This window comes from Lepidochelys kempii, chromosome 4 (genome assembly GCF_965140285.1).
Source record: "Lepidochelys kempii isolate rLepKem1 chromosome 4, rLepKem1.hap1, whole genome shotgun sequence".
Classification (NCBI taxonomy): domain Eukaryota; kingdom Metazoa; phylum Chordata; order Testudines; family Cheloniidae; genus Lepidochelys; species Lepidochelys kempii.
Window position 1 is genome coordinate 94,946,826 of NC_136383.1, and position 576,205 is coordinate 95,523,030.

At 41.5% G+C, this 576,205-nt stretch overlaps 4 protein-coding genes and 1 pseudogene across 12 annotated transcripts; 2 read left to right on the top strand and 3 right to left on the bottom strand.

The window, feature by feature from the left end:
- The first annotated feature begins 61,639 nt into the window (after window positions 1-61,639).
- Window positions 61,640-303,529, top strand: ATP8A1 (ATPase phospholipid transporting 8A1). 6 transcript variants are annotated; one of them, XM_073342153.2, is made up of 38 exons: window positions 61,640-61,710; window positions 62,302-62,471; window positions 77,910-78,024; window positions 95,524-95,623; window positions 98,303-98,401; window positions 110,666-110,711; window positions 117,993-118,033; window positions 119,417-119,490; window positions 128,682-128,751; window positions 131,454-131,581; window positions 140,023-140,134; window positions 141,081-141,246; window positions 144,710-144,837; window positions 147,119-147,196; window positions 148,776-148,864; window positions 154,663-154,707; window positions 160,247-160,319; window positions 163,783-163,888; window positions 166,520-166,602; window positions 166,786-166,835; window positions 177,793-177,862; window positions 178,967-179,051; window positions 190,761-190,900; window positions 207,009-207,147; window positions 208,701-208,765; window positions 220,809-220,981; window positions 227,779-227,962; window positions 228,064-228,174; window positions 237,991-238,065; window positions 238,193-238,315; window positions 241,361-241,439; window positions 255,748-255,809; window positions 265,400-265,456; window positions 266,030-266,137; window positions 284,072-284,160; window positions 284,564-284,656; window positions 295,940-296,031; window positions 298,170-303,529. In XM_073342153.2, the coding sequence occupies exons 1-38, from the start codon at window positions 61,640-61,642 to the stop codon at window positions 298,265-298,267; spliced, it is 3,687 nt and encodes a 1,228-aa protein (XP_073198254.1). In that variant the 3' UTR covers window positions 298,268-303,529. The 6 variants fall into 6 exon arrangements, with proteins under 6 accessions (XP_073198254.1, XP_073198249.1, XP_073198248.1 ...); XM_073342148.2 differs by lacking the exon at window positions 61,640-61,710 and having other exon boundaries at window positions 62,324-62,471; XM_073342147.2 differs by lacking the exons at window positions 61,640-61,710; window positions 119,417-119,490 and adding an exon at window positions 126,544-126,617 and having other exon boundaries at window positions 62,324-62,471.
- Window positions 303,530-306,891: 3,362 nt separating this feature from the next.
- On the bottom strand, window positions 306,892-310,252 carry SHISA3 (shisa family member 3). Its single transcript, XM_073340110.1, has 2 exons — window positions 309,895-310,252; window positions 306,892-308,203 (listed from the first exon to the last, which is right to left on the bottom strand). Exons 1-2 carry the CDS (start codon window positions 310,250-310,252, stop codon window positions 307,755-307,757), a joined length of 807 nt encoding a protein of 268 aa, XP_073196211.1. The 3' UTR covers window positions 306,892-307,754.
- Window positions 310,253-449,914: 139,662 nt separating this feature from the next.
- On the top strand, window positions 449,915-482,358 carry BEND4 (BEN domain containing 4). The gene is made up of 5 exons (XM_073342155.2): window positions 449,915-450,475; window positions 458,323-458,889; window positions 472,801-472,892; window positions 477,046-477,286; window positions 481,007-482,358. Exons 1-5 carry the CDS (start codon window positions 450,061-450,063, stop codon window positions 481,222-481,224), a joined length of 1,533 nt encoding a protein of 510 aa, XP_073198256.1. The 5' UTR covers window positions 449,915-450,060; the 3' UTR covers window positions 481,225-482,358.
- A 24,397-nt stretch (window positions 482,359-506,755) lies between these two features.
- Window positions 506,756-564,406, bottom strand: SLC30A9 (solute carrier family 30 member 9). 4 transcript variants are annotated; one of them, XR_012158682.2, is made up of 19 exons: window positions 564,078-564,397; window positions 561,307-561,465; window positions 555,862-555,924; window positions 552,720-552,819; window positions 546,331-546,423; window positions 545,817-545,899; window positions 543,819-543,877; window positions 542,806-542,873; window positions 532,604-532,706; window positions 532,092-532,147; window positions 530,429-530,564; window positions 529,896-529,935; window positions 528,975-529,046; window positions 528,407-528,514; window positions 525,381-525,546; window positions 517,946-518,075; window positions 513,996-514,109; window positions 513,425-513,519; window positions 506,756-511,703 (listed from the first exon to the last, which is right to left on the bottom strand). XR_012158682.2 is itself a non-coding variant. In XM_073342157.2 (18 exons), the coding sequence occupies exons 1-18, from the start codon at window positions 564,172-564,174 to the stop codon at window positions 511,659-511,661; spliced, it is 1,692 nt and encodes a 563-aa protein (XP_073198258.1). In that variant the 5' UTR covers window positions 564,175-564,394; the 3' UTR covers window positions 506,756-511,658. The 4 variants fall into 4 exon arrangements, 3 of the variants coding, with proteins under 3 accessions (XP_073198258.1, XP_073198260.1, XP_073198259.1); XM_073342157.2 differs by lacking the exon at window positions 513,425-513,519 and having other exon boundaries at window positions 564,078-564,394; XM_073342158.2 differs by lacking the exons at window positions 506,756-511,703; window positions 513,425-513,519; window positions 513,996-514,109 and adding exons at window positions 520,597-520,692; window positions 523,703-523,761 and having other exon boundaries at window positions 517,987-518,075; window positions 564,078-564,406.
- Window positions 548,262-549,889, bottom strand: LOC140910011 (phosphatidylinositol-3,5-bisphosphate 3-phosphatase MTMR6 pseudogene; annotated as a pseudogene).
- Window positions 564,407-576,205: the final 11,799 nt, after the last annotated feature.

Here is a 576,205-nt window from a genome sequence, read left to right on the forward strand (position 1 = left end):
TAATATTGCCGCACATTCAGTCATACCAAGTTTATTTGAAAGAATGGCCTACTTTATGTAAAAAGAAAAGGAGGACTTGTGGCACCTTAGAGACTAACCAATTTATTTGAGCATAAGCTTTCGTGAGCTACAGCTCACTTCATCGGATGCATTCGATGAAGTGAGCTGTAGCTCACGAAAGCTTATGCTCAAATCAATTGGTTAGTCTCTAAGGTGCCACAAGTCCTCCTTTTCTTTTTGCGAATACAGACTAACACGGCTGCTACTATGAAACCTACTTTATGTACTAGTGTTAGATGTTTACAACCACGTATTCTACATCATTTACAAAGTAGTACTTTGTCCAGAAAAATAAATTAAAAGCAACTGCAGGAAAAAATAAAAAAATAAAAATATGTCTGAATATATTCTCTAGCTACAGACCTATCCACCTTTGCTCTGGCTTTCTCCCACGTGTTTGTAGAGGATATTATTCTCCTGCCTCCCTCGTTTTCTGTAACACTCCCCCGTAACACATTCTCCACTACTGTTCTTTGTTCAGCTGAAATAACAATAACTGCAGTATTATACTGTACTAATACTTAACAATCAGCTATGGTACATCACAGTAACACTTTTAAATAAATAAATAATCAATAAAAGTCGTTAATTATGTCTGCTTTGTTTTTTATAGTATTAAGAAACATTGTTAATAGAAATCAACAAATTATATTTCAGTATGGAATGAATAAATGTAACCAAACTTTAAAAAAAGATTTAAGATTTTTCCTTACCCTAACCTTGCAGTGCATGGGAGCAGTGGTTCTGGATACAGCCTTGTGCTTTACTTCTCCAGAAAAGTCCATAACATAGCCATATTTCGTTGGCTGTCCTCTGGTCTTCTCTCCTTGCTTCCTGAATCATTGGCTCCTCTGCACCCTCTGCGTTCTCCAGGTGACCAACTCTGAAGGCAGTGCCGCCACCACCAGCAGCACTGAAGTAAGGTCTGGTATTGCCACTCTTACTCCTGCACTGCTGCTGGCGGCGGTACTGCCTTCAGACCTGGGGGTCTGGCCAGCAGCCGCTGCTTTCCTGTTGCCCATCTCCGAAGGCAGCGCTGCCACCTGCATGCCTTCAGAGCTGGGCAGCCAGAGAGGAGGAGCTGCTGGCCAGGCACCCAGCTCTGAAGACAGCGCCACCCCAAGCAGCAGCACAGAAATAAGGGTAACAGGACGTATGGGATACCAGTCCCACGGCAGGGCTCTACCCCCTACCATTTTTTTCATCCGCCTCATTTTCCACATGCATACCCTGGCTTTGCACCCTGTGTAGCTGCCTCACTTGCCCCACCCTGGGTTTCGTCCCTAATGGGTACAACTGTGTTGTGAATTTTAAGAAAAAACACATTTCCTAGCAAAAAAAAATAGAGATTTTTTTACTTTCATAACTGACGTGGCAAGCCCAGAGGTGCCGGGGCTACAAACTACCAAGTCTAGCGGTGCTGGGGCTCAGCCCCGGCAATACCCAGCACAAATTAATCTCTGATTCCAACATATTCACACACAGGGCAAGATTCTTTCTTGAAATAACTCCACTAGCTTCAGCTTATCAACAAAATCTCCGATTTAGCTCACATTTTTCCCCTGAGAGATTCCCTTACAATGTTTAAAAATATACACATTACAAGACGTCTGAATAATTTCCATGTGGCAGAGTTAAAGAGATTCTGCCCTATTTCATTATAACCAGGTCAGTTCCATGTAATCTGTTTGTGGAGAGAAATCTCCCATACAGAGGTGGGTGACCAAGACTCCAGTCGCCGAAGCACCCACTAGATGCTCTTTATGCAGAAGAGGCTTTGCAGCAGTGGGAGGGGGAGCATGGCTGAGGAAAGACCAAAGGATCAGCCATACTCCCCAGCACCACTCTTTTGTGTTTCCTCTTCTCCTGTCAGGGCTCTGTCACAATAGAGGGGAAGGGGTGACATAGTAAAGGGACCTGGATCCCCCCCACTCCACTGGCTCCCAACCCAGTTCCCTAAAGGGGTTTTGTAGTGTCCAGACCACCCAATGGTCCAGCCCAAGTTACACTTCCCGCTTCATCTCTTCTTACTGGGCTGGAGCTCCTCCCTTTGGGGCACAGACACAATCTTAGTAGTAGCAATTTACTCTGCCCATGGGATTAACATCCTGCTCTTCAGGACCTCTCGTGGTTTCCCATCTCCAAAAATGGGGAGAGAAATCCAGATCACTGCTTCTGGAGTGGATTTATCAATGTTTTAGTCACTCTGCCCCCAATTCCACATGTTACCCTCATTTCCTGTTGCAACCTGTAGTCCCTTCCTCAGGAGCATGCCCCACAGCCCACTATTGCTTCATGCCTTGCTCTGATTAGTGTGGGGTTTGATATCTGAAGGAGAGTTAATGCACCATAAAGTACATTAAATTTCTCTGGGGTCCCCTCTGCAGCTGCTACTGATCATATGAAAAATGGACCCACCCAACCGCAGCCTGGCTCCTACTCCTGGGAAGATGAGACGAGATGTTTGAGGAGGGCAGTTTGTCTCTTGTGCACAGATCTCCAGGATTCATAGGGCAAAGAGGGCTTTCCCCTATACATTTTACAGTGTATCAAACACCTAACCCTTTCAGATATTTGCAGGAGACTCTGTGAAAGAAACTTATTGTATTCTCTTGCTTCTCTGACCCTTCCTGGGAGAAGGTGAGCTGGTCCTTGGAGTTTTGCTCTAGTATGGTTCCATTAATGTAATATTAGTCTGAATGACTAAGCATAGAATTATGGAGAGCTGCTATTATAGGTCTGCTTTTGGTGCCATGCAAGTTGGCCAAAGCTAAACCAATCCACTTTTATTTCACACATTATTTTACGACAGGACAGACATGTTCTGTAAAGTCTGAGGCAAACATATCTGACATATTAGGAAAATGAGGTGATCGCACCTTTTAAAGATTTTCCTAATCATTTTGGATGGTTATAATTCCAAAACAGTCTCCACATTTGTTTTGCCTACAGTCTCCACATTTTTTTTTCACTTGGTCATCAAGAGGGCTGGTTCTTCTGACTAGTTCTAGGAGATTTCTTTGTGGAATTATTTATGGAAATCACTGGCAAAATTCCTTATTTCAAAATTATTTATTTCATTAGAACCAAGACTGGGCAGTAACAAGCAATTTCCATCTTCTTTCCACATCACAGAGCTTCTAAAGCCAGCAGGGCTGCAATGTAAATGGTCACAAGGGTAGAAATAGCAAATAAGAAATTTTATACAGGTGGGTAAAGAGTCTGGTAGGAGAACAGGAGAAAGAACCACATGGGAGCAGTAGAGACTGATCTGTGGGTGAGCAGAAGGGATCGAGTCACATGGGGAGTAGTGAGGACAATCCAGTAGGAAAGGGCAGCCAGCTACCACTCCAGAGATTATTCCTCAATTCCATTAAATTCAGCTGATATGTCCCCAAACTTCTATGATGGAGCGAGCAAGAAGCAGGCAAACCCTACAGTGGGACGAAATGGTCCAGCCTGGAGACTGTGAAAAGAAGCCACATGTGAAGACTGAGGTTGATCTGGGGAGGAACATGGCCCATCTCTTTGCAGCATGTAGGCTTTTCAGGGACAGGGGTTGAAGGAATGGGAAGGCAGTATACACATGGGTGGAGACATTAATCACACAGGAAGCTCCAGTAATAGAAGGTTGGGAAGTCTGACTTAAGAATAAAAGACCCTCATTAGAACTTTATATTTGTCTGAAAAACAAACATATTAGACTGGAAATTCAAAGTTAATATCACAATTTTAAAAACTCAAACGTATGGAAACATACAAGATAATCTAAACATCAACCTGCCCTTATATCACTAACCACAAAGCAACCAAAAAATAAGAGACAATCCTACCCTTAAACAATGCACATTGCAACACAGGCTCTAAAACTTGAGGATTGAACTGGTCCTCAATACCTGACTCTTGATGATGTATTGTACACTGCTGTGGCATTTAATGCAAATTGCCCATCTTTACAACAGTGAAGTGAACTACTTCTGCCTTCCTTAAATCTATATGTAGTCATCAGAAAAAGACAGGTTTTTACATCTCTTCACTATAAGTGCCCACATCCAGGACAATCTTTCAGGACAATTTCCCAGAGAGATTTGTTTTCACATGTGTATGTGTTGCCATACTATGAGACTTTGATACACAATCTACATCTGCAAACTTCTTAAGGGGTGGACCAAAATTAGGTGCAGACATGCCAGGGATGCAAAATGAAGGGAAAATTGCACTTAGATATCACATGCTTATGTACAAAACCAACAGTAATTGCTACAGAGTTCCTGACTATGCATGCAAAATGCAAAAATAGATTCAATTTATTGGATTTTAAATGTCTGCAGCCAAAGGCTTTCCCTACCCCCAACCCCAACCCCAACCCCTGCCCTGGCAATTTTAATTCCAGATGAATGAAATTCTTTTGCTTGAGATTATTGTTAGTGATGCCACTATGTGCTGAATAACTGAAAATATTTCAAGTGTGAGCAAACAAGGTGATGCGTGACACAGAGGGTGGGTGATGTTGATTTACCACGGAAAGTTACTTGGAGTATACAAGTTTACTGAATCACTGGAGAGCAGTTTCACTCCTGTTACCAGAAAAAAATGGCAGAATCAATTCTGACAATTCATTAATCAGAGAACATACTGTGAGCACAACCATTCCTTGGGTTGGCAGTTCAGAGCAGTGTCAAATCAATGTGACAAGTCTACTATGGGTCAATGGATCAGCTTTTGCCTTTCTTGCATGACCCTCCCCATACTCTCCTGGTTGATCTGAGCAGTACTGATAAGTTTAGGAGAGAACTGTATAGAGTTCTCTCTACGTGCCCCTCTCCTGCTAGATGGTGTCAATTTTGCTTCTGAAAACATTAGCCAGATCCTGAGTACAGATTGATTTCAGATGGTGGCCTCAGTCTAGCAATCAGATCTGCAGGAATGAAACTGATTCCAAGACTGGGGTTTATGAGGGAAGATGAAAAGAGTGATCAAGGAAAAAAAGAAAGCTGAAGGTAGAGACAAACTAGTAGGACTTGGAGTATCCTTTCATGGGGTTTACAAACCCTCACTAAAGCCAAGTCCGGGGAAAGGCTAGAGAAGTACTTGGCCAGGAAAGCTCCACCCCTCAGGCACTGCTGAGCATGCTCCTGGGGAAATGAGAAGTATAAAAAGAGCTCCAGCAGCCCAAGTAGGAGAGGAGAGAAGCTATTTCTAGGATGAGCATTGCCCTGAGACAGGAGGAGAAGAGGCTCTTGGTGAGGGGATCTGGCTGTGAGTCTTCCCCTCCCTCCTTTGAGACATCACTCCAGGCATAGAGAGACTTGTGTGGGGGCACCAGAGGGTTGTCTGCATCAAACCTGATACTGGTAGTTTGGAGCAAAGGATTATAATGAAACAGCGGTCATGCTCCAAACTGAGATATTGGGTGGGATAGGAAGTGGCCCAGGAGCAGGTGAACAGGTGGTGGGCCAAGTGTAGGCCAGCCTGGGCTGCCATTCTTTCAGGCCCCTGGGCTGGGACCTGGTGGAGCGGGAAGGCCTGGGTCCGCCCCCTCACCTCACCCGGATTCCTCTATTCCTAGCCCTGACATGGGCAAGACCAGAGATTTAGCAGCAATGAAGCTGACCCAGCTGAACCCAATTCAGGGGTCCTGGACACATTGGATGAAAAGAGATGCCACTAGGCCTGCTGACAGAACCAACAGCCCTCCCACATATAGATTCATAGATACCAAGGTCAGAAAGGACCATTATGATCATCTAGTCCGACCTCCTGCACAAAGCAGGCCACAGAACCTCACCCACCCACTCCTGCGAAAAACCTCTCACCTATGTCTGAGCTATTGAAGTCCTCAAATCATGGTTTAAAGACTTCAAGGAGCAGAGAATCCTGCAGCAAGTGACCCGTGCCCCATGCTACAGAGGAAGGCAAAAAACCTCCAGGGCCTCTTCCAATCTGCCCTGGAGGAAAATTCCTTCCCGACCCCAAATATGGCGATCGGCTGAACCCTGAGCATATGGGCAAGATTCACCAGCCAGATTCCCAGGAAAGAAATATTGCTGTGTAAGGTGATTGAGACAGGATCCTCTTTTTGTAATTTCACATTCCTCAGCTGGTGCAAATCTGCAAACTCCCCCGAAGGCAATGGAGCTACACCAGTTTATATCCTCTGAGGATCTAGCATACTTTTTTTGGTGGAATGGGATATCTAATATGTGTGGGATGTCTTTTATTTTGCAAAGACATAGATACCTAAATAATGCATGCCTATGGCACACACCTTGCTTTTAAAAAATATTGATAGAGTAGGTGCCGGTACACCAAAAAGACTAGCAGACTGTGGCATTTAATTTAGCCTGCAAAGGCCCTCTAAAATAATTACTGGGAGTGAAATGTTGATTCTGTTGCTATTTCCTGAAACCAATCACTTTTTTAAACATACGATTGTAAAACCTTTAAATAATGTAATGCAAGTCTGTTCATTAATTGCTCAACTGAGCAAGTACACTGTTTCTTTCTGGTTTTGTTTGGCTATTTTAATAAGTATAGCATAATATAAATGTTATATTCCAGTGAGCACTGTGAAGGGAGGTTTACTACACCACTTCTTCAAAGGAAAAAATTATACAATTCCACAGCTGTCTGACTGGCTTAGTTACTGAGATAAGTGATAATTGTCTAATGTTGGCATAGAAATATCTTTTAGGAAACATACAAGCTATTACCAATTCAAAAGCTTAGAGACTGACACTAAGTGAAGGTAGGCAGTGGTACAGAAAGGGTTGATTCCTTATGGTGGAACTAACTTCAGAATATAAATCCTGTGGGTGTCTTATTGTGTATCCCATAAAAAATTGTAAATGTCTTTGTACTGTTACCATTTTTATTGTCTTTTTATTTATTACTACTTTTGTAGTTGGACAATACATCCATTCTCCTGGCAAATGAAGGATTGTGCCATAACACAGCTCGAAGAATTCAGGGATATTATTTTCTTACTTGGACAATATGTGTCTGAACAATAACTAAATAAGCAATCACAAAGAAGCAATTTGTAAATGCTGCCTTGAACCCACACTTCCTGTTGTGCTCAACGCATCCTTTCAGAGCTCATCCCTTCTTTTCTGGTCTTCATTAAATAAATTATCATTAATCTTATGGCCTCTATGAAGTAAAGGATCCCCTCCCTAGACCTCTTTCCAACTCCAGTTTTCACCCTGTAGGACACCTTATAGTACTACCATTGTTAGCTACTTCATTTCAACTGGATTTCCCATCTCACTTAAAGCTGCTGCTATCACCCCTCTTCTGCAAAAACTTCTTTGATAATTCCCATTTCGCCTCAAACATCCATTTCTAGAGCAAATAGTCTTCTCTCAAAACATCTCTGCCGTTGAATCTTCCTGTTTGCTTTCAGCCTGACTTTCCATTCTTCAACCTTCTAACAGCAATGTACCCACCCCCTTTCCCCAGCTGCCTGATGACCTACTTCTTGCCTGTGAGCATGGATCCATCTCACACCTCATTCTATTTGATCTCAGAGTGGCGTCTGCTATGATCACTCACCCTTCTGGATTGCCTGCAAAAGAGTGTCGGGGAGGGATCTGCAAGTGCAAAGCCGTGATGGAAAAGGAGACTTGAGCTGTGAAAGAGCCGCAGGGGAGATGATTATTAGTTTAAAAAATGGAAATTCTACAAGAATGTGTTTTGTGTCTTGAAGTGGAAAACAGAGCAAGTTGCTCTCTCACGTTTTTAAGCTGTTCATCTTGATATCATTACCTACGAGGAGATTGCCTTACAGTGTGAGACTAATACAGCCATTTTCCAGATGACTTCCTCTCCTGTTACAACATTGTTTTGGCTGTGTCAGAAGCACTAGATCATCTCTGTTTTACCACATTTGCAGATGCTATCTCTTCTCTGCTCTCTCAATGATTCTTTTCCCCTCATTTTTAATTATGCTTTTTTATGAAGATGATGTCATTTTAATAGACTTCCATACACTTGATCAAAGACTATGGTAACTGATATTCCCAGCTATACTGCTGAAAGTCAGCACCTCAGACTGATGGGAGGAGAGGGTTAATAGGACTACATAAATTGGGGGAGGAGGGGAAACAGGCGAGAAAAGAGGTGCTGAGAGAGAAAGACAGGACCTGAGCTTGTACAGATTGGGAGGGGAGGGAGAGAGGACAAGTGGGGGGGGCAGAAACTGGAGGGAGGAAGAGACAATGTGGGAGGAGGTAGAAATGAAGGGGAGAGGGAAAGAGATAAGAAGTTTTCTCTTCTCTCTCCCTCATCTTAAATTTAAAAACAGATTGTGGGAGTCGGGTTGAGTCAGAAAAAGCTAATTTTCATCTGGGGAAAAATGTCACTCAAAGACCTGCATAGCTCTTGGCAACTATGGATGTGAACACAACATTACAGGGTATAAAGAGATAGGTATGACAACAGGATCAGCACTGAGATCACTGATGCTAGCCTTGTGTTTACATAGTTTAACCTAAAAAGGTGAGTTTCCAAAGTTCCTAAAATTTTTTTTTGAGAAAATACTGGGGGCAGTAAATGAAAATCAAGCCAACCCACTCATGCTGATTTGGAGAAGCAGCACTTATGATTCATTGCATGAAGTGTTAAGAAATAAGCCAGGGTTCAAAATTATATTGCATAACAGGAAGTAGTATACAATATTCAGGCCAGAAAGTAAACTTGGGAAGAGAAGTATGATGATGAATAACACATTAACATCTCTGCAACATTGGTGGCATCTTAAAGAAAGAAGGCACAAAGATGTGGAGTTTTAAAGAGATAGGTGAAGCACTAGATGGCAGACATTCCTGTCTTTGGAATATTTTGAAGGTGTTTTACTAGTGAGACTGTACCTAGGCCTTCCACATGTGTGGAGGCAGGGTGTGAGGAGTTTCCTCCACACAGTGTGAGACCCATGTAACAATCAGGCATAACCAAAATCCCAGCATACTCCCACCGGGATGCGTGATGTCACTAAAGGGGCCTGGAGAAACAGTGTCAGCTATGGCCCCATCCCACACTGGCCAATACAGCATGTCCAGCATGTAGGTATGATGAAAGGGGACGTATGCCAGGGAACTGTGGCTGGTATTCTCCCAGTGCTTCCCCCTCAACCCTCTAGGGCAGTGTGTGTCTGTAACTCCCACAGTAGAGAATTGTGCCTTAGAGGTACAAGGGTCCTATGTAAGAGGAAGGGTATTGCTGACCAAAATGTCTGAGGTCATGATGAATATGAAATCAGAAGAAAGCTTATCCATGTGTTACCTGTAGTATAGGGATGGAAAAATAAGATGTATGTGTATGTGTTCATCTGTGAAAGGAATATGATATTTTAAACATTTAAGTTTAAAGTTAGAGGTCTAATGGCCTAGTTCCATTTCACCTTGTAAAACCACCTGGTTTATATTCACTGTTCAGGAAACACCACACAGCCTACCTATGTATGAATGATGCATTAAAATATCTATAGTATATTAGTCCACAGCTGTATCTACTTTAGCTTCTGGTCTGTTTCTGTGGTTATATAATTCCCAAAAATATGACCTCAAGAAGGGTGATAATGTTACAATGGTTATAAAACCGCATATGTAGCTCTGAATTAATGTCTTCCTTCCAGAAATGACATCAGAAACCATAGCCGCAGCAACCTGTAGATGGATGGATAGATAGATAAAAACCACTTGCTTATCAGAACACCCAGCCTGCAGCTACCCAGATGTTCAACTGGAAATCCGCAACATCTCCACAGGAATCTCTTCCCTTTTCATGAAGAAACACTAAATGCCTGCATACTTTCTTGGCAACAGCCATATTGAAATAACCATTAAGATATAGCACAGAGGAAACTTAAATCCCCTTCTGCAAAAATGAGTCTTGTTGGTTAGGATCGATGCTGAGATACTTACCTAATGACTCTTTTGTTTGGAGGAAGATCAAAAAGTACATTTATAGCAAAGAATGAAATTGTAATATTTTGACAATGAAATAGTTTTTGTTTAAAGTCTGGCATTTCAGTAGTACCATAGAGTTTTATATTGTTAAATTTAACCACAGACTACTATTGGGAACTATAAAGGTCTTAATTGATTGGACCTTTTCTTCATGAAACAGGGATTCACAGAAGTTAAACAAAACACACACCTCTTTTTTATTTATATTTCTCCTATTTCTCTCCCCTGAAGATTTCTTAATATCCCCCCTTAGTACAGAATAAAGCCAGCCCACTGCTACCACTAGCGCTGCCCAGAGGAATTGCTGCAGTAAGCTGCATTACATCATATCTAGTGCTGCAAACTCTGAACCATCAGGTACTTGCCACAGTCCCAGGTACGATACTAGCCTAGATAGATCACTTGTCTGATCACTATGGCAATTCCTATGTTCCAAAGTGAAACCATTTTTGGTTTGGTGTGGCAAACTTGAATGTGGCCAGTTTGAGCAAGTTTGTATTTCCATTTCAACCTTAAAGCCAGCCCAAGTTGAGAGGCCTGTTGATGGATTTCAGGTAAACACAGCAGTAGAGTAAAAGCACATGTGCAATTTTATAGGTAACACACTTATTATAATGATATTAGGAGAGTTTTACATAAGTTTGCACACCATCTCCATTTGTTTGTGCAGGGCCGAGAACATTTTGGGTGCTACATCAATATAAAAATAATACATGGTGTCTTATGCCCCTCAGTGAGTGGCATGAGAGAAAATATAGGGTGCTGAAGTATTTCTGACGGCCTGTCTCATTAGTGTGGAGAGCATTAACCAGGCAGGGTTTCTAATGAGCAGCATGTTAAATCACAACACCGGAAATGATGCCCCCCATTAGTATTCTGTTGAACAAAGTAATGTTTTCCTTTATATCATTCCTTCTGGAGCATCCTACAAAAGGGGTCCCTCCAACAACCACGTCATAAAAGGAGAAAAAATTGGATGAAGCATGATTAAGCCCTTAAGGGACTAGTCAAAAGACTAGGCTAGGCTATTTTGTCTGTTGCATTTTCTGAATAGGAACATGAAAGGAATTACCAGTGAAGTCTAGAGACCTTTTTGTTACCCACAAAAGATGTTTAGATGGTTTTCTTGTCCCTTTAATATTTTTGAGAATTTAAAAACTTTTATTGTCTCAGATCTGAACAAAAAGTCAGAACTCAAATGGTTGCGAATTGAAAGCAGAATTGTTCTTCCATTTTGGCCACTGACTTACTGTAGGCATTGGACCAAAAAAAAAAAATCTGTGCCTCAGTTTACCCAACTGCAAAATGGTATTCTAAATAATACCTCCCAGAAGTGGACGGTAATTGAGAAAGGTTTGTTAAGCAGACCTCACAGATGTGTTCTCCAAATCACCTTCACAAAAAGTTCTCCAAGAAGGTAAATATGTGGATTTTGTCCCATCCCTTTATTAACAGGTGTCAAAAGTATCTGAATCTTTACAGAATTTGACAGGGGTGTATAATTAGAAAAGGGGTTAATACTTTTCCTCTAGCAAGAGGAAGAACCACAGTTGCATAATCCAAGTGCAAGTATTTGTAAAGCAATGGAGTTGGATCAGCTTTAGAAAATTAATTTCCCCAGCACACCACACACTGAGAAATGCATTGAGTGGAGTTTGGGGGCGAGTCTAGCAGCAAAGATTTGAAGGATGGGTGGAGCTAAGTGGGAAGTAAGAGCATATTTTCCTCTTGGTTTCTGAAACTTGAATGAACTGAGCGTAATTTCAGTCAAACTGTTCAAAGAACAGAAATTCCATTTCACAGCAGAGTATTCACGTTTTGAAATTTGTTTTTGTTCCAATTAGGAATGAAACTAGAAAATCTCTGCAAAAGACAATCTAGGAAAAAAATAATTTTGGACTGATCAAAACATTTCGTTTTGACAAAATCAAGATATTTCCTTGTTGCTTTTGCCTTCTTTTAGTTTATATGTTCTAATACAAAGTTAAAAAATACCAAATGAAAAGTCATTTCAAAAGGGAAAAATCAAATCTTTTCAACCTTTTTATATTTTCACCTTTTTTTAAGAAATGAAATTTCAGCTAAACTGATATGATTTTACAAAGTGTTTCAATTTTGATGGAACTGCATTCTCCAACGGAAAACTGATGAAGTGAGCTGTAGCTCACGAAAGCTTAGGCTCAAATAAATTGGTTAGTCTCTAAGGTGCCACTAGTACTCCTTTTCTTTTTCGTTCCACTGAAGTTTTACTGAACTGCTCTATATTTCAGATTTTTGGTTTATACTTTATCTGAGCAAAGCCATAATAAAGGGCTGAGGACATTCCTTACAAGTGTTCTTCTATTTTACTATAACACATACAAATGACTCTCATATATGCAGAATTCTTTGCTGCTCTGACCACAGGATCTGCTTCCCAAAGTATCCCAAGTTAAAATCATATAATGAAACATTACCATAGATTAGGCTTACTATTTTGCATCAGCTTTAGATAGAGGTTATATAAAACTCTTCATTATGACAAGACGATAAGCCTTACATGAATTTCATAATGAAGTTCAAATACATTAATATGTACTACTGTGTGAAAGAGCATTTAGTTTCCATAGCAGCTGAAAAATTTGGATAGTTGTCAGGGTCTTTTCTTTCCTTTTTTTTTTTCAATTGTTATGGTTGAAAAGAATCTAAAGGAGGAAGAACATTTTTATATCATTAGGAGGGCAGCATATACCTCAGAGGTTAAGGTGGCTCTAGACTGGAATGAGCCCCAAGGAACTCTTCATTATTATCTACAAATCACTAGTGCATCCTGATAGCACTTTTAATAGGTCAGGGTTTTTTTAATATTCTATTTACATCTGATTCATCTGTGGGAGGGTAATTATATGGAAAGAACAGACAGCCCAGGTGTTCAACTTCCTCAGGCCACTGGGACAGAAACAGACAGCTGTAAACTTGTATTTCCAGCTAAATCTATTCTGGATATTGAAGTGGGCATTGTGCTATTTTATTATACAAATCAACTTCACAAGCCCTTCTGGATTCCAGGTCAAAGAAAAAGACTACACAAGATTCTTTTAGCTAAATCTACTTCTCTGTGAGTCAAGAAAATTTTTAAACAATGACATTCCAGGCACAGTTATGCCTCTTGTTCAACATCTTCATTAATGATCTGTATGATCAGATGCATTGCACCCTCAACAAGTTCATGGATGACACTAAGCTGGTAGGGGAGGGAGAGAGGTAGATACATTGGAGGGTAGGGATAGGGTCCAGAGTGACCTAGACAAATTGGAGGATTGGGCCAAAAGAAATCCGATGAGGTTCAACAAGGACAAATGCAGAGTCCTGCACTTAGGATGGAAGAATCCCATGCACTGCTACAGGCTGGGGAGCGACTTCTGCAGCAGTTCTGCAGAAAAGGACCTCGTGATTACAGTGGACGAGAAGCTGGATATGAGTCAACAGTGTGCTCTTGTTGCCAAGAAGACTAACGGCATATTGGACTGCATTAGTAGGAGCATTGCCAGCCAATCGAGGGAAGTGATTATTCCCCTCTATTCGACACTGGTGAGGCCACATCTGTAGTACTGCATCCAGTTTTGGGGCCCCCACTACAGAATGGTGTGGACAAATTGGAGAGAGTCCAGCAGAGGGCAATGAAAAAGATTAGCAGGCTGGGGCACATGACTTATGAGGAGAAGCTGAGGGAACTGGGCTTATTTAGTCTGCAGAAGAGAAGAGTGAAGGGGGATTTGATAGCAGCCTTCAACTACCTTGACACGATAACAAGCCTTGTGGACGGGGGAAGCGGTAGACATGGTATACCTTGACTTTAGTAAAACTTTTGATACTGTCTCACATGACCTTCTCATAAACAAACTAGGGAAATGCAACCTAGATGGCGCTACTATAAGGTGAGTGAAAAACTGGTTAGAAAACCGTTCCTAGAGAGTTCAGAGACCTCACAGTGTTTCACAGTCATGCTGGAAGGACATAACAAGTGGGTCCAGCGGGGATCAGTTCTGCATCCAGTTCAGTTCAATATCATCAGTGATTTAGATAATGGCATAGAGAGTACACTTACAAAGTTTGCGGATGATACCAAGCTGGGAGGGGTCGCAAATGCTTTGGAGAATAGGATTAAAATTCAAAATAATCTGGATAAACTGGAGAAATGGTCTGAAGTAAATAGGATGAAATTCAATAAGGACAAATGCAAAGTATTCCATTTAGGAAGCAACAATCAGTTGCAAACATACAAAATGGGAAATAAGAGCCTACGAAGGAGTATTGTGGAAAGGGATCATAGAATCATAGAATCATAGAATATCAGGGTTGGAAGGGACCCCAGAAGGTCATCTAGTCCAACCCCCTGCTCAAAGCAGGACCAATTCCCAGTTAAATCATCCCAGCCAGGGCTTTGTCAAGCCTGACCTTAAAAACCTCTAAGGAAGGAGATTCTACCACCTCCCTAGGTAACGCATTCCAGTGTTTCACCACCCTCTTAGTGAAAAAGTTTTTCCTAATATCCAATCTAAACCTCCCCCACTGCAACTTGAGACCATTACTCCTCGTTCTGTCATCTGCTACCATTGAGAACAGTCTAGAGCCATCCTCTTTGGAACCCCCTTTCAGGTAGTTGAAAGCAGCTATCAAATCCCCCCTCATTCTTCTCTTCTGCAGGCTAAACAATCCCAGCTCCCTCAGCCTCTCCTCATAACTCATGTGTTCCAGTCCCCTAATCATTTTTGTTGCCCTTCGCTGGACTCTCTCCAATTTATCCACATCCTTCTTGAAGTGTGGGGCCCAAAACTGGACACAGTACTCCAGATGAGGCCTCACCAATGTCGAATAGAGGGGAACGATCACGTCCCTCGATCTGCTCGCTATGCCCCTACTTATACATCCCAAAATGCCATTGGCCTTCTTGGCAACAAGGGCACACTGCTGACTCATATCCAGCTTCTCGTCCGCTGTCACCCCTAGGTCCTTTTCTGCAGAACTGCTGCCTAGCCATTCGGTCCCTAGTCTGTAGCTGTGCATTGGGTTCTTTCGTCCTAAGTGCAGGACCCTGCACTTATCCTTATTGAACCTCATCAGATTTCTTTTGGCCCAATCCTCCAATTTGTCTAGGTCTTTCTGTATCCTATCCCTCCCCTCCAGCGTATCTACCACTCCTCCCAGTTTAGTATCATCCGCAAATTTGCTGAGAGTGCAATCCACACCATCCTCCAGATCATTTATGAAGATATTGAACAAAATTGGCCCCAGGACCGACCCTTGGGGTACTCCACTTGATACCGGCTGCCAACTAGATATGGAGCCATTGATCACTACCCGTTGAGCCCGACAATCTAGCCAGCTTTCTACCCACCTTGTAGTGCATTCATCCAGCCCATACCTCCTTAACTTGCTGACAAGAATACTGTGGGAGACCGTGTCAAAAACTTTGCTAAAGTCAAGAAACAATACATCCACTGCTTTCCCTTCATCCACAGAACCAGTAATCTCATCATAAAAGGCGATTAGATTAGTCAGGCATGACCTTCCCTTGGTGAATCCATGCTGGCTGTTCCTGATCACTTTCCTCTCATGCAAGTGCTTCAGGATTGATTCTTTGAGGACCTGCTCCATGATTTTTCCAGGGACTGAAGTGAGGCTGACTGGCCTGTAGTTCCCAGGATCCTCCTTCTTCCCTTTTTTAAAGATTGGCACTACATTAGCCTTTTTCCAGTCATCCGGGACTTCCCCAGTTCGCCACGAGTTTTCAAAGATAATGGCCAATGGCTCTGCAATCACAGCCGCCAATTCCTTCAGCACTCTCGGATGCAACTCGTCCGGCCCCATGGACTTGTGCACGTCCAGCTTTTCTAAATAGTCCCTAACCACCTCTATCTCCACAGAGGGCTGGCCATCTCTTCCCCATCTGTGGATTACACATTCAATATTATTCAGCAGTGTAACGCTGTTGGAAAAAAAGCAAACATCATTCTGGGATGTATTAGCAGGAGTGTTGTAAGCAAGATACGAGAAGTAATTCTTCTGCTCTACTCTGCACTGATTAGGCCTCAACTGGAGTATTGTGTCCAGTTTTGGGTGCCACATTTCAGGAAGAGTGTGGACAAATTGGAGAGAGTCCAGAGGAGAGCAACAAAAATGATTAAAGGTCTAGAAAACATGACTTATGAGGAAAGATTGATAAAATTGGGTTTGTTTAGTCTAGAAAAGAGAAGACCGAGGGGGGACATGATAATAGTTTTCAAGTACGTAAAAGATTATTACAAGGAGAAGGGAGAAAAATTGTTTTTCTTAATCTCTGAGGATAGGAGAAGAAGCAATGGGCTTAAATTGCAGCAAGGGAGGTTTAGGTTGGACATTAGGAAAAACTTCTTGTCAGGGTGACTAAGCACTGGAATAAATTGCATAGGGAGGTTGTGGAATCTCCATTATTGGAGATTTTTAAGAGCAGGTTAGACAAACATCTGTCAGGAATGGTCTAGATAATATTTAGTCCAGCCATGAATGCAGGGACCTGGACTGGATGACCTCTCAAGGTCCCTTCCAGTCCTATGATTCTACCTGAAGGGGGATTCCAAAGAGGATGGAGCTAGGCTGTTCTCAGTGGTGGCAGGTGACAGAACAAGAAGCAGTGGTCTCAAGTTGCAGTTGGGAAGGTCCAGGTTGGATATTAGGAAAAACTATTTCACTAGGAGAGTGGTGAAACACTGGAATGGGTTACCTAGGGAGGTGGTGGAATCTCCATCCTTAGATGTTTTTAAGGCCCCGCTTGACAAAGCCCTGGCTAGGATGATTTAGTTGGGGTTGGTCCTGCTTTGAGCAGGGGGTTGGACTAGATGACCTCCTGAGGTCTCTTCCAACCCTAATCTTCTATGATTCTTGTATGGCTGTAACAGTCTGGGGAGATAGGAGGAGAAACGTTACCCCAGCTGACTTGGCTGGAAGCAGCATCTATTAGGTCATGTTGATACTGCAATTGGTGGTGTACATGCAGCATGTATAGCTATACCTGAGCTATCTTTAATTTAAGTAGCTTGGGTACCAATAGCATTGAAGTTGCAGCAACATGAGCTAGCCTCCTGAGTGCAAGCCCACCAGGGAACGTGGGTATGTACTCTTGTGGCTAGCCCATGTTTCTGCAACTTCACTGCTATTGGTACCTGAGTTAGCTAGATTAAAGCTAGCCTAGATATTCTACCCAGCTCCAACTGCAGATTACACATTTCTCGAAGCAAGGAATTTACCTCCTGTGCTCTGCTCTGGGATGTACCCTTACTCCTTCTGTAAAACAGTATAGGCAGCAGTTCCTGTGATGGGGTATACAAAGGACACACTGGGCCCAAAGGAGTTAAAAGGCAACATGCACTCCAAGCACACTCTAACTGGAGGAATGGGTTAAAAGGAGCTCAGAAGGACAGGCGTGGGGTAGTGGACGGGCGACAGAAGAATCCTTTTCTGGGAAGCCAGACAGAAGGTAGAGCCTGAGAGGCAATCACTGAGCAAGTAAGGCCCCCAAGCAGTGCCTTCTTCAACCACCATTCAGTTTGAGAAACATCAGGTTTTGCAGGGCACTGCTCCTTTGGACTTTTTTGTGACATTATTGACATTATAGAGGCCATGCCCCAGACTGAAGGAGCACATAGGTAGGAAGTAGCCTAGGATGGCAGAGAAGAAACGTGCCAAGACCCTGGGCTGGGATCTGGTGGAGAGGGAGGGCGAGGGTCCTCCCTACCATGCCCTATGTAAGGGAAAAGACCCAGATGCAGGGGCACAGTGTCAGGAACCAGGCACCACTGCCCCAAGAGACCGACAGAGTGTAGAGGACAGGTTTGCTAACCACTAGGCCACCTGGCCCTCTGAGCACCCTATCACAGTCCCCTACAGAAAGTGAGGCCCCATTCTCTTTCAGCAATTCCCATACTTCACCTCCTATGGTAGCCTTCCTACTGCACTTAAATATATAGTTATGCCACCTGCCCTCCTTCAGGGTTTCTATTGGAAAGGGCAATTTTATTTCCACCAGTGTCTCCACAAGCAGACGCTGCTGAAGAGATGCACTCAATCAATGCATTGCCTAACCCCACTCCAGTCAATATTGTCTACTTGTAGGGCTGCACTGGTGAGCTGCATGCCCTTGGCAGTTCATGGAAGGGAGAGGGAGCTGCCTTATGCTACAGTAAATCTCTTTCCAAGTGTAAGTTGGTGCAGATCCTGGGTATATTTAGCCTTCTTGCATTCTCCTGCTGATTGCTTTTCCTTCAACAACCCCACCCTCTCATGCAACTTATACACTGTACTGGCTTATGCTGATTTAGTAACATAAATTATCCTCCTATCCTATCACCATGAGGGGTGGGGCAGGGGGAGAAACAGACGGTGTTAAATTAATAGGTATGCATTGCCAGAAGGTAATTGTGTTACACATTTACTGGAGGATGTTAAAAACAAAGAAAATCACCCCATTTCTCACTGACAAGTATTTAATAATGTTAATGAATTTGCTATACACTGAGCATATACCTCCTAGGATAATGGCAGAATTTGACAACATCAGAAGAGCTGTAGGCATTAAATGGAGAAAGGCTTAACTAATTTGTCAAAACATTCTGTACCTCTGAGCATATGTTACTTAAGTAATTAAGCGCAGGTAGGATGGGTATATTGTTGTAGGTGCAGCTGGTAATGCCATTATAGTTAAGTTCTCCTGACAGTTCCATTAGAACTTCCATTAGATGAGGAAGTTAGGGGAGGGACAGGGAGTCAATGAATTTGGGGAGCACAGTCAGACAAGGATCCGGGAGTGGGGGTATTGAGACTGGCTGGGAAAGGAGACTGGGATCTGGGAGGGGGATGGCTGGGACTGGACTGAGGAGCTAGAGGGAGGGGGAGTGACAGGACTGATACTGGGACAGGCTGTAGGATACAGGACAAAAGGGGTCCACTTTGGGGGAAACAGGGGCAAAAGGGCCTATGGCCAGTAGAAAAGTCCTCTCCAGAACAGAGAATGAAACTCAGGATCCCTGAGTCTCACCATTCTCCTATGTCAGCAAATAGCTGTTAACCCTACTGCAAAAATATCTCAGCCCCATTTAGTGGCAGGTCCTAATAGTGGCTGGCAACCTACTCTACTAGCTCAAGGGTCCGGGGTCTGTGAGGTGGATATAAAGGTTTCAACCCTGCTGATGAACCAGATGGCTGTCGGTATGATTGTACATGATGAAAATTTTGGGGGGGGGGAGGGATTTAGTTTGCTTTTTTAAAAAAAAACCTAGGAAATTACATATAAGGTTACAAAGGCAAGCACTCAAAAGTTAGGAAATGCCAGAATTATGTTGGCCACACATCTCCCCCACCTCCACCACTGTTCACATGAGCCTGTCCTGTTTATTTCACTGCTCTTAGCATTCAGCTGCCAAGTTCTGGCTATATGCTAAAAGTGGAGAGAAATCCTGATTAGTGGCATGGAACAAGCAGCTAGGCTGAGCAGAAGTGGCATAAGAAATACACTTAATTGTGCAAGCCCCCCAGAAACCAAAGGAATGGGTTGGAGATTGAAAGAGCCAGAGCTGGGGTTAAAATCAAGCATGTGATTATATTAGTATTAAGCACATTTGTATGATAATTCCAGTTTAGGTCTAAATTTTAATTCCAAGTTCTACCTCACTAGATAATAGATTTCGTTGAAAGGCTTTTATTTTTTATTTGCCACATTAATCCTTCTAGTCAAAACATCTCCAGTGCCTGCTACCTCTTTCCATATTTGTGATGATAAACAATAATTCACCATATCCTACACAGAAAACATTATTTACAAATCAAGTTATGCAGGAGGCTTCTAGATTTCAAATATCTGCAAACACTGAAATCAATGTAGCAAAGCCACTTTGCTGGATGAATGGGAAGCTACTGAAATCAGTGTTGCTGAAAAAAGCCACAAATAAAATAAAGGTTTTCTGTTGAAAGGTTGAAAGTTCACGTTTTCATGAGGCTACAGAAGGAGAAAATATGCATCTTTAAAATATGTTAGAGAATCAATTGTTTCAGCCCCAGCTGCAGGAAACCCCCAAAGCCAGCTACCTTAAAATGCTATGTCTTTTATCAAATCAAGAAGCATGGGCAGAGTCTGACTAATTGCTTTCTGAGGAACTGAATGCACTGTGTTCCTCCCTGGCTCTCACGACACTATGTTTTATAGTCATATCAGATGAAAACAGAATCATTGATTTTAGTGGGATTCATTTTAATTACAATAAAATTCCCACAATTCTTGCAAAGTGAGGTCCACTGCTCACTCCTTGCACTAGTGGAGGCTTGGTGTATCTCCAAGGTGATGCATTTATAGTGGGAGAGAAATGTGCCATCTGGCCAATCTGCAGTGTAGTGCTGTGATAGCAGCTTCAGAGGAAAAGAGCCAAAACAGTCACAGCTACAAGGGAGGAGGATTTGTGAGAAGGGTGGGGAGAAAAAAGCAACCTCTGAATGCAGAAGGTCTAGTTAGCTCCTAACCAAATATCTGGGTGTTCCCCTCCATTAAACAAATAAAATAAATGAACTGACTCAAGATCAAAAGCAGTCACACTGGATTAGTTATTATGATATTATTCCTTCATAGCACACCCTGCAAAAGCAGATTTCATGATAATCTGGATGAATCTTTTTAACAAATCCAAAAGAGGTGGGTGTCATTTAGGAAATGATGATAATCAGTCCATGTACACCCTCTATTTGTCAGTGATTCTTGTTCAGACCTGATGCTAACTCTGTTTCACTGCACTGTATGCAGTCAAATATGCATAATGGAAATGGATAGTCACTGGACCATTGCAATTAGTGGAATTACAGCAAGAGGGTGAATTTTATCGGCTGTGTTTACCAAAGAGTTAATAAAAACATGAACAAAGTGTATACAAATTACTAAGCATATTATCAATTATCTGCAGTGCAGTGGAAGTCTTGACATAAAAACATAAGTGCACTGGAGGGAAAGAGAGAGAAAATCAGTTGATGTTCAAACTGAAAAATGCAAGTAAACCCAACAAATAAACCACAGATCTGCCTTGGGCATATTTCTCTCTAATGATGAGGAAAAAGATCGTTTCCACAAGCTACAGGAGGAAATGGTCATAAGATTCTGCTAGACAATCTGCAACAAAAAAGCCTGCAGTAGAATGATAACCAGAGAAAAGCACTTCATTCGTTTTAAATTATACATTACTTTTTCCATCAGAAACCAGAGAGCCATGAGAAAGGTGCCTCACCAGATCCTGATAAAGGCAGTTAGGATAAAATGATAAAAATGGAAAATGAAATCAGTTCACTGTGTAGGACAGTTTAAAAAAAAAAAGCTCTGTTTACTATTTTACAGGCAAATCTTAGCTATCCCATCCCGGTCATGAAAAGCCCATACCAATTCTCTTGGATGGGAGGGGTGGGCAGAATACTGAGAGCCCACAGGTGAGGTTCTTATGCCCTGCACACCAGAATGCAGCTCTACATTGGCTCCCAACATTCCGTTGTGGGGTGCAGCTGAGGTGGACCCCAGAGTAGGAGTGGAGGCAGTGCTAGGGGGTCTGCAACTATGTAGAGCCATCAGCTATTCCTCCCACCCCAATAGGAAGAGCACAAAATTCAGAGTCCATTGCAGTTGGACTCTGCAAATACTCCACAGCCTTAGGGGAAGATTTCCTTACCACCAGATTCCAGTGGATCCCTCAGCATACAGCTCACTCACTTGACTTGTGTGAAGAAAGGAGAATTTAGCTCTAAATGCCAAAGCCGAGAGTGAACTAAAAGGTCTCCAAAACTAGAGCGGAAATTAATTAGCGTAGTAAACAGAAACAATACTAGTAATATTCTATATTGCTCTTTTCTTCCTATAGCCCACCTCAGCATTTTACAAACGTTGGGACTACAGGAATCATTTCATTCACCCTTGAAATGCAACCATCTCTGGGACATTCCACAGCAGCTGTTTACTGCCAGACTCAACACCACTCAAAAGATTAGGAGAAGAAGTGAATAAGAGTATTATGGGCCATATTTTCAAAAGTTGCTGCTTAAAAAGAATGCACACATCTTATCTTTGAATTAGTGATTTAGGTGACAAATTTGATTCTGGATCCAAATCAAACTGCAGTAGGAATTAAAGTAGGCAGAACATAATTACCCAAATTACAGTGTGACCGGGACCATGAGACTAACCACCTTCATCCTATAAAAAAAATGTGATTAAATCTCTGTTGATTGCTACAAATAGGACCTTGATTATACACCACAGCCAAAAGACAGAACCTTGATTAGTGCAGTACTCCGCTACAGAGAGGTTTTCACACTGCGGTTTCAGGAGCACTTGCTGGTGATCCACAGAGAGCTGGCTGGTCACATGGTATTGAATCTTCATTCTTTTTTCCAGATGAGAAAAAAAGAAGAGATGAAAGAGATGATGAAATGAATCAATGAGCAAAAGTAGGTAATGTCTTCTTTTGTGAAAAGAGTCATAAGAATATAACCTGTGGAACTTGTTACAGGGGACATTGTGAGATCCAAAAGGTTCAAAAATAATTAGATTAGTTAATGGTTAGTTAAGGTCCATCAATGGGTATTAGCCAAGAGGCTCAGGGATGCAACCCCATGCTCTGGGTGTCCCTAAACCTCTGCCAGAAGATGTGACTGGATGACAAGAGATGGATCACCCAAAATTGCCCTGTTCTGTTCATTCCCTCTGAAGCATCGGGCACTGGCCACGGTCAGAGATGAGATATTGGGCTAGATGTATCATTGGTCTGACCCAATATGGCCATTCTTTTGTTCGTGTAGTTCTAGAACAACACCCAGAGGAAAGCTAAGTTCTCCATGACTTTTTGAGTGGAAACCAGCTGCTGATCAGGTGTGGAGTTCCTTAAAAGATAAAGAAAGATTTATTAATAGGTCTCAATCTTTACTGACTCTCAATATTTTGTTTTTAAAAATTCATAAATTCCAACTGGCAGATGGTAATAGCTGAACGTGAATAGGTAAAGCTGTCTGCTAATGGTGCACTCTGAGCTATTTTACAGTAGTGAGTAAAGATCCTTCGGTGTCTGACCCAAAATAGGGCAAGTAGTAACTACCCTGAGGAACCTCTGCTGTGAATTAATGTAATTAGAAATTGCAAAAGTGCTTCCTGAATTGATTAGGAGAAAAACCAATCCATAGTAATGGAGTCATTTCTCTAACCTAGTGCAAACTTATGGAAATGTTGATATTTTTCCCAATACCTTAAATCTTAGATTTCCAGAACATTTGACAAATATTAACCTCTGCTGCCTCTTTGTATAGTAATTGGAAGTGACTACATTTTGCAGGGAAAAGCTGTAATGATTATCTCAAATGGATTTTGTGGCACAGGTTCATAAATCCAGTCCAATTGTTCTTAAGAAAAAAAAGACACCAAGAATTAAATAAAATAGCCAACATATAAAGCCAGTTTGCAAGTGACCTGGTGCATGTGGAGGGGTACAAGCAGTGATGAGCTGCCAAAATCTTAACAACCGGTTTACTCCTCACCCCACGAGGGGGTCGTGGCCAACCCCCGCCCCCCCACACCCCTGCCCCATCCAACCCCCTCCCCTGTCCCCCGACTGCCCCAGAACTGGGCAGGAGGGTCTCGTGGGCCACCATAGTGGGTGCTCACCCCTCCCCTAAGAGCCAGAGAGATCTGCTGGGGGGCGAGGTGGGGAGTCCGGACGGTGCTTACCTGGGGCAGCTCCCAGGAAGCATCCGGCAGGTCCCCCTGGCTCCTGGGGGGAGGGGGGGGTGTAGCTAGAGCACTCACCGGCAGCTCCCTGCCCCACACCCGACCCCAGCTCACCTCCCCTCCGCTCCGCCTCTGCCTCCTCCCCTGAACGTGCTGCCCCACTCTGCTTCTCCACCCCCTGCCCCGGCTTCCCTCAAATCAGCTGTTCGCGCGGGAAGCCGGGGAGGGCTGAGAAGCAAGTGGCAGCTTCGTGCTCAGGCCCAGGGAGGCGGAGGTGAGCTGGGGCGGGGAGTGGTTCCCCTGCTCCCCCCTCCCCTGGGGTTACCTGCTTCGGTGAGGGCAGCCCTCCTCACACACACATCCCCCCGGCCCCAGCTCACCTCCACTCTGCCTCCGCCTCCACCTCCCTGGGCCTGAGCACGAAGCCGCCGCTTGCTTCTCAACCCCTCCCTCCCCCCGCTTCCCAGGCAAACAGCTGATTTGCGAGAAGCTGGGGGGGCAAAGAAACAGAGTGGGGTGGCGCATTCAGGGGAGGAGGCAGAGGCGGAGCGGAGGTGAGCTGTGGCCGGGCGTGGAGCAGGGAGCTGTCAGTGGGTGCTCTGCACCCATCAAATTTGCACAGCCCCGGAGCACCCACGGAGTCGGCACCTAAGGCGCCACTTTTGGCTGGTTGTTAAATTAATTTAGAAGCCCTTTGAGAACCAGTTGTTCCTTGTGGGACAACCGGTTCTCAAAGGGCTTCTAAATTTAACAACTGGTTCTAGCGAACCGGTGCAAACCGGCTCCAGCTCACCACGGGTACAAGGAGCTGCACATCTCTTTGCTGCATACACCACATAAAGGCCACAGCAAATTCCAGTTTCTGCTTCTTCTATGAACCCCTGAAGGCACATATTGCCTCATAGGGAACAGAGAAGAGATGGGGCCATAGCATTGCTGCAAACCCACAAAGAAGGCAGAGTGCCCCAGGAAGAATAGGCTTCACCAAACTAAAGGTGCCTGTGCATCCCATCCCACACAGCACAGCATGGAAAGTCAGTGCTTAATTTGTGCTGCGGCTTGCCAGGGCTAAGCCCCGGCACCTCTAGGTTGGCAGTTCATAACCCTGGCACCTCTGGGCTTGCAGAGTCAGTTTTGAAAGTAAAACATTACTTGAGCCCCGGCACCTAATTGCTTGAGTCCGGCACCTCTCTCATTACAAATTTAGCACTGGTGAAAGCCCTTGGGTTGGTGTGACTCCATATCACCCATTACTCGGGTATGTATGCCTCTGCCCATAACTTTTTTTCTGGTTGCTCAGCATACAGAATAGCTACATCTAAATGCAATGAATACATACCGTCCCATATGTGAGCTCCTCCTGCATACATGACATGAAATGGTGCAGATTTGAACTTTAGGGCGAAGTCTACATGAGCATAAAAACAACAAGGAGTGCAGTGGCACCTTAAAGACTAACAGATTTATTTGGGCATAAGCTTTCATGGGTAAAAAAAACCACTTCTTCTTTCTTAACTCACTGACACCCTTCCCCCCCCCCACACACACAGGCACATCTGTTGTACCACGACTAGGTCAGCTCCACCGGTGAAAGCAATGATGGGAATGCTAGTCTAGATGGAAGCTAGCATTTTTGCCACCTTTTTCTCTAACCCCACATTGAGACTATGTAGAACTCACATTGAGACTATGTAGAAAACCTGGCAGCTTCTTTACACTAGCAGTCCCAATTACTAGTACTGGTGCAACTCCACCAGTGATATTTTAAGAAAATTTTAAGACAAAAGTTAGTGTAGACCAGAGGTTCTCAAACTGTGGTCCACGGACCACCAGTGGTCCATGAGCTCCATTCAGGTGGTCCGTGGATAGTTCACTCTAAGGTGCGTGCCTGGGCAGCCGCACATGAGAAAATGAAGGGCCACCCACCTAATTAGTGGAGCACACAGGTGGCGCTCTGCTAATTAGGTGCCTGGACCCTGGAGAAGATGCACATGTAAGGTGAGGTGGTGATCTTGGGGGGAATAGGGGATAGGTGGGAGGGGGCAGTGCGGTGAGAAGAGGGGGTGTGGGAATTTGGGACATGCAGGGCTGCAGCAACCAAAGAAAGAGGTGACCTTCCCCAACTCCAGGGCAGCGGCTGCTAGGGATAGACAGCTCTCCTTCCAAGCCTCAGCTCTGTGGCTGCTATGGCGGGGGAGAGACCCCCCCTCCTTCCCAGCACCAGTTCGGGGGCTGCCGTGACGGGGGAGAGAGGGCACATCCATCGCATTAGAAAGCTTAAGACTACTGATATTAAAATATGAATTGTGCACTTTTTTTTGTAGAACCAAAAACATTAATTATTATTAAGGTTTTTGTATATAGCCCTTTTGTCCAAAGCGCTTTACAATAGTTAGCTAATGGTACAAACAACATTTGGAAAGATCATCAAGTGGTCCACCGAGACCCTCAGCAATTTTCAAGTGGTCCACGGAAAAAAAAGTTTGAGAACCACCGGTATAGACAATGTCATGGATTTCCCTTTGCATTATTGTCACAGGGAGCTCACTGTGGAGGCCAGATTGTCCTGCTCAGAAGTAGAAACTGGGATTGTAGGAATTTAGCCATCAAAACTGGCAGATACTCCTGTTCTCCCACATTCTGTAGGTGCTTGGGATAGCTGTGGGGAAGTTCTGTACATCTTTCCTTTTTTAGTCCCTTTCAGTCCTCACTTCCCTCAGAAAGCCATGTTTGTGGCTATTAGGTTACTCAGTACCAATGAAGAAAACAGCATATTAATACTAACAAGATTAAGATTACAGTAACCTAGTAAAGTTTGGCAAGGTGGGGGGAGGAGGAATAGTGCCCTCAGTCTAACCCTCCCCTTGTATGGAGTCTGATCGCTATGCAGCACCTGCAGTGTGTCTTTCAGGGGTGGTGGAGATGGTGAACAGTGTCACAAAGATGGTATTTTTCTCCTTCCCACCACACTGTCCAGAATCACAGTATCTGTCCCCTGATCCTATGGTGGCAGAGGTAAGAAACAATATGGCCCAGAATTACTACAATGAATGCAATGTTATTCGACACAAACAATAGACAGAGGGAGCAAATGTTAGGTTGCTGGTGTGCTGAGGTCACAGCCTGACATGCTGCCAAGCAGAGTCTCTCTGTGTTCTTCTACTCCCCCATCTGTCTGTATCCGTCTGTTGTCTCGTACCTTATACTGAGATTGGAATATCTTTAGAGCAGGGATTGTCTTTGTGTTCTGTGTTTGTACAGCACCTAGCACAGTGGGGTCCTGGCCCATGACTTGAGATCCTAGGTGCTCCAGTAACACAAATAATTAATAATCATTTGAAAAGGTTGGAAAGTGATTTTTTAAACAGATTTAACAATAATTTACTTTCTAAAAGGAATATTTCTGAGAGAAAAATTGCTTATCAGAATGTGGTTACAAGGAAAATGGCTGGGTGGTTAAAATAAACAAATACGTTTAGAACATTAAAAATCAGGATAAAAACGTCTAGCAACAGTGCTTTTATTGATGAACGTTGAAACAAAAGATACACAGCAGACTCCACTGAACGAGCATATAAAAGCAAGAGAAGAAACAGGAAGTACTGTAAATTAAGGTCTCACTTTCCCAAAGGAAAGAGTAAGTCTTGACTTAAGCTTAAAGCTGAATTCACTGTGGAAGATCTCATTGCTTTTTACACGAAGTGTGGTGAAAATATAGGCCCAATCCTGCAAGATGCTGAGTGTCCTCAATTTCCACTGACTTTAATGGTAAGTGAAGGCTCTTGGCACATCAGAGGCTCTGTATTTACAAGGACTTTTTACAAATACAATAAAACAGCAAGATAAAAAGACTCTTCTTATGGAATGTAATAGCACAAACCAGAAATTCCTGATATTTGTCGAATGACCACTGTTACACACACATGCCAGCCAGTCAAAGACCCACTCAGATAGGTTTGCCCTCTTCCAGCTACACAAAAACAATTACATTCTGTCCTTTTCACTTTCACCAAACCACTTTCAAAACTGCATCTCCAGCTTCCATTTCAAGCCAAGGGACTGCAATATGAAACACAAGGAGACATCTGGGATGAAATCCTGGCCCCACTGAAGTCAATGGGAGTTTTCCTACTGATTTCACTGTGGCAAGGATTTCAACCCTTCTCTTTACACCTGTCTTTAATTTAACTGGCATAATGTCAGTGTGCTAGAAATAACAATAAAAAACTATAATAATATTGCATAAACCATGCCACTCAAGGTTGCACCAGCCATTCCAAATCCTATATTAAACCTGGGATTGGGACAACAGTAACAGAAAGAGACCATTGTGATCATCTAGTCTGACCTCCTGTGTAGCACAAGGCAGAGGATTTCCCCAAAATAATTCCTAGAACACATATTTTAGAAAAAACATCATATCTTGATTTAAAAATTGTCAGTGATGGAGAATCCACCACAATGCTTGGTAAATTGTTCCAATGGCTAAAAATTTACACCTTATTTCCAGTCTGAATATGTCTAGCTTTCCAGCCTTTAGATCGTATTGTACCTTTCTCTGCTATATTGAAGAGTTTATTATTATATATTTGTTCTTCATGCAGATACTTATAGATTGTAATTAAGTCACCCCTTAACCTTCTCTTTGTTAAGTTAAGTAGATTGAGCTCTTTGAGTCTCTCACTATAAGGCAGGTTTTCTAATCTTCTTATCATTCTCATGGCTCTTCTCTGAACCTTCTCCAATGTATCAACATCCTTCTTGAATTTTGTGCACCAGAACTGGATACTGTATTCCTGTAGCAGTCACACCAGTGTCAAATACAGACATTGGTGGATGTGCAGGTGATATATGCCATCATGTGCCACCAATGCCCCTCTGCCATGTACATTGGTCAAACTGGACAGTCTCTACGTAAAAGAATAAATGGACACAAATCAGATGTCAAGAATTATAACGTTCATAAACCAGTCGGAGAACACTTCAATCTCTCTGGTCACGCGATTACAGATATGAAAGTTGCGATATTACAACAAGAAAACTTCAAATCCAGACTCCAGCGAGAAACTGTTGAATTGAAATTCATTTGCAAATTGGATACAATTAACTTAGGTTTGAATAGAGACTGGGAGTGGCTAAGTCATTATGCAAGGTAACCTATTTCCCCTTGTTTTTTCCTACTCTCTCCCCCCCCCCCCCCCAGATGTTCTTGTTAAACCCTGGATTTGTGCTGGAAATGGCCCACCTTGATTATCATACACATTGTAAGGAGAGTGGTCACTTTAGATAAGCTATTACCAACAGGAGAGTGGGTTTGTGTGTGTGTGTGTGGGGGGGTGAGAAAACCTGGATTTGTGCTGGAAATGGCCCAACTTGATTATCATACACATTGTAAGGAGAGTGATCACTTTAGATAAGCTATTACTAACAGGAGAGTGGGGTGGGGGGAGGTATTTTTTCATGCTTTGTGTGTATAAAAAGATCTTATACACTTTCCACAGTATGCATCCGATGAAGTGAGCTGTAGCTCACGAAAGCTTATGCTCAAATAAATTGGTTAGTCTCTAAGGTGCCACAAGTACTACAATTTGTATTAATAATATAATGCACAACAGTTTTGTGTGAGAATTTAAATTATACGTCATTTTAATTCAGAATTCGACACAGCGGACCAATCTGCCAAAGATTTGAAAGCATGTTAGTAGAAGAGAGACTTTTTTTAAGAAAGGGGAGTGTCAGACTGATCCAGGATAGTAATAATTTGAATTCTTACCATCTGTATTTACTGGGATCTTATATCTCTCACTTCAGTCAGCATTCAAACTGCAACTTCTCACAAGATAAAAGATAATGACAAGGGGGGAAAAGTAAAAGTAATCAGGAAATGGTCATAACAGGAATTGCTGGATATGTGTTTAGATCCATTAACTTTGATGCCATCAGGTTGCCACCCTTTTCTGGGCATTGCTTTGGTGGTGCGGGGAGCGGGAGGTGGGGAGGGGGTGTGGTCACTTGGCAACTTGCTTAAACTATCTTGTCTCAACAGAGTAAAGGGGCCTTATGGCGTTTCTGGAAGGGGAATGAACTTCATCATTATGCTAGGACCCAGGAATCTACCATCACATTGTTGAGCCTTCATTGCTCTACTCTGAGAAGATCAAGGCCAGGCAAGGACAGGGAACCAGATGTTCAGCTGGCTCCTAAACAACACTTAGAATGTGAATTTAAGTTTCTTACTGTTAATCCTTCCCTGGTACATCAATTTTCCTTACTCACCTTGTATCTTCCACCTCTCCCCTATTTTTCTCTTTCTGCCATCTGTCTAATAAAAATCACCCTTGCCTCCAAACCTCTCCATCTGCTAAGGTCCAATTATGAGATGCAATATGAGACAAAGACCCAAAATGAGGGGTACAAAAATTATTTATGTAGGAAATTTAAAATGCTGTAGGATTCATTACTGTAGTGTAAATAACTCTTTCTATAACCTTAACTTCCCCTTTCTTTATTTCTGATATTTCCACAAGGGAACATCACATTTGTTCTATGAGATGAGGGATATTTGAGTGAGATGCTTGTAATGCTGCCAGGATTTAAAAAAAAAGCGGGGGCGGGGGAGACAGCTAAAAGCAGTGCCTTCACATTCTGGAAAAGTCTGCAAGATAGTGGCAAATTAGACCATACGCTGTAGTTTTGCTAGCAGCTAAGATGTAAGTAATAGAGAGTCAGACGCTATATTTCCTTATTTTTCCTCTTCCCTCAAAAGTTTATTTTGACTTCACTTTAAAGGAAATAGGACCACATTTCAACAACAGCTCCATCTCTTTTTCCCAGTCAGAACTTCTAAAACAATCCAAAAAAGATTGTTGAGCACAAGGTTATCCAGAATGGCATAATATTTGGGAAAAAGAAATTTCACTTAACATTTACCTTTCAAATCCTTTAACTATTTTCTCTTTCTTTTATGTGCATTTAAGTATAGATTCAAATGTTGTTGTTTTTAATGGTGTTTATTACAATGGGAGAAAGCCAGCAATAATGTTATGCAAATCTCAGACTACACAAATATTTAATGATGAAACAAGTGTTTTGTAAATGCCTTAGCCCCTCAAATGCCCAAGATTCCCATCCAAGACACCCTGAACAATGAACAGTTCTCCTATATACATAATTCAAGTTGGAGGGTGGGGAGAGATTAAATGGTATAGAGTCAACAATCCAAGAACAAAGAAATAAATCTTTTGAAACCATGTGCCTCAATATTGCAGGAAATTCAAACATGAAAAGAAGATTCTTCTTTTTTAGGGGATAATGATTAAAATAGGTAAGAACAAATTCTCATAAAAATAAAAAAACGGTTGTGACTAATGAAAATAGAATTTCCGGTTGTGGTAGAGTTGATGGTCTGCGATGAAGACGGAGATATCTACTGGTACAAGATATATTAGCAGAAACTAACCTTCATGAATGTGTATGCCCCTAATGTGCAAATGATGGCATTTCTGGATGATTTATTACTTCTGTGAACTGAAGTCATTCAGGGACCATTCTAAATGGCAAGAGATTTTAATTGTACTCCCAAGTCAATGACAGATAGAAAAATGACCAAAATATTAAGGATACAGTGAAACAAAAGTAAAATAAGGTGCAGAAAAATGGATAAACTGACCAATTTAAAAAAAGTTTAAAATTAACTAACACCAGAGGTGCATTAAACATAGTTAAAAGAAAAATGTGGAAAAGCAGCTGAAGCGTCTAAAGAAAAGTTCCTTTGACAAGCACAATAAATCCAACAAAATTTTAGCATTCAAACTGAAAAAGAAGCCAAAAACCTGACAATTTACTATATCTGTAGGAGAATATTCAGTGTTAGTAGCCTGCTATTATATGCTTATCCACATACAATCAATTTAATTGGTCATATTCATATTTTGTTGTGTGGTGCTGCCAGGAAAATAATTTTTATACAGATTTTTCTACCTCTTTCTCCAAGACACAGTCCTCTTGTCATATCAAACAATCCTGCTATTTACTTGCAAGAGGACAATGGCTGATTAGGTATGCATAGAGAATGAGAAATGCTGCTAGAAAAGATTTTTGGCTTCCACTCAGAAAGCTGTCTTTGCTGAAACTCTGTATTGGTGGGTTGTCAATGGGCTAAATCCTGACCCAGCATTCAGTTGACAAGCAACCCAGCTGGAAGTCTGTGGCCTGCCTGAGATTCACATATATGGAGCATTACTGCAATTCAACAGTGGGGGAAGCCCCAGCAGTAACAGATGCCAAGTTTCTCCATGGCACCCAGCTGCCCACTCCAGGGGCAGCATGCAAGACTCCACTCCTGTGCAAAGTTACATCAGGAAGAGGTGGTACCTCGCCTGATCATCTAGCATGAAAAGCGAGAGCTCCACAACTAAGTAACAGGGAATCTGCACATTCCTTATTTTCATATTAGAGGGGTCAGAATCTGGACCAGTGAAAATAGAGACTTGAAATCTGTCCATATACAGTCAAATCCTTCTCACCTCACTCACTTGAGCAGTCCTATTCTCATGAATGAGATGGCTTGCATAAATAAAACAAGCAGGGTTTGAATCAGAATACATGAGAAGCATTTGTGGTAGAATAATTGGAAATACAATGTAAATGAAAAAAAAGTCATGAGAAGTATCAGTAACAGAACACAGACATAGATCACACACAAAATGTACAGAGTGCTTCGAAAGAGTTCCAGACTGACCCCAATTCTCTAAGAATATGAATATTTTGAAAGCCATGAAATAGAATTTGAATTGTGTCCAACTCACACTGAAGACATGAGGGATTCCATAACCACACGTAAAATAGTCAAGCTTAGCAATGTTAAATGGTGATGGTAGGACAAATTTTGGTCAGCGTATGCTTACTATCTACAGAATACAGAGCAAACACAAATCCTAGAAATGGGAGAGGATCAGTAAAACTTGCACCTATTGTCTGGCCCTCTGTTTGCTTTCATTTATATAAAATCATAATTAATCAAAATGTAACAGCTTATTGCCAACAACTGAGTCCTCAAAGAACTATTCTCAAATTTCTGACAACCACTATTCCCCTAAAAAAAACTCCACAAAGCAGTTACTCAAACTACATTCTGCCTAGTTAAGACCCAGGCCCCAGCAAACAGTACACTGACCTGGGAGTCACGAGACCCAAGTTCTAGTTCTAGATCTGCCACTGGCCTTCTGAGTGATCTAAGGCAAGTCACTTCACTTCTCTGTACCTCAGTTTCTCCCCTAGTAAAATAGGCATAATGATGCTAACCTCCTTTGTAAAGTATTTTGAGATCTACTGATGAAAAGTGCTATACGAGAGCTAGGTATTATTATTATCATCACCTGTCAAATTTATGAGGCTACCTAAAGGATTATAACTATAAGATTAAGCATGATATAGCACTCATCTCTATTTCAAAGCAAGTGTTGTATGTTATTTATTTTACAGAATACTCACAAATGCTTAAACCAACCAACCAACTTTTTTCAGACAATCAGATTTGGTGTCAGGCAAATCCTCACATCTGCCAGCTTGTATTCTGCATTATTTGTCAACACAGGACCCAGATCAAGTGCAAAAAGAGAAACTATCTTGAAACACTAGTTTGCTTTGTGTTCCAGGGCCTGGAGAGAGTTCAGATAAGTTACATTTATTTGGGTAGATGGAGGTCATTCTGAATATATAGCAGTGACAGAATGCCTGCAATAAATTGTACAAAAGACAAACACACACTTTTTAATTACTTCTCTTCAGAAAATTTGTAGAGTAGTAAGATGGATGGAGGTAGTTCTTGTAAACTCACAGTGATAAGAGGCAAAACAGGGCCCAACAGAAGTTTATTTTGGAGAGGCAGACCTGAAGGCTACCAAACACTGAATTAAACTAAAAGATACTACAGCATGAGCTCCTATAGCATACTACATTTCTCTCACAAGTCAGAAGTAATTGAATAATTCATAAGTGTTGCAGAGTGACTGAGGTTCCTAGACTAATTCTTGTAAATGTGATTAGTAAGATATCCTATGGGAATCATATACGGTTCTTCTTTATATTATGAATTTATGCCCTACTTTAGTTTCATTGACGTTCCCTTACAATGTATTCTGCTAGGAAATAACTTCCAAGTAGGATTTTTATCTCACAGCTTATATTATTTTTTAAAGTTGCACTATATCACTATCATTTCTTTCCCTTGGTTTATCACTTGGATTAGTAATAGCAGGAGTTCTCGAACTGGGGGTCGTGACCCCTCAGGGGATCACAAGGTTATTACCTGGGGGGTTGCGAGCTGTCAGATTCCATCCCAAGCCCCGCTTCATTTATAATAGTGTTAAATAGCATTTATAATAGTGTTAAATATTTTAAAAAGTGTTTTTAATTTATAAGGGGGGTTGCACTCAGAGGCTTGCTGTGTGAAAAGGGTCACCACTACAAAAGTCTGAGAACCACTGAGTAATAGCAACAGTGCTTTTCACGCACAGATCTAAAATCACTTTATAAAGGTGGGGAAGCACCCTCGTTTACAGATTAACACATTCTAGAGCTGAGGTTTGGGTCAGAAGTGGAGCTTGTTGAAGGGAGGGTCTGACCACTGGCATTTTCAGATGTTGGTCTTGGCTATATGTAAAAAGACAGGGACTTCATTCTTTACAAATTAGGAAAGGTATTAATTTCATTACCACCACCTTGGTATTCCATAATATTTAAGAAAAAAAAACAAATAATTTTTCATTAACACACTACATCCCTGGAAATCATTACAACATGAAACCAAAGGAATTATATTGTTCTTGGTTAATGCCAATTGCACCAATTAGTGTACAGCATCATCTTGGTTTTACCTTGTTTCCCCTGTGTGGTACTGGGGATTGTGCTTTTAAGGGCTGAGCTTCCCAGACAGAGTCTGAGCTGGGGCACTGTGAAGTTCTTGTTTTTGGTATGCACATTGAGCTGGAACTGAACACGGAATAAAACAGAGCTCTTGTAAGCCCTGGGGGATCACTGAACACCACATGGTACCATGCATAAAAAGGAACTAAGAAAATGAGTGAAGAATGGAGCAGTTAAAAGCCCCACCAGAGCTGAAACTCTCTGGAAATGTGGGGAACAAATCAGAGAATGTTTAAACCATGCTTCACTCTGTATCTGCAAGGAATGGGTGCCAGCAAATAGGAAGACAGTCAGCAGGATAGCCTTATATCTGACAATAGCTGGTTCTAAAGCACTTGATGTGTTTAACAGTTTTCAGTTGCTCAGGTAGAGAAAGCTAACTATGGAACTGTATTACAGACATTTGAAATGTCTGTAGTTCATGTAAAAATGCGACATATGAAAGGTATGTTGTTAAGCACTGCACAAAAAATGAAACCATTGAGTTTGCCCCTCTTGCAATTTTGGGTGGGCTGAGTCCCTAATAAGAGACCAGATGGTATCTACCAATACAGGGATCAAACCCTTGCCACCATCACTTGCCTGGGTTCCTCGTATATCTAGTATGTAGTACCATTGTTTAACCTTCTTCCCCATCTTAAGGTGGTGGAGGAAAGAAAGCAACTGCAATCACAGGAAAGTTTGCCAATTCAGTCCTAACCAGCAACTCCTCCCATATCCAACCCTCCAAGTTCTCTGCCCACCCCCATTCTGCAATATAAAGATTGGCCCACTCTACATGACATGATCATAAAGATAACCCCCCCACGCAACACACACACCCTACCTGAATAATTAACTCATACACCCAAACACATATTCAAATTGCCCCAGGGATCGCTCAGCTCCACAGCATCTGTTGTATATGAGGTGGTAGGAAAGAGTGTGGTGTTTTTTAAAAGTGTTTATCCCTCCTACTGTAAATTAGGTCCTGGCTGATGAGAGGCCAGCCACAATTTCTGTGGATCCTCTGTGTCAGCAAGGCAGTTTATCAAATTATCAGACAGTCAAAAACCCTTCTCTACACATCAGCTTTCTCATGCCACCTTAGATTTTACTTTCTATGCAATCCTCCCTATCTTTGAGTACTAGCTCTTTAAGAAAGTCACTTCCACATCTCAAATCACGCTCCCTATTTCCAATATACGAAATCCATTCTGTAGAATTCCAATTCCAGAAGCCTCACTGAGGCAAGTTCAGTTCTCCGTCACAGGCTTGTTATAGCATATAGTATCTTAGCCAACCTATTATCCTATTACTTTTTCTTGTTCCAGCACTTGATTCTTCTCATTTGAGAGTCACTTTTTAATTTATATTGCCCTGTCTATTTGTAAAACTTTGTCCTACCCTCCTACATATCTTCGACAAGGGATGTCAAACTCATTCATGGACAGGATCAAATTACATTTTTCATTATGGCCTGGAGCATAGATGTAGATCTACAGATTCCCCTCAATCCACAGCAGAACTCCCAATTAAATCAATGAAAGGTCTGCACACAGAGTAAGAGAAGAAAATGGTTTTTGTGTACTGACTACATTTCTAAGTTATTATTAGTTTGATAATTTATTGTCACATTCAGCATCACTCAGATGTATACCACTACTTCTGTCTTTTGTTTCTCTTCCTCCCTTCTCATCTTCCATTGTCTGTTTTACTCCGTCACCTCTATCTTTGTATCTCTCCTTTCCTTCCCTGCAGCAACACCCAGTTATCTCTCCTCCCTCCCCATTATCTTCACCCATCTTCACACATTATCTTCCTCATCCTATTTGCTATGGTAATAAAGGAATTAAATATTTAAAGGTCAAATTTATAGTGCCATCACTTTATCGTTAGCCTTTAAACTTAACACCTTACTAAGATGAATGGAGTGAGGTTAGTGAGGTTAGAGGAATCATTGTTGCAGTCTGTGTGCAAACTCAGGCAGACAACACCATAGCTTACACTGTTTGTATTTGAAAGCTTTCACATTCTGTACACTCTGAATAAGTTAAGCGAGTCATAAATGCATGGTCTGGATGTTGATGCTTCTTCTTTAGACTATTAGTGTTCGCAAAGTGCTTTTTTAGATTAAAACCATTATGAAAGCACCATCATGGATATTTTTATGATTGACAATAAACCTCACTAACTTTTTCCTTCCCCCATTACTTCATCCTCAGGTTCTCTCCTCATAATAGCTAGTCTAGAGAAATATTTATTTACATCTGGAGGAACTTGGCTCCACCACCCCTTACTCACCATTCAGAATCACTTGGCAGGCACACTGGAGGAGGGGGAAGAGTATGCTACATCCCCAATAGTGGTGAAAAACCTACTCCCTACCTCAGAACAAGCAAGAGGGAAAGTGTGTCATTCTAGCCCATGCAGAATACTATAGGTACCCTGAAGTGAGTTGTAGCTCACGGAAGCTTATGCTCAAATAAATTTGTTAGTCTCTAAGGTGCCACAAGTACTCCTTTTCTTTTTGCAAGTATTCCCCTGTGTCAACTTATTATTCATTATGTTCTTAGTTAATTATATCTGCTTTGATCTTGATAACCTCAGATTTTGTAAATGAAGAATATTTGTATAGTCAATTTATGCTAGCTAAAGCTATGTTTGAAAAGGAGATGTATCTGTCTTTTTTCATGTTCACATTTCATTTGAGAAAGGAAATTAAGAAGACTGTGCTGACTGCTGAGTCACTGTTTTGATTTAAAAGCCCTATGCAGTTAACAGTGTTTGATCACTTGGGGTTGGGTAATGATTCAACGTCACCAATGCTTAGTGTAGTCTTTTGGACTATCATAATTTCCTGTGGAATAAATGAAAAAACTAGAAGTACAGTGGTTGCACTATGATATGAAAAGTTTAATAACACCTTTAAAAAAATTCTTTTTAGATACTTGCTTAAATCTGGGCTTTAATTGATTTCTTTCCTCCTCCCCTCCCTTTACAAATGAAAAATGCAATTTACAAAAAAAAAAAAAAAATTGAGAACTATAAAAATGTTACTAAAGAAGCTGTTATCACTCCATGTTATTGGTAGGCAGACCTATTTGTGCAAAATATTGTAATAAACAAAAGGAATTATCTGCAGCTAGATTCATGTAGCTAACATAATGAAATACCAGTTAGAATAGACTTGTTAGCACTCTGGGTCACTGTGAAGGTATAAGGAATACTATTCCTCTGGGGGTCAGAGGCCTGCCCCTGCTTGGGTGGCTGATGAACCCCACCTGCTGCACCTGGGAAAAGAGCTGGAACTTATTAGCTGATCCTCATAAAAAAAAAGGCAGTAGGAAAGGGAAAGGAGACTGCAATACTATCAGAAAGCTGGGGATGGTTAGTGGTTATATGCCTAATGCACTGCTACTAGAGTAACTGCAGTGTGGAATTGTTCCAGAAACCAAATGGACAAAAAGGAGACTCTGTGAGATCCTTTAATGTTGAAGCTCTAAGGTAAGAGCCAGGAAATTTTGAGTGGCTGAAGTTACTGATGTGAGGGGCAGACTGGGACTAGTCAGCCTGCATAGACTTCAAGGGAAGAGTCTGTGAAGTTTTGATTTCTCTTGTTAGGAAGGCTTGAAATAAAAACACTAACCCTGCTGGAAGCTGCTTCCCTGGATTCTGTGAGAGAGCCTTGGGCAGGATTACTCCAGGCAGTGAGCTGGCTCAGCAAGAGCAGAACCTGGTCCAGTCAGAGGAGGATGCTGTAAGCTAGGCCCCTATATTCTTCTTTTTTTAAAGGGGGAAACAGGTGAATTAAAAACCTGGGGGAAATGGCAGTGGAATGTTCCCTATCTTTCAAAAATGGATTCATCCTCTTTTTTTTTTTTCCCTCTGATCACTAGCTAATGGAAATGCCACTCTTTTTAAAGATTCTTCTTTGTTAAATGCAAATCATCATCTCCCATTCAATCCACTCTGAATGGAATGCTATTTATGTTCCATTTAGTTCCAGATCACTGTGCCCTCTGGATCCTAAATATTCTGTAAATGAGCCTAGTATTACCCAAATACAAATAGGTTACTGTGTTAGCTGAACTCCATTGGTGGTGGTGATTTCATAATTAATATACTGTATTGCAGAATCAACATGTTACAGTTCTGATTAAGTCCTTTATATTTACTGATATTGTGATACAAAAGAAAAGGATACTGAATAAAATACTTATTCTTCCCCTCTTTGGACCTGATCTTGCAGTAGGTACTTGCTTGAGAAATGCCAATAAAGGGCTCTGCCCTGAAGCCATCAAACATTTTGAAAAGGAAAAAGACAGTAAAACCATTAAATGGCTACTTTTGGCTGAGAGAGAGTGGAAAGACCCTTTTTGTACCAAAGGAATGTATTTGGGTCCAAATGTGAATCAACTCAAGCTGATGTAACACATGGTATGAAATCTGGCCCCTTGAATCCCCTGGTTCTGTGGATGAAGGGAAAGCAGTGGATGTATTGTTTCTTGACTTTAGCAAAGCTTTTGACACGGTCTCCCACAGTATTCTTGTCAGCAAGTTAAGGAAGTATGGGCTGGATGAATGCACTACAAGGTGGGTAGAAAGCGGTCTAGATTGTTGGGCTCAACGGGTAGTGATCAATGGCTCCATGTCTAGTTGGCAGCCGGTATCAAGTGGAGTGCCCCAAGGGTCGGTCCTGGGGCCGGTTTTGTTCAATATCTTCATAAATGATCTGGAGGATGGTGTGGATTGCACTCTCAGCAAATTTGTGGATGATACTAAACTGGGAGGAGTGGTAGGTATGCTGGAGGGCAGGAATAGGATACAGAAGGACCTAGACAAATTGGAGGATTGGGCCAAAAGAAATCTGATGAGGTTCAATAAGGATAAGTGCAGGGTCCTGCACTTAGGACGGAAGAACCCAATGCACAGCTACAGACTAGGGACCGAATGGCTAGGCAGCAGTTCTGCGGAAAAGGACCTAGGGGTGACAGTGGACGAGAAGCTGGATATGAGTCAGCAGTGTGCCCTTGTTGCCAAGAAGGCCAATGACATTTTGGGATGTATAAGTAGGGGCATAGCGAGCAGATCGAGGGACGTGATCGTTCCCCTCTATTCGACATTGGTGAGGCCTCATCTGGAGTACTGTGTCCAGTTTTGGGCCCCACACTTCAAGAAGGATGTGGATAAATTGGAGGGAGTCCAGCGAAGGGCAACAAAAATGATTAGGGGACTGGAACAAATGAGTTATGAGGAGAGGCTGAGGGAGCTGGGATTGTTAGCTGCTTTCAACTACCTGAAAGGGGGTTCCAAAGAGGATGGCTCTAGACTGTTCTCAATGGTAGCAGATGACAGAACGAGGAGTAATGGTCTCAAGTTGCAGTGGGGGAGGTTTAGATTGGATATTAGGAAAAACTTTTTCACTAAGAGGGTGGTGAAACACTGGAATGCGTTACCTAGGGAGGTGGTAGAATCTCCTTCCTTAGAGGTTTTTAAGGTCAGGCTTGACAAAGCCCTGGCTGGGATGATTTAACTGGGAATTGGTCCTGCTTCGAGCAGGGGGTTGGACTAGATGACCTTCTGGGGTCCCTTCCAACCCTGATATTCTATGATTCTAAGTCAGTGGGACTTTTGTCATTGACTTCAATGAAGCCAGATTTCACCCATGGTGAATATTTTATTGCATTGCAAGATCTGATTAATTTGCAAATATTAGATGCAGTAGAAGATAATGCAGCCTGGCCATTCCCATTTTATGATGCCCTTCCCTCTTAAAAAAGAAAGAAATATGAGATTTCAGTCTCATGGAGTCTGAATGGATGTTCAATAACTCCAGAGATCTAATGGTGAAATGTAAACATGTAGATAAAACTTATTTTCAATTATTTGTTTTTCTATGGGTTATTCACTTCATCTGTGCAAGTAATATTTATAGGTTTCTGGTTTTTCCTCCAGATATCTCTCCAATCCCATACCAGTACAGATGTATTTATGTTTCAGTGGTGTTCTCTGGGTATTCAATTAGGATATAAAACTGAATATGTGGTACTTGATCCCATCATAAGACTTCAAATGACTCTGATATCACTGCAGCAGCTTGCAATGTCATTCGGCTCAGAGAGGGATTTCACATTAGTCGATTTGGGCACCAAAATCCTTGTGATTTGCACAACTAGGAAACCCATGACAGACAACATGGAGAAATTTGCTAGAGACAATAGCAGCAGAGCAGAGTTGCAGTGGATGACGACTGTTAGCACCGCGCACATTTCCCAAGGAAGAACGCATGTACCCGGGAGCCCATGACAGACAACATGGAGATATTCACTATTGAGACAATAGCAGCAGAGCAGAGTTGCAGCGGAAACGGTGGATGATGACAGTTAGCAGTCCTACTGCAACGTCTACTGAAAGCAGTATGACATCTGGGGGGGAAAAAGGAGCGAAACGATTGTCTGTCGTTCCTTTCACGGAGGGAGGGGCAACTGACATGTACCCAAAACCACTCGTGACAATGTTTTTGCCCCATCAGACATTGGGAGCTTAACTCAGAATTCCAATAGGTGGCGGAGACTGCAGGAACTGTGGGATAGCTACCCACAGTGCACTGCTCCGTAAGTCAATGCTAGCCATGGTAGTGAGGAGGCACTCTAATGACTTAATGCACTTAGTGTGGACATATGCAACCCTGGATATATAAATAGAACCAGAAACCACCTGAGAAAGCCATATCATTCTCCTGGTAGCCATGATTTCCTGAAGCAATCCAGAAGAATTATCCTATACGTGGACATTGAAATTGCTAAGCATCATCCGCCTCAAGAGGACCTCCAATGCTACAAACCTGCAAAACTCAGCTAGGGCTTCCATAGTGCATTGAAGCAATCTGTACAGCAACATTAAATCCATTTTTACCTCATTCTACAACTTGTATGCTACCCTGACACTCATCTGGATTTACAGCAGATAACCTGGTGCACCTGAGAATAGATTTTTAAAAGCATGGCCCCTCCTTCTCTCCTGTCAGTTAATGATGAAATGAGTATCCAGTGAGAATTAGTTGGGACAATGTTGGTACTGCAGCCTGATCCAGACACATCTTGGTTATGCATTTACAGTAATTGCTTATAGGGAGACAAATATGTACTCTACTCTCTGACCAAATTAAACTAAGTTGTGTCTCCATTGGCTTCGGTGGAGTTAGAGCAGGGATGAATCTGGCCCATTAAGGCTTAATTAAACTAATAACTATATAGATTTCAGACTGTTATTAACCAATCTCTTCCACTATTTGGTTCCCTAACATAAAGAGACAGAATGGCAAAAAATTGTTTTATGTGCTTAATGTCACTAGTGAAGAGAAACAAGTTCTCTCAATTTTCTTATCTTGCCAATATCCAGACTGATAGAGCCATTTTGGCATGTCATGCTCCCTGGAAATAAAATGTGAATTCCTACCTGCTTGACACACAGGGGAAGAGCTGGGCATGAGGCATATTAATTTCATTCTAACAATCACATCAAAATCCTATTCATGTGCTTTTGGGATGCTTTTCACAGCCTGTTTCATTCTGGTTATTATCTAGAACACTGAGGCTGTTTTATGTCAGTCAAATATTCTGTCAGCATTTAGCTGAGGGTATTGTACACTATGTAGTTTATTCTATGAAGTTTGGATACTTCACTAGGGCCCAGTGCTGTAAAGTGATGAGTGCAGGATCAGGCATCTAGCAACTACAATTAGGCTTGATTCTTATCTTGGATCAACACACGGGTAGTACATACATAAAAGTTGTCTTATGTATTCATGATGCATAAAATCATTATACCACCAAGATACAGCAGTCCTTCAAAAGTGTTACTCTGTGGGTCAGATATGTTAGTCTGTTGCTTTGAGATCAAAAAGATTGAGCATGGTCCAACTGAGTATTAGCCCTTCACAGCAGTTATTTACATACTTCCACCTGAAAATGATATACCAAAAGCTCACTTCATTAATATAATATGGTGGTCTTTCTATCTAAATAATCATATTCATCACTTTGATATTTCAGTGCTATGCTAAAAAAGCAAACAGTTGTGCAGTATGATACAAATACTTTACCACAGTATACATGCCAACTATAGAATATATGATGGTAAAGGAAAATAGATTGTACTATTCTATGTGGACTTCTAAAGTGTGACTACCATATTGCTTAAACTTGTTGGAATAAACAGAGCAAATAGGACTCCTCGGATGCTTAAAGAAGAGGGAGTTGTCTATCCAGGCATTATTTTTATATGATCTCAGCTATACAAACAAAGTTTAGCACCCAGGGATAATACATGGATTTTTTTGATACCATCCTTATATAGTTTCCATCTGTGATACAGGAGGTATAAAATACATATATTCATTTAATGAGTAATGATGTAGATCAATACAAGCTGAAAATGTAAGTTTAGGACATTGTTTAAACAGTTTCATACATGCCCATGACAGATCACAACAGAATGGACATTGATTGTGTAAAACGTAAGCACAGTGTTTTGTAGCAGGCTGGTCACTCGAGTCATGCTTTGGTTTTTTCGTGAGTAAACTCCACACCAGTAGATTTAGAACAGTCTCTGGATGAAGTTCTGGCCCTATTGAAGTCGACGGCAAAACTCCCATTGACTTCAATGGGTACAGGGATTAACACTATGCTTGTCTTCGCTGAGAGGCAAGATGTTGCCATGGCAAATGGGGTAATAAAATTAAACTGATATTTTAGAGTTCTGTGGGAAAAGTAGTAATCATGTAACGAAAGACTGTATCTTAATGCTTATATATGAAGGCCGAATTAAGATTGCTTGGGCAACCGTAATTTTGGCATTTCCTAACTTTTGAATGTTAAACTTTACATCCTTGAGTTTCTTTTGGAGTAGATATTTCTTTGTAATTTCCTGGAATTTTTAAAAAACTGAAATAACCAAAAATCCATTATATGGAACCATATTGACTCCCACATGGTTCATTAGTAGAGTCAGAAACTCTGCCACTTGAACTAACAGACTAAGTGGTGATGGTAGTAGTAGGTTGTCCTTCTCTGTGTGAGCCAACCACTAGTGGGAAATGAGATCTATATTTTACCACTGGATTTCACTGCTTCTGTTGTCAGTTCTATTCAGTGTTCTGAGGAGAGTAGTCTCTAGTTGTTACAGGCCCTTTTGTTGCTGTCTTCCCTAAGCCTGACCTTTTCTGCTCCTGCCTATATCTCCTCACCATCCAGGCCTGGCTCCTCACCCCTCTGTATTCCAGTCAAGTAGTTTCCTTCTCCCCCTTCCTGCCTAGGTCCCATTACTGGAGATGGAAAGCACAGAAGATTTTTCCCTGCTCTCAGTTCTAGTGCCCGGTGCCACAATGACCCTTGGCTATTGAGAAGAACAGCTGCAGAAAAACTCCCTGCTCAGTTCCTGCAGCTCTAGACCAGAGCGTGCTTAGATACAGATAGCGAATTCGGTGAGAATTCTGCCAAACTCTAGCAAGTCTGACTTTGCACACGGTCAGATTTTTTTTTCCCCCCAGATGTTCATATCTTACCAAATTTGGGCTAATTTTCATGTGGATAGCAAAAGGTACATCACTGATACTAGGGTGAACTCCCTGCCAAATTTCAAGTCTCTGTTCCGAAGCACTAGAGCTTCTCAACAAAATGGTAGTATAAGTTATTTTTTTTAAATGGGCACAACTAGGTATTTATTGTTACATCTCAGAATGAGGGTAAATAGGGCTCTATAGCGATTAAAAAGATTGATTGTGATTAATCATGCAATGTTAAACAATAAGAGAATACCATTTATTTGAAAATGTGGAAAACATCCAAAAATATTTAAATATATTGACTTCAGTTACAACACAGAATACAAAGTGAAGAGTGCTCACTTTATATTTATTTTTATTATAAATATTTGCACTGCAAAAAAACCAAAAGAGATAGTAGTATTTTTCAATTCACTTAATACAAGTACTTAGTGCAATCTCTTTAAACTGCATTCAAAAATAAAACCATGTCAAACTTTAGAACCTACAAGTCCACTCAGTCCTACTTCTTGTTCAGGCAATCACTCAGACAAACAAGCTTGTTTACATTTGCAGGAGATAATGCTGCCCAATTCTTGTTTACAATGTCATCTGAAAGTGAGAACAGGTGTTCACATGGCACTGCTGTAGCCGGCATTGCAAGATATTTATGTGCTAGATGATCTAAAGATTCATATGTCCCTTTGTGCTTCAACCACCATTCCAGAGGACATGTGCCCATGCTGATAATGGGTTCTGCTCGATAACAATCCAAAGCAGTGCAGACCGACACATGTTCATTTTCATCATCGGAGTAAGATGTCACCAGCAGAAGGTCGATTTTTTTTTTTCTCTTTTGGTGATTCTGTAGTTTCTGCATCGGAGTGTTGCTCTTTTAAGACTTCTGAAAGCATGCTCCACACCTCGTCCCTCTCAGATTTTGGACGGCACTTCAGATTCCTAAACCTTGGGTTGAGTGCTGTAGCTATCTGTAGAAATCTCACATTGGTACCTTCTTTGCATTTTGTCAAATCTGCAGTGAAAGTGTTCTTAAAACAAACATGCTGGGTCATCATCCGAGACTGCTAAAACATGAAATATATGGCAGAATGCAGGTAAAACACGGAGCAGGAGACCTACATCTCTTCCCCGAAGGAGTTCAGTCACAAATTTAATTAACACATTTTTTTAACGAGTGTCATCAGCATGGAAGCATGAAGGGTCATACAAATGTTCAGCATATCTAGAACATGGATGCCTTGCAATGCTGGCTACAAAAGTGCCACGGGAACATCTGTTCTCACTTTTAGGTAACATTGTAAATAAGAAGCAGGTAGCATTATCTCCCATAAATGTAAACAAACTTGTTTGTGTGACTGGCTGAACAAGTAGTAGGACTTTGTGGACTTGTAGGCTCTAAAGTTTGACATTGTTTTGAGTGCAGTTATGTAACAAAAGAAACTACATTTATAATTTGCACTTTCACAATAAAGAGATTGGACTACAGTAATTCTATGAGGTGAATTGCAAAATACTATTTTTTTTTATTTTTACAGTGCAAATATTTGTAATGTTAAGTGAGTACTGTACACTATATTCACTTCAATTACAACAGAATATAATTTGAAAACGTGGAAAAACATACAAAAATATTTAAATTTCAATTGGTATTCTATTTTTTAACAGTGCAATTAAAAATTGTGATGAATCACAATTTATTTTTTGAGTTAATCATGTGAGTTACTGCAATTAATCAACAGCTCTAGATGTAACTGAGCACTTTTTGCTGAAATTAATTAAAAAAAAAAAACACCTGAGCCAGACATGGAAAATTTCAGCCCAAGTCGGGCAACGTTATAAGCAACTGAAAACAGGGTCTTTTATGGAAAGTGTCAGGCAACCTTAACTAGAAGTGGTGCTACTTGTGCTGTCTGTAATATGTGATCGTGTTTCTTGTTTATACAGTATGTATGATAGCGAAATCATTTTAGAAGAAGAAATGTTTTATATGAGAAACAACAATGCAGTTACTATACTGGTTTATGCTATGGGCTGTAAGGGAAAGGGGTAAGAAGCCCATTCCAAATTGAAACAGCTAGAATAAGGCAAATGGACGGCAAAAAAGAAATTTGTAAACAGAGATCAACACAATCCTCTCAGTATGGATATGGGGGAAACTCCAACCTGTTTTGTTGGAAACAGGTCAAGAAACTTTGCCTAGAGCCAAAGCAAAATGGACAAATCTGCCACATCAGAAAGCATTTTATGGTGTAAGTTGTGCTGTCATAGTAGCATGCAGAGAGAAATCTCGTTCTTTCAACCAAAGAGCTGAATCCTGCAATGCAATTTCCTCTGTGAACAATCTGTTTGATGTGTTCGTTTCTGGATGGTTTTCAAATTGCTGAACTGCTGCATTCTCTTTACTAATATTTGGGTGTTCCTGCCTCCCCCGGTCCCAAGTGTATACTTGGATCTCCAAAACCTCTTCTTAGAATTCTTCCTTTTGAATCTGACTGCATATAAAACTGAAAGCTGTTTAGTCTGATCCACCCCAACCGAAAATCAGAATCTTAACAATTCCACTGAAGAGTACCCAACTAAAGAGTCAGCCTAAACTCTGGAGGCCTGATTCATCACTGTTAATCCACTTTTACAACTCCATTGATTTCAATAGTGTTAAAACAGCATGAAACTGGAACAGGAACAGTGAATAAAGCCGTAGGTCATGTTCCCACTCACATCGGTCCCCAAAACAAGTCTTTGCTTGTATTTCTTAAAGCAAAATTTAACTCGTACTGTTCAGCGTAATCAGCCATGTATTATGTTATGAAGACTCGTGAAGCAATGATCCCCTGACACTTCCTTGTTTTGTGGTTGTCCTAAGAAAAAATAAATTCCTGCTTCCCATCCCTCCTCTGCTTTTGTTTTAATCAGAGCTGCATAAATGGATCACTGACTACACATAAGGAAGCTGGCTGGTCACACTCTTCCTCCTCTGTTTCCCTTATGTGCCAAGAATGTTCCCTTCTGTGCTATTTTCCTTAAGTGACAAAATTGCTTACTGCAGTACTGAGAGAGCCAGTCATACTGGCACAGTTTCTTTCTGCTGAGTAATGATTGCTATAGCTTGTATTGTAGCATTGTGAATCTTGCCCACATGCTCAGGGTTCAGCTGATCACCCATATTTGGGGTCAGGAAGGAATTTTCCTCCCAGGGCAGATTGGAAGAGGCCCTGGGGGTTTTTCGCCTTCCTCTGTAGCATGGTGCATAGGTCACTTGTTGGAGGATTCTCTGCACCTTGAAGTCTTTACACCATGATTTGAGAACTTCAATAGCTCAGACATAGGTGAGAGGCTTACCGCAGGAGTGGGTGGGTGAGATTCTGTGGCCTGCATTGTGCAGGAGGTCAGACTAGATGATCCTAATGGTCCCTTCTGATCTTAATATCTATGAAACTAAGTGTTCAATAGTCCTTTAACCCAATATGACTAAAAATCTGATCTCACTCCAGAACACTATATTCATGTTTTCGGGAGGATTTTCTCCCACCCCCCAGCCATGACATTCTTCCTCTTGATAACTTTTAGAACTGTGTGTGATTTGTCAGGAAATCATGTATATGGTTGAAAGTCTCTTTAATGAGAGAACAGATCCTCACTTTAAGGGCCCCCTTAGCTATTGACTACTTTCCTTTTTCTTTATCCCATTTCAGCTTGTGGTTAAAGCAGGGTACTAAGAGTCAGAATTCTGCAACTGTATTCCCAGATGGGACAAACCTGTTTAATTTTGGGTAAGTTACATAACCTTTCTGTATCTCTGGAGCCATGCTGGCAGCCAGGATTGCAGGGACACCCTGGCCATCTCCCAGTTTTTCCTGGATGTACTATGGTAACTGTGAACTATCTGAGGTGACCCCCACCTTATCCAAAGGTATTCCTACAGGGGTTGGATTCACTGGCTTTGTCAGCTTTACAATGGGGGGTGGTGCAAAACAGCCATAACAGACCTGCGAATCAGGCCCAATACAATACAAAGTTGCAGAAATGACCAATGAACTCAATAAGTTCAAGGAAAAACAAATTGAAAAGAGTTTAGAGATGAATGAGTATTAGGCTAGAATTACTGTCAAGGGTATAGAGTGTTCCAAACTTGGAGTTACACAATAGCGTGTGTGGTGTGTGTGTGTGTGGGCGGGGGCTGGTGGTATCCTGTAAGACGCTGAGCACTTCTTGTGAGGTACTGAACTCCCTCAGCATCCACTTTTAAGGAGCCTAAGGTCATCAGTACCAAAACAGGAAGAATTCAACACCCCGCAAGATTGGGCAGTAAAGTGTCTTAGCTTTATTAATATTAATTTCTATTACTGACATCAATGCTCCATTGTGCTAGGTGCTGTACAAATAAATAGTAAGAGCCAGTCACTGCCCCGAACAGCTTATAGTCTAAATGAGAGCTCCCCAAATTTTGGGGCATGCCCCTCTAACAGGACCTGGAGGAACATTCAGGGTGCACAATGGGGTCTGAGCCCGCCCCCATAGGATGGGGGTGGGATGGAGCTCCACCCACCCAGCTCTGCCCCTAGCCATGGCCCTGACTTTCAGCCCCTGACTGGAGCTCTGCACCCAGCCCTAGCCTCAGTACTAGTCCTGGTCCCAGCCTCATCCCTAGCCTTGGCCCCTGGCCATGGTTCCATTTCTGGCTGTGGCTCCTGGCCCCAGAACTGCTCCCAGCTGCAGCCCCAGCCTTAGCCCCTGTCATAAACCTACAGCTAAGGGTAGCATAAAATCCCTCCCTTACCTGTAAAGGGTTAAGAAGCTCAGATAACCTGGTTGGCACCCGACCAAAAGAACCAATAAGAGGAGAAGATGCTTTCAAATCTGTGGGGGAAGGTTTTTCTTTGTGCTCTCTTGGAGCCAGAGGAACCAGGGGCAAGAAAACCCATCTCTTAAAACCCTGCCTGAAATAAGGTCTAGAATTACAAAAATTGTAAGTAAAGCAAGGAAAGGCATTAGATTATCTTTGTTTTTAGCTTGTGAATTTTCCCTGTGGTAAGAGGGAGGTTTATCCCTGTTTTTTGTAACTTTAAAGTTTTGGCTAGAGGGGAATCCTCTGTCTTTTGAATCTGATTACCCTGTAAAGTTACCTTCCATCCCTGATTCCATCCTGAGAGGTGCTGCTTTTACTTTTTTTTCTTTATAATAAAGTTCTGTTTTTAAGAATCTGGGGTTTTTAGTGTCCTAAAAACCCAAGGGTCTGGTCTGTGTTCACCTGGTTTACCTATTTGGTTGCTAGATTATTCTCAAGCCTTCCCAGGAAAGGGGGTGAAAGGGCTTGGGGGGATATTTTAGGGAAACAGGAACTCCAAGTGGTCCTTTTCCTGAATCTTTGTCTAACTCACTTGGTGGTGGCAGCAGTACCCATTGAAGGACAAGGAAGGATTTGTGCCTTGGGGAAGTTTTTAACCTAACCTGGTAGAAATAAGCTTACCGGGTCTTTCATGTGGGTCCCCACATCTGTACCCTAGAGTTCGGAGTGGGGAGGGAACCCTGACAGCCCCCTTACCCCTGTTTGTGTCATCCTCCCCATGCCTGAGAGCCGCAGCCCTGCTCGTGGCCTGGCTTGGGGCAGGGGGAGCACAGACAGGAGTAAAATGGGGCACAACCCTGAAAAGTTTGGGAACCACTGGTCTGCAGTTCCATGGTAGGGTCTATTCCTGAATCTGTCTTCTGACTCCCAATACTGTGCCTTATTCATTGAACTACACTATTTCATTTATTTAGTCAAGATTTAGAGCCATTGACTGGCTTCAGAAGATTCCAAACAATATTGTAGAAGTGATAACTGACAAATACACAAAATGCACATCTCTTGGTAAGTTATTAAAGCAATTTTAAAACTAATTCAATATTTAAAAGATCAATGTATCCATCCCAGAACTAGAATAACATATTGACCCAATTTCATGTATATTAAAATTCCAGTAATAGCATCTGGCATAAGTAAGGGGAGATGCTATTTGGTGCTGGAAAAGGTCCTCCGATATCTCCTAATAATCCATGTAGGTAGCATCCATCTCTTCTTCCTGTAATGTCACCACTTCCATTTGACTTCTTTCAGGATTTCCTGTAGCTACAGAGCTATCTATAAAGCTCTAGAACAATATGATTTTATGCATAACTTACAAAGGACAGTGGGCACATATATCACACACAAAGAACAATGAGACAGATTATGTGAGGTGCTAAGCACTTTGAACTAATACTGTTGACTTCAGGTGGGCTCTTTAATAGCACCTCTAGGTCCTAAACTCTTTCTCTAACATGATGGTAGGCTTACACACCTGGAATTCCAGAGACTGCTACAACTGAGTAGAAATTAACGTTAGCACTTTATAAATATTGTAAACCAGCCTAGCAGATTTCTTATCTGATATATTTAGTGGTATGTTCCTTATGAGTCAAAAAAGATTCTCTTGAAGTGACATCATAAAATACCTTTTACTGGAAATATTTAATCTTTTATTTATACATAGTATAAACTTACTCTGGCCAGTACAGATCAAATATATCTGTTTGGTCCTTTAAAGGATGCTTTCCAGCTTGTTCAGCTCACCTGCCCAGTCTTGTAATACTCTTAAACTGGTGTAATTGGATAGGGAATCTTCATCAGAATTCCATCTTTTTTAAATTATTTTTTAGTTATTCATGGTGTTTAGTTAATGCTATTGTGAAGTACTGGCACACACGTGTATATTAGATGGAATATTTCAGAGATAATCAAATATATTCATAGATTCCAAGGTCAGAAGGGATCATTGTGATCTAGTCTATTGCCTGTGTTATACAGGAGGTCAGGTCTCCTACAAAATAATTCCTAGAGAATATCTTTTGGAAAAACATCCAATCTTGACTTAGACTGTCAGTGATGGAGAATCCACCATGACCCTTGGTAAATTGTTCCAATGGTTAATCGTATTCATTGTCAATGTAAACTGTGTTTCCAGTCTGAATCTGTCTAGCTTCAACTTCCAGCCATTGGATCATGTTTTCAGTCTAGCAGAGAAAGTTATGAGTCCATTATTAAATATCTGTTCTCTACTTAGACTGTAATCAAGTCTCCCAGCAACTTTCTCTTTGAGTATATCACTATAAGGCATGTTTTTTAATCCTTTAATCATTCTCTGAAATCTAGAAAATTTGTCTTACAGGTGAGATTTAAGCAAGCCAATCTAATTAGTTTATCAAGGAGAAGGTTGAAAGGTCACTTGTCTAAAATGTATAAGTATCTACATGGGGAGAAGATTTCTGATAGTAGAAGGCTTTTTTTAATCTAGCAGATAAAGGTGTAACAATCTAATTGTTTACAGCTGAAGCTGGACAATTTCAGACAAGAAAAAAAGAACATTTTAAAGTGTGAAGATAACTAATCATTGGAATGCTTTTCCAAAGGACGCGGTGAATTCTTTAAATCGAGATTGGATGACTTTCTAAAATATGCTGTAGCTCAGCTAGACGTCATAGGCTTGAGGTAGGAATTACTTGATGAAAATCTGTGGCCTGCATTATGTAGGAGGACAGACTAGATGATCACAATGGTACATTCTGGTCTTAAAATCCATAGATGTTTCCTGTCACATAGCAATTCTTCCACTGGCTTCTGATGATTTCACTGGGAGTAGGATCAGGGCCTAAAGTGGTTCGACTGCAGGAAAGAAAGCTTAAAATAATAAATGTAATTTAAAAACCAATTATAAGAATCTTTTGAAGATTAAACCCAAGATGGGGAAAGATTTCCAAGCCAGAAATTTTCTTAAATTTTTAAAAAGTGTTTTCTGGCACTATTTTAAGCACTTAAGTTTTCGGAGTGCTTTTTGGATTGTATCTCATGCAAAATGTTTTTCCTGTTAGATATTTTCAGACTATATTAAAATACCTAGCACAAAAAATGTGCCTGGTTCTGTAGGCTCACAAGGGATGTAGAGGTCATGGGGCTTGCTTCCCAGGGCCCAGAGCACAAGTCTGTGCAAGGTTAGCTGCACCTCTTGTGCTAGCATTTGGAAAGGGGGTCAGAAGGGTATGGAGAGAGAGAAGGGTCATAGCCCCTCCTCCCTCTGCATCAGCCAGCAGACATGTTTGGGCACAGAGTGAAATGCACACCATTAGTTTTGTGCTCTCCAGGAGGCATTTTGCTCAGTCTCCTTCATTGCTCCAAATGGGGGGGGGGGGGGCAAATTATAAGCCTGCATGGTTATTTTCCTGTGTTGTTTTGTTTTCAAATGTAACTTTTATAAATATTCTTCAGAAACTGTTTAAATACTTTAGTCCTGAGACTAAGCACTTACATAGTAAGCTTAAAGGCATTAGTCAAAATGTTACAACAGTTTGAATTTCATTGCACAGTCTGCAGCTACTGCGATATCACATAAAGGTGAATAATGTAAACTGAGTTTAACAATAGAATGTAGCACTTTTTTTTTTTTTTGGCAAGATTTCCAGCAATCTTTGGAAAAGTACCAGCGCTTACATTATTTTCACTTCAACTGCTGCCTCAGTCTGCCAAAAGTTTTCTCATAGCTACTGTACAGCAGAGAGATGTTTGAAAGAGAAATCACACCATTTTATCTGTACATGAGTTGTATTAAAAAAAAATCCAACTTAATTTATCTGCCTCTTCAGGTTTTCACAACCTTTTTAATATTTTGCATTTTTTGTTTTCCCATTTTATTTAAAACACTGTCAAAGTACTTTATCTGCTGGAAATCTAGTATTTGCAATAGTGACTATTAGATTTTAAGGAAGACTTTAAATTAAAGGGCTATTGAAGATACTGTAGAAGAACTGAAATACAGGCTATGCTGAAATACAGGGATATAGAGATTAACAGGGTCATGCACCTTTACAGTGTTTGAAAGACCAGACGAAGCTGCTCTAATTTGTGCCTGTCTATAATCCCAAAGTTTTTCTTTCAGAAGCTAAGAATTAGCAGGCCATAAAAATGCCCCATCCATGTCCTGTTTCTACCAGAAATGTCTGCTATGCTATGTGCCAGAAGTTATTGGGTAGGAGCCATTATGACAGTTATATGCCACCCAAAGATTACTATGACTCCTTTGTGAATGGTGATAGCAGGCCCTAGAATCTGGTGGTAGATCTGAGATCATTGTTTTCTCATGTCTTCCATAGAGACATTATGACAGAACACCACAAGGCATCACACTACCACTCTAATATTCTGCTAGAATCCTCTCAGTGATCACAGCCTGACTATAGTACCATTAAAATGGAAACCCTACTCCTAGAAAGACCACAGTCTTGATTAATCATTGCAGTACTCTAGTTTCTATAACTCCATTGAAATCAATGAAGTCACGCTGGTTTTAAACTGGAGTAACACTACAGTGAGCCAGGAGTGTCACTTGCACCATTAGAGATTAATTAAATTTTGAAACTGTTCATGCCCTAGATGCAGAAAAGAATGTTGTGGGGCTGTTTGTTCCTAAGTGGAGATTATGAGAGAGCCCTTTCATAAACCTGGAAGAACCCATCCTATGACAGTTATTTACAGGGCTGTGCAATTTATATTTATTCCTATTTTTTTCTTATTTGGTACCATGTGCAATCAAATGAACACAAGACCAACAGATTAATACTGTTTATGTTGCTGAGCTCTGTAAACAGGATAATTACATTAATTCTTTAAGAAGAAGCCTATGTCTGACAACATATAGCAATGAAACCTGATATAAAAATGCACTTCTCAAAAAGTGTATGAATATTGAAGAGTAACAATATAATGATGAAAATAAAAACTGAGTTTCAGAAACAAAGGTTCAGTCTTCTCTAGTTCCAAGAACAGAATTCCATATCTTCGGAGCATCACTAATGTAAATGCCATCTGCCCATTGTTAATTTAATCAAAAGGAGAACAATTATGAGCTCCCACCTGTAACGTACTTGGTTTTGTACATGTAGAAGGTCTGGATACACATTTTGGCAGCTGTGACACATTGTATCTAGTAAGGCAGTGGCAGGTAATAATTACCTAAATCTTCACAGCCTCCATAAAGTCTTTTCTCTTCTCCTTGTTGTAGGTGCAAGCTCTTCTGCCTGTCCTTACAAAGACCCATCATAAATTTGAGAAGTTTAATAGCTGTTCTCTGGATTATCTCAAAACTTGTTAGTACAAATTTTGAAACTTGCCTTCAGAGTTTTTTTTATTTTTACCCAAATGGAATTTTGATTACAGTAAGTCTTTCTTGAGAGAAAGTTCTGTTCTGGGACTACCAAATAGAGCTAGGAACATACTGTGACTTAACCCTCCCTCCCCCCCAAATTAAAACATATGCCTTAAAAGTCCAAAACCTTAAACATCCAGAATTTAGCAGAAGACTATTTGTGGAGCAAATGTTCTAAAACATATCCTATGTAATCCACCTCCTCCCTTCTGTCATCTTCTTCCCCAACTCTTTCCATTTTGTCCTGTCTTGCATCCCTTTTTTTCTTAAACTCTTTCATGACTTCCACTCCCACACCTCCCCCAAAAATGAATGATAGTGAGGCATGCCACATAATTAAGTGAAAAGAACAAAAGTTTAACTCTACTTTTTCCTAATAGATATTGTTTCTACAATAATTCTTTTTTGTATATGTGAACTCAAAATAGTAGTGTCATGAAAACCTCTATGCACTACTTTATCAGCTGGAAATCCAGTACTTATAATAGTGACTAAATTTAAAATATTATTTAGAGTAATTAAATAAAGGGCTATTGAACATATTGAAATACACTCTGGTATACAGTGAGGAAAGAAACCCATCCTCTGTACAGTGCTTCTAAGACAAGAACTCATGCTGAAAAGTATGGAGCTGCTCTAGATTGTACCTGGCTGCCTATATCCCCATAGGTTTAGTTCTTGTGGCTAATAACTGGTACGGCTAGGGCATCCTTATCATAGAATATTAGGGTTGGAAGAGACCTCAGGAGGTAATCTAGTCCAATCCCCTTCTCAAAGCAGGACCAAGACCAACTAAATCATCCCAGCCAAGGCTTTGTCAAGCTGGGCCTTATAAACCTCTAAGGATGGAGATTCCACCCTCCTAGTGAAATAGTGTTTCCTAATATCCAACCTAGACCTCCCCCACTGCAACTTGAGACCATTGCTTCTTGTTCTGTCATCTGCCACCACTGAGAACAGCCTAGCTCCATCCTCTTTGGAACCCCACTTCAGGTAGTTGAAGGCTGCTATCAAATCCCCCCTGTCATCTTTTTTCCAGGAATACTATGCTATGGGCTAGTAGTTGAGATAGGGGCCATTACAGCTGTCATTTATGACAGCCAGAGATTTAAAATAAGTGGTTTAAGTTAATATTTCAATTGGGGATTCATTGCAGGAGTTCTGTGAGACCCTGCACTCAGAGCAGTGAACCTTGAGAGACTATGGAACCTGGGAAGATAGGGAGGTTGTAGATCCTGAGGAGAATACAGGTACACAGTGGGTGCAGGAAGGGGCTGTAGGAAAGGCCTGCAGACAGGCTGATGTAGGCAGAAGCAAAGAGCCCTGAATAAATATACCTTGCCTGCTTTCTACAGGGTCCCTGGGCTAGAACCCAGAGAAGTGGCCTGGGCTACCCTACTGGTCATCGTAAAAGGCGGTGTGAAAAACCCTAGAGACCAGAGGTGGGAGGACTAAAGATGAGACTTAGTCCCACAGCCTCAGGTCAAGTCTTTGGCCCATCATCTGTTTGAGGTTTGTGTACCCTAGAAGAAATTAAACTAAAATTGACCTAGCTAGACAGCTGAGTCAGAAGAGGAGGTAGGCTATCTCAGGGCCAGAGTGGCTGTTGGCAGGGGTTCCTAGAGGAGGGGAGAGCCTGTTACGTTATGTCATGCCCAGCCACAAAATGCTGCGCTAGCAGTGAATTAACTCCTGTGTAGTTATAGGCATTTAAGCATAAAACTGATCCTTACGTTCCTTAGCTTGCAACATTGGAATGAGATAAAAGAAAGGTCAATGTTTTTTAAAAATTATGTTGGGGGGAGGGAGGGTAAATCAAGCCTTACAATGACTTTAATATTTCAGACTTTAACTGTTTTAATAGAATAAAACATATCTGCATTGCCAAAAACATGAGAAAACAATATATAATCATAATACATGAAAATATATGGATCTTGAGACTCAGCGAATGCACTTTTGGGAAAATCTTTCTTTGAAAATCTATCTGAATTGTCCGATAGACCTGGGGCTATACACGCTTGACAAAAAAAATTGATACGTAGTTATGCCTATACATTTTTCCAGATAAGGTGAAAAGCTTATTAAAAGATATCAAAATTGAAGAGAGGTGTGTTGTTGGTTTTTTTTTTTTTTTTTTGGTTCACTTAAAAAAATAATGTTGACAGCTCATTTGAAGGAATTGAGAGACTTTGAAAGAGAAAAGTCAGAAAATTAACTTAACTTGTTGGGGATTTAGGGACCAACTCTGTCCTACCTTGCTAAAATGAGTAGACAAAGTGAAGTCTGTGGGACTATGCAGGGTAAAATAGGTATTGCAATTAGTGTAATTGCAATAGGATATAATCTTGCTCACACTGAAGTCAATGGGAGTTTGCCGTTGATTTAAATCAAAAAAGTATTGGATGCAAGTGCAACAGGCAATGGCCTCAATGCACCAGCAGCCTTACTGTTGTCAGGTTTTTTAGGCATCATGAAAAAGTTTTGAAGAGGGATTTGAAAGTAGGTAGTGAGAGAGCTTTGCAGATGTTTACAGGGAACATCTCACAAACATGTGGGGCAGCTTGGGTAAAAGTACAAAGGTGCTTTTTTGAAAACTTAAGTGGGCGATGGAGGCTAGCATTGTGGGCTGATTTGGAGGTGAGAGCAGCACTCTCAATTAGCAAATGAGAGATGATGGGGATTGACTGTGAAGGGCTTTGAAAGTGAATACTTATTTTTGATTCAATAGAGAAGGGGGATCCAGCAGGGGCAAAGAGAAGGGTGACATGGTCGAAGCAATGGGCTGAGAAAATTATCTTTGCAGTAGCATTCTGAACAGATATGAGTGTGGCAAGATTGCACTTCTCAATGCCAGAGAGAAGGATGATGCAGTAATCAAGACACAAGCTGATGAAAGCTTGAATGAGTTCTTAGCTCTGTGGATGGATAAGAGGCTTTGAGATGTTATGAAGAACATCTCATTAACTGGGTCATTCTGCTTGGCCTCTTTGCATATTGGCACAATATTAGCACTCTTCCAACCTTCTTGAATTTCTGTGATATTCTGAGAATTAATACCAGCAGGCCCCCTCCATTCTCATTTCTTTTATATAGTGTGGGTTTTTTTTATTTCTGCCTTCACTTTGCTCCTGCACCAGAATGGACTTTTAGTCAAAGCTGTTCTTTCTTGATTATGGATTTGTGGCTTTATAGCCATCTGATAAATTCTTAAAGAACTCCCAGTTTTTATCAGTTTTCCTAAATTATTCCTCCTAATCAATTTTTTGCTCACAATTTTCCTCATCTTTGGGGAAAACAGCCCTTCTTGAAGGGTAGATGAGTGTGTGTGTTACTTATTGGGACTATACTTGGTTTGCATTGGTCCCTAGACACCCACCAATTTCTAGTCCTATGAGTAATTTATCTTTATTCATCATAATGATGTCCAAAATAGTTACCTAGTGTTGGGTATAATGTGTCTCTTGTTTGGAAAACTATCATTTAGTTTCTTAAAAACTCTGACTTTCCTACTGGCTGCATGACACCTTCAGCATATATCTCCCAAGTTGAAGTCCATCAAAGGAGTGACTGGGAAACTCAGTATCTAGAGTTCAGCAGATTCAATCTAACCTCTTACATGGTCTACTGATTATTTAAGTGGAGGCCTTTCACGGCCATTTGGTTGACCGGCTCCCCATTCATATCCCTTGTGTGGTCTCTAATAGAGTGCACTCTGCAGCATTTTGACCCCAGAATGAAGCAAAAAGAGCTTTCAGAAGTTGCAGCATCCTTTCCTGGATCTGCTGCAACAGAAAAGGAGTGGAGATATCAAAGGATGAAGGCTGCCTGATTATCTGAAGATATTTACAGGGGCACAGGCCAGACCTCACATGCCAATTCCCAAATTATACAAAAGGAACAAGAAAGGCAACAGGCTCTCCCTGAAAATCTTGGAATAGAGTGTGGATAGATAAGTACTGGGTTTCCTCTCACGCCATGCTGCAAGTGGACAGGGGCGGTTACAAAACTATTTGTCTGGATGTCAACTGTGTATGCAACACTAATAAATCGTTTTGTCTGTTACATAACCAATCGATGAAACTTGCTTGGCTAACACAGTTACAAAATTTGCTTGAGTATGTGTGTTAAGATTAAATAAAACTCATGAAAACTAAAACAAGAATCTCACAGCTCTAATGACTGGGAAAAAAACAAATAATGGAATCTTGTGCTTTTTAACATTCATGAGTCAATAACCTCCTGAATGCATTATATAATGTACATAGAATTAGATTTGCTGTGGTGATTTCACTGTAGAAGGGACAATAGTAGTAAGAGAGCAAAAGATACAGGATTAATTGTTCAGACTTGGATGGCCAGCTGGAAACCTTAAGTTAATCAAACTAAAGAAACATGATTTAAAGATGGGTTTTAAAACACAAGGTGACAGGTCTTCAGCTGTTCTAAAATGCTATAACTCCGCTTACTAGCGCTCAACTTGGTAGCTGAGGATCTATATCCTTGAGCACAGAAGACCTTAACTAACTCACTCAACGTATCTATCAAATTGGTCCATATATTACATATATCCCAGTTTGCCTGTATTTTATTACAAATTCATTCTCTAGGTGGCACCTCTGCCAGTAAGTCTCTGGAATGGGGATGCAGTAGCACAGGCACGCCACCTTCCCTGCCCAGGGACAGGCTCTGTTTATGCAGTCTGGAAGATGTGCTGATTCATTTCCTCTCCTGGATGGTCACTATTGGAAGGGTTCTAGGGAGCTTCAATTAAAAATAAATAAAACTTCTGTTCCTTGAGGGGGATCCTGTTGAATCTGGCCTTCGGTGGTTGTTCAGTGTTTGTTAAAGCTGTGCATGAGATGTATGTGATTGTATTTTCTTAACACTAAGATTTTTTTTCTTAGTGCCTGTCATAAATATAAAGGGAAGGGTAAACCCCTTTGAAATCCCTCCTGGCCAGGGGAAAAATCCTCTCACCTGTAAAGGGTTAAGAAGCTAAAGGTAACTTCGCTGGCACCTGACCAAAATGACCAATGAGGAGACAAGATACTTTCAAAAGCTGGGAGGAGGAAGAGAAACATAGGGTCTCAGTCTGTCTATATGCTGTTTCTGCAGGGATAGACCAGGAATGGAGTCTTAGAACTTTTAGTAAGTAATCTAGCTAGGTACGTGTTAGATTATGATTTCTTTAAATGGCTGAGAAAAGAATTGTGCTGAATAGAATAACTATTTCTGTCTGTGTATCTTTTTTGTAACTTAAGGTTTTGCCTAGAGGGATTCTCTATGTTTTGAATCTAATTACCCTGTAAGGTATCTACCATCCTGATTTTACAGAGGTGATTTCTTTACTTCTATTTCTATTAAGTCGTCTTGTAAGAAAACGGAGTGCTTTTTCATTGTTCTCAGATCCAAGAGTTTGGGTCTGTGGTCACCTAGGCAAATTGGTGAGGCTTTTTATCCAACATTTCCCAGGAAAGGGGGGGTGCAAGTGTTGGGAGGATTGTTCACTGTTCTTAAGATCCAAGGGTCTGGGTCTGTAGTCACCTAGGCAAATTGGTGAGGCTTTTTACCAAACCTTGTCCAGGAAGTGGGGTGCAAGGTTTTGGGAAGTATTTTGGGGGGGAAAGACGTTTCCAAACAGCTCTTCCCCAGTAACCAGTATTTGTTTGGTGGTAGCGGCCAATCCAAAGACAAAGGGTGGAATATTTTGTACCTTGGGGAAGTTTTGACCTAAGCTAGTAAAGATAAGCTTAGGAGGTTTTTTTCATGCAGGTCCCCACATCTGTACCCTAGTGTTCAGAGTGGGGAAGGAACCTTGACGGTGCCAGATATCCTTCCCTTACTTCTAGTTAAGAGGATGAATAAATGGTTACCTAGCAGTCTTTCCGGTATGTTTGCTGCACAGTGATAGTGTAAAGAAGCACATTTTCTTTTGGAGTGTGGCCAAAACTGCTGCTGGCAGCCTAAAGCCTGAATGAAATTCAATTACTCCTAATCCAAATTTCCTCTTGTGTAGAACAAAACTCTCCCCTCGTGCCCCCAGCCATAGGTTAATTCTGAAACAATACATGTTAAAGCTAATTGACTTTTGTGGACTGAGAGGCTCCAACCCCATTCAATTCACTTTATTCTGTATCTGAAGTTTTTTTTTTGTCCAACTACTTAACTGATTATGTGGATAAAATTAAATTTTACCCTAGTTTACCAAAAAAAGGACTTTGTTTCTTAATAGATATAACAACTTATCTACTAGCTCCATGAATGTTCCCATAAACTAGATCAGAAGTATTGTTTCCTCTAGTCAATGTGCATAATTATAAAATAGATTACAAGACATAATTCTGATCTTTAGTGTGCTTTTGAGAGTAAATCCTCTCACGTTTTCTAGGCCAGTTGCTGCTTTATACTTCCTTCTTCTCTCTTACTGAAATGGCTATAAACATCAACATGCCAACACTACCTTTTCTAAGATATTATGTCCCGCCTTTGCCTATCAGCTGGCTCCGTTTGCTTTACATCTCTGCAACACGCCATCTGTCTGCCTCTGCCTGTTGCAGTTGTTCAAAGCTAGCACCAAACTAACAGAGTGAAACTGCTCTGCTGAGGAAACTACTACTTGAACCTCCTGTCAGCCCCCACACGTGGGGCTTAATGTCACATCTGGCCAAGCTTGAGAAGCTGTAACTATGGAAGGGGGAGAGCTGTAGCTCAGGAAAACTTATGCTCAAATAATTGGTGAGTCTCTAAGGTGCCACAAGTCCTCCTTTTCTTTTTGCGAATACAGACTAACAGGGCTGCTACTCTGAAACTTTGAAATGTGTGGCTGATACACAGGCAAGCACAAATGTTTCTTCCTAGCCCTGTGACAGCTTAACATGCTTCTTCAGCCTGAGCTTCTGCAAGGCGTGACCGTGTCTTTCTCTACATTTTGACCGGCACTGGGTTACAAATAATTAATAAAGAAAAGTGAGGGAGTTCCTCTTTTCAGACGAGCAAGACCCCCACCTGCTCTTTTTGCCCTCTAAAAGCCCAGGTGAAAGGGCATGTCACACGCAGCAGCTGACCAGGCATGCTGCTCTACCCTGGGAAAATTACCCATAGCACGTTTCCGTCCCAGTGTTATGTCAGAAGGGCTGGTTAAACCCTCCAAGCCGCGGTTGTTGGGATGGTGCTAAACCGTTTGTATGCGTCCACGCTTGCAATTACCCTCCTGGTTTGCCTGCGCAATTCCCCGGGGTGGGTCGGACCTTGGCCCGGCATATGGAGGGGCTGCGGCGGGCCCACCGGTGGATCAATCGCGGGTGGGGCCTATGGCGATTTAGGGCAGCGCTGCTCCTAGTGGAGCCCCGTGACCCCGAGCTCCTTCCCTGGGGGGCCCAGCAGCGCCCTGCCTCGGCGTACGGGCTCCTGGACTGCGGCCCGAGAGCGGGACTGTGACCGCAGCCCCCAGAAGCGCAGCGTTCCCCGCTCCCTTCCGGTGTTGGGCAGCGGCCCAGGGCTCGGCACAGTCCATTTCTCCCAACGCAGGGGGGGACGGAACGGGGCCACCAGTGATCCTTGCCTCTGGAAGGCAAGCTCATGTACCTGCATTATTGAGGATCGGATCCTGCTCAGCCAGAGAGACTTGGATGCTGAAGTGGACCCCTTGTTGGCGGCGGGGTGGGGGTGGGGGGTTGGAAGTTGGTACGTTCCGGGGCGGGGGAGATAGAGTAGCGCTAGCGCCGCTACTGTCAGTTGCGAGCAGCAGCAGTCTGGCTAACTGCAGGTTCTTGGGGCTCGCGACCGCAGCGTGAGACAGGGTCCAACGGTCTCCCCTTCCCCCGCCAGGCCCTGGCCGCGCGGGCCCCCGGACAGCGCTGCACCTGCACGGCTTCGGGGGCGGCAGCAGCAGCGGCAGGTGCCGAGCCCGGCGCAGGCAGCGGTTTTCGTCCTCTCCGAGCCAGCGACGATGCCCGCGGTGCAGAAAACCGTGTCCGAGATCCGCTCCAGGGCGGAGGGTGAGTGCCACCGCAGCCCCTCCCTGGGCGCTGCGCCGGGGACGCCTCTCTTTAGCTGCCTCCTTGTCCCCCCTCTGTCGGGAGCTGAGCGGCGGCCGCTGGAGCGGTGCTGCACCGAGGGGCGGCGGAGGGATGAGGCGGAGAACCGCTCCCCCCGGCTGGAGCCCGACTGCGGTTTGTGCCCTGCGCTAGCTGTTGAATGGGCTCCGCTCTGCCCACGCTCGTACAGTGACGCCTGTCACCGCGGTGTCTGAATGCCCCCTCCACCTGCAGACCTGCCGCCCGGGCTCGTTTTTTGTCTGTCATCTGCCTCGCTCTTCTCCCTGCCCCTCTGCTGCCCACTCGCCTCAGCTTTGCGTGTGCGCCTCCTTTTTTCACTGCTCTCTCCTCCTGCGTCTGTCTCTCTTACCCCCGCACCTCATGTCTCCCGGCTTCCCCCTCTAGCTAGCGCACACCTGGCAGGAGGAGAGCCCTGGGCCAGCTGTCCAAGCCTGCCTCTCCCTCCCCCCAAATCCAGTCCCACCTGAATACCATTTCTTCACTAAAATGGGAGTTTTTGTGATACGTGTTCTGGGTAGTTGGCAAAAAAAAATAAAAGTATTTTCATTGTTCTTTAGAGCTAGTATTTGTGTAAGTAAACAACAGCAGTCATTTCATGTTGCCATCATTGTTTTTGTAGTAGGTTTGGTGCCTGGCTGAATTATGTAACTTCAGTGCAATATTTTCCTTCTTTAAATTATGAACTTGTTTACTTTCCTTGTTCACCTCACTGGCTTTTGCACAGAGTATGTTGTCTATCCATGTCAATGCCGAGCAACAGGAGATGAATGGGAATGCTGTTACCCTGTTGAAGAGTTATGGCTGATTACCTTGACTTTTTCATTCTTTAAAGGATGGTATGTGCATTCTGTTAGTTCATACATGGGACAAAGGATGCAGTCATTCTTAGTGCAAAAAATTATGAGAGGAATTTATGGCACAACTTGCCTGAACGTTCAGGACTGTGTAGATATTGGGCATCTTGCTCAGTTTGGATTCATTAGCCACTAGGTTTAAAAATATAATGAACCGCTTTATAAAAGCAATATATCACAAGAAAGATGTGCATTTTTATTATGATAAATGTAAAAACTGTGTTAATGCAATATTTTAGGCTTGACACACAAATCAAAATTATGATTACTACAGTAGCTGTAATTTTGGACACAAATTATTATTTAGTATTATATATAGCATGAAAGTTCATGTATTCTGGCCAGTGAGACTGAATCATGGTTGCTGTGAAAGTTATAACTTTGAGCGGTAGTAACATTTCATTATTGTAGATTTGCATTTAATTTCTTTGGATATGTTGTAGGATTTCACATTTGAATCAGACTTTTGCACACTATGGGTTGGATTATCCCTAACCCTTACTTGGCCATGCAGAGGAGTAAGAAAGATTAAGGCCCTGCCCTTATTTCCCTGCATGTCTGAGTAAGGTCTGCTCAGATTGCTTGGGTAGTGGGTTGAGTTGGGGAAGGGTTGGATGAAACAGGGTCTACTGTCCTAATATCTCTCTCCCTGCCCTAGCAAGTAGATAGATAGAAGACTTGGCTATACCTCCTGCTTCCTAGGTTCTTTACCTGGCCAGGCACATAAAGAGAGTACGGTATAAGATGAGCACTGAAAAGGTGTGAAGTAATTTACTCCAATCCAGAGCAAAGGGGAAACAGATGAAGAATTGTGATATACTGAAGCACAATTCCTTTCTGGTTTACTCCTGTGGTGGCGCAGGGTATGAGATAGGTTTAGTGGTGCAATTTAGCCCTCTTTAATTTTCTAATACTATACTATTTCTATATTTTATCAAATATGTTAATTTTCATTGACAGCTAAGTACAAATAGAAAAAATACAGAAAAATGTAAGTTCTCTAATATCTCTGCACACTATACTTCTTGTCTTGTTTTGTTTTTTAAACAAAACCAAAAAACTTTCCTTCTTGAACCATTATGTGGCTACTTTGCCAACAGTAGAAAGAGAAATTGACCAGATTTAGTATCTTTTCGTTCTCTTGGCTCAGTGACATAGTGAAACTAGTTGTGGAGTCATTTGTACTGGCTTTTGAATATTGTTCAAGCTAAATTATTTTCAAATATGGCTTGCTTGGCCAGTGTGGATAGGGTTGAATCAAATTAGAACCACATACCAAGCTTATGTTTCCAAATAGTTTTTACAAGCAAGTCTTTTACATCGTGATAGAATCCATCTACATTTGTAAAGGAAGCTTTCCAGCAATTCTAGAGTGAGATCCTCACCCTCATTCTGGTTCCAGTATGCTAGTGTAAAGGGGCTTAAGCCCCAGCCCCAGCTCCCGAAGGATTCCCCAAGGTGAGGCACTGTGGAAGACAGGTGTAAGACTACCTTCTGAGAGTCCTTATGTAAAAAGGCAAAATTGGAGGGATGAATGGTGCTTGGGTAATTCTTGCATTTTAAGTTTCTAAAATGAGTATTTAAAACTGATCCTAATATTAACATCTTGCATACTGTATAACTATGTTATGTGAAAATCTCCTCAGTTAAGCAATGTCTAATGTTTTCAGCTATATTCTATGGAAACTGAATCGCCATTTGGGTTGAGTAGAAACATGGTAAGTCTGCCAGTTCTTCATTCAGTCCTTGGAAGAAAAGTGTTCTTGAGTGTGTGGTTTTCCTTTGTTTTCTTTTTGTTATTCCCTGCTCCCTCCTTAAAGGCAAGTGTTGGACGTAGTAATAATATTTGAAATTATTAATACTGATAATTTTTAAACCACCAAACACTAATTTAACTATAAATTTATTTATTAAATCCAAAGGCCAGAGGGTATCTTATGCAGTTGCTCTAAACATGTATAACAGCTTTACAATAAGCAATCAGAAAAGGAGTACTTGTGGCACCTTAGAGACTAACCAATTTATTTGAGCATAAGCTTTCATGAGCTACAGCTCACTTCATCAGATGCATTCCACTGAATGCATCAAGTACTCCTTTTCTTTTTGCAAATACAGACTAACACGGCTGCAACTCTGAAACCTGTCAATAAGCAGTCACCACATCCAGTACAGTAACTAACAATATGTATAAGCATGTGATCAGTATACTTACAAATAGGCTTAACTCAGAGGTGCTTAGACCCATATTGGTCTACTCCAATGTGGTCAGGCAAGTATTAGCAATAAACCACTGTAAGAGTTTACTGTTTATACCCTTTAACAAACAAGTGATGTCATTGCCAATTACTGAGTTCAGCTAAAAACCAATTTGAGACAATTCAAACTTATTTCCAGTCTTAATCCAGATAACATTCACAGACTCCTTTTTTCCCCAGAGTCTTGCTTTTCTTATCATCTTCTCCACCTCCTTGCTTATCAGTAGAACGGGGGGAAGGTTTGGGCTTGTTTCTTTTAAGACAGCTTTTCTTTGTGGTGTTACTGCACCTTTTTTACTTTTACTTTTGGAACTATATATCCTTCCCATACTACAAGTAACACTACTTACTATTTCACAGCCTTCATTTACTTGCTGACTGGGGCCTTTTCCCTGGGGCCATGAACTATAAGATGAAAATGTTATTTTCTTAACTAAAATTAGGCTAACTTTAATTTTTTAAGTTTATACTAATCCTACAGCAAGAATAAAAGCATGCACCTTTTTTTAAGGATGAAGCATCTCCACTTTTACCCTGGAATCTTTTTCAGTGTTGTTTGGATTCCAAAGCAGTGCACTTAGAATTGGGCCAAACCTATTTGGGAACTCATAAAGCTAGATAGTGGGGTAGAGTTACTTCTTCTGTCTCCTCCTAGTTTTCCTTTTTCCTTTTTTCCATCCTCTTACATTTTGTCTACCTTAATTCTTAATCTCAGAACAGTTTAAACTAAATCCTGAATCCACTCAGTCATTTCTTAAAAAGAAAAGGAGTACTTGTGGCACCTTAGAGACTAACCAATTGATTTGAGCATAAGCTTTCGTGAGCTACAGCTCACTTCATCGGATGCATCCGATGAAGTGAGCTGTAGCTCACGAAAGCTTATGCTCAAATCAATTGGTTAGTCTCTAAGGTGCCACAAGTACTCCTTTTCTTTTTGCGAATACAGACTAACACGGCTGTTACTCTGAAACCTGTCATTTCTTAAAGTGACCCTGAAATGGAATGAGATGTTACATTTCAATCTATCAACAATTTCCAGATTTGCTGTTCTTGTTTACAAATAAAAAATGTTTTGTTTTTCTTATTTAACTTCCACCTCTTCAAACTGACCTGAAAGTCACACAGCGTTCTTTCTGTTTGATGCTTCAGAAAGAGACTGCACATTGGTTAACAGTTTTGTTGATGTGGTATCCAACTCACTCTCCCTTAACCTGATGTCTCTGTAGTAATAACTGGAATAATAAGTAGTAAAAATGTGTGCATCAGAAAAGGAAGTAATTATTATTCTGGATATACAGGGGAAATAATTTTAAATATAAAGGTGCCTTTTTTGCATGTTCAATTTTCAGAGTAGAACTACACTTTGGAATTTGCCACCATATTTTTTTCAGTGCATATGACTGCACTTCTTCGTGGCAAATGCTTTTTCTTTCAGCTGAGGAATGTAAGGATGGGCATGGAGGGAAACCTTTGTTTAAAAATGCATCATTCATCTCTCGTTAAATTTGCTATGGCTATATATTTAGCTGATCTAGAGAATAAGAATGATGCTTCTTGCAGAAATTTCTCTCCCCCCCCCCCCTCAGACTAGTAGGCACTACTGTTGCAGCATCACAACTCCCACTGTGAGTGTGAAAATTATAATGTTCTTCCTTCTCACAGACAACAGGAGGTTAGCATCACTAGTAAACTGAGCTTCAGAATATTTCGTTACTTAGGGCATGTCTACACGTACAGTGCTGCAGTTGTACAGATGCAGCTGCACTGCTGAAACGTGTTTGGTGAAGATGCTCTGTGCCGATGGGAGAGAGCTCTCTCATTGGCATAATAAAACCACCTCCATGAATAGCAGAAGCAGGCAAAGCTCTCCCACTGACACAGTGCTGTGTACACAAGCACTTATGTCGGTGTAACTTATGTTGCTCAGAGAGATGGTTTATTCACACTCCTGAGTGACACAAATTACGCTGACATAGGCTATAATGTAGACTTAACATTAGCTAAATGCAAAAAAGAAGAGAGACAGCTTTCCATTCATCCATAGTCTCCAACAGTGCTGAATTTCTTTTCTGATAGCCTATTGATGGTCAGATGAAATAGGAAGTAGATTGCCTTAACTTAGATAGACATCTGTTTAACTATTCTAACTCAAACTTTAATAAGGAGTTTTGCAATATTTCTTTTTGCAGGGGAGGATATGAGGTGATGGGTCACCTATTTCTGTTTTGTTGGGTTGTTTTTTATTTTAATCTGTACTGTTCATTAACCAATTCTCCGTGGAACAATTGACTCTTCACTTTCAATCATATATTTGTTTATTGTTTCCTCGCAGATTAGTTTCACTTTTTAAATTGTTTCACTTTTACATTTGTTTCACTTCCGTAACTTAATTCTTACAGACATTTTTGTAATGGTTTGTCTGTGTTATTTTTAGAGGGGATGAAGCAGGGGGGGAAAGGCAAGGTCAAAGAAAGTTTAATCTAGCTTCCAGGGAGCCTTTTTCACTTGGAGACTAGTGAGAAGTAGAGGGCAAACCATTTTCTTTACCTTTGTAGTCTATTAAACATGTAAGTAAGACTTGCTTGATTTCAAAACATTAGGCACTTTTAGTAAAGGATTATTTTATTATGAGAATTTTCTCCCATTCCTAAAACCACATTTTCTTTGTGTATGTGACTTCAGTACTGGGCAAACTAATTGAAACTGTAGTAAAGAACAAAACTGTCAGACACAGATGAACATAATTTGTTGGGGAAGAGTCAACATGGTTTTTGTAAAGGGAAATCATACCTCACCAATCCACTAGAATTCTTTGAGGGGGTCAACAAGCATGTGGACAAACGGGATCCAGTGGATATAGTGTACTTAGATTTTCAGAAAGCCTTTGACAAGGTCCCTCACCAAAGGCTCTTAAGCAAAGTAAGCTGCCATGGGATAAGAGGAAAGGTCCTCTCATGGAGTGGTAACTGGTTAAAAGATAGGAAACAAAGAGTAGAAATAAATGGTCAGTTTTCAGAATGGAAAGAGGTAAGTAATGGTGTCCCACAATAAATCCTATTCAATATATTCATAAATGATCTTGAAAAAGGGGTAAACAGTGAGGTGGCAAAATTTGCAGATGATACAAAACTGCTCAAGATAGTTAAGTCCCAGACAGACTGTGAAGTGCTACAAAAGGATCTCTCAAAACTGCGTGACTGGACAACAAAAAATGGCAGATGAAATTCTATGTTGATAAATGCAAAGTATTGCACATTGGAAAACATAATCCCAACTACACATGTAAAATGATGGGGTCTAAATTAGCTGTTACCACTCAAGAAACGGATCTTGGAGTCGTGGATAGTTCTCTGAAAACATCCACTCAGTGTGCAGTGGCAGTTAAAAAAGTGAACAGAAAAGGATAGATAATGAGACAGAAAATATCATTGACTCTCTATAAATCCATGGCACGCTCACATCTTGAATACTGTGTGTGGATGTGATCGCCCCATCTCAAAAGAGAGAGGTTGAAATTGGAAAAGGTTCAGAAAAGGCCAACAAAAATCATTAGGGGTATGGAACAGCTGCCATATGAGGAAAGATTAATAAGACTGGGGCTTTTCAGCTTGGAAAAGAGATGACTAAGGGGCGATATGACAGAGGTCTATGACTGGTGTGGAGAAAGTAAATAAGGAAGTGTTATTTACTTCTCATAATACAAGAACTGGGTGTCACCAAATGAAATGAATAGGTAGCAGGTTTAAAACAAACAAAAGGCAGTATTTTTTCCACACAACACACAGTCAACCTGTGGAACTCCTTGCCAAAGGATGTTGTGAAGGCCAAGACTATAACAGGGTTCAAAAAAGAACTAGATAAATTCATGGAGGATAGGTCCATCAATGGCTACTAGCCAGGATGGACAGGGATGGTGTCCCTAGCCTCTGTTTGCCAGAAGCTTGGAATGGGCGACAGGGGATGGATCACTTGATGATTACTTGTTCTGCCCATTGCCTCTGGGGCACCTGGCATTGGCCATTGTTGGAAGACAGGATACTGGGCTAGATGGACCTTTTTTCTGACCCAGTATGGCCGTTCTTATGTTGGTAAAATTTGAGACTGACAGGCTTTTGATTATTTTACAATGAATTATAAGTTTATTTAGAAATTGATTAGTAGACTGGCTTCCTATGACATTAAGTAGATTTTTATGATCCTATCATGAAAAAGGCATTCAGAAAGTGGTTTATGTTTTAGAAAAATAGTTGAGAATGACATATGAATGTCCTAGCTCATCTCAGTTTAAGATCTGTCCATAATACACAATTGTTGCAATGTGAGACAAGTTTTATATTTTTAAATCTGCAGAATAAAAAAGAAACCTCAGAAAGGTGGTAGATAAGTTTCATAAAAATCCTAGTGTGTACACAATGTGAAGATCTCCCATTCAGTTATCTCGTTGCTTTCAGCCTTTTTCTTTCTGAGCTCCCCCCCCCCCCCCGGCCAAATGCTTTAAAAATTCCATGGCTCACCTGTGCCTATAAAAGCCAGGGCCAGTGTTACGGGATAGGAAGCAGGGCAATTGCTTGGGGCCCTGCCACAGGAGGCCCCACAAAGCTAAGTTGCTCAGGCTTTGGTTTCAACCCTAGGTGGCGGGGCTTGGGGCCCCAGGCTTCAGTTCTGCACGGCGGGGCTTCGGCTTCCTGCCCTGCGCCCCAGTGAGTCTAATGCCAGCCTTGCTTGGAGGACCCCTAAAACCTACTTGCAGCTCCGCAGGAGGCATGGGCCCCTCCTTGAGAACTGCTGCTGTAGCTGCATCCAGGCCTATAGCTGACCATCTACATGACAGAGAACATAGAATCATAGAAGTTTAGGGTTGGAAGAGACCTCAGAAGGTCATCTAATCCAGCCCCCTCCCCCCCCCACTCAAAGCAGGACCAACCCCAACTAAATCATCCCAGCCAGGGCTTTGCCAAGCCGGGCCTTAAAAACCTCTAAGGATGGAGAGTCCACCACCTCCCTGGGTAACCCATCCCAGTGCTTCACCACCCTCCTAGTGAAATAGCTTTTCCAACCTAGACCTCCCCCACTGCAACTTGAGACTATTGCTCCTTGTTCTGTCATCTGCCACCACTGAGAACAGCCTTGCTCCATCCTCTTTGGAACCCCCTTCAGGTAGGTGAAAGCTGCTATAAAATTCCCCCTCACTCTTCTTTTCTTCCTCTCTTCATAAGTCATGTGCCCTAGCCCCCTAATAATTTTCATTGCCCTCCACTGGACTATCTCCAGTTTGTCCACATCCTTTCTGTAGTGGGGGGCCCAAAACTGGACGCAATACTCCAGATGTGGCCTCACCAGTGCCGAATAGAGGGGAATAATTACTTCTCTTGATCTGCTGGCAATGCTCCTACTAATGCAGCCCAATATGTCGCTAGCCTTCCTGGGAACAAGAGCACACTGTTGACTCATATCCAGCTTCTCGTCCACTGTAATCACCGGATCCTTTTCTGCAGAACTGCTGCTTAGCCAGTCAGTCCACAGCCTGTAGCAGCGTATGGGATTTTTCCATTCTAAGTGCAGGACTCTGCACTTATCCTTGTTTACCTCATCAGATTTCTTTTGGCCCAATCCTCCAGTTTGTCTTGGTCACTCTGGACCCTATCCCTACCCTCCAGTGTATCTACCTCTCCCCACAGCTTAGTGTCATCCACGAACTTGCTGAGGGTGCAATCCATCCCATCATCCAGATCATTAATGAAGATGTTGAACAAAATCAACCCCTGGGCACTCTGCTTTATACCGGCTGTCAACTAGACATTGAGCTGTTGATCACTACCCGTTGAGCCTGACGATCTAGCCAGCTTTCTAGCCACTGTACAGTCCATTCATCCAATACATACTTCTTTAACTTACTGGCAAGAATACTGTGGAAGACTGTATCAAGAACTTTGCTAAAGTCAACGTATATCATGTCCACTGCTTTCCCCATATCCACGAAGCCAGTCATCTCTTCATAGGGTAATCAGGTTGGTCAGGCATGACTTGCCGTTGGTGAATCCATGTTGACTGTTCCTGATTACCTTCCTCTCCTCCAAGTGCTTCAAAAAGGATTCCTTGAGGTCCTCCATTATTTTTCCGGGGACTGAGGTGAGGCTGACCGGTCTGTAGTTTCCCAGATTCTCTTTCTTCCCTTTTTTAAAGATGGGCACTATATTTGCCTTTTTCCAGTCATCAGGGACTTCTCCTGATCACCACGAGTTTTCAAAGATAATGGCCAGTGGCTCTGCAATCACATCAGCCAACTCCCTCAGCACCCTTGGATGCATTAGATCCGGCCCCATGGACTTGTGCATATCCAGCTTTTCTAAATAGTTCTTAACCTGTTCTTTCACGACTGAGGGCTGCTCACTTCCTCCCCATACTGTGCTGCCCAGTGTAACAGTCTGGGAGCTGACCTTGTCTGTGAAAACCGAGGCAAAAAAAGCATTGAGTACTTCAGCTTTTTCCACATCATCTGTCACTAGGTTGCCTCCCCCTTCAGTAAGGGTCCCACACTTTCCCCAAACCTTCTTCTTGTTGCTATCATACCTGTAGAAACCTTTCACATCCCTTGCTAGCTGCAACTCCAATTGTGCTTTGGCCTTCCTGATTACAGCCCTGCATGCTTAAACAATATTTTTATACCCCTCCCTAGTCATCTACCCAAGTTTCCACTTCTTGTAAGCTTCTGTTTTGTGTTTAAGCTCACCAAAGATTTCTCTGTTAAGCCAAACTGGTTGCCTACCATATTTGCTATTCTTTCTGCACATCGGGATGGTTTGTTCCTGTGCCCTCACTAAGGCTTCTTTAAAATACAGCCAGCTCTCCTGGACTCCTTTTCCCCACATATTAGCCTCCCAGAGGATCCTGTCCATCACTTCCCTGAGGGAGTCAAAGTCTGCTTTTCTGAAGTCGAGGGTCCGTATTGTGCTGCTCTCCTTTCTTTCTTTTGTCGGGATCCTGAACTCCACCATTTCATGGTCATCTTAATTTAAACAAGTTTGTAATAGTTGGATTTGTTGCAGGATGGTACTCAACTTTTTTTGTATGAAGAAAATTTGTAAAACTGTCTGAGTTACAGGTAATTTAAAATTACCTTAGTTATGCAGTAGCAACTCTGTAGTGAAGGTTTCATTATAAACCATATTTATTTAATATAACCATATTTTCATTATAAACCATATTTTTTCCTCTTCTTATAACTTTTTGCTTTGAAATTATTTTTAACTAAAAGAAATTTCAGAGTACATTATAGGCTTTTTTTAAACTTATTGAAAGCAATTTAGTCCAACTTAAATTATGGCTGCCTAAATGTAAACTGAAGTGTTAATCAGTGTCAGACTTTATTTGGGAGAAGTCCCTCTAGCTAAAAGAAAATCACATTGATTATGATATTTCAAACTTTGCATGTGGATAAACACCATTTAAAAACTAGGGCATAGGTAGATAGTCACCTTTAAGATATTTATTTAAAAAATGTGTTTGCTTGCTATGACATTGTGTGTTTTATGAAGTCTGCATGGTAGCATGATCTCATTGTAAAGCTTAGGCAGACCTCAAAGAGAACAAATGGTGGAGAGATAGAGAAAACCCTGTTTAACTGCTAAAATTTTCATGGCAGTGCAAGACATTTGGAGCTGTCTGAGGAGAGGAGCTGGTGGCATTGCAGAACTCAAACTCTGCAGGACATTGTGAAATAGGCTCTAAACTTGGTGAGCTCCTAATGTCTACATTTTAAGGAAAGGTGTGGGAATGAGCTGTAGCTAGTGGAAAGTAGGCTAGTGGGTATTTTGAAGATCTCCTAAACTTCTGTTTGGGGCCCTTTTTCATTAAAAAATAAAAAGGGAAAATTAACCAATAAAATGTATTTCCTTTAAGTTTAACTATGATATATGGAAATTAACATAAGGGGAGGTAGATAAATATTCAAATATCATTCCAATTTCTTAGTCTCTTAAATGAACATAGATGTGGAAAATATCATATTGCACATTTCAGAATCAGCCTTTGTACTGTCCCTCTGACTTGTTCTTGACCGAAGGCTCATATCATGTCTGGAATTTACGACATTTTTGAAATCATTCTAAATTAAAATAATACATTCTGCAGATACATCAGCTCTTTCCTGTATTGCTCGTTAGAGTATTGTACTGGCTCGGTATGATAACAGGTTCCTCTGAAATAAGCAGCTGATATTTGTACAATAGAGTTGAAAAAAGTGGATATATAGTCTGTATCTGACTTGCACTGGGATGGTCAATAGGGACAGTATAAATGGTATTGTACAGTCAGAGAGAATAAAGTACTTTGGACTTTCTACCACACAAGTAAATGAGTGAATGGTCCTGTTTCTGGAGTGCATATGGGGTAAAATTCCGTAAGGCATAAGCATTGTGTTGGCCCTCTACAAAGAGGTAAATTTCATCCATGAAGATTAAGATAAACTGGCCACCAGGAAATTTAGACTAGAAATTAGACAAAGGTTTCTAACCATCAGAGGAGTGAAGTTTTGGAATAGCCTTCCAAGGGAAGCAGTGGAGGCAAAAGATCTATCTGGCTTTAAGATTAAACTCGATAAGTTTATGGAGGAGATGGCATGATGGGATAACGTGGTTTTGGTAACTAAATATTCATGGTAAATAGGCCCAATGGCCTGTGATGGGATATTAGATGGGGTGGGATCTTAGTTACCCAGGAAAGAATTTTCTGTAGTATCTGGCTGATGAATCTTGCCCATATGCTCAGGGTTTATCTGATTGCCATATTTGGGGTCGGGAAGGAATTTTCCTCCAGGGCAGATTGGAAGAGGCCCTGGAGGTTTTTCGCCTTCCTCTGTAGCATGGGGCACGGGTCACTTGCTGGAGGATTCTCTGCTCCTTGAAGTCTTTAAACTACTATTTGAGGACTTCAATAGCACAGATATAGGTGTGAGGTTTTTTGCAGGAGTGGTGGGTGAAATTCTGTGGCCTGCGTTGTGCAGGAGGTCGGACTAGATGATCATAATGGTCCCCTCTGATCTAAATATCTATGAAAGATATGAAGTGTGGTATCTTGACCATAGCAGGAAGTTGACATGCGCAAGGGTTAAGCTGCTGGACTGCATTTGGTGGTTAAATTTATGACACAAGATGCTGGTGTCTGTGGCGCATAATGGGCAGGTGGATTGGAGAATGATCTGTATTGATAGGTGACTGTCAAGTATCAAGGCATGGGCAGTTATACCTTGTGGTCAGAGCAGTGGCGGTCAGGCCTAGTGGTTTGAGCTGGAGTCAGGGACCAGGAGCCAAGCCAAGGGTTGGGGTCAGAGCCAGAGTCGGGAGCAAGCAGGGAAGCAGGGCTGGAGCAGGATAGGAATGAGGCTTAGAACAAGGCTGGAACAAGGCAGGTACAGGAGTGATCACAGCTGTGGGCATACGCATTGAGCAGCCATCAACCTGCCATTGTTGCTGAGCTTAAATGCAGACCTGTTTGCCTGACAGTGATGGTTTATGGTATATGTAGTTCATGCTAGAAATATATTACACACAAAGAACTAGAACATTTTTTATAAGTGTTTAGGTGTATCTGTGGGTTCCAACCCGCTGATGACCGATGTGGATGCCATACAATGGAACTTGTTTTTTCAGTTTACTTTTTAAAACCTAGGTAATTACACACACAGAAACTACATTAAAAGAGCATTATTAATAGATACTTATAGATTCAGTCACTTGTCTTACCTTTTCTTTTTTTAAACTACATAGATCCAGAAGGGACTATTTTAATCATCTAGTCTGACCTCCTCCAGAAACACAGGCCAAAGAACTTCAGCTGGTAATAATTTTACTTCCACTGACATAACTACCCCAGGATCTCTTGAACTGTAAGTCAAAGGCATACCCTAAGGCCACCAGGCTACCCGAGGCTTCTTGAGTTTGTAAGGCAAATCTTCCATAACTCATTTTATTCTAGTAGGTCTTTTCTGAACCTTTTCCAAATTAGCAATGTTCTTTTAAAAATGTGGACATGAAAACTGGACACAGTATTACAGTAATGGACTAACTAACCCAGTTTATCATGCAACCTGGATCATTCTGTAGAACTTGCCTATCCTTACAATTATTTTCCACTCCACCAACCACTGTGTCTTCTGCCATTTTACAAGCTCTTCTTGAGGGATAATTAACAATGGAAATTCCACAATGCCTTTTGATGTCATTTTTCAGAATAGAATCTAATTTAAATTTAATAATTTGTTGTTATTACTATTATCCTGTCTCCACTGTGTGCTGTGGAAACTTCAGCTGCAGGTTTCCTCAGAGCTACTGAGCAGAACTTCAAGCATTTACTGCCAAAACACTGAACTGTATGGTGATAATGTATACCATTCACTGACAAGAAGGTGGAGCTCATTGGTATGGATTAATGTATTTGAAATTAAAAACATTAACAGGTGGTAATATACATCTAGTATATTTTAGGTAATATTTGTGTAAAGCCATTTTATAATTCTAGTAAAACATAATGAAGCATACATTATGCTGGATTATCATTGTTTCTTGATGCTTTATCCCCTTATTCATGCCTAATAATGCTCCCTCTGTGTCTTATTGCTTAATTATCACCACTCAATTGCTGAATTAATCTGCAATTAGTATGCAGTGGTTTAGGGGATATAGGTATATGTGTGTGTGTATGTATGTATAGATAGATAAAGATACAGATATCATTGCAAGAGTGACAGATAACTATCTTTACATCAGCTGTACTGCCAAAATTCTTTCACGTCTTTTTTTCTTTAACCAGAAATCTCTTACTTGTACCCTGGAATCAGAAAGCATGGTTTGTGGCAAATTGCTTTGATCTAATCGTCTCTTTTGGGTGCTAAGAGAGATGTAGATTAAGAGCTCAACTGCTAATAAATTTTAATTACACAGATATGTAAACACTAAATTATAAATGAGTTTGTCTAGAGCAAGATCACTATGCTATTAAGTTTTTGTTCTTTTGATGAAGCAAATTGGTCAGGGTGCAGTGAAAAAGAAAAACCGGCTTGTAGCAGCTTAAAAAGCTCATGTGGAAAGCTGTTGTAGAGTAGAAAGAATGTGATCAGTATAACTAGAGGTATGTAGTGATGTGCGTTCTGAGGTTTTATTATTAATTTACTAGTAAAGAAGGCAATTCCATCATTTTTATTGTTTATGGCTGTAGGTTAGTTAGGGCTTGTCTACACTTACCGGAGGATCGACACTGCGGTGATGGATGCATTGGCGTTCAATTTAGTGGGTTTAATGAAGACCTGCTAAATCGACCGCCAATCACTCACCTGTTGACTCCTGTACTCCACATGATCAAGAAAAGTAAGGGGAGTTGATGTCTCTTAGTGTGGACTCCGCGGTAAGTAGATCTAAGCTAAGTCGATTTGAGTTACGTTATTTACGTCATTCAAATTGTGTAGTTTAGATAAACTTTTCCCTTTAGTGTAGACAAGGCCTTAGGCTAGTCTTCCTCGTTTGTTCAGTTGAGGCACTTGATATCCGACTAGATTTTTTTTTTCTGTTAGGATATTTTCACCATCAACCCTAGAAAGATATATTTAGCAAAGATTAACCAAAATATTTCTTCGCTGGTGTACTATTATTAATAATAATGATATTATATTATGTTCTGTAACTTTGTAAAGCTCCAAACATTTCAGAAAGCCACATGGTTGTTGCACCAAATAATTTACAGTCTGCAAATTAGGCAAAGATAGCCTATGAACATAGGCAGAGGATGGAGAATTAGTATATATTAAAAGGATGTAGTTATAATATTCCCTTTTACACTTTAGAGTTCAATTTTACATTCAGTGACAATGTAATGGTTAATGTAACAAGGAAGAAGAGCTTTGAAATTGATATGTGGAATGATTTAGTATTTGTGCACAATATACAAGTTTAACCTTAATTCTGAATGTTCTCTGTTTACAGTGCTTGATTTGGGGATAATTACAACATCTCTGTAATATATTTTGCCCTGAATACTGATAGGTACTTTCAGACTTAACTCAAATTTAACATAGATTTTTGTCTGGGATTTTTTTATAAGGTATGAATTTTTAATGAGTGAATGCTAAACAAGAAACCCAAAGAGAGCCAAGGGGTATACCTTTTTTGTCTTTAAAACATTATTTTACATTAATAAGTAAAAGTGTATTTTCATTTAGTCATCTAATAAGCAGATACTCAACTGACAAAATATAATTAAAATTATTTTATATTTTAAAGGCTACGGGAAGACGGATGATGTTTCAGAGAAAACTTCACTCGCTGATCAAGAGGAAGGGAGAACTGTATTCATCAATCAGCCTCAGTTGACCAAATTCTGCAATAATCATGTCAGGTATTATGTTTTTATAATGTTTAGTGTTAATAAATATTAAAAATATGTATGTAGTGCCATAACTTTGCATGTTACTTTACAAAGACTAAGTAAAGACAGTGTTCCTGGCCCAGTTAACAAGTTTAAACAGAAAATGGACATAACATATACAGAAAAAAGTAGAGAAGACACAGACTCACAATCAGGCTTCTTTGTTTTAGTGAATTTTGGGTTATGCCTGCAAAGGTGTGATTGCAAACCTGTTGATGTACTTGAGCTAGCTTTGATATAGCTCGCTCAAGTAACAATAGCACTAAAGACGAGGCACCATGACCTTGGGTCCGTACTTCAGCGGCGAGCCTGTGCTACAATGACTTCACTGCTATTGTTACTTGAGCAAGCTAGATTAAAGCTAGCTCAGGTATGTCTACGCGTGCTGCAGTCACACCGCTGATTGCAGTTTAGACTGCCTTAGTTTCTGACGTTTTTAAATACCTAATGATATGAAAAGTGGATTTTCAGGAGACATCTGAAAGAGTGAATATTCTTGAAGGGGGATTTATTTCAGCCTGTATGGAATATCATGAAAAAGTCATGAAGGATAGAATGGGAGGATACAAAGAGAGTAACGAGGTAAAAACTGGGTACAGCACATTATTTGGAAACTACTTAGAGAAGTACTTTGGCTATAGAATCAAAAGTCTTTTCTCAAACTTTCACTTTGAATTTACAATGCAGTGAAAATGTTTGAAAGAGCAGAGAAGCATTCTGCATACTATTGTTATTTGCGGTGTACCTAAAAAGAATGCTGTGGCTACACGGTAGTCCAAAACTTTTGGTTTGTTCTCAGACTACAGACTAGAAATCTGCATTGTAACAAAATAACTATTGGATATTTGCACACAAGTGACCACACTGATCTCTAGCTTCAGTACTGTCACAGGGAATAGCATTTTAAACTGGAGTAGAATTTACTCACACCAAAATACGTAACAAGTGGCATGTTTTGTTGTCCCCATGCCTTGTTGTCCCATTGTATAGATGTGTGGGGTAATGAAAGTAATGCTAGGTATGCGTCGGGCAAACTACGGCATGTGGGCACATCCGGCCCGCGGGACCGTCCTGCCTGGTCCTTGAGCTCCTGGCCGGGGAGGCTAGTCCCTGGCCCCTCCCCTGCTGTCCCCGCTCCCCCGTAGCTATGCCGCTGCGCGGACAGTGTGGCTTGTGCCCACTCACCTCCCAGGCTTTCCAGTAAGCCAGTCCTGCCGCTCTGAGCGGCATGGTAAGGAGGCGGGGAGCGGGGGGGGTTGGATAAAGGACAGGAGGTCCCGGGGGTCAGTCAGAGGACAGGGAGCAGTTGGATGGGGCAGTCAGGGGACGGGGAGCAGGGTGGAGGTTTGGGGAGGACGGTCAGGGGATGGGGAACGGGGGAGTTGAATAGGCATGGGAGTCCTGGGGGGCCTGTCAGGAAGCGGGGGTGTGGATGGGGTTGGGGCAGTCAGGGGACAGGGAGCAAAGGGGGTTGGATAAAGGGGGGGTGCTGGGGGGGGCGCGGTTAGGGGCGGGGGGTCCCAGGAGGGGGCAGTCAGGGGACAAGGAGCAGGGGGGGTTGGATGGGGAAGGGGTTTTGAGGGGGGCAGTCAGGGTGCGGGAAGTGGGAGGGGGCTTATAAGGGACGGGGGCCAGGCTGTATGGGGAGGCACAGCCTTCCCTACCTGGCTCTCCAGACACTTTTGCAACCCCAATATGGTCCTTGGGCCAAAAAGTTTGCCCACCCCTGTTTTACAGTAGCAGGGTGTCCTGGCCCTTTAAGGTAAGCTTTCGGCCCAGTCTGATGCTGTTCTTTGTTCAGCCCATAACAAGGGAATTTGGGAAAAACAGTTCTCAGGACTGAGAGGAATTAGAGGCTGTTTCAGCAAGGAATGTTTGGCAGAAGGAATATAGACAGGCCCATGCACTGGGAGACTGAGATCTGGAGGAAGCAGGAGCTGTTTGTTTATCTTTCCACAGAAGTGGTTGTTGACGAAGTCAGATGACTAAGAGGAAGGAATTCCATGGAGGGGTGAAAATTGGATTATTGTAGGATCTTGGTTTCTTTTTTTTTTTAATGTTTGTTAGGAGCCCTAAGAGCAGGGGAAATACTGGGAAAAGGTGAAGGAATGGTGCTTGTGTAATCTTTGGGTGGGCTAGAGTTCACTTCATTGCCCTTCCCGAGTGCCTTACAAAACCCCAGCTCCCATATAAAAGTAGTTGGAGATCCAGAGTTCAGTCTCTTAAGGATTTTCAGCAAGGATTGCACGGTGTCAACCTCCCCCCATTCATGTCCTAAAAGAAACTAACAAAATTAATTAAATAACTTTATAAAATCTTATAATAAAGAAACAAATAATCTAATTTTACAGCATAACATGGCTATTTTATAATCCACAGACATTATCTTCACAGTTATACATAAACATAAATAAAGAAAACAAATTAAAATCTGAACAGTTCAGTCCCCACAGAAACACAGTGAAAAGAAACTGAGAGTTCCCAAAAGCTTAGGTTTAGTTCACCTAAGTCTCAGTTAGTCTTTGATCACCAAATCTATACAGTTTGCTGAGTCCGAAACAATATCTTCCCTCCACTTGCTTGTAGGAATCTTTAGTTGGAATTCATGCAGACACTTCCTCTGCTGAAATCACTGCTAGCCAGTTAGCTAACTGATTAACCAATTACTCAATTAAGTCACAAGTGTATAGATTTAAATAAAACCCTGCTGCAAAATGCTTCAGTTAGGGACAACAGCCTGCTTTCTGCTCCTAGGCTCAGCTTCTCCCAACTCAGACAGGACACACATGTCCTTTATAAAAGCAGCTGCCCTGACTGTTTGCCCTCATGGAGTCTGACCCCAGGAACAGGGAAACTATTGGACCGTATCCAAAAGTACCACACCCAATTCCAGAAGCTTCTGGATGTGGACTGCGTGACGCTCAGTGTGTGAGAGTTTTTGGCTAGCTGTATTCCAGGACTGCTCTCCACCATTATCATCAGTGTGCTGCAACTGGTCAGAAGAGCCACCTGCTTCCTGGAAACTCTGCAGCAACTGGCTTCTTTATGCATCTTTGGTTTTTGTGCTTGTGAATAAAAGCTGCTTTGAAAATGTCAAAAAAAACACACCAAAAAACAAAAGACCCAGACACAACTCAAGCCTACCTCCCCCATGGGTCTCGTAAAGAGATATCTCCCTATTAGGCACATGGGTTACACTTGGACAAACAATCAGGCTTCATGCCTGTCAGGAGCTTCCATTATAGGGTGAGCGAAAACTCCTCTTCACATACATGCAGTTACAAAGAGGGAGTTGGATATGGACCTCAAATGGAAAGGCTGTGACTCAGGCAAAATTGGGAGGAGTTTGTTTGCTTACATTGGATGTTATTGTTTGGTAATGTGTTTGGTTGGTTGACATTGTGTTGGTTTTTTGTTTGGTTTTTTTTGGGGGGTGGGGGGGTGGGATATTCATTACTCTGAAAGAGGTGAATTTTGGTATGATCAGAAAGCTAAACCAACATAGCAGGAGAATAAAACTGAAAGTGGTGGCTGTGTTACCAAGGTCACCAGGAAAGCCCCTATTATAATCACACATCATGTGATACAGAGGATCAAGATTTCCATCCCTCAGTTGGAATATCAGCTACTTTACTCTTGTCGCCAACCAGTTTGCTGTTTGCCTTCCTTGCAGGTGGTCAGGCTGCTGACTCTGCACCTCTAATTTATCGTACACCTTATTTTCATTTTTGTACAGTGTTTTAACTTCTAATTTACTTTTTTCATATGGTAAAAAAATTTTCATGGACAGGAAATAGAGAGAGAGAGCTGCAGATGCACTACTTGTGCTTCCAAAGCAGGCTGTTCATGCTCTTTATGAAAGCATACTGTGACCTACTCAACTCTCACAATGCAGGGGCTTCCAGCACAGCATAATGGGACAGCTCAGCACTTCCAGTACTTGATATAGTAGCAGAACTTCTGGTTCTTCTTCAAGTAGTGTCCCAAAGGATGCTCCACTTTAGGTGCACGTGTGCCCCATGCGCCTTTGATCGGAGATTTGCATTAGCAGTGTCCATTCAGCCTGTGCATGTGCTGCTGACTACTTTGTGCTTTGCATCAAAGCTATATTGGGCTGCATAGGCAAACTGTCCTCAGTTCCTTCTTGACTGCCTTGGCCTGAAACAGAGCTTAGCATGTGTGCATTATCTATCTAGATAAGACTAAATCCATTTTGTAAATCTTTTAGACTGTTAATTTCATTTGCGGACAGATCTAAACAGTCTGCTATTTTTACTCAAAGACTATCAAAATGTATGTCAGAGTGTATTCTAGCTTGTTACAGTGCTGCCAGCATTCCACCCCCTGTTGGTCTGTCAGCTCACTTGACAAGGTCTCAATCTGCATCTATGCCTGTAGTTAAAAACGTCCCAGTATCTGATATCTGCAGAGCTGCTACATGGTCTTCTGTACAGATCTTTTCCAGACACTATGCTTTAGTCTGTGCCACTAGATCTGATGCGGCAGTTGGCATTGTAGTTCTTTTCTATGTGCTGGTATTGATTCCGAAGCTCCCTCCTCCCTATCGAGATAATGCTCAGGAGTCACCTGAAATGGAGCACCCATAGGACACTAGTCGAAGAAGAAAGAGAGGTTACTCACCCTGTGCTGTAACTGTGATTCTTCGAGATGTGTCCCTCCATGGGTGCTCCACTACCTGCCATCCTTTCCTCTGCTTCAGAGTTTCCTTCTGAGACTCAGTGGTGGAGAAAAAACTGAGGGTGGTTCGCACTCGCAGCCTGATATAACCTTGGGGCAGGGCATGAGATTGTCAGCGGGGTATGCATGGTCAAACAGACACTGCTAATGAACATCTCCAATGAAAGGGGTGTGGCATGCACATGCACCTGAAGTGGAGCACCCACAGGAGTGCACATCTCGAAGAACCACAGTTATTGCACAGGGTGAGTAACCTCTTTCTCTCATGTTCTCTGATGGGTACAGAATTCCTGACGAGCCCATTTTTGTGCTTAACGTGATAACTCCTGCATGGTGATGGCTAAGCCCGACATCCTCAGAAATGGAGCCTTGCAGAAGCAGTTTTTTGTTGAAAGTAGCTCTGCAAGATTCACAGATAGTGTATTTGGAACTTAGGTCTTCACTGAACAAGATTTGACACTTCCACATCGTTCCTTCTTTTATTACAGAAGTTCCAATGTTTTCCAGCAGTCATTAGCCTCTTTTCATCTTCCTTAATGGCTTGAGGAAGATGAGCTAGATTTTTATGAACCAGAAGCAGAATCCTTTGTGACATCTACTGGGGTTTATTTTGAAGACTGGACCTAACACACTAAGTATGTGGCCAGTACCATGAAAATTCAGTCTCTTGAAGAACTGTGGATTCATGCCGGGCTTTCCTTCCTGTCTGCTCTCGTGAAATAGATCCAATTTTGTGCCTTGAACTTCTGTGTGTGAGTACTTGTAGTTCCCAAACATATATGGAATGTGCTATGAATGTAGGCAGCAATACAGCTATCCTTTATGATGGATTGTGTGCTAGTTTTTGATATTGTTTAATTTTGTTCTTTGCGTCTTTGAGGTGATGTCTTGTTCTATTTTGAGGTTACGAGGCATAGAGTTCAACATTACCGGATGAATTAAGCTGTCCTTTGTTCTCTGTCTCAGTTTAACAGACATATACCTAAAATAATTCTGAGCAACTGTAAATCTTCTTTAACATTGACTGTTAGCAGTTCAACTGTCAGCATTTATCAGTTTTTCTTTACATAAAGCCTTTTGATGATGATTGATGTCCTCAGGGTCTTCACTATTGCTACAGATTCTGTCTGGCCAGCTTGATTAGTTCAGAGCCTGCAATTCAGATTTTATATTTTAGCATTGACCCATATATTCTGTAGGTCTCAGCTGCTGAATCCTCCATCAGACTTTCCACAGAATCCTCCATCAAGTAGTCCTCCATTACTGCAGAACTGTGCTCTAGAGTTGTCATAAATATAAAGGGAAGGGTAAACACTTTTAAATCCCTCCTGGCTGGAGGAAAAACCCTTTCACTTGTAAAGGTGTCATAAATATGAAGGGAACGGTAAACCCCTTTAAAATCCCTCCTGGCCGGAGGAAAAACCCTTTCACTTGTAAAGGTGTCATAAATATGAAGGGAACGGTAAACCCCTTTAAAATCCCTCCTGGCCAGAGGAAAAATCCTCCCACCTGTAAAGGGTTAAGAAGCTAAAGGTAACCTCGCTGGCACCTGACCAAAATGACCAATGAGGAGACAAGATACTTTCAAAAGCTGGGAGGAGGGAGAGAAACAAAGGGTCTGTGTCTGTCTCTATGCTGTTTTTGCCGGGGATAGACCAGGAATGGAGTCTTAGAACTTTTAGTAAGTAATCTAGCTAGGTAAGTGTTAGATTATGATTTCTTTAAATGGCTGAGAAAAGAATTGTGCTGAATAGAATGACTAGTCCTGTCTGTGTGTCTTTTTTGTAACTTAAGGTTTTGCCTAGAGAGATTCTCTATGTTTTGAATCTAATTAGCCTGTAAGTATCTACCATCCTGATTTTACAGGGGTGATTTCTTTACTTCTATTTACTTCTATTTCTATTAAAAGTCTTCTTGTAAGAAAACTGAATGCTTTTTCATTGTTCTCAGATCCAAGGGTTTGGGTCTGTGGTCACCTATGCAAATTGGTGAGGATTTTTACCAAACCTTTCCCAGGAAGTGGGGTGCAAGGGTTTGGGAGGATTTTTGGGGGAAAGACGTGTCCAAACTACGTTTCCCAGTAAACCCAGTTAGAGTTTGGTGGTGGCAGTGGATATTCCAAGGACAAAGGATAAAATTAATTTGTACCTTGGGGAAGTTTTAACCTAAGCTGGTAAAAGTAAGCTTAGGAGGTTTTCATGCAGGTCCCCACATCTGTACCCTAGAGTTCAGAGTGGGGGAGGAACCTTCACAAAAGGGTTAAGAAGCTAAGACAGCCTCACTGGCACCTGACCAAAATGACCAATGAGGAGACAAGATACTTTTAAAGCTGGAGGGGGACAGGGAACAATGGGTTCTCTCTGTCTGTGTGTTGCTTTTGCTGGGACCAGAGCAGGAATGCAGGTTAGAACTCCTGTAAAAAGTCGGTAAGCAATCTAGTTAGATATGTGTTAGATTCTGTTTTGTTTAAATGGCTGATAAAATAAGTTGTGCTGAATGGAATGTATATTCCTGGTTTTGTGTCTTTTTGTAACTTAAGGTTTTGCCTAGAGGGATTCTCTATGTTTTGAATCTGATTACCCTGTAAGGTATTTACCATTCTGATTTTACAGAGGTGATTCTTTTACTTTTTCTGTCATTAAAATTCTTCTAAGAACCTGATTGCTTTTTTATTCTTAAGATCCAAGGGTTTGGATCTGTGTTCACCTACACAAATTGGTGAGGATTTTTATCAAGCCTTCCCCAGGAAAGGGGGTGTAGGGCTTGGGGGGGATATTTGGGGGGTGGGGGAGATGTTTCCAAGTGGGCTCTTTCCCGGTTATATTTGTTAGACGCTTGGTGGTGGCAGCAATAAAGTCCAGGGACAAAAGGTAAAATAGTTTGTATCTTGGGGAAGTTTTAACCTAAGCTGGTAAAAATAAGCTTGGGGGGCGCGGAGGTTCATGCAGATCCTCTCATCTGTACCCTGGAGTTCAGAGTGGGGAAGGAACCTTGACGTGGTGGCAGAGTGGTGGGATTAACTTGAAATCATTTTGAGATTTTTTTGAACCAGAAGCACAGATTTTAAAAAAGGACATTTTTTTTTCCCTTTGGGCTGCTGGAAAGCAGGTTTTAAGCTGAAAGCAGTTAGAGGGGTTTTTTTTTGTCTCTGCTTGGGGGCCAGAGCAGAGACAAAAGGGAATTGTCTTTTGTGAGCTGGAGTTTTCTCTACCTAAAGGCAGGGAAATTCACAAGTCTTCACAGACCTGAAGTTGCTTTTTAGCTAAGAGCAACTAGAGGGGTTTTCTGTCTATTTGCCTGGAGACAAAGGTGTTAGTTTTTTTAGGATTTTTCTGTAGGCTGACAATCCCAGAGAACATAGGTATGTGGTTACAGCACAACCTATATTTTTTGACAAGCCAAGTTTTCGTTTTTGTTTTGTTGTTTTCTTTCTAACTCTCGGGTGTAAAGTTCTTTAAAAACAGAGAGGCTAACATGACAGAAACCAAGGCACAACACAAATTGGAGTTAACCAGACTAGAGGCAGCGAAAGAGGCAGAAAAGGCCCTAGAGGCTGCCCACAGGAGAGCTATGAAGGCAAAGGACAAAGAAATGGCGGCAGTGAAAGAGGCAGAAAAAGCCCTAGAGGCTGCCCACAGGAGAGCTACGGAGGCAAGGGAAAAAGAAATGGAGGCAAGGGGAAAAGAACTGGAGGAGAAGGAAAAAGAGAGGAAGCATGCACTGGAGATGGAGAAGGTAAGGGCTGAACGGAATCTACTGGATAACCCTAACAATCCTTCCCCAACAATCCACAAATGGGAGCAACTATGTCCACAATATAATGAATCCAGTGATATTGCTGAATATTTTCTCACCTTTGAGAGACTGTGCACTCTCCGTAAAATCCTGAAGCTCACAAGATGACCACTTGGTAGCAAAATTAACTGGAAGAGCTCTGACATATTCAATAAGATGCCTATTGATTAGGCTTCTGACTATAATAAGTTCAAGGATTTAGTTTTAAAGCAATTAAAATTACATGTGAAGCGTACAGAGTAAAATTTTGAACCCTTAAGAGAGGGTCTGGACTAAGTAATGTGGCTTATCTAAACCAGATGAAGGATCTGTTAGATAAATGGGTCCAAGGAAGGGGTGTCACTAGCTTTGATGGAATGTGTGATTTGATAGCTCAGGAGCAATGCCTGAATATGTCCAAGGAGGAAATAAAACAGTGTTTATGGGATAAGAAAATGGACTCAGCAGAAAGTTTTGCTTCTTATGCTGATCGATATGAGCAGTCCCGGACCGCCAGAGAGGCGGGGCAAGCCAGAACAAAACAGGTGGAGGGAGGAGAGAGCAACAACCCTGGTCGTAGTTGGAGCAGATACCAGAAGGGATACCCTCAGACCACACCCTACTACCGGGGCAGCCCAAGGCTCCAACTACACACTAAGGAATACTCCAGACACCTTATCGTCCTGCCACACTGTTCTCCAGCAACCCACCTTGTCCCAGTGACCCGTGAGCTGGATGATGTTTTAAATGTAATGCGCCAGGGCATGTGAAGGCCAACTACACCAAGAACCCCAACAGATTACAGTTCATTGCACCGGAATCACACCAGAGGTCCTCAGGCCCAGTTACCTCCCATATACAGGGGGAAACTGTGAGTGTGGGCAGGAAGAAGGTCACCGCATGGAGGGACACCGGAGCACAAGTGTCGGCTATCCATGGTTCCTTAGTGGACCCCAATTTAATCGACCCAGAGATCCAAGTGACAGTTCAACCCTTCTAGTCCAACTCTTTCAATTTGCTGACAGCCAAGTTGCCTGTCCAGTACAAGGGCTGGTCAGGAACCTGGACTTTTGCAATATATGATGATTATCCCATCCCCATGCTGTTGGGGGAAGACTTGGCCAATCATGTGAAGCTAGCCAAGAGGGTAGGAATGGTCAGCCATAGCCAGGCTAAGCAAGCCGTGATGCCTAGCTCTGTTCCGGAAACTTCTACCAGGACCCGGTCAAAGGTGATGGAACCAGACCCCATGCCAATGTCTTCAACAGCAGTAGTGGATCCAGTCCCAGAGACCCAGACAGAGCCAGTCCCAGAACCGGAACTGGCGGAACAACCAACACCAGACCCATTGCCAGCACTGAATCCAGTACTTGCAACCCCAACAGCAGAGGGCCCCACTGAACCTGAACCGGCAGCAGCCAATAACCCTACACAAGAGGCTCAGCCAGAGCCTGAACCCCAACATAGTGCACCAGCGGAGAGCAGTTCACAGTCAATGGAAACAGCCCCATCTCCTACATCGCTTCCAGCGGGACCAAGTCTAGGTCCACAATCCAATGAGGAACTGATGTCTCCAGCATCAAGGGAACAGTTCCAGACCAAACAGGAAGCAGATGAACACCTCCAGAGAGCTTGGACGGCGGCACGGAGCAATCCACTGCCTCTCAGCTCTCCTAATCGAACCAGGTTTGTTGGAGAAAGAGGACTTTTATACAAGGAAACTCTTTCTGGTGGACACCAGGAAGACTGGCATCCTCAGAGACAGTTGGTAGTTCCAACTAAGTACCGGGCCAAGCTCTTGAGCTTAGCCCACGATCATCCTAGTGGCCGTGCTGCGGTGAACAGGACCAAAGACCATTTGGGGAGGTCATTCCACTGGGAGGGAATGGGCAAGGATGTTTCTACTTATGTCTGGTCTTGTGAAGTATGCCAAAAAGTGGGAGAACCCCAAGACCAGGTCAAAGCCCCTCTCCAGCCACTCCCCATCATTGAAGTTCCATTTCAGCGAGTAGCTGTGGATATTCTGGGTCCTTTTCCGAAAAAGACACCCAGAGGAAAGAAGTACATACTGGCTTTCATGGATTTTGCCACCCGATGGCCGGAAGCAGTAGCTCTAAGCAACACCAGGGCTAAAAGTGTGTGCCAGGCACTAGCAGACATTTTTGCCAGGTTAGGATGGCCCTCCAACACCCTCACAGATGCTGGAACTAATTTCCTGGCAGGAACTATAGAAAGCCTTTGGGAAGCTCATGGGGTAAATCACTTGGTTGCTACCCCTTACCATCATCAAACAAATGGCCTGGTGGAGAAATTTAATGGGACTTTGGGGGCCATGACACATAAATTTATAAATGAGTACTCCGATGATTGGGACCTAGTGTTGCAGCAGTTGTTCTTTGCCTACAGAGCTGTACCACATCCCAGTTTAGGGTTTTCCCCATTTGAACTTGTATATGGCTGTGAGGTTAAGGGGCCATTACAGTTGGTGAAGCAGCAATGGGAGGGGTTTACACCTTCCCCAGGAACTAACATTCTGGACTTTGTAACTAACCTACAAAACACCCTCCGAACCTCTTCAGCCCTTGCTAAAGAAAACCTAAAGGATGCTCAAAAAGAGCAAAAAGCCTGGTATGATAAACTTGCCAGAGAGCCTTCCTTCAAAGTAGGGGACCAGGTTATGGTCTTAAAGGCACTCCAGGCCCATAAAATGGGAGCATCGTGGGAAGGGCCATTCATGGTCCAGGAGCACCTGGGAGCTGTTAGTTATCTCATAGCATTCCCCACCTCCAACCGAAAGCCTAAGGTGTATCATATTAATTCTCTAAAGCCCTTTTATTCCAGAGAATTAAAGGTTTGTCAGTTTATAGCCCAGGGAGGAGATGATGCTGAGTGGCCTGAAGGTGTCTACTACGAAGGGAAAAGTGCTGGTGGCGTGGAAGAGGTGAACCTCTCCATGACCCTTGGGTGTATGCAGTGACAGCAGATCAAGGAGCTGTGCACTAGCTACGCGCCAATATTCTCAGCCACCCCAGGACTGACTGAACAGGAATACCACTCCATTGACACAGGTAATGCTCACCCAATTAAAGTGCAACCTTACCGGGTGTCTCCTCAAGCTAAAACTGCTATAGAACGGGAGATCCAGGATACGCTACAGATGGGTGTAATCCGCCCCTCTGGCAGTGCATGGGCATCTCCAGTGGTTCTAGTTCCCAAACCAGATGGGGAGATACCTTTCTGCGTGGACTACCGTAAGTTAAATGCTGTAACTTGCCCAGACAACTATCCAATGCCACACACAGATGAACTATTAGAGAAACTGGGACGGGCCCAGTTCATCTCTACCTTGGAGTTAACCAAGGGGTATTGGCAGGTACTGCTAGATGAATCCGCCAAGGAAGGGTCAGCCTTCACCACACATGGCGGGCTGTATGAATGTAATGTACTGCCTTTCGGGCTGCGGAATGCACGCGCCACCTTCCAAAGACTTGTAGATGGTCTCCTAGTGGAGTCAGGAGAATATGCAGTCGCCTACCTTGACGATGTGGCCATATTTTTGGATTCCTGGGCAGAACACCTGGAACATCTACAAAAAGTCTTCAAGCGCATAAGGGAGGCAGGACTAACTGTTTAGGCCTATTTGACACTTCTTGGCCTTAACAGAGTGACTTACCTTGGACACCAGGTGGGTCAAGGAACCATCAACCCCCTACAGGCCAAAGTGGATGCTATCCAAAAGTGGCCTGTCCCAAAGTCAATGAAACAGGTCCAATCCTTCTTAGGCTTGGCCAGATATTACAGGCGATTTGTACCGCAATACAGCCAAATTGCCGCCCCACTGACAGACCTAACCAAAAAGAAACAGCCAAATGCCGTTCAGTGGACCGAAGAGTGCCAGAAGGCCTTTAACCAGCTTAAAGTGACACTCATGTCTGACCCTGTGCTAAGGGCCCCAGACTTTGACAAACCGTTCCTAGTAACCACAGATGTGTCCGAGTGTGGTGTGGGAGCAGTTTTAGTGCAGGAAGGACCGGATCAAGAATTCCACCCTGTAGTGTTTCTCTGTCTGAGAGGGAAAGCAACTGGTCAGTCAGTGAAAAAGAATGTTACACCATTGTCCACGCTCTGGGAAAGCTACGCGCATACGTTTGGGGACGGCGTTTCCACCTGCAAACCGAGCATGCTGCGCTACAGTGGCTTCATACCGCCATGGGAAATAACAAAAAACTTATTCGGTGCAGTTTAGCTCTCCAAGATTTTGATTTCGACATCCAACACATCTGAGGAGCGTCTAACAAGATGGCTGATGCACTCTCCTGTGAAAGTTTCCCAGAATCAACTGGTTAAAATCGTCCTTGAGATGTGGAAAATATTGTTAGTCTTTATATACTTGGTAGTATATTTAGAGGTGCATGTGTCTTATTAACTCTGTTTTCTCCTAGAGCTCCAGGAAGAAATCATAGCCAGTGTTCCACCCTATCTGTGATTTGGGGGGCATGTCATAAATATAAAGGGAAGGAATCTATGAGGGATAGATTAAAAAAACAGTCAAAGCTTATACTCTTGTCAAGGTTCCTTGCCAGCGTTTCACCCTATCAAATCACAGATAGGGTGTTTAACCTTCCCTTTATATTTATGACACGCCCCCCCCCCAATCACAGACAGGGTGAAACGCTGGCAAGGAACCTTGACCAGAGTATAAGCTTGGACTGTTTTTTTTTTTTAATCTCTCCCTCATGATTGTGAAGATAACAACCTGGAAAGCGTTAACCAAATGTAAATCTGTGCACTGCTGTCTTCCTGAGCCCTGGCCTACTCTACAGAATTACTTCAATATAACCAGGTTGCTCAGGGGTGTGAATAATCTGCATCGCTGAGTGACGTTGTTATACCAAACTAAGCTCCAGGGTAGGCAGTGCTAAATTGGTGGGAGAGCTTGCTTCTGTCATTTAGAGTGCCTTAACTAAAGCGCTACAGCATTCGAGAAACGATTGGTGTAGCTGCGCCAATGCAGCATTTTAGGTGTAAACCTGCCCTGAGTTTGCAGATATGTTTGATAACGTGTGGTGTATGAACAGGTCCATTTATCTCAATTGGGTGTTAACTCTGAAACCCCTGCAAATGGCTTATTAAATGTCAGCAAAGTGTTTGAGTATCAGGTGTAAGGGCCTGCAGCTGTGCCTCCTCAGTACAACTGACACCCTAATGAGCTAGCGAGGCGGACCACCAAGACTGATTGGCTGAGAAAGTTAGCAGGCCAGTTGTTTAAACTCAACAGCAGCAATAGCTTCCTGGCTGCTCAGCATATATGCTCGTGGACTTTTTGCCTCCCTGTGCTCATCTCTCTCAAGCCTTGCTTCTGCTCTGCTTGCTCCTCCACAGCTTCAGCCCAGATTCTGCCCTGCACCCAGCCTTATTCCCATCCTGTCCCACACTTGTTCCTGCCTCAGAACCAGCCTGTTCCTGCCTTCCCTGATTTCTGGTTCTGACCCTCAGCCCTGATTCCGTATTCCGGCTCTAGTATTCGGACTTTGACTCCAGTTCTGACCTTCAGCCCTGCTCTGGCTCTGGCATTTGAACTCTGACCACTAGGCTTGATCGCCTGTGACCTGGTCTCCTGACAGTTTGAGCAGTCCAAAGAACTAAGCAGAGGGGAACTATGCTGACAAGGGGTCCAGACCAGTGGTTAGTATGGATCCCTCCCCGGCCAGTCTTTCCCTGCTGGATATAGGGTTGCCTGGCATGCTGAGGTAGAATGCAACACTGAACAGGCAGTCAGAATTTCCCCCGACTTGCCCCCTTTACACCTCCCCCCCCCCGCTTCATGTGAGCTGAAGATTCCCCTGCCTGGTAATCACGGCACATTTCAGGGGTTTTAACCATTGGGCCTGATTCCCATTCTAACCACTAGGCATGACCACCTACAACCCGGTCTCCTGACACACACTGCTTGTCATTTTTCCAGAAACATGTGAGTGATGTGCTTATCTGACAAAAGTCTCCCATACCTCTACAGGTGCCAAGTTTCAACTGACCCTGCCCCATTTGCCAAAACCTAGTTTCCTTCCTCAGCTATCTCCAGGGACAACATGTGTGTTATAGTGATTCTTTGTTTCACATTCTTTGGATGTGTTATAGTGATTCTTTATTTCTTCCACTACTGCTAAACTGGGCTCTGGTGTGAGTCTTTTTGCTTCCAGAGGCAAATAAACTGTTTTGTTCTTCAAGTTATTCTGAGCTGAAGTTTTTTATATACTTACTTCATTAAAAGTCTCTAGCCGAGGTTCCACAAGGAGTGTAGCAGATCATTCCTATTGTTAGTATGTGCACAATGTATTATTTGTATAAACTTTCCCAGTAGTAGACTACAGTACAGTGTAGGAAATCTGTCTAGAGCAGGGATTGTCGCAACAAAATTTTGGAGGCCTCAGAGTGAGGTCACCAATTCCTGCTGGTGGCATCTCTGACAAACCCATCACTCTGTCCCTGCCTCCTGCAGTCCTTCAGTGAGAGCCAGTGGAGAGCCGGCTGCCTGTGGAGTCATGGATAGGAGCAGGAGGGCTGCGCAGGGCAATGCCCCAGAGACTAAACGTCACAGCTGCCTCCAGTGCTGTGTACACCGTCTCTGTGTCTCCAAAGCCACAGACCACGAGGTGACTGCGCGGTGCAGGGCGCCGATCCCTGTTGGCAGTGCCAGTGCAAACATCAAGGCGGCGTATCTCGCTGCCCATGGTAACAGCTATTCAAGAGCAATAGCTGGGTGCTGCAGGGAGGGGCCGCAGCTCTGCGCCCTCTGCCCATGCTTTGGAGGCTGTCGTAGCCCCCCAAAAAATCCACTCGTGGCTGCATGCAGCCACAGTGGCCTAGGAGCGGTGGAAGCTCCCTAAGAGTGTGGGGGGGCCAGAGGTGCCCGAAGTGTGGCCCTGCCCTCACACCCCTTCCCCCCAAGGTTCTGCCCTTGCGCCGCCCTTTCTCTCCACCTCTTCCCCGCCCCCCATGAGCCCGCTTCCCTCTCGCGCCTCTTTGCCCCTTCCCCTGTCGTTCATCCTTCTGGCCGATAAAAGGTGGGAGCGACATAGCTCTCCCACTTTTAATAGTGATGGGGTCCCCCCTGTTCCGCTGCCCCTGTGGTGGCCACAGTGAGAAACGTTCATCTAGACATATTCTTAATTAGCTAGACTCACTGAGGCTGGCTTTCTGTGTCAGGCTGGAATCTTTGGGAAACATGGTATTGTTTTCCAGATCTACCATGCCATCTGTTACTATACTAATGTATCTAATAGGCACAGTGATTCATCATATTACCCTTCTCCAAATTTACAATCAAAAGGGAATGAATGGATAGAGTGTAACTGTCCTTAAGCATAGTCTTATGAGTTAGAGGAAGGTTATGATTTTTTCCCCCCAACATGGGCAATTTTTCTGACTAAAAAAGTCATTGAAAAAAATGGACTGAAAATAAAATAAAAAAAACCACAAAGGTTTTATGAAAGTAAATCTGCTTTTCCTCACAATACAGTAAAGAAACAAATGTTCTGCACTCCTAGAAATGAGCATAAAATCTTTCCATCTTATAACTTAACTCTTGACCATATTTAAGTTTTATTTTTCAATAATTGTTTAAAATTGGTCCATTCAGTTGCTCATTTTTTACAACTTCCCTTCAACTTTAGGCATGTTGAGTCAGATAAATTCATACACTGACATCTGGTAGTCGCTGTGTTTATAACCCATTTGCAGTATTGATCAGCTGCTTTCATGGTCATTATAATTAAAGTAAGAAAGAACCACTCCATAAATTCAACAGTGCAAAGATTGAAAGATAAAATGAGCAAGACATGATATCTGCCAAATAATGGTTGGATTTCTGGTGCTTACTCCATTTGTAATGTTCTGCATGGGACATAGAGCTTTGATATAGAGCAGTTAGTCTATCATAAAAATCCCTTAAGTATTTATCTTGAACTTTAAAAACAAACAAACAAATATTCTTCCATAACTTAGAATTAGGACATATTTGTGTTTTGTTTACTTGCATTCCTAAAATAGTTTGTTGTTAAGTCGGTGCAATCCTGCAGATAAAACCAGGGTAGTCTACATACAAACTGATGTGAACATTTCTCTTAGCTTTGTTATTAGGAGCAGTTAGGCACTGCTAAAATTGAAATAGTATTCAAATGATTGATTGAGGCAACTTTTAAGTTAGACACACACCGTATTTTTCCTTGTGATAGTCTTAAGGTACATATTTCCAGTTCAGAATGATATATCTGCTAGCAAAATAGCAGATAGTACAATTGTTGAGCTAGTATGAAAGTATGTAGATAATTTTGAAATGGTACTATCTGCTAGCTCACTAGTAAAGCTATCTAACGTTTATGAGAGACAAAGTGGGTGAGGTAATATCTTTTATTGGACCAACTTCTGTTGGTGAGCAAGACAAGCTTTCGAGCTATACAGAGCTCTTCCTCAGGATCATTTCAAAACTGGTCCTGAGTAAGAGCTCTGTGTAGCTCGAAAGCTTGTCTCGCTCACCAACAGAAGTTGGTCCAATCTGCTACTTTGCTAGTAGATAGATAATTTCGAAATGGTACTATGTACCCAAGGAAGAGCTCTAATTTGAAAGCTTGTCTGTCTTACCAACAAAAGTTGGTCCAATAAAAGATATTATCTCAACCACCTTGTCTTTCTAATATCCTGGGATGAGCTACAACAACACTGCATATAACAATGATGTTTATGAGTCAACTCAAGTGCTGTGGTTTGGGAGATGGAGATCATTTAGGTTTGGAACTCCAAATGATTCTTAATATAGGCACTGTCTGATTCATTTAACACCCCCTTTCAACTTTTATTTGAAGCAAATTTATTGTTCTTCAGAACACCTGGATTGTAATGTACTGTCATGACATGCACTTCAAGAAATAATAAGGAAAGAGTGTGTGTAACTTGCTGGTACTATAATAATTGTACATGGTTTTTATCTTTCTTTTTTAGCACTGCAAAATACAACATAATCACATTCCTGCCAAGGTTTCTTTATTCCCAGTTCAGAAGAGCTGCTAATGCATTTTTTCTTTTTATTGCATTACTTCAGGTAAGCTCAACTAAAAAAAAATCTGAATTTCAAAACATTCAAGTGCTAATACATTCCATAGATTATTATTATAGCTATTTGAATGTTTTACAAAAATTCCATGTGTCCATTGAGTTAAATCATGTGATATGGCTTTAATGAATTAAGAATAAAATGTCAGTGAAATACTGGATATTTTTATATCTCATTTTGCAACTGTCTTATGTATAGAAAATATTTCCTTACATGGAATTTTTATTTCTCATCATGCAGGGCCTCCTCCAGTGGCCTGAACTTAAATCCTGGGCTAACAGACCTTTTCTCATTGTAGAAGTCCTCCATTATGAAAAAATAAATATTTCTGACAAAGAAACTAATATTTTGGGTTTACCAAACTGAATTTGATCAGGACTAAGGTTCATCTTTTACAAAAAGTGCCAGAAGATCGTTGATCACAAATTGACAGGGCCTCAGTTTGAAGTCTTTTCTAGAAGACTGCACTTCCATCTCAAATACTGGCCAATTAGCAGAGTACTGATTGAGAGGAAAAGATACAACCTTACTGAATCACCAGGACAGCTTCTTGTAGAAAGGATCTTCAGGAAGTGATCAGCTCTGATCCATCATAGCTTAAGATCTGACACCATTGCAGTCAAAGATATTGATGCGTATCAAAACCAAGTAATTAATTTAAAATAGACATTTATTTTTTAAAATTTGAGATTCTCATGTGACATTTCCACATAGGTGACTCTGACATTAACTAGTATCAGTACCAATTACTGTGCCAAGTGCAGCAGAGTGATATTTAACTCTTCCATTACTTAACTGTTGAACTCTGATTGGCTTAGAAAGGAGATTATTTATATGTTTCATCCACCTGAAGTCCATGTTATTCAGAAGTGTTTTTTTTTTAAAAGGACACAATACTTTTGAACTGTGTTGATTTAAAATATTTCACATTTGTTTTAAGTTTATAATGTAAAGGCAGACCATATAGTTGGTGTGATACATTATGTGTGCCATACCTAATGACTGAAGTTTGAACTGTGGACAGAAATAGTGACAGTTACATTTATATTTAACATTTCTAAATTCACCTAAATCAGTGTTGTTGTATATTAATTAGTCAATATATACAATTAACAAAAGAGGAAAGGTCCCCTCATCTTAGTGATATTGGCTGCATTTTGTACCATAACACTAGTCACATGGCACGTCTATTCACTCTCACACCTTTTGAGTAATGGTCTCAAGTTGCAGTGGGGGAGGTTTAGGTTGGATATTGGGAAAAACTTTTTCACTAGGAGGGTGATGAAGCACTGGAATGAGTTACCTAGAGAGGTGGTGGAATCTCCTTCCTTAGAGGTTTTTAAGGTCAGGTTTGACAAAGCCTTGGCTGGAATGATTTAGTTGGGGATTGGCCCTGCTTTGAGCAGGGGGTTGGACTAGATGACCTCCTGAAGTCCCTTCCAACCCTGCTATTCTATGATTCTATGAGTGATTGTCAAATATTCAGATGAATGTGGATGACTAGAGTTATCAGTGTTTGCCATAGAACTAAGCAGCTCCTCTCTCTGCGGTTACTGTAGCACACACAATAGTTCTTTGTGAACATTAGATCATCCAGCTATACTCGTGTGCACATTCAGTATAGCATAGGCTATTTGCGTCTCAATTTTGTGAGGGTTTTTTTTTGGTTTTTGTAATCTTGCATCCAGAGGTATTACTGAGGATGTAGGACTTGCCTTTTTCTGCTATAAATGAACATTTTAAATATGAAACTTTTTAGCAGGAGAAATCTCTATTGAAAATCTGAAATTCTGTTAATTAGGAAACGCTAATAAAAGAAACAAGTACAAAATATCTACTGCAATTTAAGACTATAAAAGAAGAATGTAAAGAACTAGGAACACACAAGTAAAAAATCTGATTTTGATTTTTTTAATACATGATTTTTATCCCCCTCTGAATACAGTGCTTTGTAAAATGCAGTCCTCCTTTGCCCAACTTACATCTAACTCCAAAGAAAATATTGAATAGATTCCACTGGTCATGGGACAGTTGAACTTTTGATCCCCATTCTTGAAAACACTGAAGCATATGCATAACTTCACTTATGAGAATAATTCCTGTGGATACTTTTTAAAAATTTAACCACTCATGTGCTTTACTCTGCCATGTCTTTTGGGTCTGTATGATAGTCATTACCTGGAAAACTGTCAGCACTACATTACAAAAGTATTAAACGATCCCTTATATTAAACAAAAGCGCTTTACTGAGACACTGGAAAGCTCAGTGTTCTTCCCCAGACTTGGTGTTGAAATCAGATTTAGCATCAGCCCTTGTGGGTGGGAAGATGGAGGGGAATGCTTCAAAATATCTCACCATAAATTCCTATATAGTTATGCCTACATTTTATAATTCAATTGCCCAAATAGAAACATTTTTCATATTAATTACATGTTGCATCCGATTTTATGAGAACAGGTATAAGTGTAATGAATTAGGGAGATTGAAAATAATAAGCAATTATAGGCTCGGTAGTAAGAAGGACTAAAACGTGCAGATGAAGAAAATGGAATTGTACATGAACCTGAATAAAGTGGCATTCTTTTGCATTACTAAGTTCTGTTTATTATAATCAAACTTCACTTTGACCTACAAATGTAAAAAACATTTTTCTTTTTTTTTAATAGCAAATTCCAGATGTGTCACCAACAGGTCGTTATACAACATTGGTTCCTTTGTTATTTATTTTAGCTGTAGCAGCAGTCAAAGAAATTATAGAAGATCTTGTAAGTATTTAATACAATTATTTCCTAAATAAATAACCTGTAATATTTATGCATCTCTAAAATTAAAAATAATTGAATATATCTACATTCTCGAGTTACACAGCATTTAGTGCTTGGTATGAGGAGATTCTCCTAAGCCCTAAAAATATGTAAAATCTCTTGCTTTAAACAACAGTTGAAAACCTTGAACAATGGTGGAGATAGTTTATGAAAATATATATGATACTGGGAGGTGATATCCATGTGGTAAATTGTACAGGAGTGTGATAAATGTATTGCTATTGCATACCAGTTCATTTTATCACATGCCTATAACCCCATTACCTGCCTCTAATCCATCTCCTCAGGACTTATTCTAAACTTTCTAAACAGCTTCAAATAGCATATTTGTATCATCTTCCTAGAGAAATATTTACTTCTACCTCTAGATATAGAATCCTTTCTCCTGAAAATTACTTCTGAAGTCTGACTGCTTTCAAGTCCAATATCTCATGTCCTTTCAGGGCTAAAAATGAGAACTTTATTCGATCATAAAGAAGAAATCCCCAGATTTTCTAGTGTGTTCCAAACCCATTTCTATCAATATAATTTATCCACACTAGGGGAGTTGTACCAGTGTAGTGAGGTCTTTGCAAAATCAATGTGCGGACAAGCCCCAAATTTCCTTCAGTAGTAAAAGAAGTTGGTAGTGGCTCCTTCTACCCCTGAGGGAAGTCTGCTGGTGGTAGCTGAAAGCTCCTCTTTTCTCCCCTTTTGGGGTGAGATCAGTGTCAGTGGGATTGGGTGTGACATGGTAAGAAACTACAGTGTAAGAGGAGCTGCAGAGTGAGCCTGGTGAGAACTGTATGTTGAGTTCCAGTCTGTCTCAATTCTTAGCATAGGGCCATCCTAGGTCAGTACTTTAAGCTTGGAATTCTTGTGGTGGGGAGGGGGAGGGAAGATCCTTCCCCATGATCCCTTTTTATTGTTTGTCTGCTACAGTACAAGGATGCAGAATTTTACATCTTTCTTTGAGGTAGCTTTTGCATATTCCTACAAATAGAATGTGTGCTCAGAGCTAAGATTCTAAGGAGCTAAGCAATCCCAAGCAGCCTCACTTCTCTTTCCTTTCCACAGCTAGCTATAGGTATATGGGTCTTCACTTTATACACAAAGAGTTCTGTCTTTGTCTTTGATGAAAAATGTTCTGTTAACTGGTTAGAGGAGTTATAGTTCATACATGTTAGATGCATTTTTAGATAATAGTTAATACATATTTAGTTACATTTTAGATAGAAAACTTTGCATAGCTTTTGTGCCGTTGTGCAGTTTTGATTCCAGACAATCTCCACGCAGCTTTAGGGCAATCATCCCCCCTCCCCAAAAAGACTGATTTTAGTTGGTGTATTTTATGCCACTGTATTTTTCCATAGCCAGATACACAATCTTGTAACCCTCTGATCCATCGTCAGGGTAAGGTACTGTTCTGTCTAACATGGTGAAATCAAAAAGCCAAAGTCTTTGGTGGCCTCATGCTCCATCTGTGCTAGAGGCCATCTTGGTTCCAGGAAAGTTCTGGTTAAGTGGGTTCACATCAGTTTGCAGTAGATTGGTTTTGCTCTTCTGTTGCCTCAATCATAAGATTAAGAGGAAGTAGGAGTGGTGTTGTGGACTGGAGGTCTCAGTTCTAGCTTCCTTGAGTCTGAGGGTGCTTCCAGATCTTCCAGCAATGCTCATTCCTTAGGATTCCATCAGGTTCTCACCACATTGTGGATGCTGGGATTTCTTAGTGCCCAAATGTCTCCATGTTTCACATTGTGCCCATTCTTCACTAAAAGGATCCAGTAAAAGCCATCCTTCAGATCTGGAGTATGTACCTGAGTCCTTTTATTTGGAGTCTTGGTTTCAGAGGCTGTCCTTGGTGCCATCTGAAAATGGCTTGGAGGCTCACCTGGTCAGTTCTTTTGCCTTAGGGGTTTTATGTTCCTCATCTGGCTTCTTTTCAGGACCTTTCAGGCTCCCTGAAGTACAACTATGCAGATTCATTTTTGTTCTTTGTATAACTTGTAGATTATGCCACCATATTGACAGGGACCTCCTCAGTTTCTTATTGTGATGAAGAAAATAATGAAAGTGTGGACTATTCCGCCCATCATTCCTCTTTTGCGACCCTTACAAAGAGACTTTTTGGGGATGGAGACTGGCTAATTGACTGGGAATTTCTGGAAGAGGAGGAAGGCATCAGACCTCTGTCTCATTCTGCTCCGCTCCAGGGACTTCGTCCTTTGCCAGGGGATCCCAAAGGTCACTGCATCATCGTGAAGTCCAGGTCTCAACACACCAGCGGGAACACCTGATCATAACTGCCACACCATCAGAGATTTCAGTCAGGGACACACAGTATCTTGCTTTGTTACTCTTTCCATTGTGTGTTCCTTTCTGCCCCACCGTTTTTCTTTGTGTTCTCTCTCTTTCCCTCTCTCTCTTCTATCTGATCCTAAGGTTAGCTGTACCACACAGGACCAGCACCAAAAGTTGAGACAGCCCATCCAGCTCTACCCAGCTCTGTCCAGCCTAAGAGGGACCAATAAAGGAGAAGGACTAGACCAACCAGATTACGTTGCATGATCCAGAGCACTGCTGCTGTGGTTGACCTGCCCACCCAGAGCATCTGTCTGTGACTGACCTGCCTGCTGGATCTCAAGAACATCAGCAAAAGCTGTATTTTCTCCACCTTTACTATACTGTCTCTTCTTCCACTCATGCCTGTCTGTTTGTCAAAAGTAAGAGAAGTAACCATCTTTCACATCTTGGAAATGAGCCACAAAACTAATCCCTCCCTGCTAAGAATTGTTTTCCAACTCAAATAAAGGACTCCCATTTAAAGAGATGATATGTTTTGGTTAATTTTGTCTTATTTAATTGGGTTAAGTTTGTTATTTAATTTTAGTTTTAAACTGCTTCATAACTTTTTGTAGTTATGTTCCTTTCTTTTCCATATTTTAGTTAACAAATTCCAAAATTTTGGGAAGAATTTCTTAGTGTGTTTGCCATGAAACTAACAAACCAAGGTCTCTGTATACCAAACCCTGAACCTTGTTTAAAGATGGACAATTTCAGAGTTGTGCTAACACCTTTGACTCTTTGGGCCCATGTGTTCCATCTAAATTAATGCAATAGGGCCCCGTAATGAACCCATGGTAACCTCTTTCCTATTTCATCTCTCCATGAAGGCAGCATTCTTGGTAACTATCACCTCGGCTGGAAAAATCAGTGCGTCCTTACGCCATATTCTGTAAGGACAAAGTCACACTTAGGCATCCTCCTAAATTCTTGCTTGCCTAAGGTGGTTTTGGATTTTAATTTTAACCAATTCATACACCTGCTAGTTTTCTTCCTGAGACATCACTCACTGCAGCCAAATGAAACGACACACCTTGGATGTGGTGAGAGCTTTATATTTTTATCTGGACGGAGTAGCGCCATTTAGAACATCCCACAGATGGTTCATACCTTTTGCAGAAGGAGTTAGGAGCCAGTTTTCACCCAGAGATTATCCAAGTGGCTTTCAGACTGGATCAGGACCTAGTGTGCACACAGTCTCAGAGCTTCCCTTGCAAATGTTCCAATACCTGAGATATGGAGAGTGGCTTCAGTCAACACATTCACCTCTCACTACTCTCAGGTTCCAGCATCCAGATCAGATGCCAAGTTTGGCAGGGCTAACAAACTCACAATTCAAGTAAGGACTTCTCTCACTCCGCCTGTTGAGAAAACTGCTAGTTAGTTCTCAGAAGAGGAGTTGGTGTGGACATCACTCAAAGAAAGAATGATTACCTACGCTATAGTAACTGAGGTGGTTCTTCGAGTGCTTGTTCATGTTGATTCCAATCAGGTGTGTGCGTGTGCATGGTAGCCGGAAGATTTTTCCCATAGCAGCATCCCTCGGGTTGGTCTGGGCGCCCCCCTGGAGTCGTGCCTTCATGGCCCTCAATATACAGCCTGACCCGCCACCCCCTCAGTTCCTTCTTACCACCAGTGACGATAAGCTGGAACCTCCCATAGCCCTTACTTTAGCAAGCGTGTTCAACTCGAGTTGTTTGTACATAGTTAGTTTATCTTAGTAGTTAGTAGTTAGAGTTGTTGGGGGTCTCTACCCCCCTTCTGACTCCCTGGAGCCATGGTATGCCATGGTCCCTGGGGTTTAAAAACCGTGGTCTACGCGAAGTGCATGCCAAAGAGCGATCCACACTCCTCGTGTTTATAGTGCCTATGGGAGGGTCACCAAAAGGATCGCTGTAAGATCTGCTGCGAGTTCCGCCCTAGGACTCTTGAAGAAAGGGAGCAGCGGCTTAAGGTGATCCTCATGGAGGCAGCTGTACGCCCCCATTCGGACCCAGGCTCAGGGGACCCGGCTCATAGTGCTTCCTCGTCAACGTGGAGTGCCCCGGCACCATCATTGAATTTGGTGCTGAGAAAGGACGCTCGGCACTGGCACAGCACATCCCTAGGCCCAGTGGAGAGCAGGCACCGGTCTCACTCGCTGGTGCCTCAGAAGAAAAAGAAGCCGGACAGTCGGTCACCTCTGGCTAAATCTAAGGAAGTGAGACCCCAAGCGGGCCACAGATCGAGATCCGCCCCATTAGGGCTGTGTCGACTCCTGCCCGGGCAAGGCAGTTGAGTCTGGGCCCCCCATGTTCACTGGTCCCTACGGGCCAGCAGCTGCCACTTCCTTCAATGCTGGAAGCTTTCGATGTTCCTCGGGATCTGCTGCACCTTACGGCACCGTTCTTGCCCCCTAGGAGGGAGGAACCGCTGGTGATCCCATCCCACCCCCAGGTGCAGTCAAGAGGGAAGTTGGCAATGCTGTCCAGGCATTTCCCCCCCTCCATGTCCTTTGGCACCGGCCCACTCAGACAGAGAGCCTAATCGCTCTCCAAGATCTTGATGCTTGATACACTGATGCTCGGCTCCTCCATGGTCTTCAGTCTCAGAGTCTGACTCTTACCGCTCTCGGAGGAGTAGGAGCTGACGATTGAGTTCAAGGCAAGAGCTCCTGGTGCGGCCACCGCAGTGGCAGAATCCACCACAGTGGCCATTCTGGACCTCCTGGGCCTTTCACCAGAGCCAGGGAGGGATCCAAGGGCATCACTCCTCAGCATCTTCGGTGGCCTCAGCCACATTCGTCTCGCTGTCAGCCATGCAGCTCGCCTCGGCGCCTACTCACACGCCAATGCCATCGGCTGAGCGCCAGCGCCAGCTTTGACATCAGCGACTCTTTCGATCTCGGCACTGAGGACGACCTTGGTACTGACAGCAGCACAGACAATGGCCTCTCCACCTTCGTCGGCTCAGGCAGCTGGTTCAGTACTGGCTCCACCGGCAGCACCACTGATCTCTCCAGTGCCTGTACCAACGCCGAGTTTGGCATTGACAGCCCCGGTGATGATGGGAGCTCCATTGGCACCGATGTTCCCCCGAGAGTTGCAGACCCCTTGGGAGCTGATGGCAGGGAGCAGCTACTGCTTATAGGGGCTTGCTCCTCATTTTCTCTGGACAAGGCATTGGCAGATACAGCCATAACCCCAGCGCTTGAGGGCAGCAGGGTGCTACAAAAGTTACTGCAAAGGGCTGCTCAGGGTCTGGGCATTAAGTCTGAGGAAGTGGTCGAGGAGGCTGATCCCATGGTGGGTATCCTTGCCCCCTCAGGACCTTCTCTTATTGCCCTACCACTTATTAAGACTATTGTGGATACCACCAAGACACTGTGGCAGACCCCAGGTTCCTTGCCACCCGCTGCCAAGCACAATGAGAGGCATTATTTCATGCCCTCCAATGGGTATGAACATTTGTACTCCCACCAACCTCCTGACTCTCTTGTTGTGGACGCAGCTAATCAGCATGAGCGGCAGGGTTTCCAGGGGCTCTCCCCAAAAACAGGAAGGCTAAGCGACTTACCTTGTCAGGAGAAAGGTCTACTTTACAGGGGATCTTCCGCTCCATATTTTGAACCATCAAGCCATTGTCAGCAGGTACTCTTATAACACTGTGCGGCAGTGACCAAATTTGTGGAGCTCCTCCCTTCAGACTCCTGAGCCAAGTTCTTGGCCTTGGTGGAGGAGGGAAAGCTAATCTCCCAGGCTTCCCTCCAGGCCGTGTTGGACGGTGCTGATGCCGCAACTAGGGTCACGGCTAGTGGGGTGGCCATGAGAAGGGGTTCCTGATTCCAAGTCTCGGGGCTCCCTTATGAGGTCCAACAGACCATTCAGGACCTCCCATTTGAGGGTGTGATTCTTTTTTTCTCTGAAAAGGCAGACAAGAGGCTGCATAGCCTGAAAGACTTACAAGCCACCCTCAGGTCTTTGGGCCTGCACACTTCTGCCACACAGCGGAAACACTTTGGGCCACAGCCTCCTCAGAGGTTCTATCAGCAGAACCCCCAGGACGGTTCTCAGAGGAGGAACAGGAGTGGCAGGAAAAGACAATACCCGTCCTCAGGCCAGGGCTGTGGCCAACCCAAACCACTTTCTGGCCCCAGACCATCCTTTTGACGGTGCGGTCAAGGATGGCGCTCAAGAACAAAAGCTGGATCTACCCTTCCTTACCTTTTCCTCCTGACTGTCCCCTTTCTTCCATGCATGGTCCTATATCACTTCGGACCGCTGGGTGCTCTGCACTGTAGAGAGGGGATACTCCATCCAATTCTGTGCCCTCCTGCCCTTCCACCCTCCTTCCCCGTCCCTCTTCAGGGACCCTTCTCAAGAACAGCTCCTTATCCAGGAGGTGCAGTCGCTCCTATCTCTAGGGCCAGTGGAGGAGGTATTTCAGGAGCACGGGGGCGAGGGCTTTTATTCCCTAATATCAAAAGCCAAAGGCCACCTCAGGCCTGTCTTGGACCAGTGAGGACTCAACAAGTTCATGAAGAAACTCAGGTTCCACATGGTCTCTTTGGCCTTCATCATCCCCTCACTGGATCCAGCAGACTGGTATGCCACCCTCAACCTGAAGGACGCATATTTTCATATTGCAGTCACTCAGCCCCCTGAGGTTTGTGGTCAACAGTACCCACTACCAATTTAATGACCTTCCATTCGGCCTGTCAGCAGCACCTTGAGTTTTCACCCAGTGCATGGCCATCATCGCTGTGTTCTTGTGCAGGCACCAGGTACAGGTGTTTCTGTACCTTGAAGACTGGCTGATCAGAGGCTGCTCCAGGACCCAAGTGTAAGCTCAGATCAGATTCATTAGAGCCACCTTCGACAACCTGGGTCTCCTTCTAAATGAAGCAAAATCGACTCTGTCCCCTGTCCAGAGGATAGCGTTTATAGGGGCAGTACTGAACTCAGCCCAAACTAGGGCATACCTGCTGGAAGCAAGGTTTCAGGCCCTGAACGACAGGCCTCAGACAGTTTCCCACCATCACAGCCAGAAATTTCTTGAAGCTTCTCAGACACATGGCTGCCTGTACCTGTGTGGTGCAACATCCCAGACTCAGGCTTCGACCTCCTTAGTTATGGCTCATGTCAGTGTATCGCCCAGCCCAGGACAGCTTGGACAGGATTGTGACCGTCCCTTGCCTGGTCTTCAACTCCCTCCTGTGATGGCTAAACCCTCAGGAGGTATGCTCAGGGGTCCCCTTCGCCATTCCTCAGCCGTCTCTGTCGCTAGTGACGGACGCATCAGACTTAGACTAGGGAGGACATCTGGGAGACCGCAGGACTCAAGGTCTCTGGACTCAGGCGGACCTGGGTCTCCACATCGATGTCAGAGAGCTCAGAGTGGTGCGCCTAGCATGCCAGGCATACGTGTATCAGTCATGATGGACAATACAACAGCAGTGTTCTATATCAACAAACAGGGGTGTACGTTCCTCTCCCCTGTGCCAGGAAGCCCTCATGTTGTGGGAATTCTCTGTAGAACATTCAATACACTTGCAAGCATTGTTCCTCCCCTGGGTACAGAACAAGCTGGTGGACCACCTCAGCAGGTCATTTCACAGCCATAAGTGGTCCCTTTGCCCGGACATCACAACTTCAATCTCCCAAAGGTGGGGCTTTCCACAGATAGACCTATTTGCCACGTGACACAACAGGAAGTGCCAGCAGTTCTGCTACCTCCAAAAATCACAGCCCAGGCTCCAGCGTGGACCCATTCCTCCTCCATTCTCTCCTATACACCTTTCTGCCCCTACTGCTAATTCACAAGGTACTCCTCAATATCCGGAGAGAATGAGCTCAGGTCATATTAATACACCAGCCTGGCCCCATCAGCAATGATACACATCTCTCCTAGACATGTCCGTGTGAGCCCCGATCATCTTGCTCACACTTCTTCCCAGATCTTCTGAGACAAAAATCATGGTCTTCTTTAACATCCTAACCTCGAGACGCTTCACCTCACGGTGTGGAAGCTCCATGGTTGAACCCAATGGAGCTGTTCAGACCAGGTTAGACAGGCCCTCCTTGACAGCAGAAAACCCTCTATGAGAGCCACATACCTTGCCAAGTGGAAGAGATTTTCAATCTGGTTGGCGCAGCGCTGTTTGTCCCCAATGCTAGCCTCAGTGCTGCTTATTCTGGACTACCTCCTCCATCTAAACCAGCAGGTGCTTTTGTTGTCATCAATAAGAGTACACTTAACTGCCATTTCGGCCTTCTATCTGGGCGGAGAGGGCTGCTCTGTGTTTGCTAACCCTATGGTCAGCCGGTTCTTAAAAGGGCTCAACAGGCTATACCCAAACGTCCGTCAGCCTGTCCGTGCCTGGGACCTCAACCTGGTCCTTTCTAGGCTCATGGGACCCTCCTTTGAACCATTAGCGACATACTCCCTGCTCAACCTCTCTTACAAGGTGGTGTTCCTTAGCCAGGAGGGTGTCTGAGCTCAGGGCTCTAAAATCAGAGTCTCCCTACACAGTGTTCTATAAGGACAAGGTTCAGCTCAGGCCTCATCCTGCTTTCCTCCCGAAGGTTGTGTCGCAGTTTCACATCAACCAGGACATCTTTCTCCCGGTATTCTACCGTAAGCCTCATTCCAGCAGCAGGGAGCAGAGGCTCCACTATCTGGATGTCCGCAGGGCACAAGCCTTTTACATCGAGAGAACTAAATGTTCAGAAAATCGGTCCAGTTATTTGTGTCAGTACCAGATGGAATGAGAGGTCAGCCTATATCATCACAATGCATCTCGTCATGGATAGTATCCTATATTCGTGCGTGCTACAACCTGGCAGGTATTCCTGCACCTCCAATCACTGCACCCTCCACCAGGGCGCAGGCTTCATCAACAGCATTCTTGGCTCAGGTTCTCACTCAGGAAATCTGCAGGGCGGCGACGTGGTCCTCCATCCATATTTTTGTCACGCACTGTGCGATTACCCAGCCCGCCAGAGACGATGTGGCCTTTGGCTGAGCAGTGCTGCAATCAGTGGAAGACTCTGACCCCACCACCTAAACTTGGGCTTGTGATTCACCTGATTGGAATCGATATGAACAAGCATTTGAAGCAGAAAAACGGTTACTGACCTTCTCGTAACTGTTGTTCTTCGAGATGCGTTGTTCATGTCCATTCCAATACCCACCTTCCTTCCTTTCCCTCTGTTGGAGTAGCCGGCAAGAAGGAACTGAGGTCGTGGCAGGTTGGCAGGGCTCTATATTTCACGCCAGGAAGGCGCGACTTCAGGGACGGACTGACGCTATGGATGCTGCTAGGGGAAAAATCTTCTGGCTACCGTGCACGTGTGCATGCACACACCTGATCGGAATGGACATGAACGCCACATCTCGAAGAACAACAGTTAAGAGAGTGTGAGTAACCATTTTTTCTTCGAGATGTGGTGTTTTACACAGATTCCTCAACCTGCCCTGCATCCCTGTTAATGGGATTCTCACTTTTCAGGATTCTTATTAGTGAAGGATCTGAGTAGTGGTTGCAGCCTCCTGCCCCTTATAACCCTTGGCTATGGTTGCCAAGAGAACATCAGGGGCTAGTCAGAGTTACAACAGATACTGCTAGTCAGAAAGGATCTGACACACATGGGGTGTATATGCACCAAGAGTGGAATATGTGTTGACAGCACATCTTGAAGAACCAGTTACTGTAGGGTAAGTAACCTTTCTTTTTGGACTAATTACTGTACCTTGTCAGTGATCAAAGTGCATTGTGCATCATCTCAGCCATCCTCCATTAGGAGATTCCTTCAGTGGTTGGTTAATGTCTGTCAGAGAACCTGTCGCAAAATGGGATCTCAATTTATTTCTATCGTGACCAGGACATGGGCAGTCTGACCTAGTGGTCAAAGCAGGAGTCAGGAGGCAGGCCAGGTCAGATAGCAGGAGGTCAGAGTCCAAGACAGGTCAGAGGGCAAACTGAGAATTGAGCATGAGGAAGCAGGCAAGATCGGGTTACCAGGACATTAGAGGGAGGAGACATACTTGAAAGTAGAACCATGGATGGATAACTAGAGTCAGGCTGAGTCAGGACACCAGAAAGTGAAATGAGGGGAACAGGAAGCACGAGGCACACAGTCCAGAGCAGGGAGGATCCCACTTGCATGGACAATTTCCTGTTCCTGTGCTGGGTTTATATGGGAGCTATGGACCAGTCAAGATCCCCAGCATCCTGCCAGTCAGGTTCTAGAACTGGATTCCTCTATCGGGTTTCAGCTTCTGCCCTAGCAACAGTGAGCAGCTTTTTTTAGCTCCTTTTGTGGATCCAACTAGAAGACTTGCAGTCCCTGACAAGTGCTTACAAAGATTATGGCTGGACCTTTTGAACCTCTGGGAGAGCACTGTATTCAACCTGTTAGAGATGGCATTTTTAATCACAGTACATCTACAAGAAGAGTGAATGAATTGCAGATTTTGATAGATGTGTCTGCCTTCACTGTATTTCACAGAGATAAAAGTTGTCCTGTGTCCTGATCCAAAATTTTTGCCTAAAATAATGTGAGTTCTGCCTAAACTAATCTATTTGGCTACGCCTACACCGTCCTGCAGTTTGGACGATGAGGGTGTGAATAGCAGTGCACACCAAAGTGCTGCGCTATAATTCCCTCATGTGGATGCTGCAGGTGCAAACTAAAAGGTTCATAGTTCTCATTAATATAGTCCTGTTTGAAAAAGACTACATTAATGTGAACTAGGAACCAATTTGGTCACGGCCACAGCATCCATATGGGGGAGTTCAGCGTAGCACTTGGTGCGCACTCCTAGTTATGCTCCCGTAGTCTGAACTGTGCAGCAGTATAGACAAGCGCTTAGTCTCTTTTCCAGACCTTATTCCTTCTAGGGGAGAATTAGACTCCGTACTCTGTTAGAATTTTTATTTTGATCAGATGTCACCTAAACTTTTGGATCCAAAATAGGTATGTTAATGTTTTAGGTTGGGTATCAGTACAGGTGGGTCTATGGCTTGCCTTAGTAATGTTAACATTATAGAAATCTGCAGGGAAGCTACCTGGGGTTTAATCACATGTTTACACAACTTCCACTCCCTTGACTTGACATTTAGATCTGGTGCTCGCTTTGGAGGGCAGTTCTGCAGTCCTTGTTCAGTTAGAATTCATCAGCCCACCTTTGAGGTGGTTATATTGCTAAATAGTGTCCCAGAAGTGGTAAATATACAGAAGCTACCTCAAAGAAGAAATAGTTATCAAGAATAAATTCACTAACTATCCCTTTCATTCCTAGTTACAGAGAGCTGGCTCCACCTGTGCTACTAGAGCCATTGTAGCATATGGAAAGATTACTTTATCAATATCTTTTGCATTGGGAGAATGTTGCCTCCGTTTATTCACACTACTGCCTACCTTCCCTCCTCCTTTGGAGTTCTGTTGTCTTAAGAACTTTGAAGTTTAGCAGAAGGCACTCACATTGTGTAACCTCTTAAATCTCATCTCAGAAAATTCTGTGCCATGAAGTTTTATATGGTCCCAACGGAAACTACTTTTCTAGAAGACTCCTGAAGATTATGGGCACCATCCCACAAATGCAAGCTGTCTGCATCTTGGAATTAGGGTAGCTAGTGAAATATCCAGAATGGAGTGGTTCTTCAAAAGAACAGTTTAGTCTAGCACACTCCTTGACTTTGTCTAACAAGAATACTTCATTAAAATAAGTTTTTTTTTTAAATTGCTTAACAATAACTTGAAATAATCCTGCCTGGTTTTTTTGTTCGAGTGGGATACAGGAAGTGTGTGTGCACACGATATCTTTTCTGAAGTGTACATTTTACCTTGTTAACAAAATTACCATTTTAACTCAATTAACAGTTGTGCATTTTTATTACAGAAAAGACATAAAGCTGATAATGCAGTGAACAAGAAACAAACCCAAGGTAGGAACCATATAAAAAAAATCTCTTCTTTGCTGCACAATTAAAAAATTCAATCTGAATGTTGTGTGTATAATTATGGTTCTTTGGTTTCAGATTTGTCAGTATTATGTTTGAAATCACAAAGCATACAAGCTTACACTTTTAGATGTTTAGAATATAAAGACCTGATTTGTATGTATGTGTGTGCATGCATGCACTTTGCAAAACACATATCCATTTCTGTCTTGTGTGTGTGCCACAATTGCCCATGCAAATAGCTATTTATACCTCCAGATGTTTTTGTGTACTCACAATTTACTGAATTGTATGTAAAAATAGGCATGCAATTATGGAGGTAATTTTAAACTATGGGACCTAAATGTTTAGAATTTACAAATTTGAAATAGTTTGAACACCACACTATTATACCACAAATTAAAATATAAATTTGGAGTAGAGGGCATTATCCATAAAGTTGAACAAATGTTCAAAATAAAACACTTTAAACACAAGTAGTTTACAAAAATACTATTACAAAAAAAAGTTTGATAGATAACCTTACACATAGTTCCCCAGTTTTCCAGACAGTGTGACAATTCTGTATTTTCTTATTGTGATGAAGTCTTGCAGCCTTGAGAAAATGTAAGCATAAGATGTGTGAATGAGTAAGGAACAACTTTTCTAATTCCTGGAACAATGATGGTCAAGAAGTCTTTTATAGGTCCTGACTGTTGACCCAATGAAAAGGAGTTGAATAAATTCCGATGGAGTTGTCATCTCCTGTTATTCCCTGTTATTGCTTGCCTGGAAGAAACACGTGGACTTGTGGATCTGACAAAAAAAAAATGTTCTCTGGGAAGGAGGGCCCCAAGGATGGATGTAGTCACACTCATCTCGCTTTTACAGGATGCTGTGCGGGATGCAAAACTTGTGATCTCTCGTTTTCTTAGAAGCTTGCCAAAGAGATTTTATGGGATGTTACCATCTTGAATTTGAAACTTAGAAGACCAAGAAATTGAGGAAAAAGTGTGTTTGTCCCAAGGTCACTGTGACAACACTTTACCAAGGAAACTGGAGACACAGACACCATGGACTAGCCAGTTGACCAGAACATGATGCCCACTGACATGACAGTACCTGAGCCAGAAGACATCCCCTGATTCCCCAAACTGCAGTTCCTGACTGACTCTGAAGCTCCACAGACCAAGCAAGCAGAAGAGCAGGTCCTTTTTCTTTTCTTATGACTAGATGCACAGTTCCTCAGTGTGGGACATTGCCTTTCTGTAGCTGTAAAGGTCAGAATCAAAGCTGAATTGATGGCTGACAAAGGACTAGCCCCCATTTTCCAGAAGCCCCCCCCCAGTTTTGTTCTGTCTCCTGTAGCTACTGCCAGGGTCATCCAATCCAGCACTTACTCCAAGAGAGAGGGTTTAAAAAAAAAACAAAACACATGCCAAATAAACATGCACAGCTGGTTCGTCTGCTGCCTGGAATTACCACAGAGCCGCTGTGGTCCTTTTCCCTGACTGCTCATGTAACAGGCTAGGACTACGGTGGAGAAAGATCCAAATGGAAGACCTCAGCTGTGTTCCTCCTTCTCTCTGTTCCTGTCAGAGGACACAGAAGGAGAGATTTGTGCCTTGTGGACATCAGTCAGCTCATCCACTGGCTTTGGCCACCTTACCCTGAAACCAGGAGGCAGTTCCTCAGGCATTCCTCACCAGCAAGGAATCTGACAGCCTTGCTGCAAATGTCTCAAAGGATGGCAGAAAAACAAAGAGAGCCCTTTGTTGTTGCATCAAAGGGCAGTGGGTCAGCACAGGGAAAACATAAGCAGGACTGGCTGAATACACCACAGACAGAGCAAGGAGCAGCTGGTAAGACCGTTCTGGATGCATATCCTCCTGCAGTGCAGATCTCATCATCATCCCCAACCCCTTCCTTGGTTGGGTAGTTCATTCCTCTTCCCTTAGTGCTAGAGGGAGTTAAGAATTTTGCATGAGGGGAAAAGAAGAGAATCTTCCCCTCAGGAAGAAAGTCTCTCTTGGAGCTCTTGAATTTGGTGTAAAAAGAGCCTTTACCTCAGAGGCTACAATCCTGTGAGTTCCAGGCAGCAGATGCAGTATCTCCTACAGGCATTCTATCCGCTCTCAAAAGGACACAGATAAAGAGATGCCTGTTAGTAGAAGAGGTTCATAGGACTCCTCATCTGATTCAGGTTTCCAATCCCCACCTTCTCAAAAGGAGTCAAATTTAAAAAATGGAAAGGGGATTCAATAAATTTCCAGAAATTACTATCCTTGTTCTTCTGGAGATAGTAGTTCCTCTGACTCATTACTGGATGGCACCAAAGGCTCTGTTCACAAGGTTTTCCTACATGGAAAGAAAAAGCATAATAAAAGGAATAGAGTTATTTGTGTCTGGTTTTTCTTCATCCTTCTCCTCATTTAATTCATTTTCATCCTCATCTTCATGGGCATCACCAAAGAAAAAGAAGGCTGTTCAGTCTGAGTCCAAGAGAGGAAAAAAGAAGTCAAGAAGAAAGTCAGGATCTTCTTTACAGGAGGGAGGTGAACTCTTTGCCTCAGGGGATGAATCACAAGATTAAATGAAGCAGGAGGATCTTTTTTCAGCTGATGATTAGATACTTAGGTATTCAGTCAGATGAGCTCATTAGAAAAGATTCTAAGGAGGGAGAAGAGAGAATTGATCCAGAAATTACAAAAAAAAAATTCCAGCAGGTTCAAGATCTGAAGCACACATTCTTCTTGATGTCTTTTTGGACAAGGTTTTACTAGAATTTCATCCAGGAAAGGATATACCTGTATTTCCTTCTGCTTGAGAAAAGCCACCAGAACAACAAGGATTTATTATTTATTTAAGGTATGTTATTCTTCATTTCCCAGGCCTGCAGCCTATTTGACCTTTCATATGCAGATGGTTGCTAAATCTTGTTGCTTATTATTCTTCAGTATCACCAAAATCCACCTTTCCTTGCTATCTCCATTGCAACAACCTTGTCTCATGCCTTGGCCATCTTACATGACAGTCTTCTTTTGGCCTTCTTGCCTTCTCTGCTTTCTGTCTTCAGGCAAACCAAAATGCTATATCAAAAGTCATGTTCTCTCCTCTCAGTTCTGACCAGATCACCCACCTCTTTGAATACCTAAAAAGTATTTGTCTCCTGTTGCATCAAATTCAGGCTTTTCATCCTCACCTATTAGGCCAAATATGCCACACCAACATATTTGCGTTTATTTCCTCCTTTCCATTTCCAGTGCCCAATTCTTTCATTTTACCCTCTTTCCCAGCCTCAGCTTGGAATCTTCTAGCATGCTGTTCCCTATATCTGGAACAATCTTCCTTTCCCTCTCTTCCTTGCATTCTCTCTCCTTCAAATCCCTACTTAAATTCCAGTTCTTCAAAGTAATACCTATTCTCTTCTCATTAGTAATACCCACACTCTATCTATTGTCCAATAATTTATATATATATTTTTTTAAAATGCTGCATTATTCAGGGCAGGGAACATGTCTTCATCTGTGTTTATAAACTGCCATGTATGTGGATATGGTGCTTCTTATAAATGATTTGTAATAAAAATAAAAGGATATCATGTTAGCATTTTCATCAGAGAGCATTCTTGAGATTGTTTCCTATAGTAATGTTATAAGATTTCAGTTCAGATTGTGTTGTTTCTTCCAGAATCTAATATTTTTGGGAGCATCACTTATCATAATCGAATTAAAATGTGTCTTAATTTTCCTTAAATTTTTATTTCATTCTGCTTCATACACATTTTATGCTGTAATTAATTAATGCAAGAAGTATGGGGAATAAACAGGAAGAACTAGAAATACTAGTGAATAATCACAGATACAAGATAATTGGCATCATAGAAACTTGATGGGATAATTCATATGATGGGAATATTTGTGTAGAAGGGTACAGCTTGTTCAGGATGGACAGGCAGGGAAAACAGGGAGGAGGTGTTGCCTTGCTATCAAAGATGTATATATTTGCCCTGAGACAGAAAGGGAGGCAGGTCTGTTGAAAGTCTCTGGGTAAGGATAAAAGAGGTAAAAAACAAGGATGATGTCATGGCAGGGGGCCTATTAAACAGGAAGAAGAGGTGGATGAGACTTTTTTTAAAAAACTAACAAAATTATCCAAAACACAGGAGTTGGTAGTGATGGGGGACTTCAGCTACCCAGATGACTGTTGGGAAAATAATACAGCAGGGCATAGATTATCTAACAAGTTCTTGGAATGCATTAGAGACAACTTTTTATTACAGAAGGTCGAGAAAGTGACGGACTGGCTATTCTGGATTTGATTATGATAAACAGAGAGGAACTGAACTACATGAGAATCTGAAGGTTGAAAGTAGTGTGGGTGAAAATGATCATGAAAAGACAGAGTTCATGATTCTAAGGAGCAGGAAGAAGGAAAACAGCAGAGTAAATATAATGGACTACAAAAAGGCAGACTTTATCAAACTCAGAATTGGAAGGGAAGCAAGTCTAAGGGAAAAAAAGAGTTCAGGAGAGTTAGCAGTTTTTCAAAGAGACATTATTAAGGGCACAAGAGCAAACTATAACAATGCATAGGAACCGATAAAAGTATGGTAAGAGGCCACACTGGCTTAACCAGATTTTCAGTGACCTGAAACTTGAAAAGGAGTCCTACAAAAAATGGAAACTAGGTCAAATTGCGAAGAATGAGTAACAAGGGTAACAAGAAAGCATTTTACAAATACATGGGAAGCAAAAGGAAGACCAGGGACAGGGTAGGCCCATTACTAAATGAGGAGGGAAAGATAATAACAAAAAATGGAGCAATAGCCTGTGATGGGGTGGAATAGGCCCAAAGGCCCCCTGCTGGAGGCCTCAAGGTTCTGCCACACCCATGCCAGGGAAGGAGAAGTGGAGAGGTCCTCCAAGCAGGCTAGAGTGGCTTCAGGGGAGGCAAACAATCAGGGCCCAGGAGGGCCCTATAAAAGGAGCTGCAGAACAAAGCACCAGTTAGTTGCTGCTTGGAGCAAGAGAAGAAAGTACTGCAGGCCTGGCTGCCTGGGAGAGCAGCAGGGCCATGGATGGTTTGCTAGCAGGGACTGGCGGGGGAGCATGGAGGGAGCTCCTGGCTGGTTGGTAGGACTGAATAGGGACTGAGCCTGGAGAGGGCTGCAGGAAGATAGTGTCTCCAGGGAGGAAGCCCTGGGGCTACAGCCCCATACCAGGGCTGGACTACTTAAAGACCAAAGCCCAAGGAGGACTAAGGAGAGACAGGCCCCAGTGGACCATATACCCGGAAGCGGTTTGTGCTGGTTCACATGCAGATAGTGTGACTCGGCTGGAGCGCTGTGTCACTGACAAACCTGCCTGAGACCCACTGAAAGGGGTCACCAGAACTAAAGAACGCAGACACGCCCAACCTGAAAGGGCACTCATGAGAGGTGGGTGCCAAATCCGTTACATAGCCAAAGTATTAAATGCCTTTTTTGTGTCAGTTTTCACCAAAAAGTTAGCAGTGATTGTATGACTAAGATAGAGAACTACAGAGTAAATGGGTAGGATCTAAGGCTAAAATAAGAAAAGAACAAGTTATGAATTACTTAGAGAAGTTAAATGTCTTCAAGTTGGCAGGGACTGATGAAATACATCCTAGAATACTTAAGAAACTGATTGAAGAGATCTGAGCCATTAGCGATTATCTTTGAGAACTACTGTCTGGAAAAGCATACTTAGAGAGTAGTTATCAGTGGCTCGTGATGGAGCTGAAAGGGCATATTGATTGGGGTCCTGCAGGGATCAGTCCTAGGTCTGGTTCTATTCAGTATCTTCACAAATGATTTGGACATTGGCACAGAGAGTATACTTACAATTTTTATAGATGATACCAAGCTGGGAGGGGTTGGAAACACTTTAAAGGTCAGGATTAAAATTAAAAATGATCTTGACTAACTGGATTAAATAGGATGAAATTCAACAAGGACAAATGCAAAATTCTACACTCAGGAAGGAATAATCCATTGTATAAATACAAAATAGGAGTACTGCAAAAGAGGATCTGGAGATTATAGTGAATCACAACCTAAGTATGGGTCAACAATGTAATACTGTTGTAAACCAAGTGAATATAATTCTGGGATATGTTAACAGGAGTGTTGTAAGCGCTAATCAGCACTGATAAGGCCTCAACTGCAGTACTGTGTCCAGTTCTGGGCCACCACACTTTGGGAAAAATGTGGACAGATTGGAGAGAGTCCAGAGCAGCTAAAATGATTAAAGGACTTGAAAACCTATGAGGAAAGACTGAAAAAATTGGTTTTGTTTAGTCTGGAGAAGAGAAGACTGAGAGGGGACGTGATAGCAGTCTAGAGTACATAAAGGACTGTTCTAAAGAAGAGTGATAAATTTTTCTCCTTAGCCACTGAGAAAAGGACAAGAAATAATGGGCATAAATTGCAGAAAGGGAGACTTAGTTTAGACATGAGGAAAAACTTCCTAACTGTAAGGGTAGTTAAGCAGTGGAACAAATCACCTAGGGAGCTTGTGCGTCTCCATCATTGGAGTTCTTTTAAGAACAAGTTGAACACCGATCAGGGACTGTCTAGATCGGGGTTCTCAACCTTTTTCTTTCTGAGGCCCCCCCAAACATGCTATAAAAATTCTATGGCCCACTTGTGCTACAGTAACTGGTTTTCTGGCATATGAAAGCAAGGGCTGGCATGAGGGGGTAACAAGCCGGGCAATTGCCTGGGGCCCCACGCCACAGGGGCCCTTATGAAGCTACATTGCTCAGGCTTTAGTTTCAGCCCCAGGTGGCAGGACTGAGGGCCCTGGGCTTCAGCCCCATACAGTGGGCTTCAACTTTCTACCCTTGGCCCCAGCAAGTCTAATGCTGGCCCTGTGGCCCCCCCTGAAACCTGTTTGGGGGCCTCCAGGGGGCCCTGGACCCCTGGTTCAGAACCACTGGTCTAGATAATACTTAGTCCTCTCTCAGCACAAGAGATTGGACTAGTTGGCCTATTGAGGTCCCTTTCAGTCCTACATTTCTATGATTTTCTAACCCTATAAAGTCTTGTTATATGAAAGGTGCTGTACAAATTAAAATTTAATTTTTATAAATGAAATGCTTGACCTGAAATAGCAGAGAATGTGTTGTTCAGTAAAATGCCATGTGAGTATACTGCTCTATTTTATACACATGATTTTTAGTAACAGGGAACACAAGAGGTGTGTCACCTATAACCAGAAGTTTTACTGTTGTACAGTCTAATTGTGTGTCTTTGCTTTTCAGTATTGAGAAATGGTGCTTGGGAGATTGTCCATTGGGAAAAGGTGTGTATTTGTTTTTTTGTTTTTGCTCTTAAGGGGTGTAAATTTTATGTTTATACTATCGTTTGATACAGTTTATATATTTGATATCAGAGTAAATGACAGTCATATGAATTAATTTACAAGTATGATGGAAAGCATTAAAATGTTCAGTTTTTAGTAGTGCTTTCTAGAATGTTAAATTTAGCTTGTTTAATAAAATATACTTTTAGGCCCAAAACCAAATTCCTCTCTCAGGCAAAACTATCATTAATAGTTCAGTGAAAGGTCTGCCTGAATAATATTTCAAGGAAAGTTTTGCCTGAATGTCTTCAGCTCTTGGGATATTAGCATGACATCTCTGTATAAGTACCTTTAGCACTATTAAAATTAATAGACAAGAAAATAGCTCAGTTTTTATATACTGAGCAAAAATTAGTAAAAATGTTTTTAAAGTTACTTAATATATTTGCAAAGCTTACCCTGTGTTTAAAATACTAAAACTTCAGGCGTTGTTGTGAGGTAATAGAGCAGTGGTAAATTAGGGAAACAGAAGTACTGTTCAAAAAGTACTACTTCACACAATGCACAGTCAAACTGTGGAATGCTTTGCCAGAGGACATTGTGAAGGCCAAGACTATAAACAAAGTTCAAAAAAGAACTAGATAAATTAATGGAGGATAGGTCCATCAATGGCTATTAGCCAGGATAGGCAGTGATGGTGTCCCTCACCTCTGTTTTCCAGAAGCTGGGACTAGGGAACAGGGGATGGATCACTTGATTACCTATTCTGTTCATTCCCTCTGAGGCACCTGGCATTGGCCACTGTCAGAAGACAGAATACTGGGCTAGATGGACCTTTGGTCTGATCCAGTATGGCTGGTCTTATGTTCTTATTTGCAAATGTTTGTCAAAAAACAGCTTTCATAGATTTGTGTAACCTGAGATTTCAGTAAATTTGATCCAATCAGATCTTTTTTTTTTCCCCCTGTGAAATCATCTAATTACAAACAGGAAAGGTTTAATTTCATGAGGTTCACATCTGTTTGCATGGGTTACATACAAGTTAGCTGGAACCAGGAGCAGGCATCTGCTGTGATGCAACAGAACTCTGAGTTTAGGGAAACTAATTTCCTTTTGTGTAACTAGGCTAAATATACATCTGATTATACAACAATAATAAGAGTTCCCAATATCAAGGGAGATTAAAGTGGAATATATTCAATGCCAGGAATACAATGTGACTAGGCCTCATTTCAGTGGGATTTGGGGACCTAATACCCCTACACTCTTTTGAAAATTGTTGCCTAAATTTTGAACTGTCTTTTGGCAAATTGAGGATTTACCTATGAATAAAAGTTAGAGATTCTGTGTTTGACTGTTAACCAATTCCCAGTTTTCTTACAGGTAGATGTTGGAGATATAGTTATAATAAAAGGCAAAGAGTATATACCTGCTGACACTGTACTTCTCTCATCAAGGTAGAGATGCCCACTGATGCTTACAATGTAGAGGCTGGTTTCTCTACCCTGCATTAATTTTGTGATTGCTCCAAGGAAATAAGACAAACAGAAATATTCTTTACCTCTACCATAATTTTACATTTAGTATTGAAAAATAATCTGTATTTGGGTATTTAAAATCGTAAACACTTTTTCATGCTTAGCATATATAATAAATAAAAGGAATTGTACCAGTCAGTTTTGTTAGAGGGGTCTGCTAATCCCCTAGGGGCATTATATTACCAGGACCTTTAATGCATTTAGACTTAAATCTGTTGTTTGATATAGTGAATGGATCTGTTTGGCTAGTTGGCAAAATTCAGTAATAGACAAATTAACTTTTCACTATATTAATAACAAATTCAGTCATTTTTAAAGATACACTGATGTTTTGCCCCATACAAGAAAAGTCTGTTTTTATGAATAGTTGCTAATCTTGATGGTTATGTTCAGATTTACATGTGTTAGTTTAAACTGAGTAACCACCAAATTATCAATTATGGAATTTTACCTATGATTTGATGTTTTTATGAACAGAGAATTTTTCATTCTTTAATATGTAGATGTTAAATAGAATATCTGTATATTCCATCCAAATTTTCAAATTATATAAAGCTTCGATCTTTAAACATGAAACAAAAACTCAGTTTATATTAATCATAACATCAACACTGCATAAAATCATAAATAGTATAAACTAATCATTTTTATTTTTTAATGAATATTCTTAGAGGTTGTTTATCATCATTTCCTTGGAGAGTTTTATTTATGAAATCCAGATTTTACTATGTAAAAGATGTACTTTTTTCAGAATCTGTTTGATCAGGTCATGCGCTATTTGCGGTACCTATTCTAACAAATACTTTGAAATAAGAATTATTTAAATGCTGCAGAATAACTTATGTATTTTGATTTGCAGTTGTATGCATCTATTTTCTAATTTTGTTTATTTTTTTGTATTACTATAGGGCCTAGGAGCCCTAGTAATGGACCAGGATCCTAGGTGCTGTACAAACACACAACAAAAAGTCTGTTCCTGCCCAAAGAAACTTAGTCTGTAAACCAAGAGACATCAAATGGATGCAGAAAGCTGGGGGGGAGAAGGGGTGTAAGTATAAGTAAACAGGCAGTATTGGCCCACATGATGGGCAATGATCTCAGCACACCAGCAGCCTAACAGCTATCAAGTTTTTGGTAGGAATCACAGCAAAGGAGAGTTTTGAGGAGGGATTTGTAGGGGGATAATAAGATAGCTTTGCAGTACTGTATGCCTTGGAAATGTGGCAGATGATGTGGCAGGAAGCTGAATGCATTTCACTGGCTTTGTTTGAGAATAATCTTGGGAATTCATTGGAGAGATTGTGTAACCAATCTGGAATTGTGTTGCGCTGTCTGGGTCAGCAGACAATGGACTCAGTAATCAGACAGGGATGGCTATGGTGGATGGCCCATGTCAGCAGACTTCTCTGAGGCAGAAGCATAAGGTTTGTCTTAGACTGGATTCCACCGGAAAGGAAGAGAAGACATGGACAGCAAAGACCAACCTATTTCAAGATGATCCAGAAGGATGTTGCCATCATGGAGACAACTTATAATGGAGTCAAACATTTTGCTCTGGACAGACAGTGGGGAAAAATGGGTTGCCTTGTGTGCCACAAGGCACTAGAAACCCTAAATCTAAGTTGACAACTTGATCGCGAATGAGGGATGATAGGCCGGGTGGGGACTGACTGTAAAGGACCTTGCAAGTGGCTTCAATGGAAGCATTTATAACTTCAGAGTGTTTGTGCGTGTTTGGGGTTAAACTTTATGCATGTGCTTAATTCATTGAAGTTAATAAACCATTCATGTGCATAAAGTGTTTGCAAGATAAGGATCTTTGGTAGTCTATAAAAGGTGATTGGGTTGGAAGGAGGTGAGTTATTATAAATTGGGGATTTCTGTTAGTGTAGATCATCAGTTAAAACCAACATTTCCTAATGATAATCTAAAATCAGAGAGAGAGAGAGTGTATATTCCTTAATTACAATCTATGGATTGTTTAATACAAGAAATGACCTGTCACAAAACTAGGGAGAGGAGACAGATTTTCCCCAAAGAGCCACATAATAATGATTTACCTTTAAAATAACCTATTTTATTTTTCTGTATATGATATGAACTTCTCATTTTAATGGTCAAAACAGCTATGAAAAAAACTAATTTATTGCAATTAATATTCTATTAAAATTAAATCACAAGAAAATAGCTCCTGGTTTTTATATGTTGAACTGAGATCAGAATACTGATATTTTTTTAAAGTCATTGGTCAAAAAGTAACATTTTATTCAATAGATACTGTGAAAGGAATTTTCATTTGAAGGATTTTTTTAAAGCTATGAATCCTTAATTAGCAAGGCAATCTGTAGTATTTCAGAGGTCCCGATAGGTCATGGAATTAATGTCATCCAGATGTCCAGTATTACAGAGTAGATATCTTTGAAGTGCTGATGTAATAACATAAAATAATTTGGGTTGTAAGCACACTCTCTAATGAATCATTTATTCTGTTTGCTTTATGGCAAGATTATTATAAAATCATGACTGGTGTGGAGAAAGTAAATAAGGAAGTGTGACAGGTGTCGGTCCTCCGAGCCCCTAGGGGCGATGGAGAGCTATGGTGTCCGTGGCAGGCCTCAGCCACACCTTCCGGGCGTTGGGGAATTAGCGGGGAAGGTGTGCCGGCCGGAGTCAGTAGTGCGCCCCTCAGGCAGGGGAGCGCCGGCAAGAGTCAGTAGCACGCCCCTCAGGCAGGGGAGCGCCGGCAAGAGTCAGTAGCACGCCCCTCAGGCAGGGGAACGCCGGCAAGAGTCAGTAGCATGCCCCTCAGGCAGGGGAACGCCAGGGTAGAGGAACGCAGGCCCACCCAACTCCACTGCGTTCCAGCCCAGGGCCCTGACAGTGGCAGGAGGCGAAAGTCCCGCCGCTGGGTCAGCGGGGCCGTCTGCGCCCGCTGACCAAACACACCCACCCCACGGTGTAGTTAGGCCCCTGGGCTACTTCCTACCCGGTCTCTCAGGCGGGCAGCTCCGGTCCCTCCATCTCCTCCGGGTATTCCGCTGCAGGCAGCTCCGGTCCCTCCATCTCGTCCGGGTATTCCGCTGCGGTCCACTCCCGCTTCCCCTCGGTATCGGACTCACGCTGGCCCGGGCTGCAGTCAGACCCCTCCAGGTCCTCTGGGTATTCAGCGACTGGCAGCCCTGGTTGCCACAGGCCTTCCTCCTGGTCAGGCTCCTCCTTGCCCAGGGCTTCGCCTGGGTCAGCAGCAGGATCACAAGGGAGCAGCCTGTGTCTGTCTCCCTCTCTGGTGCTCTCTTCACTGGGCAGAGGGCCCCGCCCTTTGTACTTCCTGTCCCACCCTTCCCCTTCCGGGGATTGGCAGAAGTTTGGCCTGGCCCCGCCCACTCAGGCTGCAAGGGTGGCTCTTTACCCTCTGGTTCGGAGGGGAGCCACCCTGGCTCCCTACAGGAAGTGTTACTCTTTCTCATAAAACATGAACTAGGGGTCACCAAATGAAATTAATAGGTAGCAGGTTTAAACCAAACAAAAGAGAGTATTTTTTCACACAACGCAGTCAACCTGTGGAACTCCTTGCCAGAGAATGTTGTGAAGGTTAAGACTATAACAGGTTCAATAAAGAACTAGATAAATTCATGGAGGATAGGTCCATCAATGGCTGTTAGCCAGGATGGGCAGTGATGGTGTCCTTAGCCACTGTTTTCCAGAAGCTGGGAATGGGCAATGGGATAGATCACTTAATAATTACCTGTTCTTCTATTTCTCTCTGGGGCACCTGGCATTGGCCATTGTTGGAAGACAGGATAGTAGGCTAGGTGGACCTTTGGTCTGAACAAGTATGGCCGTTCTTATGTTGTTAGTACTTATTTCCAAAGCCTATTACCATTTCTGTCCTCCTGGGATAGAAATTTGTAACTCAGAGGTGTTCCTTCTCCTTCAATATCTTGTTAGGCAGCACAGCATCTGAGAAAGTGAAATCTTTTAGTTCTTTCTGAAGGTTTGGTGAAGGCCCCTTTCATACACAAACAATGTGTCCTCTCTGCATTATCATAGGAGTGTAGAAGTTGAGGAGTGCTCTGCTCTCTTGTTTTGTTGAGGAGTAGTGACCGACATTAAGAGAGAGACACAAAAAGATGCCTTGATAGTTCCAGTCATTATAGGATCTATATGCTAAGTATGAAAAGAAGGAGGGGAGATGGCAGAGTCATGTGAGGCTTGGTATACACTACCCCTTACGTCTGTATAAATTATGTCATCCAGATGAATATGCCCACCCCCCTTTGAGCAACGTAAGTCACACTGATCTAAGTGCCGGTTTGGGCAATTCTATGTTGGCGGGAGACTTTCTCCTGCCAACATAGCTACCACCTCTTGTGTAGGTGGATTTGTTATGCCAATGGGACAGTTCTCTCCCATCGGCAGAGAGCGTCTTCACCAGATACACTACAGTAACGCCCTGAATTTTCCTCATGCATGGCATCAGAAGTAGGTCTTTTGAAGCAGCAGTGACCTGATAAGCTGTGTGGGGCTCCAGTCTTTATCCTTCCCTTCCACCCACAATCAGGGGGTTTAATTCTCTCCTGTATCCTAACTCCACTTGGTGAAGAACAATGTGGGGGCTATCAGAGAACTGCTTTACAGCTCTTTGATTTTATGGGCTGGTATGGACTGGGAATGGTATATGTGTTTGGAAAAGAGCTCCTTCTGTGCTTCCTTCTTAAAATTCATTCATTTGGGGATGCTTTTCGATATCAAGAAAGTATTCTCTTTTCAGAATGAGTGACAGAGATCTGGAATCAGATCCAGAACTTCAAGTTTGTGTGCCAGATCACTCTCAAGTAGATTGTGCATTCTATGTTAACATGGTTCTATAGGCCAGGCTCTATTTTAGGTTGCTAAAATGTGATTGGTTCTTGAGCAAGGAACAGCAGTTTCTGGAGAATTTTACTCAGAGTTCTTGGTTACTTTGGGAAGTTTTATCCCTGTTACGGTGGAAGGACCCGTATCTTTTTGAGACTGAGCTGACAAACTCAGAATGGACTTACATCACAAAGGCTCCAGCAAACGGAAAATGGACAAAAGAAGCATCTCCTTTATATATTTACATCCTTGTGATGAGGACTGTCTGAGTGCTGTTGAGATTTCAGAATTCAGTTATTTGATGGTGGGGCTTGGCATCCTGACTATTGTGTTGTTGATCAACAGGCAAGGTGGATTTTTAGATGGGCATCTGTGGTCCAAACATGTCTGCTTCTAAGTTATTGGGAAACACCTGCGCAAATAACAGAGCCTGAGAAAGACGGGGGGGGGGGGTCCAGGAACAACTTTATGGGTACATTCTTAACAATTTGGAACCACGTTTCTTTGCCATGCTTTCAGTCCCCTGTACCAGATCCACAGACTACAAGGGAATATTTGTATTTGTATGGCTTGGTTGTTCATGTTAATGCTTCCATGGTGTTTTATCAGATCGCGGGGAAAGTTTGTTTTCCCCCTGTTCTGAGGCTAGAGGTGTGGAAGCTATGAGGACACTCATTTCTAAAGTTTGTGAGTCTCTCCAAGACAAGCCTATCCCAACATTTTGACAGTCCAGGTCTCTGGTCTTAGGGCCATTTAGGAGAGGTTCAGTACAGTTTTTTTTGTTTTAAACACCTTGAGGGGGGGACATCATTTTGAAATGTGGTGCTTGGAGGACCGATAAAATAATTAATTTAGTCCCGATAGTTCAGGTTAGTAAGAGTTTTTCATCAATTGTTATAAAGTTATTTGTTCTGTCAGCAGATACTCATTTTTGAATCATTACTATAGCCATGAAAGCACTCAGCTGAAGTTATAGAGAGATGAGGATTTAATCAAATAAAGTGTGTAAAATAAGACTAAAAGAATCTTGTGTTCTTATTGACTCTTCTGCTTGTGAGTCTCAGTGAAGTAGAATGGCCACTAAGAAACAGAAAATGTGCATCCCCAGATGAAGAAACAAAATTAATAAGTTAATTATTCATATTTTTGTGGCTTTCCTATCTTTGGATAAACTTAGTCTGTTTATACAGGTCGTATTAAGTTGGAGAGTTGAGGAATTTCTTTAGTCTCAAGAGTGACTTTCTTTTCCCCAAGGCTGCAAAGGGCTGACAGACCTGAAGTTTCCCTCCATCCTGCATTTCTGTACCATGACAGAGTGCCTGCAAACAGAATAGTTTATTTGTGTATGTATGTGTATTGAATTTCTTCAGAAGAGGAAAAATGTGTGCCGCATGCTTGTCAGCCAGATAGTGCCTTCAACTGCATCTGTTTTTACAGAAAAACAACAATGATCTCACTAGTGTATTAATCTGAGCCTTCTATCCAGTCTGTATATTAAGATAAATAAAATATTGTCAAATGGTCATTATTTTCCAAGCAATATAATATTATTATGGTAGCTTCTAGAGGCAAGGGCTTTGCGGTGCTGGGCATTGTACAAACATACGGTGTAGAGACAGTACTAAGTATATTTGAATATTATAATACTTGGGTATCAATAATACTTAGAATCAAAGTTTATAAATTATGATTGGATGCAAATTAAATTGGATTTTTATCTACATGTAAAGATACTTGTCGTCCTACCTTTTCAGAAAAAGTTGAATACTACTTCTAATGCTACTGTATCTCTGCTTTGGGACCTTTATATAAGCTGTGATTTGAGAACATAGGATGCTCGCATTTTATTTTAACTTTATTATCAAAGTTTTCTGAAACTTAGAATCTGTGTTTAAAGTAAAGCAAGCTGGTTGAGCAGAAATTTATATATTGTCTTCTGCTCTCTGACCTGATTTAAATGGATTTTGAAAAAATTGTCATCAAATGTGTCTATTAACATGTATTGTTTTTTTGTATAATAATTTCAGACTTCGTCTCTTTTTGTCTCTTTGTCCATTTGATTTTTTCCCGTTACTCATTTTTCTGTTCTAATCATTTTTAAACTGGGATATGTAGGTGGCAGTAGGGGAAATAGTGAAAGTGACCAATGGGGAGCATCTCCCAGCTGATCTCATCAGTCTGTCATCAAGGTTAGAATAAAACTGGTTGCACAGTGTATGTGGGTCCTCATGTACCAAATTTGAAAAATGTAGTTCAATTTTTGTCTGAATAGCTATGTTGATATCAACTGTCTTAAAAACAAACACATTACAGAGGTGAATCTTATTGAAATAGAAAAGATTTAGTTTATCAAAATATTTATATAGGTTATTAAAACATATAAATGTACAATAGTATTCCCAAATACTGAAAAATTGTTTCACTCCTCCCGAGTATATTTTTGTATTATATTCACAGAAACTACGAAGCAAATTTTCATAAAACAAACCGTCACTGTGAAACCATAGTATAACTTTGCATGTTGTACTTTAGGCAAGTGGAGAGGAATACATTTGAACCATAGGCAACTCATTGTTTTCGATAAATTATATAATATGACAAAGTATTAACATTTGATACATTTTTATTAGGACCCTCTGCACAAAGTTGGATGTTGCACATTCTGTACTGCATGTGATGGAAAAATAACTCCATTCTTGTGTGTAGTGAAAATTGCATGTTTCTTTGATATACTTCAGCTTTATACGAGTGTTTGTATTGTGGCTGCACCTTCTTTTGTTTTTCACTAACAAATTAAACAGCCTGCTGTGATCTAACTGTAATCTGTTTACTTTGCATTCTACTAAAATGGTTGCAATTTAGCATGTCTCTTATTTGTAATGTCTTTGTTGCCTTAGCTTTTTCAAAGTGCTTCATAAATGAGTTTATTTGTGACTGTTAAACTAATGAAAAATTAGACAAAGGCATTTATTGAATCAGCTATACTAAAACAGTCTAAATGGAAGTCTGTCATTTACATTCTTAGAAAAGTTGCCCAAGAAAAAAATCAGTGAGATAATTGTGATAATTAAATGCCATATTTTAATAGCATACAGTGAAAATATGAAGAAGTAATCCATACATTTTAAAAAATTCAAAATATTTGCCACAAGATAAAGTTAATGGCACATTGGCTACTATTCAGCATTGATTACAAACATGCTTTAAACTTTCTCTATTTATTTATTTAATAATATTGAATTTCCAATTTAATTTTTTAAAAAGGAGAGTAAAAGCATTTTCTGTTTAAAACCTAGAAGATTTCAAATCACCATAGAGATTAAATTCCTATTTATTTACTCGAAGTATTTCTAGTGACTTCCTGGGCCCTTACAAAAACAAAGCTAAATTTCTACCACAGATCTAAATTATTGATTCTGTGCTCCTGTCCAGGAACTGACAGCTGAGTAAAACATTTCAGAAATCTTGAACCCATCATTCCTGACTCTGCTGCTTATTCACCATGTGACCTTAGGCAAGTCACTTGATGTTTCTGTGCTTCAATTTCCCCATCTGTAAAATGGGACTAATAATGTTTACTCAATTTGTATCTGAAAATGTCTTACTAAGAATGAAAAGTGCTATACAAATGTTTATTATTATTTATTAGTTAATATTTAAGACTAAGTCTGTTGACATAGGAAATATGGTATAATGATAATACATGGCGGGGTGGTAGCATGAGTCTGAATAAATGCATGACTCCAGTTGCAGTATCTTGCATAAACTCAAACTTGTAGTCTCATTCCTTGAGAACAAGGTTTACATAAAAAGAGGGAAGACCTCTTTGGGAGCTAAATGGCAGTATATCAGTTGTGCATGTCTGTTATAAAGAAATATACTAATAGACCTTTTGCAAATGAACTTGAAATATCTGGAATATTCTGATCAGCTGTTAAATGTAAATTAGTGAGCACATGTGAACCTTGAATAGGAAGCTTTCTAAGTGTCTGGAAAACTCCAATTATATATACACGTTTTTCTTCATAGTTTTGATATATTTATGGCAGACATTTTCTGAAAATGTGAATGACTTAATAATTTTGCACAACTATTTGTCCGTAGGAGCTTTTTTATCTGAAGGCTTTTATTAAAGGAAATATAATATATAAATATGTTAAGAGATTACAGAAAGCTTTTACATGTCAATAAATTATTATATTTGTTACTGTGATATATTAAAAGATAATTGCTTTATTTTTTTCTAAAATAAGTGAACCACAAGCCATGTGCTACATTGAAACATCAAATTTAGATGGTGAAACAAACCTAAAAATTAGACAGGTAAGAATGTGTATGTTTTCAATATATTATTTACAGATACTTTAAATATCTGATTGTCTTATTTCTGTGTACAGTTATTTCAGTATAAGGATGTACTGCTGTTTGTTAAGAAATATATGAAATAATGTTTTAGGAGGTTTAATTGTGACAGATTTTACAGAGTGGTAATGTTAAAGAGGGATTTGAATGTAAAGAAGTTCAGTGGCTGTTAGTGAGTAAAAATGTTCAAAAGCCCAAAAGTGACTTAGGAGCTTAAGGGGCAGATATTAAAGATTTTTAGGCCCTAAATTCTATTTTCAAAAATAACATGGGCATTCAGAAGCCTAAGTCTCATTGAGTATCTAAATTGCTTTTTATATGGGACTTAGGCTTCTAAGTCATTTAGGCAATTCTGAAAATTTCACCTCCAGGCTTAAAGGATAATGTGGAAAAAAGCATAAAGATAAAAGGTTAGAAGTAGGCTACAAAGGCACTTGTGATACAAAATGTATGGGTAACGAGAGGAAGGGAACAGAGTTGAGCCTTGAAGGTGACTATGATAAGCGTGAACAGATAGTGAGAAAATTGCAGTAGTGATGTAGGGGATGATCAACACAAAGACAAGAATTTTGACTAGAGGGTCAGAAAGGTAGTGTCAGATTACTGAGATTTTTTAGCGAAAGAGGAAGGGAATTGTTGGCAGTATGGAAATGTGGTGAGATGGAGGAATTTAGGTAATATGACACAAAGATTGTAAATTTGTGTGATTAGGAGAATGAAGTTAACAACAATAGCGAAGAAAGGAAGTAATGGAGAGAATTTGATACGAAAAGATTTGAGGTTCACTTTTAGTTACTTTGAGTTTGAGATTGAAAAAAGAGAGTGCAAGAGTGGAGAGATAGTTGAGTCACCTATACACAAATGATAGTTGAAGCTGTGTGTAAGCAGCTGAGGTAATCTAGAGATCAAATTATGAGATTTTGAAATTTATAGAAATAGAATCATAAGGTTAGAAGGGACTGCAAGGGTTATTTAGTGTCTAACCCCCTGCCTAGGTGCAGGATTTGTTGTGTCTAAACCAATGGTGGGCAATCTGCACTGCCGCATGCAGCCTGTCAGGATAATCCGCTGGCGGGTTGCAAGATAGCTTATTTATATTGACCGTCCACAGGCACAGCTGCCTGCACCTCCCAGTGGCCGCGGTTTGCCATTCCTGGCCAATGGGAGCTGCGAGAAGTGGCGCGGGCCATAGGGACGTCCTGGCTGCTGCTTCCCGCAGCTCCGATTGGCCGGGAACAGCGAACCTCGGCCACTGGGAGCTGCAGGCGGCCGTGCCTGCGTAAGGTCAATATAAACAAACTATCTCGCGGCCCGTAGCGGATTACACTGACAGGGTGCAGATTGTCCACCACTGGTCTAAACCATCCAAGACAGGTGGGTATCCAGCCTCCTTTTGAAAACCTCCAGTGAAGGAGCTTCCACAACCTCCCTAGGCAGTCTGTTCCATTGTTTTATTGTTCTTACAATATGGAAGTTTTTCCTGAGATTTAATCTAAATCTGCTGTGCAGTAGTTTGAACCCGTTGCCTCTTGTCCTTCCCTCTGTGGCAAGAGAGAACAACTTTTCTCCATCTTTATGGCAGCCTTTCAAGTATTTGAACACTGCTGTCCTATCCCCTTAATCTCCGCTTTTTCATACTGAACATACTCAGTTCCCCAGTCTTTGTTCATATGACTTGCATTCCATCCCTTTGATCATCTATGTCACCTCTGGATCCCTTTTGGTTAATCTACATTGTTTCTATACATTGGTGACCAAAATTAGACACAGTAATCCAGCCAAGGCCTAACCAGTGCTGAATAGAGCGGTAATGTCACCTCCTGTGACTTGCATGCTATGCCTCTGTTAATGCAACCTAAAATAGCATTTGCTTTTTTTGCAACAACATTGCATTGCTGACCCATGCTGAGGTTGTGATCCACCACAACTCCCAGATCCTTCTCAGCAGTGCTGCTGCCATGCCAGTTATCCCCCATTCTGTATTTATACATTTGGGTTTTCTTCCCTAAGTATAGCACCTTACCTTTGTCTTCATGGAATTTCATTAGCTTCATAGTCTGTTGTGTATATATGTAGAAAAGCTTCCTAAATATAAAGGTATCAATCAAATTTTCAGTGTATACTGTACATATATTACTTCATTCTAGAAACTAATGCCATGGTGATGAATTTTAAACAATTTATATTATGTATTCCAAGCTGTAGAGCCAGACTGTGACTTCTTAAGCCTTGTCTTGCTTTTTTTGGAGAGGGAAAGCATGGTGAAGGAGGGCTGCACATGAGTGACAGCCTGACTACCCCAGAATTTCTCTTAAGAGTCAGAAAGAGAACATGATGCAGATCTATCAGCCTTTTGAAGGATGCGGAAAGCATTCTCCTCCATACTGGGGCACCTCCGCTGCCTGATGTGGATGGATGTTTGTTTGGGGTTATGACTCTATCTTTCATCCAGATCTCTTTCAAGAGGATAGTGCTACCATAATTACTGGCCAAGAGCTGTGCCTGTGCTCTGATACCATTCTGCTGAGCTCCCTTCCCCTGTTGTGCAATGTGTGCAATGCTAGACAATCTATTGTATAATATATAGGTTAACTTATTATTTTATATTTTGTTTGTTGTAAATTACTTTTATAATATAGTGTTACAACAAACTTTGTTTACAGGGTTTGCCATTGACATCGGATATAAAAGACATTGACAGTTTGATGATACTTTTGGGGAGAATTGAATGTGAAAGCCCAAATCGACATCTGTATGATTTTGTTGGAAATATCAGACTAGATGGGCATGGGTATGTAAACATCTGAGTAAAACATTTCAATATATTTTAAAACCTATTGTTAAATCTCTTGAATTGTGGTACAAATAGCTGAGTCCTTCCTCTGCTAACATAAAGAAAAGGAGTACTTGTGGCACCTTAGAGACTAACCAATTTATTTGAGCATAAGCTCATGAAAGCTTATGCTCTAATACATTTGTTAGTCTCTAAGGTGCCACAAGTACTCCTTTTCTTTTTGAAAATACAGACTAACACAGCTGTTACTCTGAAATCAGCTAACATAGTTTCCTTTTCAACTGAGATTCTAATGTAAAAGGTTATATTTGTTATACCAGGAACTTTAGGTCACATAGTAAGCAACTTTCAGATGCTAATAATATAAATATAAAGCAATGCTAATTATAAATTCATTCAAAAGATGATTTTTGAAATCTATCTTAATCACGCATCCTGCTAATCTCTTCCATTCCCTCATGCTTTAGCTGGGGAGTCTTTATTCTACAAGTTGGATGTAAAAAGGTCTCTTGGCTTGTGTCTGGAATGGACCAAATCCTTTAGTATGTACATATACATTTTTGTTTAATTTGACAAGAATACATTAAGTCAAATTGTGTTCAAGAGAACTGTCTGAATGTCTGCCTGATTTTCCATTGTTACTCATCAGGTATTTATCTAAAGATAGACAGCCTAAGTGTGGTTTCAATACCCAGATTTGCAGCGTAGCTTCATGGGAGTTCTCAAGATACCTGATGCTTACAGAACGTTGAATAGAGTCTGTTGTGGTGTAAAAACAAGTTTGGCTTATTAATGTGACAAAATGAACCTCTATGTTCAGAGTAGCCCAGTTCTGTATCCCCCAAGTCTTATTTTATAGGCTCTCTCTATTTCTGTAGTTGAAAGTTGGAGAGGTATTTTATTGCTCTGTATACAATATTTTTCCTGTTTACATTTAGTGATAATATGTGTTTTGTTTAAGAACTTTGGTTTGGTGGTTGGTTTTTATTTTTGTTTTGTTTTTTTGATCCTGTAATCAATTTTTAGCAATTTTTTGTTTATATATCATTTTTATTTACTAATTTCTTACAGATGCATTCCTGGAGTTTTCAGTTGCAAGAGTGTGGATCTGTTATAATTCTACTATACTTGTCATTAAAGAAGAGCAAAACACTTACCTATAATTCTTCTCTGAAGGTAATAATTATAATGGATCCACACGTCCATCCTCTTTCCTGTTAGGAAAAAAGTGTATTTTTGTTCTAAATTTCATTGAATTTTTTTAATTTGGTTTAAAAAGAATGTTGAAAGTGCTACTGGCTGTTATGCCTCAACAGCATGTAGGAGCATGCCATCTGCTGGTAAAGCGATATAATATTTCCGAAATTTAATTTTGGAGTTTTTGGAACAAGCTTTTTGTGCAAAAGGATAGTCCCAAAAGTGTGGCTCTAGTGTAATATGTACCTTCAGAGAACAAGAATTAAAGGTAAACAGTTTTTTTTTTCTGGATCCTGTCCTCTTCCCCACTGTAAGAAATTTGCATTGTACTTCTTCCTGCAAATACTAGAAGTAGGTCAGACTTGTCCACCAGCTTTAAGGCTTTGGTCAGGCCCCTTTTGCTTTTGTGCCAGATTCTGTGCCTCTGATAGGGTAACCAGAGTGACAGTTTGGTGTTCCCACATTATCAATTACAATCCTACCTTTTTAAAGCTGATTTGGGGGCATCAGTTATCAAAATGTTTCTCCCCATTTTCTCCTCTCCTTTAAAAAACAGAAATTTAAGGGACTCTAGTCCCTGAATAAAATCTCCGACTGGGCTCCTTCTTTCTGTTTGTTCTCCCACTGTGGTAAAGCAAGCCAAAGAGGGCAAAGGCAACAGCTAAGAGGTGCTCCAACTGACAAGGAAATCCTCTCAGTAGCCTCTGAAGTTGAGCTCCACCACAATCACTCCACTCTTTGGACCCTTAATATGCCTCAGGATGGGTCTCAAAGTCTGATGGCTTGTTGAGACCTCTGAATCCTCTTTTAACCAGCAATATTCCAATGAAGACACTTCCACAAGTCAGCCCTCTTCAGTTGTTGGGATTTGGCAAAATACTGCATCAATCAAAAATTTGTCAGGGGTAAGTCAAAACTGTCCTCAGGCCAGTCTATAAAGGGAGATGCACCCCAGATTCTAAAAAGAGGGTGTTTGAATCACTTAGAAGGTACATGGCATATTTTCTCCCTTCCTTTCTTCCCAATCATAAGATCTGGACTCTCTGGGGATGCTTCCTTACATTTTCCCTCTAAACTTATGTATCAGATGATATGATGTGCCATTACCTCATGGGGTAAAACCCAAAAGAGAACAACAGAAAAGAGGCCAGTGACCTGACTTGGGACCCAGCAAAAAAGGCAAAAGAAGGTAAAAAGCACTGCAGATCTTTTTCAACTTCCATGAGCTTTGGCTCTTCTCTCAAAGAAGTGGGGGAGCTCTTGGCTTTGGGTCAAGAATACTCCAAGCTAGCTTTAGGAGGAAACCCACTAGCATCTCCTGCAAAGTTCTTCACCCAGACATATTTGAAACCATGATGAGTAAGAGGGTGGCCACCATTAAAATCTGGCCAGAGAAATAGGATGAGGAGATTAAAATTACAAGCAAATACCTATTATCCAAAACTAAAACAACTTTACCATCCCTCTTCATCTCTCCTTTGATGAGCATTAGTTAGGAATACGAAATGCTTGATAAGGAAGAAGTGTTGGTCACTAAGCCCCGAAATTCTACAGGATCTTAGAACCCAAAGGTTCATCCTTCATCCTCCCAAGTATCAATGCAGTAGTTTCAACCCTGGCAAAGAGGCAGGTTGATGGGAATGGATTTCATCTTAAATAATCCTCTAGACAGGAAGGTAGAAGCTCCAGTTAGAAGTGACTTCAAAGCTTCTTCAGCAGCCTTCCAGCCCACTGGAAACAATGTGCTTTGCTAGAGCCACTGTGTCCTGTTGAAGAGACCTAAAAAATCTTAACCCCCAGAAACAGGACAAATGATATACAGTACTTAAGAAAATATCCTTAGCTACTACAATTACAATGAATGAATTCATGGACCCCATGAGGCTGCCAGTGAAATGTCTGGCTACTAACTTAGTGATCAGACCCCAACTCTGGCTTAAGACCTCAACAATTGTTAACTATTCAAAGCAACTCCTTTGTGGCTCAAAATGTTTGTGTTCAAGGTGACACTTGGCGAAATAGTATTTAACACATACAAATCAAAGAGTTTGCTCTTAAGTCCAGTTCAAGAACAATAACAAGACATCTTACAAAGGCAGAAGTTCCCTTCATTCATATGCAGAATAAAAGTATGAGAGAGAGAGAGAGAGAGAGAGAGAGAGAGAGAAGGGACTCCTGTTATTCTATAGTTAAAACCAGGGTCTGAAACAATTGAGGAAAACTCAGCTCAGGGAATGACTCCAAATCTGTCTTCCAGTTCAAACAGTATGATTGCAAAGAATCTGCCTCTGTCCAGAAATAGATCTAAGAGGCAGGATATCCCACTTCTCAATGTATTTCATTCAGGTAAGTACAAAAGAAAATGTAGCACAGATGTCCTCTGGAGTTCTAGGCTCCTCCACATCCTTTTTTTTATACTCTCTTCAATGTTGAGAGATTATGAGAAACATAAAATCATCCTGATGGAGATCTTGCACCTCCTACATCTAAAAGCAATAGAATCTGTTTATAGAAGATGATTAGGATTCTGTTCCATATTATTCATAGTAACAAAAAGATGAGGAAGAGTCCATATAGTCATAAACCTCTTAAGGCTGAACTGATTAATGAAGAAGACAGGATTCAGGTTAGAGACTTTAACTTCCGTCACAGCATTCAGTCTCTTCAGCAGCTCTGCTAACATTGGTAGATCTGGCAGAAACTTCTCTTCATATTCCAGTCAAGCCCTTAATTTTTGTGAAGGTATTGTTAGTGGAAATAGGTTGGCTTTGTTGCAAGGATAGGTTCCTGGGTTATTGGTTCTGTTGTGTGGTGTGTGGTTGCTGGTGAGTATTTGCTTCAGGTTGGGGGGCTGTCTGTAAGGAAGGACTGGCCTGTCTCCCAAGATCTGTGAGAGTGATTGGTCGTCCTTCAGGATAGCTCTCATCCCCTAATGCCCCTGCTCTACTTGCGCTACATTGATGACATCTTCATCATCTGGACCCATGGAAAAGAAGCTCTTGAGGAATTCCACCAGGATTTCAACTATTTCCATCCCATCATCAACCTCAGCCTGGACCAGTCCACACAAGAGATCCACTTGCTGGACACTACGGTGCTAATAAGTGATGGTCACATAAAGACCACCCTATACCAGAGACCTAGTGACTGCTATGCCTACCTACATGCCTCCAGCTTTCATCCAGACCACACCACATGATCCATTGTCTACAGCCAAGCTCTATGATACAACCGCATTTGTTCCAACCCTTCAGACAGAGACAAACGCCTACAAGATCTCTATCAAGCATTCTTACAACTACAGTACCCACCTGCTGAAGTGAAGAAACAGATTGACAGAGCCAGAAGAGTACCCAGAAGTCACCTACTACAGGACAGGCCTAACAAAGAAAATAACAGAACGCCACTAGCCATCACCTTCAGCCCCCAACTAAAACCTCTCCAACGCATCATCAAGGATCTAAAACCTATCCTGAAGGACGAGCCATCACTCTCTCAGATCTTGGGAGACAGGCCAGTCCTTGCTTACAGACAGCCACCCAACCTGAAGCAAATACTTACCAGCAACCGCACAACAGAACCACTAACCCAGGAATCTATCCTTGCAACAAAGCCCATTGCCAACTGTGCCCACATATCTATTCAGGGGACACCATCACATCACATCAGCCACACTATCAGAGGCTCATTCACATGCACATCTACCAATGTGATATATGCCATCATGTGCCAGCAATGCCCCTCTGCCATGTACATTGGTCAAACTGGACAGTCTCTACGTAAAAGAATAAATGGACACAAATCAGATGTCAAGAATTATAATATTCATAAACCAGTCAGAGAACACTTCAATCTGTTTGTTCACTCGATTACAGACCTAAATGTGGCAATTCTTCAACAAAAAACTTCAAAAACAGACTCCAATGAGAGACTGTTGAATTGGAATTAATTTGCAAACTGGATACAGTTAACTTAGGCTTGAATAAAGACTGGGAGTGGATGGGTCATTACACAAAGTAAAACTATTTCCCCATGTTTATCCCCCCCACTGTTCCTCAGACTTTCTTGTCAACTGCTGGAAATGGCCCACCTTGATTATCACTACAAAAGGTTCCCGCCCCCCCACCCCCGCTCTCCTTCTGGTAATAGCTCACCTTACCTGATCACTCTCGTTACAGTGTGTATGGTAACACCCATTGTTTCATGTTCTCTGTGTATATAAATCTCCCGACTGTATTTTCCACTGAATGCATCTGAAGAAGTGAGCTGTAGCTCACGAAAGCTTATGCTCAAATAAATCTGTAAGTCTCTAAGGTGCCACAAGTACTCCTTTTCTTTTTGCAGATACAGACTAACACGGCTGCTACTCTGAAACCTGTCAGATATTTCTGATGATGCAAAGTGAAATGATGCAAGGGAAACTGAAGATACAATCCAGAATGATTTGATTCCTCATTTGGTGGCAGTAGGAATCTCGTGGTGGAAAAAAAATCCTCCTTTTGTAGTCCGGACCCCAAAATCATGAACATAGATACCGTCCTCTAAGGATGCAGGAAACATTTGGACTGCCACAATGTAAAGGGAATGGAATCAAAGAGGCTGCATAGCATGACCTTTCTAGAAATGAGAGCAGTAAGGTTGGATCTTCAGGACTTCCTAGATCACCTGAGAATGGAGCATGTCCTGGTTGAATTAGATGTGATGACTATGGCATATATAAATCAACATGGGTTCTCCTCTAAAGAAATAGATATTCTCTTAGCCTCATTCAGGTCTTTCACACTATGGTTGTATGCAACTGTTTGGACACAATTCTTCTATTGCTGTCAGAATAGAAAGATCACCTAGGAAAATGGGCATTACAGGATTTTTTTTAAAGGATGGGCTAGATTTACCACCATCATAGCTCATATTTCTGCAGTGAACAGTATTATACACACAGGCTTATCCAAGTCTCTGGTAGAGCAGTTATAGCACTGAGGTTGCCTAGGGCAGGCTGCTCATCCAAATCAATAGTTAGGTATATATTTCTTCTCTTGGATCTGCCTGCAGTGCTACGAGATCTCATGCCCCATCCATTTGAACGTACGATATATAATTTCATGTAGTTCCTTTGCATAAAGACATACTTCCTGCTGGTAATGATGCTGGGAAGAAAAGTCTCCAAAATTTCTGCTCTTGAAAAGTATGAGTCTAACTGTATCTTCCATGAGGATAGGGTCCGCAAGATCTCAACATTTGAAAGACAAAGCATGGCACATGCTAGGTATGAGAAGAGCAGTTAAATTTTATGTCAGTTCAAGAAAAAAATGTCCTCATTCCCTTTCTTTCAACCAAGTGTCTGGGCTTGAAAGTATCCAAATGCTCCAAAGCTATGTGGAAGAAGAACTATATCACTGATTTTTTTAATCAAGGGGAAAAAAGGTTCCAGAAGGGATCAGAAAACATGCTCCACAACAATCTCCTAGGCAGAAAATTTGTTAGTGACTACAAAGCTGCCCCTTGCTCATTTATAAACACTATTTTAAGAAGCACTACAGCTTGACCATCATTTCCTAGAAGAAATATTCTTTAGCATGAAGATGCTCCAAGTGGAGGTTCCAAAATAATTTACTGTTATTACCCTTAATTTTAGGGAAAGGAGTACATGCTTCTCTCTGTCTTACTTCTCTTTCCTTCCTTACTAATTTTTCCTTACTTGCTGTCTCTCTGTATCTCAAACATTTCAGACTGGGGAAGAGGAGAGGTCAGGATCCACAATGGAAAATTTGTTACTTGCTGATTCCCTTACTGAGATTGACCTCCTTCTCAGTCTTCCCCAACCCATATAAATTATTGGAGTATCTGTACAATAGTTTTCACAGGGTCAATGTATCATATATAAACCAGAGTACTAAGGCATTGTCATTAACAAGTTTATTTATACTCTACTACTAATTTACTGATTCCATACGGCTGTGGAGGTACTCATCTGAAGTTAGGGGGCCACCTCATTGCCAAGTCTGAATTGCATCTAGCATTTGCAAAAAGGAATGGTGAAGAGATTGGGGAAGATATTAGTCCCATAAAAAAAATAATCAGGTAACAAATTTTCTGTTTTACTAGGAGCCTGAGCTATGGCATATGTCATATCAGACATCTAAATCAGCAGTTCTCAACCTGGGGCCTTCTGGAGAGTAGTGAGTAGGTTTCAGGGGGCCGCCAAGCAGGGCTGGCATTAGACTCACTGGGGCCCAAGGCAGAAAGCCAACCAGAAGAGCTAAAGCCCAGGGCACCGAGCCCCACCACCTGGGGCTGAAGCTGAAGCCTTAGCAACTTAGCTTTGCAGGGTCCCCTGTGGTGTTGGGCGCTGGCAGTTGCCCTGCTTGCTACCCCCTGACACCGACCCTGGCTTTTATATGCAGAAAAACAGTTGTTGTAGCACAGAGGGGCCATGGAGTTTTTGTAGCATGTTGGAGTGCCTCAGAAAGAAAAAGGTTGAGAACCCCAAACTAAATCCAAATGGTCTCAAATATAAATTAGCAAAAATCTGTATATTTCTAATGTACAAAGTGCTGCTTTATGAAGAATGCTATTGAGCTGAAGTACATACTTTAACTGATACAGATAATGTCAGCTTGTTTTGCCATCCCTAAGTAAAGAACATACAAAAATTTTTAAAAATCAGGTTACTTTACATTTTTAACAGGATCATGTGTATAAGTGTTTGTTTGTTTGTTTGTTTGATATGCTGTTGGTGGAATGGCCTAAAATGGGATAGTTCAAAGAAAATTATTGGACTCATTTAAGAATTAATTTGTAAAATGAAATTCTTAAGAGAGGATGAATTTCAGTTTACAAATACACGACTCTTTCTCTGAAGATATTCCTCATGATATTATACAAAATAAAGAAAAAATTATAATAAGTGTTACTTTCAAAATGCCCATTTAATAGTCCTGTATTTAGTGACAGAGCCAATATTTTAAGAAATGATGAGTGATTTTGTGAATCCCTAAGTTTTGCAGTGCTCAACCTCAGATGCTTAACAGAGGTCTGATTTTATTCAGTTAGTGTTGCGCACCTGCCCTTTGAAAATTAGGCTGCTTTAATGTGTTTCAAGGGAGGCACTGAAAATGACTAGTTTCTTTTGAAAATTTAGCTCCATACATTGTGATGACTACTGGCTGCCGGTTACTTTTATTCCTCGTAAAGTGGTGAGTTATTTTATACTGATAAAATATAAAATTGCTTCCTTCCAGTACCGTTCCACTGGGACCTGACCAAATTCTTCTACGAGGAGCTCAACTAAGAAATACCCAGTGGGTTCATGGAATAGTTGTCTATACTGGACATGATACAAAACTCATGCAGGTTTGTCATTTAAATGTGGATATTTCATAAATGCTCTGTTTTGTTAGGTTTTGATACCATTATTGTTACACAAAAGCCATCTTTACTCTTTGTCTTTAAAAATGTTTTAAGTTAAAGAGACCCGAAGATCTGTCTATTTTACTGTTGGCTTCAAGGTAATAGTTAAAATATAGTCTATTTGTAGCAAAGCTGCTTTTTTTGTGAGTTAGATTGAGTAAAATCAAGATATATTTCTTTTGTTGGTTACATAGAATGTTACCGAGCATTTATCCTTGGAAAATTGTTTTTTTTCAGTTGCAGGCATGTCCTTATTCTTTTTAAATGTATATTTAAAATGGCATTTTTTATCAATCTGGATCACTGTAGTTTGCCTGATAACCTTTGTATGATTTTATGACTGCTTTCTAAACTGTCTTATTGCATGCCTTCCTCACAGCATAGAAGGAAGAATACTTTTATGAAGACAGTGTGATATTAATTCATTTGTAAGTTATGGGGAGGGAGTAGGGGGAAATGTCAAACCCCCCAAATATCATGAGGGTTTTTTTCTGGTATTATTTTGACTATCACAACTGATCTGTAGTTGTCAAAATAAATGAATGCATTCGGTTTAGTGATGCATTATCATTTATTCATTTTCCAATTTGCAAAGTTCAGTCATTTGAAATGGATTTCTCCACCCTTAGTGTTTGTAAGCAAGTTTCTTCTGTACTGAGCTGATTTTTTTGTAACGTTACATTTTACTAATAGCTGCTATTACAATTGTTCTCTAAGATCAGATACAATGCTAAGGATACATATTATGCAATTTATGCCAATATTATGCAGTATATCTCTTCAGAGAAATGTGTAGAAAAAGACACAACAAGATAGTTTGAAAATATTGGAGAACTACACATGTACCTCATTTTCTACTTATTTTTTGCAATTTTCTTGTGTTTCACAGAATTCAACAAGCCCGCCTCTTAAACTATCCAATGTGGAACGAATTACAAATATTCAGATCTTGATTTTGTTCTGCATTCTTATTGCCATGTCTTTAATCTGTTCTATTGGCTCAGCTATATGGAATCGAAGGCATGGCCAAAGGGACTGGTATCTCAATCTAAACTGTAAGCACTAAAATAATTGTATTAAATATTTTGTTGTCCAGATGATACTTGCATAAGTTCCATAATTGAAAAATAGGACAGTAAAACATTCATCTTGATTTTATAACATTATCCATCTTTATTTACTGTGTATATTGACTATAGATATATCAAAGCTGGTGTAAAGTGTTTCCTGGCTATTTGAGCCTCTTGCTAAGTTAATGAATGGTGAATTCACCCCAGGAAGGGAGGCTGGTATTTTTGCCTCTACCATCTTTCAAGGGTCTGTTAAGGAGCAACTTGAAATCTTCTCTGCCCCCTCTCCCCCATGCTGACCTCTTTCTGACTCTTAACATATACTTTTCTTCCCCCAGTAAGTAAAGTTGTGGCTTTATGCTACATCATACCCTTCCATATGAGGGGCTGATTGTATCTCAGCTTTCAGTTTGTCTCAGTCACATAAGGATGGTCTTTTAACAGGCTGCTGTTGAAGGAGAGAAGAAAGAAATAGGTCTATAGGAAGCCCTATGACACATTTTAGTGGACAGCTGGCCTAGCAACATGCATGACGTACTGACAGCCTTTGAGCCTTCAATTCCATGAGCAATGAGTCAGCATAGCTGATGTAAACAAGGGAACTAGATCTAAAGGAAGCCTTTGTGATGCAGCAGATGCTCAATCATATGTGCTCCAGACTCTCCTTTAGTAGGCATCTAGCATGACTGACCCCAGCAAGGAAACCAGGGCAGCAAGACTTCAATTCATCGTAGCGAGTTGACACCCTCTTCTTCCTCCTCTTCCTTTGAAGCACCTGACTTTGAATCCAAAGTCCTTGGATCTGAAGTCAAAGTATAGCACTTAAGATTTGTCTTTGCCAATAAAGAAATTACTGGATCGTAAATTGAAGCCAAGCTTTTAAGTTTTGACATAAGTCACCAAGAAGCCATTCATTCATGTTTAGGATGAGTTTGGGTTTTACAGTTACCTTGATTTCCTTCTCCATTGTATTGAAGAAGAAGAGAACAAACTGCTCAGAATGTTTTTAAGCTGAGATGTACATAAGCAGTTCTCCAAATCCAGGAACTCGTGCCTCTATATTACAGAAAGTGATCTGGGTTCAGGCAGCCCTTGTTCTGATCAATAAAAATGTTGGTTTTAAGCAAGTTATGTTTTAAGCAAGCAAGCATTGAGCCAATGTTCAAAGGCCTGTGACCAATATAGTCTCATGCATTCCCCAGTATGGATGTTTGTGACAGAGCTGGTTAAAACAGCCCTTCCATTGGCTCCAAAGACAAGTTACGAGATGAGTATATCTAGAGGATCCATGAATCATGATTTTGGAACTCAAATCTGTGAATCTTATTCACTCATAAAACATCCTGGAAAGATGAATAGGATCTTCTTCCTTTTTGGTTGCTGTTACTTTCTGGCTCTGAGTTTCCTGATTCAGGACTACTACTTTGGCTGTCTGGAGCTATAGTATGCTTGAATGGTCAGCTTTGTATAGGCTGGAACATGCAGCTCCAAAGTGCCACATGACCCTGATTATGTAAAAAGTGATTTTCGCAAAGAATGCATATTAGAACTGAAATTAGAATCCAGATTCCATCTCTAAAACACCCCAGAATATCTAGCTTATTAATGGAATATTCTCTTGAGAGCTTTCCAGGAATTGAGAAGGAGGAAGAACAGAGAAACAAGAACAGATTATGGTATCTATGCCATCACCTCATACTTCTTTGTGTTCTTCTGCTTGCTGCTTCTTCCTCTACTTCTGTGGATTCTGTGAATTTTCAGGACATGGCAACTGTACTGCAACAGAACTGGTTAAGAAGAGTTGCTCTTTGTTTCTGAAGAGGTTTGAGCTGTTTTACATACATCTTGCCTCTGGCACAGTACTTGTATCAGCTGCTTCTGAGAAAGATGGAGATCTTAAAGTGTTATAAGGCTACACTGCACTATGAATTATGGGAGTGATTCCCCTGCTCATGTACACATACTCAAGGTAGCTCAATAAGAGTGCAAGTTTAAATAGTAGCATAGCCGCAGTAGCGTGGGCAGTGGCAGCAGGGGCATGACTGAGCTGTGCCGAGTATGTACCAACCATTTTCAGGTTGGTTTGTGCTCTGCGCAGCGCAGCCATGTCTCTGTTGCCGCTGCCTGTGCTACTGCAGCTTCACTGCATCATCATCCTGTTAAAGACAGATTCATATTTTTTTTGGATTCAAAGAGACTGACCACTGCTGTGGAGCTCTGACATAGTGGTCAGCATGATTATAAATGGGTGAGTAAAAAGTGGTGTCCGGTATCGTAAAAACTCTTTTGGAAAATTTATTTCAAAAGTTCATTTTTAGTATTTGTCTAAATATAGCTAATCATTGGAACTGTTTAAAAGGGAAAAGTAGTGTAAAACTGTTAGTTAAGGCTGGTCTTCACTGCGGGGGGATCGATGTAGCGGGTCTAATGAAGATCCACTAAATTGACAGCAGAGTGCTCTCTGGTGGATCCTAGTACTCCAGCTCTCTGAGAAGAGTAAGGAAAGTAGACTGGAGAGCATCTCCTGTCAACGCAGCGCGCTGACGACACCGGGCTAAGTTGACCTAAGCTATGTCAACTCCAGTTACATTATTCACGTAGCTGGAGTAGCATAACTTAGGTCAACTGACCCCGTAGTGAAGACAAGCCCTTAGTTACATTTCACACTCTTGTTCTAGACTTTGTGTGCATTTATGGAAATAAGCAAATTATATTGTGGAAGAGGTTGGGCATGTTGATTTTTAATAATGTAAATAGATAATGAACTGCTGGTGGATGCAAGTCAAAGTTTGGACTTTGTATCCAGAAGTGTGTTTATGGAAGCCTATCCCAAACCTGTTTGATTTAGGAATCAACTCTGAAATGTCATGTAAACATGCTTCTTTGTGAGATTTTTGGTAAAATCATGCTTCTGTGCCTTCTGTAAAAACCATGAAGATATCTTATTTTATAGTATCTTGCTACTTTACCTTTAACTACTGGAGGAGTGAGAATGTGTAGAGGAGGAATTAGGATGTGTTCTTTCCTCTCCCACAATTCTCACTTTTTAAAAAAAATTCTCAAATTTAGAAAGTTCATATTTAGAGTAAAGGTTCAGTTGGTTCTTACTTTATTCAAACTGGTTTGATCTTCCCTACAAAGCACATGCAAAAATGTAAGGTTATATCTAAAGAGCAAAAAATCAGGTAATCTGCTTTTTAAAAGTTGGAGAAAAATTATGTAAATTAAAACTGCATTTGATCACAACTAAACCCATATCTTCCAAGTAATTTACAGCCTTACAATATGGGTTAGGAAGGGGTATTACCATAGTAACATCTCAAAATACCTAAAGAACTTCTATCTGTATATTACAAAAGCCAACAAATGTGGCTGTGAAAATGTTATCTGTTGGTTGCCTAACCAAAACAGTGTTTAATTTTACAGGTGCTTTCTTTTATTTTAACAGATGGTGGAGCTAACAATTTTGGACTGAATTTCTTGACCTTTATCATTCTCTTCAATAATCTCATTCCAATCAGCTTGTTGGTTACATTAGAAGTCGTTAAATTTATCCAGGCATATTTCATAAATTGGGTAAATATGACATTTATTGTGGCTTACACTGATTTCTAAAACCAAATACTATCACTTGTTTGTGAATCATGATAGGCAGTTCATTTCTATAATAAAAATCTTTTTCTCTTAATTTTTCTTGTTGCATGTAAGTCCACATTTTAAAGCATGCAGTACTAATCACAGTATCATGGAAACCTGAAATACTTGATCATTTAGTACTTCCTTCCAAACTCAGGATTTTTTCCTGCATCACATTGTCCAGTGTTTTGTTCTTTCCAATTTTTAAATGTTCCAGGCAATAGGGCTTTGATTAGACCCCCCTTGAAAAACAATTCCATGGTCTAATAGATCTTTTTCATGAAGTTTTTCTAATATTCAGCCTAAATTTTCTCTCTCAATTTCAGTCACTTTCTTCTGATTATACATTCTGGTACCACCATAAATAAATTCTCTTCCTTCTGGTGCTTACCTCAAAATATGCATAGACCATTATGCCCCCTTTTAATAATCTCTCAGACAAGTTATAGGCTTTTGCTCTTTTGCTCTTATTTGTTTAAGTTCAGCCCTTGATTTTGTTTCTCTTCACTGACCTCCCTTTGGTTTGAGTCTTTTTGAAAATAAGGTGCCAGGAACTGAAAGAAAAATTCTAGCTGTGGGCACGCAAATTGCATGATCCTTTTCTTTAGTCAAATATGTAAAAATAAATATGTGTGAGAGAGAGATGTGATGTGTAAAATAAGTAAGTGTGTGTGTGTGTGTATGTATTTAATGTGTGTGCGCGGTTGAATATTTGAGATTTGTATGTAGATCAAAAAACAACAAACTTTTCTGTAATTTATCAACTACTATATTTCTGTTGGTTCATTTTATGTTAGTGCCAAAATGTTACAAGCATTGTGCAACAAAAAAGGAGGACAAAATGCAGTGGCTGCCTTGAATATCTTAAACTCTGAAAGACAAAAACTGACAGAGATTGGGGAAAGGGAATTAAAACATTTAAGCAAAATGGTTAAGGTGATGACCAGCACACACACAAGAAATCCAAACAGGTTACAATTTGGAAATTCCTAGTTAGGGCAGACTTAAGGTTGAGTCCACTGTGGTGACACCATGAGAGGGGGAAAAAAAGAGAGAGAGAGAATATGTGTCTTTAAAAATCAGTTGAGTCCAATATAAGACTACAAACATTAAAATGCCTTAAACATAACCATAAGGCTTTTGCACATAATCAGTACAGGACAATTAAGATGATTTAGGAGTCTTAACAGGGCATTTCCATATTTTAATGTGTTTTCAATATTTTTAAGTTTAAACTTAACTCTGATATTTTTTAGTTAATAATGTTTTGGGTTTTGTTTTTGTTTTAATAATTATAACATCCCTGTCATATATTTCACTCTAAGTTACTGATATGTACTCTCAATCTAAACTCCATTTCAATATTTTTTTTTCAGGGAATATTTTAGCTTTAGTACAATGTGTAAATGCCTTGCTGTGTTTATACATTCTAGATCTAAGAAATATAGTGGAAAAGTCGATACTCTAAAATGGTTTTCTTTTTTTATTTTCAATGGTACCTGTTTTAGATATATTGATACAGTTACTGTCACATATACTGATCACTAAAATCATCTGAATAAAAACTGTCTCTAAAGTGTAGCATAAGTCATTAAATTAGTTTAAAAGCTGAAAACATATTTCTATTTCAGGAGACTCTTTGTGCTGACCTGATTGTCTCTGCAGGTTTTTCAGTTGAAATAGATGACATAAAAATAGTCGGGTTCAATACATTGGTCAGAGACTATATTTATAAGCTTGGAAGGATTAGATATTTATTATTAAATGTCAGTAAACTTCAATTTCACTGTATACATACTAGGTGACAAAAATATTTCCATCTATTATAATAATAATAATTAATTTATAGATAAGCAAAGTAAGAAAAATGCTGCATGAGAACTTATTAGGGTTTTATTTAGGGATTTGTATGTTTTGACATATGATGTTGACAATTTGCGAGTTAATGTTTATAAAGCTTTAACCTTTTGCGTCTTAACATCTTCTGTCATTAAATAAATATTGTCTATCTTCCCCATTGTTTAACACTCCCCAGAATTTTCCCCAATTGAGAATTTAAATCGATAAAAGTAGGGAAAATGCTTAAAAATAAACATTGATATCCATTAAAAAATTGAATTCTGTCACACCTATACATAAGTAACAACTGTAAAGAAGCTAAGTAATTTATCTTTTTAAAAGTATGGAAAACTAGCTTTTAACCACTTATATCTTTATTTAGGATATAGACATGCACTATGAACCTACAGACACTTCTTCCATGGCTCGTACATCCAATCTCAACGAAGAACTTGGCCAGGTAGACCAAATTGCTTCCTGTAACTTAATAGTGTGTGAAATGATTCACTCTACAACTTGTGAGCAATTGTTTTTACTTGAATTGAGAGTGGTCTTATTCTTTCATAAATGTTATCAGTCTTGATTTTTAATAGGTATGTTCTGAATAGTAATTATTTAAGCGTATATTAAATTATTAGGCATACAGTTTTTCGTATACATTTATATGTTCTTATTTAGACAAAGGAATTTTAGCTCCTGTTTTAAATATGCACATGTGTGTATCAAACACACACACGCACACGCGCATGCACACACACACAACTACATTACAAGAACATTATTAAGTTTGCTAATTCAAGTGCTCAAAAGTTAAAAAATGCCACGGTTTGTGCCAGTGCACCTTTAATTTAGTCCCCTGATACAATATGCATTATGCAGATGCATCCTACTGATACACCCTCATGGGAACCTTTGGATCCACCACACAGCCCTCTACTACTGAGCTAACAGAGCTACTGATAGGTTTAATAGATTGTAATCCATCCTCTGTGTGAACCAGAGATGTATGGCCCATTTTTCCAGTCAGTTTCACAGATATTGCTGACAGCAGAGTGGTGATGAGGCAGGAATCGTGGGTTCCATTCTAGGCTCTGGAGGGAAGTATTTCTAGAGGGCACAGACTTTTCTGACCATTTCCCCATCCCATGTGTCCCCTCTGTCACCCCAGCCCCCTTTTCTCTACACCACTGCTTCTCAGCCTCCCCACCCCACCTCCTCATCCAATCTCATTTACTGGCTCTCAGTCTTTCCCTTCCTCTATTTCTCTCCCTGCCTCCCAGTCTTCCCCACCCCTGGCTTCCAGCCCTAGTCTCTCCCCCTCAGCTTCATGTCCCAGTCTCTCTATCCAGCTAATGCAAGTCTCTCACCCCTGCAACTCCCGGTCCAAGTTTTCCTTTTCCACCTCCCCCAGCCTCTCATCCAAGTTTCTGCCCCTTCCCTAGCTCCTTATTCCAGTCCATTCCCACCTGTCTCTCTCTCCCCCAACAGATCTGTCTCTTGTCCCCTCTTCATTTGAATCAGGCAGCCTCCTCCTCCACATTGCAGGGACCCAGCAGGTGGTCACTGAGACACAGGAGAGATTGGTCTGGCTTTTCTCACATATTTTTAATTCATGCTTTGGGATTAGAACGACTCTTTCCTCATAAGCATATTAGTACAATAAGTTTAAAATTTATTTGGAAGCACTGGTCCCTGTCAGACACAGGATATTATACTAGCTGCGCCATTGATCTCACGTAGTAGTGGAATTTCTGCAATCTATGGAGCATAGAACTGTGAAGTATACCTCCATGTGTTGAATCAAGCCCAATCTGTACATCCATCTTAATGTCTTATCTTTTGCAGATATGAAATTTTAGGTATCAAGAATGTATTCATAAGAGTTTATGTTCTAAGCTAAATATTTTTATAATCAATAAACTGAGTGAAGTAGTTCATTGCAGAAGTGGCTAAAAGTGTTTAGTATGTTAACAGCTATGAATGACTAAATATAGAAATATGTATTGAGTGTAATGTAATGAGTTTTAAAATTCATTTAGGTCAAATACATATTTTCTGACAAAACTGGTACCCTGACTTGCAATGTCATGCAATTTAAGAAGTGCACCATTGCAGGAGTTGCTTATGGGTAAGTGTTTGGGTTTTTTTTATATCAACTTAAAGTTGCTTATTTTTCTTTAATTTCTTCCTGGCACTTGATGTAGTTAAGAAGACCTTTTTCTTGTGGCTATGAAAAGAGTTGTTGGTTATGAGGCTGACATTCTTTATCCATTCACTACATAAAAGAGAGTACCTTTTCTCACAAACCGAAGTTAAGATAAAATTTTAAAAGACTGAAGGTTAATTGTTACAGTTACATATTTCAGCACATTAGCTGTTTCTATATGTTAGTCTTATTAATACCTTCATTGGTGAGTTTTTACTTACAGCTACAGAAAATGACAATGTTTTGGCACACATTTTATATTTCACACAGACATGTGCTCCTGTGCGTGCACACTTGTGTAAATGAACAGTTCAGTATGATTACACTGAATGAACAAGAATTTGAACAGCTTTTTGGTGTTAGGTTTTGATTTTACATGAGTCCAAAGATATGTGTGTGTTTGTTTTAACATAGGTTTGTTATGTGGGTTAAACAAATTCAATGTTTCATTATTTTAAAATTTATTTTTACAGCTTATTGTAATTAATACCTTCAACAGTAAATGTTTGCCTACTGAAATGATCTTTTCCTTTTATGCTTGAACAATGTGCCTTTTTTGGTAGAATTGCTTTTGCACCCTGATCTGGTGGGAATGACATAGGTGCTGGAACTAGGGGTACTGGATTGCAGCAGCACCCCCGGTTTCAAGTGGTTTCCATCTTACACAGGGTTTACAGTTTTGTTCAATGGCTTTTAGCACCCCCACCATAAAAATTGTTCCAGCACCTATGGGGAATGACCTCTTGTTGGTTGGTTGCTTGGTTTTGGTTTTTGGTGGTAACTGGGGGATGGGAACTCAGACTTTGCAAAGAGACAGAATAACAAAATAGCAGCTCAGTTTTTGGATGACCAACTTAGTCAGCTAATGTCAAGTACCTAGGTATTCAGGAAGAGTAGAGAAAAATGTTTCAAGTGAATATTGCCTTGATGTATACAGTGTTTGTTATTCGACTTCATATTTTCTGGGCCTGATCTTGTACCCGCACTCCAGCAGTAGTGTAGAGGGACCAAAAAGTTGCCTTGACAGAGCATCGAAAGATTTCCCTGGCATATGGAGTGGAAGGGGAACAGGCCTGAAGCATGCTGCACTCAGGCACACCTACTGACTTAACAGCCCTAGGAGACCATTACAAGTATAAGTAACCCTGACACCAAATCAACTCCCAGCAGCCACAAGAGTTGGGGAAGACACAAAAGATCTGGGCCTCCAACTTCTTAAGCTTAAAAAGAATAAAACAGTGGAGGGGCCCTATGACTTTAAGGAATTTAAGAGCATCAGTACCTTGTTGAAATCTGTGTTCAGCCTGAGCCATACTGTGACTTAGTCTGTTCTAGCTGAAGCAGTAACACATAAATGAGTCTGTGTCTGTATTTTCATAAGTGGGGTAGAAAGAGAAACATTTAAGCTTAAACCATAACTTTTTTTCTTGAGTCTAATAAAATCTAATGTCTTCTCCTTGACTTCTCCATTCTCCAACTGATTTTTTATTTTTGTCTGTAAAGAGTAGTTATGGTGGGAGCTGAGGCAAATTGCAGGACTTCTTCAGTCACAAAACCGCTTCTACTTATGAAGTCTGTTTCAGGCAAAGTAACAAAAGTCTTATGATCGTTATGAATTAGGCTGAATGAATGAAATTTGAGATAAGAAATAAAGGGAAATGGATGGCTCAGGAAATTGGTAATCAGATAAAATATCCTTTAAAGTCTGTTTGTCTCTCAGTGACTTTCACATCAAATCTGCTCAGCTTCCAAGTTAAAAGGATGTGTTTTCTATCCACCAGATATTCAGAGTGGATCAGGAATCCACAAGTTATAACTAGGCTCTCTACCTTTGATCTTTTATACCAGTCCAGACTCTTGGGTTATAGTTTTTTTTTCAACCAGCAGGTGGAGATAGTACACTAAAACATGTGATGTAACACTCATTTATGTAGGCTTCTAGTAATCTCTGAGGCTTCAATTAGAGTCAGCATTTAAAACCAGAAGAGACCACCAGATTAACTGGACTGACCTCCTGTATATCACGGGCCACCAACAGCACACAGAACGTACACACTGAACTCAGCAACTGAAATTAGACCAAAGTATTACCTACAAGAGACTGGATTATTATGGGCCACAGGCAGAGAATAGAGGGGACCAAGGTGCACCAGTGCCTGAGATGGCAGGGAAATGATAATGTGAAATACACCCAAACAATCCTGGGAAATGACCCACACCCACATGCTGCAGAGGAAGATTTAAAAAAAAAAGAAAGAAAACAACCCAAATCCCTGCCAGTCTCACCTGGGGGAAAATTCCTTCCTGACCCCACGTATGGTGATCCCAGCCAGCTAATCTTCTGAGAGAGAATTCTCCGTACCACTTCACAGCCCAGTTGTTTTCTGTCACCAGCAGGTGGAGAACACAAGCAGCCTGCTGCTAGAGGAGGGAAGAGAAAAGTAGACCTTGGAGGCCATAAGGCAGCCCTGTGGAACACTGTGGTGTGCAGCTGCATAGGCAGCACATATGAGGCACTCCCAGTCTGCTAATCATGAATACCACATGCATAAGACTTTCTGTTGGCAGGCATCCAGTCTGGCTGACCCTAGTCCAAGACCAGGAGAGGGTAAAGCTCCAACTGTACCTCACATTGTCAGTCCTCTCTACCTAATCTGCAGGGGCAGCTAAGACTCAGAAGAGGTGAGCAGAGAAAGGTTTCCGGTTAGGAAGTCCTGACAGAATAGGAAGCCCTATAAAGATGTTCTGCATCTATGAACTCATCCAGATAGATGAGTGCCCCTGGAACTCTGGCAGCACCTATTCCCAGGATAAGGAAGGGGAATTGAGTACAAGTGTAGACTTGGACCTGTCTCTTCCTCTGACAGATTTATCATCTACTCTGAGTAGGGATAATGCTCCCAGTAAAGGACTGAGGGAGGGGAGGAAAAGGCCCCATCAAGCCGTTGCAAGCATCCTCAGTACAGTCTTCAACTGAAGCCCATTCAGGCTCCAGATTGCTTTTCTGAGATACATAAAAATATTATTTTTATCAAAAAAAATCTGTTTTGAATTTAAATTGATTTTAATGTAAATCAATATTTTAATTTGAATGCTGCTAATACTTTACATTTGCCTGTGTTGTAGTCTTAAATTGATACGTTGATGTTTTGTACTTTAATTAATTTCAAATTTTACGTACAGACTTTTTCTACTAAGAAGTTTCACTCTGAAAGTGCTCAACTTTGTTGAAAAGGACAAGGGCAGGAGCTCATTAGCATCCTTGGTGTAAGAACAAAACAAACTCAGACACAAAATTAATAAGCAAATAACCTATGCTACATCTGCAGCTGCTTCCACCTTCCATTATATTAAACTTCCACAAGTCAAGAAAGTTCAAATGCTTTTACCAGGCTATACTCCTCCATGAGAGTTTGCAGTTCAAAGTCAATGGGACTTCTGCTCTTAAGTCACTTCGATTCTTTAGAAAGTCTCACCCTGGAATGCCTAAATATGGTTTTAGGAACCTAACTTTAGGCTTCTTGTTTTTGAAAATTTTGTCCTGTGTGAATAAAAAAAGGGTTCACAATAACTTCATTAATATGATTAAAATAAATAACTTCCATTGTTAACACTGAAGTAATTTTATATTGAAGTAATAAAGATTTTGTATGACTAAGAAGTTTTTAGTAAAAATATAATCTTAACTTCTGATTCTGTATACATTTATGTATTTGCTTAGCGTTAAGCACATGAGAGAGCCCCATTTACTTCAGTGGGACTTTTTATGTGAGTAAAAAGTAAGTGCCTGATTAAGTGTTTACAGGATCATAATTTTAGATTTTCAATTTTTATTTTATTTATGTATTTTGGCCTATAAAAATTTTTGTAAATTCAAATATGATACCCAAGAATAGTGAAAAAACAACCAACTAAATAGCATTTACAATTTAGTTTATTATAAATTTTAATCTAAAGTTACAATAGCATAAAAACATTCATAATAGCTATTCATAGCTCAGCCTGGTTTAAATCAATCTTTTTTAAAAAAATAATAATCATCGTCAGTGATTTCAATTACCTTGATACAGATTGATCCCTGTTGCTTCCCAATGTTCATGCATCCCCCTTTCATGAGACCTGAACATCTTTAACAGAGCTTCTCCTTTGGGAAGATTCATTCTCCGTCAGGGAGCAGAAAGCCAAATAATACAGGTTTCACAGTAACAGCCGTGTTAGTCTGCATTTGCAAAAAGAAAAGGAGTACTTGTGGCACCTTAGAGACTAACCAATTTATTTGAGCATGAGCTTTCGTGAGCTACAGCTCACTTCATCAGATGCATGCCGTGGAAACTGCAGCAGACTTTATATACACAGAGAATATGAAAAAATACCTCCTCCCACCCCACTGTCCTGCTGGTAATAGCTTATCTAAAGTGATTATCAGGTGGGCCATTTCCAGCACAAATCCAGGTTTTCTCACCCTCCACCCCCCCACACAAATTCACTCTCCTGCTGGTGATAGCCCATCCACAGTGACAACTCTTTACACAATGTGCATGATAATAAAGTTGGGCCATTTCCTGCACAAATCCAGGTTCTCTCACCCCCTCACCCCCCTCCCAAAAACCACACACACAAACTCACTCTCCTGCTGGTAATAGCTCATCCAAAGTGACCATTCTCCCTACAATGTGCATAATTAAGGTGGGCCATTTCCAGCACAAATCCAGGTTTTCTCTTAATTTCTCAGAGAAATTAAATTGCTCCATCTCTGCAGCTCCTTTAAAGTAATTACTAATGATGTGGTAAATAGATTTTCACCTGTGTTATAAATGGGTGAATTCCTTCATGCTGTGTAGCCAGTTGTGATGTTCAGCATTTTCAGAACACTCTGCAGTGCAAATATGTCTTTAATTACAAATATTTTCAAAATGTGTGCTTTTATGTACATTCAGAACTGATTAGTATAAACCAGTTTGGAAGCTTAGGAGCAGATCCTCTGGTATAAATGATCACAGCTCCATTGGCTTCAGTGAAGCTAAAACAATTTACACCAGCTGAAAATTTGCCCCTTGGTTTCTGTTTTGACTTAGTTACATTTTGTATTTATATAAGTGTCTTGGCATCTGTTGAACTAATACTGTACATTTAACACATCTTGTCCTGTAGGAGACCTCCGTGGTTCTCTGATTTTAGATTTTCTGGGTTTTTTTAACCACAGTAATGGGCTGATCTGGGACGACGGGGCTGGGAATAGGCGATGGGATGGATCACTTGATGATTATCTGTTCTGTTCATTCCCTCTGGGGCACCTGCCGCTGGCCACTGTCTGAAGACAGGATCCTGGGCTAGTTGGACCTTTGGTCTGACCCTGTATGGCCATTCTTATGTTCTTATCTGAAGCCCGTTAAAATCAATGGGAGTCTTCCATTGACTTAAATGGGCTTTGGATCAGGCAGTTTGTTGGGTGCCAGTGCATGAGGATAAATCAAGCATGAATTAATTTAGCCTGATTGCGTATTACAGAGCCCCAACATTCATTTAATATTTTATTGCAAAATTTTCTGTTTCCTGATATTTTGGCACTAACAACAATTCTTTTGAGGTATTCTAAAAAGTTTTCCCTTTTAGTAACTCATTTCCTTCATTAATTTTTCTTTTATATGTGATCTGATTTTGTAGCCTTTCTGTGATTATATTTTCCTTCTATTTCTATCCTTCCTTTACTTTTTGTGCAGCCATTGTCCTGAGCCTGAGGATTATAGTTATTCTTCAGATGATTGGTAAGCATTAAAGATAATTTAGTATCTGTTTTGTTTAAAATTCATGATTTAATATTGGTTTCAGAGTAGCAGCCGTGTTAATCTGTATTCGCAAAAAGAAAAGGAGTATTTGTGGCACCTTAGAAATAAATTGGTTAGTCTCTAAGGTGCCACAAGTACTCCTTTTCTGATTTAGTATTGTATATGCTGTGATATTTTAAAAACGCAAACCTTAAAAATAATTTGAACTGGTATTCAAGCTCATACATGCAGACTTAATTTTAGATACATTTTTCCTGAGTCAATATTTACGATTACTAAATTATTCCTAATCCTGAAAGCAAAAGGGCGCCTAAAACCCATTCTGGACCTGTGGCACCTCAACAAATATCTCAAGAAGTTGAAGTTTCCCATGGTCCCCTGGCCTCCATAGTTTCCTCTCTGGATCCCCGAGACTTGTACGCTGCCCTTTACTTGATGGAGGCATACTTTCATATCTCCATCTTCCACGGTTTCTCTGTTTGATGGTGGGCCGGTGTCATTTCCAATTTATGGCGCTGCCCTTGGGACTTTCGTCAGCCCCGAGAGTGTTCACAAAATACATGGCGCTGGTCGACGCTTACCTGAGGCATCGAGAGTTCCAGGTCTATCGGTATCTTGACAATTGGAGCATATTAGCAGATTGTCCCAGCAGGACTATCTCTTCTCGCCGTGAGTGGTTGCTCCATCTGGAGGTGGTCAGTGTGATCTTCCAAAGGTGGGGAAATCCACAGGTGGACTTGTTTGTGTCCTGTAGAACAAGAAATGCCACATGTTCTGCTCATTTTTGGGGATAGACGGGATCCCTGTCTGATGCCTTTTTGCTCCCATAGTCGGGGGCTCTGATTTATGACTTCCCACCAGTGCCCTTAATCCACAGAGTCCCTGTGAAGATCAAACAACAAAAAGCCAAGGTAATCCTGATAGCCCCGGCTTGGCCTCGCCAGTGCTCGTTCAGCATGTTGCTGGACCTTTCGGTGGCCACTCCGCTGCAGCTGGCTCTCTGGCTGGCTCTGCTGTCCCAGAACCACAGCAGTCTTCTGCAACCAAACTTGGTGGTGTTGCACCTGACTGCCTGGCTGCTACATGGTTGAATGTGGATGAACAGGAGTGCTTGGCTCGTCTCCAGCAGTTTTTGTTGGGTAGCAGAAAGAGCGATCTGCCTGGCCAAATAGAAAAGGTTCACATGCTGGGCGTCAGATTAGGGCATCCGACCAGAACAGGCTTCATTGCAGGCAATTTTGGACTATCCTCTGCATTTCAAGCTCCAGGGCCTGTCCTGTCATCGATTAAGATCCACTTGGTCGCTATTTCGGCCTTCCACCCTCTGTCCCAGGGCAGGTTGGTCTTCACTCACAATATGACTGTCTGGTTTTTGAAAGGGCTGTAGTGACTCTACTCCCACATCCAGGACCCCATCATTCTCTTGGATGTGAATCTCATGCTGTCACGACTCAGGGGTACGCCTCTTGAGCCTCTGGCTTCCTGCTCCCTTCTCCTCCTCTCCTGGAAGGTTTCTTACTTGATCACAATAGCATCTGCCTGCAGGGCCTTGGAAATTAGGGTGCCTACCTCAGAGCCGCCCTATATGGTGTTCTAGAGAGACAAGGTCCAGCTGCGGCCGCACCCGGCTTTCCTGCCCAAGGTAGTTTCACTGTTTCATATGAGCCAAGACATATATTTACCTGTCTTCTTTCCAAAACCTCATAAGTTGGAAGAGGAGTGCAAATTGCACTCTCTAAACGTCAGGAGAGTGCTAGCCTTTTACATCAAAAGGACTGAGGCATTCTGTAAGTTGACGCCGTTGTTTGTTGCAGTGATGGATGAAAGGTTGTCCAGCATCTGCCCAGAGAATTTCATCATGGATCACCACCTGCATCCATTGCTGCTATGATCTGGCGAAAGTGCCTCCACTGGCAATTGTAATTACTTGCTTGACTAGGGCGCAAGCCTTGGTGGTGGCCTTCCTGGCCCAAGTGCCGATTCAAGTTATCTGTACGGCCGCTACCTGGTCATCTGTCCACATGTTTACGTCTCATCACGCAGTTACCTAGCAGGCCCGTGACGATGCTGGCTTCAGTCTAGCAATGTTGCAAGCTGCATGACCATGAACTCTGAGCCCGCCTCCATGGATACTGCTTGTGAGTCACCTATAATGGAATTGACATGAGCAAGCACTTGAAGAAGAAGAAATGGTTACTTATCTTTTGTAACTGTTCTTCAAGATGTGTTGCTCATGTCCATTCCTTTACCCGCCCTCCTGCCCCTCTGTCAGAGTTGCAACTTTGGTGTTCAGGTGATCTGAGTCAGATGAAGTAAGGCTGCCTCCACTCCTCACACCCAGTGCATACATGAAAAAGAATGACAGTTGCAAGGAACAGAGAGGGACTTCAGTATTGCCAACCCCAAGCATTCAAAAATCATGATTCATATTTGTATTTACCAGAGGAATCAATGATGATTTTAAATTATTTTATTTATGCAAGGGTTTTCTAAAACAAGATAATTTAATCTATAACTGTCCAAAAAATCCTTGGCTCCCTAGACTCCAAGTTACCTAGTTGAAGGGAAATCCCTGGAAGAAAGGGAAAATATCTTTTGGGCGCAGTGGCTTCTAATGAGACCTTAAGGAGAGCTCCTGTTTTAATATAGTTAAATTGTAATCCATAAAATTCTACAGAAATATTATACTGCTTCATTATGTTGGGAAGGGAAACTCTTGAGTCAAAATAGTTGTTGAGTGCTCACTGTTGCATTGACCACCAGCACTTTAACCCTTACTGCCACAACACTGGCTGAAAGTTGGGGTGAGGGAAAGAGAGGGAAGGGCAAGTAAATTATGCCAGGCACAGGTGTGAATAATAAGGGATTGAGAGTGTGCAGGCCAAACATATTACCAGCACTGAGTGCCAGTTTCATGTTTGGGTCAGGGAGTATTTGTGGGAGTTCAGTGCTATCGTCAAGCAGATCATCAGTCACAAAACTCTGCAATTTAAATCCTTTTTTTCAAGGAAAGATATAAAGTATAGTATGTTGCCTCATTTACAAGGATAAATATGTAGTGCAATTGTGGTATAGTTTGGAAATGTTATATGCATGGTGAACTAAATTATAATACTTGCAACATGCGATGCTATGAAAACATGGAGTATTCAAAGTTGCTTGTGTTAACTTTTATAAATGCTATATGTATATCAATGTACTTACTAGTAATTGTGTTTTGGGCTAAAAAGTAAGATAAAGGATGTTTCCTTCAGAAACTAAAGGCAATGGGGTTAAATAATGCAATTCCCCAATACTGAAACAATACTGTTGTAACGAGTCTTTTGAAGTTTCAGCCTCCTGATTTGATCTGATTCAAAAGGCCTTGAAACTGTATAAAATATCAGTCCTGACCTGTGGAGAGGGTTACTCACACTGTATCCTAGCACTCACCAGCTAGCATGGGGCTGTGACTGAAAGATAGGCCTTGCTTAGGACCTGAAGTGCTTTAAACCTGTCAGAGTCTCTGTCAGTGGTGGGCAACCTGCGGCCCGCGGGCTGCACGTGACCCATCAGGGTAATACATTGGCGGGCCATGAGACAGTTTTGTTTACATGAACCGTCTGCAGGCATGGCCGCCCACAGCTCCCAGTGGCCGCGGTTCGCCGTTCCTGGCCAATGGGAGCTGCGGGAAGCAGCGCAGTCTGCAGGGACGTGCTGCCTGCCGCTTCCCGCAACTCCTATTGGCTGGGAACGATGAACCGTGGCCACTGGGAGCCGCAGGCAGACGTGCCTGCGGATGGTGAATGTAAACAAATTGTCTCACGGCCCGCCAGTAGATTACCCTGATGGGCTACAGGTTGCCCATCACTGCTCTGTGTGGAAGATGGGTGACCACCTAGTAAGCTTGGCATAAATGATTTCTCTGAATTGCTTTTGTTTTGAATAAACAGCTTTATGAAAGCTGGCTGGTCATTGAATAACCCTGTCATAGCCCCTAAGAGAACAGAAATGCAGGTGCAGAATTGATGTCAGATCTGCTGAGGTGGTCATAGTGAATTGCAAAAGACTGCAGCCCAAGACCCCAGTCTGGAGGGAGCAAATTGCAGGATTCTGCCCCAAGAAAGAGGCAAAAGACCTAAGTTGGGTGTCCTTGAGAAGGCTGTTGTCAGGTGGCATACGTATGTCTGTTTTCTCTCCATGTGCTGTACCAGCCCACAGATAGCTGGTTCAGTCAGCAAACCTTGGTATACTATCCAGAAGGACCACAGACTTGGTTCAGTGGCAAAGGCTCTTGGCCAGGTTTATTGCCGACAAAGCACAGTATTAGTACCCCATGGACTCTACAGAGACACTAATACATATATGCCCCTGAAAATGGACCAGCTCAGTCAGCATCAGGACTTTCTGCTGCCTCCTAGTCCAGACAAAGATGGTTCTTCTGTGACCTCTCTTTTATACACTGATGCAAACAAGTTATGTATTACCCTTCTGACATGGTTAGTTACCACCCTGCACCTTGTACCCGTTGGTTCGAACAAAACATCTCCATCCATTATCCTGTCATCCTGATCGTATCTTCATGAGGGGTCAGAGTGGCCATGTGCCATCTTCGGGGAGTGTGTTTATATCATAACATATATAATGGTGTTTTTGTACTACCCTCCTGGAACGTGTTTACATGAATACCCAGTCCCTAGTAGTACTTAGGGGTGCCTGTGTTTTAGCAACACCAGCCATGTTTTTGCAAAGTTCATGTTCTGGCCAGTGAACTTGCAAGTAGGTGTTTGCTTTGTCTGACTTTTGCTCATAGCCTGACTTTTGTTCAGGTCTCAGGCCTTATACCAGGCCCCAGACTTCAGCCTCTTTCTCTACTACAGAGGCTATGAAGGTTAGAGAGGACACATTCAAGAACTCTGGCATATTATAAGTGTATTGTAATGTTGGTATCATTTGGAAATTTGTGTATGATGAACTAAACTCTAATACAAATGCTGTATTTTTTAGCATCTTTTTCGTAGCGTATGCTGGACACTCACAAATGTTCCATTATTAAAAGTAAATATAGTATAATTTCACGTATAAAAATAAACAATGGGGCCTCATTGTGCCATCTACTCAGTGTGGGCAAACCCCTGCACCTATGCAGAGTCCCTGTGACTTCAGTGGGACTCCACCTGGGCATAAGGGGCTCCTGTGGAGAACAGATTGCAGGATTGGGACCTATAATTTTATTTGGGATTAATTTTTACTGTGTCCCTTTTACAACATCCAGTAAAGCCAGTGGCCAAAGTGGCCTCTGTGTTGTAATTTTATATATCAAGAGAGTTGTTTAGATTTCAGAGTTATCCAATACAGACTGGGTTCAGTTCAGTTACTCTGTGTATGTGTACATTTGTCAGTTAACATAGTGTCATGGTTAGAAATAAAGAAAAAAAATTAAGTTTGGCTTTAGTGTGTGGTCATTGGTGATTTTCAAATGAATGATTAAGAAAATACTAATGATGCTCTTCTTACTTCTCTACTTAATTTTTCTTAGTCAGGACTCGCAGACTGGAGAAGAGAAACCATTTAGTGATCCATCACTGCTGGAGAATCTCCAAAGCAATCATGTACGTGATATAGAAAATAAATGTTATTTTACAAGATGAAAAGAATGATTTCAATAAAACAGAAAGAGTATCCTTTAAAGGAAATGAAATTTTGTACTTATATGAAACCCACCTATATTCTATGTAAATAATAGCCCAGCTTTCCATTCATGTAAAGTTTTTTGTACTCATTAGCCATGGAAATTTGTTAATTGTAATTATACCCACATGTTCTTTGAGATGTCTTGTACACATATTTATTCCATTGTCGGTGAGTGTATGCTCAGTGTATTAAGTTGGAAACTTCTGGTGAGGAGTACGCATTGGAGTGGTGCATGCACCTTTAGTGACCTCCTGCCTCCAAACAAAGATATCATTCTGTCCCATTCTCAGTTCCTTCTCACTGCCCATAACTAAAGTTGGAGGTCCTAACGGTGCCCCGTGCTCACTGTTTTTTCTAGTACTTATCAGCAGCCTTTCTTGTGTAAATAGTTAGATGTTAGCATAGTCATTATTCCTTAGGGCTTTCCTACAGAGAGACTTAGTGCGCAGCAAACTGGTATGTGAATCTACAGTGCACGAACTTGACACACACTAACTGGTCATGTAGACTCTGCTACCACAAACTAAAAGGTCTATAGTGTGCAACCTCAAAGCACACTGTGGAACTTGTAGTGTGCAGTCCAGGGTGAATATGGCTAGTTAGTTTATGGCAAGCTAGTGCGATGTAGAGTCTCACTGTGGCTTACCCTGTACTAAGAGTGTGTCTACACAAGTGTTGGAAGATGTAAATTCCAGTTTGAGGAAATATACGTGGACTAACTGATGGAACTAGCACTCTTAACAATACAGGTATTGCCACTGCCATGGCAGGGGCTAGCCACCCTAAGTTTGTACCAGAGCAGCTAGCCCATGCTGTTGCTTTTGCTGTCGTGGCTACATATCTGTTTTTAGCGTGCTAGCTTGATCAGGGATAGCATGGATATGTCCTCAAACTGGAATTTACACCTTCCAGTTCTAGTGTAGACATACCCTAAGACTCCATGTAGATAAGCCCTTAATTAGGTATTCTTAGTTTTTATAGCATTTCTTTTGTTCTCCTCTTAGGATAATGTTTGTTTTTGTTTGGCTCCTGGGGTGGTATTCTTTTGGGTCTTGAGGGTAGCAGTCTTAAACCTATAACTCTTAAATGTTTCTACCAACTTTTTATCCTAGTTACGTTTATTTTATGATCTATGTGGTTTAGGTGATGGTAGAATGCCCAGAGTCCTTGGATGGGTACCATTTATGTATTTATATACATCTAAATTAACTAATGAAATAAAAATGAGACAAAGGTCCTTCTTACTTTATGATGCTTGGAGGAGAGATGATATATAAATTTTCTTCAGTAGGACAACTCACAGACTTTTAAAGTTAACCAAATGCTCAAGTTCTTTGCTGGATCAGGTCTTATAACAGAAATTAGTAAACGTGTGCCTCTTTCCTGGAGGAATTCAGGGCTCTGAATCGAAGGACAGGACAGAGCCATCCCATTTTGAAAGTGAAACTAAAGAGGTTTCTGAGATTGGTGACTTACCATATAGTTATACCATTCCTCCTTCAATACTATTTCTTGAATTGTCATTTTCTCAGAGTTTTATCATTCTGTACAGTATTCGGGAATTGTTGTTTTTACAGGTGAAGTGCCTCACTTTTAGTAGAGTTCTGTGTTTCTCATTTGCAGTAGTACAAGAATCTTTCCTAAGTGACTCTCAGTATTGACAACTCCACGTCTTAGGAATTCTTTTGGGAAATTACTGTTTTTGGCAAGAGTTTGGGGATCTTAAAATTGGTGATTTCCTGCTGTCAGTTTGAAGTGTTTTGAGATCTACAGATGAACTAAAGTGCTGAGTTTAAAAAAAAAAATGAATTATTTTTGTTTAGACTGTCACACTAAAAGCAATCTGACTGACCTTGCTTCAGTCTGCCCTTTGTGTGGGATTGGGCACAAGTTTTAACAGAAAATGCAGCAGCTATTTCTTTAAACTGTTCAGGAGAGGTGTTGAATTGACTGGACTGGAACCTGAAATCATATGTCCACAGAAAAAGTACAGCATGGGCAGTGATAGTGCCATAGTAAAATAAAAAATACTGTGTCCAGACAATATTAAAAGAGAATTCACTTCACAATAGATGTTAACCATGCACACATTACTGAATAAAACATTTCAGTATGTCATTCAACTTTTGTCCATATCTAATGTGCCTACTTACATGATTTATTTACATTTCCAGTTGAGCTGTTAATTGATATTAATGTTTTACTTCCTGACACTAAATGGCCGAATTTCAAGTCCATCTTCTAAGTATAGAGGCATTCGAGCTTCTCAACAAAAACATTTGCACGAATTTTGTTAATGTGGGAAAACCAACTTATTTTTTCCTGATCTTGTTCTGAGAAATGTCTGAACCATTTTTGCTGAAAATTTCCAAAGTAAATCAGTCTGAATTAGACATGGCATGGGTAGTTTCAGTCCAAATGGTTGAAGTTTGGCAAAATTATAAACAACTGACCACAGTGTTATATTATGGAAAGTATTAGTGCCACAGGGTTCATACACTGCTACGGCATCTCCTCCTGGCTGCTCTGGGAATTAGCTCTTTTCAGGTCTGACATCACCTTCTGTTGCTCATTGCGCATCCTGCTGCCGCTCTCTCTTTGTGACTTGGCCCTTTGGATAGGTCACTGTGTGTTTTTACCCCTTCTGGGGTATCATAGTCTTTCCATACAAACTGTCTCAGGTTGTCTTGTCTTCCCATTCACCACCCAGATGGTGCCACTTCCCAAGTGGCTGGTAGGGGAACCCAGGCCTGTCCTCTACTCTGGGTTCCAGCTCAAGGACCCTCTATTCAGTAGCCAAGGTTTGCACCGTCTTAAGCCTTGTTGCTATTTCCCTGAGCCTTTTCCTGCACCCTTTTCCTTTAGGTTTACTTACGTCCCTCTGTGATGTCCAGAGTGGCTACTGGCTCCCTTACTGCAGCCCTTTTCCCTTTCTGCTGTCAACTTCCTGTCTTTATACTAGCCCTGTCTGTTCCTACTCAGCTGGGCTCCATCTTCATTCAAGGGTTACTGAGGTTACCTAGTTTCCTTCCTCCTATCCTGTTAATGGGTCCCTTCTCAGCCTCATTGATCTCTTCTAGGCTAGTCTGAGGTGAACACCCCATTACACTTGGGAAGCCTTAATTGTAGGCATCAATACTTGCACCGACTATACAAAAGTAAAGTATAGCAGCAGTTTGAATGTACTTGAAACAAATTAGGTGAATGTTGAAAATGGTTTATGTATAATGTCATCAACCAAAAGAATGTAGAAATTTTAAAAATGTTTATTCTTTGTAACCAGAAAAGGAGATTTTCCCCTGAATTAATATTTGCCAATATGTACTAACATTTTAACAGTGCACAGATTAATTGTTACTTTTTACCCTGTTTTTGGACTAGCCAACTGCACCTATAATTTGTGAGTTTCTAACAATGATGGCAGTGTGTCATACAGCTGTTCCAGAAAGAGAAGGTGATAAGATTATATATCAAGCAGCATCTCCAGGTAAGAGCTAAATAACTATATGTGAACTGTAAAATATTCAGTCCACTCAGCAAGAATGTTAATTCAGAACTTGATGAATTACCCCTAGGTCTACCCCTTGCCCAGAAACTTAAATAAATGTGCAAACGTAGTGATATTTAAGATCAGTTTCATACATTTTTACTTCTATAAAAGGCACTGTTCGGGATTTTTTTCCAATCCATGTCTTAGGGAGGATTTGTAGATGTCACATAGAGTGTACAATAATAAAGGGTGGTTTGTTATCTACATTGCAACACCCAAACTGCTGTGCTGCGAAAAGTTGAATGAGTTAAGAAATACAAATAAAATTCAGAAGAATGTGTTCAGTAAGCCAAAAGACAAGCTAACACCCCTGTTTATGGCTCTCTCTGATGCTTCATAGCAATGGCATTGACTTAACAAAGTATCACACACAAAAAATAACACTATGTAGTAATCATCAGGAAGGAAAATGAAACCTCTTAAGCAGGACAACAATTCTGATGATAAGCCAAACATCAACACAGAACAAGAAAAGACAATATTTAAAACACCAGTAAACCACACTTCAGACATTTTTTTTCAAATAGATTCTTGCAAAAATCAGCATGAGCATTTTGTGATGTGTATATAGTCTTATTACTCACAGTTGCCTGTTAGTATCTAATATACTATGCTATTATGGCACTTTAAATAAGAGCCAGTCTTGAAGCAGAAGACTGACATTTCTATCACAGTGCAATGACTCATTAGCTTGAGCTGCAGAAAAGCGACTCATTGAGTTAACAGTGTAATGCTGTTGCAAAAAAAAAAAAGTGAACATCTTTCTGGGATGCATTAGCAGGAGTGTTGTAAACAAGACACAAGAAGTAATTTTTCCGCTCTACTGATCCACACTGATTAGGCCTCAACTGGAGTATAGTCCAGTTCTGGGTTCCACATTTCAGGAAGGATGTGGACAAATTGGAGAGAGTCCAGAGAAGAGTGACAAAAATGATTAAAGGTCTGGAAAACATGGCCTGTGAGGGAAGATGGAAAAAATTGGGTTTGTTTAGTCTGAAAAAGAGAAGACTGAGTGGGGACATAACAGTTTTCAAGTATGTAAAAGGTTGTTACAAGGAGGAGGAAAAGAAATTGTTTTTCTTAACCTCTGAGGATAGGAGAAGCAATGGGCTTAAATTGCAGCAAGGGAGATTTAGGTTGGACATTTGGAAAAACTTCCAAACTGTCAGGGTAGTTAAGCACCAGAATAAATTGCCTAGGGAGGTTGTGGAATCTCCATCATCAGAGCTTTTTAAGAGCAGGCTAAACAAACACCTGTCAGGAATGATCTAGATGATAATTAGTCCTGCCATGAGTGCAGGGTACTGGACTAGATGACCTCTTGAGATCCCTTCCAGTTCTGTGATTCAGTGATATGTACACTGAAGTTAAAAGTTAATGGATTAAATTAACAATGAGTAATGGGGTGGCAGTGTAGGCACTGCAATCCCGATGCAGTGTAGACATACCCTTAGACACCCGGGTAAAATTTAGCTGTGGCTTTGGTTATTATTTCTCATTGGAGGTTGCTCTTTCAACCTAAAGGAAAATAATTCTCCTATGAAATTTTTTCCTGTGCTGCCTCTGATGTGGTGGCTCCTTTGGAGCAGTGCAGCAGTTAATGGAGCAGCTTCTAAGATGTACCTAGCGAAAAATAGTTTCATGTTTTTCAGTGGGCCTTCTAAGAGGCAAGAAGACTCCAGCACAGGTAGACTGGTAGTGTCAACTTCTCGTCTGAAACTAAAACACTAAAAGGGGACAACTTACCAGAGAATGCAAGAATAATAGGGAAGTTTAGAAATGTTGAATATGAGCTACTTCAGTTTTACAAATTTAAATGAATAATCATATTTTCACTCCATATACAGTAGTAAGGAATGGGGTCACAGAATTGCAGCATTGTCCCAATGTTATATTTTAAGTTTCAGCAAAGCAAATTTTGGGGAAAACAAGAAATTTAGTGAGTAGGGTTCAGTGGAGGAAAGTTTTCAAATTCTATAAGAAATTTTGAAAAGCACTATAATTAAGAAGGCACAGAGTACAGATCCTTTGAAAAGAAGACAATTAATAGGAATTGGCCAGTGTGATGCCAGTAGAGGCTACTCAGATACATGAGAAATAAAGTACCTTTACTCAACATGGGAAACCAGGGAGGCACCTAAACAAGAATTTTTAGAGTCAGTTATGGTTTGAGGAGGAAAAAATAAGGGTGTCAGAAAAGCAAAAAGAATTAATGCTAGTCAGAGATAATAAGGGATTATACAAATATATAAAATGAAAAAGAAAAGGAGGAAAGAATAGTAGGACTGCTGTTAAATGAGGGTAACATTTACAATGACTCGGAAATAGCTGAGAAACTGAACTTTTTTCAAGAACAATAAAGAAAATTTGAGCAGTGAGGAAGGAAGACCTTCTAAATGATTTATTTATTGATGAGGTAAAAGAATAACTGGAAAATTTGAACAGGTACAAATCTGCCTGTCTTTGTTGTTTATCCTACAATACTTAAAAGGTATTTAAAACTTGAAAATTCTTTTTCTTGTTAGTTTCTCAATCTATTAAAAAAAAATTGAAATTGGTTTGTTGCAGATGAAGGAGCATTGGTCAGAGCAGCCAAACATCTTCATTTTGTATTCACTGGAAGGACACCTGACTCAGTAATTATAGACTCTGTAAGTACATTAAAATTATGCTATTATTTATTATTAATATTTTGGCATGAATATGAAATAGTTTACATATTTAATACAATTTAGTCCAGTAGGTTTATGCCAAAAAGTAGTTGCTAGTCTTTTATTTAAAAAAAAAAAAAAAAAAAAGCTTAAATCTCAAGAACAAAAATGTCTTTTTTCCAGCTTGGCCATGAGGAAAGATATGAATTGCTAAATGTGCTGGAATTTACAAGGTAATGCAAAATAAGCATTTGATATATTTTGTTTTCTATTTGTTAGTGTCATTTTTGTGCATATATACTCTGCTGATTTTTTCTTTGATGGATAAAATAGTGGGTTTAGTATAGAGATAGCATATGTTCAGACTTGAAAAAGACTAAGGGTTTTGTACTTTATTTGGAAACTTTATAATATGTACTGTGCTTTAGCTCTATAGTATATATTCTCACATTATAACTGATGGTATACCATTGTTCCATTGGTAGTGTGTATATAAAATAAATGGAATTTTCCATTCAGTATGTGATCTCTCAGTGTTCTGCTGGAGTTGTGTATGTGCGCATAAGGAAGTAAGGTGCAATTTTGTTTGTAAAGTGTATCTGTATATGGAATGTGATATGTGAAAGTACATGTGGAAGGACTCAGGATATGAAATTGAGGACCTGCTTTTACAAAGGCTTAAGCACGTGCTTAACTTAAAGTGTGTGAATTGTCTGATTGCTTACCCTGACACAGTGAGGGTGAGGAGGAGTTTTATAAGTGGAGGAAGCATTATACTGACCTCAGGCAGACCTGGAGGAAAAAGAGAAAGGAGAGAGAGAGGCACATGTACATAGAGGACTTGCACTGGAGCTGTGATTGATTTGGTTAAGGTGAAGGACCAGAGAGGGTAGAACTCAAGTGCGAGTTTGGAGGCCAGGAATGGTGAAAAGGCCAAAGGAGGTGTTTCAGGGAAAGTTGCCTCTAAGAAGAGGAGGAGGATTGAAGGAAAGGGAATTGGAGAAAAATGAGGCCTAATGAAGTGAAGACCAGAGAAGAATGGGCAAAGGGAAGAGGAAACTGGTGAAAGAACAAAGTGAGAAAATATTGAACAACAATCACGTAAGGGAGACTAGCCCAACTGGAAAAGAAACTTATATTGAAGAAGATGGTTTGAGTAGAGAAATACGTATATTTTAAAAGGAGAAAATGCATAGAAAACTAGTGGGAGGTGAAACAGGGACACCTAAAAAGATGAAAAGTTACAAAATATAGCTGATGGAAGCATAGATGAGGAAAGGAACAAAATGACAGAGCAAGTTACTTCATCCTGTATTGATTCTATATATAACCTTCATTTTTGTTGTAAGAAGTTAATAGGTATGTGGGAAAAAGTGCCTTGCAACTCGCTTGACAGTTACAGCGATGTGCAGTATTTATATAGAATGGGAGTACAGGTTTCCCTTCCCTTTTTCCTGTTAATCTTTACCTGTTTTATAGGTTTTATAAACATTTTTAAAGCTTGAGAGTTGCCAGGAATGGTTATTAGATATCACTTGTGCTTTTTAGATAAATGAAAACTACTTACCTGTGAATCTTGTTCTCTAAAGAAATAAGTTACAGTAGCTTACCACTCACACACTCACCCACTTAAATCAGAACTTTCACAGTTTACTTTCCAGTTCTTTAATATTTGCTTAGACTTACTGGAGGCACTAGGGGTCACTATTATTCCACAGGAGAAGTGCAAAATGTTCCCTGTTGGATCCAACAACTTCAGAATTTTGAGCTCTGAGCCTGCCCAACATTTCTGTGAGAGGAGCATGCACCCTCAGAGAAGTAATCTATTACAATTTATACTTTCTGAGAACAAGAATTACAGATACTGTAAATGGCTTTGTTTTCTTGAAAAGTAGGCAGCTGATCCTATGTAGATGTAACTTTTGCAACCCTTTGCTGCCTTCCAGCATAAGCTGAATAAAGGGTTTTTTTACCTCAGTCCAGGTACAACACACTGCTACACCAAACATCCACAACAGTACTTTGAAAGGATAGTTGGTAACGAGGTATGTAGAAAAGGGCAAGTGCAGGAAAGTAGGGTTAAAGCTACAGTGCATAGTCTTGTGGAGTGTGAAAATTGTGCTAATCATAAGGTATGTGCCTATGAGTAGAAAAGAAGTGATTATGTACTATTAGGAAGCATAAGTTTTTATTGTATTGTATTTAGCACAGTGGGTGTGATTTTCAACCCTACCAGCATATGACTATGAATGGCTGTGGACCTCAGGCAGTTCAGATTAGCTTCCTCTGATGGGGATCGTTGGTAATCCACAATACCATGGTGTGACTCAGTCACCCCTGAAGCAACAGATTTTTCTGGAGCATCTGAAGTCTTGCTAGCTTAGTCCTTTGGCTCTTGTGGTAGATACATGCTTTTAGTGTAAAAGATTCTAGGATTCTTCTGTCTTTCTTTATATGCAATGCTATTCTGATTTTTATAACATTGTCAGAGGCCACAAAACCAGGTGACAGTGACGGGGCATCAGCTGCTCCTCTGTGACATGTTTCAGTTGTTCCAAGGTTTCTTCAGTCACAGGTGCACAGCAAGGCATGTTATCAAAATGAGTGAGTTACTGCTAATGCTGACAGTATGAAGTAATGGACATATATTCAATGCTTTAACCATTGGCCCATGTGTCCATGCAGTTGGGTGTGGCAAGAGCCCTCAGCTTTCGAAAGCCCTCTCCCTCCACATGGTGAAGCACACACTGCCAGCAGTAAACTAATAGAACAGTGTGTGAGAAAACAGTTTCAAAGAGTGTTATGAAAAAATAGTGTTTCAGTCTGAATTCCCGGCTTAGTTCCCTTACTAGAGGCTTACTCCTGTGCTCGTTGAAGTCAGTAGCAAAGCTCCAATTGACTTGATTGGTGCAGGATCAAGACCAAACAACAAGATGTGTGGGAAGGTCCCCCTTCTGTCAGAGATTGGGCAAATTATATGCTTTCAGACTCCATGAGTAGTTGTACTCCCGTCAGAAAACTATGAAAAAAGTATGATTAATTGGACTAATAAAAAGATACACAGTGGTAAAACAGAAAATGAAACAAAAAGGGAAAAGAGAAATAAATGGAAAAATAAAAATAATTTTGCAAAACAAAAACAGTCTACATTTGTTTCCATATTTTTTCTAAAAATTTTGAAAAACAAAAATTTAAATTTTTCATGAAAAGTTTCAATTTTGAGAGGCCATTTTTTAATGAAAAAAATTGTTGGGAAAATTTAAGCCATTTCTCCTTAACAGTGACAAAAGCTAGACATTAACCAGATTCACCAGAATGCCTGCCACTGTGAGTTGTTCAGCAGAACCAGACTTTTGCTGAAATTATGGCAGAGGAGAAAAGTGATTTTTTTTTTCAGTTTATTTCCTTATGCTGCAATTGATCTATTTTGGAATAGGTTTTTGCTGCTGTTGCTCCCCCATTAGTTATATGTCATTCACTATGAGGAATGTATATGGAGAAAAGATAACTACACTATTCCAGTAAACTGGTGACAGTATAGTTCAGTGACTGGAACCCCCTTAAGTTAATGAAATTCCTATGGTAGACTAATAATAAAACAGTGTGGGGAGTAGAACCTGACGTCAGTTAGGAGGACCTTATCTGATCATCACTAAAGTAGTTTATATCATACTTGCACACATCCAGATACAAAGTTTGCTCGGATGTATTGAGTTGAGGCTAAAAAGAGCTGGGGATAGTTCCACAGTTTTCCTGCAGACTGAGAGTCTTAGTGATGATACAAATTATAGCTGAAAGGCATGTTGAGTTCAGCCATTACGGTAGGTACTCCAGGGACAGGCCTAAAATGAACTTGGTTAGCTTAGAGGGGAATGGGGTAGTAGGGTGATGTATATACCAGTTCCTACCTCATTTTTATCCTAAAACATGCATCTAAATGAGAATACTCAAAATGAGGGTATATTCAGTGTGGGGCTTCTCTTATAAGTTGAGTGAACTGAAAAGTGGGTGCTCTCTCCCTCCCTTTCTCATCCTGGACTAAAGCCAGCCAATATCTTCCAGCTAGGGCTTAGCAGCACAAGCAAGGTTGGATGTCTCATTAACGAACTGTGGTTTTTTGGGTTTTTTTTCTAATTTTCAAAACTGGATGCCTAAGGTAATGTTCCTAAATCCATATTTAAGCTCCTCAACACTGTAGTTTTATAGCCTCACAGCCCAAGCCCCATGAACCTGAGTCAGCTAACGTGGACCAGCCATGGGTGTTGTATTGCAGTGTAGACATACCCAAAGGGTCTTTACAAGAATGCTCATAGCCCCTATGTTTACCTTAAAGGGGAAGGACTAAGTTTGGGATATTTGAAAGCTCTTAACATTGACCTAACTGGTTCTATTGAAGTCAATAATAAAACTCCCATTGACTTCAGTGGCAGAGTTATGCCAGTGCAGAGTATATTAGAGTGCTGATTGTCCATTCCTTCTTGGACAATATTTTAATAAGACCTTGGACCTAGGATTCATCCTAGTAGATATAAAAAAACTATAGAGATCTTTCAGTCACATATGTATGTTCTCCTATAGAAAAGAACAAAATGTTCTTTTCCCAACAAAAGTTGATTCCAATGATAGATGACAATAACAGAGCCAGAGGTCACCTCAAAGGTTGGCACTGCCTTTCAGTGATGTTTATTCTTCATCTTCATCACCAGGACACACTGTCTCCATCAAGCTGAGCCTTTTCCCCTCAGTTCACAAAGGTTGGAAAAAGGTGTCTCTCTACAGACTAGAGAGCTCCAATACATCCACCTCAAACATGGCAATGGTCTGGTCAGTTGCATCTGAACCAGCCTTTACAAATGTAATGCACCACCTTGTTCCTACTGGGCATACTGGAGACCTCCTTCCAGGGGACCCAGGAGTTGATCTCCTTATCTTTCAAGGAAGTGCCGAAGGTCTCAATCCCCTTTTGCATATATTGCCAGATGCCTGGCTGCAAACAGGGAAGAACAGGAGCAACTAGAAGGAGGGACAGGCACTGGAGTCTCAGGAGCAACATCTTTCATCTCTGAGACCTGTTATCATCCTCTCCTGGTGAAGTGGTGTTTTTCAGGTCTGGTACTGGCACCTGATGACAGGAGCTGCTCTCTATCTAAGTTCATCAGTGCCTGCTAGCGTAGCACTCCTTATCTATAAGGGCTTCTTATCAGTGGTTCTCAAAGTGGGTCCCAGCCCTATTTTAATGAGGTCACCTGGGCTGGCATTAGACTTGCTGGGAGCCAAAGCTGAAGCCTGAGCCCCACCGCCCAGTGCCGAAGCCCAAGGGCTTCAGCCCTGGGTGGCAGAGTTCAGATAACAGGCCTCCTGGCTGAAGCTGAAGCCCTTGGTCTTCAGCTTTGCTCCTGCCCGGCGTGGTGGGGCTTTGGCTTTGGCTCCCTCAACTGGGACATTGGGGCTTGGGACAGCACAGGGTTTGGTCCTCCTTCGTAGGGTCATGTAGTAATTTTTGTTGTCGGAAGGGGATCATGGTGCAATGAAGTTGGAGAGCCCCTGTCTTAGATCAAGCTAAAACCCTGTGGCAGACATCAACTAAACTGCCTCTTCTGGCTAAAGGAGCAGAACAAAAATGTTGGATACCCCAAAATGTGTTTGAGCGGTGTTACATACATTCTGCAGTTTATGAAAAGTTCAGACAGATTAAGAGCACCCCAAAGGCAAAGATTCCAAAAATTTAGACCTATTTGGAAGAAAGACCTATTCATCAGCATCACTGCAACTTTATTCATGGCCATCACTATGACCACACACAGATCAAGGATTTGCCCCTTGAGGGCACAGACTTACTCATTGTGTATATGGATGACACACTGCGCTCCCTCAGAGATTCCAGAGTACTTCATTCCTTGGTCATCTGCATTTCAGCCCCAAACTATGTGCCCTTTAGATATCAGAGGCAATCCAGGCAGAAGATACCTACATTTCCCCTTCACAGATTTTTTGATACCTGCGCAGGAAGAAGCCAACATTTTCTTGAAGGAGACTATCTTCCTTGACCATTGGTTATTCTACACCTGCTTCCAGGCAGCAGGTTTGATGCAAGGGTTGAGAGCCATGCTTGAGCTACTTAGGACCCAGCCCTGCCTTTTGGGTGCTATCTTGCTTTCTTCCATCAGTCATGACCTATGATAACAGACATTTAAGCACTAGAAGTAGTCTCCCTCCCATGGCTATTCCATCTAATTTCATTCCTTATTTTAGGAACCCCCACCTCCCACATACATTCACCCTCCTTCCCAATCCCTCTTCAGGTAACCTCACAAAAAATAGCTAAAGGAAGAAGTGGCTCCTGTACTTAATCTAGGAGCCACGGAAGAGAAACCTCTGGAGTACAAGGGAAGAGGCTTCTACTCCTGGTATTTCCGTATCCCAAAGAAAAAAGGGGATATTTGTCCTGTCCTAGACCTGAGACGCCTGAACAAATATACACACTATCACAGATTCCTCTGCCATCCCTTCCCTTCAGGCTCAAGACTGGTTCATGGCTCTCAGGCTACAAGATGCATATGTCCATATTTCCAGCCAGCCCACGGGAAGTACCTGTGATTCACAAGAGGCCTAATGACTACTAATACAGAGTGCTACTATGTGGTCTATCCACAGCACCGAGAGGCTTTACAAAATATCTAGCTGTTGTATCAGCACATCTGAGGAGATTAGGCATTAAGGATTATCCATATCTAGACTATTGTCTGATCAAAGGCTGATATCATCAGGAAGTCACCACAGCCCTGAACTATGTCTTTCACCTATTCAGACAGCTGAGATTCATGGAGAATTATGGAAAAAAAAGTCTCATCTCTTCACAAATTATAGAATTAATAGGAGCCCACATCATCTTCTGAGAGGTATGTTTTTGTTAATTTGTAGTCAGAGTTGTTTTTCTTCAAGCTGTAGTCACCAATATCAAATCATATGCTACAAATACAATCAGAAGCTGCCTCATACTTATGGACAACATGTCAGCTTGTGTGTGTGTGATGCCACTAGCCAAACTTCAACCACATCCATTACAAGGCTGGCTAAGATCAGTGTATCATCATACAAGACATCAAATTAATATGTGAATTGTGATCTCAGCTCACAACCTGTCTGCACTGAGCTGGTCATTACACTCCAGGAACGTTTGGATGGAGGTGCACTTCTCCACACCTCCACCTGAAAAGATGTTGATCACAGATGCAACAGGAACAGGTTGGGATAAACACCGGAACACCTGCAGATACAATGGACTTGGTCTCAAAAGGACTTGATTCTTCAAATAAATATCCTAAAAATATGAGCAGTCAGATTAGCTTACATAGTGTTCCACCCTGCTCTACAGAATTCTACAGTGCAAATTATTAAGACAACTCATCTGCAATGTACTCTATAAACAAGCAAGGAGGCACCTGTGCATCACCCCTGTGTCAGGAATTAATCACATTATGAACATGGTGTCAACAACATGGGATAACCCCAATTTCTCTTCATCCTCCAGGAGTCAGCAACAGTCTGCCAGACTGCCTAAGTAGACAATCCATCACCAATCACAAATTGTCATCATCAAACCAATATTTCATCAGTAACTAAATCTCATTATAGTTTTTTGTCCCAAAAGACAACATGAAATGTACAATGTTTTGTTCCTGAGTGTCTGGGCCAGGAAGTATGCAGTTAGGTCTAGTGGTTAGCGACCTGGTTCCAGGAGGAGTGTTGGGGCTGGGACATAGGGGGCCAGCTCTGATAGTTTGTGACCTGTTTCAGGCGGATCATGTTCAGGTTACCAGGAACCAGGCAGGAGTCAGATGAACTAATTTGGATGGGATCAGATACTATTTGGGTCACCAAGAGTCAGGCCAAGGTCAGGATACCAGGAATCAGGCAGGTCAGAGTCTGTAGGGCTGAGCAAGGGATCTGAGCAGCAGCCAATTAGAGCCCAGTTGTGCAGACAACTTTTTGTGCCTCTCTTTGGGTTAAATAGGAAGCTCTGGCAAATCAGAGGTCCAAATGTTGCTCCAGTCAGAGCCCAGGGGAGGCCTCCCTGGTGTAACGTCAGGTTTCATGATCTCAGCACTCAGGGCTTGTCTTCACTACGCAGCTAAATCGATGCCACTGCCATTGATGCAGCTGCGTTAATTTGGGTCTGGTGAAGATGCACTAAGTCGATGGGAGAGCACTGTCCTGTCGACTTCAGTACTCCCCATCACTGCTCTCCAATCCACATGCATTGTATAGACACCGCTTTTAAGTCGATGTTAGTTACGTTGACCAAGTTATACAACTTAACTAGCGTCACTTAGATCAATTACAGCTTTAGTGTAGGCAAGGCCTATTTAGTTAGTTAGTAATGAGCCACTGGGTAAGAGCAGGGAGGCAACAGTCAACTGGGAACCATGTGGACCCAAGTTCAAGACCTGTGGGGTCATGACATGGGTGGCATGAGTCTGGGATCATTACAAGATGCTTTCCTTACTGTGGGATCAGGATTTCATGTACATATTTCCACCAATTCCAAATCCTGATAGCTTCATATTGGCCGAGAAAATTCAGGCTAACAGATCTCCTCAAAATGTCTGTCCAGCCTCCCATACCACTTTGGTTCTCCAAACATACTATCACAGAACAAAAGGCCAAAACTTAATTCAGACCCAAAGTCACTACATCTGGCAGCCTGGATGTTGGTTGGTTTAGTACTACTGACAGAGATTGCTCTCTACAAGTGCCTTTTGCTAAGTAAAAAGTTTCCGAATGGAAAACTTACTCCTCTAAATGGAAAATATTTTCAGATTTGTGCAGCCCAACACAACCTTGACCTGTTGAAGACCCTCATACCAAAAATATTTAACTATATTCTGAATCTGTAACACTGTTGACTCTCTTTCAGTTCCATGAAAAACTACATTGCAGTGATCTCAGTATGCCACCCGTAGTACTGTTATACTCAGTTTTTATACCCCACAGTACCCAGATTTCTAAAGGGGTTATGGCATACTTTAGGGAATCCCTTCTGATATGGGATCTTAATGTTGTCCTTAGAAATGTAATGGTTCCCCCTTTCATTCCTCTTTCTGAATGCTCTTTAAACTCCTTACTTTTAAGATGGCCTTTTTAGTCACAGTTACATCAGCCAGGAAGGTTAATGAACTCCAAACTTTCATGGCGAACCCATTTTATGCAACATTCCACAAAGATAAGATGGTGGTAAGACCTCACTCCAAATTTATTCCCACTGCTCTGTCAGACTTTAATTTGAACCAATCTATTAATTTACCTGTTTTCTTTCCAAAACCCCATTTCTTCCTGATAGATAAGAAACTCCACACTTTGGACATTCAAGAGTTTTGTTAAACTATCTTAACAGGACAAGGCCTGTGGTTCTTAGAGATACTGTTGTCTGTGTAGATCCCTCCATCTTTGTTTTTTTCTGAGACCACCTTATCTAGGATTCTGAATTAGTGAGGGAACTAAGAGATGGTTGTGGCTGCTCTGCTCTTTGTGCTACTGGGTCAGGGAACACGAGGACATGCATATTGCAGGCATGGGCCAATGGAAAGTGCTCTTGTGTGCTCAGGGTGTGTGTGCACCTAAAGTGGGATCCCACAGACAACAACATCTTGAAGAGCCACGGATGCTACAAGGATAAGTACTTATCTTTTCTTCAAGATAGTCAATGCACATTTCCACCTTTGGATGCATCCCTTGATGCCTCTGGGGTTCAAGAACCTTCTATAAAGTAGTGCCCTTCGGTGATGTGTAAGTGTTCTCTCCTGGCCCAAAATATTTAAAAGGTCTGGGCATCTCAACCACCTCACTTCCTTCTTTTCTACAACTAGCTGTGGGTGTGGGAACCTTCTGTGCATCGCTGGAATGAATTTTGGGGTTTGAGCCAAAATTCCCTTAAGTTACAGTGTAATATACAAGCTAGGTAGTTGCAAAAAGAAAAGGAGTACTTGTGGCACCTTAGAGACTAACCAATTTATTAGAGCATAAGCTTTCGTGAGCTACAGCTCACTTCATCAGATGCATATCGTGGAAACTGCAGCAGACTTTATATATACACAGAGAATATGAAACAATACCTCCTCCCACCCCACTGTCCTGCTGGTAATAGCTTATCTTTATAGATAAAGATTAAAGATTATTAAAGATAAAAAGCTTGTTGTTTTTTGTTTCATATTCTCTGTGTATATATAAAGTCTGCTGCAGTTTCCACGATATGCATCTGATGAAGTGAGCTGTAGCTCACGAAAGCTTATGCTCTAATAAATTGGTTAGTCTCTAAGGTGCCACAAGTACTCCTTTTCTTTTTGCGAATACAGACTAACACGGCTGTTACTCTGAAAGCTAGGTAGTTGCACATTTAGACCCATATCCTCAGGTGCTGCCAAGGTGTATCCAGTGCAGGACCCAAAGGAGGGGAAGGACGACACAAAGGTGACTTAAGGCAACTTTTGTGCCTCCTCCCTCCCACCCTAGTTTTGAAGGCAACTGAATGCTGATTCAGCCTTCAGCATAAGTTAGAACATACTCCAGGGTTATTTTAATTTATGACTGCTTGTAAAGGTTCCCTAGGGGTCATTGTGCTGTCTGGAGATGAACAGAACACAATTCACTCTAGGCAAGCTCCATTCTTTCCCCAGCACATCTCCAACTTATCCCCTGTCCCATTCAGCAGTACTTGAGTGTAATGGGGTCTTGAGGTCTTGCACCTATGACACACCTCGTGCCCATGGAAGAAGGAGCTGAGGTGGTCCAGAGTACATGACTTTTTTTTATAATCTTGCTCCAAATATTTCGTGCTCTGTGAGGGCACTCATTAGGTGTCATTGGGTACTGCTTCACTGAAGGTTCCTATACCTCAGTGTGCCCTGGAATGCTTCCTGCAAGTGGGGATGTGCAGAGAGAACACATTCAAAAGACTACAGTTACTGTGGTAAGTAACCATTTTTTCTTCATTTCTGCCCCCAGTTTCATGGAGGAGGAGGAAAAGCTAGTGGTAGGACTAGTAGATACAATTACCTCCGATTTATATACTGTACAATTAGTATGATGTGTATCTATAAATATATAAATGCACATTTTCAAGTATTCTATTTTTTATTGATGGATGAAAAAGGTTGGTGATGTTGATGGATTGCAATGTTATCTCTCTTCCAGCACTAGGAAAAGAATGTCTGTGATTGTTCGCACACCATCAGGGAAATTAAGACTGTACTGTAAAGGAGCGGTAAGATTTATTTTAGTTAAATTACCATACAGTAATGTGAATCTGTTAATTTGTAAATGAGTATGCTATAGACATACAGAAAAATAAATAATTGAAATAATTACAGTATGCAGTTATTGCACGATCAGCCGAAGTCAGATCATCTAAAATTTAAAAAAACTCTGGGTTTCAGTCATGACTTTTTTCAATTTAATTAGCTATATTATATATTAAAATTATGTACCAGGATTAAGAGCTAAATTGTGAGTTGTACTACATGACTGTCTGGGAAAATAGGAACCCTCCCCACTGTACATCTCTACTTGGGATACCCAGACCACTGCTCACCTATTTATTCCTTCTCTGGAGCAGATGGGAAGGGAATTGCCAGGGAATGGGTGGAGCCTTAGCTCTACCCCCTGTTCACTAGCCCAAGGAGGAGAGAGGAAATAATAATTTACTGATAATATTAGGTCAACAGTAAATTATTGTTCCTTTGGAGTAAGGTATGTCTGAGTCACAACGCATCCTAGAATGGTGCTGTTTGTACACCATGTGCCTAAAGTGATTCATCAAAGGAATTACTGATCTGAAATCAGTTTTAAAACCAGTTCTTCAATGTTTATAAAAATTGAATATAGGATTGATGATATTCAACATTCCTTATCCTTCCAAATGAAAATTAATGAAATAATGTTATTGTGTAACTCTATGCACAGCTTTTTTGTTGGCCAAGTAGAAGTGAGAATGAAAGCTACTAAGCATCAGTTTCACTCTGTACTTAAATTTGGGGTAGAGGGAGAGCAAAGGAACATGAAGGGTGGAGTAAGGGGAGAAAAGTATGTATGAAAGGTGAGGAGAAATAAAAATACAGAAAACCCCAAAATAATTCCAGATTAGGAGAAGGTGTGGAGATCTACAGACCCTGAGGGCTCAGAAAGTCCTCCTCTTTTCTCCCCTCCAGAACAGAAATATACTTCTATTTGTGTTGCTTGGCCCTGAAATACTTTGATATAGTGTTACATATTTTTTCTGCCTATTTTCCAGAATTTCTGTTATTGTTGCCACATCAGTGAAACCTGCTTGCTTTGGTTTATTGTACCTTTTGTTCTGTTTGCATTGTAGGATACAGTAATTTATGACCGTCTGGCCGAGAGTTCAAAATACAAGGAAATTACTTTAAAACATTTAGAGCAGTTTGCTACAGAAGGTGAGTAATAGTGCTTGATATAAAACAATATGAAATAAAACCTCTCAATTCTCATAGGTACTATAAATTTCAGCTTTTATTATATGGTTATAATTTATTATATGTATGTTTATTAAACTCCTGTAGCCTCTGAAAAAGATGGTCCCTTTCCTGAAGAGACTATGTTCACAAATCTAGACAGATAAAACAGGTAGAATCAGCCGAAGTAGAGGCTTTTAAAATTCAGTTGTGCAGTTGAAATGTATTATGGAGTCACAGCAGTGATTCCATTAAATTAGAATGCAGACTCTTTTGCAACCTTTAATTTTGATCTCTCCCAACCTCTAACTTTTGGGAAGGAGAGGAAGGAGGTTGGAGGGAGTGGGATGTGGATGGTTCAGGAATCAATGTTGACACTATGATGACCTTGCACAGAGAGGCCATCCATCCACCCCATGCAGTTAAGTTTGCTTTAAGGCTGCTTTATATTACAGGAGTGAATCCATTACTGATAACACCAGGGATTCCTCCCATACCCACCTCAATTGTCATGTCTCTGTATCCCCAGTAGTCTAGCAGAATCATCTCTCTAACAACTATTCAGTGGCCATTGAAGGGATATATTTGGGTTCACAAATAAGAATCTATAAGTGGCTTGAAAAGGCTGTCTATAAAGACAATAAGTACCTATCCTCATCAAACAATGGATACTTTAAACAAAATTAAAAGTCACTAGAAAACACCACACTTTCGATGCAGGCAGGAAAGAAACCTCTGCAATAGAAAATACTGATATCGTATACACCCTTGCTTTTAGATAGCACTTTGCTTTTAGATAGCACTTTTCATCAGTAGATCTTAAAAGCACTTTACAAAGGAGGTAAGTATCATTACCTCAATTTTACAGAAGGGGAAACTGAGGCATATAAGTAAAATGACTTTCTGAAGGTCACCCAGCAGGCCCCTAGAAGAGCCAGGAATAGAACCTAGATCTCCTGAGTCCCAATCCAGTGGGCCACAGTGCTTCCCAGATGCTGCTCTGAAGTCTTTCTGTGCCTGATAGAGGAAAGCAAGTTGGTCATGGGTTATAACATACAATAAAGGACCATAGTATTCTAATTCATCCGTGCAACAGGAAAAGATGGATGTATAAGGAGCAAAATTAAGGTTATTACAGGAAACTCAACTGCAGATGTTCCTTCATTTTGATATAACTTTCATAAAATTTGTTTCTAACTTCTTTAAGAAAATTTTAAGAGATTTATTTTACTAATTGTTCATGCAGCAAATAAAAACCTAATTAAATTATCAATATTTATAATTATCCATGGGGTTATAATGATTCTGCCCCCCTGGGTGCTGTAACACTGAAGGTGAAGCATAAACAATCTATTGTTAGCTCCTTTTGCAGAACAGATTGCAGGATTTTCTGGTTGTATGGTAGGAAATATAAATTAACCTCTGTTGTTCCTGAGGAAGTCCAGAGCCCTTTTTCCCTGCTTTGGTCCCAGATGAGAGAAATGGCTCCAGGCTGCTCTTCCCCCATTCCACAACTGCACCGTTAGGCCACGGGGGTAGGGATGGACTTGGTTAGTACAATTGCTGGCCTGTTGGGGAGTACTGTCACTCCAGCCAGGTTTCTGCTGGTATTAACCACTCAAGCTGGGCTCTCCACATAGGATGCTCTTCTCCATCCTCTCTCTGGGCAGTTCCTCCCAGTGAGGGGGGAAAATAGTTCTGTATATCTTGGGTACTTATATGACCCCCATTACCACAGTAGGTGGCAATATCTTTATCCTTACAATATCCCTGAGAGGCAAAGAAGTACTCTTATCCCCATTTTACAGATAGAGAAGTGAGACACAGAAAGACTAAGTACTTTCCCAAGGTTACACAGGAAGTCTGCAGCAGAAAAAGGACTTGAACCCCAGTCTTGCAAGTCCTCTCTCTCTTTCTCTCGCTCTTCCTTTCCAGTCCACTTTCTCACTTTTACCCTTTCTTTCCCTCCTTTTCTCTGTGTGGAGTGCATGAGTGCAAGTTTTTAAAATCTGTGAGCACACTTAATCCTATTGAGCTGATAGGTTTTAAGATTGCCCTGAAAAACTCACGCATTCCACATAGAAAAAAACAACTGGGATAACAGTGGTCCTTGCTCCGTGAAAGTTTCCCAGTCTTCCTCTCCATGACTCCTGAGCCTTATAACACCTTGTAACATGCACATGTTGTCAAAATCACCCTGGTCAACATCCACTCTTTCAAAGACAAATTTCTTACTGTCTAGGAACTTATGAGTTTTACTTATCTGCGTACCCCATTTATAGAGTAATTATCATAGTACATCTAAGCTCTGTGCAATAAAACTACAGCACAAACCCTTATAAATAAAATTAAAGAACCAACAGAAACAAATATGTGTGAAAAGGCCTTGATATTTTGTTTTGATTGTGTGTTCCCTGATGTCCAAGGGAATCCATTAGACGTTCCCTTGGAGGCAAGGACATTCTTAAATCCTAAATTGAGGCACTTACCTTTAGTAAGTAGAGAGTTATGACCTGACCAAATCTTTTGAGACCTCTTACACCAAGAAACCCTATTTCTATTCCATTACTTTAGAGAGTTCTACTCCTCTTTCCCCTGTTTGTATCATCAAGCAATTGACCCCTTTGGTTGGTGTGGTGATACGATCACTGTATGATGGCCTAAGTGAAAACAAAAGCTAGCCTCAGGTCTGTTCCCTGTGTGTGTTCTTCACATTATGATTTGCATCAGGAGTGTTTGGGTAGCTTTAAATAGTTTTATATAATGCCCAAAGTATTATATTCAGAGTATCATACTAAGAAGGAACCCTAAAATACAAATAGGCTATGGAAATAAACAAAAACTTGTCAGATAGCTGGTAGTGCAGCAGCCTAATGCTCCTGATGAGTAAATCTTTGATTGCTTGGATCTCGGTGTCTGGGTTGCTTGGAAACTTCAAAAAAAAATGTACTGGACAGGACAGCTGAAATGTAACACGGTGTGAAGCTTAGCCTTCCACATCTAGGATACTGGTTTGAATCAAGGCTATCTAGGTAGTGGCTGAAAAGTGTTTGTTATTTGATAATCCATATGAAATGAATCTAAGGTCTCAATCCAGATCTTAGTGGATAATTGTCCTCCTCCAGATCACCAGCACAATTGGCAATCTCAGCAGAGAGGTTGGGGATTGAGCTGACATGAAAACTAAATTTTGTGCCTCCTCTAGACATAGTGTACTTCCATGTCCTTGTAGGGAAGTGTGTACTACTGCTCTTGCACCCCTCATGTCTTTTTCTCAAGAACAGTCAATCAGTGACCTCACAAGCACTGAATTCATTGTTTTTTTAAAAAAAGCATTCTTCATTCTGTAATACATTAAAGAAGAATTCAGTATTTATTATTGCACCAAATTTAAATACTGCCAATGACATTACACCATTTCTTTCATGTTTCCATTCATGTGGCAATACAGTATGTCCTTGGCATTTGCTACACGTATTTGCTACATTGTTCAGAATGAAGTGGTTAGCATTGCTGGCATTTACATTTAAGCATTTAATACATTTCATTGTTAATACCCATGTAGATGAATGGAAGAACTGTATAATTCTCTTTGGTCTTGTTCCAATCTGTCAAGAAGCAGACTCAATAAGATTCTCAATTTTTTTTAAGATTCTTTGCGGTCAGTATGCAAGTAAGTTTATTTTTAAAAAATAAAGTTTAGATTCTGGAGACCAGCAAATTCCTTGGAAAATACTGGCTCTGTAGATATTCCACATGCACTCATTGCTGTTTTTCCACTTCATCATCTGATTGGTGGATTGTGAAAAGATATTGAGAAAGATTTTAATATCCAAGTTGTACAATCCTTGCCACCTTTTTCTCTCCTATTCATTTTTCTGGACCCATCTCATAGGACTCTTCTTATGAGAAAAATTCAGTCCATTTCTTAGTGTAATACTTCTGCCAGGTTGTACTGATAGTAACAAAGCCCAGGTTCAATATCTAGGGTTTCCACTTAACATTACAAAACAGATCTGGTTTGAGCCCCCACCCAATAATCTGGAAAAACTAAACACCATCCCTGGGCACCTCTGAGAGGCAATACTTTCCCACTCACACACACAGTCTGTGTATAAAAAAAGAAAACTTTTATTAAAAGGAAGAGGGAACTCAGCATTAATTTGAGAAAACACCACCACAACAATTCAAAAGTGTGCAAACCACAAGTAAACACCCACCCCACAGTACGATGAGCCGTGTCCTTTGCCTCAGTTTCCCACCTGCGATGTGGAAGTCTGACAGACTAATGTTCCCTTAACACATCATTCCCCTTCCCCTCTTCTGCATGCCATTCATAGATGGTTGTCCAAAGTTAGCTAAGTCCCATAATTCAGGGGTGTGTTCACATGGGTTCACTTCCCACCCCAAAAAGGGGGGAAGAGGAGTCAACCAATGCTGCTGCTCAGTGCTGCTGCAGCTGTTATCGCTGCTTGCTGCCACCTTTGCCTATACTCACGGCTGCTGCTTGCCGCTCCTGGAATGTCATGTTTTAAGGTTCCAGCACTTAGCCCCGTTCTTAGTGATTTCAGCTTTTAGTGATTTCAGTGGGTAGCAGAGAACCTCACTGCTACTGCAACCTCTGCATTGTCTTTCACACATCAGGTCTAAGGCTCAGCCTCTAGACCTGCTCATCAGTGATTTCAACAATAGCAATGACTGAGCAGAAACAAGGACTGTCTGATCAACTCTGCCTTTAAACACAGGAGAGGCAATGGCCAAATGGTATCTAGGACTCCTTAAACAGAGTCCACACTACCAGATAGGAACACCTCTCCCCATTCCTTCTGCCTTTCACTTGGCTTTTCCACCACTGACCCCTGCTTAGCGAACAGGGTTAAAGTTAGGGTGACCCTCTCAATCGAAGGGTGCTAAGTACAGTTCTGCTGCCCTTTACTCATACAATAAGGAAAACAACATTTCATTTTCCCTGCATTCAGTACTAAAATTTTAACTCAAAACATCCAAAAATGATCACTTTGGTAAAACTGGTCTGTGACCTACAAAGCGTAGGTCATCATCATCATCATGTTCCCATTATGCTTCTGGCGTTTAGGGCAGTGACAAAACTCCTCCACTCCTGTCTGTTTCTGGCAAGTCTTTCAATATTTCCCCAGCTGTGCCCCACATTTTTCAGCTCGGCTTCCACAGCTCTTTGCCATGTTGCTTTCGGGCAACCTCATTTTCGCTTGCCTTCAGGTTTCCATCTTATTGCTACTCTGGTGATGGAATCAGTTTCCATCTGAAGCATATGGCCAATCCATCTCCAACACCTCCTGGCAATGACCTTCTGAGGTCTTTTCCCCCAGTTCATCACTAGATGTCAGAGGAGAGCTCATTCAAACCCTTCTTACATCAGTGTAGGATGACCACACAGTTTCATAGAGCTATAGGGCCTAAAGGGGCCATCAGATCATGTAGTGTGTCCTCTGTATACCACATGCCATTATATTTCTCCCAAGTACCCCTATGATAAGCCCAAAAACTTCAGTTAGACCAAAACTTTCAGTCCCCAGGAAACTAAATATTGTGTGTCACAGGCAGAGAACAAGAGAGACCAAGATACCACGTAATGTCAGAGGCCACTACACTGTTGCATCAAAGCTTAGCATTCCTAATGCTGTCAAATTGCCAAGAAATCTAGAGGAATGTTAAACACCATTCTTATTCTGAAGATAGTTAAATTAATTAGTGTGCCTTGTACATAAGAGGTATACGCTGTTGTTCCCCACCCAGCCTCTTCCTTTATATTAATTTTTACTGTCCCGATTCAAAATTTCTATTGCCATGTTAGTTTATAAGCCTCAATACAGCTTTGTTTATTTTATTTATGAAGCTTCTTGATTATTTAAGTAGATGACATTAAGCTCTCTAGAATGTAATTTAGATGCAAATTAAAATGCCAAAATATAGTGGTGTTCTATGTTAGAGGTACAAAACCAAGCATTTGTATGTCAGAAAATTTCAAAAGTTATGTTTTCTCCACAATACTAACTGAGCCATGTTTGCACATCCTATATATGTCATAGTATGTTTTCATAATCATTAAGTACCACACCAAATAGCCAAATGTCTCAATGAACATTCAAAACATTTGGAAAATTGGGAGCTGCCCCATCAATCTCTTAAAGTTTGTTCTTAGGATTCTTCAACCCTGAATTTTAACCATCAAAACTTGCTGAGGCAGCTTCCATGATTATGGAAAGCCAGCAGCTTATCCAAAACTCTTTGCTTTTGTAGTTTAGGATTGAGTTGTACATTAACTCTGATCCTGCCAGCTCTTAAATTCCATAGGACTTATCGAAGTTCTGCAAGACCAGAGCTCTACATCTTGAAGGACATATTGAATCTTTGGATAACTGAGCTTTTGGATATAAATGTCAGTTCACGTTTAAAGCTTGCATGTACTATTTGGGGGTTGGCAAAAAGAGGGCTAGGGAACATTAGAGGAGTAATATGATCCTTTTTGCTGGAAAGGCCAGAGGAAACATAACTGAAGGACATAAATCCACACTGTGTAGAGGTCAAGCACAGGAGTTTATTACGTACAGCGCTGATGGAGTGTCACCTCGCTTATTAGGCTCAGAGACACTGTCAATCAATTGATTACAATGGAATATATGGATTTTCCATGGGTGGGGAAAAGTGACAGGGTAGGCAGTCCGACAACCCCGGATAGGTCTAGCAGCAAGACATGATAGCACAGTAGCCAGTGGTCAAAGGTTATATAATGTCTCCGCCCATGGTCTTAAATTAACAAATTAATATTTAATTAGTACTTTAATTAATGTATTAGTATAAAATATATATGTTGAATTCTGATTTGGGGTCCATAGACAATCAAAGGAGCTACTTCATTCCTAACAGGTACATATCTAGGGGTAAAAGCAAAGAAACAGTAAAAGTATATGGCAATAAAGATTGTCTTTCAAGTTGTTGATTTGTGTTTTTAAGGCAGGCATTGGTCCCTGGGAAAGGGAGGTGGGAGGAGGCCATATCTTATACTGACATGCTTTAACCTTTCATAAACTCAAGGTTGGATGTGTGGGAAGAACATCTCCCTACAGAAGAAACTAACAGAAACAGGGCTTCTTTGTTCTAGTTGAAACTTTGAATAAGACACAATTATTGCCCCCAATATCTGGCGTTTTGATGACCAGGCATATCTTAGCAAAAGCAAGGTTATCTTTGGTTATTCTGCTTTCTCTTAGTTTTTGCTAGGCCTCTGACCTCTTGACCAAACTCTGGACTTTGGGCCTGTACACAAATCCATATACCAGGTTATTACATCAGCAATGGATTTTAACCCTTGAATAACTATTTTTTGAAAATTTAAATGTATACATTTTACCTTTTTAAAACTCCCATATTTTGGGTAGAGGGTATCTACTCCTTTAGTTCCCTTTAGCTCCTTATTGATGAGTGAGGAGAAAAAGTCCCTGTTACTGCTGATATTGAATAAGAAGACAAGTCAGGATGGGGACAAGAATTTGTCACAATTCTCCAGAGACCCATCACTCCTCGGTACAAGAAATCCAGGCTAGAATGGCTGTAAAAGATGATTGTTGGAATTATTTGAAATTATTAATATGGGAAACCTCCAAACACTAATTTAACCATAAATTCTTAATTAAATCCAAAGGCTTATACAATTGTTCTACACATGCCAAAAAAGCTGAAATAATAAGCAAATTACTACATCCAAACAATAACAAAATATTTATAAACATTTGATCAAGATACTTACAAATGGGCTAAACGCAGGGATGCTTAGACCTATATTGGTAAGTGTAGCGGAGTGGACACCCACTGGGGCCCAGAGGGGTTTAAGATAGCCCTGGGAGAGGGCTGGGGCAGGGGAAGAGCTGGGCTGATTAGCATAGCAGCTGCAGCTGGGGGCCATGCCCCAAACAGACCCAGCGGGCCTTATAAAAGCCAGGGAAGCCAGGAGCAGAAGAGCACTCTCTCTCTAGCTTTGAGAGGGAGGGACCTGGCTGCAGAGACCTAGTTCGGAGCAGGGCTGGGAAAAGGCCAAGGGAACTCTGGCCTAGGAAAGCCCCAGGCTGCAGGCCTGGGAAGGTCTATTAGGTGCAGGGGTTGCAGGGGCAGCCACGGGTAGGCAGAGGCAGCAGGTCCAATCCCAACCTTGTCTGTGATGAGTGGCTCATACTGCAGTCTGCCCTAGGGCCTGGGGGCTAGCAGGTGACTGGCAGGAGCCTACGACTGAGGCGAGGTAGGGATAGTGCATAAGGACAGAGTCTGCATACAAACTGGAAATAACACCAGCAGATCACTTTGTGCATTCAAAAATTCCCAAAATCCATAAAAAAGAGCAGAGATGCATATTGCTATAGATTACCATTTTCATGTCCAAACACTAGAACCAGTTTGCACACAAAAGATGTTCTCGGAGCCTGTTGGAGCTCTTTAGGTCTCAAGAAGTCTGAAGGTGTTTGAGTGGTTATTCCTTGACTTTAGCAAAGCTTTTGACACGGTCTCCCACAGTATTCTTGCCAGCAAGTTAAAATAGTACGGGCTGGATGAATGGACTATAAGGTGGATAGAAAGCTGGCTAGATTGTCGGGCTCAGTGGGTAGCAATCAATGGCTCCATGTCTAGTTGGCAGCCGGTATCAAGCAGAGTGCCCCAAGGGTCAGTCCTCGGGCCAGTTTTGTTCAATAACTTCATGAATGATCTGGACTGCACCCTCAGCAAGTTTGTAGATAACATTAAACTGGGAGGAGTAGTAGATACACTGGAGGGTAGGGTTAGGATACAGAGGGACCTAGACAAATTAGAGGATTGGGCCAAAAGAAATCTGAAGAGGTTCAACAAGGACAAGTTCAGAGTCCTGCACTTAGGACGGAAGAATCCCATGCACCGCTACAGATTAGGGACCAAATGGCTAGGCAGCAGTTCTGCAGAAAAGGACTTAGGGGTTACAGTGGACGAGAAGCTGGATATGAGTCAACAGTGTGTCTTTGTTGCCAAGAAGGCTAACGGCATTTTGGGCTGTATAAGTAGGGGCATTGCCAGCACATCGAGGGACGTGATCGTTCCCCTCTATTTGACATTGGTGAGGCCTCATCTGGACTGCTATGTCCAGTTTTGGGCCCCATGCTGCAAGAAGGATGTGGAAAAATTGGAAAGCGTCCAGCAGAGGGCAACAAAAATGATTAGGGACTGGAACGCATGACTTATGAGGAGAGGCTGAGGGAACTGGGATTGTTTACTCTGCGGAAGAGAAGAATGAGAGGGGATTTGATAGCTGCTTTCAACTACCTGAAAGGGGATACCAAAGAGGATGGATCTAGACTGTTCTCAGTGGTAGCAGATGACAGAACAAGAAGTAATGGTCTCAAGTTGCAGTGGGGGAGGTTTAGGTTGGATATTAGGAAAAACTTTTTCATTAGGAGGGTGGTGAAGCACTGGAATGCATTACCTTGGGAGGTGGTGGAATCTCCTTCCTTAAGGTCAGGCTTGACAAAGCCCTGGCTGGGATGATTTAGTTGGTGATTGCTCCTGCTTTGAGCAGGGGGTTGGACTAGATGACCTCCTGAGGCCCCTTCCAACCCTGATATTCTATGATTCTGTGGTTCTGGATTTGAAACTCTAACAGGTACAAAGATCACCTTCCAAATATGAGTGCAAATGGATGCACTTACATCTTCCTGACCATGAAGACAGTGAAATTAAGAAGACTTTATTCAGTTTCAGTACTACTGTTCAGAGCCTGTGGGTAGCAGTGAAATTGTTGAGTCCTGTCAGTGTCATTCTCCAGAAATCTAAACATCTTAAGACAGGAAATTAACAAAAAGGCACTCAAACAAACAACCTTAATTATTCCCTGTGTCCTTTAAAATCAGTTTAAGCTAATGTGGGTCCACACAAACTAAAATACCTTACTCACAATCTCAAGGGGTTTTGCATGGTGTCTCTTGAGGACAGAATTAAGTTTTCTGCTCAAGGAGAAACTTAATTATGAAGAGTAACAGCAAATAATGACCAATTAATAATAATAAATTAATTTTAAAAAAATCTTCAAATGTAGCCTGTATGCAAGCGTTTGCTCAGTTTTGACTTTATGGGAAGTTGGAAGAATCTGTGACAAGGCAGAGTTAAGATTGTTTGTTTGGATACCCTCACTGTACATTTCCATAACTTAACACATTTAGATTTGAGTTTAACCGTAACTCTTCCTGGGTTTTAAGATAATTACATTTCAGTAATATATTTTACACTAAATTACTGATTCATTACTCTCAATCTTAACTCTATTTTAAATTGTTTTGGTCTAGGAATATAAACAGACACACACAAACTCATACAGAGAACAAAAATTACAGATAAGAAAACCCATTTGCTCAAATTTTCTGCTTAGCCATTAGTTGTGATTTTGTGAGTGGAGAACACTTTTTTTGGTACACATTGAAATTTTTTTTAATAACATTAGGATTTACATTTTAAAAACTTCTTGTACGCTTGTATACATATGAGCCCCAGTGCATATGTGCAAGTCAGACAGTTGTGCATGAATGCTTATGCAAACCCATCTTGTGTACATGTTGTACGTTTTGTATATGCATTTCAGGCAAGTTGACATTGTGAAACATTTGAGCCTAATATTGTAGGTTTTAAAAAAAAATCTGTAAATGTTACAATTGAAAACGGTAACAGGTATTTCAGAAAATCAGCTTTTCTTCACACAATTTAAATTAAGATTGATTAAAATAATGCTTAATATTAATATTGTTTTTGAAAGTTTTATTTCCATAGTTTACAGATTGTGAGCATGAGATCATTTGCAATTTATTACTCTGAAAATATTAATTCTTCATTTCATTGCCTGCGGTGGGACATATTCATAACTTGAAAATTAAATAGTTAATTTAAAAAAAATAGTTCTGATTTTGTCTTGACATATGTATGTCCAATTATAAAATAAAGATTTATACTTTTTATCTAGAAATATCTATTTTATTGCCTGCTAATTTAAAGTATTAATGTGGTGAATGACAACTATGTTCACAAATGGCAACGAAAAATCCCTAGGATGGCTTGGGCACAAAGAGGTGACAGTAAAAGGAAGCATGCTGGCTGTTTTATTCTTCGTATCTCTTTCTATACAGGAATTTTTTGTACTGTGACATTGACAGCCTCTCATATAGAAGTGCTGCACAAGTATAATATCGAATGGCACCACTATGACTTGACCAAGTAATAAAATAAGTTGAAGTAGTTCAAGATCAGTTTGCATTGGTGCAGTAGGTTAGCATCAGAGATTTTTTCCCATTTCACTATATTGATGTAGGTATGCTGGTACAAATATTCCCAGTGTAGATAAACCCTTAATATATTGTCTTGTCTTGTATTCTTGAAGCAAGGGGCTTTTGTGACATGCACCAGTGAGTTTTTTTCTTTTATCTGTCTATTCATAGTAAATTTAGCTTGTTAACTACGTATTGTTAGCACTACACAGAAATGAATCTACACTACACATGCATCCGACAAAGTGGGCATTCACCCACGAAAGCTTATGCTTCAATATGTCTGATAGTCTATAAGGTGCCACAGGACTCTTTGCCGCTTTTACAGAAATGAAGTAATTTCTAACTATGAATTGCTATTCTTACGGTCTGTTTACTATTTTAGGTTTAAGAACGCTCTGTTTTGCTGTTACTGAGATAGCAGAAAGCCAATATCAAGAGTGGCTAGATGTCTATCACCGAGCTTCAACAGCTATACAAAACAGAGCACTGAAGCGTGAGGAGAGTTATGAACTAGTTGAAAAAGTAGGTGGAGATGACTGGTTTTAGTTATGTTTTTGTCATATAGTACATGAAGTTTGAATCGTCATTTCGGGGTGAGACTTGGACAAATTAATTTTATTTATATAGTATGATTACCATAGTCTTCAAAGTTTAATTCAGAACATCATCTAATGAGGTAAAGACTTCTACTAATTCTAATTCTAAAGACTTTATTATACACTAAATGGCAAGTAGGTTAACCATAAAAAAAAGTTTTTTGGGGTTTTTTTTGAGCTGTATATTTTCAAGAACTTACAAAAGCAAATACTGTGTTGATATATTTAATCCTCTGTTTGTTAATCCTTTGATTTATATCAGAGGTCAACATAATTGTGTTTTTGTGAGTAATAATTATCTATCTTTTCTATACTCTCCATGTAACATCAGGGCATAGTGTAACTTTCTGAGGTGATGTAGCACACTGTATGGTCTTTCCTCAGCTGCCGGTAATTTGTCTTACTGGGTCTACTAGTACCATCACATATTGTCAGACATGATACATATGTTTAGCTGGCCTATTTCTAATTAGTTAGGCTAGCCTCTAGATTTTTATGTGCTAATTACATGGTGTGTATCTATTTATACTATATAACATTTCAGTCAAACCTAGGTGCTAGTTTTGCCTGCTCATTTCTCACTAATGGTGGAATTTTCAAAAGCAGCTAATCAACTTTAGAACACAAGTCCCATTGAAAGTCAAACGTTGTCTAGGGGCCTGACCCAGCTGCTACTAGAGGCAATGGGAGTTTATCCTGTGAACTCCTAAGGTGGGTTTTTTTTAATTGCACATAAGGGAACTAAATGCTCAACTCCCCTAGGCACTTTTGAAAATGCTTTCCCCACACACCATATTAACCTCTCCCACTCTCCATGGCATTTCTTTACATAAAAGTGGACGGTGGAAGCAAGTATGCATCCCATTGCATTTTGATAGTAAATGTTTTTCACATTTCTATTTGCGGTGTTGTAGCGGTGTTGGTCCCAGGATATTAAAGAGATGACGTAATGAGGTGATATCTTTTATTCGACCAACTTATGTTGGTGAAAGAGACAAGCTTTTCAGGTAAGAAGAGCTCTGTGTAGCTTGAAAGCTTGTCTTTTTCACCAACATAAGTTGTTCAGTAAAAGATACTGCCTCGCCCACCTTGTCTCTTTGACATTCCGTTCAGGATTTTGTTGAACTGTTCTAAGTGGTTGAAGTAAGGTGGTGTTAAGGTGTTTCTCCTTGTACTTTGTCCCCAGAAGGTAGTGCTTCTTTATTATATATTACTAATACTGATGGTTTTATGGGGAAATTGTAGTAAAATAGTGCTTCATGTATTGCACGGGTAGTTAGGGGTGGGAAAGGGGAGGATGAAACAGGCAGTTTGCAATGGCTGCTCCTCACAAGAAAGCAGACTGTATCATCCCCTCCCCCAGCAGCACCAGACAAAAGCCAGTCATACAACCCTACAACACCCTTCTCCACTCCCATTACCCAAGGGCAAGCAGTAGTGGGAGGACAAGTCCCAGACTTTGGACCCAGATTAAGCATGTGATTCCCTTCCCCTCATTCCCCACTATTCCCTGTAATATGAGGAAGATAGGGAGGAAAAGAAAAATGTGAAGCAGCAGCCCCCACCTTCCCAAAGGTAAAGAGATGGGTAAATGGACAAGGAACATGGAATTTGACTCAGCAGCTCCTGGATGAATTCTCCACCACCCTAACCTCTGATGAGAATGTGCAGTTGTGATAAGTGTACAAACAAATTGGGTACTTATTTTGCACATACATTTGAGTCTAAAACTTTTAAAAATTAGACTCCTAGAATTCAGAACGCTGAAAGCTGCTAAGGAGCTGGCCAGGAGCAGGATTGTCCAGTACACTGTCCTTGCTCATTCCCTTCCTCTGCCCAGACTTTCATTCTTCAGTAGGGCAGTGCCTATAAAAACTCCAACCAACCATCCTCCCATACTTCTGAATCTTTTTTTTTTAACCACAAAAATGTATGTGGCTCGTCTTTCAATACTGCTGTGCCCCTACAGTCTCACTGAAATCAGTAGGAGATTCAGGAGCTGATTATCTTTTAAAATCAGGCCTATTTTGTTTAAATGTCATTTGCCTTTTTGAGGGCTGCATAATTATCTGAAAATCTTACAAGGAACAGCTGAATTACCTTTTAAGTCTTTGCTTATTGGCACTAACAAAGGTTCTTCTTTCAGTGGTCTCTGCATATTCCCACTTTTGGGAAATGGTGCCCCAGGCATCAAGCTGCAGAATTTTTCTAGTAAGCAGAATATTGGGGCTACTTGCCCCTCCCCTTCATGGAGGATTCCAACGGTACAGAAGGGTCCCAACCATCCTTCAGTTCAAGTGCTTGCATTTGCCCATTGCACTGTAGGTGTGTGTATGCCTCATGCACTAGCGCTGGAGAGTTTTCCCTATCAGAACCTGTAGGGGTGGCCCTGCCCACCTCAGAGTTCCTTCTGTTGCAAGCAAGAGTATAAAGGGAAGAGATGCCCCAGCCCTCCTCTAGTTCCTTTTTACTGTCAGTGATTGAAGCATTGGTGTTCCCTATGAACAGTTACTCAATCTGCATAGCGGTACTCAAAACATTCCTCGGAGTTTTTTTTCTTCTATTTTTATAATTTTAAATTCTTTCTTTTGACTTGGTCCTCCTTTTGGAGCTTTTCCAGTGCAGTGGGGCCCTGGACCCTACATTGTACCAGGGGACTTACGCCGAGGTCCCTGGAGTTCCAACCTTGTGCGGACCGTAGGAAGTCCATGTCTGTTAGTGACTGTCACTCCCACTGCCTCAAGTGTCTGGGTGAAGGCCATGTCAGAGATAGGTGCTCAATCAGTCGTGGCTTCAAGATTCAGATGAAGCTGAGGGAGAAGCACCTCCACCAATATATCTTCATGGAGGCTGCCCTTAGACCAGTGTTGGATCCCCCTCAATTATCTATGAGAAGATTGGAATGAATAGGCCAATCAAGCCTGGGGTCTAGTATCATCTCAGCCCCACTGGGGACCTATTAGTTGTTTTGAGGTATGCCTCTGGCATCCAAATCTACATCATCTCATAAAAATAGATCTCCCAGGAAGGATGCATCCCCCACCTGCTATGAGAGGCCAGTGACGGTTGATACCAAACAGCCTCCCAAGTCCCATGCAGTTGATTCACCATTGCCAGCTTCGCAACAACCATCGGTACCACAGCACTTACCACAAGACCAACCCAGGGAGCAGTTTCCCATGCCTCTGCTTCAAGCCTTTTCTTCTTCTCTGGGTGAGGCCCTGGTACCAGAAGCAGCATTCTCAGTACCCACTGGTTGTAAAGTATATCAGGAGTTACTTAGGAGAATAGCAATCTCTCTAGGCATCCAGGTGGACATTCTCCATCCAACTGAAGCAGGGAAGGTGTGTCCCTGCCTATTAACAAGGCTATCTTGCAACTGTCCAAAGTGATCTGGTAGACCCCATCCTCCATTCCTCTGGTGGGCAAGCCAACAGAAGTTCCATTCCCTAGGACAGAATGGAAATACCAGGTTCTGTCCTAGGAATTTCAGCAGGTCCATCTACATCCCACCCCCAGTTCATTAGTTGTGGCCATGGTGAATGCAGGAAGTCATCATCACTTAGGCTTCCTCCAGGACAAAGATGCGAAAGAGCTTGATCTTTTTGCCAGAAAAGCTTAGTCCATAGCAACTCTACAATATCAGCTTGCTAATCATCACATCTTATTGTCATAGTATGAATTCTCCAATTGGGAAGCCATATCCCAGTTTGTCACCAAGCTGCCTGAAGATGCAAGGGAGCAGTTCCAGTTGGTTGTGGCTAAAGATCACCTCACTGCTTGTTCGGCTTCCCTAGATGTGGTGGATTCTGCAGCCAGGGCCAGTGTGACACCTGTGACAATGCACCATTCCTTTTGGTTGCAGTCCTCATGAATTCCTACAGAGGTGGAAAAAATGATTGAAGACTTCCCTTTCCAAGTGTGTGCCTTGTTCTCTTCCAAAACAGATGGGGCTTTGCACACCCTAAAGCATGAGAGAGCAGTTCTGAAGTCTTTGGTCCTCTACATCCTGATAATGAAAAGGACAAAATATCATCCTCCAACCAGCCTAGACAGCAGTACTACCTCTTGTGTCAGGCTCACAACCTAAGAGGAGGCAAATGCCTTCCACTTCCTCAGGCTTCAGGCGTCCACAGGCCTCAAAACAGCAGATTTGACTCTTCTACATCGAGGACAGCATGCCACCTAACCTGGATCTATCTGGGCCTTCCCTGCCTACCAAGACAGATTGTCCCGCTCCTACATGTCTGGCAGTCCATCACCTTGGCCAAATGAGTGCCAAGCACAGTGAAATTGGGATATACCCTGGACTTCCTCATTGTCCCCCCCCCTTCCCTTTTCCCATCCCTCTTCAGGAACCACTCTCATGAGTCTGTACTAAGAGAAGAAGTGCAGATTCTACGTTCTGTGGGAGCTATAGCAGAAGTGTTCCATCTTCATCAGGGCAGGGAGTTCTTTTCCTGATACTTTCTAATTCCCAAAGCCAGAGGAGGTTTCAGACTCCTTCTAGACCAGGGTGGGGAACCTACATCCTGTGGGCCGGATCCGGCCTGTTGTCTAATTTCATCTGGCCCACGGCAAGTCTCAGCACCCACCTGTGAGGTTAGAGCCATGAGCGCCGGCTTGCACTGACCCAGGCGGGAAGTCCCGAGTCTCAGCGCCCACCTCCCCAGGTGGGCAAGTTCAATGTTTTATATTTCTCTCTCTAAAACAAAAACCTAAATTAAGATGCTTTTTACTTGCGTGTAGCCCGCAATTGATTTTTTTTTCCTCTGGGTCAATGGCCCGTGATAGAAAAAAGGTTCCCCATCCCCATCCGTAGACCTTCGGAACCTGAACAGATACATCAAGAAGATAAAGTGCCAGATGGTTTCCCTGGCCCCAACTACCCCTTTCTCAGATCTGGGGGAATGGTAGGTGTCCTGTAAATCAAAGGCAACATATTTCCACATGGCAGTCCATGTTCCTGGGGTTCATAGTAGGATACAACCGCTACCAATTCACAGTACTGCCTATTGTCAGCCTGCGGGGGGTTACCAAGTACATGGCATTGGTAGCAGCTTACCTCCTCAAGCGGGATGTACGTGTATTTCCTTACCCAGACAACTGTCTGGTTCAAGGCTACTCCAGACCTCCATTTATCAAACACTGCATCTCTTCAACATACTGGACCAATTTTATCATCTATCCAAAGGATAGAATTCATTAAGGCAATCGTGGATTCCAAATCTGCCAGGATATTCCTGCCTTTTTCCAGGTCTCGGGCTTTATGAAACCTGTGTGTGTCCCTCAAGAAGTATCCTCAGAGTACTGTAAGGATTGCTTCAGGATCCTAGGTCACATGGCAGCATGTACCTATGTCTCCCTTCACACCAGACTGCACATCAGCACATTGCAGACATGATTCAACTCAGTATATCGACCTGGACAAGACAACCTGTTGTTGTCTCTGAAATGGTGAATGAGCTAGTCCAACATGTGTAAAGGAGTTACTTTCTCACCTCCTCTCCCAACCATTACTCTGGTAACAGATGCCTTGGCCATAGAATAAGGAGCACATCTGAGTGCCCTCCAAATGCAAGGGTTGCAGTCCAAGGCCATGCTCCACATAAACATTTTGGAATTGGGAGTGATATTTCATTCATGCCAGCGGTTCCAGTCTCATATCCAAGGCAAGGTGGTCCAGGTTCTCACCAACAACACTGCAGCAGTGTTTTATGTGAACAAGCAAGGCGATGCCAGGTCCAGCAGCCTTTAGCAGAGCAGTCAAGTTATGGAACTGGTGTATTGATCCTTCACTTTAGACCATGAATGATCTCTCAACATGAGTATTCTGTTTTGGGTGTTTCACATAGAGGTTTTCCAGCTATGGATTATTTGTGACCCAGCAGAACAGGAAGTGCCTTGTTTCTGCAACAGAGCAGGTCACAACCAAGGGTCAGTATTGGCCACTCTCCTGTTTCTGTGGGACAGAGACCTCCATTGCCTCTGCTTCACATGGTCATTATCAAATTCAAATAAGATAGAATCATAGAATATCAGGGTTGGAAGGGACCTCAGGAGGTCATCTAGTCCAACCCCCTGCTCAAAGCAGGCCTAATCACCAACTAAATCATCCCAGCCAGGGCTTTGTCAAGCCTGATCTTAAAAACCTCATAGGAAGGAGATTCCACCACCTCCCTAAGTAACCTATTCCAGTGCTTCAGCACCCTCCTAGTGAAAAAGTTTTTCCTAATATCCAACTAAACCTCCTGCACTGCAACTTGAGACCATTACTTCTTGTTCTGTCATTTGGTACCACTGAGAACAGTCTAGATCCATTCTCTTTGGTACCCCCTTTCAGGTAGTTGAAAGCAGCTATCAAATCCTCCCTCATTCTTCTCTTCTGCAGACTAAATAATCCCAGTTCCCTCAGCCTCTCTTCATAAGTCATGTGCTTCAGCCCCCTAATCATTTTTGTTGTCCTCTGCTGGACTCTTTCCAATTTTTCCACATCCTTCTTGTAGTGTGGGGCCCAAAACTGGACACAGTACTCTAGATGAGGCCTCACCAATGCCAGTTGGCAGGCAATGCTCCTACTTATACAGCCCAAAATGCCGTTAGCCTTCTTGGCAACAAGGGCACACTGTTGACTCATATCCAGCTTCTCATCCCCTTGATTCTTTTCTGCAGATTTCTTTTGGCCCAATCCTCTAATTTGTCTAGGTCCCTCTGTATCCTATCTCTACTCTCCAGCGTATCTACCACTGCTCCCAGTTTAGTGAATCATGGCAGAAACTTCCTTATAGCTCCATCCTGGGCAAGACAGACCTGGTATTCAGACCTGTACAGTCTATCCTCTCTTGAGCCCTCTGAGGAGATCAGTAACCTTTTTTTTTCTTTTTTTAACCACTGAAGGTGCAATGAGCTTGAGTCACATACTCTGTCCTCAAAACTTTCCTTGTTGGTCTTTTTTATTTTAACTCTGCCATTTGTGAGGGTGGAGCAGGAGTATTTTCTTTCTAGTTAGATTTAAAAGAATTGGTACCTGTTGGGCACAAATATTGTCTGTATGACCCATAGGAGTGGAAGGGCGGAGAAGGAGAAGGAAGGAAGTGGGGGAAGCTCCTCAGACCCAGTCCACCAAGTCTGGCAATGTGCAACTCCATTATTGACTTTGAACGACCACTAACCTAAGTGACTCTGTGCCCAGTTTAAGCAGCCTTCATTTTCTGGTCTTATCTGGGTGAGCATGGTGCTGTTCAGTGCACAATGCAGGCCAGCCTCAAGGTCCCTGGATTCCTCTGGGTTGACCTGATTTGGTACTGAGGTCCAGGCACCATTGGCATTGCCCTGAGGCCCCCAGATCCCTCTTGGTTGATCTAATTCAGCACCAACATCCCAGCATTGTTGATAGCTCCAAGGTCCCCAAATACCTTTGGATTCACCTATATAGTGCCTTATTCTGGTGCTGTTGACACAGAACCAAAATCCCTGCATCCCAAGGGGTTGACTGAATTTAATGCCGGCTTCCTGGCACCATCAATTCAATGCCAAGGTTCCTGTGTCCCCCAGAGTTGACCTAATTCTATGTCGACATCCTGGCATTGTCTAATTAACACTGATGTACATGAATCCTTACAAGTTGACCTGGTAAGATGCTGAGGTTCTGACACCATAGACATCTGCAGATCCATCCAGATCTATTGAGTCCAGTTCCTAGGATCCAGCATTCTGGAGAACCACTTTAATAAGTAGCCCAGTGCCTATTAATGTTCCTACAATAATCCTGGGTCATCTGACTCTGTTATGGCTTTGGTACCCTCAGATGGTGTACCACTTGCCTAAAGTGGTCCAGTGCCAGGATAATGAGAATTGGTCTCCAGATCCTTCCAGGTTGACTGGGTCTAGTAGTATGGATCCAGCACAATTCACATTGATGAACCATTTACCTGGGCTAGAGTCAAAAAAAGACTTAGCCATTGTGACACTGAGATTGCAATGCCTAAAGTTTTGGTGCCTGGAAAATCATAGGAACACCACTGCAATTCACAAAGCCTAAAGATGCCTAAGCTCCCTATACAATTAATAGGGTGAGATAGGTGTCTTAGACTGTGATTCACAAAAGCCAGCAAGCTAGGCAGGGAGCTGCCTAAGCTAGTTAATGGGAAATAGTGATGACTGGAGTGTGTCATAAGCCCCAGTCCTCTTACAGAGATAGGCACTTAAGTCCAAGCTTCAAAGAGGTGCCTATTTCTGCTTGCAATTCTCAGCTATGAACCCTCTCTTGGAGTTAAGCACATAAGGCATTTCTTCCAAGAAGTATTGTTTTTATGCAGCTCAAGTGGAAATAGAATCCTTGGGTACACGTAGTTTGGGAGCAAGATCCAGTACCGTTAACTTGGGTAAACTGCTTGTCAAAATGGTTTGGTACTCAGTGTCAACAATATTCACATCCCCAGGTTTGCTCAGGACAGCTGTGTCTAATGCTGACATGACTTAGTTTCTGAGGTATCATTTTCTTAAGGAGTATTATTGTCTACATCAGTGTCACCAAGGTGCCCTGATCTGTCACAGGTTCAGGAGAATCACAAATTGTGATGTTCCAGGCCTAGCCTGAATGGCATAGGCCCCCATATTTATCTTCATTGGCTGAGTCTGGTTCTGAGAACCTGGCATCATTATCTCTGTTTTTTTATAGGTGGCAACATACTCCCCTGATTCTTTGAGAGCTATTGAATTGGCACTCCTAAAATATGCATCTACTATCCTAGTCTCATTTAAACACCATTGAGAGGAGATATCTACCAATGGTTTTCTCCCAGAGCCTCTAGAGTTAGTCAGCTGAGGCCTTAGGCATTCCTTTTGTGACAGTCACTCCAGAAGAAATCAGTAGAACTGGTCATGTTCTGAGTAGAACCTGTAACAGCATTAGTTGGCGATGAAACCTTTTTAAAGGAACAGGAGGAGAGGGGAAAGACAACTGCAGGTGATTGGGAGATGCCCACAAACACTGCAGGAAGTTATAGGGCTCTTGACTCAGTAGGGGGACGATGGGAAGACCTGTGGAGAACGCCAAACTCCAGGCAACAGGTGCTCAAGACTAAACCGTGCCCAGTTTTTTTAAACCTTTCCTCACAGGATAGGTTTTCTAAACTTTTTATTATTTTTGTTGCTTTCTTCTGGACTCTTTTCAGTTTTTCCAAATCTTTCTCAAAGTGTGGCCTTCAGAACTGAGCACAGTATTTCAGCTGAGACCTCAGTACTGCTGAGAAGAGTGGGACAATTACCTCCCATGTCTTAGATATGACATTTCTGTTAATACACCTGTGATGGAGTGGACTAGGCCTAAAGGCCCCTGCTGGAGGCCTCAGGGTTCTGCCACACCCATCCCAGGAAAGGAGCAGTGATGAGGTCCTCCAAGCAGGCTAGAGTGGCTGCAGAGGAGGCAAACAATCAGGGCCCAGGAGCGCTATATAAAAGGAGCTGCAGAACAGTGCAGAAGTTAATTGCTGCTTGGAGCCGGAAAAGAAAGGACTGCGTACTTGGCTGGCTGAGGGAAATGCAACACAACGGACAGTTAAGTGGGGGCAGGGACGGGGGAGCAAGAGGCTCCTGGTTGGCTGCTAGGACTGAGCCAAAGACCGTTAGCTAGCGAGACTGTGGGAGCAATGAAGATGCTCCCAGCTGGCTGCAGACACTGAGTAAGGACTGAGCCTGGGGAGGGCTGCAGGAAGGATAGTATCTCCAGGGAGGAAGCCCTGGGGATACAGCCTCATACCAGGGCTGGACTGATTTAAAGTTAAAGACTGTGGATGCACCCAGCCAGAGGGGGCGCTTGCAAGAAGTGGGTGCTGACCCCGTTACAACACCACAGAATATTAGCCCCTTTTTTTTTTTTTTTTGCAACTGCATCACTGTCTTGGCTCTTATTTAATTTGTGATCCACTATAACCCTTAGATTCTTTTCAGTAGTATTATCTGGCCAGTTATTCCCCATTTTGTATTTGTGCATGGGATTTTTCCATCCTAACTGTAGTCCTAATTTAATTTCATCTTGTTGATTTCAGACCAATTCTCCAATTTATTAAGGTCATTTTGAATTTTGATCTTGTCCTCCAAAGTGCTTGCAAAGCCAGCTTAGTGTCATCCACAGAAGTTATAAGTACACTCTCTATTCCATTATCCAAGTAATTAGTGAAAATATTGAAATGTATCAGATCCAGCACAGACCCTTGGAGAACCGCACTAGATTCATTCCCATAGTTTGAAATTAAACCAGTGATAATAACTCTTTAAATATGTTTTTTCAGTCATTTTTGAACCAACCTCAAAGTAATTTCACCTAAACCACGTTTCCCTAGTTTACTTATCAGAATGTCATGGTGGGACTGTGTCAAAAGCCTAACTAAAAATCAAGATATATCACATCTGCTGATTCAAAACCATAAACCTATCTGCCAAAATCACAAATGTCTTATTTTGGCCTCAGTCTGGCATTATGTAAAAGGAGTATGTCCAGACCAGGCTTCTTTATTAACAAGAAGAATACCCATTGTCATCAGTTCTGCTTCAGGGTGAAATAAGACCCATTGCCAATAACAAGCTCCCTTTTCTTGGACAGGAATCAGGAATTGCATTATGTGTTCCCTCTGATTCCATAGGATCAGAAGATCGGACTGACCTGCAGACACACATGGCAAAGATGTTGTCATAGCCATAACCAGGTCTTAGAAGTTTGGTTCAAACATCCTAGTTCTGATGATAGCACCACTTTCCAAATTACTGGAACTTTGTCTTAAAGTTGGGAATAAGAATCTACTTCCTGAATTTTCTCAGGTTGACACGCTTGATGAGAGTTCTGACATGCTTGGTGACAGTGTTTCTCAGAAGTGTAGTGGGGGCGGGTTTAATTGGAAAGCAGGACCTTCTTGTGTTCAACCTTGCCATCTTTAACACTTGGAACATTCAGAGCCATGTTATCTGTTTGTGCAGGCTGTATGGGTTGTGACTGCAGCTTTCATCTTCACATGCTTGGAGCAACAATCCTCTCTCACCTTGCAATATCCTAGTTTATGGAAGGATTGCTCCATGTACCACTAGGCTTACATCAGGTAATTGCTTTGCCTTCATGGCTGCACCAAAGGTGTATGGATTGTGAATTATGGTTGTGCTGTGAGTACACAGGGAGAGCATACCCTTTTAGCTGCCCCAGGGTTATTTCCTGTGGTGCACCTCTCTTTTGATTTGGGGTTGGTGTCTTGCTTCTCAAAGCTCTTGGAATCTCTGGTCTGATAAATGTCAGAATATCATCTGTGCCATTTGTCACAGGGAAGTTGCACCTCTGACTTCTTCATGGCTTCTTTGCAGACACTCCACACAGGCTCATACCTTTAAACATCCCCTTTCTCAAGGCAGGAACACACATTCTTCTTCCTTCAGACTGGAGATTTAGGCTGCAATTCCATTGCAATTCACTGTGCTTATCCCAGTGGATCTTACTTTAGTGCAACACCTGCATTTCTGCTGTCTTCCAGTGCTATGACCTAGTTTACCAATGACCAGACAGCTTTCACAAAGCAAGACAAAAGCATATAAATCAGTAAACAGTATACTCACATGCTAAGCTTACCAGGTATTACCTGTCATCCGCCTGGGATCCTGGTAGGTCCCTACACAAGTTTGTCCATTTTTCATTTCAGAATCTGTGACCCTCTAAATCAGCTCAAGCTGAGCTTTTATACAGTTTGGGGCTTTTGTTTCCTGGCCCTCTTTAACCCAGTCAAAACCATTATATGCAATTTCCCACTGGGAGGTGGTACTTCTCCAGTGCTGTTTAGCGATTTGCATTAATTACCCCCCAGTAACTTTCGTTCCTGCAGGAAGCTTTGTAACCCTCCTCCATGGAACCAGAATACAATTCCTAATTTACAAAGATAAATATATCATTTATAGATTAAAATAGTCTGAGGTTTTCATGCTTCCAAGCTCTCAGATCTGCCACACCGCACACATAAGAGAATTTGTCGCATCCATAACTACTGCCTGGACTTAGTGAGATACAGGCAAAATGGCCAGTCTTCTATAAACTAGTTCATATGGTATATTTGGTTAGTCAGTGTCCTAAAATCATTGTTTCTGGTCTCACATCATCTCTGTTGTCATGTCAAACAGACCAGCGTTCTGTATGCATTTCCCCAAGTATCTTTTATAACCTTATTAAGACTTGCCAGGTGCTCATGCACCTGCATATATAAAAAATTATTCAACTAGTCTGAAGACTGCATCCATTTCAGGCCTTTTGTTTTCTTTGTAGAGTTTTCAAAGCTGTTGCCTAAAGTTGTATATGTATTTACTTAAAAATAATTATTCCTCACTGTGGTTTCTCAGGTTGCTGTCGTCTGATGTGGGAGACTGAAATTGTGGTCCCTTACAATGTAATCTAGTGCTTATGCCTGTTGTGGAAGTTTTGCAGTCCTTTTCACCTAGAATTTCTCCCTAAGGGCTTGTACTGATTGCTTCTCTCTCTCACAAAAATGACTATGCCGAGGCCACTCTAAGGGAAAATAAAAATAGAGGGGTTACTTACTAGTAAGTTTCAGAGTAACAGCCATGTTAGTCTGTATTCACAAAAAGAAAAGGAGTACTTGTGGCACCTTAGAGACTAACCAATTTATTTGAGCATAAGCTTTCGTGAGCTACGGCTCACTTCATCGGATGCATACTGTGGGGGGAGAGAAAACCTTTTGTAGTGGTAAACACCCATTTTTTCATGGTTTGTGTGTATAAAAAGATCTTTTGTATTTTTCCACAGTATGCATCTGTTGAAGTGAGCTGTAGTTCACGAAAGCTTATGCTCAAATAAATTGGTTAGTCTCTAAGGTGCCACAAGTACTCCTTTTCTTTTTACTAGTAAGTGTTTGTGTTTCCTCTGCATACTCACACTCCTCGCCCCACTGCTTTAAAATTTCAGGAAGACCATTCTGAAGTTAGGGAAGGAGCTAAAGGGTGGTTTTACACACATGGAATCCTCTGTGAGGGTGAAGGAGGAGCAGCCCCAGCTATCAGTGCTCGCTAGAAACATTTGTTAGCTTGACGCCAGAGGCATTATAACCCACAAGTGGGAATATGCACAGGAACCATTTTCCGAAAACTAGGGTTACTAATAAGTAATCCCTCTTTTTTTAAAATAATGTTATGATACACCAGCTGTCATGCTTCAGGTGCTAAAAATATTTCCATGAATTGTTTTTGCTGAAATTCCCAAAATTGGAACTATTTTATCATAGGGATTTTGTCAAGATTCAGTATAGATTATGTCATTGCCTTTAGTGTAGTCCTTATGTAAAGTAATGTTAATAATTGAATTAAATCTAGTGTAATTGTTCAAACCATGTGTACAGAAACACATAGAGAGTTCAAATCCTGTCATTAATGTTCACAGTGAAGTTGAAACTGTGGTTATTGTTCAAGAGCTTAATCTTAAAATAAATTATACTAAGGCTAAAAGAATTATTTTTTTTCTAGAAACATCCATATTCTATCAGTTATATATTACTAGGTTTCTAAACTATATTGTAGCATTGTGTAGACCTTTTCCATAGAAACCTAGAGCATAGGATGGTTTGTTTTATACATTTGAATAAAAGAAATAGCAATACTATAGTTAGTTTGAGATGGTATTGCAGTTCTAAAACCCCATTTTCAGTCGCAATGTTTAAATATAAATTTTTCATGCTTGGTCTGTTCCCCAAAGCAGCTGTTCTTTCAAAGTCTGATGAAAATGCATTCAATCATTTTGTAATAATACATTATGTATGTGTAAAGAGTATGTTTTGCAGAGAGAGTGTTTTTTAGCTACTAATAAATTTTCAGATTAAGGGAACAATAGAGTACTACTGAGGTCACCAAGCACAAAACCAAAGTGAAAATTTAATGAATACAGCAAGATTTAATGCTAAGGGGTTTAATAAAAATAAATGTAAAGGAACAAATTAAAGCAACAAAAGGCAGAATATAAACATTTTCTTAAATAGTTGTTGTCAATAGAGTTTCCAGAATTTATTAACAAGAAGACAAAGGACCCGATTTTCAGAGGCGGTGAGGACCCATAATTCTAACTGGGGAATTCTAAACCGTGGGAATTGAGGGTGTTTAGCACCTCTACAAATTGTCTCCATCTCTCTTACTGTTCCGTGCCTTCTACTCAGCGTTGACTGGGCTCAAATAGGACAGTTGCACTTGGAAATATTAAAAGAAAGTGGGGTTGGAGGACAGTAGTAAGAACCAGAAACTTCTTAGTACTAATCTCTTCTTTTATATTCATACCTTCTGTGGCCTTTGACAAGTCACTTAGGTTCTGGTGCTAGAAGAGCAATATCTAAACAGCTACTGGGGATAAACATTTTAAAATCAGCAGTCCTGGAGAGCATACACCCCAAAGTCCTAAGAGAGTTATCTGAGGAGATCACTGGCCTGTTGATGTCAATTTTTAATAAATCTTGGAATACTGGGGAAATTCCAAAAGACTGCCAATATTCTAAAGGGCTAACTAGATTACCCAGGGAATTATAGACCAGTTAGCTTGACATCAATCACGTGCAAAATCATAGAAAGCTGATACAGTATTCAACCAGTAAAAAATGAAAGGATGGGAATATAATTAATCCCAATCAACATGGGTTTCTTGAAAATGTGTCTTGTCAAACAAATCTAATTTCATGTTTTTATGAGATTGCAAGTTTGGTGGATACAGGTAACTTCATAAATATAATATATTTAGACTTATGTTAGGCATTTGATTTAGTACTGGACAACATTGTTCAAAAAAAAATTAGCAATATATAAGCACACATTAAATGGATTAGGAACTGGCTAGTTGACAGATCTCAAGAAGTCAACCAAGGGTTCCACAAGTGTTAAGTTCTAGGCCCAAAGTTATTCAATATTTTTATCAATGGTCTAGAAGCAAATTAAATCCCTGTCTATAACATCTGTGGATAACACAAAGATTGACAGAATGGTAAATAATGGGGGCAGAGTAGTCACCCACAGTGACCTGGATTGCTTGGTAAAATGGGCCCATTCAAACAAAATGCATTTTAAAATAGACAAATTCATTATCGTACATTTAGGAACATAGAATGCAGGCCATACATATAGAATGGGGGACTGTACCTTGGGAAGCAGTGACTCTGAAAAGGATATAAGGGTCACAGAGCACAAACAGAACATGAGCTCCGAGTTCAAAGCTGTGGCAACAAAGTCTAATGCAATCCTTGTATGTAGAAATAGGGAAGCATGGGGAAACAATTTTATTCTTACACATGGCATTGATGAGACCAATACTGTAATACTGCACCTAGTTCCGGTGTCCACAGCTTTAAAAGGATATTTAAAATATTGGAGAAGGTGCAGAGAAGCACCACAACAATTATTTAAGGGCTGGGAGGAATGCCTTACAATGAGAGATTTAAAGACCTCAATCTGTTTAGTTTATCTAAACAATAAGACTGAGAGATGAAATGATTATGAAGTACCTTAACTTGAGAAGATATGAGCAAACCTAATAGAGAAAAGCATAACAAGCCCCAGTGGTTGGAAGTTAAAGCCAGACAAATTCAAATTAGAAATAAAGCACAGTTTAACAGTGAGGGTGATTAACCATCGGAACGAACTACTAAAGGAAGTGGTGGATTCTCCATCTCTAGAAGTCTTAAGATCAAGACTGAAAACCTTTCTGAAAGATATATTTTAGTCAGGCACAATTTATTCGGCTCAGTACATGCTGAAATTCTATGGTCCATGTTATATAGATCAGACTAAATGATCTAGCCTATAAAGACTGAAAAGGGAAGCTCTCAAGACTCATCAACATAGTCTGGAAAATCCTTGTTCTTTAAACCAAGGTGATCAGTACAGTTTAAGAGATGTGTGTGTGAAGAGACCAGAAAAGTAAATGTTAAAAATACAGGTTGTGGAAAAAATTGGAAAGTTCAGTAGGTAACTTCAATTTGAAGTCCTTTAATTATGTCTTTAATTCTGTGTTTTCACAGAATCTTCAACTGCTTGGAGCTACAGCCATTGAAGACAAGCTGCAAGACAAAGTGCCTGAAACCATAGAAACTCTAATGAAAGCAGACATCAAAATTTGGATTCTTACTGGGGACAAACAAGAGACTGCGATTAACATTGGTATTGTATTTGATTCTGAGGTGTAGTTAGATCTTCTTTTAAAATATAGTGACAAAAGCCATCCAAGGAATTAGAGCAAAAATGCTTTCTGACAAGCGGGATATATTGTAGAGGTAATATTATCATGTGACACTCCAGGATTTAAGTGCTAGCTGATTATGCAGTATTTTGAGAAAAAAGCTTAAGACCAGTGTATTTCATAGTACAACATTAATTTTGAATTTTCTGGCTTTACTCTGCTTGTTCACTTAAAAAGTAGTTCCTGAAGGATTTTATTGGTTTGCTCCATAAATAATTGATACTTATCTATAGTCAAATCCATCTTAACAAAACTTTGGTCCTGGAAGTTCCTAACATTTTTAAACTGTTTCTTTCTGAGGTTTGATTTGGGAGATACTGCTGCAAAGTGTGACCAGCCTCAAACCGCAGAACTCCTGCAAAGTATTTTATTGAACTCACACCAAAAAGATAGAAAAAAAAAATAGAAAAAAAGTTCACATTTTCCTTCCAGCTCTATAAGAAAATAAAGAAGTACAGGTGGAAGTCACAGGGTTTTTGTTTTTTTTTTTAAAGCATTTCAAAGTAGATATATATTCTTATGGTTTGGCTCACATGGGGCATCCTCACATGGAGGAGTTCTGGAGGCATCACTACAGTGGGCCTCATCTTCCAAACACTTTATTTAGGCATACAGGCTCACTGATATTAATGGAACTAGTTGTGGGAGTAAACTTACACATGTGCATAGATGTTTGCCAGCTCATACCCAAAGAGAACAAAAACAAAACCAGTTTGTCACTGAATCAGCAAGCTTGGTATTTCTAGTATTGTTACATGATTGTTATTTTTCTTAAAGTGTTCTAGATAGTCTATTTCCATTCCTTGTTCCTAAAAGGTTATCACAGTAGAATGCCAAGTCAATACTAATATGAATGCGCGATGTCACATACATCTTATGGCTGTTTTATTGGGAATTTTTATAAATCCTGTAAGAATAGTTTATCTAGTGAAAATATGGTTCTGTTCAAGTGATAACATCATAAGAACAGGATGAAAATATTATCAGGCCAAATATTGCTGGTTGGAATTATTTTTACATTTTGTATTCCAAAAAGTTGCCTTTCTTTTCTTGTGATAAATACTGTAAAGAATAGGCGAGACTTTGTCTTAAGCACACACAATTGTGTACAATACATTAGCATGTGTCAAACTTACAAACACAAAATCCTATCTGCATACACACCTTACGTGATTGCACACACCCAGCGTGGTTATTTATGCACACAAGCACCTGAATTGCATACTCCCATTGGTTTTTGTACATGAAAGTTATGGGATTTATAAACGTTTGTGCACAATTACATACTAACTATTATAATCTTAGCAAAATGACTATGCTATCATGTTAGACATTTTACCATTGTTCTCAGTAGGTCAGAGTTAGGCCAACATTGAATGTTTTTCAAAATTTCATCTTTAGTTTAAAGAAGAAATATTTGGTTAAATTATAAATGTTATGTGGTGGAACAGTTATTTGTAACATTTTTTAACAGGTCACTCGTGCAAACTTTTGAAAAAGAACATGGGACTCATTGTTATCAATGAAGGGTCTCTTGATGTAAGTAAAATCTGCAGATCCTTCAACATGAAAAAGAATGATTATAAGCCCCATTAAAATGTTGTTTTATTTTACTTAAAATATCCAGATATCTGTAAAATATTTTTCCTTTGGGAGAGAAGCAACTTTAGCATCTATTTGATTTTAGTCTAGTGTAGCAAACTCTGTTAGAAACTATTAAAACTAATAGTTTAATTCCTTTTCTTGTTTTATTGAAAAAAATTATTTTATTTTCTTGGTTTTGGTCAGTTAGCCAAAATAATTTTCTGTTTATTATGCATCAAGAATGCTGCATAATAAAATATTGTGCCATAGTGCTGCTGAACGGCTAGAGCTAATTCATGTGTTTTTATATGGAATATTTAATATTTGGTAAAGCACTAATTAGTGCCTGTGTATGGTATGCTTCAAACATTATTGTTAAAAAAACTCAAATGACTAAGTAAATATTGAACTGTCAACAGTAAGAATTTGATTTACCAACTTTATCATTTTAATCTCTTAAACTTGAGTAAGTGATTGGGCCAAATTTACCCCTGTTATAATCAGATGCAGATCCACTGACCTGTGCCAGATATGTACTTTGAAATCCATGTGTAATAATAGTGTCAGTTACCATTTTCTAGAGCTCAGATTTATTGCATGCAACCTTTCTAACAATGTGGTTAAATGTAGGAGAGATAAAAATGTTGTGTTAGCTCATAAAAAACCACCCAGAAAGGTTTTGATCCCTATGAGCTATTTTTTGCCCTTTAGATTTCTAAACAACGTACCATATTTCATAAATGCCAGAAGAGAATCTTTAGATCAGGAAAGATTATGACATTAAGTGGGAACATCTCCTGGGGCTGAGCAGGGTAAGGAATAGAACTATTGTCTCCCTTTAAGGGATCCCTGAGTAAAATTAAAACTAAAGAATGGAAAGAAATCTCTTTTGTATGAAAGTTACCTTTGCCCCTGAAAGACTTAAAGGGAAAACCCCAAAAGTATTAAGATTAATTCACCATATAGTTATGTTCAGATCACTTGAAGTTGAATCTGAGGAGAGGAAGGGATTATAGGAGTATGAGAGATGAATTGGGTAAAGGCAGAGCGAAACGGAGGGAGAGGGAGTTAGTAAACAGAAAGGAGAGGAGAGTGAGAAGCATAACAGGGAGCACGATTAGTAACTGAGGGTTTTAGTGGTAGTGTATAGGGGCCACAAGACACCCAACACCCAATGAAAAAGCCAAGAAATTAGAAGATAAAAAATTCAGAGTCCATGTTTGAGACTTGAGTAAATGCTGTGTCAAGAGACTGTGAAGGCTCCTCCGACCGGTTATTCTTGTTATTTTCCCATGTGTTGCTGGCCCTGGTGCTGCAGAATTGAAGACTCCTCTGAGTCCCGTAAGTGTGAAGGAGCACCAAAACTGCTGCCTGGCACAGCAGGGGTTAAAGAAAACCTGTGGACTCAGCTAGCCCCGCCCCAATATACCTGCAGCCAATGCCAGGCCTAGTAGGGGGAGAAAAGAAGGGAGCCTGGCTCAGTTGGGGGCTGACTGGCGAGGAGGCAGGTGCTCTCTGTTTACCTACCTGAAGGGACGAATCAGTGACCTACCAGTCAACGCAGCCACTGGAGGCAAGTAAGCCTTTCCCTGCCAAGAGAAGCTTGCTTACTATGGGGTAATTGAACTAGTGGGGCCTTGCCCCAGATTAAAGAGACTTTAATAGGAAGTTACCCACAGAAATGGGTCTTGAACCCTCCCCTCCTGGCAGAGAGGCAGACCCATCAACCCCTGTTTAGGGGTTGAACCACACAGGACCCTGGAGAGGGTGCGGGTCCCCCTCCACCTGCTCTAACCAGCAATCTGGCCACTAGGCCACCTGGCCACCAAAGGCGCAATCACAAGGGGTGGAGAATGCGGGCAGCAGCTTCGTCCCTGCTGAAGGGAATTTAAATAAAAACAAACAAAAGGAAAGCTTTTGAATGGAGATGGAACAGCTGCTGAAATGGATGGCTGAGCAAAACACTCAACAGCAACAGCAGCAACTCCTGCAGCAGATGGCCACGCAGCAGCAGCAGCAGTTAATTCGTGAATTGGCAAGTCCAGCAGCAGCTGGTCCAGCAGGTGGCCTCCATACTGTGACCCAGTGCTCCAGCAGAGCCAACTAACCCCGCCCCATCAGGTTTACCAAGTTGGGGTCTTATGATGATCCTGAGGCTTTCTTAGAAACTTTTGAGTGGGTAGCTGTGGTAGCCCAGTGACCCCGAGACCAATGGGCGGCCGTACGGGCCCCGTACTTAACCAGGATAACACAGAACACGTATTATGCTTTTGACCCTGCTGCTGCCAAGGAATATGCCCAGGTTAAGGCCGCGATCATCAGTGCCTTAGACATTTCGGAGAAGACATTCCATCAGTGCTTCTGGGGGGAACGGTAGCTGCCGTGAGCTCGACTCCACCTGGCCACCCAGAAGCTGCGGAACACATTCTGGAGATGGCTCAAGCCAGAAGTGAAGTCGGGAGCGCAGGTTGCTGAACTGGTCCTGCTAAAACAGTTTGTCCAGATCTTTCTTCCTGGGGAAGAGAGTGGGTGTTGCGGCACCATCCAGAGACCATGATGGATGCCATCCAGCTCACTGAGAATTACCTAGCTTTCAAGTCCTCCATGATGACAACCCCCCCAACCCCACCCCAGGGGTCGGTTGGGACCAAGAGCTCCGTACCACCAAGGGATGGAACCACCTGTAGACCCCAGTCCCTTGAGTGGCATAGACATGCTCCCCCCCCTTACCAGAGCCCCCCTTACCAGAGCCCCAAGGACCAAAACGTCTGGAAGTTCCCAGAACCAGAGGCTCGAACCCCAGGTTGAGGAACCAACAGTCAAGTCTGGCGGATATACAACTGCACAGTTTTCACATACAAATTCAGCTTCTGTGTGAAAGTCTGTTTGAAAATTTGGCTCCCTATGAGAAAACATGATGACTACAGAGGTGCTATGGAGTCACTTTTCTGACTATAACTCCACCAAAAGCACTTATGAGCATGCAAGCATGGTCCACACTGATGTCAGGATGAAAGATATCCATGATCACCCAGAGCATAAAAGGGTTTTTAAGTGTTGGTTTTGTTTTTTTTTAATTATCAGCAGTGGCATACTTCTCACCTTTTGTCAATTGCCGAACTAAAACATTTTCTGAAAAACTGTTCAGGATCCAAATTAGTGACCAAATATGTATAAATGTAAAAAGCACATATATTTTGCTTTTTTAAAATCAACTAAAGATATAGCCCCTATTTACATTCCAAGGCCTGTGTCCCGAGTTATATGTGCCTCATAAGAATTCATGACATCAAACAGAAAACTAAAAATATTTCTTAACTACCTACGCTTGTTTAGAATCATAGAATATCAGGGTTGGAAGGGACCTCAGGAGGTCATCTAGTCCAACCCCCGGCTCAAAGCAGGACCAATCCCCAACTAAATCATCCCAGCCAGGGCTTTGTCAAGCCTGACCTTAAAAACTTCTAAGGAAGGAGATTCCGCCACCTCCCTAGGTAATGCATTCCAGTGTTTCAGCACTCTCCTAGTGAAAAGGTTTTTCCTAATATCCAACCTAAACCTCCCCCACTGCAACTTGAGACCATTACTCCTCGTTCTGTCATCTGCTACCACTGAGAACAGTCTAGATCCATCCTCTTTGGAACCCCCTTTCAGGTAGTTGAAAGCAGCTATCAAATCCCCCCTCATTCTTCTCTTCCGCAGACTAAACAATCCCAGTTCCCTCAGCGTCTCCTCATAAGTCATGTGTTCCAGTCCCCTAATCATTTTTGTTGCCCTTCGCTGGACGCTTTCCAATTTTTCCACATCCTTCTTGTAATGGGGGGCCCAAAACTGGACACAGTACTCCAGATTAGGTGCTTCAGAAGATTTCAATTTGTATAGGTGATTGTGAAGTTTACAAACTAGTATATGCTTGTAAGAGATTTCAAACAAGATGTGTATATTTGAAATGAGTAACTTCTAGTAGTAGCCTAATTCTCTTGTAATAGGATTTACAATATGAATCCATTAACTTATAGAGTTGCTTCTGATTTACACCCGTGCAAGTGAGAACAGAATTAGAACAATTATATTTTAAATATGAATGGTCATTTTCATTTTATTAACAAACTAATTTCTTTGCTAGCATAATACATGACCTTTTAAAATATTGCCCAAAAAAATTCTTCTTGAATTCCAGCTAATTCATTTTAAATGTCTGAATTGTCAAATTACACGTACATCAGATAAAAGAACAAAAATGAACAAGACAAACTGTACAGTGGTGTATCGCTACATCACTGAATATAAATGTCACAATCTAGTGATCTGTTTAAAATTAGTCTCCATACTACTGACAGTCAAGATGTAAAAAATCTTAAAATAAGAACCTACAATATGTAATTCCTCCAAAGAAAATAGGTCAAAATCTCAAATAAATGCTTAGATATTTTTAAACTTGCAAGAATACATACACTGTGGTTTTGTCACTGGTATTGATTCTTTTATTTCTAAGATAACTAAAATTGAAAATGCTTTCATTTAGAAAATAAAACCCTATCGAATTTCAGATGTGGTGGCAATGAATCTTATGAAAAACATTAAGAGTTATCATTTTGGAAAAAAGCTACAGTCCAGGTAGAAGAATGCACAGTAGATGTGACTTAAGGGAAAGAGGCAGATGGTATGAGGTCTTTTCTCCCTTCACAAAGACCTTTTGTTGAAGATACATAGTCCTGTAGATTGTACTCAGAATGAGTAGCGAGTTCTGCTGTACTAATTGCACAAACACTTTTCAATATGCAAGCGTGTTCCAAACTGACATTTGCTTTTGGTGGAGTTATATTCAAAAAAGTGACTCCATAGCACCACTACATCCTTTGTGTTTTCTCCCAGGGAGCCAAATTTTCAAACAGATATTCACATAGAATCTGACTTCATATGTGAAAACTGGCCAGTTGTACATCTGCCTGATCTGACTACATAAGTCATTTTTTTCAAAAGTAGATAGTGTTAATCAAACTGTGTGCTCAAATTTAGAGGTAGTTTATAAAATTTTAGCTCTATGTCAGTGTTATGCTGCCAGTGTTTTAATAAGTTGCTCTCTTAAAAATGTACTACTTCAAAAATATGTAAAATACGTTCCACTACTGCCTGTGGTTTTATCTGGGTGGCTTGAAGAGATCAGGTGTATCAAGCAGTCTCCACTGGCTAGTGTGCTTGGTCAAGCCAGCACTGGATTTTCAAATTCTGTGGGATGGGGATGAGTCGGCACACATTGACTGGGAAGGAAAGAAGCGGGCTACAGTGGTTGCAGAACACTGGCTCTCAGTGCAGCAGGAGTTTGGCCCCAGCTCTTCCCTTCCTTGCACTGCTTACAGGGGGCTGTGAGGACTACATCCTTCATTTCCTGTGTGATCTTACTGGTGCTGGTGAAGAACACAAGAAGGGAGTTGCCCTTGCATCAGCTGTCAGAGCAATGGTGGATGCGCTTGCTGCATAGTGACTGCCTCTGCTGAGCAGCAACTGGCTCACTTCCAGCCTTCCGGGAAAGCTACATTATTTTAACAAGCAAAGCTGGCCTTAACATTTTTGTGCAGACATGTGAAACAATTGTTAGCCAACAGGCGCAAAAAAAAAAAAAAAAACCAAAAACCCTCTGATTGCTGTCTTCCATTTTCCCACCAATATACACAGGGCCAACCTAAGGAATTTGGGCAGAGTTAGCAAAATGGTTCATTAGGCTACATCCCAAACTTAATTTACTCATTTTACATAAAATTTGGGATGTGAGAGGACCTGAAGATACTACTGGCCTCCTAATTCTGAAGTGGAGACCAGGGTTTTTTTGGTCCTTTCAATCCTACTGATTGGTTTATTTTAGTTTAGAATTTCAAGGTTATCTCCGCAAAGGTAGAAAATTACTTTTTAAAAAAAATGCAAACAGATTCTCTTTCTTTGGGTTCAAAAGCCATCTCTCTTAAAGAGCTCACATGACAATGCTGCATGTCATTAATGGGCTGTGGTTGATTGTTTCAGTAATTCTACTTAATTTGTTGATACAAACAGGTTTTACTCCTTGTAATGGGGTGCAATCAGCTCTTGGTAATGCCTCCTAGCCAAGTGTGTGCATGCCTGCAGTTTTTTCTCAATTTCCCCTGCTCATGGTGTCCCCTGTCGGCCGCTGTGCTCGTGGTTGGTGATCCAACCCTCTGGCCAAGGCATGCTCTGTCCATGTGCAAAACAAACAAACCCCTTCTGGGGCACACAATCCAAAATGTCCCCAATATCCTGCAGCCCTCCCTGGGCTTAGTCTTCTAAAACAGTCCAACAGGGCCTGTCATGGTACCCTCAGTTGGTATGTCCTTCTCTGCTGCAGACTGAACTCACTCTGACCCTGCAGCTCCTTTTATATGGGCCTGCTGGGTGCTGACTGGCTGTTTCCTGCAGCCTTTCTCCTTGGCTGCTTCCCCTGCAGTCACTGTAGCCCGCTTGGAGGACCTCTCTACTGCTCCTTTCCTGGGATGGGTGTGGCAGGATCCTGAGCCCTCTAGCAACAGGCCTCTGGGTCTAGTCCACCCTGTCACACTCCTGTTATCACTGCAGAGTCTGAATAGCTATGGAAAAGCATGCTGTATTCAATTCTGCCTCGTACATCAATACCAAAATGATCAGCTAGGCTTCAGTTGTACAATATTTATCACTGGTGTTGGTGCAGCAGCAGGAAAAAACACAGGTTGATTCTTCTAACTGCCATCTTCTGCATAGTTAACCTGAGATTTGAAAATCTTCTTTTGTATTGGATACTTCCCTATTTGATTTGGAAGTACTTGAGAAATAAATATGGAACTCTGTGATATTATTTGTACAAAATCACTTTTTGGAGTACAACAGTTTAAAAGCCCCTGCAAAAAACTGGAAAATCTCCACATAGGGAAGGTATTTTTAAAAACTCTTTTAGAATGCTTAAAAGTAGTTGACAGTTTCACTAAGTTTGCAATGAGAGTTTTTAAAGATAATTTAGAGAATCAGATTTGTGCTTCTTGTATCAAGAACAAAAATGGAAATTGAGGTGAAAAATAAACTTTGTAATCAATATCAGAGTCTGAAGTTAAAGAAATCATGTGTGCAGAAGTTAGAAATAGCCATAATACATAGTATCTTGCAGTGTTTGTTAATCAAGAGCACATGGTTTGAAAAACAACTGTTCAGTGAATTAAAATATGTTACTGTAATTGTAAGTCTTTATTTTATAAATTATTTGCTTAGAGTTTCAATTTTATGTAACTGTAATTTAGTGTATTGTTAATAGAGCAGAATCTACCTCATACTAAACATTCTAAGAATATGTATAGCCATGGCACAATGTTACTGTCTGGAGGGTGTAATTGGAGACAAAAAGAGAGGTCTGCCTTCTATTGCAATTTCAACAGAGAAAGAGAGACTGGGAAATTAAAAGGAAAAATTCCAATCATAAAGAACCCCTGTCATCTTCCATCTGAGGAAGAGAATCAGGAAAACTTTGTAAAGCAGCAGAGGCAATGTTTGGGCAAAAAATATGTATTCTGGAAAAAAGGGTTGGGACAGACCCTAGAATGCTAGTCCCATTAAGCCCATTTAAAAGTGTTTTTAAGAATTACTTCTGCTCAGTATTTGTATGTTAGATTGTCATATTTATACTAATCATTGAAGTGATCCCATGACCATTGAACTTAACATGCCCCAGGCTAAATAGCGTGGGGTTATTGTGAAGACAATCTTCCCAAGAGAAAAAAATACAGAAACTTTATTCCTGTGGAGCAGCCCTCATGGAGTGTATATTTTCCTCAAGCCAAACTTTCTATACAGCAAGGGTATAAATAAGTTTCTCTGTTCCTGTCGACCTCCAAAAGGCTTCTTTGCAGCTGGGCTTTCAAGCATAAAGCAGGAGAAAGAGAGGGTAATTGTAGCTTTCTGAAGGTCACACAAAGAACAAGAGTTACTGTAAATATTTAATCTCCATTTCTCCTTCATATTGCTTTCATAGAGCCCCACTGTAGGAGATGCGGTAACAGTAATCTACCTGAAGAAGTGGACTGGGAAGTCCTGCTATTTAAAACAGTGATAGAAGTACTGTCCTCCCAAAACAAACATCTCCTGTTGATGCTGTGTTCAGAGAATAGGGATTTGTGAGGCTGTGAACCAAACTCTTCATAGCAGCCCTAAAGATTTCAGATGCTGTCTTATCATAGATACATATAATAAAAACTGAGGTGATGAGGGTCAGGCATGGGAACATCAGATACTTCATAACGTGAACTGATGCATAATATTATCCATTTAATCTCCAAAGACCCTAAATAGTCCATTTGATTTTTTTCTAAACAGCTTAGGTATAAGTAGTAGCTAACAGCTCTCTTATCATTCCTGGTATGTAGATTTACCTCTCCTGAAAGGTTTCTAAAAAAATTGTATTTGGTAGCATAATTAAGACTTTCTGAACTACAACATGACTGCTTTGATGTCCTGGGACAAGGACAGGGCCTTCTGCCCTAAGCCTAACAACCCTGCTGATGTATGAAGAGAATAAAGAGCCTGATGCATTGAGAAGAAATTAAAGAGAGACTTAAATAAGCCCTTTCTCCCAATGTAGTAGAAAGACATTAGATACACACAATGAGTGAGTTAACTCTTGCCTGCTGTTCCTCACAACATCAGACACTCTTCTGATTTATAGCAAACAAGCCCATGTTGATGCCCCGTCTGGCTGTCTGGCGTGGCTCATGACCATGTGTGCCCACCTCAGGGCAGACTATTAGAAAACAGGGCAGACACCCAAATTGATGATTTGTTCTATAATTAGATTTCACCAAGGCAATAACAAGTGTGAACTCCTGGATCACTATACCAGTCTTACTATGAAGTCACAGATAGTCTCCAGTCTATCTTAATATTCAAACTGGACTTTGTGATAATAGGTCACTTAAGCCAAAAATCACATCACATCAGATTGCTCCCAGTCCCAAGAGACCAATCACTTACCCCAGATCAATTGCTACTCTAGATCTTACACAAAAGATCTCTCTCGTAGCCAATTCTATAGTAAACTAACTAAAGGTTTACCTAAGAAAAGGAGTAAGAGTTATTGAGAGATTGAAGCAGGTAAAATATATGTCCAGGTGACCCACAGTCGATAATTCCAAATGGTGGCCGTGATGTAAAAAACTGCCAGTTTCCCAAAAGTTTCTCAGGGCTACCCAGAATAACTCTGGAGATCTGTCTCTTCTCATTCAGTAGTTCCAACCTGTTAGAATCCAAACAATCCAGAGATGAAGGATCTTTCCCTGAATCCATACTTACAGCTTCTTCTCACAGAAAACAAGCTGACAGGGTCACTACCCATGTGGACCTTTCCTTTGATGACAGAGACTGAGGAATCTATTTAGAGATTTTGACCACACAATGACCACTTGCTTTGAAATTAGCACTTTTCTAAGTTCTTCATTTGCATTCCATGTTTCTTCACTGTTTGATGGGTTATTTAGTTACAGGGGTATGCATAACATAAATGTTTGCTACTCCATTATAACAGGATACACATACGTAAAAACAATGCATGTAATATTCCATTCATTTTCATGAAGTTTAAACACCAAACGCTCTTATACACTTAACAGTTACTTTATCTATGCTAATATACAAGTGAATTGACCTGGGTCTTCAGCATAAGCACACCCCTTACACCTATTAGACAAACCACAGAGGGTTTGAGTGACCACTTATGTGAACCACTCCAACTCCAACATTCCAGCTGAGATTGTTGGCAGTGGTATCTTTTTTTAAACATGCACCATCAGGTATAAATAAAGATCACTTCATTCCAGATGCATCATTCACACAGCTCGATAACCTCCTGATATAACACAAGTTGGCTGAGATCCTCCCTATCCAGGAAATACAATGAGACTAAGATATCAGTGCAAATGTTGAGAAGATCCCCTCTGATCTATGGGAGAAAGGATTTGAAGGGCAGCCTGATAGCCCTTGGCTCTAGCAAGTTGATTTAGTCTTGACTCCTGCAGTCTTCAAATACCTCAGCAGTCAAAGATAGTCAATATGCTCCTAAACCCAGAGTAGAAACAGCCTTATTTATCATTATTTGAAGAGCAGGCTGAGGGAAGGGCAACTTCTTGAAGACCTACTCTAGCTGTGTTGCCTCACTAGAGCCTTAGACCTTCTTAAGAAGAAACTCGTTGGGGGTGAGGTTAATCTTTGCGTCTGCGTTTTAGTTGGCGTCAGTTATATGTAAATCTAGATTAATGGGGCAGTAGTTCAATGTTTTATGTTTGGATGGCTGCATCTTTGCAACATAGAGATAGAGAGGGTTTGTTTGTTTATTTTTGATTTAATTAAAGCTTTGAATTTGAAGAATATTTCAATATACAGCTTGAAAGCAGCCATTGGTCCTGCCAAGCTGGGCAAAGAAAAATGCATTAATGTCACAAAGGGGCTGGAGCTTCATGAAGACCTGCTCATATCTAAGCACACCCAGAAGTGATTATTTGTAACTTTTATTTTTTCCACACCCTAAATGTATCAACACATGTTTTCCTTACTAAGAATTATATGTCTATTTCAAATTTAAATTATTTTTGCTGTGGACTGTTTAAATAATCTATGGTTCAAATTTTTCTACAGTGGGGGAAAAGTATATGTTTTTTTCACTATCCAGAAATTTAAACTACAACCATATTTTGCTTAGATTTTCCTTTAATATTATATATACAGGCAAGAACCGAGAATGAGATAAAGAAATATTTATCCCAGAAGTTGAATATTTTGGCAAGTTATGACCATGTAAAAAGGAGGTTATATTAAAAACTGTTTTGCAGCTTTAGAGTCATCACTGTTGGCTAGCCCAGTAATTTATATATTTGTTCCTAAACAAATGATATCTAAAATAGTTGAAGGCACTGGCATATTTTCCCCAGATATTTTTGATGTAATAATCACAAGTTTTTCCAAAAACTGCAAAAATAAATGTAGATCCCTAATCTAATGACTGCACCGCACCTGAAGCGGGGGAAACATTGTCCGAGTTTGCCGAAGGAAAGCAGCAGTGGGAGGGAAGGAGGTCAGAAATTGATACAAAAAGGTGGGTGGTGGTCAGCTTTGTGGCACTGACTCACCCCTGGGAAATGTAAGGCTTTAAAGGTGCAAGCCCTGGGTGTTGGAAGCCCTTTCTCCAGGCAGCATGCAAGGCAGCACCCACCCTCCCTCCCGAAGAGGTGCGAATATCAGGTTGGGTTAGGACCTGCTGTGGGCATTGCACTAGTCACTCCTTTTTAGGGAGGGTGGGAAGTAATTTCTCCTTCACCACCATATTGGCTTTGGTGGAGTGAGGTTTTTTCACCTTCCCCACAGCAAGTGTCAGAGAGGACCCATTATGGTGAGGAGAAAAGGTGGTAGGGGCTATATGTCTCAACTTATTTTGTAAGTGTGGGGTGGATATCCAGTGCAGGTACTCCATAGGGAAGGCATCCAGTGACCAGATAAATGGCCTGGTAAAGGACTTAAAAAGGGGGTGCTGGTTAAAGGAACAGAATGGAGTGGGTTCGGGGCTCCTGTGATTGGTACCTCAGGGAGCCAACCCTCATTTTTATAGCCCACCTTAACCCTCCTATGAGTGGGGATGGATGGTAAGGTCCAAACCATGGGTTGGCTTGGGAACCTGGATGGAAAATGAACGGGCACTGGTGGAGTTATTTGAATAAACATGGAGTTGCCTGTACTATACTATTTTATCTGCTGGGCAGTCCCAGACATCTAATAATAAAGTTGTGGCCTGATTAAATCCATATCAAGTGTCTTCTGTCCTTCTTTCAGTATAGCCAGATAACAAATTAAGTGGAGTATATGTTTGGTGATAGAAGTACAGTATCAATTGCTGTTTACTACTGCATTAAAAAGTACAAACTATTTTGAATGGAGCAACAAATAGAATTAAAAATAATTAACATGTATATTTGTTGTGTAACAGGGAACAAGAGAGACCCTAAGTCATCATTGCAGTATTCTTGGTGATGCTTTGAGGAAGGAAAATGACTTTGCTCTTATAATTGATGGTAAAACACTGAAGTATGCCTTGACATTTGGAGTAAGACAGTATTTCCTGGATTTGGCTTTGTCATGTAAAGCTGTTATTTGTTGCAGGTAAGGCTTGAGGTGTGTTCTTTTTTTCTTTCTGAATATAAAATACTATCCAGGAGTAGACTTGTTTCTGGCACCAGTCTTATTGAATACATAGCTAGCTAGATAGTTTAACAACATATGAGAAAAGAGAATATAAAAGGTCAAAGTCAATAAAGATTTTATAGAAATAAATTATATATTATAATTTATTGTTTGCATAATATGTGATCGTGCAGTGGAAGAGGGTATTGTAATCCATACTACAACACGGAGGAATTAACAAGCAAAACAGGAGTCCAGGATCTGGCTCAAAGATAGCTAGTGTTTACCCAAAATAGGATAGGGTCAACAAGATTCAGGCACTGATCTCTACAGGGTTATCTATCCACCTTTAACTCCAGCTGCTGGGTCTTGCGTAGAGATCACTTCATAGAAAAATTGCACATGAGACAGCTTCTAAGACTTTTTATAAGCCTGGACTAATACCCAACAAAAAGTGCAAAGGAAATACATGTTTTGTTAAGACCTTTTCTTCACAATCAGAGCCCATTCTCCTGATCATGGCCATAAGTCTATTGAGATTGGTAGCCCACCATAACAAGGGGACTCGTTCAAGATCAGAGAAGCATCAAAACATTAACCTAGAGATAAGAACAGCTTTCTCTCTTGGCTTCCTCCAAGGCCCATACGACCAGTTCTTCTTGAGCTTTCTCCTGCCTTTCCAGGTTACTTCCTGATTCTTATGCACAGATGCACATAGATGCAAAGCAGCCAGTCCCTGTGTTTGCTATCGGTGCCATGGAAACCCCATGGCCCCTATGGTTCAGTTTCTCCTCCAGCCTGGACTTGCTGGTCCATGACTTGGGTGGTAGATTCCATTATTTCAGCTATCAATAAATAAGTATTTAATTGATCTCTTCTTTAGTCTTAATGAAAGGTGCCTAGTGCTCCCATCACTTCCACTGAGGTCTGTAGTTGCCCATAGATCAAAGGCATGTTTGCTGGCAGCAACCAACACCCTATAACAATAAAAAAGTGTCAAAGTGTTACCAGTTTCAGTGTTTGAGTTTAATGAATACATTTAAGTCATCTAAGATCAATTGATCTTCTTGCTTTCTGATTAAGTATTTAACGTCATGTAGATGAAAAAGGATAAGAGTTATTACTGTAAATAATCCTGAGATTCCACCAGGAATAAAATGGAAGTTTGTATATTTTCATTCCTGAATCTTTTTTTAATCAGAAAAAGTATTTCCATAATATTTTGGCCTTAAATGGCTTTAAATCTGGGAATACAAAGATTGGAAGTAATATGAACATACGTGTTTGAGTAGCATCTGCAACTTTATTAGGAGTATTACACCTAAGAGCAGGAACTCCAGGAGATGAGGGGTAAAGTATAAAATACTCATCCTGTGATTCATGAGGGCATTTTGTTAGGAATGCTAGACATTATGTGAATCACCAGAGTAACAGAACAGATTATTTGGTGGTATCCACCAAATAAGAATTTAGATTACTGGGACTGGAGGGCTAGAGGTATCAATTGGGATCAAGAGCAAAATGTAAAATATGTCTAAAATCCCTGAAAATAAAGTGTGAGCAATGTGCAGGGGATAATTATTTTTTCAGTTATTTTTAATTACGTTCTGATTTACATTAAAAAGTTTGGTTCTTTTTATGTAGATAATTTTATGCAGTTTCTTCATATTTTTCTGAGAGGGCTTGAAAGAGAGGGAAAAAAGGAATAATACAAGAAGGAAGCATCTATGCTGAGGCAGCAGGGAATTTTTTTCCTCTGTGAAACTAGACTATGAATCATCTGTCATGCTCCTGTAAAAAGGAGCCTGTTTTAGCCTTCTGTATCAATCTTTTCCATGGCAGGACAAGCAGACTCTCCAGACTTGGCTGTGAGGCATGCTTCCAGTTGAGCAGAGGGAACATTTTATTAATACCAGCAGTTTGTGTTGGCAAAGAACTTGGCTAATGCATGCATTCATAAAAACTTTATTTCACTTTTAGTAGCTGGTTCATTTTTTTTAAACCATCATTAACACCACCTTTTACTCTTGTAAATTAACTAATATAAATAATGTGCCTCCACTGCCCTAATTCACCAATTTTACTAAATTTCTGTTGAAAGAGAGGGGATCTGTCCTTCCCAGAATCTCATTAACTGCCACAAAGATATCATTTTTCCGGTATAAATAAGAATAATTCTTTTTTGAGGGCCTCTCAGCATTCCCATCCTCATGAATCCCTGGGCCTTGAGCTTCCAGAAACTTCAGTAAACTGTGTCCTTTAGGGTTGCAGGAACCCCATCATGGTACTGAACTTTTGGTGCCTGGTATTATATAAGGAGATGCAGTGTTTAAACTTAGCATTTCACTTCAGTGCTAGATTTCTGAAATTGTGCTACAGTCTTTATTCAGTTGACAACTCAGCCCATGTTCCACCTGGGCCGTACTTCTCACCAACCTCCCATGAGTAGGAATACACAGAGGCACTCTAAGAAAAGGTTCACACATCTATTCCACTCAGATGTGCATATGCTCACCACACTGGAGCCAGAGAGTTTTCTGAAGCAGTACCTTTTGCAGCAGTCCATGCACCCTGTATTTCCTTGTGGCCTCTCCCAAAGCTATATGAGGGTGGTGGCTGCCCCAGCTCCCCTTAGTTTCTTCTCACTGCCCATGGCCTGAGTCAGAGATCCCCATGTGATTTACCTGACAGTTTTTCTTCTGTGTAGATAGCTAGTTTAATTTTCTCCTTATCTGTAAAGAGTTAGCACCTGTTAAGTTTTCATTTATATTTTAAAGTGTTTTAATACTGTAGTTAGTTTTCAGTGCTAAACATCATTGGTATGCAGCACTCAAGAGGCTTTGAGCACTACCTGTTGTACGAAGTGTCTTTTCCAAATAGAGACCTGCATGCCTTGCTGCCTTTATACCTCGGTGAAGGGTACATTAAGGAGAGGTCCAATATCTGCCACTTGTTCAGAAAAAGAATGCAGATTTCAGGAGACTTACACCTCAACCACCACCTCATGAAGCAGGTGATGAGACTTGCTTGGCTCTGGGCCTGACTAGTGATCACCCTGCTTCCTGTGCACAGACTCCAAATGTAGCTGTGGTTGTCTCAGACAGACCCCTGGACTTGGCCTCTTCTCCTTGGAGAAAGAGAGGTCAGTGTTCTACAGGGCCTACCCAGAAAATAACTCATAAGACAGACCAAGGTGACTTAAAGTCGAAGAAAACTTCTTCTTTGAAAAAGGACTCAGGACACCATCAGGATTCAGCAGGTACTCCGGATAGAGCTGGACCATCTGTCTCCCCAGTACTGCAGTAGGAGGATGTCAGTACAATACCCTTGACTCTGGTACAGTCTGCAGGATGACCATTTAGTCTAGTACCAGTGGACACCGTTACAGCAGCAACATTTCTGGTACTGACAACTCCACGAACTTATGGATCAGGAAAGGAATTGCTGTGCCTCTTTGTCTCAGACTCTCCTGTGGTTCATGAGTCAATTGCTTTATTGGCACCTCCTTCAGTATGGGAATCTTCAGTCTCCTCCGCTCTGATGCAGAGATTGTTAGTGGTACTGACGCCAGTATCATCTAAGAAGTATAATAAGGGCTCAGCTCCTTCTCCAGTACCATCTTTGGTATTGTTGCACACTGTGTTGGCACCAGTACAGTTTTCAGATGCCATTCAATCTTGGGCACTACATCGGCACTGAATGCTGGTACCAGAACAATAATTGGTTTGGGTAGCAACTCCAGTCTCTACCACCATACTCACTACAAGTTCTTTCCCAGAACCATCTCAGGAGGCTGTGCCATCAATGTCTCGTGAAACCTTTATGATACCAACTACCATACATGCCTTGGTGCTGATGTTAACCTCTTTACAATTGGCAAAAGATCTACCAGGTCGCCTAGTAGCCCCAATAGGTGTTGCACTCCCCAATGCTTACTGATCACTCACAGTCTGGTTCATTCTACTGGTTGTTTGCTGTCCCTCTCTTGACACAGATGGTCTAGCAAATTTTCCAGATTGCCTCCAGAAGGGGAGCATTGGTCCCTAGAGTGGGGCTGATCGTACAGCAGGGACAGATCACTGTGGCCCAGCTCTTACTGACTCCCCATGCCTTACACTTTCCTTCAATGGCCATTGTGTGTCTGGTGTGTCTCCTATTCCCCAAGGTCATGATCATCACCCCACACTAGGGGAAGGTCATCTGAGCGCATGGTGACAAACCTTCCAGAGCCACCTGTTGGAAATATGGAAAGATACTGTTCCCCCAGAGCAGCCCATGCTGCAGGAGGAACCATTGCCTTCGGAACCAATTTTATTGCAAGACGATTCATCTGAACCCGTGTTCCTCCTTACCCATGACTTAATGGTCCCAGACAGTTGATTTTAAGTCTCATCAGTAGCTTTTGAGAAGAATGGCTGCATCTTTGGGTATACAAGCTAAGCTTGAACAACAAAACACACACTTTTAGACATTTTCCAGGTGTTTGCCCCTCCCTATTCGTGTAGCTCTTCTAGAACTGGCAAAGACCTTATGGCATATGCCAGCCTTTCTAGCCTCTACAGCTAAGCACGTGGATAAATGCTATTTTGTCCCTATGCAAGGCTTTTAGGGTTTTAATTCCCATCCTGCCCCAAGCTGCTTAGTATTGACAGCCACTAAGGAGACATTGTTCCAAGGGAGATTTAAATAAAGAAAAAGACACCCAGAGGCTTATCTTGTTTGGGAGAAAATAATTATTCCACATTCTCTCTCCAGATGCATGTAGCAAATCAGCAAGCACTGATAGTTAAATAGGACTTTGTAAACTGGGATGCAATTAACTGAAAAGCTACTGGAGAGAAGGCAAGAGAGGAATTTAAGGCTTTCCTGGGTTGGCTAAGACACAAGTCCAATCTGTTGAATTCATAGATTTATAGATTCTAAGGGCAGAAGGAATGTTGTGATGTACCTAATGCTTGATGGCCTCTGCAATAACAATGAGGCGAGCTTCCTGGATACAGAACTCAGGCATAGCTACAGACATTCAACAAACTATTAACGACTTTCCTTCTGATGGTTGTTACTTGTTTTTGGATAAAAGTGATGAGACCTTACATTCTTTTAAAGACTCTAAGAATGCTCATAAGGGTCTATACTCCAGCCCCCAGAAGATTCCAATGCATATCTCGACAACTTCAATACTGCCTATAGTATTATAGGCAGCCTTTCTACCAATCAAGGCAACCATATTCTCAAAAAAGAAACACAAAATCGCGAAGTCAGACATGGAAAGCAGCCCATATGCATTCTCTTTCAATGACAGCAGTAAAGTCATTGGTGATCTTCCTACCACCTTGTCCCCCCGACCATTTTGGGGGGTGGATTATCCCATTTTCTCACTTTTTGGGAATCCATAACAATGGACAAATGGGTCCTAAACACTCTGAGACTTGGATATTCTAGAAGCAAGACTATGCCAAGATAATTCTTATAGCTCCAGCATGGTTGAGACAATGCTGGTTCTCAGATCTTCACAGCCTCTTGATTTAGGCTCCAGGGCCTCGGCCTCCTCTTCCAAACCTACTATCCCAATAACATGGGCAGTTATTGCATCCAGTCTTGAACAGTTGGTACCATACAGCATAGTTGTTGAGTGGCTAGATCAGGCAGAGAAAGACTTCTCACTGGCAGTTCAGAGGATGTTCTTAACAGCAGAAAACAACCCATTACATCTGCTTATTTAGCTAAGTGGAAGCAATTTTCAATGTGGTCTACTCTCCGTGGTGTACCTTCCTCAGAAACTAGGATTCAGGACATTTTGGAGTACCTGATATATCTCAGATTGTCATGTCTTTTTCTGAATTTTCTGAGAGTCCATTTTGTGGCCATCTCAGCAATTCACTCTCCTCTTAGGGAAGATTTTCTAGATTTTTAAAAGGTGGTATTTGTCTTTCCCCAATGAAGGATTCTTCACCTTAGTATTGTGTTCGCTGCTTTCATGGGCCTTCTGTTTGAGCCAATGGACACCGGTTCCTTGCCTCACTTATGTCAGAAGACATCTTTCCTCATAGTGAATATGTCAGCCAGAAGAGCAGGTAAACTTCATGCTCCCCTGGCAGGCCCCCATTATAAAGCTCAGCAGAAAACAGTAGGACTCCTGGCTCAGTACAAAAATTGTTCAGCGGGAGGAGGCCAGCAACTGCAACAGCAGTGCAATAAAGAGTAAAACAGTATAGTTGCATAGTTAAAATGTTCATTCCTTGACTTTTTTGTAAAATTAAGATTCCAACATCTGTTAGCTCAACAATGTTGCCCACTTTTAGTATTTATCTATTCCTGTTTTTCTATTTTAATATGTAATTTTATTATATTACTATTTGTTTGTAAAATAAGCACATTAAAATATGTAAATAACATGTAAAACATATCTAAAACAGATATAAAATATACAGTGGATCTAAGTTAACACTGCTGTGGGGACTTTCCCTTTTACGTTTTCTGAATTTTTAATATTTTAACTATACAGCCTTAATGCTATATTAATGCAGATTTCTGCATTTCATAACAGGTATTTTAGTGATGTTTAGCATATGTATGGGAAATCCAATCCTACTCTAACCTTGCTGAAAAATCCTGTGAATGTGTCTTTGAGGGAGGTAAAAATAGAATTTCAATGACAGATACTGTATTTAACCTACTTTATTGCCCTAAAGCAGAACAAAAAATATTTTAACATAATGTGCATTCAGAATTTCCATGACAGGATTTTTCTTTTTTCTTTTTTTTTTTTTTCAAAGGGTGTCTCCTCTTCAGAAATCTGAAGTGGTAGAAATGGTAAAAAAACAGGTTAAAGTAGTAACACTGGCAATTGGTGATGGAGCAAATGATGTTAGTATGATACAGACAGCACATGTTGGCGTTGGTATTAGTGGAAATGAAGGGCTACAGGCAGCTAATTCTTCAGATTACTCCATAGCACAGGTAAATCATTATGCTGTAAAACATATTAAAACAGAATACTTTTATATCATGTAACACTGATCAATGTACATGTTTTTAAAGATATTTTTCATTCTTTGCAGTTCAGATATCTGACGAACTTGTTGTTGGTTCATGGTGCTTGGAACTACAGCAGAATAGCTAAATGCATCTTGTACTGTTTCTACAAGAATATAGTCCTTTATATTATTGAGGTAATGGTACAGTTTATCAAATATTAGCCTTTCAAATGCTTTATTTTTAAAGTATTTCTTAAGTGTTCAAAGATATTGCATGATTTTCTAAGGGAGTTTAAAAATAATTTCAAAATTATCACTCAAAGTAAAGATAATTAATAATGAATGGATTACTTTGTTTTAAATTGGATTTCATTTGATTTTGTTATGAAAAAATATATTCTCAGTGCAGATCTTTTTCATTTACTTTTGGGTATTAATATTGCATTGTTCCTATTAAAATGATCTCTGTATAACAAATCATTATTTCCCTTTCTGCTCCAAATCAGGCATAGTGAGTATCTGAGGTCTAGTGTCCTGTACCCCAAGAGACTACCTATCTACCAAGCTGTTGACTTTTCTGGGGTCTGTCTCTCTGTGGGGTTATGTTTACACTTTGAACTGGAGGTGTAAGTTCCAACTTGAGATATATCCACACTTGCTGTGATCAAGCTAGTGCACTAAAAATAGAGTGTAGCTGTAGTCGCAGAGAAATTTGCCACGTCAAGTACATACCCATCCAAGATACTACAGATGTACTTGGGGTGGCTAGCCCTTCCCACCACCACTACTTGTGCATGCAGCATTTCTATTTTTAGCATGCTAGTTCACTCAGATCTAGCGTGGATATGTCTCCTCGAGCTGGAAATTACACTCCCAGCTTGAATTGTAGACATATCCTCTCTCTCTCTCTCTCTCTCTCTTGTTTTTCATGGAAAAATTCCAAAAGCTCTCGGTTTCATCCCGATGGAGAACGGGAGAATTTCAAAAGTCTCAACAAATTTTGCAGGATTGGAAAAATGTTTCCCACTGAGCTCTGATACTATATACACATATTGTTAGGGATATTTGCACTTTCATGTGCAACTTTAATTTTGGCATTTCGTGACTTTACAGTGCTTAGCTTTGCAATCCAAGCATTGTTTTAACATAATTCTTGTATGAATTATTATAGAGAGAATTTTTATTAGAATTTCTATCTCTCCCTCTCCTCCTTTTTCCACAACCTTCCTTTGTTTTTCATTATTTCTCTTTCTGCACCTTTCATCACATTTTTCTCTTAAATGAAAGAGAAACCCAGTGATGTTTACATTTAATTCAAACTTCTGAATAAATTTGTTAGTCTCTAAGGTGCCATAAATCCTCCTTTTCTTTTTGAGGATACAGACTAACATGGCTGCTACTCTGAAACCTGAATTCACAATGTTTGTGTGGGTCAAAATTAGGAAAAACAAGTTTGTCCATTCCAAAGCACAGCCAGTTTGTTTGGGGTTTTGGGGGCTTGTTTGTTTTTTTTTTAACATACATAAGATACAAATGTATACTATTTTAATAAAATGTTAAGTGGGATTACATTTTTAAATAAAAATCCTTATTTAGTAAGAACTGCAGATGGTCATCACTTGCAAAAATCAGACCACTTAAATTAGATGCCTAACATTTGACCCTCTGTGTTTGAATATTTGCCTTAATTTCTGCTTTTTTTTTAAAAAAAGCAAAAACTTTATCTTTTTGTTCTGGCTTGTCACAAATAGCGCAGCTGTTGGGGAGTTTTAACTTTATAATTTTACTTTATAAAATTTCCTTAAACTTAATTGGATGTGTATTCTATTTAGAAGAAAATATAACAAAAAGAACAGAGTGAAAAATTCAGGAGTTTGAAAAAAGGTCCAAAAGAAAAATTATAATGAAAAAATTAAATACAGTCTTATCTACAATTTTCCATTCATAAAATATGTTTAAAATGTTACAGTTGCAAAGTGAAGCACTCGAGATTCTTTGGGACTAGCGGTTGCTCATCATCAAAATCAGAACATACATTTAGGTGTCTAACTTTTAAGCATCAAAATTTGAAAATTTTAACCTAATTGGTACATTAATTCTATGTATAGAGCCCTGCAAATCTGCTGATATCCGCTTTATATCAGCAGATAGGGATATCTGCAGACCATGTTTGTGGGTGGATGCAGATCCAAGTTTTCTATCTAGAGCCCTGCAAATCTGTGGATATCCATTTGATATCCACGGACCGTGTTTGCGGATCAAATGGGTGGATACAAATTTTGTTTCCACGCAGGGCTCTAGCTATGTATCTTATTATTTACTCCAGAGAAAATTAGTTACTGATTTGTACTAGAAATGTGCAGTTCTCAAGTCTTAATTTGAAAATGCATTGTTAATACCTGTTAATGTTAAACAAAATATATATATTTTGTTTAATATTTAGAACTAACTGAAATACACTATATATTTCTTTTTAGTTATAACAACATGTAATTTTTAAAAATACATAATGAAACTGTATGTGAGACAAGATCTTTAGATTAATTCCTATATTCCCAACTTTTGCCAGGTAAAACATCTTTTGCGGATGTTAATGACTAATGTCAATCCTGTGAATTAATAGACAGAAAAATACATCACTGAATGTGTCTAGCAAGGACAACTGCCAGGCTTGAATCTCTCTTTTCGGTTTTTTGTACTGATCAGGCATGGGAGCAAATAGCTCAATGACCTCTTGTAAGCTGCTGTTTAATATGGAGAAATACTACATCAGGAAAATGTGAAGCATTTGCTGCCATACCTCTTGGAACTTAAAAAATAATACTATGACAGGCAGATCTGAAAGTTGCTTTAAAATGAGTTTTTATTGGTTGCTGTGGGTTTTACAGATAACCTAGTAAAATCTGCCTTTGTATTTGTTACTATTCAGTAATACAGATTGTTATAGAATAGTAATTTTAACTTAATCTAAATATGAAGTTTCATAGTAGGCATCTGTGCGGTGATATAAAATAACGTCTCACAATGGCCTTGATTTAGCAAACTACTTAAGTATGTGCTGAGCATGAATAGTATTACTCATGTGCTTAAAGTTTAGCATATGCTTAAATGCCTTACTGACTCAGAGTTTAAAGCAACACCCCCATCCATCAGTTAGGGTTTATTAGCACTTAAACCCTATTTATAGGAATCCATAAGTGGTCTGTAATAACTTACTCCAGTTTAGGGCCCTGATTCTGCAGGTACTTCAGCATGTGCCTACCCTTAAGCATGAGTACCCCCATTAACTTTAGTGGTTCTACTAATGTGATTGAAGTTAGGCATATATTTACGCAGCTTGCTGAGTAAGAGTTTAAGGCTTTGAGTCTATATTCAGTCCACTAGCATGGATCCCTAGACCAGTGCAGAGTCCCAGACTTCTTATAAGCATTGTGGGTCCATGTTAGCAGTTCTTAATGCAGAATTGGGGCCTATCACCTGATTGAGAACTCAGCTCAGATTTTTTTCTAAGCCGTACCACAATTTTATGTTTCTAGATTTCAAAACATGGGGTAAATCCTGTTCCCATTTAAGTCAATGTCAAAACTCCCTTTGACTTTACTGCGGCCAGGATTTTGCCCCAGTTTTTTAAGATATTGCATGTTGGCTAATAATGTGGAGCACCTGTTTTGATGTTTATTAACAGCTTTAAAATAATGACTTTATAAAAGATGTATATGGAAGCTTTTTCTTTTAAATTGAGACAAAAGAAATTCAAAACAAAAAATAGGTTAAAGATTCTAAGGTTCTGGCTTAAATTGAAGAAAGATAGGAAATTAAATTTCATGTGGAAGCCCGATCTTAATTTCCCAGTTTACACCTATGGGTTGCAGTTGATACAATTTTCTATAAGAGCTTCAATTATATTACATACATTATAAGTTGCAATAGAACCCAACTTGTTCTTTTTCTGCACTGCAACTATTCACACACCTTTTAACTGCGATCTTTCACAAACTACCAATAATTCACAAATCTACCTCTCCACTCCTGACTTGTCTTCCATCCAGTCCGCTGTCTTAGCTCTCTGACATTTTCTCCTGCACCTATGCCCATCAATTTATACTGAACATCATTATAACTGAACTCATTATTTTCATTCCAAATCCCTCTCCACTACCACCTTTTCTTAATCAGTTAACATACCATCCTTCCTTTCACTCAGGCCCATAACCTGGAGCTTACCTTTGACTCCTGAGTCCCTTGCTTCACACATCTAGACAATCCGGGCCGTCTTTAGGATTTATGGGGCCCTACGCAGTATTATTAAACTGGTGCCCCTATGCCCGACGGCAGCCCGAGCTCGCAGCCCGGTGTGGGGTAGGGAGGGATGAGACAGCAAAGGATAACGAGACGCCCGGCCCGCCTCACGATGATGGAGAGTCACAGTTCCCCTCAGAGACAACCTCCCCCCCCCCTCCCCCCCGTACACTCTCCAACATGCAGAGTGGACATGCAGAAGGTACCTAATTAAAAGCACTAAATTTGGGTATAAAAAATTTTTTTGATGTGCCCTGAAGTTTGCCAGACATTTGTTTGCAAAAACTTTGTAGTAAGGGTGAGTCAGCTGTCTTGCTGAACACAACATTAAATATTATGGAATACATGATGCAGGTCTTCTCTGTTTTACATTTTCTTAATCAGTATTTCTAAGCTGATTTTATATTTTAAATCTACTCTTAAGCCTTCATAAAGTAATCATTCCAGATTACTAAATATTTAACTCACTGAAACAAAGACATTATTTTAAATTAATCAGTCACAGAGGTTTAGTGTGTTCATAACAATGTTCATTGCTTTTAGAAAAAGGGAACACTAATTTACTTTGTGTGATCTCGATAACAATAGACATGTTTATGAAATTTCACCAACTTTAAAAAATATGTTTCCAAAGATTTTAGTCATAACAAAGAATTTTTTATCTTACTAAGGCACTGATTTTGCTGGAGGGTTCTTTTAAAACTAGTTCATCGGATAGTCAGAAGTAACGAAAGGGAAGCTCTTTGTCCAGCTATCTGGAAGGAAAGGGGTGTTGTCCATTTAAGGGCTCTCTTCAATGTGGGGGTGGAGGGAGAGGGGGTGAAGGGAGAAAGGGATGGACAGAAAGGACAGGAAGACTTTGGGAGCAAGTTTTTCTTACTACAGTAATTAAAATGTGTATTTTAGATAAGGGTGGTCTTTTGAAGGATTTATTTAAAAAACGATATGTCTGAAGATCCAAGCATTTAAAGCTAAAGATGATTGTGCATCTAAAAATCTATGTAAGGATTTTTTAGAGATGTGATTTTATAATCTTCACCAACTAATGAAATATTTTTAAAGCAAATATTAAACTAAGGCCATGTAGACTGACATGTTCTGAGTAAATATTACAGTAATGCACAACTGTTTTTGTCAGTAAATTCAGAAACTGACAGTATGTACCTGGGGTTTGGCAAATGCCTGTTAAATGGCTCTTTAACAGTTTCAATATTGTGCTAATAGGTGTGGCAGGCTGGAGGCTTTTTCACTTTTAACTACTAGATCCCCTCCGAAGGAGGACTCACCAGGTCTGCCACTGGGTCAGTGAGCATTCTGCCCACAACACACTGACCGTGTCTCCAGTGGCACCACTGGAGTCTGGTTGCCCTGCGCTGCTTCCTATACTTCTCCCTTGGGTGTACCTGCATTCAAGGGTTGTCCTCCATCTCCCAGGGATACACTGTGAGCGGCAGTCCCAGCACTTCCTCTGCGTCCTGTGTGTTGGGCAGTCTCCTCAGGACAGCCGAAGTCTTCCATGGGTTCCGGCTCCAGCAGCGGGCTGGAAGCGTCTGCCTCCCGCAGTGGCTTCTGCTCAACTGAGCTGCAGGGCCCTTCTCTTATACTTCCAGTTTCTGTCCCACACTTCTGGTGCAGCAGCCTAGCCTTCTGGGTTCCGCAAACCAGGGGCGTCTGGCTCTCCCTCACTGTCAGTCTCTGAGGGAGGCCATGCCCTTTTGCTACACTAACATTTCCTATCATTTTTCAGTATTTGATTTTGCAACCTTAACATAATTCTGTGTAAAAAGAAAAGGAGTACTTGTGGCACCTTAGAGACTAACAAATTTATTTGAGCATAAGCTTTCATGAGCTACAGCTTATGCTCAAATAAATTTGTTAGTCTCTAAGGTGCCACACATACTCCTTTTCTTTTTGCGAATACAGACTAACACGGCTGCTACTCTAAAACCTGTCATAATTCTGTGTGTGACACTACAGGGGGAGCTGGTAGCTACCTATATATTTTGGATTCCTAATGCCTAATTACAACTTTTTTGGAATGAAACTCCTTCATTGTATGCAGTAGGCCTTTGAAGGGGAAATCCTAGAGGCCAAAGAACTACTTTTCCTTGTCTTATGAAATTCCATTCAGGTTTAGGTGAGAACTTTTGAAAATAACTGTTTTCCTGTGCACTGACTGAGACAGGGATCCCCGGGGGAAGAAGTAGCATATAATCATGTAGTTAAAGACTGTCTCAGAACACAAATGCACAAGGGAGTAGAATTAAGGTTGTCATGGCATCCTAAATTCTGGCATTTCCTGGCTTTCAGACGCTTGGTTTTGCAATCCAAATACCATTCCTTTAATATATGTTTTTTGTATATATTTATATTAAACTGCAACAATGACTGCATAGCACATTAAGCTGGTGGGAGTGGGCGGGTACCATCGACAGGTTTGCTGGATGAAGGTGTGCACCTCTTTAAGGGGTAGAGAGACATGGAGTGATTTTGCAACAGCTGCAGAGCAGGTCAGCGTGGGGATGTTGACTCATCCCCCCAGATGACCAGAACTGTGCATTTGGGACAGGAGAAGTTCTCTTTCACATGGACCAGGTGGAGCAGCACCCACCCTTTCACATGTGGAAGTGGTGAAATATCAAGTTTGGTAAGGATCTGCTGTGGGCACTGCACTAGTTGCTCCTTTCTCGGGGAGCTGGGAAAGAATTTTTTTCTCGCTGCCAGATTGCCCTTGGCAAATTAGGGGTTTTTTCGCCTTCCCCACGGCACATTTGGAAGTGGGAGAGTTTGCTTGGGGGCGACCGCAGAACAGGAGTTAAGCTATGACGTCACAACGCATTATGTTGATGTAGGGTGGATGTCCAGTGCAGGTACTCCATAGGGAAGGGATACAGTGATCCCCTAAATGGATTGATAAAGGATTTAAAGCAGGGGGGGCAAACTTTTTGGCCTGAGGGCCACATCGGGGTTGCACAACTGTATGGAGGGCCGGGTAGGGAAGGCTGTGCCTCCCCAAACAGCCTGCCCCCCCATCTTCCCCCTCCCACTTCCCACCCCCTGACTGCTCCCCTCAGAACCACCAACCCATCCAACCCCCCCTGTTCCTTGTCCCCCAGACCCCACCCCCTATCTAACCACCCTGCTCCCTGTCCCCTGACTACTCCCTGGGACCTTCTGCCCCTAACCAACCCCCCGGGACCCCACCCTTCTCCCTGTCCCCTAACTGCCCCGACACCTATCCATACCCCTGCCCCCTGACAGACCCTCCGGGACTCCCACGCCTATCCAACCCCCCCCCCCCCCCCCGCTCCCTGTCCCCTGACCACCCCACCCCCAGAACCTCCACCCCATCCAACCGCCCCCTGTCCCCTGACTGCCTCCCGGATCCCTGCCCCTTATCCAACCCACCCAACTCCCCTCCCCTTTACCATGCCACTCAGAGCAGCAGGAGCTCGCAGCCCAGCCAGAACCAGCCACGCCGCCACGCTGGCCAGTAGGAGCGTCAGGCCAGAGCGTTGGCAGCTCTGCGAGGTGAGGCTGCAGGGGAGGGGGGACAGAAGGCGAGGGACCTGGGGCTAGCCTCCCCAGCCGGGAGCTCAAGGGCCGGGCAGGATGGTCCCATGGGCTGGATGTGGCCCACGAGCTGTAGTTTGCCCACCTCTGATTTAAAGAAAATATTCATTAAAGGAGTGGAAATGGGGGTTTGGGGCTTCTATGACTGGAACATCAGAAAGCCAACCCCCCCCCCTTCCTTTATACCCCACCTTAACCCTCATTTGGTGGGGGGAGGGAATGGTAAGGTCTCAGCAACAGGTGGGCTGGGAACCAGAATGCGAAAGGGGGAGGGCTGACACAAGCCCCCCAGTTATATATTGAAATGATCATGGAATTATCTGCACTGTACACATTTATCTGCTAGGTACTTCCACATCGTTCCAGCAATGCCAGACAACAGAAAGAGAGCCTCATGTATTAATGCAGTAAAGTGCAGTGGCTTTGAAGCCTTCATTACTGAAAAACAATTTGATTTTATAAATTCACAGAAATATATTCACATAGTCCATACTTGAAAAATCAAAAGTCAAAATATGCTACATAACAGACATCATTAAAATCTGGCTTGTCAGCTATCATACACTGTTGTTCAGGATATGGGTTGGTCTGTTTGCTTGTTTTCAAGCAATAAGTTGAAACATTAACCATATAAATAGCAAACTGAGTTTAAGGACATTAATTAATAAAATTAACAAAAGCAAGGAATTTCAGCATTAAAACTGTCCATAATTTATCCTATGGTATGATTTTTGTGTCCCATATTGTTTCAATAACTGGCCACAACAAGTAAATGTGTTAAAGATAGTTTTAGTTTGAACTTCTTTGCTGAATGGTTCACAATTTTGAGATTAATTAAATTTAATTTTTGTATGCTAATAGTTGCTACTTTGTTTTCTTTTCCATCTCATGAATCAGATATTTGTTTTTATGTGTTCAAGCATTCCCTCCTCTCATGATAAAAGAAGACCTGTTTGTTCACAGGAACTGGTCATCTGGAGGCCAGCCTGGGTATATACTGATAAATGGTAAATTTGTAGCAATTCATGCTTCCATAATGAGGTTAAATGAAACATGAACTGTGACAAAGTCTATGCCACACTGCTTCTAAAATTCACTTGACCAACATGTCAAGCTTTTTTATTAATCTCACTGCTGATTCGCTATCTGTACTGATTCGGAAAGTTGGGTTTAGTTTTGTTTCCTCATTAAATTTAATATAATGTTTTATATTTAAAATAGTAGAAATGTTAATATTATAAGCTGCCGAACATTTATTAGGTTATTTTTCTGACCTTCTCATAAAATAGAGAGCCTTAAATTGTGAATAGAAATATTATTTAAATGACACTTAATTTTTACTGTTAATTTATATTTTAAATTGTATGTGATATAATGACTAAAAATATAAGCCCCAAATTCCATCAGCTCCTGATTCTTCATTACCTTACTTACGTTGGCCAGTACCTTATTCAGTGAGTACTCCAGTACTGAGTAAAGTACCAGCTAAATTAAGAATGGCAGAATTATACCCTAAAGAATCTAACTTCATGTGAATCCATGTGCAGTAAGAGATAATACTAATGTGAGAACAGTTTTCTAAAATACTCCTCTCCAGTACTCTAAAGTACTTTCAAGTAAGGTTCAATTCTTGATTTTTCTGCTGTAAAGCCTGGTTGTACAATGAGTGCCATGCGGGAAAAAAGGCCTACCCATGCAGTTTGTAGTGCAAAATCAGGGCTTAAATACAAAATTATAGGGCAAAATTATTTGAACTAAAATATTTCAGTGTGTTATATTCTTTACTATTATTCATAAGAAAGTTACATTTTAGCTGTAGATATAAACACAGTTACATGAATAAGTCTCATATTATGTGAGGCACATCAGTGTTTTGAAACTGGCTTTCTTTTAGAAACAGGTTCAGATTTAGTCAAAGAAACAGAATTGCTAACATATGTGACTAGTCATTACCCGACATACTGCTCTGAACAAAATATCAATTGAGATTTATCAGTAATTTTCAGGGTTGAAAAATGTTAAAATATTCAAACCTATTTAGCGAATGTCCTAAAAACATCTCTTTAATAAAGCAGAGCTAAAATGTATTTTAAAACTCTTTGTAGAACATATAAGTCACATATCTCTCTTCCTTTTCAGATCTGGTTTGCTTTTGTTAATGGCTTTTCTGGACAAATTCTTTTTGAAAGATGGTGTATAGGTCTTTACAATGTGGTAAGGTTTTGGGTTTTTAATGCATTTAATTCCTATTTTGTTCAACAATTTTTATTAAAGTCTCTTGATTCTTTATGAAGTTTTTAGTTCTCAAGCTCCATGATACATTTTTTGATTTATATGTTAGATGTTTACAGCTATGCCACCACTGACTCTTGGAATATTTGAGAGATCCTGCCGAAAGGAAAATATGCTGAAATATCCAGAATTATACAAGACTTCTCAAAATGCCCTGGACTTTAACACAAAGGTAGAAGACAATTGCATTAAAATTAGAACAAACTTAAACATAATGCACGGTGGTTATCCATTTTATTCCTGTGCCATATATTCTCATAAAGTTAAAAATGGAAGGTTGTTTTTTAATATTCCCATCAGTCTTCAGTGACTGGAAATCATTGTCTATGAAAAGCACAAATCTTATTTATCCAGTTTTTTATATACTGGCAAACGTTATTTTAAAAAACGGTTTGTTTTTTGACTGCTGATAATAAAGCTGTCTCCTTCAGGCAGAAGTGATTTGTCCTTTCGGTCCTCAAATCTTATGTACTTGAACTGTTGTGTGGAAATGGATTACTGACCCATGTGGAGATGTAGAGCAAAGGACAATAAGAGCTGTCATTAAATTGGTAGGCGGAGGAGCCTTATACCATTCTTCATTAATTTTGAGCTATGAAAAAAACATACTAGTCCTGTTTTAACAAGGAATTTAAATTGTGTGTTTGGAGTTAGCTTCAAAGAGATCTATGATAATACTGGTGGAAAATGCATAGTGTCTATATTGCAAAGACTAGTTTTTTTAAAATTGGCAAAATTGAAACTGAAAGTTGGGCTTGGTTTTAGAATAAATACAGTTTCTTGCAGATTTACACAAATGGAAAAATAATGTAAATAAAAGAAAGGCAAACTGAAATACATCTTTGAAACTGTAATTTTATTAATATAATGAAATTTTTAATTACAAAGTAAGTAAATAATAAGTTTGTATTTTATATGCCATAGAATAGCACGAATCTGAAAACTCTTTTTAACACATACACATTGATGTGCAGCACCTTTCAGTTGTTATGCTGATTTGATTTATATATATATATATATATACACACACACACATGTTTAGGAAATCTCAGATAGTTTAAGTATACATTGTGGTAACCATTATTAAAGATAGAGACATCTAAGTTCTCAATTTATGATTAGCAATGTCTCCATATATTTGGTAATATATACTGTATGATATAATGTAACATGGTCAGATCCCCAACTGATGTAAATTGGCATAGTTCTGTTTAAAGTCAATGGATTTATACCTATTTAAACCAGTTGAGGAATTGGTCCACTATATATAATGTAACATTAAGTTCTAAGCCATCTTTGTTAGGACTACTATGTGAGAATTTTCTCCTCTTACTCTTATTTTTTTTTCCCCCAACCAAAACTGAAAGTGGTTGGTAGGAAATATTTTTAGGCAATCCATTGTGTCATTGTAACTCTTTTAAAAATATATATAAGAATTGTGTTTTGGTCACATGATCCATTAGTATGGTTGTGTTATCACCTTAATATGATACTAGTGAGATTAATACTGATAGAATTCTAAAACATTCATGTATGTATATAGGAATTATATTAATTGATATTATTACTCTTTCTACATACTGTAATGATCAGGACATATTTTTAGTATTAGTAAATCATTTCCCAGTAGTTCATATTATTTGAGACTTTATTTATAAGTGGACAAAACCAAAAAGAATCCTGGTAAAAGTTGTGAAAAATCAAATGGCATGCTAAGTAATGCCTCTTGAATTTTCAGTTAATTAATCCAGAAAGACCCTTAAATTAGGTCAGTTATGTCCATATGTGATGCGTTTCACAGAAAAAAATGAAAATTTATAATTTTATTCCTTATTTAATCCTTCAGTGTTCAGGGTTGTCCAGGACTTAAACACACAGCTCTCGTGGAAATTGTGTGGCTATATCCCTTGCAATTTTTTGCAATGTTATTGAGGAAATGTCTACAAAATTCTTAACTATAAGCAGAACAGTTGGTGTGAGTTCTGAGTGTAGAAGAAATGGAATCATTGTTGCACTGAATGATGATGCGTAGGTTTATTATGGTAAAAAGGGTCAGGGGTTATGAGGTCATGACAGAGGTTAAAGGATTAGCATGTGACAATAAGTATTGGTCAGGAAAATGGAAAAGTAGAACTAATTTTTCTTGCACCCACCTGTGCTTTCTGTCAAATAAAAAATTGTGGTAATGACATGGCAAGAAGGAGAGACAAAGGTTAATGAGTAACACAAGTTCAAATGTGCAAAGTATTGGAGCATAAATTGGATCATACAACCCAAAGTAGGTGGGTAAGCTAACAAAGGACTTTGAGTCATAGTGGAAAATTTTGTGAGGCAGGCAACTTCATTTCTCTTGTTTGAACAACTTAAAACTATTAATACATGTCAGTTTTGTACAATAAATGTTATGTTTGTAAAAAGCATTTCCAATGATAAAACACAATTGTTGTCCTGAACAAGAGTTCAAAATCCATTTTTCTTGATAGCTTAGTCAATTCTTTCATGCCTATCTACAATATGCTATAGAAAGCACCAATAGTATATTTATGCTTATATAAATATACAGCACAGTTCCTATGAACAGTATTTGTCTTTCACAAATGATAATAAATTCGGTAGTAAAATTAGAGTAATTTAGCACAAATGTAACAGTTTTCAAGTTTAATAACTTGTCTCTGTCAAATAAGGAAGCAGTATGGAAAATTTATTATGAATTATACAGTAAGAAGAAATCCAAGAATGATGCTTTTTAATTTCAGTTTGTATTTTATTTTGTATCTGAAATATGTAAACTAGTTTGTATAGAAATTTGAGTTTAACGGTCCTTTTATCCAAATTGTGTATCATGTGAGAAAGGTAAAATGAAACCCAAATGCTAAAGTAATTTTTAGAGTATTATCTAAGAAATGTAATGTTTGTAGTTGTCTGTTTTGTTGCGTATTTTTCAGCATAATCAAAATACTGTTTTGTATCTATTTTAAAATTTTACTGATAATTGTGAAATTTTAAAGTGACAGTAAGCACCTTTTTTGAAACATAAAAATAAATATATGACCCATGAAGGGCTAAGAGGCAGAAAGTGCCTGTCATTTATATCGGTTCACAGTGGTGGCCTGACAAAAACACTTTTTGTGACTCTAACTCAAAGATAAAAAAAAGGTCATGGTTCACAGAGCTAGTTTACCGCAAATGGTTCTCATGGATTTTTGTTTTCCCTTAGGTTTTCTGGGTTCATTGTTTAAATGGCCTCTTCCACTCAGTTATTCTGTTTTGGTTTCCACTAAAAGCCTTCCAGTATGGTAAGTAAGTAAAATAAATACAAACTCTGAAAAGTACTGTATTACTTTACTTGAAAAATAATAATTTCCAAGATTACACTAATAAACACCAACAACGTTACACTATTCCATTTTTATGTACTGTTTCTAAAACTAAACCAACATATGCAATCTAGAGATTTTTATTCAAATTGTGGCAAAGAAAGAATACCTTTTTCATAATTTAGTACATTCTATGCACAAGTATGGGAGATAAAATTGGTTTTAAAATAAATTCAGTTCACATTTTTTGTACATCCATATGATTCGATACTTACTTGATTTGCTACAGTTTATGTAATAGTAGTATCATGTATTTGTATTATCAGTTTGACTGCCCTTTCAGTTTGGAAGGGTAAATACCATTTTAATCCTTACACTTCTATATTTTTCAGGGGTACATTAACTCATTAGTGTGTAGGGGACTATGGGAGGGCAGTGGCAACCAGGTAGGTGATCAGGTGAAGTTGGGGAGATATCTTACAGTGATTCTCAACCTATTTACCGTGTTATATGGGCTGCATCCAATACTACTTGTATGGCTCTGAGGATGTCACATGGGCCGCAGCTGTGTGCTGATTGAGCCACAAGTGACCCATGGGCCGCAGGTTGAGAACCACTGCTCCAAGAGGACAGTTGAGTTTGGTTGCAGACAAGGAGGAGAGTTGTGGCAGCTGTGTGGATGTTTTGGAGATGTAGAAAGGTTCTAGTATTTAGGAGGAGGAAATGGAAGGGCCACAAATACTGGGATCAAATACCTCAGGAGAGCTTCAGCTGCTAGGATAGGGTTTAGGGTTGCCAACTTCCCAATCTCACAAAACCAAACATCCTAGCCCAACCCCTTCCCTGAGGCCCCTCCCCACCTTACTACATTCCCGCTCCCTCAGTGGCTTGCTCTCCCCCACCCTCACTCACTTTCACTGGACTGGGGCAGGTTGGGGTGGGGGAGGGGGTGTGGGCTCCAAGGTGAGAACAGAAATGAGGAGTTCAGGATGCAGGAGGGGGTTCCTGGCTGGGGCAGGGAGTTGGGGTGTGGGAGGAGGTGAGGGATCTGGCTGGGGGTGTAGGAGTGAGTTCCAGGCTGAGGGGGTGGGGCCGAAGGATTCGACGTGTGAGAGGGGCTGCGGGTTGAGGCAGGGGGTTGGGGTACTGGAGGGGGTGCAGGCTCTGGGGTGGGGCCAGGGATGAGACGTTTGGGGTACAGGAGGGGCTCAGGGATTGGGGCATGGGCTTACCTCGAGGGGCTCCTGGTCAGTGCACAGCAGGGCTAAGGCAAACTCCCTGCTTGTCCTGGGTCCGCGCTGCACTCCGGAAGTGGCCAGCAGGTCCAGCTTCTAGGCAGGGGGGCCCAGGAGGCTCCATGGGCTGCTCTCTCCCACAAGCACCACCACCCCAGTCGGTTCCCAGCCAGTGAGAGTACAGAACTGGTGTTCGGGGCGGGGACAGAGCGCAGAACCCCGTGGCACCCCTGCCTGAGAGCCAGACCTGCTGGTTGCTTCCGGGGTGCAACGCGGTGCCAGGACAGATCGGGACTTGGCCCTGCAGCTCTGCTGACCGGATTTTTAATGACCCGGTCACCAATGCTGACCATAGCCGCCAGGGTCCCTTTTTGACCGGGAGTTCCAGTTGAAAACCGGACACCTGGCATCCGTAATAGGGCTACTGATGGAGGAAAGTGAAAGAGGTAAGCCACCTACTCTGATTGTATGATGCAGAGGGGGATGTTTTAGTGATCACACTATGATATAGGATAAAGCTTCTGGTGGGAGTCAAGGAGTTGAGGCAGCTGAACAAGACTGCTGAGATGCTGTGAGAGTGCTCTAGCATCTGCAGTCCGAGGTTGCCACAAAACTGACATACTGATGTTATTTTTCTAGGCAATTTATACTTTCTAAATATTCTGGATAGTCATTAGAGAGCTTGATTTTAAGTGACCTGGTATTTGTAAATATCTTCTCTTTCACATGTGTCTTTTAAAAGTCATGGAAGATGGGAGAGAATCCAGAAGACTGGAAAAGGGCAAATATAGTGCCAATTTATAAAAAGGGAAATAAGGACAACCCAGGGAATTATAGACCAGTCAGCTTACCTTCTGTACCCAGAAAGATAATGGAGCAAATAATAAAACAATCAATTTGCAAACATCTAAAAAATAATAAGGTGATAAGACCATAAGAACCGCCATACTGGGTCATACCAAAGGTCCATCAAACCCAGAATCCTGTCCTCTCACAGTGGCCAATGGCAGGTGCCCCAAAGGGAATGAACAGACAGGTTATCATCAAGTGATCCATGCCCTGTCACCCAATCCCAGCTTCTGCAAACAGAGGCTAGGGACACCATACTGCCCATCCTGGCTAATAGCCATTGATGGACCTATTCTCCATGAATCTATCTAGCTCCCTTTTGAACCCCATCATCATTCTGGGATGTATTAGCAGGAGTGTTGTAAACAAGACATGAGAAGTAATTCTTCCACTCTACTCCATATTGATTAGGCCTCAACTGGAGTATTGTGTCTAGTTCTGGGTGCCACATTTCAGGAAGGATGTGGACAAACTGGAGAAAGTCCAGAGAAAAGCAACAAAAAAGATTAAAGGTCTGGAAAACATGACCTGTGAGGGAAGCTTGAAGAAATTGGGTTTGTTTAATCTGGAAAAGAGAAGACTAAGAGAGGACATGATAACAGTTTTCAGGTACATAAAAGGTTGTTACAAGGAGGAGGGTGAAATACTGTTCTTAACCTCTGATGATAGGATTAGAAGCAGTGGGCTTAAATTGTAGCAAGCGAGGTTTAGGTTGGACATTAGGAAAAACTTCCTAACTGTCAGCATGGGTAAGCATTGGAATAAATTGTCTAGGGAGGTTGTAGAATCCCCATCATTGGAAATTTTTAAGAGCAGGTTAAACAAACACCTGTCAGGAATAGCGTAGATAATACTTAGTCCTGCCATGAGTGTCGGGGTCTGAACTAGATGACCTCTCGAGGTCCCTTCCAGTCCTATGTTTGTATGTACATGGGCTATACAGATGATCATCTAGTCAGTTGTGTGTAAACTGGGCATATTGGCATTTGCTAAAATGCTGAAAATCAGACCTAGAAAGCTTTGAACATCTAAAAATGGAACCAAAGCATCTGAAAAATCTGAAAAGTGTTTTCCTTATACTCCATCTCTTCTTTGTTCTGAGATTTCTCTTCCATCCCATTTCTTGTTCATCTGTTTCTTCTTTCATCATGAGGAAAATTCTAGACTACCAGCACTGTAGCATCCTCTATCAGGAAGCATGGAGAAAAGGAATAGTGAAAAGCATAAAGACTTCACCCCTTACATCTCATTTATTTATTATTTTTGTCTTCTCTGCTATAAACATGAAGTCTAGCTTTCAGTTTTTCCAGTTCTGTTCCCTTTGTTCAGTATAGTAATTTCTCTTTCAGATTAGAAGATAGGAGCAAGATTGATACTAGGAAGGGACATGGAGAATAGGGACAAAATTAGGAAACACCTAGCTAGAAAAGACCATGATTAAGAACAATCTGGTGACTCTACGCCAGTTTGCAGGTTTCCAGTCCCTGATAACTTTTGGAGAGCATCTTTCAAGAATTCCTATAAGACTGCATAGGACCCCACTGGCAGGAAGAATGTCAAAATTAACCCTTCAGAGGATCCTGTGACTATCTGACAAGCTCCCACTGGTGCAGAAAATATCTGAGAAATACTTCAGGGAGCCCTCCATCTTCTTAGCAGACTTTCTTTTTCTTGAGGAATAATGACTGTCTCTCTCAAACCCTTTACTACCTTTACCCCATATGTTTGATTCCTACCTGCTCTGTTCCAGTGATGCGTTAGTTCTGGTGCTGCTTTTGTGGTAATTAGTGCCTTCTTTCTGAATTCCTCAGAACTGAAAAAGCACTGAGGTAGAGTAATATTGTCCCTATTTTATAGAAGAGGAGGCTGAGGTGCAGAGAGTTGGTCTGACTCACCTGTAGTCTCTTGGAAGGTATGTTACAGAATTGGAGATGGAACCTTGTATAACTAAAAATCTGTTTGTGATGGGAATCAAGGGTTGGTATTTTTGTGTTTTAAAGGCTCTACATTGTACCAGCCTTCATCGAAGAAGCATTGAGGACACCCCCATACTTCAGTTCTCAAGTCTTTTTTAATCTAGCTGGTTCCAGAATAAAAAAGAGAAAGTGATTTCCATAGTTCAGTCTTCTCTTCTTTTATTCTGGAGCTAAGGGGCATACACCGGAAGGTGGCCTCTCACTCTGCAACAGGTGTTAAACTAATAGGTTTGCCTTCAGATCCTATGCTTCTGCTCTTAGACCTCTCCTTCCTGTGGTGAAATGCATTCCTCTGATTTGGGAAAAGGCGTTACATTTTCACTTTCCTGTTCTCCTCTGGACACTATGCAAAATCAGATTGGACGAGACAATTACTATCTGGGTGGCCTCTAAGGTCTGTGGGGACGTGTGTGAAAGTTTTTTTGCATCTTTTGACTATGAAAGTATCTCCATTCATTGCTAAAACCTCATCTTAGCATGTTGAATAATTAAGTTCAGTAGATTAACTCTCATTCTTAGAGTTTTTCATCTGACAGAATGTTGTTTCATTTGTCTAGAAAGTCCTAAGTGGTTTTGGACTTCCATGTTAATAAGCCCATGATCCTTCCAATCATCTATCCAAATCCTTCCTCTCCCCTTGAGAAGAAACTACACATCGTGAATGTAGAGAGAACCATTTAGTTTTACCTACTTCATATGTAGCCCTTTTGAGGTACAAAGATAGTTTGTCCATTTCTAACACCTTAAGTAGAGTCTCTGGCTACTATGACACTAAGGCCTGGTCTAAACTACGGGTTAGGTTGAATTTAGCCACCTTAGGTCGATTTAAAAATGACTGCATCCACACACCCAATCCCATTCCATCGACCTAAAGAGCTCTTAAAATGGACTTCTGTACTCCTCCCCGACAAGGAGAGTAGCGCTAAAATCGACCTTGTTGGGTTGAATTTGGGGTAGTGCGGATGCAAATTGACGGTATTGGCCTCAGGGAACTATCCCAGAGTGCTCAATTGTGACTGCTCTGGACAGCACTTTGAACTCCAATGCACTAGCCAGGTACACAGGAAAAGCCCCAGGAACTTTTCAGTTTCATTTTGTGTTTGGTCAGCGTGGCGAACTCAGCAGCACAGGTGACCATGCAGTCCCCCGGAATAGGAGAGCATAAAATGTTTCTACACTCCCCCTATTATCTCCGTCCCTGAGGTTATCACAAATTAGAAGGTGAAAAAAAACACACTCGTGATTTTCACACACTTCTGAGCTCATGCAGTCCTCCCACACTGATAGGGCACAACTTAATGCATGGAGGCATTCAATGGCAGAGGCCAGGAAAGAATTAAGTGAGCACGAAGAGCAGAGGCAGGAGGCGATGCTGAGGCTAATGGGGGAGCAAACAGACATGATGAAGCATCTGTTGGAGCTGTAGGAAAGCCAACAAGAGCACAGAGCCCCCCACTGCATCCAATGTATAACTGCCTGCCATCCTCCCCATGTTCCATAGCCTCCTCACCCAGACGCCCAAGAATGCGGGGGGTGGGGGGAGGCTCCGGGCACCCAGCCACTCCACTCCAGAGGATGGCCCGAGCAACAGAAGGCTGTCATTCAAACAGTTTGATTTTTAGTGTGGCTACAATAAGCAATGTGGCCTTATCCTTACCTCCTCCCCCACCCTACCCAGGCTACCTTGTCAGTTATCTCACTTTTGTTTTAATTATAAAGAAAGAATGCATTGTTTCAAAACAATAGTTACTTTATTTCGAAGGTGGGAGGGTGGTTGGCTTACAGGGAATTAAAATCAACAAAGGGGGCGGGTTTGCAGCAAGGAGAAACACATATAACTGTCACACCGAAGCCTGGCCAGTCATGAAACTGGTTTTCAAAGCCTCTCTGATGCACAGCACTTGCTGTGCTCTTCTAATCGCCTTGGTGTCTGGCTGCTCAAAATTGGACGCCAGGCAATTTGCCTCAACCTCTTACCCCGCCATAAATGTTTCCCCCTTACTCTCACAGATATTATGGAGCACACAGTAAGCAGCAATAACAATGGGAATGTCTGTTGCGCTGAGGTCTGACCTAGTCAGCAAATAGCGCCAACGAGCTTTTAAATATCCAAAGGCACATTCTACCACCATTCTGCACTTGCTCAGTCTAGTTGAACTGCTCCTTACTATTATCCAGGCTTCATGGGGCATGGGAGCAAGGGGTAGGCTGGGGTAGGTGCGACTGCGCGGTGCTGCCGTCTGGGAGAGCAGCCTGAGGCAGAAGCCTCCAGCTCGCATGATATTCCAGGCAGGACTGAATCTCCATGAGATGAAACTTAAAGAAGAGAATTACCTAGAGTCTCTGGTTCCCATTCGGTGCTCTAAGAGGAGGATAGCCATGTCTGTCCAGGCTCCTCTGATCTACCTCACCGAGGTCTACCAGGAGCACCCAGGACACGTACGATAGCTATCAGGAATTGCTGCTGTGTAGCAATGCAGTACCGCGTCTGCCAGCAGCACTCAGAAGATGTATGGTGACGGTGAGCTGAGCAGGCTCCATGCTTGCCACGGTATGGCGTCTGCATCAGTAACCCAAGAAAGAAGACACAAAATGATTGTCTGCCGTTGCTTTCACGGAGGGAGGGGCAACTGACGACATGTACCCAAAACCACCCGCAACAATGTTTTTGCCCCATCAGGCATTGGGAGCTTAATTCCAATGGGCAGTGGAGACTGCAGGAACTGTGGGATAGGTACCCACTGTGCACCGCTCTGTAAGTCGATGCTAGCCAGGCTAGTGAGGATGCACTCCGCTGAATTAATATGCTTAGTGTGGACATACACAATCGACTGTATAAAATTGATTTCTAAAAATCGACTTCTATAAAATCGACCTAATCTCGTAGTGTAGACATACCCTAACAGTCACTGATTACATACTTGTGAACAAATGGGCTTAACTCCACCTCTGCCACTGAGAGATCACTCTAACCTAAGGGTATTTCCACCTCCTGCACAGGTTTGGACTAAGGTCCCCAGACTAAAAAGTTGCAAAGCTAAAAATCTGCAAAGCTATAGTCAGTTCCCTACAAATGTTTCTCACTTTTCCATGTGTTTATAGGTAGCAGAGACCAACTTAATATTTAACATATTCCAAGTCACCTTTCATATAAACCCACCTTCCCTTGTAGGACTGCTTAATATGTCTGCTGATGATCTGGAATTTTCCAAAGGATGGGAGAAGGAAGGGACAAATGACAATGAGAAATTACTCACTGGTCATTAAATTTGTTTGGGTTGCCCCTCTTAACCCATTCTGTATCCTATTTTGGCTGAGTTGATGGAATCTGTCCTTATCTTCTGCCTTTCAAAATATTGGCAACTCCTCTAGTTTTGTGTCAAGCTTGCAGAACCCCTCTCAAGACCTCCTTCCAATCTGACATCATTCCATTAATACTTAACTCATTGTTTGCAGTTGTTTAACCAGTATGTATTGACTTAATGGTAGTTCCTCTGAGCCCGCATTTCTCCAATTTAATGTCATGTGGGACTGTGTCAAAAGCCAAGTCCAGGTATGTTGTGTCCACCACATTTCCCCTATCCACCGAACCAGTTACCCTGTCAAGGACAGAAATCAAGTTGGAATGGCATGATTTGTTCTTAGTAAATCCATGCTGGCTGCTAATGATTACCTGTGCATCCTCCAGGTATTTGCAAATTAAATGTTTTGTACATTGTTCTAGTAGCTTCCCAGATATCAAGGTCAGGCTGACTGGTCTATAGTTTCCCAGGTCCTCCTTTTTCCCCTTTTTAAAGATGGGCAGTACATAAGCCCTTCTCCGGTTTTCTGGGACTTCTCCTGTCATCCAGAAGTTTGCCTCCATTATTTCCAGTGGCGCTGACATTTTTTTTCAGCTAATTCCTTCAGCACCCGAGGGTGAATAGCATCGGGCCCCGCTGTCTTGAATTCATTCAAATTGGTCAGAAGTTCTCTGATATATTCTTGACGTATCCTGATCTGCATCCCTTCCCCTTTATTGTCTATGGTAACTTTGCTAGTCATCTGGTAACTTTATTTTTTTTGTGAGAAGACTGAAGCAAAGTAGGCATTGAGCAGCTCTGCCTTCCTATCATCTTCCATTACCAGCTCACCTTCTCCGTTGAGCAATGGACCCACACCATCCCTGACCATTCTTTTTTGTCTGGCATATCTGAAAAACCCCTTCTTGTTGTCTCTAGCATTCCTGGACAGCTGTAACTCATTCTTTGCCTTGGTTTTCCTGTTTTTGTCCCTACATACTTGTGCTATTCCCATGTATACTTCCTTGGTGACATGCCCCTCCTTCCTTTTGCTGTGTATATCCCTTTGGTGTTTTCGATAGCTAAAAAGCTCCTTGTGCAGCCACATTGTCCCCCTGTTGCTCTTCTTATCTTTCCTCTGCATTGGAATAGCTTGATGTTGAGCCTCTAGTTTTATATCTTTTAGGAACTGCTCCCTTCATCTCATTTTCTTCCTAATTGGTCTTTCCATGGGATCTTGCCTATTATTTCTCTGAGTTGGTTGAAATCTCCCCTTCTGAAGTCCAGTGTCCTTGTTTTGCTATTCTCATGTCCTCCTTTCCTTAGGATCTTGAATTCTATAACATCATGATCATTTCCTCCCAAGTTCCCGACTACCTTCGTGTTTGCAACTAATTCATCCCTGGTGGTCAAAATAAGATCCAAAATGGATGACCTCCTAGTTGTTTCCTCAACTTTCTGAACCACTACTTGTGCCTTGCTTACAACACTTCTGCTAATACATCCCAGAATGTTGTTTGCTTTTTTTTTGCAACGGTGTTAAACTGTTGACTCATATTTAGCTTGTGATCCACTGTGACACCCCAGATCCCTTTCTGCCATACTCCTTCCTAGGCAGTCACTTCCCATTTTGTATGTGTGCAACTGATTGTTCCTTCCTAAGTGGAGTACTTTGCATTTGTCCTTATCGAATTTCATCCTATTTTCTTCGGACCAATTCTCCAGTTTGTCTAGATCATTTTGAATTTTACTCCTGTCCTCCAAAGAACTTGCAACCCCTCCCAACTTGGTATCATCCACAAACTTTATAAGTACTGTCTATGCCATTATATAAATCGTGCGTGAATATATTAAACAGAACCAGACCCAGAACTGATCCCTGTGAGTAGAGCCATCCCTTGGTTATGGCAAATTGGGCCGAGCAGGATGAGGAGGCGAGCGGGGAGGCGAGCAGCAGGTGAGCAGGCAGGTGTGGGTGGCAAGGAAGAACTCACCTACCAGAACCTCCCCTTCCCCCCCGACGCCTCATGCTCTCCTGTGGGCCCCGCTGATCAGAGCCTTCCCCTCGTTTTCAGCACCTGCCACCTGCCACAGATCAGATATTTCACAGCATCAGGAGGCGGTGGGGGGAGAGGAGAGGAGCGAGGGAGCAGCATGCTCGGGGAGGGGGCAGAACTGGGCGGGAAAAGGCGGGCAGAGCAGAACTGGGTGGGGGGAGGAGCAGGGCCAGGGGTGGGGCCTTGGGGGAACGGGTGGGGTGGGGTCAGGGCTTGGGCAGAGTTAGGGGGAGAACCCCCCAGCAGATTAGAAATTCGGCACCTATGTCCCAGGCCCCACACACCCCTAGGAACAGCCCTGCCCGTGGGACCCCACTTGATATGCCCTTCCAGCTTGACTGTGAACCACTGATAACTACTGTCTGGGAATGGTTTTCCAACCAGTTATGCACTCACCTTATAGTAGCTCCTTCTAGGCTGAATTTCCCTAGTTTTTTTATGAGTAAGTCATGCGAGACAGTATCAAAAGTCACACTAAAGTCAAGATATGCCTTATATACAAGATATAATCTTGTTACCTGCTTTTAGAATGCCTCGCCACTTACTCTTCCTCATTTTGTGGTCTGGAATAGACGACTACCATAACATGGCTACTATTCTTGTCCCTTTTTATCTTCACCCAGAGACTCTAAGTGGATCTGCCGCTCACTTGCTCTTGAATCTGAGCAAGTGTATTTATGCTGGTACTCCAATCATGGTAGTTGTCCCACCAAGTCACTGTAATGCCAATTAAGTCATAATTTTCTTCATATGCCATAACTTGTAGTTCATCCTGCTTGTTTCCCTATACTTCTTGCATTGGTATACAGACATCAAAAATATTTTGCAGACTGCCCTGTTGTTTTTCTTCTTGCCTTTTTAATGCAGTTGTGGTTTTCTAGTCCCTTTTCCAGAATTTAAGCCCTTTCCTTTGTCTTCATTACTTGAGCCTAGATGTGCATTGGACAGTTTTTTGCCACTGTCCCCCATAAGACATAGTTTAAAGCTCTCATCAAGTTATGCAGACAATGTCCAAAGATGCTCTTCACAGTATTTGATAGATGGAGCCCAACTCAACAAAGTAATCCTTTTTCCTGGAACATCAGCTCATTGTTGAAGAAGGCAAATCTCTCTCACCAGCACCACCTGGGTAGCCATGCATTTACTTCCATGAAATGATAGTCCCTTCCTGGACCTTTTCTTCAATAGGGAGGACGGATGAGAACATCACTTGAGCCCCAAATTCTTTTATGCTTCTTCCCAGAGCCATGTTGTCTGCAGTGATCCATACAAGGTCACTCTTGGCAGTATCATTGGTGCCCACGTGGATAAGTAGGAATTGGTAGTGGTCTAGGGGCTTAATGAGTCTTGGCAGACTCTCAGTCACATCCTAAATTCTAGCTCTGGGCAAGCAGCACTGTTCTTGGGATTCCTGGTCCAGATGGCAGATGGATGACTCTATCTCCCTTAGGAGGAATCCCTGACCACCACCACCACCCTTCTCCTCCTTTTGGGAGTTGTGGTCATGGAACCCCCCATCCCTAAGACAACACACCCCATGCCTTCCGGTCGACAGGGTCTCCTTCTGATTTCTTCCCTCAGATGACTCTTCCAAGGCATTTTAGCAGTAGAACCTGTGCCCAGAGTCTGAAAGCGGTTGCTTAGATCTATCTGTATTAGGGGTGTATTGGTTCTTCTTCTTGTGCAGGTCACACGCTGCCAATTTTCTTCCCTGCTCTTCAGTCTCCCCTGTATTACCCTCTCCAATTCTTCAGCATGCTGTACCCACAGTACCAAATCCTAACTTCTAACCAGGAAGTCTTCATTTTCTCTGATGCAATGCTTGGGTCAATACTTGGGTCTCCAGTCCTTTAATATTTTCTTCCACTATGGAGACCAGCTTGCACTCATACAGATGAAGACGCTTCTGTCCTCCAGCAGAAAGACAATCATGGCGCATCCTGTGCAGGTCACAACAGCTGTTCCTCACTGTCCATATTTTCTTTCTTTTTAACGTATCAAGAGCCTCTTCTCTTCAGTTGTTGTATTTACTGTTCCCAGAAGGCTGAAAGGCAAACAAAATCTTTGGGCTCTCCCCCTAGGCAAACTTCTACTTCTACTTTGCTTCTACTCAGTCTGTGCACCTCTCTTGGTCTTGTGTATATCTAGTGTTGAAACAGGCAGGAACATCCACATCTATAGCTTTTGTGGCAGCAACATATATCATGTCAGCAAGTAGTAATAGGCCCAATCCCTCTGACTGTCAGGTTTTTTTTCAATATGCAGTGTAGTTGTAGCTGTGTCAGTACCAGTTTTTTCACTGTCGACCAACAGAAGAGCTGTCACTAACAGCAGCTATTGCCACGGTCACTAAACAAAGTGAAGGCTGATTAAGCTTTGGAATTTCCCGTTTTCCTAAAATAAGATTTTGTCATAATTTTCTAATTCTGTCAGTAAAAAAGTAACTTTATGATTCTTGAGTATGACACTGCTTACATCCCAGTATCCTGATGAGCCGTTAGTTATTTCTTTTGAAGGGGAGAGACAGCAGCACTTCTGATGCACGATAAAACTAATTTCTGTTCCAGCCTTTTGTAGAAGGGATATAAAGGGACAACAAATAAAATGTTCAAATTCACAAACAGTGGAATAATGAAATTAATCAACAGAATATCAATAAACCTAATGCAAGGCAAGGTAGCAAAAGGTGGATTGTGCAGTATACTTTCTACTACAGACTGCAACTACCTGCTTGTTGAGTTCTGTATCTTTCTCATGCTCTCAACCCAAACTGAGTAAAGAGGAAAAGAGCTCCCCTCTCTTTTTTTCCTCTGACTTGACCATTATTTCCTTCTATACTGCCACCCAAATTTCCCTTCTTTTTCTTCCCCTTTCTCACCACCTGTCTCCTTTTTCTTTTGAGTCTCTCATCCCACTCCATTTTTGTCTCCCTCCTTGCTTCATAAAAACATTATTACATACAGTAGTGCTTCCTTTCCATTGCTAAAGTGATTAGATCTGTACAACATAATAAACTTTCTGGTTTGGTTGCAGTATAAGGTGCAGTCAGGGGTGACAGGTTTATAGAAATTTTGGTGGTGCCCAGAACCCGCCCCCCCAAAACTCCACCCCCCCACCTGCCTAAATCTCTGGGAGGGAGTTTGGGTGGGGGGAGGAGATCTGGGGTGCAGGCCCTGGGCTGGGGATTAGGGTGCAGGAGGGGTGCAGGGTCTGGGAGGGAGTTTGGATGTAGGCTCTGGGCTGGGGCAATGGGTGGGGGTGCAGGAGGGGGTGCGGGGTGCAGGCTCTGGGAGGGAGTTTGGGTGGGGGAGGGGGTACAGGGGTGAGGGCTGTGGGGTTGAGGATGAGGTTTGGGGTGTGGGAGGGGGCTCAGGGCTGGGGCAGAGGATTAGGGTGTGGGGGGATGAGGGCTCTGGCTGGGGCTGGGGATGAGGGGGGTTGGGGTGTGGGAGGGGCTCAGGGCTGAGACAGAGGATTAGGGTGCGGGGATGAGGGCTCTGTCTGGGGCTGGGGTTGAGGGGTTTGGGGTGTGGGAGGGGCTCAGGGCTGGGATAGAGGATTAGGGTGTGGGAGGATGAGGGCTCTGTCTGGGGCTGGGGTTGAGGGGTTTGGGGCATTGAAGAGGCTCAGGGCTACGGAGGAAGGGCAGGGTAAGGGCAGCCTGCCTTGCCATTAGTGAATAGGGGGCACTAGGACCCTGCGGCAGCAGTTGATCCAGGGAGCCGGCAGAGCAGGTGAGCTGCAGGCTCCGGGACCAGGGGGAGGTGAGCGGGGGCAGCAAGTGGGGGTTGGGGGACACTCGGGGGAGATGCAGGGGGCGGCAGGTGGGGCCGGCGGAGAGACCCGGCCCCAAACACTGGTGGAACCAGGCCCCCAGGCCCTGAATATTGCTGGTGCCCAGGCACCACAAGTGTATATAACTCGCTGCCCCTGGGTGCAGTTAATGCTGTACTCATCCTGCACGGCAGTGCAGTTGATGCTATGCTTCTATATTGAACATACACACATTTTAGTGAGCACCAAAACATCAAGGATGAGGAGTCCACTCAGAGATGCTTCAGTCAATTTGGTTTTTCCAGGCGCAACATCACATAAGTATTCTGGAGACTACAATTATCCTACATACTAAGACCCTTCAGAGAACTGTGGTCATAAAAGCTGGTACTGCTGGAAGCAGGCAATCAAGTATGTTCTGTGTAAACAAGTATGAAGGCACTGCTTCAAAATTCATGTTTCAGGAAGCCTTTGCAAATGTTTTTTTATATATACACAGATACTTATGTTTGTGTATGAGTTAGTATATATAAGTTAGTGTATATAACATGTGTATATCCACACACAAACTTGTATACACACACATTAAATACACAAATTCACAAAGCTGTCCAATTTTGTGCAGTTCAAATAACAAACATCCCAAATAAGAATTAAAATGCTAGGGCAAAAGAGTTGGCTATCCTTATTCCAGAAATATGTTTGCTTAGATAGATAGATATGCAGGCGGGCAGACAGACAGACAGTATCATGTCCAAAAATATGTATACTTCAGATGTGCCTTGAGGGAAGTTATTGTGTGTGTAAATTATGTGATTAAAAAATACATTTAGCTTTTATGGGAAGCTCTTGTTTCTTGCATAATTCATGGCTGGAAAGTTCTGGAGAGCGAAGGCATTAATAATTGCTCTCCCTGCTCTGACCAGTCATTGGTCACCACTACTAAAGATGATCTAAAAGGCATTCATTTCAGGAAGTTCTGCCTTGTCTTGTGTTGGGAGCACCAGACCCAGTATCCAACAGAAAGAGTCCTGTTAGAGTATACCTTTACAAAAATGGAATTGCCCATAAATAAACCTTTTTTTTTTAAATCATCATTCTTTTTTTTCCTGCAGGTACTGTATTTGGCAATGGTAAAACTTCAGACTACCTGCTCTTGGGAAACATTGTTTACACTGTAAGTCTTGCTGCCATTGTCTGGTATTCTATTTGCTGATTATGTTTTCTAATCTCTTTCTCTTTTAACTTTGCCTCTTCTTCATTTCATATATGTACACTTAATAATTATATATTAAATGCCTATATTTTAAATATATGTTTCTAATTTTATTTATACTTTTTCTTTCTTTGTCTCAACTCTTCCATGTAAAAAACAGTGTGGTGTCTTGAGAATAAATGGACAAATTGGATGATCCTATGAGGTGCATGATTTGCAGACTCTGGTTCTCTTCCAGTAAGCTCACAAAACAAGGGAGAAAGGGCAGGCCTGTTTGCCCTTTTTACAGGGTGCTGTCCTTTGTGCAAAGGATAGAATGAGGAGTGTAATTTTCTGGCATTTTCCATGGTGCATGTAAATCCCTGGGGGACCGACCCCAGCGGATTCACAGTGAAATTGGTTTGGGGCCCTGTGTACACACAACTCTCTCTTCCTCCTCTTAATCTTGGAGGGGATAGTGCCCCATGAGTCAAGGCCAATTACAAGGACCTGCTAGATGCTCCCCATGGAGGCATCTAAGTTGTCAGAAGTAACCATATCGTGGGAAACCTAACTCACTCACCTGTTACTTTCTTTTTGTTTATTAATTACTGTTTGTTCTTTTCTTTAGTTTTCTATTCCCTGTACTTGGTAATGGAATAAAAACGTTTTTCATTTTCTTAAATACCTCTCTCAACCAACAACTGAGGGCTTCCTCGGGTCGTTAAAAGCAGCAGTCTCATACCGTTACTTGCACCTCTTTCTTCCTTCCTCTCTTAAGGTAGGGATTCATTCCCTTAAAGAATGTTCCTGTCTCCATATGCACAGAACAAATGAAATCCTGCTAGAGAAGTACAAACATACATCCTTATCAGGCTCATCTCCCTAGTGAAATGGGAAGTATCTGAACTGAAACCGGAGGAAATAGTCCAGAATAGTCAATTCTTCTTCAAGTATGTGTCAGTGTGGATAGTACTGTCAAGGTGTATGCACTGCTTGCATGCGAGACTGAAGTTTTTTGAATGGCAGTGTCTGTGGGAGCCATGTATATTCCCTGTGCCTCTTTGTGTTCCCATGAAAGGGCATAAAAGACAGAGTGGCTGCATTCCTCCCTCAGTTCCCTTTTACCACCCATGGCAGCAAGACAGAACCCAGCAAGTTTCCGACCTTCAGAGACCTTAAGTCAGTTCTTTCAACCTTTTAATGAAAAATATTATCATCGCTTTTTCTCTAAAGGATGTACCTTTAAAAAAAGAGAGAAAAACCATTCAGTCCCCCTGCACACCCTCCTCTACAGTCAGGCAAGGCACTTCATGCCAACTACCACACCTTGTGGTGAAGTCCAAGCCCTCAGGATACAAACCCAGCCTCCTGCAGTGTACTGGTCCGCATCAAGGATGGACACACCCTATGCCTCTTCTGCAGCCCAGCATCTCCCACAATTCTGGATATCTGGGCTGCTCTCCTCACTCTGCAGCTCACTGGAGGCGGATCAGCATTTTGGCATTGCACACTGTGGCCAGGTCCCCTCCACTCCCACCAGAGTCTCTGCCTCCACAGCAGCAGACAGTTTGGCTGCTTCAGTTGCTCCTGTCGTCACCTTTATTTTTTTTTTAAATATCTGCCCCATTCTTGGGCAGCAGGGAGCAGTGTTTTTCCATTTTAGCAGTCATCCTCCTCCATGGGTTGGTTAACCGGCAGGGAGTATAACCCTCCCTCAGCTTCCTCTGCAGCGTCTATCTCCCTGCCAGCTCCTCTGCCCCTATGCAGGTATAGCAGAACTGCCAAGAAAACACTGGCTCAAATCCAAGTGGCAATCTATATATGAGGCATCCTTCCCAGGCTTGGCAGATGATGAGTTGTGCCCAGCCTGCACCCATCCAACCAACCCTAACTCCATTAGGTCCCAGGGCCATGAGTCAAACAGGCAGGGAGAGTCCTCTACCCATCAAGGCAGCCACTATTCAGCAGAGGAATAATGGATCTGGAATTCCAGTGCAGAGCAGGGCGAAGTTCCAAAAGCAAGGAGGACCCTGACCACTCAACTTGGGGAGTAAGTCCCAAGGGCCTCTACAGAACAAAGAAGGAGACTCGCAGGTTCCCTCCACCCCAAGTCTTAAAGTGGGTCATGATTGCCCTGGGGAAAAATAGCAGGGCTTCTAATCAGCCCCTCTCCCTTCCAAGTCAACCTGGATCAGAGTCCAAGGGGACTCCGACCCAGGGGGAAGGAGAGCCAATGGGGTATGATTCAGAGACAGATCCCTTCAGAGGGCTTCAAGCCCTAAAGAAGGCAAGCTGTAAAAGGCCTCACCATGGCACAGCAGAGCCTCCAGGCTCCAAAAGCAAACAAAAAGAGTTAAATAAAAAAAAAGCAGAAAAGGGGGAAAGCTCAAAATATTCAGGAGATAAAAGTCCTCCGACTCTTCTTCCACCTCCTCCTTCCCCCTCATCCACTGAGGATGGTGAGCTATTGGACTCCAAGTCTGATCAGGATTGGGAAAAAATACAGCAAAGATTTTTTGCCCCTCTGAGAAGTTCTAGACTATGTGCAATAAGGTTGTCTCCATGATTCAAATCAAACCTGAACAGGCTCCTGAGAGTAAGTCTTAGAGTAAATTTCTCCTCTCAAAATCCTCCACCTTGGCTGTGATACCCCTTCAGTCCTCCTCCCTGCTTTGCAAGAGCATCTCTCTCGTGGCTGGAAGATCTTAAAGTCCGTAAGGACAGAGATCACCCTGACTCTGTTTCCATTTTAAAGAAAGTCACCCCTAGCAACAGCATTAGATGCAATGAGGTTCTTAGCCCAAGCCGTGGCTTCCAGCTCGGTAACCAGGTGGCACTGAGCTTTGGTCTTGGAAAGTGGATATTCACTCTAAGCATGCCCTTTGCTCAGCCAAGCTTACAGGGTTCCTCTTCTTTGGAAAAGAGCTGGATAAGGTGGTGGCTGACAGTGTGGCAAAATCCAAACAGTCTCTCTCTTGTCCACTCAGTGTCCTCAGGAGAGAATATTGACCAACCTTCAGACAGAGGCACTCCTTTTGCCCTTCATCCTCACAGAGATACCAGCACAGGCACAACAGATTCTCCAAAGGAAAAGAGCTGAATCATGGTTTGGGACAAAAGTCCAGAGGAGTCTGAACCTCCACCCACTTTATGACACAGGTCACATAGGGCTCCACCCAGAGCTGAAGCTGGGGGTAGAATTTCCCATTTCCTAAAGGAATGGTTTTCATTGGCTACAGACAAGTGGATCAGGGAGATAGTGATCTAGAGATACTTCCTCAAGCTGCAGGCTCCATCCCATCCATTCTTCATCCAGGTGCCAGTTTCCAGAGACCCTTGAAAACACTATCTGATCCAGAACAAAATATCTCATCTTCTGGATCTGAGAATGATAGAGAGTGTTCCCACAGAAGAAAGGTTCTTTGGGTTCTATTCCATCTTCTTCATCATTCAGAAGTTCACAGGAAGGCAGGGGAGAGGGGGTTAGAATCAGAGCCATACTCAAACTCAGAAGGCTTAACGGATGGATGGATGAAAATGAAGTTTCAGATGTAGATGCAGTCCTCTATGGTGTCATCCCTGTTCTGGGGGAACTATTTGACCTCAGTGGATCTAGAAGACACATATCTCCATATCCCCATCAGATTGTGCCACCACAGACTTCTGAGGTTCACCTACAGCAGGAGACATTATCAGTACCGAACACTCCTGGTCAGCCTGTCCATAGTCTCCAGGGTTTTTAGAAAGATGGTGGTGGTGATTATAGCCAGACTCAGGTTGAAGGAACTTTCCTGTACTCCTTCCTGTACTCCTCCTTTCTCGGCCCATGACCTGTCCATGACTTTTACTATATACCCCTGACTAAAACTGCGGGAGGCAGCTCAGGGAGGTGGCCTTGGGAGTGCTGTGGGTGCTGGGAGGGGTGACTCCACGGGTACTTGGGGGGTAGGAAGGGAGGGTTGCAGCCAGGGGGCGCCGCAGGGAGGGTGGTTTGTGGGGCTGGGGCAGGTTCCCTACCTGGCTCCTAGGAAGCAGCGACCTCCTGCTACTAGCTCTACATGCTGCCTCCGCTCCGCCCCAAACCCCAGCTTCTGCAGCTCCCATTGGCTGGGAACTGTGGCCAGTGGGGGCAGTGCCTGCGGGCACGTGGTGCTAAGGGAGGGAATTTCCTGTCACCCTTCTGGGAAGCCCCCTATACCCCCAGGTAAGAACCACCTCACATCCCAATCCCCAGCCCTGAGCCCCCACACACCCAAACCTTTGCTGCTGGGAGGCGGGGGGGAGCGAGACTTCCCCAGCAGCAGCCGGTGCAACTGGTCCGAGCTGCTCAGGTGGCTCCCGGACCAGCCACATGGGCTGCTGCAGAAGTCACGGAGGTCATGGAATCTGTGACTTCCATGACGAACACAGAGTCTTACTTATCACACAGTTGACTGCAGGGCCTACTGCAATGTTTCCACCCTTTCTGCTACTGGGGAAGGTGGTCCAGAAAATAAAACAAGAATAGATTACTGTAATTCTGGGAACTCATTAGCCAAGAAGATTTTGACTCTCAGATCAGATAGATCTGAACCTGGAGCCTCCACTCCAGCTTCTGTGAAGACCAGACATTCTCTTGCAAAGTCCTATGCTTTGCATCCTGGTCTGAACCAGCTTCAACTAAGAGCCTGGCTATTCAGATGGAAGCACTAGAGGGTCTCAATCTGTTGTCCAGACTTATTAAGACCATACTTTTGTCTATGAAAGTTCTGGACACTAAAAGTGTGCTCTTCTGTGTGGTCCAGACTCAACAACTGGTGCCAAAGCACAATGCAAATCCCAGAAATCCAGGGATTCCAACCATTCTGGACTTTCTCCAAGAAGGCATAGACAGAGCCCTTCAGCCCAGTACCATTGCGCATCAGGTGTCTGCTCTTTACTACTGTGCTATTTGCAGGGTCCTTGGGCTCCCTGGCAGACAATCTACAGGTAGCCAGATTCCTTCAAGCAGTCTGATTAGTCAGACCAGCTGTCAGGCCACTCTTTCCAAAATAGAATCTAATGCTAATTTTGAGGGCCTTGACAAGCCATCTCTTAGAGCCTTTCACTTCAGTGTTGGTATTTTATTTATCTATTAAGATTTGTTTCTCAATAGTTGTCAGACCTGGCAGCTTTATCTATACAGCAACCTTAGTGCGTGTTCTACAAGGACAAGGTAGTGCTCAGGACACCAGAATCCTTTCTTCCAAAGGTAAATTCTTCCATCCACACTTCCCAAGAGGTTATGCTTCCTTCATTCAGTCCAAAAACCACATTTTCCAACTGAAAAGATGTAGCACACCTTAGATGTCTGAAGAGTACTGAAAATATATCTCAAGTGTACAGAATCAACAAGAAGATCTGGCCCTCTATTTGTGTCCTTCCATCCAAAATGTCAGGAACTCAGACCTCCCAAGTCCTTCACTGGTATGTATATTAGATGATGTATTGTCATAGCCTACAAATCATCAGAGGGGATCAAGAAGGGATCAGGGCAAACTCCATGACATCCCTAGCAACCTTATGAGCTGAATAAGCAAGTGTGACCACATCAGAAATTTGCAAAGCAGCATCTTGATCTATAGCTAAAACCTTTATTAAGCACTATAAGGTGGATTTTCGGTCTTCAGCAGAGTTCTCCTTTGGCAGGAAGGTGCTGCATTTGGTGGCCCAAAAATAAGTCTTTTGAGCAAAGGGGGGTACTTCCTTATTTCCTTTCCTATCGAACTTTTTTCATAACCCTCCCTATAACTGTTCACTTCTTGCTACTTCCCAGATGTCCATAATTGTAGGAGACGCTGGGCTGCAGAATGGAAAATTTCTTACCAATAATTTCCTTTGTGCTAGAAGCATCTCCCAAAATGCTACCAACCCTATATGGCTCATGAGCCAAAGGCCAGATACTAAGTGACATCATTACCATATGACCGTCTTTCTTGGTCTAATGTACATAGTTATTTCATTACCTCTGGAGTATTTGTTAGTGATGTTACACAACTTTTACAGCTTTGGAAAAGCTTGCAGCAAGTGGGAGAAGAGAGAGCATGGCCAGAGCATGCAGTGGTGAAACAGTGATCCATCTCTGGTGAGCTATGGAGTGAGGAGAGCAGCCCAGACATGCAGAATTGTGGGAGACTGAACAGGATGACTAAGGGAGAGCCACATCCCAGATAAGTGCTCGGTGTGCTAGTCCTCCTCAGCCTGAACATGCAAGTCTAGGGATGTGCAGCTCAACCTACATCTACTGGATGCCATCCATGTGGATCACTTTGGACCCAAAGGCAACAGTTATGACTAGAGTGAGACCAGATAAACCAGCATTGGCCAGCGCTCCCTCAAACTCTCTGTACTCTGGGGTTGAGCAGTGAAAAGAAGGTGAAGAGGATACTGATGGAGTCACTGCTGATGACTGCTTTGGCACCAGTTGCCTCAGCATCAGCAGTCCCATCACTAGTAGTTCTGGCACTGACAATTCAGGTTTCTCTACCAACTGCCCGAAACAGTTCAAGCAGCAAAGCCAGCACGTGAAACCACTTATAAATGGGATAGAGACTCATATAGCCAGTCTGAGCATAACCATAGCTCCTAGACCGAGGAGAACTTCTGGAGAGAGAACACAGAACACCACTCTAAGGACAAAATCCCTTAAGCAGTTGAGCAGATCAGCACAGATCCTCGTACTAATGCCCGTGGTGGAGCAAAGTAAGGACCTCAGATATTCTGCAGAGGCATCCATACCACCCAGGAGATCTTCCCAGTATTGAAGAGCTGCCCAGCACTGGAGCTTGTACCAGCCCAGTTCCATCTCGTGGGATAACCTTTCAATAAAAAGATATATGCCTCCTCCCCATTGTCAACATATTACTTCTCACCAGCATCAAGCAGAGAGATCCCTCTTCCCCTGCCATCAGAGAATAAACCCAAAGAGAGTATCAGGGATTCCCTATTCAGAGAGTGCCCCAGCTGGTGCAGATATGGCACTGGACTGGCAACATCTTATTCCTGGGTCTGACATCCAGAATATCATCAATAGAAGAACCTAGGCATCCCAAGGGATGCCTATCTTCCATCCCCTTAACTAATCAAGCCCTAAATGCAACATCATAGTCCTTAACTTCTGTCAAGGTCAAATAGTGTAATGCTTTTGCTATTGGAGTTGTGTAACTGTGACAGCTGCTGTCTTGAGTGACCCAGTGGGAAATGAACAGGGAACCTCCAGAGCAAAAAGCAAGAGCTGTTACAGCTGGGCCTGTAACAGACTCATATGCTTTGCTGATCAGTCACAGAATGGGACCTATAACACACACTTATCAGTGGATTACAGAACCATGAAGCAGCTGTTCCTCTGGTTAACAGAAAACTTGATTCCTTTTACCACGTTTCCAGGGAACTTTTCTTTATTTCAAAAAAGTCCTAGGATTTCTGAAACTAAAGAAGTGTCTCAGAAGAATAAAGTTCTACAGTTCCAATGGGTGGCGATCATTACTAGTACTTGTTTAATAAACTAATTTTCCTGGCTACATCAATATCTGTGGTAATTTCAAATGGGGTCTAATATTCTTATCCAGGCAGGCAAAAAAAAACCCCACCCACAACTTTTAAACATATTCTTAAATTAACTTGACTTCTGTGGTGCTAAAAAGTCTACACAACATGTTTTTGGAACAGATTCCATTGACATGAGGGGCTGTTTCAAAGCCCATTGAAGTCAATGGAAAAGATTCCCTTTGACTTTAGTGGGCTTTGCATCAGATCCTAAATGAGCAACAGTGATAAGAGGATCTCATTAGCCTACTGAGTACAGTGAAGTTCAAAGTTCTTTAGGTTAAAGATCACCAGGGAAATCTAAATTAAAAATTTTAAGTACATATATTAAAGATTCTGAATTGAACAGGTTGGTTATACCAATTACAAAAACATGAAATCACCTTTGTCCACCTTTGTCCCTGAGTGGAAACCAGCTTGTTCTCTGTTTTTGTACATTTCAAGATCCTTCTTAATCTGATTGAGTATGACACGGGTGAAGAGCTTATATGCTTGTGAGAGGAGTGTGATCGGATGATAATTGCTCACTTCTTCTGGATCACCTTTCTTCATCAGTAGTACTGTTTTCGATTTCTTCTAGGCATCCGGAACACACTTGCTATTGATGTAGATGAACCATTGTGCCAATGCTTTGAAGAGAGTATCTTCCCGTGCTTTGAGATATTCTGGCCAAATATTGTCCACTCTGGGCTGTTCCTTCTCCTTATGTTACGAACTGCGTATTCAGTTCCCACACATAACATCAGGAACTTCTTCTGTAGCCTGTTGCCTTGAAAGTGTACGGATGGACATTGACATGCAAGGAGTAGAGATCATTGTAGAATTTTGTACATATTTCATTCATCTTGCTACTTTCCTTTCACCATTTTTATCTTTCAGAACTGCCAAGATAGCCTGTTTCAGCCTTCTTCAGACTCTCGTACTTTTCAGCCTCCATTCTCAATTTCTCCTTTCTGAAGTCTTCCTAGTCTTCTTTGATCTTCACATGAATTTCTTTGCAGAGCGTTCTGTATTCTTCACCCATTTTTCTTTCTGATTTCATGCGTGCCCTCCTCGCCATCTGATTCACAGTTTCCTCGCTGATCCTCTGCTTGCATCCCAGCATTTTGAATGCCTTTGCTTTCTTAGCTGCTGAGATTATCTGCAAGATAAACTCTTCTAGTTCTCATTGATGTCCTTGTTGACCTTATACTCGAGGTTCATTTCACTCACTTCCTATGCAAATGCCTCTTTGTTTTTCACTTTAGTTTCTAGCTTCTCTTGACTCGGTCTTCATAGGTATTGTCAACACACAGTTTTGAGCACAACATACAATGGTCTGAGCCTGTGCAAATAATTAGTTCTCCTATTGTCGCTACATCGTTGAAGATTCTTCTGGTATCTGACAATACATAATCAATCTGATTCAGTGTGACTCCATACGGGCTTTTCCATGTCCATTACCAACATTGTTCTTTTTGAAATATTGTGTTCATTATGTGGAGATGGTTTGCCTCTGCAAATGCAACCAAACGTGCTCCACGATCATTTATTACACCTTTATCGAATTTTCCCATGTACTTTTCATTCTCACACTCCTTTCCACCTACTATTACATTGAAGTCCCTTATATGATTGTGTAGATGGATCTTTTCTGCATTGCCTCCTCCAGCTCTTCTTAGAAATGTTCCATTTCTTCCACTTGCTGCATGAGAGCATACACCTGAATAATTTTAATCGTTCATTCATTCATTATTTCATGTTTTTATGAATGAAATAATAACAATATAAAAAAGGAATGAAAATCATGTTTTATAAGTTTTAAGATACCATATGCATGATTGCTATTTTAATGGGTCATAAACTGAATAATAATGCATGTGATTTTTTTCATGTGCATTACCATTAAATGTTAAACATAAGCCCTTTGTGGGTCTTTTTATTTTGAATTCCTGTGTTCCATTAATAGTTTAAGGACAATCAGACTTATTAAAGAAAAATAACAGATTTCTCTCCTTTTTTAATAGTTTGTGGTGATAACAGTGTGTTTAAAAGCTGGATTAGAGACTTCATATTGGACCTTGGTAAGAAAATGCTTATTATTCGTGCTCTCAAATACACTATAAAAATATGTGATAGATTACATTTCCTTATTACATTATTATTTATTGCCACTAATAATTATTACATTTATCACCCAAATTATGCTAGGCACTTTACAGTATCAAGTAAAGATACAATGCATGCCTCAAAGATCTTATATATATACTCTGAAATGACAAAATATTGTGGGTCAAAAACAAATGAAAAGCAATGAAGAACAGGGATTTAGGACAAGGATTAAAATAATATCACGTGGTTATGCAGTGAGGCACAAGTTGGATGTAATCACTAAGCTGTATGGGAATTTTTTTAATTTACTTTTGAAAATAAGTATTATTTTGCTCCAACTAAAGGGGCAGTAATAGTTTTACCATTCGCTTAGCAGGCACAGAGTTGGGCCAATGCTGGGCACTTTTGAAAAATCTCACTTGTCAGAATTGCACTGTAAACTTCCAAGGAAAAAGACCATCTTTCTTATGGTGTACTGTATAGCACTGAACTCATTGTAGGCACTGAATAAATATTACATATGTTTTGATTGTTCTATTTTTCAGTTTAGCCATATAGCAATATGGGGAAGCATTGCGCTTTGGGTAGTGTTTTTTGGAGTCTACTCATCCTTGTGGCCTGTCATTCCTATGGCACCTGACATGTCCGGGGAGGTAAGTGTGTCTTTTAACTAATGTTAAATGTCTTTCTCCAAATCTCTGCATAAAATGTGGTTGAAATGCTCACTTAGGGTTTGATCTTTATTGGATTGTACTGTTTGCTGCAGGGACAAGAGAAAATTGTGAGGATTTTTCCCAACATTTGAGAGGATTTTTTAACACTGCCACAGCATATTGGGGATTTGGGGGGGTGCTGGTAAGTGAAAAATGCCAATTAACTAAGAGGGAGAGTGTTTGGGTTCAGGACGGGGTGCAGGGCTGGGGGTTGGGACACGGAAGTGAGTGTGGGGTGTAGGCTCTGGGAGGGAGTTCGGGTGCGGGCAGGAGCCTGAGGCAGGGAATTGGGGCTTGGGATGCTGGATCCAGGGGATGCTCACCTCGGGCAGCTCCTGGCAAGCAGCGACCTGTCCCAGCTGCTCCTAGGTGGAGGCACGGCAGGCGGCTCTGCACACTGCCCCAACCGCCCCGAGCACTGGCTGTGCAGCTTCCATTGGCCGGGAACCACGGCCAATGAGAGCTGCGGGGGTGGCGCCTGCAGGTGGAGGCAGTGCGCAGAGCTGCCTGCTGCATCTCCGCCTAAGAGCAGCCGGGACAGGTCACCGCTTGCAGGGAGCCGCCCAAGGTGAGCGGCCCCCAGATCTCGCACCTCCTCCTGTGCCCCAAGCCCCCAACCGCACCCAAACTCCCTCCCAGAGCCTTCGCTCCGCATCCACTCCTGCGTCCCAATCCCCTGCCTGCCCAGCACCAACTGGACTTTCAATGAAGATCAGAAATGCCAGTTTATAGAGATTTTGGGTTGGTGAAGTGCTGGATAAAGCAGCTTTTACTGTACCTTGGCAAGTTTTAGTTTTCATTGAGAAAGTTTCACACAACTTAGTGAATTAAAAATTTTGGCAGTGGAATTATTTGGATGGGGACTTTTTTCATATATGGATATAACTGCAGAAGTACATTTGTTAATATTATAACATCTTTCTTTGCACCATAAGAAGACCAGACATATATTTTAACGAAATCTTAAATTTTGCAGAAATTATTAAACCCTCCAAAAATTTCAGAAACCCTAAATCACAGAATCCATTGACTTTCATACCCATAGTTTTCTCCTGTCTGTTATTTTTTTCCTTAGAATGTATTATTGTACTCCATTTTTCAACCATTTTAATGGTAATTTTGTATTTCTCTTTCAATTGTATGCTGAAGAATTTTAGTATTGGTCCAATCCTGCAAACCATACTCAAATTTTCCCCTTCTACTAGTTAGTTCTTCAGACAAAGTGGTGTAGCGGTCTGTGCTGCAGTGCTTGAAGGTTTTGGGTTGAAACCTTGATGATGATGTTGCACTTTGGGGAGTTGTTACAATAACACATAACAGAATTTGGTTTGCCTTTTTTCTTTTTTTAAAAAAGCCTAGGAAGTTAAATGCAGGAAAACCATGGTAAATTAAATTTATTTATTTAAAACTTTGTTGAAAGATGTTAATTTGTGCGCTGAATGAGGCAGGGAGCTTATGGGAAAAATAATACATAATCATGTAATTAAAGACTGCCTACACACAAGGGGGCCAAATTACAATTTCATGGGCAACCTTAAATCATTTCCAAACCTTTGCCACCTGAATAACTTTATTATAACATTTTTATGTGATATATACATAGAGAGAGAGGGTGGAATGGTGTCCCACAAACATATTATCAGAATGATCTTAGGAGGGTCCCATTGCTCACAAATAATGAAGCAGATCATCTTAAACAACTGCCATTAAAACTAACATATTACATCATCATGTATTCTTTAAATGCCACATATTTTACAGAAAAACTCCAGGGGGTATTGTAGGCTGGGAGCACAAAAAGCGTGTGGCCATTTCACTCCTCTGCAAAGAGTGCAACATGCTTTTTCTCTGTGTCCAATCTCCTTCAGAGAAGCTAGTATTGCTATGAGCATGAGCTTTTGCCCAAGGAAGTGTAGTTTATCACACAGCTGTGCATTTTGAATATCCCCACTACTAATTCCACAAGTCCAGTGTTATGCCAGGGTAGGGTGACCAGAGAGCAAGTGTGAAAAATGGGGACAGAAAGAGGGGTGGGTAATAAGTGCCTATATAAGACAAATCCCAATATGAGGACTGTCCCTATAAAATCGGGACATCTGGTCACACTACACCAGGGTAAAATTTCTATTTTCTGGAAAGGTTGAGATACAATTTTGGATGATACAAAATGTTGAGGCAGATGAAGCATTTTGGAGATAGGTTTCCAAAAACGGACGTGCTTTCCCTACTTAAAAATGTTTCAAACTTTTTGGCTCATAATAATTCCAAAGCAGCTTGACTACAAACCCATAATTATTTTATTTAATTTGTTGTAATGAAACATGGTTCCTTTGCTTGTTTAGAGTACGATTAATAAGGTGATTATTTTGTTATTAAAATCAGTTTGTATTTACATTAGAAAACCTGCAGTGTTCCTAAGTCCACACATTGCTTTTCTAAGAGCTTAGGAAATCTGTACCAGCTAAATGCTAGATTCCTGAACTACTCGTAAGTAAAGTTTTCATTTTAGGAAGTCATCCCTCGGATTTCTCAACTTGTTGTCTATGGCCAAAGCCAGTCCCATCCAGCTGATAGTACGGGTGCAGCTCAGACTCATGCCACTGCTGGATTAATTTGCATCCAAAGAGTTAAAAGTGTTAACATGAGTCTGAAACTGTCCTAAATTTAAAAAAATTAAACAAGTTTTTGGGGTTTGGTATACAGAGACCTCAGCTTACTTAGTGCTATGGCAAACACATAATTAAAAATATTTTAATCCTTCATTAAAGATGGGTAAGGGAGGAAAAAGCAGTTAAAGCATTTGAAATGTTGAAGTATTAAGTAAGGCTTTCATTTCAACAAGATTCCTTAGTCCCTTTCCCTTTTGTTGGACAGAGTCTTTAGAAGGAAAAAAAGCCATGTTTGACAGTCTCTTAGATGGTAATAACTATACTTTTGGGGGTAAAGAGAAGTTAGTTAAAATGGGCTGGAGCTGATGTTGTTGCTGTTATTAAAGTCTGATCCCTTTTGCTAGAAGACAAAAAGAAATAAACACACACAAAAGGGGGAAGAGAAAAGGAAAGCAAAAATAGAAAAAGCAGCTTCTATCTCTGATGTAAACTCTCACTTGCAATTTCAGCTACTAGAGAAATACAGGCACAGCACCTGGTCTTATCAGCCGCTCAGAAACCAGGCAAACTTGTATCGGCATTGGGCTATTTAATGCGTTGAATTTAGAGGCTTCTTTTTGGTAACAGACTTACAGCATTATTGCAGAATATACAGTCTTGGACAACAAAGCCTTATTATGTCCTTATTAGACAGAAGGAAAAAGAAGAGACAGATAGGAAAGAGAAGACATAAAATGAGGAAAGAAAAGGACACACAAAGGGTGAGAGTATTAGAAAGTCTTACATCCAAGATGGTGTTCAGGATTTATCCAGAGCCAGTGGAGATGGTAACATCACCTGGTTCCCTCTCTTAGCCTGGTCTGGTCAGAACATCTTTCTTCTTTCAGAGTTAGGATGAAGATGGTGGGGGTGGCATCTATGATGGTGAAGCTTATTCCTTCCCCTGCTCTTGTCTTTCAGTCAGCCAGTGTCACAGTCACCTCCTTCTGTTCATCTATATTTTCCTCACAACATCTCTTTTTTTAAGAACCCCCAAAGGGGAGTGATGGATGGAATAACCTGTCCTCTCATTATTTTGTCTACCAATTAGGCCTACTTTTCAACATACCAACTTTGATTCACTGATTTTCGGTTCCACAGTTCTCTTGTTTACCAAGTATGATCTTAACACAGTCCTTGAGTTATATCAGTAGGCCTTTTTCTTTGGACTGTCTCACTTTTGTACCATTTCCCATCAACATTTGTTGTTATAGGTTCCTGTGACATTTTATGAACTTACACTCACTTTTTACAGGTGAGCTCACAATTTGGGTAAATTTTGTAGGCCCAGTTATCACAACTGCACTTCATTTCATCATAATCTGGATGCCACCTTATAGACATAGTGGTTCCTGACAGGGTGGAATTCTGTAGACACAATATATCAGAGTAGGTAGCTTGAGACCTCTTGGCCTCGAATAAGCCATTTAACAAAAATATTGTAGTTGTAGTTGGTAGACAAGATCGTGGTGTGGTGCAAACAAACATGTATGTCCATTTGCTTGCCTGCACAAATACTGCTTGACAACTTTCTTCACCTGTCTGAGTCAACCATAAAGATTAACTCCATCAACATACATTTGGCAGCTATTTCATTAATTAGTCAAAGGCAGATCAATGTTTCCTCAGTCTCTTGTCCTCTGTTTTGCATGGGGGCTTGAGCTAGTCAAAAAATAAGGATGTGATTTGCACAAAAGTTTTTATGAAAGTGGTCACTTCTTTTTTAGAAATTTTGAATTTCTAAATGATTTTTACTAGCTGTACTCCTTACAAAGCTGATGAATACTTCTTTTAAAACCTATGAAGCTCAAGTTTTATTGAACATGGAAGGTCATTTTTCTAGCGGCAGAGACTTCAGTATGTAGAGTGATTTGGCTTCAGACTGATTCACTGAATACCAAGTTTTACAAAGAGAAAGGGGTGCTGCAGACTCATCCTAAAATTAGTTTCCGAGGTGATGACAGACTTCCACTTTAATGGGCCTATTATCCTGCCAGTATTCTTCTCACATCCTCATTCTCATCCTGCTGAAGAGGTGCAGCTTCAGCCAAAGTTCTTTCACTGGTGATGGTCATATGGGACTTACTAAAAGGTTTTTAGGGTGCCAGTTTAACACCAAGGTAGCATATGACTACCAATGTGAAGAGGAGGAGGCTTGGTCTCCTACCTGCTGACACTTTTGTCCCAGGAACCAAAACACTAGAGCTGGTTGAAAATTGGAGGGTTAGGATGGGGAATTGTGAAAAATTTGTTCCTTGATTTTTCACCAAAAAATTTAGAATTTTTAAATTTTCAAGCAGCTTTACAAAATACCTTTAGAGTTATAGTTGTTCTGTCTGTCTCACACTAGAACTGGGAATCCTGCATGGGGATATGAGGGCTCTGGGATGGGGCCAGGGATGAGGGGCTCAGGGCTGGGTCAGAAGGTTGGGGTGTGGGGGGGTGCTCTGGCTGGGGGTGCAGGCTCTGGGGTGGAGCTGGGGATGAGGGGTTTCGGGTGCAGTGGGGCTCCCCCCGAGCTCTCTCTCCCCTCAGCAGCACCTAGGCTGGGGAAGAGGTGCCTCTCCCCTGGCCATGGCAGGTCCTGGGCAGGGGCCACGAGATAGGCGCTTCTTCCCTGGCCGCAGCAGGTCCAGGCCGGGCTGAATTGGGGCTGGGGAAGGGGCGCCTGTCCCCCAGCCATGGTAGGGTCGGGCCAGGGCTGAGCCAGGGGAGGGGCACCACAGCAGGTTCGGGGCTTGGTGAAAGGCATCTCTCCCTGCCACAGCCCTGAGCGGCGCTTAATAGGCAGCTGTGCAGCCACACAGCTTACAAGGAATTTAGCCCCTGGTATAGGTAAAATTGACAGGAGGAACAGCTAAGTATAGCCAGCACTGGTGGGTAAAAGGCTTTGCTTCCCCCACCTCAAGCCCTCACCATCTTTATCTTTGGCATTCTTTATGTGCTTTATTTTATTTTGAACCTTTACAGTTAAGCACATTAAATTTCATTTTCCACCTCTTGAGTCTATTCTAGTAAGTAAAGCAACTACATCCTTCTCAGTCTTAGCTACAGATTCTAACATGGTAGAGCTTGAAATATTAAATGCTCATAGGAAATTGTCATAAGATCTCTTTTCTACCATGAGGGATTATAGAAGTAGCAGAAAACCTTGTGATTTCAAGTGAAGGAATTTTGACATAAAATGTGTGAGAGAAAATGAGGGAAACATTTCAAAATTTCCTGTGACCTCACAGTAACTTTCCAGTCTGTGTAATGTGATCTGTATTACACAGTATAATGTTTAACTTTAGTAACAATAAACCTTTCAATGGGCTTCACTGTATTTGTTGCCCATAAGTACTGAATGAATACTTCCACACTAGACAATCTCCTTTACAGATCATTTTCCTGAAATTTTGCCTGCCAGCATTGTGTTTTTATAAATTATCAGAAAGGAAACACAATTCTTTGTAGTCACTTGTGGTTACATTTATTAGGGAGATGATCTGTTTGACACCACTACAGAGAAACCAGACATATCCTGGGATTTTCACTTGTCCCACCTAAAAAAGGGAAAAGAAAAGAAAGATACTTTTTAGATGCCTAATTCTTGTAATCTCTCATAATTTGCAACTTTTTAATTGTAGACAGTATACATGCTTCCCCCAAACCTTCATCTTGACCTTGCTGACCCCAGAAGCATAGGTAAGCATGGAATGTGGGTAGGAGAAAAAGGTCTGTTATTATGAGGAGGTGTTGGAAGAGTTGGCTTCCCACAGCCTCCCTATCAGCTGTCTGAACCAGCAGCTTCTCAAGGCAATGCTGCTGTCTGCCTCCCAGCAACACTGTCTTGAGCACTCAGTCACTATAACTGTTGCAGGGCCACCAGCATCTCCTCTCCCTACCTTCCCTTCTACTTGCAACTCCAACCCACCAATAGCTCTCTTGCCGTCCCCCTCCCCTCCCCGGAACCATAACCTCCTCCTTTTCCCATTTGCATGGAACTCTGACTTGTTCCTTCCAGAGCTCCACATTCAGCTCACCTCATGCAGCTTCCAGCAGCTTGTTTACTTATGCCAGCATCCACATACACACTCCTTCTCTAACCCTATTCAGATCAGTTATCTCCATTTACTGCCCACCCCCCCAGACTCCCTTGTTGACCATTCCCTCCTTTCCCCTACTCCCACTCATTGCCCCCATGCTTATTCCCCTACCCCCTTTCCACCACTCACTGCCTCCCTACTCCTTTACTCCCTTCCACACTCACTGCCCACCCAGAATCTCACCCACAGCTCCGTGCTAGCTCCCACTCATTGCACCCCAGAATACCCTGGACATCCTTTTTAGCCAAACTTTCCTGTCTCCGTTTCCAGCATCTACCATCCGCTATCTGTATCCCACCATAGGCATAATTCCCACCACCATAAAAATCTCCTATGAACTTCTTACCATCTGGAGGCATGACATCCCAACTTTGATGGGCTTCATAAGATACTGAGAGTCTGCCTTGTATCATCACTCAGAACCAGGAAACATTGCTGCATCCAAGCCTAGGCATTCCGTCCCTGACAACTTAGCTCTTGACAAGGTAAAGATATTTAGGATTGTTGTTGCTGTGCAAGTGACTCATGTCCTCCTGGAATCACGGAAGCCATCCATCCAAAGAATTTACAATTCCAGTTGGAAAATATTTGTGGTTTGATGCAGTCAGGGCCAAGTGCTGCACAAAACTGCTTGACTACCTTCATACACTGTCTGATGCTAACTTACCGACTAATTCCATCCAGTATATATAGTAGCTATTGTGTTCTGTTATCTACTAGTTGAAGGTAGACAAGTGAGCACCTGGTCATCAGGTTAATTTGGCACTTGGCATTTTTAAATACGTGCGTCAAAAAGCTTCCTGTATCATGGTATATTAATGTGGTCATGGAAAAGATGATGAAAACTTCTATTGAACCACTCAGTTTCTTTAAACTTAAGTTTCTTACACAAAGTTTTTTCCTGGTGGCAGCAACTTCTACAAGCAAGTTTAAAGCTCTCGTGATTGATCCAGATTTTACAAAGATAGTGTGGTGCTCCAGGCTCATCAGAGTTTCCTCTCCAATATGGTGACTGTTTTTCACTTTAATGAGTCTGTCTTTTTAACATTCTTGTCACCTTTGCACACCCATTCCAGTGAAACCCTTCTCCATACACTTGATGTTAAAATGTCAAGATTCTGCTTGGAGCACACTAAAGCCCTTAGAAAGTCCACCAAACTTTTTGTTTCTTCTGACATCAGTTCACTTGACAATGCTGTTAGTAAAATGACCATGTAACTGTCTGGTTGAATTTCATATTGCAGAGACCTGCCTGTTCTAAAACTAGTAGACCAGGTCAAGGTTCACAAGGCTCACCGCAGCCTTCTACAAGAATATTTTTATCACATACCTTTATAAATCTATTTTGACTGACTTAAGTTATATCAAAGTATGGCACTCTTTGTCCAAAATAAGAGTGTCCATAAACAGACTTGCACCAAAATAACTAAAGGCATGAATAAAACCAATGTAGTTACTTTGATTCCCATATCTGTGGAGACGCGACCTTACACTGAGGAACTCAGATTCAAGAGTAAAAAATTCTGTTGGAATGATATCTTCAGATAATCAAAATTACAAGTAAGTAATTTTCCGTTTTTCTCTTTGAGTCTGGTTCCTTCTACATAGTTTTCATAATTCAGGCTAACTGCTGGGTCATATTTGTACCCCACATACTTTACTACTCTTTTTGACTTTCTACCAACCTGTATCCAGTATTATAAAATATATACAGAAGCCTGGTAATGTTAACAAAGGGAACAGGAACAAGTGCTTGCATTATATTTTAAAACTATAGTATTTTCTAATTGTATAACCATATATAGCAAATCTGGCTTGCTTAAACATCTAAAAGTAAAGTCCATAACTCTTTATATCTATTGTGGCATTTTATTTATTTTGTAGAATGAGTTTTGCTTTACCAGATGATTTTGTACAAACATTTTTCCTTTGCCAGACTCTCTGAAAGTCATAAAACTACATTATAACAGGGTCAGGTGAAAAAGCATTTTTAATCTACAATACAGTGTACTGCCAGGTGAAATGCTATTTGTGTTTTTCTATATTCCATATTATAGCTATTGGGGGGAAAATAACTGATCTTGTGGTCACTTATTTGTGGTATATTTCTGTAATTAATCTAGTTATGTTGCAATAAACTTCTACATTTAAAGTTTCCTACAACATACATAATTCTAATCAAAGTAGTTATTGGTTGTTCATGTTTCAGTAGAGTATAAATGTGATAGGAGATAGATATTTTATAACCAAAAGGTTCTGTAGATCTCATGCAGATAATACTTCATTTTGTTTAGAGGAGCACTAAAAGAAGAAAACAGCTTGACTTAAAAAATGATTAAATAGGAAAATTTTGCTGTGATATAGTTAGCTGGTATAGTTGTCTCCCTCTCCTCAAACAAACATGGATGTGATTTAAGAGAAGGAGGCATTTTTAAAAACCCTGACTTGTATATGTTCACACCAGTACAACAATTTATGAGGCAAGGCACGCTCCAGAGAAAGTACTGCGCTGTATAAACTTATGCTACCTGCCTTTCATAATTGTCTGAACGACGCTGTTGGGTGCTTATGTATTTTTAAAGTGAGGATTGAGCTTTTCTATTTTTGCCACTGTGATTAGTAAACCAGATTAAAAATATAAAACTTACTGCAACAAGAAACAGTTTGTATCGAAATTAATAACAAAAGCTCTGTATCTGCAGAACTGTTTAAATTTATTGTGGTACTGTAGACGTGCACTGTAAAATTCTCCAGAACACCATCTGTTTCTGCTCCATCTGGCCTAAGGGATCTATAAAACTACTGAAGGAAATTGAAGTTAAGGAACAAGCATGTGTTTTACAGAATTTCAGATCATTTGATTGAGGTTTGTAGAATCCCTGTGAAAAACAATAAAACTCTTTGTTGGACATTTTAGCTGCACCCTGTAGGAAAGGTATTACTATAGTATATTAACAGTATTAGTTTCTGAAATATTGCTTCAGTCTGTATTATCCTACATAATAAATTATCTTACATATGGAATTGCACTGTTAAAATATTTCATATTCATCTTTTAATTATTATTCTATAAATAATAAAATTAAACTTCTTGAGAAAAGAAAAAATGTAGATGTTTATCAAAGTTAAAGTACTTAGACAAGTACCCTCCAGGGAAGAACTTACTTGCAGTCTCAGTTTTTTATCTAATAGAGCAAAGCACAACGTTCAGACTAATAAAAGATGCTGTTGGTTGATATTTCTACTGTCCCTAACATTTTTAAAAATATCTAGGGACATTATTCAAATCTCTCTCTTCAGGAACATAGGCTAAATAAAAGTCATACTTACAACACTGTAGTTTTAGGAAATAACTTCACAGTATTTTTCCTAAATATTGCTGGGAAAAGAGAAAGATATACATAATTTATTGCAGTACATCAGGTTTTGAGAACATCTGCAAACCCCAAAAATGTGCAGACTAGTTATTTCCTATTAAACTCTTTGTGTTAGAAGAAACCAGAGAAATGGATATCTTTCTTTACCTTCAAATATTTTTTAAATTAGATACAAAATGCAAAATATGCTGCGTGACCATTACAATATGTAGCATGATGTCGAATGTCTTGTAGTACATAACTAACAAAGCAAAAACAGCATAAGCCAGCTAAATAAAAAATGTTAATGGTCTGGATGAATTTGTTTTTCAGCAGATGGTGTAGATCACAATTTTATTTAACATATTGTAGGCATACAGGTGAAAAAGTAATAGCCTAGAAAGTATAATGGAAGATGTCACTGGGGCAGGTGAGGGGCCCAGCTAGAGCCTGTGTGCCCCCGTGGCTCCCCGTTAACAGTTGGGCTGCGCCCACCCTGCTCAGAGCCTCCCCGCTCCCAGTCCAGCTAGTGCCTTGGCTTCCCACTCCCAGCTGGGCTGCACCCTCCCTGCTGGCAGCCAGCCTGCTGCACTGAGGCTCCTTGCAGGGAGCCCTGATACTGCCCGTAGGCTCCCAGCTCCCTATTCTTACCAGGGAGCCCCACTGCTCCCCCAGACTCTCCACTCCCTGCCGCAGCCAGGCTTTTGTTGGAGAGCTACGCACCCAGAGTCTGGGTGGTTCCCGGCAGGGAGCCAGGAGCTTTGGTGCAGCTAGTGGTCAACATTACCCAAAAGAGCCACAGTAGTGTGAATTCATTGTTTCATTCAGTGTAATACCATATATTCATATTTAAATATTATTACAGGGGAACTATTGTGTGTGTGTGTGTGTGTGTGTGTGTATAGATAGATAGATAATTCTCACAGCAAAATGACTGACCAAGTATTATTATTTTATCAACTACAATTGGTTAATAACATAGTAAAAGCATCCTGATTGGTTAATAATTAAATCACTCAGTGTTTTAATATCATGTGCTGCAAAGAGCTGCAGGAGACACATTAAAGAGCCACTTGCGACTTGCAAGCCTCAGTTTTACTATCACTGATCTAGATACAGAGTATGATGCATCAGTAGTAGCCAACACTTAGGTCCTTCCTGTTAGCTGAGCCTCTGCAATCAATTATTTTAACTCTTCCCTGTAATTGGGCAGGATCTTATCCAAGAAGTCTGATACTATGTGTCAATTAAAACAGTCATATCTAGAACTTGGTAGTTGGTATTCAAAGTTGTACATAGCAGATAAATAGCTCTTCCTAACGAAAAGATGTAGATCTAGATGCTTTGGCTCCTTCTTCTTCTTAGGAGTAGATTTGAATGTTTTGTGTCTTGTTCTCGCCTGAGCTGCTATGACAACCAAGGAACCTGGTGCAAGATGGGAATAAAAATATTCAAAACCCACAGAGGGAACTTTGTGTCTCCTGTCCATCATTTTTGTAGTTGTAAGTATGGAGGCTGGAGTTTGCTATAATTGAGCCAGTTCCAGAAGGCCCTTATTGACTGGCATAGCAAGTTTTTCAGGAAGAGAAGAATGTAAGATGTCCAGCAATTTGTGGGCATTTTCGTAGACTCTGTTGGGATCTCCAACACCTCCATCATTTTGCAAAGGAGATCCTGAAATGCCCTCTAGTCATCAGGTGATGTAGAGGATGGCACCACATCTTCATCAGGTGACAAAGATGATTTGTGAGCAGTTGTGATTTCAGCAGGTTGGTGCTAGAGTTGCTCTTTCTCAGAAATTTGTGCTGGTGAAATCTCTGTAGCAGGAACATGAGACAGTTGTTGTTGAGGATGATCTCTAGATAATTCTTGTGGAGAAGGTGATCTTACTCTTGATACAGCAAAGAAGTTATGCCTTGTAGCATGATGAACATACCACAGTGCCTATTAAGGCCAGGAATGAAGTCCATATGGTTACTGAGTGAGTGACCAAGGAAGGGGATACTAGACAGCGGGTCCTTCCCAGAACACCCTTAGATTATGGTGACCCTTAACTGTGGAGTCTACTGGAAAAATATGAGTCATGGAGGGGGTGCCCTAGGAGAATAAGGAAGTGAACGATGCTCACTGATATCTGAGACAGATAAGTAATAAGAATCTTCCTCTTGTAAAGGATGAGCAGCCCTCATTCAGGTCTGAAGTTTAGACTCTCAGGGAGCTTTTTAGTCAGTACCGAAGACATCCCAGTACCAATGGCTGTGGTACTGGCTCCATCAGTGTTACAAATGAAGACAATAAAGTAAATTTGGGAAGGGCTGAAATAGCCAAATCTGCCAGTACCATAATTCTTGGTACCAATGGCATCAAAACTAAGATAAAAGTCAGTATGGTCAGTACCAGAGTTGGCAGTTCTGAAAAAGGCAGTACCAAGAATGTCAGCACCAAGGTCAAATTGCTGGCCACCATAGAGTCATAGAAGATTAGGGTTGGAGGAGACCTCAGGAGGTCATCTAGTCCAATCCCCTGCTCAAAGCAGGACCGACCCCAACTAAATCTAAAAACTAAAGAAGTTTTTAAGGTCAGGCTTGACAAAGCCCTGGCTGGGATGATTTAGTTGGGATTGGTCCTGCTCTGGGCAGGGGATTGGACTAGATGGCCTCCAGAGGTCCCTTCCAACTCTGTTATTCTATGATTCTATGAAATCATCCCAGCCAGGGCGTTGTCAAGCCAGACCTTAAAAACCTCAAAGGATGGAGATCCACCACCTCCCTAGGTAACGCATTCCAGTGCTTCACCACCCTCCTAGTGAAATAGTTTTTCCTAATATCCAACCTAGACCTCCCGCACTGCAACTTGAGACCATTACTCCTTGTTCTATCATCTGCCACCACTGAGAACAGCCTAGCTCCAGCACAGAAAGCCCCTGATGCAGTACCTTAATCGCCATATACAAGTCTGAGATAACAATGAGTGTCAGAGATCTGACCCCTGAGTCCTCACAGCTACCAGAGTAACCATGACTCAGCCTTGAGCTGCTCTTTTTAAAAACAGCAGAAAGAGGAGACCTCTCTCTCTCTCTTTAAGAAGTACATTTAACAGAGGGTCCTCTTTCGTGCTTCTTAGAGAAGTGGTGCAGGTACCTGCCCCTTTCAGATTGGGAAGAGGCAAAAACAGGAAGTTGCAGGAGAACACCACTGGGATATCTACAGTGCAGCTGGTGATACAATGTCTAGCTGCTAAAAATAACGGTATAGCTGCGGCATTGGCCCGCCACCCATGCTGTCACCCACCCTGGCACTCTACACTGCTCTTTTCAGTATGCTAGCTTGATCAAAGTTAGTGTGAGTATGTCTACCCGAGCTGGAAATTACACCCCCAGCTGTAGTGTAGACATACCCTTAGAGCCCTGGATGCCAAGGGCACTTTTTGCTGAGAACTGCTCCAACTCCAGTGTATCTCGTCTCATAGGGTACATCTGTACTTCTAAAAACCAGTGGCAGAAAGTCTCGGAGCCTAGGTTAACTGATTCGGTATCGCAGGACTCCTGCTTCAGGGCTAAAAATAGCAGTGTAGATGTGCCCAGGCTCTGTGACCCTCCCCAAGTCTCAGTGCCTGGGCTCCAGGAAGGAATGTCTATACTATCTTATAATGAAACTATTGCAATTGTGAATGACAGGGACACAGCTAAATCGACTCCATCTCACAGCCATAGACAGTAAGAAGGAATTGAGGATTGGTTGGTCATCATGCCCTGCTTATGCCCTTTGGTTGGCAGGCTTGAGGGCATGAAGGGTGAAGGTGCAGCCCAATGGACACTGCTGGCCAAAACATTGCAATCTCAAGTGCATGGGGCACATATAGACAATCACTTGAAGAAGAACAAGGTTTGAAGGAACAACTATCAAATGAGACCCTGAACTATTTGTGCATCAAATCTTACTCAACACCATATACCTTTTTGAATCTGTATGTTTATCTGAAAATGATACTCATCTGAAAATAAAACTCATTGTATACTAATTGGGCCAGGTGGGAGAGGACACCTACAGCTGTGTTTCTAATCATAGTTATGTTTATGTACCTATCTATAAATAATCCTTCAAAATACAGTTTTAAAAATAATATGTGCTGACAATATCAGATATTATTAATATTCATTAATCATGGACAAAATCCTGCAGTTTTTATTCAGTCCTTACTTGGACAAATTCTTATGTATTTCACAGGAATTTTGCTTGAGTGAGCACCTCAGGATTTTTCAGATAGCAATGGTTTTTTACTGCTTCCTTCTCCACTTGCTGACAGATTGCCTGATACTTCATTCCTGATGCTCTCCTCACCTTATTGTTGGCCTCTGCTTTGTATTGTGTACCACCAGGTTTGCGGGGGGAAGGGGAGGGTTGTATACATTTAATATGGTTTCTTTAGTGGAAGCTCTGTTTTCTAAGCTGTAAATATAAAGAAAGGGCTATGGAACTAACTACCAGAAAAGATAAAAATGACCTCTAACCTCACTGCATTGAGAACTAAATGCAAAACTCGTCTTCGGCTTCGCTGTGCCTCAGTTAGTTCGCTAACTATGGTGTGCACACATGCACACGTACGCAAAACCCAGCTATAAATTAATCAAGTTATTTCTCTGAGAAGGAAGAAAGAGGGAGAAACTGTTACTATTTCTATCCTTAAATACTGGGGAGGCATTCACATACCAGTACTACAGTGATGATAGCTAGATTAGATAAACTGAAAAGGCTTTATAAATCTTTCCACAGAATGGTTTTATTGCCCTTTCCAACTTTGTTGCCTCGCTTTTCTGATATCCTCATCCTTAAAAATGATTTGTCTGAATGTATCTGTAATGTTTCATAAATATAGTAAAGAGAGAGGGAATATTCTTATCTAATCATTTCAACTTGATATGTAATTTTCTGATAGTACATTATCCTTCAGTGCTTTTAAAAAGTTCTGCAGGCAGGGCTTTTAATATTCTACTGAATTAAAAAGTGATATGGTAACAATCTTCAGGAATTTTGTTTCTTTAAACAAAACTCAAACAGCATCAGGAAAAATTCTGTTAAAGCTACATTTATGAGCTATCTTAATTTATTTTAGAAAGTCTTAATTTTGAGAATCAACATTTGCAGCATATCCATGCTACTTAGACAGCAATTGTTTTCCCCCTGGGACCTGTTAGTCATACAATTTACTAGACTTTCTAACTCTTACTTCGGATTATTTTTGAATTCCCCTGGGAGCCACTTTTGTGGAAGATTCCATTTGGTTTCACAAGGCCTAAAGAGGAAAAAAACTTGGCATTGACCACTAATCTCACACATTAGGAACAATTTGTGAACCACGAACAGAGGCAGCCAGAGTCCATCCCCAGAACAGGCTGCTCCTGTTAGTGCCATTGTCTGAAAAGGATTGGTTTGCCATTTCCCAGATGACCTGCCTATGTGTAGAGAGATGTGAAAAGTTAGAGACAAAAATGGTTTATACAGAGTGAGGGGGGAGCTTTCTTGTACAGAAAGGAAGGAAATACCTCTGTGGGATTTTATTTTTTCCCTCTTCATCCAAAAAATACAAAGAGGCCCTCTGTCTTTAATGCGAATGTCGGCTTTAAATCTTTTAGGTTTGGATTAACTCTGCAAAAGAAAAAAAAATCTGACAGGCTTTCAAATATGACGCAGAAAAACTTTTTTTCTCAATTCGTGTTGTTCATTTGTAAAGCTAAAGGCTGGGTGGACTGAATAGTAGGCGCCAGTTGTTGCTTCATTCATAGTTAGCATTACAATAGTCAGAATTAACATCCTAAGACCTACATTATCACTTTTGCTGTTTCACTAGGAAACATTTAATAGAGTGGCTAAAGCAAGTATAGTTCTTTGCTGTTACTAAATTAAACTAAAAATATTATTAAAATTAATAATATAAAGTGATTCAGATCAAATTGTGATTTTTCTCTGCCATTTTTTGTTTAGGAAAATGTTGGTCTATAAAACTGTTACTTAAACTTTAACGTAAACTTTCAAAGCTTTTACAAAATGTAGTTTTGATAGGCATTTCCTATTAGTATTGATTTTAAGAATTGAGCATGTCACCAAGCATGTCAAGGGTCATGTTTTGGTTATAATATCAAGTGACTTTTATGTGAATAAATTTTTCTCCATTTTGTTACAGATATCTAAAAATATCTTTTTGGCTGAAGTTGCGAATTGTAGTTATTTTAATCCAAGCATTATTATTCATAATTTATAAATTTGTTTATAGGAATTATTCTGGCTAAAAACTAAAGTGCTCAGGGCATCCTCAGTCACCTGTAATAGCTATTATACTTATAAAACATGGATGTAGATAAAAAAGGTACATTTGCAGTTTGCAGCTTGGCTAAAATTTTAAGTTTTCCAAGGAATACATGTATCTATCCACATGCACTCTGAAAATAAATAGGGCTATATTCACTACCTACATTATAATAAGACTTTGTGAAAACGACTTTCTCTTTCTAGACCGTAAGTAATGTACCACATACAGATCGGAAACAAATTTTAATGTATGTGTGCTAAAAAAAAAGAGTAATATTTAAGCTACTCATTCAAAGTGTCTGCATTTTTCCTTTAATTGGGGGTATTGCTAATATTAGTAAAATTTTGCAGTTGGTTTATTTCAATTAGGTGCTGCAAATTTAACCTTTAGAAGCAATTAGACTTCAAGAAATGAAATCAAAGAATTCAAATGCTGTTGTGTAGCAATGTTACTCTTAATCTCTGTGAAATCTAATTGCATTACAAAAGCATTTTTAATATTCTAATTACAAACAACTGACAATTTATTAATCATAGATCATTTTCTTTGCAATCATAATATCTCCAATGTAGATGCTTGGCATGTGTTACAAAGGCAAATTAAGATTATTTTAATGCCCTTTATACTAATTTTGCAGAAGAGTCGTGCTTATTTTGTCTTTGGTTGTAACAGGTGTGCAAAAACAAGTTAATTAACATGGACAGGAGAAATTCTGGTTTCCATTCTGACAGTAAAAAGTAAAGACTAAATTATACACCTAACTAAAAGCAAAAAGTGTGTTGGTAGTAAAGTATTTAAATTTTGCAGCAATGTGCTTTATTTTAAAAACAGCTTTTGTTTAGATGTTTTGTTAAAGGATTACAGGAAAACAGGTGAAGTATATATATTTTCTCATTATTTTTGCAGTTCTGAATTATAAACAGAACATTTAAACAGTAGTCAGTTTAGTCGTAGTAGTAATGGGTGCTCCTGGGAGATGTATGACAAGATAATTGTGAGGACGAATATCTTTTTTGGTATCCATTATCTCATATTAGGGTTGACAGCAAATAGGAGTGCCATTAGAACATGTTCTCAAAGATTTAGCATTATTTTAAATTGCTATATCTTATTTTAATAATATTCTTTATTAGTATTAGAAATGGGATGGTGTTAAGATGGGTTTTGGGGGGGGTTGTTTTTTTTTTTATTATTTTTAAAGAACTGAACAGTTTGAAATTTCCATGAAGCTTTTAACATGAGTAGCATTTACTTACATATTAAGTATTTGAGGGACTTTCACCCAGGATGAGTAAGGACAACTCCTGTGAGTAAGGTTTGCAGAATGAGGCCCAGTAATTTCTATATTGCATTAGAGAGCCCAGCAAAGTTTGGATGAATTTGATTTTGATACTTTGAGCCAAGAAAATGTTGAGATGTCTAAAGGTTTTGGTATTTTTTTTATAACGGTATCATTTTTGTGATTTATCTATCCAGGCAGTTATGTTGTTCAGCTCTGGAGTCTTTTGGATGGGTCTGTTATGTATTCCTGTGACAGCTTTGCTTTTTGACGTAATATACAAAGTGTAAGTATAGAACTGTTAAAACTTAGAGGGAAAATTATTGTCAAGTTTTAATTTTTCTAAGTATTGGCCAGTTTAAGAAAATATAAAGAGCTTCATTGATTCTTTCAAATTATGACTCACTTTGTTTGTAGTTTACAAATCTTGCCACAATGTACCACTACTTTATTTCTTTTTAAATATTTTTGTTAATCAGAACTTGTAATTGATAACTTATGTTGTTTGTGCTTAGCATAACAGCTGACAAAGTGTATTATTTAGTGTATTCTTTAAAATTTCTCCTTTCAAAATTTAAGTTGAAATCACTTGGCAAAAATTAATTTGTAAATTTCTATTATAGAGTCTTGAAAAAGACATATATTATGGTTTCAACAAGAGTAAATCTGATAAGCATTTCATATTGCAGAATCAAGAGATCTACTTTTAAGACACTGGTAGATGAAGTTCAGGAGTTGGAAGCAAAATCTCAAGATCCAGGAGCAGTTGTGCATGGCAAGAGGTACTGTAAAATACCTGTAGATTGATCTTTTAAAAATAATTTCTTGCTGTTGAATGTTCATAGTCACATTATACAAACTATCAAGAAATTAAGGCTCTGATCTTGCAGTAAGATGCAAGCAGACAGACACTTGCATCCACATGAATGGGGTTCTCTGCAGGTACAAGAATCCATCTGTGTGCATCTTTTTGAAAGTTCAGGGCCTAAGGAATTATTTACAAAACGTTTTCAACTGAGTTTGTTCATTTTTGGCTGAACTAAGTTCTGCCAAATTTGGCTAGTCATTGTGGATAAAACAAAATACTAACAGAACCTGGTTTTAAAATCCTGTTTTGCTGCTTTGGCAGTGTTCACAATTGAGACAAAACAAGTTAGAACTTGGTTCATTCACAGCTACATTTATAAACTTTGCCTAAGGACAACTGTTAAACTCAGTTAAAAGCCTTTCAGATTAAGGGCCTAAAGGAAAATAGCAAAATCTCTGCACAGTGTGCTGACATAAGGAAAACAAATTGATGTAACACCAATCTAAAGAACCTCTGCCTTACTTCATATATTAAATCAAGTAAAGGAAAATGCACTAGACAAACGTAAAACAGGTAAGAAATAAAACAAACTTAAATCTCCACAAAGTGCACTCCCCCGACTACTTGTACTCTTCCCAGTGCCAGGCATGTATGGTTGAAAAGGAAGAAGGAATATTATTTCAGGAGACTTGAAGAAATAAAAGCTTATTCAAAAGTTATAGAAGAATGGCAAAGAATTATACTGAAGAAGAGACAGAAAAGAACAGACCAGACCATTTTGCTGCAGTAGCAGAAAGAATGATGAAAGGAATACCTTTGCAAAGGCTCTGGGAGAGAGTAAATCAGTGTGCTTCTTTTGCTGCTGAATCTTGCAGCACTGTTCCCATATCTACTGTGTTCCCAGACTGCTGATTTCAGTTCAGTTGTCTGGGAAACAGACACCTCTCCATCACACTGAATCTCCTTCCAGGTCCCCAGTGCTTGTTATAGCTCAGGTGAACCTCACTGTGCTTCCAGAGACGAGCAATCATTTTGCCCTATGTGAGCATGTGGTTTATATCAACTAGTGTTTTTCTGGGAAGAGTTTCATTCCTTCTCTCCAGTCAACCATATCGTCCTCAAAGTACATCTCTTGTGTCCAAAGGTATTTTCTTCTTCAGCTTCTGTTATTAGGGTAATGTTTTTACAAACAGATACATTTTCTTTTATCACTGAAGATGATCATAAATCCATAAGAGTGCTCTGGAACCATCTCACAATCTAGTTCATCTGTGAGCTTGCATTAATCTTAAGAAGGCCTCCGGAGAACACGTCAGAAAATTGTTTCACTAGCTGCAAAGACATCCTCCATTGGCCCCATTCGTCCTCCAGACAAGTTGTTCAGTTCTTTGGTCTAGGGATTTTTTGTTTTAATTTGGTGCCTTAATCCTGGCTGATCTTTGTATTAATATTAGGGCTGTCGATCGATTAAAAAAATTAATCATGATTACTTATGCTATTAATAATAGAATACCATTTATTTAAATAGTTTTGGATATTTTCTACATTTTCAAATATATTGATTTCCGTTACAACACAGAATACAAAATGTACAGTGCTCACTTTATATTTATATTACAAATATTTGCACTGTAAAAAACAAGAGAAATAGTATTTTTAATTCATCTAATACACGTACTGTAGTGCAATCTCTTTATCATGAAAGTTGAACTTACAAATGTAGAATTATGTACAAAAAAATAACTGCATTCAAAAATAAAACAATGTAAAACTTTAGAGCCTACAAGTCCTCTCAGTTCTACTTCATCCAATCACTCAGACAAACAAGTTCGTTTACAATTTGCAAGAGATAATGCTGCTGTTTACAATGTCACAAAGTGGTGTGGATGGACGCATGTTCATTTTCCTCATCTGAATCAGATACCACCAGCAGAAGGTTGATTTACTTTTTTGGTGGTTTGGGTTCTGTAGTTTTGCATCAGAATGTTGCATTTTTAAGACGTCTGAAAACATGCTCCACACCTCAGACTTTGGAAGGCACTTCAGAGTCTTAAATCTTGGGTCGAGTGCTGTAGCTATCTTTAGAAATTTCACATTGGTATCTTCTTTGCATTTTGTCAGATTTGCAGTGAAAGTGTTTTTAAAACAAACAACATGTGCTAGGTCATCATCCAAGACTGCTGTAACATGAAATATATGGCAGAATGCAGGTAAAACAGAGCAGGAGACATACAGTTCTCCCCCAAAGAGTTCAGTCACAAATTTAATTACCTCATTATTTTTTTTTAACAAGTGTCATTGGCATGGAAGCATGTCCTTTGGAATGATGGCTGAAGCATGAAGAGGCATATGAATCTTTAGCGCATCTGGCACATAAATATCTTGTGACGCCAACTACAACAGTGCCATGCAAATGCCAGTTCTCACTTTCAGGTGACGTTGTAATTAAGACGTGTGCAGCATTATCTCCCACAGATGTAAATAAACTTGTCTCTCTCAGAGATTGGCTGAACAAGAAGTTGGACTGAGTGGACTTGTAGGCTCTAAAGTTTTACATTCAAATCATAGAACCATAGGACTGGAAGGGACCTCGAGAGGTCATCTAGTCCAGTCCCCTGCACTCGTGGCCAGACTGAGTATTATCTAGACCATTCCTGACAGGTGTTTGTCTAATCTGCCCTTAGAAATCTCCAATGATGGAGATTCCACAGCCTCACTAGACAGTTTATTCTAGTGCTTAACCATGTTGACAGGATGTTTTTTCTAATGTCCAATCTAAACCTCCCTTGCTGCAAATTAAGTGCATTGCTTCTTGTCCTGTCCTCAGAGGTTAAGAAGAACAATTCATCTCCTTCGTCGTAGTAACAACTCTTTATGTACTTGGTTTTTATGTTTTGTTTTTGAGTGCAGTTATGTAACAAAAGAACCTATATTTTTAAGTTTCACTTTCATGATAAAGAGTTTGCACTACAGTACTTGTATGAGGTGAATTGAAAAATACTGTTTATTTTGTTTATCATTATTACAGTGCAAATATTTGTAATAAAAAATATAAAGTGAGCATTGTACATTTTGTATTCTATGTTGTAATTGAAATCGATATATTTGAAAATATAGAAAAACATCCAAAAATATTTAATAAATTTCAATTGGTATTCTACTGTTTAATAGTGAAATTAATTACGATTGATTTTTTTTACTCATGGTTACTTTTTTGAGTTAATTGTATGAGTTAACTGTGATTAATCGACAGCCCTAATTAATATCTACTCACATTACATGGCAAAAATGTCATTCTCTGTAGAAGAAACTCTTTAGTTGAGAAAATGAAAGTCAGGAGTCTCTGATCTGGTGGACCAACCTGCTTATCTCTTCAAGGAGTTTCATTAACAATTTACACTGGAAAACTGTAATAACCAACAGTAAATCTCCTATGTTGTAGCAGCCTATATGCACCAGACATATGTGCAGAGCAAGTGGTTAAATAGTGAGCACACTTTTTAATATCAACAGACTGGAAATGAAAATCATCATTGTCATAAATATAAAGGAAAGGGTAAACCCCTTTAAAATCCCTCCTGGCCAGAGGAAAAATCCTCTCACCTGTAAAGGGTTAAGAAGCTGAAGGTAACCTCGCTGGCACCTAACCAAAATGACTATTCCTGTCTGTGTGTCTTTTTACAGAGGTGATTCCTTTACTTCTATTAAAAGTCTTCCTGTAAGAAAACTGAATGCTTTTTCATTGTTCTCAGATCCAAGGGTTTGGGTCTGTGGTCACCTATGCAAATTGGTGAGGATTTTTACCAAACCTTCCCCAGGAAGTGGCGTGCAAGGGTTGGGAGGATTTGGGGGGAAAAGACGTGTCCAAACTACGTTTCCCGGTAAACCCAGATAAAGTTTGGTGGTGGCAGTGGAAATCCAAGGGCAAAGGGTAAAATTAATTTGTACCTTGGGGAAGTTTTAACCTAAGCTGGTAAAACTAAGCTTAGGAGGTTTTCATGCAGACCCAATTTGCATAGGTGACCACAGACCCAAACCCTTGGATCTGAGAACAATGAAAAAGCATTCAGTTTTCTTACAGGAAGACTTTTAATAGAAGTAAAGGAATCACCTCTGTAAAATCAGGATAGTAGATACCTTACAGGGTAATTAGATTCAAAACATAGAGAATCCCTCTAGGCAAAACCTTAAGTTACAAAAAAGACACACAGACAGGAATAGTCATTCTATTCAGCACAGCTCTTTTCTCAGCCATTTAAAGAAACCATAATCTAACACATACCTAGCTAGATTACTTACTAAAAGTTCTAAGACTCCATTCCTGTTCTGTTCCCGGCAAAAGCATCATACAGACACACACAGACCCTTTGTTTTTCTCCCTCCTCCCAGCTTTTGAAAGTATCTTGTCTCCTCATTGGTCATTTTGGTCAGGTGCCAGCGAGGTTACCTTCAGCTTCTTAACCCTTTACAGGTGAGAGGATTTTTCCTCTGGCCAGGAGGGATTTTTAAAGGGGTTTACCCTTCCCTTTATGTTTATGACAATCATATTTCACTGAATTTGGTTCTAGTCCATTCAGAAAATACTGTAGTGATTGCAATAAGGGTCAAAAAATGTTGCCCTCCTTTGGTAAGCATTACCCATACTAAAATTGGCTAAAAGAATCTCCAAGCTGTCAGAGTAATTGTCATATCCAGGAAATTCAATGTTAATTGCCTCAGCCATTCCAGGGGGAATGTAGCCTCAATCAACAAAATATTTCACTAGATTTGAAGGATGTGGAGAACTCCAATAATAGACTTGTTTGCCATGAGCCACAATTGCAAAAGGCTTCTGTCCCACAAGGAGATATCGGGATCCACTAACAATAGAGATTGATACATTTTATGTTCCTTACAACCGTCTCTGTAATTTCCCTTCTTTTCCTTTCATTCCCATAGTAACATGAAAAGTGCAGAGAAGTGAAACCAACTCTGATACCCCAGTCTTGGTTGCCGAGAAGGGAAGATTACTTATGTATGATTCTGCTTCTCTGAAGATAACCTCTTACATGAGTCTCACTCTTGGGTTTCATATGTCCAGGCTTGCCAACTCATTTCTGTGGAAGCTTAAGTTACCCCAAAAGTTCTAATCCTGTGATGACTACTTACTTACAATTCTGCTGCTTTAAAAATAGCATCTCAGAGGATTTTTACTCTTGGAGTGTAACATATGGCATAAGGCTGACCACTTATTTCTGGCACATTTCTTGTATGTTCTTCAGCACTTTGTTCTGGCATTCTCTCATTTTTTCTAGTGGTGCTTTAGCATATCTTTGGTGTCTTAGTGCTCTACTTTAGTGCAATAGAAAAATGTGTTTGTTCACATGAAATTCTACATTAATTTTTACTGTTGCTGAATATGAAGCATTGCCTGGTCAGGAGAGAACTGTAAAGATGTGGAGGACATAACTGACAAATTCATTTCCTCTTGTCTGCAAAGTAACATAACAGAAACTAAAAATACCACCTCACAAATACAAACAGTTCAGGATTTGACCCTCCGTTTGAATTTCTATCATTTATTCTGAGTAGATGTTAACTATTTAAATTCCAAAAATGTTAATTATTTCACTGCTATTTGTTGACGTAGAAACCAGCTACCACATTTGTCCAGTCCAGATTGTAATACTTTTCTTGCCCTGACATTGCATGTATTCGAATAAATGTTTCATAGGAATAAGACTGCAAAGTTATAGAAATGGTATTTTTTCCTATTGAACATTCTTTTGAATACTCTGATAAGATCTTTGTCTTTAAAAATGAGGATTAAAATGCCATTTAGAATGGCATTATCTAAAATGTTTTATTTTTTGAGTGATCTTCATTGCATTTTACATTTTAATATTGTATGTTGTAAAAGAAAGGTCTATAAGAATGGAATAAATAATCTCTAGAGCTGTTCCTCATATTTTCAGTCACATCCTCACTCTTTTCTGTTTTGATTTGAACACACCTAAATGGAAATCCTCAAAGAAGTTGTAAAAATTTCTCACCAATTTTTACTGCCAGTGCTTATATGAAACAAAAAAGTTATTTATTTTTAAAAATAATTTTTGAATTGTACATATAATGCAGTTTAAAAGGTGGTCATAGCATGAAAATTAATTCTAAAAATGGCTTTCTAGAAATTTCATATTTTTTCTTCTCAGTGATTTCAGTATCAGATTTCTTAGGTGTGAAATCAAGAGATGTTTTTAGTTGTGATCAGTGCAAACTTAATATGAGTGTTCTTATTAAATCTTACATCCCTCTCAGTAATAAAGATTCCGCAATCTGAATTTTTCTGCCCAACTGTCAAATAAGATTTTATCTTGTACTTCAGTAAACAATACACTTAACACTAGTACAAATACATTTTCATCAGCAAAGTAAGAAAATAGATTTAGCAAGAAGGTGCCATTATTACACAGTCACTTTTCTAACTGAAAGAGAACTTGAATGTTTTAACATCACTGACCAGAGAAGCCTATGGGAGCCTATAGTATGTGACTGCCTCAATAAAACGGGTAGTTTGCACTGCAGGTGGCTTGATTTTGTTATCAGATCCATTGTAATTGATATGCCAAGAAGCCTCTTGTGCCTAAAAACTGAAATGACTAAAAGTAAGAGGATAAATGTTTTAAAAATAAACCATTATTTCAGACCTTCATTGCCAAAAAACCTTTCCCCACCTCACACCCAACTCTTAAAATGTGTACTATTTCAGTATTTAAAAAAAAATTTTTACATAAGTAAAAAATGTTACTGGCATTGAATTGGGCATATGTGAACAGTAACATGACTAGTTACCTTGACTTGTGCAGGTGTACTGAAATATTGGTATGTCACAAGTGCCTCTTCCAAATATAGTCACATTATCTTTTTATGTAAGCCACTTTTAAATATTTTTAAACTAGAAATGTAATAGGAATATATAAAGCAATAAGCATTTTAGATGGTTGCAAATTTTAATCTGTTCTTGCTCATCATAATTTACGTTATGCATTTAATTACTAGTTTATTTAAATCTTTAAACCATACAAGATAGAAGTTATTTAAGAATACACACACTTCATGTATTTGAATGGTGCTAATGTTCAGTCTGTGCCTCCTAGTGAACCTAATTAGCACAAATGCTGAGGTACTGTCACCTAGCACTGCTTATGTATCACACCTCACATTATATTACATTTGGCTCTGATAAATGTAGTTTATTTTCAGGACTCATTTTGAATGCCAAAAAGATAGTTACAAGTAAAGAGCATTATCCTACAATCTCTATTCAGGTGAATAGGAGTGCAGAACTGGGTCCCTCTGTATTTGAAAATACAGTATGGAGTGAAAGTAGAGTACATTTCTTATCTAAGATGTCTGTCTGTCTTCAATTACATTTTCAGTTCAGATATTGAGCCCTATATAGTTGAGTCTTCATTATACACAAACTACCAATAAGAAGTTGTTCCATAACTAGTATTCAAATATGAACTTAAAATGTGCATGTTTAAGGCCCAGTTCTCAAGAGCTTACATATGCAAAAATACCCATCTGATGGCTTATTCCAGGCCACAAGCAGGAGATAATCATGGTAGTTCTGTAGGCACCATTCTAATGACCCGGGTTAGAGAGCTGGATAGAATGTGGCACTGTGGATCTCATTAGAGCAGGGGTTGCCAGAACAAAAGGGAGCCTATCAGGGGAGGTATAGTTTGTCTTTAGTGTGGGCTCTGCATATACCTAGATGTCCCTTACCGCTAGCCCCTCAGAGGCTCTGAACATTGTTGAAAAATTGAGTACATTAAGCACTGCACAAGCATCCCCTCCTAAAATCAAACATATTCAGTGCCCATTTTCACATAAGGTTAGTGCTGTCCCCAACATTTTCAGTACCTACTTCTTCAAGATTCTTCCCAAGATCGTTCTGTGAGCAGAATAACCTCAGCCCAGAGTCTGGCTTTGCCAAGTTTTTTCTCCAGTTCTTCCCTCCAAATCTGTCTGAATTTGTATAGTTAATTTTATTGTGTATTTAGTATCTTATGGGTAACTTTTTACTTTGAGATATTTTTATTTTGAGTTGTTACAAGATCTGGGTTGGTGCCGACATCATGGTTGCCCCTGAAATAACTAAGGCTTTGTCAGTGTGAGAAAATTGCACTAATTTTAACTAAATTGGTTTAGAATCCAACTTAATTAAATTGGTGCATCCCCTTTGCTAACTAACATCTGTATCTCAAGCACTAGGGAGCAGCTTGTTCTCAGGACAACAGATGTTCGCTCATGTAAAAGTTTATGTTGGATTTTATCTTCCTCCAGTTATCATCAGTCAAGCAGGTCTTCAAGACATCTTTTAAGAAGGACATTAAAAATTGGATATAGTTGAGAGAAGAGACCTGAGAATAATTAAAGGATTGGAACACATTCCTTATAGTGAAAGACACAATGAGCTCAATCTGTTTGTCTTATTAAAGATTATGTTAAGGGTGATTTGTTTACTCTGTAAGAACGAGATCTTCAAAGATGATCATTGGAAGTTAGGAACCTAAATACCTTTGAGGGTCTGGGCCTAAACACCTACATTGGGAACAGAAATTTTCTTAATAAAGGGATCTTCAATCCTGCAGACAAAGGTATAACAAGATCTTATGGCCAGAAGTTGAAGCTAGACAAACTCACACTAGAAATAAGGCACACATTTTTAATAGTGATTAACCATTTAATGGTAATTAACCATTGGAACAACTTGCCGAAGGTTGTGGTGGATGCTCCATCACAGAAAATGTTTTATCTAAAAGATGTGCTCTAGTTAAATCACAACTGTTGGACTTGAATCAGGAATTAATTCAAGGAAAACTTATGGCCTGTGTTATGCAGGAGGTCAGACTAGATGATCATCATGGTCCCTTCTGTCCTTAAAAATGGATGAAAACTCTTCACAGTACATCCTAACTTAGCTTACTAGGGTTCCCAAGATTGCCATAAACACAATTATAACTGAAACAGTTTCTTCACAGCTCTAAGGCTTCAGCAAGTAGCATGAGTTCAAACTGTTCTATTTTGAATTTTATCTGGGCACCCTGGGTCATGTCGATAAAGCAGCTCATACACAGAAGACAAAACATTCAGCACTGTTGTGTCTGACACTGAGGCTCAGTTCAGGGCATAGTTCCTGTGGTTTGCCTGAAAAGCCTGTGTAATACCATTCCCAGTCCTCATCTACATTCCGTCCCAACTCCTGCAGTAAATCTTCTTAAAATTATCAGAAAGTATATTTATCATGTTTCAAGCTCTCTATGCTATGGCCAGTTCACTTATTTTCTAGTCACTAAATTAGGGTCTTATCTATGGGAAACTATAAGAATTTGGGAAGAAAGATACATTGTAAGGAGACAGCCTGTTTGTTTCCTGAAAACATCAAACCTTGTAACATTTGACCAGTGCCTGTGTATCCAATTGGTTAAAACTGCCATTCATACCCCGCCCCACAAACCCTTTTTTTTCTACTTGTGCTCAGGTGAAGAGCTGTCTGGATCATATTCCAGTATATTTTGCAGTAGTAGCACAAATAGTAATGAGGTGTCACTCTAAGTTGCAGAGTTTGGGGAGGGAGAAGAATGGACAGTATATAACTGGATGACACACAGAAGCCCTGCTTTAAACTCCCAGCAATGTGTATGTTACCAGAAATCTGCATGTACACCTACAATTTAGTTCTAGCTTAATTTTCAACCTGCCTAGGTGTGCACATAAATCTTTGAAAACCCTTTGTGCACAAAAGACCATGCACCTACTACTTGCATTGTAAATACATGCAAATATCTGCGAAAATGTGTCCCTTGCTATTTACTTAGCATCTCTGAAAACAACTTGATAAAGTGCAGTACTCATTTATAGCAAGGCAATCAGACACCTCCAGTAACAAAAATAGTGTTAATTCCTCTTATTTGAGTATGCTGTGCAGCTTTAAAATGTTAATCACTAGCATTTAATTGTAATTATCATTTATTTCAGATTATGAAACATGTTTGAAATCTATGAAACAATAGTAAACAGGGCATATTGTTTATATTTGTCAAAATGAATTGTTACTTTATATAAATGTACTTGTAGAATTTTTTCTTTAAAAAAAAAACAACAAAAACACTTTACCAAAACAAGTCATGTATGTTACCATCAGGCCACTACCCTTTTTATATTTTCTAGTCTATATTTTCCACTGCATGCATCCGATGAAGTGATCTGTAGCTCACGAAAGCTTATGCTCTGATAAATTTGTTAGTCTCTAAGGTGCCACAAGTACTCCTTTTCTTTTTACCCTTTTTAAATTTGACATCTAGTCCAGACTCAAACCCCAATCTCTAAAAATAGCAGATCATCTATCCATAGCACCTGTTTCCCAGGGACAGATCTTGAACAATTTCAGAAATTCTTGGCAACTCTGTTTTGGAGATAATTATTAAGGGCTGGATTATGTAAATTGTACATATTCTGTACTAAGGAGCAGTGCCGAGCTACACCCCTTGAAAGCAAGCACCATGAGGAATAATGTGCCAGACAAGCAGAACGCCTTCTGAGAGTTTCCCAGAGCTCACCAGAAATGCACACACTGCAACACCCTTCATGGAGGCAGCATACTCCAACACACACATGGCTGGCTGACGCATCCAGGGGCAAGACCTCAACGCCATCTTCTCCCTGCAATTCCCATCCCCTTTGGGGCACTATATCAGGGCAGGTAGGGAGTGATCCTTACACTTCTTAGTATGTAGGAGTGCAGTTCTGCAATTGTACGTTCTGCAATTTTGCCTGGCCTTTATGCAGGTCATGCTGGGTTGGGGAAGTCTCTATCCCCTTCCCTTACACTGCACAGCAAAAGGGCCAGGCAGAATCTGGCACTTAAATATTTTAATAGTATTGTTAGTTTATTTATTTGTATTGTGGTTACACCTAGAGTCCTCAATATGCTAGTCAGTGTATAAACACATAACCACAAACCAGTCTCTCCCCAGAAACTTACAAACATAAACCCAGTATTTGAAATACTTTAGTTTGCCACCATTTTAATCATATGTCTATTAATAATTAGGTCAGGTACAACCTAAATAAAAGACTGATCACTGTTTTTTTCCTACCTTATAATGGGCAGTTTTTTAAGTTTGCCCACTCTTGTTTAATGTCCCATGGGCAAACTATACATTGTCATTCATAAATTGACATATTTCACAAATTTCCACTTTCTTTCTAGCTTAACTGAAAGAGCTCAACTACTGAAGAATGTCTTTAAGAAGAGTCCTGTGAACTTGTACCGTTCTGAATCTCTGCAGCAAAACTTGCTTCGTAAGTGTTCAGTGTTTAAAAAGAATAACATGCGGTTTCAAAATATAGACACAAAACAATACTTTACTACAATTGTTTGTCATAAAATGCAATATCTTGATTTCTGCTACAATGGACTATTAAAAACACTTTTTACAAGATATCTACCTAAAACAAACACATACCAAAATATACCTAAGATATTGATATATTTTAAGAAAGGACAAATCTGTTTGGTGTTAAAACACTAAGTTTGAATTACAAACAGCTTTTATTACAAAGTATGATGATGTAAACTTTGGACCATCATCCTGAAATTGTTTTGATTTTGATTTTCCCAAAGAGGAAGGGCACCATTGAAAATATATATATGAAAATAAATATATATGTATATCTATCTATATATAGTGTATAATGGTTTTTGTATGTGACTACATTTATAATAGTATATATATTTGTACTAGCACACGTGGGATAAGTCTCATGTCTGAAATATTGGTATAGAGTGGTATGGCTTGGGTCAGGCAAGGTGAAAAGGGAAAAGGTGTTGCATTATACATCAAGAATATATACACATGTTCTGAAGGAGGTGGGAGGCAGACAAGTTGATAGTCTCTGGCTAAAAGTGAAAGGGGTTACATCATAGTAGGTAAAAAGAAAAGGAGTACTTGTGGCACCTTAGAGACTAACAAATTTAGTCTCTAAGGTGCCACAAGTACTCCTTTTCTTTTTGCAAATACAGACTAACATGGCTGCTACTCTGAAACCTATCATAGTAGCTGTGTACTATAGACCACCAAATCAGGAAGAGGAGGTGGATGAAGCATTTCTAGAACAAATAACAGAAATATCCAAAGCACAAGACCTGGTAGTAATGGACGACTTTAACTACCCAGACAATTGTTGGAAAAGTAATATGTCAAAACACAAAATTCTCAGTAAGTTCTTGGAATGTTTGGGGACAACTTTTTGTTCCAGAAAGTGGAGGAACTAGTCTGGGGGACAGCCATTCAGGGAGAAATTGGTAGCAAATCTGAAGGTGGAAGGCAATTTGGGTGAAAGTAATCGTGAAATTATAGGTTTCATGATTTCTAAGAAAAGGAAGGAGTGAGAACTGAAGAATAAGGACAATGGAATTCAAAAAAGCAGACTTTATTAAACTCAGAGAACTGGTAGGTAAGGTTCTATTGGAAGAAAATCTAAGGGAAAAAGATATTCAGGAGAGCAGGCTATTTCTCAAGGCGGCAGTATTAAAGCATCCCGATGCAAATGAAAAATCAGAAGAATAGTAAGAGACTAATATGTTTCCATCGAGCTCTTTAATGACCTGAAAATCAAAACCAAATCCTACAAAAAGTGGAAACATAGACAAATTTGCTAAGGACAAGTACAAAAGAATAGCAAAGCATGTCAGAACAAAATTAGAAAGGCTAAGGCACAAAATGAGTTAGACCTAGCAAGGGACATAAAAGGCAATAAGAAAAGGTTATTTAAGGAGCAACAGAAAGACAAAGGAAAGCATAGGTCTACTACTTAGTGGAAAAGAAGGAGTAATAACTGGTGACATCAAGAACGCTGAGGTATTTGAAGCAAAATAGGTATTAGTCTTCACTGAAAAGGTTAATGCTGACCAGACACTCAACATAATTAATATTAACAACAAGGGGTAAGAAATGGAAGCCAAAATAGGGAAAGAACAGGTTAAAGAATCTTTAGATAAGTTAGATGTATCCAAGTCATCAAGGCCTGATGAAATTCATCCTAGGGTACTTTAGGAAGTAGTGGAAGCAATCTCAAAACCATTAGTAATTATCTTTGAGAACTCCTGGAGGACAGGTGAGGTCCCAGAGGACTAGAGAAGGGAAAATATAGAACAAAGACAACCTGGGGAATTATAGACCAGTCTATACCTAACTTTGCTATACCTGGAAAGATTCTGGAACAAATTATTAAACAGTTTGTAATCTGTTGTCAAGAACCAGATCATGCCAAGCCAACCTAATTTCCTTCTTTGACAGGGTTACTGGCCTGGTGAATGAGGGAAAACAGTAGATGTGATATATCTTGATTTGGTTTCATTGAAATGTGAAGTCTTCCAATTCTATAGAATATCTGAAACAGTAATCAGTGTTTAACTATTTTCTGTTTTGTATCTGCAGATGGCTATGCGTTCTCTCAAGATGAAAATGGAATAGTTTCCCAATCTGAAGTAATAAGAGCTTACGATACCACAAAACAAAGACCTGATGAATGGTGAAGGAATACAGCTTGTGACAGAGAGCCCTTAAAATTACTTAAGTAAGACAAACTACTAGATCTTTGCTGGGATCTGCTAGCAGGATCCAATCACAAAGATTACAGAAAGATCCATGATGATCTTATTCCATAAAGTTTGGATTAGTGTATTCAATAGACATAAGCACTGTGCAACTCTACTGTAACACATCATCTCTAGACATTTTTAAAAAGTATTTGCTTTGTCTTTGTAAACAAAGGTTGAAAATTACCTTGTGTTTTGCCAGATCGCATATTTATAACGAGGCTGAATCAGTATTGGTCATATATCATATTACTTGGGACATCATTTATGGTCAGATACCACTATACATAGATGATTAACATTTGTGCAGGTTCATAAGTGGTTATACATTTAAAGTACCGTTGGTAACAAGCCTTTGATTTCAACAAGTGCTGACTAACCAACATTTTAATGGTGTTAACTCACCTTATTAAGCAAGATTTCAAACCAAGGTGTATATAGGTGTTTGTGTCAAACTAGCCTAAAAAATATGTTTGCCAAAGAAGTTCGATAATTGCAATTCTCAAGAATTTCTAGTAGTCATTTGCAGAGAAATTGAAAAGGAAATTAACTTAAAGTGCTGATGTCAGAAATGTATGTTTGATTCTCCATACTTGATAAAAATACAGCATAATGAGCCTAATTCGAGTTGCCTTCATGGCACTTGCTTTCAGATCTGTGAAACTTTGCACCTTTGGTCTGATAAAAGCTTTTTATTTTTTATTGTTTAATATGGCTGCCACCTTTTAGCATGGTGCTCATATTTCCAAGTTTTGTTCAAATTACAAACAAAACGAAAATTGCTCTGTCTCACCTTTCTTCATCATAATATAGCCATTTTTGCAATGCTTGTGCTTTATACGCACATCTGGTCACAATTTGATCAGAAAAGTTTGTCCTAATTCATAAAAACAGATTATGGGCTATTTATGGGCTTTTCACCATCTTTATTCTAAAGTTATCTGGAACATGACTTGTTAAAGCAATGTATGCCCTTTAGCTCTGTGTGGTGTGTACTCTTCCATTTGCACCAGAGTCACCTCCTACTATGCACCCAAATATACTGAAGTAGTTCTTTACAGCTTATTTGTCACATAGCAAACCTCCATACTCTCAGCTTTTAACAGAAATGAAGAGAAAATGCACAAACGAAAACAAAATTTTCCACAATTTGCTCTGCTCAGCAAAGTAAAAGTTACACTTCGCACCAGGAGTACACTGTAATAAGAAATTTTTAAAAATTAATTACATTTTGCATGTCTCTGCCCACTATCAAATGATGGCCTAACTTTTTCAGATGTTATATCTATTTGTGACAATGGCACAATCAGAGTCCAATTTAACTTTTTTTTTAAAGTTTGTCTGTTTTAATACTGACCTAAAGTCCACTATAATAATTTAATTTTAATTTTATTTTATATGGAGAAAAATGCTTCTTAGTTTTTAAATATTTGTGACTGCTAGGCTAAGTAAAATAGATACAACTGACATTTAAAGTAAAACTGTATGTGAGAATGGAACAGAAATTTTCCTATTCTCCTTTCAGGTTATTAAGAACTTCATTCTTATCACTTTTTGTCCTCAGAATCATCCAATCTAGATAGTAAATAACAAGCAGTATATCTCTTCAGCTATTCCATATCCTACCAATCATTTCTTGACCGTTCATATACTTATTAAGAACAAAACTTTGTCCCCTTGCCTTTCAGCACTATGCAGGCTCCACATATCACTTCCCTATACTACATAACTTCCTTACCTCTCATTTTGAGAAAATATACAAATCACATCATACATCAAAGCCCCAGCAAGGAAGACACCATATGAAAGTACATACTTAGGAGGACAAATTGATGGAATGGCCCTCCACATTTCATATGTATGTTATGCATTCTGTTCCTCTCCCTTTCCTTGAGTGATCTTTAAACACAAGAGAACACAGAAGACATAGGGACAAAGAAAACGTATTCCACTAGAAACAGCACTGTTAGTCAGTCATGCAGAGAAGAACTGCCTTCAGAAAAGCCATTTCAGGCATAGATAAATAGATGGATCAATATGGGAGGGCCATATCACTTGACCTAAGGCAAGAAAAAAAAATTGGGGGCATGCCTCTTTCTTAAAATATGGATCCCTATTTTTGACATCCATCGGAGAATGACTGACTTCAACAAATTTCTTAAATGACATTCCTCAGTGACTTAACTAATGTAAAACAATTCAGTCCATGCCTCTCTTTAAAAGGAAATGCATTTTTAACCATCCTTTTCAGTTGTAAAAGGCATAAATATTGATTTGGCAAAAATTATGCAAAGCAAAGAAATGTAGTGTAAACCATTGTATTGTGATGAAATTTACAAGCAGCTTCACTTTTATCCTGGGTTTACCTTCCTATAAAATAAAGCATGCTATATTTACAAGAATTCAGAAAATTAAGATGCCCTGCTACCTACAGCTGGTGACAAAAATGACATGCAGTTTACTCCAATTCCATTTTTCTTTATTGCTAAGAAGGTAGAGGGCTATTAGCACATCTTGTTGAGAGCCTGGACTCATATTGGAATTCTGGCTGGTGATGTTGCATTATGTTATATATTGCTCTATTTCCAAAGCAGGTGTAAGCTCATCACCTTGTGTGTCATCCTTGTGTGATTACACATTTTAATTTTAAGTAGTGCCTGACAAAATGTATTTTGAGTTTGTTTGTATATGTACTTTTATTCCCCAATTGTCAGTCTGTTTTGGATATATTTTCACACATACTAGATGTTGCTTATTGTCTGATGATAATCAATTGTGAGATAATAGTCCTGCTTAGAAAGTTAGTAAAAAAAAATGCTTTTTGTACTGCTTATACAGTTCCACTTCAAAATATAAGATCACCTCAGCAAAGTGTCCCTATGTAAACCAGATTTAAAAAAAAAAATCAGTTCAAGTATACAATACACAGTTTATTTGCACACTGTTAAAGTGCATAGAAAGATAGTATATTATTTATTTAGTATACCATGTGTTTGTTTATTTGAGCCATTGGTTATGCAGGTATTTATTTTAATGAAGAAAATAGTTTAGTCAAATTACAATAGCTAATCATAATGCATTTATTCTGATCACTTAAACCTTTAATTTTGTGTGAATAAAGTCCAATATGGAATTCACATGGTAATTTGCAGTCTGCCTTATGTGCACTGCATAACAATTACAAACTATCATTAAAAAATGTTCCTTCAATTAAGCCAAAACAGTGCCAGTCAAAAATCAATTGATCCTGTGTGCATATTGTTATTTTAATTACTTAAAAGAATGCAACAGTTATTCAAAAGGCTAATTAATTGTTACAAAATTTTATTCAGCCTAATCATCATTTGTATTTGGACTTTCTTTTGCTATTTCCTGATTTTAGGCATATATGTGGAAAGCAGCCTCAATAGATTTATAATAATTCATCTTTCTATTTGTGTAAAGATGATAGAGAAAATATTTTGAGACAGTAACAGATAGCTAAAGAGTCCTATAAACCCCATAAAATACACTGTATCACAAAAATATCTTTTACAAAATGTCACAAGGAGCTTCCTTTGTTGCCTTAACCTTGAATTGGAATGTACATTAAATTGAAGGAAGGGAAAATAGTGTTTTCCCTTTTTTTTTTATCTTGATTTATACTATGTAAAAGCAGCTGTAGTTTTGATGAGTTAATCATCATGTCTGCATGAATTAATATTTCAAAGTTTTCTGAGCTAATACATGGTTGTTGCAGTTGTCATTTTTCTGCCTTCATTTATAGACTCACAACATAATGTATCCAGAAGTTAATGATCTGGAAGCTAATTAATTGGTCAATTCAACTTTGTCAGTACTGGGTATATTCTTTCCTAGCAAAACTCAACAAATGTTGTCTGATACATCTTCATTAAACGAGGAATATTTTAGCATTCCAAAAACTTGTGCCTGATCCTGCAAACCCTTTCTCCCATTGGATTCAGTAGTTCTACGAATAAAGACTACTTATGTGAGAATTTGCAAGATTGGGCCCTTTGTTTTTTACGTATTTTGAATTAAACATAAGCGTTTCCATACATACAACAATTCGTAATGGCAAAGCTGTGATCGGAACATGTAAAGCTAAAATCATGTTTTAGTGTTTCTTTATTCTAGACTAGAAGCCATAAATGCATTAATATTGTTTTTCTTGTTTGACTTGATTTTCATTAAGTATTTCAGTGTGTCAAACTGCTGTGAAAGGCAGCTACTATGTCAAAGCAAAGTTTGTGTTCAAGGTAAGGTAGGATTTTCCAGCTCCACTGAACCATTACTGCTGAAACTGTTGTGTAAATTGTGAAGCTGCATGAATGGAGAGTTTTTGACTCAGTGTTTATGGTAGTTTTTCTCAGGTTTAGTTTTAACTGGACATTAAATGCCCTGTGTGTTTTATTAAATTTTAGTAACGCTTTAAGTTCTATGCAGTGTTACATGTCATTGGCATTTTGTGAATGTGCATGTTCTGAACTGCAAATTTTTAATGTTTTGTCTTTAATTGTTATTAAAAAATTGAATAAACTTTGCCATTAAATAAAAAAAACTTCGAAGGTTTTGGTTTCAAGTGCTACAAGTAAAGTTCAAAGGAAAACTTTTTCATATTTCATTATTTCTATTTTAATCAGTTGAAATGAGGCATACTGGAAATAAAATAACTTCCACACTAGTACCTGAACACTTTTGTATTACTCTAGCAAATGGAGAAAATAGCAAAGTATTCTACAACTTTTAATAAATATGATTGTTTGCAGAGGCCCACTCATGGTCTCATTGAAGTCAATGAGGAGTTTGCTTTAAACATTGAAAAAGGACCATGGAAGATTGCAACTAACCCAGTGAGGCATGGTCTGAGGATACTCATGGTAAAGAACAGGAAGAGCACCCTTTCAAATAGGAAAGCTTTTCAGTGGAGGAGCCAGGAAAGAGACTGATTAAAAGGGAGTCTTGTTTGACTTTTATGAGGGCTTGGTGTTAAAGGTCCATCATCCACTGTCACTGCCAAAAGATGTTTCTCCCTTAATGGTGTGTATCACCTGAACAAGAGTGGGAGTATCCAGGCCAGAATTGAAGTGTGGTAGACAGGTATTACTCCTTATGCACATGGAGTTAATTTCAAAAGTGACAGGGGATGTAAGTTGATCAGAAAAGAGTATTAAAGTGACAGATTATTTAAAAATGCAGATATTTTGCAGTTAGTGTACAAAATAAGTTTAACACGGACTGATTTGGGATTCTTTCAGGGACATATGTAGCGAGCAGATGAAACTCTCTCACTGAAGTCAGTGAATCCAAATCTGTGCCCTTACTACACTGCAAATACAGAATATTCCTGTTCAAGTCAACTGCATGACTCCAGATTTCCACAAGAGAAATCGGAAGCAGAATTTGGCCCAATAACCTTCATATTGCTGTCAAGTTATAGATACTCGCAAGAAGTGTATCAGGGACTTTGCATTGTCGGTTGTATCACTCCAGTTCTGGTTTTCAGAAGTAGTGAACAACTACAACTCCAGTAGAAGTCAATTGGAGCTGCAGATGCACAGCACCTCTGAAAAGTAAATCCATAATGTGCATGAATCTGACAGTATTCAGTTACTAGTCTTGATTATCCTGTCACTTGTACTTATTTTAGACTGATGTCACCCCACTGAAGTTAGTGGAGTTAATTTACACTAGTAAAAGTGGGAAAAGATTCAAGCCCCTTGTGCTCACAATGCTGATTAATCTAAATTGCAGTATTACACTGCATAAATATATAAGCTATATTAACCTAATTCATTTCATGCATTTTGTTCAAACATTCACCACCTAATCCCTTCAAAACAAACACTTTAACTGGTCGTTAAAACTACATCACAGACCTGAATGTGATTTACCTTTTAATGTATCTATAATAGGTTAGCAGATTATTATAGTTTATGGATTTTTTTAGCATCCATATTGCCATAGCTATAGTTCTTCCTGTTCATTGGAGATGAAATTCACCATTCCTACATGTAGCCCAAATAAATCAGACTTTGTGCTGGAGAGCCTACAGGGATAGGGGAAATTCAACCTTAAAACCATAAGCAGGCTGTGATCATTATTTCAATCCATGGACTTGAATAGTGTGGCTTGTTGCCCACCCATAGGGTTTTGTCACTAGCTCCAGATAAACATGGATACAGTAATCCAAGGACCCTCTTTCCAGGCTTCCCACCTCAAGTGGCACACAGGTTATTCAAAGGCCCATCTGCACAGCTGCTTCATCCACACTCCTCATTTGCCAAGGTCTAAAGGCTCCATCTTGCAAGATTCCAAGAACCTGATCCCAGTCTTACATTAAAATACTCAGGTGCATGAAGCTGAGCAAGTGCTTTACAGAATTAGGGCCAGAGTATTTGACATCTTGTAGGATCCTGCCCTAAAGTCAGATTTTGTGGCATAGGTTTCCTTTACTCACATTAGCTAATGCTTAAACAGTGAAACTACCTGTGTGAGTAAGTAGATCAGCATTACTAAAAGTTGCAAACGCTGTACCGATGTTATTAATGCATTTGTAGATTCATACTTTAAAGTCAGAAGGGGCCATTATGATCATGTAGTCTGACATCCTGCATAACACAGGCCACAGAATTTTATCAAGTCTGTTACTTATAGTTGCAATGGAGCATAATTTAAGACAGAATCCACCACATCCCTAAATAAGTTGATTCCAGTAGTTAATTGCCTTCACTGTTTTACATTTTTTCCTAGTCTGAATTCATGTAATTCTCAGCTTCCACTCACTGGATCGTGTTATGCTTTGTCTGCTAAATCCTCTCCTCATGTACATAGTTGTAGACCGCTATCACATCTCCTCTGATCCATATCTCTCTCTCACATGGTAGTGCCACTCTTAATAGTTGTGTGAACAGATCTTACAGGCTGCTCCCAAACAATGACACAGTTAATTTACTATGTAAACTCTTGGGTAATTTTTTCCAGAAAATATTTAATACTTTCTTTAAGGACCTAGTCCCATATGCCTTATTCAAACAAAACTCCTGCTGAAGTCAGAATCAGGTCCTATAGGACATTGACAGAGATGTGCAAAATTCTACGTGCCCCCTTCCTGGAGAGAAGTAATTTTTTTTCTTTGATAAGTGAATACAGTGAGTTAGTTTCTTCATAATCATCATGCTAAGGTTTGGGCAAATAGATTATTTTTAACCTAGACTGGTAAATTTTCATAGCAATTTTACGAGGATGTGAAAAGATTTTAAATTATTTTTAAATGTATCCATTATTGTATTATGATTTTAGGTGTGAATGGAAGTCAAAGTCCATACATTTTCAATATTAGCTGCATATTAGATTTAAAATGTCAAATGTATAGAATCAAGAGAATCTTCTTCCCCTTGCTTATACAGTTCTACTAACACTACATTTTTAGTAGAAATGGCTATTGACACTTCATGTTGACAATGCAATGAAAAAATATATGAAAAGATTATGAAAACTATAACTGGAAAACTAGAATATAAAGTAAAAAATGAAATACCTGAGCATTTTATTTTTAAAGAACAAAATTCTACTTAAATCTTGCGGAAAAATAAATTACATTCAGAAAGATCCCTAGCCTGCTCCCACTGAAGTCAATCCCATTGACTTCAATGAGAACAGAATCTGACTGAAGTGTATGGTAAGCAGAAACAAAAAGCAAACTTTTCTGGAGAAATGGCCCACATTTTTAATGTAAAAAGGATGGACATCATTTTAACTAAATTCCTTAATTTTATACTAATTTAAATATGCTTTTGATAATTAAACTTGCCCTAATGCTTGTGTAATGGAACTGTCAATTATAATAAAATATTTCAAGAATACCCAGGACATCCGCAGATGTGGTTTGGTAAGATAAGCAAGTTCAGTGTAGCGATACAGGAAACCCAAAGAGACAGAATGGCTTTATCTATGTACAGAAATACATGCAAGGTAGAGGCCCTGATTGGACTGATTTTTCCTTTCCCTTGACTTGTTTTTGTGTTAGTTTGTTTTTTGGTTTATGTTGGTTGGTTGGTTATTTTTGGAAGGGAACAGAGGAAGAAACATAGTCCTATAATGAGATATTGTAAATTCAGGCAGTGTAGTAAACAATTTAATATAATATAATTATATTTATTTTATATACACGTTAAATTCATCAGTTATGTTAATCTGACTAGTTAACTGCATATTCAACACTGTTATAAACTATATTAAATCTGCAGCATCACAGGTGTATGGATGTAAAATAGTTTGCAAAAGAACAAAATTTACTACTACTTTTGATGTACAGAAAACAAAATATGAATGTATTGATACTGTATCCAAATGAACACTGCTTAATAGGTTCACAGTTTCTGAATGGCATTTTGTAGAGAATTACAACCAAATTAAAATTTCAACCAGTTTGACATAAAACAATTCAATATGACTACTAAATAATTAATGTTGTGAATGCTGTACATACATTTTAAATTACAAATTTGTCTTTACATTTTATACATTACTAATTTTACAAATAGAACTTGAAGACCACTTTGTCCACTATGTATTTATATAAATGTTGCTGAACGAAATGCTGACAGAAAATTCTCCTTTCATAAAAATGCTTTGAAATAATTATGTTTTTAGGATTTTACATGGACCATCTCTTAATGAGATTATTGTGCAGGCTGTACTTTTTCCATATATAATGATCTGACTACTGGGAGCTTGGGCATGTTTTAAACTAAACTTAAACAATATTAAAATATCTCGCCCTATCTTTCTAACGCTTTACTTTCAAAAATAAAGTTTATGCTCCCTAATCTCAGTTATATTATGTGCACTTTAAAAAAAATCAGATTCTGGTATCTATAACCGTATACAATTCCCCCCCTCCCTCCCCATTTTTATAGCTTTCTTCCCTCAACCCCAGGTCAGGATCCTGCAACCCTTACTCACCTGAGCAGTATCAATGCTGTAAATGGGACTATTCTGGTGAATAAACAATTGTTCAAGAGTTGCAGAATCTTGTTGGTTTGTTATAAGGGAGTTAATATCATTTGGACCTCAAAAGTAATGTATAACTCTTCTAGCTATGTTATTAATAATTTTATCCCAAATTGGTCTTCTACATCTCTCTGAAGAAATTCTGCACACATTAGAGTAAGTTACCAAAAGGTCACTTCTTGAAAGAAATAAATGTTTAAAATGTTTCATAATTTATATGCAGTTACATACAAGGAAACTGTTTTACAACTAAAGTAAGTATTTGTACCTGTTTCTACACAATCTTGCACTTTTCAATGGGCAACTCCCCTATTCAAATGGTTTTGAGTTCAATAACTACAGAACATATTAATGTGAAATGTACAAGGCAGCAGTATACCTCCTATGGCTATATTACTTTTGAAAACTCCTAGCTAAAATCTGGGCAGCTCCTCCCAGCTAGGGAAGGTTCTGGTTGGAGAGGATAGCCAAAATAGGGTGCTGACACCAAAAATCCAGCTGGTTGAGTTAGGTGGATAGAATGGCCTGTTTGTAAGCAGCCAGATGTGTAAGGTGACGGTGGAGATGCCACTAAACACCCAGATTCCGCCCTGGCGAAAGAGAACCTGCGAATGGAGCCTCCAGTAGAATTCGAACTGGTTGCAGTACTGGACTGTCTGGACGGCGTCCGGAGGCTAGTGGAGGTCAGGATCATTGGAAGAGTCTCGATCTGATAGCTTCGAAGAGAGAATCGTATTGGCTGCTGTGATGTTTGTTTAGGTCTTAAACACGTGCAACAATAAACTGCCACCAGCGAACCCACAATAATGAAGGCGATGAACATGGATCCAACAATAAGGAAAGGAACGTAGATCGGCTCTGAATAAAAAATAAATAAGTACATTTTAACACTCCGAAATAGCTCGTCTATTTAACTCTGCAAGGTTTTCAAAGTCCCACATTATTCTTAAATTCTCATCAACTACCGCGCTTCTTAAAATATACTCCTTTCACGTATTACAAATAAACTGTGTGATCTGCGTGCCACCGGCAGGTATGATCTGATACTAACTAACAACTTCACTGATCATGCAATAAGCTGCATTTGATTTTTCATTAGCCTTTAGTTCCTACATGCAGAAATTAAAATTATTTCCTGCAGGCAATTTTAATCGAATAATTCTTAGCGTTAATATTTTAGATCAATATCGGAATCCTGGATGGTTAGTCCGCATCGTCCTGTTTGCTGCATGAGTACAGTTTGCAGTGCTCGGTTCGGTTTTCCCTTTGTTCAGGAGATAATGCTCCGCTTTTCCAACAAGCTTTTTCAGAAACTTACTCACTGCTGCAAATTATAACTGCCTGAACCTATGGACTAACTCTTCCAAAGCTCCAGCCCCTTTTTAGAGGCAAGTAACTTCAGAGTGATTGATTTTCAGCAAAATATCTTTCAGCTCATTTGCTGGATGACTTGTTTGTGTATATAGATAGCCGTGACATTCCTGGGACCCTACTCTGATTCTTTTTACAGTTAAAGTTAGTCACGTCTGGAAAAGAAAAAAGAAAACGGCCACGGATGTGGCTTTCCAGCTGCTCGTTCGCTGCACGGTCACGAGCTCTTTAAACTTGCCTTTTGGTTGTATGGGATTTAAACGTTTGGGCCACTTCTAAATTGTGGGAGTGCTGAAACCAAAGCCGCGTTGCCAGCAGCTGTTGACTTGATTTGAACAGCCCCGAAGCGCTCTTCAGACGACGCTGGCCGGGGGAGCCTTAAGGCGGCGGGTTTTATTTTCGCTCCGGATGCTCCAGCAACACCTTCGGCCAGTTAAGAAGCGTAAAAATAACCCGCCTCTGCCCGCCCTCCGCGCAGCCCAGGACGCGGTAACGCGGCTTCCCGTTTGGCTGCTTAAAAGCCCAACTAGCGCGGCCAGCTTAGCCCCGATCTCCGAGCGGGCTGCCCGGCCCCGGGGCTGCGCCAGACAGCGCCCCCCGCACCCCGCTCGGCCGAGCCCGGGCAGCGATCGCAAGAGCCCGCCCAGCAGCGGGCGGCGGGCGGCCCGGGCCGCTGCGGGGAAGGGCTGTCTGCCCCCGCCTGGCCGCCAGCCGCGCGGCACCCGGGCCGCAGGCAGCCCCGGCGAGCCCGGGCTCCACAGCAGCCCGCGTGTGCCCTGCGGCGCCCCCGCCGAGCCGTCAGGGAGGGGCCGGACGCAGCCCCGTGCCCGTCTCTCCCTTCACCTGCCGCCGCGGCGGGGCCCGGAGCCGCCTCCGGCCGCCCCGTGCCTCACTCGCTTCCCAGGGAAGTTGTCGGCAACTTTCTCCGCCCGGCCGCGGGGCTCGGCCCGAGCAGGCCGCCGGCAGGGGCAGGGGCGGGGGCGGGTTGCGCTCCGCAGCGACGGGCCGCGCTGGCTGGGCGAACCGCGGCAACTTCCCGCCTCGAGCTCGATGGCCCCGCGCGTTTGCCGGTCCGGAGCGCAGGCTCCGCGCTGGGGCCACGCGCCCGTCCCGCGCAGCAGCTGGAGCCTGCGGCCCGGGCCGGAGGGAGCGGCGGAGCCCGCGGGCCGGACACTCACGGGCTGTCACCCCCGGGGTCGGCGGCTCGCGGTCGTTGGTGCAGCCGCCCTGCTCCAGCCGGGCCTCGGCGGCGGCGCAGCAGTAGCGCAGGGCGCAGGAGCCGCAGCAGATGGTGGCGTCCGGCGTGTCGAAGTCCTCGGGGCACTGGAAGCCCTCGTGGTAGCGGCCGTGCCCGTCCACCCAGCCGTGGCAATACTCGCCCCCCGCCGGCTGGGCGGTCGCGCCCCAGCCCAGGAAGCCCAGCAACAGGTAGCGCAGCAGCAGCCCCCGGCCCCCCATGGCGGCGGCGGGACCCGCTGCCGGCTCAGCCCAGGCTCGGCGCCTCGCGGCGGCGGCGGCTTCTGCTCGCGGCCACATCCCCGGCGGGCGAGGCGAGCGGGGCTGCCCCCGCCGGCAGCGCTGGAGGCGCACACGGGCTGCTGCCGCGCCGCTCCCCGCCCGGCTCAGAGCGGCCCCCAGCGCACCGCGCCCATGTGGGGGCCGGGGAGGCGGCTCTCCTGAGCGCAGCCCCCCTTGCTCAGGGCGAGCCCGGCGGGGGGCAGGGCGCTGAGCTCCCGGTCCCCGCTGGACTCTCAGCCCTGACTGCCTGGGGGAGCCGCGCACAGAGCCCCGCCGCCAGGGATTTCCCTAGGACCCTCCCCCCCCGAATTTCCCCAACACCCCCCTTACATGCCATGTTTCCAATTTAGTCCTTGGTTGGACATTTGAATTGAAACTGAAACAGTAATACACACTCTAAAAGCATGCACTGTCCTTGAGAAAATACTTGTACCTGAGCAAGCATAAGGGGGTTGAAGTCTGAACAAAGCCTAGCTTCCTCCTACACCTGTTATCTATGACCATGTCCGCACATTTGTTTGGGCTGTATGGGCCTACCTAATCATTTCAAATTATTATTTATAAGCCAGGTGTGAATGAGCTCTCTCCTGACAGCTAGTGATGAGCCAGGGGTGGGTGGAAAGGCGTCAGGGCCAGACTGTATTTACAGGCACACACCTACTCTGCCGCCCCATCCAGCACACAGAGCGGTGCTGCTCAAGTGATCAATTTTGGCTGGTGTTGGGTTACAAATCACTTAAGTATTAAATATGGGGGTCATGAAATGTTGTTATCCTGATTTCCCTCCCTGCTTCATTTGTGCTAGGGCTTGCCAGGGTTCATAGTCCTAGGTTCATAGCCCTGGGACCTCTGGGCTTGTCGCATCAGTTACAAAAGTAACAAACTTGCTTGAGCCCTGGGCACCGCTTTCATTACAAATTAAGCACTGGTCACCCTCAACTGAACTGCATTCTCTCAGCAGGAGGTTTGGATGACACATCCTAGTGAAGAGAGAGCTGGTGGGGCACAGGTGTTTTGCTTGGTGGTGTGGGCTCTGCCAAAGAGTCCCAGGCACTATTTGACCTGCCCCTTTCTCTTGTTTAGGGAGAGAGCTGATTAGGCTCCATAGAGAGTCTTTTGGTTTGTTAAGTGACTATCAGAGCTGAAATCACTGATAAGCAGGTCTAAGTGCTTAGATCTGCTGTGGGACAGTGTTTCTGTGGAAGAGATGGCCCAGTCTGCACTAGCACCGAGGTTCCCACACTGAGAGCTGAAATTACTGAGAGCTGGGTGGAACCTCGAGAGACCAACCCACAGAGGTCACGGTGGCAGCAGAAGGCAACAGTGCAGGGACATTGGGGACAGAGCGGTAGAGTGAAAGGTGGCATGACAAACAACAGCAGCCAGAGCATTGGACTATGTTTTCGTGATGTCGCTCCAGATGCTAGATTTGTGACTGGGAAACTTATATAAATATGTTTCCAAATAGGCAAAGATTTTTAAAATGCATTATTTGCCAAGGTCATATCTCACATCATTGCTATCTCAAGAGGGCATTATCTTTGGGAGTTTCTGTACCAAACTTTTTTTATTATTATAATTATTTTTTAAGTAAGAACAGCCATATTGGGTCAGACCGATGGTCCATCTAGCCCAGTGTCCTGTCTTCCAACCGTGACTATTCCAGGTGCTTCAGAGGGAATGAACAGAACAGGGAATCATCGAGTGATCCATCCCCTGTCGTCCACTCCCAGTTTTCGGTGAACAGTGACTAGGGACACTCAGAGCATGGTGTTGCATCCGTGCTCATCCTAGCTAATAATCATTGATGGATGTGACCTCCATGAACCCTGTTATAATTTTGGCCTTCACAACACCCCTCTCAAAAAGTTCCACGGGTGACTGTGCGTTGTGTGAAGAAATACTTCCTTTTGTTTGTTTGAAACTTGCAGCCTATTAATTTCATTGGGTGACCCCTGGTTCTTGTGTTAGGTGAAGGGGTAAATAATACTTTCTTATTTATTTTCTCCACACCAGTCAGGATTTTATAAGCCTCTATCATATCCGCTCTTTGTCATCTCTTTTCCAAGCTGAAAAGTCCCAGTCTTTTTATCTCTCCTCATACGGAATCTGTTCCATACCCTAATCATTTTTGTTGCTATTCTCTGTCCCTTTTCCAATTCCAATATATATTTTTTGAGATGGGGTGACCAGAACGGCACACAGTATTCAAGATGTGGGCATATCATGGATTTATATAGTAAAAGTGGAGGAGCTTGGTTTGCCAGACTGATCAGCTAAGCCAGTACTGAGAACCTATATGAAAAGGCTGCAAAATACTGTGCCTCTGGACTGCATCAACATGCAGAAAGCCTTAGAAGCCAGTCACTGTCAAAGCCAATTTTAGAAGAACTTAATGAGACTGTTAAGAATGCTGGAGACACAACTCAGTTTATGTGATCCAACATGGCTGTTGCATCATAGTTTCTATTTAAGCAAGAGATACTACACACTACAAACTGGAGGCCAATGTTAAGTGCACTGTCATTTGTTAATCCTGAAGTTGGACACTGGTGTCAAACAAGACTGGCAAATGCTCACTATCTTTCTGAAAAAACTTAGCTGACTCTCTAGAGGCATGCGGTGCAACAGTGAAAGACTCAGCAGTTGAAAGAGTGAAGAACTCTCTCACATATTCAAAATATGTGCATACATGGCAGATGAATGCACCAATGCAAATAGGCATCAAGTATTAAGTCATTGTGTATGTTATCTTGATGTCCGTGGTAGGCCAGTAGATGCATCCTAGATGTTCAGGTTATAGAAGACACATCAGCTGCACCTGTGACATCTTAGAAGAGTTAAATGCTTGTAAATTGCACCACAAACAGATGGCTGATTGTGCATTTGATGGAGCTACAGACTTCTCTGAAAGACATAGTAGAGCTTTGCTCAGAGAAAAGTGTAACTCTAATCTCTCCTATATACACTGCAAAGGCCATCTACTCCAGCTAGCTCTTCCCCTTCCCAGTCCTCCCCCTTGCAGCCCCCCTCGCAGCCCTTCCCCTGCTGTCCCTAACCCCTGCACCTGCCCAGTCCTTACCCTGCCTCCCTGACTGTCCTCACGCATCTCCCCTCCCAGTCCTTCCGTACCCTGTGCCTGCTGCCCTCATCCCTTTCCCTTTCCCTCCCTTTCTCCCAGTCCTTTCCCTGACCTATAGAATCATAGAAGATTAAGGTTGGAAGAGACCTCAGGGGGTCATCTAGTCCAACCCCCTGCTCAAAGCAGGACCAACCCACTGTCCTCCCCCCTCCCTCTCCCTTCCTTTCAGCCCTTGCCCCATCTCCTCTCCTACTACCTCCTCTCGCCTCCTGCCCCTTTCTCACAGCCTTCACCCACTCTGTAGTCCCTACTTCCTCCTTCTCAGACTTCTTCTCCTCCCCATTTCCTTTACTGCCCCTTCACTCCCAAGGCCTGCTATCCCCTCCCAAAGCCTCACCACCCCTATCTTCTGTAATGGTCCCACCCTGCACCTCTCGCCACCACTCTGACTGGATTGCTGCAATACAATTATAAGTAATATAATAAGAACAACAACAACATGCCAGATCAGGCTGAATTATGAGGAATACATACTCCTTGACCAATGCAGTTTGGTCTGAACTAAGAAGATGAAGGTAATTGTGCTAATGCAGAGACCCAGAATAATTAAATGCTCCACTCATAATGTTGCTTGAGGACAGTACAGAATTGCATTGGGCTGGTTGACAAAAGAATGGGTTTCATGAATTAAAAAAATACAGAATTATCAGTGCTGAATTAATCTCAAAATTAATGTGCAGCCAAAGATCTTCTTTGCTACATCCTCCTCCGATTGGGGGCTGTCCTTGTGCCAGACAATCACCACTGGGACGTGCCTACAAAACTCTGATTAAAAAACAACACAGCTATGCTCAGATTGAAAAAAATATGCCGGCAACAGTTTTTGGTTGTGAACAGTTCTGTGACTACTTTTATGAGCAGAAATCAGCTGAGGTAGAAACACCCCATAAACCATAGGAAGCCATATTACAGAAGCTATTGTGCAAAACTGCCCACACTTTAGGAAATTATAATGAAGTTGCAAGAAAACTTGTAAACTACAGGCCTGGATAAGGAGTTTCTTATAGATGACAGGCTTTTAAGAGCACCTATGAAAAGAGAAAGCAAGGAGCTGCAGAAATAGGAGTTTGAAGTTAATATGGCTCAAGCACTATCCTGTTCTGAAACAAAATCTGACACACTCAAATGAGAAATACAAAATAACCTAAGCTTAACAGTTAGTTTGAAAGACTAATTCTAGCAGGAAGTCTGACAGACACCTCCAAGCATAGAAGTTTACTAGGATAATAGAGATGAAATTGCAGTCAGTAGTGGGATGCTGTACAAAGGACATGGTGGCATAGTTGTATGTGGTATAGGTGTTGCCACGTTGGTCCCAGAATATGAGAGAGACAATGTGGGTGAGGTCCAATAGAAGATATTACCTCATCCCCTTGTCTATCTAATGGTGGCAGAGTATTACAAAGCATTAGGTTGGAAATTCTAAATATTCTAAATGCTTGTATACAAATGCTAGAAGTCTAAATACTAAGATGGGGGAACTTGAGTGCCTGGTATTAAATGAGGATATTGCTATAGCAGGCCTCACAGAAACTTGGTATAAAATTATATAGGAATGACAGAGCAGGTCGTGCTGGTGGGGGACTGCCACTATATGTTAAAGAAAGCACAGAGTCAAATATAGTAAACATCTTAAATAACTCAAACTGTACCATAGAAGTTCTATGGCTAGAAATTTCATGCTTAAAAAATAAGAGTATAGCAGTAGGAATATACTTCTAACCACCTCACCAGGATGGTGACAATGATTGTGAAATGCTCAGGGAGATTAAAGAGGCAACAAAAACAGAAAACCCAATACTAATGGAGGATTTCAAATATCTTCTATTGACTGGGTATACGTCACCTAATGCGGGATGCAGAGATAAAATTTCTAGGCACCATTAATGACTGCTTTTTGGGTCCTGAAACCCAGAAGGGGAGAGGCAATTTTTGATTTAGTCTTAAGTAGTGCACAGGATCTCATCCAAGAGGTCAATATGGCCGAACCACTCAGTAACAGCAACCATAATGTAATTAAATTTAATTTTGTAGGGGGGAAAATACCAAAGAAAGCCACCACAGTGGCATTTTAAAGGGGAACTACAAAAAATGAGGAAGCTAGTTAAATGGAAATTAAAAGGAACAGTTACAAGAAGGAAATGTCTGTAAGGTACTTGGAAACTTTTTTAAAACACCATAATAGAGGCTCAAACTAAATGTACACCCCAAATAAAAAAAACAGCATGAGGACCTGGGTTCCCATCAGGGGCCGCCACCTGATTAGTGCAGGTGCGCACACAGGGGCTTAGCCACAGGGGACAGGTGGGGGCAATGGGGTGAGCTGGGGGGCGGTGATGGGAGAACTTGGGGGTACAGGGCTGTCGTGGGGAGAAAGGGCTGCGAGTCCTAGCCCCAGGGCTGCAGTGGGGAGAGATACCTCTCTCTCCCATCCCTGGGGTGGGGGGAGTCCTCTCTCCCCGCTGCAACCCTGGGGCTGGGACAACAATTCCCTGTTGTGGATTTAAACCTCCCCTAGCAGTGTTTGCTATGTTTTTGTTGTCAGGAGGTCATGTGGTATATCTAGGGGCCTGAGCCTGAAAAGTAATACTCATGTAGCTGTTACTCATGTGAGTGGCCTCGTGGAAAGAAGTGGGAGAACTTCATGTCAAGTGAAAGTTTGCCTGAGCCCATGTGTTTGTAAAGTACTGTGTAAATTTACAGAGCTATGTGTGTTTCACTGTAATAACTGAGACATTGGATCATTGTGTGTGTGCATGAGAATCTGAAGGTGAACTTTAATTGTCCAAGCTGATCCAGTGTAAAAATATAAACATGAAGGTTGAATAGTCTGTTGGAGTTTTAAAGTGCCTTGTATTGTTAATACAAGAGGACAGTAGTAAGGAGAATTTGAGTGTTTTTTAAAATTATTTTGAGCCTTACTGTCCTGATTTAAAAAGAAACATTTACTTTGATTTCTAATATTGCAGTATTATATTTTACATTCAGATGAGACCTTTACATATGAAGCCCTTTCTGAACATCAAGCATTTTGCATAAGAGGAAAAGATTCTTCCTATCCAAAATTCCCCTTCTCTTTCCAAACTACTGCACAATGCTCTCTCTGCTGTTGGCTTAGCTGGCTGCTGACTTTTCTCCCCAGAGGTGGCTGCATTTCAGTGGTGTATTTATATGTATAGTTTGCAAATCATGTACTGATCCTTATGGAAGGAGGCAGTAGGAATGAACAGATAGTTACTGCAGACATCACCTGAAGACAGACTTTCCCTAAGACCCAGCTAGGTACTAGCAGTAGGACATTGTGAGCTCTTCGTGGGATAAGGGCTGCTGTGAAAGTATGGAGGTGATGGTGCACATCCGCACATTACCTCGATATTGTGCTGCACATAACAAAATTCATTCCACATATGGATGGAAAAAAATAGAGGGAAATTGAGGACCAAAAAACAAGCCACCTTGGCTAAAAGTAAAAGAGTAAAAGAGGCAGTTAGCAACAAAAAAAGACATCCTTTAAAAACTGGAGGTCAAATCCTATTAAGGAACATAACAAGGAGCATAAACTCTGGCAAGTCAAGTGTAAAAGTATAATTAGGCAGGCCAAAAAAGAATTTGAAGAGCAACTAGCTAAAGACACAAAAGCTTACAACAATTTTTTTTAAGTACACCAGAAGCAAAAAGCCTCCCACAGAGTCAGTGGCCCCACTGACTCTCCGGGAGGCTTTCTGCTTCTGGTGTACTTACTCTGCACTGGGCCAGCGAGGTCTGACCAACCACTGTGGGCCCAGGAGACCACGCCCCCCTCACCCTGGTTGCACATGCTCCAGGTGGAAGGGACGGATAAAAGGAGGAAGCCCCAGCTCAGTCTGGCCTGGCGGAGGATGAGGATGAACATGAAGATGAAGGAGAAGGATGTGTGCTGCAGGCTTCTGCAGAGATGCCTGCAACTCTTGAAAAGGTGGGAGCTGTGGCCTGGACTGTACTGTAGATGACCAGTCGACCGTGGGGACAGATTGGGACACTGAGCTGCTGCCAGCTGAGAAGATGCCCGATATGAGCTTTGAGGTAGGAATTGACCCAGGGTATGTATTAGAAGCTGATATTTATTCCTGTAACTGGTAATTTCCCAGCTTCATAGGGCCCTAGGTCAGAACTGGGTGGAGTAGGGTGCGCCTGGGTTCTCCTACATCCCACCCCCGCACATGCCACAAGGTGTGGCTACCGGGGGCTACAGCCACAGGCTAATCGGTTCCTGTACCCTGCCCAGGGGCTGCAGACTGATTGGTTGCTATGCTCCGCCAGCCCAGAGGGTCAAAGCTCCAACTCCTATTGCCTGCCCCAGCCAGGAGGCTCAGGGACATAGACTGTTTGTTGTGCTCTGTCCTGCCCAGGGGCTGCAGACTGATTGTTCACTTGGCCCTGCCAGGGGTCCTGAGCCCTCTGTATCACAATTGCCTGTTCCCACAGGAACTCCTGACGATTGTGTGATGGGGTGTACCTACCCCACACTGTGGCAATGGCGGTGACCCTGCTCAACACATAGGGCGCTCTGTGACACTGCCATTGAAGATAGGATTGTGATACTCTGCACCCCATATTCACAATAGTAATATGATTATGGTATGATTATGTTGCATCTTGTACAAGATGTGTCATGTAAGGTGTCAATGGACAAATTTATGATTTGCTGAATATGATTATCCTATTTGTATGCATGTATCCTTTTTGTATCTGGAGTTATTAACATTGACTATGCATCTGTATTTCAAATATGCTTGCTCTGGGTAGTCTAGATAGCACGTTATGAATGGCCTATTCAAGTTGAATGGCCTATCAACCTAGACAATGGGCCATGGAAGAGCTTATCCTTACCTGTGGACGCTTCAGTCTGCCTATGAATAATGGCTGCCATGACTCATTGGGGCATGCAAGGTCTTGTGACTAAATCACATTATACTGAACTCCTCACTTTTTCCACAAATCAACACCTGGAAATGTCTCTGGAAGAACAAAGACTTTGAACTGGGGAAATGCTGATCCCAGGTGGGAAAGAAGGAAACCATGCGTGTGTATGAAACATCCACAAACTGCTTGTACTATCTATCAGAGTGAGACAGCTTGATTCAAATCCTGTGTAGTGTATACATCACCTGACTTAGATTGTGTTTTGTTTATTTGCTAGGTACTCTACTTTTTCTGTTTCCTGTCATTTATAATCACTTAAAATTAGAGCTGTCAAGCGATTAAAAAAATTAATTGCGATTAATCGTGCGATTAGAAAAATTAATCACAATTAATCACGCTGATAAATAATAATAGAATGCTATTTATATAAATAGTTTTGATGTTTTCTGCATTTTCAAATATGTTGATTTCAATTACAACACAGAATACAAAGTGTACAGTGCTCACTATATTGATTTTTTTAATAAATATTTGCACTGTAAAAATAAAATGAATAGTATTTTTCAGTTCACTTAATGCAAGTACTGTAGTGCAATCTCTTTATCATGAAAGTTGAACTTACAAATGTAGAATTATGTACAAAAAATAACTCCATTCAAAAACTGCATACATTTACATTAAATGTAAAACTTTAAAGCCTACAAGTCCACTCAGTCCTACTTGTTGTTCAGCCAATCGCTCAGACAAACAAGTTTGTATACTTGTATGAGGTGAATTGAAAAATATTATTTCTTTTGTTTATCATTTTTACAATGCAAATATTTGTAATAAAAATAATATAAAGTGAGCACTGTATACTTTGTATTCTGTGTTGTAATTGAAATTAATGTATCTGAAAATGTAGAAAAACATCCAAAATATTTAATACATTTCAGTTGGCATTCTATTGTTTAATTGTGATTAAAACTGTGATTAATCATGATTAATTTTTTTTGTCAGGATTAATTTTTTTTGAGTTAATCGCGTTCGTTAACTGTGATTAATTGACAGCCCTACTTAAAATCTATCTTTCTGTAATTAATAAATCTGTTTTATATTTTTTACCTAAGACAGTGTGGTTTGTTAAGTGCTTGGGGAAAAATCTCAGCTCACGAATAAGGGTTGGTGCATGTCCACTTTCCTTTGTAGAAGTGGCAGACTGGGTAATTGTAATAATTTTTACTGGTGAGGTTTTTGACAGGGCAGGACCGTACAGCTCTGGTGTCCTAGGCTGGAGAGCTGGAGGGTATTTTGTCTGGAGCCGCTCTATTGTTGGTTCATGCAGTGGCTGGCAAAGCATTCATGAACACAGTTGGGTATGACCCCTGCCTGTGGATGTTTGTGTGAAGGCAAGTTTTGAGGGCTTTGCAGCTTGTCACAACATCACAATCTGAGAGGGAACCCAGATTGATAAAACGGAAGGCTCAGTGGTACCCCAGTTCCAGGTTGCATCCCGGGGGGGCCGGTCACAAGGAAATCCAGCTGTGAAATCAGAAATATAGAGAGAGGAACAGTATGAAAAGAAGTACTGAAACAATATTGGACTGTGTCCTGCCTGTGGTCCAAGACTGTTACAGAGCTTTCAAACAGGAAACATTCTCTTAGGGCTTGTCTACATGGAAAGTTAGTGTGGAATAAACTAAGGGTAAAAGCACAATAGCTATTCTGCACTAGCTCCTTGTGTAAACACTCTTATTCCATACAAAGAATGCCTATGTAGAGTTTAGCTTAGTCCACTTTAAAGTGGACTAATGTAAACTGCAAAAGGCACACTTAGAGGACTGCTACTACTGTATTTTTTTTTAATTCAGCTGGTGCATAACACGTCAAATAGCAATATAACAGAAGAGACACTATAAGAATTCCAAACAGCTCCCCCGATGCATGTGGAAAATAACTAGATTTCCAACAGAAAGGTCATTGAAAATATTTTTCGCAAGCATTAATAACTGAGCAATTCCTTTTGTGGGGTTCTGATGCTTGGTGACATACTATTATTCCACCAGCAGAAAAAGGATGAGGACACAGGAACAGCTATGTCACTCCTTCTCAGCCCCACAGGCTCAGCCCTCTTTGGAAAATAAAGGTGACAGGCCTGCTGTGGGCTTGAACCGGGCTGTGAATTAAATACAAAATTGTCAAGAAAACAAAATGAAGGAAAAATTAGAGGAAGCCTAGTAATAGAAACTGATGTACAAAGTGACACTGTTAAAGTAAATTCTGGGCTGCTTTAATAAACTGTTGATGCAATAAAAACTCTTTTGGTTGTAGGATAATGGGCAGGAAAGGGGCACGTTTAATGATCCTAAAATGGGTGGCTCCCCTCTCCTGATTCATTAGGACCTTTCAGCTTTATTGATTTTGCACAGAGAAGAAAACTCAGGAGTTTCCAGGAACAATGGTTTCTAACAGAGACAATGAAAGGTGGGGAAAGATATCCTGAAGATAATCATTGTTTATCCTGGGATAGCACCTAAGAACCCCAATCCAGGATCAGGGTCCTGTGTGCTAGGCATTGTACAGGCCTGCAACAAAAAAGACAATCCCTTTTCTAGAATGCTTTTAATCTAAATGACAGACAGGACACAACAGGAGCATAAACAGCGTGGGGAAGATGGACTCCATCTGAGGTAAGAAAGTGAACAGCCTGGAGCAGATGGGATATTAGGGAAAGCTGTAGTAGCAAACGATGGAAGATGTGTGAATGCACTGTGAAATGGGATGGTTACAACAGGGAAGGGGGAAGAAGGGAGGGAATAGTGGAGAAGTGGGTAAGTGTTGCATGAAGGATGTACCAGAGGAGGGAAATTAAGCCTGTGAGATAGAGGAAGGGGTGGTTAGTGGTGTGGGAAGGTGACAATACAAGAGGGTTGAGTTCTGTATGGGAAAGGCATTAAAAGAGGGAATAAGTGCAACGAGAAGGACAAGGAAGGACAATTGTAATAAAGGTGTGTCCCACTGAATTACTGGTAAGAAACTTATTTTTAGTGCCTGGCCCCACTCACTGCCTGGGTCTTGTTTACGAAAGGTCACATGGCAGGTGTCAATATCCACTGATTGAAATGGCTACTGTTACGTCTGCAGTTTCTTTTTAAATCAAATACAAACAAAACATATCATCGACCACAAACTGATACAGCCAATTAATAACACCCACAGACAAAAACATCTGGGCTGAAGGTCAAGGTAGATGAACTGAGCCCCTCTCACAGTTGAGATGGTTGTTCTGCCTCTTATTGGACATTTGTCAATAACTGCCAAATCATCTTGATGACTCTGATTAAATGGCTACTACTGTACTCCGAACAATTCCTTCTGAGTGACCTACTTAGTCACGGAGGTGGATTTGCCACCTGGAACATGTTTTGTTGCTCCTCAACTTGTGTAAATGGTCATTGCTAAGCTGAGTATGGAACTATGATAATTTACAGCAGCTGAGGATGAGCCCACTAGTGTTTTCATTGCCAGTGACCAGGTGGACACATGTTACTTCCACCAGCCTCATCCTGGATGCCCCTAAGAAATAGAGAGCAAGTGGCTCATCAGTTTTGTTAAGTGGTCTGTTGTGCCTCCTGTGTGATTGGCTGTCAGGGTGGCTATGACGTATGAGGTTGGAACTGCTGGTGTAACAATTGGCAGCCTGCCACCGTAACTAACTCCTGCCTGTGTTGGTATGAACAGAAATTATGTAAACATCAATTAAATTTTTCATGGCTATTTTAGGTTGCAGCTTTAATTTACAAAGTGTAAATGGGATATTAAGTGAAAGAAGAGAAAATAAGTTTGTTACATAAACAGCCAAATCATTTAAAGTTACAAGCGTGATATTCTATCCTACTTCTGCTTCTTCATTTTGCTGCAATGGCTTAAATTAAACTTTGCCCATCTGCCCTGACTTCAAGTTGCCTATTTTTTTCCAGTTTTTGTGGGATGATGCTAAGACTATCTCTGTGTTTAAAAAACATAGCCTGCAAGGAATGGTTTAAAATGTATGATCTTCAGAAGCCTGATCCAGCTCTCACTAAAGTCAACATGAATATTTTCATTGACCTGGGTGGGAGCTGGATCAGGCTCTAGCTGGGAGTCAAGAGCATATATTTATAGGGGCCTCTTAAGTGGCTATTCTATATGCTGCAGATTTATCATCTCAAATTTGGGGAGATGCTCTGGGGAACAGCCATGGTAAAAAGTGTCACAAGTCATAGGAATTATGGGGGAAATGCAGAAAGTCACAGCTGAGTTTTCCAATGACTTAACATCCCTTTGAAGAAACAAGTCTCCTTTAAAAAAAAAAAAGTTTTCAACACACTATTTTGACTTCTTGTGTACTTCCATTCTCTCCTTGATATAGACTTAATTGTAGATACAGGAATCTTTCTCTTTTTTTTTTCCACCCCACAAACGTTGCGATGTTTTAGGGGTTGTTTTTGGTGTCTCAACTGATCCTCCTGTGCTCTCTTGGACCTTTAGTACTTGGGACTCTCAGTACAAGTCCACCAGTTAGATCCTTTGTGTCCCTGCCATATGGATGCTGCTCCCCTGCTCTCTACTCCCCTCTTGTGAAGTCTCATGGCAGTTCTTGTTAGTGTCTCAGTGAAATTTGCACAACCATCAATTGCATAATTACTCATCTATTCACTAAAATCCCTAACTGGCACAAATCGTGGCCCAAATCCTGCAAATACATACACATGTGCTTAACTTTATGCATGTGTGTAGGTCTACTGACTGCAATGAAACATCGATGTTCTATCCACTACAGAGGATTTGATTCACCTTGCACAAACAGTTATAAAAATCAGAAGCAGAGGCCATCCCACATATAAAATGAAATCTGAATGCTTAAAAATATGCAGGAGCTTTCCAATGAACGGGTTATTTCACAACTGCCTACTGTGAGTTTTTTCTTGCACCTTTCCCTGAAACCTGGTACTGGCCACTGGCTGTGGCAGAGTATTAGACTACAGGTACTGTTGGTCTGACCCACAATGGCAGTTCCTATGTTCTTTTCCCCATTTGCTACAGTTTCCTCTGTTTTGGTGCATAGTAGCTACCCTCAGGATTTGGTACTTTTATACACCTAAAATTAATTTGCCACATTTTGTTTTGATTTTACGTTAAAATCATTTGTATGTAGATGGTACATACTTAAGCTAAACCTGTGGAAATAATTTATTGTAGAAATTGTTGTAGATATTTGTCTAAACTATAGATTGCCATCAGCCATTTTCACACGGAGTAAATCAGACCAATATAGTCAAGATTCTATAATATCTTGCAAAATGATAGTAATAACCTAACTCTTTATTTCTTATTACCCGAAGCCTTAGTGATTCTAAGAATCATTAACATCCTGAATTGTGGGCACAGGTACAATTAAGTAAAGTGCTACTTATTTTTAAAAGCCCAAATATCCATTCTTTTGATAAATGATTGTTGCTAATGTGGCTTGATCTGGTAATGCATGAAAGCAGTTCTAGTAGTAACATAGTGCTTTTATAAAAATGTGTATTAAACTAAAAGACTACTGGCTTCACATTTCTTACTGATAGTTCTACTATATGAGATTTTTATGGTGACTTTTTTCACTTGCTCCATGAAACTGTTTGCTTTTTCCTCAAATCTTATGGAAATCCAATGCCAAGATTGCCCCAATCCATGAAGCTATTGTATCACAAGGTTGTCACTTTTATACCATGGGCACTTTTAAATGAGCGGTTCCTAGGTCAGAAGAACTTCTGGATGCTTAGCTGGAGCATATCAGTCCATTTTTTCCCCAAAAGCAAGTATGGGGGAAAGTCCTGCAAAGATTCATAAGCAATCAAACCAGGGGTGAGGTATGTATATCATAAAATCATCCCGGCACACAAAGTATGTCACACTTCAGCAGGACTGACATCATTTTGGTTCCCCCACCCCTCCTAAATGTCTTGAATTTCAAATGACACTAAGGCTGAATCTAACTGTCACTTTCTGAAAACTCAGTGTGATGCAAACCAAGTTCTCTAAATAAATGTCACCTTTGTCTGGCTTGTCCTCATCTGTCCGTCCAGGAATGCAATTCGACAACACACCATTCTGTTTTGTTGCGAGCATGTTCTTTCCATTTCTGGCCAAAGAGTTTTGTCATGGGATTGACCCAGTGCATTTTCAGTCTGCCCAGCGGTCGCTTGTGGTCTCTGGGGATCTAGTCACTGATGCGGGTTGTGCACCTATAGTCTTGTCTGCGGACTACATGACCTGCCCATCTTCACTTTGCCCCAACACTAAATAAATGTAATCTGAAGAAACAGGGTCTAAGCTTGCAAACCCTTAGTCACATGAATAGTTTTTATTCACATCATTAATACCATTAACTTCACAATAATTGAGTAAAAGTCTATGGGATTAGCCCCTAAATTTGTATCCCTATTCTTGGCCTACAGCTGGAAAAAGCTCATTCCTACAGCGGAAGCAGTGTTATGAAGGAGAGTCAGCTGCCAGGCCACCTAGTTATAGAACCTTTTTCAGTGGTGGCTGGTGGTCAGGTTGCTCACAAGTGCCCTTTGACAGAGTGATGGAAAGTAACATGCATCGGGCCTCAGGTCCTCTCTCTCTGCTTGCCAGAGGGGTTGTGGAGCCACCTTCTCTCTATTTTCTGTATCAGAAAATTGACAAAATAAATTGTAAATATTAACAGAATTGTTTTTATAGTTTCTAAAAATGCTTGTTTAGTGTTTTTAATTTTTCAACTATTTAAAAGAATTTTTGGTGATTTTTTTTTTCCGGTTACCTTGGGTTAGAGTCGCAAGTCCTGATGGCCAATAAACCTTATACCTTCTTCCATAATGATAATGGGCCTCTCCCAAATTTCTGACCAGTAATGTACAATTTTTCATTCCAAATGGTTTATATCACTGCCTGTGGTTTTTTTCCAAAGTCTTATAGGCATACCAGGGAGGTGAGGTTAGCTTCTCTGGATATTAAATGAACTGTTGCATATAACTAAGCCATTTAGAAAGTCAAAGACAGTACTCGTGATCTTTGGAGAAAAATTTTGTGGCCAGGCCATCTCTGCCAAAACTGTCTAAGCAAATAAGACTATGTATTCAGTCAGCCTTATTTTGATAGCTGGAAAGATACTGGAACAAATTACTGAACAATCAGTTTGTAAGTACCTAGAGGATAACAGGGAAATAAGTAATAGCTAACATGGATTTGTCAAAAATCTTGCCAAACCAACCTGATTTCCTTCTCTGACAGAATCACTAGATGAAATTACTATAAAGTTGGTGCACAGCTGGTTGAAAAACAATACTAAAAGAGTAGTTATGAAGGTTTGCTGTCAAACTGGGAAGACTGGAAGACCTATCTAGTGGGATCATGCAGGGGTCTGTCCTGGGTCTAGTACATCATTAATGACTTGCATAATGGAGTCCACAGTATGCTTATAAAATTTGAGGATGACACCAAGGTTGGAGGAGTTGATAGCACTTTGGAAGACAGTATTAGAATTCAAAATGACCTTTATAAATTGGTATGAAGTCAACAAGGTGAAATTTAATAAAGATAAATGCAACGTATTACACTTAGGAAATAAAAATCAAATGCACAAATACAAAATGGGAAAGAACTGGGTAGGCAGTAGTACTGCAGAAAAGGATCTGGGGGTTATAGTGGGTCACAAATGAGTCAACAGTATGATGCAGTTGCAAAAGGGGCTAATATCATTTTGGGGTGTATTAACAGGAGTGTCATATGTAAGACACAGGAAGCAATTGTCCTGCTCTGCTTGGCACTGGTGTGTCCTCAGATGGAGTATTTTGTCCAGTTTTGGGCACTACACTTTAAGAAAGATGTGGAAAAGTTAGAAATATGTGGACAAGTTGGAGAGAGTCCAGAGGAGAACAACAAAAATGATAAAAGGTTTAGAAAAACCTTACCTGTGAATAATTAGCTTAATCTACAACAAGGGAGATTTAGGTTAGATATTAGGGAAAACTTTCCAACTATAAGAATGTTTAGGTACTGGAATAGGCTTCCAAGGAAGGTTGTGGAATCTGTCATTGGAGGTTTTAAGAACAGGTTAGACAAAAACCTGTCAGGGACGGTGTAGTTTACACAATCCAGTCTCAGTGCAGAGGGCTGGACTAAATAACCTTTTGAGATCCCTTCCATATATTCATTTATATGATTCTGTGTTATAAATGCCTCAGGGCTTACTCAGTTAGGAAGATGACAGCTTCAATGGCATATATCAACAATGTGCCCTTTTGTGGAGTTTGGATCATACCTTCACAAATCACTACTCTCTCAATACAACATCAAGAGCAGATGCTGGTTTGAGTTCAGCAATGGATTATTCATTGCTGCTCAGCCTAACTCCTGAGGGAGGTCAGTGCTTTCCTAGAGTGGGGCTCTGTGGAGGCAATGCCTGAAGGATGAAGATGGGTGGCTTACCTACAGTCACTCTTATGCATTGAATATATTCCTCTTCCTGGTCACCTTGGCTCACCCACCTCCCTCTACTTCAGAACCCAACTGCAAATAGGGGTTTTGAAAGTAGAAAGGAAATGAGGGCTGGTCAGAAGGGCAGGGGAAGTTATATAGTCAGTTTCTTGAGTGCCTTGTTCTGAGACATGCACCTACTTGTCCTACCTACAGAACTATTGCTCAGAATAGTCTTGTGGCTAGCAGAGCAGGGTGAGGAAAATAATTTCTAGACATTCCCAAAACCCATTGTCATTTAATTGTTTTTCTTACTGGACAAATATTCTGATTCTTTTCTGCAGAGGGTTTTTCACCCCCCATTCCATTTTTTTTTTAAAGTGGAAATTTTCAAAAACAACATTGTTTGATTTTGAAATTTTTAAAACAAATCACTTTTGGAAAAATCCCATGTATGTTTACACAGCAACCGCTTGCACTGCAAAAACCAAAACACCCCTAAAGACTAAAAGCAAACAAACAAAAACAAATTTTTGAAGAACAACCAATAGGATACATTTTTCCTTAAGTAAGTTTTCATTAAATATTTTCAAAACATTGACTATTTTGAGAAAAAACAATCAAAATGATTTCACCAAAAATTGAGTTTCAAGAATGGCCAAATTTTGGGCAATTTTTGTAACTAAAAATATTAATCATCTGTAGTAGGTGGCACATGACTCCCTCAGTGTGATTTGACAGAGGGAGAGCAAGAGTGACTGCTAGGAACTCCTTTTTCAACAGCCTTCAAGTGCAGCAATTTTTAAGCACTATGGACCTCAGATTGAAATGAGCAAACTAGACATGAAAAATTCAATATGCTATTGCTATGCTATTCCCTAATTCCTAATCAGAAGACTTGAAAGGCACAATCGTATTCAGGCACACTACTACAGACAGGTTAAAAGAGAGAAATTTTGTCAGTATCACTTAAAACCATTTTGCTCCACAGCAAAATGTACCTCCTGTCTGCCTACAAGCACTAAAAATTGAAGACTGGAATGTCTGAGAGGACAGGAGGGAGGGTGAGATTGGGGGAAAGGGAGATAGTGTTAATAAATTTTGTTTTTGTCAGAGTGGGGAGCAGACTCCTGCTTTTCATTATAGCCAAGAAAAAAAACATATGAATGAAAAAGGAAATCGGGATTTTAGTTAATATACTAACACACCATTGCATTTGCTTCTACAACACACTGCAGAGTGTGAGAGCACTTAAATTTCAACCTCAGATGAACTGAGCCCAGATTCCTAATGTTTACTAACTAGAAATTGTGTAGTTTAATTTTTGAAATATGAAACACTGTCATGAATATATCTAATAACCAATGTCAGAAAAATCTCCAACTGGATGGACTACAGAACTTCTTACAATGTGGGCATGATTATTATATTAAGAAAAATATGAGTGAAGTAATTCTATAGGAAATGCTTATACTTAGCACTGCATATAGCGTTCTACATCTTCAAAGTGCTAAACAAATAATTCCTTAATAAGTGACAGAGTTCACCTAAAAGAATAATCCTGCTACCACATTATACCTGTGGTACTGGCCTCTTGGAATGTTACTTAACAATTCTCATAGGATAATTTTATTAAAAATTCAACAACTATAGATGTAAACTTGACAAAGTCTCAAGCTTATGTCATCGTCAGGTTATCTTTGCATAATGAGTATTTAATGTCAAATACACAGAGAAAAATATTGCGTGTTTAGTCATATGAGTGGTCCCACTGGGCCAAATTTATCCCTGATTTACACCCTGTACACACAGGGGATAGTGGTCAAAAATGTGCATGCAGGTTTTTGCATATACAACTTTGCACACACACAAAGGGAAGCTGGGATTTGAAAGTTTGATCATTTGTTATTTCTGTGCTGGCTCTTCTCTTTTTATCAGTCTTTTACCATAATCCCCTTCTTCTTTTCCATTTCTTCAGCTCCAGTGAGTTTCCTGATATGAATATAAAGTTCTGGGTCAGAAAATACCAGCATTTCATGATTTATACTAGAGCTGTATTCCTGATGGCCTCAGTACAGCTAATGGACAGATCTAGACATCATAAATACCACCACCATGGCTGACAGTAACTGACACCCCTGTTGGTAGCTTTAGCCAAAGAACCAAGGATTAGGTGGGTTAGAGGCTGAGGCCCAGTTCTTTGATCTCACCCAGCTGAGTTTGCTATAGGACCTAAGGGAGGGACAACTGAGGCTTTAAGCCACCTTTGCATTCCCCCAATCCTAGAGCCAGCTGGCACAATTTATAGAAACTTCAGGGCTGCTATAAATTGCACTCAGCTGCTCACAACCCTCAGAGGTTAACACAAGAACATAGGAACTGCCAGACTGTATCAGAACTGAAGTCCATTTAGCCCAGTATCCTGTCTCCAACAATGGCCAACAGAGGATGCTTTAAATCAGCATTTCTCAAATGCGGCCACTGTGGCCGTAAGAGGCCACCAGGGGCTTTTCTTGTGGCCGCAGCCTCCTGGGCTGGAAGTGGCGGGGGGGTGCCACTGCTTTGCACCTCCCCCTGGGGCCACCAGCAGGGGTTGGGCCCTGCCCCCCTCTGGAGACACAAACACTGGAGGAGCAGGCAGCCATTGAGTTCCTGGCGGTGGTGGGGTCAGACTTCAGCCTTGGGGCGGCAGGCTGCAGGATCAGGCTGCGGGGCTTTGGGCTCTGGCCCTGGGCTCACCTCCCTCCCATCGCCCCAGGTCCCCACTGCCTCCCTACCCACCTCCCCATCAAGGGCTTAATTTGTCCCTGGTCTTGTCAGGGCTGAATAAATCTGCTGTGAAAAATGCTATTTGTATGTTTGTTAATATCACTTTTCACCGCAGACTTAGTAGCTAGCTGGGAGGCTGTGAAAAGTGATATTCACATTCAAGTATCACTTTTCACAGCAGCAGGCTTACTAGCTAGCACATTTAAAAACAACAGCCAAAAAAGCAAAAGAAACAACCACAAAGACAAGAAGGTGCAAAGCACCTTACTTGTGTTTCTATTCTGTTGAGGTCCACTCACGAATAGAGACAATTGTACATTATTTTTATTATTGAGTCTGAAAAAAAAACCTTATATAAATAAATTACAATGACTTGGACATGTGTATGTCCATATTTATTTGTTTTTCCTAAAGTTACGTATTTTAGGAAAAATTGTCAGAGCAGCCACCAGCAAGAGGTGGTGGCCACACTTGGAGGCCACCACAAAATTTGTTGTGAGAACCCCTGGTTTAGATGAAGGTGTAAGAACCCCACAGAAGGGAGATGTGGAATAATCTGCTCCCTGCCTGTCACCTCCACATTAGGTCTCATCCTGATCTCTAATAGTTGGAGATTGCGTAAGCTCTAAAGCATGAGGGTTTAATCTCCCTTCCACTTCTTTTTATCATTAATTAGGATAACTCTGGATATTTTTTCTGTCTATATAAATATCCAATCCCCTTTTTAACCTCGTTAAACTCTGGGCCTCACTGGGTACGTATACACTGCAATGTAAACCCAGCCTCAGACTCAGGCTTGAGCCCGAACTCCCTTCTGTCTACACACAAATCTGTCAGACTCGGGCTCGGACGTAGCACTCTAGGGGGGTGGAGAGTCCGAGCCTGAGTCAAGCTGGGATCCAGGGTTCAAGCCCTATTGCTTTGCAGCGTAGAGACAGCCCCGCTGCCCACCCCACTCAGGTCCCAGGTAGGGTGACCAGATGTCCTGATTTTATAGGGACAGTCCCGATTTTTGTGTCTTTTTCTTATATAGGCTCCTATTACCCTCCACCCTCATCTCGATTTTTCACACTTGTCCCAGGAGTCACCCTCGTCCCAGGAGTCCTTCAAAAAGAGTCCGACGAGCCAGCTTCCTTTGTTCCCTCTAGCCCGAGAATCTCCAGCTGATTCCAGTGACAACAGAAGGTTTAGTACAGCAGCTCAGTGAGTCAGCATTCAGCCCTCCCATTGTCACTAAACTGCAAACACACCATCTGTGTTTGCAATGGGGACTGAACAGAACAAGCCTTTTGCAAAGCATACTGCTTCATGGTCATGGTTTTGGTAAATCTCTGGTGCGAGGCCAGCAAAACAATGGATTTTAGTAAGTGCTCCAGGAATGACCACACATCCCAGCAAATCGCGAAGAAGCTGGCAGCATTGCAAATTTACCAGACTGGAGACCAGCACAGGGAGCGGATTAAGCATCTCGAGAGCGAGTACAAGAAAACCATGGACCAGAACTGCACTTCAGGCAGCTCACCAACATCATGCCCATTTTCTGGGAGTTTGACTGGGTGCTGGGCACGGCACCAAGCTTGGAGCCAACCGTGGTGCATGATGACCTGGTCAGCCAGAATGGTGCCCTGCTGGCCCCGGCATCCAGCATGAGGAGACAGAGGAGAGAGCAGCAGGGGCAGAGTGAGGCCCGCAAAGTGACTCTGTTCAGAAACTGGCTCCCCAAGGAGCCTCTGCCATAGGAGCAGCAGCAGCGCTTCCTGGGGCCATACTCAGAGGAGCTGTTTGATGTTCCCCAGCCCCCAGGAAAACAACTTGTTGCGAAGCCTGCAGCACACGCAGGCGAGCTAGAAGCCGCCCCTGAGCCTGGTAAGGTTCTGGCTCCATTTTAATATTTATTAATACAGCAGTGGGAGGAATTTCCATTCTATGAACCAATGCTAAGGTTATTAGGAGCTCTCGCTGTCAGCGTGTATCCACTAATAGTGGCTTGTCCCCAGCAGCTTGGCTTCCCCCACCACCACATGGAGAAATGCAAACAACAGAAATGCCTTGAAAGTGAATCTTTACTGGAAAGATGCAGATTTTTGCTAGGACATCCCTGTTTCCTAAAAATAATAACCTTACACTGCCATACCTGTAAGTATGTTGCTCTGTAACCACTCAGCGGTGTAACGAGCTGCCTGGAAACAGTGAACTGAGGGAGGGGGAAGGGGAAATGTGTTCCATTAGCTAATCTAGTCCATTTCAGTTAAAGGCAGGCCATGCGTTGGCATACTTACACTTCAGGTTTCCCCCGGGAAGTTTGGAATAACGTCTCCCTTTGCCAGTCAGGCAGCACAAGAACTGTTATGCCCTCCACAATGTGAAAGGCCTGAAATGATAGAAAAACCTTTTGTAGCACAGTCACTGATGGCACTGTTCCCAACGCCAAGCAGTTCTGCAATGTTTAGAAAACAAAAAACAGCTCTGAATTTTTAACTTACCATTCATTGTCTCTGCACCTCTTTTGGTGTGGTCAACCCTGGCTGTGTCCAGGGAGCTTCTGTGGACTGACGCGTCCTCACACAACATACTTAAGTTCAGTTTGGAAAAGTAACATTTTATGTCCTCGAAATTCCACAAGTATTTTTCACTGCTCCTGCAGCGAGCTATCTGAGACAATGACCCTCTGTCTTGTCCTGTTCCAGGCCCCTTGATCTGTACTGGCTGCAGCACCTCCACAGCTTGCCCACACCGCAGCACAAACATGGGCCAACAAACCTTCACGTGCTGTTCTAAGAGGAAGTGTGTCCATGATGAACTTAGATTTGCAGTGCTGGAGAGGGCCAACACATAGGTCCAGTACCAAAGACAGAGGGACTTACAGCTAGAGAAGAGGCACGGGCGAGGCAAGAGGAAAGGCTCAGGCTGGCTACGCAGCTCGAGGACGGGGTTGCAGTGCGGGAGCAGGCACTTGCTTGGGAGTTCCTGGAACAGGAATAGTGCCTAGGGCAGAAGGACAGAGCTTGGCAGAAAGAACTGTTTTGCGGTCACTAGTGATATCAGCCACTCAGAGTAGTGGCATCACGCACACCATGGCCTGAGTCCCCTGCACGTTACCCTGTGCTGCAGTCCAGAAGCAGCTTGGAAGACTCCACGGCTGGGTGGCCCATGCAGTCAGGCCTCATGAATGCCTGGGCAGGACAACGTTCCCTCGTGTAGCCCTTTATATTTACCCCTCTCTTGAGGATGCCTCCACCCCCAGCACCGAGTGCACAGCAAACAGGAAATGAAGGGAAAAGACAGCAGGGGGCCAGGTACCATGCCATAAGATGACATACTCCCACAGTATTCTTGTCAGCAAGTTAAAGAAGTATGGGCTGGATGAATGCACTATAAGATGTGTAGAAAGTTGGCTAGATTGTCGGACTCAACGGGTAGTGATCAATGGCTCCATTTCTAGTTGGCAGCCGGTGTCAAGTGGAGTGCCCCAGGGGTTGGTCCTGGGGCCGGTTTTGTTCAATATCTTCATAAATGATCTGGAGGATGGTGTGGATTGCACTCTCAGCAAATTTGCGGATGATACTAAACTAGGAGGAGTGGTAGATACGCTGGAGGGCAGGAATAGGATACAGAGGGACCTAGACAAATTGGAGGATTGGGCCAAAAGAAATCTGATGAGGTTCAATAAGGATAAGTGCAGGGTCCTGCACTTAGGACGGAAGAACCCAATGCACAGCTACAGACTAGGGACCGAATGGCTAGGCAGCAGTTCTGCGGAAAAGGACCTAGGGGTGACAGTGGACGAGAAGCTGGATATGAGTCAGCAGTGTGCCCTTGTTGCCAAGAAGGCCAATGGCTTTTTGGGATGTATAAGTAGGGGCATAGCGAGCGGATCGAGGGACGTGATCGTCCCCCTCTATTCGGCATTGATGAGGCCTCATCTGGAGTACTGTGTCCAGTTTTGGGCCCCACACTACAAGAAGGATGTGGATAAATTGGAGAGAGTCCAGCGAAGGGCAACAAAAATGATTAGGGGTCTGGAACACATGACTTATGAGGAGAGGCTGAGGGAACTGGGATTGTTTAATCTGCAGAAGAGAAGAATGAGGGGGGATTTGATAGCTGCTTTCAACTACCTGAGCGGTGGTTCCAGAGAGGATGGTTCTAGACTATTCTCAGTGGTAGAAGAGGGCAGGACAAGGAGTAATGGTCTCAAGTTGCAGTGGGGGAGGTTTAGGTTGGATATTAGGAAAAACTTTTTCACTAGGAGGGTGGTGAAACACTGGAATGCTTTACCTAGGGAGGTAGTAGAATCTCCTTCCTTAGAAGTTTTTAAGGTCAGGCTTGACAAAGCCCTGGCTGGGATGATTTAATTGGGGATTGGTCCTGCTTTGAGCAGGGGGTTGGACTTGATGACCTCCTGAGGTCCCTTCCAACCCTGATATTCTATGATTCTATGTTTAGTACATCACTGCCACCATGGATAGTAACTCCATTTCTGACAATGTCGTTTGGTGGGGATGGTGTCCCAGCCTGTCCATGAATGTAGACTCCTGACTGTTGAGAAACCCTGGCATCATGAACTGTCCCCATGCAGCTCATGTTGACATTCATAAATTGACCTCTGTGGTCCACAAAGGCCTGCATATCAATGGAGTAGCACCCATTGCAGTTTATCTACTTGTGCTCCTTGGGGAGGGCAAACTCTAGGCACGTGAGTCCTATCAATGGTCCCAGCACCGTTAGGAAATCCCATTCTCTCACAGCCAGCAATTACTTCAGGTATATCTTGTATGTCCTCCACTTTAGGGTAAACCACATGCCTGGTTGCCTCAGAAACCTCTGCCACCACTTTACCCAGGGTTGACTTCCTAAAACCAAACTGGTTGGCAACAGACCTGTATCATTCTGGGGTAATCAGCTTCCAGACAGTTGCAGCAACCCACTTCTGGGCTGGCAAGGGTGGCCTTATGCCTGTCTTTACATCAGAGGGTCAGGGCAAGCTGCTCACAAAGGTCCAGAAATGTAGCCTTCTTTATGAAAAGTTGAAGACCCACTGCTGGTCATCCCAAGTCTGTATGACGATGTGATCCCACCAGTCTGTACGTGTGGCCTTGCACCAGATGCTCCAGTCTATGTAGGGACATCATGGGTGACTTTAATTTTCCTGATATCTGCTGGGAGAGCAATACAGCGGTGCATAGACAATCCAGGAAGTTTTTGGAAAGCGTAGGGGACAATTTCCTGGCGCAAGTGCTAGAGGAGCCAACTAGGGGGGGCGCTTTTCTTGACCTGCTGCTCACAAACCGGGTAGAATTAGTGGGGGAAGCAAAAGTGGATGGGAATCTGGGAGGCAGTGACCATGAGTTGGTTGAGTTCAGGATCCTGACGCAGGGAAGAAAGGTAAGCAGCAGGATACGGACCCTGGACTTCAGGAAAGCAGACTTCGACTCCCTCAGGGAACGGATGGCCAGGATCCCCTGGGGGACTAACTTGAAGGGGAAAGGAGTCCAGGAGAGCTGGCTGTATTTCAAGGAATCCCTGTTGAGGTTACAGGGACAAACCATCCCGATGAGTCGAAAGAATAGTAAATATGGCAGGCGACCAGCTTGGCTTAATGGTGAAATCCTAGCGGATCTTAAACATAAAAAAGAAGCTTACAGGAAGTGGAAGGTTGTACATATGACCAGGGAAGAGTATAAAAATATTGCTCGGGCATGTAGGAATGTTATCAGGAGGGCCAAATCGCACCTGGAGCTGCAGCTAGCCAGAGATGTCAAGAGTAACAAGAAGGGTTTCTTCAGGTATGTTGGCAACAAGAAGAAAGCCAAGGAATGTGTGGGCCCCTTACTGAATGAGGGAGGCAACCTAGTGACAGAGGATGTGGAAAAAGCTAATGTACTCAATGCTTTTTTTGCCTCTGTTTTCACTAACAAGGTCAGCTCCCAGACTGCTGCGCTGGGCATCACAAAATGCGGAAGAGATGGCCAGCCCTCTGTGGAGATAGAGGCGGTTAGGGACTATTTAGAAAAGCTGGACGTGCACAAGTCCATGGGGCCGGACGAGTTGCATCCAAGAGTGCTGAAGGAATTGGCGGCTGTGATTGCAGAGCCACTGGCCATTATCTTTGAAAACTCGTGGCGAACCGGGGAAGTCCCGGATGACTGGAAAAAGGCTAATGTAGTGCCAATCTTTAAAAAAGGGAAGAAGGAAGATCCTGGGAACTACAGGCCAGTCAGCCTCACCTCAGTCCCTGGAAAAATCATGGAGCAGGTCCTCAAAGAATCAATCCTGAAGCACTTGCATGAGAGGAAAGTGATCAGGAACAGCCAGCATGGATTCACCAAGGGAAGGTCATGCCTGACTAATCTAATTGCCTTTTATGATGAGATTACTGGTTCTGTGGATGAAGGGAAAGCAGTGGATGTATTGTTTCTTGACTTTAGCAAAGCTTTTGACACGGTCTCCCATAGTATTCTTGTCAGCAAGTTAAAGAAGTATGGGCTGGATGAATGCACTATAAGGTGGGTAGAAAGCTGGCTAGATTGTCGGGCTCAACGGGTAGTGATCAATGGCTCCATGTCTAGTTGGCAGCCGGTATCAAGTGGAGTGCCCCAAGGGTCGGTCCTGGGGCCGGTTTTATTCAATATCTTCATAAATGATCTGGAGGATGGTGTGGATTGCACTCTCAGCAAATTTGCGGATGATACTAAACTGGGAGGAGTGGTAGATACGCTGGAGGGGAGGGATAGGATACAGAAGGACCTAGACCAATTGGAAGATTGGGCCAAAAGGAATCTGATGAGGTTCAATAAGGATAAGTGCAGGGTCCTGCACTTAGGACGGAAGAACCCAATGCACAGCTACAGACTAGGGACCGAATGGCTAGGCAGCAGTTCTGCGGAAAAGGACCTAGGGGTGACAGTGGACGAGAAGCTGGATATGAGTCAGCAGTGTGCCCTTGTTGCCAAGAAGGCCAATGGCATTTTGGGATGTATAAGTAGGGGCATAGCGAGCAGATGGAGGGACGTGATCGTTCCCCTCTATTCGACATTGGTGAGGCCTCATCTGGAGTACTGTGTCCAGTTTTGGGCCCCACACTTCAAGAAGGATGTGGATAAATTGGAGAGAGTCCAGCGAAGGGCAACAAAAATGATTAGGGGACTGGAACACATGAGTTATGAGGAGAGGCTGAGGGAGCTGGGATTGTTTAGCCTGCAGAAGAGAAGAATGAGGGGGGATTTGATCGCTGCTTTCAACTACCTGAAAGGGGGTTCCAAAGAGGATGGCTCTAGACTGTTCTCAATGGTAGCAGATGACAGAACGAGGAGTAATGGTCTCAAGTTGCAGTGGGGGAGGTTTAGATTGGATATTAGGAAAAACTTTTTCACTAAGAGGGTGGTGAAACACTGGAATGCATTACCTAGGGAGGTGGTAGAATCTCCTTCCTTAGAGGTTTTTAAGGTCAGGCTTGACAAAGCCCTGGCTGGGATGATTTAACTGGGAATTGGTCCTGCTTTGAGCAGGGGGTTGGACTAGATGACCTTCTGGGGTCCCTTCCAACCCTGATATTCTATGATTCTATGATTCTATCAGCAGCTACACTGTGTCATGTGCAGTTTGAGTTGGCCATGTCTGGCATGACACTGGCAGACCAGGAGCCATCTCATTCCGATGCCCCAGAGCAATTCACTTGTGTATTAGTATAGAGCAAAGTGTATTTGGTGTTTAAACTTCATGAAAAATAATGGGACATTACTTGAATTTTCCCTTATCTGTATCCTATTATACATTGTGTATACCCCTATAACTAAAGAACCCATCAAAGGAGAAAGAAGCCTTCTAGAATGCCAATGAAGAAATCTAACAGAAAAGAGCTAATTTCAAAGCAAGTGGTCATTGTGTGTGTTGATCGGAGGGCAGAGACTCAAAATGGATTTCTCACACTCTGTAATCAAAGGAAAAGCCCATGTGGGTAGTGACGCTGTCAGCTGGTTTTCTGTGAGAAGCAGCTGTAAGTAAGGATTCAAGGAAAAATCCTTCATTGCGGGACTGTTTGGACTCTTACAGGAAAGTGTATCAGATGCAAAGCGGAGATACCCAGAGACACTCTGGGTACCCTGGAAATACTTTGGGGAAACTGGCAGTTTATTACATCACTGCGCCCATTTGGAATTACAAACTGTGATGCGCTTGTGCATACATTTTACCTGCTTTAACCTCTCAATAATGCTCACTTCCTTTTCTTAGCTAATAAACGTTTAGTGAGTTTACTATAGAATTGGCTACCACCATTGTCTTTGGTGTAAGTTGTAGAGTAGCAATTGAGCTGGGGTAAGTGACTGGTCTCTTGGGACTGAGAGCAACCTGATGTAGTGTGATTTTTGGCTTAAGTGACCTATTATCACAAAGTCCAGTCAGTCTGGGTCTTAAGATAGACTGGTGTGTTTGAGTGGACTGTCTGTGACTCCATGGTAAGACTGGTATAGTGATCCAAGAGGTCACATTTGTCGCTGGTTTGATGAAAGCTAATTATAGGCACACCACTAGCTTGCAACAACTGCCCTGTTTTTTGACAGTCTTCCCTGATAGACCTGGTAACACAGAGAGGGGGGCCACCGGACGCTGCGGGGCTGGGACCTGGGGGCAAAGGGAGGGGCCCCCTGGAAGCTGGCAGGGCTGGGTCCTGAGGGCGCAAGGAGGGGGACCCTGGGAGATCAGGGGATGGGACCTGTGGGCAAAGGGACGGGGCCGCAGGTGGGGCAGGGGGACTGGGGCCTGAGGACAATGGGAAGGGCTCCCAGGAACCTAGGGGATGGGGATGGGAGCCAATATTCCCTCTAATTTTTCCCATCCATGTGCAGAATTAATTTTGTTATGTGCACTAATATGGAGGTGATGTGTGGTGGGGATGGGGGCTGAGGGATTTGGAGTGTGTGATGGGGGCTTAGGGCTGAGGCAGAGGGTTGAGCTCTGGCTGGGGGTTCGGGCTCTGGTCTGGGGCCTGGGGATGAGGGGGTTCAGCGTGTGGGAGGGGTCTCAGTGCTGAGGCAGAGAGTTGGAGTGTGGGGCGGGGAGGGCGCCAGCTGGCTCTGGGCTAGGGCTTGGGATGAAGGGTTTGGGGTACAGGCTGCCCTGGGGCCTTGGTGGGGAGCGAGGACGCTACCCAGCCCTCTCTCACCACAGCAGCACCTGGGCTGGGGGGAGAGAATCTCTCCCCACCTCTTCCCGGCCGCAGGAGGTACAGAACTGGAGCCATGGGATAGGTGCCTTCGCGCCTCCCTGCCACAGCCCTGAGCACCTGTGTGGCCCTTCATAGGCTGCTGCACAGCTGTGTGGCCACACAGTGTAGAGGGAACTTAGGCTGGAACCAGGGGGCACAGGGAGGGGGCCCCAGGAAGGTGGGGGGGGCCTCAGACCTGGGGGCAGAGGGAGAGGCCCCCCGAGAGCTGGGGGGTTGGAGAGGATACCCGGAAGTTGGGGGGCTGGGACCTGGGGAAAAAGGAGCTAGGTGGGCAAGGATAGGGCTGGAATATGGGGGCACAGGGAGGGGCTTACTGGGAGCTGGGTGATCATGGAGTGGGGGATAGGATGTGGGGGCACATGGAGAGGATGCCCAGGAGCTGGGGAGGCTGGGAACTGCAGGTAGAGGAAGTGGCCCCCTGAGAGGTGGGGGGCCAGGACTTGGGAGGGGGTCCCCTGGAGCTGGGGGCTAGGACCTGGGGGCACATTGAGGGGCCCTCTGGGAGTGGGGGTTGGGGACTGGCATCTGGGGGAACACATGGAGTGGGGGGGGCCTGGGACCTAGGGAAAAGGGAGAGACCCCCTGGGAGGTGGAGGGGGGATGGGACATAGGGTTATGGGGGGGGTATCCTGGAGCTGGGGGGCTGGGACCTGAGGGCACATGGCGGAGCCCCCTGGGAGATGGGGGGGCTAGGACCTGGGGGAACAGGGAGGGACCCATTGGGAACAGGGAGGCTGGAACCTGGGGACACAAGGAGGGGCCCCCTGGGAGCTGAGGCATGGGGTCAGGACCTCCCCAGACTTAGTGGTCTCTTTGCCCTGCAGTTTTAGAAAGGGAGAAATGAGAAGTTAAGTCAAAAAGGCCCTGAAGTGAAAAGTAAAATAAGTACAAGCCTTCGAGGTAGCATGCATGCACCTAAAGTTTAGTTCCATTGTCATTTTTTGGTACTGTAGCTGCCCCAGAGACGTGGCCCTTGTGTCTTCGTGGCTCAGCTACTGTCAATTCAATTCCACAGTTAGCTCCTGTGTGTTACTTAGGACTAAGTCAAGAATAGTCTTGCCTCTTGTTTGCTCTAGAACTAGCTGTTCTGAGAAGCAGTCACTTAGAGTCGTTAGAAAGTGGTTCTCTAAACTTTGTCCTGTTGTGTCATTTGAACAGTTACTATCTTCTTTTGTTAGATTTTTCTGCCTCTTTGAGCTCTCCCTATATTGTTCATTCCATTTCTTTTTTGTGGTCCAATGGCTGGTAGGTTAGCCAAGCTAGTATATTTACAGTCTTAGAGATGGGGAATTGTATCCATGTAGGTTCAACTGTGTGCTCCTCTCCACTCACCGTTTTTAGCTCACTCGAGTCTACGGAATCCATTAGGTACAGCACGACTGCCCCACCTCTTCAGCCTAGTCTGTCTGTCCTGTGTAGTTTAGAACTCAGTATCCCATTGTTTTTGTCATTGCATTGAGTTTCTTAATGCCTATTATATCAAGGTCCTCATCCATCTAGTTCCCCATCTCATTTTTAAACATCTTGCATTTGTATATAGTCAAGAATAAAAAATATGGTTAAGTGCCTGTTGTTTTTTTTATCCTTAATCTGACACCTTTCCAATTTTACAGAATTTATTTAACTCGGTGTTCTTAGCCTCTCCTTGTTCTAGTTCAGTTGTAATTTGCATCCTACCCTTTACTGGATACACAGATACCTCTGTTTCAGAGTAGCAGCCGTGTTAGTCTGTATCCGCAAAAAGAAAAGGAGTACTTGTGGCACCTTAGAGACTAACAAATTTATTTGAGCATAAGCTTTCGTGAGCTACAGCTCATTTCATCGGATGCATGAAAGCTTATGCTCAAATAAATTTGTTAGTCTCTAAGGTGCCACAAGTCCTCCTTTTCTTTTTGCAGATACCACTGTGTTACTGATGAATCAGATATCTCTGACCGACTTATGTGCTCCTCAGCTCCTTGTTTCCTCCCCGCACTTAGTTTAAATACTCACCCGATACCTTATTTATTTTATATTCCTGCAGTCTCGTTCCATTTTGACAAATGTGGAACCTCTGAATAGGCTCCCCCTTCCCCAAAATGTTCACTGGTGCCAAATAAACTGAAATCCCTCTTCTTTGCACTTCTCAACCACGCAATCAGACTTTGAAGTTCCCCCTGCCTAGCTGGACCTGTTCATGAAACTTGAAGCATTTCAGAGAACGCTACCACTCAGGCCCTGAACGTAAGCCTTCTACCGAGTTTCTACTACCTTTTTCCTATCAGTGCATATCATGACCACAGATCTTCCTCCAGAACTCATCAGAAGTTTGTATAGGTGTCTTCATGATATCTGCTACTTTCTCACCTGACAGTGAAGTCACAAGCAGTTCTTAAAGTCACCACATACCCAACTGTCTGCATCCCTGATGATAAATCCCTTGCCACCACAACCTGTCTCTTTGGTGCATGAGGAGCTGTCAGTCTCCACTAGCTCAATTGGAAGGAGAGTCCCATCTAAGGGGGTATGTCCCTCCATCCCCCCTTGGTGCTCTTCCACCATGAGACTGGCTTCCTCAACTGGAAGATCGGGGAAGTCAGTTCTGAGGAGGGCCTGCTCCACAATGTTCCTATACAGTATCTATAAACAGTTTAATTGGTCTATGCTCTTCCAGTTCAGCAATTCTGGCCTCAGGATGCTGTACCTGGGCTCTGATGGACAGGGGATGCTTGTACCAGGTGCATACATACACCACTTGGCCACAAAGTGAACAATCACACTGTGTTCACTCTGTGCAATAAATTGGGTAGTGCCCACCCTGGCTAGTCAGCTGCTGGTCTTCTACCTCCATTACTAGATTGGGTTTTAACTGTGAGTGGGAAAGGATTTACTTGTTTATGGTCTGTTAATTATTCAAGGGGAAAGTTTTATTAGAGAGGTTTTAGTTTCTCAGTGTACCACCTAGTAATAGTTCAACATAGAGCCTGCTTCCCTCACTAACTGCTACACGATCCAAAGTCCCTTGTGCTCACTCAGTCTGGTGTCTTCTCACTCCATCTGGGGTCTCTCCCCACTGGAGAAGGGCTTCTTGCTGCCTAGCTCTGTAGATATACCCACCCTGAATAAACCCCAAAGGCCTTGAGTCCTCCCACCTGCTTAATAACTGGCCTCCCAAAGTCTGGCTTCAAAAGGCTACTGAGGAGGAGAAAGTTGTGCTGATGCCCCCCTGATAGCCAATAGCCGTGGGGCTAATTAACTAGTCATTAAGCCCGCAGGAGAGCAAGAGATTGACTTTATAGCCCAGCTGTTAGGACACTCACGTGGGAGACCTGTAAATCAGACAGTGGCGGGGATTTCATAGAATCATAGAATATCAGGGTTGGAAGGGACTTCAGGAGGTCATCTAGTCCAACCCCCTGCTCAAAGCAGGACCAATCCCCAATTAAATCATCCCAGCCAGGGCTTTGTCAAGCCTGACCTTAAAAACTTCTAAGGAAGGAGATTCTACCACTTCCCTAAATAACGCATTCCAGTGTTTCACCACCCTCCTAGTGAAAAAGTTTTTCCTAATATCCAACCTAAACCTCCCCCACTGCAACTTGAGACCATTACTCCTTGTCCTGTCATCTTCTACCACTGAGAATAGTCTAGGCCATCCTCTTTGGAACCACCTCTCAGGTAGTTGAAAGCAGCTATCAAATCCCCCTCATTCTTCTCTTCTGCAGACTAAACAATCCCAGTTCCCTCAGCCTCTCCTCATAAGTCATGTGTTCCAGACCCCTAATCATTTTTGTTGCCCTTTGCTGGACTCTCTCTAATTTTTCCACATCCTTCTTGTAGTGTGGGGCCCAAAACTGGACACAGTACTCCAGATGAGGCCTCACCAGTGTCGAATAGAGGGGAATGATCACGTCCCTCGATCTGCTGGCTATGCCCCTACTTATACATCCCAAAATGCCATTGGCCTTCTTGGCAACAAGGGCACACTGCTGACTCATATCCAGCTTCTTGTCCACTGTCACCCCTAGGTCCTTTTCCGCAGAACTGCTGCCTAGCCATTCGGTCCCTAGTCTGTAGCGGTGCATTGGATTCTTCTGTCCTAAGTGCAGGACCCTGCACTTATCCTTGAACTTGGATCTCCCATATCATCCTAGGTTAATGCACTAAACCCTGGGCTACTGGTACAAAGAGGGAGAGGTACCATCACTACTATTTGTACAGATTAGACCTGCTGTGAGCACACCTATGGGATCAGGCCCCACAGGAGAAATAGGCAGAGGAACAGCTAGTTTGTGAATTCCAGTGGGGCTTAGGCATGGGAATTAAGTGCTGAGCAGCTCACCAGTGTCAGGATTTACGTAGGTTTGCACATGCCCAGCAGCAGAAATTTAGGCATCTGGGGACTTTACTGGTGGAAACTTAGGGGCCTAGGCCCAGATTTGTAAAGGTATTTAAGCTTTAAGCACCTAATTTCCATTGCAATTAATGGGAGTTAGGCACCTAAATACAGTTTAAAACCCAGCCCCTAGGTACATTAGGCACCTCCAGGATTAGGCAGCAGCTGAGCTGGTGGTTCTGTGAAAGCCAGTGGTGCTAAAATGTTGGATTTAGATGCATAAGTGACAGTTAGGCACCTACAGGCCCCTTGTGAATCTAGCTCAAAGGGCCTAACACAATACTTAGTTTAAGGGGCTCAGGCTGGTTTTATGCTTCAGAGGAGCACAAAGGGCACGTAGCTGACCACAGAATCTGGTCCTGAACCCAGAAAGTTCAATTACATTGGCCTGGTGATATAATGAAATCTGGTCTGCTGCTCCCTGTGCTTGAACTGCTCCATGGATAACGAGGGGACTGCAATCTCCCAGGCTCTCCCTATGGCATCTTTCATAAGCACTGGATTCATCTGAAAAAACAAAACATAAAACAAAAGATGCATATTCCACCACTTTATAATTTAAAGTATATGAAATTTGCACATACAGTAGATGCAGTGCAATTGTGAAGTTTATGAGAGTTATGCACACATAAGTAAGAAAAGAGCTGAGTATATTTAGGAGCCTGGTCTTTGAAAGTGTCGACTACATCCCATGGTGGATAAGCACAGAACAGGCCCAAATCTTTAAGGAAGTAAGAATAGACTCATAAAATGTTTTGGTGAACACATTAGTTTTATTGGAAGGCAGTAATGTTGACTTAAAATATTTAGGTTTTCAGTTTGACTTAAAATACTCACATAGACTCAGTGTATCCATGTGTTTAGGGAATTAATAACTTGACATCTAAAAATTACTTAATATTTTTATATATGACAGCATAAGGAAATTTTCTTTTGCTTATCTACATTTCAATCTCTTTTGCTTGGATTTCTTCTGGGATCTGACCTATAAAAGCAACTGGATTTATGATATAATAAAATTTAAAATAGACTTAAAACATATATATGAAATTGATAGTGTTTCAAATATAGTCTCAGACCTGATCATTTTTATTTTTTGCCAGATGTGGTACTTTTACATCAAAGGTCAAATAGATAGTTTATAGATAAACTCACAAAGGAAAGTAACTGCACAGGGCCACCTACTGTTCAGTTTGAGAATATTGTTGTATTCTTTGTTTACTGCTGGGAAAAGATTAACCAACAGAGATTGTTTCAAAGAGCATTGTGAGTCCCTTTTGCTGATCACAATTTAGGGTTAAATACACAACAGTTGACTGCTGGGGCCTTTGTGATAATATGAGTCACCATTGCCGTGTTTGGAGTAAGAATTAACAAAGAGCCCAGAGGCAAGTTAATAACAACGGGTTTTATTTAAAGTAATAAGAGCATATTCAACTTGGCTTCGCTGAAACTGCACAAAAAAGACCGAGGAGAGCTTATTCCATTTCTGTCCTAGAAATTGCACTCACAGAACAGCAAAGGTACATCTACACTGCAAAACAAAACCCATGGCAGCGAGTCTCAGAGCCCAGGTAAATTGACTCAGGCTCCTGGGGCTCCCGCTTTGGGACTAAAATTAGCAGTCTAGGTGTTCCCACTCAAGCTGGTGCTCAGGCTCTGAAACCTGGCGAGGGGAGTGGGTCTCAGAGACTGGGCTCCAGTCTCACTGGGAATAGCTACACTACTCTTTTTAGCCCCACAAGCCCCAGTCAGTTGACCTGGGCTCTGAGAGTCGCTGCAGGGGGGATGGAACTTATTTGCAGCATAGACCACGGGGTGGGCAAACTTTTTGGCCTGAGGGCCGCATTGGGTTTCAAAAATTTTATGGAGGGCTGGTTGGGGAGGGGTGTGTGGCCCGCCCCTCCCATCCACCCCCTCCCAAACTTCTGCCCCATCCAACCCCCCCCCCGTTCCCTGACACCCCCCCCGGAACCCCTGCCCCATCCATCCACCCCTTCTCCCTGTCCCCTGACTGCCCCCCGCCACCCCATCCAACCCCCCCTTCCTGACTGCCCCCACGAAACCCCTGCCCCCATTCAACCCCCCTGTTCCCCGCCCTCTGACCGCCCCAACCCCTATCCACACCCCCGCCCTCTGAACAACCCCTTGAACTCCCCTGCCCTCTATCCAACCCACCCTGCTCCCTGCCCCCTTACCGCGCAGCACAGAGCATTGGGTCAGGCCGGGCTCTGCAGCTGCACTGCCCCAGGAGCTCGCAGCCCCGCCACCCACAGCATTACGCGGCGGCGCAGTGAGCTGAGGTTGCGGGGGAGGGGGAACAGCAGGGGAGGGGCCCGGAGCGAGCCTCCCGGGCCGGGGCTCAGGGGACGGGCAGGAGGGTTCCACAGGCCGGATGTGGCCTGCAGGCCGTAGTTTGCCCACCTCCGGTGTAGACCTACCCCAAGTTGCAAGCATTACATCACCAGAACAAAGTTTTCTTCAGCTAATCACACTGTGAAAGCATGACACTGTTGCTAGCTGCTTGTGGAAGCTCTTGCTTCAGAAAACCCTTTGACATACACCATAGTCATCACTCATTCTTCAGTCTAGGGCTCTATCTCCAGCCTACTCTCGTGTTATTTTCGATAAAAACATTGGGAATTGTTTTATTTATTTGTTTTTATTTCTAATAAATATATCCAACCAAGAACCTATTCTGGGCTCAATCTGCCTTTGCCAAAAATTAAAAATAAATCAAATCCCAAAGAAATCCCCCTCCTTGTCTCTACCTCTATTGGTGGGGGTCTCACAGGGCTGTGTGCTCAGCCCCCTTCTCGTCTCTCTCCACCTCTGTCTTCCTCAATCTCTGGCTGTTTACATTGCAATGATGGTTCTGAATACCATCTTTCTGCTGATGACTCAAAAATCTGCCTCTCTGACTTGGAGCTGTCTCACTCCATTCAAACTAAAATTTCAGCTTATCTTTCTGACATCTCCTGAACGGCCAGCTATCAACTAACACTCAACATGGTCAAAACCAACCTCCTGATCTTTCCCCACAAAGGGTCCATACCAACAGTGGTCAACACCACTGTCCTCCCTGCTTCTCAAACCCAAAATCTTGGCTTTATCTTTGACTCAGCCCCCTCCTTTGTCCCACACATCCAGGCTATGTCAAGATCTTGCTGATTCTTCCCGCACAACATGTCCGAGATCTGACCTTTTCTTTCTGCACACACTGCCAAAACTCTTCTCCAAGATTATCTCACACTTTGACTGCCATAATCTCCTCTCTGGCCTTGAGGTTTATAATCCTGCTCCACTCAAGTCCAATCAAAACACAGCTGTTAAGATCATCTTTTTGGCTCACTGCTCTGATTATGTCATCTTCCTCTTCAAGTCCGCCCCCCCATGGCTCTCCCTCTTCCATTGTGTCAAACACAATCTTCTTGTACTAATTTATGAGGCCCTCAACAGTTTAGCCTCACCCTTCCTATTCAACCTATTCTTTTATCGGAAGTTTGACTGCCACCTTCACTCTGCCAATGGTGCCAGCTTTGATTTCCCACGTCGCCGCTTCTCCAAAGAATCACTTTTGTGCTTTCTCCCATTTCTCCCTTATAAGTGATAAAAAACTCCCAGTGACAATCTGAAAAACCATCACTCTGCTTCCCGCCAACTCCTTCCTCCCAACTCACCTCTTCCCAAGTGCATTCAGTAAAGTTCAGCCTGATCATGGCTAGGCAGGTGGCAAGCTGTGATCATTGCTGTCTTGAACAGCTATGCATGGGGCACATCCTTTTATGTTTGTTACCCTGTTGCCCCTACCCCTAGCGCCTCCACCAGCTTGTTTGTCTCATCTACTTATTGTGTCCTGTCGTTTAGACAGGAAAGCTCTTTGGGGCATGGACTGTCATTTATTATATGCCTGGACAATGCTTAGCACAATGGGACCAACCTGGTTGTCATGTTTAGGCTCTACTACAATAGAAATGTTAACTAACATAATAAATAAAATAAATAAATAATAATAATATCTCAACATTAGAGCTCCAATCACAACAACGTCTTAAATGCAGTTAAATCCTGAACTTCTGTTAGTCTTTCTTTCAGAGGTGGTGCTAAATTTTTCATCACAGGCTATGTTCATTGTGTTATCAATGTTTGGTTTCTTGGATTGAATTTATCTCAACACAAATTAGTGATAAATTATTATGAACCTATTTTGGACATCTCACTGTATGCTTTTGGCTCATATCCTAGCCATTTCCCCAGCACCAGATAGTTGACTTCAGTTCTAATTAATGATCAACTGTTGTCCATGTAGTTAGGATTTTTGGTTTCTAGCTCTGGCTGGGTAATCTAAACGCTTCCCAAATCCAGATAGCTGGCTTCAATTTATATTATGATTTTAGAATTGATGTGATAGCTGGGATGCTTTCCTGGATCTAGATGAAGATTTTCTTTTTCTACCTTCTTGATTAATGGACTTACTACAAATCCTACCATTTAAAATGCTAAGATACTAAAACTAAAAAGTATTTAGCTTAAATTTTTCAAGAGTTACTGTTTATTTCATATTTCTAGGAGTGGTTTTTTTTCTTTTCTTTTTCTCTAAAACTACCAGGATCTTTGATTGTTTTATTGTGTCTTATCTTCCATCTGTTAACAGAGTTGAGTTAAGTTCAGAATTTGGCTTTTTCTTGGTACATACCATTGTGTGTATTTTGAATTTCATATACTACTTGTCACCTTTGTCTGGTTTGTCCTCATCTGTTCCTCCACAAATGCAAGTCAACAACACACTATTCCATTTTGTTGCGAGCACGTTCTTTCCATTTCTGGCCAAAGAGTTTTGTCATGGGATTGGCCCAGCGCATTTTTGGTTTGCCCAGCCATCGCTTGTGGTCTCTGGGGCTCCAGTCACTGATGTGTGTTGTCCGCCTATTGTCTTGTCTGCAGACTACATTATCTGCCCATCTCCACACTACATCGTTCATCTCTGTACGCCTTCTGATCTCCTCATTTGGTATGTGATCACGAAGCAATAACTTACACATTCGCCTTTCCATTGCTCTCTGGGTGAGAGCGCTTCCTCCGCTTTGGTCATTGACCAGCTTTCCCTCTGTATATCATTGCTTGCAGAACAGTGGAGTTAAACAGTTCTTTCCTTTCCTTCATGGGCAGTTCACATTATCAGATGTCTTTATTTTGTTGAAACTTGCCCACCCCACCTTTCTTCTCCTACTGTATTCCCCTTCTAATGAGTTGTCTCTATCAGCTGCTGACCTTGGTAAATATATTTGTCAACCTCCTCGATTACTTTCCCATTTACAGTGATGATTCCTGCCCCACAACAGTAATTCTGCATCCACTTCATCTTCAACGTGTTCACTTCCATATACTACTTGGTCAAGCATATTTTATTATTATTATTGTATTACAATAGCACCTAGGAACCCCATTTAAGTATCTGGGCCCATTGTGTTAAGTTCTGTGCAGGCAAATAACAAAGACAGTCCCTGCCCTGGAAAGATCACAAACTATGTGTCAGGTTGCAATCTGCACATTTTCATATCATAGAATCATAGAATATCAGGGTTGGGAGGGACCTCAGGAGGTCATCTAGTCCAACCCCCTGCTCAAAGCAGGGCCAATCCCCAGTTTTTGCCCCAGATCCCTAAATGGCTCACATCAGATGGTGGTGGTCTTAATCTTAGGCAGTATCATCACCTTATATTATCCAATCATTGGGCATTCTTAACTGCAGATGCAGTACCCATCACAGCTTTCATAGCACCATGTTCCTTCCACTCTATCGAATATCCCTAAGCCACTGTTTAGTGGCTCTTCTGTCAGTCACAATCATTAGCCCAGTAAAAATCAAAATTCTCAGATTCATTATTATCAAAGTCTCATTTTGCAATATAAACTTGTAATCCAAGTTCCAACTGTGTTCTGCAGCCTCTGTCATGGGGGGCGGATCTAGTTTTTAACTACCAAGGCAGCTTTTACCAATTATTTTATTGTCCAACACAGTGTGCATATTTGGGGGCTAACAGAAACCTTGCTTGAATTGGAAGACACTTTCACTGACTTGAGTTCTCTGATTCAATCTGGCCTTCTTATCAAACAACATTTAGTCTCATAGACTTTAAGGCCAGAAGGGACAATCGTGATCATCTAGTCTGACCTCCTGCACACTGCAGGCCACAGAACCTCGCCCATCCTCTACCAAAACAGACCCATAACCTCTGGCTGAGTTACGGAAGTCCTCAAATCATGATTTAAAGACTCCAAGTTACAGAGAATCCACCAATTACTCTAGTTTAAACCAGGAAGTGACCATGACCCATGCTTCAGAGGAAGGTGAAATACCCCCAGGGTCTCTGCCATTCTGACCCCAAATATGGCACTCATTTGAACCCTGAGCATGTTGGCAAGACCCACCAGCTAGATACCCAGGAAAGAATTCTCTGTAGTAACTCAGAGCCCTTCCCCTCTAGTGCCCCATCTCTGGCCGTTGGAGATTTTTGCTACTAGCAGTCGCAGATGGGCCAACCTCATCAAACTTCCCCTCCATAAATTTATCAAGCTCAGGCTTGAAGCCAGTTAGGTTTTTTGCCCCCACTGCTCCCCTTGGAAGGCTGTGTCAAAACCTCACTCCTCTGATGGTTAGAAACCTTTATCTAATTTCAAGCCTAAACTTGTTATTTAAACTGATGGCCAGTTTATATTAATTTGTTCTTGTGTCAACACTAGCACTTAAATCACTCCTCTCACTCCCTGGTATTTATCCCTCTGATGTATTTATAGAGGGCAATCATATCTCCTCTCAGCCTTCATTTGGTTAGGCTAAACAAGCCAAGCTCCTTGAATCTCCTCTAGTAAGGTAGGTTTCCCATTCCTCCAATCATCTTAGCAGCCCTTCTCTGCACCTGTTCCAGTTTGAAGATGAAGGGCCTAATCCTGACACAATTTGCAGGACGAGGCCCAGTAGGGATACTGCCCCTCTTTTCAAAGTAAATAAATGGATTTACTTTGATGGTAAATTCTTTGGGGGCAGGGACTATCGTTGTATATGTATGTACAGTGCCTAGCACAATGGGGTTCTGATTCCTGACTAAGGCCCCTAGTGCAAATAAATAATAATTAACATTTCCTTCACAAGACAGTTCTCTGGGGTGGAGAATGGTTTTATCATCATCCCACAGTGTCATCTGTAATTTAGCATCTTCCTCCTCGAGACCTTTTTAACTGTATTTTCTTAATCTCTTCATTCTCCTTCCCCTGTTTGGACAGATGAATGCTCCATCTCACTTTTCTTAAGATTTCTGCTTTCACCATGATACATTTAATCTATTGCACTTTATTAACGATCCTGTTCATAAGCAAAATTGCACCCTCAATTTAGTTACAACCTGAGGGGGTAGAAGGCATTGATTTAGCAATGCAAATGTCTTTCTCTTAACTTTTTCACCTGCTTTTACTCTGAGACATCAACCTAGACTTACAATGAGGTTCCATAGAAACCTATAGCACCTCAGGGTCACTTCCTATTTAGCAGATGTGTTTGGGGATTGTGCAGTATAGCTACATTTAGAGAGAGAGAAGAGCATGCCCTCTAATCCAGCCACTGAGGCGACAAATAGATTTCAGTGCTGTGATGAGGAGGGTGGGTTAAAAGTGACCGTTAATCTCTTCTGGGAGATTTTCGTACAATAAAATTGAGGGTGGCTCACCGGTGGCTGCTTTTAACCACGACCCTTTATTGAAAGAGTTTTCACTGTTGGTTTTTGGAATCAAGATTTTTTATTTTTTCCTTTTGACTTTTAAGTGGATTTAGTGCTCGTGAAAAGTGCCAGTCTGGCAGCCGAGGCTAGTGATTTGCTCCATTTATCAATAGAACTGGTACACAGGGATGGCCTTAGGCAAAATGATGCCCTGGGCAAACTTTCTTTAAGTACTGCTCCCTGAGCAGTGGGCGGCCGCACACAAGCAGAGCAGCAGCAGGTGGAATGGGGGGGATGCGTGTGAGTGCCTGACTCACACTCCACAGCCCCCTTTATCCCCTCCTCCTACCTCCTAGGTGGGCACGGCCCTTCTGCAATCTCTAGACCGCAGCAGCCCCTCCTCTCTCCAACCACGGCACCCTGGGCGGTCACCCATGTCACCCACCATAAGATCGGCCCTGCTGGTACAACACCAGCAGCAGTGCAGGCTTCCCCCACTCTTTTCCAACAATGAGCCTCAGATGTGACCTAGAAAGACCATCTCGGGGGATGACATGGTGAATCAGTCTTCACTCTCATTTAGTCTCCTAATAGCAACTGCCATTTACTGAGATGGTACCATGATATGGATACCTATCCATCAAGTGCTAACTTAAGTAGAGTCTCTTCCCCATTGGCTCTGTTTAAAAGTTTTACTTTATTGCTGTAAAGAGTTCTATGAAAAGTTAATAACAAACCAACCAGTTCTGACACCCCCCAGTCATTCACACAGGCCACAGAACTGAAAAAAAGAAAGAAAGATTTTTATCTGATGTGGGTTTGTCCAAGGGACTGGAGAAGGGTAAGAAAAAATAATTGTGCTTTCCTTCCCTTCTCAACCCTTCCACGACACTTCTCTCCTTGTCAATAGTCAGTTCTCCTGTCCCACTTTCTCATTCTTCTTCCCTCTCCCAGACTTTTGTTCTTTTGAAGAGGCTTATTAATGAGCATTAATTAGCATTTCTGAAACAAACAAAAGACATGCAAAGAGAAAGGGGAGTTCAAAACAGAAGCAGCTCAGCTGTTTTTACCTTAAAGTTCTGAAGCTGGCCTTGAATCCTGTGGTCAACCCTGAATTTCACAGCATTTATGACAGCCGCTGAATGCTTCTGGTCAGGCTTCAAGACTGCTGCTCCTTTGAACATTTGAGCACTGGTTAATTTTTTAGTGTTGTTCAATCTTTTATTACCCTCTCTCAGCATCCCACACTGCAGAGTTGTGGCTAACTTACTACAACACCCTAAACGAAAAGGAGTACTTGTGGCACCTTAGAGACTAACAAATTTATTTGAGCATAAGCTTCCGTGAGCTACAGCAAATAAATTTGTTAGTCTCTAAGGTGCCACAAGTACTCCTTTTCTTTTTGCGAATATAGACTAACACAGCTGCTACTCTGAAACCTACAACACCCTATTGTCCCCTAGTGTAGATTTTTTTGTTTTCTTTTTAACGAAGCTACTGAATGCAAACTAAAAGTAAACCCGGCTGAATGCTGCAAGAACGGTCTGTGAACATTGGTTCAAATGCCAAAGCTCTTCATTTCAGCCATGTTCATATCCCTTTTTAGTCAATATTTGTGAACATTTGCACATATGTTTATGGAATGGCTGTTCTTCATCCAAACAACCATATTCACAGGCAAACGAGGGTATTCAGGCATGAGCACAGGCACATTCATTGTTATTTAGCTATTTCCTGCTCATCATTGCTTAATCTCTTATTTTTAAAATTTCAATCCAATCGGAGAAAGAAGCAATCCCCAGCAATTTAGGGGACCAGTCACACACTCTGAATAAGAAGTAGATAATAGTTAAAATGAACAGTTCTCCTTCAAGTGTCTTCTGCCCAACCCCATTCTAGTGCAGCCTATGAACGGGAATGCTCAGAATCCATTTCCAAGAACTCCAGTTACAGGTACGTAACCTTCATTTTGTGAAGGTGGATCAACAATTTCCCTTCTATCTGGCAAATATTTACAAGGAATGAATGCACTTACAGACATTTGGATTGATCTGTGAATGGTTTGTGACCAAGAAAACAGGGCTACACTTGTCTGATAATTTATTTGTAAAGAATAATTCAATTAGCCATAGAATAAGGTCAATTTACTTATGCAAATTAAGTAATTAAGATGCCAATCCTCCAAAAATTTATTCATGTGCTTAATTTTACTACCATGAGTAGTCCCTTTTTAAGAAAAAAATTCTTCATATTTATATAATTTCTTCCACTTGAGGTTCTCAAAGACACATTAATAAATGTGTGACCTGTGAGGTATTTGTGCCTCACTATACTCACCTATAAAATGGGACTGAGAGATCTGATACTGAAACTTGACTTATGTGAACAGTCCTACTGTTTACTCATACTCACATCACTGAGGGTTGAAGGACAAGGGCTGTTTTAACTTCTCCTGCTTTATTACTCAGCGGCAGATGGGGATGCTCTGGAAAAAGGGCATTTCAGAGAGGCAGCCACTACGAGCCCTAAGAAGGCACCACACACAAAATCCTAGGTAGAATATGATGAGTAAGAACACACCTAAAAGTCTGTCCTCCTCCTCCCTCTGCCATATACGGTCTTGGGGAAGAAAGGAACTGAGAGAGAAGCTACTTGGAGACTGCTGGCAGGAGCCAGGGGACAACCAACTACCATGGGAGAGAGGCTGGAGATGAGACTCCATCAGGGTTACGCCTCCCATCCCAGTGCCTCTAGACCCAGAACTATGCAGGTGAGACATCCATGGTGCCCTGTGAAGATGGCTCATGTAGCCTTACCCTTCCTGGAGCAGTGGGAGGAGTGCTTGAAAGAGTGACCCACAGACCAGAAGTGGCAGCACCCACTTCTTTCTACAGTTTTCACTTTAAAAAAAATCTTCCCCCTCTGCTGATTGGCTGTTTGCTCCAACTCCCTCCCAATCCCTGTCTCACCGCCTGTTCCCTTCACCGTCACTCCACACTCCCCTCCCTCTGAGCCCTACTCCTATGTCCCTTGACTCCTCCCTTCCGCCTTCCTTAGTATTTCTGGTTAGCTAATCTCCCCCAAACAAAACCCCACCCAATTTTTTTCCAAAAAGTGGTGGCACTAACTAGACTTACACGGCCCAGCCTTTGGTTCACCTTGCTGGCATGTTCTAGTCCTTCCCCTAATCTCGTCTCTCTTCTCTGTTTAGACTGCAAGCTCTTCACAGCAAACCATTCTTTACTCTACATTTAGACAGTGCACAACACAAGGTCCCAGTCTTGGTTTAGGATGCCAGACATCACCATATTACAAATAAATTAATAAATAAAATAATAATAAATTCCATATAAGTGAGCCTTCAGCTGAGTGAAAAATCAAATTGGTGAAGCAATGATAAATTACAAGCAATCAACAGTGAACTAATTAAAACAACAATATCTCGAATGTAGCTCGAAAAAATGAATGTAGATGTTTAAACACAGCATTGGGCTTCTAAACAGAGAGTACTTTGGTGAAACAGAGATTTAGATTGTGGCACTGGCTAGGCTGGCATCTATCTATGGCTATTTTGATCACTGAGATTACTTATTTATTCAAATACACCTGCCTTTACCATTTTCTTGTTAATCATCCAACTTCTATTTGGAAGTTTATCCACCTGTAGAATCTTGCCAAAATCCTGCATTGTGAGCTATCTGGGGCAGTGTCTGATTATGCTATACTTGGTTGTATAGGGCCTAGATCCCTGTCTGTGGTCTCTGGTGACTACTATTCCCTGGCTCCCTAGACCATGGAGGTCCTTGGCAACTCTCACAGTTTGCCCCCACCTCTTTCTGCTGAAGGCATATTTTTCCCATTGATGGGAATCCACAATAAGAGCTCTTAGGTCTTGCTCAGGACTATCTCTCCATGTTCTCCTTGGTCAGCCATAAGGTCTGGCACCACAAGGATGTGCTCCCAAGAGGATCCTAACTGCATGCCGTCCCCACTGAAGTTATTGGGATTTCACTACATTTACTATATTTGGTTCTCCAGGTACCTCCAACAGTTCCATATTAGATCTAGGCACTACTGCAACATAAATAACAACAGAGTAGTTGAAAGCCCAGGGGCAGTCTCTTTAAATGCTGTACAGGCCTGCAAAATTATTTGTTCATTGTCAAATAAGGCTCTTTATTGCCAATCTTATTCTGCTGCTGCTTTGAAAAGGCCTAAATCTTTTCTACTTCTCTAAAGTCACTAAATCAGACAGATCAAGGCAAGACTGCTCATCTTTTGAAAATCGTAGATAATCAAAATTGGTTTTCCTTCTCAGTATCTAGTAAAGTATCAGCTAATAAATGGGGTACTTTCCTTAAGTTCTTTGTTAATAAGATTAGTAGAGAAGGACATCAATACCTACAATAAAATATTGATTATACACCATTCATTGTTAACATTGGCAAAGAAAATTCCATCTCATATCAGGAACATAGGAGACATGGTGTCCATTGAGAATGTTCATAAAATGACATTATTGATAATCCTACTATGCATGCAATAACTTAATCATTTATTTCAGACACTACCCACCATTTCTCCTTTGCTTATACATTTCAATCAGAGTGGCCATATTCCGACCAAATTTAAAAGGTACCATAGCAATCCTCAAAACTCTTTTCACCATAAAATTTTATTAGGATTGAATGCCTGTAGCTCACTTTCCTTGTGTGTCTAAAATTTACAGCCATTTTCTACCCCGTTCCACATTTGGAGTTCACTTTGACATCAGTTGCCCAGATGAAAGGTAAAATGAGACCTTTAGCACTCTAGACGTTTAGAACTCTGCATGTAAAAATGCAAATACATATGCATAGGTGTTTGATCGCCTAGTCAGCACATATGATTGCTATGCCTGTGCATTCAGTCACAAATATTATACAAGAAAATGGCCTGTCAGATATGTAATTTAAGCAAATAAATGTGCACATATATTTGTGCATGCAATTGTGTCCACAGAGTTCTGAAATTCTGTCAGGGTACCATCTTGTTACTCATCTGACTCTGGCAAATATATAGATCATTTCCATTCTATTTTTCTGGATATTTTAAGGGTTAAAATAGCCATTGTTAGGCTAATAATAAAATGTCTGCTTAATTCTGAAACTAACAACTTAACTGTTTTCATTGTCCTTATTTAAGTATGGATTTCAATACCATTGATCAAATAAAAAGGAATCATTAAAACTACTTCAGAGCAACACTGATCTATCAAGGATAGCTTATCCGATTTCGGTCAGATATTTTCCAACAGATATCAATTTATTTGTCTCCTAGCTAGCTACATCTGCCACTGCTAATCCCCCCACTGGGAGTCCTGAAAGCATCTATTTTAGTTCCAGTATCTGCATGTTTCCACTGAGTCACACTAGAAGTGAATTAAAAGCAACCTAATGGCCTCAGCCCCTCCTTATGGTCCTGATTAGCAGGATGGATGCAATGGGGGAAGCAGCCTGCACAACCCATGCCTCCTTACTCCTCTCCACATATACTAGGAAGTTTAGTGTGACTCCCTAAGGCACAATCTCTCCCTGCAATCCCCTTGGCCAAGGGTAGTTTCACCTCACTCTACTCAGGACAGGCCTTAAAGGGTTAGGGGGGAAATTTTCAAATTTTCAAAATGACTTTAGGATCCTAAATACTATTCTAAAAAATGACTTGGGCATTTAGGCCCCTAAATCACTTAGACCATTTTGAAATTTTCACCCTCAGTCTAGCCTGCAAAGCTCATATCTCTGCTGCTCTGTAACTTTAAATACCACATTGATTTTGAAGTTCTTCTGTTTACTTTTATATACTTCATACTCTTGCTTCTTCTCATCTAACCAATTTTTCTGGGCGTCAGAGTTGGATTAAGGTGAAAAGGGTTAAATCCACCAAGACATCAGCTCCCTCCTCAGACAAATTTTGGCCCACAGCCCAGCCCTTTCCCCAGTATGATCTCCCACCTAACTACCCAGATGGACTCCTGTCTTTCTCCCACTCTTCCTTCCAAGTGACACAGCTGGCTGCACCCACCTCAGCAGGAAGACAGCTGGCAAGAAGTCAATCAACCATGCTCTGGTCTGCCTCCAGGCATCCCACAGATCTTGTCTGATGTTACTTGAATCCTCGTTCCAGTTCACTCTAATATTCCAATCAAGCACTGCTGGGGACTCCACTTTCTAGGTTTAAATTCCAACTCCATAGATAGAAGGTCTTCTCTGTTTGAATTCGGCCAGTTTCAAGCAGAGAAGGCCTTGCATTCATCCCCTCCATATATAGCCTTGCCTCCTGTGATGCACATAGGTTGCACTGAATCGGATAGATTTTAGCTGCAAAGTAGCCAGCAATTTCCTCACATCAGGACGGGCGCATATCAGCAACCAAGAGAAGATTGTCTGGATTGACCAGGCTATTTTTCATCCAGAACAAATCTGGTGTTGGAGACTTTGCAGGCATTCCTGAGGTACTGGATACGCTGGGAGAACTTTGTGCCGCAAACTCTGAGTGGAAGTGTTTTCAGTTTTCTGATGACACTTTATATCTCTGCCTTGTCCATTTCAGAGTGTGAGATCCAGTGTCTTTCCCTGTGACTGGGAGAAATTTACGCATGAGTCAGAGCAATTTGCCTGAGATTTGGTGCAGACAAAACTGACATGATTATAGAATCATAGGCATGTAGAGCTGGAAGAGACCTAAAGAAGTCATCAGGACCCAGCCCTGGACTTATGGTGAGACAGAGGCAGCAGCTCTCTCCAAGAAAAGATACTCATCTACTGCGTGTTACCGCTGTTTGTAAGTTAGGGGTCTGGTTCGATATGCAGCTGCTTTTAGACAATCAAATACTAGGAGTGACCTAGACTGTTTATTTCCATCTGCATCGGTCCCGAAAGCTGCAATCTTTTCTTTTGGATGCAAACCTTCCTACTATTCATTATCTGTCAGCTCACGATTGGAGTACTGCAATGCGATCTGCACCTTAAATCCATTCAGAACTGAAGTTAGTGAAGAATATTGCAGCTCGTTTGTGACGACTGGTATTCCTGGATCAGCCCAAGCTGCCCACTGGTTTCCAGGTGAAGTCTTAGGGCTTGTCTGTCCAGTGTGGAAATGAGCACCTGTGGGGTGTGAATTCTAACACGCGCCAACGTGTTGCACATAAACTGGCTCTGGACCCTCCTGGTGAGCACTGAAGTTAAAGTGTGCGAGGGCAATTCTAGTGCACACTGGCAGGGTCTATGCAGGCCAGTTAGTACACAACACATTGGTGTACATTAGAATTCACATCCTACTGATGCACATTGTTTCACAGTGTTGACAAGCCCCAAGATGTTGGTTTTTCAAACATAAAGCAAAAAAAGGTTTAGGACCATCCTAATGACAAGACTGCATCCCTCCCCATGCCATATTCCATAGCTGAGATTAGCAGAAGTGATCAGGCTGGAACTGCCCTGATATATAAGGGACTGATCCAAAACTCATTGAAGTCAGTGGAAAGATTCTCATTGACTTCAGTAGGCTTTGGATTAGGCCCTAAGAGAGGGAGTTGCTTGCAGGGCATTGACTGCAGGTGAATGCTCCTCAACTCAATTCATACTATCTTCAGGGCATCTAGAAAAAAGACATTCTTTTGCACTGGCATTTGGGGACAGCTAATGTGTCTAGTATGGGTATTGCTTTGGGGAATTAAAAGATGTCATGTAGTCACCGGGCAATGCTCTGGAACTACTCCATATGAAGCCAGTCAGGACTCTCGGGGAGCCTCCTCTCTCTGAGCAGACCGTCTCCAGGGCAAGAAGCTTACACAGCTTCGACCTTCCTGGGGCTGACCTTGGAGCATTCAGCATCCCCTTCTCATACTGTGCACTTCCCACAGCAAGTCCACACAGACAGGCTCCAGTGGGCCCGCACCCCAATTCCGCAGTCAGATGTGACTCTCAGCCAGCCAGTAAAACAGAAGGCTTATTAGATGACAGGAACATGGTCTAAAACAGAGCTTTTAGGTACAGAGAACAGGACCCCTCAGTCAGGTCCATCTTGGGGGGCAGGGAGTTCAGAGCCCCATCTGGCCTCCCTCCATTTCCCCAGCCAGCTCCAAACTGAAACTCTCCAGCCCCTCCTCTCGCCTTTGTCCCTTTCCCGGGCCAGGAGGCCACCTGATCTCTTTGTTCCCCAGCACCTTCAGTTGGCACCTTTACAGAGGTGGGGCCCAGGCCATCAGTTGCCAGGAGACAGGGTGCGGCCATTCGCTATGCAGACACCATCACACTGGTCCTCTAGGGCTCTATAACAATCACATACCCTTATCCCACCACCTAGAGACTTAAGAAATGCCTAGGGGAAACTGAGGCACCCACACAGTATTCAGAGGAAACATTAAGAACAGAAGAGCAGGGAGATTTTGATACATTTTGTTATTTGTTTTGCTTTCTGCTGGTTGTACGTCTTTATGATTGTGGGCAGTGTAAAATTGATGATAACCTTGACTATTCCTTTCCCTGCTTTAGGAACTGAGGTTTGTAAATATGGTAGGTAAATACACTGTTGTTACTCTAAAACCTCAATGGGCTTTTGAAATGAAGTGTGTTTTGTTTTAATTGCCCAACGTGCAGCTTCTGCTTCTCAGGCAGTCGGGAACGGAGTACACCATTATTTTCAAAACCTTACACTGGCTCGGGTCATAGCTTTAGACTCCAAGGTGTTCAGATACCACAGCAATAAGTCTTGGTCAAAACACCAAAAGAGATTAGATCAGCTAATAAGAGAAACGTAGATAAAGCCCTTTATTGTCATTGTGGCACATGTGATACATAACATGCACTGAGGCGGCTCTAATACCCAGTTAAAACGTGATGTGTTAAACCAAAAATGGTACAAAAATGTTTTTTAAATGTACCCTGTTAGAGGCTAGACTAATGGCAACCTACGTCCCCAAGGAGAATAGCTGAATTCCACTGACTTCTTCACCATGAGTTTGAACTTTTGTGAACAGGAAAGAAGGGAATTTATGTGATTACAGCTTAACTGTCCATTAGTCATGTTTGGCTGAATGTGGAAAAGATGTCTAAATGACTTTTAGTCTAGACCACAACATTTTCTGGGCATTTATTTCTTGAGAAACAATATAGCAGATAGTGACAGAGTAGCTCCAGCAGAAAATTGCTATGGGACAGAATACTTAAAGCAGGCGAGATATTCTGGAGGAAATAAAACAGAAACAGAGGGATTAGTGTTATACAGATGGTCTAAAAGTGTGCTCTGAATGTGTACATGTTGGCTGTATTAACATCTCTGTCAGTGGGCTACAGTACATCGAGGGAGATGTCTACCAGCCTCAGTGAAACATGGCTGTTCTTGAAGCCCCTACTAAATTTCTTTACTCAGCCTCCTTTGGGAGTAAAAGCCCTACAGATCACTTACAAATATAAACTAGAAAAACATTCCTAGATTTCCACTGTGGCTACTACAGCATAGGCTCTAACAAGAAGAAAAATATTTATTCCCCTCACATTGTAAAATAGCCACGCGCCTGCTGAAAACGGGGAACAGTGCTACACTCCCAAGTGCATCGGCCGTGGAACTCCAGTCGGAATAAATGTGCTTCTTTGGCGTAGTTGATAGTGTTGCTGTTTGAGATGCCCAAACATTACATTAAGTATAAAGAGGAAGCTGCCTCCAAGAAGGATAATTTTGATGTTGTTTTGCATTTTATGGGCTAACCTGTGGCATTTAACCTCAGCTGGGCAGTGCAAACCCGCGAGAGAGCCATAGCCCTCTTCCTCTCCTCTCTCCTTTGGGACAATTTGATCCCACTATGGAAGCCTGTAGTCAGCTGTCCCTGCTCCTTGCACAAAGGGGCAGGAGAAGTCTCCTTCTACCCTTCACCCTTGAATGAGGCCCATCAGGGAATCTGGCCCCAAATATACAGTATATGATTTTATGCCAATCCTAGCGTATTTTAATCGAGGGAATGATTATTTCCATATTTTTAGTATTATACACAGTTATAATTTGAATAATCTGGGAAACAAACTAATAATCAGTTCAACAAATATTCTTCATATAGACCCATATTAGATCATTCATAGCACCTTTCAGAGCATGCCATGATATGAGCCCCATCATATTGCCTTGACATAAAATCAAATTAAATTGATCTTATCACATAGCAATTAGCAAATGGGTGGTAAATATGGACATCAATTTGGATCATTATCATTCACTTCAAGTCACAATTCCATCTCATCTTCCTTATCTCAAAATGACACCAGGAGACAGACCTATTACAAATTGTTTTTGCCACATTCCAGTAAATGTGTGCAGACTGTAAGTGAACCTCATATAAAGAACCTGGCAGGAGAAGCTCATATTTGTTGCAAGCAAAAGTTTATATAAATTGAAGGCAATTATATCCCATAGGAAGTGTAGATGTTTTTGGTGCAAAACAGAGCATGGAAATGCACTTCTGCAGCTCTTAGATAACAATTTTAAATCAATATTTGTAAAAATAAGTACCATTAAACTCAGATGAGCAACTCCCTGATGTCATAATCTTTCCATTTTTTTTTCTGATCATTTATCAGCTATGTTGAGAGTAAAGGTGAGCATGACTAGAATATGAAAGTAGGAGAGGAAATCTGCAATAGGAAAGAAACTAATGTGAAGGTTTTTTTAAAAAAGCCTATTACTTACTCCTAATTTTTCAATAGTTTATGCTCATAAAGTTTGAAGAAAGACAGCACCAAGAATCTGTTTACTTATACACCTGTGTGACACTGAGCCAGAGAGGATTAAGCAACCAGAAGGCAAAGTGACCCAAAATGAAGCTTTAAGAACATATTAGAGAAGTATTGAAATGGTAAACAGGGCCATTCCTTGTAGGTAGATACCAAAGTCACATTAAGTAGACTAAATTATTTGAAATGTAAACCTATATTGTCAAAAAAATTGGAAGTAAATACTAATTGTTTTTGTCTATGTTTACCTATATCTGTTAGAAGCTTAACAATGTGATCTCATTAGCTTGTAGATGATAAACTTCTGTTCTTGTCTGTTACTATATTCTCTAGATTCAGAGATCAGAAGGGAATGTTAACATTTAGATGAAACTTGTGGTGTAATAATATCATTGTCTATATTTCTCTTTGAAGTTTGTAGTAGACTCTCTATGAACTGCTTGAATGGTTAATTACCTTATGCCAATGAATACATGTTACCGATGTATGCTAGGAAAAAAGGAATTTCGTTCAAAGCAGCAATGTGCATTAACTATTCTTCATCCAAGGAATGCCTGCTGTGATCACTTGCTACCAAGAGGCTTATCAGCTGAGCTTCAGGTATAAAAGAACTTTAGAGCCTGATCCTTTTTTATCTCAGCTCTGCTTAAACTTTTCCAGGGGAAGTTCAAGCCACAAGACTGAGGTCTCCAAGCCGACGCTGGAATATCTCTGCACATTTGCATAGAAGAATTTGACACATGGACTGCCTATTGGACTATAACCTAATGAATTGATTCTGGAAGGACTTTTATCAATCAGCATCCTCCCATCTCTACTATGAAACTGCCTAAGAACTTTATTCATATTTGTACATATAATGATCTTTTAACCACAGTAACTCTTTTTGTTCTTTTTTTAAAATAAATCTTAGATTAGTTAATAAGAATTGGCTGTAAGTGTGTATTTGGGTAAGATCTGAAATATCCATTGATTTGGTGGGTAATATGTCCGATCTCTTGGGTTTGGTAGAACTTTACAGATGGGGGAAAAGATTTTAAGTAATCCTCACTAGATTTGACTTGGCTATCTGGGTAGGAGCCAAAAGCTGGATTGCCTAAGGGGAACTGTACTTTTGGCTTCTTGGTAACAAGTAAGGTATTACAGAAGCTGTTTTGTGATTGGCTTGGTGGATCTAAGTATAAGAATATTTGTTTGTACAGTTAGCACGATGGGTCCTGAAGCTGCTAGCCACCACAGTACCAATAACGAATAATAATAATTAGCTGCTATCCTTTACATTTTGTATCACGTAGGTGCAGGCCTCAGGAGACTAGCACACTGGCAATTTGACCCTCTCTTGGACAAAGGTTGGTCAGCCCAGGTCTGGGAGTTCCTATAACAATGTGCAGCAGCTTGCATTATTTACCATCACTTACCCATAGTTATCAACAGTGGTATCCCCAATACCATGGTAATTTCCTATTTTAAGCAAGCAGGGAGCACTCTGATGTTTACCCACTAATAAAATCTGTCTGTTGCTCCATATAACTATTTGTGGTGTTGCTGTGAAACACAAACACATTATAGATCTCAAAATTAAAAAAAAATATTACCTGATTAAAAAATTAGCATGGTACCTTTCAATAAGAAATACGTGTCGAGCTAGAATATTAGAGTGGGAGCAGGCTCAAACAAATGCGGCTGATATTTATAAACAAATGGCTTATAAGTAAGTATAGAGGATAGCAGTAGAGGTTCAAGTAACAAAATAGTATAAAATAGCATAGTTAAACCTTACTTAATTTTACTGTTGTTGAGAGCAGAAGCGTGATGATACTTTCGGTTGGATTTAATATTAAAGCATTGATCTGAAAGGTATTACTTTCATGAATGAGCAGTACAATTTCACATAAACTTAAGCAGTCCTGATGAATTATTCTTGAGGTCCAATTTAGTAAGATATTATGTGCTGGTGTAAAGTTTCTGAGGTTTATGTCCTGTGCACATATGCTTTTTTAAGAATTTAACCCAAGGAAAAGCCTTTGGGGCTAATGCTCTGGGAATGAGGCCCTTTTTATGTCAAGGGTGATATATGAACTGATAGCTCATGAAAGGTGAAGCTTTGACTAAGTTATCAGACTTTTACCTTTTGAGTTATGGCTGAGTGAGCCTATTTGACCGATTACATTTACTGGTATTGGCTGAACAGTCTGTGAGCTTGTTTATGTTACCAAAGAAAAGTGACAATATGGTCCAATTAAATGCCTTCAGCCCAGCACAACTAAACAAATTAATTTTCCATTCCAAATAGAATTTAACCTAAAGCAAGCCATGATTTATGTGAAACAAACGCTGGCTAGAGCCAACCGGTCTGCAGTCCTTATTTGTGGCCAAATTACTTTTAAAGCCACAAATAATAATTTGAGGTTGAATCAGATGAAAAATATTTACTATCAGAAAGAAACTGCTAGCGTCTATGCATAAGACAGCAAACATATCAAATCCAGTTAGACTCATTATGAAAAGTTCAAAGGGTCACAGAAGTTCATATAGCCAGTAACCACACTTACACATTCAGTCGGGGACAACAGCACAAACCTACCGCTGAAAGTTTGCCTTTTAGTTATGACAGTTATTATACAAGTGAAGGCTTAAAACAAAGATCCTTTAGTAAAGGAAATTTTACCTATTTCATAAGCAAGTGGTGGAAATTAACACCATTTTAAAGCCAAAAAAAAAACCAAACAAACCCCTACGTGAAGTTCACATTTCCTTTCCATCGCTATTTTTCCATTTAAAGAAAGGAGAAAAGTTCTATATTCTGTGCTGCAAGATCTCCCTGACTGCAAAGAAATTACTTTATTTATATTATTAATTATATTACAGTAGTTCCAAAGGACCCAATTAAAGATCAGGTCTCCTTGTGCTAGGAACTGTACACATATAATATTAAATTTTATTTGAATATTAAACAGACAACCCACAATAGTGTTCGCAGCTTCTATTTCTTTCCTCTTTCACATCCGTCCTTAAAGACTCATTATTTCCCCGATATCCACAAGATGTGAGTCAGCAATGATAATTAGTTTTTAAAAATACACTACTTTTAATGGAACAAGACAGGCACATGCCTAAACTAAGATCTATATCATCTTATTAGTACAACTCTAGTCCTTGCTCCCCATTTTCCTCATTCTATTTTCCCCACACAACCACCACTTTTCCCATCACATCTAAAACTATGCCCCAATCTTTCAAAAACTTACTCACATGTTTAACTTTAAGCATGTGAGCAGTCCCACTGAAGTCAAGTTAAGCACATGAGTATGAGCAAGACTGTAAACTCATTGGAACAGGGACCTTATCAGATTCTCAGCTGGTGTAAATCATAATAGCACCATTACTTTAAGGGAATTATACTGAATTACACCACTTGAGGCTCTGGCTCCTGGCCTTTAGGCTTCTCCTAAAAAGCACTCAGCACACTTCTGGGCACTGTAAAAGTAATTAACAACAAAAGCAACACTAAAGATCACATCACAATTTGCATAATATTGCCAGTGCCATCTCCTCTGTAAGAATCCCTCCTCTGTGCCACATTGTTGCATGGGAGATACATGAGCTTCTTTCTATCTGCTGTCATTTAAGTGGCAAAAAATAGAGTCCAGGCCAGGGCCGGCTCCAGCTTTTTTGCCGTCCCAAGTGGCGAAGGAAAAAAAAAAGAAAAAAAAACCTGATTGGGCAGCCCCCGAAGTGGAAGGGAGGGAACGAAGGACCCACTGCCGAATTGCCACCGAAGACCCGGACGTGCCGCCCCGATGACGAATGGAGCTGCCCTTTTCTATTGGCCGCCCCATGCACCTGCTTCCTTCGCTGGTGCCTGGAGCCGGTCCTGGTCCCGGCAGTGCAAAGGAAAGGAAGATGCGAGGGGAGAGGAGTCCTCAGAGGCCCATTCAGATCATCATCAGCAGCAGCAAACTGTATTTTTATTCTGTGCTGTTCTTTAGTGTTCAAAATTCCAGTCACTCTTTTGGTATATTTCACCTCAAACAACATGCTTCTATCCCAGCACATTTTTCTTTCCTTGGGATTTCTTTTTCCTCATGATTAATTATTATTATTTATTCTGTTTAACAGTGATCCCCCCCTGCCTTTTCCTTTCCCATTCAGCACTTACATATTATGGTGACGGACACCACATGTTAAAAAGATCAGATGGCTTTACACAGTAAGGCAGAAAGTTTATTGCTCAGCAGTAGAGACCTATGCAATTATTTACTTGAGTTTAGCAATCTCAGTGGTTGACGGAAATCAGATGGAGCAGGGGAGCTCCCCACTAATTAGGGCTGCTGCCTGGTCTAGGGCTCTGTTGGGGGTGGGCGGTCTTCTTCAGTTGCTCCTCTAGTGGAGGCCTGGGCTCCCTTCATACTCCCAAGAGGCAGATAGTAGGATGGTCCCTTTGCACACATACCCACTTAGGGATCCTAGATCCAGGAAGGGCAAAGAAAGCAGTTGTGAGTGATGATGGGGTGAGGGTGGGGGTGCTGGGAAGTGGGTGCTGACTGGAATGAAGGTGGGGAGAGAGAATGAGCTCTCCCCACCTTGTATCTTGCTGCTACCCATGACTCTTTCCAGCTCTTCTCCCTAGGGGCTTTTCTGCCAGGCTTGTGAGCCACATCAGTCCCCTCAGGACAAGGAGGAGTCATTTCAGCATCAATTCCCAGCCAACGCACGCGATGTGATGGGGAGTTGTGCTTCAACCAGCCAACCCCTGGGGGAAGGTGGAGTGCCCAGACCATGGAAGGAAGAGGAGGCGGCGTGCTCCCTCTGTATTTAGCAGAGGACAAGTGCTTGCATTGTATTGTAAGACTTGTGATATTTGATGGTTTTCTTGATGCTACAGCTCCTGGAATCATGTGATTACACAAGACTTTCGACTTTCATTGAAATAAAGGCCTTATACAGGGCCAGCCTTCGAGAAAATGGCACACTGGGGGAACTTGCATTTTGGCGCTCCTGCACTCCACTGCCTCCCCAGGCTTTTCACCCATCCACCCCACATCACCCTCAGGCCCCACTGCCTCTCTCCTTTCCCCCATTGCCCTGAGGTCCCTTCCTCTGCCTTACAGCCCAGGCTTGCCCAGCTCCTTGCCTTTTGATCACGGCACCCTAGGCTGTCACCCAAGTTGTGCCCTCATGGTTGTGGTGAAAACCTTGGCACATGACTTCTAAAGGCTTAAAAACCAGAAGTCAAATAAAAATGTCACCATTTCTAAACCAATCTCATGAATTTTTGGGTCTTGACTCATGAATTTTGAGTTCATGGTCTGATAATACATTGCTATGCTCCCCTTCCTTAACCTCTGAGCAATATATGTTTATTCTATCACCTTCCTAGATCCTATCTCTCAGCAGCAACTTAAACCTCATTAAGTTAAGGATCCTAGGAGAAGGGGTTCAGCAGATCTATCTTGGTAGGTCATTAGAATTAATTTTCTGTATGACGGGGTAAGTTTTACTAGATAGATGCTGTGGTTGCTCACTGTTTTTAGAAAGAAAATCACAGTGCAGAGTATATGACCTGTGCTAGTGTAAATCAACATTGCTCCATTGACTTCAGCGTAGCCATACTGATTTACAGCAGCTGGAGATCTGGTCCAAAATATAAATTACCTATTTGTGAAATCATAGAATCATAGGACTTGAAGGGACCTCGACAGGTCATCTAGTCCAGTCCCCTGCAGTCCTGGCAGGACTAAGCATTATCTAGACCATTCCTGACAGGTGTTTGTCTAACCTCCTCTTAAAAATCTCCAGTGATGGAGATTCCACAACCTCCCTAGGACATTTATTCCAATGCTCAACCACCCTGACAATTGGGAATTTTTTCCTAATGTCCAACCTAAGCTGGACTTGCTGCAATTTAAGCCCACTGCTTCTTGTCCTATCCTCAGATGTTAAGAACAACAATTCTTCTCCCTCCTTCTTGTAACAACCTTTTATGTACTTGAAAACTGTTATCATGTCCCCTCTCAGTCTTCTCTTTTCCAGACTAAAAAAACCAAATTTTTTTCAATCTTGCCTCATAGGTCATGTTTTCTAGACCTTTAATTATTTTTGTTGCTCTTCTCTGGACTCTCTCCAATTTGTCCACATCCTTCATGAAACGTGGAGCCCAGAACTGGATACAATATTCCAGTTGATGACTAGTCAGTGCAGAGTAGAGCAGAAGAATTACTTTTCAAGTCTTGCTTACAACTCTCCTGCTAATACACCCCAGAATTATGTTCGGTTTTTTTGCAACAGTGTTACCCCATTGACTCATATTTAGCTTGTGGTTCACTATGACCCCCAGATTCCTTTCTGCAGTACTCCTTCCTAGGCAGTCATTTCCCATTTTGTATGTGTTCTACTGATTGTTCCTTCCCAGAGTGAAGTACTTTTCATTTGTCCTTATTGAATTTCATCCTATTTACTTCAGACCAATTCTCCAGTTTGTCCAGATCATTTTGAATTTTAATCTTTAAATTCATAAATGTTACAATCATATGCTTGTACTGGATAGCCCTGAAGCATAAGCACCCAGATAGATACCACAGTGATGGGCATGGTAAAACAACCTAAAAGAATATCATCTAGCTGGGATTGGCCTTGACTGTAGTTTTAACATCTGCTTATATATACTGCATCTCACAGGGTTGGTAATTTACATTTTGGACCAGCTCCTCTGCTTGTTTAACTCCGTGCAGCTCTGTTGAAATCAAGGGTAGAACGCCGATTTATACTCAGAGAGAAATTGGCCTGGATTATACAGTTCTGACCATTTTTACAACACACTGTTAAAGAGGTTTGAACTGAGACCTTGAGATATGTCACCCAGGACAGTTTCTTTTTACAGAGACAGTATAAGCTACAACATTCTTTAGCGTTTATGACAGCATCTGCAGTCAATTAAGTAACAGATTCTCACAAAGGTATGTGCTTTCAGAAATCCTAGTGCAGTATTTATCAAACTAAATAAGAAAGGAGACATTACCCCTGTCTACAGGGCCCAATCCTGCAAAAGAAGGCAGAAGAAGTGGTATGAGTTTACAAGATGCCATTTCTGCATGGTGGCTTTTGAGACTAGATTCACATTTTAAAAATAAGACAAAAACTAGAAAGAACTCGCTGTGTTTGTTACACTGAGTTGTACCTTCATTAATACTATTTTAATATAAGAGTACTCATTAGCATCTTCCATCTAGGGATCCCAACCTGCTTTAGAAACATTGATAGCCTTTAAGGTAGGTGAATAGTAGTATCTTTATTTTACAGACAGGAAGCTGAGACACAAGCATGTTGTTTAGCAAGGTTACACAGGAAGCCTGTGGGCAAGGTAAGTATAGCCCCTCAGCTACCTGGCCCCTATTCATGTGCCTTAACTACAAAACCATCCTTCCCTCAAAGAGTTTTAAAGAGCTTTCTGTGTGTATAGAAATTCTTGCATAAATGTGTATCATAGATGTGGCATATCATTCTCAAAGAGGTTTAATCAATGTAAAGTGAAGATGTAAATCATTGATTAAAAATGTCAGAAGTGACAAGAATATAAGGTTACTCCTGTATTTTTTTTTCAGAATTCTATATGCAAATTTGCATACACTACAAAATGAACATTTTAAGTGAATGACTTAGACTCTCATGTTGAGATGAATGAGCCAAATTTGCATGCAAATTTTATTAGGAGGATATATGTGCTTATTTTTAGAACAAACAGCAAGTGCAAATCATTAGAATTTGCTAAAGCAATTGAAACTCGCAGCTCACTAAAACACAGTCTCCTCTGCCAATTTGTGCACACAAATACAAGTTGTGCTCTGCAAAAAATACACTGGCAGATTTCATGAAAACATTGGGATGTGTCAAATATATGTATATCAGGTTTTGCGGCATCGTTTGTAGCCTGACTAAATTAAAGTTACTGTACTTTTTAGTGCAACAAGGTTATTACTTATTAGTTTGACACACTCTGATGATCAAGATAGGAAAAGGAAAGGGAATCGCATGGTAGGACAGGAGCATGAATAGTTACTCATTGTGGACTCCATACAGTAAGTAAAGCAGAGTAAAATACTTGAGCAAGCCACAGTAGAATATTGACAGCAATGGAAGAGTACCAGAATCATATACCAAACAGCTCCTGTTATCCAAATCTCAGTTATCCAAAACTCCCGGGATATAAAAACAAGATCATATGTCCCAATTAATAGTTCAGTTAATTACACTGAAAATTCCTTTGATTCTGAAACCTATATTTTAAATTTATTCAATTGCCCCATGACACTTAAATAATTAGGGTTGTACAGTACTGTATTTAGGACTGATCCAGGGAGGTACTTGGCACTCCTTGAGAAATTGAGCACACCTGGTTTCTGTTGACGTTATTTAAAAATGAAAAGGAGTACTAGTGGCACCTTAGAGACTAACCAATTTATTGGAGCATAAGCTTTCATGAGCTACAGCTCACTTCATCGGATGCATTCAGTGGAAAATACAATGAGGAGATTTATTGTATTTTCCACTGAATGCATCCGATGAAGTGAGCTGTAGCTCACGAAAGCTTATGCTCAAATAAATTGGTTAGTCTCTAAGGTGCCACAAGTCCTCCTTTTCTTTTTGCGAACACAGACTAACACGGCTGCTACTCTGAAACCTGTCATTTAAAAATGAGTGTGCTTTCGGTCCCAAATGATTCAAAACATAAGAGTTTTTTAACTAGTTCTACTTAAAATAATGGGACTATCTATCTAATGTATCCAGGTTCTCATAGTACAGGGATGGATACCAGTATGAGCTCACTGTCATCTACCCAAAACTTTGTTGTTGTTTTAATATTTTTGGTTTTTGTTTGTTTGTTTTACTTCCTGTAAGGTTTAAATGAAAAATGTATAAAAATACCTGTTCTGAAAATATTACTAAGAACCACATACTGTCCTCTCTCCATGCAGTGGCCTTGATATCAACAAGAGTTGTCCAAACATCTGGAGGCCACCATGTAGGTGTAAAGGCACGATCTGCCTATAACAAGGCAATTGAATACAAATACCTTTTTCCTGCTTTCTTCTGGAATGTGATATTTATGCAAAGCATTTTATTAGCAAAAATTAACTGAATTAAGCTACGTTGCACCTGCAAAATGTTGAGGGCTTTAAGTCCATATTTTAAATATGTGAACCAAGAGCATTTATTGAAAACAGAATTGCTATTTTTTAAAAACTGGTACTGCACCTTCTCTGTCTATGTAGCATTGTTACAGTACTTGGATGTGAATTCATTTCAACTGGAATCTGATAGTGCCCTCTAGAGGTATTTCATTTTTACAGACTTTTGAAAACAACCATTTCCATGAAGGTTAAATATTCCATATTAGGAATACAATGTGTTTCTATTATGGGAAATATAAAGGAGCTTCATCTTTTTGGCATATGCCTGTAATATGCAGTTAGGTGCTTCTGTTCAGACTAGGGTTATTATAGAGAGCACCGTATCTGTTATAAATTAATACAGAGGGAGACAAGGTAGGTGAGGTGATATCTGTTATTGGATGGACTTCTGTATTACCTCATATACCTTTGTCTCTCTCATATCCTTGGACCAACACAGCTACAATAACTCTGCAAATAAATTAAACATAGACCATCAGAAGTATATCTGATTATCTATCTGTGAGAGAAACAAAAGTATTGACACCTATACCAAAAATAACAGGACATTTCACCATACAAATTATCCCCGGTGCACAGTGAGGGGAGAAAACCTGCACACTCTTATGGTTGGGTGTTATGGAGCAACTCAGGGCACAAGGCAATGAATTCCTGTAAATAAGCACTCCACTACTCCTAAAGCAGGCATACAGAATAAATCTCCCAATGCTTGCTCACCCCTGCTTGGGCTGCAAGAGTTCCTCTAGTCCTAGGAGTAACTCCTACTTTGTTTCAGCAGAAAGAGATCAGAAGTGACCCACACTTGTTTAGCACACAGGGATAGGGATCACTGGAAAACTCTTTACAGCTCCCCATGCATGGAGTTGGTGGGGTAGAGAGAACTTTGCCCAGTGGACCCCATTACAGCTCCCTGGCTGTCTAACTTACTTTAGAGCTGTCACCTAGGGAACATCTTTGGACTGTATAGCCCCTTCAGCCTCTCTCCAGCTGTCTGTCATCCAGGGAAGAACCCAACCCCTGCTGGTAAATCAAGGGAGGCACTGTGCATGTCTAGGGCTTCCTCTAATGTCAGCCCAAAGTGCCCCACTGCCTTTTATAACAGCCAACCTCAGTGGAGTCAGTGACCCAAACCTGTCTGAGAAGGGGGAGGGATTTGGGTGGCCACAAGTGCTGTGCGAGGAAGTTGGCTCCATGAATGGGGTGAAGCCTCCCCTCTCAGGCTCCATGTAACCAGGTACTGCAATAGAGCCTGAGCAGGTCATTGAACTGCTGAGGGCTTTGCTGGGGCCAAGGTTTTCAGACATGTCTGGAGGAAGTTAGAAGCACAAGTCCCACTGAAAGCCAGTGTACTCGAAATCCCTTGGGCACATTTTCAAATCTCTCCCTTAGCCCTTGTGATTTCCTGAGCTGTAAAATGGAGATAATAAAGCTAACAATATTTACTTCCCTTCAGACATGTTGTCTGAATTGAGGAGTTAGTGCATGTAAAGCTCTTTGAAGATATATGTATGGTGTAAGAACTTGCTAGTACCAACAGGTAACAAAGACAGCAACCGCAATTTAAGTGTTTAAGATTTAGAATAGGTGTGATAAGCAGCATCTTCAGAGGCTAAGCACCATCATCTAACGTTAGTTCTAACAGAGGCCTACTCCAGGATATTTTGATTAAAAGTTAGATTAAAACCTTGTATTTTTCTTGCCAAATAGACATCTTCCTGAGACTTGGTCAGTCTCAACAAAATCAGAGCACACATTGCCTAGGTATAAATGAATCCCAGACCTTTGTTTACATCATCTTCGTAGGGATTTTCATGCAAACAAGAAAACTTCAATAATTTGTTTTGACCACTTGCAGACTTAATGTCTCAGGCACTTTGAATGTGTAGGACATCACATGAAAACATAGCTGAAACTGCTTACAGGAGTCACAAATCACCAGCACACCAGAGCTGCCATTTTGGATCTGCAACATGGCTTCTGTTCACTCTGAATTTAGTTTTAAAAGGAATTAAAATATATCATCTCACAGGATCAGTATTATATCAACTTTTGCTGGAGTTTGCCAAACATGTCAAATTCTTCAAGTGCCTCGCTCTTTTGAGGAGCTAATTAAAATTAAAAGCATAACTAAGCAAAAGACACAAATTCAGTGCTGCAGTCTTTACTTTATCTGGCCTTACAATATCAGGATTATGTAAACTGTTCCAACTGTCATGATTCTAGCAGCACTAGTCTTCAAGAGACCTTGGAAGTTAACTTATTTAGCAGTATGACTCAAAGTTAGCAGAATTCCACTTGGCTTTATCTTATCTTTCTTATCTATGTATCTATTCATCTGCATTTCTAACATGCCTGTCAATGCAAAGGGCAATATGATCAAAGTTTCCAATTCTGCTACAAACACAATTTTCCTTAGTTTATCTAAGATCCATTGAATAGTCAAAAGCAAAGTTAAAGTATGATTATCCTTGTTGGACTTGTAATTGAAAACAAGATGTGCTTCCCATCAGTATGTAATTTCTGTGCACTGATCTGCTTCTTCCTAAAATGAAACAAATCCAAAGAGATTATCTTTCTAAGGATCTGATCACCTTTAAATGTCATATGTTCTGATATGGGTACATTTTGAAAATATTTGTGGTAATTCGAATCTCCCTAACATTAAAACAATCTTGTAAAACAGGAAAGATCTTGATCAACTTGAGTTTGATGCTCAGCAGAGTGGAACAAATGCACCCCTGATGCAATTCCATTGAAGTTACACCAAGGATGTATTTGATCCTTTATGTTTATCTATCAAGCTTCACAAGACATAATATACTTGTTCGTGAACCAAAAGGTTACAAGTTCACATATTTTTAGGAAATAGTCATGGGTATGTTTTCTCCACAACACCCCGATGTGATATGACTGATGTCAGGAATGTCTGAAGTGTCATCTGGATGATGAGCTGCAAAAGGAACATTATACCAGTTGCACATCCATTGAAGATCCCAACTCACTTGCAGAAAAGAAGAGGAACCAGTAACCCTCCTCAAAAGGAGCTTTGTCTGTCTCTCAGTAAATGAACAATCAACCTCCAAGTGTTTAATAAAATATTGTTGAGTACTCATTTCCCACACTTTTCTCAACACAAACTTTAAATCTGGATATTCTAACTGTACCCAAAGATACATCCTTTACTTACTGACAAACTGCCTGAATAAGGGAAAGCTGAGCAGATAACCGGAGAGAAGCTAACCATTCAAAAAGATGTATGCTGGTGGGAGAGGACAGGGTATTGCATCTCTGGGTGTTCCCTCTCTTTCCCTCCCCGAGTTCATTCAGGCATTGTCTTATAACAGTCTTCTTCCTTCTTTCCCTTCCTTTATAGGGCATTTACTGTACCATATGACATTCACTTTTTCTTCCTTCATATATCGGCAGATGTTTGTTTTAAAACTTTCACTATTTACTCTGGTTTATTAAATAACGTAAATATTTATGAAAATGTATTAATTATAATAAATTGTGTCCAAAAAGGCATCAGGGATATGAAACAAACAAAAGAAATCATTTATTAAAAGAAACCTGGGCCCTGTGTCCCAACTACAGCCATACACCAATGCTAAATCTCTATCCCTTTCCAGTCTGTGTAGAGGGATAAAATGAAAGTAGGAAGCTATTTCTAATAGATTCATAGATACTAAGGTCAGAAGGGACCATTATGATCATCTAGTCTGACCTCCTGCACAACGCAGGCCACAGACTTTCACTCACCCATTCCTGCGAAAAACCTCTCACCTATGTCTGAGCTATTGAAGTCCTCAAATTGTGGTTTAAAGGTTTCAGGTAGCAGAGAATCCTCCAGCAAGTGACCCATGCCCCATGCTACAGAGGAAGGGGAAAAACCTGCCAGGGCTCTTCCGATCTGCCCTGGAGGAAAATTCCTTCCCGACCCCAAATATGGCAATCAGCTAAACCCTGAGCATATAGGCAAGATTCACCAGCCAGATACTACAGAAAATTCTTTCCTGGGTAACTCAGATCCCACCCCATCTAACATCCCCTCACAGGCCATTAGGCCTATTTACCATGAATATTTAATTAGCAAAACCATGTTATCCCATCATACCATCTCCTCCATTAACTTATTGAGTTTAATCTTAAAGCCAGATAGATCTTTTGCCCCCACTGCTTCCCTTGGAAGGCTATTCCAAAACTTCACTCCTCTGATGGTTAGAAACCTTTGTCTAATTTCAAGTCTAAACTTCCTGGTGGCCAGTTTATATCCATTTGTTCTTGTGTCCACATTGGTACTGAGCTTAAATAATTCCTCTCCCTCTCCGGTATTTATCCCTCTGATATATTTATAGAAAGCAATCATATCTCCCCTCAACCTTCTTTTAGTTAGGCTAAACAAGCAAGCTCCTTGAGTCTCCTTTCATAAGACAAGTTTTCCTTTCCTCGGATCATCCTAATAGCCCTTCTCTGTACCTGTTCCAGTTTGAATTCATCCTTCTTAAACATGGGAGACCACAACTGCACACAGTATTCCAGATGAGGTCTCACCAGTGCCTTGTATAACGGTACTAAAACTTCCTTATCCCTACTGGAAATACCTCTCCTGATGCATCCCAAGACCGCATTAGCTTTTTTTCACGGCCATATCACATTGGTGGCTCAAAGTCATCCTATGATCAACCAATACTCTGAGGTCCTTCTCCTCCTCCATTACTTCTAATTGATGCGTCCTCAGCTTATAACTAAAATTCTTGTTATTAATCCCTAAATGCATGACCTTACACTTCTCACTATTAAATTTCATCCTATAACTATTACTCCAGTTTACAAGGTCATCCAGATCCTCCTGTATGATATCCCTGTCCTTCTCTAAACTGGCAATACCTCCCAGCTTTGTATCATCCGCAAACTTTATTAGCACACTCCCACTTTTTGTGCCGAGGTCAGTAACAAAAAGATTAAATAAGATTGGTCCCAAAACCGATCCTTGAGGAACTCCACTGGTAATTTCCCTTCAGCCTCACAGTTCACCTTTCAGTAGGACCCATTGTAGTCTCCCCTTTAACCAATTCCTTATCCACCTTTCAATTTTCATATTGATCCCCATCTTTTCCAATTTAACTAATAATTCCCCATGTGGCACGGTATCAAACGCCTTACTGAAATCTAGGTAAATTAGATCCACTGTGTTTCCTTTGTCTAAAAAATCTGTTACTTTCTCAAAGAAGGAGATCAGGTTGGTTTGGCACGATCTACCTTTTGTAAAACCATGTTGTATTTTGTCCCATTTACCATTGACTTCAATGTCCTTAACTACTTTTTCCTTCAAAATTTTTTCCAAGACTTGCATACTACAGATGTCAAACTAACAGACCTATAGTTACCCAGAACACTTTTTTTCCCTTTCTTAAGTGTCCCAACTACAGCCATATACCAATGCTAAATCTCTATCCCTTTTCAGTCTGTGTAGAGGGATAAAATGAAAGTAGGAAGCTTTTTCTAATGGTCATGAATAAAATGATCAAAATAGCTTATGAGTTTTGAGAACTGCCACAGAAGGATTCATGTAGCCATCCCCATGAAAGGAGTTCCATGGAGGAGGCAGAACACAGGAAGCTTCTCTCTGCGCTAAAGCACATGGGTCCTTGGGATTGCAAGCAAGGACTACCCAGCTGATCTCAACAGACTTGGTGGGAGAGAGTGAAAGACAGACATTCTCCTCACTCCATCACACTTTCATATCTCAATAATCCATGTCAGTTTTTCTTTTGAATCAGCCTCACTCTGCTGGCCTTTCTATAGCGTTTTTTTACAGTATTGTTAGCTTACATTTATGAAAGCCTAAAGTACAACAGTACTGTGTAAAAATAAGGCTGGCAGCATTGCCAATGGAGTTACTGTATTCCAACATGACACAGCAGTGGTGCACAGATCATGGTTAGTACTTTGAGTTTGCAAGGTCCATTGTGACTGAATGCTATCCTTCCCAACCATATTTTCCTTTGCCATCATTAGATGTATTTATTTAAGATCATGAAATGTGCTTAGCCAACAAGTTGGAAGAGCATGTGAAAAAGTTAAATATAGATCTGGCTGAAAGTTTTCTGATGGAAATGCATTCAACCAGAAAATGCTGTTTTGCTGAAATTGAAAACTTCCCACAAGAACATGTCAATTTCGATAACATTTTATTTCAGAAAAAGTTGAAAAATGCATTCTGATAAAGAAAAAAATTAAATGTCAAAATTGAAACAAAATGTTTTCTTTGACCTAAAACATTTCTGGAAATTTTGTTTCACAGGGAATTTCAAAGTTCCTTGGTTTTGTTCCAAATCAAAGCACCAATGTTGAAATTGTGGAATTTCCCATAAAACAATTTCCAGTTCCCACACAGCCCTAGTTAAATACAATTATTAATAAGGCAGCCGCATACTGTCCATAAATTCATCGCTACCCTCGCTCCACCACTCCCTCAAGCACAGCTGAAATACATAAGTGAGTATGCCATAGTGTCCTGAAGGTCTGAAGTCACCAGATTTTCAAATGAGCTCTGCACATTGCATGCCATGAGCTTTTGAAGACTCTTGACATGAGCATCATGACATAAGCATCACAATGGGGACTGCGGGGTGACAGGCACTTCTGACAATTTGGCCTTAGTGGACCAACGGGGAAGTAAATTCCAAAGCTAAGGTCTCTCCAACTGAGAAGGCCCTGCCTCCAGCACCCCAGATTCAAATCTTGAGTATTAGCCAAAGCACCCGAGCTGATCTCCTCTGTTGCATAGGTACCCAAGGAGAGATGCAGTCTCAGGATGCTAGGATTCAAGCCATGAAACCAAAATCAACACCATGAATGGAAGTGACAGGGCACATACTGCAACCTCTGGAGAACCCATAAATGTTCCTTGTAACTGACACTGCTAAGTAAATTGACACACACAACCTGCATTAGTTGAAGCAACTGAGTGGCCTTCAAGTTTATTACAGTACCATGTAAGGTGCATTGGAATAATCCAGTTGGGAGCTCCCAAGGAAATTTACAAGGTCCATATTAACAATAAACTTACTATATTCATCTAGTTAAACAGAAGAAAAAGGTGCTTGCAGACACAGAGGCTGCATGGGATCCAAGGATCACTTGTAACCGAGCCCTAATCTCAACCAAGTGACTGTCTGGGTTTCATTAAAAACGAGGTGTACAACTGCATGACATCTATATTTGCATGAGAAGTCATGCGTGGTCTTGTGGTTAAGGCACTAGATTGAGAATCAGGAGATCTGGATTTTATTCCTGGGCTTGTGACACCTTGGGCAAAATCACGACCTCTGTGAGCCTAAGTTTTACCATGCGTAAATTTGTACATTAATTTGTTCTTACCTCACAGGAGTGCTGTGAAACAAAATCCTTTTAGTATAGTAATAGGGTTCATAAAAAAAAAACATGTAAATGAAAAAATATATATTAATGGCCTCAGGCCAGAGCAGCTCAACCTCTCCTTGTTTCTTCACATTGATGTTGAATATGACTGTTGAAAGACTAGAATCCTGCAAGCCACCTCAAGAAAGTGCACTAGGGCCAGTTGAGCAATTGCCCAACATCTAACCTTTTAGGATTTCTCTGGGAGGAAAGAATGAAACAGCTCAGAAGCAAACATCTACCTCATAGGCAGGTCAACAATCTCATGATCATTTATATCAAAGGCTTTTGAGAGATCTGAAAGAATTAGCTTGGACACCTGACCTTTGCCCATCATTAGGTGGACATTTTCATCCTTTGAGACTAATGTAGTCTTTGTGCCCAAGCCAGAATGAAAGGGGTCAAGAGAGTTAGATGACTCAAGGTGGTACCAGAGATGTCATAACTTTCCCCCAAAAAGTAATATTACAGGCAAGGCAAGTTGGCAAGGCAAGTGTCAAGAGGTGGCACCTGAGCAGGAGTCCTGCATTTGTTGGTGTAAACCCCTCCTTTTTCTTCTTTCATGGTGTTCCGACAAAAAACAAAACAAAAACCTTATTGCTGCAATTATACCTGCTGTTTCTACATGCTCTGAGTGTGATATGGAAACATTCCCAGACAAGGTGGCAGTATAGAGTCTTGAGGGACTGCAAAGTAGTAGTTGCTATTTCAGCACACTAGAGGGAGTGCAGGATGTTGAAGCTGATGTGGGAGGCTTCATAAAGAGTAGATATTCTTGCATATATGCGGTACCCCTGTCCCTTTAGCTCCCAACTAATCAGTAGTGAGTGCTGGCGGGGGTTCAGAACTGGCAGCCATGTTGAGCACCAGTCAGATCCAGCCCAGCCTTACAAGAAGATAGAGCTGCCAGGAGTAACCCAGAATGAATCTGCAGGGTGGGTCTCAATACAGTTTCCTGTAATTTCACAGCATTGTTGGACGTTATTGGTCTGCAGCAGTTATAGGTTAAGGTATCTGTAAAGTCCTTAGTCCCAAGAAGGAAAGTAAGCATTTTTATATAGAAATGGGTTATAGTTAAGGGAATAGGAAAGTTTGCCACTTGCCTAAAAGGCTGTTGCCTTACTCTTGTTGCTCACCCTGCACTGTGACTGGTAGAGCACTGGTCAGACCCAGCCCAGCTGGGAGAAGAAAGCTGCCAGGGGTAACCCAGACTGAATTGTGGGTTGGATCTCAATACAGTTTGCTGTAATTTTACAGAAGTCAGTGGGATTGGGACTGGGAAAACACCATAAAGGAGAAACCATAGACAGGAGGCCAGATATCTTTATGAGGTGTATCACATCATTAAACCAAAGACCCGTTATGAGCCCACAAATGCAGTAGGTGTCAGAGTTTTTTTTCCCTTATTTGAACTTGCAGATATGTTCAAATGGATGCTGAAACAACTGGTTATGTAATACTAAATATTTTAAGTGTCAATCGATATAATACCCAGGATGAGCCTACTTGAAAGCAGAAGATCTCTAATTGTCAGAAGTCCAATCCCTGTATTTGTAAGGTATAAATATATATATTTTAGGGCTTGGGTCCTGTGTTTATTTTTCATTTTAAATGAAAACAAATCTTTTGCTAGTGATGCTAGTCTAGCTAGAGTGCATTGTAACTGCTGTGCTGTAACAGTTGACTGTAGAGTGTTATTCAGTAAAAAGGATTTGAAATTATTAATTGTGTGTGTGATGCTAAAGACTGGTCCTGGATTCCAAAGAAGAGAAAGAAAGTGAGTCCTATAATAATTTCCACTTTGAGAATTTGGAGGGGTTTGGAGTAAATTTTAGTATTTGGAAGGTTTTAGAGGATATCGGATGCCTCAGGACAGGGCTCTTGACCTCTGTTTCAATATAGTGCTTGGTACACCTATGGTACTTTATACATAACCTATAGCAAAATGTTAAAAGCACATCATCCCCCTTCTACTTACTATAAACAACATATCAGACAGCTATTATCGGAGTCCAGCAATATTTTGTTCAGCTGTATTCTGTAAGACACTGGTTGTATGAAAACACTCCCTCCACTCATTGGCAGAAATGCAATTTTATCACCTTATCTTTCAACTTTTCTTATAATACCCTCAGTCAAACTATGCATACTAGGCTGAGATAGGGACATCACCTCCCCTTAACAGCTCTGGCGCCCTATAAAAGAATTCTGTTGCCCCTACATTTGACATCTATCTCAGCATCATTCTTTAGACCCCTGTCATACTTACATCAATTACAATGAATCGATACCATAGGTACTGCACTTTTGTGTATAAGCCATCCAAGCCCCCTTAGAACTTGTCAGGGAAAAATACATTTTGCAGCACTCTTCATAACAAAATAGTTACAGCCTATTCTACGTACGAGGAATTCAGGAAGACATAGCAAGAAGTCAATAAAAACAAATTGCTTCATCCATATGTACATTCATTTATACCCTTCAAGATTATCTTTGCAAAGCCAGCACAGAGGCACATTTTCTCCATTTATAGCTACGCATATTAAACTAGGTAAGGGAAAAAGATAGGAAACAAAAGCTATCAGTACAAATCTAATTTGCAAGTATAGTGTGTGCAAGTTCAAAGAATTCAGGGTTTGTTTTCTCCTCTGTGCAGGGGAGGTAACCAGCTGTTTGAAATCTGTGGACACTGGCTGACCAATTGTTACCTACTTTCCACTGGGTACCATCATCTCCCAAAATAAACATACTGTTAACACACAATGGGTCCAAAATCACCTTATCTAGGCATCATCATGCCTATTACTATAGTATCTAAGCACTGAGGCCCAAATCAATGGGAGTTAGGTGCCTAAATACCTTTGAGGACTCTGTTCGAGTCAATGAACGGACTGAATTCTGGCCAGGGGGTCACCCATGCCATAAAGGAAGAAAACAAATAACTAACATGTAAGTGTCTTTCAGGCACAATAAGGGTGTGGACTTCTGCTGAAAACTTGTTAGGAAAGGAAAGCTCCAGAAAGCCCATTGTTAGTCTTTATATGCAAAACACAAAGGTGGCGAGGGGACATGTTATAGCCAAACCAGATTCCACAAATACCGCCAAAGCCTCTATGGAATAGCAGTGGGTAGGAAGAGGCAACTTCAGAAGGAAACAAAGTAAGAAAAGAAGTGACAGGGAAGGGATTCTTTGGGTAAGGCCTCAGATATATTGGCATAAAAGAGTAACTCCTCGATAGCTGGTGGTTGGAACAGGCTCTTCTCCCCATGTGAGCCACACACTAGGGCAGACATGATTTTTAACACAACCAGTGTGTTACATAATTAATAGTGATGGACTGCACCATTCATCATTAAAAAACTTTAAACAGTTTAATTAAAGCATGCTTCTCTAGACCATTTGCATGAATGCTTTTCTTCTCTGTTCTGTTCACGTTCTTAGCTCACATGACCATAATATCTGAGCACCTTCCACAAGCGCTCTCCCCCAGTCTTGATTCCCAGTTGCTAGTAAATGTACCATGGTCATGTCCTCACCTGGACATACTGCTCCCCCTTTCAATCAGAGAGAAAAGCCCCAACATTCTGGCTGTCTTCTGCATGTGTGTACATGGGGGCTGTCCTCCCGTGCACCCATGCAGGGGTAGCTGCAGTCAGTCCTTACTAAGAGACTCATTCTGATGCCCTTATGGAACAGCCAGAGGAGACTATGGTCCAGACGTTTAAGATATTTAGTATTGCTTCAGACAGTGTCACAAGGCCTAAGGCCTAGATCCCCAAAAGTATTTAGGCACCTAAATAAATAGGACTTAGGTGCCTAAGTGTTTTTGAGGATCTGGGCCAAAGTGACTTAGACAGCCAACTATTCATCATTAAGTGCTCCCAAATGCTATGGGACTTTTGAAAATGGGACTCTGTTGTCTCGCTTAGGCTTTGCAATGCTTAGCAGAGCAATGCCTAAATACCTTTATGAATCTGGGCCTATATGCCTTTGCATGATTGCATCTGAGAGATTTAGTTATCAATCTAAGTTTTGAAAACATTTACAGAAAAAAAACTCATTCAGAAGTTTATGCCCTGAAAACTCAGAGCAACTTGCAGTCAGCAATGGAGGTATACAAAAACCTAGATAGAGAGATACCACAGATTCTGAAGACTAGAGGATCTTTCTATATTGGAAAAACTAAATGGAAGAGTTTACTTGTTTGTTTCCCTCACCTCATGCTGAATGCAGACTTTTAAAGTATTTTTCTCAACTTAAGGTATCTAGATAGTACATCTATTACAATTTTTTGCCTTGTCCATGTTCAATAAGTTCAATCTTGCAATTTTTGTAATCATCTAACAATTTCTCCCTTTTGATTTCAACATTTAAGCAGGCAGTGGCTCCATAATGCACCATAACTAGCTCCGATTGTGAAACTCCTTGCATAAAATAATGATGGAAGTGATCAATCACCTTAACAATAGCTAATGGCACCTACCTAGTAACACAATCATCTTGCTCTGCAGTGACTATAGTGAACTATTACTGTATCAGACCCACCTTGTATCTGAGACAGCACATTTACGTTCTCCATTTTGAAGTTTCAAAGGGGATATTATCCCATTGTCCTGTGTACCTCAGTCAACCTTCATCCACCCAGCAATCACCTCCCTGGTCTTACAGCTGCCAGCCCCAAAGGGCTCACTCATCTCACCTGTGAACAAAACAACCCTCTCAAAGGGACCCTTCCAACCTCAGATGTCACCTCCTGCTTCCCAACTATTGTGCTTTTGTCATCAACCACTACGCCTCAACTAGATCTTTCCTTATCACACTTAAAGTTCCCTTCCCCCAACAGAAAGGAAAGGTGGCCTGACTCTTACACTGAAACTGTGGATCCTGGCATATCTATAGAGAGCTGGGGAATTAGCACACAGGCTCAGTCCCTCTACACTACCCCCAGCGCTTCCTTTCCTCACAGCAATTGTGCTGCCATAGCCTCCCTCCCAGAGCCTATCCCAGCACTCTGCTCAGCAGGGTTTTGGTGCACAGAGGGGAAGGACATGGTCAGCATCGTCTTACTCTACAGAGTCTCTGCAGATTTGCAGTGAGGTGATGCCACAGGGAGTAACCATCTCCTTTCTCAATCTGTGGCACTCTGACCCAACAGTAAGGGAACTGCCACAAGTTTGATAGAAGGGGAGGTAATTCATGGGTCTCTTTTGCCCCTCTTTGCATGCCTTCTAACCCATTTTCACTCATTTCTGGGTTAGTGTCATTCATGACCGGGACCACTTAGCAATCTAAGCAGAAGTCAGGCCCAGTCCAATACCAGAAGGTCAGAGTCCGAGAAAGGCCAGAGGGCAAACCAAGAGTCGGATGTCAGAAGGCAGGCAGGGTCAGTTTACCAGGAGATTAGCAACAGGACAGAGGAGCAAGGGACACAGTCCCAAGAAAATAAAATCCAGTTGCACAGACAGCTTCCTCTTCCTGTGCTAGGTTTATATAGAAGCTGTGAACCAATCAGAACGCCCAGCATTCTGCCAATTGCATTACAGGACTGGCATCCTCCGTCACAGTTCAGGTCCTATTCTGACAACACTATAGGTCAATGGGTGGAGGTTGGTGCTTTCTAGTACCAGCAAGTTCTGTGGACCAGGGTTCAAGACCTGCAGTCTCTACGGTGAGTATACTATGCACCTTGGATGTTAGAGGATTGATCAGTTATTTCTGTAACCAGATAAATGCTTCTCAGAAATCCACAACCTTGTTTGTGGCTTTTTGTGAAAAGCTAAAAACCAGACTACTGAAGTCCAGAAGTGATATAAATGAACAAATTCTGTATTAACACAGGCTATGTGCATTGTGCTTACCAGAAAAGATTTAAAGCCCTTTCTGCTAGATGCAGAGAGAGTAGCAGTTTCTGAAGCATCTATTTGTCAAATGCCGGGATTGCTGAAAACTGCAAGTCTGCTACCTAGAACTCAGTGGATACATTTACAAAACATTATTACCTCATGACTATGTCCAGCTCTGTCTGGATCCTGCAATCACAACAGCAGTGTGTCAGTCATTTTCAATTAGTAATATTGCTAACCTGTCTTCAGAGGATTTTTCACTGGTAGCTAGTCTGTCCCTCTGGCAATCTGTAGAGGTGGTGACATGAAAGAGAAAAAGAAGTTACTTAGTGAAATAATTTTTGCCCTCTCAATTTATTGCTTCTTCAGATCCATACTGGCCCCTCCACTTTAAAGGGTGTCTTGACTGAGTCTGAGAGGGACTGAGGGACCATTACAGAGTGGGGCTTTTACACCCTCAGTTCTAAAATGGTGAAACAGAGGGGCATGCACTTGTAGTCACACAATGGCTTGAAATGAGGCAAGGTATGTGAATTACGTTGTGATAACCAGGCCTACAAATTTACCCTAATTGGGAGTGCTACTGTAAAAAGTACGTAAAAGTTTATATGATGTCACAATAACGTAAATAACAAATGTTAGTAAGAACTAACTGTGAAAAGTAACTCAAGTTGTTTTCAAAAATAAGTGTTAAACAGGTTCAAGAAAACCAGACAAGTAGAAACATAGAATCATAGAATATTAGGGTTGGAAGGGACCTCAGGAGGTCATCTAGTCCAACCCCCTGCTCAAAGCAGGACCGATCCTCAATTTTTGCCCCAGATCCCTAAATGGCCCCCTCAAGGTTTGTAAATTAGTCTAAACAAAAAGGCCAAGTTGACATGATTCAAGGACTACGTTGAAATCATACTTGGTAAAACAGAAGATGAGGAACCAGAAATTAATGAACCAAAATTGGTGTTTTGCAAATTAGAACTAATTGACCAACAAAATAATGAGCAGATTGGCTATTCCACCCACCATCCCCTATGTGGGTCCTTAAAGAAAGAGACTTTGGAAAGAACAGACGGAAGAACAGATGGAACCTGACTGGAGCAAACTTCACTATTATGGCTGCCAACCCTCACCATCTCCTGGCACCCTGGACCTTCGTCCTAATTCTGAGAGATGTCCTGACCAGACCAGACTGGAGAGAGGGGCCCAGATGACATCACTCCCTCTACTGGCTCCAGCTGAACCCCGAAGACTACCTAGGATGACAGTTGTTACTATCTTAGATACCATTTAAGAGACTGTCAAACAAGGGGGCTTTCCCTTCTAAAACTGACTTTAAAAACAACAGCAGCAGCTCCAGCATCTCAGCTATCTTCTTCTCTTTTCCCCAAAAGGAAAACTATTACCATCTTTATCACCATCTACGAGACTGCCAGACAACAGGGCTTTTTCCTTCTAAAACTCTCTCCAGCTACAGGGAAAGGGAACATTGTTAAAATGACAGCCTTATTAAATATTTTAAATGGTTTTCCTTGGTTTTCAAATGGTTTTCCTTCATTTCTGTACATTTCATAAAAGTTTTAAAGGATTTGTAATGATATGTTTGCTATGGTACTCAGCAGCTGAGATCTCTGTATACCAAACCTCAAAACTTGTTCAACACTGTCTAATGTTGGACAGTGACTGGCTTATGTTAGCACCTTTGCCCATTTATTCCGTCTAAATTAATCCAACAGTTTACAGAGGGGATCTGTGGAGGCAATATATTCAGAAAACAAAACTTACTTCAGTAAGTAGCCTCTTCTACAACAGAATGCCCAGATGGATGAAGGGCACCGGGGCTTCCAGACCCCTAGATTATCAGTCCCTTGACTATTTCAATTCTTTCTCATCTCCCTCCCATCTCTTGCAACTCCCTTGTACTCCTCTGTGTTCCTCATATAGCACCAGCTTGTATTCCCTCCTGAGCACCCATAATTGCCCCCATTTGATCTCCCTCTACCATCCCCCATTGTACATGCCCTAATCCCTCTGATCCCTTCCTTTATATCTGAAAGCGCCCAGGACAAATTCCCCAAACTTGAGACAGTTCCAGATAAATTGGGACTGCTGGCAACTGCAGAAGCATTGTGTATTCCTTTAGTATTGGCTAATTGTTGTACTTGTTACCTTAAAAAGCCATACATGTGAATTCATCCCACTGAAACTTAAATTTCAACACGTTTCTCCTTAAATACCACCCCAACAGTGGTGATCAGTAAAGGTGCTCCTGTTGATAGTCCCTAGATTTGCACTGAGGGAAAATGGAGGTACCATATACTCAAAGATCTCTACAACTTCTTGTTGGTCCAACAGAATCCAAGTACATTGCCGTTCAGGGCCAGATGCGAGGCTCAACTGTTCACTTAAGCACTCACCTAAAGGTGAGTGTATATGAGAAGAGTCCCTTTTTGGTATAAGGTGAAGGTGATGCTCTTCAGTGCTCTTATCTATTATGTTATAATTGGTGCTGGGGTCAGTGCTAGAATGCTGAAGGCTTGTCTATCAATGCCACCTATTGAAAATAGTTCTTTTCTTCATATTAATTATGTTTTATATTTGTAAATTTACTCACAGCATATGTGATAGGTAGATATTTATAAATATTAATAGGAATAACATATTTTTGCTTTGCCTGTGTGAATACATAGATTTAATCCTCTCTCCTTGTTAGAATAAAAAGAACCTGCACAGGATGAGAGGACTTCTCTCTATTACATCAAGCACGAGTGATCTGCTCATATGGATCGGGGTAGTAGTAGTTAAATGTCATTTCATTCATTCTTTGTTCTTCTCAGCTGTAGCCACCTATTTCATATGCAACATACTCTTTTCTTGTTACCATTCACGACATAAACATATGTTTGGGAACATATGTTCATTTGAAATTTGAAAGGAACAAAATAATATATTTGATCCAGAAATTTACAATCACTACAATCTGCAGAGATTTCTAGAACTGTCTAGTGTTTATCATCACTGAGAGTATGGACCTGAACCTGTATTCATTGAAGTTCATGACAAAACTTCCCTTGATCTCAGTGGGTTCAGGATCAAGGCCCCAGAGAAGATTATTTAAGATTGTAGTGAGAAGTATAGCAGCATAAACCCAGCAGCTTTCAGCTACAATATTCACGGGCCTTGATTTTTAACATCCATTCTTTTTCTTCACTTGTAAGATCACTGGGCAGAGACTGTGTTTGCAAGGGTTCCACACTACTTAGCACAATGAGGTCCTGCTTCTGATTGGATCCTTTGGGTACTACTGTAATATAAAGAGTAAATAACAGTAATAACCATTCACTTGAGGAAATAGGGGGGGAAACAGGGGTGACATCATGGCAAGGGTCTACTACAGACCACCAATTCAAGAGGAAGAGATAGATGATGGATTTCTGGAACCAATAGAAGAACTATCCAAAACACAGTAGTAACTGGGGACTTTAACTACCCAGACAGCTGTGGGAAAAGTAATACAGCAACATAAAAAATGTCCTATAAGTTATTGGAATGTGCTGGGGACCACTTGTTTCAGAATATGGAGGAGGTAGCCAGTGACAAAGTTCTTGATTCTGATTAACAAGGAGGAATTGGCTGTGAATGCGAAGATGGAAGGGAATGGAGTGAAAGTGACAATGAAATGATAGATTTCATGATTCTAAGGAAAAGGGGTCAGGGCAGCAGAATCTTCTTATCAGATGTGGAGTTTGAGGAGCCAGTTTGCGGCAGCCTCATCAGCGAAGTGCAGAGCCCTCAGACCACCATCAAATCTGGTCAGATGGCAGTGGTCAATGATGTGAGACACTGTCTGTCTTTGGCCTCATCATATGTTGGATCCTCTCATTGGCCCCAGGTGTGAAGGCTGGATGCACATTGACCCTGTCCCATTCAAAATTGGTTCAGAAAGGCCTGTGAGCAGCACAGCAAATCAAAGCCAGGTATACACATGGTTGGGTCAGTTGTAGGAGATGGGTTTCTAACATCAGCTGCAGACTGTTCTTCATGCCACATCAAGATCACAGAGAAATCTGGGTAGGGCAAGTGGGCCCACAACCGGTGCCTTGATGACAAGCATTCTCTTGGATGCTTGAAGAGGTCTGTGTAGACTTGGGTTTGCCTTGATCTTCTCCACCATTCTGGCTGTAGTAGCTGCCATTACGATAGACATGGTTGAATATAATTGGGCAGCAGAAAAAGGACAATAGACTTCAAAAAAAGCTGACTTTAACAAACTCAGAGAACTGATAGGTAAGTTCCCATGGGAAGAAGTAGTTCAGGAGAGCAGGTAGTTTCTCAAAGAGACAATATCAGAGGCAGAGCAGCAAACTATCCCACTGTGAAGGAAAGACAGAAAGAATAGCAAGAGGCCAGTAAGCCTGGGCAGTGGGTATAATAGGCCAGGAAGGCTAAGCCAACCCTGGTGCAACCACCACCGACCCTGCCACCGGACGTGATGGCCCTGACTCTTCCCCTCCCTGATGGGAGTCCGATTCTGCTAGAAGCTTTTGTTTATTTATTATGTACCATGCAGGTTCCCAGGTGGCTGAGGAGGCGGTATCTGCTACTCAGCTTCTCAGGTCTCTTGGACCCCCCAGGGAGATTACTGATGAACCCAGGAAGCTGAGTAGCAGATACCGCCTCCTCAGCCACTCAGGAACCTGCATGGTGCATATAAAAGCTCAGTGTTCTCGGGCCACCACTGCCTGGCTTAGGCCAGCAGCAATTAGAGGTGGCTGGGGGCAGCAAATACTCCCCCCAAGTTTTTTTACTTGTTCAAGTTCCACGATGGGTGGGGGGAGCACTCAGATCAGGGAAGGGGTGGAGATCATGAGTGGCAGGGGCCCTGGGGAAACAGGGGTGTGAGGAGAGGAGGGGGTCCAAGCGGGGAGTGGGGGGAGGAGAGGAGGGACGCATGCGGTGAGCAGCGGAGGGGGGCTGAGTGGGGAAGCAGGGGAGGAGGGACACATGCAGTGAGCGGCTGCAGGGGGGGGCCAAGTAGGGGAGGAGAGGAGGGACGCATGCGGTGAGCAGCAGCAGGGGGGCCAAGCTGGAAGGAGAGGAGGGATGCACGTGGTGAGGGGTGAGGACTGGGGCAGCGCAGGTGTTGAGTGTGGATGGAACTGTGGGTGGAAGAAGTGGAACAGGGAGCTAGCCTCCCTGGGGAAGCTTCACCCGCCAGTGGCACCCATGCCTGGCTCCATCAGGAGCTCCTTAATGACCTGAAAATTAAAAAGGAAAGCAACAAAAAGTGGAAACATGGACAAATTGCAAAGGATGAATACAAAAGAATAGCACAAGCATGTAGGGATAAAATCAGAAAGGCTAAGGCACAAAATGAGTTTCACCTAGCAAGAAACATAAAAAGCACTGAGAGGTTCTACTTTAGGAGCAAGAGAAAGATGAAGAAAAGCATAGGTCTATTCCTTAGTGGGGAAGGAGACCTAATAATGAATACCACCAAGAAGCCTTGTGTGTTTCATACCTATTTTGTTTCAGTCTTCACTGAAAAGGTTATTTGTGACCAAACGCTTAACACAATTAATATGATCCACAATGGTAAAGAAACACAAGCCAAAATAGGGAAAGAACATGTTAAAGAATATTTCAATAATGTCTACACCATGAAATTAGGTAGATTTTATAGAAGATTTTTAGAAATTGATTTTATACAGTTGATTGTGTATGTCCCCACTAAGCACATTAAGTCGGCGGTGGGTGTCCTCAATGCCGACTTACGGAGCGGTTCACTGTGGGTAGCTATCCCACAGCTCCCACAGTCTCCGCTGCCCATTGGAATTCTGGGTTAAGCTCCCAGTGCCTGATGGGACAAAAACATTGTCGCGGGTGGTTTTCGGTACATGTCATCAGTCACCCCTCCCTCCATGAAAGCAATGGCAGACAATTGTTTCACGACTTTTTTTCCCGGGTTACCCATGTAGACACCATACCACGGCAAGCATGGAGCCCGCTCAGCTCACCGCTGCTGTTGTGAGCATTGTAAACACCTCAGGCATTATCCTGGAGTATGTGCAGAACCAGGCTAAGAGACACCAGCACAAGGACGATTGTGATGAGGACATGGACACAGACGTTCCTGAAAGCACAGGCTGTGGCAATTGGGACATCATGGCAGCAGTGGGCCTGGTTGATACAGTGGAATGCCAATTCTGGGTCCGGCAAACAAGCACAGACTGGTGAGACCGCATAGTGTTGCAGGTATGGGATGATTCACAGTGGCTGCGAAACTTTTGCATGTATAAGGCCACTTTCCTTGAACTTTGTGAGTTGCTTTCCCCTGCCCTGAAACACAGGAATACCGAGATGAGAGCTGCCCTGACAGTTGAGAAGCGAGTGGCGATAGCCCTGTGGAAGCTTGCAATGCCTGACTGCTACCGGTCAGTCAGGAATCAATTTGGAGTGGGCAAGTCTACTGTGGGGACTGCTGTGATCCAAGTAGCCAATGCAATCACTGATGTTCTGCTGTCAAGGGTAGTGACTCTGGGAAATGTGCAGGTCATACTGGACGGCTTTGCTGCAGTGGGGTTCCCTAACTGTGGGGCAATAGACGGAACACATATCCCTACTTGGCACCGGAGCACCTTGCCAACCAGTACGTAAACTGCAAGGGGTACTTCTCAATGGTGCTGCAAGCACTGGTGAAACACAAGGGATGTTTCACCAACATCAACGTGGGATGGCCAGGAAAGGTTCATGATGCTTGAATCTTTAGGAACTCAGGGCTGTTTGAGCAGTTGCAAGAAGGGATTTACTTCCCAGACCAGAAAATTACCCTTAGGGATGTTGAAATGCCAATAGTTATCCTTGGGTACCCAGCCTACCTCTTGCTCCCATGGCTCATGAAGCCATACACAGGCAGCCTGGACAGTAGTAAGGAGCCGTTCCACTATAGGCTGAGTAAGTGCAGAATGGTGGTAGGATGTGCCTTTGGATGTTTTAAACCTTGCTGGCGCTGTTTGCTGACTAGGTTAGACCTCAGCGCAACCTACATTCCCATTGTTATTGCTTCTTGCTGTGTGCTCTATAATATCTGTGGGAGTAAGGGGGAGATGTTTATGGCAGGGTGGGAGGTTGAGGCAAATTGCCTGGTGGCTGATTTTGAGCAGGCAGACACTAGGGCGATTAGAAGAGCACAGCTAGGCACATTGTGCATCAGAGAGACTTTGAAAACAAGTTTCATGACTGGTCAGGCTACAGTGTGACCGTTGTATATGTTTCTCCTTCCTGCAAACCTGCCCTCCTTGTTGATTTTAATTCCCTGTAAGCCAACCACCCTCCCTGCTTCAATCACAGCTGGCAAAGGAAATAGAGTCACTATTGTTTTGAAACCATGCATTCTTTCTTTATTAATTAAAACAAAAGTGAGATAACTGACAAGGTATCCCGGGTGGGGTGGGGTGCGGGAGGAGGGAAGGACAAGGCTACATTGCTTATTGTAGCCATACTACAAATCAAAACTGTTTAAATGACAGCCTTCTGTTGCGTGGAGTCAAGTGGCTGGGTGCCCGGAGCCTCCCCACCAGCATTCTTGGGCATCTGGGTGAGGAGGATATGGAATTAGGGGAGGAGGGCAGGCAGTTATACAATGGATGCAGTGGGGGTCTGTGCTCTTGTTGGCTTTCCTGCAGCTCCAACAGATGCTTCACCATGTCTGTTTGCTCCCCCATTAGCCTCAGCATCGCCTCCTGCCTCTGCTCTTCGCGCTCACTTAATGCTTTCCTGGCCTCTGCCACTGAATGCCTCCATGTATTAAGCTGTGCCCTATCAGTGCAGGAGGATTGCATGAGCTCAGAAAACATGTCATCGCGAGTGTGGTTTTTTCGCCTTCTAATCTGCGATAACCTCAGGGATGGAGATGATAGGGGGAGCATAGAAACATTTGCACTCGGGGGGAGATAAAAAGGGAGAATAAAATTTAAGATGATACATTTCTGAGAACAAAAGGGAGACTCTTTCACAGTGAATCAAGCAATTCACAGCAGACAGCACATGTGCTTTATGTACAAGGTCGCATTTTGCCTTTTATATTGAGCGCCTGCCGGTATGGTGACACATCACACATGTCTGGGTAACAGAATTCGGTTTCCAGGCAGGCCTGGGAAGCCTGTTGGTACAAGGGACTGGCTTCTTCCACTTTCATAACATGTGGGAATGCTTTCAACCTGCAGCGCCACCCTTTCCCATAGCAAGCAATGCCGGCTGGGTTTCTCATTTAAAATGAGGGGCTGCAGTTTTCGGGTGGATGTGCAGCACACACCTCCCCGCGTGGCTATTCTCTGGGATGATCCCTTCAATCCTCCCCCCACCACGTGGCTAGTCTCAGGGTTGATCCCTTTTAGCCAAGCGCAAACAACCCAGCATGAACGGGGTCCTTTTTCTGTTCCCTTACAAAAATTCCCGTTTCAACCAGGTGACCATGAATGATATCTCTCTCCTGAGGCTAACACAGAAAGATAATGACCGAATGTTGCTTGAATGCGACCAAAACCCAGGACCATTCACTGCCATGCTTTGTGCTGCAATGATTCCAGACTACTTGCTACTGGCTTAGCGTGGTAAAGTGTCCTACCTTGGAGGACGAAATAAGGCAGCCCTCCCCAGAAACCTCCTGCAAAGGCTTTCAGAGTACCTCCAAGAGAGCTTCATGGAGATGTCCCTGGAGGATTCCCGCTCCATCTCCAGACATGTTAACAGACTTTTCCAGTAGCTGTACTGGCCGCGAATGCATCCCAATTCTTCAGGGCAAATCAAACATTAAACAATATTGCTTTTAAACCCTGTAGTTACAAATGTGCACTCACCAGAGCTGCCTTCTCCGGATTCAGGGTCGGGGATCCCTCCTTGGGTAGGTATTGGCTCCAGGGTGATGAAAAGGTCCTGGCTGCTGGGGAGAACGGTTTCACCGCTTGTCTGCTGTGCATTCTCCTCCTCTTCCTCATTCACAAAATCCTCCTCCCTCTTGCGTGAGAATACCCCTTGCAGGTGTCCACAGACCGTGGTGGGTTCCTGGTAAGGTTCCCCTACCTAGAATGCCATGCTGCTGATCATAGAAGTGGCATGTCTGGGGCTCTTACCTGGAGCGACTCTTTGCCTCCTTTGTCTTTTGGTAGGCTTGCCTGAGATTCTTAGCTTTCACGCGGCACTGCTGTGTGTCCCTGTTGTAGCCCCTCTCCACCATTCCCTGTGCAATTTTGGCATATATATTAACATTTCTGCTTTTTGATCCGAGTTTGGCCTGCACAGGTTCTTCTCCCCATACAGCAATCAGATCCAGTGTCTCCATTTCGTACCATGCTGGAGCTCGTTTGCGATTCTGGGGGGACTGCATGGTCGCCTGTGTTGCTGAGCTCGCCACGCTGACCAAACAGGAAATGAAATTCAAAATTTCCCAGGGCTTTTCCTGTGTACCTGGCTAGTGCATCGGAGTTCAAAGTGCTGTCCAGAGCGATCACATTGGATCACTCTGGGATAGCTCCCGGAGGCCAATACCGTCGAATTGCGTCTGCACTACCCCAAATTCGACCCAACAAGGTCGATTTTAGCGCTACTCCCCTCACCGGGGAGGAGTACAGAAGTCGATTTTAAGAGCCTTTTAGGTTGATGAACGTGGATGGTTGTGTAGATGCATTCATTTTAAAATCGACCTAATGCGGCTAAATTCGGCCTAACTCCATAGTGTAGACCAGGGCTAAGTTAGATGTATTCAAGTCAGCAAGGCCTGAAGAAATTCACCCTAGGGTACTTCAGGAAATATCTGAAGCAATCGCAGAGCCATTAGTGATTATCTTGGAGAACTCAGAGGATAGGTGAGGTCCCAGAGGAGGACTGGAGAAGGACAAACATAGCATCTGCCTTTAGGAAGGAGAACAAAGAGGATGCAGGGAAATATAGACCAAGTCAGCCTAACTTTGGTACCTGCAAAGATACTGGAACAAATTATTAAATAATCAATTTGTAAGCACCTTCAAGAGGGTGATAAGGAATAGGCAACATGGATTTACCAAGAACCAATCATGACAAAGCAACCCAATTTCCCTTTTTGACAGCAGTGGCATAGCAAGGCTCCAGAGAGGCCTGGTGCAAGAATAGGTTGGGGGCCACCTTCTCGATTCCAAAATCTAAAATTTTGTTTACCCTCAACATCACAGCCCCCAGCCTACCACATGGTCTCCCAACATCCCCCAGACCTCCCACAGCCTCCACAACTCACCCCACTGCCCCCCAGCATCTCTCACTAGTCCCCAACCATCCCTACTCACCCCATAGCCCACCAACAACTTACCACCCAGCCTCTTATACCCCGCCCCTAGGACCTTCCTGGCCACTCCCTGGTGCTCCTCTGGTTCAATGCTTCACTGCCATGTCAGGCTAGGGCACTTCCTCCTGATCCCAGCCGCCCAGTGGCTCTACTCACTCCCATTTCATGCCCTGCACTCACATGGCAGGGGGCAAGTTTGAGAGACAAGTTGCACTGCACCCCCAGTGCACCAAGTTAGAATGTTATGTCCAGTTCTGGGTGCCACACTTTAAGAAAGATGTAGACAATTGGAGAGAATCCAGAGTAGAGCAACAAAAATGATAAAAGATTTAGAAAACCTGATCTCTGAAGAAAGATTAAAAAAACTGGATATGTTTAGTTTTGAGAAAAAAGACCTGAGTGGGGAACTGATAGCAGTCTTCAGATATCTCAAGGGCTGCTATAAGGAGGATTGTGATCAATTGTTCTCCATTTCCGCTGCAGGTCGGACAAGAAGGAAAGGGCTTAATCACAACAAGGGAGATTTTGGTTAGATATTAAGAAAAAAAATTAACTAGGAATGTTAAGTACTGGAATAGGTTATCAAATGAGGCTGTGGAATCCCCATCACTGGAGGTTTTTTGGAAACAGGTTAAGCAAACATCTGTCAGGAATGGTCTAGGTATACTTGGGCCGGCCTCAGGGTGGGAAAGGATGGACTCGACGACCTCTTAAGTTCCCTTCCAGACCCTCATATCTATGATAGGAGAATATTGTACAAGTAAGTTGCTCTGTCTGGGGCAATATCACCCTTGTGAGTATGTCCACATTGGAAAATGTACAATATTGTACTTATTTTTCTCACACTGAAGGAAATAGCTGTATACCTCAACTCACTAGTTTAAAGTACAGGAAGTAAAAATCAGAGATTTATACCATATAAGTGATGGCAATAAAAAGCCAATAATACTTTAAAGATTCAGTATTTATCACAGTAATAAAGTCTTTAAGTTTGCTATTATATGAACCTATGATTTCACTTCTGCCTCAATACTATTTCATTACTTGCGGTTATATTTATGAAATCTTATTGTAACAAAGCAGAGCAACCATGTACTTCCCTTTTCCGAGGTACAAATAATTACAGGTGGCCTTGTTAGCCATACTTATAATTAAGGTTACCTAATGCTTTCCATTAAAAGAGCTTGTTTTCAGCTGGTCAAAGCTTTGTCAAGTTTTAACTGCTTGGTCTGAAATTTGCCATGTCAGATGTGTGCCTCCATGTAATTATTTTAAAGTTTCAGCAAAAATGGTTCAGCTGTTTCCAAGAATGAGAGTAGAGAAAAATACATTGTTTTGCCAATGTTAAAAATTCTTACAACTATTTTGTTGAAATGCTGTAATGCCTCCATGCTTTGGAGCAGGGTCTCGAAATTTCAGTGGCAGGGAGGAGTTGTCCAGGGGCCAAAAATCCACCCAAATTTTGCTGATTTATAAGCCTCTGAAAAATCATTGTTTGCACATTATTGTAGAGGTTTGTTAGAGTTTCACAGCAGAATCCTTCAAATATTCCATCTATATTGAACATGCTTCACCCCCGGAAGTCACTGAACATGTTTCGGCCTGGGGCTGTGCAAGGATTTTCCTGGAATGGCTCTTCCTGGCTGGTGGGGCCCATTTCTGGAGCCTGAGATTGCGAGCAGGAAAATGATCTCCAGTGCACTCAATACTCCCCCTAATGGTGTCCAAGCAGCAGAAAAAAAGAAGGAAGAAACAGCCTGACTCAGATGCAGAGTTGTGAGGAGCTGGGTGGGGATGGGGGAGGCAAGTGAGGTCAGACTGGGAGTGCTGGGCCTGGGGCCCATTTTTTTTGTTTTTTTTAAACTTCTCCCTCTTTTCTTCTGTGTGGGCCCCAAGCCTTCTCTGTAACTGTGTCCATCACTTGATTCCCAAACCTGAGTCATTCCTTTTAGGTGACAATCTGAGGAACTGTCCCAGATTGAGGTGTCAAATATCATATTGCCTCTATATAAATCCATGGTATGCCCACATTTTGAATCATAGAATCATAAAATCATAGAATATCAGGGTTGGAAGGGACCTCAGGAGGTCATCTAGTCCAACCCCCTGCTCAAAGCAGGACTGATCCCGACTAAATCATCCCAGCCAGGGCTTTGTCAAGCCTGACCTTAAAAACTTCTAGGGAAGGAGATTCCACCACCTCCCTAGGTAACGCATTCCAGTGTTTCACCACCCTCATAGTGAAAAAGTTTTTCCTAATATCCAACCTAAATCTCCCCCACTGCAACTTGAGACCATTACTCCTTGTTCTGTCATCTGCTACCACTGAGAACTGTGTGCAGATGTGGTCACCCCATCTCAATAAAGATATATTGGACTTGGAAAAGGTTCAGAAAAGGTCAACAAAAATGATTAGGGGTATGGAACGGCTGCCGTATGAGGAGAGATTAATAAGACTGGGACTTTTCAGCTTGGAAAAGAGATGACTAAGGGGGTATACGATTGAGGACTATAAAATCATGTCTGGTGTGGAGAAAGGAAATAAGGAAGTTTTATTTACTCCTTCTCATAACACAAGAACTAGGGGTCACCAAATGAAATTAATAGGCAGCACGTATAAAACAAACAAAAGGAAGTATTTTTTCACACAACACACAGTCAACCTGTGGAACTCTTTGCCAGAGAATGTTGTGAAGGTGAAGACTATAACAGGGTTCCAAAAAGAATTAGATAAATTCATGGAGGATAGGTCCATCAATGGCTATTAACCAGGATGGGAAGGGATGGTCTCCCTAGCCTCTGTCTGCCAGAAGCTGGGAATGAGCGACAGGGGATGGATCACTTGATGGTTACCTGTTCTGTTCATTCCCTCTGGGGCACCTGGCATTGGCCACTGTTGGAAGACAGGGTGGACTAGATGGACATTTGATCTGATCCAGTATGGCCATTCTTATGTTCTTTATCTGCACACCTGAGCTCTGGCTCATTAGTTTCACCTGATGTAGCTCTAAGTTTCACAGAGATATTATGATCTTTCACCTGATTTCTCTCAGAATCTCACAAAGATATTAGTTAGCTCTTTTGCCCACCACCGCAGTCATTCCAAACCAGCAATTAATTTGTGAAGAGCATGGTGGGTGAATTCTTATTGTCAACTATGATTTTTTTGCCATGAATATCTACACGCACATGAGCAGAGCTCAAAATTGCAAGCTGTAGCAGGCCTGTGAAAAAGAAGATCAGAGACGTACGAGAAATGTACAAAGTTCAGCTGTGTTCCTGGTGAACAGCCCAGTGTACTACTTGCACTCATGAGCCTTCCTTAGCTACTGAAGATGTCGATTTGGGTTTGTCAAACTTGTTGAGTGCTGGAGTCTCTGACTGCAGCACAGAGCTTGTCACCGAATTGTTGGGTCCTGGAGTCTCTGAGTCCAGGACAGAAAATGGCCCGTTGCTTGCTAGTGCAGCTGTTATGGATGAGGATACTAAAAGTGGTTCAGTTACTGAAAGTATGGGGTTTTGACTTTGACAAGGCAGATCCAGCTACTTGTCCACAAGTGACAGATTCTTGTAGGTGTTTTTTGGTAGAAAACAGTCCCACTGTTAATTTAGAGCAAGACATTTCACCTAGCAAACACAAGAAGTATTAAAATCATGGTTCTTTGTCAAAACTTGTAATGCGGAGTTACACCAGTGATCTTGGTTGATGTACATTTCAAATCTAGCCTCCTTGTTCTGTTTTGCTTGTTAGCTCTTCCAGCCAAATTCCTCATCTTCCTTTAAAAACCATGAAACTGGATTCACAAACTTTTTTCACTTTAGCATGCAATTATGCCAACACAAATGTTCAAAAGAGCACATGGAGGCAATCTTTTGCTAGGTGGAATTTGGGAAAGGGTTACACAACTGACAAAGGTATGCAGCCTTGCTATCAAATGCAGAAAGACACCTTGCACAATATTTTGGTATGTCTCCTGGGTATTTTGTTGTACTTAGATGAAAGGTGTTTAGCTCTGTGTGGTTCAGATGAGAAATTAGACAGTCCTTATAATGGAAATTTTGGGGGTTTACTTGAATTGTCTTCTAGCTATGATAGTATGTTGCAAAATCATGTGAAAGCTATTAAGGCCAGTACCACAAAGGTAATGTACTGATCAAACCAAATTCAAAATGTATTTATTGGTAGGATCATAAGAAAAGTATGGCACACTATTTTTGACAGGGTTAAGAAAGCTAAATACTTCTTTATTATGTTTGATGGCACTCTAGACCTCTCCCAAATGGAACAAATGGCTCAGGTGTTAAGGTATGTTGAGGTTTCAAAAGATGGAATGAAGGTTGTTAAGAGCTTTGTAGATTTCATTGATATCCATACCAAACAGGGAAGGTATTATGGATGCTATGTTACAGAAGCTGAAAAAGAGATGGTTTAGCTATGGCTGATTGCAAAAGGTAATGCTATAACAATGGACCTAACTTGGCTGCAGCATACAAAGGTGTTCAAGCTCAAATTCAGTAGATAAATCAGCACGCATGCTTCATTCCTTTGCTGCCCAATTATTGAATCTTATTGGAGAAGCTGCTGAAATGGTTGTTTCCCTAGTTCTATTTTTCAGAATTGTTCGAAGACAATATATCCTGTTTTCTTCTACTACCAACTTTCATTGGGATGTGTTTAAAAAAACACATTAGCATTACATTAAAATCCCAAAGCACAACAAGATGGTCAGCAAGGGTAGAGGCAATCCATCCACTGCTAAATCAGGCTGATGCTTCTTGATGCTTTAGATTAACTCAAGGCTTCACATAATCTTACACCAGAAATTAAGTTGGAAGCGGATAGCTTGCAAACTAACCTTTCAGAGTTTTTGCTTCATGTTTTGGCCGAAATGTGGTATACTATCCTATCGACAATTAACATTGTGAGCAAAAATTGCAGAGTCCAGATCATGACATTCAAATGGCTCACAGCTTACTTGGTGGCCTTCAACATGCTTTATCATAATTATGGTCCTCCGGGTTCATTGTATGTAAGGAAGCTGCTGCTTCACAAGCTGAAATGTTAGGATGATCCACACAGTTCAAAGAGAAATGATCTTGAGGGAGGAAAGTAATAGAAAGTGCACTTGCAAAGGATGAAAGGTCATCAGATCCCAAAAAGTCTTCGAATGAGAGGTTTGCAACCCCATCTTAGACATAATATTAACACAGTTGGCTAGTCGGATGTGTAAGTCTCAGGAATCCGGGCCTGCAGCAGAGCCAATCTCTGAGCAATTTAATGAGTGCAGCTGGCCTGTAGTAGGCTGCCTGTTAGGTGACATCAGCTGATTGGTTGGAAGAGTCAGCAGACTAGTGCATAAGCCCAGCAGCAGCAGCAGTTTGGTGGCTGCTCAAAGCATTCTCCCATAGCTGCATTAGCTCCTGCATCTGCTTGTTCCCAGCCCTGCTCCTGCCCTGGACCCAGCCATGCCCCTGTCTTGCCTCACTCCAAGTAACCAAGATCTGATCCTAGGTTCCAATTCCTGACTTCTGACTCCGGCTCTGATCTTGGATCCTAATCCTGGCTACTGACTCTTGCTGTAATCTCTAGGCCTGATTGCCCATGTCCCCGTCTCTGGCAGTAAATATGACAGAGTTGAAGAAAGGTTTGCTTTTTGATAGGTGAGAACCTGAAAAGTCTCAGCAGCAAAGAACCTAACGAGGCACATCTGAAACGTAGGAAGCAGCTAAGGATTGAAACTCTGAGAGTTTTGAGAATGAGGTTGAGCTCTTTGACAGTTTTTGCAAGCCAGTCTTTAGGGAGGACTCAGAAACAAACTCACCCACTGATCTCTTTAGCCACCTTCACAAAAGGTCTTTAGATGCGAGCTTCCTTAACACAGAAAGACAGAAAAAAATTTGCAGTGCTGTTTCTGTAGCTGTGGCTGCTAGTGAAAGCAGTTTCAGCAAGCTAGAATTAATCATGACCTAAGAATGGCCATGGGGCAAAAAAGGTTAAACAATCTGGCAGTTATTTCTGTACAGAAATAGGAAGAGAGGCAGATAGACTGGGCTGAACTAATTAATGAGATTGCTTCAGAGAAAGCTAGGAAGGTCCCTTTGTGAAAGTATTTTGTGGTGATTGCATTTGTGGCAGTGGTATTTTCTTGTTGTTGGGTGACTTTTTGCAGCAGGTGGATATAATCTTTGAACTGGGCCTTCAACACCCTTGCCACAGACTGCTCAGAACCTGGAAGTGGGCCTGGGATTACTGAGTCTCACCATTCGTCTGCTGTCAGCAAATATCGGTCAAACTCACTGACAAAGTGTGTGTCTCATCACTCTCTTGTGGCAGGTCTACATAGACAATAACCTCTTATTGCTACAGTTACGCCTTAGTTCATGAGGCAGAAGTCTGTGTTATAGACCTAAATATTCCAACACTGCTGATGACCCATGTGGGGTTGAATATGGTTCTACATAATTGAATTACTGAGGGAGAAGGGAGCGAGGGTTCAGTTTGTTTGATTTTTAAACCCAGGAAATTACATTTCTTTAAAAATAACTATGTTAAAAAAACATTAAGGTTATGAAGTCAAGTGCTCAAATGTTAGAAAATGCCAGAGTTGTATTATTTATTCTTATTATTAAAGGTGGGCAATTTTTTTCCCCAGCAAATAGTAAATTCTCCAAAAAAAGGTTTCAGAGTAACAGCCGTGTTAGTCTGTATTCGCAAAAAGAAAAGGAGTACTTGTGGCACCTTAGAGACTAACCAATTTATTTGAGCATAAGCTTTCGTGAGCTACAGCGCACTTCATCGGATGCATACTGTGGAAAGTGTAGAAGATCTTTTTATATACACACAAAGCATGAAAAAATACCTCCTCCCACCCCACTCTCCTGCTGGTAATAGCTTATCTAAAGTGACCACTCTCCTTACAATGTGTATGATAATCAAGGTGGGCCATTTGCAGCATAAATCCAGGGTTTAACAAGAACGTCTGAGGAGGGGGAGGGGGTAGGAAAAAACAAGGGGAAATAGGTTACCTTGCATAATGACTTAGCCACTCCCAGTCTCTATTCAAGCCTAAGTTAATTGTATCCAATTTGCAAATGAATTCCAATTCAACAGTTTCTCGCTGGAGTCTGGATTTGAAGTTTTTTTGTTGTAATATCACAACTTTCATGTCTGTAATCGCGTGACCAGAGAGATTGACCGGAAAACACTTCAATTTCAAACACCCTGGATTTATGCTGCAAATGGCCCACCTTGATTATCATACACATTGTAAGGAGAGTGGTCACTTTAGATAAGCTATTACCAGCAGGAGAGTGGGTTTAGGGGCGGGGGGCGAGGGGTGAGAAAACCTGGATTTGTGCTGGAAATGGCCCAACTTGATTATCATACACATTGTAAGGAGAGTGATCACTTTAGATAAGCTATTAGCAGCAGGAGAGTGGGGTGGGAGGAGGTATTTTTTCATGCTTTGTGTGTATATAAAAAGATCTTCTACACTTTCCACAGTATGCATCCGATGAAGTGAGCTGTAGCTCACGAAAGCTTATGCTCAAATAAATTGGTTAGTCTCTAAGGTGCCACAAGTACACCTTTTCTTTCTCCGAAAAAAGGATTTTTCAGGGCACTGAAACAGCTTGTGAATTTGGGACAAATTCAGTGTATAGCTTCAGCCCCAAAAAACTGAAAACAAAAATTTTGGAAACATCAAAATGAACAGTTTCAAAAATGTTGTTTCAATTTGACATTTGAAATATTTTTTGTTTGTTTGTTTTTGCCTGAACTAATTTTTTTTAGTTTTTCATTTTGGTGAGAACATTTTAAAAAAAATTCAATACAAAGCAATTTTTTCCAGATATTTTCAGCCACTGAACCAAAAAATCAGTTATTCGCTCAGTTCTGATTATGATACTGTGACACTGAGCCAGTGAGGGTTAAGCAACCAGTGGGCTGCGTGACCTGAAAACAACCCTTAAAGACATACTAGAAGAGTATTGAAATGGTAAACAGGGCCATTCCTTATAGAGAGTTATCAAAGCCATGTTAAATAGACTGGAGCCCTTGAAATGTAGGCCTGTAATGATAGAGAATTAAAATAGATACTAATTGTATTTGTCTGTGTTCACCTATATCTTGTTAGAAGTTTAAGAATGTGATCTAATTAGCTTGTAGAGGCTAAATTTCTGTTCCTGTTTATAATGTTTCATTACTATATTCTATTGATTCAGAGATCAAACGCAGATATTAACATGTAGATAGAACTTGTGGTGAAATAATATTGTTTTCATTTCTCTTTGAAGTTTATAGTAAACTACCTGTGAACGGTTTGATGGTTAATTGCTTTATGCTAATGAATGCAACTAAATTACTGGTGTATGCCTAGGAAACAGATTGGCTTCAAAGCAACAATATACATTACCTATTCTCAGTGATGAGCTGCGAGAAGCTGAAGAACCGGTTCCTTCAGTCGCTCCGAGCCTTCAGCGGCACTTGGGTGGCACGTCCTTCAGTCGCTCCGGGTCTTTGGTGGCACTGAAGGACCCGCCGCCAAAGGCCCGGAGCAAGTGAAGTACCCGCTGCCTAAGTGCCAAAGGCTCGTAGTGCTGCTGGGTGAGTAAAAATTCACAGGGGAGCCTCCCCACCAGAGAGCAACCCCTTTAACAACCAGTTCTAAACCGGCTTCAAAATTTAACAGCCGGTTCGTGTGAACTGGTGTGAACTGGCTCCAGCTCACCACTGCCTATTCTTCAGCCAACGAGGCCCTGCTGGGACCACAACGTGCTTGGCCTGATCCTGTTTTATCTCAGATCTGCATAAACTTTGACAGGGAAAGTCTAAGCCCACTGAGGTGTCCAGGTTACTCTGGATCCACCCTGAAATTTCTCATGGAAGAATTTGAACAAGCTCTGTACATTGACTGCCTTATGAACTATAACCTATTGAACTAATTCCAGAAGGATTTTTACAAATCAGCAGCTTCACTATCTCTGCTATGAAACTGACCTAAGAACTGTATTCATTTCTGTATGTATAATGATCTTCAACTGTAGCAACTCTTTCTTTATTCTTTTTATTTAAAAAAAAAACGTAGATTAGTAGGATTGGCGGTAAGTGTGAATTTGGGTAAGATATGAAATATTCATTGACCTGGCAGGTAATGTGTCCAGTCTCTTGGGATCGGTAGAACTTTATATATGGTGAATAAGGTTTTAAGAGGCACTCACTATGTTAGACTTGGATTTTTGGTGGGAGCCAAAGGCTGGATTGCTTAAAGAGAACTGTATTTTAGTATCTTGGTAATCAGTAAGATATTATAGAAGCAGTTTGGTTACTGACTTGGTAAAATCTAATTATAGAATAAATCTCCCGTTTTGGGCATCTTTCACCCTAGTCTTTGCAGTTTCCCCTCAGTATAGCCTCTCCAGTGACCATGGTCACAGATACAGTCTTTAATTACATAATCACATACTATTTTTTCAAAATGACCCCTGCCTCATTTGGTGCACCAAATGGATGGTGCTCAGAGAATTAGTCAGGAGTGTGTAGTAAATGAAAGAAAAGGAGTACTTGTGGCACCTTAGAGACTAACCAATTTATTTGAGCATAAGCTTTCGTGAGCTACAGCTCACTTCATCGGATGCTTATGCTCAGATAAATTGGTTAGTCTCTAAGGTGCCACAAGTACTCCTTTTCTTTTTGCGAATACAGACTAACACGGCTGTTCATCTGAAACCTATAGTAAGTGAGGCTCTTGTCTGAGGACCCCTGCCTCCTATGTTGCTGAAGTTGGAAGGGTGTATAATGAAAGAGGCAGAGGATTTCAGGAAGAGAAAAGATGGCCTTGTGGTAAAGGAAATTGAATTTTCCCTTGGAGAACTGGTTTCTATCCCTGCCTCTGCCACAGAGTTCCTATGTGATGCTGGGCTAGTCACTTAAACCAAACTTGTCACAGGTGGTCACTAATTGTGTGTTTCTTGTTTTCTGCATACTTGAGACACCAGAAGTGTGCAGAAGTGATGAGCATTCACAGCTGCAAATGAAGCCAATTAGAGATGTGCTTTCAACATATGAAGTGCTACAAAAATGCTAAGTACTCTGAAAAATCTAGATGTCTCAAGTTTGGCATCTAAATTGATTGGACACTTTTGACAATTTTGGCCTAATCTGTCTATGCTTCCATTTCCCATCTGTGAACTGGGAATAATAGAATACTATCTTATCTCAGAGTTGTGCTGTGAAGATAAATTCACAGTATTTTTGAAGCACTCAGATACTATAGTGATAAGTTCCATAGAAAAGCCTATGGGGAAATTCATAATTTTGTAGTCAGTTCAGGGCTTGGATGGTTTGCTGTAAATAAGACATAGGGCCATACATTGACTTAAGAAATACTGAACAGCTTCCTATTCAGTGAGCAGCATCTATCCTGTGCACTGAATGAGACAAAGTCTTACGGGGAAGAAATAGTGTAAAAAAGTATATGATCATGTAATTAAAGACACAGTATCATAATGCATATGCACAAGGGAGCCAAATCTTGGATCCGGAGTCACAAACTGTATAGGACCAAGTAAGTGGCAGGTCCTTACTCTCCCGCATAATAGAATAAGAGCTATGACTGTTTACTCCTTTGAGATTTCTAGTTCTCACCAGAGAGTGAGCTGGTAAGGGCACTGCTCAGAATTACCATTGTATACCTTCCACAGGACAGAACCTCACAAATGGGAGCTGGATTCTGAACACAGCATTCTTGGATATGATCACGTAGCTCAGAGTGCAATTGAACTCTTACAGGCTGATCACAGACTTACACCATCTTATACATACTCAATTCTTTCTTGCTCTTTGTCTCCTTGGTTACAGTGTGCATTCTAGCCAATAATTCAAGCACTAGGATTCATACTTCACCTCTATTACTAATTGCCACAGTCTGGTTTAAATATTATGGACCACATCCTCCGCTGCTGTAAATGGGTACAGCCTTAATTTAAACCATTTCCAAGCCTGTTTGGGCTTCATTCTTCAATGGAAACCAGAATTTTCCCCAGGAGGAGTAGAGAAATAAGGGCAAGCATTCATAAGGGGATCAAACAGAACAGTGTGAACCATATCCTCAAAACTATTTAGATATCTCTCTGCCTCTTTAAGCACCTACATCCACCATTTAGGCACCACTGATATTTTCAAAGCTGCTGCTCAGCTGTCATTTAACCCTGTAGTAGGCACCTAAGTATCCTAGTGCCTATATTTCTGTCAGTCAGCATTCACAAAGCCACCTATACCCTGGAGCTCACACACACACACACAGTTAATGAGCAGGTTGGAGCTCAGCTCAAGGCAAAGCCTCAGAGGTCCCAAAGTAGGATTCTTAAACTAGGTGGGAGGATGCCTGCCTGGGCAGTAGGGCCTGATCCCATAGGCATGCTCTGAGCACAGCTAAGACCTGATACCTATCAGACCCCGCTGGATGCAGACAGCCAATAGGTGTGAAGAAGGGAAGAACAGCATCCACACAAAAGACTGTTGGGGACACAGGAAAACATAGGGTAAGTGTGAGAGAGGTGTTTCACATGAACAGGAGACAGCCAGGGCTTAAGAGCCTTCACAAAGTGGGGTCCCCTCCTCTTCCTCCACCCCCCCGAGGCTCCACCCCTTCTCCCCAAGGGCCTGCCCCCACCTCTGCTCTTACCCCCAAGGCCCCGCCCCAGGACCTGCTGAGTACAGTGGACGAGAAGCTGGATATGAGTCAGCAGTGTGCTCTTGTTGCCAAGAAGGCTAATGGCATATTGGGCTGCATTAGTAGGAGCATTGCCATCAGATCGAGGGAAGTGATTATTCCCCTCTATTTGACCCCAATGAGGCCACACCTGGAGTATTGCGTCCAGTTTTGGGGCCCCCACTACAGAAAGGATGTGGACAAATTGGAGAGAGTCCAGTGGAGGGCAACAAAAATGATTAGGGGGCTGGGGCACATGACTTACGAGGAGAGGCTGAGGGAACTGGGGTTATTTAGCCTGCAGAAGAGAAGAGTGAGGGGGGGATTTGATATCAGCCTTCAACTATCTGAAGGAGGGTTCCAAAGAGGATGGAGCTCAGCTGTTCTCAGTGGTGGCAGATGACAGAACAAGGAACAACAGTCTCAAGTTGCAGTGGGGAGGTCACTTTAGGAAAAACTATTTCACTAGGAGGGTGGTGAAGCACTGGAATGCGTTACCTAGGGAGGTGGTGGAATCTCCATCCTTAAATGTTTTTAAGGCCCAGCTTGACAAAGCCCTGGCCGCGATGACTTAGTTGGGGTTGGTCCTGCTTTGAGAAGGGGGTTGGACTAGATGATCTCCTGAGGTCTCTTCCAATCCTAATCTATGGTTCTATGAGCTGAACTCACTTAGATGCCAGATTCCAGGAGAGGGTGCTTGGCAGAGGATTCTGAGTGGAAGGGTCTATCTCTTGCCCATAAGCCAGGCACACCAAGTCAGCAGCTCAGGCACCTAAGCCCCTCTCTCTTCTCTGCCTCTCTCCTCCACATTTCACTCCTGGGTAGCTTAGGTGTCTCCCCATTCAGCTTGCTGGCTTCTGAAGAGCCCTTTCTTAGACTCCTGATTCTCTCCTTGTATTGTATAGAGAGCTTGGGTTGTATAACTCAGACGGAGGATTCCACTAGGTGGCAGGCCACCTAGGAGTTAGACATTGCAACACTGAGCAGGGCAACACCTACATACCTTGAAGATTTGGGCCCCTATCCCAGTAATTCTTATTGGCATTGGTGTATAGACATTCAGACCTTCTCTCTTGAAAGTGTCCAGAGCAATGGCACTGGAGTGACCCTTCCTAACAAGCAAGTAACTTTCTATAGACTCCAGATTCTAGCTGATGTAAGACCATGGTGGAGCAGGTCCAAATGTCGAATTAATAGAAACCCTTCTTTGAGCATTAAGATGTGCTTCCTTGTGCTGGTGAGCAGCCAGTGGTAGGTGTTCTAAAAACAGTCACTTGAATACTCCTGCTGCTAGGGGCTTCTACTCAATATAGTGAACAATATCTGGGCTATATGCAGTACATGGCAATTCTTGCAGTTCATGCAGAATACATGTGTCCCATGTGAACAGAGGGAATATTAGTGACACACAAAGACACTGGCACTTTTGGACATGGTCAGTGAAGTTAAAATCTTGACGTTAAACTGCATGACTACTTTCGAGCCCTCTTCAAACAAAGTGTGCCAAATGAGCCTCAGAGTAATTCCATGGAAGTCCGCAGAGTTACAGCAAGGATGAATTTGGCCCAGTAACTCTATGTTCAAGGACTTTTACTTAGAGTAAGGGCTCTAACCCAGTTATAAATCTGCAAACAGTTTCCCATTACTTTGCTTCAGCACCAGATCAGAACTGCCACAGTAACAAAACTACTGATTACTAATCTAGACAGTAGCAATCAATCTTTATACACAGGAGTTTGCATAACATTTTAAACCACTTCTGAGTGGGTAATGTGGTTAATATTAACGACAGACCCACTTCCTCTTCTGCGGAATGCAGGGCAGGGAGGAAGTTTGCCTCAGGGGTTGTGGGTTACAGATTCCCAGACGGAAACACATTGACTGAGAGTGAGCCATGCAGGCAAGATCCCCACAGAGCAGCAAAGAGTGAGTCCTAGTCATAGCTTAACAGTGAGGAAAATGGAGGGCACACCTATCTCTGCCACTAGCTATGACTCTTACAATGCTATCACCTTAATGCTCCCTTTGTCTCTGATTCCGACTCTCAACTTTGTCCCTTCTATCATGTTGCCCCCTCCCTGTCCACACCTGCCAAGCATTCTCTCCCTCCTCTTTCAAATCCCTCCCTAAAATCCACCTCTTCAAACAATTCCTCCTCCCTGCCCCCTGCTCTTCATCAACTATTGCCACACATCCCCTCATCTAGGGTATGTCTACACTATGAAATTAGGTCAATTTATAGAAGTCGGTTTTTTAGAAATCATTTTTATATAGTCGATTGTGTGTGTCCCCACACAAAATGCTCTAAGTGCATTACATGTATTAACTCGGCGGAGTGCTTCCACAGTACCAAGGCTAGCGTCGACTTCCGGAGTGTTGCACTGTGGGTAGCTATCCCACAGTTCCCGCAGTCTCCACTGCCCATTGGAATTCTTGTTTGAGATCTCAATGCCCGATGGGGCAAAAAACATTGTCACGGGTGGTTCTGGGTACATGTCGTCAGGCCCTACCTCTCTCCCTCCCTCTGTGAAAGCAACAGCTGATAATCGTTTCGCGCCTTTTTTCCTGTGTTACCTGTGCAGATGCCATACCATGGCTAGCATGGAGCCTGCTCAGCTCACTGTCACCAGATGTCTCCTGGGTGCTGGCAGACGCGGTACTGCATTGCTACACAGCAGCAGCAACCCATTGCCTTGTGGCAGCAGATGGTGCAATAGGCCTGAAAACCATCCTCATCGTGTCCGAAGTGCTCCTGGCCACCTCGGTAAGGTCAGTCAGGAGCGCCCGGGCAGACATGGGCGCAGAGACTAAATTTGGAGTGACTCGACCAGGTCATTCTCTTTAGTCCTGCAGGCAGTCCTATTGCACCATCTTCTGCCGAGCAGGCAGGAGATGTGGATGGCTTGCAGTCCTACTGCACTGTCTGCTGCCAGCCAAAGATGTAGAAGACAGATTGAGTGAATCAAAACAAGAAATAGACCAGATTTGTTTTGTATTCATTTGCTCCCCCCCTCTCTCCGTGAAATCAATGGCCAACAATCATTTTGTTGAGGTCTGTCAGGGGCACCTTGAAAACTTTAATAGAGATTCAGTCCTCCCTGAAATAACAGAGGGAGGGATAGCTTAGTGGGCTGAGCATTGGCCTGCTAAACCCAGCATTTTGAGTTCAATCCTTGAGGGGGCCATTCTGTGTGAGTTGTTTTTGTTTCCCTTGATGTAAACCCACCCCCTTTGTTGATTTTAATTCCCTGTAAGCCAACCCTATAAGCCATGTCGTCAGTCGCCCCTCCCTCCATCAGAGCAATGGCAGACAATCGTTCTGCGCCTTTTTTCTGTGCAGATGCCATACCACGGCAAGCATGAAGCCCACTCAGATCACTTTGGCAATTAGGAGCACATTAAACACCACGTGCATTATCCAGCAGTATATGGAGCCCCAGAACCTGGCAAAGTGAAAGTAGGCGACATCAGCACAGTGACGAGAGTGATGAGGACATGGACACAGACTTCTCTCAAAGCACGAGCCCTGGTAATGTGGGCATCATGGTGCTAATGGGGCAGGTCCATGCGGTGGAACACCGATTCTGGGCCCGGGAAACAAGCACAGACTAGTGGGACCACATTGTGTTGCAGGTCTGGGATGATTCCCAGTGGCTGCAAAACTTTCGCATCCGTAAGGGCACTTCCATGGAACTTTGTGACTTGCTTTCCCCTGCCCTGAAGCTCATGAATACCAAGATGAGAGCAGCCCTCACAGTTGAGAAGCGAGTGGCGATAGCCCTGTGGAAGCTTGCAACGCCAGACAGCTACCGGTCAGTCGGGAATCAATTTGGAGTGGGCAAATCTACTGTGGGGGCTGCTGTGATGCAAGTAGCCAACACAATCAAAGATCTGCTGATATCAAGGGTAGTGACCCTGGGAAATGTGCAGGTCATAGTGGATGGCTTTGCTGCAATGGGATTTCCTAACTGTGGTGGGGCGATAGACAGAACCCATATCCCTATCTTGGCACCGGAGCACCAAGCCGGCGAGTACATAAACCGCAAGGGGTACTTCTCAATAGTGCTGCAAGCTCTGGTGGATCACAAGGGACGTTTCACCAACATCAGCGTGGGATGGCCGGGAAAGGTACATGACGCTCACGTCTTCAGGAACTCTGGTCTGTTTCAACAGCTGCAGGAAGGGACTTTCTTCCCAGAGCAGAAAATAACCATTGGGGATGTTGAAATGCCTATATGTATCCTTGGGGACCCAGCCTACCCCGTAATGCCATGGCTCATGAAGCCGTACACAGGCAGCCTGGACAGTAGTCAGGAGCTGTTCAACTACAGGCTGAGCAAGTGTAGAATGGTGGTAGAAAGTGCGTTTGGACATTTAAAAGCTTACTGACTCGGTTAGACCTCCTCGAACCCAATATTCCCACTGTTATTACTGCTTGCTGTGCGCTCCACAATCTCTGTGAGAGTAAGGAGGAGACATTTATGGCGGGGTGGGAGGTTGAGGCAAATCGCCTGGCCACTGGTTACGTGCAGCCAGACACCGGGGCAGTTAGAAGAGCACAGGAGGTCGCATTTTGCCTCCCCCCACCACGTAGCTAGCCCCACCCACCTCCCCGTGGCTAACAGCGGGGAACATTTCTGTTCAGCCACAGGCAAACAGCCCAGCAGGAACAGGCACCTCTGAATGTCCCCTTAAGAAAAGCACCCCATTTCAACCAGGTGACCGTGAATGATATCACTCTCCTGAGGATAACACAGAGAGATAAAGAACGGATGTTGTTTGAACGCCAGCAAACGTACACTGCAATGCTTTGTTCTACAATGATTCCTGAGTATGTGCTACTGGCCTGAAGTGGTAAAGTGTCCTACCATGGTGGATGGAATAAGGCTGCCCTCCCCAGAAACCTTTTGCAAAGGTTTTGGGGGTACATCCAGGAGAGCCACGAATGCCAGGGAAAATTAATGATTAAACATGCTTGCTTTTAAACCATGTATACTATTTTAAAAGGTACACTCACCAGAGGTCCCTTCTCCACCTGGCGGGTCCGGGAGGCAGCCTTGGGTGGGTTCGGGGGGTACTGGCTCCAGGTCCAGGGTGAGAAACAGTTCCTGGCTGTGGGGAAAACCAGTTTCTCCACTTGCTTGCTGTGAGCTATCTACAACTTCATCATCGTCGTCTTCCTCGTCCCCAAAACCTGCTTCCGTGTTGCCTCCATCTCCATTGAAGGAGTCAAACAACACAGCTGGGGTAGTGGTGGCTGAACCCCCTAAAATGGCATGCAGCTCATCATAGAAGCAGCATGTTTGGGGCTCTGACCTGGAGTGGCCGTTTGCCTCTCTGGTTTTCTGGTAGGCTTGCCTCAGCGCCTTAAGTTTCATGTGGCACTGCTTCGGGTCCCTGTTATGGCCTCTGTCCTTCATGCCCTGGGAGATTCTGACAAATTTTTTGGCATTTTGAAAACTGAACGGAGTTCTAATAGCACGGATTCCTCTCCCCAAACAGTGATCAGATCCCATACCTCCCATTTGGTCCATGCTGGAGCTCTTTTGCGATTCTGGGACTCCATCATGGTCACCTCTGCTGATGAGCTCTGCATGGTCACCTGCAGCTTGCCACGCTGGCCAAACAGGAAATTGAAATTCAAATGTTCGCGGGCCTTTTCCTGTCTACCTGGCCAGTGCATCTGAGTTGAGAGTGCTGTCCAGAGCAGTCACAACGGAGCACTCTGGGATAGCTCCCAGAGGCCAATACCATCGAATTTTGTCCACAGTACCCCAAATTCAACCCGGCAAGGCCGATTTCAGTGCTAATCCCCATGACGGGGGTGGAGTAAGGAAATCGACTTTAAGAGCCCTTTAAGTCGAAAAAAGGGCTTTGTCGTGTGGACGGGTGCAGGGTTAAATCGATTAAATTCAACCTCAACTCCTAGTGTAGACCAGAGCCTAGACTGTTGTTTTGTGTAATTTTTATTGTCAGCTCTTTAGCCCAGATAACATACAGAGCAGCCCTCAGGATTTATGCCCTGTGTTTCAAAGCACTATGTACCTTTATGATGCTGTATAAATGCTTATTAGCAGAAAAAACAAATAATAATTTTGGAATAGACCGATGTCTAAATCCGTTCAAAAGCAAACACCTCAGGAAAACACTAGGTTTTAGATGGAATGAATTTATAACAAATGTTGGGATTCGTCAGAGATTCAGCTGTTCCTTATCTCCAAAGTTATCCAGAAAAGAAGATGAAAATATCTGGGACATGTTAAGAATGAAGCCAAAGCATCTGCCATAGCAGAGGTGTCACTGCTAGCTGGAGGAACATATAAAAGGGTCCAACGAAAGAATCCCTCTGCCAAACAGTACTGTGAGAGGGAAAACATGTGGCACTTAACAACATAGAGGACAGGTGAAGAGCAGCCCGGGATACACAGGAATTGTGGGAGAGCTTTGTCTGTGTCATAAGCCATGTCTGAGAGCATGAGAAGGATTCAGAATTAATTTGGCCCAAGTCCTCAGCTCTGGGCAAGGGCTGCTCTGCACAGCATAGGAATACTGACTGCAACGGTGGCTTTAAGCCAATCTTGAGCAACCCTGATCCTAAGGCTGCACTGGGGTAGGCCTGCTCTAATTTATGTTGCCTCGCCCACAGCAACCGCTCCTGGAAGGGACATGGCATAGCAACACCTCAGGCGCTGTGCACTTCCAGAGGATCCCCCTACACTAGGGCATTCCTCCCCAGCCCTTTCACTTTAAAGCTCCACCCCTTTCACCCTACAAAAATGTAAAACCTGCTCTCTCTCTTGGATGAGAGACAGATCCCAGCACAAGCAGAGACATGGCATGTTTGAGTAATTGCCTTTTTTAGCTTAAAGTTAAATCTAAGTCAATACCTTTTCTGAACTAATCTGGTCTATTCAAGCTTTTTAATAATGCCATACCTTATAATGACAGTCCAGTGTAAACCTTCAGGGTTCTGAACTAAATCAGGTGTTCAGAGAAATAACCAAGTCATTTCTAAGTAAATACAACTAAATACTGTTCAAAAATGGCAACTGGATTTCATCTTTTTTAAATTGGCTTGGCATTTTAAAGGCCATCCCTTGGAAGGCTTCATAGTCCTCCATTCTGTTCTCTTTTTCTTTTTCTTGTTTCTGTAACCTTACGACAGCAGATAGAAAAGATGTTCCAAAGTACAGATATCAGCTCATTTACAGCGAATTATAATAGGCAAGTGGTGCAGTAAATAGAACACCCGATTTTCTCCCCTCTTTTTTTTTTCCTTTGGTTGAAGCATTTTGTGATGTTCTCCAGGTGAATCCCATGCATAATGTAACACTGGCAATGCTGTTTGCATAATAAGCTATTTTCTACCACAGATGCAGAAACATTTTATCACTATAGAGAGAGCTCAGCTTATGAATACATTTTCATATAAGTTGATTTATGTGAAAATTACTAATAAATGCAGTCTAGCCATAAGTAGAATGTTTGTTTCCAGTTTAAGGAGTGATGTTATTTGAAATTTAGGTGGGGGAGGGGACCACATCCCACTAAGAGATACATTTTGAAATGTGATTTAGCTTTCAGAGCTTACTCCTGCCAGGTATTAGGTAACTTCATGAGGTGCTGAATGTCCTCAATTCCCATTGCCATCAGTGAGAGTTATGGATACTCTGCGCCACACACTACTTCTCAGCACCTTGGCGCACAGAGCCGGAAGTACATTGTGCTTGGTCCAATCAAAAAAATCTGCACTTGCATCATGGAACTCTGTACAATGTTACGGAAACTTGCAAACTGGTGTTCAGTGACTCCCACAGCCTTTCGTAAAACCCAGCTACCTTGTTACTTTACTTGCTTTTCAGTTTATCTTTTTTAAATTAAGCTATTTTTAAATTATTTAAATTGGAGCAACAGACTAAATAGCAGCAGGTTTCTTGGTGCCACGTACGCATGGTGTCCACCAATAAAATAAGATATTGATCTACAAAATATGGCAACAATGGCAACTACAAAAACTGCAACTATGTACATACATAAGAAATTGTATGCACTTGAATTGCCCCATTTCGCTGCGGCGCTGATCCTGCAGTGATTAGGACATCAGTGAGGCTCCACATGGGCACAAGGCTCTGTCCATTCAGAGCCCAGTGCAGGATCAGGGCTCATGAGTTTAGTCATGGATTAATGTGACTGTGATGCGGTGTATACCCCACATATGCCCTGAAAGGGTTAATATGGGCCTACGAGACCAACTGTGCCTCCTGGCTGCACCTGGAGAGTTGGCCAGGGTTAGCCCAACTGGGAGGGGTGGGTGGTTAGTATAAAGAAAGGAAGTTGGGGTAAACAGTTTTACTGATCAGAGCTGGAAATACAGGGTGAGAGGGAGAGGCTGAAAGTTACATTGGAAGATAAGGGAGAAGGAGCAAGGGATGAGGAATGATTTCAGATTGGGAAGAAGAAAAAGTGAATAGAAATGCTTGTATCAGAAGAAGAGGGAGCAGACAGGGATAGAAAAGAGAGAAAGGCTAAAGATCAACATCTTATAATTGTCAAATCCCTAGCTGAAGATGTAAAGATAGGAAATGTTAATCCCTTGAAAACAGCCAAATGGATTAGGTAAAATATCAGGATACATTAAGAGCTAAAAGAATGGGGGGGGGGAGATTTATTAATAGAATGTACACATAAAGGAACAGGCTCACAACTACAGCTTTAGGGAAAATAAAAGTAATTTGCCAGCTACCTAAATATAGAACAGAAACAAAAGAGATAATGTATGGGGTTCACTTGGCATGACTGAAGACGAAATTAAAAGGGATATATGTGAGGGCCAAGTCCTGTTTGTTAAGTGACCGATTAGCAGGAGAGGGGGAGAACACACGCCATCCACAGCCACCTGAGTCCAATTTTAAAGGTGCAACACTATCTAATAGGGTTAAAATAGGATATCAACTCTTCTGGGTTAAACCATATATCTCAGCCCCTTTGAGATGGGCATGTGGCAGCTGTCTGTAAGGAGAAAATGAGGTGTGGAAAATGTGGAGGAGAACATCCATATGGGAACTGCATAGAAGGATCAGAACTCAATGCAATAAGTGTGGGGATAAGCACAGTGCAGCATACAAAGCCTGTGGGGCAGCAGAACAAGCTAGAGACATACAGAAAATTAAAACTAGCCATAAAATATCCTATGCAGGAGCTACCAAAAGATATTCACAGTGGTAAGCAGAGAAGGAGGAAAAGTCCAGTGAGAGAAAAAAGCTGCTGGTACAACATGCAGTTCAGGGAAGGAAAGATAAAATAAGTGGAATAGAAGACATATTGCTTGTAGGCAAAGAGAAATTTATAGCATTTATGATAGACATGATTAATTGCACTTTACAAACAGGGAAGAAGACTGAAACAATAAACATTATCGCCAAAGCAGCAGAAGAGTATTTGCATGTAGGCAATCTCTTGATAGACTGCATTCATCTGATTTTAAATGAAGTAATAATGTAGATTAAACAACATGGTTCTAATGATTTTTTGCTGGAATGCACATGGTTTAATAACACACAGCCAGAAATGAAAAAGAACTGTTTTTAAAATGGAAAACAAACTTGATGTGATATCACAGGATCATAGAACTGGAAGGGACATCAAGAGGTCATCTAGTCCAGTCCCCTGCACTTGTGGCAGGACTAAGTATTATCTAGACCAGGAGTGGGCAAACTACAGTCCGCGGGCCGGATCTGGCCCATGAACTGTTTTAATCCGGCCCTCGAGCTCCAGCCTGGGAGCAGGGTCAGGGGCTGCTCTGCACGGCTCCCGAAAGCAGCAGCGTGTCCTCCCTCCAGCTCCTATGTGTGGGGGCAGCCAGGGGGCTCCATGCCGCATGCTACCTCTGCTCCAAGTGCTGCCCCCGCAGCTCCCATTGGTCGGGAACTAGGGCCAATGGGAGCTGCAGGGGCAGCGCCTGTGGATGGGGCAGAATGCAGAAGAGCCACCCAGCCGCACCTCCACATAGGAGTTGGATGAGGGACATGCCGCTGCTTTCGGGAGCCGCTTGACGTAAGCACCGCATGGCGCCTGCACCCCTGAGCCACCCCCCTGTGCCCCAACCCCCTGCCCGAGCCCTGATCCCCCTCCTGCCCTCCGAACTTTTCGGTCTCAACCCAGAGCACCCTCCTACACCCCAAGCCCCTCATCCCCAGCACCACCCCAGAGCCCGCTTCCCCAGCCAGAGCCCTCCTGTCCTCCACACACACCCTGCCCCAGCCCAGAGCCCCCTCCTGCACCCTAAACTCCTCACTTCTGGCCCCACCCTGGAGCCCACCCCCCCAGCAAGAGCCCTCACCTCATCCCGCACCCCAACCTCAATTGCGTGAGCATTCATGGCTCACCATACAATTTCTATACCCAGATGTAGCCCTCGGGCCAAAAAGTTTGCCCACCCCTGATCTAGACCATTCCTGACAGAAGTTTGTCTAACCTGCTCTTTAAAATCTCCAATGATGGAGATTCCACAACCTCCCTAGGCAATTTATTCCAATGCTTAACCACCCTGACAGTAAGGAAGTTTTTCCTAATGTCCAACCTAAACCTCCCTTGCTGTAATTTAAGCCCATTGCTTCTTGTCCTGTCCTCAGAGGTTAAGACAAACAATTTTTGTTCCTCCTCCTTGTAACAACCTTTTACATACTTGAAAACTGTTATGATGTCCCCTCTCAGTCTTCTCTTTTCCAGACTAAACAAACCCAGTGTTTTCAATCTTCCCTCATAGGTCATGTTTTCCAGACCTTTAATCATTTTTGTCACTCTTCTCTGGACTCTCTCCAATTTGTCCACATCCTTCCTGAAATGTGGCGCTCAGAACTGGATACAATACTCCAGTTGAGGCCTAATCAGCGCAGAGTAGAGCGGAAGAATTACTTTTAGTGTCTTGCTTACAACATTCCTGCTAATACATCCCAGAAGGATATTCGCTTTTTTTGCAACAGCATTACACTGTTGACTCATATTTAGCTTGTGATCCACTATGACCTCCAGATCCCTTTCCGCAGTACTCCTTCCTAGGCAGTCATTTCCCATTTTGTATGTGTACAACTGATTGTTCCTTCCTAAATGGAGTACTTTGCATTTGTCCTTATTGAATTTCATTCTATTTACTTCAGACCATTTCTCCAGTTTGTCCAGATCATTTTGAATTTTAATCCTATCCTCCAAAGCACTTGCAACCCCTCCCAGCTTGGTATCATCCGCAAACTTTAGAAGTGTACTCTGTATGCTATTATCTAAATCATTGATGAAGATATTGAACAGAACTGATCCCTGCGGGACTGCACTCATTATGCCCTTCCAGCATGACTGTGAACCACTGATAATTACTCTCTGGGAATGATTTTCCAACCAGTTTTGCATGCACCTTATAGTAATTCCATACAGGTTGCATTTCCCTAGTTTGTTTATGAGAAGGTCATAAGAGACAGTATCAAAAGCTTTACTAAAGTCAAGATATACTGCTTCCCCCCTATCCACAAGGCTTGTTACCCTGTCAAAGAAAGCTATCAGGTTGTTTTGACATGATTTGTTCTTGACAAATCCATGCTGACTGTCACTTATCACCTTATTATGTTCTAGTTGTTTGCAACTTGATTGCTTAATTATTTGCTCCATTATCTTTCCAGGTACAGAAGTTAAGCTGACTGGTCTGTAATTCCCTGGGTTGTCTTTATTTCCCTTTTTATAGATTGACACTATATTTGCCATTTTCCAGTCTCTGAAATCTCCCCTGTCTTCCATGATGTTTCAAAGATAATCGCTAATGGCTCAGATATCTCCTCAGTCAGCTCCTTGAGTATTCTAGGATGCATTTCATCAGGCCCTGGTGACTTGAAGATATCTAATTTGTCCAAGTAATTTTTAACTTGTTCTTGCCCTATTTTAGCCTCTTCTGATCCTACCTCATTTTCATTGGCATTCACTGTGTTGGACATCCAATCACCGCCAACTTTCTTGGTGAAAACAGAAACAAAGACATCGTTAAGCACCTCTGCCATATCCACATTTTCTATTATTATTTTTCCCCCCTCGTTGAGTAATGGGCCTTCCCTGTCCTTGGTCTTCCTCTTGCTTCTAATGTATTTGTAGAATATTTTCTTGTTATCTTTTATGTCTCTAGCTATTTTGATCTCATTTTGTGCTTTGGACTTTCTAATTTTGTCCCTACATACTTGTGATATTTGTTTATATTCATCCTTTGTAATTTGACCTAGTTTCCAATTTTTTGTAGGACTTTTTTTTGATTTTTAGATCATTGAAGATTTCTTGGTTAAACCAGGGTTGGCTCTTGCCATACTTCCTATCTTTCCTACGCAGTGGGATAGTTTGCTCTTGTGCCCTTAATAATGTCTCTTTGAAAAACTGCCAACTGTCTTCTATAGTTTTTTTCCCTTAGACTTGCTTCCCATGGGATCTTACCTACTAACTCCCTGAGTTTGCTAAAGTCTGCCTTCTTGAAATCCATTGTCTTTATTTTGCTGTTCTCCCTTCTACCATTCCTTAGGCTCATGAACTCCACCATTTCATGATCACTTTCACCCAAGCTGCCTTCCACTTCCAAATTCTCAACCAGTTCTTCCCTATTTGTGAAAATCAAATCTAGAACAGCCTCTCCCCTAGTAGCTCTCTCCACCTTCTGAAATAAAAAAATTGTCTCCAATACATTCCAAGAATTTATTGGATAATCTGTGCCCTGCTGTGTTATTTTCCCAACAGATGTCTGGGTAGTTGAATGGAACCTTTCAATGTTTAGATCTGAGAATTACAACAAGCAATGTAGCAAGTAAATACAGTTGGGAAATCTATAAAGAAGATGGAATGGGAAGTGATCACTTCCCTGTGCTAATTATATATCAAGGCCAAGGTAATGCTGTAAACATTGAAGGAATCCCTACCTGGAGCCTTAGAAAAGCAAACTGGGGACTCTTTAAGAGAAAGTGTGTTGAATCATAGAATCATAAAATCATAGAATATCAGGGTTGGAAGGGACCTGAGGAGGTTATCTAGTCCAACCCCCTGCTCAAAGCAGGACCAATCCCCAGGGCTTTGTCAAGCCTGACCTTAAAAACTTCTAAGGAAGGAGATTCCACCACCTCCCTAGGTAACGCATTCCAGTGTTTCACCACCCTCCTAGTGAAAAAGTTTTTCCTAATATCCACCCTAACCTCCCACACTGCAACTTGAGACCATTACTCCTCATTCTGTCATCTGCTACCACTGAGAACAGTCTAGATCCATCCTCTTTGGAACCCCCTTTCAGATAGTTGAAAGCAAAAATCCCCCCTATCAAATCCCCCCTCATTCTTCTCTTCCACAAACTAAACAATCCCAGTTCCCTCAGCCTCTCCTCATAAGTCATGTGTTCCAGTGCCCTAATCATTTTTGTTGCCCTCCACTGGACATTTTCCAATTTTTCCACATCCTTCTTGTAGTGTGGGGTAGTGAATATCTAAGTACCAACTGTAAAAGTGATAATTTAGAGGAATTTCATAATATAATAAAGGGAACTGTAGTAGCAACCAACCTAGCTATATGCAAGATATTGAATTGCCACAAACTCAGAAATCCAGCTCCCTGGTAGACTGAAGATTGTAAAGCAGCAATTAAGGAAAGAAATAAGGCATATAAACAAGCAAAAAAGTACAATGAATAGCAAGGACTTAATGAACGATAAAAGTTATAAAGTGATGGCACAAAAACGTATTAAAAAGGCAAAGAAAGAGATGGAGAAAGTATTGTGCAAAAAATGAAATTCTAAACTGTGTAGAAAGTGGTTTGCAAGGACAATGCACAGCTGATCGTATTGTAAGATTAGAAACAGAAATATAAAACAGCATGAGGAACAGAAAGTTTATGATAGCTGTCCTGTTGGACATTGGAAAAGGATATAACATGCTGTGAAGGGAAGGCTTGCTGTAATAACTAGCCACAATCAGAATGAATGTTGTTGTCGATAAGAGACTTCTTAAGTGACAGAACCATGCAAGTCAGGGTGGGGATGACTTTGTCGAATATTTATAAACTTACTAATGGCACCTCCACAGGGCAGTGTTATCAGCCCTACTTTGTTTAACATCATGATTAATGATCTCCCAGAGAGTATATCGGCAGGAATAGGTATTCTCCCATTTGCAGTTTGATTGAGCTATATTGACCAAACATGGAAGACTTAAAATAGCTGTGGAAAGAACCAACAGGAGATTTCAGAATGGGGAAATACTTGGCAATTTAAGTTCTCACTTGCTGAAACAAAGGGAATGATCTTCACAAAGAGAAAGATTGGGGAGGAATGGAACCAATATCTCTATGCAGAGAAAATTCAGGTAGTTCAAAATTTTATATTCTTAGGAGTTATGTTTGATAAGAAACTACCTTGGAAGGGTCATATAGATCAGTCTTTCTCAATCTATTTGATACCAGGAACCAGCTTGCTGCCTTCCTAAACTGTGTCAGGGAGATCTTCGGGACCGGTGTCAGTCCACAGACCGGTCTTTGAGAAACGCTGATATAGATAATATCAAGATTAAATACATCTCCTTAAAAGTATTACTGGGAACAATTGGGGTTAGATAAGAACATGTGATAATGATTTATAGACCACTAATAAGTCCATTTACAGATTATGCATGCCAAACCTTCAATTCAGGTTCTAAATCAACACTTAAAAAACTTCATCATCTTCATCATCTTCATCATCTGGACCCATGGAAAAGAAGCCCTTGAGGAATTCCACCATGATTTCAACAATTTCCATCCCACCACCAACCTCAGCCTGGTCCAGTCCACACAAGAGATCCACTTCCTGGACACTACAGTGCTAATAAACAATGGCCACATAAACACCACCCTATACCGTAAACCTACTGACCGCTATTCCTACCTGCATGCCTCCAGCTTTCACCCTGACCACACCACACGATCCATCGTCTACAGCCAAGCTCTGCGATACAACCGCATTTGCTCCAACCCCTCAGACAGAGACAAACACCTACAAGATCTCTGTCAAGCTTTCTTACAACTACAATACCCACCTGCAGAAGTAAAGAAACAGATTGATAGAGCCAGAAGAGTTCCCAGAAGTTACCTACTACAGGACAGGCCTAACAAAGAAAATAACAGAACACCACTAGCCGTCACCTTCAGCCCCCAACTAAAACCCCTCCAACGCATTATTAAGGATCTACAACCTATCCTAAAGGATGACCCAACACTCTCACAAGTCTTGGGAGACAGGCCAGTCCTTGCCTACAGACAGCCCCGCAACCTGAAGCAAATACTCACCAACAACCACATACCACACAACAGAACCACTAACCCAGGAACTTATCCTTGCAACAAAGCCCGTTGCCAATTGTGCCCACATATCTATTCAGGGGACACCATCACAGGGCCTAATAACATCAGCCACACTATCAGAGGCTCGTTCACCTGCACATCCACCAATGTGATCTATGCCATCATGTGCCAGCAATGCCCCTCTGCCATGTACATTGGTCAAACTGGACAGTCTCTACGTAAAAGAATAAATGGACACAAATCAGATGTCAAGAATTATAACATTCATAAACCAGTCGGAGAACACTTCAATCTCTCTGGTCACGCAATCACAGACATGAAGGTCGCTATCTTAAAACAAAAAAACTTCAAATCCAGACTCCAGCGAGAAACTGCTGAATTGGAATTCATTTGCAAATTGGATACTATTAATTTAGGCTTAAATAGAGACTGGGAGTGGCTAAGTCATTATGCAAGGTAGCCTGTTTCCTCTTGTTTTTTCCTACCCCCCCCCCCCCCCAGATGTTCTGGTTTAACTTGGATTTAAACCTGGAGAATGGTCAGTTTAGATGAGCTATTACCAGCAGGAGAGTGAGTTTGTGTGTGTATGGGGGTGGGGGGGATGTGAGAAAACCTTGATCTATGCAGGAAATAGCCCGACTTGATTATGTAAAGAGTTGTCACTTTGGATGGGCTAGCACCAGCAGGAGAGTGAATTTGTGTGGGGGGGCGGAGGGTGAGAAAACCTGGATTTGTGCTGGAAATGGCCCACCTGTTGATCACTTTAGATAAGCTATTACCAGCAGGACAGTGGGGTGGGAGGAGGTATTGTTTCATGATTTCTGTGTGTATATAAAGTCTGCTGCAGTTTCCACGGTAAACATCTGATGAAGTGAGCTGTAGCTCACGAAAGCTCATGCTCAAATAAATTGGTTAGTCTCTAAGGTGCCACAAGTCCTCCTTTTCTTTTTGCGAATACAGACTAACACGGCTGTTCCTCTGAAACTTAAAAAACTGGAACCAGCCCAGCCCAAGTTCTGTGAATCACATGTGGTGTGAGTATCATGCAACTGTTGTGTGTGATGTAGGTAGCTACCAGAGAAATGCCTATAAATGTAAGGATGAAACTGTTAGTTTTAACCTTTTGGGTTAATGGAAATAGTGAAGATAAGAGTACTAAACAAATGTACAAAGACTGTTGGGAATTAAGTAGACAAGATGCAACTGGACACCACAAACTCCCACATGCTAACAGGGTCAAAGGTGGGTAAAAGTTTTGAGTGAAAAGGAAGGACTGGAAGGGATTAATATCTTTATTCATGGGAAATCAAACTATAGCAGAACAGTTCTCTCCTGTTGTGGATTTGGAATTATATGATAAAACAAAGGGAAGAGCAGGCCCATCAAATATGACAAATAAAACTTATGAATGTGTACATGGCAAATGGGGTCTGCATTGCCAAAGCTATACTGATGGATCTAAAAATGATGACACAGACAGAGTGGGAACAGCCTTTTGCATAGTCGTCAACTCCATGGATGCTCCAGCTGGACTGAGCACTGTGTACGTATGCCTGACACTCACCTCCTGAAGCAAGTACTCTTCTCTTAGTTAAGACAGGGAAGAAGGGCATGTGGAGGGCAGTGGTGGCATTTCAAAGACGTACTGAAAGTACATCTTACAAAGGGAGGCATCAACCCAACAAACTGGGAGGTCTCGGCATGGAACAGAACACAGTGGCACCACACTGTACAGCAAGCCACAGCTCACTTTGAGGAGAACACACGTGCTCATGAGACAGAGAAGCAACAAAGGAGGAAAGAAAGGGCACAGCAGTCCAGCCAACAACTATGTCTCCTTCAAGATTACACCTGTCACTTCTGTGGGAAAATCTGCAGGGCAAGAATTGGGTTCCTCAGCCACTTAAAAACTCACCAATGAATCCCCTTGGCAGACATCATCCTCGCATCGAGGGATAGCCAAAGAAGCTCTGGGGCTGGAGCACCCAGGGGAAAAAATGGTGGGTGCTGAGCACCCACTGGCAGCCCCCCTACTAGAACTTCCCCGTCCCCCCAGTGCCTCCAGTCCTTGGGCAGGCCCCACATATCAGTGCGTCCCCTTCCCTCCCAGCGCCTGTCGTGGATCAGCTGTTTTGCAGTGTCAGAAGGCACTCAGGAGTAGAGGGAGGGAGCGGAGCAGGGTGGGGCAGGGGTGGGAAGAAGCAGGGTGGGGGTGGGTCCTTGGGGGAAGGGGTGGTGTGGGGGTGGGAGGAGCCGGGGGGAGCACCCCCTGGCAGATTAGAAACTTGGCACTTATGGCCTTTTGTACCCCTGAATTTGGAATTAAGAGATCTATGATACTATCCAGTTTGGGGGTCTATAATGATGGCTGAATTGGTGGGCATACAGTTGGCACTGAGCTGGATAAGGTATGTACACCCAACTACAGTGGCTATCCTTTCTGAATCTCCATCAGGTATAATGGCAATCAGAAAGGAAACCTCTGAAAATGGTTATAACTTAATCAATGAAATATTGTTCTTAACTACAGAGATAGTCCAACTAGGTACACTTATAGCAATAGTATGGATCTTGGCCTACAGTGGGACACCGGGCAATGAAATGGCAGATAAGTCAGCAGAAAATGCCTTAAAAATGAGGTTTATATAACGATCACTCTGAGTTCACAGGACTTCAAAAGTTTGTTTGAGAGAACTTAAGGAATGACTAGAAATATAAACCAAGGAGGGGAAGAAAGGATTAAGGTTCTATGAAATATGTCCGAGAGATGAGGATAATGTTATACTTTGCAGCTAAGGGAGAAGAAGCAAAGTAACTAAGTCAGAGTGCTAACAGGTCACTGTGGCCTGTATGGTAATTTATATCTACTAAACATGCACAAAGACGGATTGTTTGAAACATGCAAAGTTAAAGAAACAGTTGAGCATCTGTTATGGCAATGCATGGAAAATAAATAAAGATTCTTTATGAAGAACTGAGACACCTTAAGGTGAAAGAATATAATCTGAAAAGGATTAGTGAGAGTACTGGGAAAGTGAAATAGCATTAAAAAAGCATTTTTTTAAGGATACAGAATAGGGTGAGAGGATATAGCTTTTGATAATGCAAAACCCATGGTAGTTGGCAATCAGTGTCACATGCAGAGGCCACTTTCCTTGAACTTTGTGAGTTGCTTTCCCCTGCCCTGAAGTGCAGGAATACCAAGATGAGAGCTGCCCTGACAGTTGAGAAGCAAGTGGTGATAGCCCTGTGAAAGCTTGCAATGCCTGACTGCTACTAGTCAGTCGGGAATCAACTTGGAGTGGGCAAGTCTACTGTGGGGACTGCTGTGATCCAAGTAGCCAATGCAATCACTGACGTTCTGCTATCAAGGGTAGTGACTCTGGGAAATGTACAGGTCATACTGGATGGCGTTGCTGCAATGGGGTTCCCTAACTGTGGTGGGGCAATAGACTGAACACATATCCCTACCTTGGCACCGGAGCACCTTGCCAACCAGTATATAAACCACAAGGGGTACTTCTCAATGGTACTGCAAGCACTGGTGGAACCCAAGGGATGTTTCATCGACATCAATGTGGGATGGCCGGGAAAGAGCTATTCGAGCAGTTGCAAGAAGGGACTTACTTCCCAGACCAGAAAATTACTGTTGGGGATGTTGAAATGTCAGTAGTTATCCTTGGGGACCCAGCCTACTGCTCCCATGGCTCATGAAGCCTGGACAGTAGTAAGGAGCAGTTCAACTACAGGCTGAACAAGTGCAAAATGGTGGTAGAATGTGCCTTTGGACATTTAAATGCTCGTTGGTGCTGTTTGCTGACCAGGTCAGACCTCAGCGGAACCAACATTCCCATTGTTATTGCTGCTTGCTGTGTGCTCTATAATATCTGTGGGAATAAGGGGGAGACGTTTATGGCAGGGTGGGAGGTTGAGGCAAATCACCTGGTGGCTGATTTTGAGCAGGCAGACACCAGGGCGATTAGAAGAGCACAGCTAGGCATGTTGTGCATCAAAAAGACTTTGAAAACCAGTTTCATGACTGGCCAGGCTACGGTGTGACAGTTGTGTGTTTCTCCTTGCTGTAAACCCTCCCCCTTTGTTGATTTTAATTCCCTGTAAGCCAACCACCCTCCCCCCTTCTATCACAGCTGGCAAAGGAAATAAAGTCACTATTGTTTTGAAACCATGCATTCTTTCTTTATTAATTAAAACAAAAGTGAGATAACTAACAAGGTAGCCCAGATGGGGTGGGGTGCAGGAGGAGGGAAGGACAAGGCCACATTGCTTATTGTAGCCACACTAAAAATCAAAACTGTTTAAATGACAGCCTTCTGTTGCTTGGGCTATCCTCTGGAGTGGAGTGGCTGGGTGCCCGGAGCCTCCCCCCCCCAGCCCCTGGCGTTCTTGGGCATCTGGGTGAGGAGGATATGGAATTTGGGGAGGAGGGCAGGCAATTAGACAATGGATGCAGCAGGGGGCTGTGCTCTTGTTGGCTTTCCTGCAGCTCCAACAGATGCTTCATCATGTCCGTTTGCTCCCCCATTAGCCTCAGCATCGCCTCCTGCCTCTGCTCTTCGCTCTCGCTTAATGCTTTCCTGGCCTCTGCCACTGAATGCTTCCACGCATTAAGTTGTGCCCTATCAGTGCAGGAGGACTGCATGAGCTCGGAAAACATGTCATCGCAAGTGCGTTTTTTTCGCCTTCTAATCTGCGATAACCTCAGGGACGGAGATGATAGGGGGAGCATAGAAACATTTGCACCTCGGGGGAAATAAAAAGGGAGAGTAAAATTTAAGATGATACGTTTCTGAGAACAAAAGGGAGACTCTTTCACAGTGAATCAAGCAATTCACAGCAGACAGCACATGTGCTTTAGGTACAAGGTCTCATTTTGTCTTTTATATTGAGCGCCTGCCGGTATGGTGACACATCACACACGTCTGGGCAACAGAATTCAGTTTCCAGGCAGCCATGGGAAGCCTGTTGGTACAAGGGACTGGCTTCTTTCACCTTCATAACATGTGGGAATGCTTTCAACCTGCAGCGCCACCCTTTCCCATAGCAAGCAATGCCAGCTGGGTTTCACATTTAAAAGGAGACACTGCGGTTTTCTGGTGGATGTGCAGCACACACCTCCCCATGTGCTTATTCTCCGGGATGATCCCTTCACCTCTCCCCCCACCACGTGGCTATTCTCTGGGATGATCCCTTTTAGATAAATGCAAACAACCCAGCATGAACGGAGTCCTTTTACTGTTCCCTTACAAAAATTCCCGTTTCAACCAGGTGACCATGAATGATATCTCTCTCCTGAGGCTAACACAGAAAGATAACGACCGAATGTTGCTTGAATGCGACCAAAACCCAGGACCATTCACTGCCATGCTTTGTGCTGCAATGATTCCAGACTACTTGCGACTGGCTTGGCATGGTAAAGTGTCCTACCGTTGAGGACGAAATAAGGCAGCCCTCCCCAGAAACCTTCTGCAGAGGCTTTCAGAGTACCTCCAGGAGAGCTTCATGAAGATGTCCCTGGAGGATTCCCGCTCCATCCCCAGACACGTTAACAGACTTTTCCAGTAGCTGTACTGGCTGCGAATGCATCCCAATTCTTCAGGGCAAATCAAACATTAAACACTATTGCTTTTAAACTCTGTACTGTAGTTACACATGTGCACTCACCAGAGCTGCCTACTCTGGATTCAGGGTTGGGAATCCCGCCTTGGGAGGGTATTGGCTCCAGGATGATGAAAAGATCCTGGCTGCCGGGGAGAACGGTTTCACCGCTTGCCTGCTGCGCATTCTCCTCCTCCTCTTCCCCATCCACAAAATCCTCCTCCCTCTTGCGTGAGACTCCCCCCTTGCAGGTGGCTATGGACAGTGATGAGGTACTGGTAGGGTTCCACCCTAGAATGCCATGCTGCTGATCATAGAAGCGGCATGTATGGGGCTCTGACCTGGAGTGACTCTTTGCCTCCTTTGTCTTTTGATAGGCTTGCCTGAGCTTCTTAACTTTCAACCGACACTGCTGTGTGTCTCTGTTGTAGCCTCTCTCCCCCATGCCCTGTGCGATTTTGGCATATATATTAGCATTTCTTCTTTTTGATCTGAGTTCAGCTTGCACAGATTCTTCTCCCCATACAGCAATCAGATCCAGTGTCTCCCTTTCAGTCCAAGCTGGAGCTGGTTTGCGATTCTGGGGGGACTGCATGGTCACCTGTGCTGCTGAGCTCGCCACGCTGACCAAACAGGAAATGAAATTCAAAAGTTCCCAGGGCTTTTCCTGTGTACCTGGCTAGTGCATCAGAGTTCAAAGTGCTGTCCAGAGTGGTCACACTGGAGCACTCTGGGATATCTCCCAGAGGCCAATACCATCAAATTGCATCTGCACTACCCCAAATTTGACCCAGCAAGGTCGAATTTAGCGCTACTCCCCTCACTGGGGAGGAGTACAGAAGTCGATTTTAAGATCCCTTTAGGTCGACGGAACGGGGTTGGTTGTGTAGACGTATTCATTTTTAAATCAACCTAATGTGGCTAAATTCAACCTAACCCCATAGTGTAGACCAGGGCCTAGATTCATATAATGGTTAGCACTGAGTTTGAAACTAATACTCATGGAACTGATGGAGCGCCCTTTGAAGCCAGTGGATCAAGCCCCATGTGTCTGAGGATCTAATAAAACCACCTACCTTGCCGCTTCAAAGACATTTTGATTGAACTGGGCCAATAATTGTTCCACAGAAGCTCTAGAATTACTCCCAGTTGGAATTCAATACGATGCCAATGCTGCAAGTTACCTCCTGTGACCTCGCTGCACCCCAATGGAGCCTCATTGATTTCAACAGATGTCTATGCTGGCACAGGGGTCTGTCCATGCAGAGCTGGAGCTAAATTTGAAACCGTACATTAAAGCACACACCAGTTATTCAGTAAAATAAAATAACTGGTTTAGCTCCGCTGCTGTTGTAATTCAGTGTCGTTTCATTGAAGCCAGTCAGTGAAGATAAGCCCGTTTACACTACCTGAGGATTTCATAGAGTTTAAGGCCCAAAGGGACCACTCACTCATGTAGTCTGACTTCCTCTATATCACAGGCATTACGTTTCACCCAGGTATCTCTATATTGAGTCCAATTACTTCAATTAGACTAAAGCATTTCAGTCCTCAGGACTAAACAGGTGCATGCGTCTGGTAGAGAATAGGAGAGACTAAGGGATCATCAGTGATTGAGGCCCAGGCAATGGAAGATATTTTATTAGGTGAGATATGCGCAGGTTATCCCAGCTGGGATCCATTCTGCAGACGAAGGTGAAAAAAACCCCTAAATTCCCTGCCAATCTGACCTGGAGAATTTCCTTTCTGACTCCCCAAAAATGGCAATCCATTTGACCCTGGTGATGGAGAATGGGTTCATGAAGCAATCTATTCACAGGTATATAACATGGTGTGGCACTACAAGGTGGTACTCACAACTACCAGAATAGAGGGGTCTCAGATCATCCATTGTTAGTTACACACTTAGTATATCTATAACAGCTCACTTCTCTATTTTAAATGCCACTAAATGGAGACTAGTTAAATTCACTGCTGTAGTAATAAAGAAAAGGTCAACTCAATGTCTGTCTCGGCCATTAATCAATCTTTCCCGTACTCTCTAATTATCTTGATTGCCTGATTGAATGAAGCATAGGACATAGATCTCTATATATACGTTCACTCACTGTCTCTGCTCCTGACACCATTTTGGAGATCAGTGAGCATATTTTCAAATGATAACTTATTTCAAATGGGACCCCCACACTCCAATGATATCTCCTCTCTCACGTCTTCCCTCATTTTCAGTACTGATTTTTGCTCATCGTATAATGATAGCACTACAGAACTCTGAAGCATCTTGAATCATTTCTGGCAGCAATTTTGCTTTTTTCTATTCAGTAAACTGGGGTTTGAGACATCATTCGTTCTCTAATTTTGAATTTACAATTCATATGTAAGAGGGTATAATTGGCAATACAACAATATGTAAACATAGGAACAAATTACAGAGATGGAAAGATCAGATTTTTATATCTGTAATTCTATTATCCTTACACATATATAATGCAGCCATAATGTGTCTCAGAAATTCCCATACAATCTATGAGAGGCAGTCAAGTCTGGGATCTTGCTGGGTGGAAGTGACCGGCTATCAGGAGAACTATGAGAATGAAATCCTCTGTCTCTTATTAATGATCCAATCCTGCACAGACCTCACTGGGAATTTAGGGAATACTGAATTAGAACAATAATGCTTCCCCCTTCTAATTATCTCAACTGCCTGTTTGAATGAGTCATGGGATATAGCTCATTCCTATATCTATTAATGCTAGACAAATTGCTCATAAGAAAACATATTCAATTAGTTTATCTTTTTCTGTTTGCGAATTGTTTGTGAACAGATCACAATTTTCTCAGATTTACTCATTGTCTGAAATCACTGGCCAAAAAATTTCTGCAAATGATTCTCGCTCTATAATATTATTCAAGCAACTCATTCTGAGTAGTCAGGATTTGATGTTTATCCCTCTTTTCTCTATCTAGTCCAGTTCAGATAGGTGTTTAGTTTTGTTAAGGCCTCTGCTGCCTTCTTCTCTTAGGCCCTGTCTGCAGTAGGAAGATTAGTATCCTCATTACAGCTAATGCCACCAATGGTGAGTGTGAACAGGGCTCTGCTGTCTTTACCACCATATCACAAAAACAAATGTATTGACAAAACAGTAAAATGTCTGAGACTCCTCTGTTATGGTGGCTTAGAACTGGTGCTGCTTCACCATTGCAGACAACAGCTAGTAATGGGCACTACCTTTTTAGTACAATGATTATTAGAGCAGACAGCATTGAAGGTGGGATTTACAAAGGGGATTTAGGCTCAGCATTCCAGGACAAAATGCTGGAGAAGGGTGTGGCCTAAACCCTGAAAAGGGAGTTAAGTGCCTAATTTGGGCCACAAGGAGGCACCTCCCTCAATCTGTGATTCACAGATTCACAGCTGTGAACCCTCAGCTGGAGTTAGGTGTTCAAGCAGGTCAGCCCTTTCTCAAGAAAAACTAAACTTCTGCCTTTGATCCTATAGCCCAGTGGTTCAAGCACCCATCCTGGATGTGGAGACCAAGGCTCAAATCCCCCCTCTGCTGGGAAAGAGCAGTAACATGAACCCATCTCCCAGATAAGTGGCCTAACCACTGGCCTAGGCAGTATGGGGGCTCTCTCAATCTCTCCTATTGAAGCTGTTCCACTTTGTATAAATCCGTATATGCTCATTGGCCCAGAGAGAGAGAAAACCTGTATATCCTAGTGGTTAGGGCACTTAGCTGGTAGGTGGGTGACATGAGTTAAAGTCACTGCTTTTCTCAGACAGAGTGGCGATTTGAACCTAGGTGTCCCACACGCTGGGTGAGTGCCCTGACCACTGGGCTATTGGATAAAAGGGTGTCTAGAATGGTGGCAGTGCCTTCTCCACACTATGCTTTGTGTGGGGCCTGATCCAGTAGAGGTACGTTAAGGCAACCTCTGACTACATCTACCACACTGAGCCCTTCAGGCAAGACAGGCAGAGGAATACCTGATTTGTGAATCCTGCCAGGTTTAGAGGTTATTTAGGTTCTGCACGGTTCACTGGTGCAAGCCCGAGATGGCTGTGTGTAAGCCCACCAGCAGAAAGTGAGTCACTAAGGGCAGTGTTTCTCCGTGAACCAGCACCAGTCCCTGAGATCTCCCTGACACAGTTTAGGAAGGCAGCAAGCCGGTCCCTGGTATCTAAAAGGTTGAGAAACACTGACCTAGGGTACTTTGCTTGTAGAAACTTAGGTATCTAGGGAATTTAGGTGTCAACAAGATTAGGTGGCAGCTGAGCAGGGCTTTGGAGAATCTAATTTTTTGATTTAGGGCTCTAAAGTGGCAATTAGGTACCTAAGTCCTCCTTGTGACTCTACCCTGTGTTCAGTTCTCCATTCTCTACATACTGCCATCCTCAGGACAGATATTACAGGTTCTTTCACAATGCAGTGAACTGCAGCTCAGGGATTCTAAGACTCCATTATTGGAAATATAAGCACCTAAAATATAGTGGATGCTACTGTAAATAAGTAATAAAATCAGGTCAACAAGTGGTTTAGGGAGACTATTTTTTATGACTTCTCCCATTTCTTTGATTCCTCCCAATACAATGAATATAATGTTAGATGAAAGCTGTACAAATGGAGAAGTATTAGGTGCAAAATTGCAAACTTTGGTTTTGGTAAATACATTATTACAGGCAACATTTACATGACAAATGAGAATAACCCCTGACAGAAGCTACTTCATGCACTTGCCTGTTTTTATCATTTTGCTTACAGTTCTACCTTGCATTTAATTATTGTGACCTTCATCTGCCATCCAGTACCCAAGTACTTAAATGGTCTTAATCTCTTTGTATATCATTACAGTGTGATTCTATGATTTTGCAAAACTTCCTGTTAAGTACTATAGATCCTGAATGTATAAAATATATGCCCAAAACACATAATACAAAGAATATGAATATAAATACTAAAAACATCCTAAAAGTGAAGGTAAAGTAATGTAGGAAATACAGAATGGTTGATAGGTAAAGTATCATTAATAAGCCATAAGGCCTACTGAAAAAAATAAAATATTAGCTCATATAATAACGATAACTGAGAAACAAGCCTCATTAGAAGTTAGCTCAGGTGAATTACACTGGAGATGGTTTTCATGTTCCCCTGAGAGCTTATAACAAAGGACTCCTTAACATCTACAGAGGCTAATATAACCATGAAGAACACACCATTTAACAGTCTTTTCATGTTTAGGCCTGTATTTTTAGGCCAGTATAAAAAATACATTACTGGCCAACAACAGCTATAAATAGTATTTATTTATTTGGCCATTGATGCCTCATGGGTATCAGGTTTTGGCATTCGGTCCGACCTGCTGTTAGGTCCTTAATGGATGTGACTGTTGTCCTACCTGTGTGGAATTGGCCGTCTTCACCCTGGTTAGGATTTACAGGTGAAAATTACCATAAGTATGAATTACTAATTGTTATTATTTAAGCCCCCTCTTGGGTGAGGAGCTACCATGTTAAGAGCAGGAAGTGGATATTATGGAACTGTCAGGAATGACTGTATCTTGGGTCAAATATTATATTGCAGATAATTGCAAATTTATTAGTAACACATTCCATTTATCTGTGCAGGTTTCTGTATATTTTAAGATCTCTGCTTTTAAGTACCTATAATACCTCTGTTGTTTCAATTACTTGTCATTGTGGCTTGAGGTGTCATTACCATGCTGATGATAATCAGCTGCTCTTTCTATCTGTGTTACTAAAGCTGACACTGTCTCAGTGCTATTGGAAGGCGGCATGGTCTGAAGGAGTGAGTACCGTATCAGGAGTCAGCTGATCCTAAATTGCAATCCTGTCTCTGCCACTGCTTTGCTGTGTGGTCTTCCACAAATCATGTAAATCCTGATTTTTCAGAAGTGCTGAGCACCCTCAAAGCCCACTGCAGTCAAAGGGCACTGCAAGATACCCACTACTTTTGAAAAGCAAGCAATTAATGTGTTTGCCTCCATTTCCCCAACTCTAAAAGGGGGATAATGCCTGCCTTGCATGTGTGATGTAAAGAATAATTAATGTTTGTAAAGTGTATCAAACAACAGAAAATGCTGTGTGTAAGTGCTCAGTAACAGAAGCATTTCTTTCCTGCTACAGGCCATAACTGGATGTCAGATCATATTCTAACAGTGACTATTTCTAAGACAGAATTTATGGGAGTTGACTTCTCAGATATGAAGTATTACAGCCTTTCTGGATATCAGTTTTGAGTCTGACTGCTGCTATCAGTGTGTGAGCATTGTCCTTTTTCTGGTTCTTTCTGTGAATGTCATATTAACGCTGTTACAAAAACTTCCTTTTATTTTCTTAGAAGTAGCACTAGCATTTGGCCCATCTTCACTCTTTTTGATGTGGTAATTATACCTTTCAGCTGCATTACTGCGACTGAATTACTATAGCCATCCTCTCCCAATCACTTCCTTTTTGAAATAAAAATTGTAATCTACAAAACGCATGCTAGCCCCCAACAATACCAATTCTTGAGGCTCAGTGTTGCATCTCAACTTTTCCTGTACATCATCTAACCTAAGGTTGCTCCATAAGGCAAGAACCATGTCTTCTTATATTTGCTAAATGTATACATCTGATGCTACAGAAATTATAAATTAATACGTCTTTGCTGCATGGAATTGCAGAGTTTGTAGTTTTCAGCTCATGTAAAATCCTGCTGTTAGGGTTTTTACAATCAGGTCTTTCAACTGATTTTTTCCCATAAAATTTAATGTTAGAGGGGAAAACTGCTTTTGTAAACATTTTAATAGTTTTTATCGGTCTGTACAAATGTATATCAGTGAACTTCTGCCTCCTAAAATACCAGTTCAGTTTCTAAGATCTAGCAATGCAAAGTTTCTAGTTTATCCTAGATACAGGTTCAAGATTTTGGAGTCTCTCTTTCCTTAATAGGAAGCCAGCCACCCCTACTTTATAGATACTGAAATACAGTAAAATAAGAGGCAGAAGATTCAAACAAAAATAGGCTTCATTCATCTTCTTGGAATTCAGTTTTGGGCCCTTGGATTGGGAACTTCTTTGCTTCTTTGATCCAAGAGTTAGATACAATTTTTCTTCTTATATCTAAGCTGAAGAGATATTGGCTTTCTACAAGCTATCTAGTTCAGTAGAGAGTTTGGTTATTTATTTTTTTACTTATGGATTGCAATGAAAGGGGCTTTAGAAGAGAAGATGGCATTGAGTATTTTAAACTTGCATTTTACTCTTAGTGTTTATGAGCAGGCCACGGAATCTGATTCAGAATTTCACTGATGAGTGCATTAGTGGATCGCAGTTTGGAACCTTGGGGTAGTTGCTAGTTAGTATTAGATCTACTTAGTTTCAGTAAAAGTCCAAAGTGACTGACAGCAGGTTTCAGACGTATCCAACTATATTTGTGTCTCTGATACTAGTGAATACATTTCCTTGTATCAGAAAAATACTAAATGTCATAAATACTTTAAGTAAAAAGTACTATAATTTATTTATATATATTTTTTTATAAATAATATTTCATGTCCATGAGTCAGAAGGAGAGAGAGGATGTATATTGTAAGGCCCAGTCTAAAGTCTGAAAACGCCTTTGTAAGCTAATGAAAAACAGATGATCTGCATAATTAATCTTAATTTATTATTCATTATTATTACTATTAGTATCACAGTAATACTGTTGTATTAATTTAGATGGAAAATAGGGGCAAAAGCCGTTAACGTAACCCAGTCACTGTCCAATATTAAATAGTGTTAAATAAGGATGGAGATTGGTATACAGAGACCTCAGCCTGCTTAGCACCATAGCAAACACACCATCAAAAATCCTTTCAACGTTTTTAAAGATAAAGAAGGGGAAATGGTTAAAGAATTTGAAATGTAAGGTATTAAATACAGCTTTCATATTAACAACATCCTTTGTTCCCTTTCCCATTAGCTGGAGAGAGTTTTCGAAGGAACCCCCTCCCCCCCCCCCATTTGACCATCTCTTACATGGTATCAACGATGGTAATAACTGTCCTTTTGGATAAAAGAGAGATTAGTTGAGATGGGCTGAAGGAGTTGCTGCTGCTGCTGTTGTTAAAGTCGGATGCTGTTTCATCTCAAGTGGTGTTTGGGATTCAGCTGGGGCTGGTAAGGGTGGCAATGTCATCTGGATCCCTCTCTCTGGCCCAGCCAAGATCAGGGTCTCATTGTACTATGCAACGTACAATCCCTGTCCAAAAGATCTTACAATCTAAATAAACCAGACAGGCACAGGGTGGGAGAAAGGAACGATTATCCCCACTTTACTAGTGGGGAACTGAGATGGACTGAGACTATTTCTCCAATGCTGTGCACATGGTCTAGTCCTTTATACCAGTGCAAAGTGGGGGTCAAATGCTGCCACATCAGAAAGCTAGTGTTTTACACTTTCCCAATGTCACGCAGGAAGTCAAGACTGAACACTGGTCTCCTGATTCCCAGTCATGTCTCCTAATCACAAGGTTGTCCCTCCTCTTTCATTTCCCCTTCTCTTCCTTTATTAAACATCACTGGAAACCTCACATACGACAAGTACAACTTGGAGTTTGCAAACATCAGGTACTGGAAAGAGGGTCTTCTTCTGAAATGTGAAAAAAGAATGTGCCATTACTCTTTAGGCAATAAAAACAGATTGATTTTGATATGGTACCTCACCCAATTGTGCTCTTTAGATATTACAGACAGAAAGAACAAAAATGTAGAATAAATACTGGTATAAAGATTTTATGAGTTTGATTTGGCCACAGTTCTCATGGGTGGTGAAATCATGAGAGTTATGTAGGGCATCCCAAAGGAGTGCCAATCAAACCTTTATACAGCTACAGCCCATCACATTTTCTGCATGTGCTACATATTTTACAGAAAATTGTTTCTAAAGTTTCTACCCCCCCCCCCAGATGTTCTGGTTTAACTTGGATTTAAACTTGGAGAGTGGTCAGTTTGGATGAGCTATTACCAGCAGGAGAGTGAGTTTGTGTGTGTGGTTTTTGGGAGGGGGGTGAGGGGGTGAGAGAACCTGGATTTGTGCAGGAAATGGCCCAACTTGATTATCATGCACATTGTGTAAAGAGTTGTCACTTTGGATGGGCTATCACCAGCAGGAGAGTGAATTTGTGTGGGGGGGTGGAGGGTGAGAAAACCTGGATTTGTACTGGAAATGGCCCAACCTGATGATCACTTTAGATAAGCTATTACCAGCAGGACAGTGGGGTGGGAGGAGGTATTGTTTCATATTTTCTGTGTATATATAAAGCCTGCTGCAGTTTCCACGGTATGCATCCGATGAAGTGAGCTGTAGCTCACGAAAGCTCATGCTCAAATAAATTGGTTAGTCTCTAAGGTGCCACAAGTACTCCTTTTCTTTTTGCGAATACAGACTAACACGGCTGTTACTCTGAAACCTGCCAAAAGTTATTTTAGCGATTTATTCAATAAAAGATTAGTGCTACTTTTGCATCCTGCTATCTGTAAAGCCAAATATCATTACTACCAAGAGTCCAACTGTACAGGCCTCATAGCCAGATAAAAATGATCAGTACTATATTTTATGCAATTTACCTAAAGTACCTTTTTTTGTACATATCTTAATTATAAGGGTCCATTATCTAACTATCTATCAAGGCTTTCAACAAATCCTTATGCCATGGGAAAGAGATTTCTTGATGTCTAACAGTATAAAACAGTGGTTCTTAGCCCTGATGAATAATGAAATATCACACCCTAAAACTGTCACTGGAACAGCAGTGGACACTGTCTGTCCTAGACTTTGGGCCACTGTAATTTGGAAGGCATATTCCAGATTTTGGGGAAAGGAACAACATTCCTCTAACAGTTTAGTTAGTTTTAGTGGCAATTCTTTGAAGTTCCTCATTAGTATGAGATAAAAGGTATCCCACCTAAAATGTATTAGCAGGCAGAGTGCAGGTGAGGCAATAAAATAATATGTGCAAGGTAAATTAAATGTATTAGGATTGAAATTTATCACATGGTTATCATCATCACATATTTTATACCCACTGTGCACAAACTATCTATCTGAAAAATTCCCTACAAAAGCTATGCTAAGAGAACATTAATTTTGTCCTATGTACTCAAAAATTCAGAAACAATGACATTAAGGTTGCATGTAGACCCTTAAGTTTGCCCCCTTGCATGTATGTTTTATGATACAATCCTTAACTACTTAGTCACATGCTGTTTCCCAAATAATACACTATCTTCTCATAAAAGTTTGTCTATAAAACCTGCACTAGTGTTTCTGCCTGGGCACAGACACCTCTATATGGAGCAATTTACAGGGCTTTAGCGGGCAATTCTGCAAATTATTAAGAGTTTACTATCATTGGGATTACTTATGTGCATAAAGATTACTCTTGTAAGTAAAAGTTTTCAGTATGAGATCTCAATTAGGTGGGTACAAGCAAATTCCAGGTGATCACAAACACATTCTCTTTCTTTATGGCTAGATGGTGTTTGTGGGAATAAAAGGGGGAAGAATCATGAAATGTTTTCCTGCTGTTTTAGTGGGGGGTCATTGTATGGAAAATATTTACTATTATTAATTTACAGGATTTTCTCCTCCTGGGTATGCAAGACTGAGTTCATGAAAGTTGTTTGTATAAACAATGTACATATATAGTTATTAATCCTCCTAGGACCTGCCTAATTAATTGTACACCTTGCAAAATGAATCTTACCAAACTATATAAAAAACCCTATATATTGCACTGTATAATCTGAAAAATTATATTTTATAATGTAATTATAGACTTTAACATAAGGCATATGCATGAGGGGGTAGAGTTAATGTTGCATGTACAGGCTTAATTTTGTTATTTCCTGACTTAAATGCTTAGCTAGCTAAATTTAATGTTTTCTTAATATAATTTTTGTACAGAACATCATATAGTCTATTACATATGTATATAGGATAGATATACAAGATATATATTTAAATAGGGAATAAATTACACTGTAGTACAAAGATTATACTGTAGCATGAACTGCCTTACTCTTGAACGGTGAAGGCACAAGTTGGTTATGCAGGTCATCTCATATCAGTTCCAGTGAAACCTTTATACAACATCACCCCATTGTATATTCTCTATATGCTATATATTTTACAGAGACACTATTTAAGAAATATTTTAAAGAGTTTTAAAAACATTTATGGGTACTGATTTTTGCAACCCTCTGCTTATAAATCCAGGCAGCCTTGGTTACTGCAAATTCAACCTTTCACGCCCCAACAGCAGAGAAATTATTTCTAAAAAATGACCTAAAATAACTTTTCCAAACATAAGCTTTCCAGCATGTAAATAAGGTACAACTTGTTACATTTTCAAACAAGCATCTTTGTATTTTCTGCCATGCTGCTCCTCATGCTTGGAGATACTCCCCAAAAACATCCACAAAAGTAACCTATCCTCTTGCAAAACCCTCCTCAAAACTCTCCTTTGTCATGATCCCTACACAAACACTTGACAACAGTTAAGCTGCTGCTGTACTGAAACTGCTGGCTGTTGTGCTGACCAATAGTGTCTCACTGATTCCTTGTACCCCAGCCCCATCTATCTGTGCGTATCCATCTGTTGTCTTTTGTCTTATAGTTAAAGTGTAGGTTCTTTAGGGTAGGGACTGTCTTTTTGTTCAGTACTAGTATAGTACCTAGCACAGTGGGGTCCTGGCCAATGAGTAGGGCTCCTAGGCACTATGATAATATGACTAATAATAATAAGTAGAAAGCAGGAGTCTCTGTTTTCCAGTGGTATATTTCTTGAATCCCTTTTCTAGCTGTGAGGAGCTATGAGATAATTTACCTCAATGCTGGCTTCTGTAGAACTGAATATTGTCCACTCTGTGCCTCAGCCTAATGTAAAGTAGGGGTCGTGTTTGCAGCTGCTTAGAGCTTTGAAGTGTTAGAAGTGCTCCTGGCAGAGATGGGTTAGGTGCAGGACAGAGACTCAGAGGCACTAGCATGTGGGATAAGTGCTTCTCTTAATTAATCTAAATAAATCAATAAATAATAATTAAATAGTGAATGCAATGTATTATATGAGTATTGTTGTTAAGGTGTAACACAACAGAGTGCTGGTAAGAGACTGGTCTTTATTTCCTGGTCAAAGCCACCTGACATGGGTCAGGATTATAATATCCCTGATACATAACAGAAGTCAATATCCACTAACTTCAGTGGCTACCATTACAGATATCATCTGTCTATCTGGTACACAATTGCTGATCAAATCCCCCCAAAATGTATTCTTCTAATAAATTATTTGACAATAAAATGGCAAAAAGAATCAAATAGTGTAGGTGGCTAATAGTATTTGACCAGCTAGAGATCTGACTGAATACTAGAAAATTTGATCTGATGAATTAATTATTCAATGAAAAATGGAAAAATTAAGCAAATAAATTTGTGGAATATATATAAACTTGTTCTAGCCATATATATTTACTAACACTTCTTACCCATTTACTGACAATTACTATTTTGTCTAGGTCAAAGGTTCTTAAACTGGGAGAAGGGATTCAAACATTTGTCATGAAATATCTCATCATAATTTGCCCAACATCATCTTAGAGATTTTAGAAAAAATTCTGCTCTCTGTTAAATGGGTATAAATCAGGAATAATTCGACTGAAAACATTGTTAATAGATCTGATCCCACCACAAAATTATGATAACTTAGTTTTTTGTCAAAATTTTGGAGTTTTCAATCAAAAAAAGGAAAATTAATCTTAAACAATTTTTTATGAAAATTAATTTTTAGGGGAATTAAGTTTACTTGAAAAGACATTTGTTTGAAAAAATGTTTTGGACCACCTTTAAATATTACTCCTGATTTACACCAATATAAGTGACCCAGATTCTAATACCTTTTGCTCCAAATAAGAGTTGCAGACTCTGGACCAAGGATAGCAGATTTCTTCTGTCATCTTAAAGGTGAAAAATAATGTATGATTTCCTTTTAAAATTAAAGATACTCTGTGGCAAAGAAATTGTCAGCTCCACTGACTTCAGTGAACAAGGATCTGTCCCTCCATTTTAAAGCTTAAACCAACTGCCATTTAGCTAAGAAACAGAATATAATAGAAAAGTAATTAAGACACTGGATAATTCCAACAACATCAAGAGGTTCCAATGATAGTATAGTAACCACAAGAGGGAAGCCTGAATGTTTATGATATTGTTAGAATCCTGAGACATCCATAAAGACACATATTACAGTTTTTCTGTCATGTTATTTATATTTAAGTAAAATGATAATAAAATTCATAGTATATAATTATTAATAGTATTGTTTCATCATAATAGTTGTATTTCCCCTGGATTAAATTCACCCCTGTCCAGAGGGCTCAGACTCTTCTGCGAGAAGACTATCTATGTGCTCACCAATGAACAAACAAGATTTTACATCTTTGTTTAATCTTGTGAAACTTGTTATGGCCATGTTTATAGGCCTCAGTTTGCAGGATGTCAATATTTGCAGGGTGACAGCATTTGTTCCTCATTTGGACCCACAGTTGTCTTCTTGCCCTATTCCCATGTGGTTTCACATTTTTGTACTGTCAGCTTATGTTTTTTATTTTAATGTATTGTTCAGTTCTCGTGTGTGCTAGAGATTTTTAGCACCTCTCCTGACTGGGTCATTTTGTGCTGTACTTCTCAGTGTACAACTATGGCCTTCAGAGATTTAACTGGTTTTTGTCTATTGCTTTTTCTTTTCTGAAGTGAAGGCAATTATTGTGCCCCTGAGGATAGTTTTAGGTTTCCCACAGGATTACCCATGTTACTTCTACAGGGTTACTGATATACAGGAAGACTTTTATTTCATCTCTGTGAAATGTACATCTAAGAATAAGCTGTTATATTGTCATGATTTAGTGTATGGTTCAATGGTTGGTTGCAGTGATAGGAAAATGGAAGAGTGATCTATGGGAAACAAAGGCAAGATGTTACATTCTTGAACATCTAGTTGGTCTTATTTAAGGCTGAGAAAGAGAACTATTCTGGAGTAAAGTGCATCTAAAATAAAGAAGCAGCTATCATTCCTGTGCTTTTGGCATTGGTGTCTCTCCAGGCATGTATCAGACCTAGTTCTTTCATTTCATTGTTAATTATCATTGAGGTTCCATTTTCTGAATGTGGAGTGGATGGATGATCATCTATCTATTGTAGAGTTTGAGGCACCATTCAAATTCCTCCCCTAAATGAGTTTAGGGAAGCAATTTTTTTTCTCCCTTCCTCCTGGGTCTTAACTGCAATTAGCTTGCACAGTTTGCTTGACGAAATCTGACTAGTTCTGCACAAGTACTGTTATGTATAGGATCTAAGTTTAATGTAACACTTCACTGCAAAATATCAAAACATCTATATAGCTTTAAACTTTTGTTCTCTACTCTTTAGCAAGTTTTAATGCACCATGACCATTTTTTCCTGTTCTAGAACTGAACCCCTTTTATTCATCTCTGATAATGAAGGTAATAACTCTGGTTTTCATGACCAAACCTGTGGTCTAATCAACAGGCGAACCTAAGCTTCCACAGATAAAGCTAGAGTATTAACTCACAGAGCCACTTAAACCCTGATGGTGATACTTTTTAAATGCTCGCTGAAGATCTGAGTATATTATCCTACTTGTATCCCTGTTATTTTTCCATAATATAAACTATCAAAAATTCCAAGAGCTGAGCATGAGATACTATTTTCTCCTTTTTCCAACCTGCTTTAAGTTAGCTGTCTTCAATTAAAATCAGCTTTTCCATGTGTTCGCAATTTGATTCCTTAAAATATTAATATTTTCCCCGCATTTGGTGTCAAAGCCATTACTTTTTCCTGTATCTCACTTGACTATTTTTAAATAATTCATTTATCCATCTTCCAGTCCTCAGAGAGCACTGTACTTTTCATTTTACACAATATGACCCTTTTTAATATATATGATACTTCCCCTCCATTATTCTTCCCTCCTTTTATTTACTCAACCCAAGTATTCAGTGAGTTACAGTTTTGTTAAGGCACACATATAGCATGGAAATATTTACTTCTTTATGCCTCCAATCCCCTCAGCAATCTTACACAAATTAGAAACAAACAAAATATTTTGAAGCCAATCAGTCATTAAGAATTATTCCAATAGGTCTCTCTAACGCTGAGCCAATGAGGGTTAAACAACCAGGAGGCTGAGTGACCTGAAAACAACCCTTAAGGACATATTAGAAAAGTATGATATGATAAAAAGGGCCATTCCTCATAGATAGTTATCAGATTCATGTTAAGTAGACTAGAAATTTTAATATGTATGCCTGTATTGTTAGAGAATCAAAGGGTAGATACTAAATATATTTTGTCCATGTTTACCTATATCTTGTTAGAAGTTTAATGATGTGATCTAATTAGCTTGTAGATGCTAAGCTTCTGTTTCTCTCATAATGCTTCACTACTGTATTCTGTTGCCCTCATTTCTCTTTGAACCTTGTAATTCTACATAGTGAACTGTTTTAGTAATTTGGACAGCTTGAATGTATCGTCTAAGAAAGGACCCATTGAACAGAGCTCAAACTGTCCTCTTGCTTTCATCAAAGCCCTCGTGGTGGAATTACCTATCAGCACCCCCTTTGCTTCAGCTGTAAAGGAAGCCCTGGGCCTGATCCTTTTTTATCGCAGATCTGCTTAAACTTTGACAGGGAAAGTCTAAGTCTCAAGACTGAGGTCTCAGGGTTTACTTTGGATCCACTGAATACTCATGGAACAACTTGAACCAACTCTGCACATTGGCTGCCTATTGGACTATACCCTTTTAAATTGACTCTAGAAGGACTTTTTACAAATCAGCAACCTCATCATCTCTGCTATGAAACTGACCTAAGAACTTTACTCATATCTGTATGTATATTGATCTTTGAACCATAGCAACTCTCTTCTTTCTTTTGATTAATAAATCTTAAATGTAATTAATAAGTATTTAGTTAATAAGCATGTATTTGGGGGAGATCTGAAATATTCATTGATCTGGTGGCCAGTGTGTCCAGTCCCTTGAGATTGGTAGAATTTTATATATGGCAAATAAGGTTTTTAATAATCTCTCACTATATTCAGCTTGGCTGTCTGGATTGCTTAAACGGGACTGCATTTTGACTTTTTGGTAACCAGTGTGGTATTACAGAAGCTGTTTGGTTAGTGGTTTGATGAATCTAATTATAGAATAAACCACCAGTTTGGGGGTTTGTCTGCCCTATTCCTTGCAGTTTGCCCTAAGTAAGCATTCTCAGTGTGGCACCTCACGGTAGCACGGTCACAGTCTCAAAATAAAATATAACCAAGATAATATATCTCCATTACTACCTAACATTTCCAGGTGGAACCCAGGAAAAGCAGTGACAACACTTAGTTTGGCTAATCGGTCTCTGACACACGACGCGGCTCAAGGTTTAACTGAGAACAGCAGTTCATGTTCTCCCTCAAAAAACTCCTGAGTCACTTGATCAGAGTGTAACCTTGACAAATATGCACAGTGTAGTCTCTCACAGTTTGAATCACCAAACAGGCTAAAAACAGAACCATGCACTGCATAATCTCTAACCTCAGGGGACAACAAAAACAGAGAATTGCTGTGTCAATCTCATTTCCTTGTTAGGCTCATTTTTATAAACACAGGCCTTTGGTTTTGAATGCCCACACTTCAAATAACATTTACCTGTCAACAGCTGCTGAAATATTGAATCCCAGTCATCTTTTCCTTTTGAGCTTCACTATTTTGTTTCTTTATTCATAAACATGAGCAACTGAGCTGAACTTAAACTAACTAGCTACAGCTAAATATTTAGTGAAGCAAATTTTGGCTACTCTGCTTGCAGAGTGGTTTCGATTACAAGGGAGAGTTGCCAATCTCTGCTCATCAGGGCTCCAAATGTGTGGAGCAGCACTGGCATTTGGGACCCAAATCTTGCTTAGCATTAGAACAGCTCCTTTGAGTAGGAGGAGAAAGATTTAGCCCTGGCTTCAGAAGGTGGAGATGAATCAGACTTGCTCTTTGAGTACTGGGCTTTTAAACACCTTTAAAGAAGGGGTAGTTGATGATTGATAGCCCATGTCTAAAGTGGGTATTTTTCTATCTGCTGACAAATATGCTCCTCACAATATTTTCGAGGAGGAAGGTATACATTGCAGTGTTGGTGTTTTTTTTCCTGGAATCTTTCTTTCCATCTTTTCTCTTTTTCTTAATTAGAAGCTGCTGTAATGAGGGCCTCCATATACCCGCATTCAAAATATCACTCCTGTTACCTATTCCAAATCCTCACCGTTAGTAAATAGCGGAAAGCATGCTTCAATGGTTTGGTAATGGAATACATAACCTTTCACTTCTGGGTCTGCTCCAAATGACAGTGACAGAAAGTCATTATTGTATGAAGGCTGCTTGGAGATGTATGTGAAATTAGTTGGTTGTGTCCGTTCTGTTTCTCCTGAAAAGCACTCATCATTTCTTATGTTGTAAGAGCATCAGGGCAAGAACCATGTCTTCAAATGTATTCACACAGTGTCTTAGAAAATGGGGCTGTGATGCAGATATATAACATAAATATTAAATAATAATAATCCAAAGACTACATGATCTGCAACTGCTAGCAGCAAATATTTTCAATAGCCAATGATGGGACACTAGATGGGGAGAGCTTTGAGTTATTACAGAGAATTATTTCCGAGGTCCCTGGCTGGTGGGTCTTACCTACATGCTCAAGGTCTAACTGATCACCATATTTGGAGTTGGGAAGGAATTTTTGCCCCAGGTCAGACTGGCAGAGACCCTGGGGGGGTTCACCTTCCTCTGCAACATGGGGCATGGATCACTTGCAGGTTTAAACTAGTGTAAATGGTAGATTCTCTGTAACTTGAAGTCTTTAACTCATGATTTGAAGACTTCAGTAACTCAACCAGAGGTTAGGGGTTTATTACAAGAGTGGGAGGCTCCAGCATTAGCCTGTGTCATAAATATAAAGGGAAGGGTAAACCCCTTTGAAATCCCTCCTGGCCAGGGGAAAGCTCCTCTCACCTGTAAAGGGTTAAGAAGCTAAAGGTAACGTCGCTGGCACCTAACCAAAATGACCAATGAGGAGACAAGATACTTTCAAAAGCTGGGAGGAGGGAGAGAAACAAAGGGTCTGTGTGTCTGTCTATATGCTGTTTTCTGCTGGGGATAGACCAGGAATGGAGTCTTAGAACTTTTAGTAAGTAATCTACCTAGGTATGTGTTAGATTATGATTTCTTTAAATGGCTGAGAAAAGAATTGTGCTGAATAGAATAACTATTTCTGTCTGTGTATCTTTTTTGTAACTTAAGGTTTTGCCTAAAGGGGTTCTCTATGTTTTTGAATCTAATTACCCTGTAAGATATCTACCCTCCTGATTTTACAGGGGGGATTTCTTTATTTCTATTTACTTCTATTTTTTATTAAAAGTCTTCTTGTAAGAAACTGAATGCTTTTTCATTGTTCTCAGATCCAAGGGTTTGGGTCTGTGGTCACCTATGCAAATTGGTGAGGCTTTTTATCCAACATTTCCCAGGAAAGGGGGGGTGCAAGTGTTGGGAGGATTGTTCATTGTTCTTAAGATCCAAGGGTTTGGGTCTGTGGTCACCTATGCAAATTGGTGAGGCTTTTTATCCAACATTTCCCAGGAAAGGGGGGGTGCACGTGTTGGGAGGATTGTTCATTGTTCTTAAGATCCAAGGGTCTGGGTCTGTAGTCACCTAGGCAAATTGGTGAGGCTTTTTACCAAACCTTGTCCAGGAAGTGGGGTACAAGGTTTTGGGAAGTATTTTGGGGGAAAGACGTGTCCAAACAGCTCTTCCCCAGTAACCAGTATTAGTTTGGTGGTGGTAGCGGCCAATCCAAGGACGACGGGTGGAATATTTTGTACCTTGGGGAAGTTTTGACCTAAGCTGGTAAAGATAAGCTTAGGAGGTTTTTCATGCAGGTCCCCACATCTGTACCCTAGAGTTCAGAGTGGGGGAGGAACCTTGACAGCCTGCATAGAATGCAGCAACCCACATCCTCGATAGACTGATACAAGCACATCACCCTTGTACTCTGATCCCACCAGTGACACCCAGTCTGCTTCTGTTGTCAGTTCAGCCCTTTGGTCCTAAACTTCAAAGTTGGGTCAGTGCAGCTATATCAGTGACCACATCTCCTATATGACCTAACTGTGTTCCTCTGGACCCATGCAGTTCACAAAGCTCTGGGCAAAGATTGTGATAGCTGGAGGTCACTCCAGGGGCTTCCGCTGTGGAAGGAGCTTTGTGAGGTTAGACTAATCCAAAGTAACACTTAAGGTCCTACATCCATCCTCCTCTTTGAGCAGCTTTTGCACCATAACCAGAGGGAAAGGGATAAAACAATAACAAAACATACAGATGTATATCCCAAGAAGAATATCCTATATGAGAGAAGGGATAAAAAACAGAAGGCTCCATGAAGACCAGGAAGGACCTCAGCATGCATTTCTGATGTACAGAGGAAGCACTTTGATGGGCACTACAGGAAAGACAGATAAATACAGCACATAACACTACTGTTCCATCATCTCTGTTGGCTGCCTGTGTTTATTTGAACCTAGCTATTGAGTTCATATGATATTGTATATTTTAATGATTGTAATGGCCTTACATGGGTGCAAATTAGTATTAATCTATAAAATGAGATCAATAGAATCACAACTGGCACTAATTGTCACCCCTCTTTATTAAATTTAACAGAAAAGCCGAGACTCAAATGGACACTGAAGATGAATGAACATGGAAAATTCTTCCATCCAGAGGTGCTCTCTCCAGATCAGAGCTGAGGCATGTTCATGAATGTGGGGAAACTTGAACTGAAGTTACTAGTGCTATACCTGTTCTGGGCTAAAGAGAGCAAGCACTTCATTCCCAAAGGCTCACAGTCCAGCACATTTCACCAACACCACATCAACTGGAAAAAATTCCAGTTGGTATTGTTAATGTCATAATAATTAATAATAATAAACCCATGAACTAAACAAGCACATCTTGGGGAGAAAAGAAACAGTAAATTAAAAATCTCATATGTGAGAGTTTGTTACCACTGTGTACTGGTAGGCAACACCAGACCACTTCAGTGACCCTGTAATTTCACACAGCCGTCTGTGCAAGAAAGACCATGAGGGGTGAAGAGGAGCACGAAAATACCCATTGGACATTGAAATACTCCTTAAATATTAAAAGCTCCGGACATGGAAAGGGAGCTGCGTAAAGCGAAGAGACAGCGGCGGGGCACACAGGAGAATTGTGGTGACTCAGAAACCTTCCTGGTGCTGTGGGAGGAGAGGTTGGCAGCAATCCTAGATTCCAAGGCCAGAAGGGACCATTGTGATCATCTAATCTGACCTGCTGTATAACACAGGTCCTAGAACTTCCTCCAAAAATTCCCTACAGAAGATCTTCTAGAAAAACATCCAATCTTGATTTTAAAATTGCCAGTGATGGAGAATCCACCATGACTGTTGGTAAATTATTCCAATGGTTAACTACCCTCACTGTTAAAAAGTTACACCTTGTTTCCAGACTGAATTTGTCTAGCTTCAATTTCCAGCCATTGGATTGTGTTAGACCTTTTTCTGCCAGATTGAAGAGCCCATTATAAAATATTTGTTTCCCCATGTAGATATTTATAGACTAATCAAGTCACCCCTTCAATTTGTCTTTGTTAAGCTAAACAGATTGAGCTCTCTGAGTCTCTCACTATAGGGCATGTTTTCTAACCTTTTAATCATTCGCACTCTTCTCTGAACCCTCTCCAATGTATCAACATCCTTTTTGAAGGTCTGTGGCTCAGCAGATCAAGACCATCTCCTATTAAATTCATTAGAAGGCCCAACTAACTTCAATTAGTATTGGATCAGGGCCCAAATGTACTAGACTGTCAGCTTTCAAGATTTGTGTTTAAATCAGGGCTGCATTTTAGGCCAGTCAGAAGGGACAAGGCAAAGGGGAGGAGGGAGGATGCTAACCACACAGATTATAGATTTTCTATCAAATGATCATGTTCATGCCCCTCCTTTAATCTTGCTTCAGCATGGAAATGGTGAAGTTTGATATCAAAACATTTCATTTCCAAGTGGAAGATCAGTATTCTTACAAAACTTTATTCCTATTGCTTTATTTCTATTATACCAAAATGAATTAAAAATAAAAAAAATTAAAAAACACTTGGTCAAAAACACAGTCTATCAGAAAACAACAAAATATGATTGACTTTGAGGCAATAAAACAGCAACAACTGTAACTGCAGCCTTATTTAGACATTTCTGGCTGCCCCAAAGAATGGAGTCATTCTGCTAGTCAAAAAACCTATCATCTCTATAAAAAGTCCAGCTTTAAGAAGTTTACTCTACTTTTAGAAATGAGATTGGCTTAAGATTTTAGGCTTTAATTACTTCAGTAAGGAGGATTATTTCTCATTTCACTGAGAGCGATATAAATAAATAAAATAAATAAATAAATAGGGCTGAAATGGGGGAGCGATGACCGCAATAAGTAGCAGCAAAAGCCACGTGATGACAGGGAACTGATCCCTCCCTTAAATCTAAGTAAAGTGCTCTGTAATTTTACTCTAAAAAACCAGTGGGTTTTTTGTTATCCTGAGAAATTGGAGCAGCAGAAGTCGGAGAGGAGTGGGACAGAAGAAGGGAAATGTTAATGCAAAAGATGAAATTGCCTCGCATGAAAGAATGAGCGGTTCGTTATCGTTCATTTTTCTCCAACATGTCATTCAATTTCAGCTGCCTCTCCTCTCAACCAGATCCCCACCATTTCTCAGAAACGTCTATCTCTGGCATCTCATTCTCTTCCTGTCTTTCACCGGTAAATCGTTCTTTCTTAACTGTCCCTCTAACGGTTTGGGGCTGAGAGGAGATGGTAGTCATCCACGTGTCCGGCTCCTTTGAGCAGTTTGCAAAAAGCAGACACAGAGGGGTGTTGCAAATAATGTTAAAGGTAATTAATCACTCGGATTCCTAGAAATCTGACATGCATGAGTTACAGTGAAACCGCTTTTATTTCGCCATGAAATGCTTTTGCATAATAAGAAAGAAAATGTCCTCTGTGCCCTAATCAGCTCTGACAGTCCCTGAACTCCCAAATACTTTTATTTATGGCGTTATTTATTTCAACTCTAATAAATGGGAACACGGGCTGCGATGGCAGCCTGCGCGAGGGAGGGAGCCACCCGGGGATGGGGGGTGCATGGCAATTAGACACCGAGGTAGCCTGCAAGGTGCCTGTGCGTGCAAACCTGAGCCACACGCCGCCAGCAGCACGGAGAGAGGGGAAGGGAGCGGAGCTCAGCGCCGGGAGAGGCAGCGGGAGCCGGGCACAGCAGCCACAATCACAGCCGCTGTCGAGCTCTGCCAAACTTGCGGGGCCCTCCCTTCGGATCTCCTCAAAGTTCCGTTTACACGGCAGGGGAGCCAGAGGCGGGGCGAGCGGCAGCATCCTCCCAGCGGCACAGCGGAATCGGTGACCTCCCTCCCCGGGGCGCTTCTCCTTCCTGCTCTGCGGCTCGCCTCGCCGCACAGCCAGAGGCGCTGCAGCCCGCCCCAAGCAGGGCTGTGCCAGGGGCCGGGCTGGGAAGCGGCTGGTCCGGCGCGGCGGAGGCGCCTCCCGCGCTCGGCCCTTGCCCACCTGCCTGGGCGCAGCCCACCCCGCGGCTGGGCAGGGGGCGGCCGCCGGCTCCGCGGCCGCGCCAAGTCCCGCCCCCCTACCCCATTATCATTAGCAGCGATTACCCTAAACACTTGCTCTTTGCCTCCCGTCTCCCTCCAGGCATTGGCGCGGCCGCCTGTCAATCACCCCGGCACCCCAGCGCACCGGGCTCCGCCGTGCCACAGAGACAGGCGGCGGCGGCGGCGGCGGCAGACGCAGCCCCGGCGGGAAGGGGGCCGGGGAGCCGCCGCCGCAGCGGCGGGATGCTGATGATGATGGAGGAGGAGATGCAGGCGGCAGAGGAGGGGCCCAGCCTCCCCAGGCTCTACCGGCAGAGGAGCCCCTACAGCGTCCTCAAGACCTTCCCCAGCAAGAGACCAGCCCTGCCCAAGCGCTACGAGAGACCCACCATGGTGGAGCTCCCCCACCTCCGGCCGGTGGGGCAGCCCTTCCCGCCCGCCGCCTCCAGCAGCAGCGAGCCGCACCACTACCCGCCGGCGCCCGGCTCCTACCCCGGCGGGCCCGCCCGAGCCGCCTCGCAGGGCCACCCTAGGACTCCCGCCGCGCCGCTGGGGCCCCAGGCAGCCTCCTCCTCCTCGGCCCGCTACGGCCACGGCCAGCCGGGGGCCGCGGCCAGCGGCGAGGGCGGCATCAGCAGCAGCCTGGAGCTGAGCGCAGGTACCAACTCTTCTCGGCAACTTCGTGCGGCACTTTCCGAGGGGCGGGCGGGCTGCCGAGCGCCGGGGGAAGGCGGCAGCGGGGGGGCTCCCTCCCGGGGGACAGTCACCCTGCAGCGTGGGGCTGCACGGGGGCCGCCCCCTTCCAGGGGGGTCGGGAGCGCACCTAAGAGGGGGGGGGGAGAAGAGACCCTGCAAAATGAGGCTTTACCCCCACCACTTGGGGCGGCTGCTCCCCTATGGGAAAAGGGCTCAGCCTCCCCCAGCAAGCGGAGGGGATGTGCTGCCAGCATGGGGAGGATGCGGTGCCAGAGGCATAATTATCTTAGGCTTAATAACTAAAGTTCCTGCACACCCCTTGGGAAGTTAAGGGTGGTACCTAACGCACATGAAACCTGCCCAGAAAGGAGAGCGAGCCTTCGCTCTCTGCTAGGAAGCAGGGGCGGTTCCCTCTGTCCCCTTGTTGATTCCAAGACAGCGAAGCAAACCTTTCACGCCTTGCCTAAACCTTTTGCCATCACAGGGATTAGTTCCTGGAAGGAAACCCACTCAGAAAAAGCTGCATCAAAGATTGTTGATGCCTTTTCTGGGAGGGCTTTTTCGAAAGCTAATCTTGATGTCTCAGAGAAGTGCTCACCTCAGATTTCTGCCTCTGCACATCAATGTACAGAGACACCACAAGGCAGAAAGCTTCCAGGTTCCCAGGACATCAGTGACTTGAGTCAATGAAATTTGCAAATCAGGGAAGGAGAATGGTCTTGAGCTTTTTGTCATAGAAAGCAGATAATAGAGTGGTTAAGAGGCTATAATTAAGAAAAAGAAAAATAGATTTCTTGCTTCTTTGCCCTATCTTCACACAATGTAGAGAGGAATAGGAGATCAAAATAATTTTTCTCTAAAGGCATAATATACTAAGATGTCAATGCATATCTTTCTTCTAGTGGTGGTTTGGAGTTAAAACCTACATCGATCTTGATATGCAACCTAAATTTGGCATCAGGAAATGGGAAATTGCATCTTTAAGCAGAGTACAATCAAAAATGAATTACAATAAATCCTATATAATTGCATAGGTCATTCTCTTTAATGAGATTTTATTAACCTGACTGTCAGGCTTCTGAGTCAGGCAGATATTTTATCTTCTTCAACTGATAAAAGTGTCAGCTATAAACCACCATATAAATATTCATAAATCTACACATCTGTGGCAGCCTATCAGCATCATTCTTTTGGACATTAAAAGCATTCTAATTACTTTCTGTCTAGCAGAGCTGAAATGCTGCCTGTTATAGTATGTGCTTGGCAGGCATGATTGCTTTTGTTTGGCATCACACATAGCAGCATCCTATTTTATATACTGATGGTCCAGAAAATATTCAGGGTGTGACTGAACAGGAGGAAGATTAGGAAGCACCATCTGGTTTTGATAACATTGGGTATATTCACTCATCTGGTAATTTTTGACACATCATTGATTTATTTTAAAAAATTGGATCCTGATTTGGTATGTTGATGTTTGCCTTTGTAACAAATGTGAGGACATTTCTTTACTAAACAGCAGGATAGTCTAGTTAATAGAATATATGGCTATGTTTTAATGCCTATTTTCTCTCCAGTTTAACTAACACATTGGTAATATGCTAAAATTTGTAGAGATTTTAGGGAAGTAGCAAACAAGGTTAATCCTCTATATATAGTCTGAGAATTAACCACTTTGAACAAACTCCATAACCCATGCCACTACATCATAGTTTTATAGAGGAAGAAGTAGAGAATTTAAATAATTTAACAGTATTATTTCACTGTCTTATGGAACACAGTAAAGCAGCTACTAACAAACATGATACTTATGATTGCTCTACTGAAGTGGAATACTCTAGAAGATATGTATAACTGTTTGGTAAATAAATGTACAAGGGCTTATTTACAATAGAATGTTCTGCGCAGAAGTCCTATCCTTTGAGAAGCAGAAGTTTGGACTTTCTGCTGTATTATTGAATCATACAAGTATTTATGTATGGAATTGAAATTTTGCCATTGACTTCAATTCCACACACCCCACCCCCACAGAATAAGAATGCTGTTTGCAGAGTTCAGCACTGTTGAGCTCTTGCCTCATTGCCTGCTCATCCACGCCATACCTTTCATACAGCTAGCCACACAGGCATGCAGAACACAGCCTCCATAGTTGTACACTTTATGAGCTAAGCAAGAAGAACCCAATACAAAGGGAGTGGTGGTCACAAGTGGGGCCAGATTAAGGCACAGGCCTTATAGGCCTATGCTTAGGACCCTGCATTTTGGAGAGAAATTATATTAGAAGTTCAACTTTCATTTAAAAATGTCTATAGTTCTTATGGCTCTGAAGAAAATCTTGAAAACATGAACAGTATAACCAATGCAGTGATGTCTGCCTGAGTTTGCGGATAGCCTGAAACAATAGCTCTAAGATGTAAACTGAAACAATAGCTCTAAGATGTAAACTGGTCCACACATCTCTATGTAGTGTTAAGTCCAAGCTCTACTGCTGAGAGTGAGGACTGCCAGCACCATCCTGGCAGATGACTGTGTGTAGCTATGGCTACACTAGTAAAAAACGGTGTGCGTTTACAATGAGGTAGCTGACATGTAAATACTCACTTTTTTCCTGGTAGACTTGACCAGTGCATCAGGAGAAGAGTGCAGTGGGCCTGGTTTATACACTCTGGCTGCCGGATGAGTACTGGGGAGGCCAAGCTGCAGATTCCAAGGGGTGAGGGGTTCCTCTCTCACCTACTGGCCCCAAGGAGAGGGAAAGCCCTGCTGCTGCTCCCAGGGTAAGAGAATGGCCCTTCGCTGCCATTCTTGCCTCTCTTGGGAAGTAGCGGATCCCTTCCACCCTAGTCACCAGACCACTGCACAGAGGTGGGGCCCTGTATTGGGTTATATCTAGAGCCTTGCGTTGCCTTTATCCAGTCAGTCACAACTCAGACTCATAGACTCTCAGATATTCAGGTCTGAAGGGACCATTATGATCATCTAGTCTGAACTCCTGCACAATGCAGGCCACCGAATCTCACCCACCCACTCCTGCAATAAACCTCTCACCTATGACTGAGCTATTGAAGTCCTGAAATCATGGTTTAAGGACTTCAAGGTGCAGAGAATCCTCCAGCAAGTGGCACGTGCCCCATGCTGCAGAGGAAGGCAAAAAACCCACAGGGCCCCTTCCAATCTGCTCTGGAGGAAAATTCCTTCCCAATCCCAAATATGGCGATCAGTTGAACTCTGAGCATGTGGGCAAGAGTCACCAGCCAGAAACCCATCTAACATTCCATCACAGGCCATTAGGCCTATTTACCATGAATAGTTAATGATCAGTTAATTGCCAAAATCATGTTTTCTCCTACATAAACTGTCAAAATCAAGCCAAAAATTTTTATTAATAATCCTTGGGCAGACTTACTCTAACAAGATAATCATCATCGCCACCCCACTTACTCAGGCCTTTCCTGAGTGAATAGATTTACTGAATTTCAGGGCACACTGCAAGGTATAAGGGTTTTGTTGGACCATAGACGAAGTGAATTGCAGAGTCAAGTGTCACTGTGAGAATACTATACTATCAGTAACCTAGTGTTCAAAATTTAGGATTATTACCTAGAACATCCCAGTTAGTTTTTAGGTGAAATTAAAAGTGATGATCTTAATCTATATATCCCTACATGGCTTGGGTTCTGATCAACTTACAAACCTCCTCTCTACAGCTGCATCATCCTGGCTTTTGACTGATTCATAGATATTCTATGCTCAATATGTAGACCACTATTACGCAAGCAGATTGCTGCACTCTTTACTAGCTGTGTTTTAATAGACGCTTTGTAGGTCATTTTTCAGCAAATCCAACTGGGAGGTAACAAAGGCCCTGGGTCAGAGAGACAGGCATAGGTAACTGTGGCAAGGTCCCTATCTGAGAACATGGTGAACTCCTGGCCAGATATAGGTAGAAAAAAGGCACACTGCTGCTACCTGAGAATCTAAGAATAGCTTAGTATTTATTAGAAACCCAATCTCCATTAGCTCCTTATTGTGCTCAACATTGTACAAACACATTGCAAGCGACCATCCCTGTCGCAGGGATCTTACAATCTAAGTACCCAACAAAGAGAAAAATATTCATTATCCCCATTTTGTACATGAGAGAACCGAAGCACGAAGGTTGGCAATTTCAAAATCACTAAGGGTTTTGGCCCCCCAAAACCATTAGAAGTTAATAGGAACCAAATGGGAATTGGGCATCCAAATCCCCCATAGCTTTGAAAAATCTTACCCTAAGCAACTCGGCCAACGTCACATAGGAGGTCTGTGGCAGAGCTAGGAACTAAATCCAGATCTTCTTAGTCACAGTTCAGTATTTTGATCCTAAGACCATCCATCCTCTACACTGAAGAAAAACCCCAGAAGTTACCACTAGGGGTAAACATAACACAATTTGGGATGTGATGACAGTGATATTCCACCAACTCACTTCACAAAAAATTTTAAGGTGGTATATGAACCAATGAAGTTTGGGAACTTCTGGTGTAGAGGAAGCAGATATTACATCCACCTTCTCATCTAGATAGTAGTTATGCTTATGTGTCTAAGGAACTGTCTGGTCTTGTTGAGTTTCAGACACCTCACTCGTAAGTGAAATAGTTCAGCTAGGAACTGTCATTCTTTTAATTGTCTGATCATGATCTATTAGTATTTTATGGGCCTGATCTGGCATATCCTCACCATGGACAAAACTCCTGTTGAAGTACAAAGGGAGCTTTGCAAGAGTAAAGACTGGGAGAATCTGGTGTAATAGAATTACAGGGTTAGTGAGGCTTAAGGTAGAGCTAAAGTAATACTAGGATAACTATTGATCCAATTTTAATTCTGTGCAATCATTTCAGCAGAACACTTCTTGGGAAATACATATATATTTCACATTACATCAATTAAGAATCACGGATCGGTGTTATTCAATAGCGTTCATATAAAAAACAAAAAACTTATCCATTTCTAAGTGATGATAAACTTTGCACAGTGCTCTCATTTCTAACTGCAGTCTGCAAAAGCTAAAATACTGATTGCTGCAATATGTGCTAAATGGGCAGACCTGTGTGTTTTTCCATCATAAAATACTAGAATGAAAACTCATTATTCATTCATCTCTTCTAAACTTTCATTTTTATAATATTAAGAATGGATGAAAATTTTAAATATTTTTCCGTACTTGGTGTTAAATTGTACTAGATCAGATACTAAATTCAAAATTAAGCCAATACTCTTATTTCCTTTACACTTTGAGCAATTGTCATATTGAGTGTGGCAAATGCACTATAATTTCATAAAAATTTGTTGTTTGAGTATATTGTAGATTTGATCTTTACTGATTTTAATGTACAATACGGTATTCCAACATTTATATTTTCCTATCTTTTAGGAAAAAAATTGTACCGTGTTTAATCCTATTTCAGTTGTTTTCATATTTTGTCCCCTTGCAACAAGGATGCATAAAGTGTGAGTAACTGCTTCGTCAATTGGGACCATGGTGATTAAAATGCAAACAGTAAATACAACTTCAGGTCTGGAATCGGATTATAGGATTAAAATGAATGAAAAAATTGCTGTGTATTAGGATTGCAAAATTCCAATCAATATTATCCTTTGATTTTTTTTCTTTTTTGCTAAGGGAAGTGAAGAAATTAGAGAGATTCCACATCTTGAGACTGTTAGTGCTTACATTCTGACTGACATAAAATAAAAGAGTTATATTTAGAAAGCTCCAGTATCACTATCATTTCTGGAATTTATCTCGGTATTTGTTTACATTGTATCTGGTGGGCTATACCATATGGTTTCTGGTTCATCATTCTAAGGGTTAAAGACAGCAGTACTTACATAAGGTTTTAATAGAGATAGTAAACAACACTGAATGTGAGATTACACTGAAGTATATAGGTGATGTATATCCAATGAAGTGAGCCGTAGCTCACGAAAGCTCACGCTCAAATAAATTGGTTAGTCTCCAAGGTGCCACAAGTACTCCTTTTCTTTTTGCGAATACAGACTAACACAGCTGCTACTCTGAAACCTATATAGGTATTATGTAGCGTTGCTACTGGGGTACAAGGCTGAGTGCATGGTGCCTTCCATGACTTAATAGCACTTTTGTAATGTTGGTTTTATTAGTTGCTGGGAGTGGGAGGTTTTCCTACCTTTTTAAAATAAAGAAAGAGTGGTAGGAGAAAGCTACTATATATGTTTTAGTCTAGCGCTGCCTCTGGCGCACAGCCTATACAGGAGCTTGTTTGTGGGTCCTCAGAAGCCAGCCTACGGCTGTCATCCTCATTCCTGTGCCAGGAGATTTCTCCCTCAGTTGGATCCAGGAATTTTAAAGACTTATGCTGGTTTGTCCCTTTTACCTTGTGTAAAGGGGTCAGAATGGTGAAGAGAATCTTAACCCATGTCATTTCAAATGCTCTTCAGGGAGAGTTGTACTAAGCTCATGAGGAGCAAGTAGATTTTTCCGCGAATAAACAGCCTTGTGGAGCTAACAGATGCACCAGCTCTTGAAAGCATGTGGGGGAGTCTGTATTTTCATGCTAACTGTGTGGTGTTAGGCCCTGTCACCTTCTTTAAAAATTATGACCAAGATTTTTAAAAGCAACTAAGGATGTTAGGTGCCTACCTTGACACACCTTAAAGGTGCTTGATTTTCAAGGGGCCTGCTGTGTTCATCACTTTCTGAAAATCAGGCTACTTTCAAGGTGTCAAGCTGGACTCCCAAAACACAGACACACATCGTAGTATTTAAGGGAGACTAACATCTCTAGATTCAGGAATGAGTCAAGTGCTCACGCTTGAATCAGTGGAATCTGGACATATTCAGAGTCTAGAGTGGGAGGAGGAGATGCAAGGTCTAAGCACAAAACTAAACACAGCAAGGAACAACTCATGCTTGGAAGGTTTGGTGGGAAGTGGGGAGCATAGAGCACAAAAATTAAGTAAGTATCTACATCTAATGGCGGAGGTGAAAGTGAGCTGGTACAGCATACCAGTAAGGAGTGGCCGCCGGTACCGGCCCGTACACAGCTGACATTAAAGCGCTGCCACAGAAGTGCTTTAACATCGCTGCCCCCCACTCCCCGGCCAAAGCTACCGACAAGAGGGGCAAAAGGGGCAGCTGCCCCGGAGTGTGGCAATTTAAAAGGGCATGGGGCTCCTGGCCACTGCTGCTACCACAGCAGCAGCTGTAGCCCCAGGTCCTTTTAATCACTGCCGGAGCCGCAGGCAGCGCAGGCTGGGCAGCATGGAAGGGCTGGCTTGGGGAAACTGACTCCCAGCCCCGCCTTTTCTGAGGGGGGGGCGGAGCCAGGCCCCTGTACTGGTAAGTCTTATCTTACTTTCACTCCTGTCTCACAGCTTGTTTTGCTACAAGACAAATATTTATTTGGCCTTACACCTGTAACAAAATTGTATGAAATGTGTTTTCTTCCTCATTTTCTTGTCTTAGTCACTGCTTAGTGTAGTACTCTTTCAAAGGGATTATCATCCCAATGCACTCCTGATTAACAGCAAGGTCACCAGGGTACTCTCAGAATAGAAGCAAAGTAAGGATGATTTTAAATCGCAAATGTTACCAAAGTATTAGAGTGGGAAACAATTTTAATATGTTCAAAATACAATGTAAACAGCTCTAAATCATTAGTGTGTGTGTGTGTGTGTGTGTGTGTGTGTGTGTGTGTGAGTGAGTGAGAGAGAGAGACAAAGACTAGCTAGTACTGTCTGACATCTTTTGCTTGAGTTTGCTGTGATTCATCTTTTCTTCTGTTTCAGAGAGTCGTATGATTCTGGATGCCTTTGCCCAACAATGCAGCCGGGTTCTTAATCTTTTAAATTGTGGTGGAAAACTACTGGACAACAATCACTCTCAGTCCATGATTTCTTGTGTAAAGCAGGAAAGCACAAGCTATAGTGAAAGACAAGAGCAGTGTCAGCTGGGGAAAATGGTCCATAGTCAGACGTCAGACAATTTAGACGTAGAAATGCAGTATATTCAAAAGAAACAACAAACCTCAGCCTTTCTGAGGGTTTTTACTGATTCCCTTCAAAACTATTTGCTTTCTGGGAGCTTTGCATCCCAGAACACCTCATCAGTAAATGATTTTGGCCATTTGGCAGATGTGGATCCACTTTCAACCTCTCCAGTACACACTTTAGGTGGATGGACATCCCCAGCAACTTCCGAGTCCCATGGTCACCCATCATCATCTACACTTCCAGAGGAGGAAGAGGATGAGGAGGAGGAGGGATACTGTCCCCGATGTCAAGAGCTAGAGCAGGAGGTAATTTCACTACAACAAGAAAATGAGGAACTCCGAAGAAAACTGGAAAGCATTCCAGGTAAATATTCCCAGGCCATGTACTATTTTATTTATGTTATCCAATTTACTTTATGTAATATACTGTACCTAGATTATAGTATTAAAACTAGTTTTTAAAAGGGTATATTAGGGGTTTCATTAGCACTTACCAAAAGAGAGGAACTCGTGTTAAGGCTCCAACCGTAACTTCCACAGTTGTGCCAGCTATTACACTTAATTTTGCATCATATACTATATTATCTGCTGATTAAGTCTGGCAGTTCATATGGACATTTGACACGTCGTGAGTTCTAGATAGAATGTAATCATAACTCTGAATTTGCTTAGTTTGGGGGTATTTAAGTCATTGTAAAGTAGGTTGTCGTGGTACTTTAAAATACATGCTTTCATATTGCTGGCCTCTGCTGTTATTTAAATGGCGATTATAATTTGCAAACCTATTTTCCTCTTTTCTTAAAAGGACATATTCAAAGGTCACACATGTCCATCTTTTCAACAAAGTGGATACAAAATTTAAGTTGATCTTTATCCTCCTAAAAACACACCCAAGCCATCAAACATTCCCCCCAACTCTTCCCACACATCTCCAGGAAGAGCATGGGAAAAGAGAGTGTCTTTGCAATATGCCCTGAAAGTTGAACTCTGTCAGACCAAAGCAGGGAGAAAGAGGCCAATATATGTTCCACAGTAGAAAATCCCTCACTGAAGACACTCTCCACGCTTTTTTAAACCTTGGGGCTATTAGCACTTGAGATCAGCTGAGGTGTTTGAGCTGTGGTATCACATAAGAATATAGTATCTTGAATCCAAGCCCTTTAGACCTTAAATATAGGTTAAAAACCAAAACCTTGAGTAGTACCAGAAACAAATAGGAAGCTAGTGAAGACTAAAGGACACATGTAACATGCTCCTTTTTGGACACACATAAAACTAGTGAATTGCAGCATTCTGCATTTGCTAAAGGTTTTGAAAGTTCTTCAGGTGTAGCCCCATATAGAGCACATAACAGTAATCCACCACAGACATGAGAAAGGCATGGATAACTGTAGAGGGCTGCACCTGAAGAAAAAAATATCACAGCCTGCTAGCCAAGCACAAATGAAAAAAGTACCTTTGGCCTCCGGTTGTTTGAACATCCTGATGAAGATCTAAAAGACTCCAAGTTACAAATCTGAACAAGCTCTCAAGGTCAGTGAGCTCTCAGCAAGTGTGACCATACTGCCTGGAGGGGCCACACTGAGAATGCCTACTCGAGACAAATTGCAAGGAATAGGGCAGACAATTCCAAAAACGGGTGGTCTATTCTATAATTAGATTCACCAACCCAGCAACAAAACAGCTTCTGTAATACCACACTTGTTATCAAGAAGCCAAAATACAGTTCCCTTTAAACCTGGAGACCTCAGGCTTGAGACTTGGACTTTCTCTGTCAAAGTTTAAGCAGATCTGGGATGAAAAGGATCAGGCCTGAAGCTTCTTTTGTACTTTAAGGCCAATGGATAAAAGCCTCTCGACAGCAATGGTCCTAGCAGGCCTTCCTTAGATGAAGGATGGATAATGCATATTGTTGCTTTGAAGCAAATCTCTGTTTCCTAGGCATACACTGCTAACTATTTGTATTCTTTAGCATAAGACAATTAACCATTCAAACAGGTCACAGGAGGTTTGCTATGTGGAATTATGAGGTTCAAAGGGAAATGAAGGACAATAATATTATTAACACCTAAGTCCCATCTAAAGGATATCCCCTTTTGATTTCTGAATCAATAGAATACAGTAATCAAACACTGAGACAGGAACAGAATTTTAGCATCTACAAGGTAATTAGATCACATTGTCTGCGTTTACCTATATCTTGTTAGAAGTTTAACAAAATATACTTAATATCTACCCTTTGATTCTCTAACAATACAGGCATACATATTAAGGATCCCTAGTCTATTTAACATGATTTTGATAAACAGGGCCATTCCTTGCCGATAGTCACCATTTCAATGTTCTAATATATCCGTAAGTGTTGCTTACAGGTCACCCAGCCTGCTGGTTGCTTAACCCTCACTGGCTCAGCGTTGCAGCTAGTTACTGGCAAATCTGATCAGCTACATCAGGGGTGGCCAACCTGTGGCTCCAGAGCCACATGCAGCTCTTCAGAGGTTAATATGCGGCTTCTTGCATAAGCACCAACTCCGGGGCCGGAGCTACAGGCGCCAACTTTCCAATGTGCTACAGGGTGCTCACTGCTCAACCGCTGGCTCTGCCCCAGGCCCCAGCCCCACTCCACTCCTTCCCCCCCCAAGCCTCCTGCACACCACAAAACAGCCAATCGTGGTGGGCGGGAGGTGCAGGGATGGAGGGTCAGGTGCTGATCGGCAGTGCTGCTGGCAGGTAGGAGACACTGGGGGTGGAAAGAGAAGCTGACGGGGGGCTGCTGATGTGTTACGGTGGCTCTTTGGCAATGCACATTGTTAAATTCTGGCTCCTTCTCAGGCTCAGGTTGGCCACCCCTGAGCTACACTCTCCAGGTTGGATGAGCCAGAAACAGTAGTACAGGAGAAATTCCAAAGGCAATGCAGCTTACACTGTCTCTCAATATCCAGTAACAGCTTCATATGCCACATTGGGTAGGAGGCATGACAAAATTGAACTCAGGTACACAACATGGGAGAATCCTCACTGCAAAGCTCACAATACTACCTGTAAGGTCATAGATTCATAGAGTTTAAGGCTAGAAAAAGATCAGATCATCTAGTCTGATCTCCTGTGTATCACAGAGGCTATTACATTTCATTCAGTTACCTCAGCATTGAGCCTAATAAATTCTTGTCTTTGACTAAAGCATAACTTGCATTTGGCTAAAGCATATTTTACAGAGAGGCATCTCGTCCGGATCCAAAGACGTCAAGAGACAGAATCTACCACCTCCCTTGATAGTTTGTTGTAGGTTAATCACCCTCACTGTTTAAAAAATGTGCCTAATTTACTTGAATTTGCGTGGCTTCCGCTGCCAGACATTAGTTATTGCTATGCCCTTCAGTACCCAGTATTTTCTTCCCCAAGCATCAAACTCTCCTCTCCACCTCTCACTCTTCTTTTTGAGAAGCTAAACAGATGGATCACTTTAAATCTCACTGAAAGGCAGTTTCTTCAGCCCTCAAAATATTTCTGTGGCTCTTGTCTGCACCCTCTCCATTTTTCAACATCCTTTTTAAAATGTTGACACCAGAACTGGACACAGTATTCCAGTGTCACACACACACAGTAAAATAACCTCCCTACTCCCCTGTCTATACCACCAAGAATTGCATTAGCCCTTTTTGCCAAAGCATTGCACTCGGCACTCATGTTGAGTTGCTTGTCTGCCATGACCCCTAAATCCTTTTGAGAGTCATTGCTTTCCAATATACAGGCCCCCTCTCTCTCATTCTGCAGATGTGATCTGCATTCCTTGTTCCTAGATATAACTTTGCATTTGACTGTATTAAAAACACATTTTGTTTGAATGGGACCAAGTTATTAAGTGATCCAGATCACTGTATGACTGCCCTGCCCTCATAAAAATTTGGCAGAGTGGTAAATGATGTCATCCACAAATGTTATCAGCCTTGATTTTATATTTACTTCCAAATTATTGAAGAAAATATTGAATAGTGTCAGGCCTCGTATTGATTCCTGCAGAAGTCATTAGAAACATGTCCTTCGATGAGGATTCCTCATGGATAACTACTTTTTGAGATCTGTCACTTATCAGTTCTTAATCCATTTCTTGTGAGCTCGGATATTTTATAAAGACTATTTTTTAATTGGAATGTTGTATGGTACTAAGTCAAATTCTCTACCAATATCCAAGCATATTACATTGACAAAGTTACCTTTATCAACCAAAAACTTGTAATCTTATCAAATGTTGAAATCAGATTTGTTTTGACAACACCTATTTTCCATAAAACCATGTTGGCTGGCTTTAATTTTTTCCTATCCTTAGTTCTTAATTAAATCTCATTTAATTTTCCATTATTTTGTCCTGGATTGGTGTCAGGCTAACTTGCCTATAGTTACCTGAGTCATCTGGCTTGCTTTTCTTATTTTAAAAAATAATTAGAGTCACTCAAATGTAGTTCTTTATAGTCCTACCAGAGATGGTAGGCATATCAGAAACACCTTATCTATGATCTATCAAAGGCTACTGAATCTAGAATAAATGTGCATGGATAGATCATTAGCATTTAATCAACAGAAGATCAACAGATAAAACCAGCACTGTCTGCATAACATACATAGGCCTAAAATCAAAATGACAAGAGTCAGTGAAATCCAAGGACTTTGGGTACTGCTACAGTTGCTTTGCTACCATGGAGGACACGAGTCCACATTGTAGGCCAAAGCGCCTCAAAAGTTCCAAAAGCGCCAAGGAATGAGTCTGCTTAAAGCTCAAATAGAGAGGATGTCTCATTTGTTGTCCCCCATTCTGACTTCACTCCAGTGTGGTTCTGCCAGCACAGAGGCTGACGGACCAGTCTGAATCAGTGTGATCTTATCCACAGACTAGTTAGCAAATTCACAGCATGAGACACTCGTCTGCGTATCTGAGCAGACAGCTCTGATCAGCAGAAGTTTTTTGGGTGGTGAATCAAGACTTTGCAGGGTTTATTAGGGAACCAAGGAAACCATCACAAGATTCAATAATTCTTTGTGACAGTATCATACTGTAACAACCCTCCGCCCCCACCAGTGCTCCAAATTTTTTCTTTACTGTTTCATCTGTTGCAGGCAGTCTGTGTACCATGGTGACCTGTTAGAGTAACACAGATGAAGAGATGGTTTAAGGGGACACTATGTCAGGACAGGGGCCATTATAATGTCCTATCAGATCACTAAAAGAGTGCTTATCTGACTGCACACTTTCTTCCTTCAATGCTTTATGGAGCCGAACTGGTTCTGTTAACCTCCAAAGACAGACCAATACAATACATTTTTTTGAAGTAGGCTTGAATGGTCTGTCCTCAAAATGGACTATGACACTCCTGGTGGCAACATTATAAATAAAAGATAAATGCAACAGTCTGCTCCTTCTCCTCTTCTATAGCGGTCTCAGAACAATTCTCTCCCTTTCTTTCAGATAGTGAGTATTTTCTACTTTTTGGTATGCAACCTCCACCCCTCCCCCCCCCATGTAGCATCAAGGAGAGTTTGCATTGTGAAAATGGATGCGGCAGCACATTGTTAACAAGAGCTATGCAAAACAACATTTGCACTGCTGACAAAAAACAGGGGTGGGGGCGGGTTTTCTGGAGATCTACAAAAGCAATGAAGTGGTTACTTTGGTAGAATTTTTACAGAGGAAAAACTATACCTGGAACATTTATATACAGATGGGAAAAAATTAAGACTTTCTGCCACCAACTCCTCTCCTCCACCCACTAAGGTCCTACATTGTTGTTTCAGAGGTCCCCAGTCTAGTGGCATCCTTTCACCTTGTGGTGTGCCCAAGAGAGTCAGTCATAGGTAGACTGCCTGAAAGCATGTTATGAAACATGCTATTTGTTCACCAAGTAGTTGAGGGCATACAGAATGGGGCAAGGTACTACCTGTAGGTAAGATTTACTCATGTATATGGCTAAAACTGAGACTATTACAATGGTAAAATGGACAACTTATTTGTGAAGCTCTGAAAAGCCTATTATGAAATATTTGTTCCCATGTAGGTACTTAATCTAGCAAAGGCATAACACAATCCAAAGGGTGGAAGTTGAAGTTAGGCAAATTCAGGACTGAAAAATAAGACATTAACAGAGAGTAATTAACCACAAGAACAATGTACCAAGAGTTGTGATGGATCATTGGCAAGTTTTAAAGCAAAATTGGATGTTTTATCTAAAAGATGTGCTCTAGTCCAATCACAGCTACTGGATTTGAGTCAGGAATTAATTCAGGGAACTCCTGTGGCCTATGTTATGCAGGAGGTCAGACTAGAATAGATCCATGTACAACCTGGATCTGAGGCATACATTAAGTGCCCCAGCGATTCAGTTCTTACTTAAGAGTTTCACAAATTGTGAATGCCTCACAGCTTTAATAATAATCCACACACTGCTTCCATTCTAACTGTGACCAAAAGGGAGGTGGCATTACTAAGTGGTTAAAGAAGAGGTCTGGGAGTCAAGAGATCAGGGTTCTCTTCCTGGCTTTGGCTTGCTGTGTGACCTGGGGCAAACCACTCAGCATGCGCATGTGTGAAAGTGATACAAGGCAATTTATGGGCTGAGAGTTTTCGGGAGGCACCACAGTGATAACCATCTTCTTTTGCCCAGCCACAGAAAATACTCCAGTTATTTCTTCATGGGGGAGTGGATGAAGAAATTTAAAAAGGTTGGGGACTAACAAGAGAAGTTGTGCGCAAAAGCCAGAGGGTGAGCAGGGTAGATTGGGCAGCCACAGAAGATATGAAAAATAAGTTTTTTCATTGCTGTTTTTTTTTTAAAGCCTTGATGTTCACTTTGAACCACTGTCTCAGTTTCTGTTGACGCTTTGAACATTTTAATCTGATCTCTCCACTCCTGATCAGCTTTCCAGCTTCAAAGTGTGAAGTCATTTTACTAAGCAAACCTTGATTTAAATTAATGAGTGTTTTGCAAGGATTTGTGTCAGAATATCCTTTGACTTTGTGGGGTATAGCTGCTCTCAGCTTTGCTTTGCAACTTCATGGTTGTTTTAGTTTACCAAAACAATCTGTTCCAAATACACAAGTTCTTACACCATATACTCCTATTACTATACATGCTACAGTAACTTCTGCTGCTGTGGGCCTTATTAACCTTTGTTTGCATGGTAAATTCTATGGAAAGTTGCTGTGGGAGAGTTTTTGTTGCAAGCCATGGAAATCAGAGCAAAATTTGTTAAAAAAAAAAAAAAAAGTGATGGATCAACCTTGCTAGAATAAAGTCCCTTTGGAGAATTGCCCCCACAAAAAGTAAATTTGAGGTATAATTCCTAATCTTCTAGTTAAACTTATAGTAGCTACTTCCCCTCTCTACCTAGTCATCTTTATCAGCTCAAGGTTCCTTATTATTCATTAGCAATATAAATGTGTAAGGAGGTTTATAGAGAGTGCTCCTGCCCTGAAGATCTTACAGTCTAAACGGAGATGTAAAGGCTAAGGGGAGGGGACAACCAGTCAGTAGGGAAAAAAAAGAAGAGGACAAGACTGACAACAAGAGCAAGAAGGGGTTTTCAGATACAGGAACCACCTAGAAAGCAACAGTAGGACATGGACATTTCAAGTTAGGGGACGCTTTGCCACCAGTCCTCCTGGGTCTCTCTGCTAGCATAGGGCTTTTGACTGCCACTGTAGGTCAATTAGTCTGATCTTCTGCCCCTTTCCTGTTGATGTTGATTTCCCTACTCTGTATTAAACTTTCTACATGCTGTTCTCAGTAAAGGGTGCTGTTTTCTTATTCATTCATCCATCAAATTGCAAAAATACCAAATTGTCAGCAGTTTTGAAAACAAACATGAAAATCACAAATTCCTGGCAGATATACAGCTTTTTCCCCCTCTACTGCTGTAACCTCTGGGTCCTCTCATCACCTTTTCTCCACCTCACTGCACCCCATCACTTTTCTTCACAAGCTGACACATGCAGCTCCAGCCATCTTTCAGCTTCTCTCTGCTTCATGGGCCCTTTCCCGTCTACCCCAGACCCCTTTGAATCTCAGCTCCAAGATCTGCATTATTCTGTGAATTCAAGTTGTTAGTGAAATGTGTTTTTGGACAAAAATAATACAATCCATGTTATTCAGAGTATTTGTCCAAATATATCAGGGTGAAAAGCAACTCAGTTTATAGGACCAAAAATCTGTACTACCATGTACTTTCTAAATAGGGGGGTTATAAACATTGTTCATTATATCTTTGACAGTCAAGTCCCAATTCAGACATACCCTAAAATAAACTTAAAATGTCTTAAAATTAAGACTCTCTCTAAGTCCAGCAAACAAGGACACCAGTCACTTGCAAAATACATTCGAATCCAAAGATGGAATAGAGAAATCTCTTTTGGGAATAAGATCTAAATGAAGGTACTGTTGATTTTGTGTCGGCAGTATTTAAAAAGAAAGACAGTACCATATGATGGGAGGCATAAAATGGCAATAATGCCATATATCATTTGAACCTGAATGGCAGAGGAACACCAGTTAAATGTTCAGCACTGTAATACTCATTGTAGCTGAAACAAGTCTTCACCAATAGGCATCAATGATACGTATATGTGCGTGTGTGCACAAAATCTTTTTAGAGTAGATTTTTTTTCCCCCCAATTACTCTCATCCTGTGGTCAATGGGCCAGCCAACTACTCTTTAAAAATGTGAAAACAACATAGTCAAAACCATCATAAGCAGTGCCCAAAACATTTTGTGCAACATAAGAAAACAAACTAATACAGCTAGTTCCTTAGAGTAGCAGCAAAGTCTTATTACTTTGATCAATAAACAGTGAAGTTCCAACATCACCTTTTGCATATCCTGTTTCCACAAAGCTTGTCTACTTCTCGGTCATCCTGGGAGTTTTGCTGAAGATACTAAAAATATATGTATCACCCAGTTCTCTCAATTTACATTTAGTTTCTTCAAAAATCCTTCTGCTCTTCTACTAGGTCTGGCCCATAGTCAAGAAGAAGTCGGATATTTACCAGAGAGTTTATTTCTCTGGGTTGCCTTGCCACCTTTAGGACTTCCTCTATATCATTGACATTGCACATTACATCAAGCTGGTAAATAAAGACAGTTGATCTTTCATCTTCCTAATGAGCAAGAAAATTAGAATTACAACATCGCAGAAGCTAGCAGACCCCCCCCCAGTGTCTCCTTTAAATGGGAATTCATCCCAGCCCACATATTCATTGCAGATGTTAAATCATGGCAACCAACTGTAGCTTCTATGGTAGCTTCTCTCCCATTGGGTATAGTAAGTAGGGGTCCCTACTATTAATCCATCATTCATAGTGGATTGTTTCTTAAACCTGCAAAAGATCATATCTTTAGGTTATGACTTTTTTAACTCCCAGAGATCTAATTATTTTTAATTAGACTGATTTAAGTGATTCTTTACACTCTCAGTTGGAAACCCCAAGCCTTAGTAAAGTAACTCTTGGTGTGGGGAGTTTAGAGAAAATGGCTCCACTTTCAGCAAAGGGAGTGGTTAAAGGCATACCATTAGAGTCCTAAAAGAATGCCCAGACAACTTAAAATTGAACTGCGGATGCAAAACTAAAGCTTTGAATTTTGGTGTTCCCACTGCGCTACTGTGCTTTTTAGAGCTTTGTTAACCTTTGGGCTTTGCTTTCTGAACCAGCATAACTAAGCAAGGAACCTTGGCTTTGGGAGTACCATCTGGCAGTTGAGAAGTCGGGGAAGTGAAAGGCTGTTTGTCCCACAGTACCAGCAAGATATATGATGGTTTTAGTAGTTATAATATGCCCCAACCATTTTAACAATATTAACATCCAATTTGGGACCAAAAGCAGTTCCACCTTTATGAAAAATGAAGAATTTGTGTGTGTTTATAAACATGAGCTTCAGCCACTTGCTTTCATATTTCTGGCAGGTAATGGGAAAGCACCAGCATAGCATCAGCTGAGTTTCATTAAAAAGATCTAGAACTGCATATTATCAGCCTACTGATGACACCACAGTCCAAACGGGTTCATTGGCTGCCCCCATAGCCTTACATACATACACACACTAAATAAGAGGCATAAATACAACCCTACATAACTTCCGGAGAGATCCCTCAGAAGAGATGTGCAATCCAGCACTGCGCACACACACACACACACCCCCTCCCTCCAATAAATAGAAATGGAAACTCAAATGAGGTCCCATCCACCTTGCTAAGGTCCCACATTGGTTCTACATAAATTCACTCAATGGTATCAAATGCTGCTAACTGCTCTAAGAGATTCAACAGGACCACCTGATCCTTTCCCTTTGCTAACAGGAGATAATAAGCCAGAGAAATAAATTCAGTCTCCATTCTCCATCCAATCTGGAATCCTAATGTATAAGGATCAAGAATTTCCATGACTTCCAAATGCCACACTGGCTTTGTCAACACCACCTCCTCAGTAAGCTTGCAAAATAAGATTGGGCAATATTTACCAAGATCTTCAGTAGCAAGAGACGGTCATTTGAGTAGGGGCTCCGAACAGTTATTCGGCTGGATCCAGGTAGCATCTACCTTCTCCTTTATAAAATACTGGCAATCAGCAATAATTGACCTCTTCCTGCTTGATTTCACCTCCTGTCAGAATCATAGGCCCAACAGACAAGTCACATGAGATTTCCAGTCAATGTTGAAGAGCTCTATCTAGATATTTACACTGATCCCATCACCAGAGCATGTGAGTGCCAGAGAGTTGTCATCTTCATGGATATTAAAGTTGCCCAGGACAGTTATTCTCAGTGATTTCAGCAACAGTCTAGATAATTTGTTCATCTTGTCTAGGAACTCAGCAGGGCAGCTCTGCACAGCTGTTCCCAATTTAACCCTGTCCTGAGAATCTAATGAAATGAACAGATACAAAATAAATATTTTTGGAGTGAAACATTTTCTGCTTGCAGTCAGATGGAAGTAGCACAGATACAGCATCTCCCTTATCCTCTCCACTCATGCTAAACCAAAATGTCCATTTGGAAAGCACTTTTTTTAAACCATCCAGGCCTTGCTACATTGTCCGGCCAGGATTTCAGGCCTTATACAGGATTACATCATGGATGATGGTGGCTTTATTAGCCATTTAGTTTGCATGGAATGGTATGAGCTGAAGGAGTAAGTCCCCATCAACTGAAGCCTGTCCTTCTAAGATAAGACCCCAAACAAGGCCTTTAGGATAGAGAAATGTAATCCACTTTGCTATTGTCTAGAACAGGGGTTCTCAGAACAAATTTTTTGGTGGCCTCAGTAGCCACCAGCAAGAGTTGGTGGCTGCTCTCACTTTTTCCCAAAATACTTAATTACCTTTAGGAAAAAACAAATAAATATGCACATACTAGCTAGCAATGAATAAATTACAATGATTTCGATGTGTGTAAGTCTGTTGTGAAAAGTGATATTAACAAACATACAAGTATCACTTTTCACAGCAGACATACTCAACCCTGGCAAGCCTAGGGACAAATTAAGCCCCAGATAGGAGGTTGGGAGAGGCAGCAGGGGCCAGGGAAGCAGCAGGGGGCTGGAGCCTAAAGCCCCAGAGCCTGAAGCCCCATGGCCAGGGGACGGGGCCTAGGGATGGAGCCCAAAGCCCCACGGCCAGAGCCTTCCACCCTGCCAGCCCAGGGCTGAAGCCCAAAGCCTGAGCCCCACCACCCTGGGAAGGTGGGGAACTCATGGACTGCCTGCTTCTCCAGTGTTGTGCCCCTGGTGTCTCCAGAGGGGGGCAGGGCCCAACCCCTGCTGGTGGTCCCAGCAACCAACACCAAGGCGGTGCATCCAGGAGCAACAGGGAGGGGGAGATGCCCCTACTTTACTCCATCAATCACAGTCCAGGAGGCTGTGGTTGCCAGAAAAGCCCCCAGTGGCCAAATGCAGCCACGGTGGCCGCATTTGAGAAACGCTGGTCTAAAGAAAGGATTCCTCCTGTCTCAGCTCCTCAGGCCCATCCCACAGGGATTGGAGAACACGAGTCCTCCCTTTTTCCTTACCCAACCTCTGGCAGCAATGCACAACCATCTCAGCCACCTTAGCAGGGGTGTAGGAACTCCACGGGCAGAGTGCAAATGCTCCATAAATCACCATCTCTCTTCCTCCCTCCTTCCCTAAAAGGAAACACCAGACCCTTTCTAACAATACAAACAAACCAGTCCCAAAAGATCACCACATTAAACCTGGAAGCCTCACCTAGGTAAAAATAAAATCCCATAGAGGGGGCTTCCCTTACAGTGCCCATCAAACCCACACCCAAATACTGTGTCTAACTCACACATCTCCAATTGCCATAGAGTCAGTGCTTCATCCCAGTCAGATAGGGAGGTTGCTGAACCTCCCTTTTCCCTTGCCAAGCAGGTTGTGTTGAGAATTCACAAATAATGTAAGGAGAGATCCCCAGAAACCACCTCATCCCTCCAAGCAACCCAACCACCTTTTTAAAAACAGTCACCCCGTGTCATTTTCCCTTCCCCTGCAACTAGCCTTCACATACACAAAAATAAACCTTCTCTACCACTTTGTCCTCCAGATATCCAGAGCCTCCTAATTCTCTCAAGTTAACATCAGACTTCCTTGTTCAGTTCTGAGGTGATGAGTGGACTATTTAGAGTGCATTTAAAGATCAACTACAATGTTTTCGTAACAATTTTTTCTCAGCTTCATCAATATGCTACACTCCAGTAGCCAGACTGAAAAGGTCCTTCAGCACATTTGTTAAATTAATATTCTCAAAAGCCCTTTGGAGCCTAGCTATGGTGGGGGCATTCAGCATATTACCAAAGTTGAAACAATTTCATAAAGTTATTTGCATGTCAACTAAGTGTCATGTAGTTACTTTAATTTCTTACAAAGATCTTGGTAACTAGCAAGAATGGACCAGTAGAAATTTCCTCATAAATAATCATCCACCTTTTCTTGTTCAGTTACTTCAACAATATTGATCTGTAGTCACCACACTCCCTTCTGAGGTACTATGCTGGTGTGCTAACAGAGTAGTGAAGTCAGAAATTGAGCCAATAGAAAGCTAGCTTTCTAAAATTGCTGCTATATCACATAACTTTATAAGAAAATATGGGGTAGGTAAGACAAATTGAAGCTCGAGTAAGTGTGTGGGAGCTCTAAGAAAACCAGCACAAAGTACAATTATGTCTTCCTTCAGAAGGTCAGAGCCCACAGAGACATCAAACTGGGGCCAAGATTTTCAGGAATGAACAAGGACATCAGAGCTTCAGTTCTGGGGTGTCTGGCTTGTGACACTTTGAAAGGACCTGATTTTAAGAAAGTGCTAAGTACACTTGTCTCACATTGGACAACCAAAAATAGAACCATACAAAATCACTCGTAACTTCTGAAAATCTTGCTTTGGACTGTTAGCCAAAGCTACAAAGACTTAAGTATTTTACCACTGTTATAAGAACAATCCCGACAAAACTGATCAAATACATACCATTTTGTATGTATTTAGTGTTACAGAAGTCAAGCATAATGCTATTAGTTTAATTCTCCTACAATGATTCAAGGTCAGGAATAAAGCATTGTATCTCAAAAATACTTCAGAGTTAATCAGGGATGTGGCAGAATCTGCTTAAGAGAGACCCATAATTGAATCAGACCTAATTAACCCATCACCTCTGGAGAAGAGATTAGGATGGTGATACCACAACTGAAATGGATGAGTGTGTTTGGTGGGGGGAGGGAAGAGAGATCAGACTGTTTCCATAATGCCTGGTTTTGTGACAAATTTAGGAAAGAAAAAACCCAATGTTTATGTATTATTAAATGTGCATACTGTAATGAGTCTGCAGTTTCAGACATATTCCAGCATGTTTACATGTTAATACTGAATGTATGATTTAAGTCCAAGAAATGTTTTCTCCCTGATGTGGTTTGGGCTGTTTACAGGGTGCAGAGTTTTTTTTCCATTGTCATTGCTGCTGACCTAATTCAGATTTGTAAGCATTATATTCTTTAAATGGAAAACCTTTGAAAAGTAGTGGGCAGAAAATAGAAAAGAATCCTCAGATACCTCAACACACGCAAAAATACATCAGCTGTTATATATTTGTTGAATGAAATGGCTGCACAAATCAAAAGGAGGGACATTTCCAATTGTAAATAAATCTTATAGGCATTCACAACGGAGAGAGACCACTGCTTAACTTAAGCTTGCTGTTTTATTTTGTGCTAGACAGCTAATATACAGTAATTGCAATTTGTTTCATGCAGTGCCCTGCCAGACTGTTTTAGATTATTTGAAGACTGTACTTCAGCATCACAACCAACTTATGATACCACAGCCAACAGACCATCCATCAGAGGTAGTATATGATGAACATGAGATATATATACTTCCGTTTGAAATTTCATTCAAAAGAAATGTATAGGTCAATAAGTCAGTAGGTACTGGAAGATTACATTTACTAGTAAAAATATATATAAAATCCAGCATTAAACACATTTCCAACATGCAACAAGTTTTTGGATTTACATAACCCTAAGAATGATGGAATAGTGCCACTACTAATTTAATCCAAACCTGCTCCATCCAGCAATGTTCCCTTCCCCCCATACACACTACACTTGTAACATAATGGATTGGTTTTCTCTGATCTTTCCTCAGGCAGAGATATCTCCATTAAAGTCAGACTTAAGATGGTTGAAATTGAAAGGTGGTTATCAGACTTCCTTCATATCTCAAACAATCCCACAATCCCAATTACAGACTTTATTCTCTAGAGTGTCTCTAGTGTTTGATAGATTCAAAACAAAAGGATGGACATTATAAATGCTTGTCACTAAGTTGGGGGGGGGGAGGGGGAGTTAAAATAAGGTTTTTGGTGTTGAAAGGTACTGTATTGAAAACCCTGGAGACTAAAACCTCCACTTATCCAAAGAATAAGTATGGCTTGTGTATCAGCTCTAGAGCAATTTTCCCTAATATTTCCCCCAAAATGCTGCAACCCAGACCTAGAAAGAACATGTCTGGGGAAGATGGCTTTTGGTGTGTAAGCCTTTTTAGAACGTCCAGATCTGAAGTTGACAGCTCTCTCTTCCTGTAAATATTTTCAAATACCTCCACCGACTATCCACCACCCATGCAACTTACAGGGAAGATACTTAGTTATTCTGAGCTTCTGCCATTCAGACTTTGATTTCTCCCATATACATGGAAGATACAGTGCAAGGAGTGGATGCTCAGCTGGTCCAAACTGACTTAAGTGGAGCTATAGCAGATTTCACTATCTGAGGATCTGCCCCCAAGACTGTGTGTCACTTTGCTTCTCACCTTATTTTATTCCAAGTGGTTTGATTTTATTGAAAGCTGTATTTATCAGAGATCATTCACAGTAAGAATTGCAAGCTCTCATTTTCCTTTCTCTCTCCTTTTTTTGCTTAACCAGAGTTTTGAAGCCATTGTAAAAACTGGTTGTTCTGTAACTATCCATTGGAGATAATGTGTTATGATGGGAGAGGATTTTTGATTGAATTAAAAAAATATGAAGAGTTTAAACTTATGAATAAAAGATTACTCATGTATAGGTATAAGCATGAATTCATTTGTACTCTGAATCTTTCCTCCAGGATATGCTTGTTATATTTCTTTAGGATGTTGTTTTTTAGTTATTTTGTTTTAACTACGGTCAGATGCACCAAAATGCATCTTACATTTATCAAGAGTCTTTTGCCCCAAAGGGTTTTAAATACACAGGAATTAACGTAGCTATGTCTGGATTAAAATATAGCAACCGTTTAAGAGAGCACCTCAATACTACAGTCTCTTTAGACAGGCAATGAAGAAAAATATCCTAACAGACTGTATTTTCAGGGGGGAGGGGATATAGTTAGGGATAGCTGGAATTAAGTCAAGTACAATGTCATGAACTCTTAGAGGACCACATGCAATCAGGGCCTTTTTACATTGCATTGAAAAGACTGCACTTCTATCGGCACAATGCTTTCCACTCCACACTAACTTTTTAGGGCAACTTGCTGCTTAATGAGGCCCCAATTCAGCCAAGTGCTTAATCCACAATGAACATAGTGGGACCAGATCCAATTACTAACCAGGCCAGATCTTGCTTAGCTTGAGAGAGATGACAAGACCACAGTCCTAACGGGCACTGCTCTGGTTCAGAGGTCATACTTTGAGTTTGTATATTTTGCTAGTACAAACACCGAATGTTTATTTTCTTTCTAGTTTATCAGAATTTTTTATATACACCTAATAGTTTAACAAGGAAATTCCAATAGCCTAGAAATGGAGGATAACTAGCTTTATACATGAAAGATTACAAGCAAGTTACTGATAAAAACAGTGGGTCAGATACTCCTGTGGCCAATCAGTGGTGGATCTGGCCCAGGGAGGCTCATCTCAGAGTAAGGGTGATCCTCTAGTTACACAGAGCTAGCACAGTGACTCTTAGACCATTCCCCCTCCCTACTGCCAGCAGAGCAGAGGAGAGGGAGTGAGGCTTGGGAACAGAGGTTGTGGCCAGGATGCCCTTGCACCACAGAGCTCCTTGACTAGGATATCAGCCCCTCAGAGCAATTTGCAGATGGCATAAGTTAATGCAGGCTGCTGCAACATGGTGCAGAGGGCCCTGACTAGAGGTAGCAGCCCCTGGCTGAGTACATGTACCTGCACTCTTTTTCTCTACAATTGTAGTAGGTCTTCAGCAACTCAGCCCTCTAGCTGAGTCACACACAGTCTGTCTGTGAAAACAAACACAAACCCCATAGTGCTGAAGTCTTGTACTCAGTCCCAGCAGCCACCCAAGAGTTCTGTCCTGCTCTCCTGCCAGCAATTGCTCTTGTCAGAGGTTCTATAGCTTCTTCAGCCAGCCAGGAATACCATTCACACTCCTCCAGCTCTAAGCAGCAACTAACCTTAATCTGCCCCAGCAGCTCTTTTTATACTAGCCTGCTGGACCCTGATTGGCTTCTTCCCTGCAGCCTCTCTGATTGGCTGCTTCCCCCACAGCCACTCTAGGCAGACTGGAGGACTTCTTTACAGTTCCTTTCTGGAATGGGGTGTGGTAGGGCCCTGAGGCCTCCAGCAGGGGGCCTCTGGGCCTAATCCACCCCATCACATGTAGCAATAGGATTAATAAAATGCCAAGGTTAGTTTTCAACGACCTTTGCACACTCACCCCGAGCTATGATTTGTGTGGATCGGCCATACACCAGGACCCCTCTGAGCTTTTGCTGGGTTTTCACAGATTTACCAAACTTATAAAAAATGAAAAGTAATGGGTGTCTGAGGCACATACCTCCCAAACCATCTCCCAGTAGGCTTTATAAACATGTGGGTGATGCTGGGGAGAGGGGAGGGAATTGTATACTATTTTTTCTTAAATTCACATTGTGCACTAGCTGTTTGTAAACAAATAGTGTTGCATTAGGAGAGAGGGGCCACAAGTGACACCTGCAGTAGAGTACCCCAGATTCCACTAATTCAAAAGACAGTATTTCACTGAACTCATTTTCTTAATGAACTCTCATTGAAAGTGTTTACTCTAATAATGCTTTTATGAAGCAGGCCTAATTTGGTGAAACTGTGCTAGATTTATAAGTTGCAATAAATGTATGTAGCGGTAAAAGTGAATGAGTCTCTAGGAAATTGTTTTTTAAATAGCTTAATTACTTTTGAACAAGTACATTAAAACTGAGAACTTGGGTTAATTAATTTGTCCTATGCTGTAGAATTTTACAGGCAACAAGAACTAAAGTAAATTTGTTTAGGTGCAATTGACCAAAGTTGGCTTATAAATGTTGTATGGGTTACAGAAATTCCCATAATTAGTCCCTCTGCATCTATTTAGAATTGGAATTTTAAAGCGCAAATAAATTATGAAGACTAAAAGTCAGATTTGTTTCCAGTTGACATAGTAGCATTTGTGTAAAGCTATCATTTGAGTTAATGTGGCATTCATTAATAGTAATGAAGCTTTTAGTTTTTTACAGTTCAGGTTTATTTATTTTCCTTATATTTTTCACATTAACACAACTGATGTCAGGTTTTAGGTGTGTTCAACAAAAAGTAATACATTTATTATAAAAATAGACTGTAAAAAGTCACTTCTGAAGTAGTGAACTGTCGGCTGCCATAAAGAGACCTGTTTGATCACACTCTTCAAAGACATTTTTGCACATTTTAATAGATTAAGAAGGAAAGGTTATATTTAAATGTATCCCCAATCATTGGAGCTTCACACTTTTTAGCTTACCTGTTAAAGTTCAAGATATAAATAGCACTCTCTCAAAAAGCATCCTTCATACCTCACTGGGTCTTGTTATAGAAAATGCAAATGTAATTTTAGAAGTCCCCATTCTCAGTATGAGCAATTATTCATTCTGTAGGTATCTCATTGTCAGCATCTCAGCTAGTTAAAAGCATTTTTCTTTGCAACTGACATAGTCTTTACTTATTTGCCTTGTAAAATAAATAATAGAAATATTTAACTTTTCCAGGGAAGCAAGCAGTTGCTGAACAACTATCCTGTCTACATCACTAGTAAACAGTGGGATGAGGCTGTAAATTCTTCAAAGAAAGATGGAAGGCGGCTACTTCGATATCTCATCAGATTTGTTTTCACAACTGATGAGCTTAAGTACTCATGCGGCCTTGGAAAAAGGAAAAGGTCAGTGCAGTCAGGAGAGACAGGTCCTGAAAGACGTCCTCTGGATCCAGTAAAAGTAACATGTCTCAGAGGTACTGCATCTTTTCGCTCAGTGTCCACCATATGTGATCTCATTTCACCACATTGGCTCTGGCTAAATATAAGCTTTCAGCTTACTGCAGCAGAAATAGAGAGGGTTTTCGAGACAGATGACAAAAGTGGTTAGAGACATGGAAAAACTTCCATGAGAGGAGAAATTGAAGAGACTGGGGTTGTTTAATTTAGAGAGGGGTCAAATAAGAGGCTACATGATAAGGCATAGAGAAGGTAAATCAAATACTCCTATTTATCCTCTTATAATACAAGAACAGGGGGACATTCACAAGACATAATTAACCATGGAACTCAATGACTCAATATACCATTTAAGCCAAAAGCTTAGTAGCATTCAAAACAGGACTGGACATTTTATATGGATAAAGAGAACATCCACATGTAAATTACAATTTTTATACAGTATATGTGTATACATTTTATAAGGGATCATTCTTCAGGATGTAAGCCAACATTAACTCAGAGGGGTTAGGAGGAAATTCCTCTTGTGGCAGGTTATTTCATAATTGTTCACTGTGGGATTTGTTGCTAACAAGTTGGACCACTGCTCTGATCTGCTATGGCAATTCCTATTTTGTTTTTCTGATATTTTATTAAGGCTTGTTGTCAGCGTTTATAATGATTCACATAAAACTTTTTAACTAGCTTGGTTTAAAAAAAGCCCTTGGCATTAGTCTTAGTGTGTCCACTTCACAAATATAATATCTATTTCATTCTTTTAAATTAGCCTAACTTTCATAGCACTACATGTGCAAAAAGTCATTCCAAAGCGATTGACAACATAAAACCTATGAAGTTATTAGTAAGCAATGAAAAGGAAAATACAGGGAAAACACCAGAAGCAGAAATGGTTACATTTGAGACTGAACTTCTATCCATTTAGATTAGAAGTAACTAACAAGGACTGGCAGAGCAGACTTTTAATTGTAATATACTTACATAATCACATAATACATTTAAAGTATTATTTTTACATAAACTCAGACTGGAGGCATGGTATTTTCTGCTACACAAAAGATTCACCAGATGTTAAAGCAACATAAAATGAATTATCAGAGCTTAAAAGAAGTGGGGACAATGCATTTCAGTGTATGCAGCGTGCTGCAGAGAGGTTTGGAGCTGGACTCAAGGTGTCAAGTTCTCTGGAAGTTAAGGACTTAAAAGTTGAACAGAAGTGCATCAGGCTTTACTAAGATTTATTAAATTCAATTGTAATTTATACAGGAGCAGAAATATAATACAAACCCTACCACCACTCTATGCTTCCTCAGTTGCCAAGCCAGATTTTGAGCAGGGACAGGACCAGGAGACAATGGGGCATCCGTGGTGCCACCTTCAGTTATACCTATTGGCTTTAAAAGGCATCTCACATACACCTAATGGCCACCCCTTCTGTCACTGCACTCTCTCCAATCCCAAGGCAGCCAATGCGCAAGACTTTGCCCTCTGGAACTTTATCATTTTTGAACCACTAGACATGTGCTATAGATGTGTGTACCCTGTAGTCCTCTGTGGAAAAAGTGGCATTTCCATAAATAATTTAGAATCTTGCACAGGAGGTCAAAATGTCTGGGCTCCATTTTGCCTGTTAAACTGCTTGGTAGAGATTTATAAATTAGTATACCCATGGGTTGGCCAGGCAGTGTATGGGCAGTGCAACATTCTGCAGTGCCAGGGATCCAACTGAGCCTCTCTAGCCCCTACCCAAAGGAAGGTAGTATTGGTGATCCTTGGCATTGCATAATGTTGGACTGTCCTCAGGGGTCATGGCAGGAAGTGAGAACTACTTATCTGTCTGCAGCCAGAGTGACTGATTTCAGAGAGCCATTTCTAACCTGCCTTACTGCACAAGGGGAGGACCTGTGAGAGCTCAGAAGAGTGCTTGAGGAATTGAAGGGTTTCTTTTTGGTGGGGGGTAAAGAAATGATTATTCCTAAACAAAAGTGTTAGTATTCGATAACTATTACTTGTTTGTCATTCTTCCTCCACCCACCCAAGAGAAAGATATGTTTTCAGTCAGTCTGAGCCCATAATTCTGAAGCACAGGGGAGTGTAGCCTTCTGAAGTTACATGGCACATCCCTTGATAATCTCTTCTGTAGAAGTCCAGTGTAGATGCTGCTTCTTGAAAGAGATTAATAAGGGTTTGGGGGGAAGAAAATGGATAGATCTGCTTGTAGCCCTACTGAAATAGATTAGATGAACATTTTGGAGAGCAAGAGTGGAAAACAATAATATTTTTCCTTAAAAAGGTTGTCCCTTTCGTAAGTGGTAACTACTGAAAGCTTACATTAACATCTATAAAAGTTCTAAAGATTTATTTCTTCTATTGAAAGATCTCTGGAACCATCTTTAAGTTTTAAAAAAGCCCAGCAGGCCTAAACTGTAGCACTGTTTCTACACAAGTAACCATTATCTTGAGCAACATCCCAGTTTATGAAACCTCATGCAATCATAACTAGACTGCAGGGACAGTATTGCTTGCACAAATTTACAGGAAGAGGAATTCAAAACAGAAATAGATTCCACTTTTGAAGGGGCATTGCTGGAGTAGCGATGCAAAAATCATATGTCCCCATTTTACAAAAGATCAGCTTGCAACTATTGATAACAGCATTCCCTGGTCTCAGGATGTTGTGACAGTAATGAAATTAACTTATACCGCCTGTTGTATCAATAGCCTGTCAGTATTAGAAAGTAAAATGAGAAATATCCTGCTGCTTGGGGGAAAAAATAATTGTGGAGAATAAATAAAAGTCTACTGCTGACTAAGATGTAGTGCATCCACTAAATAAAGTGCTTCCACTTTTAAAATTATATTTTGTCATTTTAAAGTCTATGTACTCTGGTTTTGAGATCTGACTAGCATTAAGAGTTAAAAACCTGTCAAAACCACTTCTGTAATTCTAACAATCAAATACTTCACACATACAAAAAAGTGAAAGAAGAATAGTAGTTTTGACAATAAGAATGTGACACAAACATAGCCATTCGACATAAGCATTACCCATTTAAATAGCCAGCTTAAACATGGCACAACTTGGTTTCTCATTCATGGATAAACCCAGTGCTAGGCTGTGAAAGGGCAAGTTAGTCCCTGCTGTCTCATTGAGCTATTTCAATGGCCAGTATAGTCTCTAGAACACCAACATCATATCCAGAAACACACAACATAAGTTTAGAACTTAAAATTAAGACAGCCCAAAAAGGAAAAAAGATACCAATCTGAAATAGTGTTTGAAACATTAAGTTATAAATTGCTGAAATCTGCATATATTAAACTAGGTAGCAGAGGAAGACCATAAAGACTCATGAATGTAAGCACAATAAAATTGAAGTGTATAAGGATTACAGGTTTCAGATAAAATGCATTTCCTATTTCATACCAACCTTTACATGCATTGCACGTTCAATATCGTAAAAATCTATGAAATGTATTGTTTTATTTCAGCAAGCAGAAATTGCTCTGTAACTACACCTACACACATACACACACAATTGCATATGGTGAAATAAGTGTGCCTAGAAATAAAATAGGTTCAACTGGCATTATCATGGCATTTCCTATAAGGTTTTATTCCTGTTTAAGTCATCATAATAATGCTCTATTTATTACTTGCTATAAGCGCTTGCTAGTTGGGCAATAACAATGTATGCTACAAAGATAATCTGTTTCTTATCACTGTCTGTTTTCCACAGAGTTCATTAGGATGCATTGTACTTCCAACCCTGATTGGTGGATGCCATCTGAAGAACAGATAAACAAGGTTTTCAGCGATGCAGTAGGACATGCTCGTCAAGGACGTGCAGTGGGGACTTTCCTTCATAATGGTAACTCATATTATGAAGGGATAGACCATCAAGGTTCACAAGAAGAAATCTTCAATAGGGGTATCCAAAATGGCTCTGGAGATTGATGTCAATGAAGGAAATCCATACTACAATAGCAACCAGTTAAATAGAAGATACTTTACTAGAAATACTTTCCTTGAAGTCATTTAAGAATCCAAAGCATGTTTGAACTCATACTGTAAACATTCCAGGTTTTCCAGCCTGTCCTAGTGCTCCACTTAACAGAGAATGATTCATTTCAAGGCCTGCCTATGGGATTCCTTGGTGTGTATAAATTGCAAGCCTTTTATAGAATCTTCAAAGGAAAACTGCAATTCCATTCATCTAGTTCTAAAGAAAAGTTAATTTTTAAAAAAGGTATCAAATGACTAAAGAAACAAAAAGTCACTGTCTTGTCTGCTGGCTGATACTGGGTCCAGTTCTGAATTCCTGGGCAGAACTGAACTCTGGCAAAATTCCTGACTACTATTAGTTTTGCCTGAGTAAGGGATTTAGAATCAAACCCAGAGGCTTGTGACAAAGGAAGAAGTCTTCTATTTTTTACTAGAAAGTAGTATAGAAAAATTATAAAAGTTACCTTAAAATGTGGAATATTCCATTTCATGTTATGTACTCAAGTCCTGAACAGTACTTCCTTTGTCCAGCAATACCAGGAAATTAAACTTCTGTGCTAAAATGGCAGTGCTCATTGGCAACAAAATCCTTAAGTTAGGAGGTATCAAAACAGTAACAGGTTTTTCTAAACCATTAAAAATTTCTGTGTATAAGTGATAGATACTATGTTTATCTAAAGTATTGAGCTAATCACTGCAGTTTTCCTAAAAATGAGTTTGCTATACCATGAATTTCCATTTCAGGAGAGTTTATTTTGCTGCAGTATTTTATGGCTTTAAAGGTTTACATTTGCATTTGTTTGTGCTATTGTTTGTGTTTTATGCTCATTGCCTGATCTGTTTCAAGGAATGAGCTGGTCCTAATACTCAGATACTCAATGGTGCATGGAGGGAGGGATTCTATAATAAAAGTCCAATTTATCCTTTTGGCTATTGGGCACTTAAGCATGGGCTCCAGAACTGATTGAGAGTTGTAAACAGATATTTGTGCTAGAAATGAAGCTGATTCACAATGGAATACAATATTGGAAGCAGTTGCCAAGGTAAAAAACTCAATTTACTGGAGATTTTCAGTAGTAGGATTAGGGTACATTGTCACTGTAGGAAAGTTTTGAAAAACTGATGCACTCTAGAAACATTTAACACCAAAGAAACAACACCCTCCCCTCTCATTTTCAGCATATTTAAGTCCTCCTACTTTAGGTGAGTCAGGCCTTCCCCATCACTCCTAGATTCTTGAATCAGCTTTTTCCTGAGACAGCACTTCCTGTTTGACAAACATATTGAACTCTTTCTACGTGGATGAATCTTCTCCATCTCTGATTGCCTTTATCTCTACCTCATCTTTGCCTGTTTTCCTAAATATTTTCCACCCCATCCCTCACCAGAGGGTGTGGGCCTATAGAGGATCTACCAGCTAATTTCTTCACTTCTCCCCACCATACGGGTGACTACTGGATGGGGAAAGCTAGACGCAACACTCTCCATAACAGCCACCAGGGGTCTCTCTGATCCAAGGTGCTCCTATACAACTCCTGCTGGACCAAGGGTGAAGTAGTGAGGCACCTGCTCAAATACTAATTCCCCATGCAATAATTTCCTCCTCTTATCTGTCTCCTCTTTGTCTGCCATTGTGAATGGTTTCTGCTGTATGTAGTGCCCCTCCTGTCAGTCAGTCAGAATAAGCACATCATCAGCACAGTGCATCTATAGAGCAAGATCATGCTGTCCTTGAAGCTACTAACAGGCTGTACCTGGATGGTGTTTCAGGAAACAGTCTTCTGTACATACCTTTGTAGATACAGTCTAATACAATATAGGCTTTAGGCCCATCAACATCCAATACCTCTTAATTTTATTTTTTCTAATGTTTTTAAAGGGTTTTTTAAATCTTCATTTGACTTAGAATAACAAATTTAATTTCTAAAAACTAAGTAGTAATTTAATTGCATTTGGTGTAACCATGCCATCGGTTTTTAAACAGAATCCCTTACTCTAGTCATGAGAAGGTTCTGCTGATAGATCAATGGCACAAGATGGTCTCCTTTGGAAGAAGCTCAGCATGTGTGTCCTTCCGCAGTACAAATATTCTGTTGCAGCTTTTCACTATTGAACTTATACTTTAAAAAAAAATTAGTAGAAAATAGTACGTTGGTCAGACAGTGCAAGTCTCGCAGGTACGTCTTTAATGTGGTGTCACTTACCAGAACTGTAAAACATGTCAGCATTATATTGTAAATGAATATTTACAGCCTGAGTCAGCATTGTACTGTAAATTTGTTGACATTATGTATCATGATGTATTTTTGTAAACATTATGATGGCTTCTTTCCAATGTTGAATTGTATGAAATTAAAAATGAAAACATTTCACTTTGAATAACAGAGAAAAATATCACTGCATTAGCAGGCCGCTCTCAAATAATAATGTAGGGATTTTGGTAAAGCAACCAGTAAGCCTAGCTTTATTTTTAGTGTAAAGGATAGTCAGTCTTCTGTCCTAAAATGCTGGTATAACTTCACAATACTGCCCTCTCCTGTTGTGCAAAAAACCAAACTGTGGCCTGATCTATTTATGTATGTAAAGACTATTTATCTATGTAAATGAGTTTTCAGGATCAGACCTATATATGCCAAAATTCTGCCCTCAGCTGTATGTGTGCACCTACCACTGAAGCAAACGGGAGTCACAGATGTGCAGAGGACAGAATTTAGATGTTTGTTTTATTTTTTAAAGTTTCAGATTGCAAAATCAGTCCAGGGTTTATGATGAACTATCGTCCCCTTGGCCAAACTCACTTCATTTATAACCTTTCACAGCTACTTATTCTAACCAGTCCAAGGCATGTATTCTCATTGCATTGTAAATCCATGTGTATTACTGAGAACACATCTGCAAGAAACTAGGAATAAATTCTGGGGAACACTAGGGATCAGAAGTAACAGCATATAAGCCATTGCACAACTATATATTCATGTTAAAGCACTGTGTTTTGAAAAGTATTGTATTAATTTACAGTGCGATATGTACATGGAAAAATTAGAACAGAAGGAAGTTATGTCGCCTCACTCAGAAAATAGTCCTAAAATGGTTCTAGAAGATAGATCCTTTGTCTTATATATTCTTTAATCTTGCTGTCCTTTATGTATCTACCCTCTCTGAAACTTTGTGTAGCAGTACTGCATACCCATTAGTGCCAATCTGCCTTTGCTCTATTTTCTATGACAAATAATTGTGGAGAAACTGTGATTAAAAAACCCATTAATCCTAATATTTTTATTGTTAAGGTGTAGTTCATTCTATGAATACTTTCTATTGATGATTGTACTGTGTAAAGTAAATACAAGTTAGGGATAGCCTAATACCAGATACTGTACAACAAAGTGCATAGTGTAATATAGACTAGTAAGTTTTTGTGACAATTTCTATAGGATGTGTGAATTGTTTTCTATGTGGCAACACACATTTCTTTTAAAAACTTTAAAATGTGAGACAATTTTTTAAAGTCAATATTTTTAATTATAAAAAACATTTGTTACTAGAGTTTGCTATTTCAGGTGTTATCCCTAATTTGAATATTGGTTTTATTATTATGTACTTCTAGTTTCATTTGTTCTGTTGCATAACAATGCACAATAAAAATTTGTCAGTTAATAGTTTGCTGGGTTTTCTGAACAGGTCATTGAGTCAAAACAACTGTATTCACTATTTGGTCTAAATATTAATATATTAATAGATGAAGGGCTGTGTTGCTGTCTTTTTGATTAAGTGTTTTTATAGTTTGAAGCATAGTGGGGGAGCACAAATAAATACAATTAAATAAGAAAACAGTACAAAGGCAAGTACAATATAAAGCCAAAATTCACCATGACATAAAACATTTTACATTTATTCACTGCTGTATGTTGGAAGAAAACGTAGAGAGAGAACCCGACTGCAAACTGGTTCTTCGATCAAGGCTGTGATTTTCAAAAGAAGGAGCCCAAATTGCATTTCTGTTCAGTGGAAGTTGAGTGTGTCACTCCTTATGTGCCTTTGAAAATCACAGCCTAAGTTCTTTCTGTAAGGGAGTTACAGCCTTGATGACAACAAATGGTCACATCTCCAAACACTTCTATTGAACTGGGGAAGGGGAAGAGACCTGCGCCATTATAGACAAGGCTGGGCACACGGCTTATGTGTAAGATTGCCAAACAACTTCCCATTGTAGTGCCACATTTTTAGTTTCTTATGACTTTGCCAAGCTTTAACAGCATGGGCTGAAATTTTCCATGCCAAGTGCCTACTTCAGGCTGAATTTGTTTGGAAATGTTCAGCTAACACAGTTCAGCCATTTCAGAGAATGACATTAGGGGAAATACATTATTTTGCCCATGTTAAAAAATATCTGGCAACCTTTTCTTTGAACAGCTCTAGCACCCCCATGCTTTGGAGCAAGCACTTGAAATCTGGCAGGGGATTTGTATCGGAGATGTATTTTTTGCTGTTCCCATGAAAGTCTGACCAAATTTGGCAGTTATAAGGCTTTTGGCCAAGTTATAAGCCAGTTCAGACGTGCTCAATAGAGACATCTTCAATTTTTAGCCGCTAAATCTCCAGATTTTGCCCTCCCCTGCCATGCTCAAGCCTCTCTGATTTCCTAATGTTGACCAGACTGCATATGCAGGCACCATCCCTTCAGAGCTCCTAAGGGTGACTGGACTGTGCATGTGCCGTCCACACAAAGCGATTGGGCCCATCAGTTCTACCTGCATTATTACCACAGAGCAACTGAGCATGCTCCCTCCACACCAGAGCTAGAGGGGCTCAAAGATTTTCTCAGGAATGACGGCTCAGGCTGGGGTGAGGCTGGCCCCTGCAACAGGGAGCCTGTCCTTCCTGTGCTTTCAGCAACGCCCTGCTGGCATCCAGGCAGTGTGTGGAGGAGGAAGCCCTGTGAGTTGAATACAGGGAAGACAGTAGCTGAACGAGGAGAGAGAAAAGAGTAGATTGGGACAAGTAGTCTGGTAAGAGTGGGACTGTGGGCGGGGGAGAGAAAATGGGACTGGAAGCTATTTGGCCAGGGAGGAAACAGATTGGATGAGGAGCTTTGTGCCACAGACTAGAACTGGTGGACAAGGAGACCACACTACACTAATGCACACTGGGGAATTTTTGGCGTGCGCTAGCAGAGTCGACATGAGCCAGTTAGCGTGCAACACGTTGGTGTGCTTTAGAAATCATACCCCTCTAGTGCCCATTGCCATGCTGTGTAGACAAGCCTGGGGCTAGGAATCCGTGAGGGAGAGGTGGAAGACAACTGAGAAGGAGCTGGGGGGCAGGGGAATAAGTAGGACTGGCTGGGCAGAGAGTCTGGAACAGGGAGCCAGAGATGGGATTGGGGTAGGACAGAGAGCCCAGAGAGGGAGCCAAGGACAGGGAGCCAGTAAGGGGGACAATGAGAGAGAGAGAGAGAGAGAGAGAGAGAGAGAGATCAGATGAGGAACTGTGAGGAGGTCACTTGGATTGGCTGGGCAGTTGGGCAAGGAGATGGACTTTGTGTGGGGAGGAAGAGAAACTGGCATGGGATGGGAGACTGGGACTCAGATAAAGAGCTAAGAGGGGGAGAGTAGGACTGGCTAAACAAAGAGATTGGGACTTGGAAGAGAACAGCAGCAGCCTGGGATCAGACAGGCAAGGAGCCTGGGATTGGTCCAGGAGCCAGGACTGAGGAAGAGACAGAACGAGGGCAGTGATAGGTTGGAGGTGATGGGGGAGAAGGAAGAACAGGCTTAGGGAAAACCAGCAGAAAAGTCTGCTCCCATTAGATCACATTCCCCTCCAAAGCCTGGAACGGAATCCAAGATTCCGGAGTCTCACCATTCCCCCTCTGCTTTCAGCAAATATCTGTACAACCCACTGCTAAAGTGTGTCTCATCTACCTCTAGTGCTGGTCCACAGAGGATGGCAACCTACTACTGCTGTGAGTTACTCCGTTGGCTCAAGTGAAAGAGTCTGTGCAGCGCAGCTAAAGGTTCCAGCCCTGCTGATGACCCATGTGGGTGTCAATATGATGCTACATAAGGGAATTTCTGCCTTAACTTTGCTTTTTCTACACATCAAAAAACTGTTAACATTATCAACATTGTAAAGTCAAGGACTCACAAGTTAAGTAACCTTAAGCCTGACATTTCCTAATTGTGAGTGCTGGACTTTGACTTTGCACCCTTAATAATTTTCTTTTAACATAGTTTTTTTTTTTTGCATGTGTGTATGTGTGATTACTTTATATAGCTGTGAAACCATTTGCTGCAGTAACATGAGGCCATTACAGCATCCACAGAATTGAAGGGGGAAAGCAGAAATATACATTTCTGCTTTATGCTGATGAGACTCTGCTGCTGGTATCCAAGCCAAGACCTTAGTCCCTAGATCATAGAACCATAGAGTTAGAAGGGACTGCAAAGATCATCTAGTCTAAGCCCCAGACAAGAGGCAGAATTTGTTGAGTCTAAACCATCAAAGACAGATGGCTATCCAACCTCCTTTTTTAAACCTCCAGCAAAGGAGCTTCTATGGCCTCCGTAGGCAGTCTGTAATAGTCTTCCAACAGATATCAGGGAAGTTAAAATCCCCCATTAATAATGCATCCGATGAAGTGAGCTGTAGCTCACGAAAGCTCATGTTCAAATAAATTGGTTAGTCTCTAAGGTGCCACAAGCACTCCTGTTCTTTTAGCTCGGTTGTGTTAGCTAACATTGTTACCTGTTTGTAGCATGCCTCATCCACTTCCTCTTCTTGATTGGGTGGGCTATAATAGACCTCCACCCTAACATCGCTACTATTCTGTTCCCTTATTATCCTCACCCAGAGACTCACAGGAGGTCTGCTGCTCACAGCCTCTTGGAACTTCGGAGAAGGTGTATACATTCTTGCCATGCAGAGCATCCTACTTTGTCCCCATACTCATCCTTCTGGAACAAGGTATATCCCTCGGCGCTGGTACTCCAGTCATGGGAGTTGTCCCGCCAAGTCTCTGTAATGCCAATTAAGTCATAATTTTCTTCATGTACCATGACTTCCAGTTCATCCTTCTTGTTCCCCGTACTCCCTGCATTGGTATACAGGCATTGTTTTACTTGTCTTCATATAAACGTTTGAGCTGTTGTCCAGAAAGAACAAAATATGGACTGAATCACAAATACTTATATTTTCGGCAGATGGATATTATTTGTACTACGCTAGCGCCTAAGGCTTTATTGTAGCAGGCACTGTACAAACACCCATTGGAAAGACAGTCCATGCCCCAAAGAGCAGACAATTTAGCTTGTAATGGAACAGAGGAGGTAGAAAAAAAAAAACACAAATGGGGAATGAGTTAACTGTTAAATGAGGCAATCTAAGCCCATTGGTCAGACTCTCCCACTCGCCTAACCTTTGTTAGCCAGAAGTGTAAACTGCTTCCTTTTGCCTCTTGGGACTTAAATGGGCAGACAGGTCTAAAAATGCATTCACACGATCGTGGTTTTGAAATGACTGATATGGTCAAAAGATACTGTGTGAAGCAGGAGATTGAGTATCTGAGAACTGAACAAACATGCTGATTTATCACTGGCCCTTGGTAAAACATGTAAGTGTAATTTTTATCCCACTTCCTTTATGTACATACCCCCTTTCTTCTCTCTAGCCATAGTCCTTATTTTTGAAGTTAGAGGTTGGATAAAATTTCCATGAGTGCCTACATGAAAATGTGATTTTAAATGTGTTTAAAATTTTCGAGTGGAGGGGAAGCAAAGAGAGTTCATGTCTACAGAGAAACTGCACATGCCATTAGATAAGCATGTGACGGAGAGACTGTGATGGAGAGACTGCCGAGACTCATCAAGCCCTCGGATCACTACCCCTTCCTGCTTCTCCACGTGGGCATCAATGATACTGCCAAGAATGACCTTGAGCGGATCACTGCGGACTACGTGGCTCTAGGAAGAAGGATAAAGGAGTTGGAGGCGCAAGTGGTGTTCTTGTCCATCCTCCCCGTGGAAGGAAAAGGCCTGGGTAGGGACCGTCGAATCGGGGAAGTCAACGAATGGCTACGCAGGTGGTGTCGGAGAGAAGGCTTTGGATTCTTTGACCATGGGATGGTCTTCCATGAAGGAGGAGACGGGCTCCATCTTACAAAGAGAGGGAAGAGCATCTTTGCGAGCAGGCTGGCTAACCTAGTGAGGAGGGCTTTAAACTAGGTTCACCGGGGGAAGGAGACCAAAGCCCTGAGGTAAGTGGGAAAGCGGGATACCGGGAGGAAGGCTTTGGATTCTTTGACCATGGGATGGTCTTCCATGAAGGAGGAGACCGGCTCCACCTTACGAAGAGAGGGAAGAGCATCTTTGCGAGTAGGCTGGCTAACCTAGTGAGGAGGGCTTTAAACTAGGTTCACCGGGGGAAGGAGACCAAAGCCCTGAGGTAAGTGGGAAAGCGGGATACCGGGAGGAAGCACAGGCAGGAATGTCTGTGAGGGGAGGGCTCCTGCCTCATACTGAGAATGAGGGGCGATCAGCAGGTTATCTCAAGTGCTTATATACGAATGCACAAAGCCTTGGAAACAAGCAGGGAGAACTGGAGGTCCTGGTGATGTCAAGGAATTATGACGTGATTGGAATAACAGAGACTTGGTGGGATACCTCACATGACTGGAGTACTGTCATGGATGGTTATAAACCGTTCAGGAAGGACAGGCAGGGCAGAAAAGGTGGGGGAGTTGCACTATATGTAAGGGAGCAGAATGACTGCTCAGAGCTCCGGTACGAAACTGCAGAAAAACCTGAGTGTCTCTGTATTAAGTTTAGAAGTGTGAGCAACAAGAGTGATGTAGTGGTGGGAGTCTGCTATAGACCACCGTACCAGGGGGATGAGGTGGATGAGGCTTTCTTCCGGCAGCTCGCGGAAGCTACTAGATCGCATACCCTGGTTCTCATGGGTGACTTTAATTTTCCTGATATCTGCTGGGAGAGCAATACAGCGGTGCATAGACAATCCAGGAAGTTTTTGGAAAGCATAGGGGACAATTTCCTGGTGCAAGTGCTAGAAGGGGAAAGGAGTCCAGGAGAGCTGGCTGTATTTCAAGGAATCCCTGTTGAGGTTACAGGGACAAACCATCCCGATGAGTCGAAAGAATAATAAATATGGCAGGCGACCAGCTTGGCTTAACGGTGAAATCCTAGTGGATCTTGAGCATAAAAAAGAAGCTTACAAGAAGTGGAAGGTTGTACATATGACCAGGGAAGAGTATAAAAATATTGCTCGGGCATGTAGGAATGAAATTAGGAGGGCCAAATCGCACCTGGAGCTGCAGCTAGCGAGAGATGTTAAGAGTAACAAGAAGGGTTTCTTCAGGTATGTTGGCAACAAGAAGAAAGCCAAGGAAAGTGTGGGCCCCTTAATGAATGAGGGAGGCAATCTAGTGACAGAGGATGTGGAAAAAGCTAATGTACTCAATGCTTTTTTTTGCCTCTGTCTTCACGAACAAGGTCAGCTCCCAGACTGCTGCGCTGGGCATCACAACATGGGGAATAGATGGCCAGCCCTCTGTGGAGAAAGAGGTGGTCAGGGATTATTTAGAAAAGCTGGACGTGCACAAGTCCATGGGGCCGGACGAGTTGCATCCGAGAGTGCTAAAGGAACTGGTGGCTGTGATTGCAGAGCCATTGGCCATTATCTTTGAAAACTCGTGGCAAACGGGGGAAGTCCCGGATGACTGGAAAAAGGCTAATGTAGTGCCAATCTTTAAAAAAGGGAAGGAGGAGGATCCTGGGAACTACAGGCCAGTCAGCCTCACTTCAGTCCCTGGAAAAATCATGGAGCAGGTCCTCAAAGAATCAATCCTGAAGCACTTACATGAGAGGAAAGTGATCAGGAACAGTCAGCATGGATTTACCAAGGGAAGGCCGTGCCTGACTAATCTACTCGCCTTCTATGATGAGATTACTGGTTCTGTGGATGAAGGGAAAGCAGTGGATGTATTGTTTCTTGACTTTAGCAAAGCGTTTGACACGGTCTCCCACAGTATTCTTGTCAGCAAGTTAAAGTACAGGCTGGATGAATGCACTATAAGGTGGGTAGAAAGCTGGCTAGATTGTCGGGCTCAACGGGTAGTGATCAATGGCTCCATGTCTAGTTGGCAGCCGGTGTCAAGTGGAGTGCCCCAGGGGTCGGTCCTGGGGCCGGTTTTGTTCAATATCTTCATAAATGATCTGGAGGATGGTGTGGATTGCACTCTCAGCAAATTTGTGGATGATACTAAACTGGGAGGAGTGGTAGATACACTGGAGGGCAGGGATAGGATACAATTGGAGGATTGGGCCAAAAGGAATCTGATGAGGTTCAATAAGAATAAGTGCAGGGTCCTGCACTTAGGACGGAAGAACCCAATGCACAGCTACGGACTAGGGACCGAATGGCTAGGCAGCAGTTCTGTGGAAAAGGACCTAGGGGTGACAGTGGACGAGAAGCTGGATATGAGTCAGCAGTGTGCCCTTGTTGCCAAGAAGGCCAATGGCATTTTGGGATGTATAAGTAGGGGCATAGCGAGCAGATCGAGGGACGTGATCATCCCCCTCTATTCGACATTGGTGAGGCCTCATCTGGAGTACTGTGTCCAGTTTTGGGCCCCACACTACAAGAAGGATGTGGATAAATTGGAAAGAGTCCAGCGAAGGGTAACAAAAATGATTAGGGGTCTGGAACACATGAGTTATGAGGAGAGGCTGAGGGAACTGGGATTGTTTAGTCTTCAGAAGAGAAGAATGAGGGGGGATTTGATAGCTGCTTTCAACTACCTGAGAGGTGGTTCCAGAGAGGATGGTTCTAGACTATTCTCAGTGGTAGAAGAGGACAGGACAAGGAGTAATGGTCTCAAATTGCAGTGGGGGAGGTTTAGGTTGGATATTAGGAAAAACTTTTTCACTAGGAGGGTGGTGAAACACTGGAATGCGTTGCCTAGGGAGGTGGTGGAATCTCCTTCCTTAGAGGTTTTTAAGGTCAGGCTTGACAAAGCCCTGGCTGGGATGATTTAACTGGGAATTGGTCCTGCTTTGAGCAGGGGGTTGGACTAGATGACCTTCTGGGGTCCCTTCCAACCCTGATATTCTATGATTCTATGATAATAAGGGGCTTGGTTTTTTTATAGAAACATTTTATTCATGTACAATGACTCCTTTATTTTTTTTTCCATGACTGACAGCTGGAAATGCGTCCCTCAGCGTGACTTTCAGCAGACTTTCACTGATCAGAAGCATGAAAACCACTGGGTTGTTTGCCGTTGATATGATGGAGGGAGCACAGTGCATCATGGGATGCCGATGCAATACTCCCATTCTCCCCTGTGACAATGTTTTGGTCCCACGAAGCATTGCACAAACTTCCCAAAACACACTGCTGCAAGTTGCAATTTGGGACAGCTACCCACCATGCACTGCTTTGTGCATCGATGCAGGCATTGCTAGTGAGAACGCACTCCATTGAGACAATGAGCATGGTGTGGCCATGCACAATCGACTTAATTAATTCAGAGGTTTGAGGTTGAATTAGGTAAAGTTGACTTAATTTTGTAGTGTAGACAAGCCCTAAAATGGAAACATCTAAGCTCAGTCCCGCTCTGGGTGCTGGGCACCACACATTAGATATTCTCACACAAAAGCCTTTAGAGTACAGTGTGGGGCAAATTTCAAGAACCTTTTCTCCATTCTGCCCCCTATGCTTTGAAAGAATCTCTCCTTAAAACCTACCTTTGCTGGGAGATCTACAAATCACCACCGTCTGGCATTATTTAGGCTGGCAATCACTACAGACACAACTGGGCCTCTACTCTTACCTGTCTCTACTGTTACCTATTTCCTTATCTGACAATCCCTTCATCTCTTTACAGCTCACCCCAATTTGTCAGTTTATTCATCTATTATATATTGCCTATCATGTAGACTGTGAGCTCTTGGAGGCAGAAACTAATTTGTGTTATTTGTTTATACACCACGTAGCACAAATTGGCTCTAAATTCTTATTTGGGGTACTCGGGCAACAGAACGAGAAGGAGAGAAAGAAATCCAGGCACTTCAAATCAATTTTAAATTTACAAGAATCCCAAACCTTTTAAAGTATGGAAATGAAATAATAAGTCAGCCAGGCTACTTTAACTGTCTCTGTAGGGATGCCCTAAGAAAATTAGAAACTCATTTACTTGTCTATTCAAAACATGATCAATACCCCCACAACACATCTTTCAAGATCCCTGGATCCTACACTCGCCTGTCACAACACGTGGTATAATTCATCCAATGCTCTAAAGGATGGGATCACTAGCAGAATCAGAATGCTGACAACTAATGAGTGCCATTAAAGATTGACAAGCTAGCAAAAAACAATAGCCCCATAGTACCCAACATCTACAAGAAGTCACCAGGAAGGGTGGTGAGGGAACACAGGCTGCAGTGCCAACACTATGCAGACATCATCCATATATCTTCCAGCTCTCCCAATGCAGAGCCAAAATCAGCAGCCGGCCAAAGCTGAATTTGGGCAAGGCTAAGGGGACATAGGCAGGAAGAGGGAACACAATTTGAAGAATTTGCCTCCTCTATAACCTCCCCCCATTATCAAGAGCATCTGCCCTCAGATTGTTAGGTCAGTCTACAGCCTCCCTTTGGATTCCTCAATGTCATTGGATGCCCAAGTAGACCCAGCATCAAAAGATGCCCACTTCCATCTGTAACTGCTTGGAAAATGTCACTCCCATCCTATCAGGCACAGATGTCACCATGGTGATCCATGCATTTATGACCCCCCCCGCTTGGTTATTACAACTTGGACTTAGAAATGAAGCAACAAATCCCAATAAAGCGCCAACTGGTACAAAATGCAACAGCCTCTCTGTTTAGCACCACAGGTCCTTGTGAACACATCACCTCAGTGCTCTGCTCTCTGCACTGGCTCCCCCTTGAGTTAAAATTCAGTGCCCTAAAATAACTTTCCATGGAACTGGCCCTCTGTGTTCAAGAGACCACCAGTCCCTCTGCAAATGTCCTACAACAGTTGCATCCCACTGGAGTAACAGAACCATTGAACAACACAGGGAGGCTTGCAAGTGCAGGAGACAGAACTTTCAAAGGAGCTGGACCTGAACTATAGAATTCACTCATGCAAGAAATAAGAATGACCACAGGCCTCACTGCATTCAGATCCACGTGTGTTACCGCTAGTCACATTGCTTAATGCACTTGAAGAAGGCATGCTGGTATCTCAGTGAAGGAGATAGTATGGAACCTGAAGAAATGAACTTTGCATCTACTTCCATTCAATTTAGCTTTCCCTCAATAATTTCTTCTCTCTCCTCCCCCGCCCCACACAAACCATGTATTTATCTTACAGGCTGGGATCAAAAGTAGGGATCAAAAGTGTTATTTCTATTTGTAAATACTGGAAATTCTCCGATACTACCGTGATGGGCACCAGGTAAGTACCTAGATAGAAGGTTTGTGCATTAGGTTGTATTAAAATGACACTAATACAAAAATAATAGATAATATCCATAATTTAATTTCAACATAAAAAGGACTCCCAGAAGACAATATCTAAGGTCTACCTGAAGGAGGAGGAAAAAAAGTATTTGGGGGAAAAAATGAGCCTCCTTTATTATAAGCATTATAAAAAACAATAAGAAAATTCAGCCTTCAAAAGCAAGCAGTCACATCACCATCAGTGCCATTAAGCGGCATCTTTTCCTTGCACAAAAGACCCTATAAAAAGCAAAGCACTCAAAGCCCCTGATTAAGCTATTTACTTCTCCCCACTTAGAAAAAAATATATTTCCAAGACAGAGGCAAAAAAATTTAAATAAAAAGAATCCGTCCCGATTTTGCGGAATGAGCACTCTGTCCTATTTATATTACAAGTGTGCACATACTGCAGAACCAGCAGACACGTCACTTCATACATGCTTCTGTGCTCCTCTCTCCCCAGGGCTCTAATTAAAAAAACCCAAATGGACTTCTTTGGGTGCTGTTTCTGTCTGGAATGATCTCAGACATCTGCATGAAGTTAGTACTATGTAGTTGATGGCAGGATGGGGAGAGGAATTGTTTAAAGCAATACATTTCTAAATTAAATAAACAGCTTATTTTTTCCAGAATAGCAATTTATAAGTACACTTAATTAAAACAAGGGTTCTTTTAACTTCCCCAACTGAAATTCTGATAGAATCAGAGAATCATGGGACTGGAAGGGACCTCAAGAGGTCATCTAGTACAGTCCCCCGCACTCGTGACAGGACTAAGTATTATCTAGACCATTCCTGATAGGTATTTGTCTAATCCCTCTGGAATACATCCACAGCTTGGATGGGTCATTCAGTCCTTTGTTCAGAGCTTCAGTTTGTAGCAAAGTTCCTCCAGAGGTAAGAAGCAAGATTGAAGACAAAATGGACTATAAGAAGGCAGCTACCATCTTCTTTTGCCATGCGGCCTGTGCTTGGATTGAAAGCCTTAGAGTTTTGTCATAGGTATGCCCCTGCCTGCCTTGCTGAGTCAGAAGGTGGTTTTCATTGGTCAGTTGTATAGCTGATGGTCCTTAATGGGCCATCAAGCAGGCTAGGCAGTGCTGATGCCAAACTGTCTTGGGGTGTCACCCAGGAGCATAGCACCAGTTTGAAATACAGACATGCATACATAGCTATAACTCATAATACAAAAGTGATACAAACACATAAATGAGATTATCGCATCTGGCAAATTATAGCATTTTTGCAGATACCTTACATGGTCTATCTGGCATAACATTACAATTGTACAATATTGATATTCATAATATCCTCAAGTGTCACCCAGATTCCATACAGCTTCACAAACCCCTATCCACAAGGCTTGTAACCTTGTCAATGAAAGCTGTCAGGTTGGTTTGACAGGATTTGTTCTTGACAAATCCATGCTGACTGTTACTTATCACCTTATTATCTTCTAGAAGTTTGCAAATTGATTGCTTAATTATTTGCTCCATTATCTTTCCAGGTACAGAAGTTAAACTGACTGGTCTGTAATTCCCCAGGTTGTCCTTGTTTCCCCTTTTATAGACTTGGCACTATATTTTGCCTTTTCCAGTCTTCTGGAATCTCTCCCATCTTCCATGACTTTTCAAACATAATTGTTAATAGCTCAGACATCTCCTCAGTCAGCACCTTGAGTATTCTAGGATGCATTTCATCAGGCTCTGGTGATTTGAAGACATCTAACTTGTCTAACTAATTTTTAACTTGTTCTTTCCCTATTTTAACCTTTGAGCCTACCTCATTTTCACTGGTATTCACCATGTTAGACATAGAAAAGTTGTGGGAGATAGATATATTAGCTCCAGGCTAAACAAATCCCTGATACCAGGATAAGTGAAATGGCAGCTGCTCCAGGTCAATTAAGACACCTGGGGCCAATTAAGAACTTTCCAGAAGGCAGGGAGAATGCTAGGTTGATTGGGACACCTGAAGCCAATCAGGGGCTGGCTGAAACTAGTTAAAAGCTTCCCAGTTAGTCAGGTGGGTGTGCATGTCAGGAGCTGTGGGAGGAAGTTGTGCTGTTGGAGAGACTGAGTAGTACACATGGTATCAAGCACAAGGAAGGAGGCCCTGAGGAAGTGAGGGCTGCTGTGGGGGAAGTAGCCCAGGGAATTGTACAGGTCATGTTTCTAAAAGGTCAGCTACCATAGCTGATACTATTAGGGTCCCTGGGCTGGAGCCTGGAGTAGAGGGTGGGCCTGGGCTTCCCCCTGCCTTTGTCCCCTGATTAATCCGTGAGACTGGCAGACAACAGAGACTGTGCAAGGAAGGATAACTTCTCCTCACCTCCCTTGCTGGCTTATGATGAAAATGGCTCAGTAGACTGACCTTTGTCCCTAGCGAGAGAAGGGTTATGTGGAGAGTCACACTGAGCCTCTGAGGCTAGCGAAATCTGCCAGGAAACGTGGGACGCACGGAGGCAAGGACAGAGCTTTGTCACAACGCCACCAAACTTCTTGATGAAAGAACAAACAAACAAAGAAGTCATTAAGCACCTCTGCCATTTCCACATTTTCTATTTTTTTTTCCTCCCCTCATTGAGTAACGGGCCTACTCTGTCCTTGGTCTTCCTCTTCCTTCAAATATATTTTTAGAATATTTTCTTGTTACCCTTTATGTCTCTAGCTAGTTTGATCTCATTTTGTGCCTTGGCCTAATTTTGTTCCTACATACTTATGTTATTTGTTTATATTCATCCTTTGTAATTTGACCAAGTTTCTACTTTTTGTAGGATTCTTTTTTGAGTTTTAGATCATTGAAGATCTCCTGGTTAAGACAGGGAGGTCTCTTGCCATATGTCCTATCTTTCCTACGCAGTGGGATGGATAATTTGCTCTTGTGCCCTTAATAATGTCTCTCTGAAAAACTGCCAACTGTCTTCTATTGTTTTTCCCCTTAGATTTGCTTCCCATTGGATTCATAGATACTAAGGTCAGAAGGGACCATTATGATCATCTAGTCTGACCTCCTGCACAATGCAGGCCACAGAATTTCACCCACCCACTCTTATCTTCCAACTCCCTGAGTTTGCTAAGGTCTGCCTTCTTGAAATCCATTGTCTTTATTTTGCTGTTCCCCCTCCTACCATTCCTTAGAATCATGAACTCTACCATTTCATGATCACTTTCACCCAAGCTGCCTTCCACTTCCAAATTCTCAACCAGTTCCTCCCTATTTGTCAAAATCAAATCTAGAACAGCCTCTCCCCTAGTAGCTCTCTCCACCTTCTGAAATAAAAATGGTCTCCAATACATTCAAAGAACTTGTTGGATAATCTGTGCCCTCCTGTGTTATTTTCCCAGTAGATGTCTGGGTAGTTGAAGTCCCCCATCACCACCAAGTCCTGCGCTTTGGATGATGGTTAGTAGTTTTAAAAAAAGCCTAATCCACCTCTTCTCCCTGGTTAGGTGGTCTCTAGTAGACCCATATCATGACATCACTATTTTTATTTTTTTTACCCCTTTTATCCTTACCCAGTGACTTGCAACAAGTCTGTCTCCTACTTCCATCTCAACCTCAGTCCAAGTGTATACATTTTTAATATATAAGGCAACACCACCTCCCTTTTTTCCCCTGCCTGTGCTTCCTGAGCAATATGTACTCTTCTATATTAATATTCCAGTCATGCATATTATCCTACCAAGTCTCTGTGATGCCAACTATGTCACAGTTGTGTTTACTTGCTAGCATTTTAAGCTTTTCCTGATACTTTTCCCATTAGTATACAGACATCTAAGATACTGATTTGAGGCAGCATACCTCCCGGGATGCCATGTCAGGGCGACAGATGGGTGCCTCCATCCCCCTCAGAAGAGTCACCAACCACCACTACCCTACGTCTCCTCCTGGGAGTGGTGGCTGCAATGCTCCCAGCCTTGGGGGTACATGGCTTCTCCTCCTCCACCTGTGGGGGTGATTCCTCATCTCTCATTGCCAGGGCAGCATATCCGTTTTCCATTACCATGGTGGGTGGGTTGGGAGTAGGGGTGGAGCACTGCCTGCTGCCAGAAGTAACCAGCAGCCAGTGTCCTCCCTGTGACAGAGCCATATCTTCCTCCTCTGGTGCCATGACAGCAGTCCTCTCTAGCTGGATAGCATCCTCAGCCTTGGATGTCTCCATATGAATACACTCAAGGAATTCCTCGTAGGCACGGATGCTTCTCAGCCTAGCCACCTCCTCCTGTAGCTCCCCCACCTGCTTCCTGAGAGATTCCACCAGCAGGCACCTTTCACACTGGATGGTCTCCACAGCCTGGCTTTCTGAGAGTGGGAAATGCAGGCCACAGTCTCTGCAAATCCACACCAGGATCTGGGTACAGGCATCCAGGTTGTCTGTCTGGATATAGGCGCAGGTGGAGGAGACAGGAGCAGCATTGGCACTGGCGAGGCGGCCCTTCCTAACCAAGGCGATAATATTGATTCCCTCCCACAAATCCCCTCTCAAGCTGCCCTGTTTGCTAGTTCCCCTTGGTCACTTAGCCCCTGGCTTTTAAGGCCTTCCCTCCTAGGTCAGCCCTACCCCCTTGTTAATCACACAGGGGGAGGGTGATCACAAGGCTGATCGAGGTTGATCAAAGATGATCCAGGGAACAAAGGTTCAAGCAGTCCCCAGACACAATCTCAACTGACACAGTAACTGAAATAATCTGAAAGAGAGAGAAAAACACAAACAGCCAAGCATACTCACTCGCCCCAAGGTTAGTACTCACACCTTGTTCGTTCAACAGGAGGAGCTCCTTCTCCTCTCAGACTCCCCTGTTCCAGTCCTCTGTTCTCTAGCAGATAATGGGGTTAAAAACCTCTTTGACCCTTCTCAGCTTCTAGCTGGACCGTTCATCAGTTTGCGTCTTGACTTTTCTCCAACTAACTGTCAATGGGTTTGTACAAGTCAGTTAGGTCTCAATATTACACCTGCTCATGCTGACATTTTTCCCCAATATGGTAAGTATTGAAATGAAACATTAGGGTGGTAACTCTCTCCATGCTCCAAATGCACTCGAGGCCTCCTTCCTTGGCTTCCTAGCCCAACCTCTTCTGAAGGTCCCATTCTCCCGCCATGGCACTTCAATAACTGTTTTTCCAGCAGCTTGATGCCCCTCCAGTCAGTCTCTTCATACAAGGTAGCAGAGAGAAAGGGATTAAACAAAAAACCCTCCTCTTGCTCATCCTGTTACCAAGGGTGGGGAAGTATTAAATTCTGGGCTGCCCAAGACACCTTTGTTCCTCAAAGGCAGAATTAAAGAATAAAAAGCATTTTAAGGAAAATCAATAAATTTCTCATGACTGCCAATGTAACAGATTGAAAAAAGATATTTGTCTGATGAACAGGGTTTAATAATCCTTACTCAGCTATGTGATTTCCAGGTGGATGATACCTAGCTTTTTCCTGGGGCTTGGGACAGCTGTGCTGGGGAATTAGTTTCCAGCTACATGTCAAATAAGGATTATTGTATGGAGACAATTGAGCTCAGCCTCTAGGAACCCACATTCACTTGTTTGTATACCGAAATGCAACCTGTCTCCCCTACTAGCTGTTTTTGACCTGACCCTCAGATCTGGAACCAGGATATAGAGATGATTCACACTGGGAGTTCATGTCAAGGAGGGAACCAGCATGGATTTGGCCCATGCAGGGAGTCTGAATGCTCTGCTTTGTGGGAGGCACCTCATTGCATTAGGGGAGGGAGAGGGCCAGGATTGAGAGAGTGGTATTTTTAAGGTCAGGCTTGACAAAGCCCTGGCTGGGATGATTTCGTTGGGGATTGGTCCTGCTTTGAGCAGGGGGTTGGACTAGATGACCTCCTGAGGTCCCTATGATTCTATGGTCAGAATTGAAGAATTTACTTTCTGTGAGCAAAAAGCTGCCAAATTATTGTGAGACTAAGGTCACAGACCACTTTTTAAAACTATTTTTCAAATGACAAAATATATAGATAGTGTGGCTGTTCCTAGAGATTCCAGTTATTTCTAGAAGAGGTTGTGTCCAACCATTCATTCATTCTGAATCCTCAAATTACTGTAATATGCAAAATGCTACTCTGTACTCAGAATGGCCAGCAAAACTGTCCAAACCTGCTTGGTATCTGCCTAAAGCTAATGTTCTCATCTGTTTTATCTTAGAAAAGTAAATGTAAATTGCTCTGCTCAAATTAAAGCAGAACATATCTTTGTCATCTGTGATTTATTTCAGAGTAGCAGCTGTGTTAGTCTGTATTTGCAAAAAGAAAAGGAGGACTTGTGGCACCTTAGAGACTAACAAATTTATTTGAGCATAAGCTTTCGTGAGCTGATGAAGTGAGCTGTAACTCACGAAAGCTTATGCTCAAATAAATTTGTTAGTCTCTAAGGTGCCACAAGTACTCCTTTTCTTTTTGTGATTTATTTAACATTTTTACTGAAGAATAATTAGATTCCATTGATTTTTACAAGATACTATATGTGCCAATGTTAAGCGTGCAAAATAAAATACATATGCAGAGATAAATATTTATTAATATGATGCCTATGCCTGTCAGTCAGCATGATTCTCAGACTTAAAGTAACTGAAATACAGCAAAATAAAAAGCATCACAAGAAAGCTTCAGAATAGTGGGAACATGCATTTGTTTGAAAGATTGATGTGGTTACATGGAGAAACATAAGACACTGATTTTGGGGTTCTCAATAGAAAGATCTCTTCCAGACACATAAGTGAAGAGGTCCAAAGTGATGGCTTTCAGATTTGTTGCAGTGGTGGTCATGATTAAACAAATGAATTTTCGTGTTCAATATAGCACATTTCCACTTCAATAAACCAAATTTTTGCATAATCTCCTTGCAAACTATAGTTGCCACATTTATTTTCTCCCACACTAGGAAAGCATGTTTTCTTCTGCTCTAAGATTTGAAATTATCCTAAAATAAATCTTTCTTTAATAAATCCACTTTAAATTTGGGTTAGAAAATCAACTTTGTCTTAGGTCAGATGAGAGCATGGAAGAGAGTGAGTGTCTGATTGGCTGCTAGCCTGCAGGGGGCGGGCAGTAGGGTGTCTGTTTGTTTGCGACAGGGAAGCCTGGCTGTTTAAAAATAGCCAGAGCTTCGCGAACCAGCTGAGTGGCAGAGAACCAGCTGAGCGGCGGGGACAGCAGAGCAGCTCACAGCAGGAGTTTGCCTGGGAGTTCGCCTGGAGGGAGCCCAGTGAGGCTTACGTCTTGCAAACTGCTCTGAGGAAGCTCATAGTAGGAAGGTGATATGGAAGGGGGGGGTTCAGCTGTTGTGACCTGCACTGGATGTGCCATGTTTGTCTTTCTTCCACAGGACAGAAGCGACTTTGTCTGTACAAAGTGCAAGCTGGTCTCCATATTGGAAGAGAAGATTGAAGGTCTGGAGCAACAGATAACAACCCTGCGTTGCATACGGGAAACTGAGGATTTCCTGGACGAAACTCAGGATAGGCTTCTAGGGGCACAAAGCTCTACAGATATAGAGCAGGTTGCACAGAGGAGCCAAGAGGCCAGTGAAGAAGCTTGGCAACATGTGACCTCCAGAAGAGGTAAGCGGAATGTCCGGGTTCCAGTAACACAGACACAGGTAACTAACCGCTTTCATGTTCTCTCCACAGGTATCGTTGCGGAGAGTGGACCAGATGATATGTCTGGGGCGAGAAAGCAGAAGGAGACTCCGCTGGTTGGAAGGCATGAGATGCGCTGTCCTGAGGTTGGGGGTTCCACGACCACCACCCCCAAGAGGAGAAGGCGGGTGGTGGTGGTCGGGGACTCTCTCCTCCGGGGGACTGAGTCATCTATCTGCCGCCCTGACCGGGAAAACCGAGAAGTCTGCTGCTTGCCAGGGGCTAAGATTCGCGATGTGACGGAGAGACTGCTGAGACTCATCAAGCCCTTGGATCGCTACCCCTTCCTGCTTCTCCATGTGGGCACCAATGATACTGCCAAGAATGACCTTGAGCGGATCACTGCGGACTATGTGGCTCTAGGAAGAAGAATAAAGGAGTTGGAGGCGCAAGTGGTGTTCTCGTCCATCCTCCCCGTGGAAGGAAAAGGCCTAGGTAGGGAGCGTCGAATCGTGGAAGTCAACGAATGGCTACGCAGGTGGTGTCGGAGAGAAGGCTTTGGTTTCTTTGACCATGGGATGGTGTTCCATGAAGGAGGAGTGCTGGGCAGAGACGGGCTCCATCTTACAAAGAGAGGGAAGAGCATCTTTGCCAGCAGGCTGGCTAACCTAGTGAGGAGGGCTTTAAACTAGGTTCACCGGGGGAAGGAGACCAAAGCCCTGAGGTAAGTGGGAAAGCGGGATACCGGGAGGAAGCACAGGCAGGAATGTCTGTGAGGGGAGGGCTCCTGCCTCATACTGGCAATGAGGGGCGATCAACAGGTTATCTCAAGTGCTTATATACAAATGCACAAAGCCTTGGAAACAAGCAGGGAGAACTGGAGGTCCTGGTGATGTCAAGGAACTATGACGTGATCGGAATAACAGAGACTTGGTGGGATAACTCACATGACTGGAGTACTGTCATGGATGGTTATAAACTGTTCAGGAAGGACAGGCAGGGCAGAAAAGGTGGGGGAGTAGCACTGTATGTAAGGGAGCAGTATGACTGCTCAGAGCTCCGGTATGAAACTGCAGAAAAACCTGAGTGTCTCTGGATTAAGTTTAGAAGTGTGTGCAACAAGAGTGATGTAGTGGTGGGAGTCTGCTATAGACCACCGGACCAGGGGGATGAGGTGGATGAGGCTTTCTTCCGGCAGCTCACGGAAGCTACTAGATCGCATGCCCTGATTCTCATGGGTGACTTTAATTTTCCTGATATCTGCTGGGAGAGCAATAGACAATCCAGGAAGTTTTTGGAAAGCGTAGGGGACAATTTCCTGGCGCAAGTGCTAGAGGAGCCAACTAGGGGGGGCGCTTTTCTTGACCTGCTGCTCACAAACCGGGTAGAATTAGTGGGGGAAGCAAAAGTGGATGGGAATCTGGGAGGCAGTGACCATGAGTTGGTTGAGTTCAGGATCCTGACACAGGGAAGAAAGGTAAGCAGCAGGATACGGACCCTGGACTTCAGGAAAGCAGACTTCGACTCCTTCAGGGAACGGATGGCCAGGATCCCCTGGGGGACTAACTTGAAGGGGAAAGGAGTCCAAGAGAGCTGGCTGTATTTCAAGGAATCCCTGTTGAGGTTACAGGGACAAACCATCCCGATGAGTCGAAAGAATAGTAAATATGGCAGGCGACCAGCTTGGCTTAATGGTGAAATCCTAGCGGATCTTAAACATAAAAAAGAAGCTTACAAGAAGTGGAAGGTTGGACATATGACCAGGGAAGAGTATAAAAATATTGCTCGGGCATGTAGGAATGATATCAGGAGGGCCAAATCGCACCTGGAGCTGCAGCTAGCCAGAGATGTCAAGAGTAACAAGAAGGGTTTCTTCAGGTATGTTGGCAACAAGAAGAAAGCCAAGGAATGTGTGGGCCCCTTACTGAATGAGGGAGGCAACCTAGTGACAGAGGATGTGGAAAAAGCTAATGTACTCAATGCTTTTTTTGCCTCTGTTTTCACTAACAAGGTCAGCTCCCAGACTGCTGCGCTGGGCATCACAAAATGCGGAAGAGATGGCCAGCCCTCTGTGGAGATAGAGGCGGTTAGGGACTATTTAGAAAAGCTGGACGTGCACAAGTCCATGGGGCCGGACGAGTTGCATCCGAGAGTGCTGAAGGAATTGGCGGCTGTGATTGCAGAGCCACTGGCCATTATCTTTGAAAACTCGTGGCGAACCGGGGAAGTCCCGGATGACTGGAAAAAGGCTAATGTAGTGCCAATCTTTAAAAAAGGGAAGAAGGAAGATCCTGGGAACTACAGGCCAGTCAGCCTCACCTCAGTCCCTGGAAAAATCATGGAGCAGGTCCTCAAAGAATCAATCCTGAAGCACTTGCATGAGAGGAAAGTGATCAGGAACAGCCAGCATGGATTCACCAAGGGAAGGTCATGCCTGACTAATCTAATTGCCTTTTATGATGAGATTACTGGTTCTGTGGATGAAGGGAAAGCAGTGGATGTATTGTTTCTTGACTTTAGCAAAGCTTTTGACACGGTCTCCCATAGTATTCTTGTCAGCAAGTTAAGGAAGTATGGGCTGGATGAATGCACTATAAGGTGGGTAGAAAGCTGGCTAAATTGTCGGGCTCAACGGGTAGTGATCAATGGCTCCATGTCTAGTTGGCAGCCGGTATCAAGTGGAGTGCCCCAAGGGTCGGTCCTGGGGCCGGTTTTATTCAATATCTTCATAAATGATCTGGAGGATGGTGTGGATTGCACTCTCAGCAAATTTGCGGATGATACTAAACTGGGAGGAGTGGTAGATACGCTGGAGGGGAGGGATAGGATACAGAAGGACCTAGACCAATTGGAAGATTGGGCCAAAAGGAATCTGATGAGGTTCAATAAGGATAAGTGCAGGGTCCTGCACTTAGGACGGAAGAACCCAATGCACAGCTACAGACTAGGGACCGAATGGCTAGGCAGCAGTTCTGCGGAAAAGGACCTAGGGGTGACAGTGGACGAGAAGCTGGATATGAGTCAGCAGTGTGCCCTTGTTGCCAAGAAGGCCAATGGCATTTTGGGATGTATAAGTAGGGGCATAGCGAGCAGATCGAGGGACGTGATCGTTCCCCTCTATTCGACATTGGTGAGGCCTCATCTGCAGTACTGTGTCCAGTTTTGGGCCCCACACTTCAAGAAGGATGTAGATAAATTGGAGAGAGTCCAGCGAAGGGCAACAAAAATGATTAGGGGACTGGAACACATGAGTTATGAGGAGAGGCTGAGGGAGCTGGGATTGTTTAGCCTGCAGAAGAGAAGAATGAGGGGGGATTTGATAGCTGCTTTCAACTACCTGAAAGGGGGTTCCAAAGAGGATGGCTCTAGACTGTTCTCAATGGTAGCAGATGACAGAACGAGGAGTCATGGTCTCAAGTTGCAGTGTGGGAGGTTTAGATTGGATATTAGGAAAAACTTTTTCACTAAGAGGGTGGTGAAACACTGGAATGCGTTACCTAGGGAGGTGGTAGAATCTCCTTCCTTAAAAACCTCTAAGGTCAGGCTTGACAAAGCCCTGGCTGGGATGATTTAACTGGGAATTGGTCCTGCTTTGAGCAGGGGGTTGGACTAGATGACCTTCTGGGGTCCCTTCCAACCCTGATATTCTATGATTCTATGATTCTATGAACTGTCTCGCTAATTTAATCAGTAGACTCTTTCCCTAGCTCTACTTCCTCATAACAATTTTGTTAACAAATACTAGAAATACAGAATTTTGTCCATATGCTTTATCAGTACAAAACTTTAAACAGGGAATAAGAGCCTCTCCCTGAATGGTTCTTGGTGGTTTTGAGCAGTGTTAGAGAAAGAATCTGCCCTCAAAAGTGCACAGAGTGTAGCCTGGAAAACTGCTGCTGTACTTGCTACGAACAAGGTTTTTCCTCTCCATGTTATTTAAATAAATGTCAAATCCTTGAACACGACACTTAGTACAATTAATGGTTTAAAGGGATTTGCAAAAAGTTATGTGACTGGGCACTTCACTTTGTCCACAGAAGTTTAGACAACCTGAAAAGTTAAGGATTGGAATTTCTTCCAGTCATTCTATTAAATATTGGTGTGTTCACAATATAATGCAGTGATCTTTGGAACGCTATTTATTTCTTGCTAATGGGAGATAACTGCTTTTAATGTGTCCACAAGATGGTGCTTCAGTTGTTTTGTTGCTGTAAGGTGTCCTTTTTTAAAAACTTCCTTCAGTTCATTCCAAATTCCTTTTATTGGACTGAGTTACATGATTTAGGTGGCTAAATCACATAATACTAGTGTTTTCATTCAGTGTTTGTGCCCATAGTTGAGTGTGCTCTGAATCGATCTTGTTGAAAAATAAATCCTCAAGTTTCCTCAGTGCAGTGCCAATACTAATATCCCTTCCTGCAACTCGCTGTCCGCTACCTCTTAAACAGCTTGCCAACAGCTTTGAGAGAGGGATATTTACTCACACTGAGATTACTCCATCATACTTAGCAGTAGGGCCCGGAATTTTCCATCCCTGGCTGCTAAATAATTAAATCTGTATGATAGACCACCTTAGACAATTTCTTGTCTTATACTACTGTACCTCAAACTTTTGAAATAATAATCTGTGCCACCTTCATCTGGTCACCTCAGTCAAGAAACAAATGGTCAGTCCCTTAGATTGGTCACCTAAGACAGTTTTCACCATATAAATCTTTCCAGTGAGACTGAAAAAAGTATCTGTTTCACCCAATCATTATTTTAAAGAAATAAAAATGTTTCAGAACAGTCTCTCTTTTGCTTAGCATCCAGATATTAACTACATTGCATTCTGTGTCCTTGTTAGATAATTTCTTATGGTCTATTTTTCCATTCAAACTAATATTACCTGATTTCTTATCTCATTGTCTATATGATGAATTTGATGTTAATTTTTTCCACTTCCCATTTTTATTTTGTTTCCATATTTTTTCACATTACCGCTTATCTTGGTAAGTCTTCATTCCTTTTCTTCAAACACACTTCAAAAAGGTTAGATTTATCATATTCTCTCAAAAACTTGCTAGTAGGATAAAATGTCAGGAGATTCCAGACCTTCAGTTAGCAGAAAGCTAATCTAAGTCACATTCCAAATGTGGATGTAGTCCACATACTTTTCTAGCATGTGTGAGTATTAAAGAGGAGGACACACCACTGAGAATGTCGGGGTCCTGTGACCTGTACCCTTGCAACAGAAAAAGCTGAAGAGCTTATGCTGAGCCTCTGAGGGCCCCAGGTGGAACAGTACCAGACAACTGAGGCTTATACTCTTCAGGGCTTTATAGATAGCAACCAGCATCTTGAATTAAATTCCATTGTGAACTGGGAATCAATCTGAAGTTCAGCGCACAAGTACAATATACTCCTGCCAGTCTGCCCTACTTAACTGTCAAGCGCTCCACACATACTGCACCAGCTGAAGTTTCTGGATAGCCTTCAAGATTAGCCTCAAGTCGAGCTTTGTTGGACTAGTCCCTAGCCTTGAGATTACAACTACAGATAACCATAGTGAAGGTCCCATCTGAACGGGAAAGCATACGATCTCATGTCCAGCGTCAGAAGACAAAGTATTCAGGAAATTTCCATAGAAGTCCAAGAAAAAAAAAAAGGGAATCCAATGAGACCTTAAAACTGTGAGCCCTCACTAGTTGCAGTGGTTAGACTCTTTCCTCAAAATATATCTTTTGTGTCAATCAGCATTTCTTTAATGTCATCCAGATTGAATTATGAAATATCATGCAACTAATGAGAATGTATTTCCCACAAAATAAATGGATAGAGTTGTCTGAATCCTGTTTTGCAAAATAAAGGCTGTAAGGCCAACAGAATCTATAAAAATAAATATATTCCATGGCTTTAAGAGACAGAGGAAAATGTATTGAAAAAATCCTAGAACAAACATTTTAAATTTTAGCTGATTCCTTGCTCCATTGATTTTATCACTCTTTCAAATCAGAGATAATATTAATTGACAAGTTAAGGTGTCACATCTATGGTTCATGAAGAAAACACCCAATTCCTTAGTACTTTGCAAGTTTACTTTAATCCAAAATATCCTACCACGGAAAAGGACTATCCCAAAAAGCTTCCGATCAGAATACCGTAACAAGGCTAAACCAAATCCTGGACCCAGTTCAACCCGTTCTTTAGACTATGAAAGTACTGTAGCTTAAATCTGAGTAACAGTTTTCACTAAAAACATTTAACAGCAAGCTGTTAAAAGTTTTTTATATTATAATTTAATTAAATGTATTATAATTTAATATATTTTAAATTGCTACCACTTTAAAGTGCAATTCCCTTCTCAAAGTGACTAAAAATGGGGTACCAGGTTTATTATGCCAATTTCTTTATAAGTCGTGCTCAATGTAGAAGACGTTTTAACCAAATGCAAGCCATGAAAACCCATGCTGGGCTCTCAGAATCAAACTGGGGTCTTTCCTCATGCATCGCCACCAATGAAAGTGGCTTTGCAAATAAAATTAAGTTCTTAATGATGCCTGTGCAAACCTACAGCCTCCAATGGGGTTGCAAAGATGTACCCAACTGGAATTTAGTAAATCTTGTTGATGACAGAAGCAACAGAGTCCAGCTCCCTTTCTCATAGCACTGCAAAGACAATAAAAAGCAGTACAATCTTATTTTTGTCAGTGAAGTAGGCAGATATGAATCAGAATACATGCAGGGAGCCGCTATGATTGAGCAAGTACCCTTTTTTACACAAACACTTTTCAGAGTAGTTTGCACTTTAAGATTATGGGCTTAAGTTTCTCTATAAAGTAGATAAGGGAGCATTTCAGTACATTTCTAATATTTACTAACCTTTGGGGATGTTTCAGAAACACAATATACAAACTCCCCTTATAGATTACTGACTCCCATTCACGATGGTCCAGCATACATGGCACTTGTGATGTCACATACATACTGAAGAGTAATGGCCAGAGGCAATGTTCAGATTCTTGCCCTCCCTTCCAGGATTTTAAAATTTTTGTTTTTCTTCAGTAACAGTATTTTATAGTGCTTTATGGGAGGGAGGGGGGGAATAGAGAAAGAAGAGGAGATAAATAGGATTTGCCTTAATCAAAGTCAAGTTCCAGTGCTCTTCCTGGATGATTATGTCATCAGCAGAGTGCATGCTGGGATATAGAGAAGCAGACTTGAGAAAAAGACTCAAAGTAAACCATTCAGAATGTGCTAAAGTGTCCCTCATTAGTTATTTGGGAAACTACCCACACATTTGTAACATTTTACAAATATGTGAAATTAACTTTAAAAATATCACTTTATTAAACACATTTCTAATGTTCAGTCTTAAGTATATACTACAAATCTAATTAGCACTGCAGTGGGAGACAAAAATCAAGTCTTCCCTTAGGTTAAGCACTAATAGGCTATAAACAAATGACTGATGAGAAGAGAAGGAACAGGAATTATAGGCAAGGGTACTAACTAACCCTTCATTCCCAACTATGTAACGAAGTCATCCATTACACACATTACAGTACATAAAGCCTCATCTCCAAAAACTAAAATTTGGAATGTCATTTTATTTAAAATGCACAGCATGCAGTGTTTTGCAATTGTCAAAAGGCATGCTATTTTAAATTCTCATAATTCACTGGCAAATGACATTTTAAAAAAATACTATTACAAAGCATTTAATCAAATCCTGACATTTTGGTTTCCACCATTATCATTTGCTGCAATGCATATGATTTAATCTTAAATTGATTTTGATGACTTGTATTCCCTATCAACATTTCTGCCCTCAGTATGTCAGTCACTAGATTACCCACCAACAGATTCATCAGGATGCTCTTATTGCCACCTCTCTCCCATGAGCAATTTTCATGTTACTGAAACGTTTTAAAGTGCATAAAGGATTTTTCTTGGAGAAAGATTTATCGCTAATTATTCCATTAATATTTCAATTACTAGATTTGCATGATTTGTACTCACTAAACCTTTATTAAAAGATTATTTCTCACAGAGTCTGCTATGACTTGGATACCTATTGCAGAAAGCCTTATTCTAGAAACCCATTTTATAAAACACTAGAATCCTGCATTTCAAACACATCAATTCTATGCACTCAGTTTTGGGATTACTGACAGCCATGACACACATTTCAGCACAATTGTTTTACTTCTTCCACACAAAGGGGTTTTTCTGAAGGGCGGGGGTGCGGGGGAAAAAAGCAATCTACAATTCAGATTCATACAAGTAGTGCCTGTGTAAATAAATTAATATATCATCTTCACATCTGTTTAAGTATAAATATTTCTTGAATATGTTAAAACTGCTACACCACCTCTTGTTTTTGCTAGCAAAGATCATTTGCAGAATATTGCCTCTTAAAAGGATAAAAAGCCAAATGAAAAATATCAGAAAACTACTAAATAAATTTATATCCTCCAATGTTAGCAAGTTAAAGCAACAAAAAGGCATATGGGTGGGAAAAAGTCTGAAGAGAGAAAACCTACACACAAGACATGGCCAAGATCACCTACAAAAAAAAAAGCGTGTTGAGATTTCTACATCCTGCGCAGTAACTCAACATACTCTAGGCCAAGCCCAAAGCCAACTGCATTCAAGAGACTGATCTGATCCTCTGAGGTTATGTCAATAATTGCAACACTGGCAGAAGCATGTTTCCAAATCATGAAACTCGAGAAAAGGGCAGTTCTTTTTGGAGGGATTGATCTTAGAAGGGGGAAAAAAAAAAGACCATATAGCTAGAATATAACAACTGGTTCAAAGTGGTAGGTAGAACAAATGAAACAAAGTCTGTTCTAGCATTAAACATCTGTATCTTGCAAATACCTCCAATGGCTTCTAGAAGGAAGTAGTTAAATGAGTGCAAACTGATGTGTAAGTTGACAAAATATTGAAATAGGGAAACTATCTTCTGTGTATTTTCAGGCATTAACATTTGCCTTATAGAAACTAAAAGATCTAAGTTCCAAGTCCCAAATAAATTCACCTCTAACAGTCTCATGTAGAAATTATGCTAAGAAGCTTTTGTTGAACTGATCTTCCAAACAAAGTTGTTGACTTTGAATCTAAAGCTGTTCTGGAAACCGAGTCAGTAACAACAGTTCAGGAAGCCTACAGCATGAAGTAAATGAGGTATGGTATTGAGGTGACTGCAGTTTCAATAGCTATTCCATCTCTGTGCAAACTTGTTTCCAAAAGAGAGTACTCCAAGGATTTCTTCGGTCAAGTCTACAATATTTCCAAATCTACATGTCGAACATCAGGATTGCGTTGCTGAAACAAAAAAAAAACAAATTTTATTAATAAGCATAGACAATCAAATGTACCACGACAATGCTGATGACAAGACCTGCCACGATGTTGGCAACAAACAACAAATCCCTCCTCATGTAACATAGCAATTGTTTTAAAATGAAGACTAACTAATACATTTAATCCATGCTTTAGGCAGCTCTAAAGAATTTGTCCACCAAGGAACATTTATCAGCGTGTACTAGAATGGTGACAACTTCATAGCTAAATAAGTTCTAATGCTTTCAAAAGTACGAAGCAGCTCATGATTTAAAAAAGGTAATTGGTTTCAACTTAATTTAAAATGTAATTAAAATTAACTTAATTTTTAAAAGGTAATTGGTTTTAAAGGTAAAAATGTCCAAATGAAAAAAAAATTACATTCTACATAGAAGAGGCACTTTCCTGAATGCCAAAAGTGCATGAAAAGAACTGGTCTATACTATTAAATATGTGGTTTGCACAACAGGTGATGTTTGCTTCAAGTGACATGCTTCGCCAACATTTCTACAGGTGACTTTAAATTAGGTAAAGCTTTGTCAATAGCAACACAATTATTGAAATCCCTATATACATTGAAAATAGTATTCATGTTTTGAAAATTACTATTCTTGAGCTTGCTGTTCAAAAATCACTAAGGGCTGGCAAGCAAATCCAACTATAGTCAAAACATTGATTTTGATTTTCAATAGCACCACTCTGGGGAGATAAAATTAAAATTACGTAGAATGCTTCTCAAAAATCCTACACACGCTAGAACACGCTCTTGAAAAGCACCTTCTGATGAAGGGAAAAGGCAATCACAAAGGTACAACATTTATCTGGCACACTATGGTTAGGATCATGGCTCCGTGCTCCCCTTCAGAAATACCATGGAATTTACCTATGCCTGTGGAAATATTTGTCTGCCCAAATGCCTCACATCTTCAGACAAAGGAAATGCTTAACTACTCCAAAAGCAGGAAAATAAATTCTTCAGCAGAAAGGAAAAACATTTTAAAAAATCATAGCCTTATAGTACCCACCAAGGAAATGTATGGAATGGATATGTTCTGCATTAAAAAGTTTCCTTTGGGGCTTTTCATAAACTTGTAATATAAACAGTTTTCCCATTTATTTCATGCAGACTAATATGATTTATTTGTACATACTATTCCTTCTGCTGCTCAGCCACAAAGGGCATGAGACAGATACCCTGTCCACCTTTTCATCCTAGGAGGAACAGACAACTCTGTTCTTCCAAGCACTAGCATTTTCCCAGATTGTGAGATGTAACAGAATGTAAGGCAAGAAAACCAGACTCCAAAAACAGAACTGAATGTTGAACATCTAGTACTTCCCAGACCTCTCCAATCCACATACACTTTCAGGAATTCCCAGCATCTGCTTAAAACTAGGTGATCACACATCAGCACATAAACTATTGATACAAAACCAGAGTCACAACACAACTGTCTGACTAGATCTCTGTCCAGCCCAATAACACCACTCTAGAATTTGAAATCACAAAGGCAAAAAGTGTTAAAGAGGCCTTGTGATGAATCTATCCATTTATAAAGTTATGGTTTGGTATAATGGACAGACCACAAGCTAAATGAAAATAAAAGCATGCCACACCTACCCACCATAACTTCTCAGGTAAGGTTTTAGTAGCCACAATGTAACAATGATGACAAACCTTTGCTGTTCCAATTGAAAGATACCTTTAAATCCTGAACTGAAAAAAGGATGGATGCTTGTTTGTGTGTCTACTGAAGTTGTGTCACATGGTAGAGCAGTAGTCGCAGTGACAGATATTCTGTTTTGCCAAGAGCAAAACAAAAAATAAGACGTAAAGTAATTGGCACCCCCTTCATATGCAATGACATCACTTTTGATACAACATTAAGTGTATGGTTAAAAACCATTTAAAAGTTGCTTCTCATTACAGCCGATGTGGAGCTCAAGGGCCTATAAATGACTTGACATTTTGAGACAACTGTACCATTTTTCAGAAAACGCAAACAGGTAATATTCCATGGGAATTGTTATCAATAAGTAGTAATGATCTTAGAATGGCAAGTGCCTTAGACAGAGACAAAACAAACCACCATGCAAACCACACATGTCAAGCAGACCCAAGGCATGATAAATACTTGTTTTCAAGGTCAGATTTGTTCAATGAAACTTAACTGAAGTTTGTCCCTGATTTCCTTAAAGGTACAACAAAGCCCTAAATATCAGCAAAATAGGAGCATTCAGACTGACTAATAATTTTTACCAACTGAATATTACCTTTAGCTCCTTTTCAAGCCGGTCTACTTCAGCTCCCAGTGTGTCAATGATATTCTCTCCATGTTTAAGCATGAAGGCTTCTAATTCCTCAAGAGTTTTCACCTGCTGAATTTCCTAGCAAGAAATGAAATTTGAGAGGTTGGAGGGGAAGGTAAAAACCAAAACAAAACGAAAAACAAGCAACCATCAATTTTTAAACATATTCGTGTTTCCTAATGGGCAACCATTTGCCAAAGAACTGGAAAAGACTGGGCTTCTTTATCATTCCTGACTTTTCAGGGCAGTGAGGACGAAGGACATGAAGGATGTAAAACAGATGGGGAGGAAGATGGGCTGGCAATAAACCTGCATTATGTACATACACATTTTCACTTTTTCCTTTATTCACAAACTAGGTTTAGAGAACTGCACTTTGTCTTTCCAAAAAAAAGTCATCTCTTCAAAAAGCTGGTAAACCTCTCCGTTTTCTCCTAACAAGGCAGAGCAGCTTCTCTCTTCTTGTTCTCTCCTCTCATTCTCTCTCAGAAACGTAAGGCCAGAACGGACCACCGTAACCATATAGTTTGACCTTTTGCATAACACAGGCTACAGAACTTACCCAACATCTTCCCTGTTTGAATTACAGCATGTCTTAGAAAAACAACCGTTCTTGATTTTAAAATGGACACTGATGGAGAATCCACCACAATTCTTGATAAGTTGTTCTAATGGTTATCTACCCTCACTGTTAAAAATGTATACTTTATTTCCAGTCTGAATTTGTCTAGCTTCAAGTTCCAGCCACTGGAACTTGCCATACTCTCGTTTGCTAGACTGAAGAGCTCATTCTCCATATAGGTATTTCTAAACTGTGATCAAGACACCCCTTAGCCATTTCTCTGTTAAGCTAAAATAGACAGACTACTCTAGGAGCTCAAACACAGAAGCCAGGTTTTCTAATCCTTTAATCATTCTTGTGACTTCTCTGAACCCTCTTCAATTTATCAACCTCCCTTCTTGAATTATGCCCACCAAAACTTGCTACACATTCCAGTAGTGGTCACGTCAGTGCCAAATATAGCAGTAATATAACCTCCTTACTCTTATTGTATATTCCCGTTTATACATCCAAGGATTACATTAGCCTAGGGGTGGGAAAACTTTTTGGCCCCTGGGTCACATCTGGGTATGGAAATTGTATGGCAGGCTCACAAAATTGGGGTTAGGATGTGGGAGGGGATTCAGGCTCTGGCTGGGGGTTTGGGCTCTGGGGTGGAGCCAAAAACGAGGCATTCAGCGTGCAGGAGGGGGCTCCAGGCTGGGGCAGGGGGTTAGGGTGGGGGGAGTGAGGGCTTTGGCTGGGGGTGCAGGCTCTGGGGTGGAGCTGGGGATGAGGGGTTTGGGATGCAGAAAGGTGCTCCAGGCTGGGACCAAGGGGTTTGGAAGGCGGGAGGGGGATCAGGGCTGGAGTTTGGAGGGCAGGAGGCGCTCAGGAGTGCAGGCTCCGGGCAGCGCTTACCACAGGCAGTTCCCAGAAGCAGCAGCATGTCCCCCCTCTGGCTCCCACACGGACGCACGGCCAGGCAGCTCGCCACACTGTCCCGTGCACAGGTGCCGCCCCTGCAGCGCCCATTAGCTGTAGTTCCCGGCCAATGGGAGCTGCGGGGGCGGCACACTGAGCCTCCTAGCTACCCCTAAATGTAAGAGCCAGAGAGGGGACATGCCGCTGTTTCCGGGAGCTGCCTGTAGTAAGCACTGCCCAGCGAGAGCTCAAGGGCAGGATTAAATCTGCTGGTGCACTGGATGTGGCCCGCTGGCCGTAGTTTGCCCACCCCTGCATTAGCCCTTTTGGCCACAGCATTGCACTGGGAGCTCACATTCAGCTGCTTATCCACCATGACTCCAAGTCTTTTTCAGTCACTGCTTCCCAGAATAGTGTCTCCCATCCTGTAAGTATGGCCTACATTCTTTGTTCTGAAGTTCACATTTGGGTGTACTAAAAGGTATATTTATTTGCTTGCACACAGCTTATCAAGCAATCCAGATCATTCCATATTAGTGACCCATCCTCTGTTATTTACCAATCCCCCAACCTAGGGTCATCTGCAAACTTTAGCAGTGATGATTTTATTTTCTTCCATGTCACTGATAAAAATGTTAAACAGCAAAGGGCAAAGAACCAATTCCTGAAGTACTCCACTAGAAACATACTCACTTGAAGATAGTTCCCCATTTACAATTACACTGAGACCTATCAGACAGGTTTTTTTTTAAATTTTAATGCGTGCCATGTTAATTTTTTATTGTTCAAGTTTTTTTAATCAAAATGCCAAGTCAACTGCTAACAGAAGTCTAAATAAATTATATCAACACCTACCTTTATCAACCAAACTTGTAATCTTACTCAAAGAAGTAAAAGGTAGTTTGACTGGATCTGTTTTCCATAAACCCATGTTGTTTGACATTAATTATATTAACCTCCTTTCATTCTTGATTAATTAAGTCCCATATCAGCTGTTCCATAATTTTGCTTGGGATCAATGTCAGACTGACAGGACTATAATTAGCCTGGTTGTCCCATTTACCCCTTTTAAATATTGGCACATTTCTTCTAGTCTTCTGGAACTTCCACGGTGTTCCAAGACTTATTGAAAATTCATATTAATGGTCCCAGCAAGCTCCTCGGCCAGCACTTTTAAAACTCTTGGATGCAAGTTATCCAGACCTGCTGATTTAAAAATGTGTAACTTTAGTGGTAGCTGTATAATGTATTGCATCACAGGTGGCAAAGTAAATGTAGTAATACCTAAAGATTCACTATATGGCCTGCAGGAAATACTCATCCTTGGCCCCCAGAAAGAGCCAAGTAAACCAGCTGTGAACTGAGACTAGGAGATGTCAACAGTGCACCAAACAGAAGAAAAGAGGTTAAGGAAAACAGGATGTAACACTCTCTACAGAATTACTAGGCAGACCTCTTCTATAAAGAAAGGAATTTTTCACCAAATAGTAAAACCCAAGCTAACAGATGTATAAAAACCTATAGATGGTATCCCAATACTAACATGAGTTTTTCTTGGCTGTCTCATATCCAAGGACAGAACTGGCTAGATGCTTCTTAACTTGTAATATCACAGTCATAGGCGATAAGGCTGAAGTATATTTAAGACACAAATATTGCATCACTAATATAGACATAGCACAGTATAAGATCAACAGTACTCCTTGGATACAAAGCTAACTTGACTTAAATAGTCTTCTTAACGTTTCCTGTAACATCTCTAAAAACGTACGTTAGTTTTTAAAAATCAAGTGCAAGGAGAGAAATAATGTGCTGTATGATCATAAACCAGACCTGAAACAATGCCACCTCTGGTTCTGAGCCTGCTTAGTTTGCGAGACCTATAACAATCAGTTTTTGGAGAAGAGATTTCCAGAGAAAATCCCAAGGTGTTGCAGAAGTGGTATTGGCATTGTCACAGGGTGAGCTTGCCTAGCTCCATCTTCCTGGTCTTCCTCTGAATCAGGGTGGTTTTTAGAAAAAGCTTTTCAGAGTAAGGAGCTGGGAATTATACAGGCAAATCTAGACAGAACAACAACTTGTGAATGTTGGGCAATATCCTGATTATTTAAAATTAGCCTTGTAATTTGACCTGGATACGTGTTTTTTTGTTTTGTTTTTTTGTTGTTGTTTTTTTTTTTTTTACACTTCTTGTACTAAGAAGGTTTTGTAGTGTTGCTATGCACTACTGCTGCATTTAAGCCCAGAGGTGGAGGCTGATGGTATGATCTCTGTGTATACTTTGTATCAGGGTGTTAAATATGTAAGGCCATCTGGGATTCTTCAGGATGAGGAGCTATATAAATGCAAAACAATATATCCCATCTACTTGCAAATTTTTCTTTTAATATGCTTGATAATGGGAAAGAAAAAAATGCTGGATGTAACGATATTGCTTTATTAAACATACTTGTAGCAGCTGTTCAATGTCTTGCTTTTCCAGGTAAGAACGAGTCACAACCCGTCCATCAAAGTCTACTTCTGCCTTGAATCTCACTTTGCTCAATCCCATGTCTGTGGCTTTAACATCATGAATTGCTCTGAAATAGATAATTTTAAAAAATGTGGAACAATGTAAAGCAAAACAATTAGCTGATCTGAATTCTGGTGTTCACTACAAATTGTCACAGTTCAAAGATTTTGTAATTATATAGGGGCACTGTTCCCTTCTGTCCTGCACTAGAGCCTCTGAATATTTTCAAATCAAACTCTCATTACTACATATTCCTATGTTTAGTACTGGTTTAAATGTACCAAGTTTTACAAATATGACTGCTGAGCCTGCAACAGTGCATCAAGTCATTTGTGATAGGGATAAAATGGCTAAGAACTGATTACAGGAGCATTAGGATCTGACCTGGTGGCTAGTTTATTTTTTCCCTTTGTGGTTAACAGATAACTGTAGAGACCAGAAATTTTCCTATCTGTAATTACCATTCTCTGATAAGTTAATAGATAACCACTCCTAGAGCTATGCTCAAAGTGAAAGCTCCAAGTTATCTACTACAGCAAGGGAGTTGTGTTTTACTTCTGGAGGAATTCTGCACCACTGTGCGCATGCAGAAACATGTCCCCCCATAGAGTCTCTTTGCTTTCCTGCAGAAAAATTGTTTTTGTGGGGAAGCAAAGAAAAGCTGCACCAGTGCTCATTCACCCCTCCCTGGAGGGGGAATGGGAAGTCTGGAGATGCCCTGGCCCCCAGGGACAGTTAGTCCCAGCTGGGTGGGGGTGGAAGGGTAGGATGACAACAATGGAGTTCCCCCTCCCCTGCACGGAGAAGCCGGAGCTGGGTCAGATCAACCCAGTAGAAACCGGGGTGGGGGGGTGGGAGGGAGGCAGAGGCATTGGGCGGACAGGGGGAGCAGCTTCCCATACAGTGATCTTTCCTCCCACTTCCCGGCCCCATCACTCCTCAGCTATGGGGGCAGTGGGTCACTGTACATGGAGCTGCTCCCCCTGTCTGCCCAAGCCCCAAGCATCTGGACAGACACACACACACCCCACACCCAGAACCTCCCCACCCCAACCACACCGCATTAGGAGCCCCTGGTACCCAGAATCCCCCCACCCCTCCCAAGCCTTACCCCTTGCATTGGGAGCTCTCACCCCTGGACCCCCACCCCACTGAGCCCCAACCAACTGCACCCCCCACCCCACCAAGCCCCACTTTCCCAACACCCTGCCCCCCCGCTGAGCCCTAATCACCTTCATTTGGACTCCCCTGCATCCAGAGCCCCACCCCCTCAATGAGCCCCTATACATTCACATTCCCCCCCGCCCCCAACTGAGCTGCCTACATCCAGATTGCACCACACAGAACCCTGGTACTCTTGAGGAAATTCTGCACCTAAAATTAAAAATTCTGTGCCAAAAAATTAAAAATTCTGCAAATTTCTACATATTTTATTTGTCAAAATAACACCGTAACACAACATTATAGTCACACAGTTTTCAATTATTTTGGTAATTTATTTCAAAATACTTGTCAGTAAATAACTGAAAATGGTGTGATTATATTGTGTTATTTTGACAAATCAAATATGCAGAATTTTAAAATATTATGTGCAGAATTTTTAATTTTTTGATGCAGTATTCCTTCAGGAATAGTGTTTGCTCCTGCCTTAAATGATCCTAGTGGCTCAATCACCAGTTCCTTTTGAGCAAGTTAGAAACTCGTACATACACGTATTTTAAAATTATAACAAAGTGGTTTGGGGAAGAAGTAGTGATCTATGACAACTTACGTCTTCAATGAACAGCAACCGCAGATAAGTCACTTCCTCTCTTTGACTGCTACCATTTGAAACCATCTTCACTTTTGGAGAATAAAGGACAGATTCTCCCCTGTGCCAAGTTATATTTGATGCAGGAATAAGTATCCCCCATCCATCATGGACCTGCTTACTTGTAGATATTCAAGCTCTCCCCGCCTCCCCCAACATGACTACTCTAATTTACCCACAGGGGACTACGACCCCTGTAAGGCCATACACCAGATGAAAGTTGCCACTAGGTGAGCTCTATTCTGTCTTTTGCACCAAGCAGACAGGCTACATAGCAAGGGTAGGAGGGAAATTTGTTAAGAAGGCGCTACTGACTTTGTGGCAGTTGAGAGGTCCCAGCTAGAGAAGTGCAACCATACTGCATGACCTTAGCTTCAGAACTGGAGCCAAGAATCTAAAGCTCCAGGGACACAAGGATCCAAATATTTAAAGATTTTATTACGTGGTATGCATGACTCCAGTGAAAGAAGTGGTAGCGGAGCTCTGTAGGTTCTACTCAAGGCATGCTCAAAACTAATTTTAGGAAGTTCCCATCTGAGCCTTTGTTAGGATCATGACACCAACCTCTGTCTGGTTTCTTGATAGGAGCATTGACCCAAGTATAGGGTGCATGTTGCAACTTGTCACAAGCTCATAATTCCATGGAAAAGTGTCCAAAACAATGTCTGTCTTTGTTTATACAGTGATGGAATTTTAGAATGGCACAACCCATGTGGATGAACATAAGGCTTGGAACACGTGCACTTGTACTGACATATTAACAATGATCATAATGTACCTAGAGTCATGTAACTCCTGCGACAGATCTTGCAACTCAGTCAGAAATCAGTGCTTTGCCTAATGACATATGGAGCCTTCCCAGGAGCCCCAGCTCCTAGGAGAGAATGAGAGCCAGAACTGCAATTCACATAGGTTGATTTTTGTTTGGTTTGTTATATTTTTTGTTTTTAAAAGGATTTAAAATGTTTTGGATCAGTTAAAAAAACAAATATTTCAAATAAGGTCAAATCATGCCAAAGGAAATATTTAATTTAGATTTTCCTGACTGAAAATCGAAAATTTTGGCAAATTCAAAAATTTTCCCAGGAAAAAAATAGTTTTCATACAATTAAAGTTAGTTCCCAACCAGTTCTAAATATTTTACACTAATTATTTAGATCTCTCTCATATGAAGTCGTCAAGTTAATATTGGCCTTGAAACTACCAAAGTCCCATGGGCAAAAGTTGTCAATCACTTTATAAGCAGTTATAAAAACAAGTCTCCCCTCACACCTGAATGTTGCACCACTAGAAATAACTTTATTTAATAGGAAAGCTAATTTTAGAAGTAGCACACCTATGAGAAAACGGTGAAGGATGTGGGGGCTGATCAGTATTAATTTATTAATACTGAATGTGACTGGGCATAGTTTACTGTACAGCTATATTAGATTGTTTAGTGTGTGCTTCTGTGGGGGGGGGGAAGAGGGGGATAGTTTAATAGCAAGCTTAACAGGAAAGCAACAGAATGATTCCAGATAAAACACATCTTGGTAAATAGATCAGGATTTACAAAACAATATCTGCACTATTAACTATGAAACTGCTAATTCCAAGATCTGACCAAAGTTGCAGTTGTTTTGCTAAAGCTGAAAACTAATAGATCAAAAGGACACCAGCTGGAGCAGACAAGAGGATGCTGAATACCAGGGAATAAATGTGATACAAACTCAAACTGAAAATTTCATGAACAAATTGAATTGATGTGATGAATAATGCAAAGAGAAATTATTTTTCAGCTGCTTATATACCAATGCTGGGAGTCTAGGTAACAAAAAGAATTGGAAAGTTTCACTGATGAGAAGGAATTTGATAAAACTAGCTTTACTGAAACCTGGTGGGGCAATTCATGACAGGAATGTTAAAATCACTGGTTATAACTTGTTCAGACAAGATAGAGTAGATAAAAGCGGTGTTTCGGGGTGGGTGCTCTACATTAGCGATACCATCACCTGTATTATAGTTACCGATAACCCAAAAGTGCAGAATCTTGAATGCATATGGATCAATGTGCTAATTAACAAAGCCTTTGTCACAGAATCAAAGTAGAGAACAGGATGAGTTACTCTTTAAACACTTATTATATGGCCAAAAAGCCATGATTCCACAATCAGGAAAGAGGCCACCTTTCGCTCTCAAGTCCATCTGACTCAGTGGCAAAGTGAAGGACGTAATTAGAAATAAAAAACTCTCTATATAACAAACGGCAAAGGGGGGGAAAAGACAGCAATCAATATAAATCAGAAGTTACAAAGTGCACAAAATTGATAAGGGAAGCTGAAAACATCATCAGGGACAAACCCATGGTCGGCAGGGCTAGGGACAATGAGATTTTAAAGTATTAGGAACGAAAGAAATCCCAGCAGTGGTATTGACCCATTATTGGATGCGACCCATTATTGGATGGAGATGATAAAACTGTTGATGATCCAGAAAAGACAGAATTCAATAAATACATATTTTTTTATATTTAGAAGAAAGCAAGTTATTATACTCACATCATGAAGATGTGAAAGTGCTTTCCAGGCAATTAGTAATAGAGAATTATGTTAGACAAAATCCACTAGTATAAACATTTATAAGTCGGCAGGCCCAAATGACTTGCATCTAGGGTGACAACCAGCAAGTGTGAAAAATCGGGACGGGGGTAAGGGAGGTAATAGGAGCCTATATAAGACAGAGCCCCAGATATCGGGACTGTCCCTATAAAATCGGGACATCTGGTCACCCTACTTGCATCCAAATTTTTCAAAAGAGTTGGCTGAAGAGATCTCTGGCCTGCTGATGTTAATTTATAATAAGACTTGGAATACCGAGGAAATTCCAGAAGACTAGAGAAGTACTAATGTTGTGTTAAAAAGGCAAACGGGGTAACGCAACTATATGCTGATTTGTCTGACATCAATCCCAGGCAATATAATAAAAAAGCTGATACAGGATTCGACTGAAAGAATTAAAGGCTAAGAATATAATTAACACCAGTCACCGTGGTTTTATGAAAAATGAAACTCGTCAAAAAATACCTGATTTCATTCTCTGAGGAGATTAACAGCTTGGGTGATAAAGGTAACTGCACAGATGTACAATGCTTAGACTTTTATAAAGTTTTTGACTTAGTACCACATGACATTCTGAATAAAGAAATATGTGGTAAATAATGTTGAGGACAGGGCATTCATACAGAGTGATCTAGATTGCTTGGTAACTTGAGCCCATTCGAACAAAACACATTTTAGTACAGCCCACTGCAAAGCTATAAATCTAGGAACAAGTAACACAGACCATACCTACAGAATGGGGTTCTGTACCATGGGGAACAGTGCCTCTGAACACGACTTAGGAGTCATAGTGGACAAGCAACTCAACATGAGCTCTCAGTGTGATGCTGCGGCAAAAAGGGCTAATACAATTCTTGGATGTATAAACAGGGAGTAGCGAGTACTAGTAGGGAGGTGATTTTACTTCTGCCTATGACTTTGGTGAGACTGATACTGGAATACTGCAGACAGTTGTGGTGTCAACATTTTTAAAAGGATGATGAGGGCCTCAAGTAAGTACAGGATGCACAAAACAATTTGAGGGCTGGAGAAAATACCTTACAGTGAGAGACTTAAAGAGCTCAATCAAGACGAAGATGGAGAGTTGGTAGCTTGATTACAGTGTATAAGCACCTTTACAGGGAGGAAAATACTGACTACTAAAGGGCTCTTTAAATTAAAGCAAAAAACCCAATGGCTGGAAGCTGAAACCAGACAAATTCGTATAAGAAATTAGGCACCTTTAAAAAAAACAAAACAAAACAAAAACCCCAACAGTGAGGGTAATTAACTACTGGAATAAATTACCAAGAGAAGAGGTAGATTCTCCATCTCTTGACGTCTTCAAACTGAGACGGAATGGCTTTCTGAAAGATATGTTAGTCAAACAAATTATTTTTCTCACTGCAGGAGCCACTTGGTGAAAGTTAGTGGCTTGTGATACATTGGTAATCAGACTAGATGATCGAATGGTTCCTTCTGGGATAGAACTCTGAGTAATTACAAGGGAGGAAAAGGAGGAGGAGGAAGAGAGCGAGAAAGAGAAGATGGGGCAGTTGCCAGTGAGCTGTTCGCAGAAGAATAAGCTAACAGAGACACAGCTTGGCCCTGTGAAGGGTGTCTGAAGCAGTTGAGCCCTCCTAAGCTTCAAGGGGATAGTAAGTCTTGGGGAAGAAAGATATAGGTGTGGATTGTTTATTGTGTTAAAATCCTTTTTCTCCTATGCTTTGCAGTGTTCTTACTGATAAAATTAAGCAATACTTTGTTTTAAGAAACCTCTCTTTTCATCATATTAACCACTAGCTACAGCTCCCAAAGGTAAGCCTTAGAGCCCTGTGAGACCTGCTGAGAAATAACAGTTGGCTCACAAAGACCCAGTCTAAGAGTGGGGGAAATTGCAGGATTCCATCTCAGGACAGGTAAAGCCAAGAGGTCTAACATTTAACATGGGGAGGGTACACTCCGAGACCAGAAAGGGGTCAAAGGTGCTGCTAGTTCTGTAACTGCCACACAACTGATTTTGAACTGTACTGTTAAAACATCCACCACCACCCATATTAACGTGTGGCTAACAAATGTTTTATAGAGTTAGTACCTGACGTTTGAATTTTCAGACAGGACCTTAGAGAGGGGGAGATGTGTTGTAAGCAGGGTTCCCAGATCTCTCTGACCATGGTTTTCAACCAGTGGTCTGCAGACTCCTGGAGGTCCACAGACTATGACTAAGATTTCCAAAGGGGTCTTTTTAGGGAAATTTTTTAGGGGTCCACAAATGAAAAAAATGTTGAAAACCACTGCTCTATGACTACAACAACCTTCGAGGAGCATATTATTCAAATTTTTTGTTTGCAACCCAAATGATACAGCACTGTACTACTGCAGGAGTACTTGAAATTGAAACTGACTCATCTATTTTTGTTGACCAAAACTGACAGTAATACATAAAGATGAACACCATAAATATTCCAGCTACTGATACACAGACCGAGAAAAAATAGCTATGGGTAAAGGATATTGAAAGCAAGGGTCAGCTCCTATTTTATTAAAAATTAAAGGGATAAAAGTACCAGAATTTTAAGATAGATACTGAAAGAGCAAGGAAATACGACTTTACAGTACATGACTAATTTTATTTTTGTCTCTTTCCCTCAAAATTCTTGGGCCGACTGCTGTAGTTAATAGTATAGTGCACCACAAAACACATTTGAAGGCTTTATTTTAGCTAAAGCTTTAATTCTCCTGTTTGTCAATTCAGTCAGTAAAATTTTTAGCACAGGAAACCAAACCAGGTTTCTGTCAAAACCCTGATCCTGCCATATTCGGACTGAAAAATCAATGCAAGAGAGGTATCTCTGCTCCTTTGTTTTCAATTACTTAATTTGTCTTAAAATGCCCTTGAACTATTTTTCCTCAGACAAATGCTAGTTTCCTGCTTTTTGATCTGCTTGATAAGAGACTTTTTATATTATCAGGATCCTCATCTTACCTAACGACAGGGTCACTCTCCAGTAACTCAGTAAGTCGCTGTAATTGCTCAGGATTAATGGATCGTCCCAGCAATGCTTCCGTGTTGGTGTAGATGAGAAAAGCTGATACAGCTCCCAACAAAGTTCCCACACCTAGAGATCCCAGGCTATCATAGTAAGGGTTGCCTACACACAAAAAAACCAGTTGAAATTAATTTCACAGAATACTTCGAAAAGTGTAAAAACAAAGCCTTTGTAATACTGAAAAGCAGACAGTACGTTGTCTCTACACAGGAATTACTGTTTCTTTAGAGTATGTACTGGGAACCCTGTCTTTATTTCTGGTTAAGAAAATAAAATTGAATAAAGAAAATATAAGATTTAAAGTAAAATCTCTCATGTCCCAGGTCCTGGAAGCCCCATGCGCTCATGCCTTTCCCCCCACCCCCCCTTATGACTTATGAATTTGTAGACTATTTTGTTAGGTGCTCAGATTCCCAGGCATGGGCATCATGCAAGTGACAATACCATCAGCATAACCAAAATTTTGACCCACTTTCTGTTCTATGTAACGAGTAAAGCCTTCAAAAAGAATAAATATCAAGTTAGCAGTAAGGTCCATCAGTTTGATGGAGAAGAGGGAGAAAAACATTACTCAATCTTTTTATAAAAACAGGTATCTTTCTTATTTGCCTTAAAACATGCAAGTAATAATATAAAACAGGACAGCAGCAGAAATCCATCTTGGAATACATTACAGTACTTACATAATGGGCACGTTATACATTTATTTATATTCATTTTTCTGTCTGCAACATTGCATATTTTTACATAGTATCCGAAATATAAAGTATCACAAAACATTTTATAGAGGAGTCAAAGACGAAGTAAAGCAAATAAAGCTGTGAGGCAACTAATTAGTGAAGACCTATAAAGAAAGGTACCATGTTTATCCAATTCTTACTAGGTCAATTCCAAAAAAACAACACCCTTTAATGGGCAAATAACCCTAATTTCACAGGCTATTGGATCTCTCTGACTCTTGCATGGTGGGGAAGCGAGAGTTACAATGCAGAGAATGCACACACTCCTTAACACAGTTTCGTTCTGCAGCCCTTGTACAGGGCCACAAAATCTGTTGTTATGCAGACCATTCTATTTTCCTCACCTGTTTTGGCAGATGAGGAGTATTAAGGTTACCATGTATCTTTGGGGCTAAAGTCATAACTTCAAAGCTACATCTTTGGGGAAGGGAATAGGATTTCCTCCCTAAACCTCCCCTTCATGCAGAGCAAAACAGTGCACAGCTCAGTAAGAAGGCTGTGCGCAGCTTCTCAGAATATGAGTTTATGTAACCAGACTAGAGAGAAAGTGATTTACATATTTACTACGATAGATTCTCTTTTAATAAAAAGATTCAACTACAACTTGGGTTAACTCGAATCCAGTTAAAAGGAAATGACCCATCATACAAACTTTAAAGTCTTTAAAGTCAAACTTTAAAGTCTGCAAGTGGTCCCACTGGCTTCAATGCAACTACTGGAGTGAGTAAGAGTGTGAATGACTTAAGCCCTCAAGTCTTCAGAACAGGAAGGCCAATCCATATGATCCTTCAGTAGCATTATTAGAGTTGTTTCAAGCTATAATCTCACCAATAACAGTGGTTTGAAAAAAGGCATTCAAATATCTCCTAATTTCAAATAGCTTCAAATCAATATACTTGAAATCAGATTAGAGAGTAATATACAACTGTGGAAGCTCACCACAGTAAAAGCTTCCTCCAAAAGATCTGCAAAGGGGCAGAGATTTTCATTAAAATATACTGCTAGAAAATCACTCAGATTCATCAGTTCTGACAGATTTTAATGCAAGCTTTTTTAAAGCAATATGAAATGTAAGTGAATGCCATCAAAGAGACAAACAGCATTATTGCAGGAATGGGTTGAAAAGCAGATGTATGTATAACCTTGGGGGCACCACTCTGCATAAACTGAAGCTTATGTAGTGCTATCATTAAGGCTACGATTATGTCACAGAGGTGGCAGAAGTCATGGAATCCCCGACTTCTGTGACACTGGGGGCCCCCACCGCTGACCAGCCGCCGTGTAGTGTGAAAAACTGCTGACTGAATGTGCTACTTAGGGTGTACTGAGCATGCTCAGTAACATCTGCTGAAGACAGTAGTGGGGGATTCCTGTAGCAGCCCAGGCGACCCCCATAACTGACCGGCCGCCAGCGGGGGCCCTTGAGTAACCCAGCTGCTGCCACCACTGGTAGGATCCCCCTTGCAGCTGCTTTGCCATCACAAGCAGCCGGTCCCCACCCCCGCTGCAGGCAGAAGGATCCCAGAGCTACTCAGCGGCCACTAGAAGGGGCCCCCCACAGCTCCACAGCTGCCACTGGCGGTGGTAGAGGGACCCCCCCACAGTTGACCAGCCACCACTGTCAGCAAGGACCCCTGAGCTACCAGCCACTGCCGCCAGGAACAGAGGGACCCCGGAGCTGCTCAGTGGCTGCTGGAAAGGATCCCACACAGCTCCGGCCCCAACTCTGCAGAGCAATGGGGACCCTGCAGCTCCCAGCTGCTGCTGACAGGGGAGGGCCAGGTTGCTGGACCCTCCTCCCTCCCCATTTTGACAGGAATGTTTTTAGTAAAAGTCAGGGACAGGTCACAACTTTTGTGATTTTTTTGTTTCTTGCCTGTGATCTGTCCCTGACTTTTACTAAAAATATCCACAACAAAATCATAGCCTTAGTTATCATATACCAATCATATATCATACAATAGTGTAGTTTATAAATGACTAATCAGTGGATTAAAATATTTAAAATGGATGATGTCAAAAGTGAAATTTTTCTTTTCTTATCAACTGACTTTATAGAGTTGGAAGATGGGAAGAGTCCCATAATCCAAATGAAAAAGGTGCATACATACATTTAAAGCAATTAACAAAGGGAGTCAAAAGGTATGGTCATACCAAGCATACAAAACAGGAGGATATTGTCTCAAATTGAGTCAGCCCCAATTTAAGATGGAGTTTTTTACCTGTTAAAGAAGTCAGACCCATGCAAGTAGCAGCTAACGTCACACCCAAAACTGCTGCAGCATCCTCCAACAACACCACATTTGTACTGGGATCACGACTCTGTCTGACTGAATATTTAATAAAAAATTACACGAATGCTGAAATCTTAGCTTTGTTACATCATTCACAGTGTTTTGTAAACAGTTCTAATTCTAATATAAAAAAATATATTTACACGTATGTAAAAACCTATGACTTTACAGCTAAACTCTTCCATAAGTGTTCACAAATACATATAATACAGTGTACACCAATTAAGGAAGCTTGTCCAGAAGATGTGTAAAACTAATGGGAAATGTATATTGCAAAATGCAACAACATTAATACTCAAATCTCTAAGTAGTATTAAATAAGGCAATAAGTATATTTTACAAACTGGGTGAAAACCTGTTACTAGCATTCATAATCATATGACTCATGCAAAACAAGAGAAACAGGTAATTATACTGTTCTTATTTGTATGCAAATTCAGGTAATAAATCCTATTTTAAATAACGACACATGCCATACTGATATGAAGAGACATACCATATTGATAAAATGACAGACCCTTGGCCTGGGCACTCCTTCGAATTTCATTTATAGCAACAAGAAGTGTAGCTGAAACAAAAGTAATACTGTTGCTGAAAATGGTTAGAGGCAAAGTGACCAACTTTCTACTATACGAAGTGGAAGAGAAACTCTTGCTCATATCATAGCAAACTAATTATGATGTTCCTACCAACCATATCGGCAACAAAATTTCTTTGGTAAATAAGACCCATGAAGTACAGTGATAAACAAGTTTTACACATACAGAGTACAGTACAATAATTTCTTCCTAGAAATACAATGAAAATTGTAATATTCTGAATTTAAAAATTATTTTTTCATGTTTCAAATGTGAGAATTCAAGAATTCTAATCTTATAGCTACACAGCACATAATATCCCAAAACAATAGTTTTATTAAGCAAATCAATATAATATTACAAGTGATTGTCACCAGGAAAGTTTTCTGGCCATCAGTATTGTGAGCAGTGGCAATTCATAAAGAGAAGCCCTACCCATACACTCTTCTCTACACACAAGCCAACCCACTGATGAATACTACTGTCACATAACGGCAAATGGCTTGCTTTTTCAGATTGTGCACCAGACATTCTTATATGTATTTTTCACATCCTATAAGATGACTATAGACCTAGAATATACATACACACACAGACACACACCACATTATATTAGTTTCCTTCCTTTGCCTGAAGCAGAAGATTAAATAGAACACAAGTAAATTAAAAGCAATGAAAAAGTTTTCCAGGATGTCAAACATCAATGCAATTGTGAACAACAGAGCTCAAAACTTTGCAGTTCTGTAAGCAAAAACTTAATAAACTATCACCACAGACTGCTGAGCTTGCATTATCAGCTTATGAATAAAGCAACACAAATATTTCATGACACTGCATACCTCCTTCAGACACCAGTGATCCTGCTAAGATACAATATGCCTGTAAGTATAAAAAAAAATTTGACTAGTATTTTATTATTTGAATGTATATAGCTTCACGTTTATATAGAAGCTTTCATCCCAAAATCTCCAAAAGAACTTTACATACAAGAATCACTTTACCCACAACTGCAATGCTGCATCTCTAGGTGGCAGACAGAAGACTGAACAACCAACCAGATTATAATGCACTACCCAGTATAAGGAGAGAGAGGGAAATTTTTGGCTAAGGACACCAGGACAACCCCATATTCTTAAAAAATGGACTAAAGTATCAGTGTCAATGCAAAGCAGAGAGGAAATTGGTTTAAATAACCTCACGCATATACACTGAGTTCCACTGAACATACTACCTCAGATGGCTTGGTTAACCCTGCTAGGATTCAAACTTTTTGTTTCAGGGTGTTGAGGTATTTCAGATACTGAGGTTTCATCACATTAAACCATCCCTACCACCCATAGTTTTAAAATCCAATAGAAAAAAATTGACTTACCCAAAGAAGAGATTCCATGGGCTGAGGATGAAGTAAGCCTATGATTCCATGATACCAGGAAAGTCCGGCACCCATCATGAAAATGCCAACCCCACTAATTAGGGAGGCAATATAGCGCATATTTGTGAAGCCATACCTGGGTGAAAACAAAAAGTGGCTTAGGAAAAGATGCCTGCCACTTTAAAAATATATTCAGATGCTTGATGATAAAGGATAAACTAGAGCTCCTGATAGCTAATTAAAATATAGTTGCTAAAATCAAATCTAATCCAAGAAAATACTGATGGAAAAGGACATCCAGTTTCTTTAAAATATATATAAAACAATGTAAATGTTATTTAATTTCGATATTTTTCTAATCCTTTCTCCACACAGGCTACTTAGATTTAGTTGTATTACTTTAATATTATGTACCATGGCTATATTAATGAAATTATATTTAATTTTTTTTTAATTCATTCAGGTATTTAAAGAATGGGCTAACATTTACACCGCCTTGCAATGCTGCTTCTAATTGAAATCTTCATGTGCAGTCAGTCTACAAATTTCATTTTCTTTAAATTAATACCGTAAAAAACTTAATAGTTCAGCTGACTGCAAATCCCCAATGTTTGCAGGTTTAAATATTTTTGGTAAAATTAAAATGACATCGTAATAATACATTATTGTGTTAAATGCCACTCCTGCTTAGCAGCATTGCAAAAGAGATGACGGTGCAAGTGAGGGGCATAATTTGAGGGAAAAGGGGATCCTGATTAAAAAAAGGATCTTATTCTGAGATGGCTGAATCTGGTAAACAAACATAAATCAGAAGTCTTAGCTGAAGCTACTTCAAATTCTGAGTTGAAGAAAATTTTGCCTGACTTTGTGAACCCAAACAAGGCAGAATATTTTAATTACTATCCAGGAGGTAACTAGATGACCCTCGGAGGTGAAAATACCTAAAATTTAGGTTGGAACCACAGTATATCTGTAAGACTACTTTAAAATTTACAAAGTAGTAAGAACATAACCTTAAATCCCTTATTAGTATACAAATTAAAACTAGCGTGTTTATGCCAAGAACTTCTTGTTACCATCTCAACAAAGGGTTTCCTTCCTAAAAACAGTGTCTTTTGGGAAGGGGGAAAATGCAGTCTCATTACTACTGTATTGCCCAAATCCTGCCATCCAGACAGGAAAAAAATCAGAACTATGAACAGCATACTGTATAGCTATCTACTGGAAAAGGTGATAGGGCCCATAAAAAGGCATCTTCCTAATAGCAATGAAAATGAAATACAAGTTTCAAAGCTTACAATGTCAAAACAACATGCCAAGTCATGACCATTTAGAACTCTTGAAATTTGGTAAGAAAAATGTGGCTTCCTATTACTTCTACTGTAAAACTGGAAGTTATTCATTTCAGTTTAGAAAAAATGAAAACACTGGATATACATACGAGTACCACTATTTTACTTAAAATAATTCAAGTTGTCTGGATTAATATGGTGGAACAAAAAGGAAAAAAACTATGGTTCATCTCCTATTCAGAAACTACAACAGATCCTTTAAATAAAAAGAGGGTTGCACACAAGAAATAAAAGATTTTAAGCCCATATATAATTATTGAAACGTAATTATTTATTCCACAAGATACATTCAGTAAAGACAATGGCCTTACGGATGACTTGGGTCTGGTGTCCTTGCAGACTGACTGATGCCCAATGCTAGCAAAGCCTGCATAATGCAAAGGAAAAACACATCTGTAGGAAGTCTTAAAAATTTTGAGACTAGTTCTAACTTTAAAGAATATGATTAAATAAAATTAGATCCAACTTGCTGATTTTTCATATGTAGCATTAGAAACAAAAACACATTAGCTCAAATTACAGTAATTTCACAAGAAACATCCACTCCCAGACAGGACAATGTCATCCAAAACTAATTCACATAAATCTGATTAGTTCTAGCTGCAAGAAGTTTAAAGCAACAATTTAAACAGAAGTTAAGAACATGTTTAATATAATAGTAAAAATATTTTTGTAGCATTCTCCACTTGGGTGTAATCAGGAAACAAAGGCTGTTTAATCTAAAAAAAAAAAAAAAAAAAAAACTGTCCGAACAGAAGTTTATGAATAAACTATAGAAGTTTATATAACTTCTATATAAAGAAGCAATAGAAGCACTACTCACCTGGTTGCAAGTGTCTGCTAAAGAATGTATAGCTTCTGAAAACATGCTTGCAGAACCCGTGTAAACCCATGCGAGTAGTTTAAAGAAAAAATTCAACCCATTTCTAAGATTGGAGAGAGAAGAAAGCTGAATTAGCAATATTATATGAAAATTAACATTCAGTATTTTAAATCATCACAGTGAAATCAAAGACATTTTGTACAACCATATGTTACCATCAGCAAATAAGGAAACTAAATTTCACCAAAAGTCAATTTATCAGTGATTAGTAAATATAGTGAATGTGTACACATCTTCTGCAATATTTACTAGATTAAAAACATTTTCAATTAAGTGGAGTATATAGGAATATACAGCTAGGATTTTTGAAAAACACGACTTTTAAAGTAGTTGCATATCATAAGCTATACTTTTGCAAGTTGCAATCTTTTGCCCTCACCTTCAAGACACTGCACAACTACTTCCCAATTTATAAATGTCAGATCTTTTAGTCCAGTGGTTTTCAAACTTTTTTTCCTGGCGACACAGTTGAAGAAAACTGTTTATGCCGATGACCTAACGGAGCTGGGGCAGAGGGGTTTGGGAGGGGCTCAGGGCTGGGGCAGAGGGTTGGGGTGCGGTAGTGAGGGCTGCAAGGTTGGACCAGAGATGAGGGGTTTGGGGTGCAGGAGGGGCTCTGAGTTTGGGGGGCAGGCTCAGGGCTGGGGCAGGACTTACCTTGGGCGGCTCCCAGTCAGTGGTGCCATGGGGGTGCTAAGGTAGGCTTCCTGACTCTCCTTGCACCGCGGACCGCGTTGCGCCCCAGAAGCAGCCAGCAGCAGGTCCTTCTCCTAAGCGGAGACATGCAAGCAGCTCCACACGGCTCTCACCCACAGGCACCGTCCCCCAACCCCCGCTCCCATTGGCTGGGAGCCGGTGCTCGGGGTGGGGGCAACGCAGAGCCCCATGGCCCCCCCTGCCTAGGAGCCAGACCTGCTGCTGACTGCTTCCGGGGCGCAGCGTGGTGTCAGAACAGGTAGGGACTAGCCTGCCTTAGCCGGACAGCACCACCGACTGGACTTTTTAACGGCCCGGTCGGTGGTGCTGACCAGAGCTGCTGCAACGCAGTGCCTTACGTTCCGCGACCCAGCAGTTTGAAAACCACTGTTTTAGTCCATCCTTAGCACAGTGGCACATGCCTCAGCAATCTCTTTTTCTTTCTTTCTTTCTTTCTCCCTCCCTCTTATATTTGTGCGCCTTCTTGTATAAAGCCCTCCTTCAATCTCAGTGTGCCAGCTGTAACCTCACAGTCTCATAAGTTCCGTCCAAGATACAAAGGGGTGGTTGGGGGAGAAAAAATATTACATTAGGAAGAAAAAATTAAATGAACACCTCCCCTCTGAGTGTCCCAGGGTGCTTTGTCTTTCTAAAGATGCTTTCTAGATTACAAGCTCTCTCGGGCAAGCACCATGTTGATATTTGTGTCTTCTATGGACCAGAGTGCAGCAGTTAATAACAACAGTAGTATAATCGTTGGCAAGTGTATTTCTAAAATATAAGCTTCTTTCTAAAACATATTATTTAGTTCAACCACTAGCTGTTGGAGACACTGGGTGAAATTCTATGCTCTGTGTTATACAGTCAATCAGACTAAAGGGTCATAACGGTCCCTTCTAGTGTTACAACTTCTTAAATTACTGGTAATGAAAAACGTTCAAAATTGGAATTCTCAAAACGACACTGCCATGTGGGCTTTTTAATCCTTTATAAACAAAAAAGTTAATGGAATGCTATAGCTATGGTTTTTTAACAAACAAAAACCAAGACATTGATTATTATATTTCCTTCTGAAACCATAAATCTGCCTTTTGGACATAGACAGGATTGCACATACCACTGAATATGATGCTAATTTTAAGGCCTTATCTAAGGAATTCCTAAGGTGCCTATCATCTTGTTATTTAAGCGCTAAATAAATTTTCTTCTATAGTGCTTTTTATTCAAAGATTTCAATATGCTTTACAAACATTAATTTAGTCTCAGCAGCCCACAGATTAAGGAAGTATTATTCCACATTTTACAGATGGGAAGACCGACAGATTAATAAATAACCCAGAGTCACAGAGGAAACCTGTAGCAAAAGTGAAAAGAATTAAGTTCTCCTGGCTTCCAGTCCTATGTTTAATTACAAGGCTGTTCTTCCTATCCATAGTGCAACACAGTTTTAGCACTAATGAGCAATGCAAACAAATTGCTGTAGGAATCATGACCACATTTTCCTGACTTCTTGTAGCAATGTAATTTTTTGCATTTAAAGAAAAAAGGAGCTAATCTATTTATCTGAAGATGTAGTAAAGCTGCAGGATTCCTGCCTTCTAAGATGACACAGGAGTCCCACCAGTATTGATGACATTTTACTGCACTACTCCAAATTCCAGGTTTGGAACGTCTGTGAGGACACAAAAAGAAAAGGAGTACTTGTGGCACCTTAGAGACTAACCAATTTATTTGAGCATAAGCTTTCGTGAGCTACAGCTCACTTCATCATTAGCTCACGAAAGCTTATGCTCAAATAAATTGGTCAGTCTCTAAGGTGCCACAAGTACTCCTTTTCTTTTTGCGAATAGAGACTAACACGGCTGTTACTCTGAAACCTGTGAGGACACAATACATTTGAGGACTATGCAAAAATCTGCATCCAAATTTGAGATGTCAGCGCCCAGCATAATGGCTAAACCTTTTCCTCAAATGTAAAATGCTTTGAGATCTACTTGTGAAAAGAGCTACATAAGATCTAGGTATTATTGTGCTGTCTGGGTTACAGACAGTAAACACAGAGCAGGGAGATTCAGAGAGCTACTCGTTAAAGATCTGCATGACAAAGCACAAGTAGACTAAGGAGCCATTGCAACCCTAAAAGCATCATTATGCCAGAAGGAAAGGAGCTCCCTGGTATCTAACTGTGAGTTTCAGCTGACCTGACCAATTCAGTGTACCCCAATTCACCACTGTTATAATCTATATCTCAGAGATGCCATTAGAGATGTAAAATGTTAACCAGTAAGCATGAGTCTTACTGGTTAACCCACCTTAACCATTAACAGCTGCACCGGCCAGCAGGAGCAGCCCCAGCCGCTTAAACGGTAAACCGTTTAAATTAAATATTTTTAAATAAACGGTTAACTTTTTAAATGGTATTTACATCCCTAGATGTTATGTAATGTGTCACTGGAAAACTAAACTCATTTATCATACATACATCACACAAGAATATTAATGATCAACCCACAAAAGGATTACATGGATGTGTATGACTGAAATGCATTTAAACCATGCATGTCAGAGGGATTTGATCAACGGGTTTTTTCCAGCCAAAGGAATGTGGTTCCGGCTGCCTGAATGTGTCTCCCATGTAAATTGAGAAAGATGTGACGAAAGACAAAGAAAGGAACATTTGCATGCCAGGCAAACAAAGCCATCAGGAGGGCAAGAGGGGAAAATGTGATCATTTATAGAGCCCTGTGTAGATACAAAATTTGTATCCGCATCCAATCCGCAAACATGGTCCACGGATATCCGCAGATTTGCATGGCTGTAATCATTTAACAATCTCAAGGGGAGAAGAGGGGATGAAGACTGCATCCTCAGGAAGCCTTCCTATCTTTTGAAACAGGGACAATGAACTTTGAGAGAGAGACTTTTAAAGGTTTACTGGACTATAAAGACATGGGCAGAGAACCCTTAAGTTATCCTTCACCTGAGGAGACAAGCATCTTGGGTTCTGTGAGGATCCTGTCTAAGAGCTAGTCAGCCATTGCTGGAAAAGGAAGACTGGTGAGGAAACTTCCTTAAACAAAGACTGTAGCTTGTTAAGTTATGTCTTAGGCAGTAAAAAGAGTGTTTTAACTTTTTTTGTTTGTAACCCTTTATCTTTATCTCTTATACTTGAACTCACTTAAAACATCTCTTTTGATAGAATAAATTTGTTTTACATTTTATCTAACCCAGCAGTTTTCAACCGGGGGTCCGTGGCCCCCTGGGGGTCCATGAGCCCTTTCAAGGGGGCTGTGAAGCCCTGCAGCTGAAGCCCTGATCCCTGGCACCCCCACGGGGCTGAAGCCGGAAGGCATGGGGTTGAAGCCCTGATCCCCAGCGCCCTCCATGGGGCTGAAGCCAGGAGGCACGGGCCTGAAGCCCAGAACCCCAAGCTGAGCCCATGGGCAGCGTTGGGGACATGGAGGGCATTGCCCCCCACCAAAACTGCAGCACAAGAACAAGGCAGTGCTGGGGGCAGCTCCACACCTCCTCTCCATCTCCTCTCCTAGGTCGGAGGCGGGAAGTGGGAGCTGGACAGTGCAGGGCAGCTGCTGCTCTGGCTGGTGCCACGGAACAGGCAGATGAGGCATTCCCTCATCTCCTGCTGGTGCCCCAGATTGAAGTTGCTCCTCAGCTCCCAGCCCCTTTGCTCCCTCAGAGGCAGCTGGTAAGAGCCCCTTGGGGTGGGGAGACCCAGCTCCATGGCTGGTAGACCCCTCTAGAAACAGGGGCCGCAGTGGAGCCCTCCTAGCACATAGCCCCAGCTACCCCCTCCCTGCACACTGAGCTACCCTCCTGCCTGCACACAGCCCCAGCTACCCTTCTCCCTGCAACATGAACTACACCCTGCCTGCATACAACCCCTAGCCACCCCCTTCCCTGCTCCTATAGCCACCCCATGTACACAAAGCCCAAGTTACCCCGTTCCTGCACCTTCAGCTACCCCATCTGCACACAGCCCCTAACCATCCCCTCCCTGCACCCTGAGCTACCCCATGTGCACACAGTCCCAGCTACCCCGTCCCTACCCCCTAAGCTGTTTTCAAACTTTTTGAGCTAAGCCCCCCTCCCGTGAGTTATAATTTTTGGTTGCACTCCCCCACCCCCACCCCAACCCAGACAAATTGGGTGGCCTGCTGAGGTGAGTCAGGGGGTGAAGGTGGCACTCCCTCCCTGGACTCCACTGTGTGGAGGTGGCTCGAGCCCCACTGGCCCCTGCTCCCCCCGCCCAAAATAGAAGTCAAACTACACCACCAGTTTTGGGTTGTGTTTGCCCTATTTCTCAGCAGTTCGGCCTGAATTTGGCATCTTCAGCTGTGACTCACTAAGGCACGGTTAAACTACTGTTTCTGTCTCTTTAAAGGAGCGGCAAACTCAGCTTCTGAGTGTGTTCCAGGAGAGGGCTGGACACTGCAGGGAGACTGTTTGGGGGAAATTCAGACTGTGGGTGTGTTGGGGTCACTCTGCAAACAGTAATTGGGTGGTGGAAGCCAGGGTGTAACCTGCATGCTTGTGTGTTGGCTGTTGGTGTCTAGACTGAGAGCCACAGCAGGATAGCATTTAAGGCACCCAGAGCTGAAGTATAGGCAGTGACAACCCTTTACTGGTCTGGGTTGAACCCCAAAACGTCACCAACATCAAGAACTGTCTGGTGTTTGTATGGCTATCCAGATCCATGTGCACTTAGCTAGAAAGCCACACAAACTATAAGAAAAACAAGGTACAACACCACTGGCTTTCATTTGTTCATGATTTGTTTCTCAGTCTTTTAAAACTCCATAAAGTACTATACCAAGTACATGGCAAACAATCTTAAACACAAACTGCAATTTTAAATAATGCATCTGAACATTTTTAAATGAAAAATTGTGTTTTTCAGTGCAGTGATAATATGAAAATGGTACAACACAATTCCTTCAATCTTTCCAATATAAACTTCTAGAATGAGAACACACATGATAAATTTCATCCCAATTGGTAAGATTTTGGAAAAGTTTAGTATAAACCACTGTAAACATTATTTTAGAAAGTGCCATCTCAACCGTAACAGTATTAGCCTGACAGTATAATACCCTCTACAAAGCCAGATAATGAAAAATGTATTTCCCTAATATTGTTCTTTTCTATTAGGCAAATATTGATTTTTCTCCCCATGTTTCTCAAACAGAGCTTGAAATACAGCTTTTGTTTGCTGTGATTTTGCACAGATATAATCTGCTGTTAGAGGTCTAGGAATGTAGTTGCACTGCGTTCTCTCAGCTGGTTCTCCCACAAAGTAAAATATTACATTGGGGCAGAGCAATCTCTGTAGGGAATGCAACACATCAGTCCGTTTGGGGGTGAGGGGCAGAGTTTGCTCTTGTCAAGTAAGACAGGGCTTGCCCCCAAATACAGTAACTCCTCACTTAACGTTGTAGTTATGTTCCTGAAAAAATGCGATTTTAAGTGAAACGATGTTAAGTGAATCCAATTTCCCCATAAGAATGAATGTAAATGGTGGCGGGGGGTTGTTGGACCATATTAAAGAAGTTCTGTATTAAAATCAGAAATGAGTTTGAGTCCCCATAGTTTAAATTCCAGGGTATTACTAATTAAGAGATCTCTTGGTTTTTGGTACTGTTTCTCTCTCTCTATGCGTGAAACTTGCAAGCTGCTAATTGCGTTAGTACATTCTAAGACAGAGTCTGTTCTCAAAGCAATTCACACAGAGAGAGACTCAAAGCAATACTCTGTAACAACAGAAACAGCACCCAGAGACTCCCCGCCCTTTTGTTGTATTAACAATTGTGATTAAAATAGAGATAGAGGATGTATGTGGATGGATGCTTGGTGTGGATAATAACTGAATGATCAGGGAGGTGCCAGCCTAAGAATCCAGTGTCCATCGGCTGAAGAAGGCATCAAGTGGAAATAACCAGAGGACCCCTGGTGGGCAGACTGGAATCCACCCAGAAGCCTCAAGAATGGGAGAACCAAAGAACAAGATAACATCTGGCAGCACGGAGCTGTCAGGAATGTGCCATCTGCTGATTGATTCGGCAACAGCATGATGAAGCAATTCCCATAGACTGGCATAGGAAGAAACTCCTATAAAAATGGACTCTAGAAAGTGAGAACTTTGGGGTCTGATTCTGCAAACCAACTTCCAGGAGCATCAGATGAGCATCTGACAAGGCCCTGCTCCCTCCTCATGTCCAGGCCACCTGGCCAGTGGCTTGGCATGAGCAACTCTAAGGCTGGTAACTATGATAACAACCTTGCAGAACCTGTGTGTGTGTGCGTTTGTATGAATGAATGTGTGAATAAATATGAGATTGAATGGAATGTTATAGCTATAACTAACTGCTTACTATGATTCTTTCTGTATACACAATAAATGTGGTATTTTGCCTTTTCCCCTTTAATAAGATCCTGCTGGTTTTTATTTTATTGGTATAACAGGGTTAGGTTCCAGGGAAATTTTTTTTTGCTAGACAGTACAGTACTATAGTTGGGAGGTGCCCCCGCCTTACCCCACGCAGGCACAGCCCACTGGCACTGGAGACAATGAGGCACGCAAGGAGGCTGAAGGTGCTGTAGGCTAGGAGAAGCATGTTGCACAGCAGCAGTTTCCCCTACTCTGCAAGCACGGGGCGTGGGGGGGCCTCAACCCTCGGCCCGCCTACTCCACCCCTTCCCCCAAGCCTCCACACTTAACCTGCCTCTTCTCCCCCCCGCTTTACTCCACATGCCGAGTCCTCGCTCCTCCCCCCTCCCTCCTCTGCCTCCTGCCCACAGCGATCAGCTGGCTTGTGGCATTCAGGAGGGAGGGGGAAGGAGCGAGGACATGGCACGCAGGCTCCCCCTCCCTCCCCTGCCTCCTGAACGCTGCAAGCCAGCTAATTACCACGGGCAGGAGGCAGGGGAAGCTGCACGCTGCGTCCGCCCTCCTGCCCAAGGCAATCAGCTAGCTTGCGATGTTCAGGGGGCACGAGGAAGAAGTGAGGACGCGGCGTGCAGCCTCCCCGCTCCCTCCCGTGGCAATCACCTGCTTTGCGGCATTCAAGATGCAGGGGAGAGGAGGGGAGCCTGCGCGCCGCGTCCTCGCTCCTCCCTCCTGAATGCCGCAAGACAGCTGATTGCCGCAGGAGAGCGCTGATCTGCGGGGTCTACTGGAGGGCAGGGGGCACTGTGGGGCGGGGGGAGCGTAGGGGAGCTGATAGGGGGGCTGCCAGCTGTGGACAAAGCAGGCAGCCAAACAACGTTATAGCGAAGCATTGCACAACTTTAAATGGAGCATGTTCAGTAATTGAGCAGGGACGTAAGATCAAAACAACGTTAAGCAAGAGGAAGTTAAGTGGGGAGTTACTGTATTGCTGAATCTCAGAGATCCATGCTGAGGACATGTAGGAGGACAGGGCCCATTACATGGAAGCCCTGTGCCTCTGCATTGATTCTGGTTCCTGGCACCCCACCACCCAAGTCCCTGACAAACTACGAGGCTCTCCCACTAGCCACTGCAGCTCTCGTAACGCCCGGAAAGAGCGCCACATAAGAGATAAGAGCCTGTTACTCAATTATCCTCTCAGGGATTCTCTGCAGGGCTGCAGAAGGGAGGATGCATGTCATCCTAACAACTGCCCCCGCCTGGCAGGTATCCATCCCTTCCACCCCACTGCAGACCCCTAATCTGCAGAGGGGTTCCCTTGAGGTCATGAGTGCCATGATCGTGGCTGTGCCCAATTCCAAGGAGGAAGGGCAAGATTTGTACATGATTTCCTGATGCAGGAAAGAAAAAGGAAGGGTGCATAATACAGGCCACTCTTTCCCCCCGTACACACACAGTAGTGGTTATTGTACATTTATTTAACAGAGCAAACTCGAGGCTCAGATTAATTAATAATAGAATCTCTTGAATGATAGAGAAGAGCTATTTTCAGTGAAGTTACTTTCCTGATCCTTTTTTCTCCCTGAACAAAAAGCAGAAGGAGCTGTAAACAAATTCAGGGATACTTCCCATCAAATTGCAGCTTTTTCTCTTGGGGTTATAAATTACTGTTTTCTTAATAGTTCCTGCTATTTTGCTCATGTATTACCTTCCACTGGATCTGAGGAAAGAGTCACACTTTTTAGAAAAATGAAGTGAATCAGTTTAAAAGATCCACTGTGCTCATCTAAAAAGTTTTATTCTTCAGCGTGGTTGTCTTTTCTTTTTTTTTTTTTTTTTGATTAGAAATATTCAGTCTTCACTTCCTTGTCTTGTGGGTAAACTCTGTAGAAAACTAGTGATAGTTTTCAGTCAGGTTTATTTAAAGGTAGGATTTCTGTTTGTTTCACTTAACTCAAACTCCTGACAAATACTTGAAGAAGAAATCATCTTTGTGAAAAATTTAACACTCCTCCCCTTCTACTGATGGGGACCTTAAGGAAACTCTCCAGCAAAAGCAGAAAAGTTAACCCTTTGACATTTTTCAAGTTCACAAACAAAACAAAAATAAACTTGTTTCAAAATACATGAAGCTCTCTTTATACATCATACAAGAGCAGGAACGAGCATGAGCTATAAAAAGTGTTTGCCTATGCCATTCACCTTCAAGAATTTTGGTTGCTGTTTTAATCATTAATTGTCTAGCTGACCAGGTTCGAAAGTCTAGCCTTTCTTTGATCAAAGATGGAAGAAGTCTCTCTAATCTCTAAATATAGATGAATGTACTCCTCAAAGGAGCCTAACCTCTGTTTGTCAAGACATACAAATAAATCTATTAATTTCAACTAAGATTTGAGTCTACAGACTAAACTCTCTCTCTCTCTCTCTCTGGAGAGAGAAGAATTTTGCTAAATTCTTACTATCAACAGGATGATCCATTACAGATTATGTACATTGGAAAGTAATGTTTTTAAAAACAAATACTGCACTTACTTTGATAAGAGTTTTTTTTTTTACATTTATAATACTCCACAGAATATTAAAGCTGTACTGTAGCATCTCCTAAAGATAATTAAATCTTAATGAAACCTAACTGCTGTAGTTTGTTTTATTATTTTACGGAGAAAGAGGAGTGAAACTAATGTTTTAGCTGCTTTTCAGGTTTGCTTTATTATTACATTATCAGTGGCTTCAATGAGAGCTGCTGAAGTCTCAGCACTTTGGAAAGTCATGCCATTTATTTAACGAAATGCCTAAAAATGGACGTGGAGCCTAATTTTAGGCACCCATTTAAAAAAAAATCTGCCCAGGATTTCTGTTAAATAAAGGTTGTTTTCTGGGTCACATTGCTGCAGCAATGGGGGCTCTTCAGCAAATTTTATAGCTGCAGAATTGCAGAGAACACTAGGACCTGTAACTCAAATATACAGACTATTTCCATTTCTAGGATATACAATTTTTTACTCTTGCATTTACAAAACATTTATTTTTTCAAACTTACATGCAAATAGCAACCATCACCACCTTTCCTGGTCCTTTGAGCAACATAGTGCCTGTGCTGGAGCGTGGCTATGTACAGAAATGAGAGAATACTAAAATAAATTGCTAAACTGAAACAATGAAGTAGTAATATAACTAAATCCAGGTTTTATGAAGGGACTAACAGTAGTCTAGTGTACACCACATACACCTAAAATATCATGTAGTACTAGAATCCCTGTAACAGCTGAGGTATAGCTCTGCATAATCCAGTAATTTATCATGGACAGCTCACTAGATTTACAGTTTGGTCTCATGCATAACTAAGATACCTAGTTTTAGTGCAGAAGCTCTCAAACTGTGGTCTGTGGAGCTCTTGGTTATTCACATGATACTGACAACTCCCTTTTCAGCTCAATAGACAGTGTAGGAACAGCTGTAAAGGAGGTTAAGCAAGCATAGCAGCCTCCATGAGGGGCCACTGCAACTATAAATAGAGTGAGGAGAGGAACCAGAGTCCATCAGAAAGAAGTGTCAGGTATCACTCAGCAGGACTGGAGTTAGAAGCTCTCTGAACTAGGTTGCTTAGGGAGAGGGAAGCAAGAAAGCCAAAACAGGCTGAGGAGATTTGTTCAAACAGATGGAGGGAAAATGAAATGGAAAAAATCAACGAATATGATTTTATATAATTAACTTTGTGCATTGTACACATTCAGCAAATTGTCACAGGTCTGGGGTGGAATCACAATGGGACTGTGATTAGATATCTGGCAGAGGAGGAGATCCACAAACCAGCTCTTACAAATGGGCTATACTATGATTATATCAGAATCCATTTAAGTAGTATTTTAAAAGTTTAAGATTCTATTACAATCAGAATGATATAAAACAGATACATTACAGGCCATTTCACCAAAATCTTGTAAGGCCACCTATACTTTTTTTCTCACATTCTTTTTCTCAGAAATATGCTCTAAGCAACCACACATACACCTTAATGGTGATTTTACCAAAGGAATTTAAATGATCTCTTACCTTAGTATCCCCAAGAAAATCTTTGTACTCCTTTAATAGCTTTTGGTTTCTAAATAGATCTGCAATAAGACAACTCTAGTTACACGCAGAACTTAGAAGTTGAAAATAACTTCAGGATTTCAAGATTTTTTTTCTTTACACAACTCAGGTAAGTTTGCTACTGCATATAAATGCATTTATATTAAACAGGCAGATCTGGTCAAATTTAGATTTCTTAAAGGATCTGTTTCTTAACAGTACCCCGGCATAACATGGTAAATACTTAGCATTGGAATTGAAACTGAAAATTATCTTTACCAAAAAGCTGATAGGTGTCTTAGTTGATTCATCACATCTTGAAAAATAATTTAAGTTTAGTGGTGAGAGTCTGTATGTCATCTCTAAGAGGTGCCACACAATCTACAGGCCAGGGAGAAGGGAACTATGGTGGCTCTAAACCAGCTTTGCAGCCTCCCAGTTCTGGGATATTCCACAGCCCCTGACATAACACAGAGAGCCTTGGGGAGGATCTGTATAAATAACAGTCTGCCCCAGTGCTGCCCCACAATCTCCATAGCTCTTTGTGCTATGACTCTGCCCGACATAGCTCTCCTGACTACTGACACATCTCACATGCCAGAGCTTGCAAGAGGGTCCTTGGAAGGTAGCCTTACAGCTGTCTTCCACAGTTGCTGTGCTGAAGGATTTGTCCCCTAGCCAGATCTGGGCTTCTAGAGACCCTCTATCCAGCTCTGTCCCTTTTACCTGAAGTAAAGGGACCAGACCATATGTGAGGATCTCACCCCAGATTATTTCTTCAGCACCCTCAACTTCAGAACCCTTTTTCCTACACTGCTGCTCTGTCACAAATATTATTTGTATTACCATGGCACCTAGGAGCCCTAGCCATGGATCAGAACCCCATTTCACTAAGCACACAAAAGGAGCAAAAAGAGGGTCCCTATCCCAAAGAGTTTACAATCCACGTATAAGACGAGAGAAGAGACTGGTGCAGATGGGAATACAAGGAAATAATGAGACAATACTGGTCAGCCTGATAGGCAATTCCTACTTCAAAAGGACAGTGCTCGAATACAGTAAATGTACACTCGTATCACAGCATGGTACCACTGAGATTTTATTCAGTTTTTACAGTCTCGCTTTCACATTAAGATCTGGAAAGTTTTGCGAGTTGTTAAGCTTTCAGGCTCCAACTTTGCAATATTTGGCTAAAATCCTTAAAAACAGTTTCAATTCTTACGATCTTTACAAACAGTTGCAGACATGTACCCCTCCCTTTCATTGGGACTACACATGTATTAAGTTACAAAGGTGCTATGTGTTTGCAGGATCAGGCCACCTTTTTCAATGGTAAACTTATTTCTATGAACTACAACAGACCTCTAATTTTAAAATTGCGTACTTGAAACAACCACCTCAACGAATATTGCTTCTGCTATTTTAATAGGCCAGTGCTTCCAACAAGAGAAAAATGGAATCTATTGTAAATATTGAATTGATTGAGTTTTGTTGTAACATTATGAATAAATCTACAATTCTGTTTTAAAGGAAAGAGTGGATCATCAGAATACATACTTTTAAAAGCATTAGACTAAAGTTACAAAAGATAAGGTACCATGAATCAGTAGTTCAAATAGCATAAAACAAATAAAAGGCAAGGCTTGAATTGGTTTTGGTATTTTTGTAAATTCTCACAAAAAAAAAAAAAAACTTTCCTCAAAAACCATTCAGGTTGTTTAACAATAGCTACAAATTAATCCACAAAAGCAAGGATATGTTCAGTTAAGATTAACTCATTTAAACACATCACATACACCTCCTCTGTGTACATTAACACACATTTCTCATGGTCACACTATACCACAAAAACATATGTATGTTAGACACTCATACAAGGGTGAAGTGACTGATGTGTTATTCTCCCACAGGGAAGTATGAAGTTGAAGTTAACAGTGATTGATAAAGCATTTTGTAGACATTTGAAAATCCAACACTTACTTTCTCTGTATTCTATCTCTGCTTCTTTACGTCGTTTTCTCTCTTTAGCAAGAGCCTCCGGGCTTCCCCAAACTTCTAGAGATCTGCACGAAAGTACAAATAACTTGGAAATCCTTTTGATTTCCACACACTATATGTTATAAAACAAAATGCTTTGAATTTCAAGTTTTTGACTACATAACCCAAGCCTTCATTAATACCAGAGTAGCATAATGGCTTATCAATATTTCTTCTGGAAGACATCCATCCAGATTAATCTCACATGATAAGACAGTGTAGGGGGAGAGTTAGATTTCAATTTGGATCTCTACAATGTGACCCTTCAATTTTGCATCCTGTCCCGAGTTACGACGACAACGGAAACATTTAAATGCATTTAGAGAAGGAAAAATATTACTGCCCTTTTCATTATAAAGCTAACCTTTTAAAATTATATCTTATACCATTCTCTCATATAACCAAAGTTAAATTACTCAAATTACCAAATAATTTCCTTTTAAAAAAATTAGCTTACTTTGCCTCTACATCTGATCTCAAAAATACAGTGAAAGCCTCAGTGTCATCATGGGGACTTCGTCGTCTGATTTTCCTCAGCTGTTCTAGATCACTGTTGGAGGATGGAAACAAACAGTTTATTGCAACAAAAAACATGTTCATACTATACATAAAAGAGTCAATATAAAGATCAAACGTAATGATCCTTAAAAGGATTATATTATGTTTAAAAATCTACCCTAATTTTTTCCTTAACTTGGCAAGTTTAAAGAAACTGACAGGAAGCTGAGGGTTTCTACTTAAACACAATCCAGTGGCAATACAATCAGTATACAGTGTTCTTTAAATTGCTCTTGAAGATCATAATGTGATTTGCCTGGGCTCAAAATCCAAACTGTGGGCCCATATTAACAACATGGGAATGTTACACCTTAGCAACTGAAAGGAAGAAACTCTTTGGATAAATTAACCCATACTCCCTCAAATTCCCTCTCTGGCAGCTACCGACATGAAAATTAGAGGTCATGTGGCACTTTAAGAGAGCCTAAAGGATTACGTCCAATACCCAGGTCATTTCCGCCTCTTTCAGTAACACAGGTCTAAAGCTATGTAAAAACTGTTGCTGAGCAGGTATTTGCTATGTTTGGCTAACAGTTTGGGGGGGGGGGTTGTTTTTTGTTTTTTTAACTGTAATACACTTTATAGAATCATAGAAATGTAGAGCTGGAAAGAACCTCAAGAGATCATATAAGTCCATTCCTCCATACTGAGGCAAAACCAAGTCTCTAGACCATCCCTGACAGATAACCAACCTGTTATTAAAAGCCTCCAATGACAGAGATTCCACAACCTCCCTTGCTAATCTAGTCCAGTACTTAACTACCCTTCTAGTTATAAACTTTTTCCTAATGGCTAACCTAAATCTCCCTTGCTGCAGATTAAACCCATTACTACTTGTCCTACTTTAAGTGGACATGGAGAACAACTGATCACCATCCTCATTATAACATTCCCTCACATATCTGAACACTTATCAGGTGCCCCCTCCGTTTTTCTTTGTCAAAACGAAACATGGTCAGATTTTCTAAACATTTTATCATTTTTATTGTTCTCCTCTGGGCTCTCTCCAATTTGTCCACATCTTTCTTAAAATGTGACACCCAAAACTGGACAATACTCCAGCTGAGGCCTCACTAATGCAAAGAAGATCAGAACAAATTACCTCCTGTGCCTTACATACGATATTCCTGTTAATACATCCCAGAATTATATTTGCCTTTTTTGTAACTGCATCACACTACCGGATCATATACTATTTGTGATCCACTATAACCTCCCAATTCTTTTTCTGCAATACTACTGCCTAGCTGTACGGGGAGACTTTGGCAAACCAGTAAAGATCCTGAAACCACTCTGGCCTATTGCTAAAAGCAACAAAGTCAGCAAGCTGTAAATTAGCCAAGTCAGCAGGCTTAGGTTTGACCAAGGCAGGAGGGGAGGGGAGTCTCTGGGTGCAACAGAAAGGGCAGCTTGACCCCGCATCCTTCCTGATAAAAATTGTGTTGAAGTGGCTGATACATGCATTTTCGAAGAGCAGGATGTGCCCCAGAAATGTCTGTTGGGGCCTCAACGCTGCAAACTCTGGAAAAACCCACACCTGGTTAATCGATAATCAGAAGGAACCTCTTGCTTGACTATTGAAACTGCCTACTTAACCAGTTTTCTTTAGTAATAGAATGACATGTCCCTTAATGTGTAAATAAGGGGGAAAGTTTGAGGTAGTTGGACTCTTTTTGGACTCTCCCTCTGGATACATCTTGCAGTCCCCAACGGCAGACGGAAGATTTGGCCACCGGAAGCCTGCTGCTGTGTTACTCAAGAGCCACACTCAGCTTTGGTAATTATCAAGGGTTGGGGTGTTTTACTAACCTGTTGTGGATGTAAGTGCTTGAGACTAAGTAAAGTTTAGCTTTAAGTGAAAGCACTCTTGTGTTGTCCTGTTTGTGCCAGCCATCTATCAGTAGGATGGCCGTGTCACCCCTGATCTATTTCCTGACACCACCTCGCACAGAGTAAAAGTTACCAGGAGGTTTGGGTTGAAAGAACCCCGGGTAACATAGCCAGTTATTCCCCATTTTGCATTTGATTTTTCCTTCCAAAGTGTAGTATTTTGCATTTATCTTTATTTAATTTTGTCTTTTTAATTTCAGACCAATTCTCCAATTTGTCAAGGTCCTTTTGAATTCTAATCTCCTGTCCACCAATGTGCTTGCAACTTGCTTGGTGTCTTCCATAAATAATATAAGCATACTGTCCACTCCATTATCCAAGTCATGAACAAAAATACTGAAGAGTACCAGACCAAGACAGAGCCCTGCAGGACCCGCAGTAGATACATCCTCACAGTTTGACAGCAAACTATTGATAACTGCTCTTTGAGTATGACTTTTCAACCAGTTATGCACTCTATAGTAATTCAGTTTGCTTATGAGAATGTCATGTGGGACAATGTCAAAAGCATTACTAAAAATCAAGATATCACATCTACTGCTATCCACTAGGCCAGTAACCCTATCAAAGAAGGAAATTAGGTTGGTCTGGCATGATTTGTTCTTGACATATCCATATTGGCTACTACTTTCTATTCACTGTAGCAATTGTCTGCTGTATTGCTGCCCTCTATAGTTCGAATGGAGTCATTCATAGATACCAACAGGCTGCTCCTTCTAAAGCATGGAGAATATCTGAGTGCTGGGGAAGCTGAATGGACAGACTGCAATGGTTCCTTAGTGAGGAATTCTTCTGATTGCCTGATTCTGTTTCATTTTAAAGGACTGGAAGCTAAAGTCTTTCTCGAGTTGTTTATTTTGTTCACTCATGGTCATGGTGAAATTAAATACAGATTGCCTAAGGTGCATAGTTCAGTCAAACTGATGGTACATATTTCTCCAAAACTTAAAATTGAAGGACACTGTTAGGCTCCCAGAGGGCAAGTTTCTGGGAAAAATCTGGATTGTATAGAGGATTTAGATACTTCTTTTGTTCATCCATAAGGAATATGTTTTCTCTTTCAATTTTGGTTCTTCTTGCTCTTTTTGGCAGTTTCCAAAGAAGTTTCCAAACTGGCATGAATGGATGTGTTCATGGATCTAAAGGAGAAAAGCTTCATTGTATTCAAAGTCTTGTGAAAACTGCTCTGTGAGATGCCACACACCTTCTAAAAACTGAGTGAACACTGGAGAGATTTCCTTTGGGTCACCATCAATTGATCACATCTGTCAGAAAATTTGTGTCCAAAAGAGAGCCAGTCCTTCTCTATTAAAACCATGAAGCCCTATATTGTTCTATACTATAAATCCAACGAGAGAGAACCAAGGGAACAAACTTGGGAAGTCCTGTCCCAGCCATCAGAGCAATGAACTAGCACAGTTGCATTTTCAACTGCTATTGCTTTGGCTAAGAACGTAACAGCATCCAACACAGCTTTGATATGACAGCCAGCCAGAGTTCTCCAAACCAGACAAGAAACTGTTGACAAAGCTTTTGTACAGCTGACTTCTAAAAGTTTCTGCAGGCTGAATCTCATTACATTAATGTTTTCAATGCCAACAAACTGGAATCTAATGTTAGCATAGTTGCCTTCATTTTCATACCCTTTACCTGCTGCTCTGTTTGCCATTGCATTAAGCTTAGGCTGAGTGTCCATGACATACATGTAGTGATGAGCAGGGTTGGCTATACTGATTGCATTCAGCATATTTTCATCCTCCAGACATGTGGCACTGAAACTTGAAAAAGGCTGACTGCATCTGCAAATGGCAGCCTCTTTATTTCTGTGATAATATAACACTGGGAATCTTCCTTTGCTTCTAAATTTGGAGCTAGTTATCAACCTATTCTCCTCTAGGTGCTTATAAAAACTGATTATTTAATCATTTGTTCCAGTAATTTTCCAGGTATCAAAGTTAGGCTGACTGGTCTATAATTTCCCAGGTCCTCTTTGTTCCCCTTTTTAAAGGTAGGTACTACATTTTCCCTTCTCCAGTCCTCTGGGACCTCACACATCCTCCATGAGTTCTCAAAGATAATTGCTAACAGTGCTGAGATTGCTTCAGGTAGTTCCTGAAGTACCCTGAGGTACATTACATATTCATGACAACTTGAATATATCTAACTTATCTAAATATTAACTACCCTGTTCTTTCCCCTATTCTGGCTTGTGTTCCTTCCCCTTTTTGTTAATATAAACTACGTTAAGATTCTGGTCACAATTAACTTTTTTAGAGAAGACTGAAGCAAAATAGGCATTCAACACCACAGCCTTCTTGGTGTAGTCAATTAGCAGCTCTCTTTCTTCACTAAGTAGTAGACCTATGCTTTCCTTTGTCTTTTTCTTGCTCCTAAAGTATTTATAGAACCTCTCCTCCTGCCTTCTGTGCCCCTTGCTAAGTATAACGCATTTTGTTTCTTAACCTTTCTGATTTTGCTCAGATATCTATATGCTTGTGCTATACTTTTGTACTCTCAGTTAGGAATTGGTCCATGATTCCACTTTCTATATATTCCTTTTTGATTTTCAGGTCATTAAAGAGCTCCTCATGCCACCAAATTGGCCTCTTACTATTCTTCCTATCTTTCCTTCACTTTGGGATAGTTTTCTTTTGTGACTTTAATATTGTCTCTTCTAGAAACTGCCAGCTTTTCTGAACTGCTTATTCCCCTTACATTTTCTCACTGTGGAACCTTACTTATTAGTTCTCGAGTTTGTTAAAATCTGCTTTTTAAAAGTCCATTGTCCTTATTCTGCTGCTCTCACTTCCTTTCCTTAGAGTCATGAACTCTATTTCATGATCACTTTTACCCAAATTGCCTTCCACCTTCAGATTCACAATTCCTTCCGGTTAGTCAGAATCGAGTTTAAAATGGTTGTCCCCCTAGTTACTTCCTCCAGCATCTGAATCAAGACACTCAGATTATAGAAGATGTTTATATATAAAATAGGAATTAATTTGATTTTATCACAGTAACTAACCTATGGTCCTATTATTTCTGTCCAGAACTTCCTATGTAAAAGCCAACACATATATTTTCAAATTAATCTGCCTATAGAGAAAATAAATTATGATAAACTGATTTCACTTAATTAAGACCTCTGGCTGGTCTAAGATACTAGGGTGATAAGACAGACCCAGAGCAGAAACAGAAGTTAAAGATTGTAACTGCTATAAAAGTCACCAAACTTTCATATTTAATGGAGAGTGAGTCAAGGTAGGTGAGGTAATATATTTTATTGGACCAACTTTTGCTGATGGAAAGGACAAGGTTTTGAGCATTACAGTACTCTTCCTCAGGTCTGGAGAAGGTACCCTGAGTGTCAGAGCTAAAGACAAGGTAGGACATATTGTTAAGCAGAAGGGTCATCTCTATGCGTGAAACCCTTCTGCTTAACAATATGTCCCACTTTGTATTTGTCTCAAGACACTCAGGGTACCTTCTCCAGACCTGAGGAAGAGCACTGTAATGCTCAAAACCTTGTCCTTTCCACCAGCAAAAGTTGGTCCAATAAAAGATATTACCTCACCTACCTTTGTCTTTTGTATCCTGGGACAAACATGGCAACACCAGCACCACCACTGCAAACAACTTATTTAATAAAGGTCAAACAGGATTTTATAAATGAGATCACACCTTTGAATTGTGTTGTTTAAATGGATGCCAGCAATGGATGACAGACACTAAAGAGAGTTAAATATACATTTAAGTAACAATAACCATAGTCCAGAATGATACATGTGATTAAGTCAGGATAATAGTGAGAGTTAAGTCTTAATTTGGCAACATATAATAAGCATTTGTAAACAGATATAATATTAAAGTACCTTAAGTTTAAAATGAAGCTTCTTATGGCTTCTAAGTGGGGTTTCATATTTTAGAGATTTGCATGGTTTCTAACTACTGCTACAAGGCTGCCTGTGCACCCTGTGAAAAGCTGGCTGTCCCAGAGATAGCATTTTCTCTTCAGTGACTAATGGGATTTGCACTTCTTGGCATGCAGAGTCAGCACTCTAGAGAACAGGAAGGATAGAGTTGTTGGAAAGAGAACTTAAATTAAGTTCATTTTGTTTTAAAAGTATATATATTGAACTATTACAATGCCCCTTTAAAAGGGTAGGAAAGAGTTTGAATCCATCAGCCACCATGACTGCAATTAGCTTGAAGCTTAGTCATTTTCAAACGAAGCATCAGCTCAGTCAGTCTACAATTTATTGTGTATATTGGAGCGGCGCCAAGACATTTCAGTCAGGATTAGTGACCCATGCTGCTAAGCCATTCTTCACCTCTGAAACACATACGAACAAGTCAAAAATATATTGACAATTATACTTTAACTCACTTAAACTACTGTACCTGGATTTAAGACAGAACTCATTTATTGCTCTGACACCAGTGATGAAATTATTTTGCGTGTATTTTGGTCCATACTCTCTCTTTTTAAGAACTGCTTTAACTAAAAAAAAAACAAAAAAAACAAAAACAAAACGCATTATTAAGTGTAATTAAAAGTCATATGGAGCATGCCCTGAAAAACAATTTAGCCCTACGTGAAATCATGGGAAAGCGTGAGTTTACCCCATTTAAATGGAGACATGTAAATTCTTCCTTCCTGCCAGGGATTCTGGGATAAAGACATTTAATGAGAGAAATAAAAGAGGAAGGTACTCTGATAGGAAAATTATTAATTTTCTGGACAGAATGGAAATAAACATTATTAAGAACAGAGTAATTTAACTTAATTTTGACATTTAATATAATAAAAATAGCTATTCTGGCAACAAAAAAAGCAGATATAAACATAAAGTTCTAATCAGTCACTGGTGGCCAAAGACTTTGCAAATTATTTTCTAATCTCAGTAGTTAATTATTTTGCTATTGCTACAGATCTTTTCAGACCTAAACCAGAACTGAAACAGACTGTACCCTCCACTTCTTTATTTTTTTTAAATACTCCACCTAGTACTTTCCAGAGTTCTCTCTCTTCAAATTGCCATACTGTGCTTTGTGGATTATAGAACAGTTAAAAGTACACATTCCTTATTTATATGTAATATCTAGCTAGGAGATTCTACTATAAACTTTTCAGAATCCGATGCACAAGCAGGAGACCATTAGAATACATATAATTTTAAATGCAAATTTATCTTACTTCCAGTTATGCCATTCTTGGCTGCTTGTCACCCAAGTATAAATGTCCTTACAGTGATTTATAATTTTAAAATCACTATTAAGTTTACTTCTGTTAATATTTTAGGCAGGTCGCCATTAAAGAACTGTTACAGTTGAAGTATATTAGGTGTATTAAAGGAGAACAGAGATCTTTGAAAATTTACAATTCATAGATTAAGGCCAGAAGAGACCTCTAGGATTCTAGTCTGACCACCTCCAGAACAGAGGCTTTAAGTCTTCACCCAGTAATTTCTGCATCAAGCCCATAACTTTTGCTGGAGCTATAGCATATCTTTTAGAAAGATATCTAGTCCTGATTTAAAGTCTTCAACTGATTGAAAATCCACCACATTTCTTGGCAACTTGTTCCAATGGTTAACTATCCTCAATGTTAACGCTTGTGCCTTCCTTCTGGTCCGAATTCTGGAAGATTTGAAGCAAAAGGTTTCAGCTGACACTGAGCAACCCACAGGCATTACAGATTTCAGCATTTATTTACAAAAATTCTGGTGTATTTATGGTATCCAGTGGGTTTTTTAATCTACAACACTGTTTTAAAGCAAATGTTCAGCATCTAATAGTATGTGCTGCATCATGATCTACCCCAGATTGCTCTTTGGATCTAATGGACACTAACACAGAGTTTCTTGGGCACTGGAATGGAAGAGTACAATTGTCAAACAGAGAAAATGGCTCTTGCATGCTTTAATTTTGTTCTTTAAACAAACCCCTGAACAAGTTTAACAACTTTCATATCTTGGGATATGCATTAGCAACAGTTCACAAAGTATCCACTCAATATTTCAAAATAGAAGACAAATTCGAAAAATAATTTCAGTTTTAAGTTTCCACAGTAATGTAATAAAAAAAAAGTTTAAAAAATTATTTAAAAACAACCACCCACCAAACTTCACACAAATTTTAAGGTGAAGAGTACCCCCTTTAAGAGTTTTCAGTGTTTTGTTATTTTGTTACTGTCTGTAACAGTAAATATTTAGGATACAGTTGTGCCTAAAGGCCTATATAGTCCCACTGAGCTGAGCATCATAGAAATACACAAGAGGGAATCCTTGCCCTGAAGGGCTTACAATTTAAAGACGCAAAGGATGCGTCTTCACTAGCAAAAAGTTGTGGGTTTGTTTGCTTGCTTGCTTTACAGTGAGTTAGCTATCTCTTTATACAAAACACATCTTTCCTTAGCAAAAATAGGCCCACACTGAAGGTTAGAGGATGTGAACAGAACATACAAGGAAATGAGTAGGGTGAAGTATTGACACAGATGTGTTAATTACATGTACTATAGTTGGGGGAAGAGGGGAGAAGTGAGGGTTAATTGGGCTTAAAGTAAGGAAGTAGAAGAGGAGAGAGGAGGAATAGGCAGAGTATTACCTGTCTAGCCAGGATCAGCAGCCTGAGTTTTGTAGGTATTGGAGCAGAGGCAAGTCTTAAAAAAGGATTTAAAGGAAGATAAAGTAGTAACCATTCAGATTTTATCAGGGAGTTTTTCCAATGCATAAGGTGCAGAGTGGTTAAAAGCACAAAGGAGGTTAAGGAAGAAGGTAAGTGGTAAGTAGCAAAGGCTAGGAGTACTGGTGGAGATAAGGCAGTAGTCAACATGACAATAGGTTAGATCAGCTAGGTAGGCTAGGGTTAAGTTATGGGAGGTCTTAAAGATAAAGACAAGGAAGCTTGTATGTGTTGCAGGTGTGAAGAGGGAAGCCCAGGAAGGGGGGGGCTGACATGGTCAGAATGACAAGCCAAGCAGGTGTTTTAGCTGCAGCATTCTTAATAGACTTGATGCTGTTTTTCACCATGTTAAGAGGAGAAAGGAGGGCTTGAGGCTAGGAGCAGGGGAAGAGATCAAAAATCTCTGTTTTGGCCATGCTGAGTTTTAGATGTTGACTGGATATCCCTGAAAACATGAAAGACAAGCTGAGATACTAGACTGGATGAAGGGAGATAAATCTATACCTCCGCTTTATCTGTGATTTATCAACTTAAAGTGGTAGTTAAAGCCACACTTATGGCAGCAACACTATTTCTAATTATTCACTCCATCTCTGAGTAGCTCTATTTTCAGAAGAAATTCTCTAAAATAAACAGACACCAAATGGAAAGTTGATATGTGAATGTTTTTCCACAAACATGTATGTAAGTAAGCCCAAGACATGAACTACCTTACACACTTCCTACTTACTCATGGGCCTCCTAATGTTCAAAGATGATTTCCTCCAAGTCTTATAACTTCTAAAGTCGGAAAGATACCTTAAAAAGGAAACACCACACCCTAACAACCATAACATTGCAACATAACATACATGTTTACCTTTTATTTGGATTGGCTCTTGCAATAAAAGTGGTTTTTGGCCTGCACTGCTGGTATCCCGTGCTGTAAAAAATAAAAAACCCTCACTGCTGATTCATGTAAACAATTATAATTAAATAAAATAAAAGACTATTGTTAGCAAGGCCAACAGAGAAGTGCACAAAGTTATATTACTATCATGTGAATTAAAAAATTGACAACCTTTAGCTCATTGTACTGTATTTGTGAATACTCTCAGATAATGTGAATTAGAGAATGTATAGATAATACACATTAATTTACCACTGAAAGTTGAAATTTGATATTCAACAAAGTTGTTAGGGGTTTCACTGTATTGTAGGCTATTTGAAAATAGTCACGGATCAAAATGTTTTCAGCTGCATCTTTACAGTTCTGGACAAACTCGATGCAAAATTTTACCATGTAAGTAGTAAGAATTGAGGTTTGCATTTATTACCCCATTAAAATAATGAAGTCTAAGATATGCAGAAAATATCACAAATGCTTTGGTTTACAGATTAAAAACCATCTGAAGACCTGGAAACATTTTAAACAAAAGAGTTAAGATTCTGAAAAACACAGTAGCTTATGAAAAATCAAAATCCACAGATTTTCTTGTGTCATAAATTTCTGTTGAAACTGGACAACAGAAGTATATTAGCTTGTATTTGGAATTTGAAGATATAGTTACTCCTCATCAAAACACAGACAATCAAAAGTTGTTTTACTAAAAAGAGAATGGGACACCGAATAGCAAAAGGGAAAAATATGTATTTCCAGATACTAGGCTCATTGCAAACTATCCACGTACAGTAATTTGAGTGTGTTCTAATCTCAAATAAGAAATGTTATCAGATAGTTCAAATGCATGTCTGAATATTTATTCTGAAAATCACCATCTTAACTCACTGTAACATCAGAATAAAATCCTTATGATTCCAACAAACAGATCTAGCACTGTGTTTAGTACACTAGCACTGGATGTTTGCCACACATCTGCTATAGATAGCAAAATTAAAACTAATTTTATTGAAACTGAAGCAATTTGAAGTACTCAGAAGATCTTAAGGATTCTTCAAATAGGTCTATGTTGCTTAATGAAAAGCTCCTGACTTAACATCTGATTTGAATGATTCAAAAGTCAAATATTCTTATAGCTTTGGCTACACAACTACTCTTAAGTCAAGCAAGTAGCCATTAGATATAACAGGAACTACCAAGAAGGTCTAACATGGTTTGACTATATTTTTTTGGGAAAGACAGAAGTAACAGTAAGAAAAACACAAAAAACAGTTTCTAATGTATTTGCAATGATCTTGCCGCAAGTGAGTTTGGAAAAGCCTTAAAATAACTCAGCCCCTTTCTTCCTTTTGAAAAGTGTTACCTGCTCTCTGGATAGCCTGAAGAACAGCAATGTTAAAAAATGGTTCAAAATAAATAAGATACTCTTTGCTGTTCATTTCTCATCATACTCAAAAACAATGGGCATTGACAAACTATTATTCTTCATATGCACAGACAAGATTGCCTGGCATATTTGCTTCCAGAGTTTGCCAGAAGTCACCCTCTGTTGTACAGATAAACTTTTTTCTTGTTCAAAAACGTATCTCAGTGATATTATTTAATGAAAGGTTATGCCATAAACTTTCATAGGAAAAAAATAATTACACATCAAATATCAAGATTTATATTTGACTGTTCAGACAGCATTAAGTACCCTTTTAAAATATATTACCCTGCTCTGGAGACTTGACAACAAACACAATGAACCAACAAGAAAAGAATGAAGTATTAGAATTCAGAACTGCTGATCTTTGGGTGGGCAGAGATTGAGATGCCCTTTAAATGTTAATAAATTAATCTTCAGAATGCCCAGTCAGGTAGAAAAACATCCCATTTTTTACTTATAGGGAAATGGAGGCGCAGGAAGGTTGACAGACTTACCTATGGACATAATCACTAAAAATTGAGGTTACTTACTTGTAAGTAGAGGTGCTTGGAGATGTATGGTCCCTATCTGTATTCCGCATGTGGCTACACATGTGCACCACATGCCTGAGACAGGAGATTTGTAGCAAATAGTGTCCATAGATCCGCACATAAGCAGTTGCTCTCCCTGTTCTCGCAATCAAAGGCATAAAGGGCAAAGTGGACCAATGCCTCTCCAGTTTCTTCTTACCATGAATCAGTTAGGATATGAAGCAGAAGGGAAGGAGGGCAGGCAGTGGAATACAAATAAAGACTACACATCTCAAAGAACCTCCAATTACAGGTAAGTAACCTCCATTTCTTCAAGTGCTGTTCCCTATGTTTCTTCCACACATGGGTGATTGGTAAGCAGTATTAAAATAAGTGGAGGGCTCGAGGATGCAGTTGGTATGAATGTCCCCACAACTGCAGATGCTGAGGAAGCCTAGACCAGAGCACAATGCTTCATAAAGACATGGACGCACCTGCAGGTAGCTGTCTTACAAATATCCAGCACTTGGTACTTCTCAAAGAGATACCATTGAGGTTTTATGTGCTCAGAGTGGGCCCTCACCCCATCCAGGGGAAGAATATGTGCCAACTGATAACATGGAAATATGTATCCAGAGACCCACTTAGACAGTTTCTGTGCTGATAATGTGCCATCACCATCGCTCTGCTATTGTGACTAATGGTCTTCGTATTTTCCTCATTGCTTCTGTTCTATGCAGAGAAGAGGACAAGATCCGTTTGACATGGAGGAAGTGCAGCCTCTTTTCCTTGCTGGAAAGAGGAGGCTTTGGGAAGAATATCAGTAAGCAAAGAGGCTGGCTCATGTGAAACTCTGAAATAACCTTGGGGATGAATTTCAGGAGGAGATGAAGGGAGATCTTTTCTCTATGAAATATGGCGTTCTGTAGGTTTAACACGAGTGCTCCCAGTTTGCTCACCGACATGGCCAATGTGATGGCAACCTTCCCAGAGAGGTGTGACATGGACCATGTGGCCATTGATTCCAATGGTGATCTGGTAAGAGCCAACAGGACCAAGCTGAAGTCCTTTGGTGGTGTAGGTTTCAACACCAGCAGGAAGGTCCTAATGAGACCTTTCAAGAATCAAATTGTGATTGAGTACGATAGAGTGGCCTTCCACTAGAGGATGAAAGGCATTGATAGCTGAAAGTCCACCTGGCAGCAAACTAAAAGAAAGCTCTGACATTTTGAAGGATAGAAGATAGTCTAAAATGACAAGGACACCTGCTGATTCAGGTGATAACTGATTCTGTTGCAGCCAGGTACAGAAACACCTCCATTTAGCTAAACAGCATTTTCTAGTGGAGATTCTTCTGCTGTTATTAAGGATAGTTTGGATGGCCTCAGACCATGAACATTCCAAAACTGATGACCATCCAACTTCCAGGCCATGAGATTAAGAAGGTCTGGGTTGGGATGTCTGATCCTGCCCTTGTCCTGAGTTAAAAGATCCACAAAGGGTTGAATACAGCTAGGAGGGTAGGATGACATTTGTAGAAATTCCAGAAACCAAAACTGCCTGGGCTGATTGGGTGTGATGAGGACAACCCTGGCACTGTCATGGCGAATTTTGCCAAGAACCTGAGGTAGCAGGGGGACAGTAGGAAAGAAATACCTCAGATGGTCCATCCAGAATAACACAAGGGCATCATCCCTGGAGTCTCGGCCTAATGATGCTCTGGAACAGTAGAGGTTGAATTTCTTGCTTGATTGTGACGAGAATAGGTCCCAAGACGGTGTTACCCACTTGGTGAAGATTTCAGTCAAGATAGAATTGTGTATTTCCCACTCATGGTCTATGGAGAAGTGCCTGCTGAGATTGTCCGCCAGAGTATTCTGCACATCTGGTAGGTAAGTCACTGCCTCTATACTCAGAGGAAGAGATTTTGCTCCTCCCTGTTTACATAAAAAGCCCCATCACGTTGTCCAATATTAGGTGGGGAGACCTTATGAGGGAGAAAAATGTATTGCGGGCTAGAAAAACTGCCCTCATCTCCAGCAGATTTATCTGCAATCTGGCCTACCATGGGGACCACGCACCACATGTAGTGTGATTGTCCATATGTGCTCCCCATATTATGAATAATGCATCAGTGATTAGGGTTGTGTCAGCGATGGGTGGAAAAAAGGGGACTCGCACTTGCACCTGGTCTGGTTTCATCCACCATACGAGAGAGGCACTGACTTCTGGTGGGATTGTTACACTGGTATTCATGTTGTCCTTGTCCAATGAATAAACAAACTGCAGCCAGGCCTACAGGCAGCAAATGCAGAGTCTGGCAAACAGTGTTATGTATGTAGGAAAAGACAGACCTTGATTGTGGTGCAAGATTTCAGCATGACTTGATTTATCAGGCTATGAATAGCCTGAAATAGGTCTTTAAGAAGGTAGGCTTTTCCTGAGGATGACTCTAGGTCACTCCGATAAAAATCTATAGTCCTTGTGGAAGTCAAAGTGGAATTTTCTCTGTTTACACAGACCCCCAGTGATGTCAGAAGGTGCAGTAAGACAAGGATTACCAACAGACCCTCCTGACTTTATCTACTTATTAGTAGGCAGTCATCTATATACAGGAAGATGGTGCGGCCATTGCACCTCATCTGGGCCGTCCTCACAGAGAAGACTTTCGTGAAGAGCCTCGGTGCCATCACCACCTTAAATGGAAGTACTCGGAATTGGTAGTGCTTCTGTCCTACCAGGAATCTGAGGCATCTAGCTTAAGACTGAAGAAAAATAAGACCTTAAAGCAGCTGTAGGGAGAGTACTCGAGTAGGAATTCCAGGGCCATACAGTTTCACAACAGTAAAAGTTGCCCATGGGCTTCTCCACCACATTAAATGTTACATAATTTAGTACTTGTGGCCATTGCCAGATTACCAGTTCTACAGGATAAAATCCTCTATACTCAGAACACCAACAACTTAAACAGCAGATTACGCTCTCACCATTTTGCCTCAAGCATGAGGGGAAGGAATTACTACTAATCAGCATGTTCAATTTTTATGCCAATTCTGTCTTCAGCAACAACTCATTTTATACAAGTAACTAAACAGGTTGGAAGGAGCAGATTGCTAAACTGTAGAGGCATCCCATTATCTATCCCTAGAGCCATCCAATCCCTCTCCAACATTTATCATTTATTTAAAAATGTATTTACAAAAAGGAAATGTATCTAAGTTTTTACCCATGCTCGTTCACTGGAAGTCTTGATATACAGGAGGGAGGTTTGACCATTTCCAAATTCTGCAGTTTCAGCATAATAATACTTACAGTTCTACATTGTGATCTGTTTTTAATTGCATAAGGCAAACTAACAGAATCATTTGCTGAATAAATGCTCTAATATATCTGCTCCTTTTAAATATAAAACAGGTGAGAACCATGTCCGATACATTCACACACTACAGGACTACTAAGATGGAAACAAATGTAAAGCACACCAACCTGTTCCAGCTTTGTGCACAGCTCCTTCAGGGCCTGGTACAGGGCCTTTTTTCTGACCATCAGAAGTGTAAACTCTCACTTGACTCAGTGATTGGACTCCTAGACGACTGCATGGCAGTATGCGAGAGAGACTTCCGCATTTCATCGAGCCTTGCCATCCTGAGGGGAAAAAAGGTTTACACATACCAGTTTGAGAAGAGAAGAGAAAGTGTGTGTCAACCGGAGTTGCTGAGATTAGTTGTGGAAATTAGCTTTTAATAAATATTTTTGCCCAGTTTACCTGTGTGCTCAAATTTCGTAAACTCTACACAGCTAAAAACTAGTCCTTTCACCAATTTCCCAAGCTTCTCCTGTCTCCTTCTCAAGCATTTTAACACACATTTTTTGCTAAGTTTCTCACATAGCCTAGTCCTTTGAAACACTGCACATGAGATTCTCTTAAAGTTATCTAACTGAAAGCTACTTTAAGATTGCCTAACTGCTCGATTAAACCCTATTTTAATCATCCTCTGCACAAAACCATCTTTATAATGAGCAAAATACTTGGCAGTCGGAGAGGATATTACAGTGGAATGACAATGGCATACGTTGCAAAACTATTAGCAAGATAATCCTAACAGTTTTGTCCTTTAATCCCACTTCCCATACCCCCCAAAAAATATTCTAATTGACTAAATATGTAATAGATGTCTGTAATTCAGGTGTAATATCTTAACCCACAACATAAAAGCCACAATTAAAGTGTGATTTACAGTGTGATACATAAATATTACATACAAACATTTTCTCTGTGTTTGCAGAGAGACCACATTTACTAGGCAATTGCTAGTGTTAAAAGACTGGCCCAAAGTATACCAAATTTACTGAACACAATTCTGGTCCATCAGCATTAGCAGCCACCTTCTGTTAAGCAACATAAGCCAGCAATCAAAGCATCAACAAAATTAACAGACTTTCTCACACATGAAATGCATACATCTCCTCTGCAAATATAACTTCATCCACCACTGAAATGCAATCACCTACTAAAAAAACAAAAACAAACAAACAAACAAACAAACCTGGTGTGGTGTCTTTGGGAAATACTTAGAAAATCAAGTACTGCTAATCTTACTTGCATTGCATATAACTGGACATTAAACAGAGGACTACATGATTATTACACAAGTCATCTCACAACACAACCATAGAGGTATGTTTGATAAAAACATGCACTCCATAAAAATTCCTTACAGTCTTTTACATACATTATGTCCCACTACAGCTAGAACAAGTACATCTGAATATAAATGTACTGTATACAAAATATACATAAGTTATATTAATGTCAAAGTGATTCAGACAATAAAAGGCCTTTAAATACCATGCCAAAGTTCAATATGCTCTGCTAAACACGTGTCTAATAAATAAGAAATTACAGAAACAACACTTTATGGTACTTGACAAATGCATACTTTTAAACCCAACTGTATTTTGAATTTATCTACATTTTGGGGGCATTTCACATTCAGTCAAAGAGGAAACCTCTTGATAACGGACTAAAATAATTCAGCCATTACATTCTTGCTTCAAATTATTGTCTATTTTCAAAAACTGTCTGTGATATACACTGGAAAGTTTACTCAAGAGTACTAGGCAGCTTTTTATATAAAACAGCAGTACAGCACTAGTTTTGGAGAAAATAGCTATATGAAAAGAACGATATGGATTCTACAAACGCAAGAAACTAGCTTGTTCAAAGCGCTATATTTAGAGCTATTGACCAGGGTTGGGAGGATCACTCTAAAATGCTATGTAGACATACCCAAACAAGCTCTTCTCCCGCTAAAAACCACATGATCATAAAACTGACTAGCTGCAGGTTTTTATTGCTAGTGAACTCAAAGGACAAGCAACTTCTGAACCTTCTTCCCATCATACAAGAAAATATATAAAAGATTTTTATTAAAAATATTGGGTTTCACAAGCTGCCAATGTGGCCCTAGACATCACAAAGATTAAGTACCTGATCTACAGGAAGTCATCATGTAATTTACTCAACTACTTCCTTTTCATAGACGTTCAGATACAAAAAAGACCTCTTAAGTCACATTAGTTTATCCCCCTTAACATTCAGTGCAGGACTGTTTCCTCCAGTTTATTATCCAGTACTTTTATGCAGCACTTTTTGCCTCACCGCACACTGATTATTTCAATCAATTTCAACAGGGAGTAGGTGGGAGAGGCTGCTAGCAACACAGCACAGCAGACAGACAATTTTTAAATGACAGAGGTCAAGTTGAGAAAACATTGGGGGTGCTGCTCCCTTTAGCACAGTGGACAGACAAAGAGTGAGGCTAAGGGCTAGGGAATATGAATTATGATGGGACCTCGGGAAGGCGCTGAGTTGGTGAGAGGGAGCACTGAAGATGAGAGGATAAGGAACAAACGGGAATATGGGAGTGTAATTAAAGACCACCAGGTTTTGGCAAATTGTGAGAGCATGACGGATCGTGGAGTGGGAGAGACAGAAGGTTTTAAGAGGGTTTTGGAAATATACGACGATGGGGCGGTCTCGGTGGGATAGGATTAGGGGGCCTTTGGGGCGGCACTGCATGGGGGGAAAGTGCGGGGAGCCCAGCTCACAGGGGGAGGCTGCGAGGAGGGTCTGGCAGCGTGACCGTGCAGGAGGGGTAACGTGGGGCGGAGACGCCCTAGGAGAGCTGTGGAAACAGCGCCGCCCGGGGGAAGGGGGCTGGAGGGCCCGGCTTGCCCTGCCGGCCCCCACTCACCGTGGCAGACCCGGCTGAGCTGCGCCGCCTGGCACCGCAGGTACAACCGGTAAAGGCAGCGCCACCCCCGCCTCTGGGCGGCCAGAGCCGGCATCATCCTCGCCTGCTGGCCGGACTCGCGCACGCAGGGCCGGCGCCGCCGGGCTCCGCGAGGCAGGGAGAGGCAGCCGCTCTCATTGGAGCGCCGGGCGCCGACCAGCCGGCGGGGGAGGGGAGCAGCCCCCCAGCAGACCAGAGCGGCGGGAGCGGTAGGAGTCGCGGGACCCGGATGTAAAACGGTGCGCACTCAGGCCGCGCCGGACCCCGGGCAGACACGCGCCTCCGCCCTCGTGAACGCGCAAGCGCGAGGAGGGGCGCGCGCAGGCCAGGAGGAGGCTCTTTGTGCGGTTGGCTGGGAGGCGCAGTGGTTAGCCCAGCCGCCTGGGACAGGAGGTAAGTGGCAGGTTCTCGTCCCGTCTGCCCGGGGTTGGGGAAGGCGCTGGGATCACCGACTACGCCCAGCCCCGTATAATGAATTGGCGACCGTGAGGGTTTTGTTCACAGTGTCGACATTTGCCCTGCGCTGTACCGTGCGGCCCCTAATACCCCTTTACACCGAAAAACGCTTAATTCATTAGGGTTTGGAAAGGTCCAGTAACAATTCACACCCTGTCTGCTCCTTTCGTGTGTCTGTCATCCATGACGGGAACGTGGCTCTGCCTGGCACATAACATTTGACAAGGGGTCTGCCCCACTGTGGTCAATGAATCTAATCAGGTGCGGGTGTGGTCAGCCTCAGAGCCCCTGTTAGCAATGGCACATAAACAGCTGGAGTGGCTGCTGCCCTCATTTTCGTTATAAATTCAGTCCTATAACAGTATTAAGACACTAAGGTGAGGACACTTGATTAAAGTTACCCAGCCTTATACCCTAACATTTGTTTCACTGGTACAGCATTGCTTTTTTTGTTGTACTGCCCTCTGCTATATCCTGGTGTATTATTACAGTCAGTAGTTACAATAGGGCTGACATACGTTTTTGTCAATTTTAATGTAATGTAGGTTTTTCATATTTTAACATTCAAACAGTAACACATAGTATTCAGAGATATACACAGCCTTAAATAATTAATCTTCTGAATGGCAGGTAAGTATAAATATTACCATTTTACCGTCCAGGAACCTGAAGCAGCAAGTTTATGTCAAATGCCTACGGCCACAGAGCAAATCAGTGCCAGACACTGAATTCAAAGTCAGGAGTTTCTGTTTCTCAGACCAAATCTTTGTCTGCCAGACTATGTTACTGCAAATAATAACAACAACAAACAGCAACAATTAATACTGAAAATAAGTACATAGAAGTGATATTGATCTTTTCTGCCACAGCTCCACCTTCTCCTGCTTGAAATCTCTCTCAGAACTTATTTACTTACTATCTTAAGGTTACAGGTCAGCTATAGCTTGAATAAAATGAACAAATATGTGATGGGTTCAGTCACAGAGACTCCCCTCGAGACTGTCACTCAGTGAGCTGGGATACCATTGAGAACAAGCCTCCTGCCAGAACAGGCGCCCCTCCACTCTTGTCTTGCTGAGTTGGACGCTCCAGTCAGCTCCAGCACAGACCCAGACGTTGGGCCATGCCTCTCTGCAGTTCACTGCAACAGATTCACTCTGCCAAGGGGCTTCACAGTTAACAGGGACTTTCCAAGCACCCAGCGTTCAGTCTTTCTGAACCCCAAATAAATCTGTGTTACTCTGTATAAAGGTTATACAGGGTAAACTCATAAATGGTCCGCTCTCTATAACACTGATAGAGAGAGATATGCACAGCTGTTTGCTTCCCAGGTATTAATCACTTATTCTGAGTTTATTAATAAACAAGTGATTTTATTAAGTATAAAAAGTAGGATTTAAGTGGTTTCAAGTAATAACAGACAGAACAAAGTAAGTCACCAAACAAAATAAAGCAAAAACATACAAGTCTAAGCCTAATACATTAAGAAACTGATTACAAGTTAATATCTCATCCTCATAGATGTTCCAATAAGCTTCTTTCACAGACTAGACGCCTTCCTAGTCTAGGCCCAATCCTTTCCCCGGTACAGTCCTTGGTAGTTCCAGCAGATATCTCAGGTGGTAAGCCTGGGTTTTCTCATGACTGGCAGCCCCTTTTGTCCTGCTCTGCCCCCTTTTATAGCTTTGGCACAAGGCGGGAATCTTTTGTCTCTCTGGGTCCCCACCCTTCCTTCTAAATGGAAAAGTACCAGATTTAAGATGGATTTCATTATCAGGTGACCTGGTCACATGTCACTGTAGGACCCCTAGTCTCCATTCCCCATGGGCTGGCCCACATGTACACAGGAAGGCTTTCAAGTAACTAAGGCCATTTACAACTGATTGTTTCTGGAGCAACCTTAATGGCCTCCACTTAATATGTTTACATCAGTGATAAAAGTTTATATCTTATTCTCCTAACTCCAGATATAGAAATAATACATGCAAACAAATAGGATGAACACACTTAGTAGATTACAAGCTTTCTAATGACACCATACAAGGGGTATTTAGCGTAAAGCAAATTCCAGTTATGTCATATTCATAAGCATATTTCCATAAATTATATGGAGTACAGCATCACAAAATGAATATAAACAAAATTCTTTTTCAGGATGCATGCACTAACCTCCCCACTGATTGCATAATCATGTTGTTCATACCCCTTTCCCTCTCTGTGTTGATGACACCTGGTTTTGTTGGTCTTATCTTAAAATAGGCCCCATTCCTGCAAACACATGTACTTAATTTAAACTTTTAATGACTCCCACTGAAGTCAGATTGTATGTTTTCATGCGAGCCTTTTGACAACTTTCAGGAAGTTCCAAAATTTCTTAGATTTTCATTTATATAACTGTGCCAAATACTCTTTGGTTTACTTGGTCTGCATCGCTGTGGGGAACATGTTCATGGATCTAATCAGAAGATAAAGTTGGCAGTGGAGTTGGATAATTGATGTATTCAATAATCCACAACACGGTTGAACATTTAAGAGAATTGCTATGCATATCCACTTTGATTTTAAATAAGGATATGTTCACTGGCACATAACTTCTTTCATTGTCTGCCAGTGGTGTTGCCAATGTAAGTATTCCTGTAAGCATGGTGAAGGCAGACTGAACTAACATACTTAGATGAAAAAATGATATTAATACCCATCTTCCCAATAGCCCAATTACTGCTATACCAGAGTATCCCTAGTACTGCAACAGATGCTGTATCATTAAGTACTAGATGTATTGCAATGGTGTTAAACACTAAATTAGCTGTGAGTAAACTGCAAAGCAGTAAATGTGGAATAGGTTTTTACACTATAATTTAGAGTGTAAACTGGTTGCATGCGTATTCAGCTGACTTATTACTATGTTGGCAGGGATCTAGTAATAAAAATGTATTTAACTTCTGTATTTGAACTCATAATTTTTGTGCAGGAAGGAAGCAAAAAAAAGATGGAGCAGCACAGACAAGTTGCTGGCTATTGCAAGAATGAAGTTCAACCAGGTTTTTCATGATCATGGAGAAATATTCCTTTTTGCTGATGAACTCTGAGACATGGTAGTGGGGTAGATAATGGGGTCTCATCTGCGGCCCCTATACAATGTGGAAACCCTAGGTGTTCAGAGCTGTCAGTAACCTCCTGCGCATTACCAAGCTTTATGACCCGAGACAACAGTACCCTCTCAATAGCAATTCATCTCTCCATGACAACAGCTTTTATTTACCAACACCAAACTGGTTAGCCACTTATGAGCTTCCACATGGTGATGGCTGCACACTTCTCCATGCTGAGAGGAATTCTCATATTGATGCTCTGCTGCTGCAACTCCAGTGTGAGCTCTGCACAGATATAGCTATAGTCTTAGGGTGAAATCCTGATCCCACCGAAGTCAGTGGCAAAATTCCCATTTAACTTAATAGGGCCAGGATTTCACCCATGATGCTCAACATAAATAACAGTTCTTGAATAGTTATTTTAAGCTTGTATCTCGGGATATGAAAACAGTTTTAGATACCCAAAAATTTGTGTTCAAGTCATACCTTGAGCAGAGAGCAAACTGATTATTGTAAAAGATCATTGCAAATGTCTTCTCCATTATGAGATGAGAAAGTGAAAGTTGGACCCATTACACAACCATCAGAAGTCTTCAGTTCTTTGATGCTACTACAGCATTACAATATTCTAGGTCATTACTTTAAACTACCTTTTATGTAAAATGTTAAAAATCTGGGTTGCATATTAAGGAACACAGAAGTTTCTATTACATTGTGAATTTTGCTTGAGAAAGGACTGCCAAGGATAGCAGGGCTTGGCTCCATGTTAAAACTGAAAACCAAGGACCAGATCCACAAAGGAATTTAGGTATTGCAATGCAGAGTGTCACAGGGCCTAACTTTTAGATGCCTAGAAAATCACAGGAACAACATTACCATTCACAAAACCCAAATTAGAAATCTAAGATCCCTATACAATGGATTTGGAGAGATAGATGCCTTAAAATGCAATCAACAAAAGCCAACATGCTTGGTGGGACTAGCCAATGGGAGATGTTGACAACAGTGGTGTGTGCGCTAATACCCACCCCCTTATGGAAACAGGTGCCAAAGTCTGGACTGTTGGGAGGCACCTTTCTCTGCATAGTGATCCATTAATGCAGAACCCATCTCCTGGAGTCAGGTGGCTTACGCACCTACGTAGTTTCTTGCAAGAATAAGTTAGGTGCCTCCCTCACTCCGCACAAAATGGCCACAAAAGGACTTGATGGTGCCCATCTTCTAACTTTTAGTCCAGTGGTCAGAGGATTCACCTGGGATGTCTGGGGTTTAAACAGCTTTGTAGCTCTGGGCCAAAGATCTGTAGTTACAGAAATCTTATCCACTAAGGGCCTGATCCAAATACATCGGCGTCAGTGGAAAGACTTTCCTTGATTTCAATGTATGTCAAATTAGGCCTTAATTGAACTGCCTCTTTGACCATAACAGCAAGAGGGAATCATGGCAGGGAGTCTAGTACAATGGATGTTTTCTTTATGCTACTTATCAAAGTCTTAGATGCCACAATAGATTTCATCGGGGAGCCCCCTCTCTTATTTCCTCTCTCTCTGCTTTGGAGGCATTATGCATCAGCGTAAAACACACGTGCAGACAGATGTAGAGATAGGCCCATGAACACATCCCAATATGGTATTTTTCCTAAATTGCTGATATACAAAAGCAACAGATAGAAACGGGGAAGGTAAAAACTTCAAAAGCTAGTCAAGTGGCCCAGTCAAGCAGCAGCAATGCGGGGTGAGCTAGAACTATGTACTCACACACTGCAGCATCCTCCCCCATGGTAGGCTGGGCCAACCCCCACAGCAGCAGTCTGTTTTCATTTTAAACAGATCACAATCAGTCTCTCTGTTCTGTACAAACTAAAAGTCACCAAAAATATTATTCCAAGGGCACTTTAATATAGAATAAATAAGTAATTTTCAGCCAGAAGACTTTAAGGCTATCCAGAGGATTCAAGTAATGTCATAAACAGGAGTGGGGCTTGCCTGGGTTGTGTAATCACCAGAGAGCCCAAGGAGCTCCTTAGCTCTTATTATTAACATTATATAGATTTTTTTTTTAAGTTGCTGCTTCTCCTTCTGCCTTTTCCTTCTTGCTCTTTCCCCTCCTTCATTCCTTCCTTTGTGTCCTATTCCTTCTTTCATCTTTCTCTCCCTCTTCTTGCAGACTGCTACAGATTGCTTTAATTGCAGTGCAGTTGGAGCAACTGAAGTCAATGCAGCTGTGCCAATTTATGCTAGTAAATGATCTGGTCCTATGTCTTTATTATCATTTATGATTTTTAACTTAATTATGCAGTGGAGTGATCTGACAATCTGCTGGTGAAAGCTTTGCCTATACACTTTTATGTAGAATGTGTTGTGTACAGAAGCAATGTGCTGAAATTCACCGGAATGAACACAACATTCTCCAGTGGCTGGGCGCTAGTTAACCTCTGTTTATTTCAAAATATTCCTTTGCAGAAGTTTTTTTTAATAATGTTGGCAACTAGGCCCCAAATGCCTCAGAACCTAATAAGATAACTAATTACCTCACTCACTCTCAGGTTGTATGTAAACTTGAAGTGAGTTGTGTTTGGGTTTTATCCCAAAGAAATATCTTGCTATCTCTTCCCCAGATCCTTTGATCGGTACTGCACACTAGCAATGTGATCATGTGTCAGTTATGATAGAAAAGAATCAACTTGAGTGGGGGCAGGGATTGAGTGGCAGCCAAAAATTGTTTGACAGCCCACTGTAAATCTGCTAAGGCTGGCTCTTGTCCCCACGCAGGGCCTAGGTCTAGTCACATGAATAAAATAAGCAGGATCTGGTTCATAGTCACATTATTTAACATCAGATTTGGTTGATATATTTGTTACGGGCAGATTTTGATCTCCGTTACACTCGTGTAAATTCAAAGCAACTTTACTAATTTCAGCAGTGTTACCCCAGATTTAAACCCATGGAAACAGTTATCAGTATTTAGCCTTATTTCATTACTGTGCAATGATCACCAACAAGCAACCTCTTTACAGACTTACAGAACAGGACCTTGATCCTGCAAACACTTATACACATGCTTAACTTGAAATCAATAGGGCTACTCACAGTATTAAGGTTAAGCATGTGCATAAGTGTGTGCAGGATTGGGGCCTAAATCTTTAGCTGAGATAAATCAGCCTAGCTCCAAGCTGATGATCCTGCCTTAAGTCTTTCTTGACATTTGAGATTTTGAACTTAGTTCTTCATTTCCACCATTAAATAAAACAATAAATTACATCAGTTCCCAGTATCTTGCACTGTTTTGTAAACAAGAGGACATTTTATATGTAAAGTTTCCAACTAGTAATTCAACTATCCTCAAAAGAAAAGTGAGTTCTAGCAGCAAGAGTTCCTTTGCAACAAAACATTGTAAAATTGCTTTGAATCTAGGAAAAAAATTATTACACAATTTGATTTTGACATCAAATAATACCACAGATGTGACAATATAGAAGGAGAGAGCAATTTAATTTGTGTTGAAATAAAAAGACTAGACATACAAAGCTCATACACTGAAAAAGGGTCACAATAAATTACAAGTGGAGACATTTTGCTCATTCATTGAAGAAAGCCCTTGATATTTCCAATTTCATACCATCAAATTTATCATTCTTGCTGATTTAGGCAGAACACAAAACAAATATGGATCCCAGTGCTTACTTTCACAGGTACTGGCATGGATAATTTACTACAGTGATCCAATTTGGAAATCAGTAGGGACCAGTAAATCACTGCATAAAAGAAAGAGCGAATGAGGTCCTTTTTTCTTAGTGTCAGCAGGCTGTGATTATTATGTTTATTAGATTTTCTTGAAAGGGCTTCAGATTTTCTCAAATATGCAGGAGAACTTTATTTCCCTTCTGAGCCCTACATTAGCATTTGTGTGCCTCAGTCCTTGAATAGAGGAAAACAATGAATTTTTCAATTTATTTTAGAAATTTACATAGAGTGGATAGCATGGATGGGAGCAATGAAACTCTCTTACCTGTACAATATTAGCAACTGGATCCGGCTTTTGCAGAAAAGTTACTAAGGAATGCTGGCATGCTCTATAAAAGAAGCTTTTGAAGCTTTATTTCATTACATTGATAATGTACTTATGAAATAACAAATGATTGTTCAAGGTCCCATACTTAAAAAGAAAACTTTAAATTGTATGCTTTTTGGGGCAGGGGATGTCTCTTCCTTGTTTTTGGAAAGTGTCTAGCAGTTAGGATACTGTTGCAATATAATATTTCCACAATGATTGTACCCTCTCCACAAATATTGTATACCACTTTGTTCAAAATGAGCCAGTATAAGTGATTACAGTAAAACATCATGGTCTGATGATGTCTCATACTCTCACATACCAATATTCATGGAATCAGATTCTCTGATGCACTTTGATTCTACTGGAAATAGCAAAGAGGGAGAGATGTCAGGGAGGCAGTTATGATTCCCTTATTTTTCTAGCCAGCTCTGTGCCAGCCATAATCCCAGGGGAATTTAGAACAAGCTGCTCTAAATTCCACCAGCTTGCAGATGGTCACAAAGTCACTCTATGATATGGTCACTTCTCCCTTACTTTCTACATCAGCTCTGTGGGCGTAGCAGTAATAAGAGCTGGCTACACTTGCTCACTGACTGCTGAGGAATTGCAGTTTCTGCTTCCTTTGTGCTACTTTCCAACAGGACTAAGATAACATGAACTAGGTGCCTTTTAGTTCACGCCAGCAGCGTCCGCATGGGGTGGAAGGGTGGTTTCAGCACAGCATGCCAGTGAGTGCTGCCAAGCACACCCATAATCCAAACTGGAGGACTGCACAGACAAGCCCTAAATCTCAGATTTAGGCACCTGAATCCCAGTTTTAGGCTCCACTGTGATCCACAAAACTCCTGTCAAACACTAGGTGCACTATTCACTCGACGCATACATTTTTAGGGTAAAAATTCCCAGCCACCTATGTTTCTGCTTCTGAGAACACATGCTGTTCCCTCACTCTGGGCATTTAGATGCCTATCTCCCGCCTATGCCCCAGAGCAATCCACAAACCAAGGGAAAATAGGCAGCAAATGAATGTCTAATTCACACGCTGAGCACAATCCAGTCAGTAGGCATGCTCAAAGGCTGCCTACCAGATTGAGTCCCATTCAAAATATGGAAGGTGTGGGGGTGCCTATCATCTAATTTAGTGCCTAGCACACTCACTTGGGATGTGGGACACCCAGGTTCAATTCCCCTCTCTACCTGAGAGGGAGCAGGATTTTAACAGAGGTCCAGCACCTCTAACATGGGCGGCAGGTACCATAGACAGGGGAAGGCTGTGCCTCCCCAAACAGCTCATGCTCCACCCCCAGGTCACCTGCTTCCAGTTCCCTCCCTCCCTGCTGTGGCCAATAAGCTGAGGGAGCAGGCCGGTTGGGGCTGGGGCCACACCATGCTGCCCATCTGTCTGCCCGGCGCTGGGACCATGCTACCTGCCCAGCACTCGGGGGCTGGGAGTGTTCCGGCTGTGCCACCTGCCCAGCAGCCATGGGATGTGTGTGTGCTCCAGTCTCCTGTGAGGGAGGAAGGATAAAAGGGGAGGATCGGGGTAGAGGCCTGGGGCTAGCCTCCCACAAGGGTGGGTTCACCCGCCACCCATGACCTCTCATATGAGTCCTCTGCCCCCTGAGTTAAAAAGTTATAAGGTGACCAGAACCACCGCATCCAGCCATTTTGTGTGGAACAAGGCAGGCATCTAATTCATTACCACAATAACCTATTTAGGTGCCTAAGCCACCTGACCCCAGGAGACAGGTTCCCATTCACAGATCACTAAACAGAGACAGGCACCTCAGCAGCCAGTACTTAAGCACCTATTTGCATGAGGCGACAAGGCTCAGCGTTCCCCAATTGTCATTATACCCCATTGGCTAGCTTAGGTGGTTCTTCACCTAGGCTACTGGTTTTTGTGGAGTGCATTCTAAAGTGACTAGCTCTCCTCATTCTTTGCAATAGAGAGCCTAGGTACCTAAACTCAGGCTTTGTGGATCAGAGTATTGTTCCTGTAATTTTCTACACATCTAAAAGTTAGGCATTGTGATGCAATGACTAAGTCACTTTGTGGATTTAGGCCTTAATGTCTTTTTTGGAACAGGAACAGAACTATCATTTCTGTTACTGAATGGAAGGATGATCCAGTTATTGGGCCACAAGCCTGGGACTCAGGAAACCTGGCTTCAGGTTCCTGTTCTGTTACAGACTTACTGTAGGACTTTGAGTAAGTCATTTACTCTCACTTCCTCAGTTGCCCATCTGTAAGAGGGGAATAATATTTCCCTACCTCATAGGGTGTTGCGCATTAAAGATTGTGAGACACTCAGATACTACAGTAATGAGGACCCTATAAGTACCTAATAAGCAATTATATATGCACATTATCACAAAATACCTTTAGCATCTCAAAAACAATATGAAGTACTGGTTTAGGACAGAAATTGAAAAATACATGGTGACTGAAAATAGAATATTCTTAAAGAGAATTTAAAATATCTTATAGTGCTCCCCTTTATACACTGCAGAGTATTTTTTCATTTCTAATGAGATGACAATACATACACAGCTGAAAGTACAAAGTGGAACACAAGCAGAAGAAATCTGGATAGAGAGAGGAAGACGAAAGGTGTGTATACGACACCTATTATTTTGTTTAAAAAAATCTGACATTGCTCATTTCCCAACTGTATGTTAGAGACTTCTCCAAATTGGTCTTGTAGCTTTAGTTTATGTTTATCTAAAGAGGACTGAAAGAAAGGTAATCTGATGTTCCTCAACCAATTCTCTCCTCTGTATACAGCCATAAGAATGTTTTATTATGAAAAGCTAAACCATACAAAACTCCCATCTGGTTTCAGTTTTCAGAAGAGTTACTTATGTTAGCACAACCTACTTGGTCAGCCTAAAAACCTTTTATTGGAATTAGAGGTGAAATTTGTTATGGGTAGTCACGATTGGAACCTGAGTTTCACACATTAGTTGCAAAACTTCATTCTGATGTGTCAGACAGTCATGTGTGATAGGTTCACCTACTCAGTGATGTGAAACCTATACCCATGGGTTCAACAGGCAAACTATGATATCCCTGGCACATGATATGCTTAATTTAGTTATAATGTGGAAAAGAGTTCACACACACAGGTAATGGTGGGAAACAGGTAGTGAAGGGATAAAGAAGCAGTTTTTTTTGTTTTTTTTTTTAAACTTTCAACAAGCATTTCCAACCTTATTTACTTAATGGTGGGAAAACACTGAGTTTGTCAGATAATAGGTATTATGTGCATTGACAAAGGATCAAGAACACTTGCTGGAAAGTGGTGGCTTGTAGTTTGCAAACAAAATGAGGGGTCAAAACAATTGCCACTACTTGGCTGTCCTGTGAGTATTGTGAAACATTGACTAGATAGGTTGTTCAAGCTAAGGGCAGAACTATGCCTGCAGTTTTGTCCAGCCATATTTCTGTGCTATATGCTAAATCTGGGTAATACTGTGACAGAGTAATAAGAAAACCTTCTACAAAGCATGGGGCATTAGTCAAACTAAATCACAGGCCTGGAAAGTTTAATAACCAATTTCTAATAGTTTACTCACAATTTCTTTTCTTTTTTAAAATTAGAACCAAACCAACCCAGTTAAATCTTTGAAAGAATCATACCTTCCTCAGGCCTGCTAGCTCTGCTCTTTCTAGCCATTTCATCTGCTTCAAGTTCTCTATTCATTGCAGACTTACTCACTTATTCACCCAGCTGCTCTCCCATATGGTACAGGTGTTTTAATAAATAGGCCTAATTCACCACTGTTTTACTCCATTTTATACCAGCATAACTCCACTGAAATCAAGTGAGTTACGCCTATGTAAAAATGAAGTAAGTGGTGAATCAGGCACCTCACTAGCATATAGTCCCCTAGCTGGTTCAGAATCGGACTACAGAAAACAGTGCAAAATGAAGGTTTCAATGAATTTATGCAAATTAAATACCAAGGACCTGAAAAAGAGCTGTGTCACTAGAAATCTTACACTGTCCACCAATAGAAGATGGTCCCATAAAAGATATTACCTCACCTACCTTGCATCTCTCGTATTCTGGGACCAACGCAGCTACACCACCACTGCAAAGGACTTTATCCACCTTTCACTTACTCAAGTGTACCTCAGGAGTAACTCCTCTGAAGTCAGTGGCATTACAGTGGTGTAAATGAGAGGCGAATCATGCCCCAAGTATGTGCATGGCATTAAAGAATGATATACATGTTAACTTTCCAACAATGACATTCAACAATGTCCTAGACACAGCATACTGCTGTAAAAACAATAGTTAGACTCAAGAGCAGATTTAAGTTTCTGTTCTTCTGGCTAGAAGTTCTTGGGTCCAAAAGATACGACGCTTAAGCACCACAATTTAAATTTAAAAGAAAAACTAACATTTTTCTTGAAAGCTGCCCTCCAGGGTTGTGAACACCAGTGCTAACCTTTAAAATCTCGCTTTCTTAGGATAA

Bases quoted from the DNA above. Each gene is read 5' to 3' on its own strand.
- ATP8A1 (XM_073342153.2), top strand. From the start codon at position 61,640: ATGGTGCTAAACCGTTTGTATGCGTCCACGCTTGCAATTACCCTCCTG. The intron at 163,889-166,519 runs GTAAGAGCTAAA...GGTTTGTTGCAG, and splicing joins ATATCAAGCAGCATCTCCAG to ATGAAGGAGCATTGGTCAGA. The intron at 238,316-241,360 runs GTAGAAGACAAT...GTTTTCCCTTAG, and splicing joins CCCTGGACTTTAACACAAAG to GTTTTCTGGGTTCATTGTTT.
- SHISA3 (XM_073340110.1), bottom strand. From the start codon at position 310,252: ATGTGGCCGCGAGCAGAAGCCGCCGCCGCCGCGAGGCGCCGAGCCTGG. The intron at 308,204-309,894 runs GTGAGTGTCCGG...TTTTTTATTCAG, and splicing joins GACCCCGGGGGTGACAGCCC to AGCCGATCTACGTTCCTTTC.
- BEND4 (XM_073342155.2), top strand. From the start codon at position 450,061: ATGCTGATGATGATGGAGGAGGAGATGCAGGCGGCAGAGGAGGGGCCC. The intron at 450,476-458,322 runs GTACCAACTCTT...CTTCTGTTTCAG, and splicing joins CAGCCTGGAGCTGAGCGCAG to AGAGTCGTATGATTCTGGAT. The intron at 472,893-477,045 runs GTAGTATATGAT...TAACTTTTCCAG, and splicing joins CAACAGACCATCCATCAGAG to GGAAGCAAGCAGTTGCTGAA.
- SLC30A9 (XM_073342157.2), bottom strand. From the start codon at position 564,174: ATGATGCCGGCTCTGGCCGCCCAGAGGCGGGGGTGGCGCTGCCTTTAC. The intron at 561,466-564,077 runs GTGAGTGGGGGC...TTTTCCCCTCAG, and splicing joins GCTCAGCCGGGTCTGCCACG to GATGGCAAGGCTCGATGAAA. The intron at 555,925-561,306 runs GTTGGTGTGCTT...TATTTTTTACAG, and splicing joins TGTGCACAAAGCTGGAACAG to CACGGGATACCAGCAGTGCA.